Raw genomic sequence first — 576,716 nt, forward strand, 5'->3', positions numbered from 1 at the left:
GCACAAATAATAATAAAAAAAAAAACAGATGCCAAACAAATTTCCTTCCTTTTTTATTTTGTCACTGAACCACACAAGATGAATGAAACAATCTTTTAAAATAATTTGTTTACTTTATATTTCTCACATATTTTGAGTGCTTGGTGCACTCTGCTCAAATACTTAAATGGGTCTGTCTCCACACAAGCTTCAGCACATTCTGGTGGTTGGAATGACTCTATTCGGGTGGCAAAAATAAAAAGACAAACTGTGCAATCTGCAGAAATATTTATACACCCATGATTCTCATGAGCATTTTTAGATCTGGCTGTAGATGAATGATTTTCTAGGGGCTATGATTGATTTACTTTTTTAGAAATGTAACAGACAAAAATAGTCAACTTTTCAGAAATAAAATTCTTCATGCCATAACCTTATTGTACACATCTAAATAAGATTCCTATCATTTGTATAGATTAGACTTGATTTGAATACATTTGAATACATTATATTTAGAATTCTTATAAGGGGTCCCTGTTGTGAACAGCCTCTGTAAAAACTGGCTTCATACGAACTGCTAAACTTAATGTAAAGCCATATTTTGTTGCACATAATAATAAACAGGCTACAGCTGTAGTGAAATATATTTACTTAGTAAAGAGGAATGCACTATTGTCTCCCCTTACAATGGTAGGTGTGTCAGAAGCTCATGTAAATGAAAGTGTGTGTTCAGCTGTTTGATGACGTAGCACTGGTGGCAGATCGTTTAGTGCTCAGAAAACTTGTGTGTGTGTGTGTGTATGTATATATATATATATATATATATATATATATATATATATATATATATATATATATATATATATATATATATATATATATATATATATAAAAATCTGCTTTCAATTTTCCAAAAGAAAAATGAAGTAAACACCCAATATATACACTGACACAAAAACTATAAATATTTTATTGACAATTCTAAATTGTAACAAATCGCCACAATGGTAATTTTTTTTATTTCTGAAATGCTAAAACATACAAAACCTGAGTCCTTGGGACTCATTTATTCTCACTAGCTTGAAGCTTGTCCATTCTACAGTACTAAAATATAAAGCTTTTTTCTCCCTCTCGGATGAAATGCCTTGCTATGATTCAGGTAAAAAAAAAAAAAAAAAAAAAACATTGTGTGCACTCCTGAGAAGAGTGAAAGGATGTGTGGTGTAACTATTGCACAGTATCCTCTTGTTCACGAGTCTTTGATGTGTTTCTATCAAAGATGCAGCTTCTGTCAGGACACTCAGCTCCCTTCAAGCAGCTTCCGTAGGTTCTTTTGAATCTGTGCATCAAAGAACAGTGCAGAAGTAAATGAGAAACAAAAGGGAAAAAATGTTTAATGCAGCAATGTTGAAATCTGATTGTTCAGAAGTTAGATTTTTTAATTGGAAAAAAAATAATTAATTCACAGGTTTTATGTTTAGGGTTTCAATAGTAGCAACTCACTTGCACTCTTTTCTATGGTGAGGTTGGATGCAAAAAAGATAAGTGCCCTGAATGGCAATCACACCCACGTATGCTTTTGAACAGCCCATTCGAGTTTTACTTACACATTTGCTTTTATAATTTCCACAGAAGTTTGGCTATGGAGATGGGTTGGATATTCAGTCACATAAGTATTAGTGAGATGAGACAGTAATGATGTCCGGTGAAAAGGCATAAGTGTTCAAACCTGGAAAAGCCTCTTAATTTTTCCATTCAGTGAAACTAAGGAATGCTGTAGCATACAAAGACATTTCTTACGACTGTGTGCAACAGCTGACACAAACTCTGAGCCATAAAGTGCAAATAAAACACTTCAAGAATGTTGTTACAGGAAATGAAATCACCTTTAGGGTGGTAACACAGCAGATGTTAATTCCTGCATAATGAGCTTTAAAAAAAATTTACGTTATTTCCCAATTTTTTAAACTGTCACTTTGTGCTAGAAATAACTACAGCAAACATTCTACACGAGACATATACACGTGCAAATGTCTCTTCTAGGTAACAATATTCGCTTGTTTTGTTTTTATTTTTCACTAGTTATAAACAAATATTTATCTGACAGGGAAGAAACACTTCCTGACAAACACACCTCTGCCAATGACAATTGGTATGTGAAACCCTACCATCTTTCCAAAGCATGATTGTTGAATACAAAAGAAAATAAACAGGTTCAGCCTACCGTTGCTGTTGAACAGAGAATCAGTCTATTAATGATTTAGTAGGAAACTCAAACTTACTGTTATGCAACTCCACAGTTAAGCCAAACAGTTCACTCACTTTTTCTAACTTGAACAGGTTTGTGGACAGCTCGCCATAGATCTCTGCACTGGCTGCTTGAGATCGATGAAAAAGTGCGTTCCTGTGTGAGAAAAATGTTTTTAAGTTATTCAAAAGTAATATGCATTTGGAGCTACAACCCCAATTTATATGTATATACACATGTATATATCCACTCTGGATAAAATCTGAGCTAAAACGGTTCCTGCTGTTGTTCTGGAAAAGAAATATTTTCCAATTCGTGTCTGATACAGGATTCTAGCTGTTCAGCAGTCATGGGTCTTCTTTGTCATATTTTTCACCCAATGTTTTAGTGATTTCTGGAGATTTTTCTAAGCAAATGCAGTCATTTCCAGAATCATGCCCCCTTTTAAATGAAGTGCCGTCTTGGGGCTTAAAGATCACAAGCATCCAATAATGATTTTTGCTCTTGTCCCTTACACATAGAGATTTCTCCAAATTCTCAGGATCTTTTGATGATATTATGTACCACAGATGATTTAATATTTAAAGTCTTCACAATTTTTGGTTGAGGAATGCTATTCTGAAAATTGTTCCTTTAAAAAAAAAAATATTTCACAAATTGATGATCTTTCCATCTTTACTTCTGAGAGACTTTATAAGATATTCTGATACTGTTTATAGAATATAATTTTTATTTTGATAGATATTGTTGTTACTGACCTGTTCCTTATTAACCTAATTAGTTGCAGAAAGTTCCTCAAGCTGTTTCTTTTTTACTAACATTTACCTTTTCAGATTTTTGTTGTCCTGTCCAGTTTTATTTTAGATATGTTGCAGCCATTAAAATTCCAAATGACCATATATTTTCCTTAAAATTGAACAATTTAATGGAACAAACTTTTAACATTTAATTTGATTTCTATGTCCAATTGTTTTACACAACCTTTTTTTCTGAACTGGGGTTGTAACAATGGAAGGAAGTTTGTACAGGGACTAGTCCAGAGCACTGCTATATTACAAGTACCCGTACCAGGACCACTGTTATGGAAAACAAAAGTATATTTAGAAGCAGCTTGCTGGGTCTTTTCCGTACATTGTCACTGTTAGCTTGTCCGAAGTGACACCTACAGTCTGTAAACAATACACATCCAGGGCTGACTGGTACATTAACAAATCAAGTGGATTTTCATTTTTTTTAATTTTTGTAGACAAGAACCACCACCAAAGTTTGTGTGAAGAAGTCAGGCTGGGGCTGATTTCTTTGTAGCCCAGCTTGTAGACTCAACACATCTAATTGCCGGCAGTCGTGTTTAGTATTTACACTTTGAGAAACGACTCTTAGATGTTGTGTGGGAGGAGGGTCACAGAGACACGTCCAGATTTAACAGCTTACTTACTCGTGTGAATAGTCTCCCAATGAGCCCAGCGAATTCAGCCGCTGCTCGAGTGCCAGAATCTTGAAAGCCATGTAACACGAAGACATAACAAGAACACACACCCTGTTGAGACACGGCGCTCGTGTTAAACCAAATGGCAATTATTCTCAAACGGTTATGATTAAGGAAATAAAACAAAGGGAAAACTTGTTTTGACACGCAATAGCTGACGAGCAGGTCAGTCAAAATTATGTAAACTGGAACACAAACGCAATTACTCACAAGAATAGATAGACGAGTAGAAGAGTGTTTAGGGACAGTGGATAGAGAGACTTCTCCTGCTGGTTGGAATCATTAGCAGCCTTAACCGGTCCTGTGGATGAATACATGTACGTTGAGTAATACATTTCTCGTGATTTAATTACCCAAACACTTCCTAAAAGGAAGTGCATCTCTGCAGCATTGCCCTTTAAAATAATAAAAGGATCTATAAATATGACCCAGTGTCTGAATCTTACACTTGTAAACATCAGAAAATCGTTGGCATATTAGCAGATAGGATCAGTTAATGACTTGTCTACACTGAAATAGTTTACTGCTACTGAACATATGACTATATGATATTTATATTATCTGAGTCCCAATTTCAATTGTCTCATTGTCAGTGGTTTATTTGACAATGTTAACTAGACAGAAGGTGTTGATTCATTTTCTATAACAGCAAAGTATAATGTGCTTTGTTCTTATACATTAGCATTTCTATATAAATATTCTATATACCCTCTCCTTTTACCATTTGAAAAGTGTTTTAAAAAAAGATTAGTATTGTAACATCTTTTAAGGACTTTCCAGTATCTGACACAAGCAGGAAGCACGGCTTCTGGCTGTTTCTTTGTAACACACCAAGCCTCGATTCTTGTCAACTCCACTGTAGAACAACTCATCTAGGCAAATATTAACATATACAATAGACTATATGCAAATTTATACAGGTTAAAGAGTATGATGGTGTCATGTGTTTTTAAAAATTTGAACTCTGTGCCACTGACAACAAAAAATTATAATGCCTTCAAAAAAAAAGGCATTAATGAAAACACACAAAAAATCTCACGTTTTAGTTTACAGTCAGTTTCTGATTACAATAAAAAGATTCTTATGAATCCTATAAGCAGTAAACCACTAGCTCATGAGATATCAAAAAACTCTACACAGGCACATATGCAACCTAAAGAAATATCTCAGCCACTAGAAGTCAAATCTAGATGCGTCTACATTTTTGACATTTTGTTCATTACGAACACGACCTAACCTTGATCAGGCTTGAGAGCTTGGAGAACTAGATTGCGTTTGGTTTAAACATAATACTAAGGTTTTTTTACAGACATACTATAAAAATCTGTTTAAAAACTGTGACCAAGAGAGAGCAAGAGGAACTTCACACACCGTTGTGGTGTTTTGTGCTGGTGGACTGCAGGTGAATGTCAGCATGGACTGCCATCTCTCCGCTCTTAATCACGTCCAGAAAGTTCTCGGTGATAGGGGGAAAGTCTAGAGGCAAGAAGGAAAAAGGGTTTATAAAGTGAATAATGGATTTGTATCTGATGTTGGTCCTGCATCATCAATTATGTACTTTTGAGAATGCAATATATGGTAAATAAAGCATAATTATTAAACAATCAATGCGGGTAAAGTCATTTGCTTCTACAGATCATCCAGGATATTTGTCTTTTATATACGGAATTTATTTACTAGCAATCAAGTGATTGTCTCAGAAGTACTCAGTCTTAAATGCACATTAAAATAAATCTTCTGATTTAAATCGCTCACCTGTGACAAAACACAACCTCCAACAGCTTTTCAGTCAAAAGCTAAAATTTTACTTGGATTTTAACAGAATTAAAGATCTCTTAGAGTTGATATCTGGATAGTTGTAGGAGGTTAACTTTTAATTAATGCAGGATTGATTTTGTCTTTCTAATCACAAAATGTGAACAAAAGTGGTCAGAGCTCATAATCCTGAAAGCAGCTTCACAGAATGAAATAGATTACAAATAAAAAAAAAAAATACTTTCATTAGAAACGTTATAAATTAGTGCATATACGTTGATCCCTAATCAGCAAGCCAGTGGTGAAAGTGACTAGGAAAAACTCCACATGATGGTAAGAGGAAAAAACCTTGAGACGAAACCAGACTCAGAAAAGAAGCCATCCTAATCTGGTTGACAAAAAGTGTCCATTCCTTATAGTTCAATTATTGTTGAGATTGACCCTTCATCTGTGATGTGTTGAATCATTATAATTCTTATAAAATGTTTCCTACATTCCCAATTGGCTGCCCTACAAACTTACAAAAGAATCATATCTAATAGCTCATATTCTGTAGTCTTATAGTCACACACCTTTATTTTCTGCTGATGGCTGTTGAACAGTGAGTTAATCATAGGTGGGTCAACCTCCATAGATCAACATAAGGGAAATAGCCGTACCTGTTTGACATGTACAGAGATCTAATCTTACTGCCTGCTGTACCACGTCAAAAGTTTGTTTGGACTGCGATTATCAAGTTATCAAAACCCGCTAGTGAGTTTTTAGGTGATATATTCCATATATATATATTTTTGAAAATTTGCTGCAGTAACTTAATTGTTTTTAATAAGTGATTAAAATCATATCACCAGTCAGATTATTTTATTTATTTTATTTTTTACTTTTGAAGCATTCTAAAAGATACGCATTTATCTTCCAACTGCTAGCAAACAATATAAAACATTAACATACATACGGCTGCAACAACTAATCGATAAAATCGGTAATGAAATTATTTGTGAAGGAATGGCGTTATCGATTAGTTGGGTTGCTCAAGTTACGGTTTTGCGTGATGGCAAAATAGCACAGACGCTTGCGAAATGGCGGACAGTACGGGGTCAACCGGCAGCAGGAAAAAGTGAGCGTCCAAAGTTATCCGAGGCATGGGAGCATTTTATAATAAACACAACAAAGAACACTATAAACTGCAAGTTATGCAAGGCCGAGCTTGTGTGGGATGAGAGTACCAAAGTGATGCATGAGCACGTGAAAAGAAAACAGACTGGTGTTACAGATGAAGGTGAAACATCAGCATGGTAAGCAAAAACTGTATATTCTTATCACGTTAAAATGGTATAGTTTAATGAAGTCCCATTGAGTAAACTGCTTGTTAACTAACTTTAGGACAGTCGCACTACAATTTAAATGCTGCCAAAATCTAAAAGCAGCACATAAGAGCAGTTCGTCAGTGTTGTGGTTTTCAGCGAATGAGAATGCATTTCTACACCAATAGATATTTTTTTATTTTTTTAATTAAGCCTGCTAGATTGTTGTGTTTCTCCGTTCCATTCTCATTTTATAGCATTTGTCGACTACAACAGTTAACTGTTTTTAAACGTGATTTTCTGCAGCTTTATTACATTCAAATGCTTGCTTTCAATGTTTGTATATATAATTTAGGCATTTATTATTTAATTATTATACAAAATCTAAATAATTATGTATTGTAGATGCTTATATGTTGACAATCAAACAAAATGTCTGTGTATTTTTTTTTTCAACAAAAATTGTCAAATATTGTATTCTATTTTATCTAGAATATTTTAAGCATGCTTGTTAACTTGCCATCTGCAATTATCATTGAAAACAACCTTGCATACTCAAATTCTGTTTTTTTTTACACAGAAACAACCCAACATGAGTGATCCCCCATGTACTCATCAACAAGCAGCCACTTTAAAATGTCTAAATTAAAGATTGATAAACTTAATATGAGGCCTTTGCATTTTTTTCTGTACACATTTACACATAGTACAAAAGTTTTTATACATTTTTTGTATAGTCATAATAAGCAAAACATCTCAAACAAATTCATTTTTCAATCCGATTATATACAAAAAAGATTAAGTCAGATTAATTAACTATCAAAATAATCTTTAGTTGCAGCCCTAAACACATGTATTGTTTATTTATGGAAAATAATAAATGTCCTTTATCTGCACTTTGTCTTTAAATAATGAAGTTCTTCACCGCCTTACAAGTGTGTGAAAATTGTTTTTTTTTTTTTACATTGCATGTAAAATGGCTGATAGACTCACTGTTCCTTTTCTGTTTTTATTATCAACGTATTGTATGCATGTCAACACACTCAATGAGAGTAGCCTGTTACACTGTAGCCTGCTCTGAAACGAAGGTGTATAAAATGCACGTGAACTGGGGATACACACCATTCTTTTCATAATCTGGTGTCTGGGAGCCTGAACTGCTAGTGTCCATCATTTCCTGCCTTCTCTGACGCACTACCCCATCAAGATCTGAAAAATCAGCTGAGAGGTCCTGTAAGCACACACACACACACACACACAGTTTATGTATGCACCATTAAAGCAGACTATCTATTTATATCTATTACAAAGCTCATAAATCTCTAAACTGCTCACTTTACAAAGTAACACCATGGTCACTTCACACTATGGAGGTTGTTCTTTAGGTCACATGACAAACCTACTTCTGAGATGGAAATAAAGAAGGCACAGGCAAATCAACACTAACCAGAGAAAGTGATGGAGGGCAGTCCCCTCTGAAGCTGTTCTCTGATGATGTGATGGGGGTGCTTCCTGCATTCTCTAACTAAAATGAAAAAGGGTCGAGTTTTAGTTTATCGCACACACAATGCCATAACATGGCTTGGCTATATTGCAGAGAAACATCCACTTACAAGTAAATGAGTGCAGACTGAGAGCAAGAACTTGTATGTAGTATCCCGGGACAGAAACGACACAAATAGATGCTAAATAAGAACCAATTAAAGTGTGAGTGCATCATGTCAAAGATTATTACCACATGTTAAAAATACTGTAGTTCCAGATTCCAAATGAATCTCTTACCCGTTCAGATATAGTTGTGATAACAAGTGCATTTGGAACCAAAAGGGCAGTTTTTGTCTTTTTTATATGGTTGATAGTGAGAACAGGGATCGCAATCTGTGGTGGCAACAACAACAAAAAAACAGAACAATTGTTATGTTAATGAACCGTTTCTCTTTGGTCTTAACTAAATTATCTGTGAGGCCTGGCACGTCTGTATCAACTTGTAATTTCGGTAGGTACCTTGGTGTCTCTGCCAAACACTTTGGAATGGAAACAAATCCAGTTATCCGAGACAAAAAGCCTTCCCTGATAAAGAATGTCCTTCTGAAGAGCACAAGTATAACCTAAAGACAGGCACAGGCTTTTAGATAAGATAGAAGTACAAAGTAAAGAAATTGCTTTCAGCAAACACAGTACTGATAAACCTGTAAAAGTGTAAAATACCCTGACAGAGATAACAAAAGTGTCAAAGGAATTGAATGAAACTTTGATATTGTCAAGAAAATTGACTTACTCTGTCTGAGGATCTCATCATTGCTTAGTTCTTTGAAAAGCTTATGATACTGAGCGTTCGCTTTGGAGAACTAGAAAAAAAGGGAAAAAACACCCCCACATAAATTTAAATTTTTTTGTTAAAAAGTTAATTAACAAACACCTGGGTATAATTTAACTTAGATTATGAATAGTGTCCATTATATTAATCCCTGTAAATGTATACTTGCATTTATTATAGCAATGAATTTCAAACTTATTTTATTTCAAAGTACGATTTTGTACGAAGTACAAACCACTTAACCAGTTGAGTACATGTTTTGGTACATACCTGACTATACTGGGTTTTCTTTCTCTCTGATTTTGGCTCAGAGTCAGGTGGACTGAGTGTGAGTAAGGGTTGATCAGCCAGTTTAAGCCTTCAGAGGGTAAAGGAAATTAAAACGAAGAACAAAAATCAAAACAAAGCTGAGAAATTTTCTCTGTTTTACAAAGTTTTACAAGATCAGCAAAATCTGAAGTCTACATTTAAAATGGGATCAATTGCACCTGAAAACAAAAACGATTACGCAATAAGCGTGCCTAGTCATTTCAAAGAGTCACATGGTAGTAATGACACCATATTATCATTTCAGCACTGGGACTTTTAAACATGTTTAGATGCTTAGATAAAAATATCGTGCAACATGGGCTAAAGACTGCAAATTCACACAAGAAACTCGGAGAACATCTTACAATGAATTAATAAAGATTAAAAAATGTCAAACCTGTTACTTACAATTTTATTCAAATTATTCTCACCCATTAAATTACTTGCAATCATGTCTAGTTTTCTTTTCCCAAACGAAGAAAGATTGATTTTTTTTTTTTTTAACCTGTCAACATTGAATAACATGAGAATGTCAACTTTACTTTTCTTTTCTAGGTCAATGTTCTCATCTTACTTTCCTCACATAATAAAACCAACTTATCTTTTGTACTAAAACCACAAAAGAGCCTCAAAGTCTCACACATATTGAGATACATAAAGTGTTTAAATAAAAAAGATTTCTCACAATAATTTTTTATACATCTGAAATATATTTCTAACTGTCCAATTATCAAGACTATGAGACATTCAGCAGAACCCAAATAACTGAAAACCTTCAAAGAATAGAAGCACTTCAGACTTTATTTACACATTCAGACTGGTTAAAGACTTCATTAAAGCTAAAATTGTAGGGAATGACCATGGCCAGACACGATCCGTGGAAACCTTCCTCAGATGTCTGCAAAACAACAAAACAGGCTTGCGCACTGATCCATAATGGTGTGTTTGCACAGTGGTGAAGTCTGTCAACAATACTGACGCAAACAGACATTAGATCACGTGGAATGAGATGAGAAATGCACGATGCATCCAGAAAAACATGGTGTTTCACTAGCATTTTAAATATGTAAATCAAATTGTCTCACAGGATATGCTATAAAATAGATTTAAAGCTTAAATGATCAAAAATAAGTGAAAATGATCTTTGATATAAAGGTTTATTGGAGGTATAAAAGGTGAAAATATTTGAAGACAAACAAAATGGTTTTAGCCTTTAATTACGTAATCTACTTTAAACAAATTACAGGTTGCCAAAATTCAGCTGCCAGGATTCATATCAGGTCTGGTGAGAATATTTCTCTGGTTTTGGAGTCATTGCATTGGCTCCCGGTCAGATTCTCGATTGATTTGAAATTTTTAATGCTGACCTATAAGGTGCCCTACATTGTATGGCATCTCACCCCAAGTCTTTTAGTCTTTTAAAATCTGCTCTTAAAACTCTTTTTATTTTGTGATGTATTCTGCATATTTATTTTATTTTCCTTTTTTTTATTATTACTATTTTTTTCCTTCTAAAATTGAAAAGTGCTATGAGATGTTGCTTTTGAATACGTTATATAAAATAAAGATTATTATTTCAGAACAGTGGCATGGTGTAAACATGGTAATGGCATTACATAATCACATATCAAGTCAGCCAATTATATTAGTTGCACTCATTTGTGAATTACCAACATTGCAAAACTGCACAAAATAATGACATGCTAACAGAATTAGCTTACGGATGCTGCCAATACATGAGATTATTCACCACGTACACAGTATAGAGTGTTCTTTGAACATATTGTCCGTGCTGAAGCATTAAACACAGTGTACCGATTTGCTAAAGTGTCACTGGTATACTTATTGTTACAGCTCCTTGTCATTTATTTACGTAGCAATTTATCAATACAAGATCTCACATATTGTCCTGACTGTAACCTGAACCACAGTTTTTTTCCGATTTGCTAATGTGTCACTGGTCTACCTCACAGCTACTGGTAATTCATTTACATAGAAATTTAACAATATGAAATCTCATTTAACAAATCTGTCTATTTTAAATTGGCGGCGTCAAGTGGAAGTTAATCCCTTTTAAAAACAGCTATATCCTGAGTAACACTTCTTCGTTTATAGTTGTACATAATTATATGGAATGGATGAGAGAGACAATTCATCTAAAGATATAGACGCTACAATCAGCCATTGTCCTCGCAGCCTTTATTTCTTCCTCTCTTGAGCTAAAATAAATAAATATTTAACTGTATTATAAAGAAGAAATTCTGTATGTATAATCTGGATAATCTGTTCTGTATCAGCAAAGTGTTTCAAAGCACCAACACAGGACTTTTCCGTAATCCGTCTCCCAAGTATGTGACCTGTTGTTGAGCTCGGCTCAGTGTTACAGGCACTTTTTTAATGCTGAGTGAAGCAATTATAGTCCCAAAACACTTACGTACCTACTTCTTTACAGACTGCACCTTTTTTTTTTACTGATGCAGCTACTATACATTTCTCCAAGAGCTGTTATTCATCAGTATCAAACATTATTCTGTATAATCTTGTATATTTAACATGCACTGTTTCTTGTACTTAATCCTGCATTATGTATCCTACTTGTAAAAATGCATACGTTTATATACTTTATGTTTAACGCCTACAAGGAATGTGAATATGGTTACAGTGTTGAAGAACCTAAATGGAGTATTCACTGCTGTTTTAGGATGTGTGTGTGTGTGTGTGTGTGTGCGTGTGTGTGTGGAAACATGGCTGTCTCACCTCAGAATAGGAGACTTTCTCCTGCTCTCAGACACATCTGACTCGGTGTCAACAAACACCTGAAGGTCGCAAGCTGACTTTCCACCTTTCTTCAGCTTCTCCTCGACATTTTCAGGTTCTGCGCTGTGAACGTGCAACAAATGAATTCACAGATGCAGTAAACACAGAACAGGAGTTTTGGATGTACAAGTGAATCCTGAGCAAACATCAACAACAACAAAAAACCAAGAGCACAACAACCCAAAACACAGCTGAGATGAAGGGAAATTATAGATTTGTTGTCTAATATAACACGTTATATAAATAAATGAGTTGTATCTCAGGCTTTGGGCTTCAGAACGCGTCTCAGTCTTGTAATTACAGGCAGAGGTGGATTTGTTAACGAAAGTTGTAAAGCAAACTAAGCGAGAGACTCGGATTTGCAAGTGAAACAAAATGGCACACAGAGGACACCATGGACGAGCTTTGGTGGTGACTTTTACGACTGTTTGAAGAAGATAGAACATTGAAGAAACATTATAACTGGGTTGTTGAACATCTCCAGGCAGTTCCTGGAGAAAACAAACTAACCAACCAATAAACAAATAAACAAAAAAACTAAACAAAACAAAAAAACGTCTGCAAAGCAACTCCAGGCCAGAAGTTGCGTTCCTTCCAGAACATCTGCTTCTGTATTAAAGTGAGTTCAACTCTTACCCATGCACCAAGTTTCCCTTTACACAATTAACTTTCCCAACCAGAGTCGACCAGCTGTGTAGGTCTAATACAGATATCTTCTGCTTGTTGTGGAAGAACAACCAACCAAGCGGACTTACTTGGTTTGTATACGGAGATCTTTCTTCTCGATCCTGCCGGTTTTTACTGCTTCAGGCGATGATAATGGAGTGAAGGTCCGATCTGTCTGCTCGATCATCAGCACCATGGCGCAGGGTTACTGCATACACACACACTGCTCAGCTTCCCCACCTTCAAAAAGCCGTTACACACAAACAAACACACAGGAAACCATACACACACTCTTCTGTGAACTCTCCATACGCTGGTGTTACATTTTGGGAAGGAGGTCCTATCTAGGAATGGGCAATGGGAAAGGATAAAAAAAAAGACGGGAAATGTCGCCCCCTTCTGGCAGGAATAAAAACTACGCACCCTAAGCAGCAGCACCATCTTGTGGACAAAAAAGGAATGTATTTATGTACACCAGCGTCAAATAAACGTCTGGGTCGGACTTTTATAGAGAGCAAGAATTCATTTAGGATTTAGGATCTAAACTCACACTTTAAAATATATTTGTGTGTGTGTAATGAATAGCTCAGATATTGTTATACATTCAAGTCCTAGTTAACTACTTGTATGCAAAATACAAACCATCATTATTATAACTACAAATTGGATTTATAATGATCTTTCTGTCTACCTTGTCAGTCAAATGGACGTCTGGTCTGGACTTTTATAGAGAGCTGAGAATGATCTAGGACTCACTCTTTAAACACTCACACTGTAAATTTTGTTTGTACTATGAATAGCTCAGATATTGTAATACATAGAAGGTCCGATGTTTGATCAGTAATGTAATGAGTAAACTTGACAAATAGTTACTTAATTATCTGCTTGTCTAGAAAATATAAACCACCATTACAATATATACAAATGGATTAAAAAATCATTTATAACCATCCCCTTGGATTTATTGTGAAATCTTTCTTTGTTTGTCTTTCTGTCTAGTGGAGCCACCTTGTGGACAAAACAAAATGAACTTCCTATTAGCTTTTAACCAGGCAGTGGTTTTAATTGTTGTTAACTTTATTATTCAGGCACGTCTTATAGTGAAATATAGAAAATTAGACAAGAAGATTAGAACAATTATAAATACATTTCATACTGTTTGGAACCAATTTATATTAAATAAAGATGAGGCACTTCATGACCTCTGTAATTTTATGGTATATAAACATTTATCATTCTCTACACGTTTAATAAGGGACTCGATTAACATCTAAAAACATTTACAGGCTTCATGAATGAACAATCACTGGTGTTGGGTTCATTAAGAAGATGGCGTGATGTGATGGCTTCTTTATTAAACTCATTAACATTTTAAATGAGGCTGGATACTCAAGTGTGAATGTGTTCACTTGCAAATGGGTTTTTGAAAAAGCCAGTGTAGGCTCCATATTACTCAATTTGCCTTCAGACATTTTCAGAAAGCTGCATGGACATGTCCAAAAATCAAACAAACATGCACTCAAATAGCCCAAAGGAGCTTGCTTCTGCTTCCTTTTTGTTTGCTCTTCTAACTATGGCACATGACTAAAATATATTAGATACCTTACCATCACATGGCATGCCATTAATATGCTGTTGCTGCTATAATACACTTCTTTCTTTGCAGGCCACCTCCCAACCATTTCTTCACTGTATCCACAGGAAGCATGTTGGAACAGGCTTGAGTGCCTTCATTCAAGTGAAGGGAAATCAAAATCCTACAGCCTTCAAATCCATTCTAGATGCCTCCAACTTTGTGACAAAAGTTAGATAGCTCACATATGGTTATAGGGGTTCATGAGCATTTTACAAACTTGATTCTCATGCATTCTTGCTATTTATTTACCCATTCGGCTGACATGTTTATCCACAGCAATTAAGTGCAGACGAGTGTGTGAATAATTAATTAGGGTTTAAGAAAGTTTGAAAGGAATGTTTGAGCATTGAAAGAGCTCTACACCATCACTAAAATACCAAGAAAACAGCTACAGTGTTCAACATCCATACCAAGATAATAAAAAAACATTTAAAACATGCCTTCCAGAGATAAGGAAAGCTTAGTGTTTTTCGGTCCATAAGGAATTTTACACTCGAAATTCTTCAACCCCGACTCAGCAAGACATCCAGTATCATCAACGTTAACCTGTAGTACAGCAGTTCTGTCAAAAACAGGGCTGTTACACAAAACACAATATTTCAGTGACCTCTGATTAACAAACATGATGCTTAGAGGAGGAATAAACCATATGTTTACCACATAATAAACCAGATGAATATGTTGTTATTGTTAATCAGTATCAATAATGCTATCAACTAAATAAACAAAAAAGATCTGGCTTGAAAGTTTGAACCATGCAGTATTCCTGCAAACATTTTCATAGACAGGTGTGTGACAATTGACAATGAGTGATTTTTGATCTAGTTTTATTTTACAGACCTGGATCCCTTGTTAACAGTGAAACAAAATTATTATTTTACAAAATTATTATTTTACAAACCTAAAAGATACCAGACATGGTAAAAAAAATCTAGTAATTTAATTACATAGCTGAAGCTGTTAGAGACCTACTATAAAATTAAAATAGGGCTTGTCTTTTTTAATTTAACAATATTAGAATAAATTCAGTGTATTGCAGCTGATGCTTGCAGCACCAATATTTAGTGAATGTGCTAAACAGCAAACAGGAGTTTGCGAACTGAAGCACTGAATATGAAACACACCCTTACCCAGAGCAATTTACAGTTATCTCAGTTGTTCAGCTGAGAAATTGTGGGTTAAGGGCCTTGCTCAAACAGTGGCAGCTTGACGGTGCTGGGATATGCACCATCTCATGAGGATGTTCAACGAGTTTGTTTTTGGCCAACTTTCTGGTGTACCAGCAATCATTGACCAGCAGAGAGCGCCAGAGATTTGCCCGTGGTGCTTAAATGCGAACGCCCCTCAGAGATGAACAGGTCAGGTGTTTGTCATAAATTCAGTGGTGACCTTTTATACAACTTCATACTGTTGCACTAAAAATAGAGCAGTAAACATATATAACAAAATTTGTTTACAGATTTGGAGTAGATTGGATCATGGTAGAAGGAGATACAAATAATAAAGAATTGCATAAGGGCCTGGATTGTAAACAGTGCTTATGCATTGCACTTTGTTTGCATGCTGTATGTTCAATAAGTATCTTAAGCACTTGAAGAACGTTTTCAGATGTTTCCATGTAGCATAAACTTTTTGGGTTTAATTACTGTGTAATCTCACAGAGCTTCTGGGGAAGGTGTCGCTGTTGCCAGAATACATTGTAAAAAAAAAAAAAAGCCAGTGAAAGTGTGAAAGAAAAGAAAAGTAAGGGGAGAAGAAAAGTCCTGTCAGAGTTCATTATGTGTCCAGGGAACAATGCTGAAAGCGGCAACGCAAGCTGCACTCTGCCGGGCTGCCATTAATCATGGCTGACAAGGAACCAGGGTTAAAGGTGGGAGAGTTGCCAGTGCCTCTGATAGTGATTATAGAGAGAATAAAAAAAAAAAGCAGCCTAGAACACTTTTATTGAACATATGTACTGACGTTTTAATAATTAGACCATATCCTAACTTTAGGATTAAACCTAAGTTTATACAAACCCAACTGAAATGTGAAATTTTTCAAAGGAGTGTTTGATTATTATTTATTTTTGCTTTAGCTTCACTAATCGAGTGTGAATAACAAAAGGGAGACTTCTAACCCTGGTTGCACAACACCAGAAATGAAGGGAAAGCAAAAATAAACTCCACACTGCCATTTGCCAAGCACTGCAAATTCAGTCATAATGTATGAGTAGCAGAATCTATTTTGACATATCACCCCAGTGTAATCCCTCTTTCCTCCTTTCAACGTCACAAAGCAATTGCATTGCTGGAAAATCAAGCTTTTTCTTACTGGCTACCAGCTGACAAAACACCAGCTGAGCTGGTAGAGCAACCTTTGGCAGTTGACATGTTACTTTCCATCGTTTGTTTTATTAATATCTCAATTAGTGAATGTTGAATTTTTCTAATTGTCTTGCTATTTTTTTTTTCCAAAACAACTTCTCTATAGATACTCAGCGTTTCATATTTCCAGCATCACTTGTTATCTTTCTTTAGCGAATCGGATACTTGCAGGAGCAGGAGCTGCTCCTTGCTTCAGCATTCAGTGGCGTCGCCTCCTCTGAGGATAGCAGAGAGCAGACAGAGAGAAAGAGGGAGAGAACATAATGGACCCGTGACTGGAGGAGATTGAGGCTCTGTTAAGTGCTCGGCTTGAAAGCATGTCTGGCCTCATTAGCTGTCAGTTGTAACAATACTGAACTGGCAGTGAAGACAGGTTGGAGTCTCGTGGCCATAAATCACAGGCCGACAGCCCTCTGACAGGCTGGGAACTAGCGCACATGCAAGCGCCTTTTCTCGTTCCTCTCGCTCAGCACATCTGAACCTCAAGCAAACACACACGCACACACACACACACACACACATACACATACACACACACTTACTGCACTCACAGACCTACATAAAACAAGTCATCAAAGAGCTAGCAGTTTCTTTTTCCTTTGTCTGGAATAGATTTTTATTAATTTTGGAATAAGTCTAAGTTTATGGAATAAACATGTGAAGAGCTTATATATATAAATATATATATTATACAATATATGTTATACATTCAGCTACATATAATTTAAATCTCTATTTGGTTGATTATCTTAAACAGCTGTGAGGCCATAAATACTTGCTCTGTGAATGTATGTGTTTTGCCAGGAGCACTAAGGGCTTTCATGTCATGTCAATCTGCCTGTGTGCATTAGGCTGATGGGGAGTAGTGCAATGGGACTGCCTAGGTGTGGGTGCATGTAGGTGGGTGTATTCGGGGAGGTTAAGGGGGGAAAGAGCAAGGCCTCCGGGTCATTAATCACGGCCTCTGACATGTCGAAGCAGGGGCTATAGCCCCCCTGTGCATACAGCTGGGCCACACTGCTGGCACGGGACGTGCATATCCCACAAGCTTCTGCCGCTCCTGCTTTCCTGCTTTTGCTCATTCTTTAGACAACCATTCACTCTTTCATTCAGTCATCCATCCATCTGCATCAGCTGTCTGTTCAGACTCTGACACCCTCCAACCAGACAGCCATCCTTCCACTGAGTGATCAGTAACAGATCACATTTATTCCGCTTTTGGTTCTTTATCAGGACACAAACTTTATAAACACATATACAAATTAGGATTCCAAATTTCTGGGGCATTTCTGAGAAACGAAGCATATTTGTTCTCTTTCTCCTTCCATTTATCTTCCTTAATTTCTCTGCTTGTCATCCATATATAACTTATTCCAGATGAGCCCTGCCTGGTTCTCGCTTGATTTCTCGATTTACAGGCCCTTGGGATTGGTGTTAAACTGGAAGCTTTAGAGCGTTCTTTGTTTTTTTTAGCAAGTCCTTATAAGTCGAACAGAGAAATAAGAAATAGACTGTGAGTCCTCGGAAGACTTTAAATGTGCATTTCAAATCAGTAGGTCCTCAGTTGTCATGTGAAATATGGTTTCTCTTTTCCAAAGAATAAATCTCCTTTGGTGTCCTTAAATAGCTTAGACGTTTTGCTTCTTCTGTTTCCTGTCAGTAATCATTTTTTTGTAAATATTAATATTATTCAACTTTCGGGAGTACTTTAATTGTCTGACAGGAACAACTTTACATTTGACAAACAACGTTGGGGGTTTTCTGATTAAGTTCTACCACTTCAACTTAACAGCCGCAATTATTCTTGTGGATCCTGCAAAGCAGGTTAATATATCAAGTGGAGGAGACACGAGGGCAGAAAATAAAAGCATTTTTTAAAATTAAAATCTTTAAAGACAAATTGCAACATGAGTGTAATTCCTATTTATTTTTCTTCTCCTCTTTTCCCTCTTACAGCAAGCTGCCCTACTGCAAGCTTTTCCACAGGCTGATTGAATCAGACACCTTCATTTGTACAGAGTATGAGGTCAAAAGGCTGGAGCAACCAGAGAGAGGAGAAAGTTGGTGATGTAAGGTTTTTACTGGGGTTCAAGTGTCAATACTGGTATATTTGTAGGGCTAATCCAAGTCGATTACAAGGAAAAAAAGTCCTTCCCTTACGAAGGACTTGTGGACTGAACTGATGAAACGTGACACCACATACGGATGTTAAAAGAAAAGATGAATATTTACTAAATTGTCTCGGCATGTATGGACATTAACTAAATTACTTAAAGCTGAGACTGATTTATTGTGGCACATGAACTGACAGAGCAATTTTATATTTTCTTGTTTAATGAGTTGCAATTTTACCAAGGGCAAAAGCAAACACAATGCAGTTTGTTTGCTCTTTCTCTTTCAATCTCTCTCTCTCTCTCTCTCTTTCAATCTTTCTCTCTCTCTCTCTCCAGCTCTTTCACTCTCAGGCTTGGTTCTATTCTGTTATTTTACCGCAGTGTGCTCAGACCCCACCTTCCTGCTGTTCAAACCACAGCAGTGCCACACACACAGGGCCTGCCATAAATCAATGGACAGGATCGTGTCTGCCAGTCAGACTAAACAAGAGCATTTGTGCTGCTTTGCACTCAGCCATTAATCATCTTGACAGTTTGAAAAACACATTTCCCCTTTAATGACTGTATTTGGAGAATCACGTCTGCTTCCTCTCTTTGCATTGCTCCTGCCCTCTTTTTTTCCCCCTGAAAGGAGCTCTTTTCTTACCAAAAGGCTACAGAGAAAGGGGGAGAGATTGAGAAAGAGAGAAAGAGAGTGTGTGAGTGAGAGAGAGTCAGGCCAGTGAGTGTTCTAATAACAGCTGACAGCAAAGTAAATGTTGATTTATGCAAACCTCTGATTAGTCATTGTTTAAAAAATATTAAAAGTTACTATCATTGTAAATGCATTAGCGTATGCTCTCATATTACCAGCAACAAATCAGATAATTTCCAAATGATTATTTCATTAGCATTATTTCACACATCTATACAAGTTGTCAGCTGGTAGCACTCATCGGTCACGAACAATACAATGAAATCATGGCGCATATTTTTTTTCCAAAATACACAAGCATATGTGCTGTGAGCAATTTGATTGAAGACCAACCTCCAAACCAGAGGGAGCGGCTCTGATTTGGGTCAGCACAAGCATCTGGGCTCAGTTATGTCCATGAAAAGGGGCTGAATATACTGTGAGGAATGTTTGAACAAGACCGTGAGACGAATCGAGGCCCAGTCGGTTAGTCATGACGCTGCCAAAGCACGTTTCTCCACGAAAGGCTTGTGCGTGACGCATAGAAGCTGACAAGTCAGTGGCCTTCCCTCCGAGTGCAGGCAGATCTAAACCAGCTGGGGCCGTGCACATTAGCGGTTGGCCATAATTGCCATTGCCCTTTCGTAGGCCCTTCAGGCCAAGTTGTATGTTTTGTTGCATGTCAGAAGAGGGCAAGCAGAGGAATAAGAGAACTGTGGAAGGAGAGGGTTGTTTTGTGCAAACTCACAAGTTAGGTTAATTTACAGTGCCATTAGGCCGGAAATACAGTTATAGAAAGCATCAGAAAGGATTTGTTTGGTCATAGTTTTAATGGGGGCATGGAGTAAATGTCATAACCCTTACTCAGACCACGATCTGCTCTTTTGCAAAGTTGTATTTCCACCAGGCTTTCTGATAAAGTTTGTTCCATCCAGAGGGTGGAGGAGGGATAAGAGGGTTGTGCCCACATCTGATGAATGATGTGTCTAAATCTCAGTAAGAAAAGATAAACACAGGCTAATGAAATAGTGACTCAGTCATCATGAATCACTAGCCGTTGGCATCTATCCTCAGACACCACCATCAATTCCCATTTTACCCTTAACAAGGGAGAAGAACTCACAACCAATAAGTATACATGAACCTCTTGATTCTGTGTTTATGAGTTGAACTTCTCTCTGTGCACAAAATGTGTGTCCATCTAGGACTTTTACCAGTAACTAATAACAATGTAAGGCTCCACAGAGACATAGTAGTCCATCTTGTATCTCTACCTTGGGCCCACAGTGATATATCTCCTCAGTATGAGCAGCAGGGATGACAGAAATAGAGTGTGGGTGTTGATTCCTGCCATGGCTGGGAGCTGGGGAGGAGAGGGAGAGAGATGGACAGAGTGATTGATGAGAAGCGAAAGAGGAAGAAAGGGAAGATGGATCAGATGACAATGTGATGGACGAGCTACAGCAAAATGGAAAACGGCGCCACCATTCATCTTTCCCTCGAGAGCAGACCTCTGCTCTGGAAATTTCATCTACCACACCTTTTATTCATTTAGGGCAGACATTCATCAATGAGCATGTCATGTTAGCTCAGATTTGTTCTTTGAGTTCACTATTACCTAAATGAAAGCCTGGAACGAGTGACATGCACCGAAGCCACAGGGGGTTTGAAAATACGAAAGCTAACAGCTAAAATTATAATGATATGTCTGGTACAGTGGATATGCCATGACTTTTTTTTGTTAAAGTCACTGTGGTATGTAGATTCCCTTGACAGGCTGATCATCTGTCGTGAGAGGAAGTAAGGTGACCTGCTTGTCTGGCAAATATGTCCACTCATGTCCAACCAAGTGGATCTGTTCCTTCACTCAGCATCACAAATAGAGATTCGCCGAATGTCTACGAAAAGTGAGCTTAGGCGACATCTCAGGTTACCTGGCTAGAACTGATAGAGACATGATGCCTTTTCTCTGAGGTAAGATCAGTGTTGGAAGCATTGCAGTTGATTGCATTAAGTAAGCATTGCCTCCCAGAGTGGTCCCAGATCAGTTTGGATAAGAATGTAACCAGATTCTGAGCCTCGAGGGGCCCAGGCACTGTAACCTTGCAAGCTAGCTGCCACTATGTGTGAGTGATGATATACAGATACTGACGTGACAGGCACTGTTGTGGTTCTTTACAAGGCTATACAATAAGATTGCCACCAATCAAACTGCCAACGTGAGCCATGACAGGGGGATAATGCTGTCCAAAGCCAACATTCCAGGATCAGCCGAGCAGTTTTAAGCCTTTCCATTTTCCTATCATTGATGACCTGGGAACTGACACCAAGACCTAACCAACAAGCATCACTACTCACTGCTACAGTCAAGCCTAAGAAATGCCAAAGACATTTTTTTTTCTTTGCTGGGTGATGAAAGAGACACGCTAAACTCGGTTATCATTAATCACAAGCCCTCATCTGTCATCTGCCCTGTGGCAGCCTCAAACACCACTATCATTTCCCATTTTACCCTCAGAATCTTCTGCTAATACAGTCTGTACAGCAGACCTGACCCGTGCTGGCAGTTAAAAGCACAGATTATTCTTCGGCTGATGAAAAAGGAGCTAGTACACACAAACGTGCCTGGGCAGAAACAGCTACGATTCTTCTTTGAAACCTGAAAGGCCAGGCGGCTTTCCTTAGGGAATAAAAGCAGCTTACACCACAAAGTTAATCTGTTAATTACAAAAGTGTGATTCATAGTAGCAAAATGACTCAGTGTAATTAAATTTAATTGAAATGTCCGTGGCATGGCACTCCTGGAGGATTAATTACTACACATGCCGAAGAATAGGGAACGAAAAATAACATGCAAGAACAGAGACTGTAATAGTACACTGGGAACAGGAACCTTGAAGGCAAATGTTTGCATAACTATAACTCATCCATCAGTTGACAGCTGCTGTCATACTAAATGAAATGAAAGAGAAAGAATTGGTACTGGACAAAAAAGACAATGGAGGAGGGACAGTAGCATTCTTGGTTGTACTACAGTAAAACACAAAAAATATGCTGATGACACACTTATATTTATAACTTTGTAGCATATGGTGATGCAGATTAGGTAAATGTTAACTACATACTTATAACTATTGTCCTGTAAATAGGGTTAACGATTTGAAATAGGCAGTAAGCTTGATTAGTTTAAACCCTTGTATGAAAAATGAGGTGTGATGAAATGCAAATATAATCAGTCTTTAAATAATTTCATGTGTCAACATTATTATCTATCATGCTGTTAAATCAAGGCTTCTAGACCAGTTCTTAATGCACCACTCAATCAGTGTGTCGTGACATGAGACCGAACTTGATCATTTAAAGCAAAGGAAAAAATGCTTGGGTAAGTTGATAAATATTGCCCTTCCTGATATGGTCTTCAAAGACCTGGCTTATAAAGATAGGGCTTTACCAATCTAACATGTTGCTGATACAATTTCACTTGAGTTCTGAGTAACCTTAAATTGAGAAAAAGAATTTTGTTTTCAATTCTATAATCATTGAGGCACTAATTGTTTGTGAAAATACAAAGAAGAGAATGTTTCAATTGCAAAAATACTACATATTAGTAGGCAGCATTAATGGGACACGGAAGAAAGGATGAAGAAAGGCAAAGGCATGGAGTTTAAATATAACCATTTCATTTATTTAACAAAATTATAACTCCAAAGTTGGACAGCTCTGCCATCGCTATTGTTCAATGTATTTTTCTTTCATTGAAGCGACACCTTAACCAGCCTAGTAATTTCAACACTTTACAAAAAATATTAAAGCTCTTAAAGTCATTTATTTGTAAGCTGCTAAAAATAAAAAATAAGCATTTAGAAAGGCTAGAAGGACTTTGACATGCACATTCATACTGCACAGACACAATAAACAGACAGAGTCAGACGAAACAGATTTATGAAAAGAAAATAAACATCTGAAGCTCAAGATTTGCAGCATAGTGTGTACAAATAATGGGAGGAGAAGAACAGTTCAATTAAGAGTTAAATGAGGAGATGAACTCGGTATTTGTGAAAGTAAACTGCTGTGGATTATTAATTGGAAAAAGCCAAGCGCTTGTTCAAAAATAAATACAATTCTGTTCGAAAACTGCATCTGCACTTCAGTCCCACACAGTCTCAAGCTTGCATGCACCCTGGAACACCCATAACTGTAGCCATTAGGGAGTCCATGGATTCCTTTTTTGTCTACATTATCTGTTCCATTCACTTCCATTTTCCCATTACTGGGAAACTGAAAACAGGGTCAAATCCTAATTGGGATTTTCTTAGCAGTCATCATGCAAGTGCGCTGCTTGTTCTGGCTCTGGATTTCTGAGGCAATTGAGTCCATTTCACTGGTAGCCAAGGGCTGAGGCAGATCCCAGTCTCTGGCTGTAGAGGGCGTAGTGGGAGTAATAGGGTGCGGATGCTGGTAAAGAGTGCATGGGCAGTGTTGGTGCTGTGGGCAGTGGCATTTTACTGTAGGGATGATACCGAGCCAAGCCCAAACTTGGAGGTCCCCTCAATGAGAAAGAAGCAGGAAGTGAAGCTGGACTACTATGTGGAGGCAGATGAAGGTGACAAGAAGAGGAGGAGGATGGATATGTGGACAGGAGCTTTCCATCCACACCTGGCAGTGAGGTGTGTGTGCGAAGGTGGGCTAATAACTCATCGGAGGTGGCAAATCGCTTATCGCATGGCCCACTGGCAGAAACCCAGTTGCACGCATGTGGTAAAGGCTCATTGGGCAGCATGAAGCCGTACGTGTATAGTGGATGAGAGAGTGATGGTGTGATGCTGGAAGACAATGAGCTCTGGTGGAGCGAGTGCAGTGAAGGATGAGGGGGGTAAACCAACGGGAAGCCGGATTTTAGTGAAGATGAGGGGTCGTGAACACATGTGCCACAGTTGCCACCCAGGTGAGGTGCATTTGGGTAGCTTAAACAATATGGGTCCCGACACAAACTCTGCATAAATGAAGGTGGTGATGCTCCAGTCAGTGGGCTTGAGCTGGGGTGTTTACCTGCAACCCCTACACTAGCACCTCCCAGGCTTGACTTGGTCGGGTCTAAGCCAGGAACAAACTGACCAGGATAGCTAGCGTAAGCTCCCACTATAGAACCATGGTAGCCCATGCTGGATGGTGGGAGTGGGAAGACAGGGTGATTGGATTTGAAGGGAGAAATAGAAACTGGACGGAGTCCTCCATGCTGAGATGGTTGTGGGTCCGATTTGCTCTCACTACTAGGGCTGCCTTCAGAGCTTGAGCTACTGGAGTTGGCACTTGCTCTGGCATGGCTGGAGTTGGCCAGCTGGGGACTGTCCAGATTATTCTTACTCGACTCTGCCTCCTTCTTCGAGTTGCTGCTGCTATCAGAGAGTACTACTTCTGTGTTTTTTGCCTCCCCGTTTGCAGTCTGTGAATGTCCGTTGGAACGTGTGGTATTGGGTGAAAGAGCGTGCCTGTGCACCTGAGTCTGTGAAGGTGAGCCCACTCTGGAACTTGGAGAAACAGTACGTGCATGGTGGGACTGACAGCTCGGTGTGCTACTGCCACCACTACCTCCACCAACGGGAAGACAAAAACCAGACTTGTTACTGCTGCTGCTGATACTCCCATCCCTCTGGCTGTCGGGACCAGTTTTGGAGTAAGGCTTGAAACTGGATTTGTCATCTGACGAAGGCCGCTGCTCTGAGTGTTTTAGGGATGAGGAGGAAGTGCGAGAAGAGCCTTCTTTCTCACTCAGTCCACTAGATGTTATAGAGGCAAGTTTGGATGAGGAAGGAGGATCCGGTTTGCCTATCTGAGAACATGTCTGAGCCAAGAGGGCCAGTGGACTCTTCTTAGCATCCAGCTGGAAGGAAAATAAAAATAATTTTAGTGAACAACAAGGAGTGTTACAAAAATAATAATTTTCTTCTTAAATTAACTATAATGTGCAATACAATAATAACAGTAAAGTGAAAATTATATAGACAGACATGCATTATTAAATGCTTAGAGAAATGTCAACAATAATATTTTTTATATACTTCTAAGGAATCTAATTTTAAGATATATAAGTTTTAATGATTGCTCCTGAAACATACTAAAATATGCTGAAATAGGATTTTATGAAAGGGAAATATACAAAAAGCCATGTATGTATTGTATTATGTATTATAAATCATGTAACATGGTAAATATAAAAGAAAAAAAGGCATTTAAAAATATAATTGAGAATGAAAATAAACAACTGTATAACATATTTAGATCAGTATGCACTATTCAGATTAATAATTGTATATTTCAAATTGTATTAATACGAAACGTAATGGAATTGGGAATAAAGTCAATTTATGGTATGGCATGTTGTATAGTATGTAATTATTATATTTTAATTATTAGGAATTTACATATTTTTTTAACTTCTATATATCAATTTAAAGTACAAATTGAATCAAATAAATAAAACTTAATGTAATTATATAAACAAATGTCTAAAATAATAAAAATAATCGGTAAATGTAGAAAGATTATAGTCTGGGATTAAGCAAATTATATGTCAATTAGCGTATAATTAAATAAATAATGCAAAATGTAGATGATGAATTATATAAGTATAAATTATATCAGAATAAAGTGACTGAAGTATGTAGTATGGTAAATACCTCGATGCTGACAGGGGCAGATGTGAGGGGCTGCAGGTACTCCGGGTGGAGCAAGTGGCCGGAGTGCGCGGTCAGCATCTTCACTACTTTAATGGGAAGACGCTTCGCCTGCCGGACAGGATCCGAGGGCTTTAACGAAGCGGTGGACGAGTCCTTAATTCCAGGGAGCTTCCTGAAAGTGAAGTTACAGTGTTGGCTGTCGGTGGTCGGGCTGGGTAAAGTGGAAACTGTAGATCCACTCAGAGTGTGGTGCATTGGGTGCGAGACTGAGCCGAGGAGCGCCGCAGGAACGATCACAGAGGACACATCTTCATTCAGTACAAACAAGACTGGATTTGACGCCCATGGTGGACCTTATTATTATTATTTTTTTAGATATAATCCACAATCAAACACAAATGTCTGGATTATTATTATTTTGTTGGTGCGCTTTCAGAGGTGATGAACGTTTACTCCAAAACCGTTCATAGTTCCGTTCCGTGTGCGCAATGCGAAGTCGCAGATCATCCAACAGCAAAATGCTCTTGATCTCAAATATAATGGTTGCCTCGATAATCGTTCAGACTGTTATAAGAAAGAAAACAAATCCACAATAACTCAGAGAACAAAAAATAGAGCTCGATGCGCTTCGCTCTTCACTCCTCAGTTCTCCAGCGCGTCTCCCGTCTTGTGCAATTCAAGTCAGCGAAACGCGAGGAGGACCTTCCAAGTCCATGAGCTGCAGACCAATCAGCACACACTGCATTCCTAATACGATGGGACGGCCTATCCAGGGCGGAGCTATCGCCTCTGACCCCACCCATCGATCCTTTGTCATATCCATGTTCATTATGGCACTAGAGTGACAGCAAAGCTCTTCAAATGTCATTATAGATCAGACTCTCTGCACACTCGTGCTTGACAAATGAGATCTTACCTGCTTCAGGATCCACACAAGCAGCAGTAATGAAGTAAGTGGGGGGTAGTGTGGTGAGAGACAGAGGGCGCACGATTCAGAAAAAAAAAATCCTACACAAATCCACAGCAAAGGGGTAAGCTCGGCAAGCCCGACACTTAAATTGGGCCATAAATCTAAAACCAACACTAGCAATTTGTTATATCATAGATCTATAAGTTTGAACCAAAAGAACCCATTTAGAAAAATAGCCAGAGCACTAATATGCTGCCGAGTGCCTCCGCAGCAACATCCATATATTTTAGGCAATCTTTTGTTTCCACCAATCTTTACAATCAGGGTTTAATTATGGATGACAATGCTTCAACATGCCCCCTAATTCAGCTCCATACATTTCTGTTAAAGTAAATTAAATCTAATTCGCTAGTGCCCTCTGGAATCAATTGTGCACTGAAAGAAACCCAGTAATAAAACAAGAAGGACTCTATAGTTCCATCTGTAAAACCGGAATGTTAATAACTTTATTACATTGCTGCTCCTCACTGATTTGGCAATGAGCTAATTTTGTTAACCTAATTACACAATGAATTGGTTAAAGAGCTTAAAAACGATGCCTGACAAGTGCTATTAGTAGCAGCCTGAAATAGTCGCAGCTGGAGAGGCTTTGAAGCCGGGAATCCTTTCGCCATCTTATTCGAGAGAGGAATGTAGATCCATTCTGTATAACATAAATAGAAATTATGGATTTCTCATTCTGGTATTTTCTGGGGACATAGATTATTCATTGTTTTCCAAAAGCACCCACTGCATAATCCAGTGCAGTATTACATGCTGCTTGAACTTATCAGAAATGTGATTTTACTTGAATTTTATTACAATCAATGGTGAAAAAATAAGATTTTTTGCGCTGATTGTAAGTTTAAGTAATTATTAATGAACACGAGATAATGTTTGACAGTAGTGTTCTGGGTACTACACCGATGTCTGACCTCTTGTCAGACATTGCAGACTCCCTCCGAGGTTAGGCGAGGTCAGTGCAGTGATAAGAAGATTGCTGGTGCAACAGTCTCAGGCTGAAAGGTCAGGGGTTAAGTTGCATTGAAGTGCATGCGCCCTGATGTGTTTACTGTTCTACAGCTTTTCTTTAGATCAGACACAGATGGTTAGTGGTCTGCATAGTCGTAGGTATTTTCAGTATGCATTTTGTAGGTATTAGTAGGAGTCAGTGTGAGATGTTTCTGCAAAGCTGTATACATTCGTTTAACATATTTTGACAAAGTGTTTCATTGTTAATATCATTTATTTGGATTAATTTAACTGTACAAAAAAAAAATCCCCCAAAATTCCCCAGGAGAGATTTAGGATTTTGGATTAAACATGTTTAACTAAAGTAACCAATCAAGTACTAATATAATAAGCTCAAAGCATTGATATAATCATTTTGTTAATAGTATCACTGACCAAAAAACAACAACACAAACCCCCTTTTTTGAGAAACCCTGAGCTAGGCAACTGAAACAGACAAAAGAAGTTCCTCTGAAATCCACAGACTCATTTCTCCGGCAGGTCAAAACACCATGAGCAAAAACTTCACGTTGAGTACTACTCTAAATCTAATCTCTAGATTGAAAGACATCTTCTATTTCTTTATTATCTTCTTATAATCTCTTCATAATCTCACAATTCTGTCCATGAGACCACAAGCCTGATCATGCTCTTCGGTTGATTGCCAGCGGGAATGTTACCAGAGGACGACCTCATCGTGGGGTCATGACCTCAGATATGAACTGCTCTTGCCGACACGCTGATCCTCTAAATCTATGGAATGCTCATTCTATTTTTTCTGAACACGCTCATTCTTCTTTCGCAGCTCCTAAATGTTCCTTTATCTCTTTTCACATACCCCTAGTAAATTCTTAATTACTGGTTACAGAAAAACAACAAAAAAAGAGGATAATTTACGACCCGGTTTGTTTTCAATCCAGTCATCCAGATGAGTGAAGGCGGTGCAGTTGAGTTGAAAAGCTTGAGAAACAAGCAGAGAGGAGGAGACCGGGGTGAGAGAAAGAGAAAGAAAGAATAAAAAGACAGCAGGAGGGAGGAAAGTTGAATGGGCGGCGAGAGAAAGGGCCTGAGAGGGGATGTGGTAGGAACAATAGGGAATTGCTATGGGATGTTTCATGGGTCGCCTTGAAGTTGCTCGTCAACAGATGTGTCACCATGTTAATGACTGATTGCCGTTTCCTGTTGTGGATGGTGGTCAAGCAGGTCTTCAGTTGTAAGGTCAATAAATCTTGGGGATGGATAAGTGGACCTGATGGCCATTATACCGACACAGAGGCACTTTATTTTAATGACACTTTAGCGGCTGGTCTTCAAAAAAATGTGCTGCAAGGAGCAGAACAACAACATGAACAATGACCTGTATTTCTCACTTAATTGCTAAGAACCATTATAAAAAAAAAAAATTTTATGACAAAAGAGAATGAATTTGTTAAAAATTGATTAGTAATAAAATCAATACATCAGATTAGAAATAAAATCATCAAGTCAAGTTAAGTCAAGAAGCTTTTATCCATATATAGCTGACGCCATACACAGTGAAATGAAACAATGTTCCTCCAGAACCCTGATGCTACATTAAACAACAATCACAGAAACAGAAAACACAGGGCTAAGGACTAGTAAGTGTCCTCGCCATATAAAGTGCATGTGTGCAACCTGGTGCAAACAGTGCAAAGACAACACAAGACAGTGCAAAGACAACACAGGACAGTGCAAGACAAAACACAAAACACAAAATAGCTCCGCCAGTAAACCTGTTATAACAAGACAAAGTAAACAAAATTGAACAGTAGCCAAAATGTAAACAAAATTCTGTGCAAAAGAGCAATATAGCAGCAGTTTTGAAAGATGTGCAAAAAACGGCATGTAAACAGTTTGTAGTACTGAAGTCATGGGTGTGCGAAGTGAGCACGAGTGTGTGTTGAGTCTGGGTTGTACAGATCAGTCACACAGTGTGTGTGTGTGTGTGTGTGTGTATGCGTGTGAATTAGGTATAACCTTTATAGACAACTTCATCAAAAATTCATATTAAATGGAACTATTATTAATTCTCTCAAATATTTCAAGCATCTAAAAATAAACACACAATGCCTATCTGTTCTTGCTTCCTTGTTTCATTTTATTTATTTATTATTGCCTAACAAAATGGTTCCAGGAACTGTGTCTTTCATCCTAGCTCAAAAAAGGCTGTGATAAATCTTTCACTAATCCATAATAATACATAGAAATCGTTCTATTTGTGTGCTCTTGAAATGGGGAAAAAAAAAAAAAACAAATGGCAGTATAAATGGGAAATTAAAGACACACAGTGTATACTCATGTGAACCCTTCTCATATTCCTGCCAAAAAAATTTAATTTGCTTAGGATTTTCATCAAATCCTCTCAACAAACCCAGACAGCTACAATCACCAACAACATTTTATAAAGTCAAATAAAGGGGCATAATTTCATAAGGTTTGGTGTAATTTTGTTAGGCCATGGTTAGGGACTTCACACAGATATTTCTGTAAAGGGGAAAAACATATGCACGCACACACACACACACACACACACACACACACACACACACACACACACACACAAAGAGATCCGGCATCTGAAATCCTGTTTATTTTCATCTTCCCACACCTGGCTAAGCTTGATCTCTCCGCACTGCCAGTCATGTGTGTGTTAGACTTATCATCTCTCAGCTCTTGATTTCAGTCAACCTCCTCTCCACTCCTTCATCTGTCATCGCAACAATGACATCAATGCTTAAATATTTAAAACAACAAGACCTTCTTAATGTCACCTTGTTTGCTTTCACACCCGGAGATTAACATAATGCAGACGTGATGACACATAAATGCAGGTTGTACAGTAATTCATAAAAAGGAAAACATATTTTTCAATCCCATATATGCAGACAAAAACACACACACACACACACACACACACACACACACACACACACACACACACACACACACACACACACACAATGGCATGCATTGTGTTGCTTATATTAAAGTTATAAGGATGAGTGGGTGGGGAATGTATTTGTTTAGCTTATTGCAGTGATCAAGGCTAAGATCTAAATGTGAGAGCTCTGTTGTGTGAAATTTCATCTAGCATCAAAAGTGTTTATCTTCTAACCCGTAACTGATTTATGATAGAGCCCTTATTGTCTCTTAACAAGCTTTACTACTAAACACAATCTCTCTCAGGACACACTACTGTCTTACTTTGACACGCAGCTACTATCTAACCACAGCCTATCTGTCTGTTTCCTTTGGCTCAGTTTTGGAACATAATACATCATTTTTTTAAATAATTACTGATGTTGAAAATGTTTAAGAATGCAAGAAAGGACAGATTTCATAGAATCTTCAGTCATTTGACCCTCCAGACTACAAGATTTGCCTAAAGTAACACACCACACACTTTCAGAGTGTGCTCACAAATCAATGGTCTTGAGGGCGAATGTGGCTTTGGATCAATACACACATGCTGGGCGACAGTTTAGCATGGTGCTTGCTGGATATCACACATGACGTCAAGACAATTCACATGAAACACTCCGTGTTCACATCCCCACACTACAGTCCGAAATATTAAACAGTCATGACTGGGTTTGGAGTATCTATTCTTAAATGACACCATCAGATAAAATGCAAAGATAATTATTTTAAGACCAGCATAAAAATGGGACACTTTTCGTGATTTGTGAAATCTCTCCAATTAACTTCCAGTGTGGTCCAAGCAATAGGCAACGACATTGATTTAAACATTGATTCTGAATATTTTTGTTATATATCTAAATGTGCTATGCTACATATTGCATATGTTCCATGTTTTTAAATTACAATCCATATGGATCAAGAATCCATATTGTTGTAGCCGGTGAAATCACGCTGAAGTCCAATCGATCATCTGGATTGATACGAGCTCTCAGTCGTGCTTTGGTGTAGAAGCAATGTTCTCATTATAGTGATCGAGGGATCCATAGTAGTTCTGTAGGAACGGTTAAGGTACAAGGAAATTGATGCCGACTGCTGGACCCTGGGGCATGAAACAAATGTCTTTGACTCTCTGAGCCTTCCACTGTGGTGGCAGTGTTGGAACAATCTATTACTATTGATCCTTACGTGATTTTGAGGAAAAGCAAAGCCAGATGTGGCTGTACTTTCCAATTCTGTCTCAGTGAACTCTCACAGAATGTACTGAACCGTCACGCTCAAATGTGGACCTGTTCCAGGTTTCAAGGTTTGACAGTATTTTATATAGTTCCCAGCAGTATCTTTTCTTTTTGTCACATATTCGGCTATTTGGACTTCTTATGGCAATTGTTAAACAACGTGAACTTTCATGATCTAGGTTATAAGAACCTAAGCCAGGAGGCATAAATCGCTGTTCATCCACTGTATTGTCAGTGCACGGTGGTTGTTGACAGATGCAGAGATATCCATCATCGTGGTGACTTGAAGGCACAGGGAAATAGAAGTCCAACTGTCCTTGATTTAGAAACCCTCATTAACACTGAGCAGATCCATAAAACTCACTTGACCTTGACAATCCCTTAAAGCTCACTCAGTGCTTGTCATTTATCAATCCCACTAAATGAAGCACTGTAATGGAGAAGTCAATAGAGAATTAAGGGAATCTAAAATTGAATATAACATCCTGTCCTTTCATGCATGGAAAAAGAAAAAGTGACATTTATTTAAAAGTCTTACATAATCACTGAGAATCAGAAGATCTATTCTAATTCTTCATTCCACTTTTTTTTGCTGCTTTGGCAACATAATCCAAATTTCAGTTAGCTATGTATAGACTAGAATGCCAAATTGTCTATTTCCATTCAATGAAAGCTTCTGGACTGGAGAGCATGACCACCATTAGCATATAATTCCTTTCCAATTTCTTGAATTTTAACGGGGCAGCTCTGGTCCTTTTGATATATGAATGCAATTCTGCAATTGTACAGATAATCATGTTCTTTTTTCCCCACAACTGTATCAAATGACAATGTCTCATTTTATTCCTTTATTATCTGGCCATGTCACAATGTGGCACATTTCATTATTCTACAATCCTCAAGAAAAAAAAAACACTCATTTATTCGTGTGCGTAGCAGCCCCCTCTGCCACCATTTGGAGTCTTGAACATGCTGTAGTGGAGAGTAGGGTGTCATCACAGTCGGCGTGTCATCACACTCTCCATCTGTTAGCACTAAGCACAATTTTAACCTCGGCATAGCGTGCCATATGGGTTCTGCCGACAGTTTGTCAAGTGCACCTCTGCACAGAGACTAGGAAACTGGACCCAGAGATGTCTGTCTTTAAGTTTGTCTGTCCACTTTTTTTAGCATCAGAGCATGAAAAAACCCTACACACAAAAAAAGTGCCTGAGTTACAGCCAATGGCTTTCAACAGGTGTTTTCTGAATCTACGTTCCAGTTCAGCAGCTTGATTTCAGGGTAGAGTTTAAGCTGCCTGACCTAAGACGGGATGGATAGTGTGAGAGAATGGAAAGGATTGCACATTCAGGACCTGTCAGTTAGCACATGAGTGAGAAGGGCGGGTGCTGGCTGACGAGCTTTGAAGTAAAGACGGCTGCGGGCCTCCAATTAAAAGTCCATGGTTGTGTAAGTAAATCAATTCTTATCAGGCCTGTCACATCAAACAAAATCATTATTATGAAGTTCTGCCTTCATAATTCATCTCAGACTTGACATCTGACGACAGGTTGGCAAATTGCATAACACAAAACTTGGACTGGAGTTCCTCAAGTGTGGAATGGATGAAATGAATCAGAAATTGTTTCCTGCTGCACAACATGGAAAAGCAGGCCATGTTTTAGACAGATGCATTGTTGGGGGAAAAAAAGGTTATTTAAGGTTTCTTATATCATTTAGAACCGTAATCTTTTTACCTGTAGCTTAGCTGAAAGGGAACGGTGTGGTTCCTTAGTCCCCCCCTGAAGGACCACTACAAAAACCTAAAGGGTTTTATATTCTTATTGTGCAAGTAAACCTAGACTATTACTCAGTAGATGTCTTATAATAATTTATGAACATTGTGGTTTGGTTGGGATGTAGTTCATATTGATTTCAGAAATACATACTTTTGTTTTCCCTAATAGCACAGCTCCATCAATGAAATCATTGTATTGTGCTCATTCTTATACATTATACCAATAAAATATCAACTCCTTTACATGGCTGAGTATTGCATGCTCTCTAATGAATGGTATAAACCATTAACCATAAAACCATTTTATTTGCTAGCGAAGAATAGTCATTGATAAAGTGATGGAGACTCTTTTATTATGATTTTTGGAAGGAATCTCCAGTGTCCCTACATTGTAAGAATACATTCTTTGCCAGATAAAAAGTTCTTTGTATTTACTGTTTTTTTTTCTGATAATGCATTTCATTTATATTACTGTCTAAAGAGAAAGAAAAAAAGGCTAATTGTTTTAGCCTCTCTAGCATACTTGATACGAGGAACTAACTTGCCTTGTGAATATTCCATCATATTAAATGTATCTATAAGTTACTGAACGATGTGTTGTTCATCAAGCAATTATTTATAGAAAATTGCAATGCGGTACAAGAAACAAAAGCTGTACAATGATCACCTTTATGATGGCAACACCGTTATCCTGTTAATTCTGTCATGGTTTTATTGCTTATTTATACTTTGTAAATACAATCAAACAATTATATCCAGTCATCCAGTCTTCATCATATTGTTCGTTTGAAATACATTTCATATCAGATCATCAGATCAAGCAAACAAACCTCCCTATTTCTATCATCAAAACTGTCATAATAAAAGGTAACATACTTTAGTACTAATGGAACTTCTTTAGATTGGAAGTCTTTAGCAAACCATAACTGATCAAAAATCCCTTAACGCATCATATCATACACTGCTGGGCCCCTAAGCAAGGCCCCAATGGCTTACTCTGGATAAGGGCATGTGATGGCTATTATGATAAATAAAAATTGTGTAATTATTGGTAATAAAGACCCACATAAAGTCAGACAGAAGAATCTTCTGCAAAAAATAAATAGTACACCAGTGTCAGTTTGTAAATGTTACACCGTGAAAAGGTAAAGATTATTTGTAACCTTCTCCAGAAGTTTTCTTTAAATCGCCTCCTTCATTTATAAGGACACATCGCTGTACTTGAGAAGTTAGATTGAGCTGTCTGGGCCCTAATTAATTTTCTCTCGATGAATATATGAATATGAACCAGCGCCATATTTTAGAAAACGCCTTCCCAGAATGTGATTATGCTTGGCCCAGAAAGGCGGCAGAAGTCATTTTTCACCTGAACAAGCATTACTTTGTCATGTTGAGCATTATTCAAAGTCACTGAGCTGCTCTAGCACCTATGAAATATTTCCTCTATTGACCTCAGCTTCTGCTGAACTAGGACAATCATTCCCCCAATGAATGTGTCCCACCCTGTAAAGGACCTGGCATATCATCAAACCTCACTGAAATGCTAAATGACTCTCTTAGATGCATGTGCTTAGATCTAATTATGCAATTCCTAGATTTTAGAATTCTTTCCTCTCACTTTCTGCCTAGGTGTGCTATATGTAGCTGCAAAGAAAGGTCTATGTTGCATGTAAAGTTTAAAATAATCAAATTCTTGCAATAAAGGTGTGTTTATAGAGTTAACTGTGGCCTACATTTGGATAAAGTTATATAAGCCAAGCAGTGGATAAGCCCAGGCTTTCCTGGGTTATTTTCTTTTTCGGAAGGTTATAACGGCAAGCTGTCATTAATAACTCTGACATGCTGAGCTACGGGTCGGGAGAACGAGGCTGGAAAAAAAAACGGAGGGCCAGGAGTAGGAGCCATTTTGGTTGTTGTCTGTCTTGACGAATGGCTCTCAGAACAAGGCAGAGCATACATCATATCACCTTTAATGGCTCCACATCTCAACGGCCATAACTCACCTGGCTTAAACAGAGAAAGGGGAGTGAAATATAGCGTTGTATATTCCACCGCAAGACACATTTATGAGTCCTCCCTGCTGTATAAATGCAGTGATTGCACTTTCAAAGTAGCATGTCAGCCCATGCCGCTGAGTACAACCAGCTGCCCCGGCACAGAGACGGGCGGATGCAGTGAGAGAGACAAATTATAGTGCTGGCCGTGTCCAGCGTCTATTCAAAAACTCTCTCTTGCGGCCGTAAATTTATAGTGTTTGTGCTTACTGCTATTAAAACCAAAACCGTGGTTGGGTGACGGCCATCCATTTCAGGCCGGCAGCTGGAGGGAATTCCTCACTGACAGCTCGGCCCAGAGGCAGAGGCTTGGACAGAAAACAGCCGAGCCTGACGGTCCACGTCCACACACAAACATGCATATGCACACATACATGATCGGACGAAGAGAAGTCTGGATATATGAGCGGAGTGTTTGTTTTAGAACAGCACAAGGCCTAAAAGAAAACTTTAATGGCAGTCATTTGTCATGGCTGTCACTTTGATCACTCACATCCCTCCGAGTTGATGAATGAGGCACTGCTGCAGTAACAGATGGGGACATAGTTAGGTTAAAGTTGTGTTTGCCTGGGCAAATTTGTTTGCTGATTAAAGAATGCTTTTCTTTGGCTGTCATGCTGAAGTACTGAGTGTGCTGAATTGCCTACGTTTACGGATATGATCATTCGCAGGATACACACACATATACAAACAGTACATTTACATGTCCACCTGTGTTTCTCATCGCTCATCTTGTTATGGTTCTGATCAAATCTGCACTATATCACTCTCAAGCATCAGTTACACAACCAGCATTTTTTTTTTCCATGTCCTCTAGAATTTTTTCTGTTCAAATGTGTGTAACAGCACGGTTTAAAAGCATATGGTTACTTTTCATGCATCCCCTGCATTTACTCATTTGCACCCTCCTCCTTTTACCCTCTCATTCTTTTTCTTCCTCTCTGCCTCCGGGTGTCTGTGGATATTAAAATTAAAATCTATTCTGGAAACCTGCCACCAGCACATCATTTATTTTAGCCAGGGCCAAGAAGATTTATTGTTGTGTACATCTTCAAGCCTTTTAGGAGATCAAAGTTGCCAGGCATAAATCACAGAGCCTTGCAAATCCAAACAAATTCTCCATTTCTTTCTGTCACGCCGTCCTCCCTTTTCCCTCCCCTGAGACACGGGGAAGATTCTTCCTCTTTTACTCATCTTTCATTTGTTTCTACATGCTAACTTAGTCATTACTAGTGACCTTGAACAATAAACACTCCAAGTATTAGGACACCACAAGAGCACATTAAGTTGCACTACTCTAGGTAAAGACATGGAATCTGAGGCTACAGTAGGCACAAGTTCAACACAACTTGACTGCCAAAGATAAAAAAACACCATAATTTCAATCTGTTCAGTTTCAGTGAGCAGATTTCTGTGCCCACTGTAAGAGATTTCTATTTTCTGCTGTTTTAATTTAATTGTTTCAAGTTTCAGAGTACTATTCACTCTTCTGAGATGCTCTGCTGCTTACCACAGCTGTGAAGAACAGTCACTGGAGTAGGAGTAGCCATTAATACAAATGTTTAATTCATTTTAATTTTATTCAATCTCATTTGTATAGTATTGTATTGTACTGAATATTTTTTTGTTTAACAATGAACTTTGTCACAAAGCAACTTTACAGAAATTAATAGAGACTATACATTTAATTATAAATGCACCCTATATGTTCATCCCTAATAAGCAAACCAGAGGCGAATGTGGCAGTGAAACATGTCTATACAGAAATCTTAAGTAAAATATATTTTTAACAAAGGACAATACAAATATTGATGTAGTAGAACTTGAAAATAAAGGAAGGGGATTTATCATAGGTCTTTATCTATGCAGTCGTAATATATTATGTTTACTGTATTTAAGCATATTATATCTCTTTGGCTAAATTTTTTTGTATTTAAAGTATTTAAACAGAATAAAGAAATAACCATTTCTACTCTATCAGACAGAGTAACAGTAGCTGGGAGTAAAGAAGATGCAACGACAGAGATCAACAAATCAAATGAGGTCTTCAAAATGTGTCTGCCACCCAGGTTTTACTCTGGAAGATGGATCTGATATCTCAGTGGCCCGGCAGGGACAGGTTCGTCGTTTTCTTTTTTTCTATGTGATCCACTGTTGTCTGGTAGATCTTATCAAGTCACAGGGGCTGCAAACAGAGAGTGAGCAAGCCTAGTACAGACTAAATAAAAGAAGGGGGTGGGTGATGAAAATGTCAAGGATTATCTTCACTTTCGCAAACCCTGTGATGTCGTATCAAACCGGATTTGTTGTAAACGATTTGGCAGCGAGGGAGATGATGATATTGGGTGGTGCAGAGGATGAGAGGATTTCTGTTGAATAATTTATTTATTTTTTTGGCTTCCGCCTTCCTTTTCTTTGCCACATGCCATCTTTCACGACTGTTTTGTTTTAGTCAGATTGTATCCTCCGAGGAAGTGGTGCAGAGTGTGAGCAATGTTTTTAGGGCATGCTGTTCTGCTGTTTGGCTGTAGAAGAGAGCGAGGAAATAAAAGAAGACAACACAAAGGATAGTAGGATTTGCTAACTCACATTCTTACCGTCCATATGAATACACTGTCAAAGTGACATTATATTGCTAAAAGTCGCAGGATCTTGTTAACTCATGATTGCTGGGCATGGCACTGTCACTCCTTCTTTCATAGTATAGTCATATAAATGCTATTTATATGCTTCTCTGTATATTGCCCCCTTTAGTATAATTTGATTTAATGAAAAAGATTGTGATTATTTTAATTATGAATGATTTGCATTAAACTTCAACAACTACTTGTCTTAAAAGCATTTTCTCTTTAATTAAAGAGAGTGTGATTAAAGCAGGCCGGAGGTGAGAACACAGTAATCAGTCGCTCTGCTGACATCAACACTTCTGTGCCCAAAATGTCACCTGCTTCACTCTAACGTGCTGACACAAGACAAATGACTCTTATAGACGAGGTCAGCCTGAGCCAATACATATTTTAGAGTTCTGGTCTCGTTCATTTAGACTGTAAAGCGTTTCATGTGTCATTGTGTTAGTGTAGTTTCTCACAACTGCCAAGTCCACAAGCCTACAGTGCATTTAGAAAGTATTCAGACCCCCTTAACCCTTTTCCGTTTTGTTATTTTGCAGCCTGACACTACACTTTTTCAAATATTTTTTTTTCTTATTATTCTGCACTCAGTACCCCATAATGACAAAGAATTGTAGAAATGTGTGTAAATTTACTAAAAACAAAAAACTGAAATATCCCATGTACCAGAGTATATGGTATAAGGACCCTTTACTCCTTTACTGAAAACAATGAAGGGGTCTGAATACTTTTTGAATGCACTGTAAGCCTGCACATTTAAATCAAACATGTTTATATGGTTAATTTGTTTAAGCCAACATTTGACAATATACCAATTTAACCTGAGCTAAAACCTTAAAAAAATGTCCATAAATCTATGAATGCAAGATCCCAACAAATCTGATCCATTGTTATTTAAATGCCATTCTGGAACTGCAATCATCACATGTGAATTCCAGTGAATAAATATGGATTTTATGGCTACAACCTTTTTTGTGCAATATGTTCATTTAGAAGCTCCAGGACAAGAAGGAGGACATCGAACTTTAGCTTTCACTCCAAAGTCTGGTTCTTTCCATTACTACATGTGGCCAAAAAACGTTTTCTTTCACAGAAAAAGCCTATTTGATTGACACCTCTTCCTGTAAGCCCACTTGCAAATGTGTGAGAATCGTGTTTATTTGCTTTTTCAAACGAAACCATTAAATAACTTGTAATGACAGGAAGTTATAATAACATTCAACCCGGTCATTATATGTTGCTCCAAAACAGTGTGTTGTATCACAACCTTCAAACCCAAATAAAATGTAAATAAAAATCTAAATGCTGCAACCTTTAAAATGCTGAACCTTGTAGCCAGAAAAGTGTACGGAAGATATCAGATACTTTGTGGCGTCTAAAAGTAGACAGACGCCCATGCATTTTAAAATGTAATTTCATAATATTTATCATCACACCCAACAGAGCTGAGTATATTCAAGCCCTTCACACAGTGTTCCTGGAATAGTTTCAGATCCACTATGACCCTAACCAAGATAAATTGACTACTGAAGGAGAAGGAATGCATGAATAATTTCTGATGAATGTTTTGGGACTTTGGCAGCACCCAGAAACTATATGATAAACTGTAAGTTCTCGCAGCCATTCAGAAGAGTCACGAATCGGAAGTGTCAGTCAAACTACCTAAGCCCGGTGACATAACATGGATGTTTTATATTGGATGTTACTTGTCAGACAAGCCTGCGTTCATCCGTGTGTGTTAATCCCACAGACTGTCTGTCTTCACTTAGACAATGCTCTGCGAATGCATAACTAATGTGTCAGGCTTTTGTGTGTCTCACAGCTTCTCAGGAACTGCTCTGCCATCTGTTTACAATTGCTCTCTCTCTTTCTCTCGCTCTCTGTCCTCCCCTGAGATGGTAATGAATGGAGGTGTCAGTTAGAGCACCTTGACCGCTGAGTAGAGAACACACACATTACTGAGCTGTGGCTTTCGACACCTGGCCTTATTGAACACATTAGGAGGTTTACAGTACCCAGTTGGTCATAGCTTCAAGGAAACAACACACACACACACACACACACACACACACACACACACACACACACACACACACACACACACACACACACACACACACACACACTCACACACATGCACACATGCATCAAACCTGAAACATCCTGAGACACCCATAAAGTCACTCAAAACATCCTAGCCTTTGACACAACCATCTGTTTTTCCTAATATAACATTTGTTCTTCTTTTTTTGCTACATATTATTTGTAACAACAAGGAGGACATAAGCACTTACAAATACTGCCATGGCTAAAAGAGCTCACAGAAGATAAAAGTCAGTCACAGACAGTGAGAAGGAAAAAAGAGCTGAAGGCCTCAGGGCCAGCACAGGACAGGCTGGGGGTTAAAGTGGATATAATTATCACTGTCGTTTTCATATCTCCCTTCGGGACAGGATCTCAGAATACTCTAGCCGTCTTTGTCATTCTCTCATCTCCTTTTCTAAAAGCTCTCATGTCTCTCTGCCCTCGCTGTGTCTGACACCACTGTTCTTTGTGCTGGCCCAAGGCAGGGGATTAGCTGACTCTCCTGCTGATGGCTGCAGGTCAAAGTCGGTACCTCTACCCGATAATGACGCTGCCGCACTGAAGACACTGCGGGCGACAGTGCCTTTATTACATTTTTAACACCACTCCCTGGTTTTGAGTCTGTGTCAATACGGGGACTTTGTTCGTCTAGTGTCAGTGATCTGCTTTAGTGATTAATTATAGTTGGTATACAGTAAATGGTACAGATAGTTGAAGCTACTATTAGTTTCACTGTAGTAAATAAATCATGTTTAGGTGTCACATGATGAATAACTGAATAATAAAAGAGGGTTTTATTTTCTGTCAATTATTTTTTTGAACTGCTTTCTACATTTTTGTTGTTTCAATGTCACTCCGCCGTCTATATTTTGACATCAAATTGATCAGACACCATATTTAATTACTTTTTATGCGACTCAAATCTTCAAAGCAATGCTTTTTAATCCAGATGTTTCTTTATACCCATTCAACTGTGTCTACAGAATATAATATATTTCATCATTATTTAGCTGTTTTTCTAAACATTTTTCTAATATTGCCTTCACACACCATCAAAGGCTTAAGAGGAAGTGGCAGTGCAGGGTCAGTAGGAAGTAAGAATTAAGAACCTGTGATAGCAAAAGACAATGAAACAGACACCCCACTGACTGTATACTGACCCTTTTGCAATTTCTACCAAGTTTTGGATTTGAACTTGCGATCTTCTGTTGACCGCTGAGCCACCATGGTCCCAATTTAATATAAAGCAAGTTCAATCAAGTCCAATGTAAACATTGAGTTGAACAGTTTTGGGGTTATGGGTTTGATCAAGGGCCCAACATTGGTTCTTTGGCAAGCTTGGGATTTTAACACACAACCTCCCATAGAGATTCTCCACTGTGGCTTGGCATAGGCCAGCAACAAAACCAAGGCTAAACCCACAGCTATACATATCCTGCTTGTGTGCATTTGCTGCTTTCACATCACCATAACTGTAGTTATGGAAGTTCAAAAAACATGTTTTGGAGGTGACTTAATGGGTACAAGCAGTGAAATACACTAAATACCTAAAAACTCTATTTGAAAAAATACTGCATCTTTTGTTGGATGTTGCTGTGTTTCTCTATTGAGTAAGTAAGCATATTTTTATTTTTTTAAATGCAAGAATCTCCACCAAAAGAAAGCATAATAATGGTGCCAGAAATTCACCTAATGGCTGCCCACACCTCCAAGTGTGCCAATACTGCAGTACAGAGACATTTAAGTGTAAAGCTGACCAGATCGTAAATAACCAAAAACAAAAGAAGACATCCATCTGTGACTGAATGGGAGTCAAATGCCTTTTTACACTTTGAACAAGGCGACTTGGGAGGGTATATAGCTCTATTAATGGTGCACCCATTAGGGTATGGGGAGCCATTGGGATTTGCATTAAAAGATGGTGCTTAGATCACGGAAAAAAACAAAATCTAAAAAGTGATAAGAAAACATTTGTTTTTTTTATCTGCCAGAAAACGGAAAACTAGACAACCATTAAAAGATTTTAACTGAATATTTTGATCAGCAGAGAAATAACATAAGCCAGAAACATTCATCAGGATTGCTTTGGGTCAGTTCCCTAAAACCAGTTGATAGTTCTATTCCTGTATTAACTTGGGCAACAAGAACATCTAAATTTGCAATGGGTGCTCAGGTATGGCATTACACTTAGGTGGTGGTGGAAAGAACAACAATGAAGAGGATTGGTTGAGGTTGGGTAATAGGTGCTCTTATTTATTTAAACCTATTTGATTGTTCCTCATGCATGTGAAATGCATAATCTTTATTTGAGACCAATAGTACAATATATTTGGGTTTACATGATAGAAGCAGAAAAGGAAGATTACAGAAATTACCTATTGTAATTCATATTACTCTGCTAGCATAAAAAGTTGGCAGGGCCAGCCGTGTCTGGTAAACTGGCGCTTCATCTTTAAAGTGGTTTTGCCTCAAATTTCTGAGTACAGCATGTCTTGCTCTTTTATAAAATGTCTATTGTAGAATGAAAGCTATTTTAATGAGCTATCATCTCCATAATGCACCGCCTCCCTTTTCATCCACAAGCCTGCCTGGGAAATGACAAGACTTGACAAAAGAGGTGAGGACCCGTGAGTGGGAAGGGAAGCTGACGGAAAAACAAAAAGGAGAGCTTTTTGAACCTGAAAACACCTTGAAAGGAGCCATTGTGTGCACGAGGAAACACTTAAGTGTGAAGTGGCTTTGAAGTGAGGGGGATGAGAGAAGAGAAGGGCTGCTAAACTGCCAGTTCCTCCCTCTGCTGCATGCAGGCATATAGCGGCCCAAAGTTCAGAGCTTTAAAACCTGTCCTGCTGGGAGTAATCCACCATGACTGACCTTGGGTCAGTAGGAAAAGGGTGGCACATGTGCATGTCTCCTCTCCAGCAGCGATGGCTTAAAATAACACGTGCGCTTCGGCTACACCACTGTGTTGAACATATTGCGTTTCGGGAAAACAGGAAATACAGCAGGGATGACACACAGACCTTATCTGTTTGCATGCTAGTCATAACAGAGAAAAGTGGAGGAAATTAAAAGTACACACACTCATACACGGGTGCGTGCTCATTTTCAGGCAGTCTTGAGATGAACCTCTTAGATAATCCACACAAAAGGCAAAGCCAAAGAAATGAGATGAAATGAGAGGGGGAGAGAGAGAGAAAGAGAGAGAGGAGAGCTGGAATGACAAAAGGAGCCGGGTGAAGAGGCGGAGGACATTAAGAAGAACTTCCACCCAAGCCCACCCGCCCTTCCTAATTCTTTACCGCTCATCTCAGAAACCCACAGCTCAGTGGCTCGATGGAGCACAGGCAGCACTTTGTAAACAAAGCAGAAGTACAATAGTGCTGAATGGGAGGCTCCCTCATGCTGGCAGGATCTGAGGGAGATGTTTACAGAGGCGCTTGTCAGATAGTGGCCCGGGGTTGTTCTAGCGTGTGTGGAAGCTGTTGGGGTGAACCGCATGTGTAGAGGGAGGCTTTGATGTCTCCTGTCCTCCTGGCTTTTGATGGAGATCCTGTGAAGTGTTTCCTCACAGCAGGGACCAGGAGGTGCTGACACCCACACAGACCAGGGTGAGCAGGAGCCGAACGAACACTTTTGCCCACTCGCTGACTGCGCCAATAGGCTTCAAAGTTCGAGTGCACACTCATAAATACACCCTCCTGATGGGATCAATAAATAGATCGCACAAAGGAAGCTACATAGCTGTTCTGAAATGATCAAATGCAACATTCCTCTGTTCTTAGAAGCCAGACAGCTTACCATCAGAGCTGAAACAAAAACTAACCCAAAACATGCAGGTCCACAGCTGACTAATGTGTGTAATAGTATTTAGCCTGTATGTAAATCAGTTATGACAGCACCATAAGCAATATTTTTGCATTTGTATTTGCTTTTAAATGGCTTCTTAGCTGTTTAAATCTTGATCGCTCCCAGCTTCAGGATTATCCACACTACACTGAGAGCAAAAAATAAAATAAATTCATGATAAAAATACATATTGAGACTAATCTTAACACTTAAAACTTGGATTTAACAGCCTGATGCATGATAGTTAAATATAAAAACTATTTATGTCACTGTAAATATAAGGTAAAGGTGCGTTTTCCATGTCACATGTACATTACAACACAGTGAAATTCTTTCTTCGCATATTCCAGTGATGTTAGAAAACTCAGGTCAGACATGATACATGTGCCCCTGAAGAACAAAGGGTTAAGGGCCTTGCTCAAGGGCCCAAGAGTAGCAGCTTGTCAATACTGGGGATTGAACCCCCTACCCTTCCAATCACTAATCCAGATCCTTAACCACTGAGCTACCACTTTCCTTCCCAATGAGTGTATGTTTACTGAAAATCTATGTATTTTGTGTGCATTAATGTATATTGTGCATAATTATAGTATATTTGGAGGCCACTCTGTGTAGCTGGGAATGGGTTGAAATCAACAGCATAAAGATACATGAAACTACTATGCAACACAAGAACTTAAGGGATGGATTTGGACTGTAATTAATATCAACAGTCTACTTCAATGGCTCAGGACCACAGGTTGCATTTAGCAGCCTACCACTGCACACCATAACAATGATTAACTGTAATTAATAAACATGCAAAGCCATCCAGATGAGGATGCATTTCCTTTTGAGTCTGGTTCCTCTCAAGGTTTCTTCCTTATATGATCTTGATCACTGGCTCATTAGGGACAAACTTACAATGATAAGAAACAAACTTACATCCTTACAAAAATTACAAAATACAAAAAAAACATTCTTTTATTACTGATTTATCTCTGTAAGGCAATGTCTATTGTTAAAAGCGCTATACACATAAAGATTTATTGAAATGAATTAAGTATTTAACATACCCTATATTGTGCATCTTGTGTTTGCTGTTGTTGATTCTAGTATTAAGACAAATATCTTATACATTGCAAATAACAGAATGTCACAGATTGAATTGGTTGTTTTTCTAGGTTCTGGATACAATGGAAGGAAGCAAAACTACCCTTTTCATTGCAGTGAGAACTCTTACACAACTTATGCAGGTGAAAGGTGAAAGTTTTGACTGGAAATATGGTCATAAGTTAGTAACTCAGTGCACATGCTACTATAACTTTATGCCCAAGACAATGAAAACCACTGGAAATGAAATGTAGACTTCTCTGTTTTTCTTATTATCTAGGCTGTATGTCATTTTAGTGATTCATATATGGCTTGTTTTGGTTCAAAACCTGTATAAAACCCATGATTCAACTCAGATATAGATTTGTCCTGTCCGTAATGTAAAATTACTTCCCCTCTGTGGGTTTGGGCTTCGTTCCTGCTTCTGTCTTCGTAAACAAAGGCATCGCTGCTGTGGTCAGATTGAATTGCAATAGTCATTCCTGTCTGAACCCATTTTTGCTCCCACACTCTCTCAAACAAACTCCAATGTCTCATTTGACAAATTGCATGTGATGGCCCAGGTCACAGCAAGAAGAAGTGGGTTTGGTGGATAGCTTGCTGGCCATCGATCACCTCTGCGGACAGGAGTGTACAAAAAACGCTTCTCAATCCATCAACCCTACATATGGGACAGGATTGGACCGAAGTCAGTGCGCTGAGGATTGTATTGCTTTTTTGTTACCCTTTTTTAAAAGGGCCTTCGTGCCATATTGTAGACGTGTCTATGCCGTAGAGACGAAGTTTTCCAAAATCACTGAGCTGTTTCTTAAAATTATAGCAGAGAGGGCTGTTAAGGAAAAGAAACATTCACTTCTATGGCAGGTAAAGATTGTCAGGATTATCTTTGTGACAGATATATAGGTTTTGGAAACCTTGAGTCTTTGTACTGGTTCAGATTGATATTAAACAGACGGTAGGATAAGTGGCTGGAGAATAGGGCAAGCTCATGTGGAACAAATGCACTTGGTAGATGCAGAGGCAAATGTGGGCTAGAGACTTGGAGAAGCAGAGGTAAGATTGGATATAATGCTAGCCTAAATTTCCATGCTTCTCAGTGGAAAAAAACTGCCATCTGGTATTAGTGTTCTTGGCCTCAGAGGTTAGTCAAAACCCCCTGGACTTCAGTACGCATTTCCTCAGCAAGCAGTCACTGAGCTGACACCACAGGAGCTCAGAGAAAAAGATGGAAGGAGCTTAATTTCATAGTACTAGAATATACAGTGTCTCTAAAAGGTCAGAACTTACATCAGAGTCTATTGTACACATGCTAATATATATGGTACGGAGCTAGAACGTTGTCCATAAGAATGCAATACTGTCGTCCTTCTGGGGCCTAGCTTTGGTCTTTGTTTAATTCATGAACTTTGTGGTCATTTTAAGAACTTTAGGTATGTACACATTTGTATGTGTGTGTGTGTGTCGAAAGGGTAATGTAATAAACTCCAGGAGGACATGTACGCGTGCTTTGACAGAGGTCGAATTGAGCCTGTCAGCATCACTGTCACTTTAATCTGATATATTAATGTGAGCTGTCAGGGGCAATAAGTCGGGTCTAACAGACAGCAGTCACTGCACATGTGCGTGTACTTAAATGCCTCCATAACTTCAGCCTTCCTGTCAAAAGACGCGTAATGCTAGGCTTGAAAATGCTGAGTGTTTTAATAAACCTTGTAGTGCTGAGTGTGTTAAGAACATTTTCCTTTCTCCAGATTTGATACGCCACTGGCCAGTTTTATCCGAATGTCTCAAGTTGTTATGATGATATGTGCAGGCTAAATATTGTAAATGAACTGCTGAAAGGGGAGATTTATGGTTCCTTTAGTGCTGGCTTTCCTCCTGCATTCCAAATCAGCTCAGAACTTTGGATCTTTCTGGATATAATGGAAAACATAAATACGGTCAATTGCTGGAGGCATGTTTCTCTAGGGACGTGGATGTGCTTTGGCATTTATTTGAAATTTCTGGCTATGGATGACAAGTGAGCCAGTTATGATTACACAAAAGAAAGTTGTGGCCTTAAAATGTAATAGCTGAGAAATGTTATCAAGATATACACATCACACAACATTGGTCACAACTTGTTTATTAAAATAGACTTTTAAATAACAGCTAATACAGATCGTTATTTTAAATATGCCTTAAAGTCTCTTTTTGTTATTTTTATTTTATTTTTTTTCAAATGCTGATTAACACAATTTTTGTAAGTCTCTGTTTTGAAAAATGGGCCACTTGAAGAGAAGTTTCAAATGTTAGAAAAAAGTAGGAAAAGACACAATTCAAAAGGTCAGCATTCTCGTTTAGATTTGCCCTCTGAACTTAACAGCAAATAAGAAATATGAGCATTATAGGAACTTATTTTCAGAGTTCAAATGACCTAGTAGCCTCCTAAACACACTAGAGAGAAAATGTAAAATAGGTCAGACTAACCTGCTCCGGCTGTGTTTCCATTTAAAGAGAAATCTGTGAAAACAAGAGTAGCACGGATGACCTGGAGCTATAAACCCTGAAGCGGCTTCCCAACAGCGCCGTGTATTTATAAGGCTCACCAGTAAATCTCTTTGTACAAGTATGAAACGCCACCATTACAAAAATATGCAGCATTCGATTTCCTGCCTTAGACTCCCAGATCCTCAGTATATGATTACAGGGTTATAGTCAAGGGTGGATAATAATATTATACGAAGCACTACAACACTACTATAAAAATACTTTTATATAGTACTAGGTAATGTCTCGGGGTATTTACACCCAACATATTTCACTCATACTTTATTATGACTTAATTACATTTCCAAGAAAAGAGCTTACTTCTTTAGTTTTTACAAGAACACACTCCACTCATCATCTTCTCATAGTACACAATCTAGTAGATGCTACAGCTGAATATGGATAAGCCACTGCACTGCAGTGGAGAAGTTGAAGATGAGCACACCTGGCTCTGCCTCTGAAGATTTTTTTCAACCTGCTGAAATAAGCAAAAACTCACCAAATTCAACTGTTTTATTTATTTATTTTTTTTATTTAAAAAAGTTTTTGTTGAGAAAATGCCTAGAGGACATGAACTCAATATAATATGAAAAAGCATGTTGAGGAAAAGATTTTTTTTTACCTATATTCTTGTTTATTTTGATTGCACATTTTTATGTTAGCCTTATAACCTTTTACTTTTTGTACCTTTAGAACAGTGTCTGCACATTTTCTTTAACTGAGTTAAGAAAAATAATGCTAGGTTAGACTAGCACTGGTCCAGTAACTAACACAAACAGTCCATGCATCATAGTAAATGTAAATATATATTTTCTATAATGTCTCATAAATTTCCCACTACTTTGTCCATCCTTGTTCAATACGTATGTGCGAATTGCTTTCTCTCTTCCAATTCGGCAGATGTCTTCATCCAAGCAATACACACACACACACTCACACACACACACACACACACACACACACACATATATATATATATATATATATATATATATATATATATATATATATATATATATATATATATATATATATATATATATACACGCACACCTGTAGTATCTTTCAAAATGAAACCCAGTTCTATTTGTTGCACAAAACTGTTTTGTTTTTTGTTTCCTCACTACTTTCCCTTACTGCTTGCACTCTGACATCTGTTTTCCAAAACCATCTTTTGTAATCCATCAAATTTGCCTAAGATCTGATGCTGCTTCCTTATTTATATATAAACAGCTTGTTGACAGTGACAGGACTCATTTGGGTTTTTACAACTTTGGTCTGGAAAATTAACATATTAAGACCAGTCAAAACTATTCACATATGAGACTCATTTAAGCAAATTTAAAAATATTTTGACAGCTGGTGGTAAGTTTTTGTTGTTGTTGTTGTCATATTAGTGTTAAGATGTCAAAATCCAAATTAAAAGTGTTGTAAGTATATTTATTCGGTACAGTGGGAAAATGTATTAGTCAGACCAAAACTAGGAACTCATAATATTGAATAAATGAGGTCATCATTTTCAGCATGACTGCAAAATTCAACCAATTGTGTTTAAAAATTATGACCACACACACACACACACACACACACACACACACACACACACACACACACACACACGTCTATTATCTATAAAAACGTCTATTATCTATAATCCACTTAATGCTTTATTACAAATCCCCAATTTAATAATGCGCTCATCAATTTTTGTGTGCTTTAGTTTTCTTAAATCAGGATCACTTTACCTTAAAACCCTGCAGTGGTGCCCCGAAGTAATAAATGAAAACAAAGACCACGTTTTCTGATATAAATTCAATTCAATTCTACGTATTTTTTTTTTTTTTGGTGCAGTCTATTTTCTTAAAATGAAAATTTCTCCACTGCCTTCTTGCTCTCTCTAAGATTCAGTGATACTGCAAATCTCTTGGTAGTAAAGGTGATTTTGCTTAGGATATTGGATCTCTTTGGCATGTTCCATACTTTACTTCAATAAAAAAAGAAACAAAAAGTAAAATGTGCATTTGTTAATATTTCTTTAATTATAAGTAGGCTAGATATACTCGATAATTAGATTCGATTCATTAGATTCGATTCGATTCAACATTTTTGTCATTGTGCAAAGTACAAGTACAGGGCCAAAGAAATGCAGTTAGCATTTAACCTAAAGTGCAAATAACAATGTATATAAATATATAAATCTAATATATATAAATATGCATATGTACAGTATAAACAATAGCATATTATAGAGTGCAAAATATATATATATGCAATATACAGTATATTACAAATAATATAGCACAAGGTGCAAACCTGAAGTTAAACACAGAAAAGCATTATTCAGAATAAGGTAAGTGTATATATAATGAAAAGTGATCACAACAGTGTGAAAAGGCAACATGAGTTAGAATGTAGAGTTCTTGAGTTCATTTTATTTATATTACTTATTTACAGCGCAAGTATGATAGATGCATTATTATTATTATAAACAACATGACCAAAGTCTGTTCCTTAAAGGACATTAAAGAGCTAATGTGCTAGATCATTTATTAAGCTAGTTGACAACAGCTTTACTTTGTAATATTGACCTTTCAAGCTCGATACACACACACACACACATTTGTCATGTCTGAATTTCAGGCATTCTGGCAAATTATTAATTCAGTGACAGATCGTTAAAACTGAAGCTATAACAGGAACTACTTAAATTTTTAAGTATCGGGCTATCTGATCAAGATTACGAAAGCTTTTAAAGTTAGCTAACAAATTCATCTGGAAATATACTTACTACTAAGACATAAACAAGGACTGAACACATAGTTCAGCACCTAACATACAAACGAATTAGCCTAGTGCTGCTGCTATGACAAATCATGATTAAGCTGTCTAAGTGATGCATTTATTGCAGAACACATAAAAATCTATAAGCCATTTTAAGACTTTGTGCTATCTAATTCTTTGCATCACAAACATCATTTACTTTACATATAATAAAAATTGAGAATCGTGTGAACAGCAGAGCATTTCAGGGGCTGCAAAAGCTTTCCCACATCTACGACCAGAAGTGAGCTGTCTAATAGTTTTCCTGGTTGCATTTCAAAATGTGTTGTTTCTGCAACAGAACTACAAGCCATCCATTATAAGTTTCTGCACACTCGAAAGTGCCTGACAAAGCGAGGGGGGCCAGTGATTTATTTCAGATTTAAAAAAAAAAAAACGCAACAACAACAACAACAACAGCAGCATTGTTCTCTTATCTCTTTCCCTTGCTCTCTGTTCATGCTCTTGCAGTCAAGAATGAAAGCTATTCAGAGCTTAAACATGGTGCACAGCTGTGATATTTTTTCCTCCCTGCCATACTCTTTTCTTTTCATATTCTTCTACTACTTCTTCGTTTGCAATCTTTCCTGGAGCAGTCACGGCCTTTTCTTAAAAAAATAAAAATGTTTTCTTTCTTGACCGATTAAAAGTGACAGATTGGCAAAAGAACACATAATGAGAGTTCAGACGGCAGACAGGAAGAAGATCAGACATGTGATGTGATATTAAGAGGTCAGAAAGACTCACAAGAGCTCCACCGCCCACACCAACATAGACGCAAGCTAATTTCCACCATATGATCCGTTCAGCCGTTACTGAGGAAAAAACACGATCGCGTCCTGACATTATCTGTCCTATAGTGCGACATCAAAGAGAAAGAAACATGTCAGATTCGAAAGCATCAATTGGAAGTGAAAGCTTGATATGCAAACTATGCAAACAGAAGAACAGGTGTGGGAAGAGGTTTTTGAGAAAAGAGTTCAGGGATTTCAACTGTATTTGACTGATTAGATTTCATTAGGCTTCAAATTATAAGCAACCGAAATGGGTTTAAAATCTGTTTAATTATTCCTAATTATCATTCCACAAATAATTCCATCATCTTTTAATTCTTTTACAATTACAGTGCTGTCTGTTTTTTATGTCGCTTCTGTGGTTGTGAAGTTCATAATAATATCATCATTTCAGCTACATATGGTTTCCATTAGGGTTCATGCTTGTTTATATTGTTCATACGCAATACAAAATAAGCAAAAGGGCATGATTTCACCACACACACACACACACACACACACACACACACACACACACACACACACACACACACACACAAATCAATTGTGTATTTACTATGGAAGAACACAATCTGACACTGTGACACCCTCTGTCATTTAGAGACAGAGATATCAAAGATAGAGAAACATGTCAGACATAAGTGCCTCAATTGGAAGTGAAGGCTTGCAATCCACTCTGATTTGATTAGGTCTCAGTGATGCTATTCTTCCTAACCAGCATAAAGCAGACAGCAGCTACTGTTATGATTGATAGTGGAGCATATTTTTTAATTACTTTGTTCCTTTGTTTTCAGTTCACTTTGTTGTTGTTTTTTGCAGGAGATATGTGTTTGTGCATTAGTGGAGAAAAACAATACCAATGTCTGTATCTTTATCTGTGTTCAGATTTTAGCTTCTTCTCTGATTCTCTAAATTTTATTGGCAATGAAAACGTTGGAAAATACCTACTGGAAGATCCTTGGAGAGAAGGTATTATTTGTGATTTCTGGCTCCTGAGCCAGGACTTAGATCCCCTGTGGAAAACGTAGTCATTTAATTTTCTATAATGATAACATTTGTTATTATTAGTATACTATAAAATAATAATAATAATAATAGTAATATTTAATAATAATAATAATAATAATAATTTTGGCTCCTTGAATATTAGATAATGAAATACATTCGTAGTACCTTATATATATAGATAAATAGATAGATAGATAGATAGATAGATAGATAGATAGATAGATAGATAGATAGATAGATAGATAGATAGATAGATAGATAGATAGATTTAAGATAGCTATATGGTTTTCCTTTCAGATATGTTCACTTTTCCAGTGATATGCTGAGATTTACTGTATTGCTTTTCAATAGAACTAAAGCTGTTCTTCAAAGTTTCCCACTAATATTCTACAGGCCAGATCCTGTCATGTGTTATTCATTACCTAACTCATTTGTAAAAGAGAAAATATAACCTGGAGTAAATTGTTTGTGATTTCTTAACGTTGTTCCTCAGAACACATTGCATCGTGGTCACACTGGCATTCAGTATAAGTGAATCAGTGCTTGGCCACATATACCAACTCAACTATATTAACTGATTGCTGCTGAAAGGTTGCTAAGCTTGAGTCATGACAATATTTTACACTTCTGCACATTAAAGACGGCCCTAACACACATCATATGTTGGTTTAGTGGGTTTTTATAGCCCCATAGCCTATCAGAAACTGCTCTTAAAATAAGAATAAAAGGGTTCACATAGGCAGGGGTGCCAGATTAAAGTTTTAGAGTGCAAGTGAATCATGAAAGCATGTGACCTTCGAAATAGATTAATGAGTCTACAAACCCTGACCTTGACAGTGAGAAACGCCCTAGTAAAATTATGAAATAGTTGGGGCTAAAGAAGTTATTATATCTGGCACAGGGAAAAAGAGAGCCCAGGGCCACATGTGGTCAAATGAGGCATCAAAGACTGAGGGTTAGGCTTCACTCTGATTGAATATGAAGCTTACAGGGCCAGAAGGAATGAGAAGAGAGAAAGAAAGAGTAGTAGAGTCATGAAGTTTAGTTTGTCCTCAGGGACTTGTAGTAGGACAAAGAACTTGAGGAAACATTATATGTAGGAGGGCATTGGTGGATCAGAGGTTCAATTGTACTTCAATAAATAGGTTGCTTACATTTAAATATGTGTGTGAGTGATGTTCATCATTAGAAGGAAATTATCAGGCAACTGTCCAGCCTTGGGCAAGATTTACATGCCAAAGGAAGTGTCTGGAAGTCTGGTGTTTGGATTTGGAACAAGGCTAGAGCTGAAATGGTTTTTATTTTGGATTGAACTGGTGTACTTTGTATGCTTTTGAAATAAAAAACAAACAGATAAACCAATAGGTTGTCATGCGGCCTTAGCAGATCTACTGTTATGTACAATGTGCCAGTCTCTTTTAAACTTGTTCATTATGTCAGGAACACCACTAACCAGACTATTCTTAGCACATCAGCAATAATGACATGGTAGTTTACATCACAATGTCACTGCTGGGATGAGGACAGTGCAGTAACCAAAATGATCAGCCATAAAAGCCTAAAGGATTATCAGAACGTACAATTTACATTTTCCATGGAAAATAAGATGTAGTCTCTAAATCTTCACATATGTGGACAAACAACATGTTATTTATATAAAAAAATAATAATAATAATAAAATAAAATAAAAATGTGCATTAGTATGGAATTACAACTTTATGTGAAACATATCCAATTCGAAAATCAGCAATGTTTCCTATAGTCATCACTTTCTAATATTGGGGGAGAAGAAGACTGACGCATTGAGCATAGCAACACATCTGTATGTCAGTGAGTGTTTAACAACCAGGGCAGCTTTATGGGTAAACTTTCCAAAAATCTTATTAGATTTAAATCCGTTATGAGCAAACCAGAGTTGACAGTGTGAAGCAAAAACAACTTCCTGAGATGTAATTAGGATGAAACCTTAAGAGGAACCAGACTTGAAAGGAAATGTATCCTTTTCTGGGTGACAGCAGATAGAAGGATTTTGATATATAAGCATACAATAGAGAGAAAAAGTAAAAATATGCATTGGAAAGATCTTAGTTTTTTTCTTACAGTAAATTACCTTGACATACTTCTGATCATGTATCATCCATTCTACAATTCCATAATGAAAAGAGTGTATTTGGTACAAATCCTTCTGAGCCACATGTTAAAAAACACACCACTTTGACATGAATGATTACTTTGGAAGTAGGCAGGTGGCAGAACATCAACATGCCATGAGATTTGATATGACAGAATAAGCTTGAGTGAAATACGTGGTCTTTCCAATACTAGATATAGGGCTCATTTATCAGCTGTGTTTAAATATCTGTCACACGGATTTGAGAAAGTATGTGTATTTATTTTATTTCTTGTAGTTTTCTGTCTCTGTCTCTTTCTCTGTTTCTCCCTTTTGGTATCTCGAAATACATGTAACAGCACAGGCCTACACATTGCAGATGAAGTCAATTTTGCGGTTTTGCACATTTAGGAGTTTTACAAAACCAAGTGGCCTGTCAAGCATAATTTTGTGGCAGCTGCCAGCTCAAGAACAACTTTTTTCATGCAGTCAGTTGTTCTTTAGGTTTATACAGGACTCCAGAAATAGCCTACTGACAGTTTGGATTTGGACTGAGCAGCGCACTAAGCACAAAACTACACGAGTAATTGATAGCTGCTTTGTCGTGTAGCCATTCAATTGGGAAGCAAGAGGCGATCCAAATGAAAATGGATTGTGCTTTGAGTAAAGCAGACAGAGTGGCACTTTAGCAGAGGGTAGTGTTTTGTGTTGAGATAGAGGCTAATGAGATGGTTAGAGCAGGGAGTCCCAGGACACAGCATGTCAAGACTAATCCTGGCCAAGCTGCAGTCTGATGTGATTCTCTCTCTCTCTCTCTCTCTCTCTCTCTCTCTCTCTCTCTCTCTCTCTCTCTTTCTTTCTTTCTTTCTTTCTTTCTTCCTCTCTCTCTTGCTCTCGCTTGTTTTCTTGTTCTTGTTCGTCTGCCTGACCGATGGGATTCTTCCTCACTGTCACTCCTGCCAATACCAACTGACATACTGTTGCCTAGGGCAGCGAGGGTAATGTTACAGTACCGGTATGAGAACACAGAAGAAGAATGAAATAGAGAGGAAAATGCTCTGTGGCTGACATTAAAGATGACATCTCACTTATTGACTTTGTCCTCTCATCTACTGTTTCTCTCCTCTTGTCCTTGTCTTTAAAGCCTCAGGTGTACAAGCCCCTGTTGGAGTGGCAGGCACCAACGAAAACATAACATCTATGAAAAAACCTGTCTTTATGTCAGTCTTCTGAGATTTAGCAAGCTGCTTAATGAGTTTGTGTTTTCCTGACAAATCTTCAAACGCAATAAAAGGAGAAGATGCCTGATCGCAGAGATGGGTCTGTTCCATGAAAGCTTCTTTCAGCATGTGCTTGGCTCATCAAAGTCTCTCAAATCTGTTTTATCCCACTGGCTTCTCTGATTCCTGCTTTCCCAGCCCCATGATAACCTTTGAAGCGCTGAAGGAAAAAAAAAAAAGAGAGAGACACACTTCTCTGTCAGCACTTTCAGGCAGCACGAGAGGCCCTAAGCTACCAGCTATTTTGTGACGAGGCCTGTAGCATAATTAATTCAGAACCTGCTTATCGTCTTCTGTCTCAGTGGTACAAAGTCATGCTTTGACAGCCCTTGTCTCGTCATGTCTCTTAGCTCTTCATCTAGTCTTCCCTAAGCTGCCTGGGAGTATACAAGCCCGGACTGTTTGAAAGACAACAACCGAAACCGTATACACCAATGAAAAAGGATGAGCTGGAGGGGATGTGGGTGACTTGGAGGCTGGGCACAAACTGTCAGCAAAGGTGAGGTTTCACACACTGATCCACTCACTCTTCACTCTTCAAGCGGTGAATTCGAGCAGATCTAAAGGGAACAAGCCACTGATTTGCTCTCATACTCCCCACACACATTCTCATCTCCCCTGCGGATTTCTTTTCACACTTCTAACACACTCTCATTTCCTCTTAACTCGTCTTGGTTTAAATCCTCCTGGTTTGTTTGGGGTCAAGTCATGTTTGTACATCCCCACAGCGACAGATGTGTATCAACCTGATATTAAAACAAAATGGCTTATGTGCTATGAAACACATGTTCACTTTTTATATGATGTAGCAGGCAGCCAGCAGGCTCAGTTAACTCTGGGTCACAAGGGCACTTTGGCTTTGAAGTGCCAATCAATAGCAACAGGCGATGACAGTGGCCCCCATATCACTCACAAGCCTTGTTTGTTGTTGTTGTGTTGGTGCAAATGAAGCGCCTATGCACCTTTTGGAATGGTAAAGTCACCCAGCAGGGAACGTTAGCTTGGGGAGGAGCTGAAACACTGCTAGCAGGGGCCTGTTCTCAGTGGGGGGACTGGTGCAGACTCACTCCTCCCTCTGATCATGCCATCTGTCAATCACAGAGCAGGGCCGTCCAAACAGGACGTCCAGTGGTCTCGTGGCCTTTTGGTGGCCAAACCAAAGGTAAGGTCAGAAGTTCAGAGGCAAAAAAAGGGAAGAGAAGAGATGCAATGATGGAAACTGATGGCAACATATTGGCAACATAGTAGTTGTTGTAAATTATATACAATGGTCCATACAGTTTCAAACCAATTCAACACAAATGGTATATGAGCGTCTGTGAAGAAATCAGCGTCAAGTGTATAACTGGAGATGGCGTGTGCTTGGCACAGGAGCAGCTGGATCTGCTTTGCTTTTGTATCATGCAAGTCCTTTATACTAATACACGTCTCCAAACTTTTCACACAAAACACACCTGTTTACTAAGCCCAAAGTGGAATTTGAAATACAAGTTCTCTTCCTGTCCTGTGAACAAAAATGTTGTGGTATGGCATGCAAAATATAACGAAGCTCTACCTTTTTTCCATGCCATCTCAGATATGAGGGTTTAGGCAGCTTAATTTAGTAACTTCATTATAATTGAGTAAAATTAGGCCTAATACAAGTCCCAAATAAAAATAATGGTTTCATGAGATCAGGTTCCAGCAGGCATACACTTGTGATGGTATCAAATTTATTGAAACATTTGGAAGCTCAATGGTTAAGGCTTTCAGTTGCTGATTGGCCATTTGGGATTCAAGCCCTGGTATCACCAAGCTGCGACTCTTGAGCAAGGACCTTAACCCTCTGTTCTCCTGGGGCCCTGTTTCATCTCTGACTCCAGCTTCCTAACATTGCTGCAAAATGTGAAGAAAGAATTTCGCTGTGACAATTATAAAGCACCTTTGAATTTTGTATGTTTTTTTTCTAAATTTTTTTGTATAGTACGTGTAATACTAGGGGCGTAACGGTAGACTTGTTCATATCAAACCGTTTTGGTAAAGTTCATTTTGAGTTCCATTCAGAACAAAATAATGATCATAAGTTTGTTGAGTTTCGCCTCTCACTTTGAGCACAGCCTCACTGTGGCTACTCGATCTGTACTGTGCATGTGAAAGACCTTCCTGTCATTGCCACCGTTTTTGCGACAGTCTAGCAATATAGATTATTTCGCATTTTGCAAACAACTTGATGAATAAATAAATAAATAAATAAATAAATAAATAAATAAATAACCATCTTGTGTGTTTTTTTAATGCAGACATTTGTTATGTTGAAATAAGTCAATAATTTAAGTAGAACATATATTAAAAAAATTAAATACTAAATGTAAAAACACAACAAACACACATTTTAAACAATATAATAAAAAGTGCATTGCATTAATTTGATTGATTCTATTTTATTTGTATATATTATTCTTTTTAAATAAATTAATAATTTATTGTTTAAAAAAATATAAACAACGCTAATAAAAAAATGACATGCAATTATATGTTTTGTCTCCCCCCCTTACTGTACTAAAATTAAACTGAACCGTGACTTAAAAACTGAGGTACGTACAGAACCGTTAAGTTTGTATACCGTTACACCCCAATGTAACAATCTTCAGTCAGTGTGTTCTCCTGTCTTGCTGTAGTGGATCCAGGGCCTATTTTATCCTGGGTAGGAATACTTCAGGTAATTTATACAAGATATACAAAATACAAGATCTTTGACAATCTGGATACAAGTGGTTGTTCAATGTGACCTCTATTTTGGGAGGAATTTTTAATTATGTTTCATCGAATTCTAATATGCAGAACAGATTTTTGAGATTGCATACACTAAAAAAGACTCATGTAATGGTGGATTCATATTTATTTTCCCTCTTATAGATCATTGTGACCGAGACAGCTCTTGGAAGACACGAAGATCTAATGTTTCAAAAGAACCCATATATGTAATGCATAAACTCCAGCTTAATGTCTCTTTCATTGATGATGAAATCAAATAACCCAATTAGATGGTATCTATTCTTGAAGATAAGCACTCATCTTTTTTCTTGCGCCAATGCAGTTTGTGTTGCGTTTTAGGTCTTAGGTTTTTGGGTTTAATTCGATTCGTATGTTGTTGAGGGAAGCCAGGTTGTGGTCATGTTGTTCTAAGGTAAGTGAGTTGTCTGAATCTACAAACCAATCGTCCTGTCTTTGTGTGAAGTAGATAATTGGATTACTTTTACACACACACACACACACACACACACACACACACACACACACACACACACACACACGTACATGCCATCAGTAATACAACGCTCTATATCACAGGTGCCAATGCTGCTTAAGATTTGACTGCTCCGGGTGGTGCCAGCAGTCAGCGAAATATATGAAAGAGTGTTTTGTCTAAGTTGATACTTCTGTGCGTGTGTGTATGAGTGTGTGTGTGTGTGTGTGTGTGTGTGTGTGTGTGTGTGTGTGTGTGTGTGTGTGTGTAGTGCATTCCAACAAAGTTCACTGAGAAGGCAGACCCTGTGGCACTGAGTTGGGAAAGTTCATAAATTAAAGGGTTGACAGGAATAGAACACACACACACACACACACACACACACACACACACACACACACACACACACATATGCGCATATTTGACTAATGGATTTTGTGCCACACCATAAACCAGTTGAACAGGTAGTAAAAGGGGCAGTGTTGAATGAAGACACAAAACTTTTTAATGGTCGTTTTTGTATGTACATGCTTCCTGTTTATCTGAAAAAAGCACTGAATACTTCGACTGTAGCAGCATGAACAGTGAACAGTGTACAATTTGTACAAGCAGCTTTGGTTTATCCATTTTTGGGTGGCTAAGAATCATCTTTTATTTGTGTGTGCATGTGTGTTTCTGAGAAATGAGCAATGAGCTGCCATTTTGCTGAATAGATCACTGTTTGTTGTCTCACCTACTCAGCTGGAGCTGGACTTTGATGGCTAGTGTGTGTGTGTGTGTGTGTGTGTGTGTGTGTGTGTGTGTGTGTGTGTGTGTTTTAGGAGGAACTCAATGACTGGATGACCGAGAGAGTGAGTTTGGAGTGGGGTCATGGCACGGACAGAAGGTAGGGTCAAAAGTTTACAGCTGCATGTGACTGAATGACTGATTAACAACGTACTGACAAAAGTAATTATTTCCAATTAAGTTTAAACCCATAATGCTTTACTTTATTACTCACTTAATCATCCCAAACTATATTGTTCAATATTAAGTAACTACAGCAAATCTGACAGGAAAAAGTATGAAGTTGTGAGATGGACCAGTATAAGTCATGTCTCTGGAGTGTAAGAAAATTTAATTGTTTCTCGCTTTCACTCTTTCTCTTTGTGAAGTTGACCTGCTGACTTACAACCCGTCAATAAAAACGGTAAAATGAAAGCCAGGTGTGTGTGTTTCTTTGACCTGTGGTTAGCACAGAGGGCAGTGTCAGGGTTAGGGCAAAACAAGAGTGATCAGAGTGTAGGTTTGTTAGTGCAGACTCAGCCCTGGGGTTGTCATGGGGTAGAGTTCAGCTGAGGTTCAGAGGTGATTCGGTGGTTACTTTTCTTACTTCTTTTACATGTCGCCAAATTTAGAGACGTTTTTCTTATTTCAACCTCATCCAAAATGTAATAGATTTAAATACTTTTAAAAGACAACTTTTTTGCCATAAAAAATATTCATACTTTCAGGGCTAGTCATAAAAAACACTCAAAATGAGATTTTTATATAGTCTTGTAGCAAATAAAATGTCTGTTCATCTTCCAAATTTCACCCTCATCATCTAAAACAGTATTAACCAGTAATAACAAAGCTGTTTGACCTACTGTGTAATGTTTCACCTCGCTCAAAACGACATCAACAACAACTCTAAGGTTTTTTTCGCTCTACAATACCTGAACATTCTTTCTGATTTCACACTTCCTTTAACCCATATGTTGTTGGCAGCTTCAAATTTACATTCCTCATTCTCATAAACGTATCACACTCACACCTATCTAGCAGTCACACTTCATTTAATGGATGTAACATGGCGGTGCTATGTACAGTATTGTGCAAATGTCTCATGTCACCACCAGCTTTGTTTTTGTAGCAGTTTAATAACCATCCACATTTATTTAATTATTTTGTTCTCTGTTTATTAGGATACAAAAAAGAAAATGCAGGAAATTTGTACACAAAATATTGAAAAAGAAATTCAGGCAACAGTCAACATTTAGTATTTGGCTGTCCTGAACTCTTCTGAAGAAATCCTCTGGCAAATTATACCAGGGTTCTTTCAGAACTGCCTGAGTTCTGCTTTAGATTTAGGTTGTCTTGTATTTCTTTCACTGTCCAGGTAATCCCATACTGTCTCTATAATATTCAGGACTGTGAAGGCCAGTTCATGACTATAAGCATTTTATCAGCTGTTTTTCTCCAGAAATATGATTTCAATGCATTGGCAGTGTGCTTGGGATTGTTATCATGCTATTATGCAGCTCCAAACCAGAACACACCTCCTACCATGTTTCACTAAAGGCCACAAGCATTCATTCTTCCATGGCTCTCAAAATGTTCTTCTCACATATTGCCTACGAATGGACCCAAACATGATTTCATCACTTTATAACGCTCTTTTCCACTGATCTACATTCCAATCTTTGTGAGCTTTACCATAGCTTAACCTTCTCACCTGGTTCTCTGCCAGATGCTAAGCCTGCTCCTTGCTGGACTGTTTCCGGTCTATGAAACTCAAAAGAAATTCTCATTAGATATGGAAAGTTTTAAAAATGTAGGTTCTGAAATCACAGTGACAAAAAGTTTAACAACCTGAGTATCTGTTTCTCTGTTGGTCTTACATATTATAAACATTTTGACAATTACGAGGTAGTTTAAATGTTATCATGATGTCTCAGTCTCAGTATCTGCCAGGGTTGGAGGAACGGTCCCAAAGTACCAATACTTTCGATACTGGTGTTGTATCTAGAGGATTGATTGTCACATTAAAACAATGATCCTACCTGGGATTTTTTAAACAAGTAAGTTTCATATTCATTCAATGTGAATAGAAACTATTTCTTCTTCCGCCATGACTTAATCTGACATCGTACAAACAAGTCAGCAATCTGTCACTCAGTGACATATCTTGGCATCTTGGTGTCATCTGTACTTTCTGTGAGAATGTTTTCATAAGAAGGAGAGTTCATCAGTTAAAGAGGAAGAAACAGCTTCAAAGGAAAAATGTTAACATTTTCTTGTTCCTTTATAAAGGTGCAGGAATGTAGAAACACTATGTGACAGTTTGAATATGGTTTGTGGGACAGACTGTATTTTGTACAAAGTTTGTGTCTAAATTAATGAAAGTTCATTGTAGTCTATTGTAGTTTTAGTATTGATGGCTTCAAAAATACTGCTATTGGTCTTATTATCAATAAAATACATGGTATCGTATCGAAAAGAAAATAAGTATCATCTATCCCTAGTAACTACGCTCTTAGGAAAAAATGACATCTATATGACTAGAGATCCAAGCATAGTTCCTTTTATATGAAACAAAGAGTTTTAGATCATACAATTATCTCATAAGATTCTTTCTTGAGGGTTGTATATGCGGAAAACCAAATAATTAAAATCTTAAATGATTTAAAATGTGACCACATGCATTAAATTTATGTATTAATTCAAATTTGTTTCAGTTTTATTTGTATAGCACTTTTAACAATGGACACTGTCCCAAAGCAGATTTACAGAAATAAAAATGTTGGAATGTTTGTTGCTTGTTGTCTATTGGGAAATTTGGTGCCTATATGAGGTGGCATCAAAAAGTTTTGAGTTTAGCTCTGTTTACAAGAAAGTACTTTTATTTATCTACATTTACACACAATCACTTTTAAAATAGTCCCCTGGCACAGCATCGCAGCGTTCCTGTCACGTCTGGAATATGCCCTGGAAGTCTTCTTTTCGAAGCGTGTCAACACCTTCTGCGATTTGCGCTGGATTTCCGCAATAGCACCAGTTAGAATCGATCATTTCTAAACCTTTTGTACCACCTCAAAAGTTTGTTCCTTATAAGTTTACTCCTAATGACCGAGCCAGTGGGGATTGTGCCAAGGAAAAACTCCCTGAGATGGTATATGGAAGAAACCTTGAGAAGAAACAGATTAAAAAAGGAACCCATCCTCATCTGGGTGGCACAGAACCTCCATTTATTAGCAAGAAATATGCCAAAAGCAACATAAAAATATCAAGAAGTGAAAAATACTGGAAGGAATAAATACAAAAGTGTTTCCTTTAGAACACAGAAGGTGATTTATGGTAATCGTGTGCACCAATTAATACCATTGAAAGGAAGCTTTTATATTAGCATAAAAAGAAAGGGATATAACTCCCAAAAGTTTGATGAGAAGATTTCACAAAATAATGTCTCTATACCTCAAAAACATAATAAAAAAATGCTTCTTGAATGGTCATATATATTCACAGCATTTTCACAACATCATTAACTGTAGAGCCTTTAAAATGTTTTGTTTTCTTTTACCATGCGCTCATTTGTTTCGCACACACATATATTATTCCATGTAGTTTTTCGGAGCATCTCAACCTTAAATGAACGTTTTATTGGGTGCACAATTACTCTCCCAGTTTTACCTTCCACGACTATCATGAACAAATTGCAACATGCAACAACCCGCATTTACATACTGTTTTCTAACCCTATTTTGCACATGACGCAATTCACCCAAATATCCTCCGTAAATCACCTGCAACACACCAACATTTTCGCATGCTTAATTAATCCCTTTGTGCATACAACATAGCACCCATTATTGAAAAATCTGTGCAGTCTGAAAGATTGAATAAAAAAAAAAAATCATGAATAAATAACATATAATCATCAAGATTAATAACTAAATATCAAGCTTGGATTTTAACAGGAAAAAGTATTAAAAAAAGTACATTACTGCCAAAGTACATTTTGAAACATATTCCCTTATTTCCACTTGACGCATCTCTGGAACAGATCAGAGGCAAAAGAAAATCGCTGCTGTTTATGGAGCTGTCGAACAGATTGGCCACAGTTAGCGTCTGAAAACACATGTTTAATATTTATTAGACATTCTGCTCAGGGAATAGTCTTTACCTTGGCGACAAGCCACACTTAAGATCAGTTGTAGAAATATGCAAATGCAACTCATGCCATTTCACACAGGGAGAAAGAAGAAGAAGAAGAAAAAAAAACCGTCAGAGCGCCGCTCTCCTTGTTGTGACAAGAGAAGACGAAAGCAGAGTTTTGCTCCCAGCTTTTAAGTTCGCACGAGTGAGGTGAAACTGCCAATAAATTACGAGCGAACGATGCACTTCGAATGAGAGATTCACCCCAGACAACCTTCTTAGAGTGCAATATATCAAGCTAATGACTGACATTAACATTGATGTAATAGTGGTTTCGAACTCTCGAAAAGAAGACTGACTGGCAGGCAGAAACTTAGAAATGGAACAAGATGTGCAGATGTGTGTCTGACCTGAGAGTGAGCAGGAGGAGAAAGAAAGAGAGAGAGAGAGAGAGAGCAAGAGAGAGAAAGAGAGAGAGAGAGAAAGGAAGAAAGACTGACTGACAGAAAGATTTAAGTGGAGTGAGGGAGGACGTGAGAGACAGGGTGAGGGAGAAGCAGACGTGAGAGTTGAGAGACAAGAAAGACAGCCAAGTCTTCAGCTGGGATGTAGGCGTTCTTCAGTGACAGCTATAATTCTCCAGCCTACAGAATTCCATCAGCACTGTAGTCGTGTTAAAGCTGTGCCGTAGGGGCTCGGGCCCTTTCAAGTCAGCCTTTCTGACAGGTAGATTTATGAGGGCTGAAATTTGGACAGATCACACGTCAGTCAGGGCGGCCTGTCAAACTGTCAGTACACTGCCTCGCCTACAGGGGCCAAGGATTTCACACAACTCTTCGACAAGGACAAAGTTTATTCATGCTCTCACACAGACACTCTGTCTGTCTTACTCACACCCTTACACACATACACACCTGTTTTAACTCATATCTGTCAAGCAGGGTTACGGTATTACACAGACAGATGTAAGAAGGACTGACAGTATGAAAACAACATGTTTAAGTAAACAGATAAATAATACAGATGAACATAAACACACAAGACAAAGGAAAGAAAGCAAGAAAGAAGACCATCTCAGATTGAAAGATTTTTTTCATTGTTCATAACATCAACCTTTATTAGAAACCTTGAGAAACAAAGGACGAAAAACAGAAAGACCAGCGAAAAACGTGTAAACGTTTGAAGCAACAAAACTGAACAGCAATGAGGCGAGGGAAAGAAAGGCGAGCAAGAGAAAGAGAGAGGGACAGAGTGTGGCAGGCTGCTGGGGGATGTCTTTCAGCAGCACATCTGCATGTGGTATTTGAGAGCTGATTAGTCATGCTGACGTTGTGCGGAGATAAATCTATCACCCAGAGGAACACAAACACTCGGAGAAATGAAAGGAAGTGAGGTGACATGGCTCTGCTGTTTCAATAAATCACTGAGACGTGATTAAAACCATGCGCCTGAGTGATGAGAGAGGCTGCAAGTGAGAGGTGAGCGTTTTCTCATGGACACAGAGCTTGTCCAAGTGCGCTCTCCTACTAAATCGGCTATTGGAAAAAGTGATGGAAGAAACTCTCTCTCTCTCTCTTTCTCTCTCTCTCTCGCTCTCTTTCTCTCTCTCTCTCTCTCTTTCTCTGTCTTGCTCTGTTTCGACACTCCCATCCCTGCCAAAGCCCTTTGTTAGACATGTCCTTTAGTCCTGTCCAAACAATAACAGTGGTCTGTATATAATCAGTGTCTTATACTGAAGAGTTGTTTCAACCCGGTTGTTCCTGCGAGGGTTGTCTTGCTAAAGGTCAAACATCTTATTTTAGGCATCAAAAGACACTTTGAAGACACGTTGACATTGTCTTGAAGTTACATTGACTTTTTCCTGTTGTGGAAGTCTGCGATAAGGTGAAGATTGTATTCCAATAAAGCCTCGTTACACACCCGTCTCTTTCGCCAAAAAAATAAAGTCATTTTGTTCGAGTGAAAGGAAAGAGTGGGAGGAATGTCACTGGGGAGAAGGATGAGGAAATGGAGAGACGATAAATAATGAAGAGGAGGTCAGAAAGAAGGTAGAAGAAAGGCGAGACACTTTGCTCGATTCATTTAGTCGAGATATACAGGTATTACATAAAAAAAAAAATAAAACGAGACAAGAATTGATGAAAGCCCACCCACGTGTCGATGACAAAATCGCAAATTTTCAATTGCAACAATATCCCAGGACTGAAGGGCAGAGAGGTTTAATATCTTTGCTAGTGTCAAGTGCAGTCTCGAAAGATCTTTATCATTCGTGCTCGGAGCAATAACAGACAAGCTGGGACAAGTAAGCATTCTCTGCCCTTAGGGAGAGGGGATTGATGTGAAGCTTGGTTTAGAAATGTGCCATTGAAGTGCTGTGTACCGACTCTCAATGGAAAAACCAGCTGGAAGAGTTAAAACAATGGCTTCAATACAGCACAGGAAGAGTTATTCCAGTGTAGTCATTTATACAAAACCCGTATACAAGGCTTCTATGAAGTGCAAACGCTTTCATGTGGCACGTTAATGTACTGTGTTGTAAAAATTTTCAGTAAAGGAATGAGACCTATATTTTTGCAGGCATCACCACAACCTGGTTCAAGGAGAGTGTCAGCTCTGCTGCTCTTTCATCTCCATTATCGACACAGCCGCCCCGCTCAGCACCATTGTTCCAGGCAGACATCTTTTACCTCTGGCGCAGTGCAGGGACGGGCTTCAGAAATGTCCGGAAGGAAAGCTAATCCCATCACTCAGCCTGGGAAACGCTAAATCACACATGAAAGGCGAGTGGAAACGTTCCGTCACAGATCATACGAGGGCTGCTGAGTGCCGAGGAACCGAGCAACAGAGGAACCAGAGCAAGCTTGGCCCGGCTCCCCTCAGTCGGGATTCAAAGTACGCTGCGGCAGGAAGCACTCATTCCCACTTCCTGCCCAAACGGTGGCTCAGGGGAGACCAAAAAAGAGGTGTTAAAGGCTTTTGAGCACTCTAGTGTTTTTTTTTTATTTTTTATAATTCCAAGAACTGCTCTCACTCTCTGTCTCACCACACTATCAAGGACACAATAGTTTTGGCCAACACACTGTTGACTACAAGTGATGATACTTTTGATACAATGACGACAGGATTTAATACGGGCCAGGGAATTACGCCTGACAAGTGTTACATTCTGGTCGGTTCAGGGTTAGAACTATGGCACGTTTACTAGTGTTCCATTGAGGCACTGTTGTTACATAGAGCCCCTGGCAGCTGCTGAGGTACTTCCTAACTTGTTGTATGTCTAACTATCTTAGAAATAAATCAACACGTTTGCATTGGCACACACTTTTGACACACCTAGCCGAACGTTGGCTGTGTTGTGGTGCCTAATCCGTCAGTACCTGAGGACTGAGGAACAGTGGCTTTGATTTGCGAGGCGACTGCCAGCCTGTGGCTCGACCCCATTAGCTGAGGATTCCCAGGCTTGTTAGCGCCCTCCTCCTTCTTTTTCCCCATTATTTACCAAGCCTTCATCACCACAGAATGTGCTCCTTGTACAGAGTAATGGAAGCAATCCATCCTCTCTGTCAGAGGCAAAAACAGCCCTGCTTTCTCTGAAGCCAGGGCAAAGCACTGGACCCACTTTGAGCCTGGCTGTTTATATTACTAAGGTGTGTGTGTGTATGTGCACATTTCTTTGGGCACATATGTGTGAAGAAGTGTGAGAGGGTGTTTCTGTTTAAAGAAACACATGCACACTGTTGTAGTCCAGAGAAGGAAGCACATTTAGGGGAGGTTGGTTAGCTAGCCAAGCCTTTTATTGCTCTTGATGAAATGCTCCAAATATATTTGTACTTGATCACAGAAATGAGGCTGTGTGAGCTAATGGATGTGTATGTGCATGTTTGTGAGTGTGTGTGTGTGTGTGTGTGTGTGTGTGTGTGTGTGTGTGTGTGCTTTATGGGCAAAGGATAATTCAGGGTTATTAATGACACTGAATGGGTTTGTGCCCTTCTCAAAGCACAGAGGTTATTCCTCATGAAGCTGTGCAGTGCAGGTCAACTGGGAGATTAATCACCATCTGTATGCGCTGCAGTAATAAATCACTGAACTGGGCCTAGAAATTAAAATTAAAGTCGATGCCATTTGTTTATTTTATTCTTACTTTTATGGTATTTTTAGATTTTTTCAGTTTTGCCCTTTGAAACACACACGGTGTGGCAAGGCACGATACAGTATCCAATCCATCATCACACATTTTGTTATTTCCATTTCAAGTGAGCTGTGGACGAAATAAAACAGAATGTGTATTTTAAAATGGTCACCAAATCTAGAGGCACAGCGGGTCATGAGAAAATTTAAACACTTCAGATTTGGATTGTTGTCTCAGCAATATTTCATTTATAACATTGTTGTGAAATTAGTTTTAATAGTTTATAGATTTTATAGATTTTTATAAATAAAAAAACATCTCTTAGCTAATGTTAGTTAGTACCACAATAGGTGGAGATACTGTAGGAACAGTAAAATGATGGAGTAGTGAAGCACAAGGGTCATAGAACTGACACGAGTCAGACAGCTGCCATTTTGGGAATAAAATATTGCCAGATCAAATGAGATTGGGTGTTCACAGAGTGGTACAGAATCACATTTCGACTACAGCAAATTGTCTGGCATTCTTCAGTAATGTTGTTTTTATTGAGTAAAGCTTTTAGTTTTTAGTTTCTTCTCAAACTTCTTCAGATGGTCAGACTTTTCCACACAATCTCATAACATGGTCATAAGTACTGTAAGGTGATGAAAAAGGACACAGACACTCAAACATGGTTGCAAAAGTTTTTAAATTGCACTAATTCGATTTGTTTCATAAAACTACAACAGCAGCAATTCAATCAGACCTTTAGCTAAAACATGAATTCAAACAGACCTTCAGCCAAAACATTTATTAAGACTTTAATAAAAGTAGGCAAAGTTCACATACAATGCTGATTCATTCAGAGGATTGCTGAGATCATTTTAACACCTACATGGTAAGCAGTGTTTATGATTCACCAATTATTTCTGCCATTCTGTTGGCAGAAGAAAAAGAGTTCACAAATTTCACTTGCTCTTCTATAGCTTTTGTATTTTTAGCCCAATTTCAGCTCTTCCCCCCTCATCCCCAGCCCTGAAAGGCAATCTATCCGCCCCCGGCAGGCCTCGGCTCCGGCCCCTATAAATCCTGGCGACAGCGGCGCTTTAATGGATAATTAATTGATGCTGCTCCCGAGCTGTAATAAGACAATAAATTACGACCTAGGCCAGTGTGCTGTGTCAGTGTGTGTTGCTAATGGCCCTTCAGGGCCGGCTGCAGCAGCGTAATAAATTAGACAGGAATTAACTGCTGCCTGCTACGTGCCTCTGCTGCCAGGGGAGATGGAGACAAGGGAGAATATGGGAGAGAGAGAGAGAGAGGGAGAGGGAGAGAGAATGGGAGAGGGAGAGAGTGAGAGAAGGAGAGAGAGAGAGGAGGGCCGGTGACCGATGGTCCTCTTCAGCATGATGTAGTGGATGTGTTAGGCTTCGTTACATACGAGTGCTTCTACTTCGATTTCTCCCCTTTTCTCTTAGACACTGTCACTTTCTCTCTCATACATTTACAATGCGATCCGTCTGTTCTGCTTTAAAAATCGAGTTAATGCATTGTGCTGTCAATTACCCAGAGTTACTATTTAGAATGAAATACAAATGTGCAACAATAAAGGTTAAATGTGATCGTCGCACAAACTGATGATAAAGCATTGATTGTGTCTTTCCAAATGATGATTATGGAATAGACTAATACAATAATAAACAAGGGCTGCCAAATGACAATAGGTTCATTTATTTATAGACTTATATATAAATATATATATATATGGTGTGAAGATATCTTCTATAATTCCACAATATTCCCAATTTATTATTTGAAACAAAACCATGTCATCTCCTTTTTTTTTCAAAAGTTAGGTCAATTGCTTATTTATGATCATAACTATTTGAGGAGAGTAAAATAAAAAGGACACATTTGTCCTGCAGGTAGAAGCTTCACATGTTGAAGCGAATCACAGCTCCATAGAAAGGGCAACATATCCTGCTTAGAAATATGCCATTGCTTTAGTGAAAGCCTAATCCTATTTTAAACGGTTGTCTGATTAAGAGCTGAGGGATGGATTAGAGAGAGTGCGAGTCTATGTGTGCGAGCAAGTTCGTGTTTCATTCAGGCACAGATTTCCAAAGTGTGTGCTTGTTTGCTACAACATGCGCATTTATATAATGTGCGAACGTGTGTACATTTATGTGTTCCTGCAGCCTCAGTCAGATCCTGTACGTGCGAAAAAGGGAAAAGGAACGAGGGAAAAAAGAAAAGAAATTGCAAATGAGATTCGAAGAGAGCAGCAAAAGAAAAATGGCTGCTGCTTTTATGTCTGTCTAATTAAAAATGCCGCCAGTCTGGGCTCTCCTGCAGCTCCTAATGGCGCTCTAACGAGCCGAGCTCAGTGGCAGTTATGTAGATAAAACCTCGCTCTGATTGATCTGAACGGCCTGTTGAAATTCGTTTCACTCTAGCATATTGATCTCATTCCGCTGGTTGAAAACTGCTAATTAATAATGATAATAAAAGTGTCGCAGCTTATTAAAATCACCTTGACAGGTGCACCCGTACTTCCCCTTCTTGCTCGCTTGTTTTTCTGCAGTTTGCACAGCATGTACTGAAGTGTTTCTGCAGCTACAGCTTTGCTTACCCCAAGGTTTTCCCCTGTGTTTGTTTGAGTGTATCACAATTCAGACTGAAAGGAAATACAGCCTTATTGTGGAGCTATAAATGCCTCTGTATTAAATGTCAGACAAATATTGCTGAACTGTATTTCAGATCTAAGCCTTGGGCTGCTAAACAGATCCTTATTGCTATATTAGTATAGGTGCTTTTTTCTTATGATTAAATCACAACTAAATAAAATCTTAAACATTTGTCTCCAAAAGTATGTACAGTTTTAGCAGTTGTTTGGACATGTGTGAGAGTGATTAAAATAAAACCAAGCCAGAGTGTTTACAGGCAGAAATGTTCAGTAATGAGCAAAGTTTGTCAGGATTAAGTGTGCAGCTGATCTTCTCAAATATTTAAGTACTGCATTTCAGCTGATGTTTTGTATAAAATTATATAAGAACTGAAACGCTTCTGGGCCATATTCACAGGTTAAAACTTAAAATTTATGCATGGGAAGTTACTAGCATTTAGTTAGCATAGCATTTAGCACTAGTATTCAGAGCCGGATAGATAGATAGATAGATAGATAGATAGATAGATAGATAGATAGATAGATAGATAGATAGATAGATAGATAGATAGATAGAGCCATAGGGTAAAATGAGGCTTAAAGAGTAATGTTATAGAATAAGGGTATTGGATAAGGGTATAGGGTAAATGTAAGAGTATAGGGTAAGGATATAGTGTAAATGTATGGGTAAAATGTACCGTTAAAGTATAGTGTAATGGCATTGGATAAAGGTATAGGGTGAATGTAAAAGTATAAGCTAAAAATATAATGTAAGGGTATTGGATAAGGGTATAGGGTAAGTATATAGTGTTAATGTAAGGGTATAGTGTAAATGCAATTGTATAGTGTAAGGGTATTGGATAAAAGGATAGGGTAAGGGTATAGTGTAAATGCAATTGCTTAGTGTAAGGGTATTGGATAAGGGTATAGGGTAAGGATGTAATGTAAATGTAAGGGTATAAGGTAAAAGTATAGTGTAAGGGTTTTGGATAACAGTATAGGGTTAAGGATATATTGTAAATTTAAGGGTATAGTGTAAAGGTATAGAATAAGGGTATAGGGTTAGGATATAGTGTAAGGGTATTAGATAAGGGTATAGGGTAAGGATGTAGTGTAAATGTAAGGATATATGATAAAAGTATAATGTGAGGGTATTGGATATGGGTATAGGGTTAAGGATATATTGCAAATGTAAGGGTATAGTGTAATGTATTGGATAAGTTGCCAAATTAAAGCAAAGGCATCTTTCGTTGGAAATCTATGAAATGACAAATGCAAAAGCGTTGACAATGGTGGCATTGGACCCTGATTTGTTTTAGCAGAGTCTACCGATGGGGATCTGAAAGAGTACACAGAATAATGCAATAAAGTGCTTTGCATTGTTTTAAAGGTAGAGATTTTCACAGGTGCCACTACCTGCAGCTAGTTGAAATGCATTGTTTGTAAAGAAAGTAAAAACTCATCAGCATGTGTGAAAAAAAGAAGTTTAACTCAGATGAGATATCACACATCAATGAAAATTATTATGCAAGTGGTAGAGGGTGGATTTTTTTTCTTTAATAACAATGAGCTTATTTCCAAATGCTGGTCATAATATTGTTATAATGCAGATTTAGATGAAGCACTTTGCATTGAACTGTGCTGTAATTGGTGTTTGAATGTTGTAAAATGAACATAACAGGCAGGCTTATACTTTTTTAATGGCTGCTTTGCTTGTAATTATAGCTGTTATGTTGTGCAGCAATAACAACATGCATAGCAACAAACTAACCCGAATACCAATTAGGTTCCATACTAATTAGGATGTCCTCCCTCATTCTCCTCTCTTCTCTCTTCTTTAGCATAGATTTGCCTTTGACCCAAAGCCTCTTTCTCAGAATCTGTCAAACTAATGGACCATGATGTATGATGGTTTTATTAAATGCACGCCAGTACACCTATATTTAGTACCATTTAATATGCTAGGTTGGGGTTTTCGAATGAAGCCTACCTGTCTATTTTTGAATTTTTTTATTGGAAGCTAACCGGACATGAACTTACTGATTTCCCTTTTCTCCACTTTACCTGACACATCCCTCACACACCTGCCCTCTTTCCTCCTTCGTTTTCTTCCCTCCGTCCCCCCCTCCCTCCTTCTCCTCTGTGCTCTCTTTGTGGCGATGAAGATAAAGCTGTTCGGCTGTGTCACCAGCGGGCCAGGCCGCCCCACTCGGGAGAACCAGCAACGAGAGCTTAATCCATCATGGCGGGGGAAGAGAGGGAGGGAATGACACGACAAAAGACGGAGTGCCTGGCGAAGCTGCGGCCCACAAACTTCCCGCTATTTTTCACAGCCTCCTGTCAGGCCATCTAATAAAGCAGGTCGAAATATGGCGGCGAGCTCGCGGAATGAACTGTTCTACTGCTGACGTAATGCCGCCCATAAATCCGCCATAATTACTCAGCGCCGTGGAAGCCCTGACTGGATTTATCGTGTCTTAAGTCGGCATCTTAACGACTTTGTGCTTTTAATATCATTACTCTGTAATTTATTCGCCTTTTCTGCCTCGGCACACGAGTTGTTATTTATTTATTAGTTCAACACGCACAGTCAGGACTATATGGTAGCCTGCGTATTTGTGGTCTTTAGTGGAACATTGATTGAAAGCTTCTTTCGCAGAGGATGTCATGCAACGGACGCTCGTGTATAGAAAGAAAAGGTGAACGCATAGGCCGATTTGAAAAGCTTTTAAGCTTATAAAGTCTTTCCTTTGTGTTCCAACTTAATCCGTGTAAAGAGACAGAAAAACAGGCCACCTGCATGATAAAGATTACATCCCTACTACAGACTATTCATTTGGTGATTTTGAGCTGAAATTGACGTGACGGTAAAATAGGCTCAGAGTTTAAAACGTCTCAAGTAAAAACAAAGATGCTCTAAAAAAAAAAAACGCTTCTGGAGGACACTCTGAAACCTGTGGCCACCCATCCAGAGGTTAAGTCACACTCCACAAATCTCTCTCACTGCATCTATTCATTTACAGTCTTCGCATGTCCGTTGCCTGTCTACATTCTGTCTTTCTCCTTCTCGTGCCATTTCTGGCAGTCCTCCCTCACAGCACGTCAGCTCCAGTGAACTAGACAAAGGTGTAGGATGGAGTGAGTGATGGAAGAATAAAAGATGAGTGCACACAGAGAAGGAGGAGAGGTGGGACATTTGGAGCTAATGTGTGACGGCTGGGGATGGTTTGCTCCACATCACCCTGTTCGGCAGAGCTGCATCGCTAATGCAGTTCCTCTAAATGGCCGCCCTCCACCTCTTCTCAGCTGAACCCCCAGCCCCCAACCCCCCCTCCTTCCCTGACAGTGACATATTAGTTTTGCGGGCTCCTGGAATCTGATAGCAGTGAGTTTGCCACCACACTCAGGCCGTGATTAATGCCCCTCCATTTGGGTCCTGTAATTGGCTACGACTGCACCGGGGAATAATCAGGCCCCTTCTATCCCTCTCTTACTCTCTCTCTCTGTCTCGTGCTCTCTCTCGATCTCTCTCGTTCAAGCACGAGGTGCCACCACGATAATGAGAACGTGGGTTAATTGAGCCCCCGGCATCGGCCCCCGACAGTTACTGATGACTGTTATGACAAAGCTGCTCTCTCTTTCTGTACTGCATGAACACACACACACACATACACACACAGGATCTGGCCTCCGGGACACAGAGTGCTGAGTTGAGCAAGACTCCTGGGCGAAACTCATAAGAGGGAGGAGGGAGAGAAATAAATAACCAAAATATATTAAGCGGACCCGAGCTCTGACTCATTTTTCTTCCTTTTTTCCACACATGCATGTCCTTGAATTTTTGCCCCAGTCACACTTTCCTTCTTTTGCCTTATCCACACCATTCTTATGGATACATGTATATATATTCAGTTCAATGCAATTAATTTTTATTTTATAGCGCTTTTAAACATTGTCTCAAAGCAGCTTTACACAGATAATGTGTAAGATAAAGAATGAAAAAGATGTTTTTATAAGTGTAAGTGTGTCCCTGGTGGGCGAGCCAGTGGCGACTGTGGCAAGGAAAAACTCCCTGAGATGGCATAAGGAAGAAACCTATAAAGGGAACCAGACTCAAGAGGGAACCCATCCTCATCTAGGTTGCAACTAATGTCCATTTATTACAGATAAACAATGTTGAGGTGTGCAGTGATAGTGATCAGATGGAATCTGTAGTAGACTGTTGACATTAACTACAGTCCAAATCCAAATCCTCAGAGTTCCTGTTGTTACTCTGTAATTTCATGGATCCCCAGGGCGGTCATGAGAAACCATACCTCCAATCAAAAAGAACATAATCGAGACGCAGGCCAGGATGAAGTGGGCAGATCCGAGGAGGGGAGAGGGGCAGGAAGAGTGGTCACTGAAACCTCAGGACCATGTTTAACTTAACCGAGGGATATATCTTTTTTTTTCACTCCCAGCTGAAGACATGCTTTTATCACTAAAATTGCTGTTTGAAACCGTTTGAAACCGAAAAAATACACACTGAGACTGTACTCCGTCGACCGCTAGCGAGAGTGAGGCATCTCACAGGGCGAGAGTTACGATCATCCCAGCCGCACATCTAACGTATCCTACATCGTACGTTGCTGCCTGTGCCTGTTGCGTGAAATTTTTTATTTTGTTGTATCGCTCTCGTCTTATTTTGTCGTCTCACTCTGTACCGGAAATAAGATTTGTTTTGCGCATGCATGACGCATGCTAAAGAATCCAAATTCGCTAATGTTAGCCACTAATCAGGAAGTGATGCTAGCTCTATGAATTCTTAAGCATTTTATGTTCAGCTTCATGAATTTCTCTTAAAAGAATGAAGGATGGAAGGAATAAAGGCATTTGGTAAAGTAAGCTAAAAAAAGAACAGTTAAGTAGATCATATCTTTAGGAAATCAAATATTAAATGTAAAAATCTCTATTTTTCAAATGGGGTCTAAGAAATGCAAACTATTTAATTTAGTTTATCCATTTATTTAATATTATTCAATCAATTACATTTGTGCCAATTTAAAACATTTTATAATTTAATCCATATAACAAAAAAATTAATTGCATTCATTTGAATTATTCTATACAATTTTTATTAAATATTGTCAAATATTATTTAATATATTATTGAACCAAGCAGGCATCTGATTTAAAATAGTTTAATGTAAACTGTTGATGTTTACAAATGTTAAGCAATTTTATATTTAATTTTTTCACCAAAATCTAATATATATATACAGTACAGACCAAAAGTTTATATATATTATATATACAGTACAGACCAAAAGTTTGGACACACCTGCTCATTCAAAGTATGTTTTAAAGTAAGTGACTATGAAAATTGTAGAGTTACACTGAAGGCATCAAAACTATGAATTAACACATGTGGAATTATATACATAAAAAAGTGAACTGAAAATATGTCATATTGTAGGTTCTTCAAAGTAGGCATCAAGAGAATGCCAAGAGTGTGCAAAGCAGTAATCTAAGCAAAAGGTGGCTACTTTGAAGAACCTACAATATGACATATTTTCAGTTGTTTCACACTTTTTTGTTATGTATATAATTCCACATGTGTTAATTCATAGTTTTGATGCCTTCAGTGTGAATCTACAATTTTCATAGTCATGAAAATAAAGAAAACTCTTTGAATGAGAAGGTGTCCAAACTTTGGTCTGTACTGTATATATATATATATATATATATATATATATATATATATATATATATATATATATATATATATATGGCTGTAATCTTCAAGAATAGGATGGAAGAGAGGAGAGAGAGGAATAGTGATGAAAATAGAACAGCAAGTTTATAACAGCAATACTAATGGTGTCAGCTGGAGAAGAGGATGATAGAGTGTGAGTGTAAATCCAGGTCAAGGCATACTTTCGAGCTGTGCCGTGTGTAGTTTGTGCTCTTCCTGGACATCTGAAGTTTCTTTGGTTAGGAGGCCTGCTTGGGAAAAAAAGAAAGAGAATTTGCCCAAGTAATTGGGCTTAAAACAGTTATTTTTCATTGAAAGCAAGGCTTGTAATTTATCTCCTTCTGGGTTCTTGTAATTATATGGGTTTATTTAAGTATCTGCTGTAACTATTGCATCTTCAGTTTATTCTATTAGCCATTCATGAATGCTAACCCCCCACACACACACACAGACACACACATACACATACACACTGTAAGTGCCAGTTTAAAGATTGATGAGGTCCAGCAGTGAGGCTTTGCATCTGTTTCCTCAGTTGTTCTGGGATCCTGCAAAGACAGAACAGTGTTGAGGGAATGAGGTGGAGAGGAGGACTCTTGGGAGGGTGAAGGAACAGCATAAAGGGCAAAAGCATGTGGGGGTTTGCATAATAAGAAACGACCTTCTCAACTTGGAACGACCTCACCACGATCCTGATAGTTTTGTTAAAAAGGCAGCAGCTAAACAGAGAATGTCAGGCCGTAAAGTAACTCTCCAGACACGTCGAGGAGGGAACGGCTTCTCGAGACATCTGGAGATAAGCTGACAAGAGTTTCAAAAGACACTGCTGTCTCATGTTATCAGAGAGGGTGTTGGTGATGAATCCCTCTTCTTTAACTGTCAAAATAATGGGCAGGAATATACTAGTTACCGCCAGGATGAAGCTTAAAGGAAAACTCCAGGGTTTTTGCGAAACTAATCTCTATTCACTGGCTTTGTACACTGTTTGTGTGATTACTACATCCAAGAAGTTTGACTTGATTCTCTGTAGCTTAGAAAAAAAAAAACAGGAACCCAGTTTATTCAAACCTCACATATAATGGAAGTGTAAGAACCTTTGTTCATTTTAAAACATGTGACTTTATATCTGAAACTCTTTGTGATCTTTACGTTTATTGTTTTTACTTCAGGGTCACAAACCCTCAATAAACCACATAGTACTGACATCTTTACACATGTTCCTGGTCCAAAAAATCCCTTACATTTTTACCACATATATATATATATATATATATATATATATATATATATATATATATATATATATATATATATATATATATATTACTTATTTTTTATTTTTTTACCTTTTCACCTTTAAAAACAATGTATATGGATTGTTTCCATTTTTTAACAAAAAACATTCTTTGTTACTAAATTTCATGTCACTTGTTTTATAGCATTTAAAAAAACCCTCAAATTTGGAAACTAAATTGTGGTAAAATGCTTTCAAATTCAAAGTTCAGACAAATGAGTGGCCATTTTGACCAGGTGAGAGTCAGAGCCACGTATGTACATCTTCCATTATTATTCTTTCAAATATTTAGACGTACTATTGGAGTTATGACGTTTCAATATAACAGCAAATTAACTGTTTGATTCTTCTGTGATTAATAATGTGCACTTTGAGATGCTGATTCAATATATTGGAAAATGCATATTTAATCAAAATTTGTCCCTGCCCTTACTGACACTGGACTAATGGCCTTTGCTTGTGACAGCAGTGACAATAAATAATTGCAATGACTTAAAGTAATGATGCCACTATAACAAATAAAATCAGTAATTTAATTAATAAGAATTTTGAATCAATTATATTAGCAATTTCCAAATTGACCCTCATAAAGAATATCATTCAGATTCAATCTGTATATTTTGCTGGTCAGTAAGTCACCACAATTTGATGGGGAATCTTCTCAGTGTTGTTGATTGATTGCCCCAACAACAAGACCTCCATTAGAAGTGATACACTTGCTTTATCCATTTTTTTCATTAATGTTAAAATGCTGAATTAGATAAAAATCATATTGAGAAATGCTGAATTATTCTTTTAAGAAGGAAGATCCATAAAGAAATTCAATAGTGTGTGTAGTGTGTGTGTGTGTGTGTGTGTGTGTGTTTGTGTGTGTGTGTGTGTATGCATGTTGCAGGGGGCATACTCTGTCTGAAGTTGATTCATTAGATAACTGGGAACCCTATCTCCTGTTTAGGCCCTCGCTAATTATACTTTACGAGTCTTTTTCTGTAAACGGGGTGTAAATCTGTCCCCTACGACTATAACTGCTCCTCTATCAAACATCGTAATCCTGCCAAGCTGCCTTTACTGCCCATCCGCTCACCAAGCCGCCGCAACACGACATGACTATAAATGCGAAAACATCGCTCAGATTTCACCTACAGGGGGAAGTTACACAAAACTGCTTTTTCTCACCACAATGCATAGTTAAGAGATGTTACCACAGATTCCTGTTGCGAAGACACACATTTTGGTTGATTTGAGAAATAAATGGCGGTGTAGCCCTCGATTTAATGTTTAAGCAACGTCATAACATGGAAATAAGGCCTATGTTTTAGCTATTATAAAATATTGAAATGTCAAAATAATTAGGATATGGATAAAATGAAGTAGAACACTGTGTAAAATATTGTGTCGAATAAAAAAAAAGGGTTTTGTTAAGAAAAACTATTGTTAAAATGATAAAATTAGTGTTTAGTTTTAGTGTTGAAAAAATAAGCGTTAATAGGTTAGTAACGCGTTAACTTTATGAACATAATATATAAAATAGGACAAAATGTCAAATAAAGCTAAAGCATTTAAGATAAATGTCAGGTAAAGCAGTACACTATTACCTATTAAACAAATAAACAAGAAAATAAAATTATATATAAATACAGTAAATGTTACGGTAGAAAACGTGTGTGTGTGTGTGTGTGTGTGTGTGTGTGTGTGTGTGTGTGTGTGTGTGTGTGTGTAGGGTAAATGCAGGGTCAGGTTTGTTATTAAAGTCCTCAATATGTGGTAAAACAGAGTGATGGTGCCTTATCGTGTGCCTTTGCATCATATTTAATGTAATTAAATGCCATCTGTTTGGGTCCTGTTAGCATTCATTAGCAATAATGTGCCTGTTCAACAGCACTCCCTAGAGCACAGACGCTTTCTCTCTCTCTCTCTCTCTCTCTCTCTCTCTCTCTCTCTCTCATATGCACACATATACACACTTCGATGTGCAGATACACAGACACCCACCCTCCACCACATGTGCACACACAATGCATCACCACACAGGCACATACATTTATGAACACGCTCAGTCTGTGAGCCAATCTGTCATAGCTGGGAAAAGAATAAAACGCTTGATGATGGCACTCAATAAATCAGCACTAAACAAAGGTATGTTCTTGTTCTCACACATGCAGAACACAAACGCTAAGCCACCATTCCGATGTTTGATTGCTTTGGCATTTATGGATACACACTGTGACAGCGACGGATAAAGGCTCCGTATGATAGTTTGGCATACAAACAGACACACAGTGGGGTGCTCACATTTCAGGTATTGTCTGTGAGTGACGAAAGAATCGCTGAAGAGACAGATCAGGCTGGATGTGGCCTGCAAATGTTCCTTTATTTACTTACTCACTGTGCAAAAGATTGCTCTCTCCATAACACTCCTATCGATGGCACATTAATGACTGGTTCTTCATCTGCCAGTCATCAATAGGTTCTCACTCACATGATGTCTGGGTCAATCTGATCAATCGCAACATCCGGACGATGATAGAGTGCAGCTATTATCTCTTCATTACTAACTTCTTCCAGGATTAGAAAGTATTTCAGTGTAGAGGTGCTGGGATAATGGGCTTGTAGCCCAGAATCCTTTGCAAAGCATGCAACATTGAAAATATCAGCCTCACTGACCTTTTCACACTACACAACGGAATCACATGGGATCAGTTGTGCTCACTATACGATCATTCCCAGACAGGGATCACACATCATCTTTTCTTACCTAATGAGCTCTTTGCAGAAACATGTCTGATCCCCATATCCCACATTCTCAGAGCAAGAGCTTTGGAAAAAAGAAATATATTAAGGATACGTTGGTTAGGAAGAGACAAGTGAAGATTGTCAGTTCTGTAAAGAAATAAAGAACTGGACATAATTTTTTTTAGTACAGTACAAAAATCATGCCGGCATAATTTCATATTTGTCTTTATTTTCACAGTTTTCAAGCAAATGTTTGGCATGACAAATCGATTCTTATAACTGCAGCATTATAGCATTTTTATTTTGCTCTCACGCTCCCATGCAAATACATGAACGATAAACCAGATGCAGGGACCTACCGCATGTGATTTCAGATGATTGTGATTCTGTCTTTGGCTTTCATTGGCTGTTTCTCACCAATATTATGTAAATCAACAGCTTATAGAATCAAACTTTGAAAATATTGCCTCTGTAATTGCTTACAGATACTCGTGCTGCTGAAACGTTCGCACGAACTGTTGTGAAAGTGGAGAAAGTTATGACCCTATATATATATACAGTACATACCAAAAGTTTGGACACACCTTCTCATTCAAAGAGTTTTCTTTATTTTCATGACTGAAAATTGTAGATTCACACTGAAGGCATCAAGGGCTATTTGACCAAGAAGGAGAGTGATGGGGTGCTGCGCCAGATGACCTGGCCTCCACAGTCACCGGACCTGAACCCAATCGAGATGGTTTAGGGGTGAGCTGGACCGCAGAGTGAAGGCAAAAGGGCCATCAAGTGCCAAGCATCTCTCGGGGAACTCCTTCAAGACTGTTGGAAGACCATTTCAGGTGACTACCTCTTGAAGCTCATCAAGAGAATGCCAAGAGTGTGCAAAGCAGTAATCAAAGCAAAAGGTGGCTACTTTGAAGAACCTAGAATATGACATTTTTCAGTTGTTTCACACTTTTTTGTTATGTATATAATTCCATATATAATTCCACATGTGTTAATTCATAGTTTTGATGCCTTCAGTGTGAATCTACAATTTTCATAGTCATGAAAATAAACTCTTTGAATGAGAAGGTGTGTCCAAACTTTTGGTCTGTACTGTATATATACTCAGATTCAGTATTTCTGTCAATTCTAAATAAATGCAACAAAAGTGAACATTCAAGTGTTGCTCATGATGTGAGGAGTAAGGAAATACACTTACTAGAAATTCCACTTTATGCCATTCTTACTTTCACTGGTTGTACTGTCCTTTTACCCAATCTGTTTTTTTTTCGAAAATAACTTTAAATATATTAGATTAAAAAAAATAAGAAAGGGATATGGAGAATGCTGTAGTCCCTTAACTAAGAATAAAAACTTTCTCTCGGCTTCTCCCGTTAGATGTCGCCACAGCGGATCCTCCACATGTTTGATTCGTCACGTTTTTACGCTGGATGCCCTTCCTAACGCAACTCTTCCCATTTATCCGGGCTTGGGACCGGCACTGAAAGTGGCTGGGGTTGGTTCCCTGACCGGGGATCGAACCCGGGCCGCAGCGGTGAGAGCGCCGCATCCTAACCACTAGACCACCAGGGATCTCAGTCCCTTAACTAAGAATAAATCATTTAAAAAATATAATCACTGTCGTGCCAAATGGGGATGTGTAGCAATGCTACACCTGGTCCTTTCTGTGAACGGTCCACATGGACTTTCGTTTTCATAAACAGATGGAGTAAAAGAGACATGAGCTCCAGTGAGTAAATATGCACATGCAGCTGTACCTGATAAACTGGCCAAAGGATGTAAATTCAAAGTAAACACCTAATAAATTGTCTCTTGCAAGCGTGATTAGACTTTTGGATATACAAAAAACTTTTAATGGAAACATTTATTTTCATTGTGTTTCTAGTTTTTATGTTCATATTGTAGAAGGAAATAATTCACTGTAAGGAGGTGATGATGTACCCCCCTTCTCCTGGAAACTAATAGTGCATCACGTTGTCAGGGAACGTGAATAATAAACAAAGGAACTTTTGCTTTTTTTGGAAAGCGACTAACACAACAAACATGCCTTTCAAACAGCAAGTATTAACCCATAATACTGAATAGGCAGCTTTTATAATTGACTGCACACACCCTCCACTCACCTGCATGTGCCTACGCAAAATGCCACATACACTACACAATGCACACACATATACACATACAGCCTTCTCATTACACTGATGGATGTCTGTAGAGCTGAGGAATCTGACCCACAGTGTGGTTCCTCCCCAAACTCTGTCTGTATACAGGGGTGACAGACAGTCTACAGGGCAGTTATAGTAACTGCAATGGGGATATCAGGTCAGAAATATGCTTCTGTGTGTAAGGCTTGTTTAACCAAAGCCCCATGTTTCCACTAAATGCAGCACTGGAGCAATATTTTGGGCTTTGGTTAGATGTATGATTAGAAAAAGACATTCTTGACCTAAAGATTCATTCAGACAGAGCAAAAAACAGCCATGAGCTCTAACTTTGGGACATGCCACATAAACAGTGTTATAAAAATAGTCCCATCTGGGTCTAAGTGTCAACTGTAGTGTGGTAACACTAGTGTGGGGGAAGACAGCTGGTCTTGATAAACTGTGATTACAAACTAGACACAAGTGCAGATTAGGAGTGATATTTTTGTTGGGATAAGGCATACTGCAAAGCCAAAGCCAGTTCAATTGTTCGATAGCTAGCAAAACTATGGTTTGGAGGATTTTATGTCTGGGTATAGCATAGCATTAATGATACAGTAAGTAAATGTCTGTTTGTTAGCAGTGAAGAAATACTGATGAGTAGATAAACGATGAAATGAATGACATTGGTTTTGTATCGTGCTTTGCAGTTTTATTGGCTAACAAACGGCTTATGATGATTTCAAACTTTATACAGCCCTCCTGGGCACAGCTGTAACCAGGTTTTAAAATTATATTATGATTTACACTGTACAAATGTTAAGCTCATATACTTCACATATCTAAACATGCAATAGAACAACATTATGTGTACATGCGGCAAATTTCTGTCTGCTTTCAGCACTCCGTTTCTCCACCTAACTCATAAACACATAAATGGAAGATTAGAAGGATTTCAGACCTCACAGACACTATAATAGGGGTGAAGAGGTAGCTCATTGTTCTTCTGCTCCAAAGGTCTTGAGTTCAAACCCTGGCACCACCACGTTGCCTCGTCTGAGCCCTTAAACAAGGCCCTTAGCCCGCAACAGCTCAGTTTCAAGTCACTCTGGATAAGGGTGTCTGCCAAATTCTATAAATGTAAATAATAATTAAATTATAGAAAATACATGCACAGGCAGCCTATGAAATTTACATAAAAGAAAATTCATTTATGGATTACATTATATAAAATTCCAACAAACAACCTCATGCTAAAACTAGGCTATAATAATTAGGCTGATAATAACAATCAGGCCAAGCTACACAACTGGTTGAAACCAACGTTCTGGTCCTATGGTGGGCGAAGTTTCAAGATGAGCAAAAGCCCCTGGTTGAGCAAAACCATATTGGTCAGACAGTGTTTTTTGCCAAAATCAGTATTTCAGTGTGTTAGTAAACAGTCTAGGATAAGTTGTGCAATACTGTGGTTTTATATTGGAACAGAAATGTAAGGAATGTCTTTGGCTTAACAAGGCTTTTTCTGTCCAATGTAACAGACAAATGACCCTCAGCTACTAATGCACCAACAGCTATGGCTACTGGAAAGAAATACTAATAGATAGCTTCTCGGATTTATGAAATGTTTTGTTCGCACAGGTTCCTGACCTGTTTTATTATAATTTTTTTTTCCAAAACAAAATTATAATCTATCCTTAACTGCATACATGTGACTAGCATCATGATCAAGTGTAGCATTTTCACAGTTACATACATTCTCAATACTTAAACAATCAAAACTCCATACTGATTTACATGTCAAGATAATATTCATTGCTTAAAAAATAAAAATAAAAATAAAGGTATATCAGTCACGAAATGTAGAGAATTTCACCTCTAATTAACATCCTCTAATTAAGTCCTGCAATCAATTTGCATCCACATTACTAAAAACCATAATCACAATACATCTGATCAGATGTTTTTGCTCAAAAAGTTTTGTAACACTTTTTGTTACTTTTGATTAGTTGTAACTGATTAATTTGCCATTTTTTTTTACATTTATCTGTCTCTTGGCATCACCTTGTGTTTTACCAAAGAATCTCCACTTTCTACTTATGTAATTATTATGTGACTATGCATGCACAGGTCCCGTTCACTTGTAAACATCACTTCTTAATTTCTGCATTTTATTTATTTTCCTTTTTCTTATTTTTCAATTACAATTTAATGTTTAGAAAGTTGAGTAAACCTTTTCCCCAAAAAAACCCGAGGCCTGTAGCTATATATTTCACATAGTGAGTGGGTTCTAGTAAAAGCACTAATAGCAAGACCTGAAAAATTCTTGCATGAAAAATAAGAGGCTCATTTAGATTATTTTGGCATAAAAATGACAGATACTTACAGTACTTTTTAATCATACAGAAGACAGTATATTACAGATGCCTGAGAATATTGTTAAAAATCATTTTCATCATATTCTGCCACAAACTACAGTATTACAGATCAAATGTTTAAAAGTCAGCACTTTCTGTGGACAAACTTTATATATATCTATGTTTAAATGTCATGAGGGCATGATCCCAGTTCCCCAACATCCCTGGTATAAAATATACCATTGCTTGGGATTAGTGCACAACATTGTACATTTTATTGTATTATTGTAGCCTACATCACACTGTTCTACAATTTGCCCTAATCAACAAATATTGTTTTGGGTAAATGTGCATGGGTTGCATGGATATGCTAAAGTATATGACCTATCATATATTCTATCCTATTGTAGTATAAGCAAAACAAAGTGGCCTGTTCAGTCTCTCTCTTACAGTAAAATGCCCAACAAATGTCCTCATTCTCTCTTACTAACACTCTTTTCTCTTCATTTCTGACTTCCTTTCATGTATAATGGCCAATTCTGCCTCTCTTCCAGTTCATTTCATTTATCCTGTGCCCATTTTTCTCCCTTACTGTCTGTCTCTTTGTGCTGCTGTTTAATCTTCTTCAGTGCTCACAGTCACTCCGGGTTAAAACCGCACTCAGCCACTGTAGCAGTCTTACAGCCAGGGAGATGTCGTCTAATAATGAAGAACAGATAGAGTCCAGGGTTTTCCACTGAGACAGGAAACCTACACTAACCTTTTCTTGTCTCTGACCCATTAATCACTGCTTACGACAAGAGAGGTAAATCTTTAATGAGTTTTGATTAAATGTTTTATTCATAAGGGAGCAGTGGTCATGAACTAAAACGCAATATAGGTTGTACAGGCTACTGGCAACACCGAAACACCAAAATATACACCTGTATATTGTAACTGAAACTTAGTCAAGTCATACAGGATTATGCGGAGTCCTGGTGCATGGGCAGACAATTTGGCTGATGTTTAATGCGGCCTCTCTGATTTACTTGGGAATTCATTTCATTTTTGACTCCCTCTGAATTGGATTCTTCGTTGGGTTTGCATCTTCGTCAGCAGAATTTCACGGGAGCAAATCGAGGAAAAAGCCGCCGCAAGCAAGAAAGAAAGCAAAGACAAATGGGAAGACATGGGAAGAAAAAGGTTAGGGGGTAGGGGTGTATGCAAGGAGAGTAAAAAATGAATGTTTTAGGCTGTATTCCGCTGTGAATCACCACTGACGCACATTAGGAAACCATTTATAAAGCGAGGGATAAGGAAGAAGGAGTGGGGGGGAGGGAGCGTGTGAGAGTAGGACTGACCAAAAATAGCAAAGAACAGATGCCTGAATTGGTCCAGCTTTTTTTATGAACATGCAGACACACATTTATACACATAACATAAGCATGAGAGATCAGGGTAAAGAATACAAACTACATATTTCCACGCTTTTCAATGCTTAGAAGTTTATTGAAGTCCAATAATTTGATTGGAATATTTTGCCTGTCTGTGTTTTGTTACCATTGACCCATAGAACCATTGACTACAGGCTATAAGTCAGTCAGTACAGAGCTCAACATATCAACATGCAACACTCTGCTGTTGTCTATTTTTATTGGCCAAGCAATATAAAACAAAATAACTCCCCCTTAATGTTTCTGAAATGTCAGTTTCTCTATGTTAAGTTCTAATTTACAGAGTTGCTGTATAAAATGAATAAGTTTAAGACAATATAAATATAATAAATTCAATATAAAAAAAAATTAATTCTAATGCAAAAATAAAAACCAGTCTGGTCTCTTTCTATAGTATCCAGACATTTCCAGTTGCAAAAATAAATTAGTTTTCCAAATTTGATACCAGCCTCGGCTAATTATTATAGGATCTGATATCTGATATGTTCTCTGTGATATCTGATTCTGACATGTTTTTTGCAGATATTTACCTAATACTGTTGCTGGGTATTGGATTGGTGCCATTTGTAGGAGTAATGAAATATGAATTTATTTAGAATAAACAGAAAATGTTTTTTTAGACAGCTTGAAAGAAAGAAAGTAAGAAAGAAGGAAAGAATGAAAGAAAAAAAAGATAGTTGTTTATTGATTATGCCTTGCCTAATTCCCCTTTAAAGAGTAGCTGAATATGAAATTATTTGAAATAAAAAAAATATATATTTTTAGACAGTTAAAATGAATGAAACAAAGAAATAAAGACAGACAGACATAAAAAAGAAAGACAAACAAACAAGCAAGCAAGCAAACCAAACTTTTTGTTTATATCATGCCCACATCAGCTTTAAGGAGTACTGGGATATGAATTTAATTGGAATTAACTGAAAATTCTTTTTTTTTAGGCAAGAAAGAAAGAAAGAAAGAAAGAAAGAAAGAAAGAAAGAAAGAAAGAAAGAAAGAAAGAAAGAAAGAAAGAAAGAAAAATAAACCTTTTTGTTTATTCCATGCCCCACTTCAGCATTAAATCTATATAAAAAATAGAGATTGTGTCATTGTGTTACATGCCTGGTAAAGAACCTGTTCTGTGTTGGTGGTTTTAATAGAATTACACATATCTCTGTATAACCAGTTTAAATCGCATCACAGCCGTGTTGTTGCTTTTAATAGCATTATCCTTGCAAATAAGCCTCACATTAACAACAACATAAAGCTGACTTCTTTCCACCTGTCTACAACAGTGTTATCTTTTCTCTCTTCTTCCCTTCTGTCTGCTCCTGCAAGCACAAGGAATCTATATCGCTCCCTCCCATCACACACTGAAACAGGATGACTGCACCCCCACCCCACCCCATCCCACCCCGCCCGCTCTTTACGGGTTGCTAATGGAAGATATACAGTGACATGGTAATGATCTCGGCGTAGCTGGGGTGCACAGGCCTTATTGATCAGCCCTTGATTTATAGCAGGTTACGCTTGATTATCGGGTCATTAATCAGTCTTAGATTACCCTATCAATAAAGCTGCCAGCCTGGGTTTGTTTGGAAAGTGTATGTGAAGTGGGGGGAAGGATGAAGTGGGGGGTTGCCTGTCCAGACAATTAGATATAGCTATCTAGTCAGCTTATTTTATTCAGGCCTAGTGGTTTTGAGTTTGTGCACGCAACTGTTTGTTGATTAGAGTCAGTTTAAAAACAAGTTAACAAAAGCTGCCCTTGGGTAAAAATGCCTAGGTGGGCAAAACACCATGTTTCACTATATGTTTGCCCCATCTTGGGCAAGACTCTCATGTCAGGCAAGGCCCTGGGTTGGGCAGAATCCCCATATTATCTAGTAAGCTGGTAGAGCAGAAAACTTTATGTTTGCACAAAGGCCTTGAATGACCAAAGCCCTGGTTGTCCAAATCCCCTGATTGTCACAAGACTCTAGAAAGGGCCGAAGCCCATGTTTGTCGAAAGATTTGGGCAGATGTTTCATTTTTTAACAAAATGCTCAATTTTGGACAGAAGTCTGACATTACAATTTGCAGTCAGAGACTATAGATATATAGCCTCTAGATACATCTGGATGTAGTAAATACAAGGAAAGAGACAAAAGCAATAAAATGGCAACACACTGCCAGTTCATTAAAACCTCTGATCATAACCACAAGCTCCATTTATTTACAGGCCTTTCTAAACTTTCTCACATTTTTAATTGTCTAATCCTATTTGTCCTTTGTCGCTCCAAGCGGACATGGCGCTTTTTCAAAGCCCAGATCTCTTACCCTAAATAAGTGTTTGGCTAAAAATGTTATTGCTACTGTCGCTGTGCCCGCAGCTTTACACCGAGCCATGAAGCACGGCCTGGCGCGTGACTGAACTCCTCCAAGCACTACCTGGAACTAGCTTTTTATGAGAGTGAGCAAATTGCCGGTAGTGATTTTCCTATAAAAGCTGAAATAATGGCCCTTGATTTAATGAGTGGCCTACTGCATATGGAGGAGCGGTGGCAGAAATACTGGATGCTGAGCAAGTGTGTCTGAGTGCCGTCTGATAACTTAGCCCTAGCTCTTAGCTCAAGACACAGAGACATAATGGAGGTCAGGAGATTTAATAGCTGATCCATATTGGGTATATATATATATATATATATATATATATATATATATATATATATATATATATATACTCTGCTCAAATAAATAGATTTCGCCATCTTACATTAAAAGATGGTGCAACCTTTTTAGAAAATGGCAACAAATCATGCCTAGCCCTCAGACAAATGAGTGATGTAGTATGTATATAAAACGAGTTTCTTTTTATTTAATGAGTGAAAATCAGCACCACAGACATGGCAGTGTTGCAGAGAACCAGTCAGCCTTGGTAAAGAACTGGCTCACATTTCCACCACTTTGAGAGCCAAACTGCTTTTTAATAAGACGTGGGAGTTTACTAATCCCCAGCATTAAAATAATAACCACGAAGGTTTTTAAAGTTTGAAGCACTTCTGGTTTAATGAACATATTTCACCAGCCAATGTCAAATCCTTTGGGGTCTATACATAGCACAAATACAAATCATCTTAATGCTAAAAATGAGAGATACATGATGAGAGATAGTATGAACAACTTGAGCAATTCAGGTTACTTGAATTAAATATGATGCAAACAATTGCATATTCTAAAAAAAAATAATGTTCAACAGACAAGTCACTATTTTTAGTTTACTATTCTTTTCGTTTTTATTAGTGACAAGGATTCAAGCTAACCATACACACATTACTGACACTAGCTAATTGAGAGTTCATGTATATTAAAGAAGGTACAATGGACTGAAACATTCCCTGACTGTGTTACATGCCCTGTGACACAGCAAGAGCAAAAGTTTAAAAACATGTACGAGAACAAATTGCCGAGAATATAGTGGGCAGGGCAGGGTTTTTATGTTTTAAATAATAAAAAAATCAATATTGCCACTGTTTTACTGTTACCGCTTTGCAATGCTTATGCTAAGGTTAACGCTAGGCTTTTGTTGAGCAGCTCTACACAAAATAAATGGCTAAACGTAAGATTCCTGAGCGAATCGGAGCTTTCGCACCAGCAACCAGCTAAATAAATGGTTGAATTTCCGTAACCCTATAAACTCAGGATTTGTTGGTGGGTGCAGATGTTCAATCCTCACTTTCCTGACAGAACTCTTCTGGTTAGCTTCGCTAAATAGGCCTAACTGTCTGTGCAAGATAATCAGCTTTAAGATGTAAGGTGCGAGCAGGCTTGTTGTTTAAGATGAGTGAATACGCATGGCATCAACATATAGTGGTGCAGTGTGCAGTCTCCCTAGCTGCACTGAGCACACCCACTTCCCGGTTGTCTTCTTTGTGTCGGGCACCGTCGTGGTGTAATTGAGGAGTGTGCTTAAACAGGCATTATTCTAAGTGCTATGAGCTCCCACTGCATCGCTGGCCTTCCATTCATCATCACTGGCACTGGAGGGAGAGAGAGAAAAGGAGAGCGGGAAAAAAGAATAAAACGAGAAGAAGAGATAGAAAGATATAGCTTAGCCAAGTCTTGAATTGTGTGTCAGCTTGAGGCTCTGCGGGGGGTTGGAGGGAGGGGGGTTGGAAGGGGGAGGCCGACAAGGCTAATGATTCCTCCATGCGCGATCATTCATCTTCTTCTAAAGCACTTCCTGCTCCTCATTTCATGCAGCCATGCTTCTTCTTGACACACATAATGATGAAGGGCTACTCTCATGTTGAGGGAATATTATAGTGATTAAGTAATGAAAAATTAATTGCAACGGCTCATGTGCTTGTAATTTTCCTTATGAATTAATCATACGAGGCTAGATTAATATTTTTCCGTCTTTCGCCGCTTTGTCGGGCGATACGGTACGAACTGAGGCTGCGGTGAGCTGCTCTGTTTCCTCCATCTCCAGTACACTCACATTTCATTCTGGGAGAAGATGTAAGGCATTGAGGAGGGAAGAGGAGGAGGATAAAAGAGAGAAGGTGAATGAAAGCAAGAGCAAAAGAGAGAGAGAGAGGACAGTGGGGTTTAGGTTACAGAGAGAGATTACATTTCAAAAATATCACAGACAGAACAGACAGGATAATCAATCACTCGAGGGAGTACACACATACCGAAAGAGAGTGAGTGTGTGTTGAGGAGAATTGGAGTCATAAATCAGTGCTAGTTGTCAGTGGGGCTAATGTGTGCCGAGTGCGGCAAAAGGACAGTCGCAAGGCCGTCACGCTGTCCCACGCTTCACTGGCATCTCCACGCGATAACAGCCACACTCATAGTCACTGTGGACATGTGTGTATGTGCGTGTGTATGTGTGCGTCCTGGACTCAGAGGCCACAAACCTCATTACAGTGACATGGTACAATTGGCTTCGCTGTGTAACCTCATCATTCTCCACTTACAGATATGGACATTGATTGCCCTGCTTTCTTATAATGAAAGAAAGGTGCATATGTGGTGTGTGTGTGTGTGTTTCCAGATTATTATCTAGACATATTTCACATTTAAAGCACTTCTTTTCACACAGAGCCATATTTATTTGACGGGATTATCCTACTCATCACTTCCTTCCAGATTGGCCCTCTGATCACAGAGGCTGCGGTTTTGCTTTTTACAACAAAATCATCTCGTGATTTATGTGCTTGTCAGAAGCTGAACTCCAAAGGCTGGGATTACATAATTACAATGACCTTTAATATCCTCCGTGTTTAGTTTTTCTTGTCTTTCTGCCATCGAGATGCTTATTCTTCCATTAGGCGGTCGGAATATGAGTGTGGTCCGCTGACACACAGATGAAATTAATGAAGGCGAGGAGCAGGAGAAACGAAACCCGTTATTATGTGTTGGAAAGGCTTTTCAGTGAGCTCTGCTCTCCTTGCAGATCCACGTTTGTACAGCTGAGGGCTGCGGAAAGAAAAATATTGCCGCGATGACAGTCGAAATAATACGCCTGAATCAACTGTAATGTAGAGTTAATGTTAAAATTAGCTTAAGCTGTTCCTATGCACTCATGCATACACGTATTCGCACATACACTCCAAACACGTGGACCACCCACAATATTAAGTTAAAAATGGTCAGACTCAGAGTTAAACTGCCCTTTTGGTACTGAACATAACTGTCCAAACTGATTAAACACCTGGTGTACGGTATATACAAAGGCACTGAACTAGCACACTGAACTAGCATGTGCAGTATACCATGCTATTGTTTACCTCTTTTAAATAACATTTCAATGAGTTCACAATTGGCTTGTGTCATAATAATATCGCATTCACAAATACAGTGACTGGCCATATCTGTACACCAGCTGATTCATGAAATTATCCAATCAGCTATACATGTCCAGAAGCACAACACAGAATATTATGCACATACAAGTCAACAGCTTCAGGTGATATTCACACTGAAACAAGAAAAACATTAGAATTGAATAAATTTCACCTTGGCGGTTTTAATTGCCGGATATATGCTTCATGACTCCTCTATTTGTCACTCTATTAATCACTAAACATTTGTTTTACTGATGCGCCATGTCTGAAATCAAGCACCAAAATCCCCCATGAACCACACATACGGCAATTAAAACCGTCCGTGTGGAAACATAGCCAAAGTTCTGTTTGGTGTTTTTTAAATTACTGATTTACGTAATTTAAAACACCATAACTACTTTAAAACATTTACAAGTATATTTTGTTTTCATACTCTATATTGAGTTTTTTGGTTTCACTAATAATAAAAAACATACATTTGCATGGAGCATCAATATTTTCCCAGAGTATTAAAAACTTGAAAAGTATTAATAAAAGGTACATTTAGAACAGATAAAAAAGTTGCGATAAGATTTTTTTTTTCAGTAAGTCATCTTGTATTATAGGTTAATTGAGAAAAACATTTTAGCACAACATACACAGAAGAATCAATGTACAGGAATGTAAGAATACAAATGCTTTGTCGCTTCAGCTGTACCCTAGCTGTACCCCAGAACATTGTACATTTTTGTACCTTCTTGTTTGTACCTTTCAAAGAACATCAGTGAAAAGCTATGGAAAAATATCAGGATGTAATAAAATATACCAGGACACAAAGGTACATTTCTATCACTAGTTGTGCATAAATGTTCTTTTAGAGGTACAAACAAGAAGATAAAAAATGTACCCAGCTTGGAGCAACAAAACTACCTTGATTTTTCTGTGTGCACAGCATTCGATCAGCAGTTTATCCTGGATAAATTTATTTAACAGAAATTCAACAGGAAGTAACATCATTCAAATTTTAGAGTTTTTGCAAAGAAGAAAAGTAAGCACTTTTATTCTTTCTTTTTTTTCTTTTATCCAGTAATATTGCAATTGACATAAGTTTTGGATTATGATGAATACAAATTGCAAATTTTTCTATGAATATTATATACACCAATAGCATGGTTGCTAGTTTGCTCATTCTATGTTTAAAAAAACCCAACTTGTTTATTTATTATATAGTAAAATCAAGAAATCTTCACTAAGAAACCATGTAAGAATGGTAAGGGATGTTGGGTTTAAAATGGTAAAGTGCATGTTTTCCCCCCAACTCATTTGTGATAGTATATACGGAAATCATATTTTAAATCACACAGCTCTTTTACTATTTGCATATTGCCCCATTGCGATAGTTAAAATCATGATCTAAAAGTTTCTTTTGAATCTTTAATTTGAACAAGCAAGAAGGAAAACCAGTGGACAACGAACACAAAAACTCCTTATGTTAGTTCAACAATCAAACATAGTCGCAATGCTTTTCTTCCTTAACACTATGTCATTAATCCAGATGTATCAATTGCTGTATACTGTGGTGGTGGCTAATATCTTACATTAGCCTTTTGGCCTAGCAAAGAAACAGAATTTCACACACTGGAGTCATAGTGTGTAAAAACTGGACAAATGTTAATAAGAATTGACTCTATTTTGGTTTTTGGAATGTTTTAATCTCATGAGTGTCGTTTCAACTGCTTTGTACATAAAAGTTTTCTAACCTCTTACTTATTTAAACGACTTTTACTTGGAATTCCATACGGTTTAAGTAACAGTAATCGAAATTGCGTAGACACCGAGGATTCTGTGCTACTCTCGACATCTCATGGCATCATGTTGTAAAGGTTTAAACATTGAAGGCAATAAACCTGAGGGTTGGGCCTGATGTCATCTTCACTCCTCATAAAACGAATCACAACTACGTTTGTAATTGAGCCGAGTTCAGTTTTATGATCAGACGCTGGAGGCTGAGTAACTGCTTCATGACATCTGGGTTTGTTCAAAGCAATAGCTCTGGTTTATGGTGAGAGGCAAATCAAAGTGTCTCCACAGTTTAGTGTACATGCTCTGTTTCTAAAGTGGGGCATGTAATGGATTTATTGGAAGGCCATAATGATACAGTGCTCTCTTTCAAATTGCCTGCAGACTTTTAACCACACGGGTCAAGACCAGCCTGCCACAAGTGTGTGACCATAAATGCTACCCTTTCAGGCCCTAAAGGTTTCGAAACGCATGTGGAAACATACACGCACACTCCCTTTCCCCACACACATGGGAATTTTGAGACACAGATTACACTTTGTGACAGACAGTCAGGAATAGAGAGGTCAGCCACTGACCAGCCACTATCAGTGATCCATCATTCCCATCTCTCACTCGCCGTTCATTCGAAGCCTCTGCGAGGTTTGGAATAAGACTTGTCTTGTGCGAAACTTGTCTTCTTTTTCCTACAAAGGAGAGATCATCTTTTTTTCATGCTCACCTTGCTTCTTTCTCTCTCTGTTCGTCTTCGCTCTCCCCTGTCTGTCTTGCTCCCAGGTGACTTTGTGATTAATAGTACTCAGCTGTCAGGCACACTCTGCCCTGAATTTCCTCTCACAGTGACACCTTTCTCACTCAATCTCCATCTCTAACACTATTCCCCCCCTTTCCCTCTTCCTTCTCAGCACAAAAGAACTCCCTTTGCTCGTTACCAGACCAGAGAACAGAAACGAGGAAAGTTGTTAAGGACTTTTTAAACCAAAAAAAAAGGTTCCTACAGGGTTTTGGATATTACTCTTTTCTCAAGATCTTTCATCTTTCCATTAATTTATTTTGTATGGAACAAGATGGTTTTTGAATATAGAATAGCCATGACTTGATATATTGAAGCCACAAGGTTTTATGTTACTTTCACATTATCATGTTTATGTCACACATTGAAAAAACTCATTTGCCATGGATTCTCTGATTTTTCAGAGATGTACAGATGCAAAAAATAATCATATATTTGATATATCATACACCAATCAGGCATTAGAACAGAACATTGTGACATTATAACATTATGACCATTGATGTGAATAACACTGATTATCTCTTCATCATGGCACCTGTTAGTGGGTTGGATATATGAGGCAGCAAATCAACATTTTGTCCATTTTGTCCTCAAAATAGATGTGCTAGAAGCAGGAAAAATGGGCAAGCGTTAGGATTTGAGCAAATTTGGCAACGGCCAAATTGTGATGGCTAGACGACTGAGTCAGAGCATCTCCAAAACTGGAGTTGTTGGAGATTTTCCTGGTCTGCAGTGGTACGTATTTACCAAGAGTGGTCCAAGGAAGGACGAGTGGCGACCCAGCGACAGGGTCATGGGCGTAGTGGTCTGTATTTCTCAAAAGTGTTCCAAGGAAGAAACAGTGGTGAACTGGTGACATGGTTGTGGCCAAGGCCAAGGTACATTGATGCACATGGGGAGCGAAGGCTGGCCCGTGTGGTTCGATCCAAAAGACGAGCTCCTGTAACTCAAATTGCTGAAGAAGTTTATGCTGTTAATTCTAGATGGGTCAGTAGTGTCCTAGCAGCCAAAGTGGGACCAACACAATATTAGCGAGGTGGTCATAATGTTATGTTTGGTCGGTGTATTTGGGATCAGATACATATCCTATATTTGGCTTGGGATGTCAATGAAAATGGTAAAAAGAGTCTTTTTTCTCCTCACATATACAATACAACACAGTGAAATTCTTTCTTTGCATATTCCAGCATTGTTAAACATGGGGCAGAGCACAGGGTCAGCCTTGATACAGCAGCCCTGGAGCACAGACGGTTAAGGGCCTTGCTCAAGGGCTCAAGAGTGGCAGCTTGGTGATCCTGAGGGCTCCCACCCTTCCAATCAGTAACCCAGATCCTTAACCAATGAGCTGCCACTTTCCCCATGAGACTTTTTCTTCATGCACCTGTGAATCGCTGTTATCGTCATCATACAGAGTCAGTAGCTCAACAATAGAGGACAACCTTCATTTATTTGCAGAAGAATCTGTTCAGTGGAATGACAGGGAAAAGATAATTGACATGTGGGTACAGGGTGTTTTCAAGGGAAAGGTGTGTTCCCATCAAAGACAAATATGCATCATCAGGCCATCAGCTTATAAGCTAAACTAATTCAATTTAAGCAAAAAAAATAGACTTGGCTTGTAATGTGAACATAGCCTAAATGGGCATAATCATTGTGTAACCTGAATCCAGAGATGTTTTCTGTAATTACGGAGAGGGAACATCATGCTAAATGATTTTAACGTTGTACTGCTGAAATTTCAGGATTAAAAATGTCAAATGTAATATTATCTGGTGTCTCCATCATTCGGGTCCTGCGGCCACAATAGTGTTATTTAAATGATTTCTCTGTCTTACTCTTTTTAAAACAGTATCTCTGTCATGAGTTAAGTGCACTTCCTCAGACTGTTACCACAAAGTTGAAAGCACAGAGTTGTAACAGATGTCTTTGGATGCATTAAATTTTCCCTTGAACTAGGAGATCCAGATCTGTACACAAAGCTATCTCCATGAAGATATGCTATACATATGTTGGAGTGAAAGATCTCCTGCTACATACCTCCTCACCCTGCATCAGTACCTGACCTAATACCCTTATGGATGAATGAGCATAATTCTCCACAACCAAAATCTAATGCATCATCTTCCCAGAAGAGTGGAGTTAATAATAGAAATTGGGGACTAAATGCAGACTTGGATTTTCAAAAAGCACATAGAATGTTTTGTTTAGGTGTCCACAAACCTTTGGACATGTATTTTATATTAAAGCTATGAAATTGATCTTGAAATTGACTACTTCCTGTCCATGCTTTTAATTTAAAAACCTTAGCAATTCTGTAGCCTGGTATCTGTATGGAATGATCTGCTGTGCTTAGCAGGATGTTTTCATATTTATTCTTCAGTTTGATTTATCGTTCTCCTACTTTTAAAAGTAAACACTTATTATCCAAACAATTGTTTTTAAGCACTCATGTCAACGTAATCCTATTCTGCCGAAAGCAGTTATGGTGAGAAAATTCAACAAGCTTACAAAACAAAGTTTTGTCTGGTAATTATGCTGTCACTCAACATGCTATTTTTTTTTTATTGTATCTTCAATGGAGATTAACACCATTGTTTCCCAAAGCCCGCATTACTTTTATCCACCCCAAATCTCTCAAGGGCATGTGGGCGTAAATGTACGTGTGACACACACCTGATCCCCAGTCTTAGGCGAGCTGTCAGTCTTGACTCAACGTGTGACAGCTGGGTGGCAGGGGCAGGCCAAAGCCTGAAGACGTGAAAGTGGAAGATGGCTTCCTTGCTTTCTTTGGCACCTCTTCTCCCAACCCCTGCTCGTCCGGCTGCTCCCGACATCTCTTGTCTCACACACATGCTCACACATGTAAACTGCAATGCAAATGCTTGCTCTCTCTCTCTTTATGTCTTTCTCTCATACACACACACATACAGTTAATGCACTATGATGCATTTCTGTCAGGTTGTCCTCAAAATGTTATTAAGCTTATCGTGCTGATATAATAATCTGAACCAATCAGTGACTTCGATTTTCAGAGCCACATGACTGAACACAGAGACATGAGAAGAGAGCCAAGAATTAATTAAAGTTTAACTTAATCAATAGTTCAATAAATGGTTTAACAAGTGTATTAGTCATGTCCAGAATGCATTCCAGGCATCAATTTACATGGATTTCAGTTGAAGAAAAATGTATGGTGTTTTAATAGAATGCCATGCGACACATCCAGCCTGGAGTAACCTGCTTGGGGCTACTTAGCAAATTCTACTAACTTTTTAGCTAATATATTTAGATTATCCTAAAAACAGACTAATGCAATACATGCAATACAATTCTGATTCTTTTCTCTACACATTCAGGTCCAATTGTGTTTATATATTTTAGTTAGCTAGCAAACTAGGAGCATATGCTATTATATAAGCTAGCTAATAATGTAGCTTACTGTTATAATGTTATATTGTTGTAGCATAACTTCTTAATGCTAATATGCTAATGATAATGCATGTAGTGTTATACTAATTAGCCACCTGGAGATTTACTTTGATTATTGGCAGTTACACTGATCAGCTAATGCTAATTGGTTGTTGCAACATGTTTGATCCATCTGTTAACAGCTAAAACAGCGGTACAGGGCAAGTAGATAAATTGTACTTGAATTAGGGCCACCTTGTCTCCTTGATTTTAAGAACAGGCATTCCATTTTTTTGTGGGGGATAATAAAAAGCTGACTGCATAATTTTCCTTCAGTTTTTATATCACCTGTAGTTAGCCAGGGAACTCATTGCCATTTGCTATAAATAAATTGCTTTATAGGCTTTATTTTGCTTTTGAGCTAACTCAGACAAGTGTCTGCATTAGCTAATTTATCTCTTTGTTCTTGATTCATGACCAGTGTTACATAACACAATCTGTGATACACCACACATTCTGATTTACTGTGCATTTTTGTGAAAGGTAGAAAATGTGGCATGATCTCCCTCTTTTCTTCTGTTTCTCCTTAAGGCTTCTCTGTTCCTGAGGGGCGGATGAAGGACAAGCTTCAGAGCAAAGGAGGTCAAGCATTACTGCAGCTATCTAATAACCACGCAGACCCCTGACAAGCCATCTGTCACCGGCTTTGTGTGTGTGTGTGTGCTGGCCTCTCCATTAGCATGGCACCTGAGTGATGCTCCTGCCCAGTGCACCCGCCGCTCATACATCTCCACGGCCAGACACTTTCCTGTGGAGCGAGGATCAGTGCCTCCAGGACCATGCATCATGTGTCACTGGTCAACCCATGCTTTAATGAGCCTGTGTGTGTGTGTGTGTGTGTGTGTGTGTGTGTGTGTGTGTGTGTGTGTGTGTGTGTGTGTTTATTAGACGTAAATTACAATCCCAATTCCAAAAATATTGGGACACTGTAACATGTTAATAGAAACACAATGCAATGATTTTGCTAATCTCATTCACGGTATAACAAAGAAAACATTTCAAAACATGAATCTGAGGAAATTACCAATTACCAAATACCAAGTAAATTAAGAATTTGTTGAAAAGTTAGGACAAGACCATGTTATTCACTATGTAGCGCCCCCTTTTCTTTTAACGACAATCCAAGACCAGTTGCTATTTTTGGAAAAGAAAGTTTGTCTTTGGTTTTCTTTTTCATATTTTTTTTCATTATGCTCTATATGTTTTTAATTGGTAAAATGTCTTGATTTTCGTTACAGAATCATTGCCAGTTTTAATGAAGTTCTGCCTGAGGGCCAGAAAATCACAGGCATCCAATGTTGATTTTCACCCTTGAGATTTTGTTAGAATCTCAGAATCTTTTGATTATTATTCCACAATTTCTAGACAACAAAATATGGATTTATGAGATTTGCAAATCATTGCATTCTGTTTTTTATTTACATTTTTCACAGCATCGCCACCTGGAATCGAGGTTGTAGACTGAGAAGTAAACCGGGGTGGAGGTTAGGGATAGATATGCATATTGAATTTCAGGCATGTGAAGGGGTTTCGTTAAAGAGGACTATTAGACTATTATAGCCTGAGCTATCTGGGACATCACTTGTAGGTTGAGCAATGAGAAGAAAGAAGAGAGAAGAAAGAGGATAGCAACTTAATTACTGATGTACCTACAACATTTTGTACACTATATATCTTTAATAATACATTTACAGGGTATCACTATTGAACTGTGCTGTGTTATTATGAGTATTATTATTATAATAATTATTATTAGTAGTAGTACTTTCGTATTTACGCAAAAAGAATTTATGTCAAAGTGGATAGAACTGTTATATATTTAAATAAACAATATATAATCAACATATTAATATTATTTGGGTATATTATTGGGATTAATAATATGATCTACTCATGAAATACAGTCACTGAGTTTATTATATTGTAGCAGATATTATTACTTTTCAGGTTATTATAATTATTACCTCATTACTTTGTTTTTGTCTGCACTGTTTGCACTCGGTTGCACACAATGCACTTTATATGGCAAGGACACTTGTTTAGTCCTTTGCTCTGTGTTCTGTTATGTAGCTTTATGTTGTGTTGTAGCTCTATGTTGTTTAATGTAGCACCAGGGTTCTGGAGGAACGTTGTCTCATTTCACTGTGTACTGCGTCAGCTTTATATGGTAGAAATGACAAATAAAAGCTTCTTGACTTTCAGCGAGACTGTACAGTCATATCCATAAGACTGACAGCTAGCGGCGAAATAAAAACCTGTTGCATGTCATTATACTGTAATCTTAAATGTAGATAGATAGATAGATAGATAGATAGATAGATAGATAGATAGATAGATAGATAGATAGATAGATAGATAGATAGATAGATAGATAGATATTACTACATTAAAAAAACTATATGCTATATTGTTTTCTGGAGTCCGTTTACACACACAAGCATTCAACCACACACAACCAGACCCATTTTTTTCTATTGTCACCCATTCTTCTAAGGAAATGATTGAATTCCAGATATGCTGCAGTGGGCATTCATCACAAGTCACCTCCTCCTCCTCCTCCTTCTCCTTCTCCTCGTCCTCCTCACTCATCATTACATCCATCTCTTACTTTGTTAATAACTCCCTCTCTACTCATTTGCCATTTGTAAAGATGAACTGACTCTGCTGTCAGCCCAGGCTCTCTCATTCCTCCTTCTTTATCTGCTGTACACTCTGTCTCTTTGTCTCCTCTCAGATTTCTGCCCTTCATCTCCCTTCTCCCCCGCCTCTCTGCTTTCCACTTCATCTCACCCTCTTTTTCTTCATCTGTACTCCTCTCTCGCCCCTTCTCTCATCTTGACAGAGACGTCCATCACGAGCCGAGGCCTGGGTACTCGCTGCCCTCTGATACCTGCATCATTTGCTCTTGCTTTCTCTCGTACTCCTCTCTCTCTCCTAGTCTTTCTTACTCTCTCTCTCTCTCTCTCTCTCTCTCTCTCTCTCTCTCACTCAGTCTAACATATTAGGCTATCAATCATGTTCAGCAGGCAATCCGTTCAGCCCTTTTTAATTCTTCTCAACCTCTTTTCTCTTTCTTTCACTCACTGCACCTATTGCTTTTTCTAATGCTAGCCTCTCCGGTCTAACAAGATTAAATCAACAGGTACAGGAATGCAATTGTTTGCACAAGAAATTTTGATTGGTAGTTTGAAATAACTGACTCTTATACAGTAAATAAGTCAAAGAACTATCAATGTATTGTCTAGGTCAGGGGTTAACTGTAAAATAAATTCCACACACAATCCCTCTGTGCAGATTTACTTCATGGTTATTATTTTGAATGGCTAACATATTTTGTACCAATTTTTCGTTTTATTAGAGACATATTGTTTTATATTCATAAACTTTCCACTTACAAATCACATTAAGTTCACTATTATGGTCTTTTTTATTAAGCTGTTATGTAAAACCCGCTATTAACTCTAAAAACTGAATAGAACTTTGCTGCTAGTTGGTTATGCTGTAGTAGGTTTTCATGCTGTAACCAAAAAAGCTAATGTTTTATAGACATATAAGTCAAATAGGCCATATAAAGCCTACAGGATTTCTGGCACGGTGAAACATATTCGTATTAAGAAACTGGAACAACATTAAAGAGCGTGTTGCAGAAATAAAATATATAATGTCTTTAAAATACCAATATAGAAATGACTCCCAATCCACTTAAGCACATCTTTTCTGTGTGTGACGCGTGTGCTCAGAGTCAAAAGTTTCAGACTGAATTTGGAACGTGACCCCATTTCCCATGAACCTCACATATGATTCCCATTGCGCTTGTCATCATGGAGCATGGCATGCCATCACTCAGTATTAGCACCCATGTGAATCAAATGCACAGAGATAATGTAATGTAATATTAGAGGCATATAAATTATAAAGGCACCCATGGGGTTGGCAGTGGAGCGACCTGGAAGAAATGGATGTAGGAGGGCGAGTACGATGGCAGGATGCGGGAAGTTTGACCTTAGATTTTCTTACAATTACTAGTTAAAACAAAAGCTTGAGAAGAAGGGTCTTTAGCTTTTTTTGAGGATTTTAAAATTGCCCTAAATGGAGTAATAGTACAAGTTATATAATGTAGTTGGTCTCATGTGGAAATGATGGAAACTGTAATAACCTTTTGATCTTTGTCCCTTTCATTTATTTTATTTTATGGGCTTGAAACTTTAATGAATTCGAGCCAACCCCAGAGACAATGCTGTTGAACAACCACCATATTCATCCACTTTATTTGATTTGGAACCACTGCCCTGCTTTCAGCCTTCCTCTCTGATTAAACTCAACCCGAGTCAATTGTTTTAGATTCCCTCCCAAGCCATCAGAGCAACTGTTTGACATCTTTGTGGTGCAGCCAAGCCTTTATGTTAAATGTGGTCATAAGAGGATAAGAAAGTCAGTATGAATTACAGAGAAAAGAGATCCCAATATACAATGCTGAAAAAAAAATGAAAAGGCATGAAAGAAAGAAAAGAACAAGCATCATGGGAGAGAGAGAGAGAGAGAGAAAAGAGAATAGATAATACAGAAGGAGGGAGGAGGGAAAGGAGAGAAGATGGGCCTTAGCTGGGGATTTGGTTGGCCATGGCGGGGCTATCATTACCATACATCGGCACAATGAATGAGCCTTTCAGCGAGCGGTAATAAGAATTTGATAAATCATGAGCAGGGAATTAACTAGACGTCAAAACAATGAGAGGAGTCCTGATGGATGAGAAGACGGGATGATACCGATTAGTCGAGCCAGCCCGCACGGGGTAAGAGGGATGAGCCGAGGACGGAGAAGACAGATGAGGGAGTGAGGGAGGAACAGAAGGGCCAGACAAGGTCAGAATGTGAAGTCAAGAGAGAGAGAGAGAGAGAGAGAGAGAGAGAGAGCGGTAAACGCAGGTGCCGATAGAAATAAAGAGGAATCATGCAGACCGAAAGGAGGATATGTGATGATTTAGGCCTACGCTGTTGAAAATAATCAAAAGTAGTCAGGATCACATATTCATTTACGTTATAAATGCTGACAGCTAAGTTAAACAGCTTTTCACAATTGTTTACACACACAAAACGGAGAAACCATACAAAATCACTGGCACATTTCCTGCTGTCAAGCAATGTGTGCTTTCACAATTGTCCCTGGAGAAACACAGCCCACAGATCCATGCTGACCACAAGTGCGTGTCTGCTTTGTTGAAATAAAAGCAAGAATGCGTTACAGAGAAAAGCGATTACTACAATTCTGCCTATATTCGTGCTACAGTAGGGAAAACCTGTTGAGTAACGTCCGTCCGTGCAATCGCGCTTTCCCACAACGCGCTTTGACAAGAGATGTCTACAGCGTCAATCTAGAAAGCTTGGTAGAAAAAATAGAATACGTCGGACAGGACAGAGGTGGTCTAAATGTCCAGAAATGTCCCAAATAAGTTTCAATGTTTGGTTTATAAATTGTCATCCACATCTGGTATTTTTCACCCCTCCCACTTTCTTTGGACTTACTAAGAGGCTCTTGAGTAGTTCTGGAATTTACTCATTGTTCTTGCCAGGATTGCTGTGCTAAGTGAGAACACAAGCTACTAATGCATGCATTTTTCATGAGGCTTGTCTGAGGAAGGTAATGAAATCTCCTGCAATGTTTATTATACCTGGTCTTCTTACTAGACCTCCAGCTTGACTCTACACAGCAACTCTTGTTTTAAAACAGTGGCCTTCTTACTGTCTCGACCTGCATCTGCCCTTATGACCCTTATTTCACTGTGATTTCTCCTGTTAAGTAACAAATGAAATGCTGTGCTGTTGCAAAACAAGAATCAATGATGAGGAGATTGAATGCTTCGCTTGGTCACTGAGGTTCAGGGTTTAATTCCTCTTAAACCATGCTAACCTTTTTAATTGAGTTAATTAATTCGTTTTATGTTGTGGAACCTCCATGAAGCTAGCAACCAAGTCAGAACGGTATTGTTGTTAGAAAGCAGCACGGGAGTGATGATATTTCAACAGATTTTTGATGTAGTTATTATACTAGTGAGAAAATTGCCACCTTTGTAACATAAGTTTAATGTTAGTTAACATTTAATGTCATAAAACGTTGTTGAAACCAGTGTGTGCCACAAATAACAGTAGAGAAGTTGGTTATATGTCACCAAAAATTATATGTTTTAGATATATTCACAAAACAAAAGACATCTAACATTGTTGCCTCACAGCTCTTGGAATATCGGTTCCAAAATTAGCTTGACTTACTGTCTGACACGGAGTGTGTAAATGTGTGTGTGTGTGTGTGTGTGTGTGTGTGCACAGTCTGTGATGTACTAAAGACTGGCATTTTATCCAGGGTGTATTCCCTACCCGTTTCTGATTGGCTCATGACCAGAATGGAGGTACTGGTTGCTGGAGATGAACATATGAACTTTTGCATGTATTCTGGATTTGTAGAAAAAAATTTGTTATGAAGAAACTAAACACTAATGCTGTAGTAACCTCAGTCTGATGCAATGCAAGTCAGTAATACATCATACCACAGTCAACGCTGCCACCTGGTGTGCGCTTAAATGAATTGCAAGGACTCATAGGTCGTCCTGTCCAACCATAACGATCTCATAATAGAATAATATTAAATATTCAGCCGATCCATTTCTAGAAGTCGAAACTGCACATCAACTCAAACCGGTGGGCTGTGTTATTTTATATATGCCTGAAAGATTCAGGATGCAGTCGAACACGCATACACACCGAGTTTATTAATCCCCCGTGCAGAGCACGCGGTGCTGCTGCGAAGCGATTACTCCATGTTGATTTAGCTGTCAGACAGAGCATGTGTTCCCTCTGTGATTTATAGACTGCGTTGTCGAGCCAGTGGAGCGGCGATGAATTGGCCAATATTGCGCCAGGCTCATTTGCTTGGCATTACATTAGTGTGGAAATGATGGCCACACAAAGTCATGCAAATGAGCCTTGAGAGCTCCCCGCCACTCAGCCTGTCATACCCTCAGCATTGTCTTTATTTATTGCTGTAATCACCATGATGCGCTTCTGGCCATGATGACAAACCTGCACACAGCCTGCCTCATGCCCGGGTTCCAGCACTCATCTCATCCTCCTGTGCTGGGATCGGATCAGGGTGTGCATGTGATGGGGGAAAGGAGGAGTACTGCTTATTTCTTTTGCGGCCTTGTTTAGAGATCAACGTGAAATAATGAATGATTTAATTGATTTTTTTTTTTTTTGCATATGGAATTTCTGCGTAATATTGCTAACACTGGATTATTTTTCTACAGTATAACTACAATGGTATAACTACAAAGCTACTACAATGGTTCAAGATTTGACAATCCTACAAAATCTGCAGATTTGCAACATGATACAAACCAAATTTCTTTAAAAGCGTCTGATTAGATGTTTTTTGTCCTATGAAATAAAAAAAAATGAAAATTGAAAAAGTGACTTGCAAAAGTATTCAACACTTTTGGAACTGATTGAATTTGACTCAAACAAATCTCGAGCCTGTCAGTGTTGTTTTATTATTAACTCATGATCTCTTGAATTATGAGAATTCAAAGTAAAATGTATTCATTAATTGTCAGTAAATACTTGAAAAATGTTGCTATCACTTAGATTTTAGAAGCTCCAGATAAAATATAATCACTATTCGTCTTATAGAACAACTTTTTTTTAAACATACAACCAATACAATGCTGGAGTTGCTTCAGGCCAAGTTTTCAGTCAAATCCAGACCTCAAAAGGCAAAACTCAGACTTTAATTCCATATAAAATGTAAAAAGATCTGAAGGTTCACAATTCACACACCTCATCCAATCTGATCAAGCGGAGAGAACTTGGGAAACAGTCCATAACGAAATGCTAAACTTGTTACCAATGATCTAAATGCTGAGACATTAAGGTCTAAAAGGGCAATTTTTAAAAAATAAATGTGCACAAAGGAATTGAACAGCTTGTCATTATGTATTTTTGTTTGTATGGTAATGACAAAAAAAGTCAATGTAAAAAACCCCCCCAAAAAAACAGGATCAATCCACAGTCTGTTGACGGCTTATTGCTTAAACAGATTTAATATCATTTATCAAATCTATGAGAAGTTGTGAAATGAGCATGCAGAACCACATTTTGTGAACAATTCAGTAGAAAATGAACAATGCAGCAAAATCGATCATAATAAACCTGCAAACATTATGTATTGAAATACAATATGTATTATATATGTATTAGAAAAAGAACATGTGCTCAAGACAAGGTTTCTTAAGCAAAACGATCCAAATGTCAGTGTTTGCATGCAAGAATCACTAACCAACAGAAAACAGGAATGAAACACAACAGGCAGATTTTTCATAATGTGGATTTATAAATAACACGTCAACTTAGATAATAAGTGACGCATGACTTTGCACACACATGGAGAAGCAGCATTATTCACATACATTATGTCTGTAATTGGGTTGGTAGGATTCAATAATTTGCATCGGTGCTTTGATTTTTTTTTTTTTACATATTTGCATCGGTAAAAAATGATTTAATTATGTATAATTGTAAGTATAGGTGCGTTATACTTTTATTATTTAGCAAGTGACCAATAATATGTGACCGATATTTTATATGTATCTATAATGTATCGAGAATTGAATCGCATCGACCTCAGTTATGAAGATGCACATCCCTCGTCTTTATACTTTGTGCAGAAGGGGAATTAAATGCCATATCCACTAGATGGCAGCTCAGAGCCAAAACATCCCTGTCCACCTGGTTTCAGCAATTTCAGGTGCAGTTATATTCATCACCCTTAAGGAGTTTTGTTTATTCCCCATTGTCACTGTGACTGTCATCATGACTGGGGCCTCAGATCAGAATCTCCGACCTTCCATTCAAAAGTGTTTACTAATCTGAATAATCGAGATGATTGGTACCAGAACACACTTTTTTACTTACGTTACTTACGTTAGGATTCGATAACCGCCTAGAACAGTTCACAAGTATGCGATCTGACACAATGCTAGTTTGTCTGATTATTTGCTGTCACAATCACACAATGCTACACAGCCCTAGTCTTTAGATTGTTACTGTGAAACAATACAATACAAATGAAAAAAAAAACTGCAATACAGTTTTTCCACTGCAGCTCCATCCACCTTCTGTCAGTGGTGGTGAACGCTGTGTTTCTCATAGATATAATATACAACCCAAGTTCCAAAAAAAGTTGGGATTCTGTGTTAAATGTAAACAAAATGCAATCATTTGCAAAAAACTTATAAACCCATATTTTACTCACAATAGAACATAGAAAAAATATCACATTTTAAAACTGAATAAATTTTCTATTTTAAGGGCCAAAAAATTGGGACAAGGCAACAACAGCACCATTTTTAACTAGGGAATCTAGCGCCCCCTGTCTTGTTGCTGCCTCACTCCTCTAGGCCTGTAAATTATTTACCTGTTTAAAATACTGTACCATTGAGGAAGCGACAATAGGAATCTCACCTAGGTTGCTAAAAAAAAACGTTAAACTTCCCTGGCTGGGAAAGAAAGTGTTACTTCTCAGTCATGGTACTGATTTGTTGCCTATAAACCTAATTAGATGCAAAATATTCCTCCAACTGTTTCTTTTCAGTGTGTTTTTAAAAGACGGAGTCTAAGAAACAAGGGTGAAAAATCAATATTTTAAGCCCATGATCTTTGCGTTTTTAGGCAGCACTGCATTAAAACAAGCAATGCTTCTATATTGGAAAAAATCACTGCATGGGCTGATAAATACAGCCAGAAATCACTGTCTTATACATTTACTGCATTTTAAAATTACACCTTCTAAACAAAACTCCAGCATCTGGTCTCCTTAGTTATCAGACTAATATAAAATGTTGTTTAAAAAAAGAGGGTGATGCTACATGGCCATCTTTTTTGAGACGTGTTACGGCTATCAAATTCAAAATTACATTATATCATCCTTAAAATGATAATAGTACATTTTCTCAGTTTCAACATTTTCTATGTTTTCTATGTTTGACTGTGAATAAAATATGGGTTTATGAGATATGCAAATTGTTATAATTGTTTAACACATTGTCCCAACTTTTTTTGGAATTGTAGAGAAATTATAGGCAAAATATTGTTTGCATGGCAGTAGCTTTACTTCACTATATGTATATTTATATATATTTTGAGAAAATCTTACTAGGTTTAAGAGCTTCTCTGTGGCAAAAGGTGCTTATAAAAATATTACGGTCAGTACAAATATTCCATAATCCGGTGAATAGAAGAGACAGAAAATCATGCTCCACTTGAGTGGCCAATTTTTTTCACCTGATTTAATAAGATGTTATTTTTAATTTGCAATTAACCCTTAACTCTAAAAGTCAGGGTTGGGTAATGAACATAAACAGATCATTTGCTTTATCATACTTTTCCCTTTTCCCCCGAATATTCCTTTGCAGGAGAACCTGACTGTAAATACAGTATATCGAGAATATAGAAAGCACATATTGCCCAATCAAAGTACAAATTACACAATAGGGCAAACAACAGAAACATAGATTTTTATTTGAGCTTTTTTGTTTTTTTTTTCAAATGGCATTAAATGCAAAAAAAAACAACATAAACAAAGAAATCATGAATGCAGCTGCCATCCAATACATCACTGTTCTTTTCTCTTTTTTCTCTCTCTCTCCATCTTTGTGTATGTGTGTGATGTATATTGGTATAATAATATATAGTATTCTTATGATGGCACATATGAGCCCCCAAAATATAATACATTATTCAATCCTAATAGTTTTATTGTCAAGCCACTGATGGATATTGAAGGTTGGCGTCCCATCAAATATTTCAATCAGCCATCACCAGTGATATACGATTCCATGATTTATTGTGATTGTGATTTATTATGGGATTTCCAAACTTCTTTTTGCAGCGCTTTAAAAAAAAAAAAAAAAAACTGAAATATTAGGCTCTTTTCTAATGTATACAGTAGCATTTTGGCTATTTATTCGTGCAATAAATTATTTTATTCATTCTGAAATTTCCAGTGGCAGAATCCATTTATCATTAATATTACCATTCTCTTATTTTCACAAATCACAGGTCTACTTTTTTAAGAACCGGATTGTGATGAAGTATTTTAAAATAATAACGTGATGTTTCATAATTATGTCTTTAATTGGATCACTTAATAGTTTGTGAATATTTCACCCTGATGAAAATTGTGATGAAGTATTTTGAAACGATTACTTGCTATTTCATAATTACGATTTATTATGCTTATGTCTGGTTGCATGTCTTTATTGTTTGCGAATAATATTTTGTTGTAGCATGTTAAAATCATAGCTCAATCTTTCATATTTATGATTTTGCTTGGATGACTTGATTATGATTAAATCCTGGTGTATAAATATTTGATCGTTGTGATTATAGTATTGTAAAAATGATCACTTGACATGTCAATTGATACTTTCCACTTTCCAATTATGATTTAATAATTATGGATTTAAAAAAAACAAAATTGATTTAAGTTGTAAAACAAATTTACTTTAATTTAACTAATTTGTATAGAGTTTTATAGAAATAATAAGTGGAGTAACAGTTCTGGGATAATGACCAGGCCAATCCAGGAGCTCAGACTCCAATGCGGAAGCTGTGCGATTAATGCCGTATTCCAAAAAGCATCGCTTTACACGGCTAGTGCACTTATTTAGGCAGTGAATGTGTTAAATGTATTGCCTAAGTAGTGCACTAGGGTAGGAATTACGTCACGGATTGGGACTGTGCACGCGGTGCGCGTCACGCGTCAGGAGATAGCTGAGAGAATAGGGGCACAGAGGCACTGGGAGAGAGAGAGAGAGAGAGAGAGAGAGAGCGCTCCATGATCAGTTATAGTATGATATACGGTGGTGTTTTTGCCGTTTTCTTGACATAAACATGGGGGCAAAAGAATCCAGGATTGGTTTCCTTTCCTACGACGAGGCGGTAAAAAGAGGTGAGGTGTTGCAGTGTGTGTATGTGTGTATGTGTATATAGCTTGCTAGCCGCTAACTAGCTGCAGGTTGATGTGTATTAGCATCAAATTAGCTCGCTAGTCATCTGTCATTATCAATGCTAGCTTGTGCATTTCACCCCAGACTGCAGTTCGCATTGAGATACACAAATAAAGCGGTTTATTGTCTCTTTATTCACTGAAAGACACCTGATTGTGAATAATCCTCAGAGTCTACACAGCTGTCATTGAGCTGCGGACGCTGTTTACACACACAACAGCAGCTAAGCACAAGACAACACATAGGGCAAGGTGTATTTGATCTTATTTGATTGTATTTTGTTATATTTCTCTCCGTGGCATTGCCCCCTTTTCACCGCATCCGTTATGTTAGTTAGCTGGTGTGTGTGTGTGTGTGTGTGTGTGTGTGTGTGTGTGTGTGTGTGTGTGTGTGAGTGTTTGCAGCTTCGCTCATTGCGCAACTCGTATCCGTGTGAATGTGAAATCAGGACAGGCCGACACGCTTCCCTTCGAGTGTAAACACGTTCACATCAGATTTAGTTGCTTTTGCCGTTACGGGAAATATCTCCAAACCACGAGCAGTAGGTTCAATACTGATGGGTGTAAGTCCCTGCGAGCTACATGGGTGTGATTAGTAGACAGACAGACAGACAGATAGATGGACTGAGTGATTGCTAGACTGACAGACAGGCAGATTGACAGACAGATGGACTGAGTGATTGCTAGACTGATAGATAGATAGATAGATAGATAGATAGATAGATAGATAGGATGTGGTAGCTCAGTGGCTAAGGCATTGGACTTTGGATCGGTTGGTCACAGGTTCAAATCCCACCATCACCAAGCTGCCCCTGTTGAGCCCTTGAGCAAGGCCCTAAAACCCTCCCCTGCTCAGTTGTAGGTTGCTCTAGATAAGGACATCTACCAAATGCCATAAATGTAGACAGACAGACAGACAGATGGACTGATTGTTGCTAGACTGGCAGATAGATAGAGAGAGAGAGAGAGAGAGAGAGATAGATAGATAGACAGACAGACAGACAGACATACTGATTGTTTCCTAGACTGATAGATAGATAGATAGATAGATAGATAGATAGATAGATAGATAGATAGATAGATGGACAGAGACAGACAGACAGACAGACGGACTGATTGATTCCTAGACTGGCGGATAGATAGATTAATTGGTTAATGGATAACTAGATAGATAGATAGATAGATAGATAGATAGATAGATAGATAGATAGATAGATATAACCTTCCTTCTATTGCCCATTACAGGTTCACAGCAATGTGAAATACAATTTAGTCTTTACCAGAATACCCAGTTGCATTGTTCAAACTGACATGTGCAGAGAAATATCTTAATATATGGACAGCAAATAAATATAGAAGCTGGAGACAGAAAATGTGCGGAAGCTGCTAAGCATGTATAGTAAGAAAGATCTATCGATCTGATATAAACTAGAATAGACTATGAATTTACAATTATATACAGTTATCATTATATATAATGTACAGAACTATAGAAAAAAAAAGCTTTGGAAATATTCTCATTTGAATTTCAGGGGAAAATGGCCGAGATTTTTTTTTGCATGATGCACCCAAATGTACTCGTCTTTTTTTCATCCACTTAACAGCTTCTATATGGCCCACCCCCAGAGTGTCACGCGCTACAGTAGCAGTTTGTTTACAGCAAACTCGGTTCACCTGATTTTGTTTGATCAACACACATGCATTTATCCAGGGAGTTTTTTTCAATTCACTTTCTGAGTTGATAATAGTATGTAATAGCATTTTATGTGCCATTTAATAAGCCCTTGATGCTGCGCTGCCAAAAGACTCAGCATCTCGACTTCTGGCATGACTTCCCCATTAAAAAGTCAAAGGCAACAGTGGGTAACCTTTTTTTTATTTTTTATTATTATTTATACGTAGATAGATTACTAACCTACTGTTAAGTTTGTGTGGGTGTGTCGCTTATCTCGAACGCTATTGGCTGATCTGTATGTGACTTTCTTCATGTCGTCACTCTGATTTAGTTTTTCTAGAAGCAAATGAAATCAAATCACAGGTTTTCAGCCCTTTTATGGAAATTAAAATATACATATACAGTCATTTTTGTTGTGTGTTCTCCACACCTGGTTAGATTAGAGAAGTGTGCAAAGCAGTTTGTACACCAGCAGCCTGGTGTTTAAATAGATATTTAATCATAACTATACCTCGTTTTGTACCATGTCTGGTTGCACCAGTTTCTCTCATTGCTTTATTCTTCACCTTTTAGTCACAGATGTCGAGCTGAAAAGACTGAGGGATGCCTTCAGGAGAACCTGTGGCCTGTCATGCTATATGAGTCAGCAATGCTTCTTCAAGGAAGTGCTTGGGGACATGGTTCCTCTCAATATCTCCGAGGTAGGACAACCCTGAATCTCGAGTGATATTTACAGGCTGCAGAGGTTATGAAATCTTTTCTCAGGGTGCTTAAATACAACCTGTTTATGTGCTGGGCATGTGGATTATTAATAATTGGCTGTGGCAGTTTTCATTAGAAAGATTTTCTCGCTCGGAAACGCACACCGAGCATCTGTACAGTGATCACGAGCGCTTAACGGACTGCTCTTCACTCGGATTGGAAGAGGCGTCTGTCACTGAAGATATACAGGAAGTGCAGCAGTAGAAAGTTACTTCGTGTGTGAATGTAAACTTTTATTTATTTTTTACTCTACACATGTATCATGTATAGCAGAGTTAGATACACTGTTTCTTACCTCCTGTATATGTTGAGTGACAGTTGTCTCAGCCAGTCATTGGTACCTTTTTTTCTCTTCTGTTGTGTTTTATGACTTATTCATATTGTTTTGCACTTCTTGGCCACAACACAAAAGTGATGAGGCAACAATTTGATGGCCAATTGAAATGGCGTGTTTCTTCCACAAGTTCATTAGAACTTTTAAGATAATCTTGTATTGCAATGGCGTGAAAGGCTGCTGCACAAAGATGTTTCTAGTCTAAGACAGGATTAAAAAAAGCTGATGGAAATTTGCAGCTGACTTTTAATTTTAAGAAATTTGGATGAAACACCCATTGAACTGTCCTGCCAAAATAATCAGGGCTATGTCTGAAAAAAAAAAAAATGTGTTGGCTTCTTTGAATCCAAAGAACACCATCATAACTGTGAAGCATGGTGGTGCCAGCATCATGATGTAGAGGTGTTTTGCTGAAAAAGGTCCACTGGTACACTTGGTAGAAATGGCTGAAAGACTACAGGCCTGATATTAGAAACAATTGATCATTTATCGTTTGTAAAATGTATTTATAATGTATAAATTATTAATAAATTGTATGTAAATTATTTGCTCAATACAATTATTAATATCAATATATTTTTTATATATAAATGATATGCTCAATAATTATTTTTATATTTTATAATTATAATTATATATATATATATATATATATATATATATATATATATATATATATATATATATATATATATATATATATATATATATATTTACACATTTCTTATTTAATTAAATTTCCCCACTGTGGGACGAATAATCTGACCTAATCTTATCTTATAAAGTGTAATAATACTGTAATATGCTTCAGACAGACTGTTTAATTGTTTAGGGACACATTTTTTTTTTTTTTAGGCATTATCCCTGATTTTTGACGGGGCGTGTTATTATTTGCTCACTGGTGACCTGTATGATAAGCAAATTTAAAAACTTGAATACAAATATGAAAACTTCTTTACATAATCGACCCGATGTATAAAATGCTCTTTTGTGCTTGGATTTTTAATTTTTAATTTAATTTTAATTTTTTATTTTTTTATCTCCATTGATTCTGACCAACAGTTTCAGTATATATCATTTGTTCCTATGTTCCTGCAAATGAGTGTCTCAGTTCTTACGAAGCTGAAGCACATGACCACTTCCTCTTCCTGTGCAGGATTCATGCTTGTATTTTACTGAGATATGTTACATATTGGTCTTCAAAGGTCTGAGACTATTAGTGAAAAGACGCTCTGTTTTTGCGTAGGTTTTACGTAATATATACACATAAAGAAAAAAACAGATTTCCTGTCTCAGATTTTGGTCTCCACTGTAAGTGCATTGGAGTGAACTTGAGTGAAGAATCATCTGACTGGCAGATCAAACCTTCATGTGTTTCACCTCAAAATGTTGTAATTTTTGACCTTTGTGCTTCAAAGTAGGTAAACCATGGATATCTTTCTGCTTGTCTTTTGTTAGCGACAATCTATCCAGCTTACTGCTACCAAGGTTCAAGATTGCTTCCGAATTCTGTTGCGTCGGAGGTCAAGTTCTGACCTTTAGTCAAATGCAGCATTATTCACATGACTTTAAATTGAGGACAAACAAAATGAAGTCTCTGTATAATCACTTTACAGTTTTATTAAATGGTGTGTGCAAAAAAACCATCATGCAAAAAAAAAAGTTTAATAAAAGATTTGAAATGAATTAAGATGTTAGAAAAGACGTTGCAACTGATATTTCAGGGTAAATAAAAAATCTTTTGTTAAATCCGTAAAGAGGATGATTTTGTGAAAGCTGACCTGTTTAAAGCTGATTTAATTTTAGCTGCTCTCACAGGACCGGTGAGCTTTTCAGTTGCTAATGTTGTCACTAAATACTGCAGCTTACTTGAATTTCACATTTTCGACAGTTGTAATACGAATTAGTTTGTATATTTAGATGTTTTATCTGGCACAAGGTATAAATATGGAAACCTATGATTGTGTAGAATGTTTAGTTACATAATTCCCATTAAATTGTTGTCTTGCTGAATCCTAATGATGGTGTTTTTTTTATTTTTTATTATTATTATTTTTTAACTATTATTTGTCTAGCACTACCTTAACAGACATAATATTTATTTCAGGTGATCTACAGCTCATTTGGTGGCACATCGAAAGGTCTGCATTTCAACAACCTTATAGTCGGCTTGGTGCTGCTCACACGAGGACGCGATGAAGAAAAGGCGAGATGTGAGTGAGATTTAAAAAGTGATGAGCAGTCTCAGCAGGAACACAGACTGACAAACAGAGATAAAGCCTTGTTGTTGTTGTTTGAAATCTCTTGCAGACATTTTCAGTTTGTTCGCCAGCGAATCGGGCAGCTACGCTACACTGGAGGACATCGAAGCCATGCTACAAGCTGTGGATGGAGAAGTTCATCCGTCTCTGAGGAAGTGTTTTTCAGAGGTCAGACAGATGAGTTAATGCGTTCAGTATTATTCTGCTGCAAGTTGCAAGGATTCATTGTTTGTCGTCTTGATCTGATCTCTGGCAGGCCGAAAAGGTCAATTATGAGAAGTTTAAGACCTGGCTGCTTCAAAACAAGGACGCTTTTACCTTCTCTCGGTGGCTCCTGTCCAGTGGGGTGTGTGTGACTCTGACTGATGACAGTGACACCCCCACCTTCTACCAGACACTAGCCGGGGTCACACACTGTGAGTGTTTTTATTTTTTTTATTTGCATATTTAACTGTTTAAGTGAAATAAAATACAAATGATTTATATTTTGGATTTATACTCGGATTCTTAAAACATTTCTTAAAGTTCACTCATATAGATCTAAAATATGTCTTTAACCAGACTGTGACATTTCAAATGCTTTATCTTTCATTGACAAGTGGAAAACATTTTTGTGGTGAACTCATTGATAGGAGCAAAGTAGCATTCACAAAGGTTATCTAAAGTTCATGTTTCATTTAAAAAAGAAAGAAAACAAAGGTTTTCGAGTCTTTCGCTCTCTTTCGAGTTCTTTTGTTGCTTCAGGCGAAATTTTAAAAGCGCAGAAAGTTTCGATTACTGCCTTCTCACAGATTGTTTGAAATAGATTTGAAATGTTGTATATTGTGTAATCGAACAATTTTCTACAACGATATGATCTTAATGGCTGAGTCATACCAGGAAAAAAAACCCTCAAACATTAAACGACGGATGTTTTATGTGATTCAGTGGAAGAATCCGATATCATCGACCTGGAGAAGCGATACTGGTTGCTGAAAGCTCAGTCAAGGACTGGACGCTTTGACTTGGAGACATTTGTCCCATTGGTGTCCCCTCCTATTCATCCATTCATTAGTGAAGGTCTGCACCTCTTTACACTTTTATTCATCACAGGGTTCCCACATTTCTTGAAAGTACTTGACACATGGATTCAATGGAAAGGACTTGAAAGCAAATTTAGGTCTTTGAAAGTGCTTAAATTTGAAATCAATTTTGTTTAGTAGAGTGGTGCTTTAATCTAGTCAGTAAATGTTTGTTAGGAGTCAGTCTGGATACAATTAAATGCTAGCTAGATAGCTAAACTTTTCTGTCGGTTTCGTAGTTGGCAGGATTCGGACATTTGAGCCGTGAGACTTGCTGTCTTCAACGTATTTAATTAGATTTCTTTGAACTGCTCAAAACTGTCAAAATTTATGAAACCTACACCTTCAAAACATACTCTGAAATCTTTAATGTAAATGCTAAGTATAAGTGAAATGTAAAGTACTTTAAGTGGTCTTTCATGACACTTTCATGATTTTTGGGTGTAAATTTGATATCAAAATAAATGGTGCTTTAAAACGTTCTTGAAAGTCCTTGAATCTGGTGTTTATGAAATTGTGGGAACCGTGTCATCAGTATTTTATTTTAGCATTGTTTGCAGGTCAGTGTATTAATAGTTCAGCTGTAAATGTGACTCGTGTTTTTGCGAACATTCGAACAGGTTTGTTTCATGCGTTTGATGAGAACAGAGACAATCACATCGATTTTAAAGAGATTTCCTGCGGGTTGTCGGCCTGCTGCAGGGGACCTCTTGCCGAAAGACAGAAATGTAAGTACAGGTCGAGGACCAATTCTTTGTACAAAATTTCGCTCGGTACATTTCAAGATATATTAGTATCATGCACATAGATATTAACTGGACTGATACAACTTATGTCCATGTTTTGTTTTGTTCAGTTTGTTTTAAAGTATTTGATGCTGACCGTGACGGGGTTCTCTGTCGAGAAGAAATTCACGAGATGGTTGTTGCACTGCTGGAGGTCTGGAGAGACAATCGTACTGACTCCATCCCTGTAAGTCACCTGGCATAGGCCGCTATATTGTACGCTATACTGTATATTGAGAAATCCTCTTAATGCCTTAAAGTAGATGCCTTCGAATTTAATTCGAAAATGAATCAAAATGATTATGGCTTTGTTCATTCATTTCATTTTCTCCTCTTGCAGGAATTGCAGTCAAGCGTGCCTAATATTGTTGAAAACATTCTCAAAATACATGACACTACCAAGGTATAACATTTCCATTTTCGGTTCAGTTCAGCATATATTTTGATGAAATTGATACTCATCCAAGCGTAAGGTTACAGCTTCTCTTTGCTTCGATTATATATAGAAGGGCCATTTGACACTCGAAGACTATCAGATATGGAGCGTTCAGAGTGCACTCGCTGCCGAGTTTCTCAACCTCCTTTTTCAGGTATGAGTGAACGACTGTGCATCAGGGTTTGGAGATATGGCAAAAATGTCATATCACAGTTCTTAAAGGCATATAATGTATAATATGCATCAGGCACCAATTAAAAAAAAGTTAGTGATAGCCTCGGCGTCTTTGTGGAGAGCAACAATTCTAATTCACAGCTGTTATCAATTAGGGTGTATTTACTTTTGGTGCCAGTTATTTCAACAACAATCCACACTGATTACTCTAAAATATTTCCATTTCTGTAGTATTAATATTGTCAGTAAATGTTTGTTAGAAATCTGTCTGGATATAATGAAATGTAAGCCAGACAGTTAAACGTATAGTAAAATACTGATGTTAGTTGTTCTGTACATAATCTTTAAAAATATTAAATGCTTTTTTATTTTTTTTAACATAAGGAAATCTTTCAGTGGGAAAAAAAAAATTAGATCATCAAAATTTTAAACTTGTGGCAAAAACTATCTATATTATCTCATCATTTTTGCCCAGACCTGCTTTACAAGATTGAAAAAAAATGTTCCACTGTTTGTCTTTTAACATTTAAGACATACCTCTGTAGTTATTTTTCGCCCCATGACTTCCTTTAGGTATGTCATATTGTTCTTGGACTGCGGCCTGCCACTCCTGAGGAGGAAGGACAGATCATCAGGTTCATATAAGATCTCACTTGTTGCTATTCATTTCACAATACTTCGAATTCCCTAGTTAAATTCCTTAGTTGACTGAAACTCAATCAATTCAAAACCTGCACTAATTAGTAGTTTGCATTTTTGTGTTCAGGGGTTGGTTGGAGAGAGAAAGTCGGCATGGCCTCCAGCCTGGAGATTACTGGTTTCTTATAGCTACACAGTGGTGGCAGCAGTGGAAGGACTACGTCAAATACGTAAGCTTAACACATAGTGGGTTGTATTTCAGACTGATTTATTGTTTGCTGTTTGCATACAAAATTCATGTTCAGGATATAAAAAAAAAAAAAAGTCAGTTGGTAAAAGAATTCAGCAACAAAGTTTCGAGCCTGATTTCTGTCTCCTTATAAGCCTTTCATTTTGGGCTTTTTTTGTGTTGAAAATGTGTTGAAATTATTTCTCTGTGATAGTTGTTGATTTGCAACAGATGCAGTGGATAGAGATTAGTTTTACACTGGCGTATTGAATGCTGAAAACCTAGCAGCTCGTTTTCTTATTTTATTTATAGAACAACAAGTTGATAGTGGTGGAACAGCCCACAGTATTTCCTAGCAGCAGAACTCCTACCTCATCTGCAGGGATGGAACAAGGAGGTCAGGGTGAGGGCACAGCAAGCTCTCACTCTTCCCCAGAAGAGAAATTCTCTGACAACGTCTCTAGTGCCTCTGAAGCTTCTGAAACAACAAGTGGCAGTCAGTATTCACATAAAAATAAACTATCAAATATGGACTCTGGATAAGGGTGATGTCGAAGTTTTTTACAGACATGCCTCTTTTTTTTGTCTAGGTCTCCTCCATTCCAGCTCAACTGCCACCGATATCTGCTTCTCCCGACAGACCGATTCGTCTGAGGTAGACAGCCAGAGTTTCCCTGGGGCTGATGGGAATGTGACAGCTCTCAGGCCAGGTGCTATAGACAACCAGCCACTGGTGACCTCAGAGCCTCTTAAAGTAAGCATTAAACAGTGCTGTTAAACACTATCACTAACCTTTTTTTTGTCCTGTATTGTACTGAATTTCTACTTGTATTAGGAATACGGTGGCAAAATTCCAGTAATTTTCAGGACTAAACTTTTCCATGGGAATTAAAGGGAATATATGGGAACTATAACTGAGAACTTAAATGTAGTTGGAAAAATCTTGCAGGATTGAAACAACCAGATTTAATGCAGTTTTAGTTGAATTTCTACTCTGCACATTCAACAATCACATACACACAGCACACTTACTGCAGAACTACTGCAATTTTTTTTGTGCGTGTGTATGATACGTTTAAATTTCTTAAAATTTCGAATGAATTTCCATAAATTCCCATAAATTCCTGTAAATTTCCAACTTAGAATATTTCCAAAATTCCCCAGATGAAGTTACCATGAAAAGTTTCAAGAAATTTACTGGAATTTTTCCAACCCTTTGCAACCCTAATTAGGAGTGACTTTATTTTCCACAACCTTTAATAGGCTCCCACATTAACAATGGAAGGTGCATTGTTGAGACGATCTTCCAGACTCCACCTGGGCCAAGACTTTGAAGTTGTACCTGAGCCAGTATGGAGAGCTCTTTACCACTGGTATGGAGCAAACCTCAGCCTGCCCCGGCCGGTATGTATCACCTTCTTCATCAGTCATCACAGTGTTAATGGATGTTTTTTAATCTCATCTCCAAAAACATCTGAACAATGCAGTTGCTTGTATTTAGAGTACATCAGGTCCATTCTGACCTTCAGGAGCAGTTCTCCGTGCTCCTAGATATTTACATTTTACTGACCTCGGGCTGCAAAATAATAATGTTTTCACTATAATTCAGCAAAATACTTATCTAATAATCATAAATCACAATTTATGGTGATGGTTTTATTGCATTGTGACAGAAAATGGGTTTGTTTATCAGATTTTATAATTTAATAATCTTTATTAATCGGCAAAAACCTATTGTCTGGATAAAAACTCTTTTCTATGGCTATCCACACCAAAAATAAAATCTTGTCCTCAAGGAATTTCCTACGAGTAAAAAAAAAAAATGCAGTGGTAATAATTATTTAACATTGTACCCATGATGTGTAGGTGATCAGGTCGAGGGATATGGAGAAAGCTGAGTTAGAACTCTTTCCCAGACACCTTCTGTTTCTGAGGCAGCAGCCTCCAGCACGCACACCACAGTATAATGGCTGGATGAATATAGGTAAGAATTAACACATGAGGCTAACAATTTGTAACAGTGCAATCTTTAGGTAGAACCTGGCAGATGTTCCCTTTACTGATATGCTTAATAAAAAGTCGTAATTGCAAACCTGCAGTCTTTATGCCCTGCTATATCACGTTCACTGATTACTTAGCTTCATTAAAATGCTTCTCTTTAAGGTCATCTGGGTCAAATTATAACATTTTGTGCTTGCCCTGTGACCTTCTGATACCCATGCTATCTCTTGTAGGTAACATGCCATCTCCTACGACCCCTCTGAAGCGGGTGCTGGCCTACACTGGCTGCTTCAGCCGAGTGGGAACGATAAAGGACATTCACGAGTATCTGTCTCAGAGGCTCCGGATTAAAGAAGAGGACATGAGACTGTGGCTTTACATGAACGAGGTAACGAACACATGCACGCGCGGACACACGCGCGGACACGCGCGCACGAGAACACAAACACCACGCACGCGCTTTCTAATGCTTTTATACTATGAGATTTTCCATAATGCCACAGAAGAATTCAATGTCAATATAATGTAAGACAGTTTTTACTTTAAAATGGTTTTTATTTATAAATGAGATTAAACGAAATCCTGTTCAGTGACATCTAATGGCAATAAAATGATAGTGATTGCTGCTTCCCTTTTACTTTCGAGACACACTGTACAAATCTGTACAAACGAGTGTAATCTGTCCCCCGTTACAGAATTACTTGACTCTTCTTGACGACGAGGATCATTCACTGGAAGCGCTGAAGATCCCCGATGAACAGTACATGGTTATTGAAGGTGGTTATCGACTGTTATTTTATGATCGGTTTCTTAATACTGTATAGTATGTATCAATGAAGAGCATTTCTTCATCTTCTATCTATTCCTGCTTGTGTTTTATAGTGCGTAACAAAGACATGAGCTGGCCTGAGGAGATGTCATTTTTAGCCAACAGCAACCGAATGAACAGACACAAAGGTCAGGAGGAATTATGTCAAGAAGGGTTCTTTAGGGCTTCATGTTTATGTTCAAGATTTACACACATCTGTTTCTTTCTGCAGTGCCCACTGAGAAAGGAGCCACGGGACTCAGTAACCTCGGCAACACGTGCTTTATGAACTCCAGCATTCAGTGCGTGAGCAACACTAAACCGCTCACGGAATACTTTACAGCCGGGTGTCACCTTTATGAACTAAACAGGTGTGTGTTTGCTCTCTTGGTGTGAATGTGAATATGAATGGGGGAAAAATTATCTGTTGATTTTAATGTTTCATGTAAAATGGGTGAAATTATTGAATAATAATAGTGAAATCTAGTAATTCAAATGGATCTGTGCATCCAGAATTTAATTCAGTTCTTTTAACAGTGGACATTGTCCCAAAGCACCTTTACAGAAATATAGATTTGTTAGTACCTCTAAGTTTATCACTAATGAGATAAATGGTGGTGACAGTGGCAAGTGGCATGAGGAGGAAACCTTGAGGGGAACCAGACTCCAAAAGAAAACCCATCCCTCATCTGGGCATCACTGAATGTCCAGTCATTATAGTTCCATCATTGTTGCAGTGTGCTGTTCATTAATGAGGTCTTCAGTGCAGAACTGTTCATGCAAACTGCAGTCCTAAGCCATTCTATCTTCTTGAGTTGTTAAGTAACTTCATGGATCTTTAGGCTGTCAATGTGGACCCATCCTCAGCTACACAGAGTGGTCTCCAATACACACGCACTATATATATATATATATATATATATATATATATATATATATATATATATATATATATATATATATATGGGACAATACTATAGAAATGAAACTTGGATACTTGTCCATACAAAATTGGGTATCTTCTATTAGAGCAGTTAAAATGTGGTGCTTTGAGTACAATTCTCTCATACTGACTTAATTACCCTAATTACTTAATTTGCATATGTTAATTTAATTGGTTACATTTTATTTGAGGAAATCTGTATAAAGTTGTAGGCCAACAATTTTGAACTTTCTTTCAGAACTAATCCTATTGGGATGCGAGGACACATGGCAAAATGCTACGGTGATCTCATCCAGGAACTGTGGAGTGGTGCACAGAAAAGTATTGCTCCATTGAAACTCAGGGTACATGTAAAAAAAAAAATAACCATGTTGTAACCATTATTTTGAAGGCCAGTAGGGAATGTGTTTTAAAGGCTTTTATTCGTTTAAATGATATTATTTGTAACATCTGTCCCTAAAAGTACATATAGTGATGTAATATAGTAATGATGTTCACAAGATGATTTAAGATTTTAATGGCATTTCAAATAAACACCTCCGTATTTACACATTTATTGTGCTTGTTTTCTAATTATTTGCTGTACCTTTAGTGGACTATAGCAAAGTATGCTCCACGCTTTGATGGCTTCCAACAGCAAGATTCTCAAGAATTGCTGGCATTTCTGCTAGATGGCCTTCATGAAGATCTCAACCGTGTCCATGATAAACCCTATGTCGAGCTGAAGGACAGTGATGGAAGACCTGACTGGGAAGTTGCCTCTGAGGTTAGACGTTTTATTGTCTTCCAGGGAAAAAAAACAAAAACAATATGACTCATTTACATTTCAGTCTAGTGCCCAGGTTTAGTATATTAAATAGATGATTAGATGGAACGTGATAAATGGGTTTTAGTTTTGCGATTTAGATGATTTTGAGATTATAGACACTTGATGGAGATATAGGGATGCAGATCTTACTTTGATTTGTCTTTTGCTTTCGGTACAGTTAGGGCGAAGAAATGCAAAACACAAAATTGCTTGTCGTTTTCTGTTGTTATTATTATAATTTTTTTTTTTTACAGTTTATTATTAATAATATTTTTGAACAACAGTTTACATTTTAAAAACAATTTTAAATAAAATGGCTGCTTTGTTAAATAATGTCTAAAATATTTTTTTATAATATTTTATAAAAATAAATATCTAAAAATAAAATCGATTAAATCAAATAAATGCAATACACTTTTTATTAAGTTGGTTAAATTGAGTCATTGATTAAATTGTCACAAATTAAATTGATTAAATAAATGGTCAAATTAAAATATTGTTTCAATTGGTCAGACCCAATTTGGGTAATACAGAAGTGTATTTTTCATTTATTTAATATATAAATTTTTTTTAAAGATTTGTTCTCCATCCTTCTTTCATTCAGTATGTGGAATTGTCAGTGCTTTCAGAATTGTCAGTACTGGACATAAAACGCTAAAGAATCCATATAACCAGCATTAGCGATTACCAGGAAGTGGCTGCGATTTCGCGCATGCGCAAAACAACACACTACAACTTGTATTTCTGCGCACTACGAATCACATAAATGAGAAGCCACAGTGGACCTGCAATAACTCGTTTTATTTTATTTAGAAATTAATTATAAATAACAGGTTCCTCATAATTAATGGGTGGTAAGAATATAAATATGCTAAATTGTGAATCTTTGGTGATCTAAGATCCGTTTTTTTACTGTGTCATATCAGGCATGGGAGAACCATTTGAGAAGAAACCGGTCTATTGTGGTGGACCTGTTCCACGGTCAGCTTAGGTCTCAGGTCAAGTGCAAAACCTGTGGCCATGTTAGTGCTCGCTTCGACCCTTTTAATTTCCTTTCCCTTCCTCTGCCCATGGACAACTTCATGCACCTCGAGATCATAGGTATGTCAAGTGACAAGATGATGGCGTCAGTGTTGTTTTAACATTTGCACAATATACTTAAGAAAATAAACGAATTGCGTGCAATGCGTCGACGTTTGTTTTGCCCAAAACAGGTTGTGTTTGTGTGTCTCCTTCGCAGTTATAAGACTCGATGGCTCAACGCCAGTGAGGTACGGGCTTAGACTCAATGTGGATGAGAAATACTCTGGCTTGAAGAGCCTGCTAAGTGAATTATGCCATCTGAGACCAGAACAGATCCTCCTGGTGGAGATCCATTTGTCTTGTATTAAGGTGCTAATTATAATTCTGCAACCATCCGATTTCCTGAAAGCTGTGCTGTTTATGTGTCATCGTGACTAAGTGTTTCTCTTACAGAACTTTCCATTAGATAATCAGAAAGTGCGCCGTGCTGTCAGTGGCTTCCTGTGTGCTTTTGAAATCCCGCTGCCCTCTACACCTTCACCAGACTCCTCACCAAAAGAAGCAGGTGAATTCATGGGCAATATAAATTTCAGTGATCACTCTTGGCTTCATTAATATAAGGCCTTTTTAAGGTGTTTAAACTGATCTGATGCGCTTAAGGTCGCAGCTGATAAGTTCATTACTGTCCTTTTTTTCAGTAGGTTATACTTGTATTTGATTGCATGTATGTTAGATGTCCTTTCTTAATGGTTTCAACTTTTATAGAGGACCCTCCGACAATTTCAAACGCTCCCAGCACGGCTGTCTCCAGGGGTACATCCCTGAGGCTTGACATAATTCCTAAGGGCATGCCAAATACCGTGGTGCCCTGTAGCACAGAAGGCAGCCCTGCCAACGGCCTCCCTAATGGCCACCTCATGTTAAACCCTGCCAGCCCTTTTACTGGGTACATCATCGCCATCCATCGGAAAATGGTGAGAGCTGATTGTTAAAATGTCATTAAAATTGCTAAATAGACTTTATCAGATCATATGATGTTTGGTTTTTTTTTTGTTTTTTTTTTAAACTACTTTCTTTTAAGCATAATTTCTCTTGTAAATTACGTTTCGTTTTTTTCCCCCCTAGATGCGTGCCGAATTATACTTCTTGTCCTCTCAGAAAAACAGACCCAGCCTGTTTGGCATGCCACTAATAGTTCCCTGCACAGCAGACACATGTGGTCGTGACTTGTACAACACAGTGTGGACACAAGTTTCCAGATTGGCCAGTCCTCTGCCCCCTCAAGAATCGAGCAACCATGCGCAGGACTGGTTAGTGTCTTAGCTCTATGAGAGAATGGATTATGTTGGGATTTGATGGAAAGCAGTGGACATTTTATGAGAAGGATAACACTGTGTGTGTTCCTGGTTGCAATTTGTTTGCATTCACATTCACGTTTTGCACACAATATGATGAAAGGGGAAGTGTGATTTCCTGTTCCCTTCAGACACAATTAGGTGCATGTGTTGTTCAAAGCAGCGTTGCCAAAATCTTGTAATTGTTCCTATTTTTTATAGATATTTGTTGTGACTAAAAATATAATAATGCTAAAATCGCATTTTAAAACAACTATTCAGAAAAACCATTGACCATTCCGCTGTTATTTGTAGATTCCATGTAGATCTGGCAACCCTGCTCATATCACGTGCAACAAAACCATGCAAAAAAAGAAATTCAACGCATCCAGTAGGCTTTAGGTTGCACCCAGATGACGTTTGCTAAACTACATCCTTAAGAAATTGCAATCTCAGACCAATTTTGCTGACATCAAATCACATTTACACGCTTAGTGCCTTTACACTTACTGTATCTCGCCTTTACTGATCTTAATTCTAACCCTGTGAAAGGCTTAAGTACATTTGAAATATATTTGAAACATATTTTTTTTACTGTTGTGTGTTTTTTACTATAGTGATGACAGTCTGGGCTACCACTACCCTTTCACCCTGCGTGTTGTACAAGGAGATGGGAACTCTTGTGCCTGGTGTCCGTGGTACAAGTAAGAGCGAAGGCTATTATATCTTTTACACTATTATATCATGTGCAGTATTTTATCATGTTTAATATCTTTTATATGATCATGTGCAATATTTTTTAGAACTATATTGTCCAATACTAGTTAATATTGGAGCAGTCTCTGGCACAAGATTTTCCTTCGGGATTGATAATGTTTTTATCTTGTATAGTTCACCGAATATTAGTGGTTGAATTAAAGTGTCATATGTGAAAGATTGATCATCTTTTCTTATCCTCAGGTTCTGCAGAGGATGTATTATAGAGTGTAATGATGAAAGAGCTATAGTAGGCAATGCTTGCATCGCTGTTGATTGGGACCCTACTGCATTGCACCTCCGCTACCAGACATCCCAAGAGAGGGTAAGCTACAGTATGAATAACAGTCCAAAACAGGGTAAATGAGGAGACCTAGACAGCTATTCCTCACGTTGATCAAAGTCAGGTGGATTTATTGTCATTTCAACTGTATGTATTTGGTGCAGAATATAAACCACAAAGTAACTAAACAAGACTAGATAAGTTGGACTACACACAACTCCAGAATGTCCAAGACAGTACAATATTTGCTAAAACAGGAACATAGACATAGTAAAAGTTAGGCAGCATTCAGTCACTACCCAGTTCTAGAGTAATAAAGTGTTTCTTAATTAAAAGTAATTTTTTTGTGTATTCTTCAGCTGGTGGAAGAGCATGTGAGTGTGGAGCAAAGTCGTCGTGCCCAGGCTGAGCCAATCAGTCTAGACAGTTGCCTGAGAGCCTTCACCACCGAGGAGGAGCTAGGGGAAAATGAGCTCTACTACTGCTCCAAATGCAAGACCCACCGATTGGCCACCAAGAAACTGGACATCTGGAGACTTCCACCAATACTGGTATCAATAGATTATTTTTTCCAGATCACGCAGCAATGCAATCTCTGTTTAAATGCAGTCGTTTGTGACTTTATATACGTATATTGCACTTTTGTTGGAACAGTACCCCGTTTTTTTTGTTTTCCCCGGTGCAGATTGTTCATTTGAAGCGGTTCCAGTTTGTCAACAATCGCTGGATTAAATCTCAGAAGATTGTGCGGTTTCCCAGGGATAACTTTGACCCAAGTGCATTTTTGACCCCTCGGGAAGTAGACTACACTCCGCAGGGGTGGAGAGGTGGCTTGGGGGAAGAGCTTTCCGAACAGGAGCACGGGTTAAATTTTGGAGATCCTCCCTCAGCTCCCACATCACTCAACATTAATGCTATTAAAGGTCAGTTCTCAGCCGTCACAGTAAACAAATTAAAGTGGGGTTTTTTTCCAAACTAAACTACAGGGCTGAGAATGAAAACAGTGAGATATAAAAAGGTTTATTGTTTTTATTGGGAAAAATATTTAGGAAATTATTATTATTAAATGATTAAATTATATTTAATGTGAAAAGTTACACATTACGGATCTTTTTTTTTTTTTATCAAACTCTCAACAGCAAGAGTGCTTATATACATATAAAACGGCATACAATTATCCATTATATATTTTATATTCGTGGGGGGAAAAATATCAGTGCCTGCAATAATTTTATACAAATATATTCGAATTAACATTAAAAAATGGGTTGAGTTTTAATCACCTTGATTGTTTAAAATATTGTGTGTGTGATCCGCAGATTCCCTGAGCTCTGGTAGGTTGCTGTCTTCCTCTCTTAGTCGAGGCAGCAGTCCCATCAGCAGCCCTAAAGGCGACATGGGCAAGCAGGGGCAAAAGAGGGCACCCCGGCAAGACTCCTATCTGCAGCCGTCTCTCAGTAGAGAGAGCCTGGACAGCGGCAGAGAAAGTCCATTGGAGCTGGAGCATGGCAAGGCCGAAAACCAGAATGAAGCTGAAGCTACAGGCCTGGACTCCGCCCTGGGGGACGAGCCAGTCAGGGACTGTGACAACGCTACGACGGTTTCAGAACTTGAGAGCAACGGCTGCACGGAGGACAGCATAGACCTGGAGGCCTCGCATGACCAAAGAGACAGAATGTATCTGGAGCCCATTTATGACCTGTATGCAACATCGGTGAGTATCTAAACATAGTCCTGAGTCCAAAACTAGTGCGCAATAGTAATGGGATACATAAGGTACAGAGTTTTTTTTAATTCATGTGTAAAAAAAAAAATACCTACATCTTATTGATTTAACCCGAGAACTGTTCCTACGTTCGCAGTGTCACTCAGGGATCCTCGGAGGAGGCCATTATGTCACGTATGCCAAAAACCCCAATGACAAATGGTACTGTTACAACGACAGCAGCTGCAAGGTAAACATCCTTACAAGAGCCTCACACATGTCACTAGGTTTGCACAATTCCAGGAACTTTCAAGACTGGAAACTTTCCATGGGAATTAACAGGATTGAATGGAAATAAACTGGGAATTTACAAAATTGCAGGTTAGCCAAATAACTAAATGTAGTTGGAAAAAAAAATCTTGAAGGATAATTTTGGTTAAAACAACCAGATTTAATGTAATTTCAGTTGAATTTCTGCCCTGCACCATTATTAATCACAGCACACTTACTGCAGGGCTACTGAAGCCACACCCGCTAGATACATTGTGCATTCCTCTTTAACATGACACAGATCATATCTGTAAGCTATTGTGCAGCAAAATTCATTAAATCAATCAAAAAATGTCATTTTTAAAAATCTGTATTAGTTCGCATGCATGTCATCATATTAGGCAAAATGTTTATATTTCAAATTTTTTCCCATACATTTCCATAAATTCCTGGAAAGTTTCCAACTTGGAATATTTCGAAAATTCCCATAATTCCCATGGAACGTTTCCAGGCATTTCGAGCACCCTTATCTCACAATCTTTCACATATTTACATTGTTTGTGCAGGAGGTCACTCCGGAAGAGATCGACACCGATTCCGCATACATCCTCTTCTACGAGCAGCAGGGAGTGGATTACTCTCTGTTCATGCCAAAGACTGACGGGAAAAAGATGGCCGACACCAGCAGCATGGACGAGGATTTTGAAACAGACTACAAGAAATACTGTGTTCTTCAGTGACGCCCGTGCGCTCATCAGTGTCCGAGAAACACATTCAAAATGATCCATTGTCTCAGATTGAGAGGTTTTTTTTTTTTATTTTAGCGCCAAACTGTGGTACTGTCAAGTTCTTTTTGGCTCGCACTGTCTGACAATTCGAGAAAATGTCTGTGCTCTTAGCAGTTTGTCTCACTCTGTGTTTTTCATTTCTTTGTGTTAACTTGTGTTTGTTTTTTTTATGTGCAGAATTCATTAGTAAGTGCCGGTCACGTACTGTACGAAACATATATGACAAAAGATACTCATCCACATTGATGTGCAGTTGGTATTTGTCTATTTATTGTTATGCTTTTAATTGCATCATGTCAAAAATATTTTGCAAAGTACGATTTTTTTTATTTTTTCAAAGAAAATCTTAATTGCTGTCCTGTTCATTTGGGATTTTTTAATGTAATTATGATGTTTGATTACTTTCAATTTCTTTTAAAGAAAGACCTGAAGGTTCTTTCCCTTTGTTTTAAGTTGCTAATAATTTAATGCACTTTTATATGCTATAAGTTGCAATCTTTATGTTCCACTGTGTTGCACATGTCGAATGTCATTCCACACTTGTTTACACCGTGTCATCGTAGCGTATGACATAAACCTTAAAAAAAAATTATTTTTGTGACACGACCCGTTTTCTCTGTGCCAACCCGATTCGTTGATCATTTCTGTAGTACACTTTTGTGCCATTGTGTTGTCAATGTTGTCTTTGCACAGGATGACCGAATTGTAAATTGTATTAGCATGCCACAGAGGAAGTGTCTGAGCACTTTATTTATTTGTAGCTTTAAAAAAAAAAAGGGAAGAAATTCGACTCTTCCACTTGTCAACTGTTTATTGCTAAATATAAAGCATTTCACAAAGTGGATCCCTGCTCTACTATTCCCTCTGTTCAGAGACATTTGAGATGTGCGAGTTCAACAAGTACAGATAGTATTGTTTTTGGTTTTGTTACATCGTGCCACTATTTGACATATTTAACTAAATAAGTTGGATTAGTCAAGCTTGTCGCAATAGTATTAAATATAACCCAGATGTGAAAATCCCCAGCCCTGTTTAATCCTTCTTCTGTGTCTTCTGTGTCTTTAAATGTCTCATGTGTTAAGTTTAGTGCTAAACTGCATGAGGGTGCCGATTGTATGATTTTAATCATGAGTTATACTTTCTCTTCCTTCTGAGATCGTCATTTTATTGTTTTAATCTACTACTGAAACGATCTTTTAAAAATTAAAAAAAAGCTTATTTTCATTTATTTTACACTAAATGTGATTTAATTTAATGCATAATGTGTCCAAAATCAAATCATTTGGCAAATTGTACATAGCCTTTTTTTTTTCAAGTACGTGTACCTGAATATAAAATATTAAACATTTAGTACGAATTAAAGCAGTGTTGGAGTGGGTGTAAGGACGTGTTGAGGATCCCGACATAATCTGACTCGATTCAGGGGACCAGCAGTCAGCAGTAATGTGTATATGATGTGATGGATTTGCATCTTTTTTTATTTTTATTTTTATTTTTTTAAGAAGTAACCGTGCATTTTTATTGTGTTTTGGAGAAGAATCCTGAGGAAGAAAACAAAGCCAGTCATTAGATGTATTTAACTTTGAAGTTTTGAATGTAAAGACAAAAGAATAATTTGACCCGGCAAAAAATGGCACCTTAGATCACCCCTTTTTTTCCATTAGAAGATGATTAAAACTCTTCTCATCTGCTTTCTAGACAAATGCTTAAACTGACCAACACATAATATTTAAACTTGAGGTTTGTACACAAACTGGTGTAATTTTTTTTTCAAGAAATTTAAGAAATTCGACACATTTCCGCTTGTTAAGATGTTAATTTTAGTTATGTTACATTTGCAGTATTTGGCCGAATTCTTTTTTGCAGAGTGACTTACAGTTATATCAGGTTTATAGCTGAGGGATTGAGGGCCTTGCTCTGGGGCCCAGCAGTGGCAGATTGATGGTGCTGCGGTTTGAGCCCATGACCTTCTGATCAGTAGTCCAACATCTTATCTTCTAAGCTACCACTTTCCGATTTCTACTTGTAGGTTTGAACACATTTTATGAAAAATTATCCAATATTACAGACCACCATTTTTTTTTTTGGAGGGGTGACCATGCTCTTGTTTTTTAATTTTTTATTAATAGAGAAGACTTTCTTTCCCCTAATGCCCACCTTCATCAGATTTGGATTTAGCTTATTGTGGTCTAAAAGAACATTGTATTTTCTGCTTAGTTAATGCTTTTAGGTTTGATCATTCAAATAGTTAAGTGAGTTCCCTGACAGGAAACCACAAAGAAAGAAAATCAGTGGGCTTTGAAGCATTGATGACCTGCGTAGTTTTTGATTGTTGCATACAGAGCACTTTAGATATACGTACCACACAAAAGGAAAGTAACGCCTTTATTTCCGTTTATAAAAAACAGCTACAATTGTGAAACCAAACTAGTTGAAACAAAAGAATGGAGGGACATGATAGCAGGCGCGATGTGACCTTCACAGGTAGTTTCTTCTCTCTTCTTATCTATTTGTACCTGCGGGTTTTGTTCTTTAAACCTTTTTCTTTTTTTACTTTTCTGAATGTAATGGTTCATTCATTTGTTGATGATGATATATGTTGAACTGAGAAACTTCATCAACTTTAGCTTGTTTACCTGTCCCACATCTGTCTGACTGTCTGTCTGTCTGTCTGTCTGTCTGTCTGTCTGTAAAAGATTGTTGTTTGTTTGGCAGTTACATAGCAAAATACCCAAGTTTGGATTTGTGCCATTATTTATTTAATCATTCTCTTTACACAGAAGCAGTATTAACATTCCTATTTTGCATAGTTTACAAATTAAGCATGTCACAATATTGATTTTGACATGAATTCACATTTACATATATGGCATTTGGTGGATTCCCTTTTAATCCTTCAATAAACACGTTCTCATACTGGTTCATTAGGACAAAGAAAATATTTTGAAAGCGTAATCCTTCATTATAAATTGCTAATTAAGAACCTCTGGAGATGCAGGTCTTTAGGCATTGTTTAGGCCTCAGTTGTTTTGTTTGAAGTTCGTTCCATCGTCTCGGTTCTAGAACAGAGAAGAGTCTGGAATCATGTCCTTTTGCTTGTGAGTTTCAGGGACCAGTCGAGCAGTGGTTGAGGACTGGAGGGAGCGTGGGGCAGTTTGGGGTGGGAGACGTGAACCTAGGAAGGAAGAAAGCAAGTCTTGCAGCTGTACATTTGTCTGTAAAACCATGTGTAAAGATTTGGGAACACTTATGAATGTGGCATGTAATGCAATGTGCTACACATCTGTGGATGTTTCTTTACTCTTTTTCTAAAAATTATTGCGCATTATGTTTACACACGTTTGCACTTTTTTATGTGACAACAAATCTGAATTATTTGAGATTAAGCTTGGAAGACAATTTGACATTTGCACAAGTATAGAATTCCAGACAGGACATTTAATTATATTACACAACTATAATACCTTAGAGAATTTACTGTATTAACGCAATTCTGAGTTCTGCCGGCGATGACTTTACCAACAGACATGCAATCCTTTAAAAAGCACAGTAAATATTCTGAGATGCTTGAAATATTCTAGGCCAAATAAAAACAAATATTTTAGAATTAGCTTTGAATTTTACTGAATCTTACATTGTGAATGTACATTAGGCTATAGATATCCCAGTTGCTAGTTACTGTGATTAATATTTACATCATTTATAATGTAATGCATGTTTACAGTAAACACGTGAATGATAGAATTAAACGATACGTCCTGGTGATGATGTGATCTTGGTTGAATTAGGTAAATGGTTTGTTATATTTTACTATTTAGTACAACGTTGTAATCACCAAAGCAATATAGTCAACTCTTCTAATATAGCATAATCTGCCAGAATTGTAAAATACAGTATTTAATGGTGCTTAAAGGTTGTAGATCCCTGGCTATATTTTTTTGGAACATCTTGTTGCACATTTAGTTTCTTCTTCCTTTGTTTTTCTACTAGATTCTGCTTTGAGCTTGTAAAGACTTGTGCTCATTCCACAAAAGCCTTAATAAAAGTCTTTAGTGGGGTTGACGTCAGGGTGTTGTGCTGTCATTCAGAAACAGGTCTTGTCCTCTTAGTTCCATTGAACTAAAGAAAATCGTAACTATACAGCATACAAAGACATCCTAGTCAAGATATGCCAACGTTGATTGGAAAATTAAATGTTGCATTATAGCAAACATTGTATTAAAATTAAAGTTGACATAAATCCGCTAATTGATGATTTAGAAATAAATGTATTTATTTAACACAAGTTTTATTTTCAATGTTAGAAAGTTATGTATTGTACAATAAAATCCAATGCCTAATACAGATATTCAGTGACCTCTAATAAAAGAAATGAAGCGTGTCCTCGTTTTCCGAAATGGATTTTTTTCATCTTTTCTTTCTTTCTATATGGCATGTTAGATCAAGTCAAATCAAAGGCCTTCCCAGGCCAGCTTTGGCCCGTGGGCCCCTTCTTTGGGCAACTTAGTCCGAAACAATTCTGTGCTTCTTTGTGGAAACCGTTTAGCAAGAAAACCCGTGTGTGTGTGTGACGTCTACGTTTTGACATGCAACATGTCCTTGTTATTTCAGTTGTATAAACCTACATCAAGGCATCAAGGCATGGAGTCAAACTATTCAACACCAACACCTGTCTTTACAACACCGGCACACACAAGCACAACAAAAGCCTTCTTAAGGTGTGAAGAATCATATGGTAAGAGGGAACATGTAGAAGTTACAGCTTTGTGTGTAATCTGTAGGACTTGGGATGTATTAATGAAAATAAAAGCTGACGTGTAATAATCTCCTACTGAGCAATAGTTTTCAATCTTGATTTTCAGATGAGACCTTGCTGCTTTACCTAATCATAGCTGTGTGTGTTTCAATGCTTCTGATCATCATGATGGCCTTGACATGGTTAAAAAGGTGACTGCCGTATAATTTAACGCTTTTAAATCGGAAACCTACACGGCTTAATATCATCATATAACTCCTCTAGGTTTCAAATGTTGAGGCGCAGCATTAGGAGACTGCAGCAGGCTGCTGAAACGGCTGCTTTAACACAAAGCTCTGGGCCTGAACAAGTCATTACAGTGGAACCAAACCACGTTTCAGCCTCTGAATTTAACATGCAGAGCATGAAGTCAGCTGTAAGATCTCTCTGGATATTTGTATAAGTATTCACAACATATCCGAAATAAAAACATTGTTTGCCTTCAAGAGAGATGTAATTGCTATACTTTACTACACCATATTGCACAGAATTCCTCATTTAACACAGCTGATCTCACCATGCGTCAGCTGATCAAAGACGGAAGAGAAGGAGAGCTGTATAATGCAAAAATGGCACGTGGAGCAATCAAAGGCCACACCATGTTCACCTGCAAGATCTACAAAAAGGGTAAAGTTTTGACTATTTCTTGAGTTCAACAAGAATCTTGTGGGTATGTACGGTTTTATCATTTTTTTTTTTATCTTTAGTCACTAAACCTGAGCAGGTCAGAAATGAGATTATGATCATGCAGAATTTGAGCACACACAGGAACCTGCTACAGCTTGTGGACTGGAATATCACAGATGGTATGATGTCACCTTTCCTGTCATATTATCTGTCACACTCTATATTGACACACGTTTGTGGACACCTGACCACATGCTTTTTAAAATCCCTTTTCACATTTAGTCCTATAATAACCATCATTCTTCTGGGAAGATGTTCCACTAGATTTTGAAGTGTGCTTGTGGAGATTCTGCCACAAGGGTACTGATGTAGGTAAGGTGAGGAGGCCTTGGGTGCAGTCAGCATTCCAATTTATCTTAAAGATGTTCAGTAGGGGTGGGGTCAGAGCTCTATAGCAGGAGATCTTCCACGCCAAATCATGTAAAGCGTATCTTCATGGAGCTGGCTTTGTGCACTGGGACTCCTAGTTGAAGTGGAACATTTAAAGACATCCTATGCAATTGTGTGCCTCCAGCTTTGTTGTAACTGTGTGAGTAGGAACCACATATGGCTGGAAAAGTCAGGTGTCCCAATACTTGTGTCCATATAATGTACATTCACTCACAACAAAAACCCTAAAATCAATAATCCCTGGTTTGGGTTTATGCTCTGCATGATTATATCATGTTATAACCGAGAAAAGCTTAATGCAGTGTCATTATGACATAAAGCTCAACTTCCGATTTAACATTATAAAAAACACACTAAAACACAATTTTTAATTCTTTAAGTTTCCTAAAAACAAAACTGTTATCCATAATTTCCAATCAGTTTTTTCTGCATTCAAAATTTTTCCCAGCCTCCGTTTAGTTTTTTGTTTTTAGAATCTCTGAATTTATATTTTTTACATGCACATTCCAGTTACACGGATATAATTTTCTAATAATATACATTTTTAATTATTGTTAAACTTATTTTAAAATTTAAACTACAGAGTATTATTATTATTAATATTATTATTATTATTATTTTTATTTTTTTATTTATTTTTATTATTATTATTTTTTTTTTTAGCAGTGCACAATATTTTAGTAATTAAACAATAAGCATTTCTGTCTCACTTGAAAGCATCTTCTTGGTAACCCTTTTTTTTCATTTTATTTTCATTCTAATATTTCAAATTCAGCTTTTTTTGTATTAATTAATTAAATGCTTTAATTCATTGTATAATTAAATTAAATTTTCCCAATACAAACTTCCAGTATATTAAAAAATAGTTGTAGAAATTTCAAAAATAAACTGGCAAAGTAAAAATAATAATAATTAAATTTTAATGTATTTCTTTATTCTGAGTTGACTTGTGTAATTTTAGGATTTATTTAATTTTCCTGAAATAATGATTCTTTTTTATGTGCACATTCATATGCTTTCTCTGTTACTTGTTGTAAATATTTGTTTGTTTATGTTTAAGTGCCCTATATGTTAATTATGGAACATGTAGAACACGGCAGTCTACGCTCCTTCCTCAAAGCGAATAAAGAAAAACTGCGCAGAGAAAATGAGCTACAGCACCTCTTCACTATTGCACTTTATCACATAGCACAAGCCTTGGATCATTTGCACTCCAAAATGGTACTTGAACTTCTATTTTTTTTCTTCTCAATAGTTTTTTGTCATTTGAGTGATTATAGTGTGACATTGACTTGTTATGTAATCATAAGATACTGCATTGCAACCTGGCACTGCGGAATATATTGGTGCACAGATTTCCCCATGAAATAAAAGTGGCTGAGTTCGGAATGGCCAGAGAAATAGCGAAGGACCGGGGCCTGTCAAGAAACTGCAAGACGAAAGTCAATGTAAGGCTTTTTTAAATTGTTTTTAAGTAGAAGGACAAAGGCAGTGATTTTTAATTATGTAGACTGAACATACTGAAAGTAAGACATGTTTCAAGGATAAAAAATACGAGTGACAGCTGCTGTTAAAAGGTTTAAAAATGAAAATAATTAAGACATTTATTATTGGGGTTTTTTTACAAGCTGTAGACAAACTTTTATCTGAATGTGAATTTTGCTTGTTGTTTGATTTCTTAAATAGAAAAAAATGGGAAACACATTTAAAATAAACATTTGTGTATATACAATTTGTTTATTAAATAATTCCCAGTATTCCAGAGTACCTAATTTTAGAATCTTTATATATATATATATATATAGTTTGTATTTAAAGCAACAGTTTGGCATCCCAGTTTTCTGTGTTGCCTCGCAGACTCTTTCGGCTACTGGAGTCAATGCTAATCTAACTTGAAATTAGTAAAGGATATCATACAAGTCGTTTCTTACACCAGCATATTGAAATATGTCCCACTGTGCCCATCCTCAAGTCCCTCAGTGTGGTGGCTTACTCACATTTACATTCATGTGTTTCCATGCAGAAGCGAATTCCCTGTAGATGGTACCCTCCAGAATATTTTAAATATGACTTCTACGGATTTGAAGGAGACGTCTGGGCCTTTGGAATCATAATCTGGGAGATGCAAACATTTGGTAAGTGGGATGAATTAAGATCTAATCTAAAAGAAGATTAGTCTGCTTAGATAAACGTTTTTATATAAACGTAAAACGTTTTCTCAACAACTTTGTATCTCTACTATTAAGTTTATGCCTTTGTTAATCCTTTTTAGGCACTGTACCCTACCCCAACTTGAAAACGTCTGAGGAAGTTGTTAGTCATGTATGTGCTGGCCACCGAACCCAAGAGCCTGCAGGATGCAGACCAGAAATGTGAGAATCTGTGGTTAGACTTTCTGTCTCATTTCAGATTCAAACAATCTACAATACGGAGTGGAATCATAACCGTCGTTTGTTTTTTTTTCTGTTGTCTGTGGGTGGATTATATTGTTTCCATGATAGAAAGTGTTGACATCAACCCCTGGGACCCTCATTTCTCTTTGTATACTTGCAACTATTTCCGACAGAGAGAATATCTTTTGTAGGGTTTGGTTAAAAAACTCAATGATACGGTGCTAAAATAAAACCCTTTATATAAACCTTATCTAACATTATTGCAGTGGCTGTATCCATATCAATATCCATTACTTTTTAAAATAATGTTCAATAACTTCTGAATCTGGAGTCGATACAAGAACACAGGTTATAAAGAAGAAGTTGATGCGTGACACCAGTTCATACACACATGGAACATTATTCACACATGCACACAAACACACAGACACCCCTTAGTGCATTTCAGAGAAGTTAATCCACCTACAGGCATGTTTTTGAAGAAACGGGAGAACATGAAAACCGATATACACATGAGTAGAACATGCAATTTATATATATATATATATATATATATATATATATATATATATATATATATATATATATATATATATATATATAAATTGCATGTTCTACTCATGTGTATATCGGTTTTCATGTTCTCCCGTTTCTTCAAAAACATGCCTGTATATATATAATATCCCTGCCTCTGGAACACAGTGTGGAAAGGTAAAACAAAATGTTGAATCCAGCCTTCTCAAAAATCCGACTCTGGTGCTACTTCAGGAATGTCTAGCCTTTCCATTTTATTATTTCTATTACATCAAATAACTTTAGCTTTGCATCGAGCCTCCTCACACCACCTAGGACCTTTTTAGTTTGAATCCAGTTGATGCGAACATGAACCGAAGCTCTTGACCTGCATCTGTATGATTTTATGCACTGATTGCTGCCACATGATTGGCTGATTAGATAACGACATGAATGTACAAGTGTTCCTAATGAAGACCCCAATAAATATCATATTTTTAGTGAAAATCAGTACATACTCACTATTAAGACTTTATATTTATCATAGAATTTATACAAGAGCTTATTTTTATACTTACAAAAATATTGTATGAATACTCAATATAAGGAAAAATGTTTACTGCAGGCTGGAAATGATGAGAGACTGTTGGCAGGAGCCCTACTTAATGAGACCTTCCTTTATGGCTATTGTCAAAAGTCTGGAGAACATTCTGGAAAATGATCGCGTAAGTGCTCTGCAGTTCCCCGGCTCCAGTATAAAGATTTTTCTGAATGTTTCTGCTGTGTTTTGAAAAGAAAATTTGTTTTTATGTTAGGAATGTTTGTGTTAGGAATATACAGTAATAATAGGAAAATATTAAACTAATTTCTAATTACTTATTATAAACTTATTGTTTGTGTATTTTTTCAGGACTATGTGAATATGGACAGCAGCCCTGTAATTGTACAAGTGGAGTCTAAAGATGGGGATAAATTATCATAACTGACTTTAATGTCAGAAATATATTGTTTATATATATAAACAATATATTTCTGACATCTGTATAATATACAGATTATATATCACTCATGATTTGTGTAATTTTAATGTATACAAACAATATATTTAATAATTTTGAGAGTTAATAATTATAATCATGCAAAACCATGTACAATGACTACTAGCTTCTGAAACAAAGCTCATGTGGCTGTTAATAAAACCATTATTACTATATTGCTGTATTAGCTTTGTTGCATTCGAAAATGTATTTACTAATAAATGTAATGAAGCTGAATGGAGCTGCGCTGCAGAAACTGGTAAAATTGTAATTAAAAATTTTTAGGAATTTTGCTTGTTGAGCATATATTTAGTGGTCCATATACAAAAGATGCATAATACATACAGCAACATGTATACAGTATAGCTGTAAATATAATTTAGACTGTAATAATCTCACAAATAATTTAAAATAGCAGTGATTAAAATGTATAGATACAGCAATTATAAATCATTTGCTATCAAAAGCGACGTGAGTGTACAAATAATGGCATGATTTTTACACCGATGTGTGGATAATTTAATTCACATGGTGATTTGATGTTCAGGATAATTTTGCCAAAAGAATTTTAATCGTTAGTGATTTAATGTGGGAATGGGATCGTTTAGGGGCTACTGTATCATATCATTTTCTCTGTATAGTAAATTATTAAATATACATTATTACGATCATTTTCATGTCAGGGGTCAACACGTGTGATGCTAATCGACACAGCACATGTTATATACTTGAATTTATGTCTTACAGAGTCGTATGTTTTTACTATTAATTTATAAGGCATGTTTATAAAGATTTTTCAAGAACCTAAATGTTTTTAGATAACTCCTTAACTATAAAAGTGCACTAGGATTAAACTTTAGAAACAGTTTACATGTAGGCTAAAGTACTTTCTGTGCAGATTTTCAGCTCCACCCTGTGGTATAAAGGATTACTGGTCTAGAAATATCAGAAGCTTTTAAAGAAATGTCCATTATCACTAAGAGAAAGTGGTGTATGGTGTGTTGAAAAAAAAAATAATGAAAATATTAAAATAAAGCGAAAATGCACCACCTTTCCCGATCATTGTTTTACCGCCCAAAGTGTTACTCTGACGTGTGGGATGACGTAAGAACTGAGGAATCGGTTCCTTACGGTGTCGACTCCCACCCCTACGCTACACCGGAGAAGCAGCGGCTGTAACTGTGGAGGGTGGAGATTTTTGTGGTTTAGTCAGAACCTACATGGTGGATATCGATGAATAGTTTGTAAAAGAAAGGTAAGCTGATATAGATTGAGATCTTTTTTGTATTAAAATTGTCATTTATATTGGCCTGAAGGTTGTGTTTGGGTTGAGGAGAGCGCATCTCCACAGTCAAGATCATGGAGGATGAAGTGGTTAGCGTCGGCTAGGTGGGGAATTAGCTCGATCACAGTGAGGCCCGGATATCATTTAATTTTATTTATTAAATGAATGTAACTCGAGAGAGACATGTGGAATAGCGTTTTGACATTTTGAGCTTGTTTTATATTGCCGTTTTAAGGCTGAAACCGAGGAGCTAGGCTAATGGTAAATGCGCAGCTAACGGGACGGCCCACGCTAGCATGGTGCTCCGTGATATTGCAGACACACACACACACACACACACACACACACACACACACACACACACACACACACACAAATGTAAATTAACTAAATGTATATCCACCATAATTCCTATTATTTCGTATCATGTTTAAGGATTTGGTGAGCTGTAAGTCGTGAGAAAACTCCCACACATTTCATAGACCACCATTTACTTCAAGGCCTCGTTATAAAGCAGGTATGCAGTCATTTTAATCCAGTTCATGATCATGTAATATTATAATGACCAGCAATTATTAAATGCTATATAATGTAGCTTAGGAAATGTAAGCTTATTTTATGACTGTCCCTGTAAATATGTACAGTGAAGGCATCTGATTCAGAGTAATGACACACTAATGACACCGTTTTATTTATTCATCCTACTATTAACTATAAGGTAAGAGCAATATTATTTGGGAATTTGTGTTTATCAGCCAAAAGGGTGTTAGTAAAGTCAGGTAGTGATGTAGGTGAGGTGAGGAGACCTGGTGTGCAGTCAGTGTTCCAATTCATCCCGAAGGTGTTGGGATGAAATCAGAGCTCTATAGCGAGCTATGAAGATCTTCCTCTCCAAATTATGTGAACCAGATCTTCATGGAGCTCGCTTTGTGCACAGGGGCATTGCCATGTTGGAACAGGATTGTGTTTACAGGTTCAACGCAAAATTTTAATATACCGCTTTCAAAGACGTCCTGTACAATTGTTTGCCTCCAGCTTTGTGTAAACAGTTTGGAGAAGAAACACGTATGGCAGAAAATTTCAGGCATTCCAATGCTTTTGTCCATATAATGTATGTCGTTTCCCGAATAAGGCAAATCAACATCTTGAATTTCATAAAATTTTAGATTGACTGGGTCACTGAACTGTTGCTCTGCCACACACAGTTTATTAGTCAAGTCCTTGTTGATTTAATATTGTTAGTTTTCCTTTGAACTTTTTATAAACGTTTCTTCCAACAACCCTTTTCAGAAGTGTCCAGTTCCGTGCCATGTCTTTGGAGAGCACGTCAGACCTGGTTAATGAGAACACGTGTGTACCCTCTTCAGTGAGCCTTGATCTACGCTCTCCGCACCGTTCTCTCCTGGACACAGATCTAGGTCTTAAAGGCAAAACCAAAGGCTCATCCACATCATCTTCCAAGAGCCGCCATATCTACGCCAGCACCACCTCGTCACAGCTCCTCACCGGTAACATGGGTGGCCGGGACGATGACGTGTCTCACCGCGAGGACGAGCGGGCAAGGAATCAAGAAAATGAGCAAGGTCACTCCATCTCTGGGAGCAACACCAAGTGGATGAAGGAAGGTCAGAACCAGTTGCGCAAAGTGGCGGAGCAGCAGGACCTGAACAGAAATCCGGACCAGAACCTTAATCTGACAGAAAACGAGAATCCAGATGCGAACCCAAACCAGAACCATATGCTTGACGAGCAAGATCACGACGTGGAGAACAATAAGAACCTGAAGGTCCTTTGCTCTGATGTAGACATCAGGAACACTGCTAATGAACCTCTGCTGATCGATACGTCTGAGACTCCCAAGAGCAAAGAGCAAGACGAAGATGAGGACGAGGACGAGGAGGAAGAAAGCCTACCTGCCAGCGGTGGAGAGAAAGACACGGATTCCTCCGAGGCGCAGAGCACCACTGAGTCTGGGAAAAGCGGTGAAGGTGGGAGCAAGGACAGATGTTTACTGTTCAGCAAGAATGGTGCTCCCAGTGATGAGGACTCCAGCTGTATGTCTCTGTCTCAGGGGAGCACGGCCACCAGCACTCCAGATGGAGATACAGGTAACACAGGCTCTAGTCTTGATAGAGTTTAATTTTAAACCCTGTTTAGATTCGCCTGTTTCATGGACACTGCTGGTTTAAAACTTTAGTTAAGTGTTTGATATAAAAATAGTTTGATATGGAGATTGTAACAGACTAGTGGTAAACGGATTCTCCACAATGTTGTGCAGAAATCGGGCTTGAAGCCGGCTGCTTAGTTCTGACCTCCTGTAACAATTTCTGTGCATTCTTTTTTTTTTTGGTCGTCGTCGCTGTCCCATCACCTCTTGTTGTGATTATTAGAGTCTTACTGGGATCGCAGTGCATTTGAGACAGACACAGACCTGCCAGCCGGGTGGATGCGGGTGCGGGACACCTCTGGCACCTACTACTGGCACATTCCAACAGGCACCACGCAGTGGGAGCCACCGTCTCCGATGGAAGAGGGAGCAGTGCCAGAGAGACCATCCAGTACCTCCCCTGCAATTACACCCTCTGAGGAACCACAGGTACAAGCAGCAGCCTATTTAAGTGTAGCATTTTTATATTATACGTTCCACTTCATAGCACTTTTATATTATACCTACTTATGTTATACTATACATTATTTTTTCTTTAGCTTATTCTCTTACTTTTGCTAGACAGTTAGACAGCCTTAATAGTTCTTTCCGATCTAATCTGCGTATCTTAAAAGCTTGAAAACTTTACTTCTGATTTTAGGTTACATGGAACGGTGTCCCTCGTCAAAACAGGTTCAACGATGACTTGTGGAAGGTGGGTGTGGTGCTTCTTATTTCAGCTTGGTGTGGTTTACGGTCTATTTTTGTGCTGCGCACTTTTACGCTGTATTTACTTTGAAGCCTGAGATGTTTTTCTGCTTTTTTTTAAATTATATTAAAGGAGGAAGATGTAACTTCCGATCAGAGTCTAAAGGAATTTGAGGGGGCTACTCTGCGATATGCCTCCATCAACCTTAGGTATAACCTATTTAAGCTTTTAGAGGTGTAGTACGAGCGATTGCACTGTAGTGTCTGTACAATTTAGCTGTAGATCTGTAATATATTCTTGCTCTTTATACAGTTTCGTTCAAATGCGTTTTCTCGGTTTATTCCCAGTTGTACTAATTCAGAGGGAGAAGAAAAAACAAGTTCCTACAGCACCGATGGAGAGGCTAAGGTGGTGTTTATAAGCACTTTTCTCTTATTTGTATGTTAGAATAGCTGCTTCCAAAGCTTTAGCGTTCCTTCCTTTAATCAAGAGGATACCTGATTTTAAAAAAAAGGAAGTTAAAAGTTTGTTATTGAAAAATGTTTTAAAATTGATCACAATACTAGTCAGCTTGAGTTTTAATAACGATCTTGTTTCGGATTGTTTCATAGCACTTGCGGTGTCGTCAGTTATAATCTGTTCTTTGGTGTGTGTGTGTTTTGTAGTGTTTTGCTGTGCGATCTCTGGGCTGGGTGGAGATATCGGAGGAAGAGATGGCACCCGGCAAGAGCAGCATTGCCGTCAATAACTGCATCAGGCAGCTCTCCTATCACAAACACAACCTACACGACACGGCCGGCATCTGGGGAGAGGTTTGTGTGTGTGCACCGTTTCTGTCTGCTGCAAAAAGGAAAAAACTGAGTGAAGTGAATAAATGAAAGTTGTTGATGTCATTGTATTCTCCAGGGTAAGGACATGCTCCTGGTGCTGGAGAACGAGATGCTAAACCTGATTGATCCTCTGGGACAGACCCTTCTTCACTCACAGCCTATAGTCAGCATCCGTGTGTGGGGTGTTGGCAGGGACAACGGCAGGTGAGGTCTAATAACCAAGAGATAAGAGTTGATCTGGACTTATCGAATGTCTTCAAGGCCTTTGCATGTCCTTAAATCAGTCCCAGGAATTGTACATATTTATTACATTTCTATTCAATTTGTAGCATTACAGTTTTTTAACTGTTTAGATATTTTTTTTACTTTTTCATTCATTTTTAACATTTTTTTTTTTTTTGGCAATATGCAAACAGTTTATCTACTTTACTCCCTAGCGTTTCCCATAACTTCTTTTAAGTGCATTAAAGCTATTATTTGTTTTAATCAACATTCTGATGTTGAGCAACCTTACAAGAAGGAGCAATTATTCTCCAGCAAGGCATATATCACAATGAAGGCACTGATAGTCTTCCTCTCCCCTATAGCTGTGCTTTCTGTGTCGATATTAAGACACCTTAAGGATTAAGATCTCTTTCATGGAAATTTTTGTGAATTTTTTAATGCATCTTTATTATTATTATTATTATTATTATTGTTATAATATTTAATTATTACAAATTGGATAAATGTGGGATTTCCCCCGAGTCCTTACCTCTGCTTTTTTTTTTTTTTTTTTTTTTCTTTACTTTAAATCCACCTTTTTTAGATCCAGTTTAAATTACATTTCTCTTGTAATATGATAATGCATATTCTGTTAGACATAATGCTCAATGACATGCATGATCTTTTTAATTTGACTTGCTAGCGTAAGGTTGACTTTTGTTGTGCTCCCTCATTTGTTTGCTGTTCAAACTTGTTTCGGTTTCTCTTTATGCTGCTGCAATCTGGGACTCAGGGAGAGGTAGTGTATTGCCGTTATTGTGCCATATTTTCCATGTTTGTGGTTGTCATGGCGATCTGCTGATTTATTATTTTTTTCACCCCACCAGCCTCATTTTCATGACAAATTTAGGTTGTGTGGAATAAATTGCTGTTGATGTAATAGAAATAGCATTAACATTTTATAGTGCATTTCACTCTGTAGTTTGATAGTGTTCATGTTTCGCAGGTTTCTTATGTTTAGAAATAGAAGTAGTATGGCATTGTAGTGCTCAACATTTCATTTCATCATTTTAATGTTTAAGCCATTCGTCATCCTTAATCCTCACAACCCAAATCTGTGTGTCTTTTTACGCACGTGAGCACTTAGTTATATCTGTTTAACCCGCAGGGACTTTGCCTACGTGGCTCGAGACAAGCTGACCCACGTTTTGAAGTGTCACGTGTTCCGGTGCGACACTCCTGCCAAGAACATTGCCACCAGCATGCACGACATCTGCTCTAAGGTTGACATTTCTCTATTATGGAACAAGCACTGATCGCATTTCCTAGCGAGTTCAGTCTGTGGTCATAAAAATAGTAACTGACATAGGGTCTGTCTAAAAAAGCATTTTATGTGTGCCCTTTTTAGCAGCCTGTTTTCTGTTGTTAAAACATTGAATATTTTATAAAAAAAAAATACCGAACGTGTTAGTAATACTAGTTTAGTAATTAATCTAGTAATCTATCTTACTAGTAATAAGCATTATGATTTTTTTCTGGGTTTTTTTGTTATATATGTTAAAATAAAGCAGGAAATTACAACTTTAAAATGTATTTAGCAAAGTGAATCGCTTATGTTATAAAAACGTGTTTGTCCTTTGCATATGTTCCAGATTATGGCACAGAGGAAGTCCTCAAAATCAAGTCTAAATAGACTCAATATCGATCCCTCCAAACTAGTGGACATTCCGGTTCAGGGTAGGTAACATCAATGGAAAATCATAACAAATATTCAGTACTATATAAGACATACTGGATGGAAACACCTGCTTATTCATGCAATCAACCAATCAGCTTTGATCACATCAGAATGGGGGAAAAAGTAGCGACTTTGGCCTTGTGTTGGTTGTTGGTAAACCAATTGGATCTTATATTAAGACCAGGCTGTGACCCTACATAGCCTCAGATTTTTGTTTTCGTCTGACGGGAGTGAATACAAGATTGTTTGAACTTGTGCTTTCAGAAATAAATTTCTGCTGAGCAAAATTTTAGAGTGATGATTCGGCTTGCATTTGTCTTCCTGTCAGACTGCTTTTTCTCACCTGGCCACAGGACCCGATTTTTGTTGTTGTTTGTACCATTCTGTAAACACTTTTTATAGTGACTGAGTTCTGATCGCTTAATTGCATGAATTGTATGAATGACCAGGTGTACAGGTATTTCTATTAAAGTGGCTGGTGAGTGTTTATATGTGGGGAAAGTATTTTTTTGTATAGTTGCAGCAAGTCTCATGATGTCTACATTTTTAACTCGTAGAATTCCCAGCACCAAAGAATGAGTTGGTCCAGCGTTTCCAGGTTCGCTACCTCGGTAATGTACCTGTGGCCAAACCAGTAGGTAAGGAACACTTTTCTCTTGTTCAAGGCCTCAATGACGTTACTGTGTGAATCTGAATGCTGCTATTGAAAGCCCAAATTTTACACTGGTGTTTTTTGTTCTCTTCAGGAATGCAAATTTTAGGAAAATGATTTAGGGAGGGAGAGGTATTTACAGGACTCAAACTCGACATTGACAGATTTATTTTTTTCTCTTTTAAGACTCCAAATTCAAACTCGGCTGAGATGTGACTTTGTAGGAGCTTTATAAATACACTGTGTACAAAAAATGTAACTCAAATATTATGTTACTAAATAAAGCACTATGTTAAAGCCTGCATATGAAAGATTGTATGCAGGTTTTGTATTTGCATGTTGTTTTATATATATCACTGCATACTGTGGACCTCAGGAATGCACTGGAACACATTTGTTAATGAGGTTGCAGGACTGGAGTGTGACACCTTTGATCAGCATTAGGATTTTTCAGCAGTACGATTTAAGTCTGGATATTTAACTTTTGCATAAAACTTTTTTTTGTTCTGCTGTGTGTTCTCCCTCTAGGCATGGATACAATTAATACTGCCTTGGAGACTGCGCTTTCCTCTAGAGACATTGCAGATTGGAGTCCTGTGACCGTGAATGTGGCCTCTGCCACTCTTACTATTCTTATTTCAGATGTGAGTGTAATTGCACACACAATCTAATTATTTTTTTTTATAAAAATGTTGCATTTATTTAGTCTGGCTGAAATTGCATTTTTTGTTCCATGTGTGCATACAGACTGAGGAGGTTCTATCGGAGTGTCGTGTTCGCTTCCTGTCATTCATGGGTGTGGGGAAAGATGTACATACCTTCGCTTTTATAATGGCTGAAGGCCCTGGAGATTTTATCTGCCACATGTTTTGGTGCGAACCCAACGCTGCCAGTCTGAGTGAGGCCGTGCAGGCTGCATGCATGGTGAGTAGAAGAAACAAATTGCTACTGTTAATGAAGGTGTGTGTGTGTGTGTGCGTGTGTGTGTGCGTGCATGTGGAGGAGTGGATTCAGGGGTCATGTTAGTGTACGCAATTACCGAAAAAATCCGATCTGCCTAATTTTGTACATTTTTCAGGAAATCTAGATTTTAAATATGTTGCTTCATATTTAAAAAATACACAAAACTATTGTATTTCAAACAAAAATTGTGTATTGTATTATTATTGAATAGAATAGAGGTCAACCAGTGGATTTTACCTATAGCTAGGTTGGATCGTACTTGCAGTTTAAAAAAAACAATAATTTTTTAAAAATTAATACTGGATTAAAAAAAAAACCTCTCCATGTAAAATAGTACTGAACTTTATTACAAAGATGAAAAAACAGTACTGAATCATTAATGTGCTAGATGTAATAAATATATGAATTAATGAATATACTTGTATAATGAATATATATTTATTATATGATATAATTAGGGTTAGGGTTATCTCTGTGCACCATGCTTTCTTCGCGTAAAAAAACAAACAGCACTTTGTGTCAGTGGTTCACCTCTAGAGGGCGCTCTTGTAATGACAGCAGACCTTCTCAGCCACTCCACCAACACAAGCAAGCCGGAAAAATCTCGGTATGGATTTTTGACAATAGTTCTAACAATCAACTACTGATGAATCAGTCAACCTCTAGTATAGACCCCCTGGAAGCCCCTCCCTTTTGCCAGTCATGCATTAGTAGAAGGTCTTTCACTTCTCACCTAATCTCTGATATATTTATTTTCTCACGTGACTCTGTTTAGGTGGACTTATCGACAAACGCAGTTAATTTCTGATAAATATTATTTTAGGGATGCTGCTAATAACATTTGACTGAAAGTAGTGGAAAATCTTGTGTGTGCAATTTCACATTGCAAATAATTTTAATGGTTATGAGAATGAAATTAAAAGCATAAAACCATATGTATGTATATGTAAGCGATTGGAGCAGATTACGAGGGTAATTTTAAGCCATGCTCAACAATTTATGGCTATTTCATTTTGCTTTGCCAAAGGACAAGTCCAATATTTAGTGCTGGTAATGACTTCTCTGCAGAATTTTCTTTTAATAAATGATTTGAGGCTGCATGTTATTGCATGCATAAACAGCATTTGCCATTTTATATCTGTGTTTGTCTGGTTCCAGTTGAGGTATCAGAAGTGTCTGGATGCCAGGCCTCCCAGCAGTATCTCGTGTTTGCCTGGCCCCCCTGCTGACTCGGTTGCTCGCAGGGTGGGCTCCAGTGTCAAGAAGGGAGTGCAAAGCCTGCTGGGAACATTCAAGAGATCTGGAGCCCAGACACCGTGAGAAACCGAGTCCTCCTACAGTTGCTCTCATTTTACACCTCCCTTCCTACCACAGTTAGTTGTAGATCTCAATCGAGCGTAAAACACACATTTAATTTTTCCTGGCCTCTTCTGATATCAGGTTTCCCTCTATTTCTGTGTTGTGTGTTGTATGACTTTTGGAACAAGACCTGATTTAGAAACGAACAAAATATCGAACAAATTCTACACAATGATTACTTCAACACTAATAACATCACTACTTCACAGTCTGCTCTTGATAGATGGTATTGCATTTCATTACCGATTCTTGAGGGGTTTGAATTATACAGTGTCCGTCTCAAAAAAAAAAAAAAAAAAAAAAGGAGGACCAAAATTTGTTACCGCAATGGACACAAAGTTGTGTTCACATCTTACAAATAACGTGCAACTACACGCGCTTTTAAAAGAAAACACTAAACTGGCACCGGGCAACATACCTACTAATGTGCTGTATGTACTGTAACACTGCAGTTGCCGCAGGTTTTTAAAATATAAAATTATGTTTAAATATTTTACGTTTTCCCGTTAACAAAACACCCTGTGCGTGTGTAGTCGGGATGCTTTCACACTCGCTCTCTTTCCCATACACAACCCCATACACGTTCTGCACATAATCTTATGGGAAGCGTCCGCAATCTGCACTGCCTTTAAAAAGTGTTGCAGCCAGCATTTATTTTTAATGCAACCTCTCACCTGCGAGGGAAAAAAAAACACGAAAAAAGATGCCGGTGAAGTTGGTTAGTGAAGCAATATATGGAGATTTCCAACATAGATTACTCACTGTTTTTGGGATGTGATCCCACTTTTACTGTGGCTGCATGCAGCGAAGTCACACAAGTAGCATGTTCTTGTGATTCAAAAATCTTATATTTGAAATAACAGTAGATATTTTTTAAATGTTAAAAAAATAATCAATTAAATCAAGCTGGCAAGCTAGTTCCTTACCTGTATGAGTTATAGACTTTGTGGTTATAGTGTACCTGTCATGTGTTTCCATATCAACACACAAAGTGCACATCTAGTGGTTAGTTTTTTTTTTATTGTTTAGATTAAAAGACAGCAAGTGTGAAAGCACCCCAAATGTGTGAATCTTCACACAAGAGTTAGACTTTAAATCTACACAAGACTCTATTCTATAAATCTACACTGTACATGACGCAGCTGACTACATGCTGATGTGATCTTATCAGTGCATCATAAGTTTTAGCTTTTAATGGTTTGTTTGACTGGAATTATTTAAACAGATTATTTATATACTCTACAATAGCATTACTGTATCATAGTCTTCCAGAAGAAACCGGCTCAACGAAGAGCCCCTGGATATTTCAACTAGCTTAAACGGGCATTAGTGACCGGATCTTTTTGTAGATCTTTTATTTTTATTTAGTTGTATTATGTTTTATTTCCCTCCTGGGTGGGAATTCTGATTTTTAGACGTGAGGTCTCACCACTATGTGGTATCTTTTTTTTTTTTTTTTTTGAAAAATTTGTGACTCATGTTTCTGAATGTGTACAATTCTGCCTTCATCAAGTTAGTGAGGTCTGATCTGGAGACGAAATGATCTATAAGGATGCTTTAAGCATGGTGTGTGTGTGTGTGTGTGTGTGTGTGTGTGTGTGTGTGTGTGTGTGTGTGTGTGTGTGTGTGTGTGTGTGTGTGTGTGTGTAGTTGCAGGACTAATAATGTACAGGTAGAGGGAGCTCTTTGCTTTCCATTGGTCTTGTACAATAATGGCAGGTTCTGTTCTCGAATGGTTTATTTGTGACTCGTGTGAATTTTAGAACAAAAATCTCTCGTACACACTTGAAAGGACAGTGCGTCACCGTTCCGTCATGTGTATATACAGGATAAACACTGACACCCTCTCCCCCCCCATCTCATGCACCTTGTAATATAAAATTCACCATGACTCGCCTCGCTGTTTGGGTCGGCCGTGCACATACATCACATTCGGTGAGTAATCAGAGAATGTTATTGTGTATATAAACTAATATAGTGATAGTAGCAGATTGCACCCATATCCAGTAGCACATTTCTCTTGAATGCGAACAGGCTGTGCAGACTGCACTTCATCCACAGATTTTTTTTTTGTTTTTTTTTAGATTTTCTGTTTGGTCTGCTTGTCAGTAAACCTTAGCTTTTAGCTCAGCTGCTAAAGAATGAATGAATGAAAATAGAATTTTTTATTTTTTTATTTTTTCCCCCCCAGCCGTGCCACATTTCGCTTGCAGTGCAGTCGCTCCACTAAACAAACGTGTATGTGGTCATGTCTCGACATTTCCTGTATAAAATGTAAGGGACTGTAGATCTAGATAACCTTATGTCATGGAGATTGGTAACAACATGGAATAAAACCTATGTATTGTACCTTATTCAAGGAATGTAAATGTTAGTTAACTAATAAGTTTTATGAAATTCTGCCTTTTTTTTTTTTTTTTTTTTTAAAACTGACGAATGAATGAAAGCCATCCTAACCAGCCAGCCAACACTATATTTCTTTATGCATAATAAAGCCATCCGTGCGCAAGTTATCTGGATAGGTTTGTGCTCTCGTAGTGCATTTTCTTGTGTCATATGCAAATATTATTCAAGTGTTTAGTATTTGTAGGATGCACAAGTTCGGTGCCAAGGAGAGCGTTTCTCATTTTGTTATCGCTTGTTTTGGAATTGCTTTTCTTATCATGTAAATTAGGTGTCATGTTCTGTATATACATATATATTAATATGATGTGTCACTTGAAAAATAAAAGTTACTGTCTGTCTCCGTGTTGGACTGTGCTGATATGAAGTTTTAAAATACAGGTGATGTCGGGCCTAGGATCTGCAGCAGGACTCTTAAATCTCATGCACTGCAAAAAATAATGCACAAATAATTTCTAAAGCATATTAAACCAATTCTTCGTTCTTAATGTTTCTATAGCATTGATGATTGCTATAAAGTCGTAATCACAGGCAGGAGGTAGGTGGTATTGCGGTAGTTAAGGCGTTAGGTTACTAAACAGAAGGTTTGGGTTCAATCCCTCATTCCACCAAGCTACAGTACCACTGCTGTTACCATTGCTGTGCTTCAGTAAACGTATCAATACCCTGTTTGAATTCTATTCCAGTTAAAGTGCTCCTTGTACATTTCTACATGAGCAAAAGTATTGGCTTTTTAATGTACTCGTGCATTAAATGTACTGACTCTATAAGAACTATTAACTCATTTTTTAAATGTAATGTTTTATTTCCCTGTACTTAAGTATTTGCTTCATTGTAGTCAGGAAAGGCATGTCTTAAAAGTAGTAGAGTGAAAATATATAAGGTGTTACACAAATGATGTAAAAAGAAAAAAAAAATCATTGCCCATGTCCAGCTTTGAGAATAATATTGTAGTCTTTTACCTATAGTGGTCACTCAGCATTGCAGTTTCACCAAGTGGCTGCTAGAGGGCGCAGGGTGAGTGCAGATGCAGACTTCAGACTGGAAGCGAACTGAAAATTTTAATCCATGGCGTTCACTCGTTTTCGAACATTTCCACCCTGAATAACTCGAAACCAACCAGCATTTATAACACATACACACCACCTTTACAACCGAGTTTGGGTTACATACAGGATAAAGGCCTGTAGAATCAGTTTTCTGATGCATCACGTGATCCATGTTGCTATATTTTGTGAAAAAGGTTTTTACCCCACAATAATTTTAGGTATAAAAATCCAAAAATGTCTTGTGCTAAAGTGAAGTGTTTGAGAAGGAAATCTAGAAACTGGGAAAATCATGCTGCTGATGGAAAAGTTTTATGTTAAATGACTGAGTTTTCTCATTTGTTTGAAGCCAAATGCTTTAAATGTCAAAATGTGTTCACAAGATTACTTACAAGGCTGAAATATCTAAATGAAATGATCCAAATACTACATTGCGTTATCCAGTGGCAGGCAGTGCCTTTGGTACCTTACCCAAATTAATCCACCTCTTAATACCACCACTATCACGTCGCAATTATAGAAACCATCAATACTATAGAGAGGAATTTCACATATAGAAGGTGAAAACCATTTTACTAAAGCAAGAAACTTAGTAAAGATTTCAAACCTCTACACTACAACCACAACTGTGCACCTACATCATCTGCATATACATAATTTGCAGCGCTCCTCAGAGGCTGTTAGCCAGTGGTACCGCTCGTATTCACTGGTCTGGAAGTGGAGAACAAACCCTTTGAGACAAGCTAGCTAGCTTCGGAATTGGCCAACCTAGCTTTTCTTTAAAATGCATTTTTAAGTAATAATTTTCTCTTCCTCCGTAGGCATAAAAAAGTCTAACTCAGCTGTATTAATATGTGCAGAGCTACAGATGTGTTTTGCCAGTAAACTTGACTGTAACATTTTCCCTCTGACCAACCAATCAGAGGATGGAAAAATGCTGATGTGATTCTGGCCCTATGAGGCAAATATGAAATCTGATTGGTTAAATAAACAGAGCTTTTTCTTAAGGAGACTAAGGTAAAAAGCCAGCAGTACTGACTATGAAGGCTCTGGGTAGATTAGATTGACATGGCAGCACATAGAGGCTGAAATCTGATTGGACTAAAAATCGAACATCCACATACACGTACTGGAAGCAGTGCAGCAGAGAGAAACACTACGAAATGAAAAGAATAAATTAATACAATTTCATGGAAGAAATATTAGAATTTAGGTTGTAAATGTAGGTCAGTGCTTCTGATAGTGTTTAGGCCAGCAGAGAAGGCTTTGCTGACCCTGACCACCCACCACTGGCTTTATCGATTAGTTTAAAAATATATATATTTTTTTACCAGTGAATCATTGTTAAGATTTTTGCCATACTGGGCTTTGGGCCCATTTTGTTATACCCAGGAGTGTATACTGATGTTTACTTGTCAAGTTTTTTTTTTTTCATGAAACATTAAGCACTGAAGCACAGTTTGCACATAGTTGTCCAATTTAATGGCATCAGTAATGGTATTTGGAAGAAACATGATGATAAAGGCACATTTGATGCTCGGTTACACATGTGTGTAGACTGATAAATAACATGCATTTTAGAATAGTAGAATTGATTGCTGTGAAAACATTCTAATATCTTGGGCAGATTGCTTACATATGCATGGGGTGTATGCATGAACTTTGCATATTTAATATTCAATACATGGAGGATCATGTCTGCAATGAAATAATTTGTTGCATTTTTTCAATTTGATATATTTTTTTTCAAATATTAAGTTTATATCCTGGAACATGAACAGATAAGCAGTAAACTGTTTCATGAAACAGATTTCACAAGAGGATATATTGTCCTACCTAACAAACTGCTACATTTGCATAGTCACTGTTGTAAGATCTATTGATTAAAAAGCACAAGCAAAGTTCACCCATGATTATGTAGATCGATGCAAATATAGAAACTCGCACTGCCTATGCAGATGAATATTGAAAGTGCACATCTTTACCTTGGAGGCTGTGTATACAAAACTGAATGAAATACCCAGGGTCCTTTATGGTGACTGATCTACATAAATCTGAGGCTCAAAACAAAAGATATTAATCGAAACTTATTGAATAGTGTGTAATTTGACATGGAAGGAGTCTCCAGTGTCAGTGATTTGTAAGTCAGTAAGTTTTCTGGTTTTGCATTAACAGTACATGCTGTGATTAAATTTTATTACATGCAACATATATCTATTTATATAGACATATACATTTGCAAATAAAAACACTTGAGGATGTGCAATAATCATCTTCTATCAATTCATCTTGGATTCTTTCCTCAGAAAGGCACACCCTTGTGTTCTATTCCTTAGAATGATCTGCTCAGAAATCAAATAAAATGCAGCAGAAGTTTTCCAGTTAAACAAAAATTTCATTAGTTGCCTCTGTTTAATCGGATCTGTGAATTTCAGTAGCGCAGTGTGTTTAGAAAACAAAATCACCCAAAGCGAGCCCTGAAAATTGTCTCAATATTGTTCCGCATGATAAAACCAGCTAATAAATATGAATGCGATGCAGGGGTTATTGTGATAATTGTCATGGGCTTACTCATATTTGAACACTAGGAATGCTGATCTTCTCGTGTGGGTTGTCGTGATTTGCATTTCGGAGTAAATATCTGTGTTCATGCATATTTATGAATTCAAATCAATAAAAATTAAACCGACAGGCTCATCAGCACAAAATTCGAATAATGTAGGCAAATGTATTACAGAGGAAAATGTATTACCATGTAAATACGCTACCTTTATCCTTTTCACTGAAAAGGAAATATTGCATCTGTTCGAATACAAAACTCACAAGTCGACTGATAGACATGTCATGTGATGTCTTCAACTATACATTCACTGGAATTCAGTCATGAGAATATAGTATTCAGTGTCTAAAGTTAATTATATTCATTGTTGTGTGGATTTTCGTTTCATTGAAGTGTACTGGTGATGTGCTTTTTTTCTAGAAAACTTACAGTGGCTCCATTTTACTGAGACCTGGACAGTTAACTTATGCTTTTGAAAAATTATTACGCATCAATTATTGTGCATCAATGAGCCTTCAGCCGCCCACGACCCTGTCGCCGGTTCACCACTGTTCCTTCCTTGGAGCATTTCTGATAGACACTGAGCACTGCAGACCAGGAACATCCTCCAAGACTCCCTCAAATCCTTACACTTGCCCATTTTTCCTGCTTCTAGCACATCAACTTTGAGGAGAAAATGTTCACTTGCTGCTTAATATATCTCACCCATTTACAGGTGCCATGATGAAGAGATCACGATGAGGAGGTCACGCCTGGTTGGTGTACAGTATGTGTGTGCACTGAATAACACCCTCAGGTGCCTTCTGAATCTTCCACTCCAGATTTGTTCCTCAGTTGTCTTAAAGTCAGTCTGCACGGCAGTCAAAAACTGACGCACGCAAGAAAACGATTTATCTAAAGTTTTACGCCATGAATACAAATACTTTTCCTGTATCAGCAGGTCACAATTTGTTTTTGTAACAAATTTTTATTTTCATTCTTTAAACAAATATCTGTACTTTTTGCATTTTCAAACCAGTAACCAATCGTTACTTTAGTTTGAATCTATTTGGATAGATTTTTTCAATATTACATTTTTTGAAAAAACATTTATTTTCAATATTTCTTCTTCTCATTGTGCGCCATTTTTAGCCCACCAACCTATTTCTTGTCATGGAGCGTCTTTTTCAATCTACCACTGATGTATCATTCCCTGGTTCTCACGCACCGCAGATGTAGACTAAGTTATGAAGCTCACAATGAGCAGGGCAGAAGGCAACAAGAAGTCTGGGGTTAACGTGGATGAGACAGAGGACAGAGACATCCCTGATCATCAGCATCATCTTTTCTCTGCTTGTGTTCTAGTGGTTGTTCAGCCTGGATACATTTAATATGCAATAAAATTGCATATTAAATGTAAAAAATTGGCATCCAGATACCAGTGTGACACTAAAGCAGGAAGTAGTAATGACTATTTTTTACTGAAGCACTGTCACTTCTTAGCTTTGACTTAAATGAAAAAGTTTAGTCAGTACAGAGACTACAGGTTTTGGTCCAAATCATGACCAAAATCGCACAGTATGCACCTGGATATACCGAGCAGCAGGTTGGGGGCTCCAGTATCGAACCCTTGAGCAAGGTGCTTAACTCTGTCTGTCCTCCAGGGGCGCTGTATCATGGCTGCCTGTGTGCTCTGTCCCCAGCTTCCTAACATCGCTAGGATATACGAAGAAATAATTTAATTGTGCTATAATGTACATGTGAAAAGCAGGGGGCAGAGCTAGAAAATTATTTATGGGGGGGCAAAGGGGTGGCATGAAAATTTTAAGGGGTGGCAACACTAAAGCAAGCATCCTTGCATGGCATTTGTGGATTGAGGAATTATATGCAAATTCAGTGTATACACTGGGGTGCACATATTTATATTAATCTATTAAGACTGATTGACTTTACCTGAACCTGCTATATGGATTGGAAAGACATAAATGAAATGTAAGGTATATTTAACTTTAGTTTCTTGAGTTCTACGTAAACCTGTAGCGAGTTTAAGGCAGATGGGGTGGCAATGCTTTATCTTAGGGTGGCAGTTGCCACCCCGTGCCACCCCAGTAGATCTGCCCCCTGGTGACAGGTAAAAAAGCCACTTTACCTCTTAACCACATACTGTATAGGTATTTTGGTCAGGTGTCTGCAAACACTTTGCCATACAGTGTAAGTATTTTTGTAAACATTCCACACCATTAAATTGAATTAGAAATGTGTTTAAAAAATTGTGATAATCAGATTCTGTTTAAGCTTCGTAGAAGCGCTACACATTTTCAGGCTGTCGAACACTGCTCCCGCTGCTGATATTAATCACAGTCTTGTGTAAGGAAGAAATGCACGGAGTCACAGTACGTTTCCGCCAGCACGTGGCAGGGGGCCTCCCCAGTGGGATTCTGTAATCCCTCACACATGATGCACACTTGCTGTGCCTGTCACAACCGTGGCAAGATGAAGGCAACGGCAAACGCCTCGAAGTGATCTGACACAAATTGCTGGTTCCTTCGGCTTTTATTTTCGCTTAACTGACATTTACCTCCGAATCCCGAGTCAGAAGTCACACTGTTTGATGACGCTTCCTGCTGAGGCTCGGATAAAGTGTGAATAATAATCGCGCCACGTCACGCATTCCAGTGTTTTCAAAAACCCACCAGATATTTGATATACTTGCAGAATCATTAAATGCCACTTTGGATGCTTTTAAAGCTCCTCCTGCAACTACTGTGTAACATTTCAACCTTCTGAAATCTTAACCCCTCAAACATTATGAGATTCTGATTGGCAGCTAAGAGCTCCGGCACGGCCCAATGACGTGTTGATAAAGAGATGGAAAATCACGCAAGGTCACAGGTACCACACGAATGACTCTAGCGGGAGACATGCCTTTCCTTCTCTATAAGCACCCTGGAGTGACAGCGTTGTATGTTCTGCTAGTAGACGCTGCTTTGCTTTCATTTGCTCACCGTTTCAATCTGATGTTTGTATGCATGTTTCTGCATTTTGCACAGTGTAGGGTTGTGAATTATTTATCGAGAGTGGAAAGATGGGGGATAGACACACACACACACACACACACACACACACCCACTAACACACAAACTCACACACACACCAACCCACAAGGCACCAAGTTGATTTTAATTCAGTTCACACACAAAGAGCACACATACACCATAGGCTTCTGAGGCTGCAGGGTTTGTTTGTTTTTTAAACACACCATCACCAAGATTCGGATAAGTTCATGACATGACTGAAAGAGGGAAAAGTGCAGACAAGGTTAAGAAGTGAGTAATAGTGACTATAATTACACCTACATGTGCAGGAAAAGAGTGCAATAGCATGGACACCAATTCAACAAGAGATATATGACTAATTAAGAAGCTAATATCTGAAGGATTTTTATTCTATAAAAAAAAATCAATGTTTTGGTGAAGCATCATGGGTTTTTTTTGTAGTTTTTTTGGGTGGGTGTTTCTCTGTGTTCTCCAGTTTCCTCCCACTGCCCACAAAAATGCAATTAACATCAAATTGTGCTCTTGTGTGTCTTCATATTGTCCTTTTCAGCTTATTGCAAATGTGTACTGGCTCATGGAGCGTGCTGCGCTGTCGGGCAGTTCGTTGGCAGACATGCAGGAGTCTGTGTTTGTTTCTCTTCTTCATTGTAATTGTTGCATTAGTGTGTAAATGATGCTTCGATCTCAGGGGAAAAAGGCCGGTCCTTTGCGAGCGCACTAATTGCTTATAAATGGTGGAGTTTAATGAAAGGCAGAAAATCAAGCATTTCTGGTGATTTATTGTCAGAAATTGGAGACGTGGGCGGGTGGCAAGAGGGACTGCACGCACATGCATGCACACGCACACACACACACACACACACACACACACGCACACACACACACACCATGCATACAAGAATACATGCTAAGATTCCTCGATTCCACTTACGAGCAGTACGCCCCTTGTGTTTTTTTTTCATGGTCATATAGATTAGATGAAATGTATGATTAATAGCTCAATAGGTTTTAATTGAATAGGCAATATTTTTATTTGATTTCTTTGTTTAATGCTTTCTATATGTCTCTAATCTTGTGCTCCTGCCTTCATGTGTGTCCTTCTCTGGGATGCTTTTGCATGTCTATTCATTACAATTAAATGATCTCCTCTACCATGATTAAAGATTCAGATGAGGGTCATTAATCACTTTCTCAGTGCTGGGCATGAAGCAACTTTCTGGCTGGAGGACACACCCACACACACACACACACACACACACACACACACACACACACACACACACACACACACACTACAATACACAACTACAACCTATCTATTATGTTAATGTTTACTCAATTAATATGAAAAAATATAAGAAATATGATCTATTAACTATGTTTAACACCTGAATTAAAAAAAAAAACATTTATAAAATAGAAAAGCATTATTAGTCAAGTAATATCTTAATTATGAAAATCCGACAAACCTGTGATTATTATTATTTTTATTTTTTTATTTATTATTATACTCACACACCAGAAGAGGGAGATCATGAGCCATTATTTCCTCACAGTTAAGAACAGACAGGTACACTGCTAGCCATAAAATGTGAATATTCAATTAGAAGAGTAATATATTAGAGAACCTTTCACACAATCTCAGGGATTATTTGGATATATGCACATTAGACACTTTTCCCTCTTATACCCCAGAGGTTTGCTCAGAGGTCCATGCTCTGGTCCAGCTGAAAGCCTGGTGCTGAGAAGTGCATGAATCATTGTCTGTAATTTCTAACGAACCATAATCTCGTGATTATGAAACTGTATCCAATTTCTGCATGGATCAAGAGTTCATATTAGTAGGAATTGTTGGTGTGTATTTAGAACCTCTGGTTTCTTTACTAATTTCACGTAGACACTTCTTTCATGTTTCAAGTTTCAAATGCTAATATATACTTTTATTTAAAATGACTGACAATTTTATTCTGTGTCATTTAACGTGAGGGAGAATTGAATGGAAGCATACAGCGAAAGCAGCTGGAAACAGTGTGCCACGAAGCACAATGATACATGACCACATGATAAATGAGCAGAATTAAACATCTTGAATTTGTATATATTTAATATGACATCATCATTGTCTGTTCTGTCCCTAAATAATTCTGACTATTTATTCCCTGTAATGTTTTCAACCCATATCAAAAATGTCATTGAATATACTGAATAATAAAAAAATGGTAATGAATGACGTGACCATAAATATTTACCCCCTTTATTTATTATTATTACTATTATATATATCTAATGAAATAAACCTATTTGTGATTATATGCTATGAATCTAAACAAAATAAGCCCAGAACATTTGGAGAAAAATCTGCATATTTTTAATAACTATTTAAAAATAAATGTTGTGATTGCATCAGCAGCCATCCCCAAGGCCATGATCTGCTCAAGGGGTGAATACTCAAACACTGGTCTGGCATTTAAGCGGTTAACTTATTGCTAGATTTTTCTCCTAGTTGTTTTAGATTTAAAAAAGTAGCATGATTTACTAATGCAATTCAATTGTTTTAAATGATTATTTCAAATCAATCAAAATGTTGAGGTTTGGTCATGTTTTGAAGTTTTCCCAGAAATTGTTTAGAACAAAACACAACATCTGGAGTAAGTGCAAGTACTCTGGAAAACTAAATCACAAAGCGGCTAATCGGAATATCAATGATACTAACAGTAAAAAAAAAAAATGCAATAAAGTGGCAACATGATAACATGGAATGGTGGTTAGGGTAGCATATGAAATGCATTTTTATTGCTGCACATCCCATTCAATTTGGTGTTTATTATCTACTCGGTCTCATCTGAATCTATTCAGCGGAGACACTTAGGGTGGCATATAAAATGGCTTTTTATTGTTGCACGTCCCATCCCATTTAGCGTTCATTAGCTAGTCTGGCTGATCTGTATGTATGCAGGGGCATGACGAGAAGCTGGCGGTGGTTTTTTTCTTTCTGCAGGCTCTTTTTCAGCCTTTTAAAGCGAGTCGGGATTTGGAAGGGGATTGTCGGGGGTCATGGTGGAACAGGGGGGAACTGGTGGGAGGGGAGTTTGGGCGTTCACACCGAGGACACTGCAAGAAGCACGCTAATCCCTGCAGTGGATGTGCAGACACAGGGAGTCTCTGCAGCCAGCTGCCCCAGCAGATGCTGTGTCTGTGTGTGTGTGTGTGTGTATAGGGAGTTGGAACTGTGAGCCAGGCACAGTGTATTAGAGTCAGCGTGCGTTTGTGTGCATACGTGCATCTGCATGTCCTACTTATACATAAAATAATACTGAGGTCCACAGAGAACAGATTTGGTTTTTGGAATCCGGATAGTATTTTGGCATTCGTATGCAAATGCGGCGCTTGTTAAAGGGTCCCATTAGAAGATTATTCCTGCTTATTAGTCCTCATTACTGCAATGTTCATAAACACAGTTCCAATAATCACACCTATAATAGCAAGTGTACGTGACCTCATGTTACCTCAGGTTGTGTGAATGTTGTGTGCTCTCCTTCCAGTTCCTTCCACATTAAACATAACATATTTACAGTGTCTGAATTGAAATGTGTGCATTGTGTAACATATTCCTATATTTCTTACTCTGACCAGGATAAAAATTAATTAATTAATAAATCTTTTTTCTGTTGCTCTTGTTAAGAGTCTCGATAGCAGACCATCTGTCGCCATATCACCCTGTCTTTTAAACCAACCACCTGCATGTCTTCCCTCACCTTCCGTCCTCAGCATTCTTCTAGCAAAGTACCCCATGTCCCTCCTATGCACATGACCAAACCATCTGAATTGCCCCTCGCTCACCCTGTCTCTAAAGTGTCCTACATGCACAGTCCCTATAATAAACTCATTTCCAGTGTTGGATGAAGTACATAAACCATGTATTTGAGTTAAAGTAGAAATACATTGAGTAAAATATTACTCCTGTAATAGTACGAAAGTATTTGCCCTAAAATATACTTAGGTATCCAGAGTACTGTGATTGATTATGGCTATAATGTTATGGCTATCATTTTTGTCACAAGACTCTTTGCATAATCAACTCAGTTTATGTGAAAAGACTCGAATGTTGCTCTATTAATGAGTCAAACACTGATTGATATCTATTAAACTTATCATGAGCCCAAAACCTTCTTTTCGTTGCTGTATCAAGTTCGAGTCAAGAATTTCTTCCATCATTTATTCCTCTCAAAATGTTGCTGTTGAACTGATGCTGAACTGTATGATGGTGATCAGTAGATACACACCAAGCGCCAATCAAAACAAGTTCACAAAGCACGAGCTCGATCCTGATTGGTGGTTTGCTGCGTGTTTGACCAGTTACGTTTTTATCGATTCATAAATAAAAAGTAATGACTGATTTCACAAAATGTAGTTACCGTAATTTCCGGACTATAAGCCGCAGATGTCTACACTAATTAACTTTACACAGGCTTTAAAGAAAGACACGTTACACACGGTGTAACGGGTGAAATATGTTGCGCTTCCTTTAGGAGCTTAGCGGTGTTTTGGGAATAGCATGCCACTGCATTTTTCCGGTAATACTGCGTGTGTTCAAGACGAGGATTATGTCCTTATTTTCTGATGCTCATTTCTAAGTTTCTTTGACTAACCCTTAATGCTGTTGCCAAGAAAAATAAAAAAGCATGAGTTTTGGAAACCTGTCTGTGCTTATATGATTTCTGTTGTAACTGGAGTTAGTGAGCTCTCCCTTCACCCAGACTCAACGCGTTACAACGGCTTGTATCTAAACAGTAGCCGACCAAGAAAGTCATTGTTCACTGTCTTCCTCCTTCCTTTCACAACTATTTCTCTTGGGAGTTTATCTTTTGGCATCGTCGTGCGTTTAAAAAAAACTTTTTTTTCCGGGAAAAACCCAGGAAAAATTCATAAATTAGCCGCTCAGTTGTTTAAGCCGCGGGGTTCAATACGTGGGAAAAAAGTAGCGGCTTATAGTCCGAAAAATACGGTAAGTAAATAGGAAGATATTTGACTTTGAATATCATAGTGAAGTTAAAGTAAAAATTTTCCCGCATTGAAACACTTCAGTAAAGTTCAGATACGTGAAAAAGCTACTTAAGTACTGTAACGAATTATATTTACTTTATTACTGTTCACCACTGCTCATTTCTAATCCTGTGCATCCTCGTGATTCCCGATAACCATAAAATAATGAATGAATGAATGACAAATGTAAATGTTTTTACACTTGATGAAAAAAAATGTGGATGAAGGAGATTATTCATTCATTTACTTCCTAAACCTTTTCAAGAACCCTTGGACCACATGCGTCACATTGGTGTTCAAATTCTAATGAAAAAATACTACACCAATTGTTATGTTCATCTGGCCAGTCAACTCCTTTCCCTTCCAGCGCTACATGTACTTTGATTAAGTCGTTCCATTTATTTGTGAAACACAGCCTGAATTTATTTCAAGCAAGAATTTACATAATTTCCTTTTTCTTTCATTCTGAGCATTTTTTTCTCCTTTCTGTGCAAATAAAACCACAAATGCTGAGCGGACACTAATGCAAATACTAGCACAAAAACCTGGTTCTGTAGGTGGGCCGAGCATTTGCTGTATCATATGCATGATCGGATGTACGTCGTTACTTACACGGCTACCTGTTATTGCGGCAGAACAGATTGTTGCTTCCATTATTACACTTTGGTGCAGTAGGACCCATATTAAAATACTTAATGAGCATATGTGCTTTATATTTCAGCTGGTGAAACAGTTTCAAGGAAAGGAATAGTGATTAATTTTACAATCTGCACAGCCTGTTTTATTCAGTAATGCTTGTAATTACATAATGTACACTTTGTTGGGTAGAGGATGTGTTATATTTGTTATTAGGCTTAAATGAAACCCAGTATTTGGCTCAAAGCCATGTCTTACTGACATGAGATAAGCTGTGCATGTCAGGCGAAGCAAGAGGAAATGAAAGGATGTAGATGCTGTATCACGGTGTTTTCCTTGCATGAGTTTCCTGATACTGGGTGGATTCTGTCTGTTCACAAAACATACCAAAGCTACATGATTCCAGATGTTAATGGCAGAAAGCCAAGCTAATTTGCTCCAGGTTCTGATTCTGCACAGAGATCTTTACATGAAAGTGTAATGATGTGTTATAAAAGGGAATCTGAGGCTACAGCAAGCACAGGTTTAAACAACTGGGGAAAAAGACCAGGTGACATTTGTCCAGTCTTTATCTGTCTAGTTTTGGTAGGCCTGTGTCCGCCGTGGCCGCGAATGATTTTTTTTTATAGCTGACATGAAGGGAACCTGATGTGAGTTTCTGCTGTTTGAATGTAATCTGCATTAAGGTTCAGCATGTTGTGCATTCAGAGATGCTTTTCTGCTCACCATGGCTATAAAGAGTGTTTATTTGGAATACCCTAGCCTTCCGAGGTTTGCTTTTCTAACCATTGTAAACATTAGAAAGTAGGGGTGTAACGATACACAAAATTCAAGGTTCTGTACGTACCTATATATATATATATATATATATATATATATATATATATATATATATATATATATATATATATATATATATATATATATATAATATTAATGCAATGTACTTTTTTAATAAATTGATTAAATTGAGTAATCGATTAAACTGGAACAAATTAAAAATAAATGGAAATTAATGGAATTTAATGGAAATTAATGGAATTAATGGAAATGGAATTTATTAAATAGTTTATGGATTATGCAGATTTGTATTTAAATGTTCGTGTGTGTTTTACATTTAATATTTCATTTCTTAATATACTTATTTCACATTTCATTAACAAATAACATAACTTAATTTATATAACTATATTATAACTTAATATTGATTCCATCCTTTATTCACTCTCTCGATATGCAGAATTGTCAGGATTTTCTCCTTCTAAGAAAATTCTCGAAGCTGGACATAAAATGTTGAGGAATCCAAATCGCTAGACTGATATGAAAACGTTGAAGATGACAGAAAGTGGCATAGATTTCACGTATACGCAAAACAAAATCGCACATGCACTACAAATCAGATTTCCAGTATGGAGTGAGTAGCCACAGTGACACTGCGATCAAAGCTCGAGGTGGAGAATAAACAAACTTGAGGTCCGGCACTTAATTTGTTCTTGTGGAAACTCAGATTGTAAACGTGTTCCGCACGTAAAAATGCATTTGGTTCACATTTGTATTGTACAGAAAGTACTGTCCCGAAACGGTACCTTTTACCGAAACACCCCTCCTAGAAAGTGTTGTGGGTGAAAATTCAGGGAAAGAGCACTTCCTGAAATGATCAGAATGTCCTATCTGACACCAATGGCCATCCAACTGTAAAACTGACTGAGCTCATAGTTTTTTTTTAACATTTATGTTCAGTGTGAACATTATCTGAGTTGTGCATGATAATGCTGCCACCTAACTGACTGAATGGATCATTTTCTGATTGTATAGGTGTATTTGTTTCTATTAAAGTGGATGGTGAGTGCATATTGCAGACAAAAGTCCAAGTCTAAAACAACAAAGGAAGGAAACAACGAGACACTGCGGCACAAAGACACAAGCAGGTGTAGCTGCAGGGGCTGATGCAAGTTTAGTAAATTACACGGGAGAGTAGCGTCTGGCTGGGTTCGCCAACCTCAGAAAGGCACTCACAGACATATAACTCAGGCACTTTAGCAGACATACAAAGCACGTCCACAAGGATGTGTGCTCTTACTGAAAACAGAAGGCCGTGGGCCTTGTAGCTCACTCTAAACATGATCAAACGTGAGCCTCCAGCTATTGAGCGCTGGCAGACTCTGCACACTTGCCAAACAACAGGCTTTTTATCAAGCTTCATGCGCTGAGATAATAGGAGGGGGAAGGAAAAGAACGAGTGCTGTGTGGGGTTTTGTGTGTGTGTGTATGTGTGTGTGTGTGTGTGTGTGTGTGTGTGTGTGTGTGTGTGTGTGTGTGTGTGTGTGTGTGTGGAGGGGGAGACAAAAATAGTTTAAGGCTGATATGAGACGTCTCACTTGAGTAAGTCTGTGCTGCTGCATCAGTTGGCAAGTCTCGCTTGTTTCATTTGAGCAGAAAACAGCCGCCACACACACACACACACACACACACACACACACACACACACACATGTGCACACACATGCACATGCACACTCACAGACCCTGTGAAGATGAAGTATTAACAAAACACACCACAGCACTGCAGTATCACTTATTAAAAAATCCCACTTCTCGTTTGTGTTCTTGAAACAAACAAAAAGACCTCCTGCTTACCCAAACCTGCCAAACACAAATTACCTACGGGCTGACACTGAGCGCCTTTAAGAACCCATAAAGATCTTAGTTTTTTTAAATACCACAGCTGTGTAAATTGCATAAATCTCACACCAGCTGGATGTTTCTTGGACAGGTATCAGCACACCTACCAGCAAACATCTGTTAATAGCACCACAGGCCCTCAACACCAAGGCCAACAGCAAATCAGTGTGCTAGCTAAAGTGGCTATTAACTGCATTCTCTGGAAAAAAAAAAAACCCTAAGAAAAAATGAAGTATGTTACAAACAGCATTCAATTTCTACATATGGCTACTACTTTGTTGACTGTCTCAGTGTTTGCAATGCAATTGATTTTGTCATGGCCGCTCAGTCAATATTACTGTGCTTACTCTTCTTAAAAAATGATGAGTAAGTAGCTGGAGGTGATCTATATGTTTTTATAGCTTTCTTTTATATAAATGGAAAAAGAATACAATGGAGTCAGGAGAAAAAAAAAATCTAAAAAAGATAAAGCTGATTTTTAGCTATCGAGGTAGCCGATGCTGGTTAAAAGGCAGAATCGATCACACAAATCGACCTGTACCCAAGAATACATGAACAGATATTATATAATAAAAATGCACACAATGGAAGTGAACAGGCAAGTAAGTTTTATTTTACACATAAAAAAAATTGTCTTATAGCCACGGCCCTCGGAACTGCACGGCAATACATTCACACGTAAAACCCTGAAGAAAAAAAAACCTGTAGTACTCATTAGAGCAAAATTCAGGAAGACTTGGGTTGTGTCCCAAACCACATGCTACACTATTAGTACACCATTAATGACACTTATGTCAGTCAAGAAATTATTTGTACATACTGTTTCACATATTGTGTGGTTTGGGACTCCTTTGGGACTCTTTTTCTTGCTGTATATGCATTGGTTTGCAGGAACGCAAAAAAACACAGCATGTTATAAAATAAATTTAAATTTAGAAAATTTATTATATACTGCAGATATGTGTATCCATCTGATTTATACACCAACACAGTTTGATAAAAATGTCTAATTAACTAAATTTAGGAAATCTCTCCTCTTGTGCAAATAAATAGTTTAACGATATTTTCCTTAAATTGCAAATAAACACAATATTAATGTGTTCATTAAATTGCTTTGTTCAATAAATGTGTAGCACCATTGCAGATCAATATTGGCTTTACACAGTTTAACCATCGATTGATTTGCGTCTGGGGGAGGTTTAATTGCCTTGGTGAATCATAGTTTGTATATTATGTGAAATCCAGGCCACTCGGCTAACGGGGAGAAAAAGGGAAGCAGCGTAATCAATTGGAGTAATTTTCAAGCGATCGCACTGACTAATTAGCTCCAGTTCAATTACGGAGTTATGTGTGGGTGTGATGCTCTACCTTAGTGAACATATGGCTGTTGGCTTTTTTTTAAAGGGAAAGAAGCCACGTTTCGGGTTTCATTTTCCATAAAGAGCAATTTTGTACTTTTTAAATACACATTTATGGCATGGAGGCTTACATCTGTTTTTTGCACAACGTAATGCGCAATTAATAAAATCGATGCCTGTAACGTAATGGATCTAAATATGTTCAGCTTTGATTTGATTAGATTTTTTTCGAATTTAATACAATTTTACTCCATCTATACAACACAAGGCTCTGAGTTTATTATTTTTATAAAAATATGATTAAATCCTTATATCTCTTAATATTAGAAAGGTCATATTTTATGTTTTTTTAATGACAATATACTGTATAAAGGTTAACCGGCACTAAAGTGTTCTCAAAATGCAGCGTTCTAAAACTAAAAAAAATCTATATCACTTTGAGATGCTGCACAAGAGCGCTATTGCTTGGGTCATGCTTGTCTCCCAAAGCCCTCTTCATTCCTCTGATTCCTGCAATCATGCACTTGGCAGTGCAGTAAAGGATCATGGGGAGAGCAAGTGTTGATGGAGGAGGGAACAGTAGGAAAAGATTTATAGCATAAATTAGACGCCGAGACATGCACATCAGGAGAGCAGAGGTGATCAGGGATCAGTGGTGCAAAGAACTGCGGAGGCGTGGCTTTGCCATAGCTCATGAATCCTAATTTTGCAGTCGGAGTAACTCATTGTTTCCTGCAGGAAGGAGATGTGATTAAACTGGACATGCCAAAACAATGCTTCCTTAATACTATACAACACGAAATGTTCAAATTTAAGCGCAGCTATAACCTTGCAAACGTATATATAACCTTGCAATTATGGCAAAAAAACATTTTTAGACCTGTTATATTTACTGATAATGATGATGGTTGATTGAAGGAGCTATTGTAATTCTTTCCTATGGGTGAAAATATCTCCACTCTCGCATCTATTTTTTGAAGAGACAGGACCTTTTCATCTATTTCAAATGAGCGACATTGAAGTCATCCTGTTATCCTGGGTCTAATCGCTTGGATGCTAATGAAGCCGTTTTTGAATATTTTCCCCACCAACAATGCGGGCCAGTACCTTAGTGCATGCAATAAATAAAACCTTTTTCAAAACACTGCTTTCAGAATTTAAATCAAATAACAAATGAACACAAAAAAAGAGAGAAGAAGCCAAGTGCTTCAAAGGCCTTGCCTGGCTGCTCGCCCCCAGGCATAAAAAGGGTTCACAGCCATGGCACTGTGTGGGCATTGTGGCACTGTTTGTTTACCCATTTCTCCAGACAGCCAGAGGTTTTGTCCAGCTGTCAGTCTTGCAGAGGCCAAACAACAGGATGTTATCGGAGCACTATGCTTCCAGGCTAATGAAGGACATCTGGCTCCCTACAGGTAAAGGTCAGGCCCCAGAACAGCCAGCGAAAGCTTACAAAGGCAGGCTGTTCAAATCTAGACTCTGTTCAACAGGCCACTTGCCACTACCCTGATTGACACTATTCAGCTTTTCCTTGCTTCATTTGCAAGTATGCAATCTGCTTATTCAGCACTGAAAGTCTGGACTGAAGCTGTAGGTCTGACCGGATTGCTGCAGAGTGATTCTCCTGTTCTTGTTGTTTGTTAAGAAAGCTATACCAGAGATGGCCCAATGGTTAAGGATTTGGATTACAGTTAAATTCAAACCTTTGCTAAGCCAAGCTTCCATGTTTGGCAGCATCCTTTCCTCATTGTTAGTCGGATATAACTATAAATCTTATGCATGTTACGGAGTCACTATAACCATCAGATTATCACCGTGGTCATTGAATATCACCTGAAAAAGAATCGGTTGGCCTAAAGTCCACAGAAAGCTGCTCACTTGGTTGCAAATGACATGGAGTCATATCCATAGCTGGTGAATATCCACAGTTCATAGAACCACAGATACATAGATAGCTTTTATGAGAATTTCACAGAAAACGTGGCCTTGATAACATGTGGCACAATGTTACCAGTGGTGGATGAGTTACACAAACCATGTACTTGAGTAAAAGTAGATACACTAGATAAATTATCACTATTAGAGGTGCTTCCTTTAAACTTTCACTTGAGAAAAAGTACAAAAGTATTTACCTTGAAAATGTACTTAAGTATCCAAAGTACTATGATTTATTATGGCTGTCATTTTCCTATCATTTTTAGTTACAGGACTCTTTGCTTAATCAACTCAGTTAATGTGAATTTACTCTAATTTTACTCTTAACACAGCAATCTATTAATAGAATGATATTAATGGCTCAAACACTGATTGATGTCTATTAAAATGATCATGAGCCCAAAACCTTCTTTTCAACTACTTAAAAAATCGTGCATATAAGGCCACAGGTTCTGTAGCAAGTTCGAGTCTGATGTTTCTTCTTCTATCATTTATTCCTCTCCAAATATTCTGCTTGCTGTTAAACTGATGCTGAACTATATGTTGCAACAATCAAAACAGGTTTAAAACAGGGCGATCGCTCTACCTTGATCCGTGGCTTCCTGCGTGTTTGACCAGTTACGGTTTTAATCACTCATTTATAAAAAGAACCACTGATTTCACAAAATGTAGTTGAGTAAAAAGGAAGAAACTTCGACTTTAAAATGTAGTGAAGTTAAAGTAAAAATCTCCCCAAATGGAAATACTTCAGTAAAGTACAGATACACGAAAAATCTCATGAAAAATCTAAGTACAGTAACGAATTATTTTTACTACGGTACTGTCCACCACTGACCAATACCCCTTATGATTGTGTGGAATGGTGTCTGGAATTCACACGTCTGGAAGTGTTTTATGTATTGTTATTATATAAAGTCTGGAAAATATTGATGACCATTGTAATGATGTGTCTGTTTACTCTTCTCTTTGTATGGGGTATGACATAGCAATAAGTCAGTCCAGTTAAAAGTGTAGAGTGCAGACTACATTCTCTACAGGTTCAGATGATATGTTTGAAAATTGGCTTAAAATTGGCCAGTATGAATTTATGTTAAAAAGCTGGGCTTGACCCAAGGTTGTATATGCATCTAAAAAGTGTCTCAGATTTTATTCTCCACTTTTTCTCTGCTTTTAAAACCTCATCAAAAAGATGTATTTCTTTCACATTTTTATGCTGCAGTTCAGACTTGGAATCCGTCTTGGGTCAGATTAAATTTTAAATCAGGAATTAAATAGTAATTGTTTAATGACAGGGGATATGGGAGTTTATCAGAGGGAGTCTGGCAGGGTGAAAAATAGGTGACATAAGTGACATAGCCACAGCTAAAGTGTTAAGCTTAAATAGTAAACAAATATAGAGCCACACTTAACCATTTTAGTTGCATTAGCATAGAAAGAGAACAGCTAGATGGGGTTAATGAACTAGCTGTGCAGTTAACTTTGCAGGCTAACTGAACAGTAAAATGACTATGATAGCCACAAGCTTGCTAGTTGGCTAGATGGTGGAAGGTGTGGTGAGTGGAGAAGATAAAGCAGAACTCATTCAGCATAATGAGGCTACACATAGCGACACCCAACTTTCAGTCCAGTCAGTTTTGTTTGTTAGCTATTTTGCTAACCAAGATGGGCTGGAAACATCATGCAGTGTAATAAGTGAAAACTCATGAAACTGAACTCCACAGAGATATGAGAGGAAAATAAGGGAAACCTATTGAGACAATTACACCTAGTGTAGCTGAAGAGATGGCAGTAGATGATAGGGGTCAGATGCGAGCTTCTTTTGGAGGACTCGGAGTGTAGTCCTTCAGAGAATGCTTTGGCAAAGATGACATTTAGTCTGGCTTTGTATGAGGCAAGGCTAGGAAAATCTTTTTGGCAATAAATTTCTAAAAACAAAAATAAGAAGTTTTAAAAGTATAGAGATTGCCGCAGATAAACTGTTTACCAAAAAAAATCTAAAATCTGCCCAGGTAGGGAAAATATGCAAATAAATGCTTAAATAGGAATTAAGTGAGTAGATAAGCGTAATGGATAAAAGTGGTTTACTTCCATTATACTTCCCTCTAAATCAAGATCACTGCTGCAAGTGCAAGTCTCTAAGCTGCTAAAACTCCGTTTTGGAAACACTTTTGCCAAAAATGGATTTTGCATTAAGCTTGCTAAAGAGTAATGAAGTGTACAATAAAAGCCAGTGCCAATTCACATTGTGATCCAATTAACACACAGCAGCATAGGAAAAATATGTGTGGTTAGAAATGCTACTAGGGAACAGTGTTTAGCTCAAACCTCAAGCTCACACCTCTACCCTGTGTGCAGAGTTTGCATGTTCTGCCCATGCTTCGGGTGCTTTCTCCAAGGAATCTGGTTTCTTTATTGACATCGTCCAGCTTAAAGACGTGTTGTCAGGTGATTGTCATGTCTAAATTTTCTGTAGTATGATTGGACATTGTGTTGGGTTGCTACTATTTCCAGGTCGTCCCCTTCCTTGTGCCATGGTGTAGACTCCTGGCTCTTGTGATCCTATGGAGAGAAGATGTAACGAGGGATGGTTGAATGGATGGAGAATATTACTCAGAGTCACAAAACAACTTGCCTTTCACAACCATTTTTATGTAACTAATGCATATACAGAAATGCATTGTCAATTCTGATATTATAAATGATTCAACCCTAATTGCCTATAAATATTTTTTTTCTAACAAAAGCTCATCAAGAAGCTCAGGATTCTCAGCTGTGGTTTGTCAGGGAAACAAACAAAATAATGACAGCCTCAGAGTATACTTGATATTAGCAGTCTTCAGCTAAACTCATAAATATTTTGATCTGCACACATCTTTCTGAACAATTGCAGCATGTATTCCACTACAGCTAGAAATTATGCCATTTTAATTTCTTCTTCACTTTGGTTTTCTCACATCTTCTATAAGAACAGATGTAATTTTCCAGATTCTAATTACAGTTAGAGGAATCATTTCAGGGGGTCAATAGTGTATTGTGTGTTTAGATTATTTCTACCCCACAGGAAAGCTATACTGTACATGCCTGAGCAGGTTGCTGCTCTCTAGAGAACGACACCCCGAGAAAGAGCTGCAGGTGGAGGTATGGGTAAATCTATGTGATGCTAGAAAGTTCTGGTTGCCTGAGAGACCAAATGACTGACTGGTAACTGCTTAGTGAACTCTCTCTGGGCTTGTTGGATTTGGGAAGATGTAGCTGCATTGTTTATGGTATGGTTTGGAATAATGATGCATTCCTAATTTAAGTAAGAAAACAATAATGTAAATTTTTTTTGTGCAGCTTGAAAAAAATTCATATGCAAATTGTATTGAAACGCTATTAAACATTATAGACATATTTAACATTTTTTACTTTTAAAATCAGTAAGGTCGATCTGGTCTTCTCGGTCAATCATGAGACACTAAATGTATGCCAAGTTGTATTTTCGATGTATTTTAAAGGTTTTTATTTATTTATTTATTTATTTATTTATTTATTTATTTTATAGATTCCTTTTTAAGTTAGTTTGACAAGCAATTTGCCTACTAAATTCAAAGGAAAATATTCTGTTGGTAATTTTCATACTCTATACTGAAAATTGCATCACCTAAATTAAAAGATCACCAATGAATGTAAATCAAGGCTACACATTCCAAATAGACTAGACTAGAATTGAATAGAATAGAATTAAACACATATCTTTATTTCGTTATTATTATTACTAGTCAATGTATGTAATAGGACGAAATGTACACTAAATTACTAAATTGAATGTCTATGTCATTAAAAACATAGATAAGAGTGCAAAACCATATGCTGATTGTCTAGTAGTAGAAAATAAATGTCCAGCTTTGGGGCACTTGGGTTTACTGTAGCCTCAAATTGCAGTTTTTGTCTAAACGGAGTGGAATCAAACGCAGTCTTCTACTGTTGTGACCCACCTCATTTAAAATTCAGCATATTGTCTGTTTTGAGAAGTTTTTTTGTTCACTGTGGTTATAAAAGATGCTTATTTGAGTTAATGTAGCCTTTCTGTCAGCAAAATGCTGTCTGGCTATTCTTTTCTGTCCTATTTTCAGCTGCTCACTGGATGTTTTTTACAAAAACCCTGTGAGATCACAGTTTCTGGGGAGTGTATGTAGTCTGCTGTGGCTATAAAAACACTACAGTAAACTGCAGTCATATAAAGGGTTAATGTTCCTCCCAATATTCATTATATAATACTCATAGATCGCTATTTTAAGGGAAAAAAATAATTTTAATATTATAATATAGACTTTGTCTATTCTCAGCCATACTGTTATGTAGTCTGAAATGTCTCTTAGTCATGTCTTTTTGTCCTCACATGTAAACGTTGATCTGAGCAGCAGTTGATGGCTCAGTGACAAGCTTCATATTATTGGAGAAGAGGAGAATCATTGGAGAGGACATGATGGACGCCTGGGTTCGATCACTGTCAAGCTCAAATAGAATTATTGAGTGGAGATTCTCTTTCAGTTCAACACTGATGAGTAAGCGTGTCACATTTATGAGTTCTTGATGACTTTTGATTTGAAGTGACCTTAATTGTTGCAGTTTGACTTCATTGGTTATCATTTTCCAAATCTGTGATGGTGGCGAGGGAAAGGTTACGAGGTCATTTAAAGAGAAATGTGGTTTGTTTAAATTTCAATTGCAGAAGTTTGGAATGTTTAAGAAATTTGTTTCTCTCGCTTTCTCTAACATTTATGTTTTATTTGTTGCAAATGTATTGATCCTCTTTATTTTTAATAAATGATGAAAAATTAAGTTTAGAAGTGTAACGATATGAGCAGTAGACTTAACTTGGAGTTGTTGTTTTTTATAAACTTTAACCTATAGCCTCTAATATAAAAGGTTTTGGTGTATTGTGGCTTTAAGATATGTATTTGTATTACTTTTGGCTATTGATCATTTTGAATTGATTCCTCCTTTTGCGCTCCTAGAAGGCTTTCCACTAGATATTAGAGTGTGGCTCCGAGGATTTGACAGGGTTTGAGCAAGACCCAGTTTGTTCCATTGAAGGGAAATCTTTTAATGTACAAAGACCATTTTGGTTTTTAAATTTTGTGCATATGGCATATGGCTATAAAGGTCTGGGTGTTGGCGATTATTAAAAAGATAAATTCTTTAGAAAGGCAAGTAGGAGCACTCAATAAACACTTGTATGTCATTTGGATTTTGAATAATATACTATGCTAAAGCAGATTGTGTAAAATTATTATGATTGCTTTAAGATTATTATAATTTTTTTAATTACATACAGAGCTTATAGTTACTTATTTTATATTATTTTGACATTATTTGAGGCCTTGTACCTTTTAATATTTCATTTCTTTATTTTGAAACTTTATTTTAGCTGCAATGATGAACACAAACGGGGAAGCGAGAGCTCAGTGGTCAAGGTGCTGGGTTACTGATTGGAAGGTCAGGGGTTTAAGCTCAAGTGCTGCCAAGCTGCTACTCTTGGGCCCTTGAACAAGGCCCTTAGCCCTCTGTGCTAGAGGGGCACTGTGTTATCGTTGACCCTGCGCTCTAACCCAAGCTTCTGAACAAGCTGGAATATGCGAAGAAAATAATTTATTTCACAGTGCTCTAATGCAAATACAGGCTTTTGTATTTTATCTGATTTAGGGTTGCCCAGTAAACAATTATCACACTTTGGACTAGTATTATTAATTCCAAATGCTTGTTTTATGTTAAAACCATCACATTTATTTACAACCTGATAACAAATTATGAGTCTGCAAACAGGAACTTAGTTCTTTATACAAAGTATTTATGGCTTTTCACTAAATTGTTCTGTAGTTTAATTTCAGTTTTCATGTAGAATAACGTTTCGGTGTTCAGTAATGACAAAATACATTCAATAATGTTTACAAAAAGTTAAAGTATTTTGAGAATCAGCAAGTAATGATTTTGCTTTGTTTTTGAGTGTTATAAGACATTCTTCATTTGAATAAATAATTGTTGACAACACAAATGTATGCATGATTTTGATAGTAATCTTGTTTTTTTATATATATATATATTTAGATGTTTATCTTTTACAGTGTGAAATACAGCAGTTTATGCTTCAAATCCAGGAGGAACTAAACTTCTTGACCTGCTCAACAAAACAGGATGAAACTTTAAGATACCTTGCATGCCTGCAAGTTGTGATCAACCGATGACACACAATGAATAGGCACCAATAAACACTAGTTGATCTGCACCAGTCTGTAGAAGAGTGGTAGCACTCTTATTTCTGCCTCTGGGCTTTTGTTCACAGGGTCCTGTGTTCATATTTACTAAGCCAAATCCTTTTTTGGTTTGAATCTGAAGACATAAATGTGCAGATATTTAGAGAACTATATCGGTATTAAATATTAGGTCTGATGAGCTTTTATTTAATAAGATGCGCCAAAATATTTGGCTGGTACTGTACAGGCGAGCCATCATATGCATTTTACCAGTTATGGTTTAGTAGATAGTTTTAATTGCAAGTGGGTTCTACAACATGAGGTTCTGAGAGTGTATTCATTCAGAAAGATAGGAGTACAGAACTCAATGGCTGTGCATCGAGTGAATATGCTCTGTATTCAGATCTGTGTTCGGGAAGCCATTGGGAGTCAGCATTTATGCCGGGATGGCCATGGCTTCTGCTGAGTTAGGTCTGGAATCATGGGGCTAATCTAATAAACCACTACAACAGTGTTAGAGAAGGATATGTGCTGACATAGCAAGACTTTCAACTTCTACCTTGACCTTGCTGAAGGATTCACATGTTTTCGAATGTGCCCGTGTGTGTGTGTGTGTGTGTGTGTGTGTGTGTGTGTGTGTGTGTGTGTGTGTGTGTGTGTATCTGTGTATGTGTTGAGAGAGGAAGAGAGAAAGAGGGGGTTGGTAGGCAGAGTGATGAACTGTGATTGTGGAGAGGGCATAGTGCTGATTTTTGAGGATCTTGAAGGTCACTGGTTGGATGGAAAGCCTCTTCTGATGATATGATGATAAAACTCAATAATATGGCATGAGAAAGAAACCTTAAAGGGGGAACCAGACCAAAAGGGAACCCGTCCTCTTCTGGTTGGCACCAAATGTCATGCAACCTGTGGTCCTGAGCCCTTGTAGAAGATTGGTGATATTAATTACAGTCCAAAAATCCATTTTTATTTTATTCTCAGTATAAAATATGAGATGGTCATGAAAGAGTTATAGGACTGGCTGCATCTCCTTTCAGTTAGAAATAGCAACAAGGCCATATTTAACATCAAACGTTGGATCCTTATTCCCAAACTGCCTCTTTCTATACTCAGATTGTATTCTCACTAGTAACCTGCACCTGTCAGCTAAAAAAAAAAACAGAAGATTGAGAAGTTTTCTAGTTACTTCCCTACAGGGCTTTCAAGTCTGTGGCTTTCAATACATAAGGATGGCTGACATTTACATTGTAAACATTACCTTGGAGCATGGGATAAGGTGTGGAAGATTTCAGTAAATCTCAAGCTGCACATGTTTCGCATTTGAATTGAGTCAGTGTGATTGGTTACACACATCATGTGCAAAGGTTAGGAAAGAAAAAAATACGAGAACTAATCCCATGGTGTAATGGTAAAGTTGAAATTAGCTGGATTTCAACTTTACCTAGCTGCATCATTTCTTCTTTCCTGATAAGCACTGCAATTGTTAGATCTTCCATAGAAGGATAGATAAAGATATAGAAAGACAGACAGATGATATGTGTAGTCCTTTTATGTGTAGGTTTCCTACTGAAAGGACAAATCATGGAAAGTACAAATGAGGTGCTATTCAATAATTAAATAAGTGCCTTCTAAATGTATGTACTAATTAACTTGCCTCACTGAACATCTCCTGAATTACTACTCAGTATAGTCTAAATTAGGGATGTGTATCTCCATAACTGAGGCCTGTGTATGCATTGCTAACGATGATATGATTCACCCCATTACGATGCAGTGCGATCCGATTTGATTCAACAAACTCGATTCAAGAAATTCGATTCAAACCAATACAATGCAATTAAAAAATATAATGCTATGCAGTTTATTATGGTACAGACAGTGTACATGATGTGTATACCTGACCCATACCCAGAGTTTATGTTGTAGCAATTAGGTTGCTCTTCCCTGGAACAAGGTTCTGGTGGCTGAATTGCTCAAACTCCTCACAGCCAAAAATCTAGTGGAACACCATCCCACAAAAGCCGAGAAAATCCTCTTTGACCGTACACTGTGCTTTACAATTTTTTCCCCTGTTGTTGTCATTTTATGTTATTTTAAATTGAACTTCATTCACTTTGTGTCTCGATACATACCTTTGAGAGCTGGGTGTGCTCTTATACCATTTTTAACCATTAAGGGTTTGGCTTTGTGTCTAGTTTTAGACTTTCAAGGAATATTTTTCCATGTAGAATTCCTCTAGAAACATCTTGAAAAATCTTCTAACCATGCAAATTATTACAGTTATATATTCTACATTCTCTGTTGGTGGTGTCAATGTTTTTTACACAACCACTAGTCAATGTGCCACTTTTTCATCATTTTGTGGTTGTGTTGTACATTCGGAAACTCCCAACTCAGGTACTAATCAACTTGCATGTGTATTGTACGTGTGTATTGTATGTGTGTAGAGGAAAAAAAAAAACATGCAATTATAAATAAAGAACGGTTCGGCAAGTTAAGCTTATTAAATCAACAATCCTACCAATAGTATTTTCAAATTTGAAGTTTCAGATCCTAGTGTTTTCATTCTAGCCCAATGTTTAATCATATTCTGTATGGGCAGACCCATTAGGGTGGTGATTTTTTTATTACGGCATGGTTGTGAATTAATATTCAGTATTGAGGCCACATGTTAATATAACAAGGCTATAAATGAACATCATAATTAATATGTGGCTCCAGTTAATTATTTGGCAGAGAAGAATGAAAATGTTTATTTGCTTTGAGAATTCACTTTAGGAGGCATTGCCTAATCGTATTCTCTATATCAGTGACTTCAGTCTGTCTTTATGCGCCATTCCAAAACTTTAGTCATCCGTCACCTTTTTTGGGGTCTAATTCACATGAGTTTTCTATGTTTCTTTTAAAAATAGTGTAGATCTCATTATATTATATTTGAGGCCAGCATGTCATCTCAGCATCTTGGCTATAGATCTGAGGATTTGAGAAGGAAGCAGCCAGAATTCACATACTGTATAAATAACGAAGCACTTACTTGTGAAAAATGAGAAGCTTGGACTGGAAGGTGGAACCAAAACCTGCTGCCAAAAACACTAACACGCTACAATTGATAGATCTGCTTGACATCAGACAAAAAATACCATAATACATAATTAAAGGTATAAATATTAAAGCAATAAGGCAACAATCTTCTTTATTCATACAGATGAGACTATACTTTTCGACAAAAGTTGACTTGCTGTCATCTTTCTTTAATTAACTGGGAAATAATCAGATTCCATCGGCACACTTATCGTGTGTTTGATGAAGCTTGATATCGAACGCAAATCGTGCTATTGCATGCATGTAATCAGAAATAGGTAGTTTCCGAGACACCATGACTACGTTCGAGATAGACATTCACACAAATAAAAACCCAGTATGTAGAAAAAGGCCAAATCATGATAAGGTATCATAATTCTGCATATCTGGAATGAATCAGACAGACTACAAAGCCCAGGAGCATAAAATCAGACTGAGTGGCTGGTCTTAATTAAACCCATGCACACTCATCGAATCCGAAACAGTGTGTACAACCGGAAGACAAAAGCATTATGTGTGTAAGTGTGTTTGATTTCACCGAAATAACCTCCCACTGCATCTTTATTCTTCATATGTGCATATGTCTGTAATTATCTATAATCATGGCTAACAATGTTTGAAATGCTGAGCAAATACAGATGAGGCACCAGGTTTTTATATTAACTCTCTAAATCATTCTTCTTTGCCTCTTTCTCAGACAAAATCAATATTCTGCCCAAATACGCAGCCAGACATCATCTACTAGTGGCAATGCAGCTACCATGTTGTATCTATAGAGATCCGTTCAGTTCAAAGGCCTGTGAATGCGTCGACCACCATTAGAGCAGGAACACCAGTCCTTTATTTTCCCATCCTCCAACCCATCGCCTTTTGTAACAGACTTCCCATCGCCTTCCTTGAAGCATAAAGGGGATTTTACCGTGGCTAACATTTTAATTAAGATTTATCAGATTCATTCATTTAAGATTTTTCTTTTAAATAAGACGTCTTTGTAAAATCAGCTGTTATGTCTCGGTGTGTCTCTTGTGAGGTAAGTTGATAGATTATATAAATACATTTATATATTACTTATTTTTTTTATCTCTTGAATTAATTTTGCCGCTCCAGAAAATCCCTGACATGAAAGCAAGACTAATTGTACTGAATACGAGAGCAAGGAGAGCTGTGTTATTGTGTATATCAGTTATACAGACAGTTAATTAAGAACGAGGATAAATGTTCTGTACTGTGTGTAAGACACAGTAGAGATCCTGAACTCTGAGGGATTGTTGGGGTGGGGGGTAGTTAATCGTGATAGTTGAGGAAATGTGCTTTTAATTGTCTCATTTTGGCTTGTTAATGTGCACTGGTTTCAGAGCCCAGAGGCATCCGGTTAATAATGTTGTTGTTGGACAATAGTCTAGCACAGTTCATGTACATGTTGCTAGCCTGATGTTAGATATAAAATCCCCTTTAAAGTATTTTGATCACAAAAATGACAGAATCTTGTTTTGAATCATAATTTCTTTCAAACGAATTCTACTTGTAGTTGCATTTGTAGTTATTTGGCATGCTGAGCTAATGTTTGCTGGTTATAAATTCAAGATACGAGTGCTTGTTTGGGCTGAAATTCCAAATCCTGTGAATCCCTCAGTTTGGTGAAAGCTTCACTTTGGACAAAACCATATAATGGTAGATGTGCTTAGTTGACCCCTAACTGGGTAAAAATAAAAAATGTATGTGGCAAAACTACATGTTTAGCAAAGCCTCTGGTTGGGCAAAACCCCATGTTCTAAGGTTGTATAAAGTATGTTACAGAAATCCATTAATGGGAAAAAAATTCTCTGTTACAGTGGACAAAAAACTCAAATTGGTCAAAATATGTTGGTTGCACAAAAGCTTCTGTTTAGGAAAATCTCCTAGCTGGCCAGGATTCTCTGGCTGGATGAGTTCTCAGGTTTGGCAGCAGCCCTTTGTTGGACAAAGCCTGTAGTTGAGCAAAGCCATGTTGGGCAGAAGTCCTTGCTTGGGCAAATCCCTATGTTCAGCACAAGCACATAATTAGACCTAAGCCTCTGGTTGTATAAAGGCCCTTGCTAAACAACCAGTCTAGAATGGCAAAAAATATAGGAATTTCAGTATTGTTATTTTCTTGCCACATATTCCTAGGCTTTATTTCCTTCACTTTAAAGGCTTCAGGAATGCACACACATACTGTACATATGGTATACAGTCTGGTTTGATATTGCTTTGAATAACTGGTGTATAGCAAGGTCCGCGTTCTAATTCAAAAATGTTTGCGCTTTTACTGGTTGGTACATTCTCCCGCCTATGCAGAGTGGTTATGTGTAATAATTACCGCTGTGCATTCATTTATCTTCATCTGCTTCATCCTGGGTGCAGCGGGCATCAGTCAATCCGAGGTCACATCATGCATGCACTCATTCACACCTAGAAGCAATTTAGAGTCGTTAATCCACCTATGGGCATTTGGGAGGAGGGTATGAAACAAGCTCATGCTCAAACCAGAGACCCTGGAGCTGCGAGGCGCCAATGCTGCCCACTGCGCCATCATGCCATCCCTAGAGTAAATATGCATCAGATATTTCTGGCATTTGAAAGCACACTGCTTCACCACCTGTTATCTCTCCTGTGTGCATATCGGTTCCAAGTCTGCAAGGAGAATCATTCACATTTTGTCCCTGTGGAATCTACCATTTAGCCTACAGTCATAGTTCTCAGTGTACTCTGAAGATGCCTCACAGACCCCCATCTGCTGATACAAGCATGTTGTTTACTGATGGGGCTCTGGTTTCACCCAGATACCAGTGACACATGGATGAAGAGATGCACATATGCAGCAATATTTAAATAATTCTTGTATAAAAATATTTAGTAGTAGTAGAATGTGACAGTGTTTAGAATATTGTGTTTGTGCAAGAGATACAGGCACAAGATACACGGCTGGAATACAGACAGAGTAAACAAAGAGATGGATGTCTAAGCAGTGATGGATGTGAGCTAGGAAGAATAGTGAGGTGCTCAAAATAAGACATAGTAAAACAGATTGATGGATGTGGTTTTAGCAGTGAAATGGTCAAATACAGTGGGGCTGGTACATGTAGGTAACCAGGGACCAGTAAAGGTTGAACAAATGGATTGTGATGATGAAATATAGTGATGGTACATGATTTCTGCTTGGCAAATTCCTGGTAAATGAACAAGCACTTAAATCGCAAAAGTCTAGATCAGTTCATGCCACTCGAAAGCCTTTAATATGTTTATTTGGCAACGTTTATTTTACTTTAATAAGGGTTAAGGTATTAATGAGATATTCCTAAAGTACATTAAAATGCATTACACTGACCAAATTGGCATTTCAAAATGCAATGAATAGAAAAATAATCTCTTCAACTGATTCGACAGCCAGCGCAAGAAAACACATGGTGTGTTGAATAAATACTGAATATGCTGCATGTACTGAATGTGTGAATGAGTCAAATCTTCCAAATGATGGATAAAATAAATGCAGCTTTGTCACTGCTATCAGTGCCAGTGGGACAGTCAAGGTCAGAAACATATAATTATTAGACAGGGGTTTGATTGACCTATTCAGGGCAAATTCTCTAACCTTGTTCACAGTGTTGCTAGGATTGGCTCTGACCCTGACCAGGATTAAATACTTTCTGAAGAGGAATGAATGGATAAAAAATATTAAATTATTTTTTTATTTATTCCCAACAACCTGGAAATGTCAAGTGGAAAAACAAATAGATAGATATAAAGATAGATGGAGCAATATAAAGATAGAAAGATACACAATAGTATTGGAGTTACAGCTTGCAGTGGTTGCACAATGTTGTATTTTTCTCTGTCTATAATAATCCTTAATTTTATTGTCAAGTTAAATCTTAAAAAAAAAACAACATCCTCTATCTTCATCCATCTGTAGCATGGATGAAGATGGAGGTATGTATATACATAGGCAGCACTGCCGCACCACCTGTTTCCTTTTCTCTCTGTGCTCACTGCTTGGGGCGAATATTGGCAGTGCATATGCCACCTAAACTATTTCATGTTGTCCAACTGGGAATGCACCATTTTATACCATTATAGTCAGAGCCATTATTGCAGCTCGCAGACCCACTGCTCCACTCGAATCTAATGAGTACTTTTCCTGCAAGCCATGTAAAGCCATTTGTGCATGATCGAGCTGAGTAGGACTGCAGCGCAGGTGTGATCTGTCTTCATGCCGCGTTATTCTACGTGTCTGTGTGTTGTGTATCTCTTCTCAGCTGTGTTGATCGGTCATTTATGGAAATTCACGGAAATTTCAGCATTAGCATATGAAAACTGTAAGATGGAGAGTGTTATTTGCCCATTGACCATACAGTATTCCACTACGTATACTATCATTTACAGTCTTCATTTTGTTGGTATAGCTTTCATTTCTATGGTTTCTCAAACGGTCACATATCGCAACTTGCTGACACAGCTAGATTTCTGTTGCTTCATGCATTAATGCTAATGTATTCTGATGAAATTTAGTTATTCATGTATGTGTTAAGTGGCAAGCCAATTCATGGCATGTCCATTAGCAATGTTTATCCCTAATGGCCTTACAGGGCAAAAGACAGTACTGAGGAAAATATAGGTGTATATAGGTAAATAAAGATACTTTGGTAGGTTTAAATGTTCCTACCTGTCATGTAATAAGGTATAAGAAAAAGAAGTGATGGAAAGAGCAGCTCAAAAGTCCAGGGATAGATAGTAAATTGCTGCAATTGACTTGATGCCTGCTGTCTGGTGGGAGTGTGCTGAATAATTATACAAGATGCATTTCAATAAAACTAATAGAAATGGCTTTTACTAAGACCTCCTGTAGTGATTGTTTGGACCCCCTCTTAGTTCCATCAACGACAAGACTTTATTTATGTATTCCGTGCTTTTGGGTTTCTCTGCAACATTTTCCTTTATTAATTCAATCTTTAAAAAAAAGATGGGAGAGCTCGAACTATCCATCCATCCATCCATCCATCCATCCATCCATCCATCCATCCATCCATCCATCCAGTAGATAGATCGATCTCTGCCATCTTAATTTTATACAATTGTATTAATCAAGGAAAACGTGGCAGAGAAACACACATATCCTCTTATAATTATTACATCAATTCTTCTTAATTGCTGTTTTAAATTTAAAAGTAGTTTTAATAAAATTTTATTTTTATTTTATGCAATATTTTATTGTATGTTTATACTGAAATTTGTCTCGGTGCCTGTTGAAGAATGACAGCCGGCAAAACACAATGCCATCTCTGTCTGTTTTATATATATATATATTTTACATTGTTGTAGTGTTTATGTCAGTAAGTGCTTTAACACATCGTCCTGCTCAATCTATCGTCCTCCCTGACCTCTGACCCTCACCTCGGAAAAGGTCGGCTGTTTCCCTGTAAAGGATGAGCCTTAAAAGGTTTTCTTTCCAGACATTTATCGATTTGAGACTCATTCATCATGGACCATTCATTCTTTCAATGCTAAACCAATTATATGCCTTTTTTTTATGAGATGGGAAGAGCAGCTGTTCAGGGTCTTTGATAGATACATGCTGGAAGTGTGGTGAGGAGAGAACAAGGAAAAACAAAATAACCAAGGACATTAAGCCATATCAATGTGTGTTTAGAGATAATAGGCATGTTAGGAAAGAACCTTATACATCATAACTACAACAACAAAAGCAAGAACTGAAAGGCCTGTAAGCCCTGCCGAGCTGTGATAAAACCCTTGTTTTAGGAAACAAAAAAACGCCACCCACCTGAATTAGTACCCTTAATGACCACATGAAGTCTTTTAAAACTTTAACATAACATTAAACTTAATGAGCACAAGTCAATTCAGGGAATTTCTGCATGTAAAATGCGATTACAATTCCATGTGCTTTGTTATTTAAAAGTTCATCAATCAAGATTAGTCACGATCAGAGATCTGGTTAAGCATGACAACTGTGAAATATTGTTTTTCAATTCACAAACCCACACCCAAACACAAAAAAACCACGCCTCCAGAAGCACGAGTGAGACACGGTGGTCAGAGTCATGGGTTTTACACCAGGAACACAACAAACAAACAAAACAAATGGGAACATGTACAGTTGTAAGCACAGAATGTGTATGTGTGATGTACAGAATGCAGAAGGTTATTTTGCTAGAACTGGGAAAGAGAAAATTGAGTCTGCATGTTCAATGCATGTGCACACATTTTACATTTTCAGCATCTGAACTATAATCGTGAGAAAAACATGATTATAAAACACTTAAGAATATGTCTTTTTAGGAATATGCCTTTTGCTAATATGTCCTAATTTCAGATAATGAGTTCATACCATTTTGTGTCATTTTTGAGATGCACTTGGGCAGGATCTTTTTTAGATTTGGCAACCCTGAATAGAATTAAATTACAGTTAGCATTACCAATAATGATCCTTATAAGAGCCCTATTTAAACTCCAGGTTCTTACACCATAAACCTGTGAAATTCACCTCATACTAATTTGCTAGAATGGTGAAGAATGCCTTTGCCATCCTGTTTTTCTTTCTACTCAGCTAACACAGATCTTATCGATTTAGCATAGTTATCTGAACAGGAATTGCTAGCTCCCAAAGCATTAGCATATCTGGTGCTCTATTTATTAACATGTACCTGATTTAGACTTTCATACTGTTTAAAGCTTTGAAATTATTATATGCCATGCATTAATTTTAGTGTTAGCATTAGTGTCTTTATTGATTACACTTCAGATGTGTACATATCTGTTAATAAAATCTTGGTGTTATAAAATAATCAACAATGTTCAATGGATTTTTTATTAATTCTTGATGTAACTATGATGTACTGTGTATTGCATGTATCGAAAAAGTCTGTGTAAAAAATTATCTATGTAAACAGTGTTAATTTGCTTCGGAAAAGCAATGTGGATGAATGAATGCTACAGTATTTGACCCTTCAGCAGGAAAATTACATCCAGGCTTTTTCTAAATTTCTCTAGTTTGTTTCCTTTCTCTAGTTTCGAGCAATTTGCTTTGTCAATAGCATCTCTAGAATCCGAGGTATTATGAGATTTGTGGTATCTCCTGCTGTAAGAGTGACTCTCAGCACATTTACTGTAGCCCTGCTTGAGCACATCACAAGACTGCTACTGGTTTTTGTGGAGGGGTCATTTTTAGGATTATAGCTTTCTCCCTTTCATGTGCTTACTTAAGCTCGATTGAGACCCTTGTCAGAAAACTACTTTCCCTGCTGCAGATCTTTTGAAGTGGAAATGCAGGCAGAAGCCGTCTCTCTCTTTCTCTCTTTCGCGCTCTCCTTTTTTCCCCCCTATCCCAGTTAGACCGTCTGGCTTGCCAATCTTACATCCTCACTGATCCCACTAGCTTTCCTGTTTCATCATATCACTTCCTGTTTAAAATACTATGTTGCAGACAAACAAACAGTACGCTGATAAAAAAAAAAAGTCTCAACATTTTGCGTTTTATGGAGGTTTCTTCTCCTCATGACGAAGGTACAGGTAGTCCCCGAGTTACGATGGAGATGCGTTCTGAGGACCCCATCGTAACTTGAAGATATCACGAGACGTGGCCTAGCCTTACCTAGGAGTCTTAAAGAAAGTTGATCAGTATGGGTTATTATAATGTCATTTGTTAATAATTTAACAAATTTCAGTACATAATTTAGCAAAACAGAAAATTTACACAAATGTATAAATTTCACAGTATATACGGTATGTATGTGGCAGTGGGCATGTGGATAAGTGCTGGTTTGCTAGACGTGCTCTGTTTCAGTGTCCGGCGACGCCACTTAAAATCACTAAATTTGGGTTTTGAAACATTAAAAACACAGACAAATGATGTGCTCTAACACCAATACATATTAACTCTGTCGAATGCTAGTAAGAGTAAGTTATCTCCGAAAGCGTGTGATGCGCACATCCAGGCATATGTTATGAAAATTTAATTTCTACGTGAAAACAATATTTTACAATTTTTCTCTAACTTCATCGTGAGATCGAAATCGTAAGTTGCACCATCATAACTCAAGCACTCCCTGTACGAAGAGTTATTTTTATTCAGGGGGAAGTACGTCTGGTGAGAATTAAATACATGAATGAATGTTGAACTAAAATGTAGAGGCTTGGTGGTTTGTAAGGGACCCTAAGCTTTAAAATGTCTTCTTATGTGAAAGGATCAGCAGAATTGGCTTTTTCCAGGGAAGTGCATTGCTCAGTTGTAGCTTTCAAATTGATTCAGAATCGAACTGAAGCACCAACCGAGGTCAGACCACATGTTTTTTATAGCAGATCTAGTACAATGTCTCTAAGCAACAGGAAGCCAATAAAGCATTTAATTGATAAGTTAATGTGGAAGTCTGATTGATGTTGACGGTCGTTTAGGCTTTCCTGTCGGAGAGTCAACTGCTTATTCCATGTAGTTAATATATTTATTCGGTCCGCCAGAACATACATAGCAAATTTAATTAGATGCAACATTTTATTGTGGTGTTTGACTAGAATATACTGTATTTATTAATATACTCATTGACTCTTTATTATCTAAAATGTCATGTACTTTCCATCTCCAATTATTGTTGTAATTTGTTTTTGGTAGGCAACACTAGTTTGTCCGAGAAGGAAATTGTGTTTCCTGCAACTTAGAAAATGACCTACTACATAGAAAAAAAATAAAAGCAATAATGAAAGTATTATTGTTATTATTAACTAGAAATTTTAACTATAAATAAAGTAAAAGTGGAATGTAGGAAACTAAGAAACCAGGAAAATAGCAATCAATCCACAGGAATCTTTGTAAACAGATATTTAAACTGGATAGCAGCCCTACTGTAAGTCATGGGACAGTAATTTAATTTCCTATGTATTATACTGTATGTAATGTTATTCTAACATTCTCTACATTGATTTGATAAACAGTATTGTACAAATGTCTTAGGCCTCTGTTAGGTTTATTACTTCATCCTACTTGTTCTTCTTCAGGCTCTCAAATAGGGATCTTTTAATATCAGTCACAGAGACACCACTATTATGCAACTTTTGCATGAAAGTTATCCAAAGTTTATTGACAGAGAGAATGCATATATACGCCTCTGTGACAACTATAAGAGCTTTGAGTTACATATCAGTACATGATGAGCAAAAACATTGTTGAAGGCCATATTGTTCTTGTACTGTCCTTGGTAAATACATAAGCATCTATCATAAAGATATAATAGTTTCCGCATGACAATATGAAAGGAAAGATAATAATGCCCTCCATTAGCTTTCAAATCATACTTATGTATACATATTTATGCTTCCTTCTCTTTATTAAAAACACAACTTTCAGATGGAAACTGGAAAAGTCTTGAAAAAAGCACATCTTAAACTCTTTTGGGGAGACTATCCTGAAGTTTTCTGAAATAATCTTCTGATTATATTATTATTATCAGAACACGCTTATTTCAGCATTTCCCAGAGCTCTTCTTTAGATTAGTATGGTCTCAAAGTTGTGTTGAGTGTTCTTGGGGAGATTCACAAGTAAAGCCAGGTACTGTTGTAGGTGATGAGGCCTGGGGTGCCGTCAGCATTCCCATTCGTAACAAAGTTGTTCAATAGGATTGAAATCAGAGCTCTATTGCAGGAGATCTTCTACTCCCACCCACGTAAATCATATCTTCATGAGCTGGCTTTGTGCACAGGGGCAGGGCATGGTGATGCAGGAACAGGTTTGGATCCCCAAGTTCAAATAAGGGAAATTTTAATGCTACTCTATCCTATGAAATTGTGTGTCTCCTGGTTCGTAGTAACAGTTTGGGAAAGAACTGCATAAAAACTGGGTTTGGAAAAGTCGTGTGTCCTAATACTTTTGTTCATAAATCATTTTGTTCATCTTGTATTCTTCTATTAGTCTATTAAGGAACCCTTTGTTTGGAGGACATCTTTGCTAGCAATATATAATTTTGTATAAAAAAAAAAATAGAAACATTTAAAAGGCTTGAATATATATTATGGGAAAAATGTTTTAAAAGAGAAAACAATGTGTAGTAATTATCTAAGCTGTTCCAGCTGTATATCACATTTCTCTCTCTCTCTCTCTCTCTCTCTCTCTCTCTCTCTCTCTCTCTCTCTAATTTAATGCCTCATCATTGGTCTCATTTGCAAAGCAGCACCGCAATGTGTCCTCTAACTGAAATGCCAATTACACACACACTCCAGATAAATTCTTATTGTGGCTCAGCCATAAACTTCAATTTAACCACATAAATTGATGAGCAGATCTGTCACCCTCCCTCTCCTTCCCTCTCCCACACTCCTCCACTCTTTTCTCATTCCTTCTGCTAAAGATGGATGGAGAGATAATAGTGTAATCTAAGAAACTAATATGCATGCTGTGTTGAATGATGATTGATCAGATGTCTAGAATTTTATCCAAAGATTTATGCATCCGTTATACTTTTTATTACACAAAGTCAGTGTGCTATTTAATTAATGATGTTTCATACAGGTCTATTTTGTGTATTTTTCTGCTATCATGTTTGCTGGTGTTTAAGTGAGAATATGTCATTTTTTCCCTTTGGGTTTTCAATACAGTATTTTACACAATTTGTTGCTATTGACAAAGTGCCTTAAAGACTCCATCTTGCCAAAGAAAACCCCCTTTCGAGCTTCACACCTTTTACTTTCATGGCATGATGCAATATAAAAGGAACTCAGAGTGTTTAAGGGCTTAGCAGTTCAGTGGCCCTTAAGAAAAAAACAAGGAACAATGTCTGCATTTGCATTTTAATGTTGATCAGGTTTGATTAGTTTCCATTCTTGACTCTGACAGGTTATTGAAAAAGCTTCGAGCGGCTCTAGTGACTTGCCGGCCAAAGATCTGGGAATGATATATGAACACTTAATTCTGTGGCACATACTGAAACACACTCAATGACTAAAAATACAGCTCCTGACAATGATTCTGCTGCCCCGTCTACACCCATGGAGGCTTTTGTTTCAAATTTAGACATGATTCCTGATAGGGAATTTGTTCTAGAATTTAATCTGCTTGCTTGGCCAGTGATTCACCGTGGCAGTTTAATGAAAATGACAGAGACAGGGGCAGGAGAAGCTCACTGTGCGCCTTTATTGTGCAGTAAGTAGTATTCAAGGCAAGAAAATCCATGAAAACGAATGCATGTGTATCATGCATCTATAACCCATACTATTTCAAAATCAACTGTCTTATATTGTGTAGATCCTATGTGTGCTATGTTCCTCAAACCATTCCTGAACAAATTCTTATTATCAGTGTTTATTATCCTGCTGAAAGAGGCTGTTAACATAATGGAACTGTGTTTCCATGAAGGTGAAGGTCTCCAACAACATCTAGATGTAAAAATAACACCCACGGTTTTCCACCAGAACTTTGCCCCGGAGCATCGCACTGCCTCCACCAGTTTTCCATAGAGCATCCTGTTGTCATATGGTACCACGTAATATAAAAAATTACTGATTTAATTACTATTACCTCACCTGGTCCCTCAACACCAACTCCCTAGCCAAGAAAGCCCAGGAAACACAAGCTCACAAGCTCACGCCAGCCATCATCACTACATCCTAGGGGGACTATCATGAGCATCATTGGCTTAAGAGACCCTGCAGTGAATAATGAGGACATCTGAAAAGGTCATTGGAGTCTCTCTTTTCTCAATCATGGACATTTTTTTTGTACAAGCCGTCAAGCTCCAATACTCCAATACATAAAATTGCAAAAAAAACAACAACAACGTGGTGATATGATAAACATCCACACACAATAGCTCACACACAAAAACTCTCAAGTTAGTACCAAAAACTGTTGCTAAATATCCAAATGTTCAGATACAATATTATTTTTTATTATAATATGGACATTTTCTTTGCAGTATATTTCATATTTCTGTCCGATCCAACAGATGAGCTCCTGTAGCTTAAATTGCTGAAGAAGTTAATGCTGTTAATGCTCGACAGGTCAGAACTGTTTTGACAGCAAAAGGGGACCAACACAGTTTTACACAGGTGGTCATAATGTTATGACTGATCGGTGGCCATAAAGTTATGTCTGGTTGGGGTATATGGTTGAAATGACAATAAAACAAGCAACATGACTTGCCAATTTCTCCTGCTTTCAACATATCAACTTAAAGTTTGGTAGGTCATTTTCAGCTGTGAGTTCCGAATGTTGGGACATGACCTAACAGGTTTCACTGCAATGAGATAAGCAATGCCTGATTGGTGTACTAACACCAATCACTGCTTTCTTTTGCATTCTCCCATTAGGGGTCACCACAGCGGACCATCCGCATGTTTGAATTGGCACATGTTTTTACGCTGGATGCCCTTCCTAACGCAACCCTCCCCATTTATCCGGGCTTGGAACCGGCACTAAGGCTTGTGCAACCCTAATGGCTGGGGTTGGTTTCCTGACCGGGGACTGAACCCAGTCCGCAGCAGTGAGAGCCCCGCATCCTAACCACTAGACCACCAGGGAACCAACACCAATCACTGCTGGTAGTGAAAACGGTTACCTTGGCTTGTTGAATTCAGAATCATTCAGTAAATGCATTTCTCTGGAATAGGACTTCCAGAATCAGATCTCAATTAGATATTCAGACTAGATGAAACCGATGAAGTAGACACAAATAAAGCAGTGCATATAATTATTTGGTTCCTTGACAGAGGTAATGAGAAATATATAGTGTGTAGTTGTTTGATTGAAACCTTTTGTTTTTGTGTAAACAGCAATATCTATGCAGTCTCAACATATGCAGAAAAGGTTTTTCACTTGGAGAGATGGTTACATATATATATATGAATATGAGGAATGTGTTTAATTCATAATAGCCTTTTCTCGATAGTACAGGCAGTGGATTAGTTGCAAAGTGGTGAAGAGGCTATTCATTCCAATAAAGAAGAAAATCGAGTGACTTTGCCTACTGAAGAAAACAAATTCTGTATATGAATACAGAAATTGGCCTTGTGTGTGGGTGAGTTTGGGGGGGGGCGGTTGGAAGATTTTCTCATTTGTGGGTATAATGTAGAATGCCTGTTTGAGTATAAAGTCTGTTCAATTACAGCAGTCATTTCTCCCCCTATTTCCCCAAGTGCTTGCGTACTATTGATAAGGAAATGCAGGTAAGTGAATCATGCAGGATAACAAAGAAAAGAACAATCAGGATCCTTCTCTTTTATCGACTTGTTTCTTTATTTTTTTCTTATCTCACATAAAAAAATTCCTCTCCTACATCCTTTGTGTAACTTTGAATATTTTTCAATTCGCAAGCGAGCTGTCAGCTGTGTATTAAATTGTCTTTCCATTTGCATGCAAAATCCAAGAGAGGAAAGGCAGTCGTGCAGAATAGTATCGCAGTAAGATTAAGCAATTTTTCCCATCATGGATTTTTCTATATGCGTAAGCAAGTTTGATGTCATTTCATACTTAGTATTTCATTCGAACGAAAAAGGGCAGAGCTGCTCTCCGTCTTCATTTCTTTTACACTTCTTGTAAAAGCCTCCAGTATTGTTTTAATTGTATTCTGTCACTATATGATTTGATTCTCAGTGCTTATTGCTATTTTTAGATGATGGAAAATGTCAAGGTAAGCACTCTCCAAGTTTGTAATGCATGTGCAGATTGATTGTGTACTATTTTTAGCGATAAAGATCAGAAGTTGCTTGGATTCCATTCTACTTTGAATGATTTTACAACAGTAACTCATTGCAGTTATTTGTACTGTATTCTTGCTGTATTTATATCATTAAAATTGTCATAAGCACACGCTTATTTGTACAAATGCATTTCTTAGATTTCACATGTAATAGATTCAGTAACAAAAAGCCTAAAGAGGTTGAAAACATAAAAAGTTTGATGATATTTGCTGTAAAATAACCAGAGTGTATCTTGTGCAATACTGTGCAAAATATAATGCAACAGCATGACATAGAAACAGGAAAATATACATTTTGGTTATATTTGCATTAGGTAAGGTATAGTCCAAATTATGAATTAGTGCCAAATCTTATAACTATAAAATAATATAGGAATATATAGGGATTTTGGCATTTTGGAACCAAATATGTTATCTTCAGGATCACAGTAAGGCATAATACATACTGTATATATAATACACAGGACTACATAAAGGGAAGAACATGCCTTGGTGGGGTGTAACAGAAATGTGCATGCTAATGCTAAGCAGGAAGGACAAAAGCACAATTTTGGATGGATTTTTTAAAAGAAAGAAGCATTACTTACTGGTAATAGCATTGTTTCTAAAGGTATAATACAATCCATGAGGTATTGCTTTAATTTAACTTCTTCCCATCTGCAACCGACCTCATCAATAATACCAAGGACCTGCCATCATCTCTGACCTGCTTCCATTAACACTAACATTACATTAATGTAAACCATACACTGTTTATTTCATATGTGTTACATAAACAACATTCAACAAACACTTTTATATTGCAACATTGCTCTTGCAATGGACTTATTCGGGGAAAAAATGATCATTGCATTGCCTCACTTGCATTATTGTTGCACTGTGTCACTTCACAAACTGTAGAGTTCATGACTTTATCTTTATTTATTATTATTATATTCTTCTTTTTTCCTAGTTTTTTATATTTTTATAGCACCAGCACACCATGACAAATTCCTTGTACATGCAACCGAAGATACCGTATTTTTCGGACTACTTTTTTCCAACGTTTTGAACCCCTCGGCTTAAACAACGAAGCGGCTAATTTATGGATTTTTCCTGGGTTTTTCCCGGTTTCACAAACTTCAAGACAAAAAACTGAGCCCCATAACATTAGAACAATGAAATTTCTGAACGGAAACGGAAAAACGCACCTCACCTGTGTTCTGAGCTGCACGGCATCGGGAGAAAAACTTCACCGATGGTGATTTTTAAATGCACGACGATGGCAAAAGATAAACTCCCGAGAGAAATAGTTGTGAAAAGAAGGAGGAAGACAGTGAACAATGACTTTTTTGGTCGGCTACTGTTTAGATACAAGCCGTTGTAACGCATTGTATCAGGGTCATGGGAAAGCTCGCTAACTCCTGTTGCAACAGAAATCATATAAGCACAGACAGGTTTCCAAAACTCATGCTTTTTTATTTTTCTTGGCAACAGCGTTATGGGTTAGTCAAAGAAACTTAGAACTGAGCATCAGAAAATAATAAGGACAGAAGAATGCAGTGACGTGCTGTTCCCAAAATGCCGCTCTGCTCTTAAAGTAGCCACAACATATTTCACCCGTTACACTGGGTAACAGACACTGTCTTTTGTTAAAGCCTGTGCAAAGTTCATTAGTTTCAGTGTAGACACCTGTGGCTTATAGACAGGTGCGGCTTATTTATGTTCAAAATAAAAATCTTTGTCAAATTCAGTGGGTGCGGCTTATATATGGGTGCGATTTATAGTCCGGAAATTACGGTACTTGGCAATAAAGATGATTCTGATTTGAAATGTGCAGATGTCTTTGTGTGTATTTTCTTGCTTTAGAGTTTATTTGTGTGTTTGACATGAGTGTTCCTGATCTTTCATGTCTTATATATTATGTATTATTTATGAATCCCCAGCATAAATCAGAGAAACAAATAGGAACAACAAATAGGAGTAAAGCTGAAATAGATTTGAAGAAAACTTTTAATATCCATCTACAGCCCTATAAAGAGAGATACAGACATGTCAAAGTGACCTCTTTAGAAAGTACCCGCTGCCTTACACAGCATAAAGAGGGTACATCCCCCCCCCTTTTTTTCCGAGAGTATATGTGTGGGTGTGTGTGTGTGTGTGTGTGTGTCCCAAATTTTCAGTCTAAAGATAAAAACAGTTCAGATAAAAAGGGTTTGAAAGATGTGAGATTGGACAGTATTATCATTCCAAACGGTAGGATGAGGTAAGGGGATGATATTTAGCACTGTTTGGTGTGAGCCGAATAACAATAGCACTCTTAGGAGCATCCTCTAGATCAGAGCTTTCAAAGTGTTGACCCTTTCTTGATATGAATGTAAATCGTGAATTCAGACTCTGCTTTTAAACAAAGCTTTAATTTGATTCACCACCTTAAAAAAAACGAGTGTAAGTTAGAGTTTAATAGTTGGACTTTCCCTCAGATTTTATGCAGTCAAGGGCATTAATTTAATGTCACCCATACAAGGTGTGTGTGAGACGTCATACTTGGTGGGGAGCTCGGAAAATGATATAGACTGTATTATTATTATCATGTGATTACAAACCTAAAGGTCTGAGTCTTCTTTCTACAAAACAGTTTATTTTGTTTAATTATTAACTCTATAATAAAGCATGGAATTGAAAAATGACTGCAGTATTACAGGCTACAATGCAGTGTTTATAATCCTGCTAGCATTTTCGTATTTCTTTTACATAAAGTGTTTATATTTATATAGAGTTTATAAAGGACACAAGTGATTCTGATCGTAGCATCAGTAGTCTGCAGGGTCATTTAATCCAGAAATCAGTAGACACATTTGTTTTCTTAAACATCATTTTTTTTGAGCTGTTGATGTTGAAAATGGCCGATGGTGATTTCATGTGATGAAACTACATCATAAGTTATTGTTTTTACATCTACATTTACGGCATTTGGCAGATGCCCTTATCCAGAGCGACTTACATTTATCTCATTCATACAATTGAGCAGTCGAGGGACTTGCAAAGGGGCCCAGAAATGGCAGTTTGGTGTGGCTGGGATTTGAACTCACAACCTTCTAGTCCAATGTTCAACCACTAAGCTACCACCTTATTTTATTTCCTGGTTATTTTCCGCTGCAGAAATGATACACTATACGGACAAAGGTATTGGGAAAAAAAAAAAATATATATATATATATATATATATATATATATATATATATATATATATATATATATATATATATATATATGTATGTATATGTGGTTCTTTTGCAAAACTACTAACACATAGTTTGAGGCACACATTTGTATCGGATGCCTCTGGATGTTATAACATGAAATTTTCCCTTCATTTGAACTTGGACACCAAAAGTTGTTTTAACATAACAATGCTCTTGTGCTCAAAATCAGCTCTATGAAGATATGTTCTACATGGTTTGGAGAGGAAGATCTTTATTAGACTGCTATAGAGCTCTGACCTCAACCCCACACCTCCTTCCCACTGCTCCTTCTATAGAGGACCATTCAGTTTCTACAGGCATTGATAGATATTTGTTCTTCCATATCACCTTAAGTAGGGGAAGAAACTGTACCTTTGAAGGTTATATTGGTGAGCGATGGGGGTAACAGATTTGACATTAAATGTGACCGAAGTTGTTTTGAAATATTGAAGAATTTTTATTGTTAAAATATTGAATTATTGTAAATTATGTTCATATATTGATATATATGTGTGTGTTTGTGAACATTATGTTCTGCAGTGTGGCAGACTTTGGTTATGTGGTGTTGTAGGAAATCAATTTCTTAGTAATTGTGAATTTTTACATTGTTTTTATTAAATATATATGTTTTTTTTCCCAAATTTCTACCATTCTTTATTTCTGGTATATTAATATAGTGTTCAGGATCCTAGGAGTTGTGATAGTTCTTTAGGGATTCGTTCCAGAGGTGTTTAACAGCTGTGTATTCCCATTAGGCAAACATGCAATCATATGGTTTATTTTGTGTACAGTTTGTACACATGTTGCATATGTCTGTGCACGTGTTGTACTCTTTAAATATTATTTGCCCGTCATAAGTGGGATAGTTTTTTTTATTGTATCAGGTGTAGACAGATGTTATTACTTATGTAGGACATGCTCTGTAAAATCACCGGGTGTGATTGCATAGTATTTTAATTATAGGGTCGGTTTTGGATTTGGATATGGATAGGATTTGATGATATATTGAAAAATTTGGATACTAATGGGTTGAGGTCAAATCTATATTTTTACTTTGATTGATTTTAAAGCATATGATGGATCAGGGCTGTAGGAATTCAAGGCAAATTCAAGAAGAAAGGTCAGCATCTTAGTAGAGATTGGGAAATCAATTGTGTTGGAAAATATAACAAATCCATGAATACTTATCTGTCCAGGCTGAGGGTAGGTTTGATTTAGAAAGAGAAATATAGCTGTCTAGCTCACCATCTGACTCATTTATATGCTTTATGGTGTTCTGAAAAAAGTCTGTAGAGTGAAATGATACACATTTTGAATTCACTTTTAAGTTGTTTGAATGTAGGACTTCAGTCTGTAGAATCTGTCAATGAAAATGATTAAAATGATAAATCTGTCCTTATTATTATTTGTCTTAATTATACATTTAGCAGACATGTTTATCTTAAGCAACATATACCGTATTTTTCGGACTATAAGCCGCTACTTTTTCCCCACGCTTTGAACCCTGCGACTTAAACAACAAACCGGCTAATTTATGGATTTTTCCTGGGTTTTTCCCGGTTTCACAAGATTCAAGCCAAAAAACTGAGCCCCATAACATTAGACCAATGAAATTGCCGAACGGGTAAAAATTAACCATTAAAATTCTTTATATAAAATCGGGTGCGCTCCCACTGAATTGGGCCGCACCACAACAGGTTCCTCTGACGTGTGACCTGCCGCTTACTTGGACTGTGTTTAGGAAATGCGAATCATTCACATGAAAACAACCGGGCATGAAAAAACGCACTTCGCCTGTGTTCTGAGCTGCACAGCATCAGGAGAAAAGCTTCACCGATGGTGATTTTTAAACGCACAACGATGCCAAAAGAAAAAATCTCGAGAGAAATAGTTGTGAAAGGAAGGAGGAAGACAGTGAACAATGACTTTCTTGGTCGGCTACTGTTTAGATACAAGCCGTTGTAGCGTGTTGAGTCTGGGTGAAGGGAGAGCTCGCTAACTCCAGTTGCAACAGAAATCATATAAGCACAGACAGGTTTCCAAAACTCGTGCTTTTTTGTTTTTCTTGGCAACAGCATTACGGGTTAGTCAAAGAAACTTAGAAATAAGCTTAAGAAAATAATAAGGACATAATCCTCTGTCTTGCACACATGCAGTAATACCGGAAAAAATGTGGCGGCAGGCTAATCCCAAAATGCCGCTCTGCTGGGATTTGAACTCATAACCTTTGGATGGTACAGGCAATGCCTTTTCCACTAAGCTACCATGTTTTACTTAAAATTTTTGTAGAATGTATTTCTAGTAGAGTGCACTCTTATTTTGTAATACAACTTTATATAACTTTATACTGTAAGTCATTACCAAGTTTTTTTGTAAATGCAGTTTGTTTCACCAATAGAAGAAGAATTTCTTCTGTTTTGTGACTTTGCCCTTGGCTGCCTGTGTAATTCTTGTGCACACACCCTCTAACCTACACTGCTCAAATGACTCCCCGGAGACTTCCCAAAGACACAAAGCCGTGCTCCTGTGTGTTTTCCGTGAGCAAGAAAGCAAAACAACACTGAAAACGTGGTAATGATGGAGGACTGTCAGACCTTAAGCATTAAGTGTCCTCAAGGGTCGAGCTGAGTGAGTCTCTGTCTCTTCTGCTCTCTGTCTCGCTGTCTGTGCAGAATAGCACGATTTGTCTTCTGAATGTTGCTTCTAACAAAGCTTTTACCTCCATTACACAGTGACCTATCAGTCAAACCGGTATCAGTGCTTGTGTTCTTGTTTGCTAATGTCACACTAAATAATATACTTCTGTGTATAAAAAATGGATGAGCAAAATATTAAACTTTTAATGGTCCTGAACTACAAATCAGTGGTCAGGAAATTGACAAGAATAAAAAAATAGTGTAGATCTCTGACTTCTCTATCAATTCTGGTTCTATTTATGAGCTTGTTATCAGACCCTTGATGGACTGGACCAGGTAATCATCATTCAAAAAAGAAAATTGTGCACCAGGATACAATATGTGTTTATTTCCTGATTATTGTTATGTACCATGCACCATTTTAATCATTGTGACTATATTACATTTATGGACAGGAAAACTTTAGGGTTGTTTTTACATTTCTTTAATTCTTGATCATTTTCTTAACTATAATTTCTTGTTGAAACCAGTAAAAGTCTTGTTATTTGCCATACTTTTTGGTTGTTTTTGCTCAGTAGTTTGAAAATATTTTATTCCAGACTTTTAGGAATTATGATATGATATGATGTATAATAGTAATTTAATAAGGGCGTGTGCCAAATGCCATAATCGTAAATGTAAATCACAGGACCTACTTACATTTTATCACTATATAAATATAAATGAAAGCTGTCTAAATGAATGCATTAAACACAAATTCATTTTGATTATTCATTTTAATTCTAATAAAATCAAATTTTATTCATGTGTGATTAATGCAGCTTACATTTTTGTTTGACAATTTTTTTTAAATATATATTTTTTTCAAAATAGAAATAAATGAATATAAAAGAAAAAAAACTTAAAAACTGTTTTTAATCATGAAAGATTTGTTTTACTGATCCAGCAAGTCTCAAATCAAGCATTTAAAATCGTTCGGTGCAAAAAGTTCATACAACAAAAAATTCCATTTGGTGTCCTGATAATTTACGTAATTTAAAACACCATAAATACTTTAAAACATTCAAAAGACTATTTTGTCTTCATGCTCTATGTTCAGTTTAGTTTCACTAATAATAAACATACATTTTCATAAAGCCTCCATAGTTGTCCATGCCCATTTTGATTAGAGTAATAAAAACTTGAAAAGTATTAATTTAAGGTGCACTTTGCACAGATACAAAAGTGCGATTAATTTGCGATTAAATATTTGAATCGATTGACAACCATAATTAAAACTAAATGTATAAATGAATGCTTTTACTTAATGCTAATAGAGAAGTAATCAAGCGCACACCTTGACAATCTTATATATGACTTTCTTTCTTTCGGCTTCTCCCGTTAGGGGTCGCCACAGCGGATCCTCTGCACGTTTGATTTGGCACATGTTTTTACGCTGGATGCCCTTCCTAACGCAACCCTCCCCAATTTATCCGGGCTTGGGACCGGCACTGAGAGTGGCTGGGGATGGTTCCCTGACCGGGAATCGAACCCGGGTCACAGCGGTGGGAGCGCTGCATCTTAACCACTAGACCACCAGGGGATCTACAATCTCATATATGACTAACCATCAATAATATGATAAATAGATAAACTCAGTTTGGTGATCAATCCCATGACTTTCACTATTGAGAAAAATTACACTTTTCCAGCACCATATTTGGTTCTACATTTGAAACAGTTGATTCACACTGATTTGACAGATAATAATCATAGCATAATCAAAAGCCTAATCAAAGCCTTATTCTAAACATACTGAAGAACTAACTTGTTTCATGGATGTTCTACAATATTACATGTGAATTTATCCTGTTAAAAGTGTACAACAAAAAACTTTACAAACATACACACTTTTGTATCTAGAGTCTTCAGGAATTATTAATATATAATTGTGAATTATCATTTTCGCTGATGAGCAGCAGATGTGTGTTAGAAAGTGTTGAAAGTCACTTTGAATACAAACTTTTGGCAAAAATAAATAATGAACCAGTGTGAGATTCTAATGAACCAGTGACCCTTAAACAAACAAAAATACCACTTGTTTTTCCCATGAATCTCTATTCCCACGGTTTGTCTGGTTAAACTTTTGTGCCTGTTCTTTCACTGGAGATCGTGATTAGGTAACATTTGAATCGATCGCAAGGAGAGAGACTTGAACCCAGTGAAGGGCAGATAAATTTCACCTGTTCAAGGGCTGCTGGATCAATTCCACCCCCTGCTTCTCTAAAGGACATTTCCATCAATTACAATTTTTCGAAAATCGGCTACATGTTCTCGCCGGATTGGGAACTTATTAAAGAAATAGATTTCGAAACTTTTCTCTATAAAGCCAAAATGACACCTTAATTCGCTTCAATCATGAAATGATATAATCGTGACAAATTAGTTTTATAATAATGTGATTTGCTGCCAATTGATTCTTTTAATTTACACCGAATATGCTTTGTGATTAGGCATGCTTTGTGACTATTTGATTACAGATTGCTAGGATTCCTAAGTATTTGATTAGCTGCGTTTATGAAAAGAAATGCTTCATTTGGATTCAGCAGATATACTACAGGATATAGAGTTTCATTGTCAAGCTTTGTGATTAATTAACTGCATCTTAATTTGTAATTAACTGTGCAGCCCTGGCGGCAAAATCCTTTTTAAAGGCTAAATAAAGTATTCCATGTGACGGGTACAATCCCTTTAGGTTTATCTATAACCATGAGGGGTAAATCTCACCACGGACATTTGTTCCCACAACTGGTTGTAAAATGAGTCTAACTGGGCTGATATGCTAAGCAAGCAATATTACAAGAAGCATCTACCTTGACAAAGGTGCCCTTACAAGAACTTGAGGCTCTGTCACAGTTAAACCAATTAGGTTTGATTGCTCTAAAGTCCAGCGAAACAGAAAATCATTTACTATTAATGTGAAAAAAACAACAACAATGCATTTATTACATTTTAAACATTCCTGGGAGTTCATTTCTTCCTCCTAATATTGAATAGTGTTGCTTGGGGTGGTGGTTTTTGTAATTTCTAATTTCTAATTTCTATTTGAAAGGCATAACAGGACATAAGGACCTACTGTTAAAGTAACACCATGCACCACAGGAGACGTGGAAAATAAAATGACAGCCCATTTCTGGAGCATTCTGATCAAGCTGTATATACAATAGCAGCAGTTCTTTAAAAACCGTCTACAAAATCCCACAATTTACCCAAATTTGTGTCAAAATGATATAATCAGGTTGTACTTATGCACAAAGTATGCAAATTCATCCATCCTGTTTTTCTGTAATACAATCCTGTGCTGAAGGAACAGAAAAAAATATTAATAAACTGTATATAGCAACATGGTCTGCTCCAAACTGTCCTGTTTGGCATTCATTGAACACACAACACACACAATAAGGCAGACCTCCGTGCAGCTCCGAATAGGATGATTACAAAAATTGCTTGATTTAATTAATGTCAAGGATTCATTAGGCCTTTGTAATACGAGTGTTACTACAAGTAACTCCAGACAAAGCTTCGGATTATTCCATGCTCCCTTTGTACCTGTTCCGCACTACTAACTAACACACGATTCGTTCATTAATCCGATGAGGGTCTTTGTGTCGAAGTGGTTGCATATGGGTGCGAATCGCTGTAACGTATTCAATGGGATAAAGAGTAAGAGCATGTCCACAGGTGAAGCAGACACTTCAGAGTCATTAACACAAACATGGTTGCGAGCGGAATACATCTGCTGCTCTCTCGCAAACCCTCAGCCGGGTTCAGCTTTTGTTTCTGAACACAATTATTTTTTTGCTAAATGCCCGAAGCTACCAGAGTCTCCCACCACCTGCAAAATGTTATAACATACGGCCAGTAAAATGCATCTAATGCATTGAACAACGCAGTGCCAACAATTACCAGTCGTTTTTACTTAGAAATGGTGAAGAGGCAATTAATTTTCTGCTGCAATCCAAACCGAAAGGCCATTAAAGCAACTTTTCGGACAATAGCTAATTTGTGTACATAATCTGTTAGCCATACAGCTATTTGCCTAGATAGCGTAGCTGCTCAGACAAATGCTGGGACGATAATAGTATGGAAAGTGAAGATAAGTGGAACCATCTCTAAATATTGATCCATCTGCAGCTTAGCGCTCTCTCCCATATATATTACTGAGGAAGTAACCTGCAGCTTTAGACATTTTATATGCATCTAATTATTCGAATGGAAACTATGGTGTGAATCTTTTCTGTGTGCAAGAATTCTGTACATGCATCTCTATCTACATAATAAAGACATCATTTTATTCACATATAGACTTACAAATGTGTAAGCAAATAAAGCTGTGACATTTTGTGTTGGTGTATAATATGTAACATGTGCCGAACACGCCTGTGAGAATGTGTTGCTGATTATCATTGCGACAGCATCATGGGTACTCTCGCGATACATATTTATCATTCCAGCGGTCTTTCAGCCTCGCACAAAGCATTCTGCCGTCTCACTCTTCCCCTGACATTCCTTATTAGGCCACTGTGTTTCTAGCCTCAAAATTATCCACCTGCTGCACGTACTCTCACACAGCCGCACACAGAAAATCAATACTGATCCCAGTATAAAAAGTGACCTTGATACGTTCAAAAGTGAGCTGAAAGTTCCCAAAGGCGCAAGTGTGTATGACATGGATATGGAAGCTAAAAGAAATGACATATACAAGTGTGAAAAAAGGCTGACATACAGTAGACGACAACTGGAGAAAGATACTGAGAATCTGATATCAGCAATCTCACTTTAAACCAGGTTCTACTTTGGTAAATGAAACGTAAATATGCAAAGTGTTAACGTTTTATACACGCTAGATGCTAATTGTATTTACGTTGTGATTAAGCTCTGTGTAAATAAACCTGAGATGGATTTGTCACATTTTTCACAACGATGTGTGTTGCATTTAAGCAAATTTACGGATATTGATTCACTGTAGAAACAGTAATTACACTCGAACTACACTATAGATACACAGGTGCACAGATTCACTACATGGACAAAATGTTTCGTATGTGCTTTCTGAACATCCCATTCTGCATTTAGTACCCCATTTTCTGTTACAATAACCTCCACTCTTCTGGGAAGATGTTCAACTAGATTTTGCAGTGTGCTTCTGGAGATTTGTGTTCATTCAGCCATTAGTAAAGGGTTAATTAGGGTTGAGGTCAGAGCTCTATAGCAGACCATTTAGGATCTTCCACTCCAACCCATGTAAAGCATATCTCCAATGAACTGGCTTTGTGTACAAAGGCATTTTCATGCTAGAACAGATTTGGGTCTCTGTGTTTAAGTGAAGGGAAATTTACTCCCTCTATGGCACTGCAAGCTCATTGATAAAATACTGGGAAAACATTGTTCTGTCCACCAGTTTAAAATGGCACTACAGAGGGTATCTAAATTACAGAGCACCTGGTTGTGCCACCAGCTGTACCAACCATCCATAAAACCATTGGGCAACAACTACGAATGTGCTTGAGGGTTCCTCGAGGAATTCAGATTAGATTGGCATAGGAGAACATTTTGCCTGGATCAAGATCTTGATGCAATATGGTTCGGCCAAACATCGGCTTACTTGCTTGCTTCAATTACAATCTTGTCCTGACACTTTGCTTTCTCCTCTGCCTTGCTCATTAGGTCCTCTCTACTTTGACAAACATTCTGAAATAATGCTTACCTGTTATGCTAGTTCTTTCATATTGAGGAGTTGTAAAGGTTTCTAAACTACCAGAACTCAGAGGTCCTATCTTGACTCTGGACCTGCTATTGCTCTCCATTTCCTGCTGTTCTCACCTGCCAATCGTTCCCCATAGACTTTAATAATAATAATAATAATTATTATTATAATACATTTATGGGTTCCCTGGTGGTCTAGTGGTTAGGATGCGGCGCTCTCACCGCTGCGGCCCGGGTTCGATCCCCGGTCAGGGAACCAACCCCAGCCATCAGGGTTGCACAAGCCTTAGTGCTGATCCCAAGCCCGAATAAATAGGGAGGATTGCGTTAGGAAGGGCATCCAGCGTAAAAACATGTGCCAAATCAAACATGCGGATGATCCACTGTAGCGACCCCTAATGGGAGAAACCGAAAGAATATTATTATTATTATAATAAAATTGATTTATAGAACCTCAAATGAAGTGTTTCCATTGTGGTTTAGCCATCTCTTTTGCTACACTTTTAAAAATAAAGGTACCAGGAAAGTATTTTTTTGCCACAATGCCATTGAAGAACCATTTTAGATTTCCCAAAGAACCTTTCAGTAAATGGTTCTTGAAAAAAACTCTTGTTCCAAAGTGTCATAAAAAAATGTATGGAACTACATTCACATTTTGTAGAACCACTCATGAAAAGGTTGTTTGAGGCCTCAACTGATTGCTCCAAGAGGTTAAACCTTACATTTATTATATTAAGAATTGTCATTAATACAAAAGAATACGAATGAAATTCGAGAATAAAAAGGTTTGACAATGTACATTATTAAGAAAATGCGTGTTGCCTTATGTTTTACCAAGTTCTGTTTGCAGGTTAAGGACCATGGAGATATCAATATTCCCATCATTCTCTAACCTGTCTTTTCCATTAATTCTAATGGTAACACAGACACTGAATAAAAGCTTCAAATTTTTCACATTTAACTTTAATTTTATTTTTTTAACTTTAACATTTTTTTTTATTTTATAGAATACAGTTTGCAAATTTTATATTGCACTACTGTAACCTAATTAACCGCATACTGGACCTCAGTGGATTCTGCTTTAACAATTCTTATACATTATCATTGAATTCTGAAATCAGATTGGTCAGAAAGTTGATGTTCTTTTTCTCAATAGTCTGTAACAGCATATCTCATATAGTAATGTAACTCAGATAGTGAAGTAACTCTGTGAATGTAAGGTAAGTCACAGGTTTATAGGATTGTCCTTCGAATTTAGTACATAATGTTAGAGGAAATAATTCAACTCTTCTTGTTTGACCGCATTACACTACCTGATATTGATTATTTTTCTAAGTACACTAAAAAAAAAAACAGTTTTATTTCTTACCTCCCAGTTCATGAATTTCAATGTGAAATAGCAAAAGAATGGACTGTATCCATTGAATTTTCCTGTAGCATGGAACAGCCACCCAATTTGAATGCAACTTTTGTTTCATAGGTTTGCAAAATATTCTTAGAAAGTATATACCTCTACAGACAGAATGTATAAAGAATAAGTCAAAGCCCATTTTTTCCCCCCTCTTGCTCTAGGGAGAACATCGAGGCTTCACCGAATATATTAGCTTAGTGAATTTACTTTTCAATCGTGAGCTCTCTCGGCACACACGGTTTTCCCTTCTCGTTTTCGAAGTCGATGGAAAAAAGAAGCGGTCTTAAGGAGACTTTACAAAGAGTCGAGAAGGCCATTAGCTTTGCAGTTCAGGACGAAAAGAGTGGGAATCACTTTCATATGCTATCCCTGCCTCTCTCTCTCTCTCCCTCAGCCCATCTCTCACTCTCATCTCCAAACTCAAGGCAGTTCTAACCTTGGTAAAGACAGTGAAAAGTAGATATGTCTTGTCTCAACATTCCCTTGCTTTGTTTATGTCCTTCGTTTTGGTCTTTATTTATCAGTCTGCATTTTAAACAGAAGTAGGTGCTCTCTTTGATGAATAAGTTTGCACCCTGTGTGTATACACATAGCATAATAGTCTCCTTTGAGAAATGGAGGCAGGTTTTGTGAGGAGGTAATTCTTAATTAAAGTGTGTTTGTTTGCACCTGTTGAGCAGCCGGAAGGGACGATTCAGTAAATAAACTTCATTACCCATACAAGCATGAGCGAAACCCTAATCAGCTTCTTATCCATGATTATCCAAGTATCCAAGCCTCTCCTGTTAGTTGGTGGAAAGCCAAACCCAAAAGGTAATTTATTTCTCCACTGGAAACCTGCTTAATAACAAAATTCTCACAGATTCTTTTCCTCCCCCTGGGTGTACAGGCCAATCTATTTAAAAAACAAGTTTCGTTCTTTCATACTTGCATTCTTTCACTTGTACCCCGCACTGTTTTTTTTTTTTTTTATTGTGGTTGTTTGTTTCTGGCCTTCTCCTTTGCTTTCATTTCCCTTGCTCATGTATTTTGGTTCACAATGTCAGACACTCACTCACAGGTGGGGTCCAAGCAGCGGTTTGAAAACTGTAACCAAAGTGATTTCCATGGAAATTATTTTGGGGCAAGGTTTACTTTTCCCCCCTGGTGACTTTTCCAGGTTCCAGAAGAAAATGGATTCCAGCAGATAGGGTGAAACAAAAACCGAAGGGATGATTGCTGAGCAGAAACGCTGTTAGATACCATGTGATTGTGTTGCCCTTATTTATTTATTTGTTTATTTATTTATTTATTTATAGTCAATAACCCCAAGCATCTTCTGTATAATAGCCAATCCATTTAAATAGCCTTATCTTGGCTCCCTTTTGTAGATGCTCACTGGTTCGTCTCAATCGTGCACAAGCACAAGAAAGAGAGAGATGAAAAAGCAAGAGATGAGAAGGGTCATTGGGCATTACCATATAAATGACCATATCTCATACCAATAAATGAGAGATCAACACTAGAATGAGCATGTGTCTGTACATGAATTTTAAAAGAGAAATACATCTTCTGACAGCTTGTACAAATATCGTTCGAAAAGGTGTGACAGTTATAAATGATCTCGATGAGCATTAACTGTAATTACGAAAGAGGGAAATGGGACCTGAAAGGCAAATCTTTTAGTATTTTAATGCTAAGGAATTGTAAAGACACTTCCAACCATCTTATTATTTATTTGAATTATTGCTATTTGTTTAGTGAAATATGAACAAAGCAAAAACGCAACAGCAAATCACAAAAACAACACTCCAAAATACGTAGCGGAAAATTCCACATTCTGAACCATGCTAGCAATACTATAAACAGGACTACACATCTCATATTAATTGTATGATTGTAAATGCTATGTAATCCTAATGGATATTAATATTGCATGCTGTAAAAAAGCATATGGTTCTGTGTGTGTTAGATGGTACTATTCAGAAAATTGTCAGTCGCTGTTTCAGCAGGCGTCTCGGTGAGTATGATGACTAGCAGAAAGAACTTGTTGGAAACACAAATTACACAGTGGTGTCTCTTTGGTTTTCGTCTATGCTGCCAAGTCTACCCCATCCATCAAGCTGTGAGGGTTCTACAGGTGCCTATGAGCTATGAGTAACTCGATGCTACCAGTTACTTCTGAAGATCACTAATATCTGAAATATTTTTTTGATCACATACATCATTGCACAGTTCAGATTTTTTGCTCATATCAGATAAATTTTTTTTAAGTTGGAGTCCAATTGGATGGTTCCAAATCAACAGCCAATAAATCCAAGAAATTACTGCCTCAACTCAACTTAGAATGGATTTGGACTGTAATTAATATCAACAGTCTACTACAATGTCTCAGGACAACATGTCATTTAATCACCTATCACTGCACACCATAACAATGATGGAACTGTCATGAATGAACATTTGGTGCCACTCAGATGAAGGCAGGTTCTCTTTTTAATCTGGTTCCTCTCAAGGTTTTCCTTCTTATCCAATCAAATTTTTTCTTGCCACAGCCGGTCGCCACTGGCTCATCAGGAACAGGGACAAACGTATACATTCTTTTATAACCACTTTATCTCTGTAAAGCTGCTTTGAGACATTGTCCATCATGAAAAGCACTATGCAAATAAAAAAATAATTGAACTAAATATATATCTGGCTCATATCTATTTTAAAATGTAAGCACACCTGTCACCTGAAATTAGTTTTCTGGCGACACCGCCAAATTAGTTCCCGAATTCTTTTACTGAGTAGAGTTTCTCCAATTTCTATCCTACAATGTTTTTCTACATTGTTCGATCACATGAATTCTGATCTGACCGTTCTCATTCATGTTGCCAGGTCACATCAGAAATCCACCTGATCTAGGACTGCATATAACTTAAAATTCAAACTTGTGTGATTATTATGCCAGGAAATCAAATCGGACACTTTAATAAACTAACTCGAGGATACCCGGCTATTGACTCAAATTTGACATTGAATATGATTAAATATGAACATGCATAAAAATTCAATTCAAGCAGCTCTAAAAGATGTTCAGTACAAGATTTCAAGAATAACAAAATAATTACAAGGACAAGACAATAACAAAATGGCAAAGATTGGTGAAAAGTAGATCATTAACAAGTGTTAAAGCATTCTAGCTAACCTAGCCATTAACCAGTATTAAAGCATTTCTAGCTAACTTAGCCATTAAGCAGTATTAAAGCATTTCTAGCTAACCTAGCCATTAACCAGTATCAAAGCATTTCTAGCTAACCTAGCCATTAACCAGTATCAAAGCATTTCTAGCTAACCTAGCCATTAACCAGTATTAAAGCAGTTCTAACTAACCTAGCCATTAACCAGTATTAAAGCATTTCTAGCTAACTTAGCCATTAAGCAGTATTAAAGCAGTTATACCTAACATAGACATTAACCAGTGTTAAAGCAGTTCTAACTAACCTAGCCATTAACCAGTATTAAAGCATTTCTAGCTAACTTAGCCATTAAGCAGTATTAAAGCATTTCTAGCTAACCTAGCCATTAACCAGTATCAAAGCATTTCTAGCTAACCTAGCCATTAACCAGTATTAAAGCAGTTCTAACTAACCTAGCCATTAACCAGTATCAAAGCATTTCTAGCTAACCTAGCCATTAACCAGTATTAAAGCAGTTCTAACTAACCTAGCCATTAACCAGTATTAAAGCATTTCTAGCTAACCCAGCCATTAACCAGTATCAAAGCATTTCTAGCTAATCTAGCCATTAACCAGTATTAAAGCCGTTTTAATTATCCTAGCCATTAACCAGTATTAAAGCATTTCTAGCTAACCCAGCCATTAACCAGTATTAAAGCAGTTTTAATGATCCTAGCCATTAACCAGTATTAAAGCATTTCTAGCTGACCTAGCCATTAACCAGTATTAAAGCAGTTCTAGCTAACCTAGCCATTAACCAGTATTAAAGCAGTTCTAGCTAACCTAGCCATTAACCAGTATTAAAGCAGTTATACCTAACATAGACATTAACCAGTGTTAAAGCAGTTTTAGCTAACCTAGCCATCAACCATTAATAAGTTCCATCATCAACTGCTAGTTCAGGATATGGGCCATCCATTTATCTAACTGCCAGTGAAGTATTGGATAGACAGATAGAAACAAAGCGAGAGGGGACGGAGAAAGGACAGTGTGTAGAGAATGCAGAGATAGCAGGGTTAGGGTGAGTTTGAATGTTCTAGACACTGCCAGTTGTTTTTTTTCTCATGCTCCAGGATCCACCTGCTGAAGGGATTTCCTTGAAAGCCTTCCGAAAGTGAGAAGCAGAGTTTAGTTATGCACCAAGGATTTTGATTAATTCCTCCCTAAGACCTTCAGGCTTATTGAAATGAACATGCTAAATCGGCTTTCAACTGAAGGAGGCTCCGGGCGCAGAGAGAATAGAAAGAAACTCCGAGTTCTGATAAGAAGCAAGCACTGAGCTGATAAATAAGTAATCAAAGTGTTTCATAATAGCACAGACATTTAACCCTGCGCTCTCTCACATACTCTCAGCTCTCCTGAGGCTGGCACTCGAGTGTTGCTGATGGCTCGTTAAGTCTTTCAGAAAAACTGCACTTATTCTGTAGTTTTTGTATGTATATATATATATATATATATATATATATATATATATATATATATATATATATATATACACACACACAATGTTCATGTATCATGTATACACCTCAACATCTTTCCCAAAAGAAGAAACTCAGGCTCTTACTAAAGCATCTCATATTATGAATGTGAATGTGACGCTATGATTGCAATAAATATTACACAGCATTAATGTCAGGAACCCAGGTGAAGGCAAATTATTCATCCTCAATGGTTGCCAAGGTGTTTTTCGATAATTGTGGATTCATAGCTTCTTACTGGTATACTACAATACTTCTCTGAAAGGATAATCAAGGTTTCTCCAGAGGGACAATGCAAACAGCACTTAATACTTCCAGATTCATCCAGAAATTCTCTTATTGTGATCACGAGAAATCTGATTAGCTTATGAAGAATTTGATGTAAAACATTTGTTGCTGCCAAGAACAACATTAACTTTAAAATTAATTAATTAATTTGTTTTCTGAAAATGATCAAATATTAGGGTCATTATTTTAAAATAGCATGGTCTAATGATACAGCTATTAATTATAGTTATACATATGTTTTTCTTTGTGAAATTCCTACTGACAAAACACAATCAGTGCTGAAGCTGAAATTATTTATGTCCAAACCTACGATTCCACATACTTTGCTTCACCATTCATCCATTCCACTCCTCTGTATATTCCTGTCTAGACATTGCACCATTCCTATTCTTCTGCCTATATACTAACCTCACCTGTCTCTCATTCTTTCTGTAAATACTGATGCATTTTTTGTTTTTCCTAATGGGAGCTAAGGGTTCAGTAGGAAAGTAGAAGCTCAGATTGGATTGGAATGTTTTGAATTCAAATCCCGGGACCCCAAGCTGCAACTGCTTGACTAATTCCTTTAACCCTCAACTGCTCAGTTGTATGAATAAGATAAATATAGATAAGGGCATCTGCCAAATGCCATAAATCTAAATATTGTGATTTGCAACTCCAAGTGATCTTCTCAATTTTTTTCTTTAATGCTCTTTTAATGCTCTTAATTTTTTATTCTTTGTTATGAGCCTGTTTGTGACCTTAAGATGAAAAATTAGTTATTCTTAGGAATTTACTACATACACCATCTTTTACTCCATTTTTAAATAATAATAATAATATTAATAATAATAATAATAATAATAATAATAATAATAATAATAATAATAAATAATTAAATAATTAAATAATTAAATACAATTTAAGAACACAATAATAAAATGACCTTTTTTGTATATTTAAATAGATTTTCATCATTGCAGCCAAACAGGGATCCCTGAAGGTCCTGGATTCTACTTTGAGAACTTTTGCTTTTAAGAACCCCGTTTAAAACAACTAAAATTTACTTTTATCAGTCAAGTTACTGTTGCATTAAAATCTAAGGACAGGAATTAAGACTGACTGAAATTAACTGACAAATGATACTATTGTTGTTCTTCTGACCCTTTAATGGTGCTGCATCACTACAATCTGATTTCCTTTGCCTGCAGGCAACTCTGCTTATCATCAGCCTGATGAGCCTATGAGTAATAATATTCCATCACTTTCCAGTGTGTGTGTGTGTGTGTGAGTTTCTAGCTGAAGCCTGACCACTGGACTGACTGCTTTATGGTGAATACTCATTTTCACACGCTAATGAATGACTCATCTGGTACGTGGCTGTCAAATAAAAACTCCCAAATAATAGATTTACATCTTCCCAAATGGGAAAAACACAGTGCGCTCGTCCTTCAGTTGGTTAGGCAGTTCACCGGGGCACCAATTAGTCTTGATGGAAAGCATTTTCTGCGGAGCGGAAAAGGCTGGCTGTGCTGTTTCGCCTGATACGTGATTGATTGGAATATTCCCCCTCTGGTTTGGGGTTAGCTGGGAGTGATTAGAAAGAGTTCCTCACTGAGTGCACAGCATATCTCTTTATGATTCAACAGTGTGTCCTGCTGTCTCTTCAATGAGAAAAAATGAGGGGAAAAAACTACACAGAGTTTTGATCTGGATCTAAGACACAGCTGAGACTTTTTTTTTCTCGGTATTCAAATCTAAACATTGTTCACTGAAAGGATATTTGCTATGGTGATAAGCTGGAAGGCAAAAAAAGTGATTTAGCCAAAAGAGAATTGAGAAAACTACCTCGACTAGTCCCTGTTGTTTGTACACGGTTCATTCCAGCCCAGTTTATTCTTGATTAGTAGTTTAATGAATATTATTAAATCCAGTTCCATGTTCTAATTACAAAATTTCAGGCTCATACATCATTTTAATTGATATCCACCCTGTGCCACATGGGCTGCCAATATTTAATGAGAACAATCTCACCTGATGCCGCGGATAAGTGGTGGTGGTTCTGTTTCATTGTCAGCCGATGCGGTTCAACCCACTCGGCTCCACTCGTCTCATTAGTGCCCACTTACACTGGGAACTCTTCTTATACAGGGGTTGTTATAAGACACTTCTGAAAACACACAGTCTATAATAAGTGAGTTGAAGTCATCTGTTATCTATTTGTTACCATTATAGACAGCTAAGCAATGCACTGTTACAAGAACCGTATGTGGTCTTTAGTAGTATTGATAAGTAATCTCTATGACACTATTATTTTTACAGTATAATGAATAATTCTAATAATATAATCATTCCCATGGCTCGAGTTTGTGTTTCCCATTGTGTTTCCCAATACTAAACATAGCAAACTGAAAAGCTGTTTGATTTCACACACAAAAAAAAAAAAGCAATTCTGTCTTCTGTCCTTTTGTGGAATTTGGGTTTTGGTTGGACAATGTGTGTTAAAGTGGTGTATTGTGGGGTAAAGTCCTTAATGTCAACAGTCTCATTCTCTCTTGTGTCTGGGAGCATCTCAGGGAGTTTTTCTTCGCCACAGTCACCACAGGCTCGCTCATCAGGGACAAACTTACACTTATAAAGAACAATCGTTTTCATTCTTTATCACCACATAAAGCTGCTTTGAGACAATGTCCATTGTTAAATGAATTTAATTGAGATAAATAGAGTAAATATCCACCATTAAACCTCAGTCATGTTCATTAGACCCTGTACTGTATTCCACATGCACCTACTCGATAATGCTGATAATGCTCTTAATCAAGTTGATGACAGAATTGCCTGAAAAAGATCAGCTCAAATTGAGATGAAATCAAGGCAGATTTTTACTTTGTGTCATGACCTGGCTTGACTGACATGAATAGGCTGCATAAACCTACAATACCAGCTGAATAAATGAACTTCCTCAACTTCATAACATTCTGTTTATTTACCAGTGGTGGACAAAGTTAACAAACCATGTACTTGAGGTAAAGTAGACATACACTAGGTAAAATATGACTCCAGTAAAAGTGATCCCATTACACTTTCGCTTGAGAAAAAATACAAAAGAATTTGCCTTCAAATGATTTATTATGGCTGTAAAGTTCCTATTATCATTTTTGCCACAAGACTCTTTGCTTAATCAACTCAGTTTATGTAAAAGACTCGAATGTGACTCTTAGCTCACCAATCTATTAATACAATGATATTAATTAGTGAAACACTAAATGATATCGATTAAAATGAGTCCAAAACCTTGCAAATTAGGCCATGGGTTCTGTCACAAGTTCGAGTCAGGGGCCTCTTCCATCATTTACTCCTCTTTAAATATTCTGTTTGCTGTTGAACTGACGCTGAACTGTATGTTGGTAATAAGTTATCGTCAGATACCATCAAGTGCCAGTCAGAATAAGTTTATTTCGCTAAATGTAGTCAAAAGTAAGATATTTGACGCTGAAATGTAGTGAAGTTAAAGAAAAAGTCTCCCTGAATAGAAAACGTTCACTTCATTACTGTCAATCACTGCTATTTACCGTATCTTACAATCATTTGTGGTTAATTGGCGCCACAATATAATTTGTTTTAACAGAATTTAATGTGATGTGCATATTAAAACTTTATAATCAAGTTATTTTGTATTTAAAAGTTGTTTGGCCATGTTAATCCATTTATGGTATTCAAGCCCCTGCTAATGCATTAAGTTTTTGCATTTAATAGTAAAATACTGCATCTATTTATATCCAGTTTCAATCCTTTCACTACTCCTAGACCAGTATTCACTAGTTTAAGTCTAGGCTGCATGATGTGTGCAGGTTTTAGGAACTTTGCTGTTTTTAATTGGATGTTTATCACTTATTGTACTGCACCACGCTTCCTCCGATCTTCTAGCACTGCTCGACTGGTCCCACCATCTCTCAGGGTAAGAGGTGGGTATGCATTAAGACTCTTTTTTGTTCTGGCACTGAGGTGGTGGTATGAACTTCCCCTAGATGTCTGAACAGTCACTGGTTATCTTCAGGTGAAGACGTACATCTTCCTGAACCACTTGAACTAGCACTTATTTTCCTTGTTTGTTTATGTTTTTATGTATTTAAGTATTAAAGTGTCCTTAAATTCCTCCCAACCCCCAGAGGTTGAATGCTGATAGTATCCTAAGTTTGCAACCTTGTAAACCAGTGTTGATTTATTCATCGATAGAGACTTCAAAGCACTTTTGTACGTCGCTCTGGATAAGAGTGTCTCTGCTAAATGTCAAACACAAGCATTTCCAGACATCTTCCAGACTGTTATAATTAAGAGTTTTGTACAATAAAGATAGAGGAAAGCTCTGTGTGTGACAGCTCTTTGTGTGTTTCATTTAGATTGGAAGTCTATTATGTATATTAGGTGTCGGTTGTTATGACTTGGTTGAACTCTGTATTTAAAATTACACTTAAAAGAAACTGTATGTAAAAATAATTTGATGTGGATGGCAAAAACAAAACCTTATTCTGATATGTTTTCATGTATAGCTGTGCTTGTTCATCAATTGTTTACGAGCCACCTCTGATGCATTGGCTATGCAGATTTTCGAACAAATCAAATTTCTGACAAATTAAACAATCCTAGCAACCATCTTGGCCTCCAAATATGGCTTCTGCAAACTCCAAATGCCAAACCACACACAGACTCCTGCTCTGTATTTTCAAACTATTGATTGAATTGTTTTTTGCCACTGGTTTTATACCTGTTTCACTTTTTGGTGTCTCCATGCACACTGCATAACTTGGCCTGGTTTTAACTACATTTTTTGCCCATTGTTTTGGATTTGTTTGCTTGGAATAATAGTTTCTTGACTGCAGTACTGATTACAGTTAACTGCATTTATGTATACTTGTCATAAATTTGAGGCCATTTATTTTTGTAATAAATGAATTTATTATATATTTAAAATATTTTCTAAATGAGTATACTATATATATATATATATATATATATATCCTACCATTTTTGCCTCTAACAGAACGACTTAAGTAATACGGAGAACAGGAGAGAAGATGTTAGCAGACTGCCTCACACCCACCGTCAAACATGGAGGTGGAAGCTTAATGGATGGGGTTGCTTTGGATGGTAAGGTTAGAGACTTATTCCAGGTGAAAGGAATACTGAAACAACATGACTACCATTCCATAATTCATGGACTGGGACTGCATCTAATTTAAAACAGCTTCACTATACAAAAAGACAATGAGCCAAGCATACATGCAAGAGCTGTACTCTTTATTTAGAGAGCGAACAGTTGGCTGGAGTGTTATTAATCATGCAATGGCCTGCTCAGTCACTGCACCTAAGTCCTATTGAACTGTTTTGCGATAAACTGGATCACAAGGTCAGAAATAAATCTCCAACTAGTGAACACCTTTGAGAAGTTTTACAAGAGGCACAGCAAAGTCTTTTATATTTATAACTGTCAGGATGCGAGGAGTGTCTAAAGCAGTTATTCATGTTAAGGAAAGATTTTTCAATGAAAATAAAGTGTAACATCGGAACATTTATATATTTGTTTGGTCAAAGTAAATCATCATACCATTAAAATTACCTGGTGTGCTGCATATGAACAAGAGGAACATGCATGTGTCTCTTTTAAAAAACATAAATGTCTCGATATTTTCAAACTTTTTTATAAATGCACACATATAACATTGTACTTACGCTGTATACTTAAACGTGTGTGTATATATATATATATATATATATATATATATATATATATATATATATATATATATATATATATAAACACACATTTAAGTATACATATATATATATATATATATATATATATATATATATATATATATATATATATATATATATATATATATATATGTGGGGCCTGAGACTCCCAGCAATATAAATGGAGATACAGTGGTAAGGATGGAGAGCTAGATAGAGGATTAGAGAAAAACAAGAGAGAGAAGTTGAATGATGTCTGAAAGGTAAAAGCCTTCCCTCTACTTCCCTTTTTCCATCTTCCCTCTACACTAAATTGGCTCATTAGCCTGTTTAAATGTTTGAACATTCCTGAGTTGACAAGGAAAGAAAAAGACACAGAGAAAAAAAAAAGGGGCAGCGAACCCTCTCTTGGCTCTGACTTCGTTACCCTTTATTTGCTTAACGAGTCACTGCTGTTTCAGAAGGCAATTAGCAAGCCTTCTCTGACCCATCAGAACTCCCCCCAGCCCAGTCGAACCTGCCCTTGGTTAATATGCGTGAGAGAGAACAGTCTTCTGCCACTCACTCTCTCAGCAGGGGCACCAGTTCCCTCACCGTCCCCCTCCGCTTGGTGACTTTGCAGCACTGACAGGTGGGCTCAGCATCGCTCCAGGCTCGCCACAGGCACTCGTTCCTCAGTGACTGTGCAAGAAAATGAGTTTCACACTGGCTCGCAGATGAAGTGTTTAAAAACGATACAGCATAAGGATGGAAACCCGAATACCAAAAGTGTTTTGGGTGACATGAAGCGTTCAAGTATTTCTCTGGATAATGTTTTATAGCAGGAACAATGTTGTATTCTTTTTATTTAGGGCGGGTTTTAAGTCCCTTTTTTTCTATTTGGTAAAGCTTTTCTTACATTACAGCAAAAAAATAAATCTGTTCTTAGTCAAAAGCCTTAGGCTCTAAACATATAAAAAAAACATGTAAACCATTTTCAATCACTCTCGATCGTTTTGCTCTTAGACCAGCTTTCAGGAGTTCGAGCCAATCGGCTGCACGCTGTGTGCATGTTTAAGGAACTTTTTCGCCGTATTTCTTTGCAGCAACAAGATACTTTGGCAGTTGAAGTGGTATTAAATGTCACATAAAATAAGTCTAGACTGAATAATTAACCAATGTGTACAATAAAGGCAGGAGAAGTATAGCTCTTTGTATGGCGTAGGGGTGGCTTAGTGCTTAAGGCATTGGCTTTGGATGCCGAAGTTTAAATTCCAGCTACACCAAGTTACCACTCCTGGGTCCCTGAACATGGCCCTCAACCCCAAAGCTGCTCAGTTGTATCAATAAGAGAAATGTAAGTCGCTCTTGATAAGGGCATCTGCCAAATGGCGCAAATATACATGTAATTATTGTGTTTAATTTTGTGAGTGAGAAAAACAGTCAATCTAATTCACATTCAGTGCCGTGTTGAAGTCTGAAATGGTTGAAAATCCGTACAAATGCAATGTTAGAGTAGATAGTGACTGGCAGGAAATGCAGAGAAGAGAAAGAATAGGTGAGTGATTGTGAAAACAAGTAAACAAACTGTGCCTGAATATGAGTAGAATCTGATATTACACTGTAACAGGGTAAACAGATCCAGGACTGAGGAAGATGGAATTCTTAGCATTTTTTTTTGTTTGTTTCTCTTCATTTTTATGTGATTGTATCAGTTGAACAACTTATCCGGGGTTAATGTATTAATTCTCTAGTTTATTAAATACTTTTATTTATGTAGTAAATGGGGTCACCCTAATGGGGTCACCACAGCAGATCATCCGTCTACATACCCCCTGTCCTTCACATTTGCCTTTTTCAACCCAACTACCTGCATGTCCTCCCTCGCCACATCCATAAACCTCCTCCTTGGTCTTCCTCTTTTCCCCTTTTCCTGGTGGCTCCATTCTCAGCATTCTCCTACCGATATACCCCATGTCCCTCCTCTGCACATGTCCAAACCATCTCAATCTCACCTCCCTCACCTCGTCTCCAAAACGTCCTACATGCGCTGTCCCCCTAATAAACTCATTTCTAATCCTGTTCATTTTCGTCACTCTCAACGAAAACCTCAACATCTTCAGCTTAGTTGTATAAATCAGATCTGGAAAAGAACGTCTGCCAAGCTGGAGAAAAAAATATATAAATTAGATAAATATGATACATTGAGAACAAGGATTGGGTAATAAAAATACACAGAACCAGTGGTGATAACTTGTACTTTAGCTATCTAAAGTTGTGCTATAAAGTCTTTTGCCAGGCACAATGATGTGCACAAAACAGTTTTTTTTTATTCTGTTCTATTCTTTTACACAAAAGAAAGAGCAGCATTTAATTATATCGTCTGAGTTGCAAACATTTGGGTTACACCTCAAACTGCATACTGCCCTACCAAATAGTTTGTCACAAAACCACTTAATGCATGGGTACACAGTTTCAGAAACCCATGGGATCAATCCATCCTCGAGAACTGACACAGTATAGCCCATATTTTGTCTTCTGAAAATCTGTTAGCATTTTTCTACTATACAGGGCCCACATAAATAATATTCTTTTGCTATACTCAGTATTTAATACAGAAATCCAAGAATCCGGTTTTCCAGAAACTGCACTTCACTTGAAGACCCGAAATGAACATCAACAATTCCCTTGAGTCTGAGCACAGATTATTAACTGATTGAAACATCACAAGTACAGGCTTAAGACTGAGCTCCCAAAAGGCCATTGCAATAAAGGTTTTGTTCAACATTGTCCTCACTCCCCCCCCACAACAGTCAAAAAAGCAGACTGTCCACCTAAAGTCTGACATTTACTTTGTGCACTTTGCTGTCTAGTATATTTTACAGCTCGTCGTTATCTTATAGTTGTTTCCTATCTTGTTTCCTCTCTTTCCTCTTCCTTCCTGACCTGAACTCTTATAAACAGTCCTTGAAAACTTGCCTGCTTGTAGCTCTCAAGTTATTCAATTAGAATAATGTTCTTTTATGGTTGTTTTCTGACCTGCTTTTTGCTTTGAGGTCAAAATGTGGCTAAGAAAGAATTCTGTTGAAGGTGAATAGCATTTAAAGATTCTAAGCTTGCCAGATTTTTATAAATGCCTCCTTATATCACTATTTAAGTTTGCTTTGCACTTGAAATCCATTTGGTATTTTGGGGATTACTTAAGGAACTATGGAAATTCATGGAGTTTCATGTAGAACTACATTAGAGAGCTAGAATAGTTAACTTTTTTGACATTGGTATAGTATAAGGAAAGTTTATCCGTTTGGAGGAACAAGCATTCTCAGAACGAAACTGGGAATAAATAGGTATTGATGCACTCTATCAAATCCTGTCCTAAATCCAATAAAAAGTCTTTTGTTCTGGCTGCTGATCATAGCACTCCATTCAGTAAAGCTATATGGTCCAACCTGAGATCCAGCTCCTTCATTGCTGATCATCACACTGCTTGTGCATTACAATTAGTTACACTGGATTCCTGTCCAAAGCTCACCGCACATTTATCTGATCTGTTCAAATCATCTGATTCATTCAGTTTTAAATGTTGTGCACAATTCACTTTATGAAGCATAGCACGCTTCTTCCTGAACTCGAGAAATGTAAAAGAATAGAGATCCAAATACAGAAACAAATAGGAGAGTCACTATACTGTTCTTCATTTCTTTCTTACTTGCTAGCGGTCGACGGTGTAAAGTTGTCTCAGTGTGTATTTTTTTCTGTTTCAAACTGCAATTTTAGTGATAAAAGCATGTCTGCAAAAGCAAATGTATGTCTCCTTTACCTCTATAGTAAAATCTTTGACTTACTTACGATATATTTGACTTACAATGGAGTCATCATAACGTATCTCCATCTTAAGTAGCGGACTACCTGTATGTATATATATATATATATATATATATATATATATATATATATATATATATATATATATATATATATATATATATATATGACTGCTTGGACTGTCTGTGCCAGAACTCACACACCATGGGTTCACACTGGATTTTAAAAAATCCAGTATATGCCACACACCCATTCATTTACGGCATTTGGCAGACGCCTTTAACCAAAACGACTTTTGATTATCTCTGTTATGCAACTGAGCAGTCGAGGGTTAAGGGCCATACTCAAGGGTTAGGGTTAGTGGAAGTGGAAGTTTTGACAACCTTCTGATCAGAAGTCTAACATCTTAACGATTGAGCTATCCCTTCCCACTCAGGTTTAAATCCCAATACAAATACTGATATAGGTTCATTTAGATTTTAGCGATTTGGCTGAAGCCCTTATACAGAGCGACTTACATCTGTCTCAATAATACAGCAGCGGTGCGGTTAAGGGATCTGCTCAGGGGGCCTAGATTAGTGGGGCTGGGATTTAAACTCATAACCTTCTGATCCAAAGACCACTAAGCTACCACTTCACTTTAAACAATTCTTCCTATGAACATCAGTATGCAATATGATAGCATAAAAATGTTGCTATGGATTTTTGATCAAATTCATATAAAGTACATTTAAACGCAGCAAACACAAACTTAAAACTGGAACTTTTTTATGAACATGACCATGACTTGATGCAATTAATATTGTAAAATTCAAATATTGCAAAACCATTCAAGCAAAGTTAGCACATGTGAACCAGGATTCTCCTAATATCACTGTAGGACTTCAGAAGTTAGCTTGACAGTTATTGAATCCCAGGTGGACTAGATGGTTTAGAGCTGATGAAAAGCATAGTAGCTTGGCGTTTTCACCTGTGTGCCTCTTCTGTTGTCAGACCTCATCAGATGAAGCTGGTTTCTGCAGCATCTGTCTCTGTGTGTGTGTGTGTGTGTGTGTGTGTGTGTGTGTGTGTGTGTGTGTGTGTGTGTGTGTGTGTGTGTTAAACAGGAACAAGGCATTTGGACTGTTGAGAGGATTGGGGGATGAAGAGCCAAGAGTAAAAGACAGTCGGCACCTCAGCCTAGCAGCAGCAGCTGATGACTGTGGGAAGAGACAGATGCCTCGCTGTTTTGGAGAAGATCTCAGGGCAGCATGGACTTTAGAGTGCGTTTGTTTGCGCACAGATGGCATGTTTAATAAGTTGCATTATTTAAACTTTTTTTTTACATTTTTGCACATACTATTTTTTCCGCCTGTTCTGATACATGTTTATATTATAGTAACAATCTAAAAGTAATAATTTTGATACTTATAAATGCCCTTCAAAGACATTAATGTATGTAGGATAACAAATAAACCTACAGCAGGTCGATAAAAAATTTTTTCACAAGGCATTCGAAAGGTTATCATCTATCTTGTGCATGTTTTTGTAAATTCTTATCCTCTCAAGTGGCTCTTATATGATGGATGATGTGATAAATCAGAATACTGCAAGGGATAAATCAGGACTTTGTAAATAATCAATGCAGCCTAAATAATAATATGAAAGAGAGAGAGTGAGAGAGAGAGAGAGAGAGAGAGAGAGAGAGAATTCCAATAAATCGATACACCCATGGGTTTATCACGTGCCCTCCCCCCTAATTTGAGCAGCACGAGTTGTGATTATGTCGCTGGATGGCGCAGCGGTTAGGAGCCGGTGGCTGCAGCAGCGCAGCGCAGGAGAGCCGGAGCGCTCAGCTTTTTTGGACTGCTCTCTGCGCTTCAACCCTCCACTTCAACCACTCAGGGTTCTTTGAAGAGGAGAATTTCGGGTTCTTTATTAAGCATCCACGACAAACCGTAAAAACCCACCTCCACACACACAGTACTTTATAAAAAAAAAAAAAAATCAAAGAAAGAAAGAACGCGCTTTGCGCATTTGCGGCTCCACCGTTCTTGCGCACCGGCACGCCGGATAGATACTGATAGACAACACCGGCATGGAGGAGGACTCTTTTTTCTGAAAGAGGACGAGGTGAGAGGCTGAACATTGCAACAAAAAAACCGAGGTGAGTCCCATTAACTGAATTATTATACCTGCGCATTTTGGACAGCTGGTGAGAAAAGTTTGAAAACTGACCAACAATGGGACAGAAAATGTACTGCAAAATATTACAACTACTCAGGTGCAGTGAAGATGCTTCACTCAACCAGTCGAAATGTCTAACCCATGACTAGACTGGGGTAGAGACCCCAACATACCAACACTTACCAGTGATTTAGATTAAAACCTTGGTATCATGTTACATTTCATCCTAATTCTTTTCAGTAAATCTTCATCAGAGTGTTAAAAAGGGTTCAATTTTTAAAATGTGAAATAATGAGAAAGTGGGCTAAATTGATCTAGATTATATACAGACTAATCCCTAATGTTGTGCTGATTTTAGGCAGTTTAACTTTGAGTTTTAGTTGAATTCTGTACCATGTGTTAAATAAACATGAAATTGCAATGAAAAGAAACTTTTTTCTGACGTTAAAACCATTCCTTTATTCTCTCCCTTCCTCTCTGCTAGGGTTATACCCAATAAGATATTGTCAGCACTCTTTTCTAAAATTCATTGTTTTGGGCCAAATTGATTTGCTATTGATTTTTTTTGCTGAAGTGTGCTTGAGTAATGCTTGTCTGTACTTCGGTGATTCTCCATGAAAAGTGCTTAGAGTTGATCTGTCTCATGGGAGCAGCTTCTCCATTCCTTGAATGCAAATGCCATTTGACAGTTCTGGCCTGATCAATTTCCCTAATTTGTCTGCATTCCTGAACCCCTTTTTTGAATCATAAAGACTCTGTATAGTATGTCGACATCTCAGGCTGGTTTCCATGAAAAATGGCTTGTGCCGACTTGCAGCGTTTTTATGGAGAATTGGGGTTCGTGCGGCTGAGCTTAATGTTGCTTCGGACCAGATTTAACATTGTAGACCAAATGGAATTGCCTTAAAACAAATATCAAGCTCCACTGGCCAGGATATAATTTGGCATTTGGCATCACAACGTATGTGCATTAAAAAAAAATACTTGGACTGTTTTCTGCCCAGTGGGTACATTTTTAATCACACTGGTCTGAGTAAATCCAATGGCCATGGGCTTGTATATAGATTAGGGTATAATTTTCTGGCTTTGTGGACTATTTCCATCTTTTTTAGCTCTGTTATTGTTAAATAATATAATTTGGCAAAATTGTGATTTGAAACCTTATTTACAGTCAAATCAGATTTCTGTATATGATTGAATTAGTACAAGATGCCAACAGTAGACTTACCCACTTTTCATAAGCCAATCAAATTTAAGATGAAAGAAAAATATCCTGCTCACTCGAATATTCTTTTCAGTCACAGACTGAAGCAAATCGTATGCAGATTTCCATTTCAGTTTATTTTCAATCTGTTCACATTGCTTGAGTAGCCAAACCTGATTTGTTTGTCCAAACAGTTACCATGTTTGCTCATATCTCCTCACTGGTTGTGAAAGTAATGAAACAAAGAATGTGCATACTGACTTGTTGTATGCAGAGCAGCTGAAACTTTAATTGCGCCCAACATGGAGGTTCTGCAGTGGGTTGTGTTTAGTACAGTAATATCTGGTCAGTACAGATAACACCTAAAATGTACCGCGCACCACGTCTGTTGGTTTCGTCACCATTCCAACTGTCTGACGTTAGATTAAAGATTATATAGCAGACTTTGCAGCATTGACTTCACATATGCGATATATCCAACAGTGTTTGCTCGATGTGTTTTTCTTTCAACTGTACAATTCCTTGAATCAATATAATGGATTTATAGGGCAACAGCTTCTTCTTTTCAATGGCAAATGAACAATTAGATCACAATTTGCTCCAAATGCACCAACCAGATCAAGTTAATGAGTCAGAAGGTTCTTGTTTAAATTTGAACGCAACCATTTAACAAAAATAAACCACTGTGAATCTTAATGAGCTCAATGTATTGGTTGTTTTGCAGAAATCATATTTATATCATTGTGGCCTGCGGCTGTCTTAGTCAGCGTCACACTTCATTCACCTCTACTAAGCCCACACTTGGGCGTATGCTCCCAAACTAATGTCAAGAAAATAAAAGATAAACAGCCTATTTTTATAAATGTAGTTTATATAGTAGTCAAATTTGACTTGCAATCAGGAGCAATGATAATCACACTACCATTATTAAAACTTTTACCATAATTCAATACTACAGAGATAAGATCGATTTTATTTATTTTTTAGCAGGCACTACTTACTTTTTTGTTGGGTCTTGTTTGACCAAATCTGCTGAATAAAACTGAGTAAAAGAAGCTGGTGGTCACTACGGCACTATGGCAGGTACTTCATTAATATTCCTCAGAGCCCTCTGCTTCCTCTGCACTTTAATTCCCTGTGATAATAGGGTGTGTGTGTGTGTGTGTGTGTGTGTGTGTTTCCTTTCCCCACATTGTTAATTCTGTCTGTGTTCCCCCTACTAGCCCTCGCAGTTGGATATTGAGTAGCACTTCCTGCATCCTCTTTTTTTTTTTTTTTTTATCACACCGCAAAACCTTTTAGTGTCCTGATTTATCTAGTGACAAGTAAAATTGCTTTTTAGAGTAAGCATGGCTGTACCCTCAAAGCTATATAAGTTATTTCCAAGTATGTTATTTACTCCATTTCTATGCAATTATTGGATGATTACACCCGATTAACACTAATCTCACTGGTCATTTTATTAGGAACACCGGTGCTCCGGCTCATTCATGCAATTTATCCAAATGATCAATTGGCATTTTGGAAATCTCAGTTTTGTGCTCACAGTAATCTCAGATTTCTGCTACAGGATGACAGATGTTGAACAAGATGCAGTCTTCTGTCAGTCTGTTTGTAAATATCTGCTTCAAGGCTTTAAAATGTGAACTCATCTTCTTCTCACCATGGCTGTAAAAATGACAAAACAATGATAAAAATATGAGTTTGATCAGTTTTGGCCATTCTATTTAATCCTCTTTCATTACTAACATTTACATTTATGGCATTTGGCACACACCCTCATCCAGACCGACTTAGAATTATTTTATTCATATAACTGAGCAGTTGAGGGTTGAGGGCCTTGCTCACGGGCCCAGCAATGGCAGCTTAGCGATGGTGTGATTTGAACTGTTCAGAGATACAACATTAAAACATGACATTTCTGTACACATAACTGCAGCACACTGGATTGTTTTTCACCATACAATATAAACTCTGAAGACTGTTGTGTACGAACATCAGCAGTTCTCGGAAATACCAAAATATCTGGCACCAAAAACAAAAGCCACACCAAACAAATGATTAAAATCACATTTTCCTTCCCACATATGATCATGTGATGTCTGATGTGAACTGAAACCCGGGTCTCTACAACAGTCATCTTTGGAACATTCATCTTTGGATACACAATCCTCCTGTATGTGAATAAGGAATTGCATTGAATTTCAATAATATGTGAGTATGCATTATTGATGGCACTATAATACAATTTGTTGTTGCTTGTAGAGAGCGAGGCTGCGTGCTGTAATGATTGCAAGGAAAAGCTTTTGACAGGGCATGAAAGTGTTGCCTCACACCGGTCATTTAATTACACTATTGACTGACACGGGTTATGGTGATGTGTCACCTCTCTCATGCATATTTCACCACACATGTACATCTTTGTTGTTTCGGATTGTCTGTTTTAAACATGGGCTGGCGTGCAAATCGCTGAGTCTCAACGCATGAAAGAGTATTAATAGAAAACATAAAATAGAAGGAGGGAAGTAACTGGTTGCTAACAGGGTCGGGAAATAATAGTTCGACTCCTCCAGTTCTACAGTACTGTACTTGCATTTGAAATGCTACCTCATGTGTCACATTTTCAGCTTAAGGAAGACAGAGCCGGCATTACTGATTGGCCAATTTGATCAGAAATCCAAGAATGAGGCGATGAAAAGGTTTAAAAAAGATATTTGTGGACTAATAATTATTTTCCTGTGATTCTCTCACGGAAACCCTATCAGTAAAGGATCATAATATGTGGAGGAAAAACATGTTGTGTGTTTGAGTTAACGAGTGTGTATATATGTGTGTGTTTTTTGCTCCCTTGCTATATTTTAAGCAGCTGCGAGATATTTCCCAAGAGATACTCGTCTGTCTCCGACTCTCTGTTCCCATCTGTGAGATTTGCTCAATAGTGTTTCTCTTTTTTTTTTTTATTGAATCTTGCGCATTCTCACCGGCAAAATGCTCCCGCATGATAAAAGCGCTACCTGTGTATTCTAACTACCTGGAGTAGCCAGCTTCGCTGCTGACGTGAATATGATATAAATGTATGAAGGCTTTATATGTTATGAAAAAAGAATGACTTTCTTTTCAGTGAGATTTAGTTTGAAAGATAAAGAGCTGTCAAAATCATGGGAGAAATGTGCAGGATGTTTGCAACTAGATTGCTGGTTTTAAAACAAACACTAAAACACAGGCTGCGTTTTCCTCCTCTATTGTTACAAGATGACATTCTGTCTCTCTTTGTGCTTGCAGGCAGGTAGGAGCAAAATGGATGATGCTCGATCTCAGGAATTGTTTGTAATCAACAATGTGGTTTCCCAGTCAATATCACGCCTCTTCCAGGTGTTTGTCTCTTATCGTTTATCACTGGGTTTGTACACATGTTCCAAGCGATGGACGTTGTGTGTAATGACCTGTATCCAATAAATGGACTCCGGTCACTTTTATGGCCGAAAGGAATAAGTTGTAATTCATGCCCCCCCGCCCAAAAAAATCTCAGGTCGCCTTTAGGCAATCGATGCTAGCAGACATTCATTGTGGAGATCCCACCTTATCACTGTCACAGCCGTTCTTGTAATGTCAGCCACTTGGTGAGCCGTTTTTTCCCCTTAATGTCTTGTAATGACAGCCGCACCTTTTATTCCCCCCCATTGATTGAGCGCCTTTTTATTGAATTTCCATTGAAGTGATCGTTTCTTCACGCAGACCCATTGTATTTAATTTCACACCAGAGAGACACTTTCTGCACGACTGGTCGCGGTGCCAGTGACGGATAGAACTTCACTTCTCAGGCTAAGTTCAGCTAGAGAGGATCCACAACACAAAACCAAATATTCAAATTACAGACGATACACTCACTCTTCCTGGCAAGTTCTATTTATTTCATTCATTTATTTATCCTTAGTAAGCACTTTAGCCTGAGCAGGGCTGCAGTGAAGCTGAAATTTACCACAGGAATACTGTATGAATGGTGAGAATACACATTATATGTGATGCCTGGTCAACCTACACATACCTAAGGGCAATTTTGCATAGCCGTCCATCAAGCAGCATGTTTTTGGGACGTAGGAGAAAACCAGAGAACTCATTGGAAAGCCACATGGAGACAAAACTCAGAGCTCAGGATCGAATCCAGAACCTTGGAGCTGTGAGGCAACAACTCTACCATCTGCACAATCACGTTTGCTTTGGGCATACCCAGAATCTTTTTTGTCTTTTGTTTCCTGATTTAAAACCACTATGCTAAACTGTTCATTGTTATGACAGACATAAGATTACAGCGAACACGGATGGTACATGGCATTGCACCCATTTGGCAACAATAGATTTGGAGGGTCAAAGATCAACGTGAACTCAGAGCCAGACATCATTAGTTTGCCTGGCTAGCAGAGGCCCTTTCTCCCTCGGCTCTCGCCCTGTGCATGGTTGTCCATCATGCTCTCCAGGAGGCTCCTGTGCTTCTTCCATCTCTCTGATAGTTCTCATAACTGCTGTCATGCTCTATCAGTTCCTCTAATATCGCTGGAACGTCTGTGGGCCGTGGCACCATCTATCTCCCCGACTGTCACAGGTGGTTAAACGCTATTATTCACTGGTGGACATCACTGTACTGCCTTTAAGCCTAAACACAGTGTCTTTCACAGGGTTATGGTCTTACCAAGTAAACTGATTTCTGTTCTTGTGGTTGTTTACCACTCCATCAACCAGATCAAAGTTTAAATCATTAACTTTGCACTATAGATGTGAAAAATCCTCTGAAACCATTCTACGCTTAGACCGATTCCATTATCTTATCCCTGTGATCCTTCTTTGCACAAAGGATATGTTTGGTCAGCTAAAGAGAACATTTAGAAAAACCTAAGGAATAGGCTGCAGCTTTAGCGCGGTATCTGTAGGTTTGAGCTCATGCAATTTCAGGCTTTTAAGAACCTTTAAGGCAAAATTAAATATTACATCAAATAAGGAATTAGCCAGTTCATAAAACTGACTAATTAAAACCAAATAATGATGACACAGGCTACTTGCATGCTTCTGTACACAATTATTCTATTATAATGTACATTTATGCATTTTCTTTTATAAATATGTAATACATTTTTTCCTTTTAGTGCTAAATACATAAACTGGAGGAATGTCGAATGATTGCTGGCTGGAAGTTGCTGCTTTAATGCTAACAGTTTCAGTAGTATTTTGCTAACGAGCTCACACATATTGTTTGGGCTTTTTCCCCTTGCATGTGTTATTCCACAGTCATAGGACCCATAGACACAAACTTAAAGCATTTCTTAAAGCATTACTTAAAGCATTTCTTTGAAGCTTATTCCTCATAATGGAACAAAAAAATGTATATTACTAAAACCACACCACTCAACTAATATACTGTGGCCCTTTTCTATCTAAAGTTTCCTGTTCAGTTATTGGGTCAAGTTATGATTTAAATGTTGGCCAAATTGCATTGTTAAAATGATATTTAAGTAAAGTAGACTTGAAATCTTTACTTCAAATGCCAATACATTGTTTCAAGTATATATTTTTAGTATGCATTACTTTATGTATAAGCATTACAGAATTGGCAGATTAAAATGATTAGACCTGAGTAGTTTGAAAGCTCGGATACTTTTAACATTACAGACCAGGAGGTGGCATGGATTATTGTTGATTGATTGATTGATTGATTCATTCATTCATTCATTCATTTGTCAGTAACCACATCTCAAGAAAGTTAAGTCTAAACAGGGACACATTCTGGATTGGACACCCATCTTTCAAAAAGCACAGCACTCTTTATACAGGTAGTCCCTAATTTACGATGGTTCGACTTATGATTTTTTGACCTTATGATGATGATATCGATACGACAAAATTTCGTGCAGCAGGCCAGCATAGCTCCACTCGCAAATCGTACTTGTAGTTCACCCGCCTCCTGCCACATACATAGATTATACAGTACGGTACTGTAAATTGATCAATTTTGTACTGTCATATTTTTTATTAACAAACTACAGTACACTACCCCATACTGATCACCTGATCACTTGCGATATTTTCAAGTTATGATGGGGTTATCGGAAAGCATCTCCATTGTAAGTCTGGGATTACCTGTGTATGTGTACTATTTAAATAGAGAAGTGTATCAGACAAAAGACAGCTTTGTACCAAATATAGCTGATTCGACTGAAAGATTTAGGTTTAAACAAGCTAGTATTCTAATTAAAACCACCCTGACAATGCACTCACTTTGTCCTACAAGCTTCAATTGCCTGCTTGCTTGCACCCACATGCTTCATGTCTGATAGTAAAACCGGATTTCATGTTTAAGGGTAGAGTTATATATGGTGCTCTCTCTCTCGCTCTCTCTCTCTCTCTCTCTCTTCCTCTCCCTCTACCAGTGACCAATCCGTTCCAATCTGACCAATCTTTGCCTGCATGGATGGATGACCTCTTTATTTTTGTCCTTCCACAAGCCCCGCAGTCCCCCCCTAGTATTTTATCCTGCATTCTGGTCAGGGCTTATCGCATTCAATTCCTGGGGGAGGGGGTTAGTGGGTGGAGCAGAAGGTCAGGCCATGTGACTGTATGCGGTAAACATGGGGCTCCTGGGGGACCACCGGCTTGATTTAGGATGCAGCACAGCACTAATGTCCATAATCAATGACGTGCCCTCTGCTTGTTGTCATTCTGACTCCGGATTCCAAGGGACAACACCCTTTTCAACAAGCTCTTGTTAACAAGTTGCTTTACATGCAAAACACCTGCTCATTCCGACAGGAACTTCAGGGTCTTCACCATAAGGTTTTATGCTCGCTCTGAGTTGCGCTGTGTATACGCTTTACTATAAGTAAACCATCACAAGTCTGTACCAGAGTAATTTCCAGGTCTGGATTATTATGGAAAACACAGTATTGCAAAATATTTGTGTTTGCAAACTATTGCGCTATTCAGTTTTCTAAAATACAAAATTAAGAATTTGTAAAAACGTTTGTCCAAATAACGCTTCACGCCCACACTTTTGTTTTCAGTCGTTACTCATCCACACTAAGACGTCTTAAAACGAGCAAAACGTAAGATGCGTCAAACTGCTTAATTTCCTCCTGCAGCTTATTTACTTTCCGGCTCGTTTTCGTTTTTTGCAGTCCAAATTGCGACGTGTAAACTCTGTTTTCAAATGTATCCATTTTGCAGGGCTTTTTTAAAAAGCTATGTATTCGCTGACTGAAAACTCCTTCTCAGTGTGGACGAAAGGCCAAAATGGAGAGAAAGATATGTGTTTTTAAGCGAAAATGTATTAAGGTGGACAGGGCCAGGTGTTTTTTTCGTGGAGTTAGGAGCAAATTCATCAGCACTGCCAAAAGATCGACGCTAGACTGGATCAGCTGTGATTGGTTGTTGCATTGTGAGGCAGCAATAGTACAGCGCCCCCCGACAGCGCGACTAAAATTCTGACTGACATCCATCAGAAATTGTAACGTAAATCATGTTATATTTGAAATAAAATTGTTATATATGGTCCCAAAAATCGTTAGTATGGTATTTTGAAATGCATAATGTATAGAAACCCTGTCCACGAGGGTATGTTTGTCTCGCTTCATAAAGCCGTTAGTAGTTCAGAGGTGTCTCGAATCCCACTCTTATCTTATCCTCTTTCACAACTCGGTTATAATAATAATGTAGGCACGTGTCCCTCAAGACATCCTGCTATGCTCTCTGATTTATTAGCAGTGCGATGCTTCTTGTTTTAACCCTCAGGTCTGTAGTGCTGTCCATAATAAACCATTTCACGCTGATTTACCGCTGAAGAACCAGGAGACAGTAAATGCTGTCGATCAGCAGACCATTATGGTGAACGCTAACATGATTAATTTTTCCCCTCTGATTACAGAGGTTGATGATTTCTTTTTGTTGACCGCCAAGAAAAAAAAAACCCTTGTTAAGAAGCGGATCAACTGCATTGTGTTCATTTAAAGTGGGGTTTTTTTAAAGTATGGGATATTTCGTTCAACAAGATGCTATTTTGAAAGGTGGCCAAGTTAGCATATTTCTGAAGAAGGAATGAAGTACTGGGTGATGAAAGGCAAATTATTTGAATGAGTTATGACAGTGCATGTGTGTATTTGAAGCATTTGGTGGGTTCTTTTTTCTTTTCTTTTCTCTTCTTTCCTTTGCTGGCTGATTTTCTGTCGGCAACATGTTTAAAAAAATCACTGTTCATTGACAATTTGCGGTGTTTTTGATGGAAACTTGCTTACAATTGAGTCTGACTGGTTCTAGACACCACGCTGAGAATCTCATTCGATTTCATTTATCTGCTTCTTCATTTTTAATTAATTTGAGACAAAAAGATTCTGCAGACACCAGCACACAAAGGAAGAATACTGTATCTTATATTAAACACTGCACTGTTTCCCGGCTTCATGTTTGCCCAGTGTAAAAAATAAGCATATGTGGATTTCACTAGGAGGAATATATGCACATTTTAGATCTTCATATAACAGAGGTCCAAAACATCAGTTTATTTCAGGGGAAATCTCCTTAACAGCAACTTAAGTGTTATTACACACTGTGTAAAATCCTACAATAGAATAATTTTCCTCTGAGGCTTTAGGAGGCTAAGAATATCTTAGAAGACTTAAAACTGAAGTGTAGCATAAGAATACACACGCGTTTCTTTCAGAGAAATATTTTATAATATAAAGGCTTTTTTGCAACTGGATATCTCATCTTCTTTTCATCTTACTGATTTATAGTTGATGATCTGGTGCCACTTATCACAAGGATTAGAAGAATGTAGGGAACGTACAGTATATGTATATCTGATTTTTCCAGCTATATGCGGTTTTCCCCAAAATATTAGAACAAAGTAGGAGACACACAATTATTTAGAATGCTTGGGATGTGGTAGCATGAAATGTTCCTTTCACTTAAACTTCAGTAGGTGAAGCCGTTCCAGCATGAGGGGCCAACATTTTTGTACACCACAAACCAGGATGATTTTGAAAATATTCTCATGGACCAGCAGTGATGGGGGTTTTAAGTTCTATCTATCTATCTATCTATCTATCTATCTATCTATCTATCTATCTATCTATCTCTCTCTCTCTCTCTCTCTCTCTCTCTCTCTCTCTCTTTTTCTCTCTCTTTCTCAAAATATCACTAAACACTAAAGTTTGCGACTAATCGTGAATCGGAATCAGAAAGTATGCCAAGTATGTTTGCAATTACAGGGAATTTGTTTTGGTGATAGAAGCTATATATATATATATATATATATATATATATATATATATATATATATATATATATATATAAATTACCTTTTAATAGCAAATACATAATCAGAACATTAATTATGATTCATTTTAATTCAGAACAGTTAATTGACATAAAATCATTAGTAATGAAGTAGCAAACTCTTCCACAGACTGGTACTGTGCTGTGACTCAGTGTTTTGGGGACCTCTGTTTTTTGTGCTATAGAGCGCTGACCTCAAATCTGTTTAAAGAAGAATGAAAGAAACTTGCTTTTTACTTGTCATATGTAGATTACAGCACAGTGAATTTCCGTCCTTTGCATATCCCAGCAATGTTAGGGTTAAGGTCAGAGCACAGGGTCAGAGGGGCAGAATGGTAATATTGGGGCTTTAAACATCTTCCGATCAGCAACCAAAAGCCTTAAATACTGAGTTACTACCTTAAATTTTTTTTTTTAAGATTTAGAACACAGAGAATTGCAAAGTTCTTATATTTTCAACTAAATAATCTATATAGCAGTGGGTCTCTAAATAATTCGATGTTATTTATGGCAAAATTTGATAAGCACATGAGTTCTAAATGGTGTTCCAGTAGCCATATACTATATAGGTTTTAAGACAGCATTTATGAAATTTAGTAAAATTCTTTCTTTGAATATACCAGTGATGTTAGGATGCTGGGGTTCAGCCATATTGTAGTGCCCCTGGAGCACAGAGGGGTTAAGGGTCTTGCTCAAGGGCCCCAAGGGTGACAGCCTTGAAATACCAAGCCTTGCAATTGTAATGCTGCCTGCACCCCAGACCTCCTTCTTTTACTACATCAGTACTTCACTTTACTAATTTTCTTGTGGCTGAATGACCACAAATCTCCACAACAATCTAGTTAGGCATCTTCTGAGAAGCGTAGAGGTTATTCTAACAGGAAAAGTGTACCTAATTGTAGAATGGAATGTTCAAAAAGCGCCTATGAATCATATAGTCAGGTGTCCACAAACCTTTGTCTATATGTCTTTTATCCAGCTGTGGTTTAAGCATGCTGCTGAATTTAAAACCTCTGATGGAGCAACGGACAATGAGTGATGCTTCAGTGTCTGTCTCCTGTTTACCAAACAGCTTTTCATGCTGAGAGCCACTGATCACAGTCAACGTAATGACTGGGGATTGTTCAGAGCGTAATGGCTGTCACTGTGGTGCTACAGGGCTCAGTGATCACGCCAAACTCCCTTTCTTTCACTCACTTTCTCTTTTTCTTTTATACACTGCCAATACAGAGGTGATGTTTAAGCTGCGAGAGAAAGATTGGGGCAGAATAAGAGAAAGAGATAGAGGGAGAGAAGGAGAGGAAGTAAAGAAGAGAAAAAGTAATGAAGTAGAAAGTGTGATTTAGTACTCGAAAAACCTTTGTGCGTTATAAACCTTTTCCATCATACATCTATATCTGCTCTCTCTTATTGGAATATGTGCAACAGCGGGAAAAGAGTTCACACAGTTTCCTGCTGTCAGATGAAGGCCTGAAGGGCAATCAACTGCTCACTTTACTGTGTTGGTAGACTATTCATTATTCAATGGCATGTGTCTCATTTGTTAAATAAAAAAAAATGAAAAAGAGATTATTTCACTGAGAGGATCTGTAAATGCATAATTCAGCATCCTTGTTTGTTTATTTGTTTGTTTACAGTCTTAAAAAAGCATTTTACCAGGATTTTGCATTGTAAATGTTGGAGAGAATTAGGTAAGCTGTGTTTGAAGGTTATGTATTCAAATTCATGGTTAGTTTTGGATATGCATTTCGTCAACCCTCCAACCAGCTCATTTAATTCGATTCGATTCGATTCAGTTTTATTTGTAGTCTGTACTTTAACAAGGACATTGTCTCTAACTGTATGTTTATCCCTGCTGAGCAAGCCAGTGGCAAGTGTGAGAAGGAAAAACTTCCTGAGACTAGGAAACCTTAAGAGAACCAAATATAAAAGAGAACCCATACTCATCTTGGTTGCACCAAATATCAATTCATTGCAATCTATCATTGTTAAGGTGTACTGTTCAGTGATGGGCACTTAAATACATAACTGTTCAGTTTAGAGTCTCATTATGGATTTAATACATATCATATACTAGATTTATTAAGTACTACCAATGGAAAACTTCTATATTGGAAAATGTGAGTTATTAAATCAGCGTGTGGGTAGAAACATCCAGGAAAACAGAGCTATCAGAAAAGCTCCACTAGACCACTAGAAAAACACACAAACAAAATAATTCAGTGGAATGGGAAAAATGTGATTAATCACTGTTGAATGAACAAAAGGAAACCAGAAACTATATTGTGGATACATGGTGTCTCCTGGATTGTTCTAATCGGAAGGTCATGGGTTCAAATCCTAACAATCCTTATTAAGGCCCATTAACCATCAACTGGTCTGTTGAATAAATTGTTACTCACTCTGGATAAGGGTGTCTACCAAATGCCATTACTGTAACTGGGAAATATGACTTCTTTGCACACTAGAATGCAACTGATATACCCTGGATGTGGTGCAACCATTAGTTGACTGAGTTTCCAAATTCATATTTCAGGTTTTTAGAATTATACTATAAGTATTTTCAGTTATGGTATTAGATTTGATTCAATAATTTTCCATATGTTCCAAGGCTCTCGGTTGTTGCAATGTATAAACCTTGGTTCATTCATTTATTTTTTTCATGAATACCACTCACAAGGCCAACTTTCATAAGACACACTTAAAAACTAGATTTTTGATTCTTTAAGTGCATTTTGTCTGACCATTCGATATGGCTAAAATGTCAGGCCATTTTCCAAAATGTCAGATTCTGGAACCTTCACAGGACTTCTATCATGCTTTGAACTCTACTCGTCTAATTTTTAAACAACTACAGCACTTCATCAGACTTCATCAGTTAAAGTCTGTGGCTTTTTATAGCTATTGTCAGGTTCATAACGAGTTTATAGGAATTCAAACATATTTTTTCTTAATCAGACTCAACCCCCTGTTTCTATTCTGAGTTTTCTCAGAAGATTGTCTTTCTTCACTGTCTCCATGACGATCCACAGCACTGTAGCCGCTCACTCGTTCTCGCCATATGCTTTTATTCTCTCTACTGCCACGTTCTGGGTCAACAAATACACTGAGATTATATCACTGATATATTTAGAATGCATATATATATATGTTTTACGCATAAGTGTGTCTGTGTAGCAGCTGCAGTGAAACAACTTGATTTATAGTCATCAGCGTCAGTATGATGGAGGGTTAATCTCCTTATTTGTAAAGAGATAGCATGGGTAATGTTGAGTGTGCTCTCTTCATTGGAGGTCTAAGAAAAAAACCAGGACCATGCATTATTTATAAATAGCTGTCCTCTACTCTTATGGAGCTATAAAAGGCGTCATGATTCATTTGAACAGAGGCTAAAAAATGTACTCAACAAATCCATTCATTCAATTCTTGTAAAAGGAAAGACAAATGGTAATACAAATTCAGTCCTTTTCAGTGTTTATACTTGAGTGTCACCTTAATCATGGGCATTTATCCACTGCATTACATTATACACCTCCTGGCCAGTTTAACAGGGACTTGTATTTATTCATGCAGTTTATGCCAATCAGCAGCACAATGCATACATTCATGCAGATATGGTTCACAAGAAACTTGACAGAAAAATGTACAGGTGATTCTTTACCACTCAGATTCCTGTTCTTTTGGCTGATAGGAGTGGAACCTCCTGTGGACTTCTGCTGATGTAGCACACGTCTATTAAATTTCAGTGTGTTGTATGTTTTCTCATTGCATTTGTGGTCATTTGAATTTGCATTTACATTTATACCAATCAGGTTTAACAATATGACCGCCTGCCTCTTGTTGTGTTGGTCCCCCTTTTGCTGCCAAAAACAGTTCTGTCCTGTTTGAGCACTATTCCTTCCTTGGACCACTTTTTATAGATACTGACCACTGCAGACCTGAAATCAAGACTAAGTCGTCTAGCGATCACATTTTGGCCCTTGTCAAACTCGTTCAAATCCTTCCACTTGCCCATTTTTCCTGCTTCCAACAAGTCAACTTTGAGGACGAAATGTTCACTTGCTGCCTGATATATCCCACCCACTAACAGGTGCCACAATGAAGAGATAATCAGTGTTATTCACTTTACTGGTCATAATTTTATGCCCGATTGGTTATGGGCTCAGTAGTGGTGCTGGGATTGGAAACTTGCTACTTTTTTATCCAGAGTCTAATGCCTCACCCACTTAACTACCATCCCCCTTACATTTACCCTCACTGTTACATTTGTTTTCCTGTTAGCTCAACCCAGTCTGACTATTCTCCTCTGACCTTTCTTACCCACATTGCATTTGTCACTTTTTTTGTGAATTCAGCACTTTTTTTTGTTATAATACTTAAACCATCCCCGTCTGGCAACACCAACCACAGCACAGTCAAAGACACTGAGACCATATTTCTCCACCATTCTGATATTTCATGTTATTTAAAGCTCTTGATTTTCAGTTGCATGCATTATGTATTATCCTGTTCCATTTGATCAGCTGATTGGATAATTGATAGCATGAATATGCGAGTGTACAGGTGTTGCTAATAAAGCATCTGGCGAGTCAAACAAACAAAAAAAAAAATACATAATGTTTCATAGTACAGAGTAGAAACAACTGATACTTTTTTACTCAGGAGACTTTGTAGCGAAAGTTGTGTGAATCACAACACAAATAGGTTACGTAAATCTGCTGAGAGAGACGATTTCTGTTGCAACTCTAATCCCTTGGATAGTAAACAAGCAAATTGGAAAGTATTCATCACCTTTGCTTCTGCCTTTTTTTTTGGGCGGGGGTTTGAGGAGAACAAGGGCCAGCCTTCTGAAAGACAAAAGCATGTAAAGAGGTTTAGGGTTAGAGACACAGTGAAAGGGTAAAAAGAAAAAAAAAACAAAGCAGAGAAAGCTAAGCTAAAAATAAGGCATTTTTTTTGAGTACGCTGAGTGATTTAGCTCATCAAACTGTGCCCGGGTAAAGTCCAGGCAGGTGTTTACTTTAGTAGGAAATAAGCAAAAAAGGGTCTTACTGTTTCAGCACAGAGGGAAGCGCTGGATGAATCAAAGAGAAGGAAGGATTAAGGGACTAAAGAGAGACTGTAGCTCTGAGTCTTAATCAAAGCTCTGCAACACAAGCAGGTGCTGCAGAGTGCTAATTACGCTCAGTTGCTCTGCATCCATAATGCTGACGAAAACACAAAGTTTCTTCCATATTTATGGGCTGATTTCCCAGACACAGAAGGATTCTCGGAAATAAATAAACCCAGAAACAGTCGAGAAGCACTTTTGATTGTATGTTCAACTCCAAGTCATTTCATCTAGCTTTATAGATTTTTTTTTATCCCTGCTATCTTCATACAGCTTTCACACGTTTATGATGACACTTCATATTTTATTGACCATTACTTGCTTCTTTTCTATCACGCCATAAGTCTAGGACTAAAGGATTGGCATAAATTGCACTAGGAATAGAGAATCATCCAGTGGGGGAAAAAAAAGCTTTAATTAAGTATGTATGGGTGTCCAAAAAACAACTATAAATATTCTTTACCACACGATATTTCAGCTGCCTACATTTTTAATATATCGCACCTATAAAGCAGCATGAAGACGGGCTTTAAAAGCAATCGTGAGTCTTTTATTTCTTTTAGTCCCATGCTCTTCTGAGACCTTAAAAAGAAAACGAAGGCCAGGAATATATTTTCTGTTTAGACCTTTCAAAAGACTAGTTCATGAGAACAATTTTTCGGGTCGTTGGACATACACAGAACATTATTCATAGCTGAAGTCCATTCTGGGTTTTATGTTCAGTGTGAATTAAACTCCATTTCCATGGGTGACAAAGTTATGATAAGATTATATATCTTTGAGACATGAGACATTAGCAGTCATAAGGGTAGCGTTTCAAAGGAATCTTAGAACTAATAATGATTCACTACGTTGCCATGCAGTGAATAAGCCTTCAAGTTTATTTTAGGTTTTTCTTTCACATTTCCTGGCCTGGAGATTCATCCTAGCTCTAACTAGCACAAACCAGCACACATTTATTTTTAGTCTAAAATGGTTTTAGACTTTGATTGATAGGTAACACCTTTTACGGTCGCATCTTTCAACCAGTCTTAAAAGCAACCAGACAGGACATAATGATATTGAGGGATGGAGGTGGGGTTTTAGGAGAGAAATTTTATGTTTCAAATGTTTCATCTTCACAGATATCAGAAAAAACTCCTTTAAAATGACTCCTTTACTTTGAAACAATAGCTGATGCTATAATGAGGCAGTACACAAGAAACAATGTGTATGTGGTTGTGAATTGAGGTTATAGTGTTACATTAAATAAAAAATAAAAAAGCCTGAATGTCTTTTTTTATACCAGTCCCAGGCAGATGGGGTATGAACTACAAAAGTCCAAGCTAATAAAAAAATACAGGAAGATAAAAATAATAAAAAAAATGTATGCACATTGTTTTGATTCTGTAAACATATTTCATTGATTTATGCAAAGTTCAAGTTTAAGTTTATTCTTTAGCACTTTTCACAATGGACTTTGTCACAAAGCAGTTTTACAGAACTTAAGAATTAAAGGGAATTATGTGTGTTTATCCCTGTGTATTCTACGTATATTCTAAGTAAACTATATTCTTAGGTAAGCATTATACTGACTTTTGGTTTTTATGCTACACACTGCGTAATATAACAGTAGAAAATTTGACTTTGACTTTATGTTCCATTTTATTTTCATTAAAAAATCCTCCTTTCTGCATGAATAACAGCTTTACACAATCTTGGCATCTGGACAGTTCAGTTCTCCAAACATTTGGATAAAATCCTTTGCCATGCCTCTTGTAAAAATTGCCAAAGGTATTCTTCACTAGATTTCTGATGATCCAGTTCATCACAGAGTAGTGACTGGGCAGACGATTCCATGATAGATAACACTCCAGCTAAATATTTGCTCTCTAAATAATGCTTACAGAGCTTGGACATAAACCTTCAAATCATTGTCTTGTTGTATGGTGAAGTTGATTCCAATTAGTTCAAATGGAATTGCGTGGTGTTGAAGTATGGAAAAGTAGCCATGTTGGTTTAGTATTCCTTTCAGCCGGAATGTCTTAATCTTCTCTCCTGTTCTCTGTCTTACATAAGTTCTACTGTTGGAGCATGTCAAATTTGGACATTTGTCCACAGAACTTGCTTCCAGTTATTCACTGTCATATGATTTCGCCTTTTAGCTAGTTTGTTGCAAAAAAACAAAAGAAAACATGCATACGTGCATACATACAGGTAGTCGTCGAGTAGGCTATATGTACAGTACTATGAAATGATGTTATAAAAATCTTCTAGAAGAATCAAATTTTCTTTCATTATTGTTATACTGTATATATATCATCATTTTCTTTGTTTATTTTTATGCCATTTGTATCATCTCTACACCATTTTGTTTCTTACTGTCATACGCCGCGGCTAGCGCCGCAGCTAGCGATTGTGGTCGTAAAGTCGAATGGTCGTAAGTTGCATAGGTCGTAAGTCGACGACTATCTGTACTCGTACTGTCTATATTGTCTCACTTTGTCTGTATTGTCTTGTATAGTCTGTTTTTGTCTTGTCTTGTCTGTTTTTGTCTTGTATAGTCCAAATTCCTTGTGTGTGTCAACACACATGGCCAAAAACCTGTTTCTGATTCTGATGTCTTAAAAACCTTTTAAAAAACAACCTAGGTGTTTCCAAACTTTAATTTCCCCTTAAGTGTAAATTTGTGTTTGCATATTGCCCTTGTGAAAGACAGGCATTTTATTCGTAATGTGTCTCTAAATGGAAAATATCTCCAGTAGCATTAAAGCAGAGACAGAAGACAGAAAGCCAAAATGGAGAAAAACACATGCATTTTGCAAATATATTTGGTTTAATATGGACAAGGCAATCGTGCAGTCTTGTTTTTGTTGTGGGTAGCATGCTAAGTTCTTTATGTTGTGAAGAACTTTCCTTATGCGCATTTGTTATGAGGGAAACTTTAAAAAAGTGCATTTGTTACCACTTATGATATTATTTAACATCTCTTTAAATTCTCGTTACTGTATCGACATTCAAAAGCATTGAAAGCAGTTGCCATGTACTGGAATATTTCTGTTCTTTGTCTTGATTAAATGGCATCTGCTGTAATACTGTTTTTTGCCTTATTTAGTATACTTTTTGAATAACTAGAGAAAAATGAAAGAACAGTTCTGCTTCTTAGAAACTGTAAGCTATTCATTCCTAATTTATGATACAGAACTTCTTCTCTGTTGTTTTTTGATCTGATACAGTCGAGTCCTGGGGAATTAGTCGCCATCTTGCTCTCCAGCGAAGATGAATGCAGATCGAAGAAACTCCTCAGACGCGAGAGATCTGGACAGTAATAGTAAAGGCTGCTGAAATGAGCAGACAGTTTGCTTCACAGATGGCTGATCAGTAAAACGGACTAGCGATCCTATAGTCTGCAGGGGGCATTGTGTGTGGGGGGCTCTATGAAGCTGGGAAAGTGGTGTGACTTCACTTTTCAGCCAAATGATCCTCACTAATTAATTTACCAAACTGGAGAATGGGCTGTGACATAGAACGACGACATGCTGTGGGTGGTATTTATGTGTGTAGGCGTCTGCTTTTATGGAAGATTCATTAGTTACAGTGGTGCGAAATACGAACCTCTTTTTTTATGCTTACACTTTCTCTTTCTCAAACACACACGTATGTAGTGAAAACACACACACCTTTCTCTTCCTGTCCAGATCAGATCGGATCAGAGGTAGACTGTCAGGCCTACGTTACACTCTGATGGGTGGGCTTCTCTTTTCATGCTCCATCCATCTTCCTGCCTGTGCTGTCTATTACAACTCAGATCTGCTCAATGACTGTCTCTCTGCTTGGGCTCGCTGTGACTAACCACTTATTCACGTTCACTCTGCGAACTAAAAAAAGCCTACGGATCGTTTTAGCAGAATTAAGTTGTCATTCATCGTTTTTTTTTTCTTTTTTCTTTAAAATACTGTGGAAAAAGCATTACCAGCATAGCAGCAGGGAGAATGACGAGTGGAATGAGGTGCAGGCTGTCATTACTTTGCAATGCATCTCTGTCAGAAGGGATACGCATAGAGATAATTACTGACCAGAGTCTTTTCTTTTGCCACAGGCATTTCAGCAAATTATTCATCATGACATTGTAGGCAAGAGCGTTTGCCCTGATTATAACTCTCAAGATAACGGCTGCATTTTAGCTGTCTTAGGAACCTTAACCTTAATGTTTGTAATTCGTGTAAATGTAGGTCCTGAGTGCACAGGGTCTGGCATAGGGCTTGTTAATGTTTTATAAATTATATTTTTTGGCTGTTTATGACTGTAGACTTTTTCTGCCTTTTTTCTATTTAAAAGAATAGGTTAATAGAACAGAATAGAAAAGGTAATAGAACAGGTTAATATGCTACAGCAGAGTTTTAGAGCCACGTTAAAAAAAATCTAAGATTAAGAGATTAAATTCATAGCAATACGAGAATAATAGTTGTAATATTTTGACCTCGGACCAATTATGACTCTGTGCTTTACTTATTGCTAAATCCTAACCTAATGTAAGTATTTAACCAAATCCTCCACATCCGGTTTATGCAGAACAGTGAAATTTAGCAATTCTGTGATTTTTCTCAAAATATTACCACTTTAATCTCGTATTGCTACGACTTTATTCTCAAAATATTTCAAATTTATTACAGTAATCTTACATTATTTTATTTTTTACTTGGCACTTAAACGCCTTCGTAATATGCTTAAACAAGCACTTTTTACATCTGTGGTGAAAAGAAAGCATCTCAGAATGCACAAGAACAGGTATCTGATGTGACAGTGGACACCAGATCACAAAAGGCATATGTGAAGATTAAAAGAAAGGAAAAAAAACAGACTTTTGAGCACGGCTTGTTCGTTCAAAATGTTATTTATATTGTTGTTTTACGGTCCCCTGGTGGTCTAGTGGTTAGGATGCGGCGCTCTCACTGCTGCGGCCCGGGTTCGATCCCCGGTCAGGGAACCAACCCCAGCCACTCTTAGTGCCGGTCCCAAGCCCGGATGAATGGGGAGGGTTGCGTTAGGAAGGGCATCCAGCCTAAAAATGTGCCAAATCAAAACATGCGGATGATCCGCTGTGGCGACCCCTAATGGAAGAAGCCGAAAGAGAGTTTTTTCATTGTTGCACTGTTTTAGACATTACATTTGTTTCAGGCATATAATGGAATAGATCTGCATAGATATTACCCACATAAAAGTGCAGATCAGAAGGTACTCATGATACATTTAAAATCTGGCTTGTAATCAGGGACAGTTTAGTCAACATGCATCTCTCCAAGCCATATTTGAGAATCTGTTCCAGATTTTATTTTTATTTTTTTTGCATAAAACACTCAGAAATGGAACAACAGAAAATTCGTGGTCCAAAAGTGTTAAGCTGATTTACATATTACACCATTTGGAAATGCAAATGTATTCATTTCAGTTACATTTTTTTAGTATGATGCTTTTACAAAAAGACATTGTCATGCAAAGTCACAATTTTCTGTATTGTTACACAATGCAATGTTTTCAACTCAAAAATGGATTTGGACAGTTGCCAAAACATGTAATCAATAAAGTAGACATGCGCCAATCTAACACTGATTATCTCTTTATCTTGGCACCTGTTAGTGAGTGGATACATTAGGCAGCAAGAGAAAGTGACAAGGGCCAAATTGTGATTGCTAGATGCCTGGTTCAGATCATCTCCAAAACTGAAGCTCTTGTGGGTTGGTCCTGGTCTGCAGTGGTCAGTATCTATCAAACATGCTCCAAGGAAGGAACAATGGTGAACCGGTGACAGGGTCATAAGCTACCAAGGCACAATGATGCACGTGGGGAGTGAAGGCTGGTCTGTGTGGTCCGATCCAATATAGGAGCTTCTGTAGCTCAAATTCCTGAAGAAGTTAAAGCTGTTAGTGTTCGATGAATCAGGACTGTTTTGGCAGCAAAAGGGGACCAACACAATATTAGGCAGGTGGTCATAATGTTATGCCTGATTGGTGTGTGTGTGTGTTGTGTGTTGTGTGTGTGTGTGTGTGTGTGTGTGTGTGTGTGTGTATATATATAGTTAAAAAGACCAGGTATGACTTTGCATTCATTTCCTAGTTTTACTCCAAACTACTGATTTTATTTTGTAAAAGAAATTGCATTGGGTGTTATTTGTATGCATTCTTATATGTAGTTTTAGATAATAATATCACAGAAGATTAGAAGCTACAATAATTCTGCAAATATTAACATGACCTACAGATTGATACCTATAATCAGTTGAGCTTGTTTTGTTCCTTCTTCAGGTGAAACAAAAGGAGGCTGTGTGAAGGGTGATGCAGGAACAGTGAGCAACATTCCCGTCACAATGCCAGGTGCCGTTCTCCTCATCATTGCCGCTTTACTGGGATCGGCTGGCTCGGAGAAACCAGAGAACTCCATCACAGGTAATATTATGAAATAAGAGCAAGTCGTTTTAATTATAATTGATCACCAGTGGGAGTGTTAAGCTTGGGAAGAGCTCGGATGGAATGTGTTCTCTGGAGTGATGAATAACAATTTTTTGCCTGGCAGTCTGATGGATGAATCTGGCGTTGGCAGATGCCAGTAGAATGCTGTCTAATGGAATGCATGGTGCCAGCAGTAAGGTTTGGTGGGGAAGGGGACAATAATCTTCGGCAGAGTTTTTGGGCTCGGTAACTTTTGTTTCAATGAAGGCTCAAGTTAATGGTACATCATACAAAAGATAAATTAAAATTTTTGATTAAATGGGTACAAATTTAATGACATTTCATTATTTAATGAGATATTTAGATATGAACCTCATTAGTCCTCCAGAAACTGTGAGAAACCTCCAGAACCCTGTGAAATGAAAAAGTAATCTGTCTTATATAAGTAATTCAGTTTCACGCAATTATTATTTTTGTTTTACTCATCTATGGCATTTTCTAACAACTTTAGTTGGTTGTGACAAGAAATCTGAAAAGAAAAGTACAAAGAATGAGCTCTTACTTTGTCCTGCTAGCTTCATATCTCACCACTTGCTAACAACATAGAGCTTCATATCTCACCACTTGCTAACAACATAGAGCTTCATATCTCACCACTTGCTAACAACATAGAGCTTCATATCTCACCACTTGCTAACAATATAGAGCTTCATATCTCACTATTTGCTAACAACATAGAGCTTCATATCTCACCACTTGCTAACAACATACAGCTTCATATCTCACTATTTGCTAACAACATAGAGCTTCATATCTCACCACTTGCTAACAATATAGAGCTTCATATCTCACTATTTGCTAACAACATAGAGCTTCATATCTCACCACTTGCTAATATCATAAAGCTTTATATCTCACCATTTGCTAACAACATAGGGCTTTATATCTGAGTGCCCATTTATAACAAAGAGCTTTATATCTGGCTGCTCATTCTCAACATAGCGCTTTATGTCTGACTGCTTGCCCATAGTATTGAGCTTCAATATACACAATATAGGGCTTAAAATCTGACCATTCACTCACACCACAGAGCTTCATGTCTGACCACTCACACACTCCCAACATAGAGCTTTATATCTGACCACTCACACACTTCTAACATAGACTTTCATATCTGACCATTCACTAACAATATAGAGCTTTAAATCTGACCACTCACTCATAGCATAAAGCTTCATATTTGACCGTTCACTCCAAATGTACAGTAGAACTTCATCAGCTTGCATGAAAATAACATTCTCCAGCTCTTTTGTCTGTTATTGCACACCTTGTCTCAACTCAGAGCCCTGTGAACCTTTCTGAAAAGCCATTTTCTAAAAACATTGAAGAATGCGACACATTAATATCTGTATTTGTCTCTGATTAGAACATGGTATTCACCGTGAATAGCGTATATGCATTTGATTACGTGCCAGCAGAGGATCAGTGATAACACCAAAGCTCTTAAACTTGACACTGTTCACAGCTTAACCCATATATTCACATATTCAGCAGCCTACAGACACAATATACTGTATGCGAAAGGATAAACAGAAATGTACTGAGCCCGGACTCAGATGCTTGACTGAAGTAGCTTATTACATTCGCACTTCACTCACATCACTGATACACAACAATCTCTGGTTCCATCTGTTCTTGTTTCCTGAGCCATGGCTGCTAGATGGTCTCTACGTCCCAGCTCTCATGTTCTATCTTTTGCAATATCCACAGCAATCTAGAAATATTATTCACTCCTCTGCTTTCTCGCACTCTCATCTTATATGTGTTGCAGTGCATTTGCTGGAAACGCCTTGAGCTTGTATGAGTCAAACTGATAGCAGGATCTTCCTGGCACTCGGTGACGATTTTTTCGTTCTGGCAGGTTCAGCAATGAGATCTGTTTCCCTTGTGTGTATGTGTGTGTGATTGCTCCGTCTGATGGACGGACACACTGTGGCTAACTAGTCCATTCAGCTCCATCGACTGGCACCGCTAATGAAATCTGAAATTATGGCAAACGGCTAATTAAAATTACACGCAGGTGTGAACACGTACACAAACATGCAACCCTTCCTCCCTTCACTTTATCAGCCGCTGGGCACCGATACAGAGAAACAGAAAAGTGGGCAGAGTATCACATAGTATATGCAGAAGCGCACACATCTCTGCGACGAAGGTAATTACCGTGTCCGCCACAGGGAGAGTGTGAATAGGCTTTTATCTCTGGCACACATGGAGGTCAGTCTTTGCTCAGAGACAGAATATAGTGTACGTACTCCAAGTCTTTGAGGCTGAAGTCAATTCTGCCATACTAAAAAGCTCACCACTGAGCTCATTAATTGTCTGCGTGCTGCTTTTTACGAGAGGCAGATTCCAATACGGTCTATTTAAAGAGTCCAACAATAGTCTCCTTAGTCGCTGTTGTAGTGAACAGATCCTATCTACTCGATTTGGTCATTTCTCTTAAGTTCCCTTAATGACATAATGAGCCATGCTGAAATTTGATGGATTCTTGATACACCCCCTGCCCCTCCCTTCCCACCCTCCAAAACATGCAAATTGTGTGCGTAAAGTGAATTAATGGCTACTCCTGTGGTCCATCTATAACAGAGTTAGAGATATGACTGGAGAATTGTTCTTTCAGGTTATGTCAAGGGTATCATCATTTATTTAGACAGTGTGTAAGTCCATGATTGTGCTGTCGGGTTAGTTACAGCGGCACAAAAAAGGATTTAGTCTTTCACATTATTAATGGCTTCTTACCCACAAAAAACCTTCTATCAATGAAAATGTTGCCATTAATAATGCCCAACAAGCCTTTGCAGTGCATCCAGATGTTTGCCCCACCCCTAGACTGCATTAATCACAAGCAACAATTAGCAATAATGAGCCGAAGTTCGAGTGATCTTCATAGCAGGGTGTAAATAAAAGGCCTGTGTTTTGTAGTACACAGTTGCAGTGAGATGTTATGTCGGCTCGTTACAATAAAATGAAAAATAAAGAGCAAGCCATATTTTAAACACTCATTAAATCAGAAGAGATTATGGCATAAGACTGAGTACACAACGTTTTAAAGGCATAATGACTTAACCAGGGTCCACAGGTGATGATGAAATATAATGGTACAAGAAAATAACCTTGAGAGTGACACCAGACTATATGATTATTATAAATGATTAAATTATATATATGTATATAAATAAAATAAGTTAAGCTGATAAATTATTTCCTTCTAATACTGTGTATCATTTCTGTAACTTCACCTGTGGCCCAGTGGTTAAGATGTTAAACTTCTGGTAAGAAAGGTTGCAAGTTCCATTCCCAGCACCACCAAGTTGTCACTGCTGGGCCCCTGAGCAAGGCTCTTAAACCTCACCTGTATAAATGAGATAATTGCAAGATACTAGTGTTTGCCAAATGTGTATAAGTCTGTTTTGTTGAAGTTATCCACTGTTTACTGATGGGAAATTGCAGTCTTTCCTGAAGCGATCATGGAAATTGCAGTCCAAAGCCATCTTTATGGTCTCAAAATGGCTCCATCAACTGTAATCTAATGTATCTTTAGGCTGTCCATAGGGCCATCCTCAGCAGCGGCGAATAGTTTTCGAGTGATGAGAATTAGGGCTTTAGAATGTGCTCAGGGAGGTCTGGAGAACAAAAGGAGTCTGGATCAATGGGATCTCGGGGATCTAAAAACAAATAACTTTTTTATTAATCTAGTGGATCTGAAGCTCAGGAACAATGGGTGGGAATACACATTGGCAGGGATGGCAGTACACCGGCACCATACACATACTCACACTCATTTACATCTAGGGTCAATTCTGACTAGCCAGTTTGCCTACCAGTATGTTTTTGGTAAGTGTGAGGAAATAGGAAAGCCGCATTGACACAAGCAAAATATGCAGCCAAACTGAACACAGACAGTAACCCAAGCCCAGGATCAAACTGCAAATCATGTCTGATTAGCAAAAAATACAGGTTAATGGAGTCAGTCGGGCCAGACACATATGTCATACTTTGGATAATTAAATGTCCTAGCAAAATGGAATCAGTTCCATTGCTAGTCTGATCGCATCTGTCAAAAACCTCCACGATGCTCCTGCACCGTCACAGTCACACCACGGACAAAGTTTTGAAATGTTTATTAACCTAATCAAAAGAACAAAACACAAAAGACTTTAATTGAATTCCTTTCCTTGTCAATCTGCCAGACAGTGATCAGTAGAGTAAAGAGACAACACTGAGGCTTGTGGTTAGATGTGCTGAGTGACTTTCACCTCAGGTGATGAGAAAGACTGATGCTGGTAATCAAAGTGAGAACACATTTCCCACTGTCAACAGCTTTGTGACTTGATACTGCAATTTGTTTTGTTAATTGATGACCATCTTTTTGAAATATGGCTTTATTATTTTGTCTATTTTTTAACAAATTTTCTGATCTTTGTTTCATTCTGGCATGTTGAAGAGGCCGTTGTGACATTGATGGTTAATGAAGTGTTGAGGTGTACAATTTGATTTGGTTGGTTCTGTATAGTTTAAAGAATATAATCACACTCTTGATGTCACCCCAATGAGGATGGGTTCCGCTTTTGAGTCTGGTTCCTCTCAAGGTTTTTTTTCCTTGCCACAGTCGCCATGGCTGCTCATCAGGGATAAACACACACCATTCACATTACTGTTCAATTCTGTAAAGCTGCTTTGAGACAATGTCTGTTGTGAAAAGTGCTATAGAAATCAACTTGACTTGACTTGACCTGACTTGTATTTTACGAAAAATTACCTCAGAAATCCACTGTTTTTTTGGCTTTTTACTAACATGTCTTGGTGTTGAGGACTAGTGCATCTTTGAGCCTACGTTTAATATGAGGCAAATATTCAAGTACTGATCGAATCAGATACTTAATTTTTTTTCGGAAGTCATGTTGTAATTGGTAACTTGTAAAGGAGTACTTTGCAGTCTATACTTTTTTGCAAGTATAATTTTCAGGTAGTCAGCTACACCTCTGATTATATGAATGTTCACAATGATAAACTTTATAATGATAACTTTTATAAAGACACACCAGCTCATGAACAAACTGTGAAATAATTGCTCAGTTCTTCTTTTTCTATGTCTGACTGATCATATTGTTTTTGACCTGTTTCTTTGTTCCACAGTCATAATGAGCGCTGCATCTCATGGTGTTGGTTTGCAGTCTGTTCTGCTTTTTTTTTTTTTTACTTTGAGATTTGCTCTGGTTTGTGGATTATTCTGGCCTGGATTTAATAAAGAACTGTTTTTAACGATGCGATTGCATCTGTTTGTATGATCATTCTATGACAATTAGACTGTAGATGCAAACTCAGTATAATGTTTTTATATAACAAATCTAATTTAATAAAGACATTTAACAATGTTAATGCTGTAATGGACATTTATTAGATTTATTGTATTTGGATAGCTATAAACACTATATGGACAAAAGTATCTGACTTTTCCAGCCATGTTTGGTTCTTCCTTAAACTGTTACTACAAAGAGGGAAACAATTGTATAGGATGTCTTTGGATGCAGTTGCATTATATTTGACTTTCACTTGAACTGGAAACTTGTTCCAGCATGACAGTGCCCCTGTGCACAGCTGGCTCAATAAGGATTTGCTTTATATGGGTTGGAGTGGAAAATATCCTGCAATAATGCACCACAGGCCTCCTCACCTCACCTACATCAGTACATGACTTTACTAACACCCTTGCGGCTAAAATTTCTGTAAATGGGGTCCGAATGTGGAATTGGATGTTCAAAAAGCACATACGAATTTTATGCATAGGCATCCACAATCTTTTGTCAATAAAGTGTATGTGATATAATCTCTTCCCCAACAGCAATTTAAATAATTATTCAAATTCTTTAATACTTGAAACATGTTCAAAGTTTTAATGTGAAACAGGATCCATCTTAGATATCTAAAAACCTATCAAATGTATACAAATCCAACCAGGACTGCTTTTGCTTCAAGTTTATTTAGCTGTGCAGAAAAGCTCCTGCATGTATTGACATCACATTCCCGGTGATGGAACAGGGGATCATGCAGGACTGATGAGAATGCTTGAATTTTGAGATGATGCCTCAGGTTGTAAGGAAAAATTAATTCAAATTCTCTGTAGATCCAAATGTCAGATTAGTTGCAGTTGATTTCACTGGGGTATCTCGTGGCATTTTCAACTAATTTCATGTTAGCTGGAATCCTGAGCTCTCTTAACCTTCACAGCTACAGTATACATGTTTAATGAATGCGAACCTCACGATTGTGTTTATGCTAAATTATGCTAAACTAGCGTAATTAATAAAACCGCACACACTTCTGAATAAAGCTAAGAGAAATTTATGGATGGAAAACAAAGACAATTTAATTATTAAACCTTGTATCCATAGTTAGGCTCTTGATGTACACACTTACACGTCAATTTTTTATAGAGGAAACTGGTTTATTAGCTTACTATATTTTAGAAAAGTCAATTATATGCAAATCATTATATTAAAATTTTTTGCCTGTGGATTGTTATTGTGGTTGAATTCTCAAATCTGATTGGTTAAAAGTTTTTTGTATGCTTTTGTGCCTTAAAAATTAACAATAGATGAATATGAATGAACTTGTTTATTGTAATGATGTTTTCAGAGTTTAAATTCATATACAGCATTGCTATATAGCAGATGCTCCACATAATCCAAGACTAATAAAACTGCTTTCAATATTTTTTGGTTTCCCAAAAAGGAAACACACACGCACATATATATATATATATATATATATATATATATATATATATATATATATATATATATATATATATATATATATATATATACATATTAACATAGTAATAGTTATGGAAGGAGTCTCGAATGTTTGCATTTTGCACCAGTAACAATCTTTAGAATGTCTTTAGACCCAGGTGTTAATGCATTTTGGATTCTCGTAAAATGACTGAAAAACCTGTTGTTGTTTTTTTGGAAATAAAAGAAGGGAACAACTGTTCATGTGGTAGATGCCTTGATCACATTCCATGGCATTACATGTAACTAAACACTGTTTAAAAAGGAAAAAGTACAATGTGCTATTCATAAATCAAATTATGTATTGTTATCTTTAGCAAATTCATGGGGATAAATGAAATAACACACTGTGGTCCAAGACAGTGTTTTAATCAGAAAATAATACACTTCAAGGTGAACCTTAAGGCTTTGGGTTAACAGCAAATAATCTGATATGGACGCATATACTGACGGATTATAGTGACCTAGGGGGTTTATAATTAATAAAAACTAAAATAATAATAATAATGCCTAGATCTGCATAATATTGCATGTGACACTTACCATCATACTGGATCAGTAACTCAAGGCTAAATTTATATATTTATAGCTGTGTTATAATCAAATATAAATGATATCGAATAAATAAATATTAACCACAAGTTAACAGTGTGTTCAAGGTCACTATAATATTGATATTAAATATAAACACACAAATTGTTCAGTAACTGTTATGAATAGTCCACATGTGAGGATAAACTAATAGAAAAAGATATTCAATGCGTTTCCCGTTCAAAAATATGCGTATACAGACTGAGTATAAACACAATTGTTATTTTGCTGTAGTAAACATAGTCAGAATCAGGTTAATCTGCCATGTGTTGGTCAAGTAAAGGTTATGGTGTTCTTATTAGAGAGCCTAATCATCTGTGTCAGCTCAGATGTATCTCATTAGCCATTTCAATATAGTACAGTTTTTATTTAGTTACCAATTTAGTCATAGAGGCAATGAAACATTTTTTTTTATATGTATTTAAAATGTTCACTTTTACTCCGTTTAAACAAGACTGGTTTTTATCCAGGATGAACCCCAGGGTATTATTCATTAGTTTGTTATTAAAAATATTTTTCAGTAGCTACTATGAATTATTCAGTAACTACAGTGAAGCTAACAGCAAAGAGGTAAAGTTACAAGAAGGAGAAGTCTGGATATGCCAGTGGATCATGGGAGGGGTTAAATAGCCTGATGGGATGATCGGGCCGACATCAGTTGCACCATTTTGAAGCTGTGGAGTTACAACTGTTATTGATTCTCTGGGTTCCAGCATGAAAAGATTTAAAACGATATGGTAAAATAAATCTCAGGGCTTTTTTGTAACTGAATGGAGCAGTGTAGCAGCAGCTCCCAGCAGATGGAGGCATAAGTGTAGGTGGAAGAGTGGGTTGATGGTGAAGTGTGTGTGTGTGTGTGTGTGTGTGTGTGTGTGTGTGTGTGTGTATAACTGTAAAAGATTGATGACAAAGACAGTTGGAAATATCTAACCGTCTAATTTAATTATTATCACCTATTATTAAAAAAAATAATAAAAACAAATCTTTCCCCAGATCTATCTGATGTGTAATTTTGTTGTAGATGTAATGTACAATGATCAAGAAGCACCAGTTCAATAAGCAGCACTTTTTGTTTGTTGTTGTTGAAGTTTGAATTGAATTTGTGTTGTGTGCTGTTTGTGACCAGAAGATCCTTTTAAAAGGTCATTATCTCCCTAGCTGCTAATAATTAACAACTAATTAGATTTGACTGCTTTTCTTTGCTTTGCATAAAACAGTATTATTGTCAAGCTTTAAAGTACAATTCGGCCTTTAAACTTCAGGTCATACAGTATTGGAATATGATCTCAGCTGAAATAGAAAGAGAGTTGCTTTCCGTATTGATCACTGATGCAATTAAAGTTAGAAAACCCCTTGGCAAGCATAAGTGTGTACAATGTAACACCTTCAATTACGAAAGACTAGAACAGATTGGGAAGGAGTATATCCTAGCACCTGCACCTCCTCTGGGAACTCCATACACCAATAAATCTCCCAGTCATTCTTAATTATAAAGGGGAGTTGGGACATTCATTTGATAAACTAGGGACCATATATATGAAAAAAACATTCCCAGACCAGAAGGTCTGATAGCTAAGATAGAATTCACAAGTATGCACAGTCGCAATCATGGACATACCTAAATATGACATGACACAGTGTGTAATTAGATGGCAGAAAACATATTTTTATCCATAAAGAATTACTTTTAGCTCATTTCAATGATATCACCTTTGGTGCTTGTGTATAACATTATAGAGGCTCATTGTACTAAGAAGTACTTGTTGATTGGGTTTTTGGCAAAATAGTATTAATAGTAAAGACTAAGATGTAGAACCAAATCTTTTGGATTAGTGTCACTGACAGTTAAATTTTTCATGTTCATTTATTTATTCATTTTCAGCAGCTTCTTTATCCTGGTCAGGGCCATACTGGATCCCAGGGCCAGTTCTAGACATTTAGAGGCCCGAGGCAAAAATTATATTGGAGGCCCATGGCCTCCTTCCCTTTATCATTCAGAATAAATAAAAAGTACTTAAAACAAATAGAATTTCTAACCTTTTTATTTATACACAACCTGTTCTCAGTACTTTTTATATATTTACTTAAATGTGAATATTAATTAAACTTTATTTCAATTTTACACAAAAAGAAAGAAAAAAATAAGAAAAAATATATGAATAATCTGAAACAGCTCTTATTATTCATTGGTTATGGCCACTTTGCTGCGCTTGCTATTTTAATTGACAAACTTTGACTTTTTCTTTAGTATTTTTAAAGTCAGCTTGTGAAGCAAAGTCACTGTACAGTTGATGGGCTCGGATTCAAAGCGTCATACATACGTGAATTTAAAGAAGATAAATAATTATCAATCTTCAGGTGAGTGAAAGTTATTTTTAAGTTATTATTTATATCCAATGGACAAAGAGACTAGTTTTGCCAGTTTTGATTGGAAAACTAGGGTATAGGTTTGTTACTATTATAGAGGTCCTGCCTCCAAGCCCAAGGCCCTAGGCGATCGCCTCCTCTGCCAATACCTTGCGCCACCCCTGCTGGATCCAGAGACTATCCCTTCAAACACTGGCGAGGTGAGAATACAGCTTTAATGGAATGCCAGTCTTATGGACTGGCATTTAATTAATGTGTGTACAAAGTGTGCACTTTGTACACACATTCCTACACACACCATAGTCTTGAATGAAAGTAGGAGGAAACCAGAGAACCCAAAAGGAACCCACATGACCACATGGTGAACATGGCAATAACCAGAGCTCAGGATTGAGACATGGACTCTGAGCTGCCAACTGTGTATTCTTAAAAATGAAGAATTTACAACATACAGTATAAAGTTGACATTCTGGCACGGACTATTCCACTGTCTATGTTGGACTTGAATTTATTATTACCACAGGAACCACACATTCCAGGAAGAACAACACTATATTTTATTATTGGAACTTTTGCTTGCATGCAGCCACAACATGGCTGGGTGCTATGCTGAAAGTTTCCCACAGTTTTAACACATTAAAAGAAATGTGGCTTCTTAGGAGCCTCGCTAACATTTTTCCCATTGTGCCGAATCTGCTCAGGCAATTTGTAAGACATCTGTGACAATTATGACCTTTTACATTCTCTCAAGGGTTGTTTGATAATCAGGAAACAAAGCCTATGTAACGTCAGTAAAGATCTCTGGAATACATGGGTTCAACATCTGCCACTTATCTACAATACAGACCCAGAGGTTAATTTGGTTCTCATACAGAACCAGGTGTCAGAGCCAAATATACCTCAGCTTGGCATATAAAGGGAAGTGTATTCTAGGGCACACATAATGGCACACATTTAGAGTTTTCATGGCATTTGTACACTAATTCTAAAGTGGCCTTACTGCAATCAACCATATCTGCTGCTGGTATGGTATTTCAGTTTTGATCCAGCAATGTCCCAACTGTAAATTCTGCTCTATCATGCCTGAGATAGAGTCTCATCAAGGTTGAGCAGTGGCTGTGTTCTGGCAGCCGGTTTCAGATGAGTTCATCGGCATCATACCATGCCAATATGTGGGCTAGATAAAAGTGGTAAGCGTGGGCCGGCACTGAGCCATCACACATTTGCAGTCTGGGGAAAATTGCTGTCTCGTCAAACAGTACATGCCAAGTAAAACCAGAAAAATATGGCATCAAACCTGGGCAACATGCAAAGAAGGGACCAAGCTACACCTGTAAGATGTAGGTGTACATCTGCAACCCTGTTGGAAGGACGCCACAAAAGAACCAGGGTGTGTGTGGTGTGTGTGATGACAGCTGGTCTCAAAAGACACAACACCACATGCCACAACTTTTTTACATCATATGTTCTCAGGCAAAAATGGCTAGCAACCCCAGTCAGGAGAAAACAAGTCTGAGATACTATACAGCACTGGAGGCAAACTCTGCATTACACTGATTACTGCAAGCAATTTCTGTGTAAAGCTGTGCATACACGTCAAGGCACCTAAAACATACATACATGCTGCATTGCAATGTACTCCAGGGAGAGATACATTTTTCCTTGCTATAAGTAACCCTTTTATGTCTACAGTAATTTTCGGACTATAAAGCGCACCCATATATAAGCCACACTCACTGAATTTGACAAAGATTTTTATTTTGAACATAAATAAGCCGCACCTGTCTATTAGGTGTCTACACTGAAACTAATGAACTTCACACAGGCTTTAATGAAAGTCAGTGTCTGTTACACAGTGTAATGGGTAAGATATGTTGTGGCTCCTTTAAAAACAAAGCTGCATTTGGGAATAGCCTGCCGCCGCATTTTTCCGCTAATACTGCATGTGTGCAAGACCGAGGAATATGTCCTTATTATTTTCTGAAGCTCATTTCTAAGTTTCTTTGACTAACCCGTAACGCTGTTGCCAAGAAAAATAAAAAAGCACAAGTTTTGGAAACCTGTCTGTGCTTATATGATTTCTGTTGCAACTGGAGTTAGCGAGCTCTCCCTTCACCCAGACCCAACGCGTTACAACGGCTTGTATCTAAACAGTAGCCGAAAAAGAAAGTCATTGTTCACTGTCTTCCTCATTCCTTTTACAACAATTTCTTTTGGCATCGTCGTGCGTTTAAAAATCACCACCGGTTCAGAACACAGGTGAGGTGCGTTTTTTTCGTTTACGTTCGGAAATTTCATTGGGCTTATGTTATGTCGCTCAGTTTTTTGGCTTGAAGTTTGTGAAACCGGGAAAAACCCAGGAAAAATACGTAAATTAACCGTTTCGTTGTTTATGACATGAGGTTCAAAACGTGGGAAAAAAGTAGTGGCTTATAGTCCGGAAAATACGGTAACTGCTTCGCTAGTAGCAATGTTAATGTCTCTTTTGTTAAAAGCGGTGGAAATAAAGAAGTAAATGTAATTTGTTACTGATCTTAAATTGATATTTCACGTATCTGTACCTTGCTAAAGTATTTCCATTTGGGAAGACTTTTACTTTTAACTTCACTACATTTCAAAGTCAAATATTGTAGTTTTTCTCAACTCGAAATCAGTCGTTTCTTTTTATTTATGAGCAGATAAAAACAACTGGTCAATCACACAGCAAGCCACCAATCAGGGTAGAGCATGCGGTCTGTTTTCAACTAGTTTAGATTGACGCATGGTGGCATATACTTTTCACGAACATACAGCTCATACATTGGGCAGAGCATTTTAAGAGGGATAAATGATGGAAGAAACTCCTGACTCGAACTTGAAACAGCACCCGTGGCTTTACGTGTACAATTATTTTTCAAGTAGTTGAAATGAAAAAAGGTTTTGGACACATCATAATTTCATAGATATCAATCGGTGTTTGACTCATTAATATTAATGGATTGGTGCCCTAAGAGAAACATTAGCGTCTTTTCTGAGTTGATTAAGCAAAAAATTATAATTGGAGGATTATAGCTATAATAAATCACAGTACTTTGGATACTTAAGTACATTTGAATGCAAATACTTTTGTATTTTTACTCAAGTAAAAGTTTAAAGGAAGCTTTATTATTTTGAGTAATATTTTAATGAATGTATCTCTAATTTAACTCAAGAACATTGTTTGTGTACTTTGTCCACCACTGGTTACTTAGACTTGAGTGACAGTGAAACATTCCTGCACTGGACTTGTTGGTGTCATTTACTTCTCTGCATCTCCTCAATAGGCTAAAAATATAGATTTTTTGATGGAACTATCTGCAATGTTTTCTCTGTACACTTAGTCTGTAATAAATCGTTTCAGGAGACAGGGATGAAATTTTATGAAAGACCCAAATTTGTGCCAGAACGTCTTTAGGGAGCACTGTACACCTTGTCATGTTTTTTAAATGATGTACTTACAGTATCATGCTCATTTTAAGATAAATCAGTTGAGAAACCTTTAGAAATGTTAAAGTTATAACCCATTCAATGAACTAGACCTTCCTGCACGTAGAGTATAGCTGCGTCAATTCTGTGTTTTTCTTTGTTGAAACTGATGATTTCCTTGGCATTTTTGTACTTTGGGACCATAGAGTAATCTTGCCCCAACTAACCACTAAATCAATGGTAGATTGGGTGTAACCAGGCCCTCCAGGGTTTCTATTAAGGTCAAATTGTCAACATATTTTACAGGGAACACAGCTCAGGGTAACCTATCATCCAGAATAATAAAACAGAACACAATGACAATGGAGACAAGACAACACCTTGAGGTACTCCAGAGAGCACTGACTGTGGCTGAGACCAGCAGCATTCAAGCTTCACTGTCTGTAAAGCAGAGCACTGCAAGCTGTTAAGTATGTGCCAAAGTGAGCATGCAATGCTGTAGACTTGGATAGTAGTGATTTCATTTCCAACATTATGCCAGGTTTGAATAACGCAATCCAAAGCAGACAAAGCACTTATGATTTAAGATTTAAGACTTATGTTTCATATTGCCATGCTGTGACAATTTATACAAGTTATTGACTGACTTGAGAGACAACAGTGTCTCAGAGTAGCCCTTTGTTATTGGGAAAATAAAGTGTTTTACTCAGAACTACACCATTGTAAAAATAGTACAAAATGAAGCACATTGTGAATGTTCATTGTTATATTGACGAATACAATGTATATATATATATAAAACAAGTCCTCCAATGCTGCAATTTCTACAAAAGCACTTAAAACGGGTCAGAACCATATCAGATATTGCAACCTTAAAGATTCAACTAGTAAAAAAACAACAAATATAAAAGTAAGAAGAAGGAAACCAAAAAAAAATAAAAAAAATTGCATGGCCAAGAAAAAAAGAAAAAAGATGAAATAAAACCAGTTATTTTCCTGTTCTGTCTGCAGGAAGATGCAGCTCTACCTCTGCCATGTTAATCTGTATTCTATGTGACTCTGAGGACACGCCTCCGTCTCTGTTAGTGTTGTGATACATCATATTCACGCACTGCAGAAGTGGTTCCGAGAGAACATGCTCGAGAAACAGTTTAGTGAGGAGAAGTGCATCTACTAATAATGATATATAATTTAATCTGGTTTATCTCGTTAGAACTGATGCATCACGATACAAACAGCAACTTGTTTCTAATGTACACTTTTTTAAATCGATGCATCACAACGTTCACTTTTATGGCGATGCAAAAAAAAAATGGGAAGCTGAAATTCTTTGCCAATCTCTCCTGTCCTTTTCTGTCTTTTTTCTTCTTTATACACTTCCTGTCAAACCAACGTTCAGGAGTGAATCCTGAAAAAAGCTACATTCTTCTACGTAGAATCACATATCCAATAATCTTTGTGTTTGCTAATATTGGTTGGATGCCGAGCTGCTGGATGGAGATCGGATCCGATTTGGTGTGCTTTCCTGCTCGAACCTCCTGTGTGATGTTTTATGGCGTCAAGGCGTGACGCAGATCTTTCTCACCTGAGGATCTAAATTGTCTTAATACAAGGAGTGTGTGGAATTTCGAATAAATCTCAAAGTAGAATGGACATCGAGCATTAAAAAAAGAGAGATTTTGAGCACCTTTGTTTGTTGCTTTTTTTCTTTCTAGACTGAACTCCTCAATATATGCTGATTACTGTTGGTTCGGCCTGGAAAGACATTTGAAATCCTGCTGTTCTGACAGCATGAGTGTGTTTTGTGGGATTGGATTTTGTATGTGTGTGTATGTGTGTAGTGTGTGAGTCTGCAATTTTCCTGACAGGGTAACAGAAATAGGATAGGTGTGGCAACCGGAGCTGACAGAACACAATGACAAACAAACAAACACACACATATATGTCCTGTTGGGAAAGCATGGTGACTGAGAGGTCATTATCCTACATGTCCAACATGTAGAGGGATGTCACTCTATTTATCTTTTTCTCTCTCTCTTCTTTCCTCTCTCAATACCTCTATATGTGTTCGAGTTGTTATTATTCTCTATCCGTGTCTACATTTCCTGTCTCCAGATTTGTATGCAATATTCAACAATTGCCTACCACAGACATTCACATGCGACCGTGAACATTTCGCCAACCTAAAACCACTTTACCGGTGCCAACGCGCATTATACTTTCCCCGCATGACGCTCTGTGTTTGATGTTGAATATATTCATGCGCTCTATTCTCATGCTGCACACACACACATTTCTAGCAATGGTTTACAGTGTATACTGGGGAGGTACTGTAGGGAGCAAAGGATTCGACTCAAGACCAGAGCATTGATTGGCCACATGATTCCCAAACGCACCAAGTTAGGCCGTTAATCACTCCGTAAATGACATGTCATTCCTCGAAAGCTGCAGCCTCTATTATCCCTGCGAACACACCTTCAACTGTGGAATATCTAGCGCACACACCAACACACAGAGGAAAATCCATTTTATTTGACACTTTTAAAGTAAAGCAGTTTCGCCTTATGGGAATGTGCAGGCTTTGCTAGACATTGTGGACGTGGCCATTGCAGGGTTTCACACAACCAAAGGCGGAGTCGATTAACGATCAGCAAATAGGTTTCATTCCCGCCGACATGATGCTGAAAAATTTGTTTTGTTAGTTAACACTAGGCTGCTCCGATTGTCTTTCTTGTGGTTATCTTGAATCGGCAAGGCCAAGCGTTCATCGGAGAAGCCATTAGTCTCTGTCTCATCTGTGCTCACCTGTGACTTTTACTTTTTCACACCCCCATCACTTTTTTTTCCCTGTCTTTCTTCTCTCGCACATAGACAGTAAACTGATCCACATGTTTGCATGGGGATCTGGGTGCGGCTTAGTCGGCTCAGCATCGATTAGCCATCACTCTCTCTCGTCCTGGCTTTGTATCGGCCTCAGACGAAAACCATTCACACAGCGTGAATAAAGGAGCAGAATTGATAAGCCCGAAATCAATCTTTCAGCCTTTGCCCTGTGGGATGCCTCCTCATCAGCATCTCGAATCTTCTTTTACAGATCGGTCCCATGTTGTGAACGCAGGAGCTTTCGTTCTGCTTAAATACCAAAATCAGGCGCTTATACGGTAATCACTGATTTTTTAACCCAATTAAGGAAGGAATGAAATGATGTCTCTTGTTTCTTTATTCCCCAGGGCTATTTCTTTTACTTCTCCTGTCCATTTTAGATTTTGAGCATAACACTCTTATCTACAACTTTAATTATATCCTAAACTAATGAAGAAAAAAAAAGCAGCACAACCTCGGCTCTATATCTCATGTTCCCTAATTATCTGTTTTAATCCAAGCAACGTGCCAGGATTGTGTTCCGAGTATGAAGTGCTTCCACAGAGCCTCAAGCAGTAGAGCAACTACAGTGTGCATGTTTTAAAGAAAGCGTTCGATTTTGGTCTGGTTTAGATTCACACTGCACGAATAAGTGGTCCTGACGGGAAAAAAAAAAAAACTTTGTTAACTATTTCCCTGGAGGCCATTGGTGTGTCTGAAACAGCCTTTGATACAGACCTTGATGGCAATTCTGTCTCATAATGCATGTCTTAGAAAGCAGCGTTTGCAGGAGTTTGCAAGGAAATGGATTGAGAGATGCTTCTCAGGCAGAGTGCAATGCCACTATGGAAATGTTCTTCTCTCTGAATAAAGCATGTGTTTGAGATTAGGAAATAACTCACAAATTTTTACACTCTATATGGGTCTGTAGTAGGCCTGCAGCTGTCGATTATTTTAGTGATCGAGTATTCTACCGATTGGTCCATCGATTAATCGAGTAATCAGATAAGAAGTTATTTTACTTCCTTAAAGCGCAATACCAAATATACAAGAGAAAACAAGACAGGTCTCTCAAATTGAACAAGTAATTTGTTTCCTTTTTTTTTAAAAGAAAAATTAACATTTATATTGCTAAAATTGCAATTTTTGAAAACTAAACCTATTTTAGATCCAAAACACAGCTGCATGACTTGTGTTCAATCTGCCCAAGTTCTCCCATACCACCCAACTGCTGCTCCCTCCACTGGCTTCCAGTAGCTGCACGTATCAGATTCAAAACACTGATGATTGCCTACAAGGCCAATAATGGACACAGTGCTTCATGTGTAGTTAAATGGACTAAACGAAGCATCGACGGCATATAATTTGCATCGATGCTTTTAAGTATTTGAATTAATTAAGGAATCTTTTTAGCCCTTGTCTGTACCCATATACGGCTAAAGGTTCAAGGCATAGGCTTCTCTACTGTCTATGATGTGTAGCGCTTTTATATTACATAAACCCCTTTAAGCTTTTAAATGTTGACTGCACTTAAAGTTGAACTTTATTAGGGGAATTTATTAGGTGTGTACGAAAATATCTATGTACTGTATGTTACACTAATGTTAGCGGTAATATCCACCTGTTTTCTTGAGGCGCTGCTGTAAAAATGCAGGAAGTAATACCCTCTTTGACTTGCGTCGACAGCAATATGCTTTTTTTATCTGCGGTTTGTTTTTCAGGTGAGAATATGTTAAACTGGCAATTAATTCATTTGTGAGTTAAATAACAGTGCTATGTACACAAACCTAAAGTCAGAGCATGACATGCCTGTCTTTCCCTGCCTCACTGCATTGTCGATATTTGTAAAAGAAATAATATTCTTTCTTACTCTTTCTTTATTTTCTTGCTTCCCTACGATTGTAGCTTTTAGGTGTATACCAATAGTTAGCGCTCAGATACTTCTACTCTATTCTGGATAAATAAAATGAGTTTTTTTGCTAAGGTTTGCAGAAATGTACTAATATATCACCTTGCTTACAGTATCGCAATGTGTTGCAACTTATCGTATCGCAACCCCTGTACCGTGATTCATATCACATTGCCAAATTCTTGCCGATGCACAGACCTAGACTTGATTATGAATATTACTGTGTATTGTTTTTTGTTTTGTTTTTTGCTGAAGAATCTAACCATTTTTTTCCAATTACAACTTATTATTGTTAATTAGGCCACTACAATTATTCACTACATATCTTAAAAAAAGACACAGGCTTTTGGACTAACTTAGTAAACATCAGTGTTTATTATTTCACTCAATCCTGGAATTTCATGGCAAATTCATAATCGACATAGGAATCATATATCAATATTGCAGGCAGATCATGAGGCAAATCTACAACCACTTGATTGTGTTTTAAAGCTTTTTTTGAAATGATAGTATGAGAAAATACCAATTCATTAATCCATTATTTATAAACTCTATAAAAAAAGAAGAAAACAGGTTTTCTTTCACTGTTTTGACGAGTGGTGTAATGCCAACTGAAAGGAAAATTTACAGTGAAGAAAAGTCACGCATCACTCGTTGGTCGAGTGGGAATGAAGTTACATACTTGGCGGCTGTGACAGAACAGGCTGGCTGGAATGTTGTAAGAGTCTTCTGGTAGCCCATTAATGAGCTGACGCAAGATATACGGCATCGTGACCCCTGTAGCAGAGAAGGAATCGAGGAAGAAGGAAAGACAGCAGCGGGAGAGATGTGTATGCATGTACGAGAGAGAGATTCAGTGAGACAGGAAGATAGGGTGAGAGAGTGTGAAAGACAGCATGTAATAGTGTGAGAGTGAGGGGTCATGCCCTTTGCGAACAGAGAGGGAATGAAGAGGAGGAGGTCAGACAGGTACCACGAATTGAAGCAGGTATCTGGAAGGGGGTGAGATGAAGTGTGAGAATAACCTGCGTGCACAGAACACCAATGTGACCAGGATCAGAATAAATAAAGCAGCACTGTAGAACACCCTAAGCTAGAACAGCATCTGTCAAAAATGTTCACAGATCAGATTGGTTTTCTTTGCCGTCCTGTCAAAATCCAGTCCTTATATTCAGTTAAAGATGATACATATTCTCTGTAGGCTATATTTAGTTGAGTTACACATGTGAAGTAAAAAGTTAGTACAAAAAGCCGAGCCATTCAGTCATCTGATGTGAGGTCTTAGACGTGATTGCATCACATAATCAGTGCAAATTTTCACTACTGAGTATTTAGATTGCAAAACTTTATTGGACAGGATCATGTGACTACGGAAGCCGCTGATGTACACGAACTCAATATGTTTAATGGATCCAGTTTAGGATTAATTGTTATGTGTGAAATGGCATTATTATTATTATTTAAAGTAAGCCTTTATAAGATTGCAGTATGTGTGAAAACATTTCTCACAATAAATTTAAATGTTTGTCACATACACAGTCATACAGAGTACGACATGTAATTATTTTAATTGATTAAATGTACTTAAGTATCCAAAGTACTATAATTTATTTTGGCTTTAATGTCATATTATCATTTTTGTCACAAGACTCTTTGCCTAATCAACTCATGTTGATGTGACAAGATTCTAATGTGACTCTCAGCACATTGATCTATTAATTGAATGATATGAATGAGTCAAACACTGATTGATTTCTATTACAATGATCATGAGCCCAACGTCTTCTTTTCGACGATTAAAATAAAACACGCAAATAAGGCCACGGGTGCTGTGGTGAGTTCGAGTCTGGAGTTTCTTCCATCATTTATCCCTCTATGAATGTTCTGCTGGCTGTTGAACTGATGCTGATCTGTATGTTGGTGATAAGTAGATTCCATCAACCAGCAATGGCGGTTCGAGCTTGAATGATGCCCTGAGTGAACCATGCTATGACCCAAAGTCTTTCCCTATTGATTAGTTTCAGCTTTGAAAAGCTTCTCTCTGCTTCAGCTATTGTTACTGAATGAGTAAAACATATTCTCAGAGCAGTCCACAATTTAAATACATTTCTGAGGGCTTCATTTCATGTACAAATATCACCCTAAATGCACAATTAAATACACGTCATTGTGCACAATTTATCAACCTTTTTAAGCTGCACTGGAGATTCCTCCTTACTGAAGACAGTTTAGGACATTTTTTAGTACAATCACAGAAAACCTTTATGACATCACCTCAATTAAAGGGGACCAAATCAGTAAGTGCTGTTTAACTACAATCCAACTAATTGTTTTGTTGCTACACACATTATAATAAACTACATGCAATAAATTATAATGTTATGCATCTAAAAACATGACATAACCTAAGTGATTTACAGTTTTTAGCCTATTTAATAAATTGCATTAGCCTTTACTCTCCTCATAACAGGATGAGGGATAGAGTTGCATACACACCTTTATCTTTTGCATCTTTCTCGCCTACTTCTTTCCTTCTTTTTACTGAATTGGGCTCCTGAGGGTTTAGACCTTTTTTGTCATCCATAATTTTAATTTGGATTCATCTCTCCTTACTGACATGACCTCACTCCAGGTCTTATCAGTTCTAAAATTGGAAAACCTGAAGGCTGAGGTGATGTCACCCAACCCCCACTTCTCTTTGCTGAGTGTATGAGTGAAGGAACTTCTCCGGGCAGTGGGTGAACACTCCGAGTTCCAACCAGGTTCATTGACCATGACAAGTTGTAATAATTGATCCAACCGTGCCAATGATTGTAAAAAAATAAATTAAAAAAAAGATCTGATTGGTGAGAGGACACAATGGAATTGTTGATATTTATTATCACTAATTTGCAGGAATTTTGAGGAAAACCAAAGTATGATTAACAGTTCAAGCTATCTTCAGCTCTGATTTACTTGTATGGCATATGCCCTTATACAAATCGACTTCCAACTGAGCAGTTGAAGGTTAAGGGCCTTGCTCAGGAGCCCAGCAGTAGAAGCTCGGTGGTGCTGGGATTTGAACTTATAACCTACTGATCCAGACTCCAACAGACCCCTGATTTACCACCTACCCCTGTGCAATGTCTAAAGAAATCAATTATCTCTCACACAGTGAAATGTGCTGGTAATGTAGGTTTAGCAGCACTCAGCACCAATATATTTATTATTCTCCATAGCAGTGTGCTAATACCCCACCAAATTTTATGATTCTGAAAGCTCTTTGTTGGCAGAGTGTAAAGGTAGAGCAGGCTGAGATAACACATCCTCGAATGACAAAACTTGCCTGAAGGCTCAAGGGCACCTGTGCTGTCTTCCATACTCAAAAGATCGATACTTACCTTTATCGCTCTCGCTTCCCTCCAAATGTACATCAGATTAGACTCGCCACTGATTGTTATCGCATTTATCAACGTCCACACATTGCATTTCAGTGACCTGCTGCATGGCAATTAAAGAGGCTACATCCAGATTTGTATGCCTATCAAGCGTTTTTGGGGTTTATTTCGGACACACAAATTCACACAAGGGATTGTTTGCTCCAGTTTTGAAGACCTGCTAGTCTATAAACAGTTTCTATTTTCTCTGCCTTAACACATCTGATTTACCTCATGCGGAGTTTGGTTATTAGTTGATGGGCTGAATTAAGTGTGCTGGAGCAAGAAAAACTCAAGACTGAAGAAGAGAAGCATGGGTCTCCAGAAATGAAGTCTGGCCTCCTTCTAGTTCAGAAAACCTGCATGGAATAATAAGGACCCACATTATATTAGTCTCATTTTATGCTGTTCGGCGGTGGTTTTGATAGCAGGCCACTTTTCCACGTTTGGGTTGTTTGAAGTCTCCACTCGCTTGCTGTCAGGGTTCGGTATTTTTTGTTTACCATCACAGTGGGACATCGGTGGCAATGTGACAAACGTGCCTGCGGGCGTTTGCCTTTAAATCCGAGTGTGATTGATGGGCTTGTGGTGTTGCAGGAAATTTGAAACGCTATGGCTATTAATGAGTAGACATCAATTCACTAGCGGAAAATGTTATTTATCTGCTAATAGGAAACCAGGTTTGGTGAGAACACACAGGGACCCTCATTAATATTTGTTCATTTTATTGCCTTTAGCTGCATTTCTTTGATATTTACACATCCACAGAAGAGCTCTCCACGGGGAGCCCACTGAAGCTGTTTCAGGTGGTACATCTTTGTATGCTGCAAACATTCCGGCTAGAGAACAATCAAAAACAATTGTACAGACGTATTTTTATTATTATTTTTGCTCAATGCCATGAGCATCTGATCACATGTAAGAGATTGAGAGATAGGTGAGGGCAGGAGACTATATGCTGTCCATGGTCCTGAAAAAACTGATCAATCCAACAAAAAAAAAAACACTGCCACTCAGCTTTGAGTATTGGACATCACTGAGAACTCCCTCCCTCTGTGTGTGTGTGTGTGTGTGTGTGTGTGTGTGTGTGTGTGTGTGTGTGTACTGCTATAAGAGGGCATGCTGCCACAATCTGATCCCAAATGACATTTGGCCAGTAATCAGTAATGGTTGTTGTGGCAACTAGTCAGGTGCTTATGGTGGCCCGGGTGAATATCAGCAGATTATGAGTTGGACTCTGCAGTCATTTAATAACCCCAACAGAACCTCACAAACTAGGCACAAACCACATGCATACAACCAAATGAGCCAAGGAGACAAAAATCTGATATATAATACAGCATGTCTGTTAATATGCCTGCATTTAAAATACACTTTGCTTTCAAATCTTTCCCATGAGGCAGTGGAGTGATAATCACATTTGTCCATAATAGTGTATAGAGGTTATAATTAATTCACAATATTGTATAGTAGTTAATGGTAGTTTACAGTATTATATAGTAGTTATTAGTCATTTTTAAATTGTATTTACTTCTTGGTAGTTTACAGTAGTGTATACATGTAGTGTTTATTGGTAGTTTACAGGTGGGTAAAGTGGTAATGAGAGTATAGTGTTTAAATGTAGTTTACAGTAGTGTGTAGTAATTAATAATAGTTTACAGTAGATTACAGTGATTAAAAGTAGTTTAAAGTAGGTAATAGTAGTTCACTATAGTGTATAGTAGTAATTGGTAGTTTACAGGTGTATGAAATAGGTAATAATAGTGTATAGTATTTAATGGTAATTTACAGTAGTGTATAGTAGTAATTGATAGTTTACAGTAGAGTACAGTAGTTAACAGTAGTTTATAGTATAGCAGTTAATAGTAATCTAGCAGAGTATAAAGTAAATTTGTAATTTATAATTTAGTGTTTTAGCTAAATATTCATTAACAGTGGTTTAACAAGAGTGTAGTATTGTACAGCCAATTTATAATAATGTACAGTCATTTGTAGTAAAATGGGTAGCAGTAAAGAGAACTTTACTGTGTGTAGTAATGTTAGTTTTCAGAAGAGTAGTTTATAGTGTAGCTTTGTTTATAATAGTTAAGCGTGGTTTGTAGTAGTTTACTGTAATTCATGGTGGATGACTGAGTAATGTGTCATAGTTTATGGGAGTTTGCAGTAGACAACAGAAAGCTCCTGTTCATAGTGGTTCTGATGTTTGGTTGTATTTGTCTGTTGCGGGCCGAAGAACGTAAATAGGATGGATTTACAGTATGTAAGAAGGTTGTAGGAATGTAATCCAGTTAGTGGTGGTAACAGCATCACAGCACCTAGCTGTTGTCTTTTTCTTTTTTTGCTGTTTTACACACAATCATAGTCAGATTTTATAAAATATTTCACTTGACGCTATAAATTTGAAAATGATTGCCTGGGTCAATGGGAAATTCATTGCTAGTAAACAAAACATGCGGGGTTACTCTAAGTGGTTTTCAGTGGATTTAGTGAAAGCTCTTCTTTGTCACCTTTGAATTGTGCCCCATGTACTGAGATGAGTTGTTAAAAGCTAATCATTACCCTGACTGAAAGACATTGTATTCCCCACGCATGCTAATCTCACGTATAGACCAGCACGTATACAGGTGTGTGGTTACACTGCCAGTGGTTAATGTATGCAGATTAACTGCTTGGTGTGATAATTAGTGGCAGACCTGCGGTGTGAGTATTGAGGTTACAGAGGGCTTCGCTTTGCCCTTTCAGTTTGGGAGCAAAGTCAGGTTTGGCTTGAGAACGGCTAGCCAAGCCGCGCGATTGACACATTAAGTGTTTTCACTCGCCTGTGCACTGGTTCCTCACATTCACAGGGCGCCATAAGAGCGAGCAGCCATCTGTGCATCTAGCTGTTTTTGTACTGGCTCCTGATGATGAGGCGACATGCCGGGTCCCCCAGCAACCCCCTACAAACACAGCCCCACACACACACACACACACACACACACACACACACACACGTATGCTTTAATGAAAGCCATCAGTCTGTTGGGCACATCACTATCTGTCTACACACACAATCACTTTTGAAGACCTTCTGCCTGTTACAGCCCCCAGTGAAGAAAAAAAAACTACGCTAAAAATGTGCAGAAATGCAATAACATGCTTAATTTATGTGTGTCTACCAGCTGCCTCCATCCTCTTGTCGCTGATGAAAGGAGTTGTATATATTTGGATTTGGCTGTGAATACCCAAGCCTTGTTTAATAAACTCTGTGTGTGTGTGTGTGTGTGTGTGTGTGTGTGTGTGTGTGTGTGTGTGTGTGTGTGTGTGTGTCAGACAGAGAAATACAAGGAGTGTGAAAGGTTTTATTCTGATACCAAACATAATTGTATACCCATGTACACTTTATTGTCAAAAGTTTGCGGACATCTGGTCCACATTTAGTTCCCGTTTTTACATATAATTCCCTCCACTCTTTTGGGAAGATGTTTCACTAGATTTTGGTGTGGGCCGGTGGACATTTGTGCTCATCAGTCTCAAGGGTGTTAGTAAAGTCAGGTATTGATGTAGGTGAGGTGAAGAGGGCTGGGGTGCACTCAGTGTTCCAATTCATCCCAAAAGGTGTTCAGGGGGATTGAGATTAGAGCTCTATAGCACCATACTTGAAATCTTCCTCTCCAAACCATGTAAAGCAGATCTTCACGGAGCTCGCCTTGAGCACAGAGGCCATGCCGGAACAGGTTTGGCTTCAAGTGAGCTTAAAATGTTATTATACTGCATAAGAAAACATCCTATAGAATTGTGTGCCTCCAGGTTTGTGATAACAGATTGTAAAAGAAATGCAGAAGTTCAGATGTCCCAATACTTTTGTCCATATAGTGTATAAACCAAAAATGCTGGGTCAAATGGTTTCACATTGATATCTTGACTATCAAAGTTTATAATAAATGAGACCTAAGAATGATTTATATGGTGTTTACAGCACTATGAGGGTGAGGCAACTTCACAGCGAACGTGTGGGTCTTACAAAGTGCTTGCAGAGATTCACTAAGGATCATCTCCACTAGTCACTTTGCTCGCTCTGTCTTACATGATTGAACATTGCATGGTGCCACGCATTTGTACGGAGGGGACACACACTGCAGAGGTTGAACATGATTTATTATTAGACTCTACTGCCCTCCTGTGGTGGGATGGAATCACGACAGGTTCTTAGAATCCGGATTTTAGCAAACATGACCGTTAGATGTCCATGAAGTGGGGTATATGCTTAATGGGAATATTTTCCACTATTGTACTATGAACATTTCTCTTAGTTTGATTCAATGGTTAATGGTTCAGCAGGATGTATTCTGACTAATGTGAGATGAATTTAAAGGCTTTCTAATGGAATTAGGTACTCTGACCGTATTTATTTAGCCTGCAATAATATGCCTATGGTGATAGCCTGGTTTAAAAATGTGATATTCTTACCTGTAATGTTTCTGCACATCAAACTGCCTTGCAAAGACAAAAACAAAGCATTCATGGTAGTTTGGGTAGAATCATTAAATATTCTATTAAGATATGGTAATTAAACAGTACTAAATTAAGTGTAAGTGAATTTGTGGGGAGAAATTTTTTAAATCTTTTTCAAGTATTTATTCACATCGTGAATATGGCAAAAAAAAAAGCATGGTTTTAAGAGTGTGCACGCTTTTGGAAAGACGTTTGGATGTAGGAAACAGAGAGAAATCAAAGCTGAATGTTATAAAGGCCAAACCCATTAAATAACCAGAGTGGTTCACTCTTTGGGCTGAAAAAAAATTTAATATGACGGACAGCTTAAACTGACGACAGCTGTAGAATATCAGATAAGTGATGTGTGGACAGAAATCTGAAAAACGTTGGCGTACGTGTCTGTGTTTTTGGGAATATTACTCTCATAGAACAGAATCCTACAGAGGAAGTGGCATGTCTGAGGTTAAAGCAGTATTCTGGAAAATGTGGCCTGTGAGGAAAAGCTGAAACCTTCTCTGTGGACCATCATTTTACTATCAAATGGGGCTCCTAAATCAACAACCAGTATTTATGCCGAAGAAAAAAAAGACAAAATTGACTAGAAAGTGCAAATCTAGGAAATCATATTCTTAAACTGTCGGTTTAAGAAAAAAAATAATTATACCCACAGCAGGTGCAGATTTCGGTAAATGATATTTTGCTCCTCAAGATATTTTGTTCCGTTCACACTGAATGTAACTATGATTAATCTGTTAATGAACCCAAAGTCAAAAACAGTTTACCGTAGTTAATGATCTAATTAGACAATTACAGAAAAAATGGTTGGAATGTTGATTCTTTCTATTTTTCCTTTTTAATGTATCCTATACACGTCCCTCATAGTACTTGTATCTTTTCCTGTCTTATACACATCCTCTCACGTGTGTCGGATGGAGTGGTTGGAGACGGTAAATCTGCGGCTTTGCATCATGTGAAACAGATGAAGTGTGATCGTGAATTTTGCAGAAGGAAACCCCACGCTCTTTCTCTGTTTTATTTATGAATTGAAGCAAAATCTACCAGTGATCAGTTTATAGACCTCCCATGGCCTGATAAAACTGTAGATCTACTTACACAGTAAGCACAGTCTGGATTGGATCATCATGTCATATGATCTGAATGCTCTTTTCATTGCCAGTTTGAAATCACAATTCAAGAATTACAACTCTTAAGTGCAATACTCTCATTTTCCCCCTATGCAAAGGATGTGTAAGTGTTTATGAAGTACGTAGCATGTACTTCATCACCCAGCCATTATGGTTGCACAAGCCTAGGAGGGTTGCATTACTGTCAGAATGGCATCCAGTTTAAAAGCTAAAAACATCCATATCGGATCAGTCGACGACTAAGGGGACTGACAACAGCCACAGTTATTGCTTGCCAATAGGGAAATTGGGCTACTGTTAGCCAAAGGAGGATGTGGTAAAGAGAGGCACTCGGGTGCTTGGTTTAAAGAGGGCAGATTTCAGGGACAGAGTGAGATGGAGACGGATGATCCGCTGTGGCGACCCCTAATGGGAGCTGCCAAAAGAAGACGAAGCAAAAGAAGAAGAAGGATGTACTTCATACATATACAGTATATATAATGTTGATTTAGATATGATTTATGCAGATTGTATGTTTATGGATCTCTGTAAGGTGTGCTTATGTCTATGTGCTTATGTTTGTTCATATATTTATTGTCATATGCAGCACTGTGGTTCTGTGAGACACAACATTTCATGCCATTGTATGTCTCCACATATAGCAGAACGACAAAAAAGCTCAAATTTATCTTAAAACTGAATGATACCAAAAAGCTAATCTCAATATTAGGTTGCCATTTAGCAAATGTGACTTTATATTAAATGGTTTTTCAACAATTTGCAACAAAGAAAACCATAAAAAACAATTCAGCTTTTTCAAAATGAGTATCATGGTTGAACTTTTCAGGCAGGTTTGTGCAAATAAACTCAAATGCAGTTAAGTGGAAATCGTGTCATCCATGGGCTCTAATTAAATGTGTTTGTCCAATGGATCATTTCAGTTCAGCATAGTCAATATCACATTAATTATAATAAAAGTCAAAATAATTTTTTTTTTTCAACACGACTAAACATTTTGATGATTTTGTTTGTGAACAATGACGAAGCGACTTTTCATTCTGATGAGAATTACATGTTCATTGACACAATCCTCACTTTTGAGAGATGAACTGAGGATTTTGTGAAAAGTTTAAGCTTTTTTTTCGCAAGAAATCCAATGTATTGTGCTGTTTGTACAAATCGTTTTGAGAACGCTTCTACTGATTTGCAAATATTAAGGATGATTTGAGAAATGCTTCTAATCAACTAAGAAAAACTGTGCATAAAAAAAAAAAATGATGCTTTTATTTTTTCATTCAATTTTAGGTAACAGAGGAGTCATAAAAAGCATTTCCTTGCGTGCCATACCATGATTATGTATGTCTCATCTTGAATTTGAAAAAGAGTGTAAACTTGAATGTGTATTTTGTTCTTTATATGACAACCATTTGACAGTTTTATAAAATACAGTTGCCATGCATCAGGTAAAAGATAAAGATAGCTATATTAAAAAATCCTTCAGTATCTACATTGCAATAGCATTTAAATAAAAAAAAGAGGGAAAAAACCGTAAGACTGGATTGGTCATTTTTTTATGCATTATTTAGTCATGAATAAATAATAAAAAGCTTCAAAGCTTCCTCCTGAGCCTCTGACAGAGCTGATACGATTGTCCACTGGAGTGCCGAATATGTTTACACCATGACACATCATTTATTTTGATTTATAGCATCCCACTTCAGCACACAGCAGTTTCCTATCTGTTAAGCGTTTATCACAGGGAAGGTAGGTTGAGTTATGAGTTATGACTCTTAACGGTTTGACCTGCTTTCTGTTCTTTTTGAAACTCATGATTACCATATTTCACAGGTCCAGACACATTGTGGCTTTTGGAAATAGAGTGGTTTGGACCATCTGTTGGTATTCACAAAACACATAGCATTTGTCTGTAGAGTTTGAGCAGGTTAGAGGCTTCCGATTCCTACACCGTGTTATTTGTCACATCCCGAGTGGGTTATCAATCATCTGTCATGCTGAATATCAGCAGGTGCTGTCAGGCAAATGTCACTTGTTTCAGATTTGCCAGAATCAGTCAGTTTGCAGTCCAATCTGTTGGAGAGTGAGATGGTATTCGTGCCATGTGCTACTGTAGAGCTCCTGCTGGTGGATATAGCTTGGCAAACTAGCAAATCGATCCGTTCTGTTTGAAATGGAAAACTATTTTGTTTAGTTCTGTATTTTTAACCCAAAAAAGCTGCTTGAAATTTATTGGACGTATAGTTGTGACATTTGTCAGTCAACGAGAGTTGGCCTTTTATAGCGCCACGACAATTTGATTGATATCTGGGTCGAATTAACGACATTATATGATCATGTTATGCTTTTGGTCAAGTGTTGAGTACTTTTTTGCCAGTTATCCAATGACAAACCTATTCACAGTTTGCAAGTACACATATGGAGGCAGTCAGAGGTGCTCTCAAGGTGCTATCTCCTTTAGGGCACACACAATGTTTTCTGAGGTATATTACATCAGAAAATTATAGATTCTACTTACCTTTGTGCAGATGATCACAAATGTTACAGTAGCTCCTAGTTTTATAACCATAAAGACTGTAAAAGACTGTAGAAAGGACATTACTTATAATCTTATACTCCAGTGCTCATGTTAGTTCTCACTCTACAGTGTTCTGTATTGCTTAAAGACTAGGATTACACTCTTGATGTCACCCAAATGAGGATGGGTTCCCCTTTTGAGTCTGGTTCCTCTTACGGTTTCTTCCTCATAACATTTAAGGGTGTTTTTCCTGGCCACAGTCACCATGGATGCTTATCAGGGATAAATACACACTGTTCACCTTGACTGTTGTTTTCTGTAAAGCTGCTTTGAGACAATGTCTGTTGTGAAAAGCGCTATACAAATAAACTTCACTTCACTTGTATTTGCGATGCAATGGTATGCGAGCCTTGGTGAAAAGCTCTCACTGTAATATAAATCGTTATAAATATGGGATATACTGTGCTAATTACCGAGGTGTGTGGTATTTATATGTGTGTGTATAAATAGTCCTAGCTGTTTTTTTCAGTTTGAGAGCCAGAATTTTCTGCTAAAGAAGTTCCTTCTCATATGATGCGATGAGAATAGATGAGGAGTTTTGACTGTACTGTCAGTGTAAAAAAAAAAAAGAACAATGAAATTATGATAGATTCTTAGCAGAAATGCGAGTGCAACAAGTTTAATATAAAGACAGTTATATTGAGATGCAAGATTATTAACAGGTGTGAGTTGTACGTTTTAAGTATAAAGTGCAGAGCAAAATTTTCCCATTAATCCCTGTGTTGGGAAACACTTCCCTGACAGCAAAGTAGAGAGATAAATATGTAATTACTGTATATGTACAGCATGTAATATATATACGCAAGTGTAAATTGCTGCAAATTGATTACGTGTTAAAATTCCAGTAATAAAGTCTTCTAAAAACAAATACATAAAGTGCATAACAAAAGAAGGAAAAAAATGATAAAGCAGCATTAAGATGATCCTTTATATATCTTTTATAGCATGTTAAAAAAGAGCATTTTGATGGGATAAACCATTCCATAATTAAAAACCTCTAACTCTTAATCAAATGTTGACCTCTACAATTGAAACGTTTAGAATGCAAAAACGAACCTGTGAATTAGCTTTAAAATACTCTCTAAATTGCTTTGACTTGAATATATCATACATAAAAAAACATATTTGGAAAATATTAACATCATAAATAGTAAAGACTTGAAGAGTAGCAGGAAAACTATAACTATATTACAATATGAAAGATACGGATAAATTAAACTATAGTAAAGCGTAAGAATACACTCTGTAGTAACAAGATGCCCAACCCTCCTTATTATATCAGTAGATTTATATACTTTACTGCTCATGTTATGTTTGACCCACTGCCTGCTTTCCCAGTTCATCTCACCTACTCTACACACACGAGTCAGGTGTGCGGTTCATCTCACCTACTCTACACACACAAGTCAGGTGTGTGTCTGCGGCCCAATTAATGTTCAACTCCATTAACTAGGGGATTTTATTCACTTTAAATAAAGCGATTCTCTTTAATGTAGTTGATGCAGACTCATTCATGAATTAGTTGCGGCAAAAATGCTGATTAGCGATGTAATTTTCCATGAATCTGCTCTATTAGCGATTAAAATATCACCTATCTAGTGAACGTTAGCTTGTTTACAATCGCTTGTAACATAGTGCACTGACACTAACACACCAAAGCCGTTTCCCATGCAGTGTTTTATTTGGGACGACTTGGTATAATGTTAATTTAACATTTACGGCCACAATTAACATTGTTTATCTGTGCATTTACTAAATGATCACTGTGCTATGTCTGAACTGACCCCAGTGTATTTTTATATATAATCAATTTCTATTCTGTTTTTAAGTGTCTTCATTAAGTTGAAATAAAACTTTAAACTTTTTTTTTAATTCCTTGTTTTGCTTTGTCATTGAACCTGAGAAAAACTTTGAAAATAACCATAATGACGCAGTTTCCATGCTACAATAATAATGATAAAAGCAAAGTTTTTTACTGTGGGGACCCTGTGTCTTTATAAATACAATTTGACTGTATTATTTGTGTCCCCTTCAAAAATTGCTCATGAGGAATTTTATATTTTTCGTCCCCCCCTACTGTTAAATGAAATTTACGCCCATGCCTGTTTCCTCCACCTCAAAGTCTCAACAAAAACTTTTATAGTCGGCACATATCACATCCATAAACAAAGTGGAACATGTTCAATAACATGGCCAAGCACGTATTAAACGCACATTCAGATGGACACAATTTATATAAAAAAACACTTAGACAGTAAATATATATGAAGAAGTGTATAGAAATGAACAGAATGAACAGAATGCTCTAACGATTCAGAACAGTCGAGTCGTGTTAGATTGGTTTCAACAGCACAAGTATGCTATGAGACTTTTTCAATATGACAAACATTCTGAGAAATAATGCAAAAGCAGCCATAATTTCAGCTGCACCATCTTGCGTTTTTGTGGCACAATTCCAGTTTAATAATGATCCAAGGTAGGAAGCAACATGGGCCTGCGAGTAGGAAAGGCATGTAAGCATGAGGCAAACAGAACATAAGAAGATTATAGTTGTTTTGCTAACAGAAAGTCTTGTTGTGATAGGCGTTACTTGGTTTATTAACCGCATTGTTGTGTCGACTCGGGACCTTGAACGTTTTTACACTCAATAAATGCCTAATGGCTTTTTTTTAAAACCCCACAGATTACCACTGATGCATTTATTTGTAGCATCGATTGCTCTCAGTCTGTTTTACTAATAACACTCTCGCCTATCATATTTTGTATCATCTTTTCTTTCATCAGATGCAGAACTGATATGATATGCTGGTGATTTGCTACTAGATTTTGAATGCTTTGGCCCTGTGTTTAATTTTAAGCATTTATAAGAGCAGTGCTAGTGCAGTAGGACAGCATATGAACTGATCGGCCATCATGGACAGCATATGAGATAATTAGAGCACATATAAATTATTCAGATATGACAAACGTTAGTCCTGCAGCATAGGATTTGATTCGATAGCATACAGAGAGCATGTCGGTTAATCAGGCAACATTGAAGTTGATTGAGCAGCATACAGGTTTATGCTTGATCTTCTTTCGGCTGCTCCCATTAGGGGTCTCCACAGCGGATCATCCGTCTCCCTACCCCCCTGTCCTCTACATCTGCCCCTTTCAAACCAACTACCTGCATGTCTTCCCTCACCACCTCCATAAACCTCTTCCATAGGTTTATGCTTGATCTCATCAGTTTGATTGTATTTATATGGACAATAGACTTTGTTATAAAGCAGCTTTACAAGAACTTGACTTGTTCTTTTTAAATTGAATAAAACAAATTTACATTCATTTCTAACAGAAATAAAACATGGCCTTTGACATTTACAGCAAGAAACATTTCTGGCATGAATGTTAAGAACCGTGACTGGAAGTTACCCATGTGTAAAACATAACCCATGGGAAAATCTATAGAAAATCTATCCGGAAACATTTCTATCCTAAAGGGACGGGCATTTCCATGATGCCTTTGTCCTTATGCACAGGGCACAAGGGCTCACTGAAGGCTCTACTGGTTCGAAAATGATATGCTATGACCTTAATAACTGTGAAATATGAACTCAGATGAACAGATTTTGAAGCAATGTATTAGAAAACAGTGGTTATTCTTCCAGTGCAATTCTACAGACATAGAATTTTTCCTAAAGTACACTGAAGCACATTGTTCTGGTGGCTCATGGTGATACAAGACCTTTAAAAAAGTGAAATGTTATATATTTATTTATTTATTTTGTTTAATTTGCATGTGCAAGCAATTAGACAACGCACACGAATGTTACTTATGTATTTCTAGTAGAATCTCGGCTCGCAACTTTACTATACTTGCAGCAAAACTCTTTCATACCATTTATTTTATAATGATTTATTATTTATGTAGTATATAGTTGAGTACTTTTGAGTTTAAATACCTGAGGTCAACCGTGCAAAGTAATGGAGAGTGTGTTAGAGAAGTGAAGAAACGAGTGCAGGAAGGGTGGAGTGGACGGAGAAGAGTGGCGGAAGTGATTTGTGATAGGCACGTATCTGTAAGAGTGAAAGGGAAAGTTTTTAGGACTGTTCTGAGACCTGTTCTTTTGTATGGTTTAGAGACAGTGATAATGAAGGTGGCAGAGCTGAAGATGGTGCAGTTTTCATTGAGAGTGATGAGGATGGACAGGATTGGAAAAGCAGAAGGAAAAAAAAGGAAGGCCAAGGAGGAGGTTTATGGATGTGGTGAGGGATAACATGCAGGTGGTTTGTTTAAAGAGGCAGATGTAGAGGACATAGAGGCATGGAGATGGATGATCTGCTGTGGCGACCCCTAACAGGAGTTAACTTTTATGCCAATGCACCGATGAGAATCTGTGAATCTGACCATTCCGAGTATGCACCAGCTGTTCAGACTTGAATTTGTTTGCTCTTCTTCTTCTTCTTCTTCTTCTTCTTCTTCTTCTTCTTCTTCTTCGGCTTCTTCCATTAGGGGTCATCCCAGCGGATCATCCGTCTCCATACCCCCCTGTCCTCTACATCTGCCTCTTTCAAAACAATTACCTGCATGTTTTCCCTCACCACATCCATAAACCTCCTCGTTGGTCTTCCTCTTTACCTCCTTCCTGGTGTCTCCATCCTCAGCATTCTCCTACCGATATACCCCATGTCCCGCCTCTGCACATGTCCAAACTATCTCAATCTCGCCTCCCTCACCTTGTCTCCAAAACGTCCTACATGTGCTGTCCCTCTAATAAACTTTTTTCTAATCCTGTCCATCGTCGTCACTGCCAACGAAAACCTCAACATCTTCAGCTCTGCTACCTCCAGCTTCACCTCCTGTCTTTTACTCAATGCCACTGTCTCTAAACCAAAAAATTGATTAAAAACTGTCCTGAGTTGAAAAAAAAAAAAAAGTCATTAACCATTGCTGCAAGCTAGGAACTGCAAAGGAACCCTGAAGATATAAGAGGCTTTCTTTGTGCATGTTCCTGTATTATGTCCAGGTGCACCATTCCTTCAACCATCTTCTACTAAATGCTCTTTCATTTACAGGTGCACTGTTTCAAGTTGATTTATTGAGGGTTAAGAGAGAGAGAGAGAGAGAGAGAGAGAGAGAGAGAGAGAGAGAGAAAGAAAGAGAAAGAGATGGGGGGGTGAGGGTGAGTCAGAGGGGAACTAAAGAGACAGGTGACAGGTGGGAAGGATTACACACTGGAGCTAAACCATCTGTCTGTCAGCACCACTTCATTTAACACAGCAACCAAATTTCCCCATTTACTGGGATATTAAATGACACATGAATGGATCTGCTGACTCTTTAGTTGTCTTCGGATGCTGTACAGGCTGCCAGTGACGTACAAATAGTAGCCAAATGTACAGTGCTTAGCTCGAAGCTTGACCACAGTTCGATGTGGAATCTTTGCCTCTTAACCACTGAACTCATTAACTGGCATAAAGAGAACCGTAGAGCAGACGTCTACGGTTTTCTCGAGCGTAGACGCAATTTCGAGGTTGGTGTAGCATAGTCTCTCATCCGAGTTAATCTGTTCGGGAAACACGTCTAAAACACTGCGATATTGTTTGCTTCAGCAGTCGTCCTTTAATAAGCTCAGTAAAACTGATATTTTATAGAAGCTCGTTTTCACTTTGAAGTTTGAGATTTTTAACAAGCATCTAACTGTCAAAACATCACTGGTGTGTGTGTGTTTTTTTTTGTTTATAAATCAGCACTATGGATACACACTGCATACTTGTGATTGCTGTCTGGAATTGTCTTTATAGCAGACAATAAATCAGAATGAAATGAATCATACGTCCAAATTTAGAACAAAATGTTATAGTAATGTTTTCACAAGCACTGTATGGAAATCTGTATGACTGTATGCATGGAGAATGGCAGCTTTACATACTTTTGATGGCTAAATACATCGAAATAGAAATAAAGCAAGACCTTCTAAATCAAGGACACTAACTATATAACAATTATAGGGATTATGATAGCAGAATATGTTGGCAGGATCAGAGATGGCCAGTCTTACCCTGTGTCTCAAAGCCTTTAATACTGTATGTTCAGACTGTCTACCAGCTCTGTTGTTGACATCTTATCACAAATATATGAATTATAACAGGGGTCACCGACCTTTTTGAAACTGAGAGCTACTTCCTGGGTAGGGATTAATGTGAAGGGCTTTTGTCATATTTGAGAGGGTTGATAAAAATTCTTCTATTTTGCATCGAAATTCTTTGTATTTTTGTAGTTTTTAAAATACTATAAAATACTTTCTACATGATGACATCATAAAAATGTGGCCTCTAAATGGTGAGCAACTCTTAGTGCTGCCAGATCAGCATATTTATCTGCCCTCATAGCAAAATAACTAACATCTATTTATTTCCTCATCAAAATCATCAACTTGTTTTCTTGATCACTTGCAGTTTCTTCAAACAGATCATTCCAGAGATAATTCAACTTGTTCTTAACTTTTTCAATAGCACTGGTTTTGTCCCTTAATCCTTCAAACTGGCAGTTATAAGCCCCCTAATAAAGAAACCTGACCCTTGTCTACAGGCCAATATCTAACCTCCACTTTATCTCCAAGATCCTAGAAAAGGTTGTAGAACAGCAGTTTTGCTCACATCTACTTATTAATAACATTTTCTTAATGTATTAGTCAAGATTTCAGCCGCATCATAGCACAGAGGCAGCACTGGTTAAAGTGGTAAATGACCTGCTTTTGGTCTCTGATCAGGATTGTGTCTCCTCACTTCTCAGTCTCAGAGAAGGGCGATATTTGTATTCAACTTCAAGAAAAGCTGGTTAAAATAATGTCATTGGTAAAGGTCATTGTTAATTAAAATATAGTTGAGTAAAAAAGCACATATATTGAATCATAAATGTAGTGTAATGAATACAGAGAAAACAGTTTTATCTTTGATACTCAGTAAAACTAGACAAAAAATTACTTAAGTACAGTAATGAGGTACATTTACTCAAATAGTTTTCACCACTGCAAAGCACCTTTTCACCTGGAGTGAAGAGTTTTGCAAAGAGGAGTGGGATAAAACTCCAAAGTCTAGACTTGATGCTGTTATACAGGCAAAAGATGCTTCCATAAATAATTAGTTATTGCAATTTTTAACTTGTATTTATGCACTGTATTAATAGTGCAAAGCGGAAATTAGCCTTCCAATGCATCTATTTCAGGTTCTTGAAAAGTGACATGTCTCCTTTATTTTCCTCTCTAAAAGATATCGGTGGGCAGAATGGACCACGTGAATCAACCACATCTGCTCCACCTTCTGACCATGATGAAGACAACTCACCTGGTTACACTGGTAAGACAACGTCTTTTATTAGTAGTATTTCAGTAGTGTTTAAATGCTTGGTCTATTTGTACAGTATCATTGTCAGTATAATAATACACACGCTTATTATCTTTTATATCACAGTGAATGTGAAGGTTTTTTATTACAGTAATTGTGGCTGTAATTTAAAAGGAAAGCCGGTTCTATAGTAGGGTGAGGATAAGGATCTATAATAATAGCATATTCAGGAGGATTGTATGATGTGTTAGATGCTTCACGTGATCTAAGTCTAATAATAAGCTGATTTAAAGCATATTAAAACAAAGAAAAAACTGCTTTTGTACAGTTGTATTTGTTTATTTAGCATTTACAAAAGGAAATGTTGCATTTCTTTCATTTTGGATTATTAACTTTAATAAGGGTGGTGAGGAAACAATGCTTTTATAGCTTATGTTACATTTATATTTATTGGCAGACGCTCTTTTACGGAGAGATTTATAGTGATCTCATTTATACAGCTGAGCGGTGGAGCATTAAGGGCCTTGCTCAAGGGCCCAGGATTTGCAGCTTGGTGGTGTTGAGATTTGAACTCATGACATTTCAGTCAAAATGTCCAATGATTTAACTACTGAGCCACTGAAAAAATGAGTGATCCAACATCCAAAGGGTTATGTGTGGTAACAAAAAGTTTCACGACTCGCTCTGTTTATAAGAAAGTACTTTATTTATCTACGTTTACACTCTGTCACCTTCAAAATAGTCGCCTTTCACTGCAATACAGCGCTCCCCGCATTCCTGCCACTTCTGGAATGTGTCCTGGAAGTCTTTTTTTCGAAGGGTGTCAAGCGCCTTCTGTGATTCATGCTGGATCTTTGCAATGATGTCAAACTGTGGCCTTTGAGCTGGATCTTCATCTCCGGGAAGAGGACGAAGTTTGCAGGAGCCAAATCTGGCAAATAGGGTGTGTGCGGAAGTGATATCATGTGGATTGTTCTCTGACGATCATCATGCACGAGTTGCTGAATGGTTCGACATTTTCGGTGGTTGAACACGTTGAAGGTCTTCCTGATCTCTCGTCGTCTTCCAGTGATGTTCCTCCGCTCTTGAAGTGCTCGTGCCACTCAAAACACCTCAAACGTCGCTGTGGCAGATTTGGCCAGTTTCATTCAGAATTTCACACATTTCAATTAATTATTAACAGCATGCCTCATGATTTTTTTATTATATACTTATTATACGGGCATTATACAGAGTGAACAAATGTAAATCTATCCCTTTTTTTTTTGCCGAACTTGTTCTCAATTTTAAAAAGATCTCATCTCTCTCTCTTATATTCTTGAGAACCCACTGTTTCTAATAGGAAATGCTGCATGGAAGGTGTTATGAGTTATATACACTGGAATAAAAAATATAAATCAATTTCTTAAAAAATTCTAGTATATGTGGTGATTTCATTAGATAAAAACCACACAGCGTGTACATGGACATACAATTTGACAAGTGTTCGTGTTTGCCTCTCTAAGCTACAGGAAGCCGAGTCACCCATCCAAAGAAAGCGTAACCGAAAATGCAACCAGCTGAAAAATGTTTTGCTTGGAGCCCTATGACCCAGAGAGCCAAATTCTCAGAGCAGAGAAGCTAATTGATTAAGTCTCTTCTCGCACTCCCAGGCTGGACTCATTTGTAGCTCTGAAAAGTGAGACCCTCAGTGAAAAAACACAGATTTACTCTCTATCCAATTATTTCCTAACATTTCTAAAAAGCATATTTCTACCTCCAGAGTTCTGATTAAATGCTGGCTTTTGGGTTTGATGTGCAAAAATTGTTTTTGAAATTAAGTGCCTCTGGATTTTATAGGGAAAAAAAGCTATTTAAACATTGACGATACGAGCATTTGGGAACGTCTACACTGTGGGAACAATTTCAAGTAACATAACTCATTGAGTGACAGAAAAGCAGGCATCAAAAAAGACACGTGGATTGAATGAGAGATAGAAGAGATGAAGGAGCAGTACTTCAGCATGTAGATTTACTCCTGGAATCGAAAGCTTTCAAACTGTCTGTCATATTTCACTAGATCGTTTTTCCGTCCGGCTTTGAATGACATCGAAACACGTCGCTACCCCGCTGGCCGACGACAGGAGCGATGTAGAAAAAAGGGTGAAACAGGGACTTGATTGAATGGTGGACTGATGTGGAAAATGAGACCGTGAGAGAATAAGAGCTCTGACAGTCAGGAAAAGTGGCGAGAAGAGAACAGAGGAAGGGGGCGGGGGGGTGAAAGTGACAGATCGTGTATGACAGGAACTGAAGTGGAATGAGTCAGTCAGTAATGGAAAGTGTGTGGAAATGAAACCAGGCACATAAACAGCACAATTCTCTTTGAGAAAAGCAGAAAGAATGGCTGCAGCTTTGCTCGGCAGGAGGCTATCATTAGCGTCTGTCTACCTTTGACCCGAAACAGCCGATGCCTCTCTGCTAGATATGAACTTTTTCCACTTGAACCTAAACGGCCTCCCGTGGCACAGCGTGGGTGACTGAGAGGACACACAAGCTCTCAGTCCATTATCCGGAGCTGCGCTCGGCGTCTGTGTCATTGCACTAATGGCATTTGGAAGAATGGGTTGAGATAGGCTTTGACTGAGTTCTGAAAAATCCCTGTCCTCGCTGCCAGAGCTGCTTAGTAACCTGAAGAGACATGTTTCCAGCTTTTCCAAGAGGATTTGCAGCTTGAGGAACAGATGCAAGGACCAAGAGCCAGACATGGACTGAACTGCGTCTGGTCAAAAGAACCACTTGGTTTAATTCTATATATTCATATGATTTTATATATATAAACAGGATGCACACATCTTCTTCTTTTGGCATTTCTCCCACTAGGGGTCGCTACAGCGGATCATCCGTCTCCATACGGATGATCTTCATCTGCCTCATTCAACCCAACTACCTGCATGTCTTCCTTCACCACATCCATAAACCTCCTCCTTGGTCTTCCTCTTTTCCTCCTTCCTGGTGGCTCCATCCTCAGCATTCTCCTACCGATATACCCCATGTCTCTCCTCTGCACATGTCCAAACCATCTCAATCTCGCCTCCCTCACCTTGTATCCAAAACGTCCTACATGCACTGTCCCTCTAATCAACTCATTTCTAACCCTGTCCATCGTCGTCACTCCCAACGAAAATCTCAACATCTTCAGCTCTGCTACCTCCAGCTTCACCTCCTGTCTTTAATTCGTTGTATTTCAAGGCGTGACCGGTTTCAAAGTAAATGTATCAGGACACAAGTTTCAGGGGATGCTAATAAAAGGAGTATGAGTTGAAGGTTTGCAGTTTCATGTGGGCAAGAGGACAGATATGAAGCTGGCAGGGTAAAGAACATCAACATGAATAAAACATATTCATATTCGTTATAGAATTTATTCTTAGTACTTGATTTAAATTTGCTTGCTAGGCTTTTTTTTGGAAAACAAACTACATTTATTGGAAAATGTTCCAAAGAAAACATTCGAGTTATGTCGCACCCATGTGAATATTTATCTGAACAGATACAGAAGTAGTGGCGTTGCATCCAACACTTTTTATACAATATAATGAAATGGTGTGGGGTCTTTCATGCAGACTAATTCTGGCAAAAGTTAATTGGTAAAAAAAATATATTATAGGTTTAATATTACACAAAGTAATATTATGCCAGCAATGCAGTAGAGCTGTATAGGAAATACACAAATCTACGATTTAATAATTTAATAACGGTTTGTTTTCATGCCACTTTTGGCTTCCAGCCGTTGACCTGAGAGCGAGAGCTATTTAATACTCATACGAGTGTCTGTGTATATATTAGTGCATTTGAGCATTAGTAGTGAAGCTGAACTGAGTGTGTATCCCACCTGTGTGTCTGTGTGTGTGTGTGTGTGTGTGTGTGTGTGTGTGTGTGTGTGTGTGTGAGGTCAGACAGCTTGGGAGGCCAGCGATCATATTTATCACATTAGCTACGCAGGTCTGACTGTGTTTTGGCAGCTGAGTGTGAAGCTCTCTGTATGTTTGTGTAGTTCATCCTAAATCCTGAAGCCCAGCTGAAGAATTCTCTCAGTGCCGTAGTGAATTGCGCTGATTGATTAACATGCCTATTTTAGGTCCTATGGAGGCTTCAGTTTGCACTGGAAAAACTTTCTGAAGTGCTTCTCCTAAATGTTATTAAGTGTATAAACAAGGTGAAGTTGCTTAGGTACATATTAAAGAACCTCACCTCTATATGCCTTTTCTTTCTTTCTTTCTTTCTTTCTTTCTTTCTTTCTTTCTTTCTTTCTTTCTTTCTTTCTTTCTTTCTTTCTTTCTTTCTTTCTTTATCTGAACAGGAGTGTATAGATGAAAAGTGTATATATTGTATAGATGAGGGGTGTACAGAGTGTATAGATGAGGAGTGTATAGATGAGGAGTGTACAAAGTGTATAGATGAGGAGTGTACAGAGTGTACAGATGAGGAGTGTATAGATGAGGAGTGTATAGATGAGAAGTGTATATATTGTATAGATGAGGGGTGTACAGAGTGTATAGATGAGGAGTGTATAGATGAGGGGTGTACAGAGTGTATAGATGAGGGGTGTACAGAGTGTATAGATGAGGAGTGTACAAAGTGTATAGATGAGGAGTGTACAGAGTGTATAGATGAGGAGTGTACAAAGTGTATAGATGAGGAGTGTACAGAGTGTATAGATGAGGAGTGTACAAAGTGTATAGATGAGGAGTGTACAAAGTGTATAGATGAGGAGTGTACAGAGTGTACAGATGAGGAGTGTATAGATGAGGAGTGTATAGATGAGGAGTGTACAAAGTGTATAGATGAGGAGTGTATAGATGAGGAGTGTACAAAGTGTATAGATGAGGAGTGTACAGAGTGTACAGATGAGGAGTGTATAGATGAGGAGTGTATAGATGAGAAGTGTATATATTGTATAGATGAGGGGTGTACAGAGTGTATAGATGAGGGGTGTACAGAGTGTATAGATGAGGAGTGTACAGAGTGTATAGATGAGGGGTGTACAGAGTGTATAGATGAGGAGTGTACAAAGTGTATAGATGAGGAGTGTACAGAGTGTATAGATGAGGAGTGTACAGAGTGTATAGATGAGGAGTGTACAGAGTGTATAGATGAGGAGTGTACAAAGTGTATAGATGAGGAGTGTATAGATGAGGAGTGTACAGAGTGTATAGATGAGGAGTGTATAGATGAGGAGTGTACAGATTGTATAGATGAGGAGTGTATAGATGAGGAGTGTACAGAGTGTATAGATGAGGAGTGTACAGAGTGTATAGATGAGGAGTGTATAGATGAGGAGTGTACAGATTGTATAGATGAGGAGTGTATAGATGAGGAGTGTACAGAGTGTATAGATGAGGAGTGTATAGATGAGGAGTGTACAGATTGTATAGATGAGGAGTGTATAGATGAAGAGTGTACAAAGTTAAATTATTCAGAGAGTGTACACTCTCTTAGGTAGAGATGAAGCAAAGACTAAATCCCACTTATGTCACAATTTGCATGCAATCGAATGGCATTATGTGTAATTTTGAGACTATTAACGGTGGTGAAACGAGACCACATGACCACAAAAGAGGTTTAAACATAAAAAGTCATTACGAAGTTAATCTTAGACATCACTGAGGATCTTTAATTATAATGGTTAATAAACATTAAAGATGTTCAGGGGAATTTTTTTAAACTTAACTGAAACCTCACCAAAAATAGTGCTTGGCTCCAAGATGATCCAATATTAAAAAGCTGAATTTAATGAGAGCTGCCTAAACTCTTTGAGACGTGTTACTGAATGCTTTTATGAGTGCTGGTGTTTTTGATGTTTGTCTATAGGTCACACTGGACTATGCTCCTTATAGCGCTGGAAACGTTCCAGCTGCAGGCATTCGGCTGCGAGGCCAGTCCTACATGACAGCCAATTAAAGGATTTGAAGCAGGACTGCATAGTGCAGTTTAAGCACTTATGTTCTTTTGCTCTCAGCAGGAGAACATTAATCAGTACCAGAATGGGGCGAGGCCTGTGGAGTTGGCATCGGTTGGCAGTGGGCAGAATTACATGCTGCCTCTTTTTCAAGAGCTCTGAAAACAACATCGGGGCTTTTCTTCATGCTCTCGGCTTTTAACGTGCCAGATATTTCATGGCACGCCAAGAGAGTTGAGCATCAGTAAAAATCCTGTGTGTAAAAAAAATTTTTTTCCGGTACTTAAGTGTGCAGGGAGAAGCTTTTTTTAGAGGAGAGCTACAAAAGAGCAGTTTAAATGGTTATTAGTAATCAGTGGCTTAAACTGGGAAGGGTTTCACTTGATTTTATATTACACATATAGCTGTTATGCATTAGAGAATACATTTTCACCATTTACTATTCAAACAAAATCACACTGTGTATAATGTTTTAGATGGCTGAGTTTTCTCCAGGAGTTCTCAGAAAGTGTTTCGGATACTCCGACACACTTCATCAGCCAATACGCGTGCCTTTTTTAGGTTAAAATGGATGTGTTAGAGGGAGGAATGCACTCAAATGTATAGTACAGAGAATGGATATTAAAACCCTGGCTCATCAGTGTCACTCTTCATTCGTTTTCCTCAGTGGAAATTAAACAAGCCAGTAATGTTATAGAGAGTCCAGCAGAGGGCGCGCGTGTTTGTGAATGTATTGCATGCGCGTCCCCGAACCTGCTTCACTGCAGTGTCCCAAATCGCATATTATTATAATTATAGTGATTTTACGAGGAAAAAGTAGTGGACTTTTTTATTCATTTAAGCAAATTATTTTAGTGGTCACTTTAGTTGTCCTTTAATGTCTTAAATTGAATTCATAAATCAGTGTCCTCTAATGTGATTCAGATCCAGAGGAGCTGGTTTACACTCTATTGTGTAAATATATTTGTAATCTATCTATCTATCTATCTATCTATCTATCTATCTATCTATCTATCTATCTATCTATCTATCTATCTATCTATCTATCTATCTATCTATCTATCTATCTATTATGTGGGCATTCAACAGTAGTAACATCTAAACTGCACATCTGTCATAGCCACATTTCTTTCTTTCTTTCTTTCTTTCTTTCTTTCTTTCTTTCTTTCTTCTTTCTTTCTTTCTTTCTTTCTTTCTTTCTTTCTTACCATCCATACATCCTTCTTTCTTTCTTTCTTTCTTTCTTTCTTTCTTTCTTTCTTTCTTTCTTTCTTTCTTTCTTTCTTTTTCTTTCTTTCTTTCTTTCTTTCTTTCTTTCTTTCTTTCTTACCATCCATACATCCTTCTTTCTTTCTTTCTTTCTTTCTTTCTTTCTTTCTTTCTTTTTACCAATACTTTCTTTCTTTCTTTCTTTCTTTCTTTCTTTCTTTCTTTCTTTCTTTCTTCTTTCTTCTTTCTTTCTTTCTTTCTTTCTTTCTTTCTTTCTTTCTTTCTTTCTTTCTTTCTTTCTTACCATCCATACATTCTTTCTTTCTTTCTTTCTTTCTTTCTTTCTTTCTTTCTTTCTTTCTTTCTTTCTTTCTTTCTTTCCATCCATACCATCCTTCCTCCCTTTCTTTCCTCCACCCTCTTTTCTACACTTACCTGATGCACTAGAAACTCACTCCTCTTTATACCGCCAGTGCGACCCCGTTACGGTCACGCGCATCCCCTCCGTGAGCGCGCACAGCAGGGAATCACCAACTGGTCCGATAGCGCAGAAGTCAGAAGCGCACGATCGCGCGCGAGCGCTTGAAAGGAGTGATACATGATTCAACACACACACACACACACACACACACACACACACACACACACACAGACACACAAGAAGAAGGATTTGGACCGATTCCTACAAGTTGGGTTGAATAGCTACCCGGCGATTATTATAGGCGTGTAGTTGTTATTTTTTGGGTAACTTAGAGAGAGAGAGAGAGAGAGAGAGAGAGAGAGAGATCTCCACATGGATTGGTGAGAGCACTTGGTCCAGGACGCACAGGAGATCCGCGCACAGAGCTTTGGAGTGTCCGGGCGGAGTTTTCTTTTGGAGCGCCTTTCTCTCCACCGCCTCCTCCGACACGGAGAACCTCCAGCTCCGGCTGAGCGACTCCACAGATCCGGACAGAAATCCGACATGTAGCGGGGACGAGCTGCACTTTTTCCTCCACTGCATATAAGCGCAAAGTTTGATTCGGGACGCACCGGAAAGACGCGCACAGCTCGGGGTGAACTTTTGGACATCATGAAAGCGGATTGTTGATCTCCATCAGGAACAGCCGTGATTAATTAGAGGAAGAAAAGAAAGATACAAGGACCAAGCCGGGTTTTTCTTTTCTTCTCTCTTTTTTTTTTTTTTACAAAATTAGGATGATGATATTATGCCACATGTGCAGCAGCAGCAGCAGCGCATCAATGATCAGGAATTCTGGAACAAATTCCCAAAGAAAACCTGGAATGATGGCATACTGTATAGGAATTTACATGATACTGGGATTACTGCAGCTCTGCTCAGGTAAAGATAACTTCTAAATGTTCTCACTAAGCTTCAGTGCAGAATGCTTCAGTGTCCAGAAGTGTGTGTGTGTGCTGGGGGATTTACAGGAACATGGAGGCAACAGATTGGGCTGATAGGAAGAATGGGATGCACATCCTGGCCCTTAGGAGATGGATAAATAACCATAAAAGTGCTCTTTAAAGCTCACTTATTAAAACCATTCATTCTTATTAAATAAAAGATTCCATCTGTTTTTACCCAGGTCTTATCATGAACTGATGCAATAATAATTTCCAAGTCAAATTGTATGCAGGAGGTCTAACGTTGCTCTTGTGTTCATCTTTCAGACGCAGATCACTGCAGATTAATTAGCGTGCACATGAAAGTTTAATGCACTATAGTAGATATCCATAATATACAAGTATGAATCGGTGTTTGTATATGTACTGTTTGGTGCACCATATGTAATGTTTGGATGGTTATATTATTATATTACAAGTATAGATTGGTGTGTGTGTGTGTGTGTGTGTGTGTGTGCATATGGTGTATTGGTTATGTATTGGTGGATTCTATTATATTACAAATATGGATTAATATTAGAAGTATGTATGGACTGGAGCGTGATCTGGTGCGCTGCATGTCATTAGTCTCACTCGCAGTCACACCTTAGTGTCTTTATGAGTCACACCTTTGTGTCATTGTGAACCTGAGGGGGTGTTCTAAGCGAGCGCAAAGAAAAGGTGAACAATGGAGACTCTGTTTTTATTTCGAACGTCTTGCAACTCAAGTGCGAATGCTTCTGCGGTGCATGTATAAACTTTGCTTTTTAATTGCTTCCGGGTTCCTGCCTATTCAGTTGCACTAAGAGCACAGACAAAGGGCATTAGAAAGGAGAAATAAAAAAGGACTGCCATCGCTGTCTGATTTGAATAGGTATCTCAGAGACGGATTTGTTTTGCTCCAGGTTATCAACAGGATGGGATGCTGCAATACTAGCAATGAATTGCTGTGTACAGTAGGGCAATGCTAGAATGTAATTACATGCACACACACACACATATACTCATGCCCCGGGGGAGGCTGTGTCCCACTCTGGTCTCATTCCCTGTGTGAAACGGCTTAATGAGTTGCTGTAGTGTGTGGAAACCGAGTCTTATATCAGCAGGCTGGCCATTGCTGAATTAACATGTCGAAGGAACGCTCAACATGTGTTAAGGTCACCTGCAGAGCCTGACACGACTCAGGAGCCGTATGCTATAGGATAAACTTTGCGTCTCTTGTACCCCATGCATGTGTGTGCACACGCTCCAGCTCCTTATCTGTCCTCTAGATTACAGAGACGAGCCTGGCAAATGGTCTTGTAATGATTTGATGCCCCGCATACCTTCCCCTTCTGAAAAGCCAGCTGTTTACTGAACAGATTATTTTCAGGTGGGCCGACTTTAAAGCTGTTTTTTTGTCCTTCTCGGTTGTTTTACTCTCCTTTATTGTTGGGGAATTCAAAGCATGCGACGCTGTAACTCCTTCATCTCTTGGACAGCAGCACAATAGAGCGAGCCACAGATGTGCCTCAGGTATCGCTTGTGCAGGTGTGGCGCTTTTTTTGGAAAAGCCCCAGCAAGTGAAGCACATTTGTGCGAACCATCGTTGAAAAAAAAAAAAAAAAAAAAACGCTCCCTGAAAAAAACAAAAGGCTTGAAGTAATCTATAATTCCGACTTGCTGAGTTTGGAGAAAAGTGGTTTGTTCTTCCACAGACTGCTATTATTCATCCCATCTGTAGGGAATCAATAGTGAATCCACAGCTCTTCTTGAGGTACTAATTAACATACTATTTTGACCAGCAACTGCTCTTTCTGCCAAAGATGTGCGCCTCATTTTCAGAGGGACTACACTGAGAAAATAACTTCTCTCACGCTGGAGATATATATTTATTATGAAAAAAAGGGGGCATGCATTCAGAAGGATACATGGCATTTTGGAGACAGAGATCTTCAGCCGGTACATTAGCAGGGATGATGTGGCCCACTGGGAGTGCTGAATAAGCTCTGGTGGCTTGGAGCACATGTTCTGGCCGACCAAGGGACTCCGCAGACCTGGCATAGGTGCACACTGTTAATACACAGTTACCTCAAGTCTTTCAGAAATATAATCCTAATTCCATGCTGGTCTGATCAGGCAGTGTTTAAAGAGACAGATTTAGGACAGATGTTTTTTTTTTTTTTTTTTTTGCCCACCCAGAGGTACCGATTGGTGCTGTGCCATGTTATTTCTGGTGCCAGTAAAAAACCAGCATGTCTATTAGATTTAAGTCTTGAATTTCTGTTCTGATGTGAGTGCTGGAGTTCTGTGGACAGACTGAATGTCTCTCTCATGGTTTCACTCTTGGAAGCAGTTGGAAGTCCAAAGCTGAGAGAAATGCTTCTCCTTTATTTGCGCAAGAAGGAAACAGAAAGGAATACGCATTTCTGGTCACCTCATATTCTGCCTCCATAACCTCTGTGGCTGAATCTGGTCTTCATGCATTCTTATGGGGTCTTATTTAAGGTTTTTTTCTCTTCTGAATCCAAAAAGGGGCTGGTCTCCATTCCTGAGGAATTTAGCATTAGCATAATTAATACACCTTAGTAGCTGAACATATTGTGATTACAATTATTGGTTAATTTTTACTGTTTTAATGGTGGTTGAACAGTGTTTCATAATTTGTGGGTTTCATAATGGCTTCCAAAAGCAAAAACCCCAACACATTTGTCATTCTAACACAAGCTGTCACACGTCTTTTTTTGTTTGGCTCAGAGGATGACATGTTTAGTTAATGCTTTGATAAACTGCCTCTATTCCTCAGGTTAACCTGACGGATTGATAAACGACTGCTAGGACAAGCGCAAAAAGGTGCTATCTGACCTGAACTAGGTCTTCTTTGATTCTATTAAATAGAGAAAACCAGAAAGAAAGAAAACCTTGATGAGACCTAATGAGAATGAAATCCTGGGTTGGGTTAGCTTAGGTTAGGTATATTAGGTTAGGTTAGCATAGGCATGTTAGATTTGGTCGGGATAGCTTAGGTTAGATTAGGTCTGGTTAGGGTAGGCAGGTTAAGGTTAACTTAGGTTAACTTAGGCAGTTTCGGTTAGATTAGCTTTGCTTAGGCAGGTAAGATTAGGTTAGATTAGGTAGGCTAGGTTATTTTATTTTAGCACAGGCAGGTTAGGTTTGGTAAGGTTAGGCAAGTTAGGTAGGTAAAGTGTGGTTAGGTTGGTTTATCTTAGACAGGTTAGCTTAGGATAGTTAAAGATTAGGTTAGCTTAGCTTAGGCAGGTGAGGTTAGGTTAGATTGGTATATATTAGGTTAGCTTAGGTTAGGTTAGGCTTGGTTTAAGTTTATTGTCAATATCAGAGTACAAGTAAAGAGACATTGAAATGCAGTTAGTATCCAAAAAGTAGTTTAAATAGAATTGAATATTTCAAAACATTAAATAGCACAATATACACTGCCCATGTAAAGGTAAACATCATGGTGCATGTCAGTAAATGCAAATGGAAATGAGGTTAAATCAGATAAATAAGAATAATGGTTCAGTAGCTCGAGGAAGAGGTACAGCATAATGTGTACCATATGATGCAGCAGATATAGTTGTAGGTGCCGATGTGTAATTGGCAATGATTGTGCAAATAACAGCTGTTACTGTGTTAAATAAATCAGAATTAGCATTTTTTTCTTGCTGTATCCCAGTTTCAACGAAGAAAGAAGCCACACAGATGGACTGAATCTGACCATCCTCTGAATATAGTCCCTTGTTTGTCGAAGGTGTGAACTGAACCGTTGCGACATGTGTAAAGGGCCGCATGTGTGCATGCATGTGTATTTGCATCTACTGTCAAAACTGTATAGAGCGTTTCCTGATGCATTTCCTTGTTTATATCTGGCTTTCCTGTCGTCTTTAGTCATCTCGGAGTCGTGGCCAAAGACCCACAGGCAGAGGAAGTCATGTAGAACATTAACACGTGCTCCATCTCTCTGGGGTCATCACACCTCCACCCAGAATGCCGCACTTCTCTAAGTGTTTGTCCTCCAGTGAGCCTCCTTGTAGCCCTGGAGATGTTTATAGCGATTGTGAAGGGTTAGGATTTGAATCATGGTTGTGGCAGATAGTCACATTGAGTAATGGAACCACTGAATCATCAAATGTGTTAGCGGCCTAAGGCTAACAGCTGCAATGGCTACGCTGGTCACTTTGTGTATCGCGGAGCACGTTTCTTGCTCATCTAGTCACAGAGTTGTCAATGATTTTGTGTATTTACTTCATCCTAAAGCCTTGCTTCTTGCTAGGAACACAATCACAGAGGTCAAACAAAATGAAAAATCTTGATAATACAGTGTGCTCATGCATGTTAGTTAGTTGCTAACCCGGAAGTGGCTAGCGGCTAACACTAGCGCTATGGATTAAAATATCATTTTATATATTATTCTACCAAGCAGGCATTTTAGTTACAATTTTTTTTTAATGTAAACAGTTGATATTCACAAATGTTATTAATAATAAAAAAGAAATATATATGTATGTATATATATATATATATATATATATATATATATATATATATATATATAATCGGGACATTTAAAGGAAAGCTGAACCTAGCTGCAGGGAGGTCATTAAATAGCTTCCTATTGGCATATTAGACTTTGCTTAACCTCTGGTTTGGTGATGGCCGCTGCCATGGAAACAGCGCTGAAAAAGTATACCGTTTTCAGGAAATCAATAGACTGCTGTAGCTGTAACAACGTGAACTTTTTTGTTTGTTTGATTTTTTTATTTTCATGGCTGTGTTTTTTATAGGCGGTTTGTAAATTACTAATAATCCAGTGAGACCAGTGATTTTTATTAACAGTTTCCTGTTTTTAAGTCTATCTCTCGCTATTCGAGTCTTCTCTGACCATAAATAACTGCCCTCAGGGCGAAACAAACATGACTGTAACGACTTTGGAGGAACCAAACTGGATTATTCTTCCTAGGAGCTGTTTGTTTGGTTATTTCCTAAGTGTTAGTGCTTGAGTTCAGCCATGTCCCACAGCTGGGATGTTGGGAGAAAAGAGAAAAGAGAAAGAGAGAGAGAGAGAGAGAGAGAGAGAGAGAGAGAGAGAGGGAGTGAGAGGAAGAGGGAGTGAGATAAATAGTTTGTCATTCAGCTAGGAGGTCAGTCACTTTACGATGACTGGTTCTCTAAATAAACATTTATTTCTGTAGGAGTTTGTCTGTGGTTTAACAGTTGAAAGGTCCTATGTGCTTTGTAGTGTCTGTTTACTCAGGATTTGCAGTCTCTCAAAGTCCAGTTTGTCCAACTTTGAACGAGGGTTACATGATTTTGCTTTTCTATATGTATACACATGTACGTTTGCCCGCACTAGAAACCGCTGTCGACTTTTGACTGAAGGAATTCAACGAAATGTTTAGAATTTTGCTTAACAGTGAATAGAAATGAGTGTCTTCAGTCAGCCTATGCTAATCTGTGTTAACCATGTTAGCGCATCTGGTTGTATTCTGCCTATAAAATGCGTATGTGTGAATGCTGTGAACGATAGGCTGCTGTTTAATGGCAAAGTCTTGGCAGGGAAACACAATGAGCATTTTTGTACGTTGGCCAACTCGAGCATTTAGCTGCACTGTGAAAATGAATAGGGGGCTGGTAAAGTCATTCGAGAGCGGATCGTCATTTTTTTACCAAACGCCGGTATCGCTAGAGAGCATTTAAGAAGATGGAGTCTGACAACAGATCACCTGAGATTGCCTCCCAGATGAAGTTTTAAACTAGTGAGAAACTTGGCCTGTGTGAAGTATCTCTTGGGATTATGCCAGTGGTCAGAAGCAGCATAGTTCTCACATGAGCCTTATGATCCTATAATCCCTTTTCTCTCTGCCTGCTCTCTACCTGCCAGACACAAGGATTCACATTGGGAGTAACTCGCAGCAACTGGTTTATCTTTTAAGCCACCCTGTCTAAAATCCAGCCTGGCTTTGCTTGTGAGTAAGAGTGAATGCAGACAATGAAAGTGGATGACACAAATGGCCCTTCTCAGGACTGATCTCATTCCGTTAATGCATTTTGCAGTTGCTTACCAGAGTTCAACCACTATGTACAACGAACTATGATGCATAAATTACAATACCGGCATCAGGTACCCATTCAATACTATATCAACATCTGATACACTCTAGTTCTGTTTTGTAAGGCGAGTATTTTTTTTTTCTTGAAAAAATAACCTGTTAAAACATCTATAACCTAAAAGGTTGGCAGAGTTCATTTCTAGCAGCCCACAGCACGGCAACAACTGCTAGCAAGGCAAGTGAACAATGCTAGGCAAGACAAATGCTAGCTTTTATGTTGCTCGTGATGATCATCCAATATACTAGATCGATTATACAATTATACATACAGTATAACAGATACAATTAGGAAACGCAACACGCACTTTTCTTCATTCTCTGCTCGATCCAAGGCAACTGATGTAGCCAGCTCCATTTTTAAATTACTAGCCAACTTTATTAAAATTATGCATGAATATTCAGTAGATACATGCACATTTATATAGAGCTTAAATACTAGATTGGACTTCTTCCTGCTTTATCCAGAAAACAGCTGTTATTAAGGCAGCTCTATCAATATGTATCGGGATTTAACCAGACCTTAAAGCAGGTATTTTCTAAGTCTAGTTGACTCATTATATCATTAATAAGGACTTACAGTCCCATGTCCACATGCCATCAGTCCGTTAGCTTACCCCGAGCAGGTGGGAGTAGCTAAAAACAAATTTTGACAGATTGCTCTGTAACTGCTCATAATTAATTTTACAGCCCGCTTTTGCCCCTCCCTTCGGTCCTAGGAGGCTCCTGACAGCCGGCGTGACATGGCACAGCAGGCTCCACAGGGCCAATTAATGTCCAGGCTTCTCTCAGCACCACCCCCACAATGCTAATGCAGTTGCAGAAAGGATGGATAGCTGCAGCATGCGCGCCACCTCACTGAGTGATTTTTTTTTTTCAAGGTGGATCTGTTTATGTGGCTCATGAAGCTGAAGCTATGTCAGCTCAAAGGTCAAGCCTAAAATGTCAAAATCCAGAGGGATCAAAGGTCACCGATATCCATTTAGCTCCAATGTAAACCTTTTTGCGCTCGTGTCAAGGTGCCTATTGATTGATGAGGTGAAACGGCAATCGATCACCTGCAGGTAGGCAAACACGTGTGTGTGTGTGCACGCTGGTTGGGTCAAACATTCGCCAGATTTCATACAATCACTAAAGTAAACGTTTGCGGAACAAGGGCCTACACTCTGCCATCATAGATCAGACTCATGCATGTCAACACATTATTCAATGTCTTATGTCTTGTAGGAAGGAAGATATCAACTTTGGATAAGGTCAAATTTCTAAATGTGGTAAAGGATTTGCATCTTAAAGTTCAGCAAGCCCCCTACCAAATCCCCCCCACCTACAATCTTCACTCAGTCATTACTGACTGATCAGATAAACAATAGAAGGCTCGAAGGGAAGGCTGAACCCTAATGAACAGCGCTCTCATGAGCGACCGTCTCTGAAAAAGCAGCTGAAATGAAGTTAATTTGCTTTAATACGGCAAACTATTATCAGGTGATAGCGTGATAGCTGTAAGACTCTGGGCTGGCATCCAGTGATAAGTGTGCGTAATGAGGAAATCTGAAAGCTCCACTGGATCAGATAATTGCGTGGAATGGAAGCTGCTCACCCTGTCCCTCTACCTTGACGTTTCAACCCCTAGGAATGTGATGCACCTTTAAAAGCAGTCTCAATATATATATATATATATATATATATATATATATATATATATATATATATATATATATATATATATATACTGTATATAATTTTTTTTCTTTTTTCTCAATGTGGAAATGAAATTAAGGTGCACTTCTATGTTGTCCATACTATCAGCTCAAGTAATGGAAGGAAACATGGCATGCTCAAGGGGTTATTGAATTTAGGAACATAATTCATTCATAATGAGAGTTTCTCATTTATAGCAAGCCAAACAGCTGATATCAGCACACTGAGCTTCTGTATCAATAGAAATCCCACTTCCTGTTTCATATTCATGCAAATCTGACTAGACTCTCGTACGATTCTCAAAGCAGTGCATTGAAAACTCAGAGTAATCATCCTAATGAAATGAAAATTTTTCAGACTTAGAGGGATGGGGGAAAGGTTATTTGCTTTTTCTCTGTTTTCTTCTGCTTTTTTTTTCGTTTGCAGTTGTCGTGGCTGCCTAATTGGGATTGTTAGGAGAATTATAAATCATTTTGTGCTTAAATTTTAGCCTTTGTGTACACCAGGAAGTGATTTGTTTGTTTCATTTGGCTTGAATTCACGAAGAAGACGAGCCGGTCGGGTTCTGGTATCAAGACTGAATGGACAATGTGAACATTGATGGACTTGTGCACAATCTATCATTCGGGAAAAAACATTAGATAGGATAGACATCCAGCTGTGCAGAGCGCACACCTGTTCTGCTTCGATCTCTTCCTCAATCAGATCAAGTTTTACAGTGTCAGGTGTCTGACTGAATGAGCGTTGTTGAGTCGACAGATTTCTGTCAGTGCCTGTCTTTAAACCTTGGCCCTGGGCTAACCTTGTTGCTGTGCCAGGATTTCCAGACGCTTCTCCGCTTAATTAACCAGCAGTTGACCTTGTAATGGAGCTCGTCTTATCAGCGTAAACGCTCGATGCCTATACCCGCACACACTATCTCAACATGTCTAATGAGCAAGAGAGGGAAAGGGAGAGAAAGAAGAAGAGAGATGTGTATTATCAAGAGAGAGTTTATTTTTTTTGGCTTTGGTGCCAAAAGTTACAATGAGCAGATGTGTTAGGCGGCTTAGTTCACTGTATCTAAAAGTATCCCGAATTGTCCAGATCACTCTCACAACGAATGCATCAGAGTGTTATATGAGACACTCTGTTTCTCTTCGTTTCACTTCTGACGGACGGTCTGCTGAGGATTAGACGTGCACATGATCATCTTCAGAATCATCCTCACCATGTGAAACGTGTCCCCAGAGTCTGACATACGGCCAAGTTTCAGTCCAACTTCGTTTCCCTTTAAAGAAAGCAATGCCAAGTGTAATGAGCCAACACCTGGCTAGCCGCCAGACCTTTTTTTATACCCTCACCTCCTCAAACTTTGCTACTTTAGGCTGAATCCTATGCGTTTGTGACCTTCTGAAGTTGAAACCTTACCTCATCAGTGGAAATTGTTCAGGGAGGAGGAGGAGCTGAGGGTAATCTAACGCTAGAGGCTGGTGGATGGAGCGCTCCGACCACTGCCACCACCTCTGACATTTCTCCTCTCAAAAGAACGGGTGCAGGGTAATAATGAACTCGTGTGAGATCCTGGTAAAGGATCAACAGATAATGTGTACAAACCCCACATAGATCCAGGCAAAGATTTTGTTGTCATTATTCTCTCTGATATTTTAAGCCCCCACCTTCATTTCAGTGGCTTGGTTTCTCGGTGCAAGTGTGCTCCAAACAGAAAAGTGAAGATTTGACTATGAATTGTAGTGAAGTTAAAGTAAAAGTCTCCTCCAATGGAAATACTTTAGGAAAGTACAGATACAAAAAAAAGTGACTTATGTAAAGTGACGAATTACATTTACTTCGTTAATGTCCACCACTGTAGTTGACTAGTTAACTGTAGTTCAAACCCCAGTGTTACCAACAGAGACCATGCAAACCTTTGCGCAATCTCTGCATGTTGAAGTCTTAAAGTGCGAAATTGAAGCATTCGACAAGCAACCATGTGAGGAAATGCCACACTGTCACGAGACAGGTTCCTGTTTAGGAGATTGATATTAGCTCAGTGTCTTTAGAAAGTGATCAGGTTCATTATGCAAGTCAAAGACAAAAGCAGTAGATTCTTCACCTCAGTGAGCAAATAGCCATTGTAATTCCTGCGGAGTCCGATCACCAGGTGATCTTTAATTCTCCACACTCTCTTTACACTCTCTTCACTTGAGTATAAGGAGCTAAAAAGGTGAAATTGTTTTGCAGATGTGCAGCTCAGAGGGGATTCTTTGTGGCTTTCGAACAATAGGAGGAGGAGACTTTCGTGAGGATGGGGCAAGGGCTTTTTACGACCTTCCACTCTTAAGAAAGACCAAAGGGATTAGGAAATAATCCCTGCCAGCTAAACTGACTCACAGAGAGGCATAATCCGATCCAGTGCACTATCATGCTAAAATATCTCTTTACAACATTGGGCGTTTTAAATCCGGCGCTGAAACGGACCAGGTCAGGGCTTGCTTTTATTGCGGTTTGACAATGCAATTGTTCATCTGTCATGTCCTGGGCAACATCAACCATTTGAAAGAGAGATCACTTAACTGGAGTCAAAACAAAAAAGATTGACATCTGGTTTAGATATCGCCATAAAGGTATAGTTTTAGGACCATTTACTGTCAGTTTTGATGGACATATTTTAGCTCGAGAGTTGGGGATAAATCAGTATTTAATGAAACGATATGAAGTAAAATGAAAGGTCAAGGCTGCGAGTGTGTTTTTTGATCTTGACAATCGTTCATGTATATAAATCTAAGGAGAAGCTGTCTCTATCTGTGTAATAAATCCAAAGTGTAGACAATTTCGGGTGTAATACAGAGCTAAGACCATGTGAATTTAACCAAAAAAGGTAGTCTTTTTAACGAGATAATAAATGCAGCCCTTTGAATGTTTTTGGCAGCATTTGTCTGGCTCTTAATTTCCACCTCCAAATATTTATATTGTCTTGTAAAATCTGCTCTCGGCCTCCGTTCCACCTCTCCAGTGTTCCATTAATTCCTCTTAGCTGCTTCAGTGTTTCTGTCGCTCGTCCATGTCTTGAAATAGGCTCTGTCTTTCGGAATTGACCGAGCCACTATAAATTTATGGTCCCATTTAATTCCCATTCGGGCCAATACTATCCTGGAGTCTTGCCATTTATCCTGATTCTACCCAGTGTCTTTATGGACATGGCCTGGGTGGCATGCTGTAAAACACATGAGAGACGGAACAGGAACGAAGAAAGTGGTGGTGGTGGTGGTGGTGGTATGGGGGGCTAATGCATAAATGGAATTCCTGCTCATGCTGTTCTTGAAATAGGGTTCATATGTATCATTGGAGCCCTGCACTGTTTTAGACGACCCTTTCCACCGAGGGAAACGAGACGGAAATAGAATAAGCGAAAGCGTTCCATTGTTGAAAGTGACTCAGCAATTAAGGCAGGGACACATACACAATTGATGTATGTAAGCCTACAGACAGGCTCATGTCGAGACTTTCCGAGTAAATACGCTTTTTTTTTCTGACCATGACATTTGAAAATGCGCCCCTTTAATAAGCTGAGCATGACCGGTAGACTTGTTCGGTAGTTCATCATTTACAGCGGTTTATATACACAGATATACAAAAGAAGTGCATTGGGGAAAACTAAGAGGAAGCTGAACTGATTGGATTGTCAATCAGCTTTATAATATCAAAATTGATTTTTTTTCCATATTGCCAGCAGCAGGACACTGCAATAAGGTTGCATTAAAGACACGTCGGTTTGCATTTTAAGCAATGAAAGTCAAAAAAGTCTGCCCAGACACTGAATGCCATTTCTCCTGAAAGGCCCTGTTTTTATAGAAGCTCTGTTTATTTCATGCTCGTTTTTCACATTTTCATCCACAGTTTGGACATTTATCAGTTCCTAACCATAGCCAGCTCTTCCCCATCATTGGCACCTACCAAACAAAGAAGATTGAGACTAGAACATTCTTCTCTATAGATATCTGACTCACAGACAGCCATGGATTACCAGACAAAAGAGCAACGCCACCCTTAGAGCATGGGTTTCCATCCTCGAATGGGTGTGGCATTGTTGGGGTTCAAACTTGTAATGACCTAATGTTAATCCAAACACCTTTTTTTTTTTGTTGACCGAGTTCCATTTGTGTGGCTTATCTAAATTTCAATATACAAAATAGAAATCTTTGTACACATTTATTTTGCATTTTATTCAGATTTTACCCTGATACTCAGACTTTCTGTTTTCTAGCTGTAGCGGCGGCCAGTTCATTTCACGCCTTGGCCTTCAGTGGAGTCAGTCCACCTCTTAATACCATCATTATGACCTATAGAAAGATATAGAAACCATCAATATTATACAGAAACGCAACATAAAAGAGCACTGCATCACAGACAGGGATCTTATGCAGTGAGAATGAATGCCATTACAAAAGCAAGAAACCCAACGAACACGATTCAACAATTCTCCTTTCACTGCAGCCACAGCTGCACTACCCACATGCGTCATTTCTAACAGAAACATCAATAATAACATCATAAAATGAATCGGAGTTTCTGTGCATTTTTTCTGTGCATTACAGTTTGCTTTGGGAATTGAAATGAAGAAAATTGTGTGGTTTTTGCAAATTTTACACCAAAAACAAACACAAAAGTATTATTGGTTGCTGAAAAAGCTTAACAACTGTTTTGTACTGTTTTGGCCGATCTCTCCTTATGATGCACAGCTTTTCTTGGAAAGACCACCTTATAAAATATATGAAAACCCCAGCCAGTGTTTCTGAGAGAGTTTAGGCCAGAGGAGAAGGCCTTGCTGGCCCTGAAGACCTGCCACTTTCTAACTGTGATATTAAATAGTTAGGCACCTTACACACACAGCCATCTATACTCATTCCATCCTCATACCTGTGCGAATAGCAGGCTTTGGCTGACACGTAACTGTAGTTATATAGTTTATAGTCTCCAAAGCAATGTGAGGAATTCTTCCAGCTTTGCTTTCCACTGTACGCCTGTAATACTCTTGACCTTGAATGTAAAATAAAGCCTTTTATTTGCTCTTATTAGATGAGACTATTAACATTCCTTGGCACACCGTTTGACAGGAACATGGACATTAAGCGAGACAAGTATTTTGCTTGCAGGAGCGATACACACACGCTCATGATGACCATGAATATTGCAGCACTCAAGATCAGTCCGTGACTGAAAGGACTTTGATGTTTTTAGCTGAGACTTCGCATATGAGTAGTCATTAAAAGACTTGGCAAAGAACAAGGTGAAGAGGAGGAGAGAGATACAAAAAAAAAAAGCCAGTTCACTCCTCCGCTTTTTATCCTCTTGAGTTTTAACAGCTCTCCTCAATAATGGCCGCCTTCGACCTAGTGCTGAGTGTGCTAGGGCTCTCACTGGTTGTGCTGACTGAGCCATTAAAATCTTTCCCTTAGTTACCAGTGTACTATTTTCTCTTTCTAATCCCCATTCCCATTTGAGAATGCTTCCTGTAAATACTCTTTAGGGAATGAGCTCATGTGCTTTAAATGCTGGGTGCCAGGGGCCTCCTTGAGACCTTTTTAATCGTACTCCTTCCAGGGTTTTGGCGCATTCTCTCCATATGACGCAAAGCCAGTAGGCGTAATCAATTAGCGGTGATGGCGTAACAAGGCAGAGCTTGGTTGATTTGTCTGTGTTTATATCTCCTTGATGCCGAGGACTCACTGAAAGGCTGTCTAAGCGCCAGAGGCTTTTAGACTAAGTCAAATTATTTACCATAAAGTAGGTTGGGATTGTTACCACCATTTTCTGCGAGCCATTCATTGCCTTGTCGACCCAGTAGCTCAGTCCGTGGGTGGGAGGACACTACCATGTGCTTCCTATTAGAATATAAAGCCCTGCCTCTGTATTAAATATACATGAGATAACATTTTTATTTAAAGGCGTTGGAAGGCAACTTACACTTATCTCATTTATACGAGTGACTCAGGCCATGTCTAAACAAATATACTTTTGTTTGAAAATTTTTGTTTGGTCTTGTGTGTCCACACCGAGACGGCGTTTTGCTCATGCGCAGTTCAGGGACGTAATCGTTTTCAAACGACAGTGAGGTGCTGAACGCTTTTAGGCGAAAACTGCGTTTTTCAAATTTATTCGGATTAGTGTAGATGTAGATTGATCTTGTTTAAACAGCTGAGCAGTCGAGAGTTAAGGGTTTTGATCGAGTGCTCAGCAGAGGTGGCGCATGGGGTCTGATCTCACAACCTTTATGTTACCATCTTAATCACTAAGTTACTTCCCTCAACAAGTGTCCCTCAGATTGGATAAATAGGATCCAATAGACCAAGAAAACAGAGTTAATTCTGCTCTCTTGGACCTTAAATTAATAACCTAACAGCTCCTACTGTACGCTAATGCGAATTGCTTGTCCTTCTTTTCTCAGTTCCCAGGAGGTCATGCTTACCACCGTAGTGACAAGCAATCTTATTAAAAAGCACAGCAGCAACAGCACCACCAAGCCAGATCGATTTCTTTCAGGTCATTAAAACTGAATGTTATAATCCAGGATCAAAATAAGTTCAGAATTCCGTGCAAACTGAATTTTTTACAGACAAATGGGATTGTTTTTCATCGCTTTTTTTTTCATACCCATATTTGCGTTTTATGTACAGCTTCAAAAACCTGTCTTCCTGATTCCCGACTATTCCACTTATCGAGGAAGGGAATGAATGAATGAATTAAGGATGAAAGGAATTTATTTATTTATGAATGAATAATTGTAATGAATAACTAAAAATCTTGTGTGTTTCATAAATGCAGCCATTTGTAAAAGTATGCTAAAATAAGAAATATTAAATGTAAAAATGCACACACACATTAATATATATGTATTGTAGCCAAATGAGGTCTAACAAATGTAAACTATTTAATAAAATTGATTCCATTTATTTAATTTTGTTTCATCAATTAAATTTTTGCCTCTTTAGTCGATTACTAAATGTAATCAATATAATAAAATAAGTGTATTCTATACATCTGATTTCTTTTCTTTTTGATTTAATCAACTAGCCATTTTATAAAAAAAAATTAAACTGTTGATTTTCACAAATGTTAATAATATCAAATGACGTTAATAAAAAATCGATAAGCAATTTTATTTTTTTTATTTTTTCCCCCAGTTTGTACCGAAATTGAACCGAACCGTGACTTAAAACCGAGATGCATAACAGCCCATGAATTTTTTGTCACCCCAATGCTAAATTCAGAAATTTAGAGCCACGGGATTTACTGCTCCGAGCCTGTATCATGTTCTCACATAGAGTCAGGGGCATTTGTGTTTGCACATGTTTGTGTAATGTAAATGTGTGTGTGGGTAGGGGCTTGTGTAGGTAGGAGTGGGAGTTAAGGGAATGGGGAATGGATAGATTACACTCGTTCCTCCTCTGAGGCAGTATCAGCACGGTGGACATTGAGAACACAGGTAATCCCTTTGTCGCCCCGGTCTGACATCGCACTTACTCATCCAGGACTGCTCTGATTGGCTGAGCCCAACGGCGGAACACTGTTAGGGCACGCTCCCATCGCCATGGCCAATCCCTCAAGGTGAGATGTGGGTCGGAACATTCCCATCACACAGGGAAGGCGAGCCGACACACAGTTGTGTGCATTGTTTCACGAGTGCTTTTCAAGTGGGCTGTGAACCTCAGCCAAAACCATGTAACATTACGCTCAGGTTTGTCACTGAATGGAACTCTTTAGCGTCAGCTCAACTTTCGCATCTCATTGTGTGCATGTCTATGAGCTTATTTACCTGTTGGGGTTTTTTTACACAAAAGAGGTTGCAGTGTAAGTAAGCCCAAACTGCTGCGGTTGTAATTTTTTAGTGGTTGATACTCCATCTCGTGTAATGTTTACACGCCCCGTCCGAACGCAAGAGCAAATTGTTGGGAGAACTGGATTCTAGACCACCAACCTTGTTCTGCAAAAACGGTGCACCGTGTAATAAAATACATGGCTTTCATGTGGGCATACACACCTATATAACACATATATAAGCTCACAGTAATGGACAAACATGTTTATATTTTAAAGTAGAAGGGGTAAGGATAGATGCACCCATGTGGTCCTAAGAAGGTTAGAAGGGCTGATAGAATCTTCAGTCACTCTTCCTTGCTCTTGAACATGGCCATTGCTTTCTGCATTCTGTTCCACCTATAACATCCTGCTCTCTAGGTTTTAGACTTTGAACACTGCATGTACATAAAGTTCCTTAGAAAAGATTAGCTACACACATTTAGATAATCAGAATTCAAAGGCTCCTAAATGGGAATTTATGCCTCAGGCATAGGCTCCGTATCCATGACGATGGCTGAAGATGTTGTCTGGATAAAGATTCACACCAATTACTCACACTAATTGATGGCCACGGTAATATCTTGAAGCTGTTTAGGTTAAGTGTTGTTAGGGAGTTGATTTTCTTTTTTCCATTTGTCTTGACATCTATTACTACTAATAATAATAACAGGGTTTCTGCAGGGTCTTAAAAAATCCCCCCAAATAATCCAACATGATTAAACAGGTCTTAATTTTCCAATGTCCGTGTAACGCTGCTCTAATGCCTTCAGCATTTTAGTATGTTTTTGTTTGTCTTTTTCCTTGGTTTTGTAGTTCTTTCTTTGGCTAGTCCAAATATAATTCGCTGTATTACGACTGAGACCCACAGCCAATCAGCTTTCTGTTTTTGGCACAGATCTTTCTTGGATTGACAACACAGATGTAAAAACAAATTTTATTTTTAGCTATGGAGAAGTGCGAGTTTAGCTATACTTGGCTTGAAAAGTGAATCGAGGACTCGGTTAAAGCCGGCTGCTAACAACATATTTGTGTCTGTGTTTTTGATGTTGTAATATAAGTCTTAAATTCCATTCTTAATGGTTTAAAAAAGTCATAAATTTGACTTTTGTGAAACCTGAAGTAACCCTGAATAATTATTAACAAGCATCAATTTGGTAACAAATATATTATTAGTATTTTCAGACAATTTTCCCACAATTTTGCTTCATCTATTCTTTGTGAAGCAGCTCCACAGCAATATATTTCTACCACCACCACCAAACCACCACACTTCACTACATAGTATGTACCAGGTTCGTGCCACACCTACTGCTTTCCATTCTTGCCGAAAAAAGTTCATTTTGATCTCATTTGTCAAAATAACATTTTCCTACATCCTAACTGGGTCACTCGTACGCTTTCTGGCAAAATCCACACTTCTCTTTGAGTAATGGCTTCTTTCTTGCCACTCTGGTGCTACGGGGAAAACCCATGCTAATGTAGGCAGGAACATCTTTGCTCTAATTTTAGCTGCCGAACCCTAGCGAGGTAATGGTCGTTCCGTGCAACACTGCTTCCACTTTGTGATTATTGATCTGATAACGACCGGAGGGGCTACGATGAGATCTGTCTAAGGATCTATGACTTTTCATTTTGACCTATGATTCCAAAATGATTAGCACTAACAATTGTAATTAGCGTAACGTATATAAGACGCAGACTCTTTTGTCTCCCAGGACATGTAGCAAGTTATTTCTGTCTTTTTTATGTTATGTTTTTTTGTTTTTTTTTTAAGCCCCCATATTCTCTTGGGTGTAGGAACATTATTAGCATTATGTAAACGTTCCTAGAGCAGTAGTTTTGTCTTGCCGGAAGAACATCATAGAAGCCGGTAAATGATATTATCCGCTATCTGGGTTAAACAGACTTGCTGTTAAAAAAAATGTGACAGTTGCGTTAATGGTGCACAGTTAGGAAGTAGTTCTGTCTAATTATGTCTAATTAAGAAGCAATTGCAGCCTTGTTAGGGAATTAATTTTCATATGTGTAAACTCGGAGCTTGCGGGGGCGGGTTAAATGTTTTTTATGTTCGGGAAAATATCTACGGATGAATTGTCGACGCTGCCTTAGAAAATTCAAAGTTAAAGTGACTCTATATATATATATATATATATATATATATATATATAGAGAGAGAGAGAGAGAGAGAGAGAGAGAGAGAGAGCATCTACCTGTTTGCACATGATTACATGAACGTGCCTGTTTTGGCATTATTTTGGCATATCTGTTTGTGTGTATGCGCTTGTAAGCATGTGTCCCTGAATGCGTGTGTCTGAAGCGTCTTGCTTCGTGTGTATGTGCGCCTGCCGTGTGCATGTGCGAGTGTATGCATTTTTGCGTGTGTGAGTGTAAACTGCTGGTTCTTTGGAGATAAGCCGTGCACTCATTCTCAGCGCAGACAGGCACAGAGGGGCTCACCTGTAGCCGAGAGATACCACCCCTGTGCATGTGTACGCGTTCCCCCACAGGCACGGACCCAACACAATTAAAACAAGGAAGACAGCAAGGCCACTGCTGAGCCAGGTCCCTCCTCCCTCTCCCACAATGCTGGCTACACATTATCTCCTCTCCCCACCTTAATCATAATTCTAAATAAAATATGATGGGTTTTTTTTTCCTTTTTTTTGTTTCAGTTGCATTGCTGCTTTTCTGTCTTCGTCACAAACTTCAGTGTGCTGCGATTTTAAAATGGTATTTATTGGTGATATTTTTTGAGCTAAAAGCACATAATTGACGTCTCGTGAGTCTTTAAGTATGACCCTTTTGCAACATTTGACTAGTTCCCATGAGTGTTACTGCAACTTTTATTTAAAATACAACAACTTAAAGAAGAAGTTAAGGTTAAACATGGTAACAAATCACCAGGTTCTCACAAGGATAAGAAGATAAAGTTGGTGTGTGCATGTGTAAGTGTGCATTCATGTATGAGCCAGTTGGAAGTCTGACTGGAAACATCTGTCTATTGATCTGTTCCTCCTGCCACTGAGCTTTTCCCATCACCCCAGACTTCACATAGCCTTTACACTCAAACACATTTAGCAAATTAACACCTTACAGTCATTAACGATTTTTTTTAACTGTCACTTGAAAGCACTAGCGCTAGCACAGATTGGCCTTTGCCTTTTTAGCGAGTGCTAATTTGGCAGAATTTGCATGTGTGTGTGGTGTGTGTGTGTGTGTGTGTGTGTGTGTGTGTGTGTGTGTATGTTTCTCTGAAAGGAAGCGCTGATAAATGCCAGTAATGGAATAACAGCAGGACTCGGGTCAAGTCTCTGATGGTGTCAGACACGTTTATACAGACACACAAACACACACACATGCATGCACACACACACACACAAGCGTTCACATATGAATTTCAGGTTCTAAGAGGGAGGTCTCTTTTCAGGATTACCCCCTGTCTTATGAGCTATTGAAGTCAAACTTCTTTAGTTGCCAGATATTGACCACTTCCTCAGTCGTGGTCAGTTAGTTCCCTTTGCACAGCCACATTAAAGCCCTGAGCTTTGTGGCTTCCTGCCCCCCAGCACAGTTAAAGCAGGTACAGGGAGGCAAATGGGAGCAATTACCTAGCGGTGGTAATCTTTCCCTCTCTTTTCCTTGCTCTTCCGAGATCATCTGGATGCCGTCTATTATTCAGAGATTCCTTTCACATTGCACAAAGTTTTCTCTCCCAGTGTGGGTTCTTTTTCTATGCGGACATGCACGCACGCACACACACACACACACACACACACACACACACACACACACACACACACACACACACACGTGCATTTAAAGCCCACGATTCGAATTGTATTTGTCCAGCTGTTCGAGCACCTACAACCACCAAAGACGTGTACGGTAACAGCAGTGAAACAGATGGGCCGAGGTTGGAACGAGGTTCTGCTTCAGAGAAACTTAATTTGGGGGGATTTACCTTCTACATATGGGAGCTTTTGCCAAGGTTTACGCTTTCACAGTGAAACAAAGCACTGGTTTTGTGTAAAGGGTCCTGACGACAGTTTTGTGTGAAATATTCGCTTTGCATGCCCGTTATTTTTTTCCATGCCGTTATTCCAGTTGCAAAAAATCTAAACACAATGTTCCAATACACGTTAATCGCTGCCTAGGCTCAGTTCCAGTGGTCATTAATCCTGCTGTAAAGTCTGGATCGAATGCAGTTTTACTGTGTAATTAAAAGGGTTTATAGGCTGAGTACCACTCGGGCTATTCTAAAAAAAAAGTTCCTATAAATAATTAAACAAATACCTACAAATACTATAGCTACTACTATTACTGCTACTGCTACAGCTACTACTACTACTAATAATAATAACAATAATAATGATAATAATAATAGTTGAAATAAAACAAAAACGAATAAAGAATATTTTTTGAATGTTTTTTTATTTTCATAATTTTATATTGTATAAACTATTACTGATCTAAAACCAAAATTCAATGCAATTGAATTTCTTACTCTTATAGTTAATTTGCAAGCATTATCTTTGTGTTAATTTTTATATTATTTTACATTCATTCTTTTGAACTCATTTAATATTTGAGTACTTTACTATGCTTTGATCATGGATTACACCAAACCACAGCTTAATATAATTCACAACAAAGTATTCCGCTAGCTGTTACCTAAACTTATATAACTGTTAATGGAATAATTTTTCACACTTTCCATTATTTAGACATTTTAGGTTTTCAGGTTATAATTTTTATCACAGGGGATCAAATTCATTCTGATACCAAATCCAGGATTTTCCGCTGATTTCATCTTGATATTGGATATCGGAAAAGTGCCAAATACACGGTTGTGTATTCACAAGGTATAATAACAACAGGCACCACACATTGGTAAAGAAAAAAGAATACACCTGATTTACATATGATTATGATCATGTGTTTATTCATGATATCAATTCTTTAAACTAAATAAAATTCTGCTGGTTGATTCTCACATATGAAAATAAAAATCCGTCCACAACTGTTTATCGAGGCCAGGAACTGGCACACACGGAATGACCTGATTATGGTAGTAGCTACACCCTACTATGCATACGCATTCTTGATAGATAGTAATAGATTGCAACACACACACCAGCCTCGGGTGGAGGGACCGGGTAGCAGAGTCGGCAGTTGCCTGGATGGTGATGGATGATGCGCAGGGTTGGGATCCAGAGTCTGGCTGTGTGGAGCCTGGTCCATGTGGGCCTCCGTAGCCGCTACTATTCCAGCGTCATAATTAATCTTCAGAGATGAACCCAGTGTGGCTTCTTGCTGGGAGGAAGCAAAAAAAAAAAAGAAAAGTGCTACCCTCTGCAGCTTTCCTGCTGAATATATATGTGCAACACATGAAAAACCCCTGTGTTCTTCTGCTTGGTAGACTTTTTTGGGGAAAAAGGAAAATAATTTAGCAGCAAATGGCACGTCCGTTAGCACTCAAATAAAACCTATGTGTTTTTTTTTTTTATTGTGTTTTGTCATTTTAGGAATTCACTACCATTTCCTGAAATGAACACAAAAAAGGCTATTGCACAGTTTCAGGATCAAAGGCTTTAATGGAGGTTCTTCTCAAAACCGAGCTTGATTAACAGGGCCGAGGCGCCATCATGCCTCGTCTGGATAAAAGTAGCCTCCTGACTGCAAAAAAACCCCCGAAAGAATACAAAGCCCGCTCAAGAAAAACGAGTCTCCCGTCCCCTCTGCACGGCCCCGCTACTCTGCGATTGCTAGAAAAGGTTTTCTTTGGCACCGATTGCAGCCTTTCTATCCAGACGTTCACGCCAAAAGTCCAGGGAATTCGATACCGTGAATGTAACCTCATGCTCAAGTTAACAAGAGACGTTTTTGTCCTGACTGATTGGCACAAGACAAAAGATCCTCATCTGCAGTAAATCCTCACTCTCTGCCATCCCTTTTATTGTCATTGGCTGTCAACGTGGTCTCGAGGGCCCGTTTTTTTGCCGTCGACGTGTTCGCATTTCATATTCATCACCAAGCTTCATTAAGATGTTTAGCATGATAAAAGAAAAAACAAAAAAATCCATGTAGCCAGGACTAATAAATCAAAAAGATGAGCTACGCACATTCTTGCAGTCTTATCCACCATATCGTGCTTTTCAGTGGAATGTGAGTGGTATTAAAGAGTGACTGTGGGTATGTGCTTGCAAGATCATAAGTATGTGTGTGTGTGTGTGTCTATATGTGTGTAAAAGACAGACATAACTTAATTAATCTAATCGTAAAATGCGAGGAGGCGATGGGTTTGAGTTGACATGATTAATTTGGTGGCTCTTCCGAGCACCTCCAGGCATGTGTGTGTGTGTGTGTGTGTGTGCGTGTGTGTGCGTGTGTGTGCGTGTGTGTGTGTCTGTCGGAAACACGCTCCCTCAGCATTCGGGGGAGGGAGGAGTCCCCAAGACAGTGGGAGGCTTCGTAAATGAGTTTTAGCGATGCGCTTCCAATTAGACCCGCCTTTGTGATAACGGTGGACCTACTGACTGTGCATTGATTGACAGCCGAGACAGGCAGCGCTCTTTTTCCTTTATTTGAGTGTAGTCTGAAACGGCATAACGTGTAATACGCAGAGCTGTAATTAAACAGTGAACGAACGGTGCTCGTGAATGCATTATATAAAGTACATTAACATAATACATAACACTCTCAAATTCAGTAAAAGCAGCAAAATCGGGCCAAAATCTAGAGAGTGTAGATTTTTATCGAACATGGAACACTGGCTGCTGATTGGACATTGATTATTGCAAAAAAAGGGGGGGGGGTTACTTTTTTCAGTCAGTTATCAAGCTGTGAAAATTATTAAATGCAGTATTAATAACGGTATTCGAGCGAGGAGTCATTCTTTTCCTCCGAATGCACCTTTTTATCCTTTACAGCCTCGTGAAAAATAGAATGTCTGAGAAAATAAGCACAAATCAAAGTTGATTCATTTACCTAGGACCTACATTTACCACAGGAAACGAATTTGTTGTTGTGTGCTTGAGTATTTCCTCACTGAGACCAAAAGTACAAGTAAATGGAACTGACCTAGCGCTGCCATTACAGGATTCTCTTACTCATTTAATGAACAAATCCTAATGTGATTAGCTCGATTGTTGAGTTAGCTGGTGTGTTATAGTGTAGGCTAGCTAATAAGAAATTCAGCAGGTTATCCAATATAGCATGGGTTTGCCTATTATATTTGTGTTTTGTTTTTCCGGACCTGAACCATGAAACTAGATATAATCCCAAAGATTAGACACAACAAGCTCAAGGTTGTTTGCTCTCAGGTAGCCATTGCAAATTTGTACCGTGTAGCTAATTCTCATACAAGGGCTACCAGTTTGGGAGTGTGAAGAGCTAATACTTCAAACGTAACACATTTGCATCCCATTACCTCACCAGTTAAGCCTATTGAAGCCTATTGAAGTACTTAGTAGGCCACATTAGAGCAAAGATGTGTTTTACAGCTATAGCTAGCAATTAAATAAATAAATATCCATTCTCTTCAGAATACTGTGTGGACAATAGTACTGTATTTTCACTGCAGAAAGACGTTACAATCATTGCAACATTTCAGCATTCAAAATTCTGTACGCTTTCTTTGAAAACAATGAGACTCCTAGGTTTCCTCTCCGGTGTTGTAATATGGTTAAATACGCGATATTTTGGACACACTATTGCACATCGTCTCTTACTAATTCCTTAATCTCCTGCATTTTCCAGGATCTCGTCTCCGCCAGGAGGACTATCCACCGCGGATTGTGGAGCACCCATCAGACCTGATCGTGTCGAAGGGCGAGCCGGCTACGCTGAACTGTAAGGCCGAGGGCCGTCCAGCACCCACTGTCGAGTGGTATAAAGACGGTGAGCGCGTGGAGACGGACAGGGACAACCCACGCTCGCACCGTATGCTCCTGCCCAGTGGCTCGCTCTTCTTCCTACGCATCGTGCACGGCCGCCGCAGCAAACCCGACGACGGCAGCTACGTGTGTGTGGCCAGGAACTACCTGGGGGAGGCGGTCAGCCACAACGCTTCACTGGAAGTAGCTAGTAAGTGTGGCATGTGTTAAAATTGTTTTGCTTTGCTTTTCTCTCAAGTACTGATGCTTCTAGTTAGGTGGAGGTTGCATACTTAGCACAACAATAGTCGCAAGCAAAGTGTGCAGTGGCCATGTGAATAGTTTAATTTTAATTTCCCAACCTAGGTAGATCTCGGCCTTGGATGAAAGACACTAAGCTTAAAAGAATACTGAAGCAAATGACTGTCTCAATGTAATAACGCATGGACAATAAAAAGGGAATTGTCAGGGCAGGTATATAACACAAATTCCATATTTCTTCAGACGTCTTCAAATGTCTACATCCATTTTTCATCTATAACTAGGTTCTAGTTATCTATTCTCTTCCCTTAAAGCAGTGCAAACAAAAAGTCAATTAGGGATGTAGCAGTTTGGGGGTCAACTTGATTCCTGTGTCTATTAGCTTACACTTTAAAGGCCTGAGATTAAGCCTTGGTTCAACAACAAGTGGCGGTTCTATTACCGAACTAGAGTAGGGAAGCGTAGGGTATTAAAGAGCTTATCCGTCGCTACAAAAAACGATCTACTCCAAACCTCTCCACCTGCCATGTGACCCTCTGCTACAGACGATCCTGTAATGTCCCTTTTTTTAAACCCTAATGTTTCGCTTAATCCTCAGAAGCTGATTTATGACTTTCTGCTGTTTCGTTCCTTTCCTTGCAGCTGTGCGTTTGAAGGGCAGGCAGGAGGATACAGGAATAGGAAGCTCAGAATAGAAAAGAATACAGCGTTGCATTTCGCATGGCTTTTTTGTGTTCTTTTGCTATTAATATGAATCCAATTTTAATTGTATGACTTTTGCTTTCTGTTAAAACCTCTCCTGTGCTAAATGTGGATTTCTACGATATCAGGCTAAGGCTGAAAGAAAATCGAATGGTCTATAACTCCTTCACAAGCTGCAATTACAAACAAGAGCCATGAAGCCTCTCTGCTTTGGGAATAGCTGATAATGCCTGCTGCTTTTTCCTCTTTTACCTTATTAAAGGGAAAAAAATATGACCTCATGCTCTTTCTATGCTTCCACACACATTTGTTGCAGAAATGCGCTGACATTCATGTCTGTGGTTGAGGGCCGTCGTCACTGAACAATCCGCTTTAGAAAATCTCATCGGTTTACGGATATTTTTTTCTTAGTGTGTGCATAATGAATTTACTTAGAGTATGTTCTACCCATCATCTCACTTTTCCTTTTAGGTGCCCCCTGAATGCTAATAAACATGTTCCTAGCTTGTTGAAATGCATTCAAATTTTTATTAATGGACTTGACAGATTTTTGCAGGGCACACACACAGGGTAGGGGCCAAAAATTCTGGGATATTTTAGAGAATTTGATTTAGTACTTTGAATAAACTGAAAGTATAGGAATCCACAAAGTATATTTTCTGGAGAAAGTATTCACGATTTCAACAAATGTGTGACACTGAACATTTTAACTTTAATGTACATGTCCCCTCTATTAAAGCCCCCAAATCCACAAATTGATTTAAACTAACATCATTCTTCATATTTTGCACTAACGTGGAGGCTGTGCTGTTGCTCAAGTGCAGACTAGTGGTGGGTCTTTGATAAACGATTCGTTCATTTGACTCAGTAGAACGAGTAGTTTCAAAGAGTGATTCATTCATTTTTTTACTAGACGCGCATTAGCAAACCACCTCAAAATTTCCGTAGGTTGTGTACAGGAAACAGAATTGAGTAGTTTACCTCTCGACTCTCGATTCTAGTCTGAGACGTTCGTTTTTTTTGTCACGTGATCTCATATATGCTATGCAGCTAATTAAAGGATTAAAAGAAACGAAATGACTCATAAAAAGATTTGTTCATTTTGATAAACGAGATTCAAAGAACCAAGTCACTAAAACGACCCGATTTTCCCATCGCTAAAGCAGACTAGCATTAAAGCAAAAGCAAAAAAATATAAAAAAACATCTAAATGTTCCTAAAATTCCGCTTCTCACTTAATTATTGCTGATGCTAACATATGCTTATTTTTTAATATTACTTTCAGTGTTTTTAAACGCTCCACACATAAGGGTTCCCAGCTACGCTGTTTGGCTTTCATTAACTTCATTACATGAGCTGCCCTGTCTTTAATATATTCACTGCTCACTGTGTGGTCTCCTGCATAAACTCTGAGGAAAAGTGATGGCTTTCTGCAAAGCTTTGTTTTTCTCTCTGTGCCTCCCTTCCTCTACCTCTCTCCTTTTCCCTTCTCCCACTGTCGGCACATTATTAATTCTATGCTTGATTAAATACACTGAAATTAAGTGTGTGGTTAACATAGACGATATAAAGAAAAATTTGCGGATGCCTGAGCATTGGGGTGATTTTTGAACGGCCCATTCTACATTTAGTTACTGTTATAATAACCTCCGGTCTTCTGGGGAGATGTTCCACTAGATTGTGGAGATTTGCGTGATAGGGTGATAGTGATGTCAGGTGATGATATTGTTGAGGTAAAAAGTCCTTGGTCAGCATTTCAAGTTAATTATGTTTAATAGGTTTGAGGTCAGAGCTCTATAGCAGGCTATTCAAGATCTTCCACTTTAACCGATGTATCTTAATGGAGCTGGCTTTGTGCACAGGGGGAAAAAAATCATGCTTGAAACTCTGACATTTCGTCACATATACCGAGTGTTGCAGGGAAACGGGAAATTTTGGAACAAGGAGTTTTCGACCCTGCAATTGTCATCAGCAGTTGTTTGGAGCTAGTGTGACCTTGTTTAGAACCCTTACCATTAGTCATAATGGAGCAGTCGTTACCGGTTAGAACTCCATGATCGTGTCCGGTCTGCTCATGCGATTACAACATTTGTGCGCAATTTCAGCTCGACACATCAATGATGCGTGTTGTCGAACGTCAGGGTGGGGGCACCAGATGATTGTAGCTTGAACAGGCTCAATATTCTCTGGTGTGTGGGCCGTTCCAACACCAACTGGAGACTTCTTTTTTAAGGCTGAGTCCGTTTCTTCAAAATTAGCCAAACCGTCCTAACTGGTAATGATGCAGAAATTTCCTTTGCGCAGCACTCACACTATCACCATACTTGTAAAAGGTTTTACGCTCGTTGCGCACCACTCCACCGCTCCATTATAGCTAATGGCAAGGGGTTCGAAACGAGCTCGCACTGGTTCCGAACGATTGCCGACGCCCCCAAGATCGCCTGGTTCCAAAATTTCCCATTTCCCTACGCCTCCATGTATTATGATATTTATTATAGTAGTCTTCAAACAGTTAAAAAATAAGATGGGAAAATATGAATACACGAATTATGCAATATTAAGGGGAAAAAGTGTAATCTGTAAAATCTGTTCTTTTTTGTATAAAGATGTTTGGGATATCTGCGATATCTGTAGTCTCTTCAACACAACACTGATTTTATGTCACATCACACCGCAATTCCTCTCACAAGCTACGTAGCTTAACTCTATTTCAGTCTTGCTAAATAATTTTGACTTGCTGTGAAATACGTGCTGAACGTGACAGCTGAATATGTTATGATAATATGTACATACGAAGGTGTTAAGGCGTGTGTGTATGTGTGTTTTATGTTGTTAGCTATCGTCTGAAAAGGTGTTTGCATGTCACTAACAGGTGTGGGGGGGGTTTTCTGCTGACACCGTGCTCAGTGATTGGTTAGGGCAGTCATGCAGACTGGTCAACACACTTTCCCCTGAATGACCAAAGACAGGAGGAATTTAGCCAGGGATCTAAGAATAACCCACATGCCAGCTGTGAAGGCAGGTGCCAGCAGGTAATAACCGGAACCCCCGGGTTAGGGGTTGAGTAGAAGTGGACACACGGCACTTTCTCTGTAAAGTGTAAAGTCCCTCTCCCGCAAGGTCTGCGAGGTCGTACAAGTGGCAGCTGGGGGACCGAACAAGGGCAGAGGGAAATCTTTCAAACTTCACAAAAGTGCCTCGGACGCAGTGGCTTTCAGGGTTGAATGCCAGGTCAGCTGACCGATTGATTGATGGATTGTTCTGTCATGTAGTAAAGGCACGTGGCGCTGTCCGGCGTTCATGAGGTCAAACCCGGCGTGCCTGAAACAAACCCTCTCTGTGTCTGGCAGCGAGCGCTCGCACATTCAGTGGTGTTCTCGACCCGATTGGATTTAATGGTCATCATCTGTTGCCCATCCTGTGTTAACTTTTATGCTATTATTGTCTGGGCCAGTTAAAAAAAAAAAAGAATAAAGCATAGAGGAGGGCAGTGTGTCTAGAAGCACGACTTGCTACCCAGCACTGCTCTTTGACCCCAACATTGATGGCGACTGGTCATTTTTACACCTCCACAGGAAATCCCGTTGCTACTAGAATGTGCGCATTGTTCTATCGGCATCATCCTGACCATTTTTTCGGGTGACGGTGACAAATCAGAGAACCAGTAATGAATATCGCTGAAGAACTAGACAACATTTTGGACCGGTTTGGGATTTTAAACATTACCCAATAAAATAATTAGAAGTATTTACAAGCTATATTTTGTATTGAAACTTATCTCACTCAATATTTTAATATGCAGCACAGAAACATTTTAATGGATCATGAATGCTTCATTACAAATACATTTTGTATTGCGTTCAGCTCATCGTTCTTGGTGGCAGCGCTGAGGAGAGGTTCTCCTAGATTCAAGCTAGCAAGAGCTTTTCAGAATTAGTTTTTAGTAGTCTAATGGTACACAAGGTACACGGTTCGGTTCGTACTTCCGTTTTTAAGTCACGGTTCGGTTCAATTGCAGTGCAGTTAGAGGAAAGAAATACAATGCATAAAATTGTCGTTTTTTTTATACGTCATTTATTATTATATCAACAGTTTACTTTTTTTACATTTTAAATATATTGCTTGTTTGGGTTAAATAAAAAAGAATTAAACATGTACATTTATTGAGCAATCGATTAAATAGTCACAAATTAAATTGATTAAATAAAATTAAATAAATGGTAAAATTAAATAAAATATATCATTTGGTTAGTCTAACTAGCACAACGTCTAGAATTTAAACGCAGCGTATACACGGAAGTCCAGAGAGCCAATTAAATTGCAGTCTTCTCTATTTTGAAGCTTGTGCCAAGAAATGTGTACAAAAAATGCAAATGCTCGGTTAGAGGCAGAAGCTACCAGCTGTGTGAAAAGCAAAATAGGAATTAGCGGTCATATAAGAACATTTGTTCGCTATCCTAGTTCAAAATTCCTCCAGGTCCCAACATGAGACAAAGAAATAATCTTGAATGTTTAAGTCATAAAGCTGCTGACTGTATTTTCCTGAGTAAAATTATGTTCGTATTAGAATAAGCAGTGCAGCTTTTATTCGATTCAGTGCCAGTAGCAGTAGAACGGTTGTTCCTTCCATGGATCACTGATTCACAGCAACAATTATCTTCAAAACCCCTGGCACGGTTCATGTCTTATTTTAATGGCGCTCATGAAAAATCACTTGTCGTCGCCATGGCGATGAAACGACGCCCGGGCCAGTCTTTAATTCATTGTTCCAGCTCAGTGCTCTTTTAGCCGAACTGAAATGAATTTGTGGCTTCCGTTGTTGGAAAACGTACGCTAGTTCTGGCTTTTGGAGGCAGCTCCACTTTCGTCGTGCCGACGGAACAAAAAACTAATTGTGTATAATAAAATTCCGTTCAAAAACCCGCTACTTGAACTACCTTTATCAAGTTCACTCGCATGCAGGTGACTTTAAGAGAAGGGATGCTTTATCCTTTGTGAATTGCCTCGCCTGCATGCTAACCTCCCTCTCGAGCTTTAACACGTTGAAGAATGGCGAGCTTCGGGAGTGTTTTTAAGAGCACTCGTTGCTAAAGTAGTGGTTTGACGTAGATAATCCTTCTCTGATTGCACAGGCCCATGCTCCCTGTCTGCATCGTTTTCCTGTGTTTTCCGAGGGCCGCAGCTGTGTAATAAATCTAGGGATAAACCGAGCTCAGCGCTGAACCAGGCTCCACCTGAACACCGGTTTAGGAACAGGCCAGGGGTCTCAAAGATCCGGACAGCTTGGACGCACAAGAAAGAAGAAAAGTGTCTAGAAAGAGCTAGCGGCGGAAAAAGGTCAGAGTCAATAAGCTGTCATTGTTCAGCACCTCTTCTCCGCAATGGCTGTTGCTTTGTTTCATCAGTGCAAAAAACATCCCACAAGTCCTTGAAAATGAAATCAAGCACGGGCCGGCACCAGCTAGATTCATTACGATTCTAGTGTGGCGTGCAGATCAAAAAAAAAGCCCATCACCTGATCTTTGTAGTGATTCCTAAGAGGGAGTTAAAAGCGAGACGTTTTCGGTGGAGACTTGAAACCGTCTTCTAATCAAACTTCCTGATGGCATTTTAAGCAAGCGTTCGGTAGGGGGATGGTCCCTGTGTGTGTAGTGTGTGTGCTTTTAGCTCTCAGGGGATTCAATACCTTCTGCGCTGTCCTTGGAAACAGCTCCGCTTCCTAGGAATGAAATACTCCTCCAGCAAGGATGCAGCCGTTGGGATGGGCTTAGTCAGATTGGTATGTATTTATACAGGAAAGGCATAGGCACGTGTCGGGGAAGAGATAAAGAAACGAGATAGATTGCTGAGTCGAAGGACAGAGCTGAAAACCTCGAGATTGATGTCGATGAAGCAGAGTGCAACGAAAAGAGAGTACGAGAGGGTGAGGAGTAAAAAAAGGGGGAAACTTGGAGAAGAGTCTCTCAGAATAATCGGAATCTGAAGCAGCAAGAGCAACAGGAAGACAAAGAGAGAACTATAACTTGGTTGTCATCCAATAAATGTCAGGCAGGACCGTCAGTGCTTTGAGTGGCCGCCAGACCCGAGCAAACTCTGGCAAAAGAACACATGTGTATTGACCACTTCGAGTTGATTCAATCACCCGCCTTTTTATTGAGGTGAGGGAAGAGTCACGAAGAGCCCGCGCTAAAGGTTACTGGCCGCCGAAGTCGTTCCGAGGCGTTTCAGATTAGCCAAAACAAACAAGTATGTTCATTAAAGGGGTGCACTCTAAAGTTAGTGAGGCCAGTAATTCGGATTAAAGTTCAACCAGAAGTCATTGTGTCACCCTGTGCTAAGCAAGCAATGACTCACAATAAGATAATACGGAAACAGCACACAGAAATAGTCAAGCAATTGCAAAATGTTGTCTTTGTTTTGGGTAAAATACTTGTGTTTGCTGTATATAGACAATATGGGGATGTTAGGGATGAGAATCACAGTGAAATGAGACAACGTGCCTCCAGAACCCTGGTGCTACTTAAAACAACATAAAACTACATACAGAACATTGAGCTACATCCAGAACATAGAGCTACATTACACAACATAGAGCTACATACAGAACATAGAGCTACATACAGAAGATAGAGCTACATACAGAACATAGAGCTACATCACACAACATAGAGCTACATACAGAACATAGAGCTACATCACACAACATAGAGCTACATCACACAACATAGAGCAACATTACACAGCATAGAGCTACATACACAACATTGAGCTACATACAGAACACAGAGCTACATACAGAACATATAGTTACATCACACAACATAGAGCTACATACAGAACACAGAGCTACATACAGAACATATAGCTACATCACACAACATAGAGCTACATACAGAGCATAGAGATACATCACACAACATGGAGCTACATACAGAACATAGAGCTACATCACACAACATTGAGCTACATCACACAACATAGAGCTACATACAGAACATAGAGCTACATCACACACCATAGCGCTACATACAGAACATAGAACTACATCACACAACATTGTGCTACATCAAACAACATAGAGCTACATACAGTACATAGAGCTACATCACACAACATAGAGCTACATACAGAACACAGAGCTACATCACACACCATAGAGCTACATACAGAACATAGAACTACATCACACAACATTGTGCTACATCACACAACATAGAGCTACATATAGAACATAGAGCTACATCACACAACATAGAGCTACATACAGAAAATAGAGCTACACCACACAAAATAGAGCTACACCACCAACATTGAGCTGCATCACACAACATAGAGCTACATACAGAACACAGAGCTACATCACACAGCATAGAGCTACATACAGAACATTGAGCTACATTACACAACATAGAGCTACATACAGAACATAGAGCTACATCACACAACATAGAGCTACATACACAACATTAAGCTACATCACACAACATAGAGCTACATACAGAACACAGAGCAAAGGCCTAAAGTAAGTTGTCCTAGCCACATAAAGTGCATTGTGCAAACAAACAGTGCAGACAGAACAAGACAGTGTAGGACAGATAAAGAGCCGCCAGTAAACCTACTGTATAATATGTTATACGTATTGTATAATACTGCACTGTATAACTTATACTATATATATACTTCTCTAATTCGATAGTCAGGGACTAATTAGAGTCAGTCTCTTAATCTATCAGAATAGATTAGATTTAACCTCATTTTTAATGCACGTTACAGTACAAGGCAAACCAAATACAGTTCGCATCTAACCAGAAGTGCATTGATAGCAGTAAAAAATATTTACATATGTACAGTTTGGTAAAGGCTATGTATATGATAGACATGAATAAATAATGATAAATGAATAAATAATATGAATATAAATAAATGGAAAAGGGATTATATACAATGAGTACAATAATCATGAATAATGCAATAAATGAGATATTGTATACAGTGTTTATAAGTAGGTTATATACATATGTGCAAAATGATATGGAGTGCAAGAAAAGGAGGCTATTATTATTATTATTATTATTATTATTATTATTATTATTATTATTATTATTACTTAATGCTAAATAGTGGGCAAAGTGTAATGGCATTATATTGTAAGATATATAGAGAGCAGGTAGAGTCAATCATGGTCCTGCCCTTTTATTCATCTTGGGCGGAAAAAGTTTCCTCAGAAGCTCATTGGCTAGTTAAGACGAAGCTTGTTTTATAGAGAAATCCCCAAAGAGTTTACCACAGAATCCTAACGGGTCTCCCTGAAGAACGCTTTAGGATTATAGTTTCACCTAAAATGCTTTAATGTCTTTCATTCATGTCTGAACTTCATCATACCGGCAGAAAGCATACAGACGGGGCTTTTTCTTTCTTTTTGTGATGAAATGAATCTGTCCAGTTCAGCTGTCTTCACTCTTCTAATACCATGCTTGTGTATACAGTGTATGGAAGGTTCCTGATCTCTGACCGCAAATTTCCTTTTACTTACTCTCTAAGTGTGTTTTTAGTGCCTTTATATTCCCATATATGAGAATGAGAGGTTTGTGAAAGAATTCCTTTTTTGGGTTCTCTCGTAGTCATTTCACAACCAGGTTGGGTGTATATTTTAATTAACAACGAGTGTGTGTGTGTGTGTGTGTGTGTGTGTGTGTGTGTGTGTGTGTGTGTGTGTGTGGCTGAGTAGAGCTACTGTAGGAGGGATCAGGTTGGTAATAATTTCAGTAATGCTAGGTAAATAAATTCCCACACTTTCCAGAGCTGATATTTGTATCATTGTTAGTTTAGACAGAGACTGAGTAAAAGACAGACAGACAGACAGACAGACAGACACACAGACAGTCAGACGATAGAACAAGTTAGAGGATAGGTAGAAAATGATTCACACAGTGATGACGATAGGTTTAGTCTGTGACTAAGGGAATGAGAGTCACAGTGAAGGAAAAAGAAAAAAAAAGAAAAAAAAAAACAGCCACAACCCTTTTTTTCATCCCTTTTTTTTTACACCCCTACTTTTTTTATTTTATTTTTTGTTTTGTCCTGGTTATGTATCCGATTCTTGTGTTTTCTCATTTTCCAGTGTTTGGACTGCAAATTAGCGACAGCAACAAACAGATTTAATTGGGGAAAGCGTAAAAAAAAAACTGGTGATGCGAAAGCGAGTCAACGGCATCAGCATACGTTTTTTTTCAGGTGGTTTTGTTTCAACTATTGAATTGTGTTTAAATAAAGAACTTCAATAGGAAAATAAAGCAAAAAGGAAGCAGTGAAATGTAAGCAGATATACAGCAAGTGTTAAATAAATGAATAATATGTAGAGAGTTGGGTCTGGGCGTAGGGGGTTTTATAGATGGATATTATGCTGTTTATTGGTAAATGTTCAAATATAATAATTACGTATTTATTAAAAGAATGTATTACATTTTTAGGAACGCGGCTGCTTGTTAAAGAGATTAACTGGAATTGTGGTGTTTTCCTTCTGACCGGTAATCAGTCAAGCTAGTCAAGCAATTTTTTTTGTTATTTGGATAAAATTAGCCTTTCTCTGCCTGCTGAGAAAAAAGGAAAATCCCCAACGCGAGACAGAGGTGAGGCTTTTATGGAGTTGCTCGAGGAAAAGCAGTAGTGCCGTCTGTGTGTCTGGGGAGGGGAAATCTCTCTACCTTCACTACGTTGTTTCCCTCTTTTGTGTTCCCTCATTACCACTTTCCGATTCCGCATAAATATTTAACAACTCGCTCTGTTTTTTTCCGTACACAAATATACGCAAACTCGCACGACTACCTGTGGAGAATCAAGTCACTAACGATCCGGGAGAACCGAGGAACGCTGTGTGGGTTTTCAGCGTCGCACTCGACTGGAAACCGACTTAATGAAAGCAGCGGATCACACACTTGGGCTCCGCTCAGGATGGTGCTTTTGACTGACCGACTGTGTGTGTGTGTGTTGGAATAGTCGCTTTGCCTTTCCTCTTCATTTGTTTGCTCCCACTTGGCTACTGTTATTCATTAAGTCGCATCAAATGAGCTTTAATATGAGGAGCCGATAAAGTCATTAGAACGGGATGGAACAGAAGACTGGGTGTGTATGATTGCGTAAGGGTGAGTGTGTGTGGGTGTTTTTAGCGATCGTCGTTAGCCCGCTATCAGAGAGCGAGGGGTTGTGTTATCAGCCCCTGAGCACAAAAGAAAGGAGGGACGCCGTAATGAGCGCCGGAGCTTTCGCTATTCACGCACCTCTCCCCCTCCTGAAGATGAATGCGCTGCCATTGTGAATAGCGAGTTATCAGCAAGCCGGGAGTTCCTCCGTATTATCCGTGTTAATGTAATTTTAACGTATGTAGAGAAACGCCTTGTCTATGTCTCTTTCCTGCGTTTTTTTTTTTTTACCATGCGCTCCATGTCTTTGGAGCGTAAATTGCTGACAGGCCGAGAATTGTGGGGCACTGGGGAGCAGCTAGCGGTTGTCGGTGAAGAAAGGCTCATGCCTTGCCAATTAAAATTTGATGGGGTAGAGTAGGTCGGTGGACTAAAGAGAAACGAGAAACCCTCGGATTAAGACAGGCCCGCAAAAGAAGCTCCCTTTGATTTGACGTTCCTGTTCAGCGGAGCAAAGTCAAGCAATGGCAATATTTGTCCGTCCGGTGAGCTTCTCGCGCGTGTGCAGGACAGCTCAATCTTTTCTATCCCCTAACTCGATGAAGCCTCAAAAGACACCATCCAGCATGCATTATTGAATTTCCAGCGATGGCCTATTTACTCCCGGTGTGCTCCCAAACCCCAGCAGAGTTACCGAGCAAACGTAATGAGAGTGAGGGTGAAAAATCCCCGCTGTGGGCCAAGCCTCCTGGCCTGTGATCCATCACCAAACAGCCACGTATGCAGCTCTAATTGTTGTGTGTGAGCCTCTCTTAATCCTGCGCTGCCTCCTCTGTCACCAGACCTTATTTATATGCTCAAACCTGCCTCTTTTCTTCACCGGCTCTCTTTCACCAGTCTTACGTCCTCCGCCTCTCTTTCTCTGTGTCTTTACGGGGAAGAATGCATGCCAAGGGGTTGTCGATTGTAGATCTCATGACAGAGAGGAAGCGAGACAGATGTAAAGAGGTGGAGGATGAAAAAAAGGCAAACGGTTATGACAATACAGAGTGTGTTCTTGAGCTCTTGGTCAGCATTATCAAGTCAGACAGAAAGCCGGAGCCTCCTCCTGATCGAGGCCGGTAATTCCATTGTGGGAAATGTTCAGTACACAAAAGAGGTCCTGTAATACATGCTGATATCTATGCTAACATGTTCCTCAGCTCCCTCAACTCTACTGCAGCACTGTAGAGATTAGCGTGCAGGGGGACAGAGTGGACTCTTGTGTTTGTAATCAGCTCTGATTGAGTCTGTCTCTCTCCGGCAGTAAAAAGGCAGAGCAACAGAGCCCTGGAGGATTTTTTTTTTTTTTTTTGAGGATTTACTTATTCTGTTATCAAACTCTCCAAGTTCTGCCATCAAACGACCAGCAGTGCACTCATACAGTCCTGTCTGGAAAGATATTCGACAGCCCCAGTTGTAGACTAAGCAGAGGGTGAACAGCATTTCATGTATGTATTGTTGTCCTCATTTGGCAGGTTTGTTAGCGGTTCGTTTTCTCTGGTTAATTTGCCGATAAGGCTGGTGAGGTGGGGTTAGAGTTTGACTGGAGATGCAGCTATTGATTTTTGCAAGACGCTTTTTATCCAGAGATCAAATCGAGTCAAAAAAACAGAGCTTGAACTACATACAAAGAGAGGGTTTTGTAAGTGTCCACTGTGGATCTATAACTCTTCTGATCGCTAAGCTACTCTTCCTCTACTCTTCCTACACTTTATCCTCTTCCTTTTAGGGATGTGCATCTCCATAACTGATTCTGAGTTGCATCTCGATGCATAGCCAACGATATGATCCAAACTTTTTGTGTGGCTAAATTTTGCTGAGATTCTGAATTCTGCCATGATGTAATTATAGTAGCAGTTGCTTCAATTTCGAATTAAAGGCGATTGAAGACTAGAGGATGGCTCTCCTTACTAAAATGAAATCGGAAGAATTATTAATTACAATGTAAACACGCTGCACATTTATTTTGCAAAAAAAAAAAACCATTAACTAGCTAGCTAGCTAATGTAAGATTTTCTCACAAATTGCATCAATGCATGCGTTTCCATAACGACCATGTTCTGGTGTAGAAAATGAGGTAAATGTAAATAAAATAATCCAGATATAAATTTGCTAACAAAGTCACCGTCAATAATTTTATTTCATGGGAGCAACAATGGAGATTGTTTGGAGACGATCTGTCCATCAGGACACGGCTTTGAACAGGCGTCGGAATGACGTGCTAGGAAAGGAGAGCATGTCTTACACGTCCATGCTCCCTAATTCCTTGACGTTGACGGCTGTATGTTTGCTGAAGGGTTAAGTTTAACCATGCGCTATCCGTCACCGCTTCCTTCCTCTCCACCCCTCCAAACCCCCCACTCTGCTCGTCTTTGCTCTCTCGGTAAAAACTCGGGCAAGGTTGCACCTTATCAGCCTCGCCAGGTCAAAGGTCATCAGCGCTCCCTTCAGTCACGGGCGTCCCCCGTGAACCGTAGCGCGCAGGTGGTCCGTTGTCAGACGGGCTCATCTTGTTGACTCGGCTTTCATCTCTGAGCCAACAGAGCAGACTTCGAGGGTGACGGCATCCAAATCTGCTCATGGGATTGATACGGGATGCGCCGCCATGCTGGTGCTTTTGTTCTCCGACAGAGAAGAGTGCAGAAAGACACACACATTTACACACATGTAAACCCCCTGTTGGGATATTGTTTTAGAAATACTGACAGCAATGGGCGTTCAGGTCGTACAGCCTGTCATTAAGGTTATCAAATGCACTTCTATGATCAAGCAGGCAGGCAATTAAATACTTACCATGCCATCGAAAGTGCTTTTCAGTGCTCTCTATGGTGCAACTCAGACGCCTAAATTACGGCGGAAGTGTTGAGGCTGGAGGTAAAGGAAAAAAAAAATCACAATTTGTAAGAGTACTTCTTTTTTTAATGTGACATTCATTTATGTGCGCATTGTTAACTTTGGAAATTGGATCACAGGCTCTCGACAAGCTCCAAAACAAACGCATTATGACACTTGAGAAGCGCGTGCATGGGCAGGGCTCGGAGCCAGACCGGCTTGGGGTTTTTTTTCCACGTAATGATGAGTAGAGAGGTCCTTACGCAACACACCTCAAATTTGCAGTTCGATTCAGAGCTGTGTTTAGCATGAGTATTGACCTTTAGGCCAGAGGATGAAGGAACCAGTGATCATGCAATGCCGTGCTGGCAAACATGAAGGCCTCGGATGAAAGGAACTGTCACAGTACAATCAACACATTAGCAGAGCTGGGGGGATTATTGAGGAATGCGGTGATACCAGGAAGTACAGCTCACCTGTTAGGTGTGTAGCACGGACATGTTCATCCTTTTCTTTTCTTTTCTTTTCTACTATTTTTTTGTTTTCTTGCTTCCCGTGTTTTTTATTAGTTTATTGGGGTTTACTTTTTTCAACATTTTGCTCTTGGTTTTCACTCCAAGCTTGGTGTAATCAGGATTGAGGGATGATTACGAACCCTCAGGTCTTCCACGACTATAGAGAGCGAGCAGCTGAACAATAAGAGCAGCCGAACAATAAAAAAGAGAGCAAGAGTTTGGCATTATTGGAATCGCTTCCTCTTTCACACAGAAGCTACAGTTATTGAGTTCGCTTTGCACTTCGCCCCTCTTGGCAGACTTCTCGTGCTTCCATCCAGGGCTCTTTTGTTTTTAAATGTTTTTATCTTGAAATCCTCTGCATCTTCAAAAAGTTGAGAAACAGCACAGCATCGTTTCTAAAAGGGTGCCATGCCTTCTGAATGCAGAAGAAGGAAGTCTGGTAATAGCAGGTGTGACTGCATGTCTGCAGACTGTATTTTGAAGCTTAAGGGATTCTCAATCTGTTATTTAAGCTCAGCACGTATCTAAGCCAAGACCGATACATATCAAGTGTCATGAGAAGCTGAAAGGAGTTGCTGAAATGTGTGCATGAGTGTGTGTATGTGTGGTGACTTGAGAAAGAGGTCATCTTGCACCTCAGTAGTCCTATCCTGCTACACACCAGGGTGGCTGAATGGGATTTTGACAGCTCTCTGAGTGACAACAGCTATATCAGCTTAGTGCAGGGTTTCACTGGCTGGAGGCAGAGAACGTATTGGACGTACGTATCAGTTTCCAGCAAAATGTGTGTTGTTGGGCATGTGCTAATAATCGGTTACACAATACACAGATTTCCATCATGCACAGTAGGTATATCAGGGATGCATTAAAATACCATTAACGCCCTCGAGGGAGGATTTGGGGTCTGCTTTCGATCCGAAAACTTTTCTGATCATGTCCCTGAAGGGTTACCATTAAATTAGGGGCTTTGGGTGGTCAGTTCCCATCACCGTGATGCTCCTATGAGTCAAGAGGCAGCTGCCTGGGGACTCAGCATTTGTTTGTGCAACATGTACACACTACTGAAAAAAATCTGTATCAAATTGAAGGCAACATGAGACATGACTTATGGGTGAGATATTTTATGAATATTCGAAACGTAAAAGAAACATTCATAGGCATCATGTTTGTGACATCATTCACCCTAAAGCTAATTCTTCCATGTAATTGAATAAGTGAAGTGTATGAATAAGTGAAGAAAAATGGAACGAGTAACTATAGTGTAGTTCAGTAACTGAAGTCGCAATCAAACTGGAGAATGCGTTCAACAAACTGGAGAACCTGCTAATTAAACTAGCAAACCTACTCATCAAACTGGAGAGCGTGTTCATCAAAATGGAGAATCTACTCATCATACTGGAGAAGCTATTCATCGCTCTACAAACTGCAAAACAGGCTTATTAAACTATAGAACCTATCCATCAAATGGGAGAACCTGCTTATTAAACTTTAGCATTTGCTCAGTAAACTGGAGAACATCCTCACCAAACTTGTGAACTCACTCATCAAACTGGAGAATGTGTTTATCAAAATGGAACACCTACTAATCAAACTGGAGAACCTACTCATGAAACTGGAGAACCTACTCATGAAACTGGAGAACCTACTCATCAGTCATAAAACTGCAGAACCTGCTCATCAAACTAGAGAACATCCTCATCAAACTGGATAATGTGCTCATCAAACTGGAGAACCTACTAATCAAACTGGAGAACCTACTCATCAAACTGGAGAACTTATTTATCAGTCATCAAACTGCAAAAGCTGCTCATCAAACTAGAGAACCTATTCATCAGTCATCAAACTGGAGAACCTATTTATCAAACTGGAGAACCTACTCATCATACTAGAAAACCTACTCATCAGTCATCAAACTGGAGAACCTACTCATCAAACTGGAGAACCTACTCATCACTTATCAAACTGGAGAACCTACTCATCACTCATCAAACTGGAGTACCTACTCAATACTCATCAAACTAGAAAACCTACTCATCAGTCATCAAACTGGAGAACCTACTCATCAAAATGGAGAACCTGCTCATCACTCATCAAACTGAAGAACCTACTCATCCGTCATCAAACTGGATAATGTGCTTATCAAAATGGAGAAGCTACTCATCAAACTGTTGAACATCAGAATGCACTTAATTAAATTGATGATTTGCTGTGTGTCTGAACCAAAGAAATAAAAGTGCATCTGTAGCATATTGAATTACATCACATTCTGTTTCTTCCATTGTGAATGCATCGTAAAAGGATTAAATCGTATCACATCTGTAGCTGCTTCATATGTATCTTTAATCTATCGTAGCATTGTACATTAATATATATAAATATATACACAGTTTGTGTGTGTACTTGCTAAACCCCCTTGTTATTTCGAACACTTCAGTTATTTCTGTCAGTGCATTTCTGCATCGCCGTGTTGGTCCACGAATTGAGATGTTTGCTAGAGGAAAACCGATGAGGCCTGAAGAGTGAAAGCTGAACGGCGTTCAGATCACAGCATGAAATCAATACAGAATAGTCAGTTAGCCTGCGCTTGATGATACCCTAATGCGATAGGTCTGACTTCGCCGATCGAGAAAACAAGAGGATTTTCATCTCGGCAGCTCCCCAAGACGAAAAAGCGAAGACGCCGATATTTCTGGACATGGGGAGGGGGTCTGAACCTTTTAGGAAAGCAGTGGGGGGAGAGGGGTGGACGGTGGGGCTTGTCAGAGACCAGCTTGGTAATTAGCGCTACTGCCGTCCCAGTTCTTTTGTTCCTGGCACCTCTTTCATATGCCAGGCGGTACATGTGTGCTCGCGTGTGCTTGTGCGTATGCCGAAGGGAGATGAATAGTGCAGGTTTCCAATGAAGCTCCCGCTCCGCTTTTCCTTGTTTTTTTCTTCCCCCGTCTTCGTCTCAGAGGAGTACTTTGTTCTGCTTAGTTTGGGTTTGTTGGACCCGATGCTAATGATTCTTAATTGAAAGATTTGGCAGGCAGGTGATTCGGAGTCTTTCGGAGGCACGTACTGTAATAGTGCAACGGAAAAGAAATCCATTGTCAAAAAAAACCCCAAAACCCTTTTCCCACTTACAGTGCACACACACACACACACACACACACACACACACACACACACACACACACACACACACATACACATATATGCAAGCATATTTATGCACACTGCTTGTTTGGCCTTCACTGTCCAGCGATGTGTCCCTGAGGAGTGTAGAGATACAGAAGCCTGCGGATATAGACTTGCAAACCCCCTGGTGTGTAATGCAAAGAGAGACGGCCAAACTGTGGGGTTTCGGTGTCTGTGTGCATGTGTGTGTGTGTGTGTGTGTGTGTGTGTGTGTGTGTGTGTGTGTGTGCTTATTGGCTGTGTAGACATTGATAATTCATATTCAGTCGTTTTTTTTGTTTGCCCAGCAGCTTTACAGCTCTCCTTTTGCAAGCCCCCTCCTTAGCACACACACACACACACACACACACACACACACACCCACGCCCACACACACACACACACACACCCTCCTCCTTGTATTTCAGAGCCTCCTCCTGCATGGGTAAAAGCACTGAATGGAATATCTACTAACTAGCATAACCTTAAGGTCCTGAGTGTGTGGGTGTGTATATGTGAATAGGAGGGTGTGGGGATAAAATGGGGAACGGAGGGTGGGTGTTTGTGTGTGCTGGTGTGTTCATGAGTGCATTTGATTATATGGAAGTGTGTGCTAGTCAGCCAGCAAAGTGGCAGAACGCGCCAGAGTGAACGGTGGAGATGAGCGGCGAAGGGTTCGGGGGTTGAATTGTAGAGTGCCATTAGAGTAATTTGGTGTAATCTGTCTGTCGTTCTTTGTGTCGAGATTAGGACGTGTCACACAGGATCCAGCATGAACCTGGCGGAATGCTAAAAAGTGCTAATTTCCACTGAAAAAAGAGTTTACCTTTTACAAACAAACACCTCCCGAACTGCACCAGAACGAACAGGCGACGTTTACTTCCAGCTAAATCGTGTGTCCTGATGTTTAATTACTCTTTTTTTTCCTGCTTTCCTGAGCAACTCGTCCATTAAACAGAACAAAAACACCGTTTGCGAGAAACCGTCCACGTGAAATCGACGTATAATCAGACCATGAATGAAACCATTTCAGTCCATCTGGGTTGTTTTTGAAGTAATAAAACGGAACGTTTATTGACCCGCGATGCAGTTCGGCGCACCGTCAAAGCCCACGTTGCGCTGAATTCATTCCAAGAGAGCAATTTGTACAGCATAGTTTCAAACACTGAAGTAAACATTAATACTTTCCATTAACTCTTTGCAATATTATTTAGGTTTTTATCCTATTTCTGTCAACAAGTTCATATCGTTCTAATTGGGTCATGGTGCAAATTTTTCCTCGCATCCGCGGCGAATATCTTACACCTTCATATCTGTGTGTATTTAAGCGCAGATTTATGCACGTCACGTAAAAGCCCTTTGCGCATATCAGACCGTATTCCTTGCGTTCGCCGAATCCCGCAGCCTGTAATGACTTTCTTTACATTGCTATTGATTTCGGATTTCCATCAGAGCGGTTCCCGTATTAATGCCTGCCAAATGCTTCATTGCATTATGAGCACCGGGTCGATACCTTGATAATTTGATGCATGGAAAAGAATATTAGCACTGCAGCTTATGAAGAACTCTTTGATTTGATGTCCTAGAGCTCTTCATTATCTCTCTTTTTTCCACTTTTCCATCCTACCCTTCCTTAGCTTCCATGGTTATTGTACTACTGTACTGCATCTGTTGCTTAGGGCCAAGTATTTGCTTCATTGATTCGGGTCCACTGGCATTCCAGAGGATTCCAGGCCGTGTCTCCTTCTCCTTCTTTTAGAGGAGCAAACAAAGAGAGTGAAAGTAGCCATGGGTAGAGAACTTTACATTGACGAGAATGCGAGATAGCGCGCTGATCTAAGAACATCTCAGGATGTTTACCTAGACGTGATGAATGAAATTCGCCTCGTCTGGAAGATAAACCCGATTCCTTCAGATCCACATCACCGGTATTACTTCCCCGTTGCAGCCGCAAGAATGTGTGGAACAGGTTTCTCTGCTCTCCCTGTTTGCCCTCTACAGATTTCTATAAAGAGAGAAAAAGAGAGAGAGTGTCATTAGCATGGAAACGGCAGTGTCTCCTGTTTGCTTAGGGATTGTGAGATATGAGGACTGGGTTGATGGCCTTTACTGTGAAACGCTAGTAATTATCGGTCCCCGTTCCCTCCTGTGCTTTCCACCAAGCGCCTCGGCCTTCTCTGATGTTTTAATTCAGGCCTTTTATTAAGCAATTTGTGCCTGCAGTAGCCTTGAGAGAGCTTAAGGAATTCAGGAAGATAAAGAGAATTATTTTTCCTTTTTTTTTTTTTTTTGCAAGGAGGGAGGGAGTGCACCTGTGTCTGTGTGAAAGCGGGCAACCATGTTGTGTTTTCTCAAAACAATAAGACTCGACTATTATTCTGCTTCTTGCCTTAACTAGGTTACTGGCACACAATGGCTATAATTGACCCAGTTAGATTTATACTAACTGCCAGAGGTCTAGACCTGCTTTTGGCTGCTTTTTACAAGATTTAACAATTATAAAAAAAAAGGCAAACATAAAATATCACGCAGATATGCTACAATTTCCGAACAACCAGATTCAACATTGGTTTGGTGACCGAATAACAAAACAGACGCCCAGTCCAAGGTGACTGATTATTTGAAAGCTGTGGAGCTTTTAAGCAGTTACAGCCTTGAAAAACGACTTTGAAACAACGTCCTCCAATTCACTGTTGATGTACCCATTATTACCACCAACCAAACACTCCTGCTGCATTCAGCCTTTTGAACGATTGGCTGTGCGGTGTGTTCTACCTCAGCAAAAATCACTATATGGTATATGCAAATACATCTAACAATGTCGAAAAATATAAACCACGCATGGTTTCTACAGCAGGCAGAGGTGTAAACAGTACCTGAAAATCATACTTGAGTATAAATGCCTCACTGCAAAAACGTACTCTATTACAAGTTAAAACATCGCTAGTTTAAATACGACTTAAGTAAAAGTCGTTGAGTATCTGATTTGAACAGTACTTTAGTATTTGACTCATAATGAACGTAGGCTCAGATATGCACTAGTCCTCGAACACCAAGACACCCAAAAATACCCAAAACTTTTGATTTTGTGGTTTTATTTCCTAAAATACAACTCAAATTGTAGCCTCTTCAACATGCCAGAATGAAAAAAAGATTAAACAAGGCAGTCAGTTAGTCAAAAAAAAAAAAAAAAAAGACGTTAGTAAAGCAATCTTTCAAATAGAGGGATCTTCAATTAACAAATACAATTATAGTATCATGTCAAAAAGTAGAACCGTTAGTAGTCAATGGACAAATAAAATGAAAGTATATCATTTTAGCTAAAGAATCCGAGGTGATAGCTTAGTGCTTAAGGCATTGGACTTTGCATCCGAACGTCATGAGTTCAAGTCCAAGCCACACCAAGCTGCCACTCCTGGGTCCTGCTCAGAGCCGACTGTGATTTGGTGCTGGTTCTCAAAGTTTTTGGATTTTATTTAAGCTCTTTTTTTGGACTGAAAATGAGGACAGCAGCTGAAAAAGGTGGTCACAGGCAGCTGATGTGGATAGTGGAGTGTTAATGGCATCTTCAACAGGGGTGCAAAACGTAATTAGTAAAGAGTAAAAAGTACATATATTAAATCATAAATGTAGTTGAGAAGAGAGTAAAACTAGGAACTAGCTAACAAATTACTTAAGTACAATAAGGAAGTACATTCACTCAAAAGATTAACACCACTGGCAGCAGGAAAACATCAGTTTCTCCAAAGGTTTAGTTGTTTAGTCTGTGGAGGATTTGCAAAGGTGCAAAATGATTGGCTGAGCAGGTGTAACAGGCGTTCCTATTAAAGTCATAGGTGATTGTGTAGATTTTATATATATATATATATATATATATATATATATATATATATATATATATACAGGAGTGCAGAATTATTAGGCAAATGAGTATTTTGACCACATCATCCTCGTTATGCATGTTGTCTTACTCCAAGCTGTATAGGCTGGAAAGCCTACTACCAATTAAGCATATTAGGTGATGTGCATCTCTGTAATGAGAAGGGGTGTGGTCTAATGACATCAACACCCTATATCAGGTGTGCATAATTATTAGGCAACTTCCTTTCCTTTGGCAAAATGGGTCAAAAGAAGGACTTGACAGGCTCAGAAAAGTCAAAAATAGTGAGATATATTGCAGAGGGATGCAGCAGTCTTAAAATAGCCAAGCTTCTGAAGCGTGATCATCGAACAATCAAGCGTTTCATTCAAAATAGTCGACAGGGTCGCAAGAAGCGTGTGGAAAAACCAAGGCGCAAAATAACTGCCCGTGAACTGAGAAAAGTCAAGCGTGCAGCTGCCAAGATGCCACTTGCCACCAGTTTGGCCATATTTCAGAGCTGCAACATCACTGAGTGCCCAAAAGCACAAGGTGTGCAATACTCAGAGACATGGCCAAGGTAAGAAAGGCAGAAAGTCGACCACCACTGAACAAGACACACAAGCTGAAACGTCAAGACTGGGCCAAGAAATATCTCAAGACTGATTTTTCTAAGGTTTTATGGACTGATGAAATGAGAGTGAGTCTTGATGGGCCAGATGGATGGGCCCGTGGCTGGATTGGTAAAGGGCAGAGAGCTCCAGTCCGACTCAGACGCCAGCAAGGTGGAGGTGGAGTACTGGTTTGGGCTGGTATCATCAAAGATGAGCTTGTGGGGCCTTTTCGGGTTGAGGATGGAGTCAAGCTGAACTCCCAGTCCTACTGCCAGTTTCTGGAAGACACCTTCTTCAAGCAGTGGTACAGGAAGAAGTCTGCATCCTTCAAGAAAAACATGATTTTCATGCAGGACAATGCTCCATCACACACGCCCAAGTACTCACAGCGTGGCTGGCAAGAAAGGGTATAAAAGAAGAAAATCTAATGATATGGCCTCCTTGTTCACCTGATCTGAACCCCATTGAGAACCTGTGGTCCATCATCAAATGTGCGATTTACAAGGAGGGAAAACAGTACACCTCTCTGAACAGTGTCTGGGAGGCTGTGGTTGCTGCTGCACGCAATGTTGATGGTGAACAGATCAAAACACTGACAGAATCCATGGATGGCAGGCTTTTGAGTGTCCTTGCAAAGAAAGGTGGCTATATTGGTCACTGATTTGTTTTTGTTTGGTTTTGAATGTCAGAAATGTATATTTGTGAATGTTGAGATGTTATATTGGTTTCACTGGTAAAAATAAATAACTGAAATGGGTATGAATTTGTTTTTGTTGTTGCCTAATAATTATGCACAGTAATAGTCACCTGCACACACAGATATCCCCCTAAAATAGCTAAAACTAAAAACTACTTCCAAAAATATTCAGCTTTGATATTAATGAGTTTTTTGTGTTCATTGAGAACATGGTTGTTGTTCAAATTAAATCCTCAAATAAAATTAATCCTCAAAAATACAACTTGCCTAATAATTCTGCACTCCCTGTATATATATATATATATATATATATATATATACTGGACTGGGAAAGCTCAGAGTCGGTCCTACACGATTCCTGACACTAACACTGTCACCTTTAACCTTATCCGGTCCACATCACCCCTTACTACTGTCCCGAGACATGCTGCATATTGCTGCCAATCATTTGACGCTGGCAGCCCAGTGATGCTAAGTCAGAGTGTTGATGTGTAGCTTTTACACTGCTGTAGCTCAGTGAAAGCACAGCGACACTTCAGCTTGACATTGCTCAGTAAAAAAAAAAAAAAAAAACACTATTCAGGCGCACAAGACAAAGACCATTGATCACGTGTGCGAAATGGAACGAGAGAGATGGCATGGTGGACCAGAAAAGCCGAGTTTTCTTATTTCCCGGTGAGAAGAAATTCTTCGGCAACCAGCAGGCATCCGTTCTTTGTGGAAAGAGAAAAAAACGACATCATTACACACCAATTTAAATCCAATTTATTTTTTTTTTGTCGCTGCTCACCACCGTTTACTCTCCATCTATTGTGGAGTGTGTGTGTGGGGGGGTGTCTTTCTTTGGTTTGTCTTTCTTTTCCCAGGTAAATATTTCTGACCTTTCATTTGCACACTCACACCAGGCTGTCAAGATCCTTTCAAATGCATCCAAATTGTAACTATGTAACGATTCAACAATGAGCAAATAATTCCGTGGGTTTATTTATTTATTTATTTTTATTATTTTTTCAAGAAATAAAAATCACGGTTTTAGCTGTAATTACACTTAGTAATATCGGCTTTAAATTCATATTTGCTACTAATATAAGTGGCAATTTCTACTATTTTAATCCATGAACAGGGCATTTGATTTATTTATACTATGCTCCCCACATACATTTTTTGAGAAGGGTGCTAACTTCATAGTTAAGGCATTGAACTTTGGATTCGAAGGTCATGAATTCAAATCCCACACTAAGCTGCTACTTCTGGGCCCCTGAACAAGGCCCTTAACCCCATAGCTTCTCAGTTGTATGATTGAGATAAATATAAGTAGCTCAGAATAATAAAATAGTGTAAATGTTGTCTTAAAACCTATATAGTGCAGTATGTGGGCAATGGAACACCATTTAGAACTCATGTGCATACGTACGTTTGTATCTAATTATTTAGAGACCCATTAGAATATAGATTATTCCGCTAAACATTTAGGAACTTAGCAATTCTGTGTAAAATTCAAGGATCAGTAGTTAAGGCTTTGGGTTGCTGATCTGAAGGTTGTGGTTTAAGCCCCAATATCACCAAGCTGCCACTCTTGGGGCCCTTGAGCAAGGCCCTTAACCCTCTGCGCTCCAGGGGTGCTGTATCATGGCCGACCTTGTGCTCTGACCCCAGCTTCCAGTGCGAAGAAAGTTTGTTTTAAAAAAAAAGTATGTGATATGTACAAAGCACCTTTCTTTTCTTTTTTCTTTTCTTTTCTTTTCTTTTCTTTTCTTTTAAAAATTCAGCATCAGTTGCTATTGCTCTCAGGCATACTCATCCCCAAAGCGCAGTGCACTGTGAAAGCAGAGCAACATTCCCCAATTGCCTTAATTAGACCCCCACTGACCATCTCGTGCTAATTAGAGGAGGTGTAATTAAACAGTGAATCTGCTCCGGTCAGATCGCTTAAATACTCCTGGCCCCTGTGTGGCCACGTATTAATCAATTTCTCCTGGATTTTAATTGTATAAGGGTGCGGGTGCGCCTCTGTTTATCCTCCGGTGTTTGTGCATCAATCTTTATAGTTGGCACAGTGGTACAATAGTTTTTCTCTATTGGCAGGAATTTCGGCACATTTCCACAGGAGTCTCCACACGGGTCGCTGCATTTCCATTTCGATTGCTTTGACATGGCAGGAGTCAAAACTGTTGGTACCGTGTGTCTGATGATGATAACAGAACGGAGAGAATCGTCTCTGGTTGAAATGTACTTCCTTTAAAGGCAAGAGTGGCTTTAGTGCAAGGATTTTTTTGATTTTTACGTCAATGAGAGTATTTTATGTCCTATCATATCCCATACTCCCTATTGTGTAACTCACAAATGAAAAGAATTAGCTACTAGCTCATGCTAGTCGCTGAACAGCTGTTTCTTTCAGCTTCAGCTTGAATAGTGAGGGTAACTTGTGTTCGTCTTTTGACTTCACAAGCATGACTTGAAATTCCTGAGGTCCATCTGAATGCAGTGTTTCTATTGCATGTGTGTGTGTGTGTGTGTGTGTGTGTGTGTGTGTGTGTGTGTGTGTGTGCGCCTGCTGTTACAGGGCTAGCAAGGTGCCCTTGTCGGGGCGCCCCATAATTGTGGGTTAATTGTGTTAATTTTGGGTGAGTGGAGAGATCAGTGCGGAGCCTGAATCACACACACACACACACACACACACACACACACACACACACACACACACACACACACACACACAGGATACACACTAATCGAATCCACTTTTTATTTTGTGCACACACTGAAGAAATTTACTGAGCACTGCGCATTCTTGTGTGTGTGTGTATATGTGTGTGTGTGTGTGTGTGTGTGTGTGTGTGTAATGCCTGGCATGCCTGTCACCACTTCCTGAGCGCTATCATCACCCAGTGCTTCACTGGCCTATTTTTCTGTCACCAGCACAATCAACAGCGCTTTTGTATGACAGGCCATAATGCAGCCGGGCTTAAAGTAACTCAGAATTTCATAGAAGAGGAAGAAATGATTTCTTTGAGACTCTTTTTTCCTTCACTGCCTCCTTCTCTCTCTCTCTTCCTTTCTTTTTTTCTCTCTCTCTCTATGTCTCTCTTCATTTCTTTTCCTGTCTGTGTGTGCGTTTAGTGTGTGTCTAGCCCAGGCATAGGTGCAGATAAATTGAGTAAGGACCGTATCTGTCATCTCTGTACTCTCTTCTCCTTGCCTATGTTTGTTTTGGGGCCAGTTTCAAGCCGGGGCTCGAGTCCAGAGATCTGCAGAGGAATGGACAATGAAAGTGATTGTATGGGAGCATTATTTATTTATTTATTTATATTCGCTTGGGCTGATCTTTGAGTCTCTCAGGCTTTGGCTTTTGCTTTGTAGTTCATTTCTTATCTCGAAGTGGTTCTTTGCACGGAGGCTCAATGTATATGGAGACATCGATACTATGTGGGTTTTCTTCAAATTGCTTTTTTTTATGTTTTTTATATATATATATATATATATACAGTGGAACCTCGATTCTCTCGACCTCGATAGTTGGCGACTTTTCATTTGGAACCAGACTAAGAGTAACTCGCGAAAAAATCCGATCGTCAATGAGAAGCCACGAGTGGCTCGAAAGTTCGGTGTAGCATATCAGTTTGTAATAATGAGTTACATAGAAATGTTTAAGAAACTATTTGATTACTTTATTATTCACTTAAAGTAGTAAATCAAACATCAATGACGAGTAATTCACAATTTTGGTTGTGTTTACAGACGAGTACATGTACAATACCCCTTGAAAAACTAACCATCAAAAGGAGAGAGATGTGTCAGATTTTTCATTACATTTACGGTATTTGGAAGACGCCCTTATCCAATGTGACTTACATTTATTTCATTTATTTATCTGAGCATCTGTGGGGTTAAGGGCCTTCCTCAGGGGCCCATAAGCGCCAGATTGGCGTGGTTGGGATTCAAACTCACAACCTTCTGATTCAATGCATTAGTCAATGTCCAATGTGCAGATTGGTGTGGATGGGATTTGAACTCACGACCTGCCAATCCAATGCTTTAGCCACTAAGCTACAATCTCCATCTTTTCACGATCAAAGGAGTCGATTGATGTGCAAAAAGAATGCTACATGCTAAACAATTAGCTGTTCTGTTGAACATTAATATACCATTACATACAAATGCAAGTTTTATATACCAATGCAAGTTGCATTGTGGTTCTGAATACCAAAATGTATTAATTATCTAATTGAGCTCTGAGAACGAATTCATGCGGTTTTGTCTACAAACCCACTGCTGCGTCTTCGAGTCAACACTCAGGGTTCATTTATACACCGGAGGCTCTGATTAGAACGTTAATTTTTCGACAAACAAGCTGGTTTTTTTCCTCCTGCTGGAATCCATTTAGAGCGAAAGCTCGATTACAAGCATCGAGCCGCCCTGTCGCAGCGAACGAGCCTTAATTAGATTTCGCTCCTTTTGTGTTTCTTTCTTAAACCCAACAGGTAGAACGCATGTGACTCCGGCAGCCTCGGCGAGTCCCGAATATTCCTGCACCTCAGCAGCCAGGCTGCATTTTTCCATATAAAAGAGAGACTGAAGGGATGGGGGGTGGCAAGAGGGTCTCTCTCACTCTCTGCGTCTGGCTGTCAGAGGGGGTCCTTGGATAGAGAGAGAGACGGAGAGAGAAAGAGAGAGAAACAGCAGTGTGGGGGTCGTCCCCAAGCTCCACGCCTGTACAGTAATCCCCTCATTAACTCACACAAGCCTGAACCCTGAACTCAGCCTGAATTATAAATACATCCTGCTTTGTATGAGCTGTGTGTGTGTGTGTGTGTGTGTGTGTGTGTGTGTGTGTGTGTGTGTGTGTGTGTGTGTGTGTGTGTGTGTTTACATGCTGGGTCCTGCATGCCTGTACATGCTTAGTTTGTTTGCGTGCCTCTTTTATATGTGTGCTGCTGTTCATTATGATCGAGTTGGGTTGCCAAGGTGAATGCGTTTTCTTCTCACGAGGCTTCGCCGCACCGATGTAGCCATATGTCGGGTGAATGATTTCTATTTAGCACAAATAGGCTGGACAGGGATTCCGGCTTCTCGCTCATTGTGTTCTGGAGAAAGCCGATGAATCTTTGTGAAATTTCTCTCGGCCCAAAGAGCCTTAATGAATCACGTAGGCTGCATTTCTGGTCTCTCGAGGCAGATGAGACCCTGCGATTCGTTGCTGTCAGACAAAAAGCCTTGTCGCACAGAATACACGACTCCAGAGCGAAATATTTACAGGCTGTTTTTTAGGTTGCGTGCAGAAGGTTGAGAGCAGTCACTTGTAGGTTTTGAATATTTTTATTTTGTACAATTTTGTCGACATCGGCATTGTAAAATATTGTAAACCGAACCGTCGTGTCGCCGCAATGTACATACATAATGTATAGTTTATACTCTCATGGAGTTTTTCCTTTACACAATTGCCAAATGGCTTACTCATCAGGGACAAACTTACACTTCTAAAGAACAATCTTATTCATTCTTATTCAGACCTACAAACGCCCGACTTACGAATTTACGAATAACCCTAGAAAATCTGAATATATTCAAGAAATTTGAGAACGCCACAAACAGAGTCTTCTCGACTTACGAATAATCGATGTACAAACACTTTTCCGGTCCCTATCTATTTCGTAAGTCGGGGGCTACCTGTGTGTGTGTATATATATGTAAAATGGGAGAAGGTTGCTTAGTGGTCAAGGCATTGTTGGTCACAAGCTCACAAGTCGCTCTGAATAAGTGTATTTGCCAAATATATAAATGCATGGAGATATAAAAGAAATAGAAAAGAGGACTTATTCTTGCATAATTGGTATAAAACAAATGGCACAAAATATTGCCAGTTTCTAAATTTATGGCAACTTATCCCATTACACACGTAGCAGGACATAATGGGATCTTTTGTAAACTTAGCTTGTCTTTTTTTTTTTTTGTTATTGTCTTTCACTACCTGTTTTGTTCATAAATACTTATGAGTTTATGTTACTTTTGTGGATTCTGTGTGTAAGGATGCATGGTTGTGTGTGTGTGTGTGTGTGTGTGTGTGTGTGTGTGTGTGTGTGTGTGTGTTTGCAGCATGTCGTACATGTCCGTAGCAGGACAAAAAAGGCATATTTTGTGCCAGTAACACGAACCCAGGATCAGGGATAATGTGTCTGTCCCCATGGGGTGCTCTTTGCCTCACTTCCTGTTGACAGCAGCAGACTGATCCGTTGAGCTGTGCGCTAGATTCAAAGTGCTGCCTCAGCTTCCTTGCTCTCGGCTCCAATGTTTGCGTCTTTTGTGTCTGTGCGTCTGTACAGTGTGAGGTCAGAGATTACACTCACGGCCGAAACTCCCTTGTCAGCGTCTTAGCCGGTGAGGTTTTCTCGACCCCTTGTTCAATGCAGATGAGCTCCGTCCTATGAGTCCTCTCAAAAACGCCTTAATCCTTCAGTGTTGCATGAAAATCAAAACGCCTTTGTCAGGATCTCCCACCTCCTCTGCTTATTCCTTTGTCTTCCTCTGCCTCCATTCCTCCCTCTCTCTGTGTCTCTCTCCAAGCCTGAAGCAATGGGTTTTCTACCTTGCATCGTGCACTATTTTTTTTTTCTTATTATTGATTGTTCTAGGCAGAACTCCTTGCCGAATTCCTCCTGAGACTGTAGAGTTGCGTCTTCCCCCCACTAAGAACCTTTACTTCGTGAGATACCAGACACCAGCGAAACACTATCTGTGTGATTAGCCCTCCAGCTCTGCAGTCTGTCCCGCCGAACCAAAAAACATGGCTTTCCCGCACAATTTGCTTTTTAAAATTTGTGTTTGAATTGCGTAAATGCTCTTTTCCACACTCTGTGTCTTGGGACTTGGGCCTAAAACAACCGTCAGCACTTTCAATGAATATTCCCTGATGTTTAAGGAGTGTTTCCTTTTTTTTTTTTTGCATATTCCATTGCTAAGGGTGACACGCTTAATGAATAAAAGAAAAGCAGAAGTGAAACGCTGATCATACAGAGCAGGCCCATCAAAGCTGTGGATAAATAATTGGCTTCAATAGACACCCTTACTTTCAGCTAGAGCCTCAATCAAGGATCAGGATCTGAGCCCTAACACTGACACCAGCTTATTCTTCTTTTAATTACACTAGGCAGGATACGGCGAAAAATAATAACGGGGAACGTCAGTGTGTAAGTGGAAAGTGCGGAGATGTTCATTTGTGAATCTTTTTTTCTACTTTAATTGATCCATAAGCTGTCGTGACTTTCATAAATCCAAAACCTTTAAACATGAGCAGCTGAAGGAGTCAAGAGACGCCATATTGCAGAACCTCGGATTCCACAAATATTAGCAACAGAGGCAGTGGTTAAAAGCGAAATTCCAGATATCCCAGACGAATCTCTGCCCACACTATTTGTCCTTTTATAGGTTTGTCTTTCTAACAATTACTTCATTATTCAAGAATTTTCAAATCCCTTCAAGTAAATTGTTCATAAAAGCTGTTCATGTTTTTTTTTTTATTTGGCCATGTTTACCCTGAGAATCCAACTCAGATAAACAACTCAGAAATCATGAAAAAGCATTAGACACCCCCCCTTCTAGAGGAGGTAGACCTTTAGACATTGTTTAAAGGACGTTTCAAACCCTGGTATCGCCAAGCTGTGGCCCTTAAGCAAGCCCTTAACTCTGTGCTCCAGAGGTGCATGGCAGACCCTGCACTTTCGCTTGCGAAGGATGAATTTCACAGTGCTGTAAGGTACATGTGACAAGTATAAAGCACCTTGAAGACGGACCTAGTGATTCAGCTGTTCGAACGCCAAGTAGAATTTTGTTGAGAGACAATGGTGCAGTAAGAAGTGGGTTAAGTGCTGTAGAGGTTCCAGTTTTGGCTTTGTAGCCGATCATCAGTGTTTTAAACAGAAAGGCAATAAAGGGACCTACTGATGCAAATGACGAATTTAGTATCACTCTCTGAATTCAGTTCTCATAGCTTCCTTGGCTGGAGTGCACTGAACCCCTCACCTTACACAAGTACCTGTTTTGTCAAAGAGCACAGCTTGTGTTTTCCAGCTGGCTAGGCACACGTGCAGAAGTTTTAGATCGCACAGAGATCTATTGTCTGAGCCGCTCGGCCTGCCGCTCTGCCACACGATCCTGAGCCACTGCTTATCAGAGCTATGGATCCATGACCACATGTCAGCCACACTCCACTGCTTCTGAGGCCTGTGACTGTTCCCACACACACACACACACACACACACACACACACTCACTGCATCAATGACCTGCCCCTGCCTAGTACCTGCTTATAATACAGACATTATCAGTCATGCTTCAGCTAATTTCTTTCAGTGTACTTAACCTCCTTACACGGTGTGCTTTAGTCACTGATACACCTGACACTGCGCTTAATGCTCGAGAGCTAGCGTGCTGAATGACGTTTAGTTAATGCAGTGATAGACTTTTTCTGTCAGGAGTTTAATACACATTTTATTTTACACTGTGATGACTTGGAAGCTAGCAAGATATTTACTGCAACTATGCATATTAGCTATCTTTTAGCTAGTTATATTTATTATCTTATTTGGTGCCGGTTATTTTCTATTTAATGTTAGCATTTGCTTGTAGAGCTAGCTAACACTAGCTGAGTAAATATAGAACAGTTTTCTATTTTTCTAGTCTGGGATTTGACATTTATATTATCTAAGTTATTGTAAGTGTTTAAAATCAGCAGACATACTTGAGTATTTCTCTGCTATAAGATAAGCAATCTGACCATGCTTTCTCTAGTAGATGATATTTTGCTATATGGCTCTTCCTTTGGGGGGGAGGGGGCTGGGATTCATCTTTGGTTGAAGGTGGTTTGAAGGTTTTCTTTACCCAGAGAAGTCAGACCACACACTGATTTGTCCCCATAACACATTTATGGAATTTAGCAGACAGCCTTATCCAGAGCGACTTACAACTGATCAACCGAGGGTTAAGAGCCTCGCACAAGGGCATTGCCCAGCATTGGCAGCTTGGTGGTGCTGGGATTTGAACTTATGACCTTCCAATCCAGAGCACAATGACTTAGCCACTAAGCTAACACCTCCCTATACAGGCAATACAATCTGCCTGCTCTTTTACAGTTCAGCAATCTGTTGTTTGACTCCATTCGTGAATGAACAGCTCTTATATAATCATATCTAAATCTTGTTTTTCTGTGTTCTTTCTTCCAAGAAGTGAGAAATTCCGATCGATTGACGTTCACGGATTAGACCGTTCTAACAGCAGGAGTTTTTTTCACCAGCAAACATTACGCAACATGAACCATATGCTAAAAGAGCTGCTGATTGGAGAACGGCCTGCTTTAACAAAACACTGATTAATATAAACTGTCACATTATCCATGTTGTCACCATTCAGGATTTTTGCGATCATGTGCAGTATTTATCTACATGTAGTACTATACTACCCCTCCCCCACTTTTACCTCACTCATCTTCATCCCCATTTCACTGTCCTCGTCTGTTAGAGATCCGAATCAGTGAGCCGAACTAATATATTCTACCTATACATCATTTACATAGGCTTGCTCTGTTAGTTTACAGGCTTAGCCATAACTCCCTTGCAGCATTTACAAGGCTTATAGTGTTATACATTATTTAACATTTATACAGCTGGGAATGAGACGGACCGATTGGGGTTACGTTTTTTTCCATGCATAAATATTTCGAAAACAGTGCGATTCATAATTGTAATTGTTGCTATGGTAATAACATCAAGTCTGCACCTTCAGCACATAGCTTTCTGCTTGACGATGTGATAATAAAATTTCCATATCATGATGTACTGACATTATAATACACTCACTGGCAATTCTTTTTAAGCGCCGTTGTGGTATTCATTACTAGCGTAATGCGCTTTGTAGCGAAGATCTTTCTTTAGCAACTGTCTTGGATTCATTTCTCAGATGTTTTGTTAAATGCTTCCAATGTCAAAGTCTTTATCAGCAAAAAAGGGATAACTTTTATGAGTTAGCAATGTTCTCAAATGCTAGCATGCTGTCATGTGAGCCGAGTGGAAATATTTTTCACTAAAGAAGGAAAAATGCAAAGTCATGGTGACGCTACGGTTTGACTCGTTTCTGTCTGAAAATTGTTTCACTTAGAAATTCGATACTTTCTTATGGTTAGTACTGGATTTGTATCAGATGACACTAAAATTCCTAAAACAGAAAAAAAAATTTCATTGTTGGTGTCAAATAAAATCAGGGTTTCTTTTTCTAAAGCGTTCTGCTCTTACGTCAGTAGTACAATAATAGTTTTGAAATATTTGACAAAATATTCCAGAGACGTTTCTGGTATGTTATCATAATACTCCTGTCCTTTCCTTCACTTCGGATCTTCCTGTTCATCCCACCTTCTGGATACAGTTCTTCTCAATTGGAGACGGTATTTGCAGCTGGGGATGGTTCCACATGAAAAGCCTAAACATTTATAAAGTTGTAGAACAACTTAAGAACTTTGGATGAATTTGGACTGTATCATATCAACAATCTGAGCCTTGGGATCACAGGTTGCACAAACAGCATTTAAACACCTTAACAATGATGGAACTGTATTGAATGGACATTCGGTGTTGAGGATGGGGGTAGGAGTTTTTCCTTGCTGCAGTCACCACCGGTTCACTCATAAGGAAAAAACTTAATATACACTTTCTTTATACACCTTTATAACTGCTTTATATCTGTAAAGCTGCTTTGAGACTATGTGCTTCGATGAAAGCACTCTACATATAAAATAAAATTGAATTGAATTGAATAGTTGGTTAGAAATGCAAAAAAAAAGGAAAATAGCTGCTATCTTTATCCTTCATTATAATGTGGATGCAGCATTAGAGTTTCTGCTAGTAATGGGTCATGCTAGAGAGATGAGATCCCCTGGGAAAAGCTACTTGGGTGCAAGAGAGGTGAGAGATGTAGTTCGGACTGCAAAGGTAGATGTTTCTGAGGCCTTTGCTCTAGATTTCTGAATGCAATCCAACTTTCTCTGTCCCAGAGGCTCTTGTTCCAGTCTCCTTTAATGATGATGAACGATAGGCCTGTTTAGAGGAAATGGCTTTTTGACAAGTCCTCATTTTTGGGAAAAGAAGGTTGATAGGCCAGGAGTGGAGAGCACCAGATCACTGCTCACTTTCAATCTGTAGGGCTATTGATCACAAAGTCTGCCAGCTTGAATATGTGTGTGTGTGTGTGTGTGTGTGTGTGTGTGTGTGTGTGTGTGTGTGTGTGTGTGTGTGTGTGTATGTGCGCCAGATCCCCACAGCTGGGGTGAACCTCTAACAGTACCCAGCCAAGCATGCCTTTTCATTCCACCTGCTACTGAAAAAAGCCAATTATGAAGCACTAAAGAAAGTCACATGACTGCTCGAGATCAGAAAGGCAGGAGCTTGTCTGCTGGGCTCGGTACGAGGTTACTGTTGGTCCCCTTGTGTGGTCCTGCACCTAGTGTGTGTGCTCGCTCAGTGCGTTCTGAGAAGCTGCAGGAGCACATTTGCATATGCATTAGCTTTGGGCCAATTAAAAAGGCATCCTGTTTTATCCCACTGATTGTCTGGCAACGTGTCAAAGACCTGCTCGGTGTGTGTTTGTGTGTGTGTGTGTGTGTGTGTGTGGGCCTACTGTATGTGTGTGGGGGGCTGTGGGTAATCCGTTCGCAGCACTTTTACGCAACAAATTCAACCAAAAATGAGAAACAAAAATTGTTGGGGTTTTTTTAGTTTATTGAGAAGGAACATTTATAACTACTTAATCCCCACACTGTTACAACCCAATATTACATTCTATAAACGTCATTATATTTTATACTTTATAACTAGAACAAAAAGCAGAAGTGAACAAAATATATCATTCATAATTCATACATAATTTTGAAAACCTAGGCATAAGATATTATTTGTATTCACTTTTTGGACATCCTATTCCAATTTCATCCCTATTTGCCCTTATAATAACCTTCACTCTTCTGGGAAGATGTTCAATAGGGTTTAGAGCTCTATCGCAAGAGATCTTTTACTCTAACCCATGTTAAGCATATGTTCATCTTTCATGCTGGAACAGGTTTGCATCTCCTAGTTGAAGTAAGTGGGAAATTTCATGCTACTGAATTTGCAGACATTTTATATGTGTGCTTTTAACTTTGTGCTAACAGTTTGGTGAAGAAACGCAGTTCCATTGTTCTCCACTGCTTTAAAGTGTTAGCTAATGTAATGTAATAACATGCTGCACTAGATGGTAAGTGCATTAATTAAAGACTCCAAGAAACAAATGATCACCTTCTGCAACAATAGAGGAACTAGACTTTACGACTTTCTATAGAGGTAAAGATATACATGCAGTTTGTTTTATAATTAGAGAATTTTTTCCTGATATGTTTGTATTGCTATGTTTGAATGAATACATATATCCAGTGGCTCGGTGTTGCACTTTATTATTTTGTGATGTACTGTTAAATGGAGTGTTTTCCACACGGATTTGAAAGAAAGAGGACTTACACTGTACGTTGTCTGCCTTCCTGTGCGTTTCTGTGGCTATTCGCTCGCTTGTGCACGGACTCAAGGACAAAGCAATAAATTCGGCGTCTGGTATTTCATTACATTGGCTAGACGTTTTATTGATTCTATTAAACATGTGATGTTCCGAGATTTTTTTTTTTCTCTTCCAGTTTATACATACTTGATTTCACATTTAGTATCAATAGCTAATAGTGGTGTTTGTTCTTAATTCTAGAGATTAGATTAGATTAGATTAGATTAGATTAGATTAGACTTCATTGTTATTGTACAGAGTGCAAGTACAGGGCCAATGAAAAGCAGTTAGCATCTAACCAGAAGTGCAAATAGCAATGGAGTGCAAATCACAAACAGGCCATTAACTTGGGAGCAAGTTTGGACCACCATTGGAAAAAAGAAACTCATTTGCCATCGTAAAAAGATAAACGTGTTTTCAATTTGTCACAGGTACAATACAGTAGAGTGAAATTCATTCTTCACATATCCCAGTAATGTTAGGAAGCCATTATACAGCGCCCCTGGAGCACAGAGGGTTAGGGGCCTTGCCCAAGGGCCCAAGAATGGCAGCTTGGCGATACAGGGGCTTAAACCTCCAACCTTCTGATCAGTAACTCAAAGCTTTAACATTTTTGTAAGTGAATGGGATTACTTGTGCAATGAAAAGGAGAAAAGATTTCTTTCATATTAATAATTAGTTGCTCCATGGCGAAGAGGAGTTCAGCTTAGTCAGCAAAGCAAGACTTAAAGTGAGAGATAGAGAGATAAAGAGGATTGAAAGGGGGATGAGACGGGGCTTTTTCTTCTTTTTTTCCAAGGTCTTTGTCCAAGTTCTCACCAGCCTGGAAAACAAATAAGTGTGTGGCGGTTTCACCTCCTGACCCCGGCGCTATCTGCTACGTGCTCTCACTGAGAGCTTTTCCGACATAAAGTACTATCACGAATACCCTATTAGTTAGGCTCGATCTGGTGCTTCTTATTTTTCCTGCTCGAGATTCATGTGGAAAAAAATGTCTGAGGTGAATTTGGGAACGCGTGCGAGTGTGTATGTGTTCATTTCGGTGCTTTTCCATGCGACAGCAGGTGAAGCAGATGAAGACGAATGACCGTTTGCTCGGGTTTCCGAGATTGCGTGAGCTGGAGGTGAGCTGGAGCTTTATATACGTGTTTATGGGCAGTGCAGGTTAACTGGATGAAGATTTATTTCCATGTAGCTCTGGATTTCTCAGCAGTGTGATAAATAAATGGAAATTGAGAGCATTTGTCACATGGGTCCAAGTTGTTGTCTGTAGGAGCAGGGGGAGGTTGTGGAGAACTTCAAATCCACACATATCTTGTGCCTCATCTATAGATGTGTGTGTGTGTGTGTAAACACTGTTCTAGTATATGCATGACTGACTTTTACACACAAAGATGTACAGCTTTCTGCATACTTGAGCTTAATGGCTCTGCTCTTAATCAAGCACGAGGGATGCATGTTAATACACTCCTGGGCAATGCTCTCAAGGTTAAAGGCCTGAATCCCCCCCCCGTTTTAATTGCCTCTAGAATCCTTGTGCCTGCTCGTGTGTGTGTGTGTGTGTGTGTGTGTGTGTGTGTGTAAGAATGCTTTCTCAGATCCCTCAGGAGATTCAGTGCACCTATCAATTCAATCCTAAATTACTGGCAGTGGTGATAAAAGGCTTGCCTCACATCCTTTAACTATCCGTAAAGCATCACAGCGCTTCAAAGTGAGCGCGATATCTAATAGATGTTTTATTTGGACGAGGTAGGAATTTTCCCCAAACCACAGACAGAAGGAGGGCATTTGATAAGGGCCGTGTGTCATACTTAAGATGCACCAGTGTTAGTGTTTTACAGTGTCTAAGGAAAACTGCTCCCTGTACTTAAGCCTTCCATTGAAAACTTTACGCCTACGCCTACAAAAAGCACTCAGAACCCTCCGAGCTGAATGCAGGGAGCAGAGTGGGGATGGAGAAGTTTAAAAGCATAGCTGAATCATTCGCCTTCAACAGAAAGTGAACATGCATGTGTTTTTATTATTATTAATATTATTATTATTATTATTATTATTATGAATAATTTGATTTAGTTAATAGTTAAATGATCTGCTTGAAATAAACAACCTCAACCACAATATGAAAAGTTAATTACAGACTTATATAATACAGACGCTCCCCACTTCACGAAAATTCACTTTACGAACTTTTGTGGATACGAACAAACCTCTCCTTAAAATGAAATTTGTTCGGGAATCAAAAAAATAAAAAAACGGAGGAGATATTAAATCATCTAGAACTGTAAAAAAATATTAGCATTTACATAGTACAGGAGAGTTCAATAAAACTGTGTGCGGTCTGGAACTGCTTGCTGGCAGTGGCAAGATTTTAGAACAAAACAGTAAAAACAAACAAAAAAAAGTCCCAGTACATGGTAGGGTTTATCTCGGATTCGAACATGTTGGAAAGATTTGTCATGCTAATTGTTCATACTCTAAAAATCGAGTGTAACATTTTAAAAGTGAACTTAAAAGTAAAAAAACAAATAAATAAAAGTAAAACACGTTTCCTACGAATGATGCAAGGAACTGCAAGTGAATATCAGAAAGTTCAACACACCTGCACAAATAATTCCAGATTCCTACAATGACTCATCTGTGTGTTTTTGAGCAAAAGCCTAAACTTGCATATTCCATTAGCGAACTGTGGAGCTGTAATTAGTTCATCTTCTTAACTCAAAAGACTACTAAAGAGTAGCATTTATTTAACAGCTTGAACCTTTGATGAAATGTCCACTATTTTAAGATTCCTTTCTCAGTTCTCATATGTCTTTCATTCGCGCAATAAAATGCAAGGCCGATATGCCAAGCCACCTGGCTGTCTCTGTCCCTGGCTTTGGCCGGACTGAGTTTCTCTTGCGGTTCATACTGTTGGCTTTTCTGTCCATTTCTAATTGCTACTTTGAAAATGTCCTCTCCATAAACTGGGGAATTCTGCTCAATCGTTGTTTGGGCTCTTCCTCGAAACCGCTTTTATATAAACATTAGAGCTGTTGGCCTGATTTATATATAGCGAAAGCCATCTGTCTGGCTGCATTAATTTGTCATTAACTGAAAATGAACTAAAAGTGCCATGCCGTGGGGCAGGAGAGCAGGACGCAGCGAGAGGGAAAAAGACACAAGAGAAGTCATCAAGCTCGCATGAAGCAGCTGTGTGGTTTGCACAGGAATCCAGAAGATGGTGGAAAGTGGGGGAGCATGGAAATGGGAAGGGTGGGTGGGGGGGGCAGAGAGATTGCAGAGATTGGGTTGAGAGAGCTGAGAGACAAAACGGCGAAAGACATAAAGGGAGGAATCGAGACCCATTTAAGTCGAGGAAAGTTGAGGGCCTTATTGAAGTTACGGAGAGCTTAAAGGCGCCGAAACTTCAGACACGGAAAAACCACAGCGACGTGTTTGTGTGTGAGAGAATGAGAGGTGTAATAAATCAAGTGAAAATCGTTAAATGTTGGTGAAGAATTAGAGCAGCACAGATTGGCAGCATCTGTCTAGACACACACATGCACACAAACACACACATAGAAAGAAAGACAGTCACCCACACCTGGCAGCAGCTGCATGACACCCTGAAATCATGTGTGTTCTCACACTGACTCAATTACAGCCTATAGAACTATAATGCATTATTAAGTGGCTTTATGAGAGAGAGGAGACAGTAGGCAGCATTTAAACATAATTTTGCACACAAACACACAACCTTGGATCAGGAACACTGCTCTGATAAACTTCAGTCCAGCTACAGTAAAGAAAATTCACTATATATGCAGTTTTACAGCAGGAGTTGAGAGTGTGTATGCATGAGGTGTGTCCTGGCAGAGTCAGATTATATTTGTGCAGTTTGAACATGTTCATTGGACATTGTCTCAAATACAGGAAGTCCAGATGACCCCATCATAACTTGAAAATATCGGAGACGGACGTGCTCTTTATCAGTCCATCAATGCAATTAAGTAGGAAAGACACAAGAGCTACGATTGGTCTTTGAAACACCAAAAAAACAGAAAAACCCTGCTGGTGAGAGTAAGGCATTTCACAAGGCGAGAGATGGGTACATCCTGGCAGTGTCCTAAAGTATCAAACGAATATTCAAATGCAGCACGAACATATTTATATTTTTAAAAAATTATATCGTCATTATACGATCAGAAGTCAAACCATCGTAAATTAGAGAATACTTGCTACTGTACTTGGTCAAGAACTTGACTTGGGGTATCGAAAGGACTTTTCAGCACTCAGAGACTCTGTAAGAAAAGTAAAGTGCTTTATACTTGAGAGTGAAATACCTGAGATGTTAGGAACCTGGGGTCAGAACACCAGGTCAGTCATATTACAGTACCCTTGGATTAAGTGCTTGAACTCGCAACCTTCCGATCAGTAACCAAGAACCTTAACCCCTGAGCTACCTACTATCAGTGGTGGAAAAAAGTACACAAACTATGTAGTTGAGGCAAAGGTCAGTGACTGAACACATTTTTGTTTTTTGGTAATGGTGTTAGCAAGTAATTAGCAAGATGGTGACGTTGGTGCATTGCTACGTTTTAATTTCGGGAATAAGAAGTCTGGTGATAATGTTGAGGTGTTTTTTTTTTTTTTTTGTTAGAACTTCTGTCTTTTGGAGGTATAAGATTCTGCTTTATGCCAGGAGCACACTGTGCGAATTGTAATAGTCCATTGCGATTGTTGCTTGTCAGACTATACAAACATGTTTCCTCATGTCACTCTGTCGGATCTCAGTTGTCAAGATGTCAGACTGTACGACAGTTCAAAACTGACCCACACAAGAAAAAGACTAATCTGAGGTTTTACTTCAACAATCCGTGAGACGTTAAGACCCGCGTTCTCTCGCTAATAGATGCTAGCAGCAAACAAAAACGATCTGTAGTGATGATTTGGTTCATGACAGCCTCGATAATAAAAACCTCACACAAAAAACACTCCTTTTCCCTTCGTAACGCCACAAGTTTCTGTTCTTGCTTTAGTGTCCACCTGACTTGTTTCGACATTTTTCCTGAGGTGGTTTGAAGTCTTGGCGCTAATTTCGTCACCGGGTTCGGTGCTCCTATCGGTTCTCAGGTCGACGGCAGCCGTAGGAAAAGTCACACTGCAGAAAAGAGTCTAAAATCTTCTCACACTGGCAGAATTTAATGAAATAACTGATTGCAACAGCTATTAATCGCCTGTCGGTGAACATGTCAAACCGGCGATAAATGACTACAGATTTTAGCCTCAGATTATAGGAATGTTTTAGGGTTTTTTGTCTCAGACGACTAAATCGTGGCTAAAATCGCACCGTGTGAACCCGGCATTAGTGTGTTAATACGTTTTATCCACTACTTAAAAATCCACTGCTTTTGACATTACTGGCATGTTGAAGGATGACTAATGTGGTTTCTTCCTCCTTTTTTTTTCTTCTTGGCTTTTCTTCTGTTTTGACAAAAGGACTGTCATGCAGAAAGATCCTGTTGAATGAGCATGTATTCACTCCGCATATATCCAGCGGCCGTCAACGTTATGAGTAGAAATATCAAAAGACAGCTTATTTAATTGTGAGTTTTTTAGGGATGAAATGGAACATGACACTTTTATTCCTGAAGTGAGATTCTTAGTAGTGTGTGTGCGCCAAGCGCTAGCTGCTGCCACGAATTTGCCGTTTGTTTGCTAACGGATTTATAACACTGGCGTAACCTGTTGCTGTATTCCACCGAGAACGCACTTTCATCGAAAAAAAACAAAACAAGAACAAAGCCGGAAACTTTACATGCTGTGTCTTGAAGTTGTGTGTAAATACATTTCATTGATGACCTGAGAAAAGGGTTCAGCGATGAGTGGATGTGAATGACTCGGGTTCCTGAATTCTCAGGCTTTGTTATCAAAACATTTTTCTGTAATTTCCAGTTGGCTCTGGTTTACGAAATCAGGTTTACAGGAGAACATTTTCTTCTTGCTCTTTAAAGAGTTCAGTTCGTTTTTATTTGCATAGCGCTTTCAACAATGGACATTTCTCAAACTAGCAATCAAAGACACTGCTCAGTGTGATGCGTGTGTGTGCGCGTCCGTGTGTTCGCTTTCTGTTACAACTAAGGAGTAACTTGGGCAGCACGTTTAAATTGAAATTCCGAACTCCACACACAAGCATACGCCGGACTCGACTTTTTGTTCTTGGTCTACGCGGGGCTTCGCCTGTGCGATCGCGGATCTCAGAATGCGTGCCGCGTCCTCCCCGTTCCTACAGGCCTTTTGACCGCGACTTCAAAGAGCATAGCGTATCAGAGAACACGCCGAACCAACATCTATTATAAATTTTTCATGATTTGCTTTCTCTTCTCTTCTTCCTGCCCTTCACGCCAAGAATATGCATCCACGCACCCCATTCCCCCTCGCCCCGCCCCCACCCCAACCTCCTCAATTGCCCGGACTCCCTGTCGAGAACGGCATGTAAAAGAAACTCTAGGATAATCAATTTGGAGGAGAGAGGTGTGAAATTATTCATCCGTGCTCTGGAGAAGAGAAAAGAAAAAGAAAAGCGTGGCAACTTTTTTAGCGCCACAAAAGTGTACATTTTGGAGCACATTCGCATTCTCCGAGCCCTCAGTCCTGACCCTAGGGGTAAGAAAAAGTCGTTTGACCTTGCCTCGACTTGACTTGACTTGACATGTGTGTATGTGTGTTACGTGTAATTGATGAGGGGCAGATAGGCCGTGTGAATGCACATCAATCCCAATCCATTTTCTGGGTGTATTTCTGAGCTTCGTATCGCACTCGCACTGGTGGCCCAGATATTCCTGACCGCCTCAATCAAGCTGAGACTGAATCCACATCGGTCGGGATGACAGATGTAAGAGAACTTATCCCAAGATGCTTAGACCAGAAGCTGAATAACACAAGCCGCACCCAGCAACGATGGCACAACATCTCCAAAATTAGAGTGGCAGAAACACACCAACTAACATAAACCATGTGTTCTTTGGTATTACATGTAGAGTTACTGTATACAGGGTTTCCATGGGGTCTTTTCAGAATTTGCAAATCTAAATTTTAGGCTTTAAAAAGTCTTAAATTCACTGTTTTAGATCTCAAACAATTAAAAAAAGGTCTTAATTTTTCGATGTCCATGTAACATTGTTACTAATGCTCATTAAAAATGCTTACGCAGCACTTTTTTGTTTGTGTTTGTTAGTTTCCGTGGTGTTGTAGTCCTTCCTATCGCTGGTCCAAATATAATTTGCTGTGTTACGACTACAAATAAGACCCACATGCAACAGCCAATCAGCTTTTGGTTAATAGCGCGTATCTGTCTTGGACTGTACCACACATAAACGGATTTTATTTTTCAGATACGAGTGTAAGTTTAGCGATACTCGGCTTGAAAAAAATGTATTTAAGGCTCGGTTAAATCTGGCTGCTAACAACATATTTGTGTGTTTTTGATGTCGTGATCTAGGTGTTAAATTTCATCCGTAAGGTCTCAAAAAGGTCTCAAAACGCCATGAGTCTAATTTAGATCAAAAAGTGGAGGACAAGGTCGGTACTTATGCTTATAGAGTTCAGTGATCGGAAAATCGGATCAATTTACTGACACGGTTCTTCGAATCTCGTTCATCAAAAGAACAAATCTTTTATTGAGTCATTTTGTTCATTTCGGTCTTTTTATCACCTTTATAGCAAACGTGGGAGTCACGTGACGGAAGGACAAATGACTCGGACTAGTATAGAGATTAGTGATGGGAAGATCGGATCATTATAGTGATCATTATAGGTTAATTAAAATGAACACGTGTTTTAGTCAGTCATTTAGTTCATTTCTTTCTTTAATCTCGTAATCAACTTCATAGCGTCTACGGGCGTCACATGACAAAGGAAAGAACGATTTGCACCAGAGGACTCATGAGATGAAATCTAAACGAATCACTTTTTATGACTACTTCTGAGTCACATAAATGACTCGTTTGAAATGAACGAATCATTCATGAAGATCTCAAGCTGAAAAATCGCAAGAATGGACAGATTTCCTTCTACTGGTTCTTTCTGAAAATCATTTGCTGGTTACATTTTTTTTTTTTTATGAGAGCTTTTGTGTACTCCAAACTCGAGGCACTCCGAACCGTTCAGCCTTTTCGCTACTCTGAAAAGCAGATGGTTTTCGGCACTCGGCCATGGACCGCTGGTGTCCTCGCTGAACCCTGCCAGTGGATTTGCGTGGGACGCCTGAGTGCCACTGCTGTGCATGTTCTGATATCTCCAGTGCTGCCAGCTCTTCATGCTGTCTGTTATTTGGCTGTCTCTGAGATGTGCAGTCAAAGTGGACATATGAGTTATGCGCTTAATGGGCAGTTGTGTGTGTGCGTGTGTGTGTGTGTGTGGACAGATCTTGGCAGTAGCCGCTTTTGCAGATGATCACGAGGCTGTCTTTAGAGCGCCTTGTGATCCGGATTGAAGTGAAACAGGCTGAAGAGTGGAGGTAAAGAGAAGAAGGGCTCGCATTTGAACAGGATCAGGGTCTAATGTGTTGGCATGCTGTTGATACTCGATAAGGAACAGTTCAGGACGATCGTTTTCCCGATCCCCATTTACACCCAGACTTCCAGCGCAGGACTCCAGCGACCGGTTTCAGAGCAGAGGAGGGGAACGCATTTCATGCAACTCACACAGATGCGATTGCATTGTCTCAGGAAGGAAACTCACCCGTGCAGCCATCCAGAGAAGGATAATGCGTTTGCCAGACAAAAATATGCGCAGACAGGCACATTCCAGAAATAAACAGCTTCACACGCCATCGCGCACGCTCGTGTATACACGCGCACGCACGCGCGCAACACATACCCACACATCCATACATTTTACATTAGCGGAACACACGCGGCATTAATGTTTGACATTTGCATGCGTGACCTTTCCACTTCTCCAGCGAAGATGCGGTAGGTCCTCCTGTTGTGTAGAGCAACTAAGATAATGGCTTTGCTCTCGTTTCTGTTGTAAATGCTAGATGCCCGAGCACATGGTTCGAAACGCGTGACAGGGGGAAATGCAGCTGATTCGAGAAGAAGTCCTACAAGTCGGGGCGCTGTGTTTGGTTTCTGTCACCGAATGCGCTGATCAAAACGCACTGGGAATTATCGAGCGCCTGGTTGACCTTATAAAATAATGCCCTTCACTGGCCCTGATTCTCCATGGCTTTTTCACGGATTCTCTTGTGAGCAATTATAGCTTTACTGAAGGTGGCATTTGGTCCACTACAGAAATTCAAATGATTCTCTAATGTGTTTCCATTGAGCAGCTCTTGGTGTTCTAGACATACATACACACTGAATTAAATAGATTCATAGTTAAATGCTTTTGCAATTTGACTCTGAACTATATACACTCTATGGACAAATGTTTGTGGACACCTAAGCAGAAGATTATGTGCATTTTGAACATCGCATTCCACATTTAGTCCTCATTCGCTCTTATAATAACCTCCAGTCTTCTGGGAAGATGTTCCATTGGATTTTAGAGTGTGGTTGTGGAGATTTGTGCTCATTGAGCCACATGGGTTTTAGTAAAGTTAGATGAATTACAACTGAGCAGTTGAGGGTCAAGAGCCTTGCTCAAGCAGCAACAGTGGCAGATTGGTAGTGTTGGGATTTGAACTTGTGACCAGGGTCTAGTGCCTTAACTAAGTGCTAACCTACCACCTCCATTTTGGTGAGGTGAGGAGGCCTGGAGTGCAGTCAGCGTTCACATTCATCCCAAAGGTTCCACTCCAACCCATGTAAAGCATATCTTCATGGAGCTGGCTTTGTGCACAGGGGCATTGTCATGCTGGAACAGGTTTTGGTCTCCCATTGAAGGGATGATTTGATGCTGCCACATCAGTTTGAAGAAGAACCACAGATGGCTGAAAAGACCGGTGTCCCAATACTTTTGTCTGTCCGATTTTCTCCAATTATTATACTTGTCATATGAGCAGCTATACAAGCAGCATTGTTTCCTCAGCTTCACCGGAAAAACTCTTTTGATCGCTTCTGATTCAGTAAATCAGGGACTTGACAAAAACCCATTGTGTAGCTTCACATTCTGCCACCGCTGGTGGTACTTTTGTATTGCACCCCGACCTTAAATACCTGTTTACCGGCCAACTGCTTTACACCCCTTACCTAACGTCCTGTTTTAAATGGAGGATCAAGTCAAGACCTCAGACGACTTCATGGGACCTTTTTTTCATAAAGAATCGGTTCCATGTTTTTTTAAATAACTGTTTAAATCTTTTTTTTCATATTGTGTGTTTTCCAAAGTCTTTCCATTTTTTTAAATCGTTATCGCATTTGGCAACCCACCCTTTTACTGAAGAACTGTAAATATTCACCCAACATGCAAATGTTTTCACTCAGAAACAAATATTCGCTAAAGGTTGCTTAGAATAGTGCAAATATCACCGTATCGGTGTAGGAGGTGAACTCGTATTAGGGGGTGGTAGAGATGCGGGAGGGAGAGAGGAGAGGAGATGCTGTGTTGCAGGATTTATTTAACATTCATGAGTTCATATACAGTCTCAATACATTCTGTCCATAGGGGAAGCCAGACATTTTAAAATTGTTGTCCAATTATGTCCAATATTAGTCATCGTAAATTTGGTTCATTTCCCAGTTATTATTCAGGCGTACCTTTTTTTTTTTGTGGACCTTTACCTTTTAATTCATCTCAGGTTTTTTTTGGGAAATATATCCAATTACGGCAAACAGGGCCAGTGTAATGGAGTACGGGCTGTCCCATTCAAATGGTAATGTAGCTGTCTCCGAGAGGCCCTCACCGATTCATAAGGCTAGAAGTGGATTTATTCATCACTATTTACCGCTCTTCTAGTGGATTATTCTAATGAGGGACACATTGTAAGTGCACGGTGGTCTGTCCGGCATGAGTATGGCTGGATGAGTCGAAATAGCCTTTTACAGACGTGGAAACTTTGGTCGTATTCAAGATGAGAGATCTAAGAGTGACAAATGGTTTGGAAGGTTTCAGGTTGAAAGGCCGGTTTGCCGTGTGCTGGAACGTTTTTCGAGACAGAGATGAAAAGAGAGAGAGAGAGAGAGAGAGAGAGAGAGAGAGAGAGTCCACCCGAGAACAATGTGCTAAGATCAGCATCAGGTTTCCTCAACTTCACAGAGTTCACTTTGAAGTGGGTCTATAAAACAGACAATGCTTCTATATTAGAACATTCTCTTTTTGGTTTTCCCAGGACATTATACATTCTTTACAATTTTCATTTTGTTTGGTATTTTACATCTAGGCTATAAAATAGCAGTAGTGGACGAAGTACACACACTATGTCTAAGTAGAGATACACTCAGTAAAATACAACTCCAGTAAAAGTGTCCCTTTAAACCTTCACTTGAGTAAAAGAACAAAAGTATTTGCCTTCAAATGTACTATCCAAAGTACTATGATTTATTATATCTGTAATGTTCCTATTATCATTTTGTCACAAGACTCTTTGTTTAATCAACTCAGTTTATGTGAAAAGACTTGAATGTGACTCAGCACACTGATCTATTAATAGAATGATATTAATGACTCAAACACTGATTGATATCGATTACAATAATCATTTCCCCAAGGTCAGTGGTGTTGTAGCGAATTCGAGTCTGGAGTTTCTTCATCATTTATTCCTCTCTAAATGTTCTGCTGGCTGTTAAACTGATACTGAACTGTATGTCGGTGATCAGTAGATACACCAAAATCAGAGCGTGGGCTCGACCCTGATTGGTGTTTGACCAGTTTTTATCCCCATAAATAAAAAAGAATGACTGATTTCGCAAAATGTCGTTGACTTAAAAGTCAAATATTTGAAATGTGGTGAAGTTAAAATAAAAGTCTCCCCAAATGGAAATACTTCAGTGAATTACAGAAACTTGAAAAAGCTACTTAAATACAGTGAGAGTTTACATTTACTTTATTACTGTTCACCACTGCAAAATCCAAAGCATGCACAATAAGTAAATGCATTGTTCAGGAATAAATTGATAATCTGGTGTGCACTCCATAGGATCTACCAAAAAGCTCTGTGTTTGCGTCTTTTTGTTTGTTTTGCGTTCATGAAACTCACTGGACAACAAAAGACCCCGCTCAGGCAGTACCGCCCTCTTCTCCGTGATGCATTTGCATCATCCGGCATGTCTGATTCGGCTCGTTATGGTATTTTTGGAAATATAATGAACGGTATTCCGTTAGAAACCATCTCAGAGTCGGCAGTGCAAACAAAAATAACATCTGCATGTGCAGGAAGTCGCTTCCATTAGTGATCACTTATGAGTTGGAGTGAAAAAAGGTTCAAACCTCCCCTACTTCGGGTTATTTGAGCTTGAAATAAATAAGTCATTGCATTGCTATTACTTATGTTACATTTTTAGACTGATTTTATTGTTCTTTCCGAAATTTGCGGGTTGTTGAATTGCTGTGTATGTGAAAAGACATTAGAAAAAATCTGCTCTCGCTCCAGTCCTTATAGGTCACTTTTGCCAATTCGTGTTTGGTGTCACCTCTTATATTAAATTAAGAAACATAGTGTTAGCACATTAGTGTGTTTTGGCACTTGTTTGGGAACAGTAGCTGGCGGTGCGCCAGATGTGCAAGGGCTAAGGAGAAAGAGTAACATTCTCATCTTTAACTGTACGTCGTCAAATCTCTTTCTCCGTCTCTCTCTCTCTCTTTCTCTCTTTCCGTCTCTCTTACTCTCTATCAGCCTCTTATCAGTGCCGTGACTTAGGCTGCAGCTGTCAAGTGATTCATCTCATGTTTTCTTTGTCTATCTGTTGCGCTGCCGCGTCTTTGATTGTCCCGCAAGGCGTCGACTAACGAGCCGCCGAGCTGCACTTTGCACTCGAATCGATGCTCGGTGTATTCGCACTCATCCTGAGTCACACCTAATCACAGGCCTCCATGCCGCCGTTATCGCTTCAGCTCAGCGCCACACGCACACAGACATGACTTGCTGTGTTTGACCAGGGCGGGTGATTATGGACATGTCCAGGCTTGCCTGCTCAACTGCTACAAACATAACGTAGGGGAACGAAGGCACTCGGCCTGACCGGCTTTGGCTCGATGCCGTATTGCAGGGTTGCCCGAGCTGCTTTTTTAATGCTGAATAGGGATTTTTTAAGGTTAACTAGTCCATGGGTGGCAGGGGATGATATATAGTGAGCTTCTAGTAATATCAATTAGAACCGAATTGAAATTGAATCTGTCTGCAAAAACATAAAAAAGTGACAGTTCAGACAGTGTGTCTATGATATACAGAACCCTCTTTGTTTATATGGGGATTATGGAGTTAATAATTGCTGTACAAGTTGTTGGATTGAAAAATCTTTGAAGGAAAAGAAGAAAAACGTGTTCCGCTTTTTAGATTTTGGAATAACGTCAGGGTTTTTTGTGCGCTTTGTAAGAGTCGAGGTCTGAAATCTGGCAACCCTGGTCATGCTATTGTCTATTGTGCACATTTGAATATGTGTATTAATGATGGAAAGATCGTTTTATTGACTCGGTTCATCGAAATCAACGAATCTTTTTTCAAGTCATTCAGTTCATTTCGTTTCTTTAATCAGAAATAAAGTAAAATGTTAAATTTTCAATAAGCACTTCTACATTCACAAGCTTTGACTACAGTTACAATCATTTATATACATGTATATAAAACTGCATAGCGAATATGAAGTCACGTGACAAAAGAACGAACGACTCGGACCAGAGGACTCATGAGATTATCGACTCCATTCTGTTTCCTGTGTAATACACTGCATAGCGTCTATGGGAGTCACGTGACAAAAGAACGAACGACTTGGATTTAAGGAGTTGAGATTCAATTCTGTTTCCTGTACATAACCTACGGAGAATTCACTTTGCTTCGCTCGTTTGCGTCCGGTAGAAAATGAACGAATCATTCTTTTAGATGATTCGTTCTACTGAGTCATATTAAAGACTCGTTCAAAACGAACAAATCGATCACGAACGACCAATCAATATTGTGTATGACTATGCAATTGACTGTGTGTTTGTGTGTTTGTGTGTGTTGGGAATTTTGGCCCTCACAGACAGGAACTATGCTTTTTTATTATGGGCCACAGCAGTAAAGGTTTTGTTTATATGGTTTCATGTGGTTTCAGGGCACCAGAAGGAATGAGTGGTGACGCTGGTGGTGTCGTGAATCGAAAATGATGATGCAGTTACTTTTTCTGTCATCACAAAGACTATTTGCTTTTCGTTCGTTCATTCATGTTCGTTCATTCATGTTCGGTTGCTTTATCCTGGTTAGGGCTGTGGTGAACACAGAGACTACCCCATGGTCAGAGGCAGGAATGTCAGACATTCAGGATGAGACACCAGAAAGGGCGTTAGACACCCTGAATAAGATGACACACACGCACACAGACGTGCATACTGGGTGATTTAACCGAGCCAGTCCACATACCAGCATGTTTTCGGGAGCTGGGAGGAAACCAGAGAGCCCTGAGGAAACCCACTGTGAGGACATCCATGGAGAAACCAGACCTGAGGATGATGGAAAATAAATTCGAACTCCTTCTGTTTATTCTTTGGTCCAGTATTGTTTTGTTGAATGGAGGGAAATGCGCTCGATGTGTATTTGATTAAGTAGAGAAAGCAGACAGGAAGTGAAGTGAAAGAGCAGTGGTTTATTATATGCATGTTTGGTCATGTGTGTGCTTCCTGGAGGAGAAGCAAACAGGTAATAAAACTTGCCTGCCAGACTGCTAGCTTGCTAGAGGACAGAAAAGTTAAGAGAGAGAAGGAAAAAAAAACAAACGTGACATTGTGCATTCGCCATGCAAGCTCAGCTCTGCCAGAATCGCTTCGCCGATGCCTGGATAAAAATGGATCAGGGCCCGGATACAGTAACAAGCTCGCTGTCTGCTGCCTGGCCGTCCACGAAAGCCCTCGTTGCCCATTTTAACTTTTATTCCTTCCTTTTGTCAGGGGAACAAAAGAGCGTTTCTCCGCAGACAAGGCTGCGAGCGATGAAGTGAGACATGCGAGCCAGGGCCTAGCTGAGGAGTTTGAGCCAGACGGGGTCAGTGGTTAGAGACTAAAGCAGACCACCACCACTTAGCAGACCGCCGTGTGCTGTAGAGTCGGACTGTAGAGCAGACTTAGACACGGAAGCCCTTTTCTTAAACAGAGCTCTCCGTGGCTCTGGCTTTCTCATTACCTGTCAAGGCCACTCTTTCTCTCTGTATATTTCTTTTATACACATGCTTTCTCCACGGTGGTGTCCATGTTTACAGGCTCCTCGATAGCGTTTCGATGTTTGGAAACCAGCTGCTGGAGAGGAAGGCTGTGGATTGAATATCATTTATTAGATACTGTATCATACTATTTTGTCGCTATGGGAAAGAAAATAAAAGAAGCGTTATTCTTATCACATGTACTTTACAGCACAGTGAAATTCCAGTGAAACACAGTAAAATCAACCATGTTCGGGCATCACTGGAGGCACAAAGGGTTAAGGGTCTTGCTCAAGGGCACAAAGAGTGGCAGCTTGGCAATACCAGGGCTTAAAACCCTGACCTTCTGATCAGCCACCCAGAGCTTTATCCACCTCCTTTAAAGGGGTAGCTCAGTGGATAAGATGTTGGACTTCTAAACAGATGGTCATGGGTTCAAAACCCGGCACCACCAAAACTTTCTTTCGGCTTTTCCCGTTAGGGGTCAGCACAGCAGATCCTCCGCATGTTTTTTGATTTGGCACATGTTTTTATGCTGGATGCCCTTCCTAACACAACCCTCTCCAATTTATCCGGGCTTGGGACCGGCACTGAAAGTGGGTGGGGTTGGTTCCCTGACCGGGGATCGAACCCGGGCTGCAGCGGTGAGAGCACCGCATCCTAACCACTAGACCACCAGGAAACCCAAAACCCGGCACCACCAAATGCCGTAAATGTGGTATATGTAGCTGAAACCAGGGGGCGATTGGGCTCCCTGATGAGGCTAATCTAGAGCAGAGAGCAAAAATAGCAAATGACCATTAGATGTCAATATTAGAGGACACAGGAGACGGAGAGAGAACAGCAGGGGGGTGGGCATTAATAATATTTAATAATTCAGAGGAATACCGTGATATAAAATCGTCACAAGGAATTATGGGGCATGAGTGGTTGATTTCTCGACTTTTGCTAAATGTGACTAACTATAAAGCTATAAAGGGATTTGAACCCCTGACTTTCCAATCAGTAACCCAGAGCCTTAACCTTACTGTGCTACCACCTCCCCCAAAGGGGTAGCTGAGGGTCATCTGATTGGAAGGTCATGGGTTCAAATCCCACCACTGCTAAAATGCCTTTGCTGGGCAATAGTGCAAGGCCCTTAACCGTCAATTGCTCAGCTGTGTAATATCAGCTGGATTACGGGAGTCTGTCAAATGCTGTAAATATGTTTGGTTATTTTTATTTCATTTACAGATTTCTTTTTAACCTTTTTAAAAATTAAAAATTGTTGCTGAATTTCTTTTTTCCTTTTTTAAAAAAGAATGATCATATTTTCTTTTACGTCTTTTTTATATAAAAACCAACAACTCATAATTCCTTGTGATCATTTCAAAAAATCATTGTATTCCCTGTCATTATTGAATAATTATTAACGTTTAGAGCCCCATTTGCCCCCCTCCCCACACTCATATTTTTAATACCCAACCCCCTGCTGTTCTCTCTCCCTCTCATGTGACGTATCGTATTGATGTTGGATGATCGTTCGCTATTTTTGCTCTCTGCTCTAGAACTCGGACGGCCCTCGTCAGGGAGCATAATCACCACCCTGGTTTCCGTTCTCTGCTCTTTTGTCTGTGAGTGATGGAGACACTCCTTCTTTTATAGCGACCAGAGTTGCTATCAAGCGAAGTCGATAGCTCCGAGATTGACAGTCACCTCAAAAAGGCCGTATGGTAGACCCTTATTTCATGGCTGTTACAGGCGATGTGGACTGTGGCGTTTCCGTTTAAAAGGTCTGGGGTTTGAAACTCGAGGCGTAAATGTGGGTCTCGTCTGGTGGATGATGTGGAGTGATGATGATGATGATGAGAGGCAGCCAGGCGTGACTGCAGTGTCTTCACCGCAAACCTTTGGCTGAAACCACAGGATCGCTGCAGTGGGGGGGCCGAGATGATGAGAAGAGAAGTCCAGGGTCCGGCTTGCTTAGTTACTTGGATAAGCTTATAGAGGCATAGGAAAAAAAGCATTTTTGTGAGTGTGTGTGACACACACACACACACACACACACACACACACACACACACACACACGCAGGTGCATAGGCCCCAAACGCCCAACCAGGGCTCTTAACTTAAAAGGGTCTTTTTAAAGTGAAAGCCTCGCAGGTGGCTCTGTTACAAGAGAAAAAGGCGGAGGGGAAAAAAAGGAAAGGATTAATTTTTTAAAAAAGGAAAAAGAACGGAGATTCTGTTTCATCTCGCTGGAGAATAGAGGAAAAACTTGCCATGAGGCAATGAAAAGCGCTTCTGTTTACTCTTCTGCCGGGACGCATGGGCGTCTGCGACATCTGCGTCGGTCTCTCGCACACACACAAACACACAAAAACACGAAAACACACAATGTGGCCGTGTTGAAGGTCTGGTCTGGGAAACAGGGACTGAGTGAGGGCGATGATGTCGCATTCAGGGCTCTACTCTCTCTCCAGGCTTTGCTGTTTACACCACACTAATCAAAACATGAGAACTTGGCGGCCTCGGGCTCAGCCCCTCCAACTCCCAGCGCCATGTTTGGCTTTGATTTTTCTCTCTGTCTCGTTCCCCCTCTCTTTGTGTATCCATTTCTTTGCATTCCAGGCTTGATTACCCTCCTGCAGAGTACAATATAACCCTTTTTTTTTTTGGTCACATTTCTAAATAACAACAGGATGCCTGCAAGTGCTGACAGGAATGAAAGATACATACATATATATACATACACACATACACACACACAGAGACAAAAGTATTTGGACACCTGACCTTTCCTGCCATATGTGTTTCTTCTCCAAACTGTTACCACAAAGCTGGAGACACACAATTGTACAGGACGTCTTTGGATGCAGTACTTCAACTTGGAAACCCAAACCTGTTCAAGCATGGCGATGCCCCTGTGCACAAAGTGAGCTCCTTGAAGATCTGCTTTACACCTGTGAGATGAATGTAAACAGTGGCTACACAAATGTTCAGAAGCACACTCCAAAATCTAGTGGAACATCTTCCCAGAAGAGTGGAGGAAATAACTAGAGCAAATTGGGAAATGTTGAATGCGATGCTGAAAAAGCACGTGCCGTACTTATGACCAGGTGTCCGCAAACTTTTGGCAATACAGCGTTTGAAAAACAATGAATATACCGACCTTCCAAACAGCAACCCACAGTCTTAATCACTGATCTATTGCTTCCCCTGCAGGTGCAGCTCAGTGGATAAGATGTTGATTTCTTAACAGAAGATTATGGGTTCAAATCCCTGCACCACCAAGCTGCCACTCCTGGGCCATTGAGCAAGACCCTTAACTCTTAATTGCTCAACTCTATAATATTATCTTAATATCAACTTAGATATTCCTCTTTCATATGGTCACTGACTCATTCAATGACGATGCTTGAGAACTGAAGCAATGCGTCATGATACCGGTTTATTCTATTATTTTTTAACCCTGTATATATATATTTGCTTATTTATCAAATTTTGGATTTGCTACTGGATTCTTTTTTTCCCCCTTTTTTATTTAAATCAGATTTTCTTTACATCTTATTTATTATACCTTTATAGTTAGTTACATTTAGCAAAAGTCAAGAACTCATTATCCAAAAATCCACAATTCCATATCGTCATATATATCGCCACGAGATTTAGAATCTTTGAGGCTACAACCTGCTGGCTTTGCATACTCCTGTGTTTTTCTTTCATTTTTTTAGTCACTGGATTTAGATGATGGAAACCAGGATATTTGTATTTATTTATTTATTTATTATTTTTAATTTTGAAAAGCTGTCATTGCTAAGGATAAAACACGATAATCGAACGTCTGCTGACAGGAAACAAAGAAAAGTCGAGGTTTCCATCGCCTCTTCCTACAAACGTCAACATTTCTGGCGATGTTTCTTGAAAAATTTACCAGACCTTCTAGGAAAGTGCTAGACGGTTTGTAAAACGAGGGCCAAAACCATTCCAGAATATCAAAATACTGTACTTAAATTACACGCTGTCATTCTTAAGCACAGCATTTATTTTCATTTTTTTGCAAATCTGCTTCCTTCACTTCCAGCGTAATGTGTGCAGTATGAACATAAAATGCATCACTTTGTTTGCCCATAAATAAACGTCTCCTCTCGTCACACACGTGTGCCTGTTCATCGTTCTCCTAACTGCTCTTATTAGGAGAAATGGAAAACACGTGTTTCTCGTTTCGGACTCGAAGGCATCCATGTTGCTTTTGAGATGCATTGACAAAGAGTTGTGTCTCAAAAATGAAAAACTGATTATATAGGATATTCTTGTGTTTATGGAATCAAATTTAGAAACAAATAAAAAAAAATTTCCACTTCCTTTCCCGGGATTTGTTTTTATGGCCCATAAATCTTGCATGTAAGCAAATAGGACACCCCCACAGCCTTATTTAACCAATGAATCTCAACACGGAGGGTCTTACCCTATCGATAGAGATGAGATGTGATTCTTTCCAGTTGCATAGCTATTGTAGAGTGTGTGTAGGGAGTGTTGGAGAACCGTAGCTGGGGTGATGGATGGGCGAGGTATTTTAGGCTCTCAACACTGGCCCCCTTCTCGTTCCCCAAGGAAATCATTATGAATCATGGGTGAGAATGTTTTTACAGTAAACAGTAGCGGAGGAGCAGCGCAGCTCATAAAGCAAGAGGAGAAAAACTGCATAAGTGTGTGTTCCTTTGTGTGTGTGTGTGTGTGTGTAGTCCTACTCAAAGTCTCTCTTGCCTCCACCTATATATTTAGTAGCATTCTTATATGATGCATGCACTACAGTGTGTTGGATTTACTAACTGTCAATCAGAGGGTGTTTGAGAAGATCCGTCTCTGGCTTCATGTGGAAATCTAGATCTCAACTCAACATTTATCCTGAACAATATGAACTGAAATCAATGAGCTGCTCTTTCTTCCTTTTCCTTGTCAGAAATACATTGGCCTGGTCTTTTTTTCTGTTCTCTTCGCTCGCTCACACACACACACACACACACACACACACACACACACACACACACACCTCTTTGCACCCCCTGCTGTGTTTTAAAAAGGTGTGACAGCAGGGAAAGGGACCTGCTATAGCCAGATCCTTTCCGACTTTCCCCAGGATTAAAGCGAGCGGTCGCTCTGATGAGCTCGGTTACACACTCTCTTCACACACACACACGCAAATCCGAATATATACACTGTATTTGCCCTCATAATGCTGTGTAAACAGTATACTGTATACACACTAGGGACCACATCAAAAAGCTGAATGATTCCACAGGGTTTCACAACGTTTTATGTGGAATCTTGGTCACTTCTTTTTTTTTTTTTTTTATTCCGTAGATGAATTCTTTCCTTACAGGAAGTAACCTGTGATTTTGACAATCAAGTTCACAGTATACTGTGCAGATGGCCAATATGAGGAGTACATTTTCTGTGGAGATTTCTAAAGATATAAGCCTGATATATTGTATGTAGTAATACATGGGTTTATTGGTATGAGGTCTGTGTATGTTGCGTTTTTTAGTTGTTGTTTTTTTTTGCTCAGAATGCACCTGGAGGTAAAATAACAGCTCAGCAATCAGCGCAGAATCCGTCAGTGGCTTCACCCAAAATTCTGGCTTCACTCCGAGAAGTTTGTATGAATCACTATGAGCTTTTCAACACCAATAAGAGAGTATGGGAGAGTGTAAAAGCAGCGGGAAAGGGGAGTCCCACATGTCCTCTTCTTACAATGTTATGACATGGACAAAATGTCCACACATCGAGAGAACAACCCTGTTCTGCCCTGTCCTTCCCTACCCTGCGTTGCCGTGCCATGCACAGCCCCAATCTGCCCCGTATTCTTTTAAATCACCTGTGATCTCTGAATAGGTTGTGAGTAGGAGAACAGGAGCAATATAGCAATATAGAGAACAGGAGCAATATATATATGTGTGTGTGTGTGTGTGTGTGTGTGTGTGTGTGTGTGTGTGTGTGTGTGTGTGTGTGTGCATTTGGTTGTGTATTCCTGACAGCACCCAATTGCCAGGACTCGATTTTGGAGGTTATGTTCAGATTGCTGCATGTGAAGCTGTTGAATGCCTTTGAGTCCACATGTGTTTGTGTGTGTGTGTGTGTGTGTATGTGTGTCTAGGGTGTGCATATTAGAGTGGGGAGCAGCTGCATTTCCTGAAGCAGCCCCCCCAGCTCCATATTGAAGAAGTCGGACTTGGAGGGGGAAGGAGGCCAAAAAGGCAGTGGGAGGGATTGAGGGAGGGATGGGAGCAGAAATTGGATATGGTTTATGGGCATTTTGGGTTTTTTATTGTAAATATGAGTAAGGGGGGAAAAGAAAGGTCCCAGGAAGCCTGTTTCCTGTTCAGGCTTAGCTCACAAGGTCAGCCTGAGCGGAGGCAACCAACACACTTGTGGTGTGAAAAGCCCCGGAGCCACAGAAGCCCACAGCTGGCTGGGGGAATCAGCAAATCCGACTGGCACACTCGGTTTTCCTCTCGCGCTCCTTTCCTTTATCCATGGAAAGGTTTTGTGGCGGAGGCACGATTGAGAGCAGGACGCCGTTTCTATGCACACAGTCGCACTATTCGTCAGCGCACCACGTATTGTTACAACCCCTACCAAGATCTGATCAATGTGTTGTGAATGTAGCTCTATAATTCCAGAAATAATAGAGTGAAAAAGAAGTGCCTATTTTTTTTTCCATCATATTTTTTTATGTACTCGATTTGCCCTGGTTGTGCAAATCATGTCTGATTGGAGCCCTTAATGAGGAGTGTGTAGGTGTACATGTGTGCATATACACCCTTTTTAACTCTCCACTTCAGTATCTGTTTAGTTTGCTGGTTCTCTTTGAGCTCAGTCTCCATGTTGCTGCGACTCAATCAAACATGCAGTGTTTATTTAAACTGGGAGGTGCCAAGTGCTGTCAGGGAAGTGCATGAAGTGAGTGACTGCGGAGAGGCCGAGCGGTGGCCCTGCAGCCCTCGGCGAGCCGAAGAACAGAACGCCGTTGGATAAAATAAACACAGCTTGACAATGCCCTCTCTGTGCGAAATAAAAAGCCCCAGAGTGAACAGCAGACAGATAGAACCCTTGTTAGGACAGAAGTGCAGGAATGAAGATAGAAAGTAAAAAAAAAAGAAAGAGAAGGGGGTTGAGTGGCCTGTGGTGCTTTTAAGAGGTTGTTCATGGTCGATTCTGGGCTCCAGTCAGCGGGAGAAGAAAAGTGCACCCTTTATGCATATCACGTGCACTACATCCCCCTCTCTAAGCACTAACTGGCAGTGTGACTCGTGGCCCGTCGCCAGTGCCAATTGTGGTGGCATGGTTCTGAGCGGAACTGCCATCTGCTCAGGGGACCGTGTGTACGATGCACAGCGAGGCCATGTTTACCGTGCAGCAGGAGAGGCATCTGATGTACGCCCGCTGACGAAGAACTCCTCGAAAGCCGCTTTTCTGAAAGGAGCCTTTAGATCGCCGTTTAATCTTCACCGTTAAGAGGTTAATAAATACGCTTTTCCCCCCGTGCCGTTCGAGAGGGAATCACGCCTATCGTGACCAATTTCATTTATTTATGACAAGAGCCTTAATAGAAAAAAAGGACTTAAATGTACACTGAAGTGCAGATTTGCGGTGGAGATGAAAACGCTCCATGCAGGATGTAAAGTGCTCCTTTATTTAGAAATTGAGGGATAGTTAGCTGGGAGGAAAGCTGTTATTTCTTTATGCCCTCTGACTGCATGCTTTCTATGATTTTATTTCAATCATTTGTTTGCTTAGAGGGCTCATTTGTAATTTATATTTTTCGAGGCTGTGAAATTAAAATTGCAGTGAAAACAGTGGCATCTCCTTAAACCAGGTTTTTATCATGTAGAATGTTTACTGGACAAAACTGATATTTAATCCGTGACGGCTGACTTTTCCAGCCATGTGTGTTTCTTCCCCATTCTGTTACCGCAAAGCTGAAGGCACACAATTATATGAGACCCAAAAGCTGTTCCAGCATGACAATATGCAATGACATGTGCACAACCCTGCTCCATGAACTCCATAGTTTGGAGTGGAAGATCTTGAGTGGCCTGCGATAAAGCAACTCTGACCTCAGCCCTATTGAACACCTTTGGGATGAATTGAACAGGCCTCCTCACCTCACCTACATCGGTACCTGACTTTACTAACACCCTTGTCTTAGAATCAGCTCCAATCTTCTCAGGCACACTCCAGAATCTAGTGGAACAGCTTTCCAGAAAAGTGGAGGTTAATATAAGAGCAAATGTGGACTAAATGTGGTATGGGGTACGAGATATAAAAAAAAAAAAAAAGTATAAAAAGGTTTTGTAACACACCAACAGATGGCAGCACAAGGCTGCATGCACAGTCACAGGGCTCACCGACATTCAAAAGTCAGTGTAGAACAAAGAGCAAACGTAAAATACTGTCACAAAATCTGAAAGAATCAGAAATCGCTCAAGGTGTTTCAAGCGGCTCGCATGTTTCATTTAATTACTGGAAGAGGACGAGAGATCAGGAAGACCTTCAACAAGCTCAACCCCCGAAAATGTCGTAGTTCTACTGCCAGGTTTCAAGGCGAATGAGGGAGGACATTCAGCGAAAGCGACCAGATTTGTGGCATGCACGTCTTGAAACTTGAGTTACTGATCAGAAGTCGGGGGTTCAAGCCCTGGTATCGCCAAGCTGCCACTCTCTGGGCCCTTGAGCAAGGCCCTTAACTATCTGTGCTCCAGGGAGTCTGTATCATGGCTGACCATGATGTGACAAGAACAGTATAAAGCACGTTCCTTTATTTTCTTTCAAACAAATATGGAAGCTAAGTATTAGAAACGGAAATTTATTTCTAATGCATGTCACACTTGCTACTGTACCCTGAAATCACAGGAGTATAAAAATACAACCCAGTGTGGATGGTCCAAGGTGACAAATGTGTGTGTCCTGGAAGCTGACTGAATAGATCAGACCAACCCGTATCTCCTTGTCTTCTTGCTCATCGGCCCGAAGGCTGTTTCTCTGGCCTGAGAGTCTTCTCTGTCCCTCTGCATAGAGTAATAAGTGCTGATTCTGTGCACGATATCAGATTTGAGATTAAGGCATCTTTGCTGGGATGCTTGCGCTTTGAAGCAGGCGATGGGATGACTTCCCGGAGGGAAAGCTCATATTAGAAAAGAATGCAGGAGAGATGGCAGCAAGCTTACAATGAAACACCTCTGTAGCCTACCTATAGGGCTCGTGTAGCATCTCCACATAAGTAGGTGTTTCGGGTTAATTTTTGCAACTAATGCAATGTGTGATAGGGTTTTTACGAATTGTGTTACAAGAACGAGCAACGTTTACCATCTTCCCGCCATATCTCAATTGTTGTCCATGGTTTCCATGAACCATGGTTTCCACAAACCATGTTAGCTACTTTGGCAATTTGCTCACATCTGTGAAAGTTTGCAACTCGATTGTTGGTTAAGTCAGTGAAGGAAGTTACAGCTCTACCTCTGCCATGTTAATCTGTATTCTATGTGACTCTCAGGACACGCCTCGGTCTCCGTAGTTGTCATGAAAAGGCTAGGGTTTGTTTTTTGTTTTTTGTTTTTTTAGGTAAAGCTGAAACCATAGTAAGATGTAGAAATTCTTTATAACATTATCATTTGTCATAAAGGGCTTATGTAGGTGTAACTGTAATATCACAGACTTTGACAGTTGCTATAGGCTTTTTGATGGATAATTCTAAAGACTTTGCTCAAGTCTTCTTGGCCATGTCTGACATAATGTTTATGAAGGTCTTAGGAGATGTAAAGTAGCCCTATGAACATGCTAAAGTGTCTTTGTAGTGTGTAATCATTCACTAAAGCTTTGTGTGTAATGGACAGCATACTACTGTGTTATGTACAGCATTGTACTATTGAGTCTAGTCTCTGACTATTGAAGCTGTAATTGGAACTGGGCAGCCATTTCTGACGATCTTGAAGGAAACGAGACTGGGGGGTTTTGGGGAGAAAAAGCTAGACAGCTGTTTCCTATTAGCCGCTAGTCACATGCTACCGACCTGACAAGCAGACTGTCCTGCTCCTTCTTTCATTATTTCTTTTCAATCCCCCATCTCTTCAAACCTGCATTTATAGGATTTAAGACCAAAAAAAAAAGATGGACGAAAATGCATCCAATTACAGGGTCATCCCAATTTGTCCGCTCATGTCAGCGCTGCTCATCTGGACACCCCCCCAGCCTTAGGCCTCTTTCCCTCATCCTATTTTTCTCTCTCTCTCTCTCTCTCTCTCTTTCTCTCTCTCTTTTGCTCCGGAGTGTGTAAACGTCCTGACGCTGGAACATGTGGGAGCGATTACAGCTGCTGGATTTTCTCATTGTTTGAGTGTTTTCTGTTTCGCTTCGTCTTGCGCTAGAGTGTCCGCTCTCTGTCTCGCGCCTGGCCTCTAATCCCCGCTGTATTCATGAATAGTAATGTTTGGCAGCCATTTTTGGCACACGGGTTGCCAAATTAGTGCAATTTGTGCGCTTATTTAGGACCAGGTTGCTTGTGTCTTTTTTTTCCCCCCTTTTCTTTCTCCCTCACACACACACACACACACACACACACACACACACACACAACACACACACTATTACTTACTTTCTGTCTTTTCACTCTCTTGTGCAGTCAAGTAGGACAGTTCAGTCTGTCCAAATGACACAGGATGTGTCTCCAATGTCTCCAGAGTCTCCAATGTGGAGCCGCTAATCATATATCTGCTCTTCTCTTCGTGACACATGACTCGCCCACCTAGAGCAAGAGGAAAAGGCTGTATGACACAGAATCTCCTCTGCGGTCCATCACCTCTGACCAGAATCACCACAGCTGTCTGTCACGCGTCTATTGAAGAACGAGAAAGAAGGACGAGCGCTCTAGTATGAGTACCTCCTTTGTAGCTAGCTAGCTGGAGTCGGCCCTCCAAAAAAATGTCTGGCGATGTGTTTTCATCTGCTATGGTGTTACTTTTCCAGAGGAAACTCTCTCTCTCTCTGTTTCTCTTCCTTCTTTCATTCTTTTCCTCCCTCCATCTCTCATTCTTTCCTTCTCCATTTCACCTCTCTGGCTGCAGGGTGGTAGAGTCTCTGCTCCTCATTAATGTCAGAGGCATTAGGGCTAGACAGGGATATGGGTCTAATTTGACATTTTCGGCATCTGTCTCCAATATCCCTTCGCCGAACGAGAAATCCACGGAGAGGTGAAAAGGGGGGTCCTGGGATAGATGGAGAAGTTGCTCAGGCGGCCTACGACACCACTCATTTAATGCCAATCTCCTAGAACAAATCTCTGACAGTCAGGGGCTGGGGCTGGGGCTGGGGCTGAAACACACACACACACACACACACACACACACACACACACACACTCACACACACAACATGCACCACATAAAGCTTCAGTGGGTGCCTTAAGTGCACCGAACAACAGAATCCTCTACAGCAATATTGCTTATAAAGAAGTAATATTAGACGAAAAATAAAGGTTTATTTTCCCCGACACCATTTCATTTTCTGTTACCATTCCACTTCCTCGCAGTCCCCATTTCCTCCACCCTGTGTCCTGTAATGAACAGAGATTCGCCTAGAACGAATTGTAGCACTAAATTCATTACACGCAGAAAAATAAGCACTTGCTATTATTCAGACTAGAAAGCTATTTACAATAATACATACTTATGCACATTTGTATACAAGGTCCATTTCTAGGATTTTTTGAAGTTTTTTGCATGTTAGTTTGTTTTTTTCTACTAGTATTAGCAAAAATTAGCTTGTAAGCATAGGTTAAAGTGGATTGGTGCAGTTTTTTTGGAAGTTCCATTGAAATTCATTATAAACTAAAAAAGTAAATTTATTCTCACATGGAATGTCGTACATTTCCCTATTTGTAGGTTTGCCAGAGGAATTCCGGGCTGTTCTTGGATAATTCCACAGAAGGCTTTTTTTTTTTTCTAATGCGACATCATAATTACAAAATAGTCTTACGGTTTACAACCTTTCGATAGTTGTGAATATCGAGCTAAATTAATAAACTCAGTCACTGCAGTTGTATTTTCCATTCGAATTCAGTATTTCTTCGTAAAACATAATGCACATGCATAAAAATTGCTCTTTCACCTCCGCTGGATCGTTTGTTGTATCGCAGTAGAAATTCAGCTCCTCGTCTGCCGTGACGTTAAAATACGTCGTGTTTAAAGCTGCCCAACTTGTGTTCCTTTGCTGCCGGGTGTGAGAGCAGCTAGCATGGCACATCACAGTGTTTGTCCAGCTGTGCAAATGAAGTGTCTAGAGAGCTGAAATTATCGTCACATAAGACGTTTTTGCTAAAGATAGGAACAAGTGGCGGTGGTATAATGGGCTTCATATGACTTGCTTGTTATTTCTTCCAACAGTCTCTGTTCTTTCCTTTTCCCTCGTTTTTTTTTTCTCTTCACTTGATAGACTGGTGTTAACAGAACTGCAGTTGCATAAATGTTACTGCAAAGACTAAAAAACATTATCTGTTGATAAGGGTTGCGATATGCATGCAGGAAAAAACTTTTTTCTGGTATTTGTTTTTAAAATTTCAGGCGAAAGAATTCAGACAAAATGGGACTGGTTGCTAACATGTGGGTCAAGAGGATGTGGGTGATGTCTGGCATATAAATTCTACAAACATCAATCAATATTGTGGTACATTCCATATCCGTTTCTCCCTAAACTTGTGGATTACTTATCAAGTATGGAAATTATGGGAATTCTGGGTCTTTGTTCTGAAAATACTGCAAAATCCTATTCATTTCGATTTATTTCTAAACAGCTTCTAACAACGTACATTGTCTCAAAGCAGCTCTACAGAATGTAAGGCTTATAGAACAAATTTCACTTATATTAAAATTTGGGTGTATTTATCCTCGATGTGTGAGCGAGAGGCGACTGTGGCAAGGACGAACTCTCTGAAAATGATGTAAGGAAGAAACCTTGAAAGGAACCAGACTTAAAAGGAACTCCATACTCATTCGGGTGACAACAAGATAACTGGCTTCTTCGAATTATGCCAGTCGTGCAATCCTAAACAGAGGATGTGAGAAGTTTAGGGAAGTAGATAAAATGTTGGACTTGTGTTGGTCATGTGTTCAAATCCCCGCACCACCAAGCTGCCACTGTTGGGTCCTGAAGCAAGGCTTTTTACCCTTAATAGCTCAGTTGTATAAATGATACAGTATAACTGTAAGGCTACGTCTACACTAATTTGAAAAATGTAAATGTAAAAATCGTAAAAGTTGTTAATCCACACTAGTAAGACGTAAGACACTTCGAACTGCATCATTTCTGCCTGGTGTTTATTTACTTTCCAGCTGTTTTCAAATGTATCCACTTTGGAGGGCGTTTTCAAAAAGCTACGCTTTCATTGACTAAAAAAACGCTGCCACAGCGTGGACGGAAGCCAAAACGGAGAGGAAAATATGCGTTTTAGAATTCGTATTAGTGTGGACATGACCTAAGTCGCTCTGGATAAGTGTGAAAGCCAAATGTCATAAATGTAAAATGTCCTGGTGTATCCTAATATATTTTTCCCACACGGCACGTCCTTATTCTTGGACCTAATGTATTCACATGTGAAGCGGACTTTCCAAGGCAAATATACTAAAACACATACACACACCACATGCGTTGTTGAGGAATGTCTCAGTGTGTAATGCATGTATAATGTAATGTGATGTAGTGCTGACTCCTTCAGTGTAATCCTATGCTGTGTAATGGGATCTGTTTCATGACTCCTGAAGGACGGCAGCAGGCAAGGGTTCTGACTCAGAGGAGGAAGAGGAGGGTGGGTTGCGGAGACAGAGGGAGGCTGCACAGACAAGGGTTATGACAGCACTCTCTCCCGAGATCAGACTACACATTCCCGCTATCGGGTGCATGATTATTGACTCCTCAGCTTAGTGATTTAATGAAAACGCCTGGAATGAAATTACCTTTTTCATCACCGGGGTGCCGGTCTGCTCCAGTGCAGCTTGAGCTGTGGCTTCTGTCTGCAAAGCCATGCATAATTGAACAAATGATATACTGCGGATACCTGTAGATGTCAGCATTATGTAGTATTCGTGTTCGAATGCTCTTTTCAGATTTTCGTTTGTCTGTTTGGGTGTATCGAGATGACAAAATGACACGCTTGCTATGTAATTGACAGGTTTTTCTTTAATTATCTGAAATTTGTTTTTAAAAGCGCAATACAACATCTGGCTGTCACTTATATGCCTCTTTGAGTCTTTGTCGGACGAACAGAAAGATGGGCAATAAAATAAGTGGGAAATTGCTCATTCGTGGCGTTCTCTGACTGATCAGCAGCTCTCGGCATCGTTATTGTACCGTGATGTATTGACTCGTGTCTGCTAATGGGCAGTAAAGCTTTTGGAGATGTTGTAATTGGCGTCGCGAGGTATCAAGCCTGTCTCCAGGCTTGACGCGCAATCAACAAGCTCTAACTAATGAGCGCCGCGTTTCGTCTCGGCACGCTTCAAACAGGGCTGCTAGCGGGATTCTGAGCCGATCGTTATGTAAATATTTACCTGGATAAGACTAGCAATGAGAGATTGGACAGAGGAAACCCAGGCAGCATCGAAAAGTAGCTGGAAAAAGACTTAAACGAGAGAAATGGAAGAGAAGACGTGGCTAGGTAGCTGTTCCTTCTCTACTCCACTCAACTCAACTCAACACCTCCCCATGTTCCCCAGGGCCTCCTCTGATTCAATCTCATCTCCTCACTCCTCAACTGATGTGATTGACCTCTCACAGCCACTTAGTTTGGTTGCGGGTGATGAGTCCAGTGGCGTCCCGCGTGCTCTCTTTCCATGATGAAAGTGTAGTCAAGTGCGACAGAAAAACGTCAGTTCCCTCAGAGTGATTGTCTGTGATCCCTGAATTTTATTTTATTTTTTATATCACCTTTGGACTAGGAGCTAAAATCCTTGAAGAGAACAGCTATTTTAGCAAAAGCTAATGGTTTTATTTAAAGAAAAAAAAAAGGGAGAGAAATAGAAAAGCACCATGTTTGTTACAAAGGTCAGGGTTGTTAGATGGAAGGTTCTCACAAATAGGTGTGTATACAATAGGTGTCCTATTGATCCTATTTTAGGAATAAAATACTAAATGCAGATTCTGGAAGATTAATAGAATTGTTTTAAGATAATTTATCTTTTTTTTCATACTTAATAAAACTTATACAGTAGTTATTTTACCTGCAAATGGATTTAAATTACTATCAGTGACATCATTTGAGGCTGTGTAGCTTTTAAGACTTTATTTTAGTTCAGGGATTTAAAGTTGCCCAGTAAAAGAATTTCAGTAATCACACTTAGGATTTGTTCATTTATATTTTTTATTCCAAATGTTTGTTTTTCAACACCAACACATTTATTTGCAACCTAATAACAAATTCTAAGACATTTAAAACATTTAGTTACCACAACATTATTCAGTAAGGCATTTATTTTTCGGAATCTTTGCTCTTTATATGTTCGTTAATGACGAAATACATTCAATAATGTATCAAATTTGATGTTGCGATAATTTTTTATATTTTGCGAAGCAGCAAGTAATGATTTTGCTTTGTTTTTGCATCGTAACTATTGTGTGTTACGAATACATTTGAATAAATAATTGTTGACAATATGCAAGTATGCATGATCTTGATTTTAATATTAAGCTTGTTTTTTTCGTTTAAATGCTTTGAAATTTTAAAACAGAATATATAATGATGAAATTTTTTACATTTATTAACTGATTAACAAGCTATTTTTATGTTAATTAGGCTAAATCAACTACTTAGGATCAATGTTTTAATGCGTATGTTTGTGTGAATTATGTGCTTTCACTCAGACAATGTTAAAATGCGACAATCTTTTCCTCTTCTTTCTCTGCAGTCCTGCGTGATGATTTTAGACAGAATCCCGCTGATGTGATGGTAGCCGAAGGGGAACCGGCTGTTCTGGAATGTCAGCCCCCTCGTGGCCACCCAGAGCCCACCATCTCCTGGAGGAAGGATGGAGCCAACATAAACGACCGAGACGAGCGCATCACGGTGAGCCGGAACGAGCCCATACCCTTATTTCCGTTTGTGCTGATCTGCATTTCGCTTGTTTATACCGGAATTCCTTTCGAATTTCATTCGCTACAGCTGTTCTCACAGCTCCAGCGAGCTCCACGTCTGAACAATAAAGCTGCAGCAGGCATGTCGAATCTTATCTGCAAAGAGCCAATGTGGATTTTGTTTTGTTTTTTTTAAACATCTCAGCGGTACCACATCTGAACGTACAAGTTTAATCGATTGGACTTGATCTTCAAGCGATTGGTCAGTTGTATCAGTGTGTTTTCTGCTTAGTTGGAATTAAAACCTGCAGCCACGCTGGCTTTTTGATGATAAAATTCGACGTCTCTGGACTACAGCAATCGTTTTCTTGTTTGGCTGCGTTGGAATGCTGCATTTGAATAACAAAAAGTTACAATTTGGATCAAATGTTGAAAAAGTGTGTGGTGTTTTTGAGAAACTGCCTATGAATAAAAAGGGGGTGGTTGTTAGAAGTTCTTTAAAGGTTTTGCAATTTTTTTGGGAATAGGTCACAGTTCTTTTTATTCGAAAAACAAAAAAACTACTGTATGCTTCTATACATCTGGGGATCTCATGTATTTTATGCAGCCGGCACTAATTTTACTTTAAATATAACTCCTGGACCTTTCGTTTGGTTTTTCAAAGTTCTTCAAAAGTTCTGCAATGGTTCTTTGAACAGGTCAGGGTTCTTGCCATTGAAAAAACTACCGCAAGTTTCTATATAACTGTGTTTTTTCGCACCCGAGGCTCTTTATAACCATAAATAAAGCCCATGGACTCTTTGTTTAGTAATGTCATTTAATCAGTCAAATTACAAGGAATTATTAAAATGTGTACATTTTATTATTTATTATAATTTAATTATTTTTTGTGCTACTATGGTTTGGATCAAGCTCCATAACGTGATCTACACCTTTGTAACAATCATAATAATGATGATGATGATGATGATGATGATTTACGCCCCGGCTAGTTTTTGTGGATTTTGAGAACCGTAGCTATAAAAGACCTTTCAACATTCCTACATTGGATCACAGTAAAAAAATGCATGCTCTGATTGAATTTCTTTCCTGATTTGTCTTGATTTATTTGTTCCATATGTTAAAGCCAGGAAACATGAGGTCCGTTTGGTTGAAATCCAATTGCATTAAACCCCAGTGTAATCGAAGAGATCCTCCAGTGAAGAACTAGTTATTGCTCACACAGTGTGCTATCTACGCTGACGTGCCGTTTATGTGTTTGCGTATTACACGCTGATGCAGGGGCCATTACGCCTGACACGTCTCCTCCATAATCCCGCAGCAGCAGGTTAAGATAAAGCTGTACGTGCAGAACGACCTGCCATGTGTTGATTTAGGATTCAGACCTGTAAGGACTGAGATGCAGCCGGTAGTTTAGCGAGCACGGCCGAGCCTCTCCTGCCAATTAGTCACTTTTAATTAAGCGTGTGTGTTGGAGTGGGGGAGGATTCGATCACATCTGGGCGCTTGTTAGGGAGTTCTGACCTCGGAAGACAACGGAGCAGCACTTAACGAGGACTGACTCGTCTTTCATGTCTTTTATTATGAAGATGCTTCACAGCTCGCAGCCAACTCCATAGGGGACTGCAAAAGCTCTCGGAAAGTGCGTGAGTGTGTGGAAGCGTGTGGGTGTCTCATGTACTTGCCAGTTAATGTTTTTAACAGAGGCTTGTAAAAAAAAAGGCCGGCAAAAGAGGAATACGGCTTGAGAAAATGCTGCTTACAGTACGTCATCGCAAAACGAGTGTACAATTAGAAACTTCTAGTTTGATGCAAATCCTAGGCATTATGTCAACACCAGACCTACACAGATTTCAAACGTTTCCTTGCAGGTAATGGGTTTTCTTATCTTTTTTGTGTTTTATGTCGCATGTAAATAAGTGCTTGTTTAATGAAATTTCTGGCAAGTAGTGTATGCTCTGAAAAAGTGCCATAGATCACAACCATCTGGCATCTATTCTTTTTCTTGCAGTACTACTTGCAGTTCCATTGCTCTTATACCAGGGGTCTCCAAACTTTTGTACACCATGACCACGGAGCTACCACCTCACTTTATTATATAAGTTATTATGTACTTGGTTATTATTGTAGAAACGATATTAGACTACAGATCATATCACAACAAGCTCCTGAATATAAATCTCATTTTGATTGCTATTGTCAAAGTCATGCTGTTATAGAACATGAATTATGAAAATGTGTTCCCACAATGATCCAGTGAAGTATTTTCTACACATCTACAATTGAATCTTATGGATATACACCACAGGGCCATTTTTTTCTTCCATGTGCTTCAAGCACATTTCTCCAGAGAGACAATTGAATATCAAGATGGATGAGACACAGTTAGGTTGGATAGTTTGGTGGGGCAGGAGGATCGTAGGGAGGGGGCAATAGCAGAAGCAGGTGAGTTGAGATTGTAGATAACGTCATAAGCAGTATATTAAACACTGGTATTTAGAAAGACTACTCAACATTAGCTTAAGAGAAATAGCTGAATTTGTTCAGCTCCACGATTGAGATGCGCTTGGGTTTCGTCTCGGACGTTCCTTTTTGTATCGCTAAGAAGTTTGTTTATGCCTATAACGTTGTCTTGCTCTAAATCTTTACATCCTTATTAACTGTAATCTGTTGCAGTCATGCTAAAAAATATACAGTGTCTAGATAGGATGAAGGAATGGAGATTGTGATTGAGATAGTGATTTAGGACCAAGCAGCTAAAATTAGAACAAGAAGAAGTAAACACTTGGTTGGAGGTTTCATTTACATTTACACGAAGCAGCTAATTGTGTTTGTGTATGTGTGTGCTTAGATGTTTGAGTAGATCATTTTTTTTTTCCTTCAGATCCAAGCCCATGATTTGGTAGCTTGTTTCTATAATGAACAGAAGTTAGTGCATAATGCATTCTTTAAATGAACAAGAGGAATCGGTGTTTATTGTGCACTAGAATTTATGCAGTAAAGCCATACAGAGGAACATCATAGAAGGAGTATGTCTTTAGGACATGTCCATGACAGGTTCTCTTATCCTCAGGGAAGGACTGATGGAGACTCTGGTTCTGTGTGTGACATGAAAAATGAGGTGTTTGAGGTAGGATGGGGTGTTTGCATTGAAACAAAGGAAATTTCCATTTTGTTTGTTCTCGCCACTTTTTTTTTTTTTTTTTTTTTGTTCCTGGATATCAGTGGATAGACCGCCGCCCCGTCCCCCATCTCTCTTCCTCTCTCTCTCTCTCTCTCTGGCTTGCTTGCTCTTCCTCTCCTTTGTCACCATAGGTCTGGCCTGGACTCTTTCATCTGTTCTTGCTTTTATCCCAGTAGACGGCTTTTTTTTGGTGCCCTGTGCTCTTGGGATTCATTCTTATGATGAGGACTGGGGTTTCCATTCCATTTTGATGATTTCCCTGTAGTCACTCAGCACTGACCACCGATTCCTCGTGTGTGTGGGCGTTCAGAAAATTGCAGGTCTTATCCTTGTCTGATACATCCACTGTGAATTTCATCTTATGTTAAAGTCAAATGGAACCAAAAAAGGGGGATGTTAGTGGTTGTCCCATTCTTTCTATCTCTTACTCACACACACACACACACACACACACACACACACACACACACACACACACACAATTTGAAGCTGTTCTGATCAGTAGTGAGTTTCTAGGTCATCATGGAGTTAAGGAAAATTAGCCTAATGCTAAATTGTGAACAGAACATCAAGTCTAAGACAAACTGTTGTGAAAGAGGAGAAAATGGACAAAGGAAAAGAAAGTAAATTAGCTAGACAGCTAGTTCTCTGTCAAAGAAATAGCCCTCATAGCCAAACACAACTTCCTGTAAAAGCTAGCATACAGGTTTTAAGGTCGAAATACCTAGCTAGCTAGTTTCCTCTGAGAGATGATCAGCTAATCAGTTAAGCTTTCTATCCATCACAAAATGCAGTTTGTGGAAGTTTGAAAAGCTTCCAGAACGTTTGGATACAGCGTAAAACGAATGAAACACCAAAACTTCAATCACATGTGAAGACTGACAAAAGAGCGGAAAATATGAATTTGCTATAAAAATATTTTTTAATCCCAACCTTATAATTATACATTGCTTCATATACTGAGGAATACGTTTTTACATGAGATATCTAACAGCCACGTTTATAAAAATGTGCACATTTTATAGCTTGAAAGATGATAAGAGGAGCTTAATATTAGCCACAGACGCAACATCTTGAGAGGTCTGTAGATAGGTTAGATCTTTACCCTATCCCAATCCCAAGATGACATTAATATGCTCACAGTATTTTTCCCATATGCTCCCATCTCATCGCTGGACAGATTATTAACAGCAAAAAGCAGACAAAAATACGAACAAATGGAAAGAGTCAGGAAAAAGGGTGAGGAGGTGAAGAAGTGATTGATTCTGTCCTGTACATTCTCTGGTGGTCTGATGAGTTCGGAATGTGACAATACCAGACGATTGTTCTTCAAAGTATTTGTGCTTTTTCTCTGCTTCCAGATGTTCTCCTCTGTGTCTCATCTGGACTGTTGTCCTCTTATCGTTAGGGCTTTCTGGGTATAATCTTAGTATTCGTAAAAGAATGGGCAGTGACAGTTTATGCACAGATCTATCTCTCTCTCTCTCTCTCTCTCTCTCTCTCTCTCTCTCTCTCTCTATATATATATATATGTGTGTGTGTGTGTGTGTGTGTGTGTGTGTGTGTGTGTGTGTGTGTATGTCTCACATTGTCTGTTTTGTCTTGTATAGTCCAAGCTAAATGTGTTATTTATGTCTGTACTTTTCAAAGTCACTAACGGCTGGAACCAAATTCCTTGTGTTTCAATACACTTGGCTAATAAACCTGATTCTTAATCTGATAAATATATTAAATAAAAATAAATTATGTATGTAGATAGAGCGACAGACAGACAGACAGACAGACAGACAGACTTGGTGCTTGATTGTATTTGTGTATGTTATACACGTGGTAATTCTTTTTTAACACCAACACCCCCCCATATAACTTGAGAGCTGTCTTTCACAATTCAGCACCGCTGAGGCTTCAGCCCTTGTCAAATGAGCAGTAATGCGATGACACTTCAAACCAGTCTCTCCCAGCAGGGCTGAGCCCAGCTCTCACTAAAGAACTGTGCGTCTTTGAAACCCTCTCCTTCTCCAGGGTGCCTTTGTGGCCTCCACTAAAGCACACAAGTGCCTTTTACGAGCTTGAGGAATGTGTCAGCTCGTGGAGCGTGGAGGTCAGGCCTCAGGCGTCCTCCTTCTCCGGCCTGAGGGGCGGTCAGGCTAGCTGCTATAAATCTGCCCAGCTAGGCGATTAGCTCGAACTGAGACCTCTCCCAGACATTCACACTCATAAAAAGAGCTCAGACCTGTAGGATGAGGTCTCCACTTGTTTTTGGACATGGTCGAGTGCTCTTCAAAACCTCCCCTGCTTTTAGCACTTCTGTTTTTACTGCTGTTAATTATAGCTAAACAAATACACAACACTAGTACCTTCACTGATGTGTATTGACATTCTCTGGAATTTTTTTGCTTGAGGACAAACTAAACAGGTAGAAATGGAGCCAGAATTTGTTATTTCGTATGCTGAGGGATTGTTTTTCTTAAGTCTTTTTGCTATGGACAAATAGCTTACTGTGTCAGTTACAACAGCTGCTGAAGCTTCGATTGCTTTAGCATTTAAAGCAGTGCTTGAAATTTGCCAGACTCCATAGTATACTGCAGTTTGTCCCCCAAAGTGATCCTTAGGGACCCCAGATGGTCCATGAATTCTGCTTTATGAAGCCCCCAACACATCGAAACAAAGCATTTAAGGAAACTGAATAGCAGGTACCAGTGTATGAAGAGCTGGGAGAAAAGAAAAACATGGTGTCCCCAGGGTCCAATCTGGAAAACTGTAACTGTAGAGTGCTTTTTTAAAGTGAACACTGTCACTGGTTAGATCGCGTTATAAAACTTTCTCAACAGTGAGGTTCATTCAAAAATTGGCCAGTGACGCAGTGTTTGTGATGTTGGCTCTGTTTCCCAGTACTTTGAATGTAAATTTAATAATAGCTGTAAGATTCATTTCAGGGGATCATTTCAGGGACACATTAGTAATTGGACTCTTGGCTGCTCAGATGTCTCTTGGCAGGACGCGTAGTTGCATAACTACTTCATTTACAGGAGATGTAATGAAGTTTTAAAACTAATTTTGGATGTTTAAACAATGCATTTAGCTGCTGTCTCTCAATGTGAGAACCAAGGACACATGCTGATACTGAAATCAACTCTCAATAATTCTGCACCAGTTTAAAACGAATAGTTGATCCATTTGGGTTTGGTACGTGGCAATGGTAGTATGGCAAATACAGACAATAGAAACAAACAAACGAAAATAAATCAATAAAAACACTCAAAGCGCATACAATTATTAATTTATTGCCAAAAGAAGTGTTGTAGGGGGATGCTTTTGATTAGAATTCAAATGAAATGAAAGCCCACGTCAGCCGACCTCACACTTTTTTTTTTTTCTTGTTTTTTTTTTATCTTAATTAATTTTGAGATTCAGGCATTTCAATTACCCAGTCTTTAATTCGATTCTGTTTCCTTCCTGTCAATTACCCTAAAGTTAATTATGATCTGTTAATAAAATAATAATGTCTGAAGAATTTTTGCGAAAATCTGCTTTATTTGAAATGCTGTCATGTTTGTAATGAGTTATGGAAATGTTAAAATATATGAATTATTATTATTAAGGGGGAAGAGCAATTCATGGAACCCAATGATCTTGTTTTGCAGATCCGAGGTGGAAAGCTGATGATCACGAATGCAAGAAAGAGTGATGCTGGAAAATACATCTGTGTGGGAACCAACATGGTGGGAGAGCGCGAGAGCGAAATTGCTGAACTGACTGTTTTAGGTAAACACACCTGTATTTCGTGGCTTGACCTTCCTATGCCAGAGCTGTAATGTAGGTGTAGTTTAGGACAGTCCCAACATCTTTCTAATAGGCGAAGTGGACCTGCTTTGTCTCATTTGTTTGGAAAATTGAAAGGTTTCGCTACGTAATAACAGACCTGCTTGTGCAGCTGTCCCTCAGTTCCCTCTCTTTTCACTCAGCCTTTTGATCCCTGTGTGTTTTTTGGCCTGGTTGTCCGCCCAGGTCCAGACCAGCTGTGCTCTCTTGATCTGACCCAGACTGTTGACCCGCCCCTCACTGTCCCCCTAACTCTCTCCTCCCTCTTGGTTTCTTTTTTTTTTTAACCATCTTGCCTCAAACTGAAAGCACTTCCTGTCTGCCGAGAAGCCTTATCACATGATCAGCTGGGCCTGGAGCCCACAATTAGAAAGCAAGTAAAAACATTTAGTGCTAATAGAATAATGCCGCTGATTGAAGCAACAGATCGAACGCCTGTGGGAGGACGACTTGGGCAGAAAAGCCCAAAACGGATTAATTGTGCGGATTTTTCATTTATTTTTCATTACATTCTTCATACTTTCACGAAAAATGCAGAATTACATGAACACCAGGGGTTTCTAACCCTAAATATTACGTGGATTATATTGAGAAAAAATGCTAAACACTTGATTTAATTTATGGTGAATACCAATAATGTGCAACATCTCTGGGAAAATGTTCAGATGGCCTCTGAGTTACGATAGTTCGACTTATGATTTTTCGATCATACGATGATCATGGTAATTTGTCTCTTTGCTCTTTATACAACATTGCAACATACATATATACTGTAAAGTTTATACATTATGGCATTCTGATCAGCATTCTTTAAGAGTCCTAGGTAGGCTAGGACATGTCTCGATATTTTCATCGAACCAGAAAGAAGAAGAAAAATAATGCAACCTTTACATTTGTCATTTTTTTTTTTTTGGTGGCTGAACACTTCATGAAAAATTCAGCTGAAATACATGAATGAACACATCACCCTTAGAAAATGGTGATTTAGTGATGAAATGTCAGTTTTTTCTTTTCAACATTTCTAACACCTTCCTCAAGTTCAGGATAATCATGTATGTATAAGCAGGTATGCATGTGCTTTCCAGAGAGGCCCAGCTTCACAAGGAGGCCCACAAGTGTAGTGGTGCTGGCTGACGAGAGCGTGGAGTTTCGCTGCGAAGCCCGTGGAGATCCGCTTCCCACTGTCCGCTGGAGGAAAGAGGATGGAGAATTACCCAAGGGGAGGTAAGGCCCCTTTCCTCTGGCAGCCTAGATGTTCCAGATCCTATCATGCGCACTTGGAGGCAGTTGAGATTCTGAAGGAGTGCTAATGCTCTTGCTTTGCACGGTCGAACATTTCCTTTATGCGCCAACATGTCTGATTCGGCTTTAACGGCTAATTACCCCTAAGCCCTTTCTGAGTCGAATCGGTAAAGAATGCCGGAAAATGTGCAACACAAGAGGGGCGCTAGAGGGGTTGTAACATTTGATATGATTGCGCGTGTATATGTTTTCGACTCGTTCCCACACTTCGCCTTTCACATTTCAGGTACGAAATCCTTGAAGACCACACGCTAAGCTTGCGACGCGTCACGCCGGCCGACGTGGGTTCCTACAGCTGCCTAGCCGAAAACATGGTGGGCAAGGCTGAGGCTTCTGCTACGCTGACTGTGCACGGTGAGAATCCACACACACACACCATGCAACTCCCACCACACCTGCCGCAGCACATGGAGGTAGCTGTCGAGCTCAACTTGCATGGGCAGGAAAAAGAAACCGAAGCTAAGCTTTTCCTGCTCGCTTTCATCACTCATCTCAGAGCATCACCACTACATGACTTCCATGCTCATTTAACGCACCATTCAATGTTAACTGTTCCCGCCTTTATAACTGTGTCTAATCAGATTCTATGTGTAGGGGTGTAATGGTACAAGTATTCTTACTGAAATGTTTCGGTACAGGGCTTTCGGTTGCAGCACAATCCTTTTTACATGCGGAACATAGTTAAATCGGAGTTTCCTCCGGAACGTATAAAGTGGCGGACCGCAAGTTTGTTTAGTCTTCGCATCACACTTTTTAAAATAAATTTTTTTTTCTTGAAAACATTCACAACAATGTAACTAAATTTTTTCCATTTATTTATTTTAATTTAATTAATTTAATTTGTGCAAATTTATTCGATTACGTAATTTAATCAATATAATAAAGTGTATTGCATTCATTTGATTTATTCTATTGTTTGAAAATATTATAAAATATTATTTTAAATATTATTTAACCAAGCAGGCAATTTTTTTATTATTATTTATTTAATCCATTTATTTATTTTTTTTTATTTTTTTTTAATTGTTTTTAAACTTTTATTTTGTTCAAATGTTGATGAACTTTAGGTTTTGCACGTCTTAACCCGACCGTACCGAAAATTAAACGTTTAGAAAAATGTTTTTTTTTATAAAAAACTGCTGTAGTCCATAGTCAATTTCACAATTATTGAATTATCTTCACTCATCCTTAAATAATATTTGTTCCTACAAAACAGTCAAGTGACACATACAATCTCTTCTAGTGACAAAGTTGTCCTCCATACAGAACATTTTAAGGTCATGTGACTGCTTTTTCAGATGTGTCTTATGAGAATCATGACTATCTTGAAGATTCATTTACATTTATTTTTTATTTCATTTATACAACTGAGCAGCTACGGGGTTAAGGGCCTTGCTCAGGGACCCAGACTGGGCAGCTTGTTGTGGCTGCGATTTGAACTCAAAGAATTCAAGTCCTCTGCCTTTGCTGGATAGTAAATCATTAAAAAAAGAATGTGAACATATTTAAAGCTCTTGAGATGTGTGTGTTGTTCCAGAAAGATCCAGAAATGTAATTTCGCTGATTCATTTGTTTAAGAGCAGAATCCTCGCAGCTGGGTGACTGGTTACATGTGCAGCCCACAATCGCTTTTGAACCCATAGCTCCTGTACGCCGTGTCACCAGAGGTCACGGGAAGTGGGTTTTTGAGGCGACGACCATCGTTCCTGTGATCCTCTGAGGAGAACGTGGGCAGCTGAGGGACACGTTAGAAGAGTCTTTGGCTCCTCTTTGAAGAGAGGAAATGAGCTGGAGAGCAGAGTTGCTTTTCTATCACATCCCCCACCCGCCCCTTTTTCTTCCTCCACCTCCTCGAACCCTCTGCCCCGGTGACACCCAGCCAAAGACACATGGAGAGGGGAGGATGGCCTAATTAAAGACAAGCCCCAGTCCCATGCTGGGGAAAATAGCATGTTTCCAATTACACACTCTAATTCCAGACCCGGGAAGCAGCAAAGTGGCGAGCGTGTAGGCAATTCGAGAGAAAGCAGAGAAGGAAAGAGGGATAATGAGTCTGATTGTATGAGCTGAAAAGCCATCCAAAACAACCTGTAGCTTTATTTTTGCAGTGCGTTCTTTTCTTTTCTTTTTTTTTTTTCTTCACTAAGATACTTGGTAACAGAGGAAAGAAACAGCAAGATGAGGGCGAGGGTGAGGAGAAGAAAGCCTCGCCTGGAGGAACCAGACATAACAACGCTGCTGTCTGACAAACAGCAATGATTATCTCATTTGGAGTGATACATGCAGCACGAGATGATGAAGATTACAGTGCCTTTATGTGTGTGCGTGCATATGTGTGTGTCTGGAGAGAAAGAATGCTCAAAGCTGCTATGACTACAAATTGAATTTTATAATCCTCGTATAATTAAATATAGGCTGCATCAGATCATCTGTAATTCATTGCAAAGTTGATAATGAAAGACTATCATTTGTTTAGCACACTTCATATTAACTTTGCTCTCGGTATGATAGAGAGAGGCTGGTGCACTGTAATGCAGTTAAAACAATTGCTTTTCCATGCGATTCGATTCCTTTCCATGCTGACAACCCCAGTTTTTACATTCCAATATTAGTTTCTGTAAAAAAAAAAAAAAACCCTACCCCCTCCCCTTTCCATCAGGCTGATTGCACCAGGAAGACATAGACGGAGGGTTTTCCTTAGCTATCCTCGGTCACGGTTGCCGCCAATCAGCACTGGAAAACCCGAACCAGCCGTCATCAACTGGGGCAGATGTTTTTCTTCTAAAGATCCCAGAGTTCTTTTCGGCTTTCAGGTTTTCCATCACCTCACTCTTGGTGGTGTGAAAAAAAACCTTCTCAGGTCTTTTATGGCTGCCATAATTATTCTTCAGGCACCACTCTGATTAAAGTGCTCCAGTCGGCTGGGTTGAGATTTCCGTGACCCAGGTTGAGGGTGCAAAATTGTCAATCTTCTTCCATTAAAACAACATAAGTGACAGTTTCATGTTCGAAGCTCAAAAGTAACTGTGTACACAAGTAAGAGAAAGTGGGATTTTTTTTGTCCAACTGGAACAAATCGTTAACAGGAAAGCAAATTACGCACATCTACAGTACCCGCATGCAGCTCTTTTGCATGAGCCTGGGTGTCATAACTCTGACCAAACACGTCCCCGTGGGGGAGACGGGGTCGTAACTCGAGACTGCTCTCAGTCCGAGCTTTTCACACCTTTCAATGCAACACAGGTCCAACGAGTCTCACAGGGGGAGCTGAACAACCTGCGCCTTGTCTTGCGGTTTTCCCTCCAACACATACCCTCTGACACAAGACCTTTATTTTCCATGCCACCTTCACCCTGCGAGCGCCGGAGGACACAAACACTCGTCTGTCCTCCACCGTACCCCCTCCGGCTCACTCTATAAAGCTGCCAGAGAAATTCATGCCTCGGGCCTCACTTATTTCAATAAACATACTTTACACATCACGGATCACATGCTGCAGCTCCAGCGTGAACAATAAAAACCAGGAAAAGTGCCACTGAAGGCCTGTTTGCCTATTGGGCTATTTTAACACTTTATTTCTTTCATAGTCATTAATAGTCATTAGTCACATTAGAAAGGTTTTATCGTTTTACAGAATAACCACTGCCAATCCTCAGCCAATCATGCATTTCCAAGTAGAACAATTGTATACACCGTGTATTTTAACTGTACATCATACCAGAACAATGCCGCTAGTCTGGCCGATGACTCCTTCTTGACTAATTGCAGGACTAATAAGGCTTGGAGCGAGTAATGGAATGTCTGCTTTCCTGCCGCATTGCACTTTGGGAGCACAGCATCGACTTGCTTGATGCCTGCTGTTCACATATTAATCAAATGCTCCACTTTAATAACACGTCCACAACAGGAGGGCTGGGTCAACGGCTTCGTTTCAGGCCAGCAATAACAAAGATCTTGACCTTGATGTCACCCTTAGAGGCCCACGACCTCATCAGGGCTGTTTGGGTGATCGGGATGTCGGAGTTTCACACGTAGGATTGGATCCACATTGTAGAGTTGCTGGCTATTAGAACAAATATCGTCCATGCACTAATCAGTAGCAGAAGGACAACCATATACGAGGGGCGATCAAACCGGGACTTTAAATTTAGCTAGTATAAAAATTTATATTGTACATTCACCAGACTCTTATTCAAAGCGACTTACATTTTCGCACTCATACAACCGAGTAGATCTTTGCTCAGGGCCTCAGGAGTAGCAGCGTGGTGTTGGTTGGGAGTTGCACTTAAAACTTTGGAAACTAAAGTCCAATGCCTTAACCACCAAGCTATCACCACCACCCCTTAGGCTAGCAAAGCGGTATTTCATCAAGTAGTGGCTAGTGAGTCCTATTACTCATAGGTGCCGCACATGTCGCGGGCCACACAAGATACCAAGAATCAAGATGGCAGGCAACAGAATTAGTGTGTGCATGGGACAGCGTGTGGTGCTGAAGTTTCTTGTGAAAGAAGGTGTAACATTTGCTGATATCTCAAGCACAGTAAGTTAAAGAGACGCTCAGCCGCAGTAGGACATTTGAACGATAGAAACGTTTCAAAAGTGGCTGTACTGCCGTCAGTACCGATCGTTTTTTGGAGATCAGCATTTCAGGATCTGTGTTTCAGCAGTGATGCAGGCTGTCTTAGGATGGTTTTGCCGTACTGAAAAATCTTTCTATGTCCAATTTCTCCAGGCATTAGTTAAACGTATTTTGAAAAATAACTGCAGTTTTCACTGGGAATTTGTTCTCAAAAGTCCAGGTTTGACTTGACAATATGGTATGTAATGTATAAGCATTGTTATATGCTATGTTTTGTATATGCTGGAAAGCATGGTGGTGCAGTGGGTAGCATTGGTGCCTTTCAAGTCCAGGGTTCTTGGTCTTTCTGTTGGTATGTTTCCAGGGTCTTTTTGGTTTTCTTTCCCTTCCCAAAACATGGCATGTCTAAAATGTGAATAAGTATGTACTCGTATGAATACTATCTGCTTTGAATTCACTGTGGTTTCTATTTTTTTGTGTATTTTATTATTAAGAATTCAATCGATTTTACAACTCAGATTTCTTACATGAGACCTTGGAGTCGAGTACACATACGTCCAATTGCATGTATTCAGTATTCAAACATTGTTGTTCATTATTTATTTCCTTGTTATGTCTCCTAATTCATATTGAGTGCTACATCAGGTGTACATCAAAAATCCTTTTTTTCTCTTTTTTCTTTTAGTTATGAGTGGTAAGTTCTCATCCACCACCCCATCATCATCTTCCATCCTCCATAACATGTCTGACACTGAGCTGCTCTGAGCAAAATCAGCTCTGATCACACTCATGGGTAAACCCAAAATGTATCTAAATTAAAAAATAAAAAGGTAAAAGTGATTTTTTTATCCTTTTTTATGATCTGGTGTTCATGCTCATTGTGAATAGACAGTATCTTATATAATTATATTATATTATATTATATTATATTATATTATATTATATTATATTATATTATATTATATTATATTATATATCTTAAATTTTTTTATTTGTAGTTATAAACATTGCTTTGGGTTGTCTTGTGTTGTGTAGTGCCCCCTACGTTTGTCATTCGGCCCCGGAACCAGGTAGTGGGCGTGGGCCGAACGGTCACATTTCAGTGCGAGGCGATGGGCAACCCACAACCGGCCATATTTTGGCAGAGAGAAGGAAGCCAGGTAAGAAATACCCACCACCATGCTTCATCTCAAATTTTTTTCTTAATTTCTAAGTCTAAAATATGTTAATAGAATCCTGAGTTAATTTCCTTCATGTATCAATAAACTGTTTTAAATTCAATACTTTGGGAATACAGTTCGAATAACTGGTGTAAAGTATTGAAATAAATATACTTTGTTACTGTACTTAAGTAATTTTTTAGCTACTTTTACTGAGTATCAAAGATATCAGCAACTTTTACTCTTTACTCAACTACAATTATTATTCAATATATGTGCTTTTCACTCCATTATATTTTAATTGACAATGAGCGTTACCTAATACATTTTGCACCTCTGTTGAAGATGTCATTAACACTCCCCTACCTATTTCTGCTGCCTGTGAGCAACTTCCTCACACTGCTGGCCTCCTTTTCAGTCCAAAAAAAGACCTTCTAAAAACTGAAATAAATAAAATTAATTGCCCCTCGCTGAGACTGAGAGCTGCATTGAATCCCAGTCAGAATATTTGGCTTTACTTCATCTGAAATAATTTACTGATTATTATTTTATTTTTTCCATTGAATACTAATGGTTCTTGGTTCTTAATGGCACTTTGTGACATGACTGTCATTTTATTTATTAAGTGAAGATCCTGTTTTTAAAGTTTGCTATACTTTTTGATCGACTTGTTTGATTTTCGTTTTATTCTGACATGTTGAAGAGGATGTTGTGGCATTGATGGTTAATGCAGTGTTGAGGTGCACAATATAATTTGTATTAAAGGAAATAAAACATCACAAATCTGCTGTTTTGGGCTTCTTGATTTATAATAAAAAACATTGAATCTACTATAATACAAAATATTAATTGTTTGACTTACAACCAGAAACCTTTTAGTTCAGCTGTTTGAATAATTTTTTTTTTTTTAATCTCTATTCATTATTCCTGCACTCTATTCATTATATCATCATATTATTATGTTATTATAATATTATATATTATTAATTATATTTTTTGACATCAAATTAATTCTTATATAGTTTTTTCCCCACACAATTTTACTGTTACTGAATGAATATGGCACAAAAGTACTCAAAATATGAATTTATATGTTATGACTATAACGCATTCTCTAAATATGCAGATTGAAAAAATACCCCACTGGTTATTTTTTTTTGCTTGTAAACCGGTGTTGCGTTACCATATTGCAGGCTGTTATATATTTTGACACAAGATTTGTTCACATAGTCCAAAGATTTCCCAAAACATGGCATTATAGGAATAAATATCCATGTAATTGTTTATAAGGTCGAAAGGTGACATTAAGCTCTAAATATGGTTCTGTCTTCTCTCTCCACCCCGCCCCCACCAATATTTTTTGCACTGGCAGAACCTTCTGTTCTCCTACCAGCCCCCGCAGCCCTCCAGCCGTTTCTCCGTTTCTCAGACGGGCGACCTCACCATCACAGACGTTCAGCGTGCCGATGGAGGACAATACAGCTGTCAGGCACTCAACATCGCCGGCAGCGTCATCACCAAGGCCCTGCTGGAGGTTACAGATGGTAAGGGAGCGTGCCACACACACACACACACACACACACACACACACACACACATACACACACACATACGCCTTCACACTGCGGTAACTGCTGATAAGAAATGTAATTAAGACAATGGGGACTGTGGCTTTTTTCCCAGCAGTGAGGAGTGTGTGTGTGTGTGTGTGTGTGTGTGTGTGTGTGTGTGTGTGTGTGTGTGTGTGTGTGTGTGAATTGCAAATTGGGATCCTGTTGGCTGAAATAAAAGTCTCTATATCCGTGGCACAGGAAATAATTTGATAATTCATTCAGCATTATGAGAATGACTTGGTCTTTGCCACTGGTACGGTTTGGTTTTGTGGGCGTTTTCGGCTGTCCACTGTATCCATCGTGCATTTCCCTCGCCTTTGAACGCTTTTCAGAAGTAATCGAGACATCCCTGACGCTCAAACCCACTGGCTTAAAAATTCTCCGTTTCCATGGCGACCAGATACACAAAGACTCGAAGACCGTCGCTATCCTGCTGTTCTTGTTTTTGATTTCATCGCACCAATTTATTCTCGTAATGACAGACACACACACACACAAACTCAATACTACACAGTCATGATCATTTTAGGTATAAAGCAAAGACATCCAGCTGACCCCTGTTCATCCTCTTTCCCGCTCAGCAACATTTATCGCAACAGTAAAAAAAGCGAAATTAAAAACCCTTCAAGGGCCGTAAAAAAATAATTACACCTGCAGAACCAGCGTCCAAACAGCCCAGACATGTGTACAGTATGTGTCCAGGCGATGTATATACATTAGTTTAATGAACATAAGTGCCCACGGTGGTACCAGGCACAGCTTGTCTGGGTGGCAGAAGAAGCGGGCAATTCTGCATGCTTTTTGTGCTGTGGGTAATGATATGGTAATTTTAATGCTCTCTCGTTCGCTGCACGGACGTAGGCAGGCACGAAATGGAACTCCCATATTCGGTGTACACTCAATTACACTTAATGGAAATGAAACAAGGATGGAGCGTGTTTGATTGAATCTAGCCAAGCACTCAGTGCTGTATGTTGCCTCCTCCCACCCCTTCCCCCTTTCTCATGCTTTTTCTCTTCTGAGTCTGTGGTAATAATCACCAGTCTATACCTCAGGGCTATTTTTCAGGTATGCAACCCCCTCCACACACACACACACACACACCCCTTTCCCTGATATATCAACACCTTTGAGTCATAATGTTTTTTTTTTTTGATGAAGGAAAAGTAAAAGCCTGGTGTTTAAATGTTATTTTCTTTTATTAGTTATTCTGACTGCATTTTTCTGAAGGGTAGATACTGCAGTCGAAAGATTAACCAGAACCTGGAGGACTTTTTTAAAAATTCAATTTGACCTTTTTTCTTTTTAAACTCGTCTTATTTACCTCGTTTCCTCTCTTGGGGTTTTTTATCCTTCATCCTTTTTTTTTCATATGTATTTATTCTTTGCCCAATAGTGGTTTCAGATCGCCCCCCTCCAGTGATTCGCCAAGGCCCAGAGAACCAGACCATCGCTGTAGATGGGACGGTGCTGCTGACATGCATAACCACCGGAACTCCTGCACCGACGGTGCTCTGGAGGAAGGACGGGGTGCTGGTGTCCACCCACGACTCACGCATCTCCCAGCTGGACACCGGAACTCTGCAGATCCGCTATGCCAAGGTCGGAAAACGATGTTCATCAACATGCAATAAACTAATAACACAGCACACGTGATTCACTTCCAAACACCTTCGTGAATTTGACAACTGCTTCTCCTTCACAGCAATCTGCAAAATTGCCTCTAATGGCCGAGTTGACGCAACCTCTTCTTCTCTGCAATGACTATTGTCTATTCATACTGTTGAAGTGCATTTGTGTGTAAAATCCTCTTCTGTGTAGAAGCACTTCACTTGTGTGTGTGTGTGTGTGTGTGTGTGTGTGTGTGTGTGTGTGTGTGATCCACAGCTTAGCGACACTGGAGTGTACACTTGCGTGTCCACCAGTCCCAGTGGGGAAGCATCATGGAAAGCATACCTGGCTGTAGAAGGTAATTTTTATATTAAAAGTGTACTTTCTGAGTGATCTCCGGAAAGATCTACAGAAGTGATCTCCAGACAGAAAAAGGAGAAATCAATGGCCCGTTTTTGAGTGTTTTTGAAATAGAAATATGTGTGATTTTGCTTTTTCAGAGTTCGGAGTGGCGGTCCAGCCCGGCAGACCCACAGACCCAAACCTGATCCCAAGTGCGCCGTCCAAGCCAGAGGTGATCGACGTTACTCGCACCTCTGTTACACTGACATGGAAGGCCAACACAAATGGAGCCACACCCACTTCTTATGTCATCGAGGCATTTAGGTGAATAAAGTATACATTTGTTTTCACTCCTTCCTAAAGATTTATAGTGACATTATTGCAAAATTGTACTGGATAGATACACAAAGCTCATTGTATTGTGTTTATTATATTGTGCTGAATTGCACAATTGCATTGTGTGTGCTAAAGCAAGCAGTCAGTAGGAGTCTTATTGCTTGTGTGTTTGCAATGTTCTGCTTTTGTCCAAATTGAAAATGAAAAATTGTCGTCACAAATACAGATATATACAGTTTATTGGCGTATTTCTGCATGCATTAGTACGTTCCCGCTTTATCTGACATTATTGCTTTGAACAAAATGGATAAAATCTCAGATTAAAATGTCAGTGGTTGCTTGCCGCCGTTGCGAGGAATGCCAAATGAGGTGTGTATAGATCTGTGATGATATCAAGCATGCTGTACCAAGCCACTGGAAACACTACATATTTTCTGATTGAATGACAGTAAAAATTGAGATTTCCTTTCCTACGCTGTCTTTCCAGTCATGCATCCGGGAGCAGTTGGGTGACCCTCGCTGACCACGTGAAGTCCGAAACGTTCATGCTGAAGGGCTTAAAGCCTGGTGCAGTGTATCTTTTCCTAGTAAGGGCAGCCAATGCTTATGGCCTGAGTGACCCCAGTCCCATAACGGATGCCATCCGAACGCAAGGTGATCCTCCAGCGTTGTCTTCTTTCTTCTCTTCTGTTAGAGTAAAAGCTGAGATAAAAAACAGTTGATAGACTTTTTGGGGATTTCTAAACACACATAGATATGTTTATTCTTCAAATGCTTTTGTTTTTCAATTCATTTGTATTTGTATAGTGCTTCTAACAATGGACATTGTCTCAAAGCAGCTTTACAGAGATAAAGTGGTAATTAAAGAGTTTATAGGTAGTCCCAGATTTATGAAAAAATATATTTTTAAAGATTTTTCTATCTTTACAATACAATAATTTGAATTGCTCTGTTTTGCAAAATTATGTACTGTAATTTGATAATTATTAACAAATTAACATATACTTCCCCATACTGATCACCATTCTTCAAAACTCTTGAGTTAGGCCATGTCTAAGTTACGATAGGATCATCGGTATGCATTTCCTTCATAAGTCGGGAACTACTTGTATAAGCTTGTTCCTTGTAATTGTAAGTTTGTTCTTAATGATCAAGCCAATGTGGCAAGGAAAAACTCCCCGAGATGGTATGAGGAAGAAACCTTGAGAGGAACCATACTGAAAAGTGAACCTTTTTGGTCACTGCAATTTATTTTTTACAAACTGTGTCATTTCCACAGACACTCCTCCCACCATACAGGGAATGGACCACCGCCAGATCCAGAAGGAACTGGGGGACGTTGTGGTCCACTTGCACAATCCCACCATACTGTCATCCTCCTCAGTCAGAGTGCAGTGGACGGTAAGAGACACTATAATCCCTTTCTCATACAACAACTTTTGTGAGTGTTCTATACATAAACCATACGAATGAGGTGGTATCGAAAAGTTTCGAGACTAGTTTTGTAACTAGCCAACAGATGGCAGCACAAGGTACATTTAACATTAGCACCGACACATGCGATTTTTATGCCAGAAACAACATGATCTTACTTCCGCACCCACTCTACTCACCAAATTTGGCTTTTGCAAACTTTTCCCTCATCCCTAAGATGAACATGCAGCTCAAAGGTCTCTGTTTTGACGCCATTGTGGCGATCTAGCGCTCGAATCGCAGAAGGTGCTTGACAGGCTACGAAAAAAAGTCTTCCAGGACACAATCTAGAAGTGGCAGGAATGCTGAGAGAGCAGTATTGCTGTGCAATGGGACTATTTTGAGTGAAGAAGAGTGTAAACGTAGGTAAATAAAGTATTTTCTTGCAAACAGAGCAAGTCTCAAAACTTTTTGATGTTACCTCATATACATACAGTATACACCAACCAGGCATTATGACATTATAGCATTATAAGCGGTGAAGTGAATAACACTGATTATCTCTTCATCATGGCACCTGTTAGTAGGTGGGAATTTATTAAGCAGCAAGTAAACATTTTGTCCTCAAAGTTGACGTGTTTAAAGCAGGAAGAATGGGCAGGTATAAGGATTTGAGAGTTTGACAAGGACCAAATTGTGATGTCTAGACGATTGGGTCAGAGCATTTCCAAAACTGCAGCTCCTGTGGGATGTTCCTGGTCTGCAGTGGTCAGTATCTATCAAAAGTGCTACAGGTAAGTAACAGTGGTGTACCGGTGACAGGGTCATGGGCGGCTGATGCTCATTGATGATCATGAGGAGTGAATGCTGGTCCGTGTGATGAGCTTCTGTAGCTCAAATTGCTGAAGAAGTTAATGCTGTTGATCCTTGACACGTCAGAGAGGACTGTTATACTGCCACGAACACCCTGTTCTGTATACATTAGCTAACATGTCATTGATTAGCTAGTGTCTCTCTCTGATCGATATGGGAGAGGATCATGGGTTATCCTTGCCACCCAGTTCGAAAAGTGAAGTATTCCCTAGCCTCAGATGGAAACTCTTCCGAGACAAACAACCGGGCAATGCTTGTGCCACTCATTAGGTCCTGCTTGGCTCTGTTTCTCATCTTGGTCAATTCACTGTGTAGACACATAAACATTCCTATTAGTCCAAAAGCCTGTCAGCAACACTCTGTGCTTTGTTATCGTACACCATGTTAGTCACGTCTGCTGCTCAGCACCGTACAGTTCAACAGTATTAGCGTAACAGCCCGTGATTTTTCCCCTCGACCCAGTGCAGGTCTTTTTTTAATCCTATTCGGGACCACCTGTGCTGACAAAACGAGTTTTTATCAGCACAACCGGGAGAGTTTGTTTAAACATTCTCGAGCGCCCCGGCATCAGCCTTTCCATGGCCCACGGACACGAGTTCATCATGATGAATGAGCTGACATAAACACACGTCAGAGCGGCCGTTCCAAAAGCAGACACAGAATGTAAATAGTTTAGCGGTGCCAGAGTAGGAGGAGGAGCCAAACAAAGCCTTGTGAAATCTGCCTGGGTTTTTTTTTTTTTTTTGGGATGTTCCAATGGAAAGGAAGCTTCCCTTCTCATTAGCCAGCAGCGTTCTTTTAATAATATATAGCCGTGGTTTAGTTCCAAAGTGCCACCGGAGGCATTTCTTCAAACGGTTTCGTATTGCACTGAGGTATAGATCCAGGATTTTCAACCCCTTTTGAGCTGAAACAGCTGGGTACAGATTAGCCCCAATAACCACACCCCACTTAGCAACTCCCTGAATCCTTTGTGTCATACTGCTTGCCTGTTTCTCGAGTGGGCTGGGATTTGTCGAACGTTCTCCGTGGCGGCATGCTAACCAGGCCCAGTGCGCAAAGAAATCGGGAGCTGATGGTGATAGTGATCTCATCTTGTGGTTTTGCATCGAGAGGGGGGCAGCGGGACACAGTGTCTGAGCTCTTCCACATGCATGTACCCTCCTAGACTACAGGATAATCCTGTCTTTGCAAACCGCCAGCCCACAGCATCTCAAGGCCATGTTATTTATTGGGGCTGAGATTGCTGTTTGCATGCACATGTGGTTTATAATTAGGCCCTTCCAGACAGGCTCCTAGCACTGGTCTGAGAGAACGGGCTTCAGACCAAGCGGTTTCAACAAATGAATCGTAAATGAAAGGCTGTTAATAAGGGTTTATTGCGCTCCCTGAGATTTTTTTTAGCCTCTTTACATCTTATTAAGTCAGCAACTCAAGCCCAAAAGTCACTTCAATATTCATGCGGAGAATGTTGCATTTGATGTATTCAATGTATTGAAAATGTTTTAGTTGTTTTAGTGTAAAGTATGCATCTCAATGTGATATTGACTTGCAGAGCTAGATTTAACCGCCTCTTTTTGAGAGCTGATACCGTGAAATATAGCTTAAATCTGTGTCAGTGGTGGACGAAGTACAAACACACACACACACACACACACACACACACACTATGTACTTAAGTTAAAGTAGGTAAAATATTACTCCAGTAAAAGTAAAAGTGCTCCCTTTAAACTTTTCTGACTAAAAGTATTTGCCTTCAAAAGTTTTATCACTCATAAATAAAAAGGAGATTGATTTTGATTATTAGGATATTTGACTTTGAAATGTAGTGAAGTGAAAGTCTCCCCAAATGGAAATTCTTTAGTCAAATGCAGATACATGAAAAAGCTGCTGAATTACACTTACTTACATTTACATTTATGTCATTACTGGTCTGTAGTCACATCTGCGGCCTAAATGATACATTTTAGCCTTAAATCCTTACATAACTAATTTTCCCCCTCTAGGTGGAGCAGCAGTCTCAGTACATCCAGGGCTACAGGGTCATGTATCGGCCATCGTCAGAGTCGGGCGAGGCCCGCAGTCAGTGGGGAGTGTTTGAGGTGCGCACTCCCGGCGAGGACGGTGCCGTTGTACCTCAACTCAAGAAGGGTGTCACGTATGAGTTCAAAGTGCGTCCGTTTTTCGACGAGTTCCAGGGAGCCGACAGCGAGGTGAAGATGGTCCGGACGCTGGAAGAGGGTGAGAGCAGCGAAGAGAAACTTCGCGAAGGAGCGCTGCAAAGTCAATTTTCTCCCAATCATTCCCACTCGTCAAGCGTTGCCTTTGTTATTTACACACCGCTAACCGGCTAGATTAGACCACGCGTCACGATCCCAGCTCGTGCGTTATCTGCGTCAGCGGAGGCGCCTCGTGTAATAAACTAGAATTGCAGATGATGCATTCCATGATGATATTACTAATGAGGCTAGCGCTGAGGTCAGTAAAGGACCGAACGGGGTTTTACGCAGTAAATTTGTCTGCGCAATTTGTGCTGGTGGTGAGTAAAGTAAACGTTCCACTGTAAGACCGTGCCACGGATTCCATCCGTCCAAAGTGCAAACTGCGTAGCTAATCGTCTTCGAGGATTCTTTTAGCAAAGGTCTAGCCTTGGCTCGCTGGCACTCCTGCTGTCGGAATTATATTTGGGAACGTAGTGACGAAGCTGCTCAGCCGGAAGGCAACTCGACTCAGTCTAATTACACTCATCAGCCTCGTGCCCTGCAACTTTCTAATTAATTTTTTCGCTCGCTGATTCTCCAGAAGAATAAGCAGCAAATTGAGATTCCGCAGAAAATTTCGGATTTCAGAGATAAGTATTTGCACTTTGCTTCACCGACTGTGGATTTTGATGACACCTAAGGTAAAATGTCTGCAGTTAAGTTTGGAGAGTGCGTGAGTGCAGTTTTCAACGTTTTTATTTGGACAGGATTTACACACCACACACATTCACACACTTTCACACACAGTCTTGTTTCCAGCAATCAAAACTCCACGAGGAGACTTGAAGCGGTTTCACTGCAGGGTGGAGGAAAAGCAGAGACTCATTATTTAAATCACAACAAAAGCGTGGCCTGAAAGTTTCTCCATCAAGTCGAGGTCATGCCCCTGCATTTAGAGCAGCGCTAACTAGGAAAAGGAAACGACAGACTTGTAGACTTGTATCTAAGCGGTCCATCTGATTCAGTTGTTCCGAAGCATCTCCAAAGTCGAATGTTCCGGAGTCGAATAAAACGGAGTAGGTAAAACGCGTTAGCACATGTTGTCTAAACCGGATATTTGTCCCCGTCTTTACAGCTCCCAGCGGTGCCCCACGTGGCGTCACTGTCACCAAGAGCGACCCTAACGGGACGGCCATCCTGGTCGCTTGGCAACCACCTCCAGAGGACGAGCAGAACGGAGTGGTCCAGGAGTACAAGGTAACACGAGGACACGATGCTCTAAGACAACAGAGGGTTCTACAGTGTGCAGGGATTTTACTGTAGGAAGCAATCATATAAAGCGATATACAGACCCCTAGTGGCAGAACTCAGCAAGTGGCACTTTTAAATTACTAAATTGCTTGCTGATATTAAATTTATTTTGAGTAAAGTGAACAATTCTGACTAAAAGATCTGATCACTGATTGTATTTTTTTTTTATAGATTTGGTGCCTGGGCAATGAGAGTCGATACCATGTCAACCGTACCGTAGACGGTTCCACTTTCTCGGTCGTCATCCCCAGTCTGTCGCCTGGTATTCGCTACAGCGTGGAGGTTGCTGCCAGCAATGGAGCTGGACCAGGGGTCAAGAGTGACATCACCTTCTTTCAGCTGGGTTAGAAAACATTTTATTTATATGTTTTTGATTCACTGGGAGTGTTTTCGTGCAAATTCTACAGAAAATAAAACGCAAAAGTAAAAATGGTTCATGAAAAAGCGAAACAACTGTTTTGAACCGGTTTGCCTGACCTTTCCTTACAATGTCCAGCTTTTCTTTATAAGTTCATACTGTATTGTCCTTGTGATTTATTCTCCTCTGTCAGCCATTGTGGAATGAAAAACAGCTATCAAATCCACAAAGATATATTCGAGATTGTGCAGTTTGCTACAGATCCCGGTTGCGTGCTCTGACTAGTGCGCTCTCTGACCAGTCAATCAAAGGATATGAAAATGTGCTTATTTTGCTAAAACAACAGCTTCAAGCAACATGGATCTGGAGCTCAGCCATGTTTATTTCTGCTGGCCTTTTAAGAACATGTGATGTCAAGGCTGGAATCTGATTGGATACAAACTTTTTAATCAAACTACATGAAATGAAGAGAATTGACTATTGGGATTAATTTTATACATCTTCGTAGACAAAAATAGATTAAATCTAAGACAGTCATTCTGATAAGACCTTTCTGGCCCAGATGGCCCTCCACTATACTTTACATATTGCGATTACACACTCATACTCATACACAACACTATTATTATAGTGCACTTTAGTGCTGTAGTGCACTATTGAGTGTTGAGCGCATCTGAAGCGCTTATCATCAAGGTACCATCTCTTTTATCTGCGACGTTTCATAAACCCAGTTGTGTTTTTGAGTGGAAAAAATCTACATTTCTAATCTGAAATACAGAACCAGAGTGAAGCTTCTTATTAGCTTTTGTCAACTCGCTATTTTACAGACTCATCCGGCCAGATGTTGGACACTTTCAATGACCTGGACACTTTTTCCAACATCTCTGATGTGGTGAAGCAGCCAGCTTTTATCGCAGGCATCGGCGCCACCTGCTGGGTGGTGCTCATGATCTTCAGCGTTTGGCTTTACAGGCACAGGAAGAAGAGGAGCGGCCTCAGTAGCAGCTACGCAGGCATTCGGAAAGGTGTGTGGCTGGTAATGTAATAATGATTAAACAGTATCATAAAACCTATTCATTGATTTGAAAATCTAAATATGTAATATCACTTTTTAGTGCACCCCCAAACCCTATTGGCTTCTACTACATTCCTACAGAAATTAGGAATTTGAGAGACTGCTTCTTGAAGGATGAGATTTTTTTTTTCCAAAATGTTTTAGAATCGTAAAACAGCTGTATTACGGTCTTTACAAACAGTATATTTGGCCTTTTTCAGCACTCGGTAATCAAATAATATTCGCTCAGATTGTGCTTATAACCATTCATTTCAATTCTACTTATTACAATGTAAAGCTGAATGGTTCTGCAGACAGAAGATAGCAGGTCCAGTAACATCTGGATACAGTTTAGGATTCTGTACACAAGCAAAACTAATAGGACGGTGGATAAAACCTATTACCATGTTGTCACTCGATTGGTTGATTAGACTTAGACACAGAAGCAAAATCGGTATGGAATCGGAATCATTTTGATTATCAGTTTTAGTAATGGTATGAGAACTAAAAACAAATATTGTGCTTAATATCGTGTCACTTAATAGATTGTACTCAAAAGCAGAATTGGTTTAGAATCAGTACCAGGAACCAGAAAACAAAAATCCAAAATTGAGTAATGAATCCAAAATAGACACTGAATCAGACACATAGTGTGTGTCACTTCCTGTTTTCACTTCTACCAGAAGGAGACTGTAACTGTTCACACAAGTCAATGGAATGGAGTGATGATGTTATTAGTAAAAGTTCATCCTATAGTTCAGAAGGTAAAAAAAAGTCTACAACTACATTTGGAAAACTCTGTACAGTCATAAAGGCAGATCACGCTACGTTTAGTCTATTTTTTGCATATTTTCTTGCTCCTTTGCTGCTATCTGACACGACTGCTGTCGTCTGTTTTCATCCTGGAATCGCAAAAAGCAGCTAGACTGATAACGTGGTGGCAAAAAAAAGGTGTTAGGCTAATCTTTCCAGCAGAGCGCCAAAAAGCCTGACGATCAGAAGAGTAGCACGTCAGAGACGGCGCTGACATTCACAAGCTGACATTTGGTAGGGACGTGTGTGTGTGTGTGTGTGTGTGTGTGTGTTGTTGCTCTGGTTTTGTATTAGCCGACTGAAGATGAAGGGCGGTGTTGAGATTGAGGGATGCTGGTTTAATAGTCCTGCTTTTTGTCACCCGGTTTGAAACCGCAGTCGGAAGAGGCCACCGTGTTCGTCTTATTTTCTTTAAATGTTGCGTAGATTCGATTTTTCACAGGTGGCAACGTTCACGATTTGTTTGTGATATCGGAGACGTCTGAAATGGAATATGTTCTGCTTGTTCAGTTTAGGACGCAATGCCAGTTAAGGGAAAGTGGTTGCTTTTGCAGTGCAGTTTTTGCAGTTGTTTTTAATAAAAATAGACATACTGTAGATAGATAGATAGATAGATAGATAGATAGATAGATAGATAGATAGATAGATAGATAGATAGATAGACAGTGACCTTGTACAGTAAGAATGTGCATGTATACAGTATAATGTCTATACAGAAAAAAGTTAATTCAGAATATGTGAAAGATTTGTGTACAAAAGTACAATATATGTAGGAAAATTTAGTTTAATATAAGTGACTAATATGAAATATGTATATTTGTGTGGACAGTACAAATAAAACTATGGCGAAGATTTTAAGATACAAAGCTACCGATGTCATACGATTTCTTCCTTTTACAATTCAGAGCGATCCGATACGATGCAACACGATAGAAATGGAATTCAATATGGTGCAGATTCACTTTTATGTCTTTGGTTCAGACACACAGCAAATCATCAATTTAATGAAGTGCCTTCTGACTTCTAACACAAGGATTTTTACAAACAGGCCTTTTGTAGTGCAAAAAAATCTAAATAAAATAAAAATACAGACTTTTCCTGTTCTGTCTGCAGGAAGATGCAGCTCTACCTCTGCCATGTTAATCTGTACTATATGACTCTCAGGACACGCCTCCGTCTCTGTTAGTGTTGTGATACGTCATATTAAAGTAGCAGCAGTGGCGCTTTGTTAAAAACGATGCATCGCTAACTTTTATGCCGAACTGGTGAATCTTTTAACTTCAAGTAACTCCAAGAAGAAGCAAAAAAGCCAAACTTAGAACATCCATTTAAAGTTGTTTGGCCCAGAAGTTCATGAACCCTTGTAGTGATTAGAATAAAGTATGATTATTATAATAATGTTTAAATCCCACCAGATTTTTTGGCCTTGCTATTCTAATTCTTTCTGTTTTAAAAAAATCCAGAAAAACAACAACTTTTCCATTCACTTCATTCGTTTCCAAAATCCCTAGGTGATGAATTCGTGGTCTGCTCAGCTACCAGCTGCCAAAACACAGGTCGAAGGGGTCAAACTGGTAGACCGTCTTTGCCAGCTGGTAAATGCTGTTAGAACAGAAACATGTTTTTGATTTATTGCTAATATTCCTTTATTATAAACAAGAAAATTGCAGAAAATAGGGGAAATTGGAAAATCTAAAAAAAAAAAAACATTTATTATTAAATGTAAAAAAAGAAAGAGAGAAAACAGATGGAACAAGTTGGATTTTTTCAGGGGTTTTTTGGCAACCTTTTTTCAGCTTATCTATGAATAATTCAGTGCTACTGCTGTATTTGTTGTACTTATGGGTTCCCACATTATTTACAATGTAAATCTCTTTTTCTCTCTCTTTCTCTCTGTGTATTTTTCTTTTACAGTTCCGTCATTCACCTTCACTCCGACAGGTATGCAGACTTCTCCTCATCCATATCCTGTTTCAAATTTGAGCAGAAACGAGGAGCAAAAAGAAAACGTGATGAAATACTGAGCAACCCTTTCATCACGTTGCTGATGCTTTTAGACACTCGTGCCCTATCTAGTCTTCTGACATGCCAGAAATATTTGCGGTTGTTAAAATTCTGTGGGTTTTATTATTATTTTATTTTGTTTTTCTCTAAACCTCTTTTGGCGTATCCTTACATGCCCATAGCATGCTCTTAACCACAAACCCACCATGCCCCTAGTCTCAACCTCATCTCAAGTGCCCCCCAGGGGACAGTCTCTTAGCGTGCGGTTTCTGATGAGTAATCCCATCTCGATTAGGACGTGTTTGAACTTTAATCCCCATCATAGAGTGTATCAGCCTGGGGATCTGATCTGAATCTGTTGCCTTCCCTTCGCGTTTTTGTTTTCACTCCCAGGTGGAGATTATGGATATTTGTACCTGTAGATGGATGACATGAGTCAGAAGATAGATGCGAAATGACATATTGTGTTTGGATTAGTAAAAGGAAGAAAGGCGGATTCAGCGTGAGATAACACGTCCTTTTTTTTTACGACTCACCGTCCGTGGCTTCTGCTTCTTGTTGATGCTGTATAATTCTCTCTCTCACGTTTTTTTTTTTTCCTCTGTTTTGGATTTAGTGGCGTATCAGCGAGGAGGAGAAGCTGTCTGCAGTGCTGGACGGTAAGTTTGAATGGTTTGGACTATGGAATTCACATGATTTTACAGAGGCGATCCAACAGGGGGAGATGTTGAGCCAAAACACATTTTCCATATCTTTATATCCACCTGTACTGTACAATCACTCTGTGAGCTAAATAATAGCACTACCTATTAAAGTAATATCTCGGCATGAGCGCAAACACGGCCTTAGATTTGTCATTTTATTTATTTATACATTTTTGTAGCTTCTTTAATACCTTCCTGCATGATCGTATAAATACACAAGCCTCCCTGCAAACCTATAATTAAATATCAGGCTTGACTGTGCAATGAAACAAAAACAAATCATATTATCCTTCACAGCTAAGAAATAAATAAAATAAAAATTAGCAACCCCTGAAGCTAATCTGAGCTAAAATGCTAACCCTAACCCTGACTCTTGCGAAACACTGAATCTAAGAGTATAAGCCACAAAAAGGGTGAAATATTTTCATCAGACTATAAACTCCCACTCACATACACCCAAACACACACACACACACACACACACACACACACACACACGGTTACTCTTCTTCTACCAGTTTAAAGATTGATGCTGTTCAAAAGGGCGGCTGGAAAACCACGGTTTGGAATGAACTGTATATTTCGAGCCTGGAGCCGTGTTTATGAAGTCGCCTCGAAGTCGTACATTCACGCAGAGAGAAATTATTTATCGATTTCCTAGCTCCGCATTATGAATCGCGTCCTACAAATATTGTGTTTAGTGTGATGTGTTGTCCAATTCGGTTTATTTCTACGAGGGGGATTGGATCTCATCAGATCTCATCAGATAATTGACACAATATAAATGATATAATACACAATTTATATGTTGAATAGAATCAAGATGCCATGTTTGGGTGCTACATATTGTCTTGTTTTGGCTTTTTTTTGTCGATGCTTAGTGTGTATGGCTAAACAATGGAATGAGACTAGGGGGCGCAAAGTGGTGGAAAATCTCCAGTAAATTTCCGGAAACTTTCCATGGGAATTTCAACTAGGGAATTTTAGAAATATAACAGGAATTTATTATTATTATTATGTACTGTAATGTACATTTGACAAGTATAAGGCGTCTTTACATATTTTGTCTTTTGCTATTACATTGAATTACCAGTTATAAATGACCGATCATAGTGGGAAGTGGTTAGTGGTTAAAGTGTTTGGATTAGAAGGTCATTCGTTCAAATCTCAGCACTACTAAGATGCCACTGCTGGGCCCTTAAGCAAAGCCCTTAAGCAAGGCCCTTAACCTTTAACTTCTCAGTTGTGTAACTGAAATGTTTGTATGCCAACAACCATAAATGTAAAAGTAAACTTCAAATCTGTCTGTTACACATAAATATGTCTGTATATTTCGCAGGCCTGGTCTACTGAACATGGGAGATTCAGGTAACCAGCCGTGGCTCGCTGACTCCTGGCCCAACACCTGTGCAAATCACAAGGACTGCAGCATCAACTGCTGTAACGGTGGCAACGGAACCAGCGACAGCAACCTAACCACCTACAGCCGCCCAGGTACGAGCATGCATTGTGGATGCTACTGATACATGATGGTGATAGAGCCCAAGCCCCCATTTCTTTATTTTGTGGGTGGAAAAAAAGCAGGTCCACCCATGTAGTGTTTGGTTGGTTAGAGGAAGAATGTGTGCAGGACAGAGGGTTTGTGTTGCCATGAACACTCTTAACATACAACGATCAGGCGTAACTTTATAACCACCTGATAATCAGCATTATTCCCTTCACCATTCATAAGTTATGCCTGTTCGGTGTATGTACAAACGTACAAGATATGTAAGATGAACCTGAAAACCCGAGTGTCACACCGAGAAGAAGAAAAGGTGAGAGTACGCAGGTGTGAAGCAAACTTAATAAAGACACTTATAGTGAAAGTGGGAAATGCAAAAAAGAAGGAAGGTGGGACATCATTAAAAAGATTGGTTACGTAGGAAATGTGCAAAAATGGCTTTTTCTGTACTATATACTGTGGCTCTGTCTGAGATTGGGGGTTAAAATAAAGCAGATATATTTAAATGCAATAATAATTTGTGTACAAAAAAATAAAGAACAGATCAAAAACTATTTCTAAGCAATCGGTGCTATTGATTTGAATTGTTTTGCTGTTTTGAAATGCAATTTGCTGCCCAGATTTGCCTTGTAAAAGCTTTTTCAACTTTTTTTGTGACTACAAATAAAGTATTAATAAAAAGCCATAAATTATAAGAAAACACATGGTGTTACAGTGTAATACACTTTTATTCGATGGGTTCTTCGGATATTTATTGGTTCTTAGCTTTCTTATTGGGTGTAACTTCAAGCATTCTCATAAAGGGAGACGCCCTGCTGCAGAGTTTTACATAGTACCTTTACGAGTTCAGCCAGAAGGACAAACGTTTACAGTTTTTTATAACAGTATAGGAGAAGTTTTTCCAATTTGGCGCTGATTTGGGTTGCGGTTTTACTGGCTGCTAACTCCCAGTGTGCAGAAACCAGTTAAGTAGGAATGCTGATTACCTGGTACACGTTTTGAGCTCGGAGAGAATGGAAACGTGTCTTTAATTGCTTGGAATAGACGGTTTGGGAGGCAAGAACGAACCAAATTCTCTGTGGAGCAGGGTAGGGAAACTTCTGAATTTGAACGGAAGATATGAAGGGAATAAATAATAAAATTTAATGAAAATACTGTAGGTACCCATTGAAAATTTTGATGAAATGATTCAGCTGCTCCTACATGGAAGGAGTCGAGCCAAAAGTCAAGGAGCTGGATAAGTGTGTTACCTTGATATGTGTTTTACAGCATAGTATCAGTTAGAGGGAAAGGGGTTAGGGGTTAGTGATTACGCATATAGGAGGAAATGAATCAGATCCAACTTGGATAGGATGTTTACTTCTCTAGCGATCTCTAATAAAAGAGGTGAGAAACAAGAGGAAGGTAAAAAATGAAAGGAGTAAAGATAACAAGAACAGGAAGCTCCAATTCAACCAAGGAAAGGAAAGCAGGTAGTCTATGGAAAAGTGTAGCGAGGTGTGGGACAGGATGGACATGACAGAAACCATTTCAGTTAAAGTGAGACTTAGCAGCATGAGGTCTGCTTGTATGAGCAGAACTCGTACATCACCTGCTGCTGCCGCCATCGCTGCCATGACGCTTACACACGAGCCAACACACTTGAAAACCTGTCGAGGTGATGTTTTAAGCCAATGCACTGTTCAACGCACATGTTGCACATTTATCATGAAATGCATTACGCTCTCAGATCTCTTTACTTACAGACCATGGGCAATTCATCGGCTCTGTTGGGAGCTGTCAGGATGGGGGTTTTAGGGAACTTATGTCTGTGTACTCTAGGGATGTTCATCTCCATAACCACATAGTCAATGATATGATACATTAAAGATACGATACGATTCATCCCTATTACGATGTAGTGCAATTCCGATTTCAAATACGATGCAATGAAAAAAATATGATGCTATGCAGTTCAATATGGTACAGAGAATTCGCTTTTATTTCTGTGGTTCAGATGGACAAGTGCCTTCTGACCTCTAACACATGGCCCTTTCACAAAAAGGTGGTGCAAAAAAAAGATTCAATAAAACAAAAAAAATTGTTTTCCTGTTCTGTCTCTAGAAAGATGCAGCTCTACCTCTGCCATGTTAATCCGCATTGTATCTGTGTGACTCTCAGTGTACCCTTTGGTCTCCGTAGTGTTGTGATACGTCATATTCACGTAGCAGCAGCGGTGCTGAGAGATCGCGCTCGAGAAACAGTTTAGCGAGGAGAAATCAATCTACATATCAAATATTGGTCACAAATTATTGGTCACTTTCTAAATAATAAACGTATAGCGCATTTACTAATAATTGTATATGGAGTAAATTAAGATTTTTTTTCCCATGCAAATATGTTCAACACAATACATTGCGTTCCAAATACCAACTTGTATCTCCCATGCACAATTTTTTAAAATCGAACGGGTGAATTTTACCATCCCTAGTGTACAGCTCCATATCAAAAATCAAATATTCTCTGGTTTAAGTCCTGGACCGCAGCACCAAATTGATCAGGGAGCCCGAACAACCTTCACTATGATTGAATAAAGAAGACAATATAATATAAAGTATACATTACATAATTATGTACATCTGGATTATTGGCAAGGTACGCTCTTTAGTGCTTTTTCGAAACTCTTCTGAAGCAATTAGTCTGCCAAAGAAAGACGCTGAGGAGGACACAAAGCCAACATCAGTCTAATTGGCTTCCTGTAATAAAGCGCTCTCCGTTTTTATGGGGGCTCCATTTGTTTGTTTTAGCTACTCAGATCTATTGGTCCGCTCAGGTAGGAAACCAAGATCGATCCGCGGTTGTGTACTTTGAAGGGGGAAAAAAACAACAATGTGCCCTTGACTGCGGCTTCCTTTATCCTTCTCATCTCTGCTCACGTGGATTCATAAAAGTTTTACTGTGACAGTCTTTCTCCTCTGCTGCTCGAGAGATAACATCAAGTAATTGTATCACCATAGAGTTCCATTGATGCATGCTCTCCAGCTAATCAGTGGTATGCTATATATAGATATATATTGAATACAGGAGAAAGTACAAGACCACAAATAAGTCCAGGGCAAAGATGTACAAGAAATATTACAAATACAAATGCTAGAAATATAGTAGCTACCTAGATGCCATACATCATTTGGAAGCATTTGAACATCTGTAATGTAGATGAGTGTAAAGACTATAAATTATAATCCTGAACCAACCAGAACCCTTCAGAACCAACAAGCATTAGATAGACCTGTAATTGTTTCCAAATAAGTCACTGGTTGATTCTCCCAGAAGATAAATTATCATAATCTTAACATTTCACAAATAAACATGGTAAAGCAAAAGAGGAATCAGAATTAAATAAAAATGTGACAACTATAAATAAAAAAAAATAATAGGAAAAAAATATAATAAAGTTAAAGATATTAACTTTACAGTTTGTGAAGAGTTTTATAATAATAATAATATAATGTAAAAGTGAGGCAGTGCAAATAGTACTATTATAAGAAAATGCATTTTTCGACACCATAATACATTTTTAGAGTTTTAAAGTTCAAGTTCCACCAGAGAGACAAAAAAAAAAATGATAGTGTTTTGACAGTGAGTATGGGGAAATGTTTTCCAATCTGGTGCTGAGATGATGCTGAGATGTTTTTGCTTTCTGCCAACTCCCAGTGTGTCTAAACCAATTAATCAGAAACACTGATTACCTTGTACACAAAAGTTTCGAGCTGTGAGCAACTGAAAACGTGTTCTTGATTACTTGCTTAGATTTTCTGGGAGCTGGGAACAGACCTAATATGTTCTAGTCTGGGAGTTCTCTGTGGAACAGGGTAGGGTTGGATTATGTACCATGTGGATTTGAGCAAGCCATAAACCTATGACATTTTTTTTTGCACATTTCCAGAAACGTTCCTCATTGAGAAGCTAAACCTCATTAGTTAGTCCATTTAATTTCTCAAATTTATAGAAAAAAAAGGAAAGATGGGAAGGTGGTAGCTTTGTGGTGGAGGCTTTGGACTTTGGATGTAAAGGTCATGAGTTCAAATCCCAGTTACACCAAACTGCCACTCCTGGGACCCTGAGCGAACCTGTTAAACCCTTAGCTACTTCATTCATGTATAAATGAGAGAAATGGAAGTCGCTCTGAATAAGGGCATCTGCCAAATGCTTTTAATGAGATAAAAATTATTTTTCACAATGTATTCATATGTACCACTAAGCAGTCGAATTCTCAATTCTGATTGGCCAGAAGTTATTTATAGTGCATTTTTTAAATGTTTTGCAAAGAACAACTTAATGTATCCAGAGCTTCCTATGGTGGACGCTTCACATTCGACAACATACTGCTGATAGGAAGTTTTTTGTGAAAGACATTTATTTAGCCATTTGGAAAGTGTCAGTGTCAGAGGAAAAGTCATCACTTTTAAGACACAGGAAAGTCTTTAGGGCTTTGCTGTTTCACAGTTACATGACAAGCTGCATTTTTTCTTATTACCTTTAAGAGAGTGAAATGGAAAGGCTGAGGGAGCAACTGTGTATACCTGCTATAATACTAGTGACAACTGGGACTAAGTTTTTTTTTTGCAGACACCCCGCAACTATTAAAAAAAATAAAAGTATGGCATGCTGTATTTTTAGTAGTAAAAATGTTGGCCTCAGTGAATTTCTGTAAAAATAATCAACTTCTAATTCTCCATTTTTCGTCAACCTGGTTGAATATAGAATATTGATTGCTATAGCAGCACAGACTCGTCATATTCTATTCCTTGCATGTTTGTTAGGTTCTGAAAAAGCAGACTATCCATACAATGGGTTTTCATTTTCTTGCTTTTTTTTCTTTCTCAGCCGATTGCATTGCTAACTATAACAGCCAACTGGACAGTAAGCAAGGAGTGCTGCTCGGCTCCGACTCAGCTGTATACAGCGATGTAGATCTCTCCAACAAACTCAACGAGATGAAGACCTTTAACAACCCCAGCATGTGCTACATGGGGCCCGGAGGCAGCCCACCGACACCATATGAGCCCACTCCTTATGCAACCACACAGCTCATCCAATCAAACATCATGAACAAGAACAGTGGTGCAGGACCCGGCGACTTCTGTGACAAACGCTGGAAGCCCCAGCAACCGAAACCCCCGGAGCTGCCGTCACAGTTACAGTTTAATGTTATGGAGCAAAACAGGCTGAACAAGGGTGGGTGTTTAAAATCATAATCTATAGCAGGGGTCCCCAAACTACGGTCCACGGGCCGAATACGACATTTGGAACGTCCCTCTAAACAATACGGGAGACATGTTTTACTCATATCATATCTGGTTATTTGATAATAAAGGTCAGCTTTCAAAACTCCATGCCGATAGTTTTTCCAGCTTCCTGTCCATTGTCATTACAAGAGCGGCCTCTAGAGGCGAATCACTGACATCACGTGCTGCACGGAGATTGATTATTGATAATGTATTAATTATAGAATTATATTTGTTAATGAATATATTCATATTTATTTTCTTTAGCACATTTTCATGGTGTTCATTTTGTAATACAGTTACAGGGAGTGTTATGTTTCTTTGTTTTTTTATCGACCCTTAGTTATTAACGTAGGTTTGTTAGATTTACCCACCAACCATATGCATATGCATAAGTAAGTAAATGTTTTGATTTACCCCAGCCCCCCCATTACAGAAAGAAAAAATGTTGGGGACCCCTGATGTACAGCTTTAATTCTGTATTTTTATTTTTTTATTGCCGTTGCTATTTCTTATGTATACTTCGTGCTCAGATCATTACAGAGGGGGTGAGGTCAGTCTGCCAGCCACCATTCCCTATAACCAAGGAAATGAGCACAGCTCTGCAGGGTCCTACCACAGCTCCGATAGAGCCAGCAACAGCACCTCAGGTATGATGCAACCACACACACGATCACAGCAACCATGTGGGCAGTCATGGTTGGCATTCAAAAAGAAAAGAAATGTCTCAAGTTCATATGTATATGTTGCAAGAAATTGGAATACTTTAATCATTGGGTAAAAATGCAAAAGCGTTCATTGCTGTATTGCATCCTATATTAATCATTAATAACTGTTCAACCATTGACAAGAAAAAAAGGTTATTATGTATGTCCTTCAGTGGTAAAGCAATTACTGTGTAGTTTCACAGAAGCATAAAAAAAAAAAGAAATGGCATGCTGGGAAATGGCATTTTTCTCATATTAAGGGCTTTTGTATGATTGTAACTCGACAGAATGACTTAAGTTTAAAGACCTTCAACATGTTCAGCGAGAGACTAATAAGACGGCAACATCTTTTTAAACTTAATTACTTCACAACTTCTAATTACTTCATTTCTTCAGTGCCTCATACATGAAAAAACGAAAAGCTGTTTAACCATGGACAGGGGCAAAAAGAGTTAAAAGTGTGTTTGAAGGTCATCTATGAGTTTTTTTCTTCTTCAGGGAGTCAAAATCATAAAAAAGGAACTCGCACACCGAAACTGTCGAAACAGAGTGCAGTGAATTGGGCCGAGCCGCTGCCCCCACCTCCTATCAACCCCCCTGGCTGCCGCAGTTCTGAGGACTACCTGCAGCCCATGGATAAGAGGTACACACAAACACACACACACACACACACACACACACACAATTAGGTGTAGCTTGACAGCTGGTAGCTTTGTGGTTAAGGCTTTAGACCAAAAGGTTGTGAATTCAAATCCCAGCTACACCAAGGTGCCACTCATGGGCCCCTGAGCAAGGCCCTTAAGCCCATAGCTGCTCAGTTGTATAAACAAGGCACATGTAAGTCACTCTGGATAAGGGCATCTACCAAATTCCATAAATGGAAATGTATTCTTTCTCAGCTTCGACCCAGACCCCCAGAAAATTCAGAGCCGCATGTACCTCCACCAAGGGGAAACAGAAGAAGAAGAAGAAGAGCAGGAGAACCTCGTTCGATGCCCCACTCCACCTGTTAGAGGGGCAGCCTCTTCCCCTTTGGGAATATCCTACAGCCACCAGCCTACCGTCACGCTCACTTCTTCTCCTCAGGGAGACCTAAACAACCACCAGGAAGATCGCAGGTACTGCACTTACAGCACCTAATCATCTACAGTCTGCCTGCCGATTTTTGTGTCCACTCCCGCCTGCTCCTGCAAACCTTCTGTCACAGCTAAGAAATATTGTGTGAAAATGTACACAAATGTTCAGGCTACGATCAACTTACAGAACAACAGAAATCATTAAACTGATAGCAAAATAATACAATGCTAAAGTAAAGCACTACACATGACACACCTTTGGATTTATTTTTTAGTCTTAAAAAACTCAAACTTATAAACAAAACATTACAACTAGCTTGGTCTGCTGGATGGTCCCCTTCTGTAGCAAAGATAAAACCTCCAGCGCCTGTGAGACTTGCGTTGGGTCCTGCCGGATTCCAATCTCAATGCACCCCTTTAATACATATACACTATATGGACAAAGTGTATGGACACTTGAATTGTAATTTCTAAACACCCCATTCCACATTTAGTCTCCATTTGCTGGTATAATTAACCTCCACTCTTCCAGGAAGATGTTCCACTAGATGTTGTGGAGATTTGTGTGAGATTCAGCCAAAAGGCTCTTAGGCTGCATTTATCCCAAAAGAGTTTAGTAGGGTTCGGTTTAGTGCTCTAAAGCAGCAGATCTTCCACTTTAACTCGTGTAAAGCATATATTCATGGAACTGGCTTTGTGCACAGAGGTATTGTCATGCTGGAACAGGTTTGGGTCCCCTAGTTCAAATGTATGTAAAATGTAACGCTACCATATCCAAAGACATCTTACACAATTGTGTGAAACACTTTAAACAAGATATTCCTCCTAGAAAATTGATTTTCTGAAACATGGAAGCAAACAGGTGCTTAGATCCTGCTTGAAAACTGTAATCTAATTCACCCCTAAATTTGTGGGCCAACCAGATCCTTCCATTTAACACTCTCAATCCTGTATGGCATTGCTTTGTAATTCTTCAAATTGTTGCCACAAATTAGAAGTGTAAACCTGGCCACATTGTCTTTGTATGCCATAGCATTAAACGTTGACATCAGAGGATTCGGGGGATGCGTGCACAGTAACTGAAGAGGAATAAAATTAGCCCAGACCTTTATTTCTCATCCATCACACTTTACATTTGGTGTTACACTTTGCAGCAACTCACATTGTCCAGATTTCTGCCAAGTCCAGACTCATCTGCCAGACTGCCAGACAGCGAAGCATGATTCATCACTCCAGAATTACAAAAACACTCCACAACATTATTTATAATTGAGCAGAGCAGCTGTAGCCGTGCATAAATTTGATGAACAGTCTTGTTGGAAAGGAGTTATTCTAGAGGGGTGTCATGTGGAGGCGTGAGCAGGACTGCTTTTTTGTTTGTTTTATTAAATCCCAGTCCCCCCCTGCTCCACAAGTAATTATTTTGTTTGTAGCTGCCCATGATATGTTTTTAATGAACTTAGTTCTGTTTCCAAAATACAAACAAATTAGTAAATGAAACTAAACTAAACCTTAACAGAAGAACTTAATAGGCAATAATAGAACTCAGCACATTCGATACACCCAACCTTGATACACACTTTTATTGCAAAGATAGAGGCCACTAATTAGTAGGGGTGGCTAACGATATCTACTGTAGTGCCATTACAGTAAACCAGGTGTCCCCCAACTACGGCCCATCCACAAATTTGGAACGGCCCTGTGAACAATGCCAAAGCTAATTTTTAACATTTAATTTTAAATAAATGTTCCACCCATAGCATTTCTATATTTGATAATAAAGGTTATCTTTCAAATGAAAATTTTAAACCTTGCTATCAGTATTGCCAACCTCTAATTATTAATGTAGCCTAATTAATTGTTAGATTCGCCCAACAACCATATGCATATATAAACTAATCTAGAATTAGCAAGAATAATAAATACATTTAAATCTACACAATAATACTGGTAGTCCGTCCGGCCCATGTAACTTTGCGGACCCACCCGGCCCCCATTAAAGAAAGGAAAAATTATGTGTCCCTCACGAAAAAAATTTTGGGGACCCCTGTATTATAAAACCATAGAATGAGTGCTTAATGAAATCCGTTTCTCCTTCCAGACAGCACACGAGCCCCCCTCGTCCACTCCCGGCCCTCTCGCCCTCGCACACCTACACCTATACTGATGGCGATGATGAAGATTGTGATCAAACAGATGGTGAGTCAGGCCAGAGACTGTACCAGCAAAACCCAGGATCCCACTATCAGGCTCAGCAGCAGGTCCATCTGCCACGTCGCCTGCGTCTGCACAGGGGCCTGGAACAGACTCCGGCCTCCAGTACGGGAGACCTGGAGAGCTCCGTCACGGGGTCAATGATCAATGGCTGGGGCTCGGCATCCGAGGAGGACAACGGCTCATCCGGCCGCTCTAGTGCCATCAGCTCCTCCGATGGATCCTTTTTCACTGATGCTGATTTTGCCCAAGCTGTAGCCACAGCGGCTGAGTATGCTGGTCTGCGAGTGGCTCATTATCCAGGGGCAGGGCCCGAAGATATTGGAAGAGGAGGTGAGTCACAGGAATGAGAGTCTGATTTGAACTAACACTTGACATATGACTATTTCTTGTGTCTTCAGCTGAATGCCAGTGTTTGTAGACATTAGACAGGACTCCGTTGTGAAATGTCCATTGTGAAAAGCTCTATAGAAATAAACTTGACTTGATTCTAATGAGTGGTTTAGGGTGATGCCTAGCGTGGCAGTACTACACACAGAAGTAAATGGCTAATGTGTCTGAACGGTGGCATACATCTTTTGGGCCAGTCCAGAGACTGAAATGAACTGAATCAGCAAGGCAGACAACAGTGTTATACAGAACAAATAACAATATAGATGTAGTTTCCACTTCTTGGAATTTGTTTTCAAAATTTTTGAAACTTAAAAGTCCTGGTTTGACTTGAACACCCCTTTATATTTGATAGCCAACTGCTTCATTAAAAATGGTGCCCTAATATGCAATTTGTATTTCTCTTAAACTTTGCAAGACATTATTTCAAGGACAATGTATTTTTAAAATGTGAAATGCAGCAATGAACACATGCCACTACTTTCCACCAATAAATTTGGCTCACTGTGCTGGCTGGCGAATGCGTTATTCCCCATTTACTTATATACATGGATGTTCATGAGCTGTTATATGAAGGAGTGGTACCCACTTGAAAAAAGCAGTACCACTTAAAAGTCTATTCCTCTGGTTTCTTGGCATTGTGTTCTGATATATGGGGAGGTACTTTTTGGTGGTCAAGTGTGGCATGTAATGGCTGATTTGTGTAGCATTGACTCGAGTGTAAATCTGTTTTAAATACACAAGACATCAAATCAGGTGTAAATAATGCCATTAGAGTTATTTGGCATGGCTGGGCTTTGCTAAAACCTGCAGGAATAGACTGGCATGTTTTTGTCTCCCCTTTGAAGGTCAAAGATACCACATTGGCCATCGTCCCAGTAGCCCAGTGTCCACAGACAGCAACATGAGCACTGCAGTGATGCAGAGGAAACCACACAAAAGGCACAAGCAGCATGCAGCTGGTCACCAGAGCCAACAACAGCAGCAACAGCAAACAGACGAATTTACAGATGGTATTATGGTCGAACGTGTTATAAGTGTCAAGTACCACAAAGTCAATATGAAAAAATAAATAGCATCACTTTTTTTGTTCCCAAATGCAGACCAATCAATGCCTCTGAGCCCCTGCTCGGTTGCAATGAAGACCACTAATCATGGTTCCAGGTGTGGATATGAGGAGAGGGGTGCAACATTGCCCAGAATGGGCTGTGGAGAGTCCAGAGACAGGCGAGGAAGTGCAGGGGGATACCGGACAAGAGAGGCCTCGGCCGAGCGACGAGGAGAGCCTGACAAACACCGGAACACACACGGTGGAAAAGGTGCTGGCAAAACACGCCAACACACAGGTAAATATGCTATGCTTTAGCACTGTGCATTACACTGTGAGAGTGGTGGTTTTGAGTGGCTCTTATTCTCACTTCTTTTTCTGTGCTCACTGTTTGTGTAGTTGCAGAGGACATTCCGCCATACAACCGGCCATCATTCCCCACAGCACAGGGGCAAAGAGAGACCCCCAGCTCCTCTAGTTCAATTTCTTCCCGGGGCTCTGGGGGCCGCAGGCGAGGGGAAGCAGCGTTAGGAGCCCATAAAAACCATAATGATACCGGACTCCCAAGTCTGGGGACCTTTTCTCACCAGGAAGAAGAGTTAGAGGTAGGATTCTAAAGATAAAGAATAATGATATTTAAAATGGTTCCTACACTGAATGTTATGTGTTCTTATTAGATATTTATTAGATATTTTTTTACAACCCCAATTCCCCAAAATTTTAGTAATACGTAAATAAAAAAAACAACAACAACAATGCATTGATTCGCACATATTGTACACATTTTATATACAATTGAACATGAAAAACATGAAAATTTTAAGATGTAACAAAATAACATAAAATACCAGTGTGTAGCTTCCCTTCTTCTTTTAACAACAGCCTGGGAACTAAGGAGACCAGTTGCTTGAGTTTTGGGGAAAGGAATGTCCCATATTTGTCTCATATAGGATTCTACCTGATTAACAGTCCTTGGTCTTCTTTGTCATGTTTTTCATTTAATGATGCACTATATGTTTTCAGTTGTTAAAAGGTCTGGACTGCACCCAGACTCTTTTACTATAAAGCCATGCTGTTGAAATAGAGGGACTATGTGGTTTAGCATTGTCTTGCTGAAATATACAAGTCCTTCCCTGTAAAAGACATTGTCTGGATTGAAGCATTTGTTGCTCTAAAACCTGATATGTCTTATAGCATTGATGATGCCATTACAAGTGTGAAGGACGGCCATTTCATATGCAGTAATGCACCCTATACCATCAGAGATGCAGGCTTTTGAACTGAGTGCTGATAACAATCCAGATAATCCCTCTCCTCCTTAGTATGGAGGACATGGCATTCATGGTTTCCAAAGAGACATTGAAAATCCGACTGACCACAAAACAGTTTTCCACTGCCTCTGTCCATTTTAAATGAGCTTTGGGGCAGAGTAGACAGCATAATTTCATGGTCATGTTCACATATGGCTTCTTCTTTGCATGATAGATCTTTTTTTTTCGCCATTTGTGGATGGCACTGTTAACTGTGTTTATAGGCAATAATTTCTAGAGGTGTTTCTGGGCCCATGCAGTGGCCTGGAGATGACAAGAGGCATCCAATATTGATTTTCACCCTTGACATTTATGCGCAGAGAATTATTTAATGATATTATGTACTGTAAATACTTAGATAGTCTTTACAATTTAATGTTCAGGAACATGATTCGGAAATTGTTCTCAGATTGCTGAACCTCTGTCCATCTTTACTTCTGAGAGACTTTGATTTTTTTAGTTTGTTCTTATTCTAATGTTCATCTTACTGATCTGTTGCTAATTAATCTAATTACAGCGGAACCTTGATACTCGCGACCTTGACACTCGCGACCTCGATAGTTTTCGATAGATGATAGAAAGATCATCTTTGAGCTCAAGCATGTAAAAGGGGACAATTAGCACTATACATATGTTACACTGCCCTGTGATTTGTCACGAGCAACAGTTTAAAAAAATGTGTTGGACTGGCATTATGTTTCTCAGGGGAGGCATGTAATAACTTTGATCCTCCTTGGCTTTGTAACTGTGATATAGAAATGAAATGTGTTATATGAAAAAACTGGCACATGGCCAGGAATTGACAGGAATATGATGGATTAGGAAGAAAACAGTGAAAAATAAAAATGGGTAGTGTCATTAAAGTTCTAATCAACTTGTAATCACACTGAAAGCTGTAATATTGACTTGCGTGTTAATCAGATCATGAATTCGAAGTGGTATTACCTGAACGGGCAAATAAATGTTCACAATGTAAAAGGTTGATAGTCTGATATTGATTTTGAGGAGGAAAAAAAATGCTCAAGGGCACCTTTGTAGGCGGACTGTATTTCTGGGTTTAATAAACCCGAACTTGATTTCCCAAACATGTCGTATTACAGCAATAATTAGTCTTAACGCCATCTCTAATCAAGAAACGAATTTCCCAGATCACCGTCTAAAATATTCTGCCTGGCTTCGGCAACATTTCCGATATAAAAAAAGCAGATAATTAGAAAAGGATTTACATCACACTTGAATTAGCGTAAATTACTGTGCTTCATTATGCTGTATGCTTGGAGCGGCTTGGACTCCACAAACACCCAAAGTGGTTATTTAACTGTTTGTCTCGTATTTGTTGCTTCCAGATGATTAAAACCAAAATGTTTTATATAGATATCTTTAGGTAATCGACAGCTTTTGTCCTGGTTTTTATGTCCACAGCTGCTGGAGAGTTGAGGATCCAGTCAAGATGAGAAAAAGGATCTCTGAGTGGGAGAATCATCTTCGAACTGTGCACCATCCACGATCCAGACCATGTATAATCATTCACAATTATGTAAATGATCTGTTCTGTCCTTATAGGCAAAAAAATGACCAATGGTTAGTGCTTTCTTTTTATTTTTTTTTTATCTGCTTCAATATTTAATCTTTTCCATGTGAGAAAGAGGGAAAACTGGGTGCTCTCATGTTTCTTTTTTAAGTAGGTGATTCTTTCCGCTTTAAAGCCCCATTGACTGGTGTACATTTGTGGAAAGGTGTGATGTTCCCACCCGTCTGGAGCATTGTTTTTATAATCTGCTGGTGTGAGTGTAATAGAAGCTGCGAGTGGGAGCAGTGGGCCGTCAGCAGTGCGAAGAGGGGGCTCTTTACTCATACTGTGATACAGTACTTTGACGGGGTCTTTCCTCCCACTGCTCTCCAAGCGTATTTTCTGATCACGGAAACTCGGGCATGAGGGTCGCGATTGTAAATTTACCAAATCATTGAAAAAAAGTGCTGCCATTCGATTTTCTTTTTCTGTTTATTTTTGTATTTTTTTTGTTTTTTACAATGCACTGTTGTCATTTTGTTAGTTGATGTCGTTATTGTTAATGTATGTTGGTTTCAAAAGCACAATCACTAAACCTTTATTTTGTAAACCATTATTAGCTATGAAGCTCTCCACCTAATATGAGGAGGGACATAAGTGGCATCTTGTCGAGCGTCATGTTTTTTTTTTTTAAAAAGATGGGGTTAATCGCTTTGTTTTATTTCGCGGGAACTCTCTACACTTTGGGTCTCGCGCAAGCTGTGCAAATCATGACACGAGGTGGTATCAGAAAGTTTTGAGACTACTTTTGTAACATGCCAACAGATGGCAGCACAAGGCTGCACGCACAGTCACAGGGGACACCGACCTTCATAAGTCAGAGCGCCAAAAGACATCATCCTGTGTGCATCGGGAGCTGTGCGACCGGTGCTATTCTGGCCAAATGTATTCCCAAGTCTGATATTTCATCATGGACACCGAGCTAGAACACCACCCCCACTTGAGTTTCTCGCAAAGCAATCTTACTTCTGCACCCACCCTACTCGCCAGATTTGACTCCTGCAGACTTTTGCCCTCTTCTTGAAGTTAAAGATGCAGCTCAAAGGTGGCCATTTTGACACCATTGCGGAGATCCTGCACAAATCGCAGACGGCGCTTGACACGCTTGGAAAAGAAGACTTCCAGGACACATTCCAGAAGTGGCAGGAACGCTGGGAGCGCAGTATTGCTGTACAAGGGGAATATTTTGAAGGTGACAGTGTGTAAGATAATTAAAGTACTTTCTTGTAAACAGAGCGAGTCACGAAACTTTTTGATTCCACCTCGTATACCCGAATAGAGCTAGACCATCGAGTGGCAATTTCATTCCCATTGATGACGTTACATTTGATGAGACAAATGCACTTAAACGAGGGTGAAACAAGAAAATGTGCAATGGGCAATATCTTTCTCTTTTATTTTTTCATTTAGAAAGGCTTGAATTATTAGAGGCCTGTCCGTTTTGTGTCGAGAAGTGATGATCCCAAAACATGGTGTGCACTGTAATAAGAAGAAGAATGTCTGCCACAACCAAACAACAAGCCTTTTTTAAGGGGCTTCATCTGTCCCTTTAGTGGGCTGAACTCTGTCTATACTGTATAGAAGTAATGTGGACATTGTCATGGGATGGGGAGGGTGGAAAACCAGATCTAGGGATTCCTGTGGTAGTGAAAAGCACCGCTGGGCTCACCAAGCACACAGCTGCTTCAGTTTGGTTCGAACCAATGCTATTGCAGTACCTTTTTTTTTTTTGATGAACAATGTGTGTGAGAATATGATCTCTGGAAAAAAAAAAGAATTAATAATAATAATTGTGCTGTCCATCATTGTTTGGTGTTTACTATGTTAAAAAAATTACAACTGCTTTAAATTGTCAGCCATAAGTTTTCATGACTGATAATCTCATATTTAGAATGAAATAAACCGTGTCATTTCCCACCTTATTTATTATTAAAACATTTTCCAAACGCCAGGTTTCGTGTGCTTGCTTACTCCTGAGCTCAACATCGTGAAAGACGTCGGAAAGGCGAGCCGAGTCCTCCGTGCTGCATGCCTCACTTTTCTATTACAGAAGTGACCGAACTTGACTCACCCCCTTTCTGACCTTAGTCTCCTCAGAGAGCAGGGCAGCCAGAACATTGGTTTACCTCCTGTTGGGGCGAAAAACACTGCAGGAAGGATCTTTGTGCACACGCTGCAACTCTGCAATAACAGCTTCAATCAATCATGCGAAGACTTTGCACCGTGAAGTTTTTCGTGTGCGTCCGTTTAACCTTGCTTATTAGGTTCAATTGCTTTATTTTGTAACAAAAATCTTTGTAATCATTTTTTTTGAATGTGGAAAATGAATACAACCCCAATTCCAAAAAAGTTGGGACACTGTAAAATGTAAATAAAACCAGAATGCAATTATTTGCAAATCTCATAAACCGCATATATTTTATTCACATTAGAAAATAAAAAAAATAAATGATCAAATGATTAACAACACGCCTCAAAAAACACGTCTCAAATAAAGTTGGGACGGGGCAAAAAAAGTACCTGGTACTAACAAGAAACAGTTGGAGAACATTTTGCAACTAATGAGGTTAATTAGCAACAGGTCAGTAAAATGATTGGGTAAAAATGTTATAGAGTCAGAGTCTCTTAGAAGTAAAGACGGGCAGAAGTTTATCAATCTGTGGAAAGCTGCCAAACAAATTGTCACAATTTCAGAATAATGTTCATCAACATAAATTGGCAAGACTTTAAATATCTCGTCATCTACAGTACATAATATCATCAAAAGATTCAGAGAATCTGAGGAAGTCTGTGTGTGCAAAAAAACAAGGGCGAAACGCAATGTTAAAGGCACATGAACTCACTGCATTTGCTCAGAAATACTCTAGAATTCATTGTCTGTGAATACCATCCTAAAGTGCTCTAAAAAAAAGCTCCAAAAAAGTTAAAGCTCTATCGTGCAAAGCGGAAGCCATGTGTAAACATGATGTAGAAATGCTACTGTCTACTCTGGGCCAAAGCTAAGATGGTCTTTGGCAAAGTAAAGCAATCTATCTATCTATCTATCTAGCTAGCTAGCTAGCTAGCTAACTAGCTAGCTAGCTAACTAGCTAGATAGCTATCACAAAACATCCAAATCACCGTAAGATTGCTAACATTCCTTTCACACTTAATTATTCAAAACACCAAAATATCATCTATCACTTAATAAATTAAGATTTTTTTTTTTTTTTTAGAGCAAAGAGTAAGGCGTCTGCCAGGTTTTTCATACAGTGATAATTTTATTTTTTTTTACATTCAAATTATCACTCCTGACGAAGCGCACAACAGGTGCTCTGAATGCTTTTTCTTCTCAAATTAATTATCACCTTCCAGAACACACGCTCGAGGAGAAGGTTACGTGCACTCGGCTTTTACACTTTCTTTGCCCTGAAACGCAAGCTGAAAGAACCCCAACCTCCAATCTTTGTTTTGAATGCAGTAAACAAAAACGAAACGTTGAAGCCAATCTAAAGTAAAAAAAAATTGCTGAAGCTGCATTCGAGTTAGCTGTGTGGCTCCGCTAATGGAGTGTAACCATGCTGCATTTTTAATAGGCATGGTCAGATGGCGTCGGTTCTGTAGGCTACAACCTGCAGCACTTCTTAAATGAGACTATAATTCCCTCAAAATGGAGGGTTTTCGAGCCATGTATTATATTACAGCTGCCACTGAGTGCATTGCAATTCTGTTGCAAAATCTTTCCCTCTTTCGCTCTCTTGCTAAACTTGTTATGAAAGGAACAAATCTGCCAGGCATCTAGGCCATATGCAAATGCAGCTATTGATGGCACACACACACACACACACACACACACACACACAGTTGCGATTTGCTTATGTGATTCATCTGAACAACCAGGGGGGAGAAAAAACGGTTTGAACCAGAACTAATACTAATCATCACCACTGATGTGGTATATTGAGTAATGCACTATATCACAAGGTTTTACTGATGTTACACTAAGAATAATATGAGAGTAAAGTCTATAATATCTACAACACACTGCTGTATTCAGGCCATGTTTCCTCTCTGTGCCAGACAGATTTGTTGCTAATGTCAAACGTAGAATAAATATAACAGCTATTTGGACTGTATCCATGATGATCAGCTGATCAGCTATTCAACTCATTTTTATTTGTAGAGCGCTTTAACAAGGCACATTGTTTTAACGTAGCTTTGCAGCAGAGGTGGAAGGAGTAATAAAATATTCTACTGTTACTTCAATGAAATTTTACTTAAGTAAAGTTACAGATCTAATAATCTACTGAAAGTTTACAAATTTACTGAGTTCCTTTATTTAACATCGAAGGGTGGATGGAGGATTCCAGTGTAGTTCAAATAGGACAAGGAGATATAAATCTTTTGAAGGAATTGAAGACTTGAATTGAAGGAAGACCTTTATAAATGAAAGTACAATAAGTAAAAAACCCGCAGTCCATGACTTGAGTCTAATGTGAGTTATGGACTTTCACAGCAAAATCAAATCTCCTGTTATAATGTCATTTATGATACTTATAATGCAGAATGAACTTCCAGAATAATGATTCAACAGCATTTTGCTTTCAGCTGAGGGCTGCATCACTGGCGTTTGTCTTATCCGTAAAAAATGTGTATGATTTGAAATGTAGTAAAGTAAAATAATTCAAATAAAACATACTAAGTACAATTACAGATTACAAAAAGTAGTACACAAAAACATATTCAATTACAGTAACGCAAGCAATTCGTTACTTTCCATCTCTGCTTTACAATAATAAAGTGGTTAAAAGTTGTATTAAATAACGTATAAGTTTAGTGCCTGTAAGTTTGTTCCTTTAAATGTATGTTTATCCCTAATGAGCGAGCCAGTGGAGAGTGTGGCAAAGAAAACCTCCCTGAGAAGGCATGAGGAGGAAACCTTGTGACTCAAAAGAGAAACCATCCTCATCTGGCACCGAATGTCCATTCATTACAGGTTTATCATTGTTGAGATGTACTGTTCAGTAATGGACGCTATTCATGCAAACTGTAGGCCTAAACCAATGTAGCAGACTGATTTGAATCTGACTGTTAAAATCCATCCTCAAGGCTTGAGAAACTTCATGGATCTTTAGGTTGTTAATGTGGAACCATCCTCAGCTGCACAGGGTGGTCTCTATTTGAAGAGAATTCCAACACTGGATCACTGGTCAGTTTGTGCTAGAAAGAAATCAGCCCCTTCACTCATTCATAGCATTCTATGTATATCATTTCTTTCTCTGACCCTTGGTGGTGCTATTGTGCTTGCTTCCACATATCCAAAACAATCCACATTACACTTTTCCCCAGTTTTTTTGGAGCATTTCTCAGAACAGAAATGAAATTCTCAAAACTACTTATACAACCTCCACATCATGTAGTCATTTGTGTGTTTCTCGCTGCTTTGACTAAAAATTGTGAATGCTTTGGTAGATTTATTTAATCAATTGTGTACAATTGTCTGCTTTTCCCTACATTATTAATTGTTTAATGTCATGTCGATCAAAATGTATTAGACTTGTTCCCAAACCCCAAAACATCTCGGCATCAGTTCAAGGCTTTGAACACAAAATAGTAAAACTAGTTGTCGTAATCTGTCAAGTTGACATTTCTATGAACATTTTGTTTGGTTTAAATTGTGCAGATGACTCTTGAATATCGCAAATGAGGGCAAATGTACATCTTCCAGATAAACCAGTGATCAACTAGTTCTTTAAAATAGGTCAAAGGTGAATCGCCTGAACCTTCGAAAAGCGACGGAGCGAAACACCGAATTGCAATTTGTGAAAATGGATGAAGAACCAGGAAATGAACGAACACTTGTACAGTGCAGTAAACGTGTGAATCCTGTCTGGTCTCTTGCAATCAATATCCCACATATTGTACAGTAATGTGTACGTTTGTGCTGTTAAAATTCATAGATGGCATACAGAAGAAATTCAGCTTTGTGCATTTTCAATTACTGTAATCCAAACCGTAGTTTCCATAAGGAAATACTGAAACCATGCGCCATCATACTGACAACACGACTAAACATTTAGACGATCTTGTTTGTAAACAATGACAAAGAGTTTAGTCATTCTGATGGCAATAAAATGTTCATTGACACAAATACTTACTCAAGAGATGAACCAAGGATTTTGAGAAAAGTACAGGTTTTTGCAAGTAATCCAATGTTTTGTTTTCACTGGTTTGCAAATATAATTCAAAGAAATGCTCCAAAGCAACTAAGAAAAACTCTAAAACCATTAATAATAAAATTCCTAAATTTAAACCTTATATACTGTAAAGCCCTGTTTTACCAACCCCCATCCAGTCCATCAAAATTAACGTGCCAGACTGAATTCAGACATCGACACAGGAATCGTCGTGTTCGGGAACATTGCCTTTCCATTCATTTTTGTCATGAGGAAGTAAAGACGATTAGCCCGTGCGCTGTTTAGTATTTTAGTTCATTGTCCTGAGCTCAGAGTCCCAATAAAACAGATAAACCAAAAAAAACCCCAGACAGGCTGAAATCGTTTATTCACAGGACAAACACAATTAACTTTGGGAGACATTACTAAATAATTACGATTATTAGAGTGATTTTTATTTAATGTTACTTCCTTTTCCCTGCTTGATACAACCGAGTATGTTTCACTATTGGAAAACGGAATGAGAATTGCAGTTTAATTAACCTTTCTCCTGAACCTTCATGGTTAATCAGAATACAGTAGCTGTACACTGGCTGAGAGAAAGAGTAAGAACAAGAGATAGAGAGAGGGGTATTTGTCCAAATGTGTACATAGTATTTATGTGTGTGTGTTTTCTGTAGAAGAGTGTTTCGCTAATGCAAACGCTTTTTAGCGTATGCTATTTATACCACAGTATCTCAAATCTGATTGGTCAGAAGGTGTTGAGAACAGCACAGCTCAGGAGTAGGTCCTGATGTAAGGCAGACCACATGATAATACCTTTCCATTACTATAGTAACTGTTCATTCACAGAGAATTGTGACGAGGATGTTCCACATAATTTGAGGAATCTAATAACAAATGGATTTATAAAAACCCACAACGAGGGAGAAGTAAAAGAAGTGTTTACACACATTTGGTTTTGTTGGTTTATGAACAGATTTCCTTTTCCTCTTTCTCTTTAAATATGTAGCTGACTTTTCCAGCCATTTGTGGTTTTTCTCTAAATGGTTCCTACAAATTTTAAGGCATGTTTTTGGATGCGGTAGGATTACCATTTCCATAATCTACACTCCGAAATATAGTGAAACATCTTCCCAGAAGAGTGGAAGTTATTATAACAGCAAATGGAGTCTAAATGTAGAATTAAATATTCAGAAAAGCATGTATCTTCAATTCCCATCTCATACAAAGGCAGTTTCAAAATCCTCAATGCATTTTCATGGAAGTGAGGAGATATAAGCTAAGTAAAGACTTTCTGAGTGAGTAGCTTTTGAGGTTCATCTTCTGACCCTTACCATGATTTCTTGGCTGATGAGATTATATTATCTCCTAATATTCTCCTGCTGCATTAATGATTCCTTTGATTATATGTAACACCCCAGTACCATTTGCAAAGAAACAGCTCCATATCTAGATTTTCCCACCTCCTATCACCTACTTTGAATCGTTTTATACCCTTCTTCCTCCAATATATAGTTTGGAAAGACCCCTGATTTTGTCCAAATTCATTTATGCTCATTTAAATGTAAGGTAATTATAATTGTAAATGCATTGTACATATATTTTCTTCAGTAGAGGAGTGTGATAGTGATGCAGTTCTTTTCTTAAAATGGTTTGTGTAATTTTCCTGCTGCTTTCAGGTCATCCTGCAACTCATTTCAGATGACTGTTGACTTCTCTCTCTCACCTTCCTGATTATAAATCGTGTAGGTTAGACATGTCCATGGAAGATTAGTTGTGGTTCCTTGAACTTTCCACCTGGCAGAATGTTTGAATACTTACATCCACCTTCTGTAGTTGATGTACTGAAGCTTTGTTCAATGTCAGCGCTTTGTAACAGTCAGTATATTATTTGACAAATGAACGTCTCCAGGACAGAGGGCTTTGCACTTTTGGGTTTTTAGTAACGATCATCTTTATATCATAGCAGCACATTTTATCCCTTCATACTCTAGGAAACTGGAAAGTAGACAGAAAATGTCTAAAGGACAAACTCAAACTCCTAACCTTCTAGAACCAATTTACAGTAAGCTAGAGACACTCATAAAGCTGTAACTTCAACATCTGACCTCTCCACAATAAATAAAAAAAAACTTGCTGTTGTGAGCTACTTTGAGCCGTATAGTAGTCCCTGCTGACATGCTGTTTAATATCCTCTTTTCCAGTCTTATTGTTTCACCCTGCCGACAAGAAGAAACGGATACGTAGAGGATTTGGAGTGATTCAGAGGGCCATATCTATTACTGTATATGCACTTTGCTTTGTTAAGTACTGAAGCTTGTAGAGGTCATCCACTGTCATGGTCATCAACCACAGGATCGCATTTTTTTTAGTTGGAATAGATCCTAAGATTTAAATTCATCATACATTAGGTCAGGTCAATAAGCTTTGTCATTTCAGTCATATACAGTTGGAAGCGTCCTCCTTCAGGACCAGGGTTCGACACAGAACTCCCTAAGCTGAATTGGACACAGGACTACATAAAGTATACAACATTAATCTTATACATTTGTTTACAAACATACTTATGGTACATCTGTACATATACACATATGGTACATGTGAATACACCTAAAAGATCTAAAAGGTCTGCAATAAATGATTAGTTAACAAAGTTAGTGGAGGACATTTTTCACCAATAAGCAACTACATTGAAAAATAAGCAAACCATTGTTTTTTCTAGAAGCCTCAGTTTATAATTAAAACATGTTTTATACTGTATCTCAACAAAAGCAAGTCTCAAAATGTGTTACTTCTCTGAAAATTAATCATTTGTTTTACCATGCAATAAAATCGTCTCACCCGAATCCATTAAGCATCTTGGAACTACAACACTAGAATTCAATCCAGACTTCCAGCATTCACCTGATTACTGACTCCACCTGTTTCCTGTTAAACCCTTATTCAGTTCAGTGTATATCTACCAGCTTATTTGCTGATGTTCTTTTCAACGGTTTTGCTGTTTCTTTTACACTCCTTTAGCAGATATGTTATTTTTTGTTGCATGAACATTGAAAAAGTGCTGAGAAATTAGTTATATATATAGTATTAGTTATATCTATCTATATAGCTAGCTATCTAACTAGCTAGCTAGCTAGCTAGCAAAATTTTTCCATATAAGTATATATTTTGCACAGATTTTCAGTCAAATCTCACTCAAAGCTAAAACAACTCAAAAGGATTTGACATCTAAAGACAAAAGCAGCCAACAACATAAGATCAGTATCTACCAGACTCCCAGCTCAAATCATTATATCATCTAGCTATAAATCATTTATTTTTTACATTTTGTGGAGAAAAAAAGATCATTACTAGCAAAATCATTGTTGCAGTCTCTGCTGTTTGGTCTTAAGGGCCAATTTAGGGGTATAACAACCTCACCACACTGACCTATACGACTCTCTGACCCGTCCACATGAATTCCCACAGTGACCCCTTCTATCTCCAATCTGATCTACACACCCTCTATCCCCCAAGCCCTTTTTATTTCAGCAAAACATGGGCGTGGTGCAGCTATTTTAAATGTCCATCTCTCCCTCCGGAGCAGACATGACCAAATCACTGTAATTGATATTTACGGAGTGTGTGCTAGTTCATTTTCCAGTTAATTTGGTGGTGTTTGTGAAATAAATGGCAGAGGAAGCATTAACATATGGGCACTTTTTGTGCTATGAGTGTGTGTGTGTGTGTGTGAACGCACACATTTGGGGGGGCTGATGTGCAGATTTTGATGCTGGATCACTAGAAAACTGAGACGAGCCTTTCTAGACTGCATCAGCAATAAAGGCGAGAGCATCCATCTTCATTAAAGCCTGGGGGGACAGAACAGAAAGGTGCCTTACACACAGTGTTCAGAGCCTCTCGCTGGAGTTTACCTTCTGCCAAAAATATTAAAATGCCAAATTACATTAAATATGTATATGTAATACAAATTACAATATTTTGTGTGAAGGACTATAATGAAATCAACGTCTTTTAAAGGATATTTGCTCCCATTTTAATAGACTTTGGAGTCAGTTGGCTCAGCATGTAGAATTGGCTATTCGTTTTAGGAGAAAACAATATTAAATGTTAATGGGCGTGTGTGTGTGTGTGTGTGTGTGTGTGTGTGTGTGTGTGTGTGGTGTGCATGCATGTTTTTTTTTTTTTCTTTTTTTAATAAATAGCTTACTGGAATATGAACTATGTTGTAGATGTGGATTCATTTTCTCAAAAACATTTTAATATATCAGTTGTTCTCCTTAAGAATGTATTGATTTTGTATCGCCACAATCTAATCTAATGGCTCAAAATTTTTATTTATTCATGGGGGAAAAAGCAGAATTTCTGTTTATGGTAAACATGCTGCATAGCCAGACTACAGTTTTTTTAATAAATAAATCAAAAAAATCATTTCATTCTCAATATCCCAGACTCTCTATTAGATTAGCGCTGTTTTATTTATTCAGGTGCACTCTGCAGGCCAACTAACAGCGTTCACCCTTACAACCCCTGACAATTCCAGTGGAAATGTTTTTAGACAATTTTTTCATGCATACACTCTACATAAAAACAAACTTCTTCCGAATGCAGAAACCAAAATCTCCTGGGGAATGGAACCATCTCCTGAATGTTAAGGATATAACAATGGAAAATATGGTGGTGGGAAGCAGGCGCAGATGGACTTTTAAAATAATGCCACGGTTTTATTCTGCAAGCCTTGAGAAAGACCGTGGATCTGAAGACCATCGATAGAGTCCTCAGTGAGAGGAGGAGAGAGAAAGAGAGAGAGAGATAGAGAGACGGTAAATCCCTCTTTCTACAGCCACTGCTTTCCTTTTCCACGCAATGAAACACAGCCGAGGATTAAACTCTTCCCCTGCCAATTCCTCCTTGATGCCCAGTCAATTAAGACTTACGGAGAATGATATCGTCCCTTTAACCCGATACTAATCAAATCTCAGGAACTGGAAATGGTGCTAATCGGCTAATAATGGTTCTGTCTACGGTTTTGGAAAATGAAGCCATGGTTTATATTACTATGGTGCATTAGATTAGAAATACTAATTTGTAATAAATATGAATATGTTTGAATGCAGAGATAACCAGTAAGAGCACGTGGCATCTGGTTTGGTGTTGATGCAAAAATAGGCAAAACAAGGACCACATTCAGGATAATTAATAGAAACTTTTGTCACATGTACATTTCAGCAAAGCGAAAAAAAATTTTTTTTAACATCCCAGCATTGTTAGGAAGCTGGAGTCAGAGTGCAGGTCAGCCATGATACAGAACCTCTGGAGTACAGAGGGTTAAGGGCCTTGCTTAAGGGCCCAACAGTGGCAGCTTGGCAGTGCTGGGGCTTGCACTCCTTACCTTCCAATCAGTAACCCAGAACCTTAACCACAAACAGAATAATACAACAATGAATTTTTGCATTTCTTCTTTCATCCTTAGTATCTGTCTGGTCAAGAGTGATAGTGGTTAAAATTAGGATGCGCCTTCTAATTTGAGAAATTGAGCCAAATCAATGCATTTGTGTCACATGCAGAGACAAACAAAAAGGAATTATGGGTATCGGCCCCTACACTGTTCCTTTTTGGCCACACCCACTTTGGGTTTAAATCTTAAAAAATACAAATGCAAATATTGGTGCATTAAACAGTCAGTGTCATTGCATTCCATCCCTAATATATGCACAAGCACAATTCTACAGTCTTTTAGCTATTAGAGGATGCTACCTAATCAAAATAATACTGAATCAAGGATAATAAGTATGCAAAGTAAAAAGATGGCAGATAATATACATCTTTGAAGCTGCTGTTAATTGAAAACAGATCATTGTTGATAATGAAAATGAATTCTGACATGTGTTTTCAGATTGCAATAACATATATTACATATATTACATATTCCAGGTGTTTTTTTTTTTTTAGTTGATACAAACGTGCATATTAATTATTCTATAATACACTAAAGCAAATATTTGTGCGGTTGTTAATCTTGCTCTGACACAAACTGCAGTTGTGGGAAGCAATGGGATTAAACCTGCATTAATTACCAGCTCTATTATTCCATTCTTATATGCTTAGGATTCAGTTCTGGTCCTAATGAACTCTTGGCTGCACACTGATTAAAATGCAATGAAATTTTAAATTGTAGTATTGTGCGTTTTTTTTTTTTTTTTTTTTTTTTCCGGCTGCTCCAACGATTTTCCGAAGCTTATAGCAGTCGATGTGATTGAACTGCACAATTTCTGAGCCCAGGGGAAATAAATGCTAGCAATAATCGGGAATGAGAGGACAAGGCATGATTGTGTAAAAACGCACTTTTGTCTTGCCGATATATATTTTTTTGTTCTATTTTTCTTCAGACTGGTTACAGGTCAGATAATCATTTACCCCATAGCATCCAGCTCCACAATGGCATTATCTATTTCACCTGCAACACATTCGGAGCAGAATGCACAAAGTAGAAGTTTTAGTCGAGTTGTTCCAACATTTGCTTGGAGCCGTTTATGCACGTGTATGTGGAGGCACTCGCATATGTTCCGGTTTATCTGTAAGCCGAGAAATGACTGATGCTGGTTGTTTTCATGTCACTTCTCATTGGATTAAGAAAGAGGTGTAGCAGCTGCTCTAAAGCGGAAGCACTTAGCCAGGCCATCTGTTACGTCTCGTAAATAAAAAAAAAGTAAAACACTGGTCAGGAGGTAAATAAATGGTAGTTATGAGCAACTAAAGTGCTCTAAAGCTAATTAGTAGCTAGTAGTACTTATAAACTACTTGTAGCCCCACAGACACATGGACATTTGAAGCCTCGGCTTAAATAAAAGCTAAAAGTAAAAAAAAAAAAGACAATAAATTAGCACTATTTTCAAATCATTGACTGTGTTTACACCACAGCACTGTTGAATACTCTTTGTCAATGCTGTGAACATATTTCCATTGCAACTCTTACAACTGAGTTGCTAGGCAACTCCCAGGTTTATGTCAATGCATCCTTTTCTATTGTTACAAGTCATTCACAGGTACATGTTTAATGGATGCTCCACATAAACAGATTTTAATGCAGTTATTGATACGGTGACTCTCTGAGGATTTTTGAAAGGAATTTCCAACATCAGGATTTTCTAACAGCCAGATGAGTTGTAGCTTCGAGTTTTTAGATTATAGGAAGGTCTTAAGGGAACTTTCAGGAACTTGAGCTGCGTCAAAAATGCTTTGGAAACGCCTCACGTTGTTCACGCTCTGAATCACGTGTAAATTCTGGGAAATGGGCAGTCGTGATGTCATTGGCGGGCGACGTTGTGCAAACCAGACCGACCTAGCAGAAGGCATGGAGACGGATGAGTCCTCTCCAACCTCCCCTGCTGAATGCCCCGATAGCTACTTTTGGCCTGTTCCACGACGCAGTTGCCGGCGTTTCAGCTGTATTTTCCCTGTCACTCTCACAGGGCTGCTTGGTGGGTGCAGCCCCAGCCCAGCATGGCTGAGCAGCGTAAAGCCCAAAGTCGAAGGGGTCGGCCAACCTGAGGGTGGTCCTCTCCGCGAACAAATGGGCCCTGTGTGGATCCTTCCGTCCCCACTGGAGATAGAGGGCAGAGGGGGAGGCCAGGCTGTTAGCTCTGCAACAAGAGTGCTTCAGAGTGCAACCTCCCCTCTCGTGGTTGTCTACCTCCATTCCCGCCCGAAAGATCGCTGCGGATGGAGGAGACAAGCTGCCTGTCAGGAGGCCCCAACAGGTTGCAGGGCACTGCTCCAGCTGCTCTGGAGGCTCCTCAAGAGGCTGGTTCCCCTAAGAGATTTTCTGGCAGCTTGGAAAGGCCTGCCAGATGTATCTCGGTGGGTTCTGTGCACAATAGAGAAGGGCTACTTGATTCAGTTCAGGTCCCCTCCACCCCGTTTCAACGGGTTGTGTTCTACCATGGTGGGACACAAGCAGGCTCTGGTCCTGGAGCACTTCTCTTCTTCTTCCTGTTTATGTGTCCGCTATCGTGGCTTATTGTACCCCGCCAGCGGGGCAGTCACTGGGAAAACACCCCCTCATGACACATTTCCTATGCAACACCCAGAGGCTGAGGCCCAAGACACAACCCAGAGTGCTGTGTGGGACTTGCCTGTTGTGCTGGCAGCTCTATCTGAGCCCCCCCTTCAAGCACTTGGCTAACGTTGCCCTTGGGTATTTGTTGGTTAAAACCGCCTTTCTCCTGGAAATCTCCTCCCTTAAGAGGGTCGGGGACCTACAGGCTCTTTTTGTGGCCCCGTCTCTCCTGGAGTTTGACCCTGGCATGGCCAGTGCTATTCTATACCCCAAACCGGGGTATGTGCCTAAGGTGCCTGTGGCTCCCTCATGACCTGTCGTTTTGCAGGTATTCTGTCCTCCTTGCCTAGCCCCTAACCAGGAAAAGCAAAATCGACTATCGCTGTGGCGAGTCCGTGGAGGAAGTCAGAGCAGCTGTTTGTCTGCTATGGCCCTCACAGGAAAGGTTTCCTGGCTAATAAGCAGACACTTAGTAGATGGAGTGTCGTATGAGGACATCTGTAACGCTGCGGGTTGGTCCACTCCACTGACCTTTGTCAGGTGGACCTCAACATCAGAGCCACTCCTGGCTCCTCTGTCCTGCATGCAGGTTTTGCTCAGACACACTAGGCAGGGACTGGTCAGTATGGCGTGATTGGACACTCGTTCCTAAATCTTTTTCAACACAGCTCTAGTTGCCTCAGGGAAATAGGGTTACCTACGTAAACTAGTGAAGTTCTCCATGAAGGTCTTCGAGATGGAGAGTCTCAGGTTTTTGGTGAAGTTCCTTGCAGGTTCTCAGTGATGAACTTCAGAATGGAAAGCCTCCCAGGTTCTTGGCATCATGACCAGCTCTATCTTTACTTTAGTAAAGAGTAAAAACTGAAAACTAAACAACTCTTTTAATCTCCGTTAATAGGAAGCAACCTGTTTCACAGTTAAATGTAAAATAATTATTGTAAAGGATTAAATAAAACTGTAAATGGATAAAAACTGCCTGTTGGATAAATGGAATAAAACAGTTTGAGGCATGTAATCAGCTTTAATTGATTTAGTAACAGCAACTATAATTTTCTTTATAACTGTAAAGAATGGACACATTTTAGAGGAATTTTTAGAATCTTTTTTTCTCTCATATACTTTCATTTATCCCAAACATTCATTTGCACAACATGAGACCTCGACATAACCAAAGGGTTCATTTATTTCTGCCTGTCATATCTGTCTTAACCATGCACCACTTTCTATTTTTAATTTTAACTGCTACGTAACATGGAAAATATAGACATTTAGACTTCCAAAGTGATTCCTCTTTTTCAAAAGTATCGTAATAGATTGATATAAGTAAAAGAGTTTTTCTTGCCTGTATTGTGCTTTAAATTCACTCAAGGACAAATAATAACTGCTTTTATTGAACATGTCAAGCTTTTACCCACTGGAGTTAGGGGATTTCAGGTTGATTGTGTGTGTGTGTGTGTGAAGAGAGAGAGAGAGAGAGAGAGAGAGGCTGACTTTAAATGAGGGTTCTACTACAATTGGTCTTAATGGACAAGCAATTGACCTTGAACATATCATTCTTACACAGTGATCTATTGCACACACCAAACACCTAAAAAAAACCAACCCCAGAATGGTGTAAGAAACCGATGAGGTTCAGGTGGCAAAAGAGCAGCGCTTTTGCAGTCACTGTCCCTCTGTAGTTGCTCCATTAGGGACGCGTGTCATTTCGGAATGTTGCGTTGGCTGGAATGATATTCACAACTCTGTGGTAATTAACTTCTCCATTTAGCCTGCAGCTAGAGAACAGAGAGCCTTACCTTAACAATGTCAATCCCACACAGGTGCACCGGGTTATACTGCTGCACAACTGGGGGGACATTGAGGGGGAAATGTTTAATTTACTACAATCCAAAAGAAAACGCTCAAGTGCGAGGCTAAGTTCGAGACAATATGCCAGACGGTGCTATTACAGAGCCAAGTAGAGCGAAGGCTCCTTTATGAAAGACTATATATTATATTATCTTCGGAATGAGAGTGCCTCGTAACTAAATCTGGAGGTGGATTGTGTTTTAACTGTTCCTCAGTCTGGACCAGTGTCATGTTTGTAAATGAGCTCTTGTGCCTACGCTGCCAAAATTGCATTTGCTCAAATTGTTGCAAGTATGAATTACAGTGGAAAGCAATTTGGGTACTGTGGAGGTTTTTTTTTTTCGCCTCAGTATTCAAAAGCGACTGCCCACAGATAAACCAGTCCAATAAATATCTGGTTCTGTCATTTTTAGCATGACCATCAAGTCTAGATGTGACTACATTTATGGCATTTGCCGGACACTTATCCAGAGCGACTTATGATTATCTTATTTATACAACCGAGCACTCAAGGGCCATGCTCAAGGGCCCTCCAGTAGCAACTTAGTGATGCTGGAATTAAAACTGATGCCCTTTCGATCAAAAGTCCACCATCTTAACCATTAAGCTACCCCTTCTCCAGGGTAGACTAGAAATACAGGTAGTTACAGAAGTTACGATGGTTCGACTTATGATTTTTTTCGTAGTCTTTCTAATCCTTATGCTCTTTGCTCCACTTCTAGATGCAAGATTGGGACGAACTTGTGAACATTGACAAATCCGATATCTTCTTTCTAAAACGTTTATTAAAAAAAAAAGAAGAAAAAGAAACTGGAAATATGTTGCAAAAAAACGTCGCTCCAATCTTAACAGATAAAAGTCCCACATAATGTTTCATGAACAATTCAAAATAAAATTAGAACAAAAGTATGCATTTAGAAAATTGCAATATTTATCCAAACATTGAATTAAATTAATAATGGATGTTCGCATTTCCCGCCTTGTAAGATGCCTTACTCTCACCAGCGGTCAACAGACTTCAGTTGTCTCGGTGTTACGTGTATTTATTAATAATTTTGCGATTTGGTGTTTCAAAGCCCAATTTTAGCTCTTGTCTCTCTCCTTATTATCGGTTTCGTTGGACACTTAAACAGAGCCCGTCTGGCTCCGCCCTCCACTCGCAAACCGTCGCTCGTCTATGCGACCAGTTCGTACATTTCAGTACTGTAGATTGCTGTTTTGCTATATTACATTCTGTAATTTGTTGGTTATTAACCATATACTACCACATACTGACCACTATTCTTTAAGACTTCTGGGTAGACTGGGCAATGTCACAATTTACAATATTTTCAAGTTCATCGGATCGCATCTCCATCGTAACTCAGGGATTACCTGTACTGGAAAGTAAGACTTTTCGAGCTACTTTGAGTCTTCCCAGGAAAATGATTCACAGCATTCCGAATGAAAAAAAAAAGCAACATTCACATACAGATTTTATTTTCATTTCATTGTTGGATTCGGAAATCGTCACACTTTGCAAGTGCATGTGGCTTCCTGAGGGTAGGACGAGTCTTTTAGGGTAGATATTATATACATGTGGAGTAAACGCACATCACAAAATAAATTAATAAATAAAAAGTCTTTAAAAAAAACATAAAAAAAGATTTCATTGTCAGAGAAACGGCATACACACGAAGAATTGTCTCTTTAGGCTCAGCTTTATCTCCACGCCAGAAGCTCATAAGCTGAGCGAACATTTTCATTGTTGCAGCACCGATGTGTGCTGAAACCGGTTTCCTTCACAGAGTAGCACTCTAGCTTAGACATATGTGACAAACGATTGATTTTTCTTTTTTTTTTTTTTTTCTTTTTACACAATGGCTTTCTGAACAGCGTAATATTAAATAACCATGCTAATTGGGGACGGGCCTGCCATTTTTCAAGGGCATTGTCACCATTCTGTTAGGAGTTTGTGTTTTTTTTTGTTGTTGTTTTTTTGCCCTCATCAAATTTCAACCCGTTTCCATTTGCGCAGGTTAAACACACCTGCTAAGGGGTTGAGCATGAACAGCTGTCAACTGCTATTTTCATTATGGTTTCGCTCGCATCGAGGATGATCCAGGGTGACGGTATTGTTTTTAGGATCCGCATACTGTTAAATCCAGAGAGAAGTCCCATATTGTCACTTGGTAATATATATATATATATATATATATAGATATAGATATATATTTCTATAAAATAAAAGGTAATCTTGCAGTGAGCTGGATGCATGAGGGTCTGCAAATAGTTGCGATACTGTGTGTATGTGGAGAAAGAAAAAAAAAACAAAAACAAAGAAAACATCCACAAAAGGCTGCAATAGAGCATTCTGTCCACTCTGCATCTGACACATAACCAAAGGCAGGTGTTTGCATTAGGCCTGCTCAGCTGGCATTTCATAGTCCTTTATGCTTGCTTATGATTCTCTCCCATCACTCGAGCAGGAATCCCCTCGCAACAACCCGGGAATAATACGTCTATCTGCGGACGCTTTTCCGGCCTAAATCTCTGTTTTAGCTCGCTGTGCTGATTCGTAGAAATATACTCGCCAGGATATCCGTAGCATCCTCGTTCTCTCTCCCTCGTTCTCTCTCTCTCCGTCAGCAGGCGCTGAAGAATTTTTGTGCTTATCACCAAAGAATGTGCAAACAATCATTTACAATAACTCAGAAATCAGAACTTGTGACGCCACGTTTTTATCCATTCACGATAAAGACCATTAAGAGACAAATCATTAAATAAATTAAAAAAAAAACATTTTGGTTTGCATAGCAAAGCAACATGAAACTAAAAAAGAAACAAAATGCTATTTACAAGAATGACATTACTTTTGTTTGATTTTTACATTTCAGATTTAAAAAACAAAATTTTTTTTCCAAATGATGGACATTTTTTGTGGCAAAATAGACGGGAGGGACGTGAGACGTTTCGCAGTAAGTTAGACAAAGAAGCAAACTGCAAGCTGAACACCATCAGGAGACACGTGTCTGTACATCGGCTTCACAGTTCAGTGTTGGTCTCTGAGGTTTAAAAAAAAAACTGAACAAATAAAAAAAAAACCACATCTCCTCGTGTAACACCAGGGGGAGAAGCTCATTGGACATTGCAGGGGTGAACAATGATTCTCTGGTGCGCTCTCTTCGTCCTCGCTTTCAGTCGCGTGGGCAGTGAGTAGTGTGGCTTATCTCTCCGACACGGCACTCTGAAGCACAGATAAATGGAGGTTAATGCATGCGGAACAATCCGGAGCGTAGCTGTGATGACATGTTGGCATGACAGTACAGCAAAATATAAAATAGCTTCCACCATTACTGGTAGTTCTCTACTTAAATGATCATATTAGAATGTCCAGGATTGGGGAGCCGGATTAGAAATGTCTTTTTTTTAATCTTTTAAATGGACAGCCCCAATTTCCAAAAAGTGAAGACACTGTGCAAAATGTAAATAAAAACAAAATGCAATGATTTGCAAATCACAAATCTATATTCTATTCACAATAATACAACAAAAAACATTTTTAACTGAGAATATATACTATTTTAAGGAAAAAATAAGGTGATTTAGAATTTGATGGATGCAACACATTTCAAGTTGGGACAGGGTCATGTTTATCATTGTGTAGCATCACGTCTGCTTTCCGAATACATCTGGGAACTGAGGAGACAAGTTTAGGAAGTTTTGGGAGAGGAATGTTGCCCCAAAAGTGTATAGTACAGGATTCTAGCTGCTCAACAGTTCTGGGTGTCCTTTGTTGTATTTTTTGTTTCATGATGTGCCAAAATATATTTTCAAATGGTGAAAAGTGTAGAGTGCAGCCAATCCAGTTCAGCATCCAGACTCTTCTACTCGGAACAATTTTCAAAAAGATATAAAAATTTACATATTTAATGAGCCTCAGGCCAAAGAGGATAGGCGGCATTTCTGGATCATGTTCACGCATGCCTTCATCTTTGCATGATAGAGATTTATCCCGCATTTTTGGATGATATGGCAAACTGTATTCACAGACAGTGATTTCCGGAGGTGTTAATGAGGCCATGCTTTGATTTCCATTACAGAATTATGACTGTTTTAAATGCAGTGAGCCCAAAGATCATGGACTTCCAATATTGATTTTCTCCCTTGTACACAGAGATTTCAAAACGTTTGATAATACTATGTACTGTAAATGATGAGATATTCAACTCTTTTGCAAGTTTATGTTGAACATTGTTCAGAAATTGTTTCACAATGTGTACAGTCTTTCACAGATTAGTGAAGCTCTGCTCATCTTTACTTCTAAGAGATTCTGCCTCTCTAAGATACACTATTTATACCCAATTGTATTACCGACCGTTTGTCAATTAACCTCATTAGCTGCAAAATATTTCTGCAACTGTTTAATTTAAATAACACATTTTTTTCCAAACTGTTTTTTTTCTGCCGACAAACTCAAAATGACCTTATTTTTTTCTTAAAATGGTACATTTCCTCAGTTTAAAATTTTGATATGTTTTTTTTATGTTCTATTGTGAATAAAATATGGGTTTATGGGATTTGCAAATAATTGTTTTATTTAGATTTTGCAGTGTCTCACCTTGTTTTTGGAACTTCGGCTTGGAAGACAACATGCATTAAATGCGTGATTAAAAAGATTCTATGTTACTTTGCTGATAACAGCTGCGTTATGTTCATAAATGAGCAACAGACCCTAAATTAGTCTCAGAATTTAGGTTTTTTTTTTTTTGCATAAAATGATCAAATATGCCAAATTGCATCCATGGTAATGACATTAAGAACATTCTCCAATGATTAGCTTGAAATGAATAATTTATCATTTGGGTAAGAGGTTTTCGTTCAAGTTCAATAGGAACTCATCAATCAATGTCACAATATTGTTACAAATCAAGAAACAGTCATGAGGGAACTTTTTCTTCTTTCCAAGAGCTTTCAAGAAATCAAAAAAACATTTTTTTAACCGAATGATGTGAATCATTTTATATTTCCAAAGTATTGTTTCCGAAAAATGTTAGTTTGTACTCTTTTCACGCGCCATAATGAAGGCTGTTGTGTTTTGGATGCAGAAAGAGGAAAGGCCTTATAAAAATGCAGTTTATAATAAAAAAAGAATGTTTTTTAAGCAATCAAGTGTTTTAGTGCTTTTTATTTGTAGACATAATTTTTTTTATTTTTATTTTTTTAAGGTATCTGGGCTTTTATAGTGTTTATTTGCATTAGCACTGTGATTTGATTTGAGAAATAGTCCAAAAATGTCCTGTGGTAAATATATTCAGGTTTGTGAACAAGGGCTGGGCAAATGTTATTGGACAACAATCATAACCTACTGTATAATGGAGGATTCATGGGCAAAAAAAAGCTTCCAGTGTGAGTTAATTGACATTAATGCAACCCCAAACCTAGATTCATAATTCAGTGTAAGTAGTATACTGTCCACGTTTTTAAGAAATATTTGAGAAATCATTCACCTACTTTCTGCATAACAATAATCAGATCTGCTAGTTTAACCTCATTAAAGCCTGACAAAAGGAAAGAACAGAACAGAGAGTAACCGCAGGACTACTGAGAGGCAGCAATGGTGTTAAATGAACTGTATGATAATGTGAATTTTTTCATCTTGGTGCACACAAAGACACCGAATCCCGATCGAGTGAAAGTTAATCTCGCTCACATAGCTGTCCGTAGCTGGCCTCCGTTCCGCCTGATGCTCGTCCTACAGAGTCCCGCTGATCTGTGCTGGACCCTCTTTGGGAGACGCATCCCAGCGTGCCTCTGGAGCTCCAGTTGGCTGCGTGCTGCCGTTCCAGCGTAGACACCACACATTCGTCAGGAGGATCAGAAACCGCAGCACCCCAGGAAGTGTGTAGCCGTGTGCCGACGCTGTGCAGGGGCTCGGAGGATGGAGCGCGCACTGCAGACATGGCAAAATGTAAATCTTACTGGGCTGGATGGAAATACTGATCCTTATGTTCTCTTCATTATGTTTTAATGATCTCGTAATTGCGTAAACTTGATTAGCAAATTAAATGTAAACATTTAATAGCAATTTATGGAAATAGATGCAGAAAATGGTTTTATTAATGGCTTAATATGATCTTTTATGGTGGTTTATATTTTATATCCAACTGGCACCCATTCATCTGATCAGGGTGTTTACTGAAGGATGAATGATTATCACAGTTTTACAATCTTTTAGCTATGGCGCTAATAATTTACAATTGAAACTAGCATGGCATTACTGTGGCACTGCTATGTTTAACATTACTCAGAATGCAACTCCCATGATTCTTTTAATTAACCCACAAGCTCCATCAACAACACCAAAAAAAATCTATATTTCTAATCTGTCTTGTTGGATTATTGGTTTAATTGCTACATTTATTTATAGAAAATGTATATTTTCAGTACAATTACAGTGTTTGGCAGACGCCCTTATCTAGAGCGACTTATAATTATCTCATTCATACCATGGGATTAAGGTCCATGCTCAAGGGCCCAGGAGTGGCATCTTGGTGTGGTTGGGATTTAAACCCATGACCTTCAGATACATTTTATAGCTTATATACATATAATAGCTATTAAGGCTATATATAAGCTCAAAATGACAATATAAAGGACTCATAACTCATAATCACACACTACCACACTCATGATATTTTCTTACTCCATGGTGTTTGTAATGTTTTATTAATTTATAATCACACTCTTGGTGGTACCCAAATGAGTATCGGTTCCCCTTTTGAGTTTGGATCCTCTCAAGGTTTCTTCCTCATATCATAGAAGGGAGTTTTTCTGGCCACAGTCACCCATAGGTGATAAATACACAAATATAAATATAAGTAAATTGCATTCTAGAATTCTTCCATTCTATAAAGCTTGTTTTAAAACAGCTGGCCATTGTGAAAACGATAGAAATTGAGCACTATAGAAATAAATTGTGCACAGTGTGCACTATAGAAATAAAATTGAATTGAATAATTTTTAGGTGTTTCTTACAATCAGCAATGTCCTCCCTCCTGTGGGGTTCAGTCCCTGGGGTTTCTACTCGTAGTTTTTGTGCAGGCTGTGATAACCGTTGATGACCCAGGCTCTGAGTATCCAGAAGTCCTCCGTCGATGGAGCAAGTGCTGCTCGCCTGTGTTCGGTAAGGGTGTCCTATGGAGCACAAAGCAAAAGACGGAATGTTACACTTCTCCTGGGATGTCTCTTCAAATAATTCTAACAAGCACATAATAAGCACCCAACGCTGCAACGAGCATGCCAAGTTCAGAGTGCTTGGTGCGTTGCCATATTGCTCTGGTTCCCAGCAAAGAGAACTCGCTATCTTATGATAACGTAAAAAAAACTGAAAGTCAAACCAGGTTATATGTTGCCAAAACGCAGTGCTTGTCTTGCAAGGTCATTCGGTAAGGGAGGGGGAGGCAATATAAAAAGACTGTTAGAGGGAAAGGAAGGTGCAGTGTATGCAATCTGAGCAAAGGAGCACATTCCAGGTAGAGAAAAGTGCGAGATCAGATTCACATACCCCATTGATCAAATATGTCGAGTGTCAAAGTATGTTCAAAGTTGTACAGTTTTATCATCAAGGGGAAAACTGTATGAGAGCTAAAGGTTTTCCCCGGCCCCCTCCAAGATGCAGCTCAATGATTAAGGCTCTGGATTACTGATCCTAAGATTCGCAGTTCAAGTCGCAGCACTGCCAAGCTGCTACTTAGCAAGGCTCTTAACCAATCTGCTCCGGGGTACTGTATCATGGCTGACCCTGTGCTCCGACCCAAGTTTCCTAACATGCTGGAATAGGCGAAAAAATTATTACGCTGAATAAAATAAATTTTAAGAAGAATTTTTAGAAAACTGCATTTTTTTCCCCGACATACTCCTTTGCTACAGTTATACACTTAGCCCAGATTTTAACTAATGCCTGGACAGATTTAGCATAAAAACAATTGTCAGTACACCTGAACCAACCTATGACAGCCTGCTTCACTTAGTCATCAGTGCACTTCGTCAATTGTGCAATTTCATGACAGTCGGTTTTCCAGGATCAGTAATTCCAAGTGCTGAATGCTCACAGGAATGAATGCTGTGGGCTGGGAACCACTACGAGTGGGACCGTCATATATACAGTATATATAAAGCCTCTTTCTTTCTAACTACCCCATCAACATCTCTGGGCCGTCCTTTTCATTGTAATGCATAAATTTAGGTGATTACACAGTCACCTGACTTGCAGAAATGATACATACTTGCATGTGGTTTAAGATTGATTGGGTTATGATCCTGAAACCACACAAAAGAAAAACCTCTGTAGCTGACATGATGGGTATTGCACTTTTAAACACTGCAGCCGATGCGACTGACCGCATGTACTTGCAAACCGACCTTCTAAAATTCTGACGCTTATTTATCCGGAAGTCTATATTTCGTGAGCGACTACAGTGCGTTATGAGGAAGCGAGGTGGTGGGGGCTGCGTGGTGAAAAAGCCTTCAATCATCAATCCAGTTTTGACTTGGAAATTAAAGAGCTCAAATGAGATGTCAAGTAGGAATGATTGCTTCCATCTAACTGAACCTGAATTTCCTTTAGTGACTTGATCCAGCGTTCTTTTTTCCCCACTAATACAAATTTCACTGCGATGTGAAAGCATGGTCTTCTTGTTTCAGACCTTTGTTCACAATTCACGGAAAAGTCATCGAAAAAATATCTAATAGTTGATCCGAGACATGGATAATGTTCAACAAAAGGAAATTCGAGAGCGTTTTACTCGGAACCATGCGCACTTCAATTACGATGAAGGAAAGCTCATTTTTCTGCTGTTTTTTTTGCCATAATTTTGATGGTTGGAAATAATAAATGTGACTGTAACTGTAATATTTTTTGCAGCAAGTGTACACAGCCTTGTTTTTCCCAACAGAATTAATGCAATTTCTTGAACGACTGAGGCTTGCTGGCGTGACTGTTCGAGTGTGTGATTTGAAGGTTCTGTTCACCTGTGATCGTTCCCTCCACGGTTTCCAGGCTGCGTCCAGGGGAATAGTCTATTCCGCACAGCTGTCGGGACAACTCATAGCCTTCACTGTCTCTCTCTTCATCTTCTCCTTCAGTCAGGATGTCTGATCCTAATGTACTGGACACGTAGCCCATGGGAGGGACAGGGGTCTTGGGTGGATGGGAGCTGCTTTTCAAATGCCTGAAAGTAAGACAAACGGAAATAAGTCTTATCGCATTACTATGTCAAACCTGCGAGATTTTCCTTGCGACAGCTAATCGCCATTGCTGTACTGTAGGTTTTTCTATTCCCACAGGTTTGCGCTAATGTCTGACTTGATCAAACTACCGACCGTTCAGTTAAATCGCATGGGGAGGTGGGAAAGGAAGCTTCATGCCATCTTTCAAATGTGATGACAGCACTGTCAACCATAGAAGGATGGCACTATGCCAAGAGTCCCATCCAATCAGAAGATGGTATCTTTTCACCCAGTGTCTACTAGCCATCATAGAAGGGTGGAACCTGATGATCTTATTCACCCATTGACAGGCTGGGAAATCGTTATTTCCTGGTATCGAGCCATTTTTTTTTAGAAATGTTTAGTGTCAAACCAATACGAACATAGCCAGTGATAATAAAGCAGTGCTTTGCCATCTTTTCCATCCAACACCAGCAAGGTCACTGCTTTCATTCATGAGAATATGTACAATCCTGGAAGGATGTTATCTTTCCATTTTTTTGCCCAATGAAATGAATCTCAACTTGAAATTGTGGGCCCTTCGTTTATGATTTTCTGTTATTTTAATGACACAGTCATAAAATGGTCAACCGAGGAAGGAGTTTGTCATATTGGTTAAAAACGTAAGACATTTAATCGACAGGTTGTCAGATCAAATTCCAGCACCACCAAGTTGCTACTGCTGGACCCTTGAGAGATGTTCTTGACCCTGAAGTGTTGAGTTGTATAAAGGAGATCATTGTAAGTTGCCAAATGTCATCAATGTACAATAAAATGGAACAAGGGAATCAGGGACTGATGAGACCCTGCCATCCATCCCACCCATTGAGAGTACAGTCAATCATGAAAGGTTGGTACCTGGCAGGTACAGGTTCAAAAACTAGGCAAAATGTATATTGGATGCCCTCCAGCCTCCTTCCCTCCACCTTATAGAATAAATAAAAAGCACTTGAAACAAATATATTATTTAACCTTTTTTATTCATACAAAACCTGTTATCCGTACGTAATATATAAAAGTGATGATATCAGGTTTTGTATTAAAAAATAAATAAAAATAAAATAATTTTGAAAAATATATTTTTTTCTATATACTTTAATGTGCATATTAATTAAACTTTAACTAAAGTCAACACTAAAAAAAAAATAAAAATAAAGAATAGTCATCTGAACCAGCTCTTATTCTTCTTATTATTCCTTGGCCATGGCCACCAAGCTGCGATTGTTTTTTTTTTTTAACAAACTTTTACTTTTTTTTCTTTTAGTATATTAAAAGTCAGTTGTGATATTTACTGGTTCCACTTCAAGTGTGGAACTGTTATTTTATATCAATTAACGAAAAGTCTAGTCTTACCCTGCCCGTCTTGTTTGGAGACCCCGCATCCCAGCCCGAGGCGCAAAGCAATTGCCTGCTATGCCTATAGCTAAAGCCTGATATCCTGGTACCTGAGCATCTTGTTTTTCAGTTATTGCACGGCTAAACATTAAAGTGTGGTACCATGGCAATAATCTTACGCACTTAAAATTATACCGATGGCCAATCATAAAAGAGGATTACCTTGCCAACTTCCCAGCCCAGTGACAGCATGAGGAACTAGGCAATGGTAAGACCTTGAGATCCTTCTCATCAACAGAGGGTCTTAGCCAGGAGTTCTACACAAACCCTGTATGACTAATACAGTTAAACCCCCTTTAAAAAGCAGTAGAAGCTAGAATCTATGGCGAGCTTATCCATGAGCGCACAGAATTCCTGGTCACACCTGCATTTATGTGGAGAATGTTTGGAGCTGATAGCACTAATTCCACTGGAAGGCTCACACAATGGGCTGGTAATTGGGTTGGTGCGTGTTTGTGGGGGGTTACAGAGAGACAGTGGGCAGGCCTGTCAGCTACATGTCTGTAATCTTCAGCACAGCTGCCCGCATGTCAACCTCGCCGTGTCTCAGACATGTAGCGTCTCGGTGCGTAATTACCGGCTCTTTTTCCTGTTGTCAAAGACACCGGCAGTAGCAACCCAGTCATTACCCCTGGAGCTCCAGTCCACCCCGCTCTCACTATTGCGACGAGATTCTTACACCACACATTACGACTGTAATCAATGACGCTGTTTTCAGAGCTCTAAAAGGTAAGGAGAAACCTCACATTTCCCTCACCGCAGAAACTAAATAACAGGTAATGAAATAACGAAAAACGTTTGTATTGATATGCAAAAATATCCGTTTGGTTCAGCTGATTGGAGCTGCAGTCTGTCACAACACTTACGGCAATAACCAGGTGTATTTTCTGAATGGTACATAAATGTCTCATTATGTGAAGGGATACATTTCTGCCAGTCTAATTTCAGTTCTGCGATGTTGCGATATATTTCCCGTCAAAGACGATGATTGTTCTTTTCAATTGCACGTGTGCAACCATATATAAATTCCTCTTTTTTTTCCATTCTTTTTTCTGAAGTAAAGAAAATCAATTGGAATGTTTGAATGATATGTGTGTATGTGTGTAATATTTCAAGGTGATTTATGAATACCTTTTTTAGCGAGTTCCAACCAACTACATTGACATCAACTGCACGGTTGCCTGAAATGCTCATTCTAACAGGAGCAATCGCATGGGAACACAGGTGTTCCCATGTATTATACAGGTGTATATATATATATATATTTATATAACATTATGACCTGCCTAATATTGTGTGGGTCCCCATTTTGCTGCCAAAACATTGTGACCCGTCGAGCATTAACAGCATTAACTTCATCAATTTGACCAAAAGGAGCTCGTCTGTTGGATTGGACCACACTGGCTAGCCTTTTCTCCCCACGTGCAACAATTAACCTCGGCCGCCCATGACCCTGTCACTGTTTCACTATTGTTCCTGCCTTGGAGCACTTTTGATAGATACTGACAGCTGCAGACCAGGAACATCCCACAAGAGCTGCAGTTTTGAAAATGCTCTGACCCAGTCATCCAGTCATCTAAACATCATAATTTGGCCCTTGTCAAACTCTTAAATTCAGATGCTTGCCCATTTTTCCTACTTCTAACACATCAGATTTGAGGACAAAATGTTAACTTTCTGCCTAATATATCCCACCCACTAGCAGGTGCCATGATGAAGAGATAATCAGTATATTTTACTTCACCACTCATTATGCCTGGTTGGTGTGTGTGTGTATATATATATATATATATATATATATATATATATATATATATATATATATATATATATATATATATATAGCTTATTCAGGGAATATCTATTAAAATAGCATCAAATACAGTAGCATGGCAGTAGAAGAGTCTTCCTGTCTGCAGTCTAGACCTTTTACCATTTGAAAACATTCGCCGCATTATGAAACAAAATAAAAAGGACACCCAATACTGTATAGACACACATGGGAAAACATTCCTCTCCCAAAGCTTCAGCAACTGGTCAAAAGACGCAATGCTACACAGCGATAAACATGGCTTGGTCCCCACTTTTTCGAAACCTGTTGTAGCCATTAAATTAAAAATGAGCTTCGTTCTTTCTTTCCTCAGTTTAAACATTTGATAAGGTTTTTTTGTTTTATTGTGAATAGAATATGGGTTTATGAGATTTGCAAAGCATTGCATTCTGCTTTTATTTACATTCGGCACAATGTATATGGGTGTATATCTTGCTCACCAGCTTTGCTTGGCCACCTCGTACTGGTAAGCACGAGTGAGCTCATCCAGGTGGGCCTGGAGCATGGATTGCATTTCCTCATGATGTGAGGATCCCAATGAACCCGAGGAACTCTGGCCGTAGGGCAAAGCTGCTGGGGATGAAGCCACGCCCCGCAGGGGTGGAGTGGGTACTCGTTCTTCCTCCTCGAGCTCGTCCTCCATGCCCTGGTGTAGGTATGACTGAACAGGGAGGGGTGGTGCCCAGGTGTCACTCTCATACCTGCAAAATTGATCAATTCAAGGATTTAGAGCCTAGTGGTCACAGGACATATTTTGAGACATCCTTAAAGAATCGGAGGAGTACATGAGAAAGGCCCAGGACTAATTAAAGTAACCTTAGCCTTAACAAAAAATAAAAAAATAAAAATCAGCTCACTCAGCAGTGCTGGAGAAGAAACATAATGCTCATTAAGCTTCCTGCTCCCTCTCCTCTCTGCTTTGCTGCTCTAAGCACTTTGACTGAGAAGGCAGCTGGGTTGTGTAGTTGGCTCTCAGCACATTTCAGTGAACGAGAAAGGCTATCTAGGGGCACCCTGGTGTAGAGTTAAAACTACCCTGCTCTTTCTCTGAGAAACAGTAACACTGTGTCTTCAACAGCAAAGATGTATATTGCTAATCAAGGCACATGCAGCACAGGTCTTGCATAAGTGCCTTTATTTAAAAAAGCAGGATGTGTGTGTGTGTGTGTGTGTGTGTGTGTGTGTGTGTGTGTGTGGGTACACGATGACCTTACCCTCCTTCAGATCGATGCTCAGGGGCATAGTGGTCCATCTCTGTCCCTGGTAAAGGATTCATGGGTGGTGGAGGAAGGGGCAAGTTGGCCCAGCAGGAGCCATTAGGCTTTGCTGTTTTACCCGCTCCTTTTGATTTCTTCTTTTTCCCGTTCTTTCCACCTAAAGGAAGCAGCAGAGGATCATCTTCACTAATGAAGCAAGGTGAGACTACATGTTGTCCACCACCGAGATACAAAAAATCTGAGCTTTCACTTGTATTATGCCATCGAAGCAGAAGCGAGACGAAAAAATGGAGACTAAAGTGCTCGACTAATTGTGGAGGTTGAAGGTCAGAAGCTGAGCTGAAACTATGTTCCCCATCACAAGGAAAGAAATGCCAAAGACTCAGAGGTACCTAATGAGCAAGTCCCATTCCCCCTGTGGACTAGGAGACTGCTGGGAGACCACTACCAACCCCCCATCACATGCACTCGTCTCCTTTCATTATCTCGCTTTCTTTTCTTTGGGCTTCGGATACTGTTAGACCACAAAGAGATTTCCAGCCTCCTGTTCATGCTCTCGCTTGCAGCACACCCGACCCTGAGTTCAGCTCCGGTGTGCTCCTCGTTACACAAGCTGAGTTTGGTGTTTTAAACACACTTTAGATGGGAATAAAGGCGGTCGTGGGCGCTGTCTCATGATCCAGCTCTACTCATCTGCATGGCAATGGAGCACTAATTTCATGTCCATGGGTCAAAACACAGAGGAATCCCTGCCTGCACTAATCAAATTAATCCATGGCATCAGGCTTTAACTCTCTGACATTTCTGGGCTACAAAACTCCCAGCGCTGAGAAGCAAAACACGCATAAAAAAAGAAAAAACAATCAAGAATGATATCCTCTGGGTCTGTTTTTTGCAAAGATGTAAATATTACATTGAATCCCTCTTGATCTGGGCACATTAGTACCTTTCTTCTTTTTTTATTTTACCATTTCTTTTCTTAAAGTTGTGCTTTTTTTGTGCTTTCAGGCTTTATTTTCCGGTTCTGTCTCTTTGTGGCCCTATATATTAGATTAGATCCCAAGATAGGTTATGTTCCACACTCATAATTAGCCGGGCAGCCAAGCCGTTTTCCGAAACGACCCTGACACAGCGCCGAGAGCCATCGTCATTGACCGCTGGCCAAAACAATGTGGCACAAATGCACACGCTTGCAACTCTGATACGGATAAAAAAAATATATATATAAAAAAAATGGATTACAGTAGCAAAAATGAAGCTGAAAGAATGCAAAAAGCAAGAGCAATTGCTATTTTACTCTTGTCAGGTTCAACACGGTGTAGTGCGATAAAAAACCTCATCTCCACAGCTCAGAATGGTAAGAAGATTAGAAGATTAGCTTTAATGAGCAAAGTGTTCTCGTTTAGTTTCCTCCGGCACAGCGAGCCTGAGACTGAAAAGTAAAAACGGAGCTTTGCGCGTACCATTGGCACAGGATCGGTTTTCCGTGAGCGAGTAGCCCAGGCTGGGCATTTCGTGCTGCGCTCGCAGCGAAGCCTTCCAGCGAGGCTCGGGACGATCCACTGCCAGCTCGTGGAAGCTGTTGGACTGCAGGATCTGTGTAGTGGCATAGGGGCTGGCATGGTTCCCTCTGCCTGGGCTACTGTAGCCGGCCTTGCCGGCAAAGTCGATGCTGCTGTAGATCGCGCCATCCGACAGCATAGTGCCCGTCTTTTCGCCGCCGACAGCAGGCAGCACGTCTGAGAGCGAGAGAGATGAAGAGACGAAAGGAAAAGCGACAAGGTAAAGGGACAGTAAGCAGCGCTTAAGGTCAGTGTGAAGCTTATTAGCGCACCCTGCTGCTGCTGTTCCACACTCTCGGCCTGGCTTAAATGAGGTGAGAGAAATAAAAGTGATTAGCTAGCAGATTAATTATCAGATGACATGGGATGCTCGATGGGGGGTGGGGAGAATGGGGGGCATGACGGCTATGAAAGATGGACACACATGCTGAGCTGACCTTCAACTTGGACCGGCTCGGCCCGTAGAGCTAGCTGAGATTTGAATGCGCTTATTACACACACACATTAGCACATGCCTAAATTGGTAGTCAGTAAAGTCAGGAAAATTTCCTTGACACAGTATTCAGCCTTTTTGCAATTATTTTGCATTCCAGTGCATCGCAGTATTTCACCAGTGGTGGACGAAGTACACAAACCGTACTTACATTTACTTGAGTAAAAGTGCTTCCTTTAAACTTTCAGTTGAGTAAAAATACAGTAAAGTTTTAGTAAATGTATTTTATTCTTCTCAACTGCTTCAAACAAATAGTGCAAATAAAGCCATGAGTGCTGTGGCAAGATAGATTTAGGAGTTTCTTCATCATTTATTCCTCTTTAAATGTTCCACTCGCTCTCAAACTGATGCTGAACTGTATGTTGGTGATAAGTAGACACACCAAGCACCAATCAAAACGACCCTGATTAGTGGCTTGCTGTGTGCTTGACCAGTTATATTTTTATCCTCATAAATAAAAAGGAACGACTGATTTCCCAAAATGTGGTTGAGTAAAAAGTTATATATTTGATTGGAAATGTAGTAAAGTTAAAATAAAACTTTTTCCGAATGGAAATACTTCATTAAAGAACAGATACCTGAAAAAGCTACTAAAGTACAGTAACAAACTACATTTTCTTCCTTACTGTCCACCACTGCAGGTTCACATAAAATGTCTTGGTCATTTTTTAGGGTGTGCAATTTGTTCTATAAATGTATAAATTCTCCTGTACACACAGATCGTCGGTCTACATCTACTCCATTCATCAGTAAAACAATATAATTGATGGATGGACTATTCTGAGAGACACGACAAAGACACAGATATTCAAATATTTATTTACCACACCATACTACAGTAGATAGGACCACTGGAGTATACTGTAGTATACTTCTCTCCAGGATTTATCTACACCCAAACCTCTTTCTATTTCTACCTACACTATATAGACAAAAGTATTAGGACTCCAGACTTCTCAGTCATATGTGGTTCGTTCCCAAACTGTTCTTTCTAAGCAGAAAGCACACAATTCTACAGAATGTCTTTAGATACAGTAGTATGAAATTTCCCTTCACTTGAATAAAGAGACCCAAAACTGTTCCAGCATGACGATGCCCCTGTGCACGAAGCAAACTCTGTGAAGATATGCTTTGCATTGGCTGGAATGGAAGATCTCCTGCTATAAAGCTCTCAACCCTATTGAACACCTTTAGGATAAACCTAGGCCTAGGCCTCCTCACCTTACTTCAATCAGTACCTGATTTTACTACCACCTTTGTGTCTGAATGAACACAAATCTACACAGGCACACTCGGAAATCTAGTGGAACATCTTCCCGGAAGAGTGGAGGGAATAAAAAGAAAATTGGGAGTAAATGTGGAATGCGATGCTTAAAAAAGCACATATGCTTATGACCATGTGTCTGCAAACTTTTGGCAATATAGTGTATTTATATCTATTGTGTTTCTATTTTTATCTATTTATTTTCTACTTCTAAGATTGAAAATTCATTTAATTGTACAGCATCTAAACTTAATATATGTAACTTAATATGTAGAGTATATTTTATTCAAATTACGTAATGTATTTTATTATCTTTACTCTAATTTTGCTTTAAAAACTGCAACCCATTGGATCAATGAAGTATTTTGATTCTGATTCATTATTATTTCACAGTAGAGATGGTGCTAATACTGTGAGGTACTGTGGTACAGAAGTTTTCTGCTCAGCACTGGTGTTTGAAAAACAGACCGTAACAAATTGTAGAGTATCACATGTGCCTTTGGGCAAATTCCAGATGAGATGAAAGATGTTCTACCACCTTTTTTTTAAGGATTTCCTCATGCCACAATTGCGCACAAGTCAGATTTCTGAGCAGTTCGAGTCAAAGACTGTAACTCCTGTATGGTTGCCGTGGGCCTCCTGGTGGCCTTCCTTTCTATTATGTGTTTTAGAATCAAGTTCTTAGCACTATTTTTTTAAATGCTGTATGTTTTTAATGTCCCTTAGTCTTTGTGGTAGAGCATTTCCTTTAAGAATTACAGAAAACCCCCAAAATGCTGAAAATAGGAACTGGCATAATGGTTTCTTTTAACCGTTTTCTCATCAGTATCTAATGACTATAATGGTATGTGGAAACCATTAGACCGACTTCCATTAAAATCTTTATTTTTTTCTCCCATAAATCATGAGAAAAAAAACCTCAACAAAAACTAACGGACTCCAGCCGAGTATTTAAACAGTAGAAAAGAGTACGTTGGTAATGAATACACTACTGCATTTCGTTCGCTTTTATATCCATTGTGTGCATGAACATGGGAAAATGCGAGTTAAATACATGGTTTCATGCTGCACCCTGAAAAACAACCCCAAAGGTGTTGAAATCTATTTGTAGACACTGTAATCTGATGATTTGTTCTTGAACACTGCAGGATCCTTTTTTTTTTTTTGTTTCAAATCATACATATTGTTTTTAGGCATAAAATGAAATTGATGAGACACATGAAGGATACGTGTATTGAAAGAGAATTTCTGAGTAGAATGTGTGATCATTTCCATTACTGAGAGTATTTCTTACTGAAATATTCATCATCCTCATACATGAATTCAGAAAATCTGGTGATGTTGAGCTTGGGGGCCCTGAACCTGTGACCTTTTCTCACTCTCTTGTGGGCTTTTGTAGTAGTGATCTTCTCTTTCAGGCTCTTTCTTTTGCAGTGCTGTGGCCTCTCGAGTGCTTACCTCCACGACCGAAGTTAGTGGGGTCTTTGGCAGCGCCCAAACCGTTGTTGGCAGGCAGGCTGGTGGATGGCCAGGAGTCAGCAAGCCAAGGAAGGCCTGGGTCACCGGCTTTCAGCAGGCCAGGACGGCTAGAACAGAGACAGAAAAGGGAGAAATGGAAGACATATAAATATAAGGGTATGCTTGGTATGATACCCAAAGGGTGAATAAGAGACACAAAGAATAACATTCACACACACTGTTTTCCTCTTTTTCCTTTCTTTTTCTCTTGGTCTGCATCAGCACCAAATTGCTGCGAGAGCTCGTTCCCCAAGTACACCGCCCCGAGCAATGAAAATAATAAAGACACAAACAAAAAGACATAAAACAGTGACAAGTCTATAAATCTGGTTCTGAGCCTCTGCCCCCCTTCTCCACTCCAGAGAGAGAGAGAGAGAGAGAGAGAGAGAGAGAGAGAGAAAGAGAGGAAAAAGGGAGAGGGAGAGAGAGGAGCCGATAGCAAGCGCATGGTGGAATATTAAAACCCCCTGCAGCAAGTGTTTCCACCTTCATTTGGGGATGGAGAGGTTACCAGTCTCCATGGTAACTAGAGCTGCTAAAGCTCATTGGCTGGCAACTACCAATTGAGCAAAAAAAAAAAAAAAAGCTGATGTAGAATTTTGATGCATGCAATAAAACACAACGGGGGAACGGAGCGTGTACATTTTTCACTCGTTTATAGGAGACGGGGGGACGTTTCGAATTTTGTTCATTTGTGTACCAAGATGGGAAGTCGGAGTCAGCCAGGCGGCTTGTACACATGATTTGGTTTACCTTTCGTCTAATGAATGCAGTAGCCCAGGAAAAAAGTGTTCCCTGAAGAGCTGAGTGAGCCAGCAGCACATGGGGACTTCAACACATCTGAGCTCAATGGCTCCAAGGTGCAGATTATGTGAGCCGTTTCTACCCAAACTAACACACACTTGTTCTCATTAGCATGCGCCTTTCAACACACACACAAACACACACACACACTCAGGTACGGGCCCATAAAAACCAAAGCGTTAGCGTTTGTACTTCGAAGCAACATATTTGTGTGTTTGTTTGGCCTCTTGGCTAGTTCTGACTGCTTAGCTATGCTAATTCAGCCGATGAAGATTGTCACCTCCACAGGGGCCCCTGCTTCAATCTCGCATTTGTGTCACGAACCAAGCAATATTTAAAAAGTGCTCTATGAACTTCTATGACAGGAGGGTAGATGAGTGCCTAAGGCTCTGTGTGTGTATATGTGTGTCTGTGCGTGTGTGTGTGAAAGTAAGAGTGCTTATGAGGGACACTTTCTCTCAGATAATTATCTTTTCACATCCTCTTGAGCTTCTTTCAACAGGAGAATCCATCACAGGCTCTAGGGGAGAGTCGTATATAGCCGGGCCGTGACGATGGATGGAGAGAATAAAAAAAGCATTCCTGACACATTAATTGTTTCGGTTAATTCCAGCCCGAGGAGATTTATTAGCCAATCAATCGATACATCAGCTTAGGCGGTGTTCTGGCGCGAGACATTGAGTATCGGGACATCCATCAGGTTCCTGTCTGCTAGGCCGTTAACATCCACAATTTCAGCATAGAGACTCTCCATGGCTTTTAGTGTACACGCGGAAAAATGCAGCTGATCTGAAAACGAATGCTGAATCATGAAATTGAGTCAGATACCATGATGATTTTGCCCAAGGTTTAAGCATATCACAAAGCAGTGGAGCAAAAAAAAAAATATCCAGCCATATCATAACTCTATCTATCTGTCTGTCTGTCTGTCTGTATGTCTGCCTGCCTGCCTGCAAGCCTGCCTGTCTGCAAGCCTGCCTGTCTGTCTGTCTGTCTGCCTGTCTGTCTGTCTGTCTGTCTGTCTGTCTGTCTGTCTGTCTATCTATCTATCTATCTATCAATCTATCTATCTATCTATCTATCTATCTATCTATCTATCTATCTATCAATCTATCTATCTATCTATCTATCTATCTATCTATCTATCTATCTGTCTATCTATCTATCTATCCATTTAAACATCCAGCCGTCTATTCATTCTCAGGACTGTCTACTCGGTCAGATGTACATGTCAATACTCAGCATCACTCACCTTCCACTTCCCATCAGGCCTCTGTCTCCATGTTGGAACGTCACTGCAGGGCGAGCAGCCAGAAAGAGATGCCAGAATGAGGATGAGAGGAAGAGAAGGAGGAGAGGAGGAGGGGAGAAAAAAGCAAAAAAAAAAAAAAAAAACCTCAAATCACTGCTTGGTTTCAGAACATCGACGTTTATATGAATTTCTTACAAACTGCATGGCTTACTGCCTACGGTGCCATCAAACCCGTCGGAAGTTAGAAAGGGATGGGACAAATGACCAGTACCTGCACGGGTGAAGGTGAACGACTGGACTGTGAAACACACACACACACACACACACAGGCACACACACCAACAGAGAACAAAGAGAGAATTAGAATTAGGTACAGGCATCCAGCAATAAAATGCAGATGAGAAAAGGTTGAGATGGGAGACACGTGATACGTCCTGATGCTTGAACTGACAATGATATTCATGTATTTCAGACACTCATTTCGAGTGAACTTGCAGAATGGGCAATGAGCACCTGAGTACGTGAACACCAGAGGTGGAAAGTAACAAATTACATTTACTCACATTACTGTAACTGAGTATTTTATTTGTGTACTTCTCTCTACTTTTTAAGTAGTTTTTATAAAGTCATTTTACTTTTACTTAAGTAGGTTTTAATGAATCATTGTACTTGACTACATTATAAATCGTATCTTTTACTGAGTAAAAAACAGTTGTTGTGTTCACTGTCTGAATTCTGAATCTGCCTTTGTGATTTCTCTCATTATCATAAATGACATTATAACATGAGATGGTTTTTTTTTTTTTTGCTGCAAAAGTTCATAACTCACATTAGACTCAAGTCATGAACTTCAGTGTTTTTGTATATTTTGTTTATATATATATTTTTTTTCTTATTGCACTTTAATCTGTAAAGGTGTTCATTCTTTTAAAAACAACTAGTTTGAGATTTATATCTTGTCCCTTGTCCTTTTTGAAATATACTAGAATCCCTGACCATGCTGTTAAAAAAGTGGGTACATTTCACCCTGAGTGAATTAAAAATGATCAACTTTTTACTTTTGTTCGAGTTTCTTCTTATTACTTGTACTTAAGTGAAATTTCACTGTAGCACTTTTACTTGAGTAGAATATTTTATTACTCTTTCCACCTCTGGTTAGTACGGAAGTCCTAAGAGTCCATGCATTATAACATTTTTTCTTCCTTGTTTTCTCTTAAACTCGACATAAGATTTTTTGTTGTGATCACGACTTATCCAACATTGTTTCCTTGTGATCCGGAATGAATTTTTCTGAGTTCGGCATAAGCGCATGTTCTAGAATGTTCTAGAATGCATGTTCTTCATCATTGCAGAATCATGGATAACAACCATATCTGGCGTGTCCACGCGAAATGCCGTGACGATGAGAAAACAACTTTTGCATTGTTGAGATCACCAGTCGTGAAATCAAGAAAACAAGCGAGGAAATATTTTCATAATGCGTGGCCTCTTAGGACCTCTATAGGTGAGCACGTGAGCACATACTGCAGGCAGGACACACAGTGACTAGCGAGAGCGTGATCATCCTCACGTGAGCTCAGGATAGAAGCCCAGGTGATGGATACAGCAAATGGCTATTGAATTAGACAATCACGGCCACATGCACCTAAACCATCGGACCGTGTTGATGGCGAGGCGTAATATAATGAGAGTAATCCAGAGCTACATGCAATAATTACCCCCGGGGGGGGGATACTAAATTACAATTCAGAGGCTGAAGACTGTACCTAGAGCTAATGTTGGAACAATATGGGTCATGGTCTTCTAATACACGCAGCGTGACTGCGTTTTCAAATGAGCTTGCTCGGTTTGATGCGTTTGTGTTTGATTTAAAATTGTAATGCACTGTAGTCAGGGCACATGTGTGTGTGTGTGTGTGTATCAAAGCGAGCTGCCTTTGTTTTGGCTTGTGCAATACAATACAAGAGTTTTAATCAAATACTGTTTGAGGTCATATAGAAAATAGTTTCTGTATAATCATCACTATGCGATGAAGCTTACCATGCACTTTTTTCCCTTTCAGCCCTACTAGCAGAGTTTTCTCAGGCTAAAAATAGGAGTTCTTTGCATTCGAATGAATTATGGGCCGCCAAAAAGGTTTTTTTTGCTAGCGCTTGCCATGCCAGTGACTCGTCTCTAGAGATCCGTGCAGGCTCTATGCATGACGCATGGCTTCTCACCTGCGTAGTTGCTCAGGCCTTTCCTTTTCTTCCTCCTCCAGTAAAGCCAAGCGCTGAAGCCCATAAGTACGATCCAGCACGCGCCCCCAAGGCCTGCAATGAAGGCCGGCTGCTTCAGAACGTCCGTGATGCTGCCGTTGCCCTCGTCTCCGGTCATCACATCCTGTAACTCGGCACCTGTGATCGAAAAACTCGTTTCAATTTCTTCTCAAACATTATTGGGAATTTTTTTTTTCCTGTACCATCCCTACCACAGCGAGCTCGCGATCAAATCGAATCAAGTCACATCCCAGCGGCTGATAAGGAACAGCAATTAAAAGCGCCAGGGAAAATCTATTTTTGCTAATAGGATTATTGTACGTCTGATTAACAGCGTAACAAGCAAATGGAGCAAGGAGATACTGGAGCACAATACGTCACGCGAAACAGAAACCCGGGCCGCGTCCTTCGAGCGCAGGACGAAGAGACCCGTTCGTCGGGTTGAGACGAAGAACTGGAGATTGACACAGAGACTCCATCAGGGTTTGATTTTTTCTTTTTTCTTTTTTTTTTGTGGTGCAGCTACAGCTCTGTGAAATGAGATTCAAAGGCTCGCGACGTGAGCAACACCCCAAAAACACGATCATTACGGCCTCACAGCACAGCCTTCTCGCTTGGCTGCAGGCGAGTGTTTCTGGCACCCGGCAGCCAAAAGCCGTGGAAAAAGAGGAGAGCGCGGCACATCGATAGTATTGATTCTGGCTGTATTTATCTGGCCTCATACATCAGCGAGCTTGATAAAATGTGATAAGGTGATAAGCCACAGCAATAAGACAGTCCGCTATGTTAGCATTGGCTGCGTTTATTGGAGAGCATTATTGATACAGCCGACAGTGTTCTGCCGAACGACACTGGACTGTGTATTAAATGAAAATCTTATCGATTTTTATATTACTGCTTGTTTAGAAAAAAAAAAGAGAGAGAAGACAGTGCAAGAGAAAGAGAGAGCTAAGCTTCGGAAAGTAAACTCAGCGTGGTCCATAATCCTCAATGGAATTGTTTTTCCTTCTTTCTCTGCCTTTGAGTAAAGCATGACAAATTTAGAAATCATTATCTGAGCCTCCGTCTCGTAATGATCGTGTTTGTTCGGTACAGCAGTAAACCCTCGATACAGTGAGCCGGCTTTTCATTCCATCCTGAATCAGAAACAACTGGCAGATTGTACATGAATTCTTCCCTGCTTTCTTCGACTCTTATTGTTGTTTATGATCTTCAGAAACCTTAATTTTTTACATTTTTGTTTACTTTTAATGATTCATAAAGTCTTTACTGTGTTGTCAAACCTCATTACATTTATTTTACTTCTTTTTTTGCACATCAAATTGTATTTGCACTATTTTTAACTACCACTTTATTATCTTATATATTTTCTTACATATATATATATATATATATATATATATATATATATATATATATATATATATATATATATATATAGAGAGAGAGAGAGAGAGAGAGAGAGAGAGAGAGAGAGAGAGAGAGAGAGAGAGAGAGAGAGAGAATAATAAAATGTGTTATATATAGAATAATAAAATACCATGTTTCACCTTCCCCTCCAATGGAGTCGTTTTCGCTCACATTAAACAAGAAAAATGCGTTATGTGAAATGCACCCCTTTCACATTGAACACATCTTCCCCTGTTCCAGTAAAACACCATCCAAGTCATATGCTCTCACCGATCACTATAGGCTGTGGCTCGCTTTTTACCCCGACGCCTGCGCTGGTCCCCGCTGCCACCTCCACTCTATACTGCACGCCTGCCTGCAGACCCCCGACCACCACCGAGCGAATAGCAGCATCCACCGTCTTGTTCACGTGGAAGCGACTTTCGTTTCCCAGACACCAGATCTGATGCCCGAGAAGACAGAGAACAGAAAAGCAATAGGAAAGAAATGAGGGAAAGGAAACTCATAGGACACAAAAAAACCAACATATTTTGATCAGTACTTTGCAGCTTAATTATTTTCTGGCCATATTGATATTTATTAGTATTTCCCATTTTCACGCAAACTAAACATATTACTGCGGAAAAAACCCACAAATCGTTTAGCCTTGACCTGCACTGATCATTTGGAATCATAATGTTTTAAATAAATGAACAACCACATTGGCATTATATTCTTCATTTCACAGAGAAATAGAGAATTAGCAAAAAGGTGTAATAAAATGGCCTATATAACGCACACACTAAGATTTTATGACCTCGCTTTACTAGCTCATGGCTTCATTAAGTTGGGTGCACAAGTAACTGTCGGCATTGTGTTAGAAAGCTATAAAACACGGCATTGTATAATGTGCTGAATCAAGTGCTATTTTATTAGCGTTCAAATAACAAAGGAGGAAGCCATGATGTGCAATGAAACCAAATTTGCAGCAATTTATGGGATGACTATAATTAGGACTATTCAAGTAAGCAAAATTTTATTTATATATATATATATATATATATATATATATATATATATATATATATATATATATATATATATATATATATATATATATATATATATATATATATATATATATATATATATATATATATATATATATATATACCTCCACTGTGCCCCGGCGCTCGCCATGTGCCCGCTGCCACATACTGTACAATATACTATATAGTTTATACAGTATGGTACTGTAAATTTCTCTGTAATTTGTTAAATGTACTGATCGCTTTTCTAAGTATAGTATTTGGGTTATCTCGCAATTTTTGCACTCTTACAAAGATATTTGTGCCTCCTTCTCAGAGACTTCCACGCTCTTGTATTATCACAGCACCTTTTAGTGTCTTTAGTGTCTGTATAATACCATGCCATGATATAATTTTTTCATTATTCTTGAAAAAACGTTGTCTCAGATGCTTTTAATGTGTAAATACCGGATAAAAATGACTTACTAAATCAGTGGGCTTGTGCAAGTCTACCTCAAGACTACAATGAACAGTACCTTGTATTCCTGGATGATGCCGTTCTGGTGTTCGGTGGGTGGCGGGTCCCAGGAAATGCTAATGGACGTGCTGTTCTCACTGCCTACCGTCAGCACAGTCACCTGCTGTGGGGGAGCACTGGGGGCTGCCCAGGACAATTCTTTTTACTCATCATTGTCCTCATTACAGCAAGCATATACATACACACACACTCTATAACACGAACCACCCACCCACCCACCCAGCCATGCACAAGCCTTCAAATGGATTTTTAATGCATTTTATAAATGACCCAGACATCACAGTAAAACGTTGCCCTTTGACTATTAGAAACACAGCTAGCGTGCCACATTGAGACATTTAGTGCTCAATGCGAGCTAAAAAACTTGCATGCACGATGCTTTTAAATGTCAAATGGATGTATTGTATATATTTTAAAACATTTACACACATAAATATGTACATGGCTACTCCGCTACTTGACATACAGTTTCAAGTTTTTTTGTTTGCCATCAGATGCCATGCATGGCGATGTGGCATATAAAAAGCAGCAGGAAATGAGGTGTGACCGTCTCTTAGCCCTAATCCTGACTTTGTTAGTCCTGCACCGTTGCCATTGCTATCACATCGCACACTTCACGGCACACACGCACACTCTGCATCAGCCAAACCGGATTCAGCTCAGAGTCAACTCGCTCACGGCAATTACCTCCCCTACAGCATCACCTCCCCCGTCTAGCCTCCTCTACATATCACTCCTCTCCCTCATTTCCAGAGGCTTCAATGCTTTTCTTTTTCCCACTGACATTTTTTCCCTCTGGAATTCATTCCTGGAGTGCATCCTGATATTACACTCACTTCCTGTTAAATATCTCTTAGTTAATACCCAAATTTAAAGAAATTGATTCTTTGCAAACGTAATTTAATTAATAATTTAAATAGTAATTTAAATTTGTCAATTTAATACAGTTTGTATACAGTTTGTATCGCAATGCATCGTTTGGAACATATTTTCTGGTAAAAAAAAAACTATTTATTAATATATAATTATTAGTATATGTGCTTTACTTTTATTATTTAGAACGTGCCCAATCATTTGTGACCAATATTTTATATGTAGATGATTTCTCCTCACTAAACTGTTTCTCGAGCGCGTTCTCTCAGCACCACTGCTGCTACGTGAAAATGATCACAACACTACGGAGACCGAGGCGTGTCCTGAGAGTCACATAGAATATAGATTAACATGGCAGAGGTAGAGCTGCATCTTCCTAGAGACACAACAGGAGAAGAACGTTTGGTTTTTTATCATTTCTTTCTTTTCTTTTGCACTACCTTGGCCTGTCTGTCTGAACCAAAGCAATAAAAGCAAACTATCGGCACCATATTGAACTGCATAGCATCCTATTTTTTCAATTGCATCATATTGCATTGAATCGCATTATGTTAAATCGAACTGAAGTGTGATCCACTGCATTGTATTGCGTCACATCACATCAGTAGCTGCTTCATATGTATCTTTAATGTTTCTTATTGTTGGATATGCATGGAGATGCGAATCGCATCGGCCTCAGTTAAAGAGATGCACATCCACTAATAGATGTTATTACAGTTAATATTCACGTCATGCAGCAGAGCAAAAAAGGGAAAATGTGATCTAAGTGACTTTATCATGGCGTGGCATGGATGTTGGTGCCAAACGGGCTGGTTGGAATATTTTAGAAGTTACGGATCTCCTATGAATTCAATGCACAAAAAGGTATAAAAAAAATAGTGCAGAAAAAAAGCAGTGTTTTTGTTGATTCATTGAATAAATTTATTATGGACACAAAAAAGCATCTTCAAATGTATAGCACATTGCATTGGCTGCACCAGAAGATCACATTGGATTTCACTAATGTCAGCCAATAAGAGAAATCTGAGGCAACAGGGAGCACAGGCTCACTCTACATGGACCAGAAACAAGAAGCTTGTGAAGCTTTTGCCCTGCATGTGCTGCTGCCACGTGATTGTCTGACGGCATGAATGAGCAGATTTACGAATCTTCCAATTAACGTAACTATACATATATTCAACAATATCACCTACAAACATAGAAAACCCCAGCTATTTTTAAAGAATCATAATTTTCCTACAGGATTTATAGTCTCCTCATGCGTACTCATTCTAATCAAATCCTGTTTAAACAGTCTGATTTCTCGTTTCTATAGTTGAGATAAATTTGGATAGTCTAATACTTAATTAGCTTTCTAAGCTCTTTTATTGATTCTATTAATTAAACGATGATCTATGCATAATGACGCGTAACCTGATTCACATTTCACAACCGAGTTGTTTATTAGTTGTTACGGGGGAAGAGAAATATTTCGCGCCATGCTATTTTATTAATACTAACTCGGGAAAAAATGCCTATTCATATTAAAGAGAGCTAGCAATAATAATGTAGGAAATGGAGCAGGAATGTATTTTAGGCAGGAAAATAGCCTTTGTCTTCAAGTATGTAGGAAAATTTCAAGAAGCAGTTATGCAAAGCGCTCTAAAAACCTTTGTGTGTAACAAAAATAGCCACAGAGTGCATACTGTAATTAGCATAGATACTGCCACACTGCTGGACAAATACACAGGATTTCTTAACACTTTTTTTTATTAGCTGGAGAAAGTTACCAAATTTTTCACTGTATGGCCAAAAGTACTGGGACGCCCGAATTTTCTGTCTATATGTGGTTCTTTTCCAAACTGTTACCATAAAGCTGGAGACCCAAGTTTTCACCTAACAGAAGACCCGAACCTGCTCCAAGGCATGAGCATGCACCCATGCACAAAGCCAGCTCCATTAAGATATGCTTTACATTGGTTGAAGTGGAAGATCTTGATTAGCCCGCTATCAGAGGTGGGCTGATACTTAATCTACTTAAGAAGATTTCTTTGTTATCAGTACGTTACTTCAATATTTAATTTTCAAACACCTTTTCACTTTCACTCAGTACATTTTGACATAAATATCTGTACTTTCTACTTCTTACATTTTCACACCAGACTATTTAGTTTTAATCTATTTGGGGAAAAGTCAATACTTTTTCTTCTCAATGCGCATCTCATTCTTGATCACCGGATCACCATCATCTTTTCTCTGCTTGTGTTCTATATGGTGTAATGTTCAGCCTGGATACATTCATTAGGTAACACAATGTGAAATTTGTTTTGCATTAATATATTAATTAGGGCTGCCGAAATTAAGGTGTTAATAACGCGTTGACGCAAATTAATTTTAACATTAATTCTAATGTTATTAGTGCGCGATTAATGCAGGGCACTTTTCGGGTTTGACCATTTTTATATTTAAAGGATATAATTAATTAATTATTAAAAAAAGGTGAAATTAAAACCTTCTGAGCAACACACGTTTGTTTACGACATCCTGTCTTTACTCAGATATGATATAAAAACTCCACCAATAAATTATTTTCATTCACTAAACCTTTGTTTTACTGATGCGACCAAGTCTTAAATTAGCACCAAAATGATGCGCACATCCGCGATTAATCCTCTGGAGTCGAGGCATTTGACACTTGACACTTGTTATGAGGGTGCCAACTGTTCTGATAATTATAAAAATACAGAATATAGCTTGATATATCACCCTTTTATATTTTAGTAATAATGTCGTTGTAACTAATGTAGTTACTACAGTGCATTATTTCATCCGTCTTTCTGCTTGTAAATAATTTTTCTGTAACCTACACCAGTAAGCTTCTATACATCAAATAAAACCCTGGCATTTGTTTATCAGCAGTGTGTTTAGCTGTTCTAATCGGGTTATCAGGCATGACAAGTCGACCAGGAGAGCTGTACTGGCTGACATTCAGAGAAGAACCGGCTTCTGATCAACGGAGGAGTTTAACTTTTCAAAATGATAACGTACTCATAAGCAGACAGCCATGCTAATGCTAAAGCGCAGCATTATGTGTATCTGAGCATGATGAAAGCCTTTTATTCCTGTGTACAGGAACGTAGGAGATGCTAATAAGCCCACTGACTCTGGGATGTAAAGCTGGCTGTAATATGACCTGTGGTGGTGTGTGAGCAGAACTTCTGCCAAGTGACACTGTGGCAGTCTTACAACACACTGCACTCTGTTTGCATCCCAAAGGTACACAAAAAAGGTTGAAAAAGTGAAAAAGTGTGTGTCTGAGAAAAGTGAGTGAATATATACATATATATATATATATATATATATATATATATATATATATATATATATATATATATATGTAGAGAGAGAGAGAGAGAGAGAGAGAGAGAGAGAGAGAGTAAAGGTGAGTAAAAGTGAGGGGTTTCTGAAAAGTGAGATAAGATTAAAAATGAGAGATGCAGAGGGTGAGAAAAAAGCAGAGTAATAGAGGGAAGAAAAGAGAGAGAGAGAGAGAGAGAGAGAGAGAGAGAGAGAGAGAGAGAGCAATTACACTGCAAGCCTCAGGTGTATTATGGGTATTAGCTGGTGTTTAACCTTACAACAACACTGCAGATATCAATGGACTGAAACACATACAATCATTTGGCCTTTTCAGATGACCATGTAACTAAATTTACCTGGAAAATCCAATTTGTCTGTCATGGATGTTAATGTAAAAGAAGTGTTTAAAGTATGTCATCATTTGGCATTCGGTGCAGCTTGAAATCGGCTGTGTGTGTGTGTTTTTTTTTTTTTTTCTGAGGGCACTAGAGAGAGGACACACTTGCAGAACTCATTAAAGCAAAGCCACCGTGGCACTAATTGTGCTAATGGATGGCAGCTCAACATGATCTATGTGATCTCCAATAAATATCTCCATCACTATGTGTGTGTGTGTGTGTGTGTGTGTGTGTAAATGACAAAAAAAGGCAGCCAGAGTGTAGTGAGGGAGGGAAAGGGCGAGAGAATGAGCAAGGGAGGGAGAAAGAGAGGAAGCAACAGACAGACAGAGAGGAACGACAGAGAGAAGGATATTAGGATGCAGACCGAACAGGCTGATGGTTCTTGACGATGATATGGCAGGCAGGGTGACAGCAGGGGTTTGGAGCTCAGATGCAGTGTGTCAAAGCAAAGAGAAATGCTGTGTGTCCCAGAGTGTGTATCAGTAGAGACAGTGCCTCCTACTATGGCACGTGGATGACATGCACCTCTTATTAGATTGCACCGCTACACAGGCAAACTGCTCTGATTGTGTTTGGCCGTATGTTTTGGGACACACAGATGCAGTCAGAACCGGTGAAAAATGAAAGAAGGAATGCAAGAAGACATGAAATGCTCGAATACAGAATCTCACATATTCTTTTTTTAGCCTAATCTATTTATATATATTTTATAAAATATATATAAAATAATAATAATAATACCTTATACTTTATTACTTCCCCTTGTACTAAGAAAAGAATACTAGAAGGTTTCTGGACACCTAAGCATAAGATTCAGAAGTGCTTTTTGAACATCCCATTCAACATTTAGTCTCCATTTGCTGTTAAAAGAACCTCCACTCTTCTGGGAAGATGTTTCCAGATTTTGGTGTGTGCTAGTTTAGATTTGTGCTCATTCAACTACAAGGGTGTTTAGTGAACTCTGGTACTGATGGAGGTGAGGTGAGGAGCCCTTGGGGTGTAGTCAGAGCTCTATAGCAGGAGAACTTTCACTCCAACCCATAAAAAGTCAGGTGCCCCAATACTTGTTCATATAGTGTATAATGGAAGTCTATTACACTCATACAAAAACATCATACTGCAACGTTCACATGTTCATCGAAACTTCCGACGTCATTCCTACAGCTTGTTTACCTTCTTCCAAAGTGCGTGCGGTGATGGATTCGCTATCTGCCCCCTGGAACTCGTTGAAGAACGGCCGAACCTTTATCTCGTAGACCACGCCCTTTTTGAGTTTGTGTAAAGTGACGTCCCGCTCCGACGGCGTCTTTAGGTCCTGGATCTGCCAGGCTCCTGGAGAGGGTAGGCCTGAAGTTTGCCTGTATAGAACCCGGTATCCTTGGATGAACTGGGAAGGTTTTTCAACCTACAAAAGAAATGAGAAAAAGATCTAATATTAGTAGCATTAAAACTAAAGCATTGCTGTGCGGAGTGCGCCAGGATTAGCAACCTCCACGCTCGCACTCACGCTGATTGTTTCCAGATAACGAGGTAAAAAAAAAAAAAGCTGTAAAGCCAATCATGACAAATGAACTGCCATGGCTCTGTCAAACCTCCCCAAAGCAAGGGCATTAAACAGAATGAGATCGTCCCATCGCCAAAAAAGAAAAAGGCACACTTGAGTACGGATAGGTGCAGTGGAATTCATTCTGTTAAGGGAGGGGGACATAACTCACCATAATGGCTTGTTAACAGGGGTAGAAGCAAGCACAAGCTTTTACAGCTGAAATAAAGTAGCTGTTTACCGTCAGCCCAGGCCATATAAATCAGCATGGTATGTTCATCCCCCACATGCAACTATACACAAGTGTGTGTGTGTGTGTGTGTGTGTGCGTGTGAAAAACACCTTGTGTGTGAAGCATTTCATTACTGAAATGTGGACGAGATCTAAAAGCCCCACTTAGTGCAGATACGCATCGTAATAAAAAAACAGCACGCATTGATCTGCCCTTTGGGTGGAGGGCAGTAAAACAGGGTTTGCCTCCTAGCGCCAAAGAACCTCGGTAAGAGCATCGAACGAGATCGTGAGATGCAGTAAAAAAAGAACACGGTCATTTTTTTGCGGTTTGTTATGTAAGGCTAAATCGGTAATATGCCATTAGCAAGGCTGAAACTTTTCACGCGTCGCCTTTCAGCTGCCTCGATCATTAGTTGCTTAATGTACTGGTGACGGTTTTGATGGTTTGCAAACAGTGTAAGTGACAAATGCGACTAAATAATGTCTTAGTCATTCGTTGCACAATAACACGAGCTCAAGAAAGTCGGCGCAGCAGGTTTGTTTTTGAGTCAAAATCAATTACAATCGAATATTTTAGATGAGTATAAGGGAACGACGAAAACGATCAATTCTGAAATGCGTCATCTTCGGCAATGAAGAAGATTAAACAACCAATAGTCACGCTTGGGGGAGAACATCATAATGCAGGCTTGAAGAACTCAAGGATGCACCAGTACAAATAAAGAGCATACAGGTTCAACCAAATCGAACGGAATCGTAACAGTTCCACCCCTAATCAATAATTACATTAATAGAGAAATAAGTGGCATATAATTCCTGTTAGTGTTTTTTAGTTGTGGCATTTTAGTGGCCAATATAGCACAGACACATATAGTGTGTGTGTGTGTGTGTGTGTGTGTGTGTGTGTGTGTGTGTGTGTGTGTGTTTGTTTGTAAGCATTTATTGTCTTAGTGGGGACCAAATGTCCTCAAAATGCAGTATCTGACAGCGTTTGAAATATTTATTTTTATAGATAGATAGATGATAGATAGATAGATAGATAGATAGATAGATAGATAGATAGATAGATAGATAGATAGATAGATAGATAGATAGATAGATAGATAGATAGATAGATAGATAGATAGATAGATAGATAGATAGAGCTTCAGATAAAAAGCTTGATCTTATGCAGCTTCCTAAAAGCAAGAGTTCTGTCCCTGCGCTCTCCATCCACCTGGCTTTACTTCTTTTTTTTAAACTTTCCCATATATTTTCAGGTTTTGCGCTTTTATTTTAAACCTACTGTACAAGCAATGTCATTTCGCATTCTGGAGCAGATTCCTATAAAGCTTTTTATTTAATTATTTCTAAATAGTATGGGGAATCATGGCAACTTTTTACTTTTAACTTTTAACTTTTAACATTAGTTTTTGGTGCACAGCTCTCAATCAAACATTTTAATCAGAGAAAGGCTGGGCACCTAAACTAAGTGCTGCTTATTACAGTGTTGAAGAACATTCCATTTATAGTACAGAACAGTTCAATAACTTATATAGTTGTTTAAGCTATAAGCAATACAGCTATATGCTTATAATATCAATGACCTCTGATATTACAATTACAAGAGACAGACAATTTTTATTTCAAATTGGGCTGCATCTGCTCACTTTACACTTGTTCTAGTTCATTAGACAAAAAGAGAAAGAAGATCTGTGGAAGATTTTGGAAGATAATGGAATTTTTTCTTGTTTTTTCCCCTTCTCATATATGACATGGCAAGCTAAATCAAAGGTCACCACAGGCCAACCTAGTATGGGTTGATGTAAAAAGACAGTATAACTATACTAATATCATCACTTGATTCTTCATATCCGAAAATTCTAAGCAAAACAAATGAGCCAAGCCCCAAATGTAACAATACTGAGCTTTTAATGGTTTTAGGTATCAATAATAAATCAGAAAATCAGCAAGAATGAAACAAATTACAGATCTCCTCCAAAACTAAAACCATGCCAGAGAAAATATTTTTGGATTTTTTTAACTATATAAGTGAATTTCCCTTTTCTAACCTTTCACCAAACAGTTCCGTGCAGTAAAGGTGAACGTGCAAATGCTGGCACAGGAATATCTCCAGGTCCATATGTTTCATTCTTGCTTTATATTTGCCATATAAGACTTGTCCCATATTTTTGTTGCCCAGGAGTGTATACTATTTCTAGTTGTAGCCCATAGACATCATTTCTGTGATCATAGTGAGAAGTGATGCAATATGGTTGAGCTTTTTTTCTTTTTTTTTTCTTTTGAGTGTCAAATATGAGTTTTCATGTCACTCTTCTTGAAACTGTCCTTCAGCATAATGGTCCACAGCGCAACTGATTTAGCACAAATGTATTACTGCTGCATATATAAAAAATACTCACTTGTAATTCATATATAAAGCTGAAGGTAAACTCACCGCCCATGTCACCCGCACAGATGTGGAGCTAAGCACTATGGGGCTATGCATAGTGACAATGACATCACCCAGCTCCTTCTGGACTTGACGGTGATCAACACCCTGCACAGCTGGACTTATGTCTGACACACGAATAGAAACAAACACAAAAACATATATATATAAATATAGATAGATAGCTATATAGATATCTATAGAAAACAGGAAAAAAACGCTGGTTCTATTAGAATTTTTTTTTGCACTATAAAGACCTGTTTGTCGAAGGCACTTAAGTAAATGGATGATTTGCTGTATGTCTGAACCAAAGAAATAAAAGTCCATACTATATTGAATGAAATCGCAATCGAATCGCACTGCATCATAAAAGGGGTGAATCGTAACGCATTGCATCGGTAGCTGCTTCATATGTATTTTTATTGTATTGCTTCGTTGGCTATGCACTGAGATATATAAATACTATATATATACATCATAAAGCCAAATATACAGTGTGTTTACTAATAAAATGTAAATTATAGTGTAATTGTGAACTGTAATTGTCAAACCAACCTACAGCAATATAACGTCTGAGCTGAAGATCATGGAATTAAAACAAATGTACACTCATGTCAGATAGGTAGAGTGTATATTACCCTGAGTGCGGACAGGATCCGACATGGCACTTGGGTCTCCCACCCCCTGTGTGTTCACCGCTCTGATGATGAAGACGTAGACGGTGTTTGGTCGGAGCTCTCTGACAGTGTATTGCGTGTCCTTCACGTGATCAGCTACAGTCTGCCAGCTGTTACTCACCAGCTGGCTGCAAACAGAGATGAGAAGCAATAAACTCACTGCTCGGAAAAAACTGCACACACACACACACACACACACACACACACACACACGTCTCACGTGGCTGCCTCAGGCAGATGCGGGGGATTTTATGCTGATATTATTGTGGGCAGTATGCCTGTTTCAACCAGCTTGCTATAGATGGGTTTAAGCTATTGATGCAGTAGCTCAACTGTGTAAAATTTGTTTTAAAGCTTTGTTGTAGTGAAAATAGGATTCTCTGACCTAATATTAGATCATGCAATCAGTCAAGGCTGCTCCAGCTTGCAATAGGCTGCACTCACGAAGACAATTTGGTGTAACAAAAAAAGTAAAGGGTGAAGTCATTCTCTGCCATTTGTTTAGGCCATATTGTACTCTGACAAACAGAAACCATGAAGCCACCAATAGGAGGCAATCCAGGGTGAGGCCTTGCTTAAGGGCCCAGCAATGGCAGGACGTTTGGGCTGGGATTTAAACTTGTGACCTTCTGATCCAGAGTCCAATGCTTTAATCGCTGAGCTACCGATACACATGGTATATCTACAGGTTCACGAACTTCTCAAAAACATACCAGTAGGTTGATTAGATACTCTAAATTACCACTAGATGTGAATATGTTTGTATATGATGCTGTTAAATGACTAGAGTCTGGTCTACACCTAGTGATATGCCAAGTCATGCTAGCTCCAAATTAGCTTTGATGTAAAAGCACACACTCTTTTTAGTGATTGCATTTAAATCCAATATTTAGTAGCGGCTTTATACTGGTCAGGTTGAATTCGATGTCCATCATAAAAACACTGGACATAAAGCAGGAATGCACTCTGGTGCATGGGACAGCAGTTTTAGGAGTTTGGACCGAACAGGAGAACACCATTGTGGGAGAAAATGCTAAATAAAAGAGAGAAACCTATGGTCAGGATAGAACTGGGAAATATAAACCTGCAGCACAATTGGTGCAAACAGGTTTGATGAAATAGACTTTTACTACTAAAATAAGCTTGTTTCCAAGCTAAAGAACGAACTGTTAGACATCACATTTACTTTTAGATCCATTAAAGTTGGCGTAATCATACAGCAGAGCAAATTCGATTTTCTGCTTGTACTCCTAGACAAAAGTTGACTGGACTTAAATTCTCTATCCGTTCCCCCAAACACAGAGTGGTGTGTCTAGAAGGCAATATCACCTTCCATTCCCCTTAACCGAGACCTTTTCATGACCTAGAAACACTTACAATTAAACTTCAGTCCACCGCACAAGCCTGAGGCAACAGAGTATTGACTAAATACAACGAGCCAAATCACACACTGGGCACCGATGCTCGAGCATGGCACAGCCCCAGCGCTTTCCTCATAAATAAGCCACTAAATCCATCACCGCTGGCACTCACTAAGGGCGACCCTGGTGCCCGGTTAACCGAACCGCATCTGTGCCATGAGCGTGAAGGGCACTGGGTACAGCATACCAGGACCTGGTTCAGGCAGCGCATACATACCCAAAGGCCTCTATGACATACGCAGACACGGAGGAAGCATCCTCAGATCCGGGGCGCCATGACAGAGACACACTGCTCTTGGTGACATTAGTGACCTCTGGTTTGGAAGGAGGCCCCGGGAGAGCAGTGGTGTTGTGGGATACGGAGTCTGTGAACTCAGCCGACTCTGACAAGAAAAGAAGGAGAGCAGAAGCAGAGGGTAAGAAGTGAGAATGATGGAATATTCGAGCAAAAAGTGCTCCTGCTGAATTGAGATAAGAACCTCGGACGTCTAAGAAGGCGCTCCATGAAGTCTCTCCACTTGAGCTGGTGGCCAAGCAGGTGTACAGACCCGTATCTGAGAGCTGGAGGAAAACAAAAGAACATCAGCAGATAAGTTAGAGAATAGCTGAGTTAATTATTCACATCATTCACACACAGATAAACTCAGGCCTTAATTTCCATCCTGATAGTTGCATCCATGTTAGAAAATAATCTCTGATATCAATCCCTTTTAATGGAATTTTGGATTTACTTTCTATTCGCTTTGCTAGCGCTATTATAATTCTGTCCATTAGTTTTACACAAAATCACTGTGTATCATGTGCACTTCATGTCAGTTTGGCTACAATAATAGCAAACAAGGTCCACACTAATAAGATGATTCTTTAATAATCAACTAAATGTACAATTTCTTTATAGAAAGAAAAGAAAAACTGGTATGGTAGCTATCATGAAATACCAGTGAAGGATGTCTGGTGTTAATGAGGCGATGAGTTCCTGACATTGCCTTATTATTATTTCATGACATTATTACCGATTAAAGAAAAGAAAAAAGATCACTGTGATTGAATTGCGTGTTATTCTTTCTAAGATATATTTTGTGCTATTTGGCTCTTCTTTCTCTCTAATTAAAAAAAAAAATAAGTGAAGCAGATGTGCTTTAGTGCTTTGGTTTGTCCGGCTGTCAAACCCCTTTCTCTGTATGCTCGGCACAAACACATCCGCTTCCACAGATTCAAAATGAATGCTAATACCGCTAGCATTGCCATTACGCTCATCATCTCCCACACTGCTACTGTAACTAGCTGAGCTGAGTCTCTGCTGTAAATGTGTCAACTGGAATTACATTCTACGATGGACTTTTGCATTCATTAAATATGAAACAGCACTAGAAAATAATGAGTTTAATAATATACTGTGCTCTGCAGAAACAGTGTCGGAGTTTGAGAGACCTTAACAGATATAAACAATAAATAAGCACCAGAGATGCTAATCATAAACTTATGCATTCATTATATTCTTATATGTGTTATGTTTTACTGTGGGGTTTTCCTTTGTATATCTTAATACACTGGTAATCTGGCTAACTAGTTAGCTAGTTAACTGGTTCGTATGGGCTTTTATAACTTAGCTAGCTGAATCAATATCCCACAAGGTTCGAGTGCTAAATCTGTTTTCTTTTGAGTACATCAGATCCCTTTTATAACAATGAATACATTTTTGTATTATTATTTTTAATATTAAAATGCTAATATTAAATGAGCACAACGATCTAAACTTGCGTATCGATCCTTCGATGGAGTTTCAGGATTTGAGGAATTAAATGTTTTTTCCCCAAGCCTTATTTCAATACAGGACTTTTTAATTATTGTAATCAACTGCTGTGTGTTCCAGACTGCACGGATATTATGGTGGAAAAAAATGCGTTAACCTCTGATGGCTTCCACGAAAGTGCATCGGAAAGCGCGAGAGGCGCCACGTGACTCGCTAAAGTGCTGACGTTAATTGCGTTAATAAATTTCATTTTGAACTCAGCACCACTGCATTGCCAATGCGACTGCACTGATGCAGCGAACATCACGTTTCCCTCTGTGCTGATTTCCGTAACAATAGCACACAATATGAACTTTTTTTGTTGTCCTTCTGGCTTTTTTTTTTTTACGCTTTCATATTTTTTATATGTCTCTCTTTCTCTTATCGACTTTCCTCAGACTGCCACAAGCTACAGTCTTTCATTTCCATGTGTGCCTCTGCTCCATTAGGCTGATTCAGAGACAAATGATTTAAGTAAAATTGACATTCAAAGGGAGATAAGCATTCAGGTAAGAGCTGTGTGGGCATTTCATATTCGCTTCAGAGACGTGTGTGTGCGTGTGTGTGTGTGTATATGCGCCTGTGTGTGTGCCTTTAATTTACCATAAAGAGCTGTCCTTGAGGAAGAGCCCAGATTCTGTCAAAGCCAAGCTTAAGATGTCTCCAGCATTTAGCAATTTATTAGAAAATCAATACACTTTATTCATCTTTAAACTGAATGCACTTGTCCATCTAAATCATGCCTGTCTGACATCAGTGAGCGAGAAATATCCCTCCTTCTCTCCTCCCATCCCCTGTCATACCTTCCATATTTGTTCCTTCGCCAAGGCACTTTTATTTCCCTCATTTCCTCACTATCGCCCCCCTGTAATTGGTTCATAAGCAGTGAAATGCAACGTAAGCATATTAAAACGGACGATGAAGCAATGATGTAATGATTAGACCTACAATGTGTCCAAAGTTATAACGCATATAAAGACAATGTGACTTTATAGGAATGATGTAATGACTAGCTATTCACACAGGGCAACTTTATAGTGCCATTTAAACGGTTGTATGAAACAATGTTACTTTTTATAGCAATAACACAATTACTACATTAGCAATGTGGCTAGTCAAGGATTGAGTCACATGACTTCTTTAGCAATTGGCTTGAATTTCTGTATATATATATATGCAGTGGTACCTTGACCTATGAGTACATTAATGTACGAGTTTTCCGAGGTACGAGCGGTCACTCTGCCGATTTTTTGCTTTGTTACGCGAGCAAAAGATTGAGGTATGAGCTCGAAACGCCACTGCTAGATGCCGAAGCAAAGCCAGAAAGCGAAGATTGTGACGAAAATTAAGATAAGCAAAGAAGAAAAAGTACAAAATTTAAAGTTTAGGGATACGCAGTGTACAGTAGTGATAGTAAAAAACTAGTTTTCCCTCCTCCGCTAATCACCTCTACCCCAATTAATGACGTAGATAGGGACCGAAAAACTGGTCGTACGTAACTTTGAGTTTAGCAAGAGAAGCCAAAACAACATTGCTCCTCACAGCACCAGAAGTAAGCATAACAGCATTTAAATGACATACAGTAAATACTATAATACAATGTTTGAAATCTGTCATCATACAGAGATTTTAGTTGTTAAATGTGTATTATTGACTGTAGCAACAGATGAACATGAAGGCCTTCACTTATGCAGCTCAAACACATGAAGGTTGAAAGTTTTCGAGGTAGGTCGAATGCAACAGTAGTTACTCGGCTGCATGACAGGGAGCATCTGCTGCACTGTTAAGTATTAAAAATGTATTGTAGTGTATGTAATGAAGTGCATTAGGGCAGTCAACAAGCATTATATATGCAAATAAATCCAAAATAATGCAGCGAGTCCGCTACTCTGATTACATGATTTGATGTAGCATATGGAATATGAAATAAAGCATATACAGAAGCAAATACGCAATCCCTCAAATATACAATATGTTTATATAGAAAATGCAAATCACAAAGAACACACCTTAACATTCTGGATCTGCAGGCTGCCTGCCTCTAGCAGAGACATCCGAGGCTCTTTAGCCAGCAGACTCACTCCGTCCTTCAGCCAAGTGACCGTGGGTTCAGGTTCTCCAGACGCCCTACAGCCGAGAACGGCCAGGCTGCCCTGTGCCACTGTCTGATTTGTTGGCCCGTGCTGAATAATGGGTGGTGGGCGGTCTTTCAGAGCTGTCAAACAAAAAGCAAACATGTGCTTTAAAATGCATAGCAATTTCCTTTGACGCTTCTCCTGACCTTGCAGGAGAGCAGACACTTACTGCCAGCATTTTGCATCTCTCAATGATGGATGTGGTCTGAAATGTAGCACCTGTTCTTGCGGTCAGTCAAGCAAAAAAAAAAAAGACACCTTTGATTGTGCGGTTGCCGGCACGGATTAAAAATGGCTTGCCTGAGAGGCTAATTAAAGTCCTTTTCTTTGCAGCACCTTTCAACATTTTCACACTCCCTTCCTCTTTCTCGCGCAGTCCTTCGTCTAAATTAGTTGCTTACTGTATATTTATTAAGCAAACGCTCCTGACGAGCGACGTTTTTATATCTTTGCAAATCTTACAACAGCCCAAGCACTACCAATCTCCGTATTTTTCTCGTGGCTTGACATTAATCATATGCATTACAATGATATACAGGTTCAGCGAGCCTGAAGAAAGCTTTATATCATAGCAACCAAAACCCTGTGACTCCAGTTATTTTCAAACTAGTGTCCAGCCATTGAATCTTTAGTGTATGTGTTACACCAGACACAAAATATTTCACGTTTCACCTTAATAAAAAAAAAAAAAAACTAAGCAAAGGGAAAATGCTGAAATCCATTTATAAATTAATGCATTAATAGCATGCAAAGGTGTAATCTATGAAATTACATTAAGACCTTTGGTCTAAAACCTTCATTCTTGAGGCTTTTTTAAACCAAATCACAAACTACATTTCTACATATTTTTTTTTACAAAATTTTCTCCCCACAAAAAAACAAAAAACAAAAAATTACCATGTCTAAAAACATTAATTATAGAGAATTATAGCTTGATTTACAAATGCCACTGATGAAAAAAATTCCTGAAAAATGAGGCGCAATCTAGGAATAGTTATGGCAACCAGGTCTTGACCCAAATGGGGCAAACAATATCAGTGAACTTTAGTTTTTTTGTAAAATAATGTAGAAATAGATACATTAAAAACCAAAGCTTGTCGAGACAATCAAATTAGTCAAGTGAGGAGTTTGATCCGTCTGCTTAAGAGGTTTTATGTACTTGGTAGCTGATTAACTTCCTTCTCATGCTTTGATCCTGCTGTTGTCATGGGCTGTAGCAAAAAAATGCAGACAAGCGTTATACCAAAATACCCATTTACAGTGTTAGACATTAATGAAGCAAATAGAATTCGTTACTGTACTTAAGAAGGTTTTTTACGTATGTGGTCAATGCTCTGGTCAAGCAATCAGTGAGCCACCAATCAGGGTCGAGCGCACGCTCTGTTTTAAACTTCTTCTGATTGGCGCTTGTGTATTTACTGATCACCAACATACAGTTCAGAATCAGTTCAACATCAAGCAGAACATTACGAGATGGAATAAACGATGAAAAAACTCCAGACTCGAACTCACCACAACAGCTGTGGAATTATTTCCGCGATTTTGTGAAGTAGTTAAATAAAACGTTTTGGGGCTCGTGATAACTGTAATAGAAATCACAGTGTTTGACTCATTAATATCATTCTATTAAGAGATCAGTGTGCTGAGAGTCACATTCGAGTCTTTTCACATAAATTGAGTTGATTAAGCAAAGAGTCTTGTGACAGAAATCATAATAGGAACATTACAGCCATAATAAATCATAGAATTTTAAATACTTAAGTACATTTAAAGGCGAATACGTCTGTAGTTTTACTCAAGTGAAAGTTTTAAGGGACACTTTTACTTTTACTGGAGTCGTATTTTACCGAATTAATCTTTACTTTAACTCAAATACATGTTTTCTGAACTTCATTCACTACTGCCATTTATACAAAAGAATACATGCATCATTATTATTATTATTATTATTATTATTATTATTATTATTATTATTATTATTATAATTATTATTATTATTATTATTATATATAAAAAAAAAACACCGTTTTTGCGTTTAATACTTAATAGAGTCTAGGATGCAGCACAAAGAATTGTGTCCCCATCATTGTGATCTGATCCCTTTTTTCTCTGCCACTTTTGCTCCTTCCTGCACCACTTCCCCTCTCTCCCTCCTTTCTTTCTTGACCTCGCTCACTCACTCGTCCTCTTCCTCTCAATTGATATGCACGGCAACCCAGCAGTCGCTGCTTCGAGGGTAACGCGCTCCTTCTGCGGAGAGGGCCTCGAGCAGATGTTAATTCAATAATGTCTGCGTGAGCAGGCCAAGACAAAATGGAAAGGAAGCAGAATATGGCTCCCAACTGGCGGCGCCACAGCACTTAAGATAATGATACTCTTTGAGAGAAGAAGTGGGTGTAAATGTGTGTCTCTCCATCAGCAGCCCCCATGTTACACTTTATGGGCTTCACTCGCTTTTCAGGCCATCCAAAGTCTTTTTCTCCTTCAAGCCAGAGAAAAAGGTTGATGAGGATTTGTTAAGGATTTCTTCTGAAATCAAAGTGGAACACCAAAGCCACCGCGTCTAGAATGAAGTTCAATTTTCGACATGCCTACAATGTTGTACTCTAAAGTACAGAAGAATGAAAGGAAAATGTGGATATTGCACTCATACGTCTTTTTGGAGGCCAAAAAATGATCAGGTGCACATCTGTGTATGTGTGTGCAGAGGAGTGTGTCTTGAAATCTTTCAGGAACGGTCAACTATTGATTGATGTTCACAGAAATACAGCAGAAAGACATTTCCATTTGCCTGCTGGATATTACTGAAACATTCTTACGTGTCTGCATTCTTCAAAACATGAATTTTCACTTCAAAGATGATTGATAAGCATGAATGTAATATGGATAGAAACTTCTGAAGAACTTGTAAAGTCATGGTACAAATGTGTTCGAAAATTCAACACGCTCACCATCCGACACCTCCAGCTGGGCCTTGGCTAGTATGCTGCCAGCCACTGTGAGAGCCTGGCAGATGTAGTAGCCTGCGTCTGAGCGCTGGACTGAAGCGATGCTCAGATCTCCATTCTGAGCCACCGAGAAGCGACTTCCTGCCTGAGCAGGCTGATTCGGAAAAAGCAGGTCCTGAGAAAAAGAGGGAAAATAACAGATTCAATCTAAAATCTCAGCAGGGTAAACAAACACTGATTGCTAGGAAAAGTCTACATTGAACAAAACAATGTGATTAGGATTTGATTGCTGAACTGTTAGAAGTGTGGTGTTTCTTATCTTGGACTTTTTGATTAACACGCCACTTTTTCTAGAACTGAGCAGCTTGGAAGCCACACCTCCTTCCCTAGAACTGACCAGTTTAAAGGCCACACTTCCTTCCACTGAATTGACCACCTTAGAGGCCACACCTCCTTCCCTAGAACTGACTAATTCAAAGGCCACACCTCCTTCCACTAAATTGACCAGCTTAGAGGCCACACCTCCTTCCCTAAAACTGACCAGTTTAAAGGCCACACCTCCTTCCACTGAATTGACCAGCTTAGAGGCCACACCTCCTTCCACTGAACTGACCAGTTTAAAGGCCACACCTACTTCCACTGAAATGACTAGTTCAAAAAGCACACCTCCTTCCCTTGAACTGAGCAATTTAGAGGCCACACCTCCTTCCATTGTACTGACCAGTTTAAAGGCCACACCTCCTTTCCTAGAACTGACCAGTTTGGAGGCCACACCTACTTCCATTGAACTGATTCGCTTAAAGGACACATTTTTCTTTTTTAGAACTGTGAGTTTATAGGCCACACCTCCTTCCCTTGAACTGACCAGCTTAAAGGACACCCTATGTGCCTTGAACCTACCAGTTTAAAAGCCATACCTCCTTCCTTTGAACTGACCAGCTTAGAGGACACACATCCTTCTCTAGATCTTACCAGCTTACAGGTCACATCTCCACCTGCCACACCTCCCTTCCTTTGAGGCCACAAATCTTTTCATATATGCCTCCATTCCTGATATTAACAGACTTGCAAAACATACCATTTGGCAGGTTTATGAAGCATCTGTTCAGTTTAACATTCATGGAGGAACTCCTTTAACATTTCTACATGCTGGAGGCTATTTTTCAATAAGTACAACTCTAGAAGTACAACTAGTTTGCGAATTCAAGTTTTCTACATGCGGGGGCTCAAAGGGGATGCGGTTGTTGCATATACAATGGCACAGAGGCCAAGAGTGGGTTCATGACTTCGTGTCGAGGCTGGTCCATAATTAACGTTTGAACCGAGCGGTGTTCAGCTGCCCGCCATGCCCTTGGGCAGAAGCCAGCATTCTGAGCCAGACTTCACCACCCACTTAAAGCCTTGAGATCTCTTATCTCCCTTTGCCTCTAATGAGATTTTTCTTCATTCAAAGTCCTCAAATCTGCCCAAGTGACAAGAGAGGAAGGGCATTAGCCCCAATTCAATTAGCCCTAATGACTTGAATTCAGTAAATTAATAAGTTTTGAGATGACAAACGACCCCCCTGTGAGTTGGGTGACATACGACTGATGACCACTTCATTACACTTAAGGTAAAATCTGAGCATTTATCCATCCAATTAATTGCTTAATTGAGCACAATACTTTGTTTTAATCTGCAAAACAATCAGAGTGAGACCACTGGCAGCTAGTTTGAAGTAGAACATGTCTCCGTTTTTTTGTCTGCGAGCGCCGATTTGCAGATTTTGCACCTCGTTGCATAAACACCCACACAAACACATTAATCCCCCATGAATATGCAAACAATGTGGAGAACACTGACCTTGCTCCCCTCTCTCTGCCAGAACACAGCAGGCTGCGGGTTTCCCTTGGCCTCGCACGGGAAGGTAGCAGTGCGTCCCTGCATCACAATCTGGTCCCTGGGCTGCACGACAAACTGGGGTGCCTCTGAGGTGAAAGGTCAGATGGGTATCATTGCAAACACGGAGACACACGCGGTTACGCTTTCACTTGTAGGAACGTGAGCACATAGGTGTGGTCATGTTTAATGCAAAAGCCACGGTGTTGAGAAGCCGTGCGTTCCTAATTAACATGCAGCATACAGCGGTTTGAAAAGGTGCAAAACACAGTGTGTTTACTAATGCCTCCTGTTGGCGAGGTGGAACGTTCCGGCAAAGAAAAAAAATGGCTGGGTTTCTAATCTGGAATTTGTTTCCTGTTCTCGTCTTCCTGAATCTACTTTTTAGAATCGAATGCATTCAAGCCTTGTTTTAGTTCAGGTCGCAAGATAATCGGTTTGAAATTTGAGATCGATTATAGGGGTTAAAGGTTTATTGAAGGGGTAAAAGTCAGGCAAATGCATGCTTGTAGTAGCATGGTACTGTATGGGTGGGTACTTACCAGGATGAGCTGGTAAATGAGCAATGAGGGCAGGAAAGTGATTGGATGAAGGGGTGACATTCACAACATCAGACACGAGCACAACAACCAGAGAAGAGGAACAAAAAAACACATTCAGACATCAAGTACACAAATGAATTTAGGACAAAAACACGGAGTCCACTGGGTGAGTGATGAAATGGATCTTAAATCTCACGGATTCTGAAGGGAGCTTAATAATGCAGCATGTTGCCCTTAATGTGACATCCTGGAGATTTCCGAAATGGAAGCTGTGGCTAGACGCCGACAAATATTGCCGAAGCCTAAATCTCAAATGCCGTACCCATGCGTCACATCTCACCGTGTATTTTTTTTTTCCTTCTGTACCCCCACCTCATCCTGTGTGCCAGAAATATTGCACTGTATATTGGTTTGCAACTGACTGGAGTATGAGAGCAGGCTTTAAACTGTCATTAAGTTCCTAATTTCTTGAACTTAGCAGGAGGTCAGTTTCAGACGGCCATGGCCCTGCTCTTTCTTTCACACTAAATGTGTGTGTGTTTGTGGGTGCACATGGATGTTTGTGCATCACAGAACTCCCACCGGTCAGGGAATGACACAAGAGGGAGATGGTCCTGACAGGCTCGGCTCCAGCTGGGAAAAATAAACTGGCCTGTAAACAGTGCTGCCTCCTCCTTGGTGAGGCTTTGGTAATATTACACTGAAAAGCAGGGTTTCAAATCCTGCTGTTGGTAGAATAACAGCTTTTGGCTTCAGAAAACACATATTTTCTTCTATTTCATAATGCTAAATTGACCAAATTTATGCACATATCAAATGTTAAGTTCAAACAACCAGGCAGTGATGCCCAAAAGTCAATGTTAGATGTGTTAAGTATCCTGTGATGCTTTTCAGATGACCGCAGATGTAAAGAGTGGTTACAGTAACACTATACTTGCCGTTTAGTTAAACTAATCCAGCCGCTCTCCTCCTTCTCACACTATTCTGTGTAAATTCTATTGATCTTTTTCCACAAATCAGCAGGGATTTGACATCGCAGATCTGAAATACTCAAACCAGCCTGCTCTGCGCTGACAACCATGTCAAAGTTAATAAGATCACATTTTCTCCATTGTGATGTGAATATTAATTGAAGCTCGTAAACTGTATGTGCATGGTCATATGCGTTCCTGTGCTGCCACATGATGTCACATCATATGCCACATCTGGATGAATAATTTTATGTTAATACCCGGAAGCACATGTGTAAATAAAATAGGGGATATAATGCAACATACTGTATAGAAATTTACAGAAACTAAACTTGTACAGTTGTTCAGCTTAAGCTGATCATTCAGGTTGATAAATAGTATCAACCAGATGTCATGTGGAACTTTCCGGTAACTTTTTATCTCGTGTGACTGAGGAAGCAAGAAAAATATCATTCAAAACATTGTCTTTTCGTGAGTCAGGAAACTATTGTTTCGATTTGATCAGATTTGCGATTTGACAAAATTCTGCTGTCAGGCAAAATGATTAGGAGCACGTTTTCCTAATGTTCTTTTTTCTTTCGACAATGAAGCATGCCGAAAAGCAGGGAAACGCTGGGGAGCGCACAGCATGTGGTCCGAGCTGGTTATATGGAGCTGCGGCTCTATAAATAAAACATGCTTCTTGTGTGACTTTCAGAAATATTCAACTAGAAATTATCCTAAAGCATATCCATCAGTATTCCGCGCAGACACGGAGGCTAACGGGAAACGTCTCTAACAGGAAAAAGGTCCTGTAAAACCCGATTTGATCAACTCCTTCTGAATACAAAAAAAAACCTTGTCTAACACAGAATTTAACAATTAAGTTTCATCTGCGGAAATAATTAGCTGGTTGACATAAATGACAACAAATGTGTTTTCCGCTCTCCTCGTGCGCTTTTGTCTTTCAGTAATGTGCGAGCACTCCAGGACTGCACTTATTGCCTACTCCTCGTCTCTCTATAATGGCAATAAATTCAGCAAGCCTGATATTTAATTAGTTTTATAAGACATTATATTGATTCTGTTAATTATAGGATGTTCGGTGTGTAATGATGCATCGACTGTCTGATTGAAATTTATTAGCCTCTGCTGAGTTGCGTGTGGGTGCAGATAAAAATCTTTGCAAATGTACGTAGCGTGCATTGAGAATTGTTAGGAATATGGCAAATGCATCTGTATTGAAGGCGGGTCTCATTAAACTAAAATTGATTCATTTTATAATGTGGCCTGTGTGAATACTTGATTCTGATTGGCTGGAAGGTGTATGTCAAGTAGTGATTGGTCGTTGACATGAACGATTCATTCATTTTGAACGAGTCTTTAATGTGACTCAGAAGAACGAGTAGTTTCAAAGAGTCATTTGTTTATATGACCATGAGCAAAGCATCGCAAAATCTCCGTAGGTCATGTACAGGAAACAGAATTGAGTAGTTCACCTCGTGACTCTTTTAGTCCAAGTCGTTCGTTCTTTTATCACGTGACTCTCATAAATGCTGTGCGGTGCATCACACAGGAAACAGAATCGAGTTTTTTATCTCATGAATGCTCTGGTCTGAGTCGTTCGTTCTTTTGTCATGTGACTCCCAAATTCGCTTTACGTTTTTTAACAGTGTGTTTTATTTCTGATCAAAGGAACGAAATAAACTAAATGATTTAAAAAAAGATTTGTTCATTTTAAAGTAAAAAAAAAAGATCTAATCTCCCCATCACTAGGGTCAAGCATACTTAGTTCAGTTTAATCACTCTTCTATGTGAATAAACTGCCTTTAACCACTGTAACCTACAGTTCCAGATGTTTTAAACATTTCCTATTCCCTTTAAATTTACACCATTTAATTTACATGGTAAATATTTCAAATTTAATAAATGCCATATTCGGGTGGTTCTTTGCCCCTGCGTCGTGCATAAAATCATTAGATCAGAGAGATAAATCAGACTCTCTGGTTACCTTATATTGATCAAAAACAAGGCACTGTGGGGAATCAGTGCATCTAAATTGCCCCTAGGTGTAAATCTGTGTGAGTATGGTTCCCTGTGATTCTCGGTGCATTCCCAGGACCAGCGTTCCCGGGATTTCACCATTATAAAGCACTTACTGAGAATAAATGAATGAATGAATCTAATCACTCCACCAAGTCATACTTGCATCTGTTTCAAAACAAAGCCCAAAGACAAGCATGCAAAAAAAAAGTCTCTGAGAGAGACATGGAGGTCGACTCACCCCTGACTGTAAGCGTAGACGACGCTTCGAGTTTGCCCACCCGGTTCTCGGCGACACACGTGAAGCTTCCCTGGTCCCCAGAAGACACTTTCTTAATCCGTAAGACAAAGTCGTCCTTTTCGTATTTCATCTCGTACCTGTGCGGAACAATGCAAGCAGCCTTTAAACACATTTTGCGAGCTCAAAGTTAACCGCTCTCATGTCGAAGCGCAGCGGGAGCTCGGTGCGGAGAGAAAAAACAGTGATTAGCAAGAGACAGTTTTAGAGGGGAAAAAAGTAAACAAAGAATAATGGGATGGTGGAGCACTTTTGTGGGGAACAAAAGCCCCTTTTTTTTCTAAAGCCCTTGAGAGAGTCCATACTGAAGATGATTTGGTAAAGTGGAGAAAAAGGGTGTCAATTATGCAAGCATCAAAGCTATGCTGAAATGAAAGGTGCTTTCAGCCAGAACCCTCACTGTTCTGCTATTTCAATATTTATGAAGAGTAACCCACTGTGTTTGGCATGTGTGCGTGCATGCATATGTGTGTGTGTGTATGTCTGTGTGTGTGTGTGTGTGTGTGTGTGTGTGTGTGTGTGTGTGTGTGTGTGTGTGTGTTCATCCATAGAAAAGAAGATCCTAAGGGTCTGGGGTATCTGGGGCAAGCCTTTAAAATGAAATTCTGCAATTTTCATTGATAAATAAGTATAAGGGGCATATAAAAGCATGGCCACTACAGTACCCAGTGTGTTCTTTTAAAAAAGAAAATAGCATTTACAAATTCAATACCCCTTTCACCTATCCAGCAGTTGTATAAAGTATTTGAGTAAGTGTACTTTGTTACTGTACTTAAGTTATGTTTTGGCTACTTTCCAGTTTTACTGAGTATCAAAGACATAAGCAACTTTTATGCAACTACATTTATGATTCAAACTACACCGATCAGGCATAGCATTATGACCACCTGCCTAATATTGTGTTGGCCCCTCTTTTGCTGCCGAAACAGTTCTGACCTGTTGAGCATTAACAGCTAACTTCTTTAGCAATTTAAGCTACAGGAGCTCGTCTGTTGGATCGGATCTGCTGGGCCAGCCTTTGCTCCCCACGTGTATCAATAAGCCTCGGGTGTCCATGACTTTGTCGCCATTTCACCACTGTTCCTTCCTCAAAGCACTGCAGACCAGAAACATCCCACTGCAGTTTTGGAGATGCTCTGACCCAGTCTTCTAGACGTCACAATCTGGCATTAGGCATCAGGTTTGTTTTTTTGACCGATCATTTGCGCAGTCGCGTCAATTATTATATCATGTCACAATCAATGAAGCTGGTCTCGTAGTGTGCACCCACCGCACGGAGGAGTTCCCTTACTCATACACTCAGAAAGGGGAGGCATGGGTTGGGTGATGTCATGTCAGTGAAGAGAGATGAATCCAAATCTGAATAATGGATGACAAAAATTTGGCTTAAGCAACACAGAAATCCAAGTAATGTCACGTATTCAACCTATTTCGGTGTCTCTCTGGAGGGGAATTGTGGGTAAAAGAGTGGAGGAGAGAGCAGACATGCACAAGGGGTCTCCAACTAAGCTGTTGTTTAGTGGATGGAGAGGTAAAAAGAGGCCAGCGCCACACAGGAGACCACCTGATACATGACTCGCCACTTCGCACCACTCTCACACCTCGAGCAGCTGCAACATCACACACACGCACACACACACACACACACACACACACACACACACATATCAACCCACATACTTTTAGTTTTCCGAAAAGTTGTATGTAGTATTATAAATTGTAATCCACATAAAATAAGTAGGTAATTATTCATAACTAATTTTTCATGAAAATGTAAAAAATCAAGAAAAAATCACAAACAATTCTTAATTATTTGCTATAATAATTAAATATATATGACGATTAATACATCAAAGATATATATATATACTACAGAACTACAGAAGCCAAACCTCATTGTAGATCGGCGTTCAAGCTTCTTAGCAGTAAGCACGCTGTGTGTTCAATCAAATCTGTCATTAAATACCGCACTATTGAGGTTTACAAAAAAAGATTCTTTTACGTGATTTGGCTGGCTGTAAAACATACTGATGGAGGGTTAATGGAATACGAGTTGATTTCATTCCACCACGCAGGACGGCCGTCTTTCTTCGTTAATGTAATGTAATGAGATGGAAATCGGAGGTCGGAGTCAGGATTGATGAGCTGAATGCGCAGCAAACACTGTAGCGCCGTGCCAATTTACTGCACGGGCACCGTGAGCACTAGGCAATTATGAAATCCGTACAAAGAACAGTTCTAGATGACTGCTGTGAGCGTTCGGAGGGGAAGCGGCTGCGAGCGGAGAACACGTATTCAGGAGATGTCCTCCGTCGTTCATCTAGCCGCTGCCTTTGTTCTGTGGAGGGTATTGGACAGTGTGTGGGGGTTCGAAAATGCCAGAACAAAGCTGGTAGAGAGCGTAACACGTGAGAGGGAAATCGTGCGAATGAATACTGTAGCACCTTTACTTGTTCGTATTTCCTTTCTGCTTGTGCACTTTCTGTTACACCTTTATGTAGTGTTATACACAATTGCAGCTTCTCCCTATCATCTTAGCATACACACAAGTATTGGCATAGAGGTCAATATCAGGGTATCAAGACATTTTTTCCATGACCTTTTTTGCCCCACAAATCATTCAATCCCATGCTTAATCTAGCAAAATAAAAGCACTGCTGTTATATAGATTTTTTAAACTGCAATAACATTAATGAATATTTTTGTGCAATAGCAACTGTGCAATAATCTTTTTTTTTTCTGCTCTGTTTCTGCTTCGTATTTGCTCATTTTTGTGCTGTAACATGGAAATTTCCCCATCTTATCATATGGCACAGGAAATATCAAAGTTTTGAGGGAATAAGGATTCCCCCTACTTCCATGTCATGTGATCTATCAGTGGTTCTCACAATTCTATAAATATGTTTATGTTAGGTCCCTAAAATAGAGGAAATTGTTTTAATATATAGTGTATTTAATATGTGTTTTGTATATTATATAAAATTATAGTGACTATTATTAAATTCTAGCATGGTTTACATGTGTTACCTCAATATCACCCAAAACAAATGTGTGTAAAGAATTTTAGATTTCTTGTGTGTTATACAGCTAAAAGAGCCGGGGAAAACTGACCCCAAAGAATCCCAATGCTACAAAATGTGTAGAGGACATGTTCATGTTATGTTTACAGAGTCTCAATCATTTATTCACAGACGTTAAACTTTAATTTGGGTCAAATTGACCCCTTGGATAGTAGCAGGGTTAAAGCTTTTTTTATCCTATTTAATGTGAACTGCACAGTTTTATGCACCACATCACTAACATTTGATTGGTTGCTCAGGTAAAAGCATTGATAAACACATGCATATCGCAGGGGTGGGATCTGGAAATTGTCTGAATAGTACTTAATAAGTGTCTGAATAAGATTTCAGCATGAAGACCTTGAAAAAAATGTGATTTCCAAAAAATTATTAGCTAATATTTTTTAAAGAAATAGTTTTTTTTTTTTTTTTGAGTGGAACTAACACTCATACTACTTTTATACCAAAGACTGTTGAAAGAACATTTACTTATAATCTTATACTCCAGTATTCATCTTAGTTCTCACTCTCCAGTGTTCTGTATTGTTGAAAGATTTATGATCAAACTCTTGATGTCACCCAGATGAGGATGGGTTCCCTTTTGAGTCTGGTTCCTCTCAAGGTTTCTTCCTCATAACATCTAAGGGAGTTTTTCCTTGCCGCAGTCGCCACGGCTGCTCATCAGGGATAAATACACACCATTCACCTTCACTGCTGATTTCTGTAAAGCTGCTTTGAGACAATGTCTGTTGTGAAAAGCGCTATACAAATAAACTTGACTTGACTTGACTTGACTCAACTGAATATTATATTTAAAGGTAGATATTTCAAGGTTTCTATCAGCATCTTTGTCATGTCTGGGAAACAATTATATGCTTAGTTTAGTTTTCTTTTTTTCTGACATACACTAGAAAAAGATTTGACAGCGATGGAGGTGATAGAGAGTACCAGTTGTAGGTTTTAGTTCATTTCCAAAATCACTTTTTTTTTATTATGAGGGGATGCAAATTTTTTTAGCTCATAAGTAAAAGGTTTCATAGACTTGTAGGGGTTAAAATATTATAAAACAAATACCTTTTTATTTTCCTATTCCTAGTTTCATGTTTAAAGCAACAACAACCATAGCTAATATTCGCTCAGTATGTGGTGGTAGAAAATTCTGGCTTCATTAATATTTGAATATATGAATCCATTGAATAGTAAGTCTTGGGATTGGGACGCAATTTTGAAGAAATGCGACAGCTCTAATCTCCAACACCCGACTCGGGGGTTACAGCGCTGACATGTCTTTCAGTAATCCTGATATGTATTCATCTCTCGCTTTGTGCTCCTGCCAAAACAGTACAGTAAGAAAAAAAGAAGCACATCAGCCACTTAAGATGCAGAGAGTAACACCGCCACTGAGTACTGAGCACTGATTTGCATTCTGATCTCAAGCTTAGCATCTTAATCTGTATGTGTCACTGAGTTACACAGCAGTGCTACACCGGGGCATCTGGCCTGAGGAAGTGAAAGCACCGCTGGGAAGGTGGGTGTGAAAGGCACGAGGTTTGTCTCAGGTGTTTCCTGACCTGGTGCGGGGAATCTCTGCTTCGTCCTTCCTCCAGCGTAGTGACGGAGGGGGATCTCCCTGCACCTGGCATCTGAACTCTATGCTCTCGTCCACCAGCGCCACCTGGTTCACGGGCCTGCGCACGAACGTCGGCCGCTCTGCAATACACACACACAAATATACACTTGTAAACATGAAAAAAAGGAAAAATAACATCAATTTGCAAGCTTTCCTTTATTACTGAACAAGTCTTACCAAATACAGACAGCTGAGCCATCTCGCTCTCCCTTTCTCCCACCATGTTGGTTGCCACACACACGTACATCCCTCCATCGTTCTTTCGGGTGTTGGAGATGGTCAGCTTCCCACCTCGGATCTAAAAAAGGTCCAGTAAATCAGGTTATGTATATGCGTTGTGGCTGAATGAGCACAAATCTCCACAAACACACTCCATAATCTAGTAGAACATCTTCCCAGAAAAGTGGAAGTTATTATTACCGTGAAAGAGGACTGGGGTGATCAAAAAGCACATAATCATATGCTCAGGTGTCCACAAACTTCTGCCCATATAGGGTAGTTAATAATGCATTCACTGAACTCACTTGTTTATGTGCAGTATTTACATACTTTGAATTACAGGAATTACGGTCTCCGCTTCAATTTAGTAATATTTTGTTCGCATATTGAAATATATTTGCATGTTTAGTCACAAACCTGTTTACCAATTTACTTTCCTGCTTATTTCTTTACTTACTAATTTACTATCATGACGTATGCCTATAAGTAAACTAATTAAAGTTATTTGCTTATTTTTTTACTCAATCAATCAATAACTTGCATACTGGTTTACACATTTTACTCATTTACATAATCAATTACAGATTTACATACTGGTTTTCAAACGTAATTACTGCTTTACATATTTACTTACTAGTTGACATGCTTACTGGTTTGTGTATTTTCTTACTAGTTTACTTATTTACATACTTGTTTACTGGTTTACACACTTGCTTACTGGTTTACACGTTTTATTCATTTACATACTCGATTACAGATTTACATACTGGTTTACACACTTAATTACTACTTTACATATTTACTTACTAGTTGACATGCTTACTGGTTTACATATTTACTTACTAGTTTACTTATTTACATACTTGTTTACTGGTTTACACACTTGCCTAATGGTGTGCAATGTTACATACTTATTAACTGGTTTACTCACTTGCTTACTGGTGTGCAAAAAATACTGTTCTAGACTTTTACATACTTGCTTATTGATCTACTAATTTAAAAACCTGCTTACTGGTTTACATAGTGGTTTACTGGTTTACTTAATTGTATACTGGTTTACATACTCACTTTCTGGATTACTTACTTGTATACTGGTTTACACACCTGCTTACTGGTTGACATATATGTTTACTGGTTTGCAAATTGGTTTAGACTTGCTTACTGGTTTACATACTCTCTTACTGGTTTACACACTTGGTTTAATTGCTTACTTGCTTATTTACTTAAATAGCTGTTCACATATGTTCTTATCAACTTGCCTACATGTTGACTTGCTTAATTGCTTGTACACTTATTTATGTCGAGTATATTATCGTTCAAATCTCACAATAAAAACATATTGTGACTAAAGACTGAAATATTTCTACATATAAAGGAATATTGGTTTGTGAAATATTGCATGAAGTAAATGCAATGCAATGACTGTTGATTGAATGGAGCAGAGAGAATAAGTGCACTAATGATTATGATGTCAGTGTTGAATATGATGTGAGGTGAGCTGAGAGGTGAGACGAGATCCAGCACGCACGGTAATCCGGTCGTCTTTGAGGTCGAGTCGAGCTTTATCCTTTCTCCAGAAGGTGGTGGGCTCCGGGTGGCCCCGAGGAGCCTGACACTCCAACGTAGCCGATTCTCCTACTGCTATCACCACATCCTGAGGGTTCTGCCGGAAATCATCACGCAGGACTAACACAGAGATAGAGAAGGAGAGGAAGTGAGAGGGAAAGGGGGACAGAGAGAGAGAGAGAGAGAGAGAGAGAGAGAGAGAGAGAGAGAGAGAGAGAGAGAAAGAGAGAGATTTAATTATTAACTTTGTTATATTAAATTGTATTGAACATATTAACATAGTATTAATCTTCACCAAGAGCGATGACAGGAATAAAATGAGTGTGAGGCAAAGATGGAAAAAAATGTAGAGGAGACTTAGAAGGATAGAAGAGAAAATAGAAAGACAGGAAAAATAGAAAAATAGAGACAAAGATATGTGTTTCAAATAAAAGGAAGTAGTAAGGTAAAGATGGACAAATGAAATGATATGATGGGTGAGACAAACAGAGGATGAGACAGAGAAATGGGTGAAGGAAGAACATAATGGTGGAATATGAGTAATAAAGAGAAAGAAAAGGCTAGAAGGATGGTTGATGCAAAGACAGAACATTTCTGAGAAAGAGCAAGAGAGTGTGAGAGAGAGAGAGCGAGAGAGAGAGAGAGAGAGAGAGAGAGAGAGAGAGAGAGAGATGGAGAGAGAAATGTGAGACAGGCAGAAAGAAGTAAAAGAATGTGGTAAAAAACACCTGACAGATGCAGTAGCAAAGGCAGAATTTGAGGGAGTGGTGAAAGGGTATGATGGAAAGAGATGGAGAGAAAAAAATTTAGAAAGAATAATAAAGAAAGAGTAAGAGTTAAAAGTGGAGAAAATGAAATGAGAAGAAAAGGTGTGAAAAACCAAGCAGGTTGGAGAGAAACATGAGACAGAATGAGAGACAGAGGAGAGATTGTGAGAGAGAAAAGACAATGAGCGAGAATGAAACAAGTGGGGGGGGGCACACGAGTGAGACAGGAAGAAAAATGGAGAGAGATTTTAAAACAATGGATAGGGAATGAAGTGGAACAAAAATAAATGGAAAGAGTGAAGAGTGAGAGAAAGATGTGGGAAAAGCAGTGAGATACAGTATAAGGATAAGTTTGTGGACACCTGAGCATAAGATTGGTATGTGCTTTTGAACAGAACATTCCATTTGGGTCTCCAAGTTCATGTGAAGGAAAAATGTCATGCTACTGCATCCAAAGATCCTCTAAGAAGTGTTACTCCAACTTTTGTGGTAACAGTTTGGAGAATAACCATGTACGGCTGGCAAAGTCTGATGTCCCAATACTTTTGTCCACATAGTGTAGTGGGAAAGAAAGAAAGAAAGAAAGAAAGAAAGAAAGAAAGAAGAAAGAAAGAAAGAAAGAAAGAAAGAAAGAAAGAATGAGAGAAAGAATGAGAGAAAGAATGAGAGAAAGAATGAATGAATCAACAAAAGAAAGAAAAAAGATTGAATAAATGGAAGAACGAAAGAACGAAAGAAAGAAAGAAAGAAAGAAAGAAAGAAAGAAAGAAAGAAAGAAAGAAAGAAAGAAAGAAAGAAAGAAAGAAAGAACAAACGACTGAACGAACAAGCAAAAGAACAAACGAATGAAAGATTGAATGCGAGAACTAATGAACAAATTAAAGAATGAAAGAACGAAAATCCAAAAACAGTAACCGAGGATAGCAACAAAATGGAAAGAGGTGACACCGATACAGAATGATGGAGAGAGAGTGAGAGAACGAGGAACAGATAAAGAAAAAAAGAGTGACAGAAAGTTCGAGAAAGAGTGATGGTTAAAACCAATATAAGAGTGAAAAAAAGAACTTGATAAAGGAAAGAGTAGTGAGGTAAAAGGGGGGGGGGGGAGGACATAGAGATGGGGAAAGAGTGAAGAGAGAAAAGAGAGAGAGAGAAAGAGATGGCGAAAAGGGTGAGAATAAGGAACATTAAGTGGCACTTCTCCTGTGTTTACACCGCTGCTTAATGCATCACTGTAAAAGGTTCATCCTCATCTCAAAGCCGCACTAATGGCACATTGTGTTAGAAAAACTACCCAATTAGTGTCAAAATGAAGCTCTCCTCTTCCGTAAAGCCTGCATAACATCACACGCCCGCTCCGGCAGCCTGCGAGAGCACGTGGGCGGGATGGAGGGATGGAGGACGCTGGTAATTATTGGACGATATTCGAGTCCCAGTGGAGCGTCTCTGACAAACAGCAGTGACAGACACAGAGCCTCGAGGCCGAGCTGTCAATCACACCACCGCGAAAAAAAACATGAAGCGGTTCAGTCGAGAAACATAGCATTCGCATACTGACAAACCAGCTAGCCAGATGGCTGCGTGTGCACCGGACACACACACACACACACACACACACACACACACATCCACCTCAGGTGACACAGACGTATCCTGCCACCTCCAATCAAACTCTGTACCGTCGGATGGAAACACATGCATTTCTTCACGCTGATGATATGACAGATGCTCTGCATTATTCTGACATTTTCCCAGCGTCCCTTTTTCTCTCGCTTACTGATGAAAAATCCTTTATAATTAGTAATAAATAGTGAGTCAGGATCCCAAGAAAATCTTTCTTTCTGTCAGCACTGGAAATCCACAGCTCATGTAGCTACTGGAAACACTGAGAATCTTTAAAAATTTAAGCTTGAATGCATATAAGTTAATGTGTTATATGAAGGTACACAAGCGACAGCATAATATATATTAAATCTACATTAAAGGTACTAAATGTGTAGCATGGGACACCCCTGCAACAAAATACACTTTATTACCGCTTACTCTGAAAGCACCCTCGCTTTAAACTTTTTAATTCATTTTTATTAAACAGCCAACCATTTGTATACCCGTTATCCTACACAGGGTCATGGTGGACTACTTGGAAACGCCAATCTGCCTACAACCACGTCTTTGGTCCAGGGAATGAAACCGGATTACCCAAAGGAAACCCTTGAAGCCCAGGCAGACAAAGCAACTCCACACAACCAGGGAAAAGACAGGATTTGAACCACGTAATCATTACGGTACGAGGCAAATGTACACGGCCATGAGTCCTTTTTGCAAACAAAAAAGTAAAATTGTGTGTCTAATTCTTATATTACACTTCCACTTGTAATTGGGGTAGTGTAGGGACTAGAATGTCGATTAATTAATCATTTTTTTTATTAGTCAGCACCGTTAGTTGATGGAACTATTGGCTATCAGCAAAAATCTATAGCAATAGTTTTTCCGGGTTGCGTTACACATTACGAGAGCGGCCTCTAGCGGTGAATCACTGATGCCATGTGCTGTTTATTAGATTTTTAATCATTTGGAGTCTGGATTGCGTCAAGGTTCAAGCCCTGGTATGGCTAAGATGCCACTCTTGGGGCCTGTGAGCATGGCTCTTAACCTTTTTTGTTCCAGGGGCGCTGTAACATGTCTGATCCTGCGCTCTGATATCCCCCAGCTTCCTATAATCATTGGGATACGCGAAGAATGAAGTCAAGTATGGATCTATTACCTGGAAAAAATCATGTGGTGTATATTTAATTAACTGTAAGACTAAAAGTACATCAGCCGGACTCGTGTACCTTACATTTTTGTAAAGGTACACTATAATCATGTGTCCACATAAGATATGTTCTGAAGCTGCAAACATGTTTGGCACCATCCAATCTACATGCAAACGCAAGCTATTAGTAAGTGTGCAGATGTCTGGCAAGTGAACAATATGTGAGGGATAATCCAAAACTAGATGCGTATTTTACTTTTGTAAGGCACAATGTGAGGGTAAAGATCCGCCCGGAATTGACCTGTGACTGTATGTAACTTTGAATGCAATCGTTTTAACTGACGGGAACTACCTGTGGTTCCAACGGTTTGAAAGCCCACCTTCCAGCCAATCAGAACTGAGTATTCCATCAGATCATGATATACTTCTGAGAAGCTATGTATAAAAAAGATTTGTGGAATTATAGTACTTGTTCGGCACGGTTAGCTCTGTAGGACATTAAACATACCCCGGTGTGAATGCAAACATTAGGGTGGGTTTCATCACAGACTGCAACACAAGCTTCTGAAGAAGGATCGAAGCTAAGATGAGACGAGGGGGGAGAGTGTCGAAGTGCTAAACACTGTGATATGAATGTGAATAGGACTCAGCGTGTTGCTCCTTGGGCCGGGGAGGAAACCCCCGAACACCCCTCCCTGACACTGGGGGCAGATGGTGCTGCTGCGGAAGCATCTGATGAAGAGCAAAGGCAATTAGTCGTGCATTGAGAGGTGCAGAGAAGAGCCCACCCTCTTCCATTGTTTGCCCAGCTTAATTGCTCCACATCCAGCGGCCACACCGCCCCTTCGCTGCCGTCTGATCGCTGCGCGTTCAATTATTCAAATGAGCCGCCAACGGCGTCCCGATCGGCATCTTTATTTACGCTCGGAGAAAAATGAAGGCTGATTCTCAAATGCGTTTCACTCCATAGCACGAGGAGCAGGAGCACCGGGTGTGTGTGTGTGTGTGTGTGTGGTGGGGGTGGAGGCAGGATCCAAACACAAGACGGTGTGAAGGTATTTCTCTAGTGCTGTGTAGAGGGTCATTATGTAATTATGAAGGAGAAGCAGCGGCGAGATAATAAGCGGAGGCTGAATAAAATATGGTGGAAAATAACAGCATGCGCAGGTGTTCTGTTCTCTAGAATGGAAATGAACAGCACTTCCTCCTTTCCTTTATTTTTATTAAAATGAACGATTCCCTAATCAGCACGGAGAAGGCAAAAGGGCAGGATTGAGGCGTGTTTTTGTTTAATATATGTACGTACAATTCAAAATTAGCCTTGTGTTCGAGTAATAGAGTTTTGGGGAGGAGAAGAAGAGGAGAAAGGGGGGAATAAAATGATAGGGAGTGATGTTCCTGGAAAAAAAAATATCCATATGAATTTGGTGTCAGTTTATGTCATAGCGATCTGGCAATATAAACATTTGCATTCATTATAGATCGCTCTTCTATTCATTTATATTTCAAGTGTAATGCTGTTGTTCTGCAAACAAGAAAATTCCAGTTATCACCATAGCATCTAATGACATTCACGCCATTTGGCAGACGTCCTTATCCAAAGTGACTTACATTTTATCTCGTACAGCTTCGCACAACTGAGCAGTTTTGGGGTTAAGGGCCTTGTTAAGGGGCCCAGGAGTGCCAGTTTGGTTGTGGCTGGAATTGGAACTCATGACTTTCAGATCCAAAGTGTAATGCCTTAAACACCAAACTACCACTAAGCTACTACCTCCTTATTGAAAGCTAATTTATCCTTCTCTCTCTCTCTCCATCTCTCTCTCTCTCTCTCTCTCTCTCTCTCTCTCTCTCATGAAGTTCGAAACATAGAATACCATGTTACTGAGAAGTACAACCTCCTCCCCAATGAAGACTCTTCTACAGAGCAAAAACGTAAAGCTATGAGTCTGAGTGGTATAAAGCGCTGACACCATTAATGCAAAATGCAAAAAAAAAAAAAAAAATCACATTCCCCGTGTTCGCTCACAAATCACAAATTTCATAAACAATTACACCAATTACAATCGAGAACTCAAAAACAATAATAAAAATAAAATTGCCAGATCTTAGTATGCCAGACTGTATCAGGGAGGAGAAGAAGAAGAAGAGAAAAAATAAGATGGAATATAGAATAAAATGACGATGTTCCTGAAAAAAAAATCCACATAAACATGGTGTTATGTCAGTGTTCATTTTTCATACAGTTCATTTTTCCATATCAACATTTTTGTTCATTATAGATCGCTTTTCTATTGATTTATATTTAAATTGTAATTCTTTAAAAATTTCTAGTTATTACTTATACTATGGCATGTGGGTCCCTGGTGGTCTAGTGGTTAGGATGCGGCGCTCTCACCGCTGCGGCCCGGGTTCGATCCCCAGTCAGGGAACCAACCCCAGCCACTTTCAGTGCCGGTCCCAAGCCCGGATAAATGGGGAGGGTTGCTACAGAAGGGCATCCAGCGTAAAAACGTGCCTAAAAACGTACTATGGCATGTAATGACATTTGTTCTATCACTGGCCTCTCTTTTCTGTCTTCCCCATCTCTCTCTTGCACTCTTTTTTTCTCTCTCACATAAACTTTGAAACATAGATTACCATATTATTCAGCAGTACAACCTTCTCCATCATGAAGCCTTTTCTATGTAGAAAAAAACTAAAGCTTTGAGTCTGGGTCTTATAAATCGCTGACTCCAAGAATGCAAAATTCACTGATGTCATAGAAAAGACAATCACGGCCACTAATGCTTTTCTAATCCTTTTAGGTGCTGCATCCACAAATTACAACACTGCTTGTGTTAGCTAAAATATAACATAAACAAATTCAAAATCCCAAATTAATGACCAATTAATCCAATTAGAATCGAGAACTCAAAAACAATAACCAAAGAAGCACACAAATACCAGACTTAAAGACCATACAACTGTTACTTTATACACTTTACATTTTCTATAAATATTTGGCAGACCCTCGGATAATGCTGATTAGCTTTGATCGTCCCGTTTATCTGCCCAGGCATTGGCGAAGAAAAAAAAGAGAGAAAAAGAGAGAGCGCGAGAGGGAGAAGGCGTTTACCGTGCCAAAACATGAAGGAAATATGAGGCAGCCAGGCCAAGGCTCAGTTTTTATTAAAGCATGACCACAATTTTGTTTTCCTCATCGAGCAGAGGTGGCAGACTTACAGCCGCTGAGGTCGGCTCAGTCGGCACAGTGTCTTAGATAAACAGTGCACGGGCAAAATGAATCAGGCGCTGTGGGAAACAGATGATTCTGTGTAAAAATATATATATATAAATGACTTCGGTGTTGCCTTAATGCCTCGTTCACGCTGGCAGAACCGACACTCAGATGACTGGAAAATGAAAAACAAAGAAATGCTTCAAAAACGAGCGGGCAATGCAGTAGGTCTATATTCGGTACCAGGTACAACATCTGGCTGATAATATTATATATCATGTGATCTAGAAAAATTAGTGTGAGGTGGGAAAAAAGCCCTGAACGCTCACTAAAACTATGTGAATGGATTGGTGAGTGCGACCCATCATTCTGTTAACGTCTCCCATTTAGGCTGTTTAAAGAAAGTTCAACAAGGCTGTAAGTTGGTGGTGTTTTGAATATTAAATTTAAAAGGCCAGGCACCAGGCGACATGGGCGGGCCACGCTGCGCACAGCACTCAGGGGGCTGTCCTACTTCTGTCATGCCGATGACAAAAAATAGATAAAGAATCAGCAGCCCTCTGAGATAATCACATACATTTGCTGATGAGGGTATTATCTCGTCTCCGGAGAGAGAAAGAAAGAGAGAGAGAGAGAAGGAAAAGTGGAAGTGCATGAAAGCGGTACAGACAAGCGAATGAAAAAAAAAATACACGGACATTGCAATTTTTTTCATACAATAAATAAATAACATTGCATGTCTGTGCCCTGAAAAAGTCATCAGTAATCAGTCAGAAGAAACTTTACTGCAGAAAGCAGGAATGTTACCGTAGCTTCCCCCAGAGGCGATAAGCTAAGCCTGCGCGCGCAAAACCTATTAAAGTGTGTGCGTAGCTTTTTAACACTCATGAGCCTAGAAAATGCAGTACAGTGGGCTGGGGATGTTGTGTATCCTGGGCATGCTCAGCAGTTCCACCCACAGTCCATTAAGTACTTACTTAATTATCAAAACTAAAAGAGTTTCCTTATTTTTGTCCTGTGAAATTTGTCCACTGATCAGGTAAACTATATGGACAAAAGTATTGGGGCACCTAATTTTTCAGTCATATGTGGTTCTTCGCCAGCACAAAGTTGGTGGCACACAATTCTAACAGATGGCTTTGGATGTGGTAGCATTAAATTCTCCCTTTACTTGCATTAAATTCTCCCTTCACTTAAACTAGGAGACCCAAACCTGTTGAAGATATGCTTTACATGAGTTGAAGTGGAAGATCTTTGGCTATAGCTCTCTGAGCTCAACCCTATTGAACACGATGAATGTGAACGCTGACTGACTTTAGTAACACCCCTGCGATTAGATCAGGTAATTGTGATCTTTAAAGAAATTGGGATCTTTAAAAACCACAAACTTTTGTCCATATGGTAAATTTGATCTGATTTCATTGCTTGATTGTGGAACTACTTTCATCAAATATTGCAACAATACAATCTGAGTTGACAATCAGGCAAATTGCGTATTGGTTAAATAGAAGTAGACGTTTATAGAGAATAATACACTGATTGTTAATTACCAATCAGCCTGCTAAATAAACACCATTTGGACTGCAGGTGTTCATTTAACCCTGGGGATTCTGTAATTACAAACCATGATAAGCTTCTCCATGATAACTTTGAAGAAAATGATTATAGATTTTTAATGTACTGAAGTCATTGTCGCTTTGTTACTACAAAAAACAGCATAATCGAACACTCAATTGTATATTTTGTTGCCCTCCAAATGAATTCAGATTTTTTTCAGCGTCTTCTATACATCGTTCAGTAGAAACAAAGGAACATGGCCATGAAATGGTTACGGGTTAAACGTCCCTGACTCCTGAATGTGCGCGATCCTGCATGCTTCATTTCCTGATTACAGTAACACCGTGTCTGCTTTTGTATTTATAATTGATTAACATCACAGTCGTCTACAAAGCAGTCTTTCACGAGCTGACACGCTCATGTAGGCCATCAGCATTCGCCCCCCGGCAATCCCTCGGAGACTCCAAGCCTCGCTCTGTCTGCATGCTCTACATTATAGAATTACGCGACATGTACCTTCAATTTGCATGGAAATTAAAATGCTCAAAAGTATGTACGTAGCAACAGGGGCTATTGTTTGTCTTCGAAAATAACGCCTGTGTAAACGAATGAATGAAGGACGTCTGGTTCCGAATGCCAAAAGTCTGGGATTGTGGGATGGAACCCAGAACAACACTGGAACAGAGCCACTACACAAATCATGTCTATGCAGTCAGGCAACGAGACAAACAGCGAACTGTGTACTGTAGTCGTTTTCATGCAAAATCAATGCGCGAAGTGCAAACTCAAAGTGTGCCGTGGTGCTATGAGAGATGGTGAGTCATAACAGGGACGGATGAAGGCATTTATCGGACTTGTTTCTCTCAAAAAGATGCCAAGGGAGTTTGGTGTGTTTTTTTTTCTCCTGTCATTGCTCACGAGTACCAGGTGTGATCACAGTACTTAGAGCGCACTTTCACAGAGCAGATACTCCCGAAAATAAGCTCACTAAAGCCATCTCCTGTGCTTCCTGTGTATCATTTCTCAGCTACATTTATAGACATGTTCTGGATTGAAGTCTAGCCCTGCTTCCTGCAGTGTAGCTCCAGCAGCAATCTCACAGTGAGATCTCCTCCAGCTAGATTGATCGAGGTTTTTGTCAGAAGCATGATGCAACTTCACAACTGTGTGTGGAAATTTTCTCGCTCTGGTCATCTCAAAGCATTTGCGCTATACAAACCATACAGGAATCCGAACTACTATCTAGGCATACACTCTATGGACAAAGGTTTATGAACAGCTGGGTCTGATATCTGATATTTAAAAAACAGATTCCACATTTAGTCCCGTTTGCTGTTATAATAACCCTCACTCTTCTGGGAAGAGGTTCCACTAGGTTTTGGTGCTATTCATTCCAACTGTGTTCAATAGAGTTGAGGTCAGAGCTCTATAGCAGGCCACTCAAGATCTTGTTGTATAAGGCACATCCTATACAACTGTGCCTCTGATGCAGTGGTAACAGTTCAGGGAAGAAGCACATATAGCTGGAAAAGTCAGGTGTCCCAATACATTTGTTTATATAGTGTACATACATTAGAATATCAGGTAATTATCATATATATATATATATGTGTGTGTGTGTGTGTGTGTGTGTGTGTGTGTGTGTGTGTGTGTGTGTATGTGTGTATATCCTCTGATGTATATATGCACCCAAGGTATGCAATTGCATTAGAAGACTTTTCAATTTCCTAGCAATAAATCATTCCAGTGAACTTAACACTAGATTTTGACGGAGGATGATAAGTGAGTGGTCACCTCTTGGCTGGCCTCTGCTGGGAACTAATTGAGAAAAGTGGTGTGAGACCATCTGTGAGGCTACACCCCACGTCGCTGCCGCATAAGCGTTAACGCAGAGAGATCCAGAGTTGCTCCTAATGGAAATAGTTAACATTGACAAAAAAAAAACAAAAAAACATCCCATTTATGCCCCAGCTTAGTGTCCAGTAAAAGCATATAATTCAGTAATTTTGTGGTGATTGTGAAAACCCTTCATGTGAGGAAATCTAGACATTTTTCACTACTTCAGACGTCTACAGTCCTGAGCTGAAAGGAAGCTACCTAACAAAAAGTTGTTGTTAGCAAACAGTGAGACATGTACCCTGTTTCCAACTAACAGAAAATAATAATAATAAATTATATATTAAAATTGTATATATTAAACCTAGTATAATATCTTTGTGTGATAAATGACAAACCACTTTATTTAAAAAGTGGCTAGTTTCTTGGTGATAGAGAAGCTAGTTGCTTAGCTTAAAGGTGTGTACTGTAGCTTGGCCTAGGCTCTGAAATATACCTTGAAAAAAATTACATTAACCAGTGTTTAACTCCACTATTCCTTCGATAAGAAGTTTAACTAATTACAATATACTTGTTCCTGAATAGTATTTCTCCTATTTGCTAGCAGAATACAGCATTACACTAGCTAGCAGCCTGACTAGCGGTGCTACTGCTTCACCTTCAAGGCCTTCTCTGCTGGTCTAATCTCTATCAAAATCACTGAATAACATTTTAATATTTTTTGTCCTTGAATATGTTTCAAATGATACCCAAAAGTTTAGTCTCTTAATTTGATAGCGTTTCTCTCAGGTGTGCTGCGCACCCGAGTGTCAGTACATGTTGGATTTTCTATCCAATTCGATTTTAGCTGTCACACTATGTATTGCCAGGGTCAAAGGAATCTGTTTGCTGTAAGTTCAACATTTGAAGGACTGCAGCCTTTTTTTTTCTTCTCTATGTTTCCTGTAGATATTGCTTTAATCAATTAAACTGCGATTTGGTTACTCCAAAGGCCTGCTCGCTGGCGTCCAAATAAATCAGTGTTTTGGTGTCCTTTGATTGGATGGTCGGAGAGCGCACTAGTCAGAATGCACAAGCTTAAAATATATTCTTGTGGATTTAATAGCTGTTTTTTATTCCATGATGAGTGACAGAGAAGAAGAAATTGATTTGGTCGCAGATACAAGACGGACTTTACAAGAAAAGCTGGACATTGTGAGGAAAACAGTTCGAGAAAATTGTTAAGCTTTTACAATAATCAGTTTGCATTTTCTTTCCAGTTGAATTCGAACAAAAACACACAATCTGCTTTGATTTGAAGTCGATTGGAAAACCGCAACGCACAGAGAAAATACACAAATATGCACGGAAAACCTGGAGCCATTTTAAGAGGTTAATTTTAATGGTACTGTTAGAGATGATGTATGTGGGAGGTGCAATTGTGGCTGTAGTGAAAGGAGACATGTTGAATTGTGTTTATTGGGTTTCTTGCTTTAGTAATGCCATTCATTAGTGCTATATGAGATTTCTGTCTGTTATGCAACGCTCTATTATATTTTCTCTGTAAAATTTATGGGTTCTGTAGACTTGGCATCATGACGGTATTGAGAGGTGGATTGATTTAAGTAGGACCATGTGCTTCACAGTGTTGTTACTGTAGCTTGGCTAAATAGTGAGCGGTTTGACGATTTGCATTTGAGAAATGAATCCTGAGAGAATGTCATGTCAGCTATTAGCAGCATGAAATTTAAATACTTCCAGATTTATTTTACAGCTGCATGCTAATGTGATGCACGTTCCTGTAAAATCAAAGGTACTTTACTATATCAGCCATGTGTATATGTGTGTGTGTGTGTGTAGGTGTGTGTGCTGGGGTATGAACAAATGCATTGACGTTCGAGTGCATATCAAGAATCCAATTACTTGTTTAAATTGTGATGTGATCCATGTCAACTGGAAAAAATAAAGCATTTTTCACACCGCCATGCAGCCGGGGCTTGGATAATAATAAAATCTTTGACACTAATGTGTGTGTGGTCAGGGGTTAACAGGGATTTCATAACACATCAGCAGAATGTAGTATCTAAATCGCACCACGGGGCTAAGCATCTGTTCCTATACCTATTTTGTGTACACCGGTGTGGATGATTGTGTCCGTGTGTACATAGGTCTAGTCGCTTCAAATATGCAAAAAAAAACCCTTATTTGTACATCTAAACCCTAAATGTTTGTGCACCTCGACCATATCATTCATATAGGTGAGCATACCATCCCACATTTAGTTCCCATTTGCAGTTTTAATAATCACTCTCTTGGGAAGATGTTCCACTCGATCTGAGTGGAGTGTGGTTGTGGAGATTTATGCTCGTTCAGTGTTAGTAAAGTCAGGTAATGATGTAGGTGAGGTGAGGAGTCTTGGGGTGCAGTCAGCATTCACATTCATTCCAAAGGTGTTCAAAAGGGATAAGATCAGAGTTCTCTAGCCACTAAAGATCTGCTACTCAAAACCCATGTAAAGCATATCTTCATTATCTTCCTGGAGCTGACTTTGTGCATTATCGTTGTTGGAACAAGTTTGGGTTTTCTAGATCAAATGAAGGGAAAATGTAATCCACCATATCCAAAGACATCCTATACAATTGTGTGCCTACAGCAGTCTGGAAATGAAGCACATATGGCTGGTCAGGTGTTCCCATACTTTTGTGTATATAGTATACTTAGACAACTAATGATGCTGAGATTTTCATTAGGAGTGACGTCGACAGGATTAGAAATGAGTTTATTAGAGGAACAGAGCATGTAGGACGTTTTGGAGACAAGGTGAAGGAGCCACGATTGCGATGGTTTGGACATGTGAGGGACATGGAGTACATCGGTAGAAGAATGCTGAGGATGGAGCCACCAGGAAGGAGGAAAAGAGGACGGCCAAGGAGGAGGTTTATGGATGTGGTGAAAGAAGACATGCAGGTATTCGGGGTGAAAGAGGCAGATGTAGAGGACAGGGGGGTATGGAGACGGATGATCCGCTGTGGCGACCCCTAATGGGAGAAGCTGAAAGAAGAAAAGAAGAAGACTACAGTGTGTAATGAGTTCGTTAAACTCTGCAGATTTACTGAGCATCGTTCAATCACTTTATTCTGTGCTCCTTATGAAAGGAAAAACATTTCACAATCACATTATATCGAATTTGCACCGTGCGGTAGTTACACGACATGCTGCACAAGCTGAGTAAACAGACCTCTGAGAATGGAGTAAGTGATCTTCTGAGCACTACATTAAGGAAGGCATATTCTCAGTAGACATGCTGATCATTTGTAATAGAATATGTAAGAAAGAAAAAGAACACACACACACACACACACACACACACACACACACAGCAGTGCATGCTGATCTAGCTAAATAATCACTGACAGGGTGGTGTGACATGAAGGGCTACTGTTTCTCTATAAAAGCTTGTCCTGAAGAATTCTATTCCTCTTTTTCCACAGCAATTAGCTAATTCAACTTCAGTTGTACTAAAAGATGAAACAAAGTTCCACATACTTTTTATCTATTTAGAAATACGCCAATAAAAACGAATTCCTTCTTGTTAGGATTTTATTAGCCGAATGAGCATCTACTTACGGAAATAAGAAGAGTAACGAATTTGAGCGAACACATTAATTTGCACGCTGATCTGGGATCAGTTTTCAGATTTGTCAATACAGAGAAGATGTCGGACCAATCAAATTGAAAAATTAATGGTGCTGGATTTTTGGAGTAACTATTATATAGAACATAATATCCAAGAATATCCAGAACTTTTGTGCTTCAACGTTCTTTTAGAAGTTTCGAGGCATAGGTTCGGGGCCGTTTCTAGCCATTTTAGCACCGTAGGCACGATTCCTATTCACCAACCCACCACTACCCCCACACCCCAAAACCTCCCACCATAATGCTCCACCCCAACTCCATATAAATTATTCGCAACCTTCCATAAAAAAGGTTTTTAATAATAACACATTTAATAATCCTTGCAAAATTGCCTAAATTTAGGGATGTAAACATAAACGATATTTTAAACGTCAGAGAAAAACAGGCAATTAATGTAAATGGGTGGCGGCGCTGCTCAATGGCGCGCCTTCTGGCTGGTTGCGCCCTAGGCCTTACATATTAAGATTTATATGTAATCAATATTTTTTGATATATTAAAGCCCACTTCATATGTAAGGTTTGTGATTTTGACATAACACGCTGGTTCGTATATGTTACATAAAATACAGAAAGTCGTTAAAAAATCCTCAAATTTCAGCTTGGCTTCCAGATGATAAGGCTTACGGGAAGTTTAATAACTGTAATGTAGCTTCCAGTTATTTTTTAGATGTTTTGACGTATATTTATATATTCTTAATCTATCATGTTTGACATTCTAGCGCCACCTCAGTTCAGTTCTTCATATAATATTCATATATTAGTCCCTATATGTTTATCTCTAATGAGCAAGCTAGTAGCGACAGTGGCAAGGAAAAGCTGTGAGATGATATGAGGAAGAGATTTTTAGAGGAACCATGCTCAAAAGGGAACCGATCCATATCTGACTTTCGTTATTGTTGAGGTTCATAGCAAATGTACCCCCAAGCCATTGTAGCAAACGATACTAATTACAGCCCAATCATTCTTCATGGTTCTTAAGTTTAACCCTCCACAGGAAGGATTTTAACCCTCCCTTGTTTTTATAACCAATATTTGTGTGGGTGGAGCCTAAATGTGTGAGAAAGCCTTAGTGTGTTTGTCAGCACATGGCTAATCCTTAGCAGCTCTCAGAAGACAAGGCATGCACTGTGCTGCCATCAGTCTCTTTAGTCAGGAAGAGCAGCTGGTTGGAAATCTGCCTCTTCATGGTGAAGAGAAGCCATGCAGGCAGGTGGCAGAGAAGCCACAAGGGCACCGGGTTGATCAGAGACTGACAAAAGTGGAGCTGGAAGCAAAGCTTCCCTGATGGAGACGACTTTCGCTCTCCAAACAGCTTATTCAGGGGGATTATTTCACCCAAATCTCTTCTAATCGCGTCTGACCAGTTCCATTCCCCGTCCTGCTCTCCATCCTGGACCACATCCGTGTTTAATTACTCAGTAATAACGTGCAGTACAGAGACCAGCGTCAATCTTATGACGAGCTCACGCCCGGATCGTCTTCAGCCACCCGGGGCACAGAATATTCATACCATACGGCATGTCAGACAGAAGCGGCAGCTTCCTCGCTAGCAGTCGCCCCCTGCCACAGATAAATATGAACGATCGATCATCACCGCGCATGCCGTGCCACCTCAGCAAATGACACTCATCTTTTATTCGTGACAGTTCCATAAAGAGGTGGAAAAAGCAAATCAGTCAACGGCTCAGATGAGAGTCAACCTGATAAGCTATTCTAATGAGTCTTTCTTGATAGAGGGCGAATGTGAAATCCAAAGTCAGAGGTTGAGCAAATAAAGCGGAACATCTTACTTTGAGAGCGAGATAGGGGACAGAGAAACAAAAGGAGACAGATGAGGGTGAGGACAAAAAAAAGGGAAAGTGGGAGAGAGAGAGAGAGAGAGAGAGAGAGAGAGAGAGAGAGAAAGAGAGAGACCACATGGCAATGAGAGTGTAGGGATATCAGAAAAAAAGATAGACACAAGGGTAATGGTCAGTCTTCAGAGATTCCCCCATAGCTCATATCCATGGAGACAGACAAATCGCAATATGTCTTACTGTCCTTGTGCGAAACTCTTATTGACAGAATTCATTCAATTTTACAAATGAATCATCAGTTTTTTTTTGTAGTAAGAGCTGGAAAATTGAGACTAGCTAAATGTCTGTCTGTCTGTCTGTCTGTTTGTCTACATATCATCTAAAAAAAAGGAGATATATCCTATTATTTTGTTGCTACTCATCCCTACCAAAAGTCCCAAGAGCATACATTTTCTCTCTCTCTCTCTCTCTCTCTCTCTCTCTCTCTCTCTCTCTCCAGCTATCTATCTGTAATATAAAATCTCTCATCAGTTATTCCTACTTTTTGAGAGGCATTTCAATCAAAAAAAAAACAGTCTCTCTCTCTCTCTCTCTCTCTCTCTCTCTCTCTCTCTGTATCATATAAAATATCTCATCAGATCTATCTATCTATCTATCTATCTATCTATCTATCTATCTATCTATCATCTATCTATCTATCTATCTATCTATCTATCTATCTATCTATCTATCTATCTATCGTTCTACCCACCCACTCACAGGTCCACTATCTATCTTGGCATCCTCCCTATTTTTCTAACCTCTCTCTCTCTCTCTCTCTCTCTCTCTCTCTCTCTCTCTCTCTCTCTCTCTCTCTCTCTCTCGCTCTCTCTCACACACACACACACACACACACACACACACACACACACACATACACATTTCTTTGCTGGGGTCATGCTCTCTGTGTTTCTAAGCAGCAGTTAAGCTGTGAGTCCAGCCTGAAGCTCAGTGCCCCAGTGTCACTGCTGTGCCAGTTTATTTATCTATTTCACTGCCCACACATACTTTCTCTCTCCCTGCACCCTGTTCCAGCATCTCTCCATCTCCTTTCAGCTTCTTTCCATTCTTTTCATCAAACATCCCCCACTTCCTTCTGCATCTCATCTCTCTCCTAACTCCGTCCTGCCCCCGCTTTTAGCCGAAACGCTCACAATGTGCTTTTTGTTTTTTCAATTCAATATTAGCAACTAATAACACAAACAATAGAAAAGTAAAGTACGTATTCCCACATTTCTCATCCTTTTTTTAGGAATACGATTCATGTGAAAGTACCTCCGGGTGTAGTATTGTCTTGCTTGGTTATGTATGTGCATTAGAGCAGCTTTGGGGCTTTGGGGTTGATGCGCGGGTAAACAGCAGTAAATACCAGTGCAGCTGCACCCCTCAGCTCTGTTAATCCAGAAAAGCTGATGATTTCCCTCATGCAGGAACAACCTGATTGGGTCTTTACAGAATTATATGCACACCAGTGTGGGCATTAAGATGATATCTATAATGTAAATTAATCAAGGTTTGTTTTGTTTATATCGTAGGCTTCAGGGGTGTAAAGTATTTGCGTAAATATAATTTGTTACTGTACTTGTCATTTTTGGCTACTTTCTAGTTTTATACATTTTACTGTATCACAGATATAATCAACATTTACTCTCTACTTAACTACAGATATTATTTTACTCCACTATATTTTATTTGACAATGAGCTCTGGCTGTCGCTATCACTATTTTATTTGTCCAGTGAACACTAATGGTGCTTCTACTTGATATGAAACAGCAATTTATTTATTTTTGTTAATTAAAAATAAATTTTTGAAAGATTGCTTAAACACAGTGTCTTTTCATTTGATTTTGTTTTATTCTGGCATGTTGAAGAGGCTGTTGTGTTGTTGGTTAATGCAGTGTACAATTTGATTTTTGGAAATAAAACTTTACAAAATCATCTGTTTTTGGCGTTTCACTAACACGTGTCTCGGCAATGTATAGTATAAAAGTATAGTATATTTTTTATACTTATATTTTATATTTATAAATTGTATTGAGTATTTTATACTTTTGTGTTTTTATTATATTGATTTATTATTTTTTTTATATTCTAATTCAATTACTATTTACATTTCTATTAACAAAATTCTTCACTTTTGGACAGTCTTAAAAAGTATTTGACTAAATGTCCTACTCTGTATGAATATATATGTGACAAATAAAATGTTATTTGATTTGATTAGATTTCATGCAACACTTCTTTTAAAGCAGCATTGAAAAGGTTTTCTGTATCGTGAAACCGTCGCCAAGCATCATCACGTTTTGCCACTTCTGCTGCATTTTCTAGTATTACACAAAATAATACAAGCGAATGGATGCAGCAAAGTGACCAAAACAAGTATTTATAAATAGCGAGGCAAAGCCGATAAATAAATGAGAAACTGGAAGTAGTTCAGCAACAATTGTCACTCTAGGGTGAAAAAATATTTCCAAAGCCTCCACATTCCATCTTTTCTAATTCAATACAGCAATTTTCCAATTTTTTTGTTTGTTTTACTGACAGTGTACACTTGAACTCCACATTGTTTTGCCAAACCTTACGATCCATTTTAGGACCCAATCCATCAAAGTATTGTCAGAACAAATGCTTCATTAGTAGAGCTTGAGCACAAGGACAATCTGACCTTTTGTACAAAGCAGTAAACACGATCAATAGCACAGATGTGCTTACATTATATAGACAAAAGTATTGGGATCTGACTTTTCCAGCCATATGTGCTTCTTCCTCAAACTGTAATAGTCACACAATTGTATAGGATGCATTTAGCATGAAATTCTCACTTTGCCTCAACTAGTAGATCCAAACCTGTTTCAATATGAGAAGCTCCTTGTGCACAAACCTGCTCTGACCTTGAGATCTGACCTTAACCCTACTGAACACCTTTGGGATGTTTTTTTTCATGTTGACTGCACCCCAGTCCTCCTCACCTCACCTACATCAGTACCTGACTTTACGAACACCCTTGTGTTGGCTGAATGAGACAAATCTCCACAAGCACACTCTAAAATCTAGTGGAACATCTTCCCAGAAGAGTGGAGGTTATTATAACAGCAAATGGAGACTATATGTGCATTTAGTGGACATTAAAATTAAGTATTCATATTATTGAGAATATCCTTTCAGTATTCGAGTGTTTAAACCCACATTCTAAGTGCGGTCTGAGACGTTCGAGACTTCCAGTCACGTCATCCTGTAAACATAGAGTCTGGTTTCTTTCCTTGATATCAAGTTAACTAAAATGACAAAATTCTTCATATAGTGCAGCACAGGGAACAAAAGCTGAAGCACTAATTTCAGCTATTTTGAAGAAATTAGGAAAATGGAATATGCTCAGCTTACATTTACATTTATTGAGTGGGCGGACTTTTTTCCGTATCCGCAGAGATTAAACATGCGAAGCAAAGTACACTCCGAGAATAAACATGCTGAAGGAGCTGACTGATAAAAGCACATCAGAACTGAAAGTGTGTCTGGAACAGAAAGCTGACGTTCTGTCTTACTGCCTACGAGATCTTCTATGCAGCGCTTCGACAGCTACAGAGACGCTTAGACACAAGGCTTCAAAGCAGTGCTATAAACAGAAATATGCTGCAATGCTGAATTAAAGCTAATCTGTGAAAATTTTAGACGGACACTAGCTTGATAATATTCCCTTATGTGCAAAAGCTCAACTAGCGTGTAAAGCTAGGCATAACGAACACAGAGCGGACATTATGTGTCTGCATTTGTGCGTAAGTTAGTACACACAACTGCCACAAAAAAAACTCTCGCCCTCCCCCTTCCCCTCCCCCAACTGTTCTGGCATTTTCGTATTCCTTTCTCTTCCAGACTGACTGCTGCACTCAGTACATAGGATTATGAGATATGAAGGATATACTGTATGTAGGCTGCCTTTAGAAATCAGCCAGATGGAGACGTCTCAATGGACAGCATTATATACAAATATTTATCTGAGATACAACTGGATTCCTTGCTCAGTGGGAAATATTGCCCGAGTAGAAAGAGTAAGGAAATGTGCAAGAATAAAGATGGAAATCTCCCATAATAAAAACACCTGACGTCACGATTAAACATAATGGGCTATTAAAATGATTCCCTTTGGATTTATTTGCGGAAGAGCCAGGGTACTCAGTTTAACCTTGATTTTTGGGCTGTGTAGTTTCCTTCAAACAGACAAAAATATGGCTGGGTATGCCAATATGCTTGTGTGTGAGAGATGGACTGGCATTCCATATAGGTTCAATTCCATGGAATGGTTCAACAGTGTCACTAAATGAATGAATGGTTTCTGTAATTAAGGTTAAAGTAATTAGAAGGGTTCTATCCCCATGCATTGTAAGGTGTTGGATTCATTTGTGATTATTTGAAACAGTCAGATCAGTGGTCACTTTTAGAATGGATTTGGATTCATATCAACAGTCTACTGCAATAACTCAGGACCACAGGTTGCATGAACAGTTTTGCATTTAAGTGCCCATTACTGAACACCTTAACAATGATGGAGCTGTAATGAATATTCAGGGTTGAGGATGAGGATTGGTTCCCTTTAATGTCTGGTTCCTCTCAAAGTTTCTTCCTCATGCCATCGCAGAGGAGTTTTTCCTTGCCACAGTCGCCACTGGCTCACTCATTAGGGCTAAACGAGGGAAGGAACAAATTTATAACCACTAAACTTTACACTGTTTTATACAACTTTATTACTGGCTTATCTCTGTAAAATACTTTACTTTGAGATGTGCATTGTTAAAAGCGCTATAGAAATAAATAAATTCATTAAACTGAACTGGTGAAAGGACAACTAATTCACTGGATACTAAACGCTTAAGCAGAAGCTAGTTAGCAACCAGTTAGCTGCATGTTAGCTTTTGTTTAACTTTGTTTTAATCAGTTTTCCCAAAGAGAAGCACTGGAATGCAATTTTAAACAAAAATATTATCAGTTTCAAAATTTGGCTTGCAAGTGCAATTAAATACAGAAGAAAAACTGGAGTACAAATCTCGACTAATGCACAGGAGTCAGACTGCCTCATTGGCTCCTAATAAATCTCATTGCCTTGTGATTAACTTAAAATAAAAAGCCATTTCATGTTTTAACAGAGCTAAAATATTGTTTTTGTCCACTTGCCTACATCCCATAATGCATCCTGGTGCCAACTCTTTCCCAGGTACGCACACTCACCTGGCCTTCCACTAGATGTAAAAGAAAACATGATTCATCAGACCAAACCACATTCTTCCATTGCTGCATGGACCAGTTCTAATGCTTATGTCCTATTGGTCCTCATCAAAGTCACAAAGTCACTAAATGCTTTCCCATTTTTCCAGCTTCCAACACATCAACTTTGAAAGCTGCCTGTTGACTTGGTGTCTAACATACTGTATCCAACCGTATGGCAGGTGCCGTTGTAAACAAATAATAAAAGTTATTCACTTCACCCGTCGGTGATTTTACTGATTGATGAATATAATATACACCGTTGCTCTCACAATTTTCTTCATATTGTGAATTGAGTCCAGGCAGACTGATCACCGTCCAGCAGTGATCTACAGGATTGATCTTTATTCTAAGCATTTGTGACATTTTCATCCAATACTCAGCAGAATTTATCCAGACTGCAGACTAAAAAAATCCTACTCATGCATTGTATTTTCTTTTTTCTGGACAAACATGGTAATCATGGAAATATCCTCACTTCTCAGCCTGATTCGACATCGCCCCCAGGGTTATATGTCTCAATCGTACATGCCTTGGATAAAAGCCTGCTTCCCCTTGTTAAAAACGAGAACGCAATTTATCATCAATCTCATAAACATCAACAGACAGAAGTTAAAAAAAAAGAAAAAAAAGTAGAGAATAATAATAATAATAATGGCCCCTTTCCCGGCAGGGAATCTAATAATCTTTAAATCATTTTGAAGCTGGCGGCTGTGACGGATGGCTTCGGTGTGCCATTGTTTCCATACTGATGCATGTTTATGGCTCGGTGCTTTAGGAACCAAAGGCTTTTGCGCTAACGTTAAAAATCTATTGCGAGCATGGTTTCCGATCCGCTTGTGACAAGAATTCTGAGTGTATAAAATACAGAGTTCATATCACTCTGCAAATCGATGTGAACAGCTTTACGTTCTCAAAGGCACCTAATAGATTTGAAGGTTCAGGTTTAAGCAAACGAGCCGGCGAGCAATCGATCGAGACCAGATGTCCGGACACATTGCAGCTCAGTTAAACACTGAGTTCTTTTTTTTGTGTTTGTGAGATGCCAAGCAATCGGTCGTGTTATAATGTTATGCTATACTGCCTAATCATTGGTCTGCACTGAATGCTGAAGAAAAGAGAATGATAAGGTAGCACTAGGTGTGTACATCACATTATATTGTAATTTCCAAATAAAATTGGCATGACCTACTGACTTTCTTTATTTATTTTTAATTACACTTTAGGAGATTTTTCTAACTGTAATTGAATATCTTTTTAATTTGCATTGTGTCAGGATTATACTCAAGACCTACGTTTCACAGCCGTTACACCTCTGTATTCTAAGCATCACCCGCACCTGTTTCCGGTTTCACTTGATTAGTATTTAAGCTCTGGATTGGGTGTTGTTCATGTATTTTAATGTTCCTTTGCCACCTTGTCATGTTCCAAGCACCTAGTTTAAGCCTTGTTTATCTTTTTCATCTGTCTCGTGTTATTTGCATTAATCAGCTATAAAAGTTTGCACTTGCATCTCTATCACCCTTATTACATGACATGCAGGGGGAGAAAACTCTAGTTTTAATACAGACCATGATTTAATACATTTTTTTGCACTTCTGTAGAATTCGACATGTATTTAACTATAAACGTGTAAACCATTCCAACAAATCTGGCCTAATTTGCAATAGATATTCGTGCACATTTCTATGTCAGTTAATGTGTGTACAACATCTAAATATAATGTTTTAGTGCATTTTATTGCCTGTATTTAACCTGATGAATTTTAAACCAGTTTTTGGTGCAAGTAATTGAGACACTGTGATCAAACAAAGCAACACGTGCGAGTAGAACTCCTTCTCGCTTCTCTCATTTGGGAATTTTCTCACCCTGTTGAACCTGCGGTCGCTGTGGTAACCCCGCCGCCTCAGGTGAAGCGTCGGCCCGGGGTGTCACAGAGGTGGCAGCTCAACAGAGCTGCTAATTAACACAATGTTCAACCCTCCTTGCTTAACGAAGCCTTAATTACCTAAGCGGTGCAGAAAGGGGAAAGAAAAAAACAAGAGAATCTTTTCTAGCACATCCCATGTCAGGGAACAAGGTGATCCGGCCCACCACGAGTGGCTCTCACTTAAAATTTTGGGATGTTCGGGGGGGGCGGGGGTCGCTTTGAAAGCATTTTTTTTTCTCCATCAGAGCAGCTGCCCTAATCCCTGAGATTATAATCCTCTTCACATGTCTCTTGGTGGGAGGACGGACACACATTCGAGCTCCTTCTGAGTGCTGTGAGTCGCTGCGGGAGATGTGTGCCAGCGGCGGGCCGGCATCGGAGATAATTAGAGCGCTTCTCTCCCATCTTGGCACAAAGGCAAGATTCCCTCCTGAGAAAGCGAAGCAGCATCTCTTCATCTGGAAAGTCTCACCTGCTGGGATTTCTGAGGCTCTGATCGCACCGGCGCGGCTCCGTCGGTGCGCTGACAGACCAAAACAGCCGCACAGACACGCAAACACACTGACTGTCGATTCATCAGTGCTGGAAGAAAGCTCTTTTCAGCATTACCAGGATTAGGGAGACAGTGCTAATAGCCGCCTCCTGTGGAAGCCCAGAATTGACCATGCACACTGACAGAAGTGTGATGGTGAAGTGCCTAACTGCAGCTGTTGTCATTTAGCGAAAAAAAAATAAAAGGTTAAAACTACAAGCAAACAAATTATCAGCATGATTCAGACACCTGTGTGTGTGCGTATGGATTGGAGCTGTTGAGCAATTGTGATTACGACTAGTTGCCCCTTGTGCATGCGGAGAGGAGGAAATTATGATTTTTAAAAAAATGGACGACAGCTTCTCTTAATTTGACAGTGTTACTTTAATTACTCTAAGCTCGCCCTGAGGGAGATAAGACAGTCTCCATAATAAGAAAGTCGCAAATACAGTATGGCAACAAAGAGCTGAGCCAAGTTTAGAATAAACACACCCAGATTAGCTGCCGCTCTCAGCGGGACTATTACCGACAGCACATAACACCTCCTCCTCATCCTTCTCCTCCTTCCCCACTTGTTTTTTTCTCCATCTTCCTCCCTAGCCGTGTTCTTTCATTGTAAAAATTGCCGTATTGATGTACCGCCACTGCTTAAGTGACTCTCGGAATCCATAACTCCTAACACGTCTTTTTGTCTTCTTTTCATAAGGTTTATAGGGGAGGAGTGTGCTGAACATCGCTGCAATAATCGCTGGCTGTTTTCCAGAGGGACAGAGGCACTAAGCCTCTTTCGAATCATTTACAAGCCGATTTTGCAGCGATGTTCGCGCCGTGTCAGTAAATAAACCTGCGCGAAAGGCAAACGCGAAAGCCAGGAAGCGAGGAATGAAGAACGAGCAGGAGGAGGATCATGCCGTCTGGCTTTTGTGTAAACAGCTGCAGTGCAACGGATCTCGAAATCCGCAGCAATAGGGGAATTAGCCCTCTCATGCAAATGTTAAGACACAACGGTGAGAACGTTGATTGGAAACTAGAAAAATGTGGAAGGAGTTCTAGGTCTTCAAGTTGAAGGTTCTCTATGTCTGTATATTACTTTTTGCGAATTCTTTTAGTTATGCTGCCATAGATCTTGATCTAGATCATAGTCTTGCGGGTCCCTACTTACACTCTGATCATACTATATCATACAGTGTCTTTAATGTCACTCCCCATGTCACTTCTTTACTTTCCTTCTCTCTTTCTCTTTCTCTCATGCTCCTGAGGTACCAGTGACCAGTGTTCCTGCCCCTTTCTTCACTTCGAATCAACCTGATTCATCCGAAAAGCCCTACATGGAGTTCTCTTCAATTGGAGACACTCTGTGCAGTTCCACATGAACACCCTAAAGATCCATGAAGTTACTAAGCAGCTCAAGAACTTTGAGAGTGGATTTGGACTGTAATTCATATCAACAGTCTACTACAATAGCTCAGGATTGCAGTTTGCATGAACAGTTCTTATTCAAGTGCTGAACAGTAAACCTTAACGATGATGAATTATAATGAATAGACATTCTGACACCCAGATGAGAATGTTTTCTGTTTATGTCTGGTTCCTCTAAAGGTTTTTTTCTCATTCCATCTCAGGGATTTTTTTCCTTGCCACCTTTGCCACTGGTTTGCTCATTAGGGATAAACTTATAAATTAAATAATAAACTTTAAGGCAATAAATGTATACATTATTTTACACATTTATACACCTTCATGTTCAACTTGGTCAAATTGGCAAATTCATTGGAAAGATTTTTGGCATTTCTTAAAGCAAGCAGCGTTTACAATCATGTTTTCAATCATGTCTGCCAAGTTGCAAAGAGAAGTGGCAGGAATGACAAGTGTCTGTACGTTCCCTCTTTACTCCATCGTTGTTTATCGTCAGTTGTCTTTTTCTCGTGTGCTCATTCGCCAAGCTGAATAGCCAATCGGAGTTCTCTTTCTCGTCAATGAGCTCTGTTGCCAATTCGATATGCAGAATTGGCCAAAATAGCTGTCAGCTTTTATGAGATGAAGTGGGAAAAAAGAAAATCGGCCAAAAAAATAATCAGCATCATATATCAGCCATCAGCTGTCCTGCTTTCTAAATATCAGCATCGGCCATGAGAAAAACCTATATCGGGCAACCTCTAATTTATCCTCACTAAACCAGCTAATAAGCTTTTGTGTCATTTTACTGGGCTGGATCATCCTGGATGAGGCCACTCCTATCAGGATAGAAAGGGATCAAATAAAGCTAATCAATCAGGCACCATATTTCCGATATTACACTACTCTCGATCTGCTTAAGTCCACTATCAGAACTGCTACACGCGAAGAATGCTTTCTTTTTGTTTTCCACACCATTCAGTGTAAACTCCACTGAAACCCATGTGTAAAAATCCCAAGAGATTAGCAGCTCCTGGAAATCAAACCAGCCTATGTGGTACAACCATGCCATGGGCAAAGTCAATAAAATCCCATTTTTCTCTATTCTGCTTGATGTGAAACGAAAATCTTGACCTGGATCTTCATTTTATGCACTGCACTTCTTTTACATTGACTGGCTGATTGGATAACTGGGGAAAAAATGCAGTATGTATGTCTTCTGCAACTGTGTGTCTTTAAACAAAAAAAAACAAGAAAAACAAAAGGCCTGGAATAACCTACCAGATGTTTTTCCCTGGAAAACTGCATAACAGAATGGATGCAGAAGCAAATGATCAGTTCATTAGCATTCGTAATTGGTTGTTTTACTGTTCATTTCTCAACAAAGTAAATATTTTGACATTTTTTTAAACTTTGCATCATTCATTCAGAAGGCGTTCATTGCTGCTCAAAATTTCACACCATATACTATTCAGTACAACAGACTTTATTTGTGAAAAAAATCTTTTTGTGAAGAATTCTGCAGTACAAGACAGACAGCTGCAGTGCAGAATCATCATTCAGAAGCGGGCGAGTGCGATATTTTATCAAAGGGCTGTTGACAGCAGGCATTTACTAAAGCCGTACTGCGCGATAAGAAAGCGTTGCAGGAATATTCAGTTAAGCTTCCGTGCCAGTCAATCGACTCAATATTGCACGGATAAACAGTAATTTCATGGATAAATCCAATGTCCAAGCAAAAAAAAAAAAAAACTCTGAGACTGCAGAATGATGAAAGACCAAACACACAAGTGGACGCGCACACACACACACACACACACACACACACACACACACACACACACACACACACACACACATATGCACAAGCAGACAAGCAAAGAAAAAGTACAGCACCATCAGCCTATGTTATCATCGTTTTTCCCTTTCATATCAGATAATCTGGATAAAGCTTTAAGATCATCTTGTGTAGATGTAAAAACATAAATCCATAAAAGTCCTATTTTTCGTTATGTTACATACCATGGCTGAGTGATTCATGACACACACACACTAATATACACACACACACACACACACACACACACACACACAACTTATATACTTGATAGATAGATAGATAGATAGATAGATAGATAGATAGATAGATAGATAGATAGATAGATAGATAGATAGATAGATGATAGATAGTTGTAGATATAATTATACATATAGATATTAATGTATATGTTGCTATAGATATAAATATACAGCAGATATAAACATATGTAAATATAGATACACTAGATACACTAGATAGATAGATAGATAGATAGATAGATAGATAGATAGATAGATAGACAGACAGACAGACAGACAGACAGACAGACAGACAGACAGACAGACAGACAGACAGACAGATAGATAGATAGATAGATAGATAGATAGATAGATAGATAGAATTGTAGATATAGAAAGTGTTGTAAATGAAGATACAGCTATATAGCAGATATACATATAGATATAGATATAGATATAAATATATTGATATAAATATCGTTTTATAAAATAAAAGTTCAGCTTCTGAATAGCAGCACAGTTTTAAGACCATCTTGTGTCTTACATAACATCTGATGCAACTGATGCAGACAACACAGCAGGGCTGAACAATATGATATGCTGTCATTCTCACGGGAAATTACACCACAATACACTTTTCTGGTATCATCGAAATTTCTAGGATGTTGTCCAACTGCCTATTTCATCTGAAGAGATTTGATCCAATTATACAGAATCTGAAAAAACAAGAATCAATCAAACGCTACATATAACAAGTGACAATGAGGGTCTCTTTTTTTCCTTAGTTCCTTCAGTAATTAGTATATTTCTTTCTAAGAAAATACTTTAACTAATCATTGTACTTATACCTTGTGTCCGAAATGGCTACCCTATTCCACAATGCACAGCAGAAGCTTAGTGTTTAATAATCAATACATTATTTGTTATTTGGAACACTTTCAGACATCAGACTTATTGTTTCAATGTTAAATTGCAATGCCTTGTGAAACGTGAGCATTTCTACATCTTCAAACCCTTGGTATTTTCATAAACTTCTTTGACTGGTGCTCCTACTGTGTTATATATATTGTACTGTATTGCATTACAATTGCAGTACAAGGACATGTTAAATTACTTAAATATCTAAATCAACCAGCTACCCTTTTTAAACGTGGTGAGCATAAAAGCATTTCCAAATAATTATATCTGTTTTGTACTACAGTGCACCAGAACTTCACTTTCTGAGTACACAATCCTAATATTTTACTAACATACGTTTTACAGAATTCTCCCTGCTTCTCTCTTTCTTCCTGTCATCTGTCTGGGGTTGTGTGGCTGACCTTCTCGTATCTGCTCTCCAGGAGGCCACATACAATCCTGCCTTAGAACACTGAAGTGTGCACGATCAAAAGATGAGCCTGAGAAAGAAAGAAGGGTGAAAGAAAGGAAAGAAAGAAAGAGAAAAAAAAATAAAGAACCTGAAGCTGAGTGTCCTTTTGGTGAACCCTACCTGCTTCTTCCTTCACCTGCTTACACACAGCTTTATTATTATTTCCGTCTGAAATAATACCCTCATGTCCTCATTATTTACTTGACTGCTCTGTATGGTGAAGGGGGTACAGGGTAGTAAGAGAAGGCAACAAATCATACTCGTGCATGGCATACTCAGAAACACAGAGTGCCTCTTGACGACTTATATGTAACATCAATGTTATTTATTATACATGATTTGTATGTAATATATATAATGCAGTTTGCTATGGTGTATATAAATTGGAAACCATTTCCAACACTCATTCTGCCAAAATAATACTGCATAATATAGTTTATTAAATAAATAAAAAAATTATTATATTAAGATGTGAGATTACAATTTCCAATGAGATCTAAGGAAAATTCATCTTTTTTTGTATTTTAATTTTTTGTTACATTTTTTATTGCTTTAATTGTTTTTTTACTATTTATAAGATTTAAGATATAAGGTGTTAGTGTACAGTAACATGACTGCCACCAGGATCAGACCTATGCTGCATGGCATTCACAAGATAAATAGCAAGAAATATTAAGATTTCCTATCAAATATGTGCTAATTCGCACATATAATAAAGCAGCTTCACGGAACGTCCGAATTATAAAAAATAATTCACTTATTGTAACATTTCGGTGAATCCTTGATAAGTGAAGGCAAACTCCCTCAGATGTATGAGGAAGAAACCTTAAGAGGAACCAGACTCCAAAGGGGAACCCATCCTCATCAAGGTGTCACCAAGAGTGTGAAAATAAATCATTAAAGCATTAAAAACACCCAGAGAATGAAGAATATGAGCACTAGAGTGTGTGATTATGAATGTCCTTCCCTCTCTCTTGTTAGATTTGTGAAACCAGGAGCTCCTGAGCAACTCATAAATTAGCTCAACATCTGACATCAATATAGATTCAACACCAACTTCTTCATGCCAGAGCCTTCAAATGTTCAATGACAAAGAAACAGCATATGTACTATAGAATGATATTTTGAGTATTGCTTAAGATGTAGGTTCCACTGTATTTGTCCTCTCCCATGACGTGCCCTTTAATACGCTTTTAAAGGGTTGGATTTTCCTTCACAAATTTGTATTCCAAGGAGCTAACACGTAATGAGGGGAAGCTATGATTCTGTTGCGACGCGCCCCTCCTCCGGCTCTTCACTGGAATCATCGCTGTTACGTTTTGTCTCTTGAGGGAGCGGTAATAAATTAATATGTGTAGCCCTGCTAACCCAATGCCGTTAAATAAGTCGGCGTCGCACGCGAAACGTTATGTGTGATGGAGGAGGGCTCGAATAGACGTAGGGGGAGGAGGAGGATGAAGTGAAAGAGTAGGAGAAAGAGAATAGGAAGAAGAGGAGAGAGAGATCAGAGGTGAAAGTTAAAAGGTGATGATGTTATTAATGTTGCTGTACTCCAGAGAGGACCCCTGATACGCCTGTCTTTGTAATGAAAAGACGAAGGGTTTGGTGGGTTACATGCAGACGGTTTATTGGTGCTGGTGTGACACACACACACACACACACACACACACACACACACACACACACACACACACACACACACACACACGCACACGCACACCTTCCCTTGAGAGTGGTCCTCCAGCTGTCATATGCCACTGGCTTAGAGCAAACTTCTAGCACAACCATTTTCATTAGCCCAACCACTGCACTAGGAGCCCAGCTGCTCTTCTACAGACCACACTGCCATAGCACACTCTACAACATCTGGTGCTGGTCCTCCGTTCCAGAAAGAGAGACAGACAGAGACAGAGTGAGGTGGGCAGATAAAGCATAAGAGTGGCACCGGGAGAGAGATCAGAGAGACAGTACCATCTGGAGAGAGGAGAGGCAGAACCGAACGGAATCTAACACATGGTAAGCAGTGTAAATAATAAAATGCTACAAAGCAACCGTATGCATGCAAGCAAGTGAAAGCTGCAGAAACCTGGAATAAAATGGCGTTTTTTTCTTTCTTTTTTTAAAAATGTGTTTTTCACAAAGACACCCACACATAATGTTTGACAAGTGCTGGAATGCTTTTAGCAACTGATCTGTGCCATAAAATGGGTAAAAAAACAAGAAAAAAATAGAAAGGATAATATATATACACACACACACACACACACACACACACACACACACACACACACACACAGATCAGGCATTACATTATAACATTATGAGCAGTGAAGTAAATAACACTGATTATAGGCAGCAAGTGTTTTTTTTTTCCCCTCAAAGTTGATGTTAGAAGCAGGAAAAAATTTCAAGTGAAAGGATTAGAGAGAGTTTGACAAGGGCCGAATTGTGATGGCTAGACGACTGGGTAAGAGCATCTCAAAACTCTTGTGGGTTGTTGCAGATCTGCAGTGGTCAGAATCTTTCAAAAGTGGTTCAAGGAAGGAACAGTGGTGAACCAAGACCACGACAGGGTCATGGGTGGCAAAGGCTCACTGATGCACGTGCGGAGCGAAGGCTAGCCCGTGTGGTCAGATCAAATATATATGTGTGTGTGTGTGTGCGTGCGTGTGTGTGTGTGTGTGTGTGTTTATAAATATGTTTATATGCCATATTATTTTAAATTTACCTAAGTGAGCATCACTACAGTCTACAGGTTCAAGTTAAATAGAATTCATTATCAAGATGTGTTTTGGTTATATGCAATCAACTAAAGCAAGACCTTCTTATTCCCTTTGACAGAGCGTGTGTGTGTCGACGGATTAGGGAAGTGACATTTTCCGAATGCAATATGATTAGATTTCACTTATAGATATTACTTTAATACTTTGCTCGAGATAACCAGCTGGCTGAATTCGAATTACATTTTCTGTCTTCCTGTGGAGAATATATTCCAGAAAAAAAAAATTTGCTATTTAAATACAGAATAAAACACACTGGGGTGACATTCTAAGAAAATAATCAAAGACGCAATGAAAATGACAGCACCTCATGATAGCAACAAGTTATTAAGACTTTGTTTTGGCGGAAAAACTTCCTGTCTGTTGATGCTGAAAACTCCTTCTTTAAACATCCTTACAAACAACTTCAGCGCATTGACGATCAGACACACCTATCGAATCGCACATCGATGATGGTATGCATTGAGGTATGTCCATATCCACCGTACGAGTTTTTCGTTACTATGGAAACGATAATGTGTTACAACAAGCACACAAGTGTCATTTTAATTTCAGCCCATTGCAGTTACTACGGTTACAGAGACTTAATCAACCATTTCTGGCCAATCAGATTTACGAATTCAACAGTGATGTATAATTCGCTTTTTAACACCTCCTGTTAATTATAAGATGTCCGATGCAATGTCTTATTTATTATTGAAATGGGATGTACAATAGCTACAAAAATGGGTTCCTTTAGGGCTGGAAAATTCCATATTTCCCTTATGTCTATGCAAGAAAAAAAGAGTCTCAGTAGGTGGGACAATTATGAGCCATGTCAACATCTGGCCAAATAGAAAAGAGACTGGCTAAAAATGAAAGACCTAAAATTATATAAACTAATACCACCTTGCCATACATGGCTGGGAACCTTAGGAGCACAATTGGCTATGCTCTCAGCGTGGATGTGTGGCTCATTTTTCTGTCAATCACAGAAACTGTAGGTGTCTGAGTTCATGTATGCAGAAGAGGGTATATAGTTCTTTGCGTAAATGTCTTTTCCAGACTTGAACACATATACACCAAGCAGAAACTGTACTAAATAGAGCAACCAAAGCTTACAGCATGGCCTATACATGTTCCTTGCTGCCTAATGCCTAATGGCATCAAAAACTTCTTATTGATGTAGCGACTGTTAGTTAATTACACTGATTTAAGTCAAGACTCCTACTTCCCACATCAGAGCATTAACACAGTCTCGATTGTATGAGAAATAAATAAAGGATGCTAATGGTAAATTAGTTGATTTAACTTCTGTAAAGGATGTAGTAATTTACAACACATTGCTGACATTTTGATTAACTTTTATTCCTATATATTGCACTCATGGAATTGCAACTCGTGTTGAAATTCTTAAAAAATTGATCCTTGTGATTTTGATAGTCGCTCAAAATGTCCTATTCTGAGGTAAAAAAATGTCCCAGTCCCCACTTGCTTATGAATAGCCCATTAGCCTGCTCGCTACATGCCACTGCTTGAATCATGTAGCTCGGGTAATCATTTGGCTTTTTACACACAATTGTAAAATACATTTTCCCAGCATTGTCACAAGCTAAAAATATGGGATTATGTGGCTAGATTTTCTCCACAACATGGAAACTTGGTTCCATAGCACCAGACTGATTGTATGTTACACTAGCTTGTCGCCTACACCGTGGAAAAAAGTGAGATGCCTGCTGCTAAGCACATCTGTGACCCTTTTTTCTGATGTGTTTAATGTAATAGGTATCCAACCCCCTGCTACAACACTAGACCGGAAGCAACAGTGATTAATGAGGAATCAATAGTTTTCCTGGCGGTGTGTGTGTGTGTGTGTGTGTGTGTGTGTGTGTGTGTGTGTGTGTGTGAGTCTGTGTGTGTGTGTGTACAGGATCACTTTATGCATGGGGGGGATTGTATGGTAATTGTTGTTGCACCAACAAATTTTTCCAAGCCAAATTTAGCGAACGTGACTGCAGACGGTGATCAGCAAGCTGTCTCGGCAAACCCGAAATCTCTCAATTAACCCAGATCTGATTGAGTTGGAGGCCACGCCATGTTTTATCACGTCCTCATTACCTAGGAAGAGAATAAGCGGCGCCTCTGACAGACTCCTAACTCTCTCTGTCATAGTGATGTATATGCCACCAGCCTGCCATCGAGAGATTGATGCGCCCTTGTACAGAAACCACCTTCAATAATTTAACCTGTGTAGTGCTGCGCTGAAACACAGCCGTGAACGTGGGGTAGGTCCACACACACTGTGTTCGATATAGCCAGGGAGAGATAGGATCATTACTACGCCTTGGCCAAGAGGTGAAACCGACCTATTGATCTAGCAGGAGAAACCCTGTAGAATATTCCTGGTCTAATCACAACAATTAAATATGCAAAAAAAAAATTATAAATAATTTTTAGCCTGCAATTATTCAGGTAAATTCATATATTTTTTTATTTTTTTAGTAATAAAATGTAAAACTGGTGGAAGCTGATATTGGATCTATGATGATCTTAAATTTAGAGCTATTTCATGACTTGCTAAGCAGCTCCTGGTTCCATAACGTCAACTGACTGTATGAGACTGTAGAAAGGACATACTTAGACAATCTTACATTCCGGTGCTCATGTTTGTTTTCACTATCCAGTGTTTTCTTTTGTTTTAAAGATTTATAATCACACTCTTGATATCACCCAGATGAGGATGGGTTCCCCTTTTGAGTCTGGTTCCTCTAAAGGTTTCTTCCTCATAACATCTAAGTGAGTTTTTCCTTGCCACCATCATCATCAGGGATAAAAACACATCCTTCACCTTAATTCTTAAATTCTGTAAAGCTAATAATCGGTCCTTGTTCTCAAAAAAGCATTTTTAACTACAAGTTTTAAACACTTTAGAAACTAGAAATCTGTGAACAGAATCACATAGACGTTACCGCATCACAAACGGAACCAATCTTATTACTCTATGAAACTGCTGCACGTATTTTCATACCACATCAAACAATATCAAGCATCTTCCATGAAATGTAACACGCGGCTATAATGTCAACCATTACGTAGCGGTTATATGAGCGAAATACATTTTGCACAGCGAGCGGATTTCATTTTATACACATTTGTGTATATTTCATTGTACCAGGCTTTTTACTTTTTGTAACATGTTGGTTTAAGGCTGCCGATGCCACCATTATTCGATGCCAGTCAATGTTTTCTATAAGTTAAACCCTATTTCTGCATTTGGTCTTTCTTTTTACCTAAGCAAATAGGTTTGTTTGGAATAGATTTGCTTTTCTTACATTATAACACACACTATAAGTATTGGGACACCTGATTTTTCCAGCCATATGTGGTTTTGCCTCAAACTGACCACACATCTGGAGACACGTAATTGTATAAAATGTCTATGGATGTCAATGGATGCAGTAACATTCAATTTGACCTTTTCATTACATTTACAACATATAGCAGATGCCCTTATACCGAGTGACTCACAACTGAGGAGTTGAGGGTTAAAAACCAAGCTCAAGGGCCCAGAAGTTCCACTGGGATTTGAACCCTAACCTTCAAAACATACATGCAGTATAGTTTAACCACTGAGCTACCACGTCCAAAATTTTCCAAAAGCTCCATGAAGATAACCTTTACATAAATTGGAGTCGAAACTATTTACATGCCTGCTATAGAGCTCTGAACTTAATATCATTGGGATGAATTGAAATACTGACTGCACCCCAGGTCCCCTCACCTCTACATCTACATCTACATCTACATTCACATTAGTGCATGGTTTTACTAACGTTATTGTCACTAAATGAGCACAGAATCTAGTGGAACCTCTTTCCAGAAGACTGTAGGAAATTATAGCAGAGAATGGAGACTATATGTGGAATGGAATGTACAAAAAAGCAAATATCAATCTTATTCTTAGGTGTTCACAAACTTATGTTCGACTATTGTATATTGTACTACAAAGCCTTTCAATCAGCATTTAGAGCTATATGTCATTTAGATAAATATATAAAATCACCAGGCTAAATTGTGGCTTTTTTCCACAGAAACATCTTGATCTTGCATTATGCTGTTAAGATGCGCGTTATGACTGACCACCTTTTAGTGATTTTCTGATCTGTCTCAATATATTGATTTTGCTGCTGGAGTGTGTTAATAATTACAGCATCTTATTAACAGGGTCACGACAGTACAGCAGGGAGACGGGAGAGTATGAAAAGTGTGTCCAGTCCAATATGTCATTTTAAAAAATGGTATCTTGAAACACAAAATATTTAAAAATGGCAAGTAAGTGTTTTTAGTAAGTAAATCAACCTTTTTTAATAATGTACTGTATCAGTGTCCCAAACCGTATGCTTTCAAGGAATATTCCAGCATTTTTAATCTAATCTCTATTCACTGCATATGTTGCTTATGTACTCTTACCACAAACATTCATTTCAACAAAACTTGATTACTAAAAACGCTCGTATAATGGAAGTCTAAGAGCTTAGCCTAATGTTGTTCTTTAGAATCTACATTTATATAATCGCATATTTATTGACCGTATAGAAAACAGATACAAAGCCATTATGCTCTAATATTAAAGGCTATAGGATGTGACAGACACTAAAGTCTTCCAAATGATGTTACTAAGTACTTATCCAACTTTCTGCCTGTTTTCTGGTGCAACACACAGGAAAATTCTTTCAAATGAATAAAGTATTTTAATTTACAATTTGTTTTAACTAATGCAAATATTAAGAAATTGCATTAGAGAACAATTTTTTTAATGATTGATGCTGAACAGTTTCTGTTCTTCTCTCAGTGCTGGGACACGAGTGAAATGAGATCTTCCCAATGCTGTACTTATTCAACTTTCTGCATGTTTTTTGGTGGTACCCTCACACACATTTTCATGAATGAATAAATATATCAGTTTAAAACAATTATTAAGGAATTTGTTCCCAATAAAATGCTGAACAGGTTCTGTTCTTCCCTCAGTGCTGGGAAACGAGCCAAGATTCTTGTCTGAGATGATCACAGAAATGGTCCAATTGTCGTATATAGAAATAATTTGGAAAAACCATGGCATCAATCACAAAATTTGTACTATATAACAGAAAAACACCCCTCCACCCCCCCCACCCCATTCCAAAAAATGCTCATCTAATTAGAATCATCTAATTGAATCATTCCTAGCAAAATGTTTTTGAGAACAACATTTCCAGGAAACAGGGAATAGCTGCTAGGAATGGAGTCATGCTGAGCCAAAAAAAAAAAAAAAAAGTTAATTAGCATGGAAGTGTGCGGTATTGTTCAGCCAAAAATATAAGAACATGCAGGACGGTTCCTGTTTTATGCTATAAGGGAATTTTGAGCACCAGTAAAGCAGGAAACAGCTTGTTTTTGTAAATGTTAATAGAAGGAAAGTAACCATCAATCACATTTCATAATACTGTGCAAAACTATTTACACTCATACACACCCAGTCCATGACAGCTGTTATATAATCCATTTAAAACAACATAATCAATAGTCTGTCAAATGTATTAACAATTACATCATCAATGCTCAATACTCTGGGGAATTCTCCCCAGAGCACATGTGTAAGAACATATCAGTCAATAAATCAGTAATGTGCTGCATTATTATAAACCCAAACCCAACAAACACTCAATCATTTAGTAATAAATCCAAACACCGAGTCTGGGATTTACACTTCCTGCTGACAGAGAAGTCATTTAAAATAAATCCGGATGCGGGTCATGTGACCTTATTATAACCCGGAGGTCAGAGTTTAGCTTAATGTTGGTTGTTTTTTTACTGAGCGATGCAGGAATGAGGTGTTGTTTGGCGGTAAAAACAGCCGTAGGGAAAAAAAAAAAAAAAACGAGTAAATTGTAACAGAGCTGATATGATCACCCAGCCGCACCCCCTCTGCTGAATTTAAGCTGGAGGAGCTAAGCCTCCATCCAAATGCTCATCTGAGTCAGGACATTATCCACTTACTGTTATTAATGTCGCTGTTCTCCAGAGAGCCTCCTGATAACCCCCAACACACACACATATATACAACAGCTCTGTGTGTGTGTGTGTGTGTGTGTGTGTGTGTGTGTGTGTGTGTGTGTGTGTGTGTGTGTAAGCACATGTAGAAAACCTGTGCTGGAGAAAAATGCCAAAGGAGCACATGTGACTGAGAGTGTAGGATTTTTTTACACAACATTTCTCTGAATGCTAATCATTAAAAACACATTCAACTAGCACCCCCCCTTCGCTTTTCTCATCGGTGGTAGCATACGGTATACACACACACACACCACACACACACAGACACAAACAGGGACAAAGAAGCGTAACGCAGATGAGATGGTGTGTGGAGGAGCAGTCAATCCTCTCATTCCCCCACATTTCCAGGCTGCCTTCGTTTAATTAGCAATTCAAAGATGTTCTGCTGAAGAGCTTGAGTGACCCCGTCAATTAAAACCGCACACAGCTGTCTCCTAGCCAGCGTGAGGAACAAGAAATAGACAGACTGACTCAGACAGAGATAGTGGGTGTGCAAAGGTGCCGTTTTATATCACAGCCAAGTGGAAAGGAAGAAGAAAAAAATAGATGTCTACAAATGTGATTTTTGGCAGAGCTGGTGTGATGACCCCTGCCATGAAGACGGAGCGAAGTGTCAAATCTTTGATTCACCATCAGCACTTAAACCCCTTTTCGAATATGACCAACGCAGCAAATCTCACGATTACACGCAGAAAAAGACCTGGATAGACTGGCAACTGAGCCGCAACGTTATTACGGCACTCTATCGATTGCTGCGTGCTTTCTGTCTCAAACTGCTCCTGGAGGTCTCAATAGAGCTTCACTGATGTCCAAAATGAGGGGGAAAATAAATGAATCGGGGATTAGATTCCTCTCTAACTAATCAGGGGGGCTAAAAGCAGGCTTCTATGCAGGGCATATTGACTGTAACAGCCCTGTGGAACCAATCAGAATGGCCTGGGGACTGGGAGGCTTCAGAGATGAAGGCAAACTGTATCTGTGAAGAAATGCAAATGAACAGTGCGGAAACCATGCCAAGATGCAAACATCAACCTGCCCCACTGTAAAAGCAAAGAAACTTGGCATAATCAGGAAACAGGTTTTAAATCAATCTGGCATGAAAATAAAAAATCGGTCCCTGCAGATACAATGATGTTTAACTGTTTAACTGTATTTTCTTTTGCAGCTTGTAATAATGTCTTCAAGCCCTCATTAAAAAAAAACCCCACTAAAATAAATAAATAAATAGTCATAAATAGAAATAAAAAAGAAATGATCCATCTATATAAGGTATGAAGTAATTTTTGAGTACTACCACTTTACATAGAGGATTTAATCCAAAACTCAGCTCATCAAACCAGACACTACAGTAGCTAGAGACATTTTTTACTGAAAGAATTTGTATTATTCTTTTTCTTTTACCCTGATTAGGAAATTAACACCATACTGTAGCTTGACAACAACAAAAATCTTTGTCTTTAATGTCCTGAGAAATATGTAGATCTTATCTGGGGGATAACATAAAGCAATGTTATCATATAAGAAATAATCATATAATTAGTAAGTCAAGTATTGATGTAGGTGAGGTGAGGAAGCCTGGGGTGCAGTCAGCGTTCCAAATTATCCCAAATTGTCAATAGGGTTCATAGCTCTTCAATAGGATGTTCATAGCTCTATAGTAGGAAATCCTTCATCCTAGCACATTCAAAAGCTTTGTGTGGTAAATTTGTGGGAACATTTTGAGAAAGAACCACATAAGTGGAAAAATCAGGTGAACCAATACTTAATAATAATCCATATAGTTTATCACTAGTGTAGCTTTTTAATGGCGTGTGAAAAACTAGCTTAGAACCAGACGACAAACGACGAGGCAGTGTTGCAAATGTGTGAGGAAGTGTGAAGTGTTCTGTCTAACCTGGCTGAAGAACAGAGAAAGATAAACTTGATACAGCTCTAAAAATACTGTACGGTTTTCTTTTCTTTGTGCTAAGGCGATTTTTGATTTCTCCCAACGGGTTTATCTACATTTTTTCATTGCCAAATCTCGGACTAGTTAACATTTGTAAGCATGTTTCTAGACCAAATAAAAAAAAACCACACTGAGGGAATCCATTTTCCTCAGATTCTGCCTTGTGTGTGGATGTGTGTGTCATAGGGAGAATATTAATGGGAGGCCATAATGGTTTAAAGACAACTGAGTAATATTGTTTGTTAACCATTATACTATTGAAATGCTGGCCTTGTAAAATTCATGTCACAGGCGGCTTCACTATGCAAATGAGTCCTCTAACCCATCATCTGTGTATTACTGTGCTGTGTGCTGTGATCTTCCCGAATAGCCTCACACCCTTCTGTGGGGAATTTGATCAACTGCAGCGCTCATGAAATCCCCCAAAACATAACAATGTGATAATATCTGTCAATAGAATTGAAATATAGCATTTTAATAAACATAAAGCATGTAGAATAATCCTCCATTAACTGACTATATATTTGCTCAGACTATAAATCTTTTTATGATTCACAATTTCTCTTTATTCCCACATTCGTCTTCGGTTGCGAGGCTCTTCCCCTACACTTCCCCCCCTTTATCTCTCTTGAGATGAATGTGTCTTTAGTGCAGAGTGCTTTCTGATGTCTTAAGCTGTTTCTGATTTCTGCACATAGTTTAGTTGCTAAAAAAAAAACAACAGCACTCATATTCGTAATCGGGTTTAGGGGCTTAAAATCCCGATAATACGCGAAAGGCGTAATGTGCGAGTGAGGTAGAGGATCTATATTTTACTGTAATTAAAAAGCCTTTTCTCTTTGCATTCTGTATGAAGTGTGCTTACTTCATTTACACACATTAACAAATAGTTTCCATGCTAACACAGTGTTCCTTATATACAGTATATGGACAAAATTATTGGGACGCCTGGTGTTTCCAGCCATTTTCAAGCTCTTCCTTAACTTTTACCACAATTGTACTGGATGTCTTCAGATACAGTAGCATGATATTTTCCCTTTACTTTTACTAGGAGATCCAATGCTCCTGTGAATGAAGCCAGCTCCATGCAGACATGGTTTACATGGTTAGGAGTGGAAGATCTTCTGCTATAGAGCTCTCAACCCTTCTGTAGATCTTTGGGAAAGCTGATTGATCCCCAGGCTTACTCACCTCACCTACATCAGTATCTGACTTCACTAAAACCCAAACACTATTTTTGGGCAGTTTCTCCCATTCTTCTTTGGCTTATGGTCGTTATTTTGTTAGAAGATGAACCGTTGCCCCAGTCTGAGGTCCAGAGCACTCTGGAGCAGGATTTAATCAATGATGTCTCTGTACATTGCTGCCTTCATCTTTCCCTCTATCCTGATTAGTCTCCCAGTTCCTGCTGCTGAAAAACATACCCACAGCATGATGCTGCCACCATGATGCTGGTGGAGTGCTGCAGAAATGGTTGATCTTCTGGAAGGTTTTTCTCTCTCCACAGAGAAATGCTGGATCCGTCGGGTTCTTGGTCACTTCCTTTACTAAGGCTCTTCTCCCGATCACTCAGTTTGGCCAGGATTCCCTCTCTAGGGAAAGACCTGGTGGTTCCAAACGTCTTACATTTACAGATGATAGAGGGATGATGTTTCATGTGGGCCTTTAATGTTGTAGAACCTTTTCTGTACCCTTCCCTGATCTGTGCCTCAAAATAATCCTGTCTCAGAAGTCTACAGACAATTCCTTGGACTTCATTACTTGGTTTGTGCTCTCTCCAATTAACTGAATTTACCACAGGTGGACTGCAATCAAGGATGATCAGTGGAAGCAGGATGCACCTGAGATACATTTTAAGTGTCATGGCAAAGGCTGTACATGTGATTTTCTTTTTTTTAATAATAATAGATTTGCAAAGATTTCCAACAAACTTCTATGTTGTTATTATGGGGTATTATTAGTAGAATTCTAAAGAAATAATGAATTGAATCCATTTTGGAATAAGGCTGTAACAATACAAATTGCTGTGAATACTTTCCTGGATGCACTGTGATCACCAGGCTTTTGTCCATGTGGTGTATGGATAAAGCTAAGCGACAAATTATAAAATAAAAGCTGTCATTAAATATACTCAATATCTCGATATAAGAACTCATTATAAGCTGCAATACAAGGTACCTGACAAAAGTAGCTTTTTTTACGATCAATCTACATTAGTGACCGACATAAACGCTCTGCTTTCAGACAGGCTGATGATTTGTTCTCAAATATTTTTACTCAAGCTTTAAGAAATGTTATGGTGTCCCTGAAAACTAGTTCTAAATAACATCAAATCTATATTATATATATAAAATTTACACTGTATATATTTCTGCAACTAGAAATAGATACACACATATCACTCAACAACAGTGTACAAAAATGGCCGATATAATGTATGATATGTGTGTATCTATTTCTAGTTGCGGTTATGAGAGCACTGAAGTGAGGAAATGCTCATTTGCACTCTCAGCTCTTTGGAACTACATGAAATGTCATGTACTGACAACATGTTTACGCCATTAACAATTTAGAATTGTTTTCAACTCCTACACCTTCCACTGTCACAATTGTGGTAGCTCAATGATTAAGACTGGTGTGCACATGGGAAGGTCAATGGTTCAATCCCCAGCAATGTCAAGCTGTGCCTGTTGGGCTCTTGAGCATGGCCCTTAACCCTCTCTGCTTCAGGGGTACTGTATAATGGGTGACCCCAGCTTCCTTACAAGCTGTAATATATGAAGAAAGATATTTCACTATGCTATAGTTTATACATGATAAAGTATAAGCATGTTTTCTTAGAAAATGTACTGTAATGAACTTTGAGTACATTGTGCAATCTTTATTATTTTGTGTACTATACTAAACCTTTATTCTGTTGTGTACTAAATTATACTTATACCTTGTTGTGTACTATACTATATTTTTACTATGTTGTTTACTAAACTATGCCTTTACTATGTTGTGTACTACACAATATCTGTATCTTATGTAATACACTATATCTTTATTATTTTGTGTACTACACTAAACATTGACTTGTGTTGTTTGCTACACTCTACTTTGACCTTTTTGTGTACTACATTATATCTTTACTGTATTGTCTACTATACTAAACTTTTACTCTGTTGTGCACTACACAAAACTTTTACTATTTTGTAAAAGCAATACCTTTACTATGTTGTGTGCTACACTACTTTTACCTTGTGTGTGTACTACACTATATTTTTACTATGTTGTGTACTACACCATACCTTTACCATGTTGTGTACTACATTATATCTTTACTATGTTGTGTACTACACAAAACTTATACTATGTTGTGTACTAAACTGTACATTTTTTATGTTGTATACTAAACTATACCTTAACTCTGTTGTGTACTACACTATATTTATACCTTGTTGTGTGTAACGCCAATTCCTTACCTTAGCAAGTAGTCTGTAGGCTCACATACAGTAAACATTTGGCATAATTTTCATTAAAATAAATCATGCCAGTTGTGTGACAGTACAGTCAAGTTGTGTTTTGCACATCCAGACTTTCCCAGGCTTTTCACCCCACATGGTGTGGTCTTCCTCCTCTCATTGGGTAGTCAGGCCCTGTAATTAGCATCACCTGTTTCTCATTTCCTTTTTTAAGCGCCATGTTTCAGTCAGTCTCTGTGAGGTCCTGGTTCTAACCTGTGGTTTCCATAAAATCCTGAATTTTTGTGTAGATCTGCCTGTTCTCTGACCCTGCTCAGGAATTTCAAACCAATAAAACTAGACTCTCATCACACTCATTAGTGGACACTGAGGTCATGAACGCTAACAGGAAATCATGCACAAACTCCCCTATGCGTTTCCGTGGACTATTTTTTGAACAGCTAAGCCTATGACGTCCTTGCAGAGTAGCTCTGGTTATTACACTTGATGGCACGGTGCGAGACGAGAAGCTGACATGAAGCGAAATGCCACAGCTCAGCTTGGAGAAGAAGCACATAAGCGGATCTGTAGCTTTGATGAGAGGGCATTAAGAGACTCAACACAGCAAAGAGCAGGTGTGGGAGCCAGCGATAAGAGACGCAGACATCAGTCGCAAAGCAAACCTGAAAAAGATCGGCCTTAAAACTGGAATAACCTCACAATAAAAGAAGTAAGAGCGTGAGGGATGGAGAGGGTGAGAGAACAACTGAAGAGGAGAAATAAAAGAAAAATCTAATGATTGACTCAGCTGAAAAGTCTATTGACAGTGAGAGCAAGAATAGAGAGAATTGGAGAATAGTCAGCACTGAAAACTGAGAGAGAGAGAGAGAGAGAGAGAGAGAGAGAGAGAGAGAGAGAGAGAGAGAACAGTAGGCAGGCTGTTTAGAAAAGAAACTGATAGATGAACTGATGCAAAGAATAGAAATGAGTGAGAAGAAAAAGGAGTGAAAGAAGATAGAGAAGAAAGAAGAGTACAAAATGAGCGAGGGATTGACTGGCAAAGATAGAAAAATACAGAGAGAGAGAGAGAGAGAGAGAGAGAGAGAGAGAGAGAGAGAGAGAGAGTGTGTGAGAGAGAGAGAGAGAGAGAGAGAGCAAGAGCGAGAGAGAGAAAACAGTAGGCAGACTGTTTAGAAAGAGAAACTGATAGATAAAGTGATGCAAAGAATAGAAATGAGTGAGAAGAAAAAGGAGTAGAAGAAGATAGAGCAGGAGGAAGAGTAAAAACAGCAAGGCAAAGATGGAAAATCACACAGAGAGAGAGAGAGAGAATGAGAGAGAGACAGAGAGAGGAGTAAGCATGTTAGGGGCAAAAAGGAAAGTGAGAGATTGAGTGGCTGAGAGAGGACGAGAATGAAAACAGAGTAGGAAGGGCATTACAAAGAAACAACAAGAGACTGAGATGGAAAATGCCAAAAATATAAGCGGGGAAAAAAGAAAAAGATGGAGAGAATAGAAATGAGAGAAGGACAGAAAAAAGGAAGAGGTAGGAAGGACAACAAAAGAGCAAGAGACTGAGAAATAAAATAAATGCTTTACAAAGAGTAAGAGAGAAAAAATAGACAGACATAGGCAGAGAAAAAAAAGATGTTAAAATAGTGAGAGAGTGACGGAGAAAGGGAGAGCGAGAAGAAAGACGACAGAGAGAATGAGGGAAAACAGCAGTGGGGTGTCAGTCCGCATGTGGCGTTGAGGAAAATAATTCAGGAAAACAAAGCCATTTTCTGCACCAGGCTTATTAAAGAAAGGTCAATATGATAAATTAAGAGTTGCCAAAAGTGACAGTGTAGCATTTCATTAATAAATCGTGCGTACACAATAAGCTGGCGAACGTTCGAATGATGGTTTAGCCGTTCGACATCCGTGTAACGCTGTAGCGTAACGTTTTTTTGCGAAGCCTTCGAGCAAATAGAAAAAAAAACCAAGACAACTACATTAAACAGTTTTGTGCTGGAGAGTTGTAGCGGGGTATTAGTCGTAGGAGAACCAATGAAATATGAGGGAAATAAAGAGCGAGCGAATGCAATTATGAGCCACATCAAATATTTGATTTCCCCCACAAGGCTGAAAGCGAGAGAAATTGCGAGTGCAACACACCCAGCCCTCCTCGTCACTCGGGTTTGTGGCGCGAGCGTTTCTTTGCGGAGGCAATTAGCTACAATCAGCGTTTAATTGAGCAAACACAGAAGGATCGTCCTCGAAAAATGCGCCGGCAATAGCGCTCTTGCTCAGACTAATTAAAATGTTGAGACGTGCCCGGTGCTCGGTGTGAATGGCCGCCGAATCGGCGGTCGATGGAGAAGCGTGTGACCGTCCGTCTCTCTTCTTCTCCATGCCCCTCTCCTCCCTTTTCCATCCTCCACATGATCTTGCCTGCTTTTATTGCTCTAAAGCCCATCATGCTTTTAAACTGTGCAGTGGGATTGAGGAGCTCTTATTAAGACCACTCTACACTTTTCCATGCCTCTAATTAGTCCCCAGTGGCACGAGGGTGTGATCCCTCGCTTCCCCCTCACCACTCGCTCCTCTGATGATCCTTTTGCTTAAAAAGAAGGAGAAAATAAAACACACACACCCAAGATGATGAGGTGTCTGAAAATAAACTCAAAGCGAGATTAAAGTAAGCTTAGAAAGGCATGTTTACGTGCTGTGCAATCATCCAAATGTATATATATATACATTTTATTACATTTCTTTTTCCTTTGCAGTCTAAAGAAGGATTAGAAACGGAATATGGTTCATTCTGCACTGTATTTCAATTTCTGCTACAACATCCCACCCGTGAAAGTTGTTTTTGAAATCCCCACAGCGTTTAAAATCATCCGGTGAGCAGCCCTATGAGAAAATGGCACCGGCTCTGACGTCTCCCAACACGGCGTCGCGTTGCGGCACGCCAAAATGAGACCTGCGCTTCAGATGGAATGGGAGTGGAACAGGAGAGAAATAAAGGCTGAATGAATGCAATTAGGAGAAACATCAAATATTCAATTTTCCCCACACGGATGGAAGATGAAGGAGAAATTGCTTCGGCGGGAGCTAGAGCACTCCTCGTGCATATCCGCAAACCGGCTTCATATCTTCACTGGAAAGCCAATTTGCTACAAACAGGGTTTAAATGGGAATAATGCTGTTAGCGTTAAGACACTTTTGGGACGCGGGTCAAATGAGTAGAGCAAAAAATATGCCATAGATATATATGGGCAATTTAAATAATTGGAAATTTTGAAAAATTTGAATAAACAAAAAAATAGAAGCAGGATTTTTTTTATGGAAGTACAGAAATGCAGCATTTAGACTCTAACAGCAACAAGACAATATTCAGAAACCTGGAAATACCACAGAGCAGTCACTTGCTTCAGGTCCTATAATAAAGATTACCTAGTGAGAGGCAGCGATGACAAAAATTGTTCACTGGAAAGAAAACAACACCGGGTTTTGTACTGGCACATGAGTGCTGTACAGGCACATAAATGATTTTGAGCAATAGTGGAGATCTTTTAGAGCCAGGGACCTTTTTTTGCATGTAGAATTGATTTTAACTGACCCCCTCAATACAGATTTATTTTATAACCACTAATGAACTATGCAAATATAAGTCTCGATATGTTTTTGCACCAGTTTCTTTCTAATTTGGTCCAATTTCTGTCCATCAGCCAGCTCTCCAATCAGAACAAAGAGAGAAACCTACCCTCTTCCACATACATGACCTCATATATGTCCACGATTGGCTTGTGTTCATGTGACCCAGCAGGGGTGAAGCACAGAGCATGGTGAATTTGACCTTGGATGACTGAAACAACATCAGGATTTGATGTCCTTGTGATACATTAAATACTTTCTTTTGTTAGATTTATATTATATGGATTTACACTATATGGACAAAAGTATTCAGAGATCTGTTTATTTCCTACCATATGTGGTTCTTCCACAAAATGTTGGAGACACAGTTGTGCAGAATGTTCTTTGGATGCAGTAGGAGAACCAAACCTGTGCACAAAGCCAGCTCCATGAACATATGACTTACATGGGTTGAAGTGGAAAATCTCCTTCTGTAGAGCTCTGAACTCAACCCTATTGAACAACACTGGAATGCATTGGAAAGCTGACTGCACCCCAGCCCTTGTCATCCTACATCAGTACCTGAATTCACTAATACACTTGTAATAGAATGAGCATAAATCTCCTGGAGTAAATGTACTGGAACATCTTCCCAGAAGAGTGGAGGGTTTTATAACAGCAAGTGGGGACTAAATGTAGAATAGGCAGTTCAAAACACAAATCAGATGCTCAGGTATCTACAAAATGTTTTAGTAAATAACATTCTACCATAATATATTAGCGTTTTAGAGGAAAAGTTCTTCTGGAAGTTTGCCGCCTGCGGAACATTTTCCAATAGACATTATTGAAGGTCGTAGCATTTGCTTACAGAACTCAGTAATAAACATAAAAACTTTTCCTCCTTAAAAAGTCATTCTTATCCAGGACAACTTACATTTATCGCATTCATACAACAGCTATGGGGTTAAGCGCCTTGCTCAGGGGCCCAGGAGTGGCAGCTTGTTGCAGCTGGAATTTGAACTTACAATCCAAGTCCAAAGTCCAAGATCTATAATACCATACCCCACACTTTTATGATGGACCTAATCGTTGTTCCCACTCTACCCAACTTCTTTTTAAACAGGATTTACAATATAGACATAGCTTCCTTTAGCACTCAAACTCATTCACCTGTTACCCTTCCTTTACTGGCAGTTGTGTCAAGGGTTGTCAGGTCCGATTTTCATTATGAAGACAAACCACGTCAACATTTTGCCTAAAGCAAGGTAGTTTCTTCTACTTTTTTTAATTGCCCTTGTCAGAAAAGGCATGTAATTGTTGTGGCAGGGATTGACGGTGTGATTTATTGATGGGGGAGTGATAGCTAAGTGGTCTTGTTCATGGTCATAAAGTCATAAATTCAAATCTCAGCCACATTAAGCTGCCACTCCTGGGCCCTTGATCAAGGCCCTTGACCCCATAGCTGCTCAGTTGTACAAATAAGATAAGATGCTCTGGATAAGGGCATCTGCCAAATGTTGTGAATGTAAATTTATTCCAACAAGAGCATGAGTTCTCAATGGGGGTGGAATTATTTATGAAGGTGTAAAATCAAGACAATATATACCAATAATACAGTCACACATTACAAATATAGATGATGCTGTTTTTGTTGGACTACATAATTCAAATGAACTGTATGAACTTTCAAATTTAAATAAAAAATTTTACCATTGAGGTTTGGCTCATATCAGTCCTTCCAAATTTACAATCAAACATTTTTACATCTTCACAGATTTCTACAACTTTTAGATAATTTTTTTCCCTGGGCCTGTGTTTTAGTTTCAGCCCTAACTCCACCCCTGTGCTCTTATTGGTTTGTTACCCCAATGTGTTCACCTCTTTTTGCTTCACTTCCCTTCAGTTTTATGGGGTCTACCCTCCTATTCCTTTGTCTTATTGTCCAGTTTTGCTTGTAATCCTGCATTTCAGTGCATTGGTTATCTTTTTGTGAGTTTCGGTTGTATCTACATGTATCTCCATTTTTTATGAAGATGATGGTTTTTGAAAAGCCATAGAAATGAATTTACTGCTCAGCTAAGATGTTTTGAAGACAAGGTGAGAAAGGTGAGATTGAGATGGTTTGGTTAGGTGCAGAGAAGAAACATGGAGTATATCGTAAGAAGAAAGCTGAGGATGGAGCTGCTAGGAAGGAGGAAAAGAGGAAGGCCAAGGAGGAGGTTTATGGATGTGGCAAGGGAAGACATGGAGGTAGTTGGTTTATAAGAGGGAGATTGTAAAGACAGGGTGGTACTGTATAGACATAGATGATCGGCTGTGATGCCCACTAAAGGGAGCAGCTGAAAGAAGAAGAAGTAGAAGAAGAAGATTGTTTTCAGAAAGTCCTCAATAACTAAAATAAATAAAACACACTTCCTCTAACCGCACGATATTAACAAGGTGTGAACAAAACGTGAAAAATCACTGTAGTCATGCCCTGTCTTAAAGAGGAAAAAACCAAAACGATATTTTATAGCTGTGCTATAGGAGAGGGCGCTGTGAGGACCGAGGTGAATGACCTGCACGTTAGTGAACTGTATCTGATACACCACTGAATAAACAGCTGCACTGACACACACTCAACACTCAAGTGACACTACAGAAGCCCATTTAGGAAACAAATTGAGATTTTGCCATGCATTCTCCCTCCCTCCCTCTCTCCCTCCCTCTCTCTCTCTTTCTATCTATATATCTATCTTTTTTTTAACACCAAAGTCAAAGACGTGAAAGGGGAGAAAGATGTGAAAGCGTAGTGCTGTCCAGTTCATTTCGCTAATATGAAATTTGGTGCACGAGACCATGCTGCGGGCATCTCTGGGTGTAATTACACTACAGTGCGGCCCACAGAAACTTTCATTACTGCTTCTGCCCTGGAGCTTTCCACACACACACACACACACACACACACACACACACACACACACACACAATTCTGTTCAAGAAACGCCATGACCCATTCCTCTCTGTGGTGCTGTTAAAATTCTCCCTCTGCCACTCGTATGGCCCAAACTCACTATCCTTCCTTCTGTCCTCTACTAAATTATTTCACACACACACACATACACTCAGAGAACACAATCTAAATTCATGCTTGGATATATAGGCTCCATTTGTGGCGAAAGAAAACTCAACCGAACATGGTGTAAATGACTGTCTTGGAATTATGAGCCTATTACTGCACAGGCTCTCGTTTTATGGCCAGCAGATCTTTGAACCAGGATCTCATAACCCTCAGATGCTCTACTCGAGCCATGAAAGAGAATATATCAAATCCCCATCAGATCGGAGCCTTATTTTCCAAGCAGCAGGACCGGGAAGAAAGTGCAGATAAAGAGAATTTGAGGCAAAGTCGCACCATGAATCAGACTTCATGTGGAGTGCGGACAGATTAGAATTTTTTCTTTTCTTTTCTGAAAGCGTGTAGAGGGCCTAATTAGAGCTGAGTGAGAATACCCCTGCGTTTCCACTCACATGCCAGAGCACTGATTAATATTGAAAAAAGACTCGGGCAAAAAATAGCTGACGGGCCCCCCAGGTTCATTATCGTCAACAGAATTTGGTCCTGTGGTGATGTATGACCGAAAGCTGCATCCCATAATGCTGCGCAACACATCCGTGCGAGTTAGCATCAAAGAAACGCAAGAGACAGATGCACATCATCCAGCCAGGAGAACATGACTAGTGGGATAAGGGCCAGGGCCCTGGAGGGAGAACAGAAGAGGGCGAGAAGGATTGTGGGATGTGAAAGCATGTGCAAGACAGAAAGTAAGAAAAAAAGAAAGACAAAGAAAAAGTTATCAAAGGGCCTACTTCTGAATCCTGCACAATGTGCGTGCGTGTGTGTGTGTGTGTGTGTGTGTGTGTGTGTGTGTGTGTGTGTGTGTGTGTGTGTGCATATGTCTTTGCATGTATGTGTTTTCCAGGTTACAAACAGCTGGGGTCTATCCTCTTCTTTTCCCCAGTAATCTAAATGCCCTTCACTGACCAGATTACTGGCCAGATGACAATCACACATGCACATATACACACATACACACATACACACACATACACACTGCCAGGAACAGCTGTTCACTGTATTGCACCGCTCTCCCACCACTGGAGTTGAAGCGGTGATCCTCCAATCCGCAATTCCAACATCTGCACCAACTGACAAATGCACAATAAGCACTGAGGCATGGATCCCAGCCAACAGAACAGACACTGTGTTGACAGGCCACTGATTTGCGTTCTGGCCCAAATCCACTTGATGAGTTTTAGTCTTATAATTATTATATATTTTTTAATGTATTTATTTTTTTAATTCAGGGCTCAGAGCCGAATCTAAAACAGTATACTGACTGTGGTCGCTCAACCCCGACTTTGAGCTCTCGTATAAATAACACGGAGCATCACACATTTATTTCCAAAGCTTGCTCCCTTAACCTAGCACTTGTTTTAGGTCTGTTTGACAGGATTGTCCATAAATATTTATCATCTTCCTGCCAAATCAGCAGCCGAACTATGAAAACAGAAAAAAGGTTAACATTTGAGAAGTTCAAATTTGAGCTCTGTGTATGTGATCATTTCATACCACCAACATTAGTGTACAACACATTGCAAAAATAAGATATAGTAATACCTACAAGCATTTTGGTATAAGAAATAAAGAAACTGCATAAAGCAAGACAGATTGTTTTAGAGGGCACTCTATGGAACTGTTTACAAGCTAAGATGAGACTCTTCATGCATCTGTTTTATGCTTCTCTAAACAGTGTTCTGCTGAGAAACCTTCCACCTACCTAAACACTGTTCCAGACCAAGCACCCCAGTATCCCTTAACAGCAGTGGGTTATTTTGGCATGATAATGTGTTCTTCTGCACAGCATAAATTGTTCAACAATGTTTTGAAGAACCTGACAATGAGTTCATAATGTTGAATTGGCCTTCAAATCCCCCAAATCCATTTGAGCATCTGTGGGATGTGCAGGATAAACAAGTCTGATCCATAAATTCCTGACCTCAAAAAGGATGTGTTGATTAAGGCTTGGAGCCATATAGCAGAGTACGTCTTCAAATGTCTTGTTGTATCATTAGACCAGAGTAGTTTTGGTGGCACGATTGGGGCCTACAGAATATTAGTAGACCTGGGGGATGTAGGATGTTGCCCCTAAAGGGCAGTAAGAGCCCTGTTTACAACATTTTCAGTAAGCTTTCATGTTGTAGGTGGTAGTTTAGTGGTTAAGGCATTGGCCTTTGGATTTAAATGTCATAAGATCAAATCTCAGCCATCTTCTTGTATCGTTGGTCCAGCGTGGTTTTGGTGGCATGATTAGGACCTAGAGAAAGTACAACTGGGGCATGTGGAATGTTGCCCCCAAAAGTTCAGTAACAGCCCTGCTTGCAACATTTTCATTAAGCTTTCAGGTTGTAGGTGGTAGCTTAGGGGTTCAGGCTTTGGCCTTTGGATCTGAAGATCATGAGATCAAATCTCAGCCACTCTAAGCTATCACTCTTTGGCCCCAGAGCAAGAATCCATGAATAAGAGTGTATGCCAAATACTGTAAATCAAAAATGTTTCATTATGTTTGTACTATAACATATACTGTAATATTATACCATCCAGTACCAAGGGAACTTTTACATTATATACCTTGTCACACATCTGCCTAGTTTGTTTATTTGGAAGTGATGACTTGAAGAATTGTATGGCTTCAGTCCAGAATACGTTTAATCCTTCACCTTACTGACAGTTCTCTTACAAGTCAGCTAAAAATTTCCTGTATGCTGTTTCCTAAACATTTAGGACACCAGCAGGGGATATGCACCTGTTATTGTAGTCTGTCTCTAAAAAATACCCTCATAATGGGAATAGCTCGTGGCCTCTCCATTTTCTTTTCAGTCACTGTTTTTATTTTGTGTATGTGTGTGTATGTGGGTGTGTGATTGCACAATCTTTTCCATTTTTATATATAAGCATTGTTGCCAGGTAACCATTCTAAACAGCTGTCCTCAGTACCCGCAACTGATGATAAAGTATTATGCTAACAAAACAGCAGCAAACCAGACCCTGTTCATTCACCACACAAAAGAAACTATTAAGCGTAGGTCCGGTTCCAAGCAAATATACAAAATGTTAAACGTATCCAAAGTCTATGAAATGTGCTACAGCACACAGATAAATAAAGCAGTAGGCGTTTATCATGTCGTATATACACGTGGAGAAACCAAATGTGCTTAACATCGCTGGGATATGAGAAGGAAGAATTAAAGGAAGTATAAAGTCCCTTTAACAATTTTGCCTCTCTCTTCTGCCAGCATTTTCTAGCAAGGTTGTCACCTGTGTATAATGATGTAAGCATCAAAAGAAAGATGTCAGATTTCTATGGGTTGCTTTTATGGTAGAAATATTTTTGGTTTGGTTGCTTTTTCTGGTTTTTTTTTTTCTTAAGTGGGTCAGTGGGGCTAGGCTGAGCTTTCAGTCTGCCAAATTCTCGTGCAAACCCACCAGGCAAACACACCTAATCCCGCCACCCGCTGTGGCTAACAACCCCCCCAAAACAGACATACACATACACACACACACACACACCCCACATTCTCAAAAATATGCGTAATCGAGCACGTTCGTATGCTCACGTGTATCCGTGTAGGGCTTAATTGAGAAAAAACGCATGCTAATTGACTGTGATTGGGCCGAATCAATTACAGCCCACACCGTGTCGGAGACTGAATTAAGACAAACAAATTGATTGACTGGTTCAAAAGGTTTAGCTGGTTGCAATGCAGCTGGGTAGCACATCTGTCCGCGACACGTCTAGACGAGATGATGAGAAGGAAAAAAGCGCAATCAAGACAACCAGCGCCGAGTTGAACAGAGCGAGACGAAGATGAGAGAGATGATAAATGGAGAAATGGAAAGTGGAGTTAGATGTTCCCTTGAGCTTTAGGTAGATGTACCTAACACAGGTTATGCATTAGTACATTTTATATAGTCAAACGACTGCAACTTTCATGAATTAATAAAACTGGGATGTACTTCGTCTGAATGTTTTATCAATGTGCCTCAGAGCGAAGCCACGTTATTGGTTTTTTTTACCTGATGATGTCATCCGCCGTCTGAATGAAGTGATCAAGTGAATGACCAAGCCTGGAGGAGCACACGGGGCGTGAGGAGACTATAGAAACATTGGCGTTGCCCTAGATAAGGGCTTTTCTAGTCTATGACATGAATAATGGAGCTACTACAGAGGCCACAGGGCTGACAGGACAGATGTTTGCATAAAGGAAGTGCTGAAGATGTGAAAGACCTGAACGGAAAATCATGGAAAATGCAGCGAGGCACTAAAGGACCACTTACTACGTGTACTTTGGAGTTTTTGTGCATGCATTCTTTAGAAACTGGGTGAAAACGCACTTTATTCCGTATCTCGGTTATTTGTACACAAGCACATGAAGCAGTACTTTAGAAAAATACCTATGTTTCGAATACTTCTTTGAAAACTTTTTTTGGGTTCTCGAATTCTTTCTGGGCTAAACTGTTTTCTTATTAACTTTGTTCAAACATTTTGCGTAGAAGAATGAAAAATTTCATGGTAATTTCTTGTCAAGTTCTAGCTACACAGCCTAAACATAAACATAATCATAGCAACCTATAACAGCCACAGCCGTATAGTGTACTAATTTGTTTTCTTATTTGCTAATTTCTGTATATTGTTAGGTAATATCAAAAATCACTTATTCAGTTATTCTACCAAAATAAATTTAACAAGTTTGTTTGACTTCTTTCGATCTTTCCTTGCATATTGGCATCTGACTGTCATATCTTAATGCAAGATGCTTACATATGTACCAAACTTTGGATATCTTTTATACACATCCTGGTATGACTGATATTCCCGGATCCGTATTGAGGAGACTGAACAAGAACAAGTGGGATGAGACTCCTGGATTCATGGCTAGTTTGAAGAAAAACCTAACATATATTTAGCCTTTGAAACACTCATTTTTTTTTCGAATTCATGCAAATCAACGTAAGGGTTATATTGTTCAATCATAAAAGACAATTGTTTTTCTGAATTAAAAAAATCTAATAATAAAGTCTGATTTAAAAAATCATCTGAAAAATTGGGGCAAATAATCAAGATCTCATTACTGATAAAAACAACAACACAGTAGGTATTGCTATTCAGCCACTAATTGTGCAAAATCAGTACATTTCCCTCGAAATAATGGCATTTTATAATTTATAAAAATCTACTCCTTTTATATTCTGATATTGTCAGGATTATGGACGGACTACATTTCCCAGCAGCTGCTGCTGCACCCTCGGGATATTCGATCACTGATCACACACACCTCAATCACACTGTTCGTGATTAGCACTAGTAAATACATTTCTTTTTTTACAGCGCTCTTCACGTTGTCTTGTTTCATGCTTCTGTTTTTTCTCTGTGTTTGCATACTAAAGCATATGCTGCGATTCCCCATGCATTCATTACATGACAGATATACTGTATTACACACCTAACACTATGACTCTCATTTTGTGATCATCAAACACGAACCAGTTGTGTCTTGAAAACAAATAAAGCTCAGTGAAATCCGTCCAATATTGATAGTATAGTAACAACCTTCCTGTGTAGTCTTAAAACCTAGTAGAACCAGTACACACCAAAGTTTATAACTGGCACTTTTGGGCCCTTGAGCAATGCCCTTTGACCTCTGTGCTCCAGGGGCACTGTATAAGGACTAACCCAAGCTTCCTAAAATCACTGGGATATGTGACGCAAGAATTTCACTGATTTGAAATTTACATGTGACAAGTAAAAAGCAATTTTACATACTATTTAATTTAGTAAAGCTTTTTAAACATAAATAGTTTATAATAGTATCCAGCTGCTGGATGTAATGAGCAAAACTAATGGTTGATTGTTCCCTTAAGAGCATGTAGGCCTGTTACAACAGAGCCACAGCCTTTGATTAGCTAATTAACAGATTTCACCGAGACTAAACACAAACCATTAACTTATGGCCTTTCTGCAAAGCCATTTAATTTCCCAGTGGACCGTGGGCAAAGACCAAGAACCCTGCTGCATTTCTGCAGCACCACAGGTGTACAGGTCACCTATATAATCCATAAAAACTCATTTAGCCCCATAATGAAGCTCTGATAAACTTGGCTGGCCTACACATGTGTGTGTGTGTGTGTGTGTGTGTCCTTATTGGCCATGCCACGCTCTAGGTTTGCGTAAGACGAAAAAGGTGGAATGCACAGTACAGTATGCATGCCAACCTCACACAGTCCTCCAAAGCGTCTCCTATTCATTTCTTCTTTGCCCTCAATCAGGTGCTTCCATGCTCCAATTCCTCCTTCTATTCATAAAATATCACGCTTGGACTTCTTCTCTATTTTCCACTTTCCTCAAGTCTCCCAACTTTGAATTGCTCCCTGTTCTTATTGTGTGCTGACTTACACAATAAAAAAAGCAGAGGCAAGCGCACAACTTTTGGCTGACTCCAGGCATTTCTTATAAATACTTAACACACACACACACACACACACACACACACACACACACACACACACACACACACACACACACAGACACACACAGATAGAGCATAGAACAGAATAAGAAATGTTGGCGTAATGCACTAGGGCTTGTGGAACTGAATCACGGGACAGTGATGGCTCACGGTTCCTGAGGTTTAGCGCTGGATAAATGAGCTCCGGGTTGAAACCGAGGCTTAGCAAGAGAATGACAAAAGAGCCGACCGAAGAAAATGAATAGACAGAAGATGGATAGCACGATCGCGCTCGAATTTATCCGTCACAACTTTGCGCACACGTTTTGCCGTTCTCCAAGGGACACTGACGGAAATGAGAAATCCACGTAGCATGCTGTAAATTTACATAGCCTATACACTTTTATATATTTCTATAACACATACTCGGGTGCCATGAACCACACCTTCCCTGATCTCAGACAGTTCCCAAGACGTGATCAAATCCATGACCTATCTTTTTTCCCATACACATTTCTTATAACTTAACATACCTGCATCTAATAAACATGGCATTTTAACAGAACTAGTCTCAAAGTGACATGACTAATCCATTTGTACTCCTGTGTTGCTTGTTTGCTCTCTCCATTAGTTTTCTGATTACCCGCATTGTCGCCTCTATTTGTTTTTACACTCCATTTTCTCTCAATCTGGTCATTTGCATTTCCCAACCATTAGATAACATTTTCCTATCACACGATTGCTATTTAGGAGGGTGAAATCTAACACATGAAACCCAGGCTTATGTTTACACCACTAATGCTGGATCACACTTACAAGACACTGCCATTTACCCTCTTCTGCATACATGAGCTCACAGACACATACAATTGGCTAGGAATTGTGGATAGTAAAGAAGTTAATGTAATTTGTCACTGTATTTAATTAGCTTTTTCACGTATTTGTACTTTACTCAAGTATTTCTATTTGGGGAGACTTTAACTTCACCACATTTCAAAGTCAAATTTCGTACCTTTTACTCGACTACATTTTGCAAAATTAGTCATTCTTTTTTATTTATGAGTGGATAAAAGTTAATATGAATAAAGAGAGATATTATGGCTACAATAGGAACATTATAGCCATCATTAATAATAGTACTTTAGAAACGTAAATACATATAAACAATAAAGAAAGTAATAAAACAAAGTAAGGTATGTGGCTTCAAGAGAGCAGGATGTACATCTGAACTCTCAAACAGACCCTAATAAATGGTGTTGCCTTCATTAGGTGAATTGAAAAGTAAGAGATTAGAGACTAGGCTGGAAAATTTGCAGGAAGTCAAACATGATGTAGTTAAACAGTTGGTTATACTGAGTGCACTTTGCAAAACTGCTAAAAATGTCAAAACTTTGTGTACCCCACTGTCATCGTTTGATTTCCAGATGCTAATTCTGGGCTCCTTCATCCACGAATGACCGTGCCCACCTTTCACAGAAGATGGTACGGTCCAGTTAGCAAGTGATTCTGGTATTCCAGCTGTCTCACTAACATGCAGTACAGCTCTCAGAGGACTTAACATGGTCCAGTTAGCACCAGACACTTAGTCTCGGGCCTGCTCCCAGTGGCCGGGATAAATATGCAGGACTTAGTTCCAGCTGCATGCCTGAAAGGCTTCCACTTCCAAATAGTGTCTTCCACACACTTTTTTACTGCCACACATACACACAAATAAAATCTGTCGTAGTGGCATAGTAGTTACTGAGGAAAAGTCTACAGAGACTTTCAGGGGTCTACATTGTTTATGGTGCACTTCTGATCGACAGAAAAGCCCCACCTGACGTTTAAGACTGTCGGGCCGTGCAGCAGCACGTCCTCAACAGGGTGTGAAGTGACAGAGATGACAAACCGACTGACTGATGGACAGCTGGACAAACAGACAGGGGATTAGTGCAATAGCAGGGTGGCACATATGATGTCACAGAGCTCAAAGCTTCTCACACCAGGGGCAGAAAACTGCTTTAAGCAGAATGAATCGTTTTTGAAACTGATATGTTTATATTTAAGTTGAAAGTGAAGATTTTCCTCATGAAATGCATTAACAGGATGTCAGGTTGAATTCCAGACGCCATTTGTGGTGTCACAATGTGCTTCACAGCTGACAAATCAGCAGCTCTGCTTCACACACAGAGAGAGATAGAGAGAAAGAGAGAGAGAGGGAGAGAAAGAGAGAGATTTTTCTCTCCCTCTTTACCACTCACTTATCCTCCTGTTTTTCTTCTAGCATTAATATCTTCTTTTATCTGCTTATTTCACATCCCATTTCTTATTCTCTTATGGCATTTTGCCACTATTTCTCTTTCTCTCTCTATTTTATATTTGTGTCCCTTTCTCCATCAGTCATCTTCCTCCCTTTCTTCCGTCTTCCTTCCTTCCTTCTCACTTATTCACTACTGTCAGTAATACTAAAATATCAGGCTTTGTTTCTTTCTTTTTTACTCTCTCATTTGAAATTATAAGCAACATGTTATTACCATGTCATTTCTGCTTTTTATTCAGTGTTATCAGTAATAGTAAAATTATTGTTCTTTCTTTCTTTCTTTCTTTCTTTCTTTCTTTCTTTCTTTCTTTCTTTCTTTCTTTCTTACTTACTTACTTACTTACTTACTTACTTACAAAAGTGTCATGCCATTTTCCTTCCTTCAACCATTCTTTCATCTAATTTATTCCTATGGCCTGTGTAGGGTATAAGCAACACCACAGCACCATACCCTTTCCTTCTTCCTTCCTTCCTTCCTTCCTTCCTTCCCAACTTCCATCCTACCTTCGTTTTTTCTCTTCCGTTCAGTATTATCAGTATATTTCTTTCACCCTGTATGCACTTATCAGTAAAACCCTCTTGACTTTTCATGCCTTTTTTCCTCTATATTCTTTCCTTTTTCCTCCTCTTCTTCACAGGGTTATTAGCAATACAATAGGATCCTACTCATCCATCTTTTTCCTTCTTTGTCTTTCTTCCTACCTTACTTATACTTCTGTATTTCTAAACTCAGATAATGTTGATTTCATCAGTCACTGTTTTATCAGGCCAGTGTGTGTGTGTGTGTGTGTGTGTGTGTGTGTGTGTGTGTGTTTGTGTGTGCGTGTGTGTGTGAGAAAGTATAAGCCTCTATCTAGTGGCCTCTATCCTCAAAAGGTATTAGTCTGTAATGTCATAATTTGCCATTATGTAAACTCTTATATTCCTCTATATGTGTACATTCCCACTGGAGTTGTTCATTACAGGCATTATTTATAATTATAACCCAGGTTACAGCAGGCAGCGATGATTGGCGTGTTTTTGTTTTGTCGGAATTCCTCACCAGGCTTTAGCTACAGAAGGGGCAGAGATGCCGGGGGAGCTGCTGACAGTGTTAGCAGGTGATAAGGGTGTTATTAAAATATCCGAAATTAAAATAATCAGCTCTGACAACAGCCAGGGTGCACAAACACACATGGAAAACAGTGACAGGCCACCAACTGTGAGCTTGTGAAGCTGACACTTTAAACCAGGCCACAAGAAAGACAGTGTGAAAGATTTGTGTCAGGTCAAGTTGTATATTCAATTTAATCTGATGGGAGAGAGTAGAAAGATAATAAAATATATGGAAGAAAATATATATTGGAGGCTTTCTGAGATTCAACACACTTTCCACACGATATGGATTAAAGTACTGGGACACCTGACTTGTCCAGCCATATGTGGTTCTTCCTCAAACTGTTATTACAAACTTGGAGACACACAATTGCACACAAAGTCTTTGGACACAGTAGCATAAAAGTTTTCCTTCCTTTGAACTAGGAGCCCCAAACCTGTTCCAGCATGACAATAAAATACTTTACATGAGGTGGAGTGAAAGATTTCCTGCTATAAAGATCTGACCTCAACCTTAAAACACCTTTGGAAACAAAGCTTCTTACACTTATTTGCATGTAATATGTTTTTTTTTGTTTGTTTGTTTTTTTTGGCGTTTTCGTACTCAAGATTTTGAAAATGCTAATCTAGATGCAGCGCATTTTCAGATCTATCTGGATTAACATGGCCGTAGCCTCGGGGGAAATCACGTGCTAGTCTATACCCTCGCCGGTTGATATCTGTCTTGTCGTATGAGAGAGACAATCTGGCTGATGGTTGTAAATTAGCTCAAACTAAATGAACAAATGGGGAAAAAATTTGAAATGTAACAAAATTTTACTTTTAAGAATGAACTGATTGGTTGAGGAAGGTCATGTGACATGCTGCTGACAGATGGTTAGATGGTTAGTAGACTTCAGATGAACGAAGGAATAAAAAAAGGTATGTATCCTAAGATCAACCCTAATCCCAGCCTTTTCTGTGTTATATATGAAATGTTAAGGGATTGCTAGGATTGTGCATGTGTGAGCCCTATTAAATCAGAAGCATGCAGGGAGTCAGATCAGGAAAATACTTGAACCATCAATATCTGTAACAGGTCGAAAGTATAAGAAATCCTCTAGTGTAGAATAGAAGCATTTATTTGTCAGGAACGTTACAATTTGTACATTTGAGCACAGTGAAATTCCTTTTTTACATGTCCCAGTGATGTGAGGAAGCTTGGGGTCAGAGAGGCATGAACCCCCGACCTGTAACCCAGAGCCTTAACCATTAAGCTACCAACTTTCCCCCTAATAATTCTGTGTATTGTTTATTAAGGTTCATCCAGCTGTTGAGAACTTGTGTTTGAACTATAAGTTATAGACACCATGTAGATGATTACAGTCAAATCATACTGAAGATTATATTAATGTTTCTAGCTCAATATAATCATGATTTCTTTTTTTCTTTTTCACAATTAATCAACAAAATCAGTAGATGTGTTCTGATGATAATGTGACGCTTGGCAACCAGGACGGTGCAGGAGGAAGAAAATGCAAATGGTAAAAAGAATGCTGATTTGAATTGCAAATGTAAATGCAAAAGACAAGTAACGACAAACTGAAAAACAATCAGAGTTTGTTAAACATAGTGGCAAAATCGTCTGTGAATGATTGTGAATATTTCAATGCTTAGGATATGTTTAATCTCTGGAATTTGTCCAAATGAACAACATCTTTTGAGTATTTTTCCATGATATTCTGCACACAGGTGTGTTTCTCCATCTCAGGCAACAAGTTCATATAATTCTTGGGCTTTTTAGCATAGAATGAGCAAACCCATGTGAATGATTTACTTTAAAATGAGTAGTAATTAATACTATATTTTCGATCTATAATTTGCGTCCTAGGATCATACATTTAATCTGACCTTGTATTAAAAATATGGAAAATAGAATGAAACCTTTTTCTTCCTAGGAAATCTGGATGATAAATGGACAATGAAATGCATATTGTTTATTATCTGTAATAATGCCTTGTGGAAAAGCCTGTAAGTGTGTATCAGGTATGAAATGTTAAATGGGGTTTGTTGAAGTTTATTATAGGAAATTGTTACATTTTTTTACCTTTTTTTTGATGTACATACACTATAAATACAAAAGTTTTGGGACTCCTGACTTTTCCAGCCATTTGTGGTTCTTCCTAAAACTGTTTAGCCCAAATATAGAGACAAGCAATTGAATAGGATGTCTTTAAATGTGGTACCACGACATTTGAACTAAGAGACCCAAACCTGTTTAAGCCCGACAACGCATCTGTGCACAAATCCAGCTCCATAAAGAAGAATAGAATAGCCTTTATTTGTCACATATACATTACAGCACAGTGAAATTCTTTCTTCACATATCCCAGCTTGCTCGGAGCCTGGGGTCGGCCATGATACGGCGCCCCTGGAGTACAGTATGTTAAGGGCCTTGCTCAAGGGCCCAAGAGTAGCAGCTTGGTGATACCAGATCTTGAACCCCGACCTTCCCATCAGTAACACAGCGCCTTAACCACTGAGCTACCACTCCCCTAATCTATGTTTAACATAAATTGGCATGAAAGATCCCCTGCTATAGAGCTCCAACCACCTTCTGACCTCACCTACATCAGTACCTCACTTTACAAACACCCTTGTTTCTGATTGAGCACAAATCTCCACATGTACACTTTAAAATCTAGTGTAACATCTTCCCAGATAAATGGAGGTTATAATAACAGCAAATGATGACTAAATGTGGAATGAGTTAATTAAAAAGCAGATACTTATCTTCTAATCTTATGGCCCGGTGTCCACAAACATTTGCCCATATAGTGTTTTTGTAAATGTAATATGATTGTGATGCAAATTCCATCCGAAATATAAAATCAGCTGTTTTTACATTTCAATACTTTTATAAAACACATTCCTACACACATATACTCATCGCTGTATAATGAACATGCAAACATGCATCCATAAGCATGCACACACCCAGCTGTGGACTTTCATGATGTCTGTGTTCCTGGTTTCTGCGAAATATTTCCCCAGTGTAAACGGTTTATAAAAAACTGAAATGCATCGATGGCGTACATGAATGAAATAGAATGTGTATTATTAGATGGAAGGGATGAAGAAAAAGCAGTATAAGTCTGGCTTGCAAAAAATTGAAGGATTGTTGGTCTGGCTTCATACGGAATTCAATGAAGTTTTGGTTCCAGCTGCGTCCGCTTAGCAGCCATAACAGTTTTATGACTTTGTTCATACGAAATCCAATAAAAGCGTCCACGTTTGATATAACTCTTATGAATTCTTCATGAGACGGCCTTGCTGAGAGCGAGGACACACTGTGAAAGCAACAAGCCAGAAGCTTACAAAACTGTAAGAGAAAGCTGAAAAGATGGAAAGAGAGATAGAGGTGAGCTACATGCAAGACCCTATGCATTTCAGCTTTCAGGGCATTTTATCTGTTTCACTGCAAATCCAAAAAGTTAAAAACGCAAACCGGTTTCGGATCGAGCCCTGATGTGACATGGCTATATGATGGATTTATAGCCTGGAAAAAAGCCTACCCTCGTGTCCCAAGAGACAAAAGTGTTGACCAGGCAAAAAAATCACTGCTAATTAAGTCTCTTTGGTTCTGAGGACTCTTTTTCCCAAGGGACACTTCAAATGTCAAATCTTTAGCACAAAAGAACGGGTGTCGCAATGCCTGCTGCTAGATGACCGTCTACCAGCTTTTTTCTGTGTGTGCGGTTTCCGTGTTTTACTCCCACGCCATAATCACAACATCAAAGCCATCGTAATCAAAGCGTCAGAGTGCACCAGTTACTTCGCCTCCTTATAATGGAAATCTGTAGGGCACCCGAGAAAACGCAAGTCTCCTTTCAGTCCACATTTTCACACTTTCCCATCTTAGTTATTTATATACAACATTTATTTTCTGGTTCAAAATTCACACCGTACAACCTAGTGTCATGCTTTTCAGGACAACCTGAAAGGCGTCTACTGAAAACGGCACATTACAAAAGCAAGCAGAAACCATTTCAGATGTGTGTGTGCGTGTACACGTGCAACACGTTCCCCTTCACTTAAGTCTTTAACAGTATATATATATATATATATATATATATATATATATATATATATATATATATCTTCTTCTTCTTCTTTCACTTCTCACACTCGTTTCTTTACTTCTCTAACACATTCTCCATTACTGTGCACTGTTGACCCCAGGTACCTAAACTCCTCCACCTTCTCCACCTCTTCTCCCTGCAACTGCACCACTCCACTGCCCTCCCTCTCATTCATTCAGTGTGTTAAAGAAGTGAAGAAAAAAGAGTGCAGGCAGGGTGGAGTGGGTGGAGAAGAGTGATAGCAGGAGTGATTTGTGATAGAAGAGTATCTGCAAGAGTGAAAGGGAAAGTTTATAGGACTGTGTTGAGACCTCGATGTTGTTTGGTTTAGAGACAGTGGCATTGAGTAAAAGACAGGAGGTGGAGCTGGAGGTAGCAGAGCTGAAGATGTTGAGGTTTTCGTTGGGAGTGACGACGATGGACAGGATTAGAAATGAGTTTGTTAGAGGAATAGGGCATGTAGGACGTTTTGGAGACAAGGTGAGGAAGGCGAGATTGAAATGATTTGAACATGTGCAGAGGAGGGACATGGGGTATATCGGTTAGAGAATGCTGAGGATGGAGCCACCAGAAAGGAAGAAAAGAGGAAGGCTGAGGAGGAGGTTCATGGATGTGGTGAGGGAAGACATGCAGGTAGTTGGTGTGAAAGAGGCAGATGTAGAGGACAGGGGGTATGGAGACGGATGATCCGCTGTGGCGACCCCTAATGGGAGAAGCCAAAAGAAGAAGAGGATGATTTATTCGCCTACACTGCTGAAATTTTTTGTACCTGCACATAGAGTACCTGTGTATAAGATGTGCAAATGCTGCATGTCATCCTGAATGTACCCTGTGTGTAAATCTTTCCTTTCATTTTTTATGAATATATTGTTGCATCTAGAAGCTTCTGTCACCAAGACAAATCTCTGTGTGTGTGTGTGTGTGTGTGTGTGTGTGTGTGTGTGTGTGTGTGTGTGTGTGCACACCAATTTTGATTTGGAAACTGCTGCTTGCTTGATTTGGTGCTTTCACTTACATTGTTTAAAACATAGAAGAAAATCAGGTAAATTCATATAATGTATTTGTTAAAATGGAAAAAAATGGTCAAAGAATAATTAACAGAAATAACAATTTTCTCCTTTTCACAAAGGAAATGTGTTTTGATTTGCAAATGTGCTTTGCCGCTTCCTGTTCGTTTCTTTTCAAAAAAGTTAATTTATTCAATGACTGGCAAACATGGTGTCATTTCATTTACCTCACGCATGCTCCCTAACCCCCCAATGCAATCATATAAAATAGGATTACATCTAAGGTGTTGTTCTTGTCTTCGTCTTCACCTCTTCACGCTCTGCCTTGATTTGGACTGCATTAGCTATGGACTTGGTTGTGATGTATTTTCAGCTAATGTGCTCTTCAAACAAACACTACTACTTATCAAGGAAAGAATTTCATATATATCATATTTATGATCTGAAATTGATGATGAGGGCTAGGATATGGAAAGCCTAATTTGGTTTCCACCAGCCTGCTTACCCCACATGACAGCTACAGCACTAACCAGGGAGGGTAAAGGCTAACACATGCTAACTGCATGCTACATCATGAAGCATCTTAACACACTCCAAGGAGAGCATTACCTCACAGACGGACACGATCAGCTAGTGTTGCTTTGATTGACAGGGGAAAGGGGGCATGTCATTCCTCCCTTCTAATTTCGCTCCATTTTTCAACTGTACTGCACTATGGGAAAAGTACCAAAATATAATCCAGTCATACAGTATGTGAACTTCTGCTGCCAGATGTTCTACGAGCATGTGACTTGGTAATGGTTTTTATAGTAATGTAAGGATGTTCTACAGCAAGAAATGTGATCTTTAGGCATTGGAGCTCCAAAAAGTGACAGGTATGGGAAAGAGTGTAACATATTTTATCAAGACAATATCATTGTTTTCATCTGGCAACGGGTCTTCCAGCACTGCTTGAATGATCCCACCTTTTCTCAGGGTAAGAGGTAGGTATATATCTAGAGCCACTGCCTATCTTCAAACGACGGGTGAAGACTTACCTTTTCCTGAAACACTTGATCTAGCCCTTATTTTTCCAGTTTGTTTTATGACTTTGCATAAAAAAGTGTGCTATAATAGAATATATTATATATTCCTTCCAACAGAGTTTAGGCTAATTATATCCTATGTTTGCAACCTAGTAAACCAGTGTTGATTTATTCATTAATAGCGACTACTAAGCACATTTGTATATCACTCTGGATATGCATGTCTGCTAAATGCCATAAATGTAAATAGCCAAATGAGTAGTACACATTTGGTTGCATGGGTTTTAATAAAGGTGGATTATGCGATCATACGTGTATCAGTTTTGGAAAACACATGGCATAAAAACTCTAAAATTGAGTATAATATTCAGCATATTTTTTCACATTCTCGATTTTAGAAAACATTCAAATATATTTTATTATAGTGACAAAATGCCTGTTAGTGTAAGGGATATTTTGGATTCATACAGAGGACGTAAAATAAAATTTTTATATTTCAGAATAAAAGAAATGTACTTTCAGAACAATAGAGTAAAATCTATCACAATTTGGCAATGTGAATAGTTTCCCATCTGACAAAACATAAAATATATCGAATATTATAACTGGAAACAGTTTAGCTGTTTCATCAACTGTATACCTACTGTATTTTAGATTTATTACACATAATATAATATAATATAATATAATATAATATAATATAATATAATATAATATAATATAATATAATACATTTCTAACATTATTTATAATATAATGCAATTTATTTATTATAGCCTTTATCACAGAATACTCACATATCGGTTTATGGTGACCTCTTTGCCTGCACACTGTGATTGTGTGTGTATGATTATTGTGTTCACAACATCATGGCCATTTTTCTGAGCTGGATCAGCTGAAAGGAGGCATTCCTCTAAAAACTAAAACATTTATTTCCTACACAATAATACACACTAACCGTTTCCCGGGTGTTTGTGTTCTAATCTGTAGACTGTTTTACAGCTATATACTGTTATAAAGCTTTTCAGAAGCAACAGCACCATCAGTTTTGCCTGAAATGCTCGTCTTAAGGTCTGACTTGTTTACTTCTCATGTTCAAGATTCACAGCGCTTTTTCCCTCCTGCCTCCTTTTTAAAGCTGCTTATTGCTGCTGTCCAGCTGTCCCTGCAACCTCTATTCTTTTTTTTTTCCCAACATCCTCGCCTAAGGACAAACTCCACTCTTCACTGTCCTCCAGTTCCCACAATGCATTACAAGCGAGTGTGTTATCCTTTCACCACCCCTCAGTCTCCTTTGGTGTCATGCCTCAGGGTCAGTACTTTATTTCTCATTTACTCCACACAGCCTTGTCCACTGCTTCACTGATCAATCTCTTTCCTCCACTGACCTGCAGCTGGGCTCCTTATCTTTGCAGCAGATGGCATGTTTTTTATCCAAAACTTTTACAAATTTTAAGCGGATTTCCAAAATGTCACCCAAATGAACGTGGAGATTTTTAAGTTACCATTTGATGCTGTAATGTGATTATTGGGGGGTGGGGTGGGGGGAGGGGTGGATCAGATTTTATCAACAGTTAACAGATGTGATCATAAATTGCATACATACCAAATTGTTTAAACTATAAGGTACTATACACTATATAAACACACGATGTATGCAAGAGCATAACACCATTAAATCTGCTTTAATAGTATACAATTCGATTTAAATATACTCACTGCTGATCAATACGTGGCCGATTTTCCAGGCAATGATGGCGTAGTCGAATACTACATTAAATGACACAGTTTGACAAATCATCACCCTAGTGTTTTTCACATCTAAATTACTTTTAACACCGTCTTTTTTTTTTGCTAGTCATCAATCATATATTGATCGATCGTTAGTTTTCCAAATCAATTCAAACCTTTGGATCATTCCCCCTTTGCTAAGTAGAATATAGAATGACGATTAAGACAATGGACATTGAGAATGTGGAATGTGGAACAGCTGTGTCATCATAAAAAAAAAATCAGTATCTTGGATTTTTTATCAATATACACACTTTTCCACCTCATTCAAACCTAAATCATTTTGACAACACAAAACTTTTTTCCCCCGAATGTCTGTTGATTTCATTCGACATTTCCGCAATAAAAAAAATCAAAAATCAAAAAACCAAAACACTTTCCCCAGTCTGCTGTAGGAATGTGTGTGTGGGGGAAGTTATAGGAGCGTTCAATGTGACCCTCTGCACCCTGGCCTTGACACCCTGCCCCTAGGTGAGGGCTCCTCTGCACCATTCCCAACTCCGTCTCATCGGTCACATCCCATTGGTGGTGTCGCATCCCTTTAGGGGCGAGAATGGACATCAATCAATACTCATTCACCCAGATAATACAGCCATGCTACATTCCATTAGCAAAGGTCACTTAACTTCCCCCTTCCTATACATCTCCTCTGATGCCTGATCTGGATCTTTGTATGCAATCAATTTGTCATCAAAGTCTCAAAGCTTCTCACGTCTCAGATTATAACAATCTAATCGCTAGTCCCAATTATTCTACTTATCTCACTCTTTTTGTCTGGTTTTAGTCTCACTGCAGTGCCGGAAATAGGACTACCCATTTCTCCTGTACCTTACTACCTAAGGTCTTATCTTAACAATATAACAATATAAAACAACTTTTCACAGCAATAACAAGATTTTAATTCACCATTTAAAAACATAAGAGCTGGGGGTGAAAAGTAAGAAAGAAACATCTGAGACCATATTCAAAATCATTTTTCTTATTTTTCATTTCTTAGTTTTAATATTAAATGCTTAATATCTTACATATTTAGGATATTCAAGATTTAACACTATTTCAGTGTATCTATTTAAATTTAAGCAAATGTTTAATATTGACTGTTTTAAAGTGCTTTGTACAAAATGTCAGATGTTCCTTGTGCCTAATCTTTTCTACTGAAGCACGTGTTCTGACAGCATTTCAATAGATCATAAAGTTCATAAAGTTTTGCACAAACTTATGAAGTCCATCGTAGCTCAAGTGCACACCGTATTAAATACTCTGAAACTCTAAATATAAAAAAAAAATTGTCAGTAAAATATTTTGTCCTGAAAACCTCTGTATAAATTTTTTTAAATCGTTATTGCTAAGTATGATACTCAGCAATAAAGATGTGTCAGAAACGCAAGCAGGGACAGGGCAAGATTATTCTGTCAGAGGGGTGACTGGAAGGACCCAAATGCAGGACTCAACTGGGGTATAATAAAATCCTATAATAAAAGTAGCAATCAGCGTAAACAAAGTACCAAAAACAGTTCAGACATGGTCTGAGCAATGGGGCAAAGGCAAAAACACAGTCCGATAAACAGTCCAAAATAGTGAGCCAGCAGACATAGCAATGCAGGGAGAACCAAAAACAGAATACAAAAACTGAACAGGCATGCAAATCCTTAAGCTGGGCCTGAGGTAGGTCCGGTGCCAGCGGTGTACACAGCGGGACTTGAGGCGGACCGCCAACTGGTAGCATGCCTTGGAGGCCGGAAAACTCCAGATGAAGCGTGGAGCAGGCCTTCTGGTGGCTGCCTCCAGGGGCAGATATCTGTTTGGCAACCAGGCTTTCTGGTCAATGTGATGAGGCAGAGCTACGCCCTCTGTGGAGGTCTAAAGCGCAGTGATGCTGAGACCACGTTAGCAAAAACCCAGAGGCCAGGCGAACACCTTGGAGAAACCCAGGGGCAAAACAACGCAGTCAGCAAGGCTTGGGCATGCGGCGGTGCTTGGCGGGACTCTAAAGCAGATCAGTGCCCTCGGAGGGACTCTGGAACGGCACGCGCCCTCGGCAGGACTATGGAGCGGAGCGGTGTCCTCTCGGCTACCCTTTGCAAAACTAAGGAACAAAGCATAGTTTTTGTTGGTGCTCGGGAGAGGAGAGACAACCTCGTTGGGGCTTGGAAACAGAGAGGTGACTTCGTCTGTGCTTGGGAGAGGGAGATCCTCAGCGGGGCTTGGGACAGGCTTGGGGGCATGCTCGGCAGGGCAGACAGACATAGAGGTGATCTTGGTAGTTTTGGGAGAGCTGGGTGACCCCCCCAGTCAGGCAGAAAGGCTGAGGTTGAACAGCCAACCCCAGCAGGGCTCAGGGGCCAAAAACAGAATAGAAAACAGGCCAAAAATCTGACATTGCAAACTGAGCAATAAAGGCAGATCAAAAACACAAACCAAAAAATAGTCCAAAGTCCAAACCAGTAACTATAAAGGCAGAACAGAACAGGGATCAGGAACAGAAACAGTAACAGTAACAAGATCAGGATCAGGAACAGGAACATGAACAGGAGTAGGGAACAGGAACCAAAACAGGCTGGGTGGCAAGAGTAATCTCAAGGACTTGGGAGCCAGATATAATGGATATAGCCAGAGATAATCTGGTGCCAAATATTTGTGTATATTCCTTTGGCAAGATGGCCACCGACCTGGAAGCGTGCACCGTGTAACTTTAAGAGAGTGCCAAGAAACCGGAAGGTCCTGACAAGATGATTCGAAATCTGATTCCTAAAAGACTACAAAATAAAAAACAATTTCACCTTTGAACCCCAGTGTCTTTGCATTTTTTTATGTTCTGGTCAGCAATGCAATGTGCTGCTACATATTTGACAAAGATAACACACTATGAGTGCTTGTCGAGGAAGTAATGTGGTAACCGCTTACACAGCCCAAGAGTTTTTCACAGATGAACACACATTTGCTGTAGTGTGATTTAAGTTCTTAGGGAGAAGATTGCAAAAGCCAGACACAAAAGCAACAAATACCACTGAAGTAAGCAAACCGTCCAATCGTGCTCCCTGACTAACAGTAAAACCATAACACGGTCATAACCTTTCATAAGTAGGTAAACTGACTGAACAATCTCCACACATTATCTTCGGCTTGATTCCTATTAGACACACAGACACAGAAATGAAATCAGAATCAATAGACAGATAGATACAGTATACCGTTTGAGAAGAGAAATTTCTCCTTTCCTTTATAGACAATGACACCGTCAGTTACCTCATGAAATGAAGCAAAACCAACCAATTATTTTAAAGACAGTGGGTTATCATATTTGATCTTTGAACCAGAAGACACCATCCAGCCTTTAAGATCAATTGTTCATCTAGCCACCAACTAAACACTCAATTAAAACAAAAACTGTCCAACAACTAACCAACCATTAAATACAACCATTATAGCCATAATATAAAATTAATTTATAAAGAATATTATTATTCTTTATAAATTAATTTTATATTATGGCTATAATGGTTGTATTTAATGGTTGTATTTAATTTAAAGGTGGGAAGCACATAGATTATAATACACCCTGTTGTTTCTTGTCATCAACAGACGCTTGATAACCTTTTATAACTATCACTGAGAAATCCATCAAACCTTGTTCTAAAAAAATGTTGTCTATTGTAAACAGAGGTGTAAAAAGGTGTTAAAAATCATACTTGAGTAAAATTATAGATACCTTCCTGCAAAACTTATAATTACAAGTTAAATGTCACTAATTTCAATATGACTTCAGAAAAAGGTCTTACAGTATCTGATTTGAACAGTACTTAAGTATTTGACTAATATTGAAAGTAGGCTCAATGATGCACAAGTCCTCAACACCAAGATACATGTTAGTGAAGAGCCCAAAACAGTTGATTTGTGAGGATTTATTTTCTAAAATACAAATCTAATTGTACACCTCAACACTGCATTAACCATCAACACAACAGCCTCTTCAACATGCCAGAATGAAACAAAGATCGAACAAGTCGGTCAAAAAAGGCAAAGTAATAAAGCAATTTTTCAAAAAGGGATCTTCAGTTAACATATAGAATTACAGTATCAGGCCACAAAGTGGAAGAACCAATATTATTCAATGGAGAAATAAAAGGAAAGTAACGTGTTATCTTAAAATACCTCTTCTGCAGAATAAATGAGCCAATGTAATTGATAACAATCAATGTCAATTAAAATATAGTGGGGTAAAAATGGCATATATTGGCATAAATGTAGGTGAGTAGTAAGTACAAATTGCTTATATCTTTAAAAGCCAGTAAAACTAGAAAGTAGTCAAAAAAGAACAGTAACGAAGTATATTTACTCAAATTCTTTACACCACTGATTGAAAAATTTTTTTAAATGTTTTGTGTAAAAGACACATGCGTTATGGCTAATCCAGATGCATAACAGTTTATAATCATTACCATGACAGGCTGGTGTAAAGCCACCTCAAAGTTGATTATATTCGGCGAACGGCATGTTTACCCTCCAACTCTGACAAAAGGCCATGGTCCTCTTCACGGCGTTGCTTGTAGTTATTATCGAACTTTTCCACGTTAAGTAATTATGTATAGATATGCAAATAGGGGAAGCCTTATTGGAGGCCTGGTTCCCTCGGGTATTGGGTTTGTCAGCTACATGTGATGATAGCTGGTCACTCTTGACTTCACTTGACACATTGTTACTGATCTGCTAATTGCCAAATGGTCAGATAATCAGCACAGTATCAGAAGCAGAGCTGGAAATAATTGGCTAAAACTGTGGCCTTGATTCTTAAATCTTTCCTGACCTATTACAATTCCAGACTCATGTGGCATTTCATTAGAATGGTTGTGAGGGGAAGAAAAACTTACAGCGGGTTGTGGTTTTTCTTTGCTTCTGTCAGGGTTTATTTATAACTGGAAATTAATTAAATTATTACCATTATATTTTTTATTATAATTATTATTATTTATTTGTATTATTATTAAGGAGAAAAAGAAGAATACGGAGAATGTTTTCGTCACCTTTCTCAAACCTTAATAATAAACAGCAAGGCAAATCCCATTAATATCAGTGGAATAGGTCATTAAAGAATAATAAGCTCAGAGTCCTGAGCTTATACCCAGAGGCAAATGGCACATGTAATGCAACAACCCCCTTTGAAATCGGGGTTCTGACCTTAATCTACACTTCATGTGGGGTGCCATTAATTCTGGAGGTCAATGGATATTTGCATTGTGTATCCACTTTATTAGATGTATTAAGCTGGAATAATCATGTTATACCTGTGTCATGGTTTCCACCAAGGAACACATGTTCAGGTCCATACAGCTGAAGAACTGGTGTTGCAAAATCTTTTGCAAACGTATCATTGTGACTAGAAATTCATGAAATTAGACAAAAGTATTGGGACACCTGACCTTTCTAGCCATATGTGGTTCTTTACCACAGGTTTAAAGGTGCAAAATTTGTATAGGACTTCTTTGGATGTGGCATTTAATTTTCTTTTGAACTTTAAGCATTATACATTTGTCAGTATAGTGTTCCAAAACTAATGTTAAAATAAGTGGGATATTAAGTATTATTCAAATGCTGTTTGCTGTTAGCACTGAGGTCCTTCTGCTGTTTTGGACTGTTTTTGGTCTTACAATCAGTCATCATGGTTGTTAAAACTGAGTGTAATGTGCTGAGAATTGTGGACACGAGCAATGTGGCCTGTGTATCAGTGCTTAGTGCATGATGAACTGAATTGCTCTCCTTTGTAACAGTTTATTTCTGTTATTGTGTATCGTAAGATATATTTCTTACTTTGCTATTGAATTTAAGTACGTTTTTGACATATCTGTATATTATCAAAGTATTTTCATGTTAATAAAAAGCTGTACTTGACTAAATTTCAATATGGAATATATATTACTTTTACTGCCGCATCCGCATCGCACAAACGCATGCTGTTCTTCTCTACTATGAAGTGAATACATCAATTGTGTAAAATGGGAACCTGTCGCAAGGCAACAACGTAACCCCAATTGAACAAATGTAAAATGAGTAGTAATACTGAAGCAGGGTATCTGTATCTTTTAGTGATACAATTCAACATTTCTTCAGGTACAGAATAAAATGTTTTGCTTTGCTTATTTAATTTTGAAATTTGGCCAATCGATTTTATTCCTTTTTGCTGGTTGTACAAAACACAAACCACAGTACTGAGAGTAATGCATTTGATCTGGGTTTATAAAGAGGAGATGAAGGAAGCCGGAAAATCTTTCTTTTAATAAAATTAAACTCCTTTAAAGGTAAGATTCATAGATTTGCATCGGTGCATCGGCATAAAAGTTAGAATCGATTTGAAAAAGTGTGCATCGGATAAAAGTTGGCATTTGTAACATTTTTGCATCGGTTAACAAGCTTTTTATTTTTATATAATTATTAGTAGATAGGCTATTCCTTTATTGCTTAGATATTGACCAATAATTTTTGACCAATATTTTGCATGTGGATTGATTTCTCCTGGCTAAACTGTTTCTCAAACGCCACTGCTGCTACATGAATATGATGTTTTACAACACATAGAATATAGATTAACATGGCAGAGGTAGAGCTGCATCTTCCTGGAGACAGAACAAGAAAAGAACGTCTGATTTTATTTAATCTTTTTACTTGATTTATTTTTGCTCTACAAAGGTGTGTTTGTGAAAGGGCCTTGTGTTAGAAGTCAGAAGGCACTTAGGTAAATGTATGATTTGCTGTCTGTCTGAACCGAAGAAAGAAAATGAACTATCTGTACCATATTGAATTGTACCGCATCACATTTTGTCCATTGCATTGAATGGCATTGTGTTGAATCAAATAAAAAATCGTATCGTACTGCATCGTAATGGGGTTAATCGTATCGCATCGCATCGCATCAGTTGCTGCTTCATATGTATCTTTAACGTATCAAATGGTTGGCCATTCGCATTAACACAGTATATATACATACAGTAATACAGTATATATATTTATATATAGGTGATGATCAGGTTATACAGTAGGTTTTCCTCAGGCATACATTCCATTCAAAGCAGTATCAGTACCAGGCCAAACAACTGAAGAAAACAGCAACTTTGTGACAGATTGGGTACATGTGCTGTTTATTGAGCCTGAGCTCAAAGTGCATAAAATACTGACACCCTGCAGAAAGCAGCGAAGAGCTGATGGGAAATTTCAGTTTCATTGGCCTTAGGCACTCTCTAGCTCTCTCACACTTTCTCTCCCTTGCTCGCCCACACACTGCACAGAAAGGTCACTCGCTGGTCCATTTCTCTTAGCCAACATACAGCAGTCATTCTGTACATTTACACACACGCACTGTGGACACACTTTAGATAGAGGAGACAGTTACATAAATCATGGCTATACAAAACTCCCTACACATGCTATACAAACATATTACCAACAAAAAAACCCCACAAACTCCCATAAATTCTGTGTTAAACATTAAAATATTAATACATGTACAGTGAATTCTTAAGCAGTGTGATACCTAGAGTTTTATCACACAGACAAATTAGACGCAGAAAACATTAGTATGGAAAAATGCACCATTTTGGATCACTGAACCCTATAAAACATTTTGTGGAATAAATGTATTTTAGATAAAGGTTACGGTGTGCATTTTAACATGCCAACCTTATGCACATTACTGCATTTGCATCTGCTTCTACCTCATTATTTTTTATAAATGAGCCTATTTACCTGCAATGAATGGAATGAGATTTGTCATATGGTTTGTTAAAAAAAACTTTTAAACTGACCAATAATACATCTCAAATCATCTTAATTCTACTTTAGGTAAGAAGCTGAAATTTTCAGGACGTTTTCACAGGAACAACATGCGCCTTTTATGACAACTGGCATAATCGTAACGACTTATTCCAGCATATTATTTTTGACATAACATACAACTGTGACATATAACTTTGTGGACGTTAAGTTTGGAAATGTCTGAGCTGATTTACAGTACCTAAGAACATTATGACAGCTCGCATTGCAACGGCGTAGCTAAATTCTGTCACTTGTCGCAAATATTATGTCACCTTAACATCAAAATGAAAAAAAGCAGTCTTTACTTTAGCAGATTACTGTCTCACTGTCTAATGTTGTTTATTTTTTTGCACATAATGTCGCACATGTGCACTTTTTTTGCCCCAGTTACTTTTGTGTTACCTTTTTGTTCCTTTATGTTGTCTTGGTCCTGGGGGAACGTTGTTTTTTTTTCACTGTGTACTGTACTGTACATGGTTGAAATGACAATAAAAGCCTACTTGACTTGGCTTGATGCTTATTGAAGGAAAATAAATGTTTATTTGGGTTTATGTGAGTTGTCATAAAGTGTTTAAGTAGGTGTCATGTAACTCTATACAACACAGAATTGTCATATAAGTAAATATTGTATTATAAAGTATTGCGATTTATATGTAAAAAGAAATTCAACATGACTAAAGGTGCTGTTATACGGAAATAATCAACCCTGCGTTGATTTCTAAAAACAAGCATGTCCTAATGCGTTTTATTTCCTTTTATAAACACAGCAATTTGTCAACACTAACAACAGTATTTATTACAGAATGACACATTGTACACAGTATCCATTTATCGTATTCATCTACTTTTTGCTGAATTAAACAGTCACACTTTCATCAATCATCAACGATTTATTCTCCCTAAAGAAACTACGTGTTTGGTGAGAATTCAGAGAGAATGGAGCGTAGATTCTTTTGATACATAAATCTCTCATCAAAACCTTACTTCATTGCGCGATTTAATAGAAATGTGTTTCGAATTATTAGTTTGACAAGAGAATATACACTATATGAAGCAAAGCATTGGGGTGCCTTCGTTTTTAAGTCACTGTTATCACAAATTTGGAGGCAGGTTATATATTAAATTTGATATGAAGAAATATGAAGTTAATGAAATATGTGGGAGGAGAGTATGGAGGTTTCCAGAGATTCAACCCACTTCAAACACTATATGGAATAAAGTATTGGGACACCTGACTTCTGCTTTTCCTCCAAAGTGTTACCACAATCTTGGTGGCACACAACATGAAATTTTCCTTTCACACGAACTGGGAGACCCAAACCCCTTCCAGCTTGACAATAACCCTGTGCACAAGGCCAACTCCATGAAGACATACTTTATGTAAGTTGGACTGGAAGATCTGCAGGTATGGAGCTCTTAACTTAACCCTGCTGAACACCATTTAGATTAATTAAAATGCTGACTGCACCCCAGGCCTCCTCACCTCACCTTCTGTACATCAGTACCTGACTTTAGCTAACTTTTTCTAACACTTTTGTGGCTGAATGAGCACAAAGAAGAGACTCCAGAAGAGTGGAGCTTGGGGGATTAAATAGGGGGGATGGGATGCTCAAAAAGCACATCCCAATAGTATGTCCACAAACTTTTGCAAGACAATGCAGAAGATATTAGTGCTTCATGAATCCAGTGACCCAGCTTTGATCCTGAGCTTGAGTTATTCAGGGCTTAGAAAACATGGGATCAAATCAATTTAGATGTGTAAAGATAAAACACATCTGTAATAAAACACGGTATGGGTGTACACATCTGAATAAATTACATTTTAGTGTAAAACAAAAACAAAACATTCATCTTGTTAGAAATTGGAAATCCGTTCAAATTCAATCTTCATTTCTGTTCCATTGTTTCAAAGCTAGTGTAGGATCAGTCCAAAACTGCTCAATATATGTCTCTTTACAGAAGGCATCACGATACCGGCAATTATACACGTCTTAAATCTGTTCATGTGGAACGTCAAGCCACCGACAAGCTCCTGAGTATGAGCTGTTACTATAGCAACCATAATGTACGTGCGAGTGCATTAATATAAACATGTGCTTTGTCTTGCAGCTAGAATTACTGTCAGAGCTGCTGTTATAGAAAATCGAGAAATTCTCAGCGCTATGCTATAATTAAGCTGTACGCCTCAGTTTTGCTCATGTACAATATATTGTTTAGTTTCGTGGCAAGTTTGCGAGCATTTATTCTCAAACCACTTCCAATCTCGCCTGTAGATTATATACAATAATAAGCAAAAATATGATCTGATTTATTTTTATTCGTTTACTCGTTCATAGATGGCGATTGACCTATGAATTCCTCCGTTTCATCATTCCAGGTTCAACTTCTGTTCTCACAGATCCGCGAACCTGCTGACACTGTGACCGAGCCGAGCCCACAGTCAAGATGCCCTGAAAAATTCAGCGCCTCATTTAACAACCACCAATTTCCTTTCCTTCTGCAAAATAAGAGCACACGGAACGGTAAAATAAATAAGAGAATAATAGAGAGACCTTATCAATGTTTCATGGCTTATCCGTCAAGTAGGTTCCTAGGACACAGCAAGTAATGACACTCTATAGATCAAGCTGGTGTCAGGCCGTTAGGACCAATGGTTCTCACACAGCCTAAAGCTATTACACGCATGCACGCACACACACACACACATATAAACACAGAAGAAATTGTGTTTTTAAAAAGAAAATCTATTTCACTGATCTTAATTCGGCTTTCAGTAATAAGCTCCCTCCATGAAATTAAAAATGTATTACCCAGCTGTTATAGAAGTAATTGGAAAAATGTTTAAAGCTGTTGGATGTTTCAATGCAAACTGCATTCTCGTTAGAGAAGGGTGGCACTATGCCAGACTTAGGTTTCGACAGTTGTTCAATGTGCGCATGCTTTTATCCAGAAACGAGTTGTAGAGGGCGTCTAATCCTATCTGAGTGGGATATTCGAGCACTTGAGGCTTTTACTCAAGAAGCTGTGTGGAACTCATAACCTCCTCCAGGCACAGACATCTTGACCTACAGTCATACTGCGCTACTGGTAAACAGGGTGTTTGACAATTATAATAATATTAATAATAATAATAATCAGACACACACATGTATATACACACACAAATATATATATATATATATATATATATATATATATATATATATATATATATATATATATATATATATATATTTGTGCTTATTCAGCGACATGGGTGTTAGTAAAGTGAGGTACTGATGTACAGTAGGTGATGTGAGAAGGTCTAGGGTGCAGTCAGTGTTCCAATTCGTTCAAAAGGTGTACAGCAGAGCTGAGGTCAGAGCTTTATAGCAGATCTTCCACTCCAGCCCATGTAACGCATATCTTCATGAAGCTGGTTTTGTAAACGAAGGCATTGTCATGCTGGAATAGGTTTGGGTCTTCTGGATCAAACAAAAGGAAAATTTCATGCTAAAGCATCCCCAGACATCCTTTACAACTGTGTGTTTGTGGTAATAGTTTGGTATGAACACATACTATTTAACCACTGTATAGAATATTAGGAAAGTGTATTCTGAGATAAAAGAGTGTCAAAAAAATGTCTTAATACTTTGCTCTTTTGTATTGTGCTGGAAATTCAAGGATCAAGCAGCTGGTTTTCAAGAACAACAAACTGGAAAAGTGTGGTTATTTCCCCTCACCAAGCATTGTCTGTAGACATGTTTAATCTTTCCTAGCTATTATTAGTTTTAGCATTGGTTGCTTCAGTGTGATGCAATGAACTCTGAGATGTTTGGATAAGTGTTACTTTTCAGGTTACTTGGATTGTAGGAAGGTACTGTTGAAGTTCTTCTTATGATCATCGCATAGCACAATTTGTTTCAAGTCTCCTTCATTTTGCTGTGTTTGCTTTCATTTTTCATGGAGCACGTCCAGCTCGCCACCATTTTGTGTTGTCTGTCCATTAGAACTTCAATGATCTATATCATATAGATATCTGCTCATCAAATAGATATCTATCAAATATAGATATCTGCTGATCAAAGTGGCTTTGAAGATCTGAAAATAGATAGTTGTGAAACTGAGACATTACTCACATGCGACTTCCAGTGAAGCGTTGTGGCTGACCGCCTCCCCCAGGTAGTTCTTGGCCACACACACGTAGCTGCCGTCGTCGGGTTTGCTGCGGCGGCCGTGCACGATGCGTAGGAAGAAGAGCGAGCCACTGGGCAGGAGCATACGGTGTGAGCGTGGGTTGTCCCTGTCTGTCTCCACGCGCTCGCCGTCTTTATACCACTCGACAGTGGGTGCTGGACGGCCCTCGGCCTTACAGTTCAGCGTAGCCGGCTCGCCCTTCGACACGATCAGGTCTGATGGGTGCTCCACGATCCGCGGGGGATAGTCCTCCTGGCGGATACGAGATCCTGGGAATAACAAAACAAGAAATGTTTGGATTATTTTTCAGAGATGAAAAAGACTCTCTTTAAGAACATGCCATCTTGCATCAGTAGCTCCTGTTTTCTCTTTACTCGTCCTGCATCTTTCCTGTGTTAACAAAGATTCAAACGCGGGTTGTTGAATTTATTTCAGGACTGTTATTGGTGCTATACAATCTGTAAAAGATCATATTTGACATCCCATTTCCAGATTTTTTTTTTTTGCCTCATCGTCCCCTGAGGGGTGCCGTATCATTGCTGTCACATTATGTGTTTTGCCTTTGTAGTATAAAATCCAATAAAAGCTTGTTCACCAAAAAATCATATTTGAATGATCTTGAAAGTTCACTCATAAAAATTTTATTTATATGCCAGAGATTTCACTCATTTACATCCTGCTGGCATGAGAGTAGCAAGACAAAATAAAATGCACAATAAAACGATGTCTTTGGAAATATGAAAAACAAAAAGATGATTTTGGACCCAGACGACAGAATTGTCAGACATTTCGAGACTATTTTCGTGTTTATATGCAAATAATTGAGATAAATGTATGATATATCGGGTATTCGACTTTTATTAGAAATATAGAACTACATAAGGGCATTGCTCTAAATCGAAAAGAAATGGGTCAACGAAGAAAATCGGAAACTTATTATTAAATAGCATTAAAGGACTACTTCACAATAGACCATATAAAATAAATATTGAAATGTTTATGATGTGCCTTGCAACGTTGGGTGGTTCTCTATTGCTACTCTTAGGGGAAGTCAGTGGGTGTTGCGTGTGGCATCACAGGGAGACATTACTATATCACTTAGAAATGGTGTTTAGTACTTTAATGGTGCTGACATTTTTAGATCTGATCTGTTTAAGCAGAATAAACAGATGAAGA

The 576,716-nt window shown here is 38.8% G+C and overlaps 7 protein-coding genes, 1 long non-coding RNA gene and 3 other non-coding genes across 18 annotated transcripts in view; 5 read left to right on the forward strand and 6 right to left on the reverse strand.

Annotated features, from left to right (window-relative positions):
* Positions 1-921: 921 nt before the first annotated feature.
* On the reverse strand, positions 922-13,241 carry LOC124393833 (GRAM domain-containing protein 2B-like). The gene is made up of 14 exons (XM_046861863.1): positions 12,971-13,241; positions 12,156-12,278; positions 9,360-9,447; positions 9,051-9,120; positions 8,777-8,880; positions 8,555-8,650; positions 8,386-8,457; positions 8,220-8,297; positions 7,895-8,003; positions 5,085-5,189; positions 3,924-4,014; positions 3,663-3,764; positions 2,302-2,383; positions 922-1,318 (listed from the first exon to the last, which is right to left on the reverse strand). Exons 1-14 carry the CDS (start codon positions 13,075-13,077, stop codon positions 1,280-1,282), a joined length of 1,266 nt encoding a protein of 421 aa, XP_046717819.1. The 5' UTR covers positions 13,078-13,241; the 3' UTR covers positions 922-1,279.
* Positions 13,242-23,328: 10,087 nt separating this feature from the next.
* LOC124393028 (zinc finger protein 703-like) lies at positions 23,329-27,041 on the reverse strand. The gene is made up of 2 exons (XM_046860322.1): positions 26,348-27,041; positions 23,329-25,551 (listed from the first exon to the last, which is right to left on the reverse strand). Exons 1-2 carry the CDS (start codon positions 26,600-26,602, stop codon positions 24,049-24,051), a joined length of 1,758 nt encoding a protein of 585 aa, XP_046716278.1. The 5' UTR covers positions 26,603-27,041; the 3' UTR covers positions 23,329-24,048.
* Positions 27,042-82,679: 55,638 nt separating this feature from the next.
* Positions 82,680-82,751, reverse strand: trnae-cuc. Its single transcript has one exon. It is a non-coding gene; the product is annotated as a tRNA-Glu (tRNA).
* A 28,051-nt stretch (positions 82,752-110,802) lies between these two features.
* LOC124393501 (ubiquitin carboxyl-terminal hydrolase 32-like) lies at positions 110,803-131,118 on the forward strand. Its single transcript, XM_046861389.1, has 34 exons — positions 110,803-110,961; positions 113,267-113,394; positions 115,897-116,002; positions 116,100-116,218; positions 116,307-116,466; positions 116,978-117,109; positions 117,732-117,839; positions 117,968-118,083; positions 118,237-118,299; positions 118,403-118,486; positions 119,080-119,141; positions 119,273-119,375; positions 119,687-119,870; positions 119,965-120,128; positions 120,638-120,778; positions 121,241-121,358; positions 121,609-121,763; positions 122,071-122,152; positions 122,258-122,332; positions 122,416-122,554; positions 123,365-123,470; positions 123,719-123,892; positions 124,861-125,035; positions 125,175-125,326; positions 125,411-125,522; positions 125,723-125,931; positions 126,083-126,267; positions 126,909-126,995; positions 127,252-127,372; positions 127,690-127,881; positions 128,016-128,253; positions 128,650-129,044; positions 129,193-129,285; positions 129,872-131,118. The coding sequence occupies exons 1-34, from the start codon at positions 110,904-110,906 to the stop codon at positions 130,043-130,045; spliced, it is 4,710 nt and encodes a 1,569-aa protein (XP_046717345.1). The 5' UTR covers positions 110,803-110,903; the 3' UTR covers positions 130,046-131,118.
* A 148-nt stretch (positions 131,119-131,266) lies between these two features.
* On the forward strand, positions 131,267-140,093 carry LOC124393503 (fibroblast growth factor receptor homolog 1-like). Of its 2 annotated transcripts, XM_046861392.1 has the most exons (12): positions 131,267-132,577; positions 134,705-134,828; positions 134,956-135,040; positions 135,114-135,264; positions 135,377-135,515; positions 135,596-135,694; positions 137,026-137,186; positions 137,276-137,413; positions 137,989-138,100; positions 138,238-138,337; positions 139,497-139,596; positions 139,782-140,093. In XM_046861392.1, exons 2-12 carry the CDS (start codon positions 134,735-134,737, stop codon positions 139,851-139,853), a joined length of 1,251 nt encoding a protein of 416 aa, XP_046717348.1. In that variant the 5' UTR covers positions 131,267-132,577; positions 134,705-134,734; the 3' UTR covers positions 139,854-140,093. The 2 variants fall into 2 exon arrangements, with proteins under 2 accessions (XP_046717348.1, XP_046717347.1); XM_046861391.1 differs by having other exon boundaries at positions 131,267-134,828.
* Positions 140,094-141,034: 941 nt separating this feature from the next.
* apbb1 (amyloid beta (A4) precursor protein-binding, family B, member 1 (Fe65)) lies at positions 141,035-152,540 on the forward strand. 3 transcript variants are annotated; one of them, XM_046861657.1, is made up of 16 exons: positions 141,051-141,163; positions 141,629-141,710; positions 142,484-143,301; positions 143,584-143,789; positions 144,001-144,054; positions 144,181-144,257; positions 144,396-144,456; positions 144,714-144,860; positions 144,955-145,082; positions 145,876-145,881; positions 146,251-146,365; positions 146,735-146,819; positions 147,378-147,458; positions 148,001-148,116; positions 148,220-148,396; positions 149,594-152,540. In XM_046861657.1, the coding sequence occupies exons 3-16, from the start codon at positions 142,503-142,505 to the stop codon at positions 149,753-149,755; spliced, it is 2,214 nt and encodes a 737-aa protein (XP_046717613.1). In that variant the 5' UTR covers positions 141,051-141,163; positions 141,629-141,710; positions 142,484-142,502; the 3' UTR covers positions 149,756-152,540. The 3 variants fall into 3 exon arrangements, with proteins under 3 accessions (XP_046717614.1, XP_046717613.1, XP_046717615.1); XM_046861658.1 differs by lacking the exon at positions 141,629-141,710 and having other exon boundaries at positions 141,035-141,163; XM_046861659.1 differs by lacking the exon at positions 145,876-145,881.
* Positions 152,541-171,404: 18,864 nt separating this feature from the next.
* Positions 171,405-225,571, reverse strand: LOC124393372. Its single transcript, XR_006927316.1, has 3 exons — positions 225,420-225,571; positions 213,525-213,660; positions 171,405-173,050 (listed from the first exon to the last, which is right to left on the reverse strand). It is a non-coding gene; the product is annotated as an uncharacterized LOC124393372 (long non-coding RNA).
* trnag-ccc lies at positions 200,894-200,966 on the reverse strand. Its single transcript has one exon. It is a non-coding gene; the product is annotated as a tRNA-Gly (tRNA).
* trnae-cuc lies at positions 205,313-205,384 on the forward strand. The gene has a single exon. It is a non-coding gene; the product is annotated as a tRNA-Glu (tRNA).
* LOC124393371 (roundabout homolog 1-like) lies at positions 222,723-426,739 on the forward strand. 3 transcript variants are annotated; one of them, XM_046861140.1, is made up of 32 exons: positions 222,724-223,194; positions 245,128-245,268; positions 282,165-282,251; positions 314,169-314,495; positions 380,857-381,014; positions 387,851-387,971; positions 389,114-389,252; positions 389,557-389,684; positions 394,595-394,603; positions 394,945-395,069; positions 396,442-396,613; positions 398,079-398,284; positions 398,570-398,651; positions 398,794-398,959; positions 399,459-399,625; positions 400,251-400,372; positions 403,264-403,498; positions 404,594-404,715; positions 404,941-405,112; positions 405,955-406,152; positions 408,909-408,935; positions 409,615-409,657; positions 411,042-411,196; positions 416,073-416,423; positions 417,007-417,123; positions 417,679-417,823; positions 418,080-418,298; positions 420,358-420,803; positions 421,709-421,873; positions 421,964-422,206; positions 422,308-422,513; positions 424,641-426,739. In XM_046861140.1, exons 2-32 carry the CDS (start codon positions 245,190-245,192, stop codon positions 424,653-424,655), a joined length of 4,947 nt encoding a protein of 1,648 aa, XP_046717096.1. In that variant the 5' UTR covers positions 222,724-223,194; positions 245,128-245,189; the 3' UTR covers positions 424,656-426,739. The 3 variants fall into 3 exon arrangements, with proteins under 3 accessions (XP_046717097.1, XP_046717096.1, XP_046717099.1); XM_046861141.1 differs by lacking the exon at positions 394,595-394,603 and having other exon boundaries at positions 222,723-223,194; XM_046861143.1 differs by lacking the exons at positions 222,724-223,194; positions 245,128-245,268; positions 282,165-282,251 and adding an exon at positions 289,935-290,728.
* A 15,576-nt stretch (positions 426,740-442,315) lies between these two features.
* Positions 442,316-576,716, reverse strand: part of LOC124393422 (roundabout homolog 2-like) — a 140,835-nt gene continuing 6,434 nt past the window's right edge. Inside the window, exons 2-27 of one of the 3 annotated variants that reach the window (XM_046861250.1) lie at positions 575,483-575,809; positions 496,593-496,750; positions 495,023-495,143; positions 494,787-494,925; positions 490,100-490,236; positions 486,288-486,412; positions 484,449-484,620; positions 481,372-481,577; positions 478,050-478,131; positions 477,788-477,953; positions 476,111-476,277; positions 475,479-475,600; positions 472,438-472,669; positions 466,650-466,774; positions 465,377-465,548; positions 463,658-463,834; positions 461,710-461,736; positions 461,439-461,481; positions 459,323-459,450; positions 456,009-456,284; positions 454,543-454,702; positions 453,769-454,029; positions 449,866-450,065; positions 447,871-448,029; positions 446,546-446,785; positions 442,316-444,079 (exon numbers count right to left, since the gene is read on the reverse strand). In XM_046861250.1, the coding sequence (XP_046717206.1) occupies positions 444,078-444,079; positions 446,546-446,785; positions 447,871-448,029; positions 449,866-450,065; positions 453,769-454,029; positions 454,543-454,702; positions 456,009-456,284; positions 459,323-459,450; positions 461,439-461,481; positions 461,710-461,736; positions 463,658-463,834; positions 465,377-465,548; positions 466,650-466,774; positions 472,438-472,669; positions 475,479-475,600; positions 476,111-476,277; positions 477,788-477,953; positions 478,050-478,131; positions 481,372-481,577; positions 484,449-484,620; positions 486,288-486,412; positions 490,100-490,236; positions 494,787-494,925; positions 495,023-495,143; positions 496,593-496,750; positions 575,483-575,809 (4,124 nt within the window). In that variant the 3' untranslated portion in view covers positions 442,316-444,077. Of the gene's footprint in view, positions 444,080-446,545; positions 446,786-447,870; positions 448,030-449,865; positions 450,066-453,768; positions 454,030-454,542; positions 454,703-456,008; positions 456,285-459,322; positions 459,451-461,438; positions 461,482-461,649; positions 461,737-463,657; positions 463,835-465,376; positions 465,549-466,649; positions 466,775-472,437; positions 472,670-475,478; positions 475,601-476,110; positions 476,278-477,787; positions 477,954-478,049; positions 478,132-481,371; positions 481,578-484,448; positions 484,621-486,287; positions 486,413-490,099; positions 490,237-494,786; positions 494,926-495,022; positions 495,144-496,592; positions 496,751-575,482; positions 575,810-576,716 lie in introns of all 3 variants that reach the window. The other 2 variants (XM_046861249.1, XM_046861251.1) reach the window with 2 other exon arrangements.

This window comes from Silurus meridionalis, chromosome 11 (assembly GCF_014805685.1).
Source record: "Silurus meridionalis isolate SWU-2019-XX chromosome 11, ASM1480568v1, whole genome shotgun sequence".
NCBI classification, from domain to species: domain Eukaryota; kingdom Metazoa; phylum Chordata; class Actinopteri; order Siluriformes; family Siluridae; genus Silurus; species Silurus meridionalis.

Bases quoted from the DNA above. Each gene is read 5' to 3' on its own strand.
- LOC124393833 (XM_046861863.1), bottom strand. From the start codon at position 13,077: ATGGTGCTGATGATCGAGCAGACAGATCGGACCTTCACTCCATTATCA. The intron at 2,384-3,662 runs GTAAGTAAGCTG...TTTCTCACACAG, and splicing joins TTGGGAGACTATTCACACGA to GAACGCACTTTTTCATCGAT. The intron at 1,319-2,301 runs GTGAGTGAACTG...TTTGATGCACAG, and splicing joins ACCTGTTCAAGTTAGAAAAA to ATTCAAAAGAACCTACGGAA.
- LOC124393028 (XM_046860322.1), bottom strand. From the start codon at position 26,602: ATGCACCACACTCTGAGTGGATCTACAGTTTCCACTTTACCCAGCCCG. The intron at 25,552-26,347 runs GTATTTACCATA...TTTTCCTTCCAG, and splicing joins CTGCCCCTGTCAGCATCGAG to CTGGATGCTAAGAAGAGTCC.
- LOC124393501 (XM_046861389.1), top strand. From the start codon at position 110,904: ATGGGGGCAAAAGAATCCAGGATTGGTTTCCTTTCCTACGACGAGGCG. The intron at 119,871-119,964 runs GTCAGTATTCAC...TTTTTTGTCTAG, and splicing joins TTCTGAAACAACAAGTGGCA to GTCTCCTCCATTCCAGCTCA. The intron at 123,471-123,718 runs GTACATGTAAAA...CTGTACCTTTAG, and splicing joins TTGCTCCATTGAAACTCAGG to TGGACTATAGCAAAGTATGC.
- LOC124393503 (XM_046861391.1), top strand. From the start codon at position 134,687: ATGTCCTTGTTATTTCAGTTGTATAAACCTACATCAAGGCATCAAGGC. The intron at 137,187-137,275 runs GTACTTGAACTT...TGTAATCATAAG, and splicing joins ATCATTTGCACTCCAAAATG to ATACTGCATTGCAACCTGGC. The intron at 138,101-138,237 runs GTAAGTGGGATG...AATCCTTTTTAG, and splicing joins CTGGGAGATGCAAACATTTG to GCACTGTACCCTACCCCAAC.
- apbb1 (XM_046861658.1), top strand. From the start codon at position 142,503: ATGTCTTTGGAGAGCACGTCAGACCTGGTTAATGAGAACACGTGTGTA. The intron at 146,366-146,734 runs GTTGACATTTCT...CATATGTTCCAG, and splicing joins TGCACGACATCTGCTCTAAG to ATTATGGCACAGAGGAAGTC. The intron at 148,397-149,593 runs GTGAGTAGAAGA...GTCTGGTTCCAG, and splicing joins CCGTGCAGGCTGCATGCATG to TTGAGGTATCAGAAGTGTCT.
- LOC124393371 (XM_046861140.1), top strand. From the start codon at position 245,190: ATGCCAGGTGCCGTTCTCCTCATCATTGCCGCTTTACTGGGATCGGCT. The intron at 395,070-396,441 runs GTAAGAAATACC...TTGCACTGGCAG, and splicing joins GGCAGAGAGAAGGAAGCCAG to AACCTTCTGTTCTCCTACCA. The intron at 400,373-403,263 runs GTAAGAGACACT...TTCCCCCTCTAG, and splicing joins CAGTCAGAGTGCAGTGGACG to GTGGAGCAGCAGTCTCAGTA.